Source organism: Sminthopsis crassicaudata, chromosome 4 (genome assembly GCF_048593235.1).
Source record: "Sminthopsis crassicaudata isolate SCR6 chromosome 4, ASM4859323v1, whole genome shotgun sequence".
Classification (NCBI taxonomy): Eukaryota; Metazoa; Chordata; class Mammalia; order Dasyuromorphia; family Dasyuridae; genus Sminthopsis; species Sminthopsis crassicaudata.
The window spans coordinates 85083510-85660225 of record NC_133620.1 but is presented as its reverse complement, the minus strand read 5'-3'; the positions used below and the strand labels follow the sequence as shown (position 1 = coordinate 85660225).

The 576716-nt window shown below is 34.1% G+C and overlaps 6 protein-coding genes and 1 pseudogene across 24 annotated transcripts; 4 read left to right on the top strand and 3 right to left on the bottom strand.

Moving 5' to 3' along the window:
• Window positions 1-116748: 116748 nt before the first annotated feature.
• On the bottom strand, window positions 116749-243944 carry CDC73 (cell division cycle 73). The gene is made up of 17 exons (XM_074308652.1): window positions 243788-243944; window positions 238566-238671; window positions 235660-235729; window positions 233926-233988; window positions 233786-233838; window positions 225164-225252; window positions 221306-221522; window positions 203133-203231; window positions 200088-200166; window positions 193482-193546; window positions 141192-141249; window positions 135667-135702; window positions 134681-134768; window positions 126488-126649; window positions 125017-125117; window positions 122160-122301; window positions 116749-120016 (listed from the first exon to the last, which is right to left on the bottom strand). Exons 1-17 carry the CDS (start codon window positions 243916-243918, stop codon window positions 119980-119982), a joined length of 1596 nt encoding a protein of 531 aa, XP_074164753.1. The 5' UTR covers window positions 243919-243944; the 3' UTR covers window positions 116749-119979.
• Window positions 164540-172495, top strand: B3GALT2 (beta-1,3-galactosyltransferase 2). The gene is made up of 2 exons (XM_074308626.1): window positions 164540-165150; window positions 169848-172495. Exon 2 carries the CDS (start codon window positions 169982-169984, stop codon window positions 171248-171250), a length of 1269 nt encoding a protein of 422 aa, XP_074164727.1. The 5' UTR covers window positions 164540-165150; window positions 169848-169981; the 3' UTR covers window positions 171251-172495.
• A 19594-nt stretch (window positions 243945-263538) lies between the features above and the next one.
• On the top strand, window positions 263539-282231 carry GLRX2 (glutaredoxin 2). 12 transcript variants are annotated; one of them, XM_074308645.1, is made up of 7 exons: window positions 263539-263574; window positions 264173-264289; window positions 264767-264859; window positions 265102-265258; window positions 269519-269582; window positions 279180-279356; window positions 280706-282231. In XM_074308645.1, exons 5-7 carry the CDS (start codon window positions 269520-269522, stop codon window positions 280841-280843), a joined length of 378 nt encoding a protein of 125 aa, XP_074164746.1. In that variant the 5' UTR covers window positions 263539-263574; window positions 264173-264289; window positions 264767-264859; window positions 265102-265258; window position 269519; the 3' UTR covers window positions 280844-282231. The 12 variants fall into 12 exon arrangements, with proteins under 12 accessions (XP_074164746.1, XP_074164740.1, XP_074164741.1 ...); XM_074308649.1 differs by lacking the exons at window positions 263539-263574; window positions 264173-264289; window positions 264767-264859 and adding exons at window positions 263676-263873; window positions 266566-266655; XM_074308641.1 differs by lacking the exons at window positions 263539-263574; window positions 264173-264289 and adding an exon at window positions 263677-263873.
• Window positions 282232-284143: 1912 nt separating this feature from the next.
• RO60 (Ro60, Y RNA binding protein) lies at window positions 284144-331110 on the bottom strand. Of its 3 annotated transcripts, none has more exons than XM_074308629.1 (9): window positions 330911-331110; window positions 323876-324495; window positions 311333-311553; window positions 311035-311181; window positions 307108-307245; window positions 295192-295308; window positions 293880-293993; window positions 291072-291218; window positions 284144-290006 (listed from the first exon to the last, which is right to left on the bottom strand). In XM_074308629.1, the coding sequence occupies exons 1-9, from the start codon at window positions 331108-331110 to the stop codon at window positions 289854-289856; spliced, it is 1857 nt and encodes a 618-aa protein (XP_074164730.1). In that variant the 3' UTR covers window positions 284144-289853. The 3 variants fall into 3 exon arrangements, with proteins under 3 accessions (XP_074164730.1, XP_074164731.1, XP_074164732.1); XM_074308630.1 differs by lacking the exon at window positions 330911-331110 and adding an exon at window positions 322079-322253 and having other exon boundaries at window positions 323876-323985; XM_074308631.1 differs by lacking the exon at window positions 323876-324495 and having other exon boundaries at window positions 330911-331048.
• Window positions 330913-366422, top strand: UCHL5 (ubiquitin C-terminal hydrolase L5). Of its 6 annotated transcripts, none has more exons than XM_074308634.1 (12): window positions 330917-331712; window positions 334882-334945; window positions 337263-337378; window positions 340546-340651; window positions 353490-353615; window positions 353705-353766; window positions 353850-353980; window positions 356428-356491; window positions 357357-357459; window positions 358211-358324; window positions 360263-360361; window positions 365201-366422. In XM_074308634.1, the coding sequence occupies exons 3-12, from the start codon at window positions 337353-337355 to the stop codon at window positions 365243-365245; spliced, it is 876 nt and encodes a 291-aa protein (XP_074164735.1). In that variant the 5' UTR covers window positions 330917-331712; window positions 334882-334945; window positions 337263-337352; the 3' UTR covers window positions 365246-366422. The 6 variants fall into 6 exon arrangements, with proteins under 6 accessions (XP_074164733.1, XP_074164735.1, XP_074164737.1 ...); XM_074308636.1 differs by having other exon boundaries at window positions 331163-331262; XM_074308633.1 differs by having other exon boundaries at window positions 331382-331522.
• Window positions 366423-406218: 39796 nt separating this feature from the next.
• On the top strand, window positions 406219-433135 carry LOC141540600 (claudin-6-like; annotated as a pseudogene).
• Window positions 433136-525553: 92418 nt separating this feature from the next.
• On the bottom strand, window positions 525554-529223 carry RGS2 (regulator of G protein signaling 2). The gene is made up of 5 exons (XM_074308625.1): window positions 529055-529223; window positions 527877-527978; window positions 527703-527764; window positions 526928-527094; window positions 525554-526456 (listed from the first exon to the last, which is right to left on the bottom strand). The coding sequence occupies exons 1-5, from the start codon at window positions 529162-529164 to the stop codon at window positions 526265-526267; spliced, it is 633 nt and encodes a 210-aa protein (XP_074164726.1). The 5' UTR covers window positions 529165-529223; the 3' UTR covers window positions 525554-526264.
• Window positions 529224-576716: the final 47493 nt, after the last annotated feature.

Below are 576716 nucleotides of genomic sequence, written 5' to 3'. Positions count from 1 at the left end.
GCCTTTGGACATAATCAATTGAGAACTAATCTAAAATAAGCCTATGTGGTTTGAGAAAGGATGTATCTGCACAGCATAGGCAATTCAGGAACACTTCTGTATGCCCCGTCCATCGATGAAGGTAGCCAAGGGAACAATTGTAATATGTCTGTCTCACTTCACTGAGTTTCTTGTGTGCTGGGACTATACCATCCCTCAAACAGAGGGTCAATTAGCAGAACGATAGTCATTGATGATACACTACTTTGGATATGGCCCCAGCTGCTTGTCTAATATGGAAACTGTTCTAAGATTCCTAGATCAGCCAGGTGGTCCAGTGATGAGAGTGCTGAGTCTAGAGTCAAGAAGACTTAAATTCAAATCTGCCCTTAGACACATACCAGCTGTGTAATCCTAGGCAAGTCAAAATGTCTGTTTTGACTAAGTTTCATCAACTATAAAATTAGGAAAATAATAACACTTTCCTCACAGAATTGTTGTAAGGATCAAATGAGATATTTGTAAAGTACTTAGCATAGTGCTTAACTCCTAGTAGGTTCTATACAATACTATTTTTCCCTTTTATTTTCCCTTTTTTCTACCCTTTTCACTCTAAAAATGTGTTTAAGAATCTAATATGTAACAGGTGTACCATTTAGAAAAACATCATTTCACTCCAGATTTTTAAAGAGAAAGATATCTTTCCTATTTGGGTGTCCAAGTTATATTTCCTTGGTTTTTGAGCATAGTACTTCCATTATTCTTTCTACCTTAACAAGTAGGGGTGGCTAGGTGGCTCAGTGGATAGAGCACCAGCCTTGAATTCAGGAGGACCTAAGTTCAAATCTGGTCTCAGACACTTAACGCTTCCTAGCTGTGTGACCCTGGGCAAGACACAACCCCAGCCTCAGGGAAAAAAAAAAAAAAAAACCTACCTTAACAAGTATGTGTTAAGTATTTACTATAAGCCAGGCATTATGTTTGGAAATGGAAATATAAAGACAAATGTGAAATAATTTGTGCTCTCAAGAAGCTTATATTCTAAAGGTTTCCATGTTTTGGGCATTTACCTCATCCGACCACAATCTAGAACCTAGGATCCTAGATTCCACAGAGTCTGACCCCCATCATTTTATGGATAAATTGGGTCACTGAGCATCTAAGAGACTTGCCAATTGTCAGAAAACTAGTAATTTTCTGAGGCAAGTCAACCTGCCTCCAAACCTAACACTAAGTCCCCTATGCTATATTACGTCTCTCTGTTCTGGCTAGTCCCCTGAAGTCAATTCTACATGCTGAATTTTTCAATTGATTCATCCTTTCTCTTTAGAGAATACAAAATCACTTTGGTGCCTGCACCCTATGGATTTCATAGTCCAGACACAGAATGAAGTCCCTGAACTCTGCAGAATAATGTTTTTAAATGCATAAAATAAAATATACAGGATTAAAAAGTAAAATCAATATATCAATATAAATCAACTATATTGAAATATAGTTACCAAAAAAATCTTAAGCAAGTATATGGATCCCATGCAATTAAGTTATTTCTTTATCTACCCCTTAACATCCTTTACCCACAGATACTTTTCTTTTTTTTATTATGATAGTTTTTATTTACCAGATATATGCATGGGTAATTTTACAACATTGACAATTGCCAAACCTTTTGTTCTAATTTTTCCCCATCATTCCCCACCCCCAGACGCCAGGTTGACCAATACATGTTAAATATGTTAAAATATAATATATGTATACATGTCCAAACAGTTGTTTTGCTGTACAAAACGAATCGGACTTTGCAATAGTGTACAATTAGTACCTAGGATATACTATAACATATTTAATATGTATGGGAATGCCTGCCATCTAGGGGAGGGGGTGGAGGGAAGGAGGGGAAAAATGCTTAACAAAAGGGAGTAAAAGTGATAATGTTGTAAAAAATTACCTATGCATATACTGTCAAAAATGTTATAATTATAAAATTAATAAAAAAGGAAAAAAAAAAGAAATAGTGTACAATTAGCCTGTGAAGGAAATCCAAAATGCAGGCGGACAAAAATAGAAGGATAGGTAATTCTATGTAGTGGTTCATAGTCATCTCCCAGAGTTCTTTCACTGGGTGTAGCTGGTTCAGTTCATTACTGCTCTATTGGAACTGATTTGGTTCATCTCATTGTTGGAGAGGGCCTTGTCCATCAGAATTGATCATCATACAGTATTGTTGTTGAAGTATATAATGATCTCCTGGTCCTGCTCGTTTCACTCAGCATCAGTTCATGTACGTTTCTCCAGGTCTTTCTGAAATCATCCTGTTGCTCATTTCTTACAGAACAATAATATTCCATAACATTCATACACCACAATTTATTCAGCCAATCTCAAATTGATGGGCATCCACTCAGTTTCCATTTTCTAGCCATTATGAAAAGTGCTGCCACAAACATTCCTGTATATACAGGCCCCTTTCCCTTCTTTAAGATCTCTTTGGGATATAAGCCTAGTAGTAGCACTGCTGGGTCAAAGGGTATGCACAGTTTGATAACTTTTTGAGCATAGTTCCAAACTGCTCTCCAGAATGCCTGGATGTATTCACAATTCCACCAACAATGCATCAGTGTCCCTGTTCTCCCACATCCCCTCCAACATTCTGCATTATCTTTCCCTGTCATTCTAGACAATCTGACAGGTACCCACAGATACTTTTCATAAAGTTTTCTGATCTTCAGTTCTCAATCTGCACTCCCATGTGGCCCCCCCCCTTAGATGATATATTCTCCCTAAAGGCCAATGAAAACTCATACCTCCCCTTTCTCCTCAGCTAGTAATCCAATATTTTCTCCAATTTAAAGCAATGAGTCACTAATGTCCCTTAATTCCTTCCCTCCTCCTTGTGAAACCCGATAACTACAAGTTGTTACAATGGCTACTTTAATATTCAATCATCTGCGATTTTATTTATGTGGGTATTCACTTTATTGATATAAATTGAAACCCTCATCACCCTAACAAACATGTTTTTTGTGTTTTGAAGCCAAAAATATTGATCATATATGGCCAGATTACTGATGATAATTATAAAAATTAGAATGGCTGCCTTCTGACAAGCATGCAACACTGAATAAATGAATGATGAATGAATGAAAATACATATAATAAGTGATTACTATATACCAACTACATGTATTCACTATGCCTTTACTTGAAATCTTTCCAGTTTTATGGTACTTATAAAAATGTGCATTCCCCTGACTCATCCTTTAAGGCATGTACCTATCATGATGAGATTTCAGAGTAAAAAAATCAGTGATTTACAATATATGTGATAACCAAAAAGTATTATTAACACAGTATTAATAACATATTTTCATACACATTTATACCTAGACCATGGCCCAGTAACTGAACATGATCATTACAACACAAATAGTGCCTCTCTGATTCATAAAAATCTCTAGAAAAGGAGATTCAGAAGAAAACAGCCTGACCTAGTCAATAGAGGACAGTCCTTGGAGTCAGAATGTCCTGAGTTCAAATTCAGCCTTGAACATATATGAGGTGAATGACCATTTAATCCCTCAGGGTTCTAAGGAAGTCTTTAGGCCTCTCAAGTTACATAAATTCTGTCCTAAATAAGTAAAGGGAATTTCTGCATTAGGCGTATCCTAAACCAATAAAGTCACAGGTAGAAGGCTGTGCCATTCACAGTGCCCCCCCCAAAAGAAGAAAAACCAAAGTATAACCCTCATGAGTAAAACAAATATATTTTTATTCACACATTACCTAGTAATGCCTTAGAGAAAAGCTTTCAGGGACTTGGAACACAATCATCTGTCTTAACCCTGACTAGTACTCTAAACAATACTGAAGTTTCCTTAACAAACATCATAACACTGCATATGATTGTTTAAAAGTGTCTTGTCAGGTTCGTGGCCCACATTAATTCTGAGGACTCTAAGTTTAGATCTTGGCACAAGCTCACCAGGATTGAATCATGTTTAAATAAGAGAATGGCATTTTTCCAGGACCAAAGGGAGAAACAACATTTTTTTTAAAACAACCTATGAAATGTCTTGGATATAAATGCTTTTCAAAGACAAGCTTTGGATGGATTATATGGAAATGAGATGGCAGTAGATAGAGCAAACTTTCCCTTGTAATACAAGAAATATATTTTTTCCTTATAGAGAGAAATATTTGACCAAAAAAAATCCTCTGGTATCTTGCCAAGATTTGATATTTTGACATTTTCACCAAGTAACCATTTTATTGAATCCCTATTTTCCTAGCTCCTCCTATTCAGATTTAGAGTTGCCTCAATGGGGTGAAAGGATCCTGACATATACACATACATGTGTGTGTAAACACATACATACAACACTGACATTTGTGGCTAAAAGTGATGCTGTTTAGAGTATTCTGTAGAGCTGAACTAGCTCAATTAAAATCGATGGTACATTAGCTACAGAGCATCATACCACGTACTTATCCAGAAATAACAATAAGAAAAACCCCATTCTGGCCATCAGGTAATACCCTTTGGGCATAGTTCCCTATTACCAACAGCTAGCAATCAAAAGAGGGGATCAGTATATGGCCTAGATGGAGTACTGAACCAAAGTAAAAAAAGACCTGAATTCAAATCCCACTTGTCACCCTCACTAGTTTTATGTAACCATAGGAAATCCATTTAATCTTTCCAAGGCTCAGTTTACTCCTCAGTAATATTAGAGAAAGGATTGAACTCAATGACTAATAAGATCACCTTCTAACTTGATGATTAATAATCATCATATTATCGTATGATCTGGCATGCCAGTTTACACCCATCACAAGAGTAGTGCAATTCCATCTGCCCTCCTTCTTTGTGGCATCAATTTTCCCACTATTCTAGCTCAGTTTCTATCCTGAAAGTGAAAAAAAGAACATCCAAAGTGTGAGTGGAAGATTTAAGAAAAAAAAAGAAGACAACTATAAGATCAGCTGTAGGTTGGATTTAGTCCAATATGTGGACTAAAAAAAAAACTTGTAGAAGGAAAATGTTTCTTACTTATAAAGAACATTAATCAAAAGTGAACCTTCCTGCAAGATAATTTGCTTCAATTCAGTTTTCACAGTTCAGATTACACTAAGCATTTTTTCCTTAAACATTCTTCATACAAATATGAAATCAGTTGCAATCAGGAAGAACTGGGTTCAAATTCATGAACTATGGTACTACAGTAATGTAAGTTGGCCTCTGAGCATTATTTTACAGATTTGTAAAGCTAAATGAACTAATATCAGTAGTATCTACCACACAGATTGCTGTTAGACTTAAATGAAATAGTGTTCAATATACATTGTGTCCCAAAAGTCATAGTGTAGCTTGAAGCTTTAGTAGCTTAGTATTTTAGGTACCTTAGGTTTAGGATGCTAAAACTTTTAGAAAATCTTGTTTAAAAAAAAAAAACAACTTTAATTTGCAAAACAAATTTGTTAACTATTATTTCCCACTCAGATGGTTACCATTTTAGTTTACTAGTATTTTGATAATATCCAGAGACCAGCAGATACATCCAGTGAATATTAAGTCCTACCTGTTCAGCCAGGGAAGATATAAATAAACTAATACTGATTGAACTGAGCAGAAATAGGAAAACAAATTATACTACAATATTGATATTGTATAACAAAACAATTTTGAAAAACTTAGGAACTTTGATCGATGAAATGATCAGCCATGATTCCTGAGAACTAATGAATAAGGATGTTGTATACCTCATGAAAGAGAGATGATGGACTAAAATGCAGCATGAGAAATGTATTTTTAGATGTGGCCAACATAGCAATTTGTTTTGCTTGTCTATGCCTGTAGGATACAAAGATTCTGTACTTCTTTCTTTCAGTGGTTGGGGGCAGGAGAAGAAACTAAAAAAATAAAAGCTTAAGATTTTAAAAATTATTTTTAAATATTACATTGATTCAAAATTCTCCAGTCACATCACTTTTTCTTTCATAATGTACTTTTAGGACAGGAGATAGGTATTCTACATTTTTACTTTTCCCTGTCTGCCTCCTCTCTTCCCCCTCCCCCCCATTCCCTCTACCCGGCAATCCATTTCTCCATTTTACTGTTTAAATGACATTGGATTAAAACTATAGATTATAGGATTTAGAGCTAGAATGGGCCTTAGAGATAACCTAGTAACTACTCCATTACCCTCAGTTTTACTCATGAGCAAACTGTGACCCAGAGAAGTTTCCCCGGGATCGTTCAGCTAATAAGTTTAAAAAAAAACAAACCCTGAACTCAGCACTTCTGATTCCAAATCCAAAATTCTTCCCATTATTTTTCCTTCTCCTCCTCTATTCTCTTGATTATTTATTTGGCCTAGAATGAATTTAGCTATTTATTTAACAGTGTGAACAAAATATGTACTCAACTCTAACTTGGTTAGTAGGTGGGGCAAAAGGGAGAGGGGGGTGAGAGGGAAGCATTTTTAGACTTATAAGTCCAGAATTAGACCAGACAAACTAAGCAGGATTTTAATGTTTTGGTGGATGTTACTATTCATGGTCAGTAGGTAGAAAGATTGTGGTTGAAGCTGCTGGCTATGATGCCATGATTCCCTCTGCATTGAAAATGTCTTCAAACCACGGAGAAATATTTTAACTTACTCCACCACAAACTATGTTTAGACTCAAGGAAGTGTTTTTAAATACTTCGCAAACTCTTATTTTTAAAAATGTATTTGATCTCTGAGGTTGAAGAGTAAGAGGGGGAAAAAAAAACCTATTGGATTTATCAAGAGTGTAGCAATAAGGGACAGTTCTAAATTTAACTCTATTTCCCTGAAAATGTAAACAGCATAGAAACATACAGGCAAACTTGATATTTTTCCTAATGTTCACTGCTACAATAACTAAATAGACCACTTTTTAAAAGGCTAATAATTAATGCTCAAATAATCCTGTCATTGATGTGAGAATTCCTTTCAGTGATGAAAACTGTAACCCAATCTTATCTGGACATCACTATTCTAATGTTCTCCCATAAGTCTATCACAGTGAGTGATGTGCTAGGGCTTTCTTCATTCAGTATACTAGAGGTTTCATCTTGCCATTTCAAGAATAAAAATAAACCATATGTTCCATCCATCTTTTGCTCTTGTCACTTGACCAGCTCTTCCCCACAATATAGTTTAAATGAAAATAATCTCCCACATGCCCACAAAGGTCACTAAGATTTTGTTTTTAAATCCGGTTGAGCAAGCCCAGATTTTTAAAGCTTGTAAAAAGGTGCCTATTTTAGTTGTATTTTTTGTTTATCTTTTATTTTTTTTAATCTTAAGACTATTTGTCACATCATGGAGTTACTATTTCCTTCTTTAAAGAAATCAGTTCAGGGGCATTAGGTGGCTCATTGGATAGGGCACTAGTCCTGAAATCAGGAGGACCTGAGTTCAAATCTGGTCTCAGACACTTAACACTTTCTAGGTGTGTGACCCTAGGCAAGTCACTTAATCCCAATTGCCTCAGCAAAAAAAAAAAGAAAAAAAAAAAAAAAGAAAGAAATCAGTTCATCACTTTCACATTTCTGCAAACTGCAAATGCCTTTTATAGTTATCTATTTATATTGGATGGCTAGAGTTGATAAACTTGAGACTAAAACATATGTCTTTCAAATGGGTGACTAAGCCTCAATAACTAATCTTAGTGAAAACATAATGGTCAACAAAATATGTCATAAGATTAGATGGGGCCACATGCAGAAGTGAATATCCACTCTTGGCAGATCATGAAAATGTGTCCTCCCCTCACCATGTGTTAGAACTATTCATGAGACTGAGCCTCACAGGACAAAATACTCAATGACTATAGTAATGTAGTATTTGACAAACCCAAAGACCCCAGCTTTTGGGATAAGAACTCACTATTTGACAAAAACTGGTGGGAAAATTGGAAACGAGTGTGGCAGAAAGTAGGCATTGACCCACACCTAACACTTGCATTCCAAGATAAGCTAGAAATAGGCTCATGATTTAGATATAAAAAGTGATATTATAAACAAACTAGAAGAACATAGGATAGTTTACCTCTCAGATATGTGGAGGAGAAAGGAATTTGTGACCAAAGAAGAAGTGGAGATCATTACTGATCACAAAAATAAATAATTTTGATTATATTAAGTTAAAAAGGTTTTGTACAAACAATTAGAAAGGAAGCAATAAAACATTTTTACAATTAAAGATTGTGATAAAGGCATCATTTCCAAAATATATAGAGAATCGACTCAAATTTATAAGAATTCAAGCCATTCTCCAATTGATAAATGGTCAAAGAATATGAACAGACAATTTTCAGATAAAGAAATTGAAACTATTTCTAGTCATATGAAATGGTGTTCCAAATCACTATTGTTCAGAGAAAAGCAAATTAAAAGAACTCTGAGATGCCACTATTGGTTAAAATGACAGGAAAAGATAATGATGAATGTTGGAGGGGATGTGGAAAAACTGAGACAGATACATTGTTAGTGGGGTTGTGGAATAGATGTGAGGAGCTGAAATTCTTGAGTCAATGCACTGAGATGGGACTATCGAGCACTTGAGGCTAATTGCTGATTGGACAATGCTCTATAAGAATATTCTTGGAAAAATGGCCCTTCCCACTATCCTGTGCTGGCCCAATCATTTGGGATATACAGAGAATTGTGGAAGGGACTAGGAGGTGCAGGGAGACCAGCCAGGGTCACTTCAGTGAGAGAAACGAAGAGGTCAGGTCGTAGAGATCCTACATGTCCACTCTCTTCACTTCTACCGCTAAAGACCTAGAATAAAGATTTGTGCTTATTCTGACTCCGACTGATTCTAAGATACCCAGGGTACTAACATGGTTGCCACAAACAGATCCAGCCATTCTGGAGAACATTTTGGAACTATGCTCAAAAAGTTATCAAACTGTGCTGACCCAGCAGTGTTTCTACTGGATTATATCCCAAAGAGATCTTAAAGGAGGGAAAGGGATTATTCACAAGTGCAAAAATGTTTGTGGCAGCCCTTTTTGTAGTGACAAGAAACTGGATACTGAGTGGATGTCCATCAATAGGAGAATAACTAAATAAATTGTGGTATATGAATGTTATGAAATATTATTATTCTGTAAGAAATGACCAACAGGAGGAATACAGAGAGACCTGAGAGATTTACAAGAACTGCTGAATGAAATGAGCAGAACCAGGAGATCATTGTACACGGCAACAATAAGATTATATGAGGACCAATTCTGATGGACATGGCTCTCTTCAACAATGAGATAATTCAAACCAGTTTCAATGATCTTGTTGTGAAGAGAACCCATCTCCACTCAGAGTGACCATTGTGGGAACTGAGTGTGGATTACAACATAGCATTTTCCCTCTTTTTGTTGTCGTTTGCTTGCATTTTATTTTCTCTCTCATTTTTTTTCCTATTTGATTTCATTTTTCTTGTGCAGCAAGATAATTGTCTAAATAAGTATGCGTATATTAAATTTAACATATATTTCTACCATGAGTTTTCTTCAAAATCAACCTTATAAAATCTCAGGATCATGATGCTGGATAAAGAAAATTTTAAGAGACTGGCCTCAAAAAATCATCACACATATACACATGTCTTTGAAAGACAGAAGATATATTAATATATACCCAAAGCTGAATGTGTTATATAAATATCAGGTATTCATAAAAACAAGATGGTCTAGTGTTAACTTCTCCAGAGTCCTGCAGCTTAGACAATATGCCTCAAAGTCCCAGAAACCACAAAAACTGTGATATCAATTCAAAGAAAATAAATCCTCAGCTTTCATTCAAACATCACTCTTCAATTTACCACAGTAGATTTAAAAAAAAGAAGAAGAAGAAGAAGTAACAAGATAACAAGATCAAAGTTTCAATACAAACTCTGCTATTTACTAATTGCATGACCTTAGAAAAGTCACTCTCTGAAGCTGGGATTCTTCATCTGTAGAATGACAGGATTCCATTATGTGATCTCCAAAAACTTTTCTAAGTCTAAATATTATCATTTTAAAACAGTAAAAATTAATTCTAATGATTAGCTTTCACATCCACCATATGTTAAAATCATCTCTAATCTAGTTTACATGTCACATGACTCCATAAAAAGGGATCCCTTCTCTATGACTGTCTTTTTGGTCTGCTCTCCACTTTGTGCTTGAGCCAGAATGCTCCAACTGTGCTCTGAACATTCAAAACTATTTTCTTCGTTTTTAACTTTTTAAAAATATTTTATTATGTTTTTTTTATTTTTCTCAGTTACAAGCAAAAACATTTTTTGTTATACATGTATATTGATTTTTAAAAACATTTCTGTATGTATCATGTTAGGAGTAAAAAATAAGAACAAAAGGAAAAAAACACTAGAAAAAAAAATGAAAATCATATATGTATTGATCTACACTCATTTCCTGTAATTCTCTCTCTGGATACAGATGGCATTTTCCAAAGTTTGGTGGGATTGCCTTGGATCATGAACCACTGAGAACAACCAAGTCTATCATAGTTGATCACCACACAATCCTGCTGTTGCTGTTTTCTTACTTCTGCTTGCTTCATTCAGCATTAGTTCATATAAATTTTTCCAGGTCTTTCTATTTTAATTTTTTTATTAAAGCTTTTTATTTTCAAAACATATTGCATAGATAATTTTCAACATTCACCCTTGCAAAACGCTATGCTCCAAAATTTTTTTTGAAATCCTTCCTGTCACCCCCCACCCCTAGATAGCAAATAATCCAATATATGTTAAACATGTATAATTCCTTTATACATATTTCCACAATTATCATGCTGCATAAGAAAAATCAAATCAAAAAGGAGGGCAATGAGAAAGAAAGCAAAATGAAAACAAATAACAACAAAAAAAGTGAAAATACTATGTTGTGATTCACAATTCAGTCTCTCTGGGCGTAGATGATTCTCTCCATCACAAGACCATTGGAATTGGCCTGAATCTTCTCACTTCAACACTGTTTTCTAAGGCAGCATCACATTTGCACATCACATTTAAGGCACAGGCTCATTGAGATCAGATAGGACCTATCCTGATGCCTTTTTCCCCTAATTTGGACCAGCATTTTCTCTAGTAGGGCTTCAGAATTCATGTCTCTAGTCCCTGAGGAAGTTAATCAGTTATTTCTGAAGCACCTACTCTAAGATCCACCCCAGCTGATTGGTAGCTGAACATAAACTAGCTCACTTAGCCCACTATATCCACTGGCTTCCTTTTATATCTCATTCATCCATCTAGCCATCAGTCACCCAGACAAGCGATCTATGCTGTTCTTTAAGTACCTTCTGGCTCTTGCTTCCAAGATTCTGTTCTGTCCTTGTTCTTACTTTAGAAAGAGGTATAATGTAATATAAAGCCCAATGAAGTTAAGAATCAGCAAACCTGAGTTTAAAGCCTAGTTATGCTAATTATTAGTTGTATCACTGTGGGAGAACCTTAACCTTGGTTTCCTCATCTCCAAATGGAAATAATAACTTCTACTACTTACTTTTTATGATTTTTATAAGGAAAGTACCTTTTAAACAAGAGCAATATATAAGTGTAAGATATTACTCTTCTTAAATTTTAAAAACTGATTGTGTTCAATCTGTAACCAGCTATAACATAGCACAGCTAATGTTCAAGGAATAACACTCGATATCAACTTAATTGCAAATAAACAAATAAACCATGCTCCTTGGAATGTAAATTGTACAATTTATCAAGTCAAAAGGAAAAAGATAAAATTAAAAATCAAAATTCCATTCACACTTTAAGCGGCTATTTTGGTTTATATAAAGTAATCCATAATCACTGGGCTAAGATTGGACATTAGCATGTTGAATATTTGCTCTTAATAAATATCGTCTTTTTAAAATTTTAAATAAATAAGTGTGATAATATAATGAAGTCAGTATTAGAATTAGCAGGCCTCTAAAAATATCTTTTTTGAGTAGGAAATACCACATAGCTGTTTCTTGTAGGATAACATATATTTAGTTATCCTCTTTGGGTAGTAATGTCCTCCAAATGCTCATATTTGTGAATAGTATTGTTTTGTTTGCATTAAAACTTCAAAATTGCACAGGCTCCTAAATAGATACCATAATAATGAAAAAGAATATATCCTAACTATTCACATAGCAAAAAAAAAAAAACAAAAAACAAACAGATGAAGAAACGTATAGATTTGACATGGTGGGACATTCTATAAAGCTCATCCATTAGCATATGTATCCTACACAAATCCTGCAAGTGGAAAATTTAACCACAGAATTTAACATATATAGAACAGCGTGTCTTCAAGAAATTGGACAGTGTTTTAATGGCCCCATGCTTGTCCCTGAAATAAAAGGTTCTTTTTAAGCTTATTATTTTAAGAGTATTATCAATATTCTTTCAGTGAAGTTATATGGCTACATCTTAGCACACTATGTCTCTGAAGGATTGAGTTTAGTATCACTCAGAACAACAAAGTACAAAGTGGGGGTAGTCGGTTTGCAAAATATCATATATAAAGAATTACACAGGAGAAGCTGAAGAAAGTCTGTGATCAAAAACTGCATAACCAGAAAAATAGATGGGCTTATGACATGATAAGAACAAGAAATAGCTATTACTTATAGGCTTCTTATACTATAGTTATTCATGCAATATTAGAAGATCTAGAAGAAAGTCCATCAAATGATGGAGGGACATTCTATAGCACTTTTAAAAGGATATTGACAAGAACAGCAGAGGTTGATCTATGATTTACATTTATGAAAGGAATACCTATATCAAAATATAACCTATATTTAAATATCAAAGTACTAGAATGGTACAATAAAATCACTTCAAACTATTATCAGTTCATCAAAAAGTAGAAAAACATATGTAAATCATATTCCCATTCTTCCTTTTAGGACTGAACAGTTTCCTGGAATTTGGTTAATTCAAAGTAATTCTACAGTAAAATAATCATCCATAAATTCAACCTTAATCATATAAGGAAGATGAAAGTGTATTGCAACCTTCCTTCTCTTCCTTCTTCATCATTGGTACTAATTCATCTGATTGGTCAATTTCATTGTCTGAAGAGCTAGATTTCTTCAGTTTTTTGTACTTTTTTAGTTAAATTATTTCTGCTTTGAATTTTTTCTGATTCCTGTGATTTTGATTTTTCACTAACCAATAAGTCTATTGCTTATGCATTTAGATGTAGCTGGGAATGACATCTTGAAGTCACAGTAAATCAAAAGAGGTAATCCTCTGAAAAAGAACATAGTACCATGAACCTATGAAAGCCTGAAGAAAGCGTTTCATTATGAAAAGCTCATCAGACTAAGACAAACTTTCTTAGAGAATGAAACCATCTTTCATGTACTGAATTTATCTTTCCAGAAACTAAAGGCAATTAAATTTGAAGTCTTACATGAAAAAAGCAGACATGATTACAAGTGGAACATCTGCAAATATACATGCACACAAGGAAAAAAAAAAAAGGACCATCCAGATTAAGACCACAAAAGCAAACCCTATCTGGGGAATGATACTTAACTATGGTAGAGATATTTCAACAGCAACACAGGCATATGATCAAGAGTAGATGCACCAGAGATTAAGCAAATGACTATGGATGTGTGTATAATGCAAGAAATTATACCAAAATGAAAGTAATTTCTTCTTCAGTGAAGGCTGACACCAAAAGAGGAAAAAAGTATGAAGGAAAAACTGATTTTAATATAGAAATTCAAGAATTGCTGAAACCTCCAGAGATGCATTCCTGATTTTTCTCTCATTTTTGAATTCAGTATAATAACTCAAATGACAACAAACTTACTCCTCAATTGTTCTAGTCAGGGGAACTATTAGATAAGATACCCTGATACTAGGAAATTAGTGCTTCTTAAACTAACAGTCACCCAAATGAGTTGTACAAGTATGTCAAGGGACATTTATGAATGCCTTGGCAAAATGAAACCATTTTATTCAATCCATTCTGTTTAGGGGAATGTAACTCAAAATAGCCAAATTTTAGCAAATGAATAATTTATAAAAATTCCAATAGCCTTTGGATAACGGAATTTAAACTAAGTTCACTGCAATATATGAAGCAAAAGAAAGAGTTAATTAGAACATCTTCCTCATTTAAATATATTGTATAGTCTTAAGAAAAGATAATCTAATAATCATTTTAGTTTATCACACTGTTTCCAATTAAGCTCTTACATATATCAATTAAAATTCAAGACTTGCTTGATTTGGTAAACACACAGAAGCTAAATTAAAGTTCTCTTTACCTCTCTCCTATGCAGTTATTCAACCCCTGTTTATTAAGCACTTACAATGAGCTAGCACAGTGCTAAGTCCTGAGGATACAAATAAAGGCAAAAAAAAAATTGTCCCTGAATCTTAGGAATTTACATGCTAAATATTATCTTGTATTACAGTCATTTGTGTACATTCTGTGTATCCCTATTAAATGGTTAAGTTTCTTGAGGACAATCTTTTATCTACACTTTGTATCTCACTGAATATCTAGTAAGGTCTGCATACAATAAGTACTTAATAACTTTGTTGAATTAACTGAATTTACATTTATTTTAAAAAATAAATTCCACTATAATTTTAAGTTATCCTAAAGCAGTATCTTATAGAAAAAAGCAAGGTAACAAAGGAATCAAAGATAATAAAACCTGCAGCTTATTTAAAATATTTATTATTCAATTTATCAAAAGGTTATTTTCTAAATTTCACAGACATTTTAATTTTTGAAACAAGAATGAAAGACTCTCGGTCTTCGATAGAGAACAACTAATAAGGGATAATAAACATTTGTGTGTGTATGAGAATGAGAATGCACATGTATGTATATGTATATATATGCGCCTAGAGAATTACAAATCTGAGTGGAGGTCAAAAAAAAAAATTCTTATCCATATGCATGTACTAAGTTAAATACTGTGAGAAACAGGTATGATACAGAAAGAAAAATATCAGTAGAGAATATTATTAAAGCATAAAATACAATATCCAAATAGGGTAATATGATAAGGCAAATCTAACAAAATTAATTTAATAAGACTACATGTAAAATCTCATTTGGATTCAAAAAATTGATTTGACAAGTAAAGTATGGGATAAATGGCAAGATGACAGTTCATACAGAAATAATCCAGACATTTTAGTGGATTAGAATGTCAATTTAAGTCAACAATGATGTCAACCAGAAAAACTAATGCTACATTAAGACATAAGATATAAAATAAGAAAAGCAATGGTTCTTCTTTAGTCCATTCTAATCAATGACATCTAGATATAGTCTGTTCTGGGCTGTTATTCATCCTTTTTTTGTTTTTTTTTGTTTTTTGGATGATATCATGGGATGATTTCTTGACTCATGTGTGAATTGGATTTAAGAAATTAAGTTGAACAAAAAACATCAGCTCTCTTTCTTCTAGAATCATCGTAATCTAGTGACAACATAAAAGTCAGAACAACTGGCTTGTGATACAGTGGATGTCTTTGGCATCTTTGATATCTGACCGAGCACAGAGCCTGCTTCAGCTGCTTGCATGACTGTTGTAACAAATTGTTCCCATCTACCCATTCTGCCAGGGGAAGTTTTCACATGCTTGAGGTAAATATTTTCCTAACTAATAAGTTTCCTAATAAGTTTGAGACCAATCAGCTATTCCCAACCTCCTTTAGTCCATCTGCTAAGACAATTTTATCAGAGTTTGATTGCCATGCATACTACAGCTTCTTGAGTTCACAGGTTAGAATGACATAGGTATAGAAGGGAAGTTTTTTTCAAAAGGAAATTAGATTCTTTAAAAAGTGTTAGGGTAATAGATAGATAAATAGATAGATATAGATTTACATGTATAAGATATATTCATACAAAGGAATTCCTGAATCAGATGGAGAAAAAGAAATAGAGAATATTAAGTGAAGAACATGAGAGGAAGAAACAGAAGTGACAGTTATTAATCAATTAAGAACAAATTTTACAAGGCTATCCTCAATTCCTTTATAGAAAGGGCCTTTATAGCAAGAAATCAGGTAAATACTATAAGCATGATATACTCAGATTTTAGCAAGATACTTGATACAACTTCTCTTATCTTAGAAGAAATTAATAATTATGAATTAAATGATAGCATAGTTAAGTGAATCAGGAATTAGTTGAATTACCATATTTAAAGAGTAAGGACTAATCCCAAAGAGAGATATCAGATGGAATACTCAAGTGATATGTCCTTGGCCCTACTATATTCCATACTTTTGTGAACAACTTGATGAAGGTATAGGTGGTATTCTTATTAAATTTATAAATGATTCAGTACTTGAAAATTAGCTTATATACTGAATAACAAAATAATCCAAATTGCCATACAGGAAATGGGAAAAAGCTTCCTGGGCTTTAATACAATCAATTATTCTAATTCTATTTTATTTATTTTCTATTTATTTATATTTTATTCTATTCTATTCTAATTTATATCTAATTCTATTCTCATTCAAATAACTATATTATATATCATAGTTATATACTTATATTTTATATAATATACATTTATTATATATAGAATTATATAGATTATAGCAAACTATATATAATCTATATAATATTATAAATTATAATATATAACTATATTAATCACCTAGTAGGTCTGAATGAACATTTTTTTCCCCTGAGGCTGGGGTTAGGTGACTTGCCCAGGGTCACACAGCTAGGAAGTGTTAAGTATCTGAGACCAGATTTGAACTCAGGTCCTCCTGAATTCAGGGCTGGTGCGCTATCCACTGCGCCACCTAGCTGCCCCATGAACATTTATTAACTGACTGAGATGTATAGGTCAGTCTGCCTCCCTACCCTATGCAGAATACCAATAACTTGACCATTGTTTAGATTTATCTTACCCAATCCTCAACTCAACTTGAGCCTTGTACTTTATACCAGCCCATCCCTGACCTCAAGCAGGGACCCAGGTTCAATCTATACTCATGATGATAATATATGTGGAGGTCATCTCCCACTGAAATAAAAATGGGTGCGCCTAGGACAGACCTGAACTATACCCCACACCAGGATGTTTGAAGATAAGAGAAAATTCTTTCCTTGCCAGAATTAAAGCTCTTCAAATCTGTGATGTGAAAGTAAGGAGGTGATTCAAGGCTGAGAAGGAATTACTCATATGAATATAGGAAATTGTGGGAATTGAGTGAACCACACTAATTTCGATTCAATTATGAATTTAGTCCAATTTCTGTCTTATGAAAACACTTTGTTCAGTTATGGGAGTGTGAGAAGACAAATACCTACATTTGAAGCTATTCCTGCATGACTGAGAAACTGGATGACCTCTACTTGTTGTTTAGAGACCTTTAACTAAGAATATAGGTTATACTGACCAAAAACCCTGTCAGAGCCAAAGATTAATGCAAGGAGTTTCTCACAAGTTCATTTCTCAAGTAACCTTATGTCTTATCTGAAAACTGTCCTTGTACTGGTCACTGTTACTATTTCCATTTTCCTTTGACTGAATATAGTAACTTGGAGGGGGTGGAACACCTCCTTTTCTGATTTCAGGTAACTGAAAATGCCCTCTCATCCCCCTCCCAATTTGGGAGGCTCCTAATCTTTTCTCCAATTAGAAATCTGATTTATTTCCTTTCAATTATTCATTTTTAATGCATAAAAATCTATCTCCCCTTATATTTAGGATTCAGACCTATACTGAGGAAAAGCCTGGTCTCAATTTGTTATGCAGTTGGCAGGCATTACTTAATAAATTGATATGCTCAGCAGCTTGAACCTTTGTTTCTTCATTCATTTCAAATTTTACCCACTACAGTATTAACTAGAGAGCCAAAAAAAATGATCATCTCTCTAGAATGTATGTATGGTTTTCCTGGCTACCCAGGCATCTGTGGACCAAAAGTCACTCTCATATTTGATGGGGAACTTGTAAAGTTAGAAAAATAGGAATGATTCTTCCCCATAGTTCCTTGTTCTTACATTGGACACATGGAAAAATCCAGAATCTTACTTTAAGAAGAATACATTTGAATTTTTATGGAGCATTTTCTCAATATTCTACTATTTAAATCATGGAATATTATACCTATATTCCCCAATTGAACATATTAAACTTGACCTTCCTTCCAACTCTTCCTTCTTCTAAGTATGGTAAAGTTCTGAATGTTGTGGATAAGTTCCCTTACCTTAGCAGTATACTTTCCAAGGATGTCCATGTTGATATTGAGATTGACACATACATTGACTACCAAATTGAAGGTCTACAAAGCCATTATGCTAACCTCATTATTGTATGTCTGTGAAACCTGGACAGTGAACCAGCACCAAGCCAGGAAACTAAATCTCTTCCATTTGAATTATCTTAGGAAGATTCTGAAGATTACCTGGCAGGGTGAGATACCAGACACTGAAGTGCTTTTTAGAACTAAACTGCCTAGCATTCCAACTCTACTGCAGAGAGCACACTTCCACTGGGCTGGCCACATTATTCAAATGCCAAATTTTTGCTTGCCAAAAAAAATTATTTTATGGAGAATTCACACAGGACACTTGCTCACAAGGTGATCAGAAAAAGCAATAGAAGAACACTTACAAGGTTTCTCTTAAACTTTAGAATCAATTGTATAACATGGGAGACATGGCACAGACCTCCTAGCACGGGACATCACCCTCACAAGGCATGCCCTCATCAGAGAAGGTGCTGTGCTCTATGAGCAAAGCAGAATTGAATTGCCTCAAAGAAATGTGAAATATGCAAAATTAGAGAAGCCACCCCAAATGTTCAAATGAACTATTTGCATCTGACCTATGGCAGAGCAATCAGAGCATTCTGATTAGCCATAGTTGTACACATAGTTGTAACTCGATTCTAATATAGTGATGTCTTTTGTGTCCTTATTGAAAACAAAGGACGACAATATTATCTCTAAAAAAAATTTACTTGTCAAATCATTCTTATGTTTGATTTTGCTTTTAGAGATAAAGGCTTAATATTAAGTATATGATAAACATTAATGACGCATCTACTTGTTTTAACCTTAGAAAAGAAATCATCTGTCCTTTTTAAAAATTTGCTACTACAATAAAGCCAGAGCAGATCAAGAGGCTATTGAGGACTGACATGTCCTGGGATAAATGATATCTCTGGGTCTATTATCAGTCACTGTCCAAAATAAAGATGGTGAAGAAGAAGCTGTTTCAACTACCCAACCAGAAGTGTGCTAACATCAAGCCACTTGTTAGGTTTTCATTCAAAGTATTTATATCTCAGAAATAAAAAATGCTAGACTTAAGAAAGTGATAAAGTGTCGATTAGATTTTAAAATGTGTCATGTATACTTTTTTCCCAGTAAGCTGATTGTTGGGCAATTACCAGCACTTCACCTTTCTTGCTTCTTCCCCCATCCCACTGTACTATGCCTTACAAAAGTAAATATTTTAAAGGAGTATCGAACATACCACTTGGTATCTTATCCACAAGACAATTTGGTGCAATTTAAACCTATTATCTAGATGCCTTCTTTTTTTCATACCATGGGTTTTTAATGGATTTGAAACTTAAATTTAAAAAGCTCAACTAGCCAAAGCTCCACAACTACCTAAATTCTAAGAACTTGAATTTATTGATAAATTGAAGATGCTGTTTGTAGAAATGTTCAATACAATGAAAGCCCAGTCATCATCTCGACAAATTTTACATTTCCTCTTAAGAAAAAAAAAAATTCTGATCATCGCAGCTTGAATATCTCTTATTTTTGATACACAATTCCCTTGTTAATAATATACCCTCTCTCCCACCCACCTTCTTTCTCTCCTTATACCCATCCCCCTTTTGTTGTCCTATGTTGTCTTAGAAAAATTTCCACCACCCACTCTTCCTCCAGCACATGCAAATTCCAAGTTTAATTATTGCAATTAAATGCTTTATGCTGGCTTTATTTTAAAATGTCATTTAGGCTAAAATGGTAGGTTGAATGAAAAAAAGATTAAAATAAGTAAAGATAAATGTAAAACCAACAAATGGATTTTTAATATCAGGTGTATATAACGTAGGAAGCATAGGTAGATAATAATTTGTGTATGAGGGAAAAAGAATTTTGACATTTTAATGGACTTACATGTGAGAAAGTTTGATAGAACAACCACATTCATAGAAACCCTACCTGGTCAGATCACATCTGAATATTATATTCAATTCTTGGCACCATTATTTATGAAATACATTGACAAAGTGAAGCAGACTCAAAGGAAGGCAACCTAGAGAGAGAGAAAGGACTAGAAACTATGCCATATGAGAATCAATTGGCAAAATGCAGTTTGCTTAGCTTATAGAAGAGAAAACTTAAGGAGGAACATAATAGGCATCTTCAAGTACTTGAAAATCTGTCTTCTGAGAAGAGAAACCAATTTAGGATTCAGAAGGGAAATCTAGGAGCCATAGGCAAAAATGTCAGTTAAGAGTTTAGTTTGATATAAGGAAAATTTTTCTAATGAGGGCTTTCCAAAAAATAGAATGGGCTACCTCAGAAAGCATTTGAGAAAAGGCACAATGACCTTTTGTTGCAGATGCTAAAGAGAACATTTCAGGTACAGGTTGGACTAAGTGAACTTTGAATTATCTGCCAATTCTAAGATTTTATTATTCTGTGAATATAAGCATACCAACTTTTTCCCTGATACACTGGGGATCAGGGATTAATTCAGAGTTAGACTTTCAAACATAAGAAAAGCCAACCCAGATTGGCTTGTTTATCATGAATTGCTCTTTCTTCTGATTGAAATGGACCCAACTTTCCAGGATCCCTCCCAACTCTCCACAAGGAAACAAACAAACAGGATTCAAAACAAGATCCTTCTTCTCCATGAGAGCAGAAAGATGAGTGACTATGGGTTTTATAAAAATAATACTAATGAAACCTAAGAAGGCAGTGTGCTGTTAATGGGGAGAATGCTAAATTTGAAGTCAGAGGAAAATGTATTTGAATCCCAGTTTTGCCTCTTATTGGCACATATTTATTTGCCACTCTGGTTAAATCACTTCTTTATTATCTGGGCCCATTTCATGATCTGGAAAAAGAATAGATTGGACTAGATGACCATTAGATGACCTTTATTAATCTAAATATACAATTCTAAGTAAAAAAGAAAACTTCAAAAATGCTGTAATATTAGAAGTCCTAGAGGTCTCTGGTTCACATGGTCTACTCGAATATGCAAGTAAATCCTTGTATTTAATAAATCTAAAAAGGTAAAGGAATCACCCTAATTAAAACTCTTATTAACTATTTAACTTCTATTATTATTCATTTTCTCTATTTTTCTCTCCTCTTCCTCCTGTTTTTCTTCCTCCTCTTTCTTCTCTCTCTCTCTGTCTCTCTCTGTCTCTCCCTTTCTCTCTCTCTCTTCCTCTCTCTTCTATCTCTCTCTTTCTTTTTCTTCCTTCCTTCCTTCCTTCCTTCCTTCCTTCCTTCCTTCCTTCCTTCCTTCCTTCCTTCCTTCCTTCCTTCCTTCCTTCCTTCCTTCCTTCCTTCCTTTCTTTCTTTCTTTCTTTCTTTCTTTCTTTCTTTCTTTCTTTCTTTCTTTCTTTCTTTCTTTCTTTCTTTCTTTCTTTTTCTCTTCCCCACACACACTCTCTTTCCCCTCTACCAATGTAATTATGACATCTTGGTTTAGATTTTTAATTTTTTTATTAAATTTATCCTACTATCCATCTTACATGACGGGTAGGGATATCCCATGCATAGGTCTCTGAGTTTAACAGCCAGCCCCATTTTGGATCAATGTGTGAGAGGGATATGTTGTCCTAGGTGACTATAGTATTTCTTCCTTCTATCTGTCAAATGACTTTATGGATGTGCCCAAATAAATGGCAGACATACATCACAAACACTGATTAGAAAGCTTGTGTGTGATACATACTACTCATCTCCTGACAGAGAGGTCATCTCAAGATTCAGAATAAGATAGTGATTTCTGGATATGGCCAACAAGGGAATTTGTTTTGCTTCATTATGCAGATTTGTTTATAGTATTTTGTTTTTCCTTCCCCCCCCCCCAGTAGGAAGGGGTTTGGGAAGGAAAGACAAGAAATGCTTGTTAATTGGGGGGGGGGGGAGCAAAAACAAAGTTTATGTATCATCCAGTGTTTTGGAGACTTAAGTAAATTTCATCATGCCATTGATTTTCAATAAGACAAAACAGCCCTGTCTAAAGATGAATGTAACCATAGCTCAGTGAAGTATAAGTCTAACATAAGATATGTAGAAAACAGTGCACAGAAATAGTCAATTCTCCTGCCTTTTTTTAAAAAAGTGATGTGGGATAGAGAGTGGATTTAGGGAGAAAGCCAAAGGTATGCTGAAGTCAGCTCTACCCAGCACAAGAGCTGATTGTAAAATTTTCAGTGTGAACATAGATACCTCAGAAATTGGCATCGGTATAAATAAAGCTATTGATTGTGTAGATTTAAGCAAGTGTTAACAATACAAATTAAATTAAAAGTTTATTGCATACTTTTGTTTTTCCCAGAGAGTCTAGTTATTAAACATTTAGCAGAATTGTATTGCTCTATAAACACAGCTTGGAGAGCAGTAGAAGGCTCAGACAATGAAGTCAATATTACACTAGAAGTTAGAAAACGGAGACCTATAAAATAATGATGGTGATGATGATGATGATGATGATAATTGGCATTAGTCCTTTAAGGTTTTCAAAGTACTTTTTTTAACACCCTTACATCCTCATTTCATTTGTGTGTCACAACACCCCTAAAGAAGGAAACTGTTATATCTTAGCAACCCTGGTCAAGCATTACTCTACAAGGAAAGGGAAAGGAAAACACCCCCTCTAAACCTGCAAAATAGCTGACCTTATCTCAGCAACCCCTTTTTATATAATCTGTGGTCATACCCTATAACCATACAATCCCTGACTCTGTACAAGGAGAAACATACACACTTATGCTTTTGCCTACTTGTCATAGAACAGCAACCATAAAATGTAGAGATGTGGGGAAATACAAAGCAGCTCCAACTAAACCACTACAAACATGCCCTTGCCCAAATACTGTTCCAATTAACCTCATCCAGCTTTATTTCTTTTGTTTTCCCCACAGAGCTTTGACTTATAAACTCCCATATATGAGTCACTTTTAAGATTGTATTATAATTGTTCTCCAATACTTTCCCTTCATAAATACTATCCCCAATACAATTCCAATACCACTATCATGTCTATCCCCAGGATTCACACCCTCCTGCAGGTCTATTTTAGCCACTTTGGAGTTTTTTTGTTTCTTTTGTTGTTTTGCAAACAGTTTCTGAATACAGCAGAATAAGCAGGGAATAAAGAAATGTATAAAGGTAGGAAGGGCAGTGTAGAGGATCAGAACCATGCAGAAGTATACTTGAAACAAGGATACTTACAACAAGGTGTTAACTCAGTGGAACTGCTGAGATGATGGTTCTCTAGTTCACAAATATACTTAGTAGTTAGCATGGTGATATAAAGGTTCTCTAGTTCACACATATTCAGTATGCTGTAATGATATAATTGTTCTAAGGTATATAAGGGCTGGGAGGACTTGAAATAAGCAGACTGGAGGCAGACTTAAGTGAGTATGTGCTCAAGCTCGATCTGAAACTAGAAAGCTAGCCCAGACAGTACAGGGCAGTGATTTGGTTGCTTGAAGATACAGGTCAAAGGTCATTGGTCACCTTTGTTTCTCTATCCCAATCCAATCTTTAAAGGTAAACCAAAACTAAGTTTGAACTAAAAAAAAAAAAAAAAAAACAAAAAACAAACCAAGCAGCTGGAGCAAAAAGGGGTCAAAAGACAAGTTTAAAATTAATAGTTTTCTCTATATAATTAACTAGGTGCATTTAACTAGGACCTGCATCACAAAAGAGAAAAAATAGTTCCTGGCTTGATCACCTAAAGAAATAGCTGTGGGGAAGAAACCGCATTGCAACTGAATACCAATAGAGGGCAATAAAGAGCAATAGAAACAGTGTAGATGATGTACCCAGGACCCCAATAGATAGCAGCGTAAAGATTCTAAAAAGAATTTGGATCCTCCTGAAGCATCAGAAATCAGTGTTATCTGCACCATACGTATAGCCTTGCCCCAAATGTCTCCTATTTGCACATCAATTCGTGTGTATTTTTGTCCACATATGCATATGATGAATATGTCTCTTGTTACATACCTGCAATGTGCCACACATTTTCTCTATCTCCTCCCCAAGGACAATCAGCATTGTCACCAGTTTTATTCTATTTGTTCAATTAAGTGTCTTTTGCTGTGAATAATTGGGTCCTCTGGCTATTTAGTAAAATGATCCTCATAACATGAGCTATTATTTTTTTGAATGACTGCAGACCCACAAAGTGTCTGGTTCCATGGTAAATTTCTTGAGCCCATATGTGACAGTGGCATTTTTGTACATTATTCCTCATTTTCCAAATAAGTTAAGGCCTGGGGAAGAAGGATGGAGGAAGGATCCACAGAAATTAAAATGGGAAATTAATCAAATTCTCATATATATATATAACTTTCTTACACATTTAGCCAATTGCCTTCTAAATGAGTGATTTTGTGGTAGACTGTTCATCTCACACACAAAGAGAAGAAATGCTTTGCAACATGCATAAAATTTACTGATCCTAATAAAGCTTACTGAAAGATATTTTAGTAAAGTTCTTGAGAAGGCTGAAGACAAGACCTGATGCTCCTCAATTCTCTCTCTTATAATAGGACTTCATTAGCTTTCTGAGCAAAGCAGATGTCTGTAGGCTCAGATAAACAAATAGAAAGGAGCAGGAGTGATAACCTTTGGGGGTTTCAGAAGGGTTACAATACCCTGTTATGAGACCGTTGCAAGAGGCTTGCAGTGTCAGATCATTTAGTTACTGTTTGGAACAAGGAACTGAATCAGCACCTGACTTAGGCCTGGGTATTAGCACTGGTACCTTTAGGTATTACTCCTTCTAAATTTTAGCACTTCTGATGACTAGTGGGAATGTAAGGGAAAATAAAACCTTACTCCTGGTTTACAAGCTTTCTTTTTTTTTTTTTTTTTTTTACATAAAATTGATCCTATCCAAACATTAGAGTTCATCTTATTGATTGACTTCTAGAGATTCAAGGGATTGTTTAAATAGGAAAGCAAGTGTGTGATTTTAAGACTCTATCTTTTTCTATCTCCTAAGGATACTGAAATCCATTATCTACTTTTTAAAAATAGAATACTATCAAGACAACTTATTTCATTTAAACTGAGCTGAGCATTATCACAATTTTGGAAACAGAGCAAGATTTTTCTGGAATCTAGAATTATACGACAAATAGAAATAGTGACATTGCAATCAATTGGATAAGTAAGAAAAAAAAAACCAACAACAACAAAGTATCTTAAAGATTTTTTTTTTTTCTTAACTGGATGGAACAATGCTAAGGCCTTGAGAAAATTCTTTTGATAAAAGAACAATAGAGCTTTAAGGAGTTGCAGCTTTCCCTTGATACATTTCTAGCAAGCAGTATCAATTCATTCCTTACAATAGCATTTGCAATTTTATTTTTTTTATTAATTTTATAATTATAATTTTTGACAGTATATATGCATGGGTAATTTTTTTACATTATCCCTTGTATTCACTTTTCCAAATTTTCCTCTCCCTCCCTCTACTCCCTCCCCTAGATGACAGGCAATCCCATACATATTAAATGTGTTACAGTATATCCTAGATACAATATATGTATGTAAAACCAAATTTCTTGTTTATTTGCAATTTTAAATAGACTAAATAACACATATATCCTTTCCTGTCTTATGAACAGGAGTTTAGAATTACAGTGTGTAGAACTACAGAAATATTATATATTAAAAAAAATGAAGTTAGCAAAATAACTCCATTCTATAATTTTTAAAAATCCCTTTAATTTATGATGGAGGCAGCTAGGTGGCACAGTGGTTACAGAGCGAGGCCCGGAATCAGGAAGGCTCATCGTCCTGAGTTCAGATATATTGGGGCAAAGTCATTTAACTTTGGGCAAATCACTTAACCCTTTCTGCCTCAGTTTCTTCATCTGTAAAATGAACTAGACAAGGAAATGTGTCTTTGCCAAGAAAACTCCAAACGAAATGACAGAGTCAGACACAACTAAAAAACAATTGAAGTTTGTATGGACAAATTATGAGTTTTTTAAACTAATATGATGGAATAGAGAAAGGGAAGGGGAGAGAAAAAAAATAAGAAAAAAAAATAACAATTTTAAACTTTAACTTCTCAACCATATATTTTACTATATCTCTTCTTCAACACACACAGACCCTCTTCCCCATTCTGTCAGTCTTTTCTTCTCCAAGCTAAATATCCTTATTTTCTTTATGGATTCAAAGTTCTTCACTATCCTTGGTTGCATTCTTCTAGATGATATGCAATTTATCAATCTTTTTTACTATTCTGAAAACAAGTAAGGATTGCAAAGGTGAAACTTTCTGAGAGAAAAAGAAAAGACTTCTTTATTCCCTAATGTTGAAATATGGTACCTGCTAAGGGGAGGGGAAAAAAAACAGACATTAAAATGTACACCCATTATACGAGCTGAGAAAGCAACTGTGTAAACTCAGAATGCCACTGAAGTGTCTTTACAGAGTCTGTCTTCAAAGTTCACACCTTCTGATCATGGAGTTTCCTTTCATTTCAGTACCCCACAGAGACAAACTCTGATTATACTAGCATGCAAGGCTTTGGAATTTTGAAACTGAGTTACTTCTGTCAAAAAGCTACTTCCAAAGTCAACCAGTCAGCCCCTTCTCTCACGTTCCCAGTTCAGAAATAGATAGGGCAGTGTCTCAGTGGGTAGTTAATTGACCCAAACTCTCCTGCATTCTGTCCCCTACACAAAGACTCAACAAGAATCCTCTGGCAACTGCAGGGTGGATATCAATTTACTTTTAACTCAGCACATTCCAAGTTAATGTACTTGACTCTTTAAAAACAAAGCAAAATGTGAACATATATTTATTCATTAAAATATTAATTGAAAGTTTCATTTTTTTTAAACCACTGATCAGGGCTTAAGTAAGATTTATGGAAGTTGCTGCTTCAAGTTGACAAATGAAAGTCTTAGAGGCATGGCAGCTGGCAGCAAGACACACAACTACTCATGACAGCCTTAAGGGATTTTTTTTTCTTAGAGCCTTTCCAAAAGCCTGACTTTTTCTCCTCCTTTCTTCTTCTAAGCTTACAATTCAGAGAGTTGTTTGTTTCTCTTTCATTGCTCTTTATGTGGGAGTTTTATTGGGTCTGAATATGTCAAAATTCAAATGAAGCAAACAAGGACATATGTGTATATATCTCCTCTACTCTTTTAGGTATTTGTATATATATATACACACATACATACATACAAAAGGGAAGCAGCTTGGTACAAAAGTGAGGCAGCTGGATAGCAGAGTGGGAAAGAGTCTTAAATGCGCAGTCAGCGAGTTGAGTTTCAAATTCCACCTCTGGCACTTAGGGCCTCTGTGATTTTGGACAAGTCCCTCAGTGTCCCTGGAACTCAGTTTTCTCATCTATAAAATACAAAATTTAGACTACATAACCTTGTAGCCCCTTCCATTTCCTTTCTGTCTCTCTGTGTGTATGTGCATACAAACATACATATATATAGTTTTAGACTCAGTATATATACACACACATGTGTGTATATATACACCAGACATGTGTCTATATAGACATACATATATACATATATACATACATTTATCTGTGAGAGATACTGTGGTATAATAGGAGAAAAGGCCAGTCAAGAAGTTAGAAAGAGCAGGGTTCAGGTCTTTTCTCTCTCTCATATACCAATAATGGGATCAAAGGCAAATCTTAATGTCCTAGTTCCCCAAGGGAAATTGTCAGTCTACATTGTTGAAAGCATCATTGTTGAAAGGTTTTCCACATCTCAGACCTGGGCCAAAATTAAAAATGTATATTTTGTGTGTGTGTATGTATGTGTGTATGTGTACACACACACACACACACACACACACATATATATATATACATATATATACATAACACATGTATATTTATATAACATTCCCTTTAGGCTATTCATCTAACTTTCACTATTGTTGGCAGGTTAAGTTCCCAGAGGGGAGAATACTATTTCCTTATTCAGCATTTACTGTTGGTCAACCTTCAGGGAGACAGAATTTTCTAATATTGTCATTTATAAGCCCAATCCAATATGCCTTCACCAATATCAATCAACTAGATTGGTATCAATTAGCTTTATGTTGTTGTTCAGTCATTTTTAGTCATATCGGATCTTTGTGACCCCATTTAGGGTTTTCTTGGCAATGATAGATGAAAAAATTGAGGAAAGTGGGATTAAGACTTGCCTACATCCCATAGTGTCTGAAGTCAAATTTGAACTCAGGAAGATGAGTCTTCCTGACTCCAGACTCAGTATTCTGTCCACTTCAACACCTAGGCTAGCAATTAGCTTGACCAAGGCATATTTATTGAGCATAAAGCAAGGACAAAAGTTACAAAAACATTCCCTGAACTAAGAGGATCTGTCCCTCCTTCACACAATAATCTGTGGAGAAAGTGATAAAAATCTAATGTACAAAAGTAGTGAGACACATATGGAGAGAAACTGGGAGGTCAAGGGACATTTCTCAGTTCCTGGGCAGGAGAGTCTTTTTCTCACTTTACAGAGTCCCCAAGTTCACTTAGGGGCATTATATTAGCATTGGAAAAGTCACTCCCTTGCTCAGCTAAAATGACTACTTTCTCAGCACAGTACTTTAGTTGACAGATCAATCTACTGTTGGTTTGAGTCAAAAAGATTGCTTAGCTTTTCTGTGCAGCTCACCATCAGACATACCTGCTGGTATTGCTATTGACTGTAGGTTCTGGGGAGAACTCTTTGATCCCCCAACCTTGCTGGCCACCTGGGAGCTTCTCTCAGAATACTAATTCACCTAAGAGCAGGAAAGAAAAAAACAAAAAAGAATCAAAAGTGCCATGTGCTTAGGGACATATGTTGCCTGAATAGGAGATGAGGCAGAAGAGGGCCTTTCAATGGTTCACGTAGTTTTTTACCTCAGCTGCCTGAGCAAAAGAGATATCTTTTTTGTGTGTGAAGTCAGTTGGCTCTATGGCTCTTGAGCTATCCATTCCTTTGGCTCCTAAGCCAGTTAAAAAACTTTTTGTCATCAGGCAATATGAACCTTTAAGTCATTATAATTGAATTTGGCTTCTGAGGTTCAATATGTTAGACTTTCAGCAGTTAACTAATTTCCAAATCAGCCAGTCTCCCAATTATATACCTATATATAGGTATATGTATATATAGATATGTATGTATGTATTTATGTACACATAAACATCATATGCAGTGAAATATAGTAATACAAGAAATAAGATTTATCTTTGCTATGTAATATACCTCCTACATTTCTTTCCTAGCATTGAGCACTATGCTAAATGAAGTCCCGAAACATCATTTTGTCAGGTTTTATTTTTCCATTTTTTCCAACTTGTTCTTTGACTATAATCCCTCATACCTGCAAAGCTCATTATGTGCCATGTAATTTTGATTCCAACATAAATACTTCACATGTCTCCGAGGGAAAATAAAATATTCTTGCATACTTTACTAGACATCAAAGTTCAAGAAACATTAGTCAGTACTCACTTACTTTGCTCAGATTCTCACAACCTTAAGGAACCTTAGAAATCAACTCATCCAAGTCCTTAGTTATATAGATAAAGAGAGTTTCAGAAATGCAAGGGATTTGACTGAGGCCACAAATCTAGGAGCAGAGACGCAGCCAAACCTAGGCTCCCATTCTTATGCCACAGTCATAGCTGGAGTTGGTATGTTACTTTTCCTTCTACTCTGATGTTTTGATAACTTATCATTAGCAACTGTTAAAGCAGACACATCTCTCAAATTTCATCAGGGTAGACATTCCCTCCAACCATTTCATGAACTGCTTTGGCCAAAATAAATATATTAAGCTGGACCAAGTAACTAGTGATGATAGTCTCTCAGTTGATTCTCAGAAAACAGAAAACAGAAATACATTCTATCACCAATTCTATATTCAAAGTGCTCCCAATTTAGTTTGACCTTCCAGAGTTTGTTCTCCACTGACATAGTTTTTGAAAATACTGTCACTGCTATGCCACAATGAGACATCAAGCATCAGGACTTACTAGAAATGGAGGTTTATATGGATATCCTATTGATATTTTTTTATATACAAGTCAAAGAAGAAGAAGAAGAAGAAGAAAGAAGAAGAAGAAGAGAAGAAGAAGAAGAAGAAGAAGAAGAAGAAGAGAAGAAGAAGAAGAAGAAGGAAGAAGAAGAAGAAGAAGAAAGAAAGAAGAAGAAGAAGAAGAAGAAGAAGAGAGAAGAAGAAGAAGAAGAAGAAAGAAGAAGAGAGAAGAAGAAGAAGAAGAAGAAGAAGAAGAAGAAGAAGAAGAAGAAGAAGAAGAAGAAGAAGAAGAAGAAGAAGAAGAAGAAGAAGAAGAAGGGGAACAAATGGCATTGATTCAGACAAAAAGCCATCTCAGGAACTCACTATTAGTGCTCATCTCTACATTTGATTCAGTATAGCATATAGGTGATGCTCAGGTTCCACCAAAAGGAAATTAACTTTAAGGGTCATTGATGTTTTGCTTTGGTAGATTATAATTAAATATGACTTCTGAAGTTCAATAGATTAGACATTCAGCAGACAGATAATTTCTCTGCAAATTCCAAAGATTGCAGCCAGTCCCCTAATTATAAAACATGTATGAACTTATACATATGTATGTATGTATGCATAACAAATCCACACATAATGAGTTTGTTCAAATATGATTTTCAGGAGGGAGGCATGAATAAATATTTCTAGAGTATCCTCCTCTTTACCCAATATTCTCCAAGGGAGTTTCATTTCTTCCAAAAAAGAATCAGAAGGTTGGGACCAGAAGCTGGCTGCTCTGCTGTCTCATAAGAAAAACTCTACTGGGTTAGAATCACATTTATCTGTATCCTTAAATGGTGTTAGTCCAGGAGAAATAATTTTTAATCTATGCTAATGTTCTCATCCTTATCCCTCATATAAAAAGTATCTCAAGCTATATATATGGTATTTGACTCCATTCCCACAAAATATGCATTCCACAATGAACACACATAGTGAATCAAAAATAAATCCATTTATCCAAGTTGCTATTAGAAAAGGTGTACATATGAGAATATACACCAAACACCACACATTGGAAGTGAAATATTTTAGTTCAAACCAAGGGACAAAATCCCAGATCCCATCCAAAGGGAAATTCCCTGAAGTAGTTTGTGTGGTAAGCTGAGGATGTGGTCATAGAAGATGATTCTTTGTGAGTTGACTTATTCCTGGAGTCTTTCATTTCTTTCAAGGACCTAAAGAGGATTTGAAACTGTTTTTTTTTTCCCTCAGAGTTGGAAATAGAAGACAAGTATTCTCTCTTTCTCCCAAGGTTTCACCAACTCCATCACTTACACAGATATAGAACTTTACTCAATCTCTATCATTGAGGAGAATCTTAAGTAATGGGCTTCCTAAATATTTTCTTAATAGCCTACACAAGCTAATATAATATAATCCATATATTTTAAAACATTTTTTTTCTGGGAGAGCACAGCAATGACCTCCTGAAGATTTCCTTTTCTCTCAATAGTTGTAAATGGTCATTATTCATTCCTACTCCTAATAGTCCACTACTCTGCAAAAATGCTTCTCAATTCACAATTTTGTTTCTTCCCACCCCTCCATCACCTTCCTATTCCCTGACACTTTGATTAAATCTCTGCAGGTGATCTCTGCCCCAGAAAATAGTGACCATTCCCACTCTGCTTTCTGACATTCCTTCTACTACTAACAGTTTTTTGCAGGTCAGCTCTTCTTCAGCATATAATTCATTCCCTTTACCTAAAGAAAAACATATCCATATGTCTTAGACTTCTGTTTATGCATGGTTCCTATAGCCCCAAATTTTTCTAGATATAGAAGTGAGAGCAAAGGAGCCAAGGGTGGAGGAATATGGTACAGTATAAAGGGCCTTGGCTCTAGAATTCAAGATCATACTTCCCTGGACCTCAGTTAACTCATGTCTATAATTAAGATGGTAGATGGCTACCTAAGTTCTTTCCAACTCTAAATCTCTGATCTTATAAGTAGATCTGGTTGTTCCTGTCAATGGCAAGAGGAGATTGATAGTCCTTGCTACAGGTGAAACTGGAGCATGATGTAAGCTATGAGTTTGCTCTGAATCACCATTTATGATGAAGGCTTAGGAGCACATCTTTGTGGGTGTACTTACATGTTCCTGATGTGAAAGTATATCTTAAAAGCCAAATTTAGTATCTTACTGGGTGGAGAAGAGAGTAATCTTTTTGATAATAAAAGAATTAGCCATCTGTTCAGAGTGAGCTCATGTGAGCTTTCAGGTGAAAAAACAGCTGCTCAAAGGTTCAAAATGAATTTAAAACCTTATTTACAAGTAGAGTAGGTAAAAAAGAAAGCATGTTTTTCAAGTAGAAGTCTACATTAAGTTTTTCCCCAACTTCGAAACCTAATAAGAATCTATCAGAGCTCCCTTTGCAACCAAGACTTTATAGCCCTTCATCTCTTCAGTTCTCTTGTGCTTTTAAAACAAAGAAAATAAAACAATAAAACATTTTATCTGCTTTTATAACCTGCTACAATGTGAAAATCCCTAGAGGAGATGCTATTCTCTTTTTGCCTTAAAATTCTCTAGTATTGCTTCTCTCTTCTTTATTTTCCCTTCTTGATGTTCACTTTCCTCCTTTCTGACTAGTAGTGTCAGATAATCTCTATCCTCCAGAGAATGACAAAGGTCAATGCAGAGAAAGCTGAGTCTATAAATAAGAGAAGTCACAAAAGATCTCAAATCAACCTTAGCAATACATACATACATACATACATATGTATATTGGAAGATAGAAGGGAAAAGGAGGAGGCTAATAACATAAAATCTGATAAAATCTGGCCCCAGCATTTTATCTAGTCCCATATTGAGCTGCACAGTTCTGAAGTCTGAAACTACATTTTTTACTCTATGCTTAAATAAAAGTACAGTATATTACGGCTTTATGCTTAAAACATGAATATTAGAATATCCTACAGGAGATATAATAATTATGTTAATAATAATAATAATAATATATTACATTTAATGATGTCATTAAAAAGAAATAATTTTCAACCAATATGGAGTCAAAGGATCTAAATTCCAGATCTGGAGCATTCCAAAATTTCAATAATCACAGAATATCAGAGCTGGCAAGAGACCTCATAGGCCCTCTGGTGCAACTTATTCTTGAGCAAGGATTTTCATCCTCCCAACAAAAGTCTTTGCCTGTAGATATGTAGTGAAGGACAACCACTATAACCACTACTACATGGCAGCTCATTCTATGTTAGATAGTTTTTACTATCAGGAATTTTTTTTCTTACCTCAAATCCAAATTTGCCCCTCTAAATTCTACAAATTACTCCTAGAACTGCCTTCTATGAAATTAGCCTTAAAAAAAATAAGATAAAACAAACTAAGTCTAAACACTGTTCCACATGACAACTTTGGGCAAGACATTTCATGGGAATCAATTATTTTATCTGTTAATAAAAAAAAAAAAGAAGAGGTAGGTATTAGACTAAATGATCTCTAAGGTTTCTTCCAATTTTTAATCCTAAAATCTCTATGAGTAAACTATCTACATCTGACCTCTCTTCATCAGAATTTGAAAGCAAATTTCTCCAGTACCTTTCTCCAGTAATCACTTAGAACAAAACCTCCATGTAAATAGAAATCTAATTTACACATGAAATGCCAGCTACATCTCATCTCCCAAAGCCTATTCATCTCCAGAGTATCTTTAATGTCAACTGGTAGCTAATATTTAAATAATTCCTAGGGGAGCTACTAGCACTGAAAACTCTACTTCAAATTTTTATTTAGGCATTACCCTTTTATCCATCTACATTATTAAATCTTCCATTTAGAAATGGATAGAATAATATCAGAGTCATATTGTGGTCAATAGTAGCTGAGAGCTTATGGGTGAATGCATTTTTAATTGAGGCTTAATTTCTAAATACTACTCTGCAGTATAGTGTTGGGGGTAGGGAGGCAAGAACAATTGAATTAAATAGAAATCTATTATACTATTTGCTTAAGATTCTCTACAAGGATGGAGACAATGTTATCTTAGTTTTAAAACTTATATACATAATAGAAATCCTTAATGATATTTTTGTTTCACAGTCCCATACAAAGTCAATGAGACATTTTCCCTATCACTATTTTGGAGCTCTCCTCATTTCCCTAATATCTCAAATCACAACCTAAACTAGAAACTTTCATATCAAATGTTTACTTTTTGGCAAACATTTCCTGAGTTGCTTTGAAGCTACTAAAATTATGAAGGTTTTCTTGTTTACTTCTTTATTGTGTACCAGCCTCAAGAATAACATTGCAGCATTGTTCTGGGAATATGGTTAGTAATATAAATGTTTTTTATAGGATGGGGAAAAATTGAACTCAGGTCTAATTGGCAAGACAAAAATAGAAAGAAGGATTTTGCCTAATCTTTTAATCTTTCATTTCACATTACTCTAAAAAAAAGAAAGTTATTCAGAATTCAGATTTTTTAACTAGATTATGAAAGCATTATTCTTCCTATTCATTGAAAGGTATATAATCCTAAAAGTCAAGGATAGAATTTGGACTCCAGCCTTTACTCCTTATTCGAGTTGTCTTTTACTCCAATTTCCCAATTATTAATTTTAACATTAGACTGCTTCAAAATTGTGTTTTACTTCATAATTGAAATGTTTCTTCTCAGGATAGAAATAAGACCATTAGAATGGAATATTTATTGGCATCCTACAGTATAATTTTGCAGTACTAGTCTGAGAATATTCCAATTTTCACTTTAAAAAATTAGCACTCTTAAGATGTTACAAGGCATCTGATTTTAAATGTTCTTTAAATGTTTTTTAATGGGTTAGCATTACTTATTTCATGATATATTCCCTTATTCCCCAGGTTGTGATTCCTCAGAGAGTGTTTTCTCTCTCCTTAAATTCTTCAGGTCATTCAGGTCATAATGCAACAGATTTAGAGATGAAATGAACCTCACAAGTCATCTATTCTATTTTATAGATGAGGAAACTGAAGCCCAAGAAGTAACTTGCCACAGGTTTTACAGGTAGTAAACATTAAAGGCAGAATCTGAACCCAGATTGTCTGTTACCAAAGCAGTGTTATTTCCAATATAACACACCACTTCCAATGTAATTTAGGCTACTACTAAATTATTAACCCTTTGAAGGACTTCATCCTTCAAAGAAAGAGAAGTAAGGGATTTTATCTTTTTCTTTTCTTTCTATCCGCAGGGCCTAGCATAATGTCAATAACATGTACATAATAAATACTTTATGCAAATTATTAAGTTGTTCAATTTGTTGCTAGGTCTTTTGGAAATCAGTTCTGAAACTCTCTTCCTAAAGCAGTTTGTAATGTAAGCTAAAACTATTGTTAGGGAGTTCAGATAAAGAAGAAGGTTGTATTTAAATGTCATGTCAGCACTTATGCCAGAATGACCTGTTGAGAGAAAGAATGTTTCTTCATTAGAACTGAGTGGAAAGTTACTACCTGCTGATTAGACAGACAAATTAGTCACAGCTCTCAATATTTCATGCTGCCTCAGGACTCTTTTCCTCTTTCCCTTTTTTCTGCCACTTGAAAAAGTATAAAGAAAACTGGGACTTCTAGTTAAGATATCAGCTTGAAAAATTACAAAGGATCTCAAATCTCCACATGTATTTCAGCAAAAATATAAAAAGGATACCAGATCAAATAATGATCATCAAGTCCAAAAAAACCCACAAAAGTAAGTACTTTTATCCAGCCCAAGACTAAACCAAAAGACAAACAGAAGCTTGCAGACCCCTCTGCCAAGAAAGCCAGTTTCAGATAAATTGGCTAGAATTCTTCCCCTGTTCTAACAATAGATGTTCCTGGAACAATAGAAAAATACAGTTCCAATGTTCCTACGGGACAAGAAGCCTAGCGGATCTAATAGGAAGTTCCAAAAGGGTCAAAAGTAGAAACTCAACTCTAACCACTTTGGCCACAGACACAGGGCCGTGAGCCAATAGTACTCTGCTCTTAGGTGTTCCCAAAAGCACTGAAGAATAGTATTCAGAATACAGAATCTCCAGAGTGGCCAGCTTGAATTCTATCAATGGTTGTCCTTTGTTCTGCAGAGAACCACAATGACATCACTATGTTAGAGTCGAGTTACAGTATGTCTGACTGTGACTGATCAGACCAATACAAGCTCCGAATGCTCTGCCACAGATTGGACAGAAATAGACCCTATGAGCATTTGGAGTGGTTTCTCTAATTTTGCATATCTCACATTTCCTTTGGGCTAATTCAATTCTGCTTTCTTCATAGAGCAGAGGACCTTTTCCAATTAGGGCACCCCATGTTGGGTGACCCTGTGCCAACCTCTCCCAAGTCATATAATCAATTCTAAAGTTCTTAAGAGAGACCTTATATCACCTTTTCTAACCACCTTGGAGAGTGCTTGACCTGTAGAAGTTCTCCAAAAAATAATTTTTAAAATAATCAATCAATACTCTGAATACTTTCCACCAGGAAAATGGAAGCCAGGGGCTAGAGAAAAGAAAGATTGGTTCTAACTGGTATCTGATTATCTTTTTTATAAATGTATAAAGGAACAAATACTAATTCTGGCAAAAAGTCCCAACCCCAGAAATAAGACTATAGATATGAGTATACAGAAGAAGATACTAAATACTATGGAAAAAAATGTGGGGTCAAAAGAGAATCAAGAAGAAAGCTCATAAAAAAAAGTAATTCCACAATAAGAAGAAGCATACTCTGCTACCGTGACTCTATTTCTAATGATTAAAAATGACTAAAGCACTTGGAAGAAGGGAAGTAAGAAATGAGAAATGAAATTATAAGTGAAATAAGAATTCTTCAGGGGAAAAATTAGGATAATAAATAGATAAGATAAATAGAAAAGAAGGACAAAAACTTTGTTCAAGTAATAAATTCCCTGAAAAAAAGGAAAAAGCAGCCAGAGTTCAATAATTCCATGAGACATAAAGGATATTAGAATAAAATTTAACTCTGAAAACAAATAGAAGAAAATGTAAAATATTATGTGAAACAAATGATGCAGAAAAGTAAGTCAAGAGAGATAATTTAAGAATCTTTTGACTCTCTGAAAACCATGATCAAAACAAACTCTGTCATAGTTTAAAAAAAAAAAAAGTAACTCAAAAAGTGTTAAGACCTGTCAGAATCAGAAGACAAAATGAAAACAGGAAAAAAAAAAAATTCCCTGGTCATTTCCTGAAAGAAAACTCATGATCAAAACAAGGAATACCATGGCCAAAATATTAAAACTTACAGATCAAAAAAAGAAATATTGCAAACAACCAGAAAGAAGAGTTTATGTTTTAAGCAATCACACTTAGGATTATGCAAGACTTGGCAGCAACTACTGACAAAGAAGAGAAAATCTTAAAATACATTATTTCAAAAGGCAAAAGATAAAGGCTTATGATCCAGAATAATTTACCCTGTAAAGCTGAGCTTAATTCCAAAGAGAAGTTTTTAATCACAAGAAGTAATGGAGAGATACAGAATGCAATAAAAAATGAACAGATTTTGGATAACAATTTATATAATATCAACACTATAAAAAAAAAAAAAACTTTAAAAAAGCACATAACTTTAAGAATTCTGATCAATGTAATGACCATGATTGCATGAGACCAATGATAAAGAATTCCACTCACTTCCTAAGAGAGAGATTGGACCTGTATGCAGAATAACACTTTTTTTTTTTAAGATGACCAATGCAGGAATTTATTTTGCTTGGTGATGCATATTTATTACAAGAGTTTTCTTTTTTTCCCTCAATGGTGAGACGGGAGGGAGAAAAAATTGGATTTTTCTGTTCAATATCCCTATTCGTTTTACAGTTGAGAAGATGAGGCAAACATAAGTGACTTGCTTATGGTCATACTACCAGTGAATGTCTAAGATTAAATATTAGTTCTGGTCTTGCTGATGCCAGGTCCTGTACTCAATCCCCCTACCCTGTCTCTGAGTTCAACAAAGATGAACAAAATGTTGGAAAAAGAGGTCCAGAATGAAAGTTTATTACCGATAAAATGCAAGTCCAGAAAAGACAATGGAAAGAAAGGAAGAAGACTGGGGAAAAGAAAGACTGAGTTGGATGGGAGTGGGAAATTAAGTTGTAATTGCAAAGGAAGAGGACTTTAATATCAGGAAATGTTGCTTAATCACTGGAATTGGGGGAATAGGAAGTGGAAGTTTTCTAGGCATAAGACTGAGGACATATCAATTAATTGAAGTTACTATCCTTCAGGGTAGCTGTAATGGCAAGTGATATTATCATTTCTCTCTTCAAACACAGGAAAAGATGAGTATGTTTAATGAATAAATTCTTAATTGTAGACAATTTCCTCAATATTTTTTTCAAGGGTCTTGAATATAAGTGAAGAAAGACTTACATTAATGAGATTCACTTTTAAGCAAATATAACAGAGCTAATCAATTAATCAATGATCAAAAAAATTTTAAGAGCCTACTATATACTAAGAATTGTGTTTGGTACTAGAGATATAAAAACAAAAATAAAATAGCTGCTGCCTCCAAAGAGTTTACATTCTAATATATACCCAAATGAATGTCATTCTTTCAAATAATCCTTTGTGTCCTTATTCAAATGATAAATTTTATATTTTGAAGAATTTTTAGGCACCATTTTTTGAATTGTCTTAAAGCCTATTTACGAACCACAAGAAAATTACATGATTATTTTATAGATATAATTCCTTTTCTCTTTTAAAAGAAAAGCAATGTTACCCAACTTGATCCTCCAATTTAGCTATAAAAATTGGTTCTAAATTACCTTGAGCTGTTTCCAAAGCCCAAATTTTCCTTCTAAAGGTAAAGATCCTTCAGTGAGCAGATTGTGATTATTATTAATAAACAATCTTAATAATTCATATTTATTATTTGCTAGGCAATTTTAAAACTTGACTCTAAAATACTGCATATGTAATATTTTAATTAAATTCAATTAACTTTAATTAATTTAGTTAAAAATATGTAATATTTTTACCCTCAATTTTTAGAGGGCACTGAGGCTCAATGAGGTTGTTATTTACCCCAAATCCTCCCATAGTAAGTGTCCAGAACTTGAACATAGGCCCTCTTATTTTAAGATCAAGGTCCTTTCTGCTATACCATGAGTGAAAAAGTGTATAAATTAATGAGCACTTATTAAAAACCTTACTATGTACAAATTAAAAGTGTTAGGAATACTAATAGAAAAGCAAGACAAATCCCTGCTCTGAAGGAGTTCACATTCTAAGGGGGAGACATATATATAGGAAGTTTCTGGTATAAGTCAGATGGAAAAGGCTCCACGTCATTAGGGTATGTCAGCAAAACAAATGGTAATGCATAGTAAATAATAATCTTTCTAATGATATTTCTTTCTAATGTTGAACTATTTGATAGCATCAACGACTTTAACATGGAGGACTTTCTTTTCTGGACTTTCAGTTCCTTTCAGGCCAATAAAGAGGCTATAGCATCTGGAGAAGTCATTAATAGTTAACATCTTCAAAAAGATTGTTCCTTGTGGTTCTTTCCAACAATGAAATGATTGATGCCAGTTTCAATGATCTTGTGATGAAGAGAGCCATTTACACCCAGAGAGAACACTGTGGGAACTGAATGTGGATCACAATATAGCATTTTCCCTGCTTTTATTATTATTCACTGGTATTTTGTTTTCTTACTCGTTTACCTTTTTTTTTTACCTGATTTTTCTTGTGCGGCAAGAAAATTGTATAAATATGTTTATATATATTGGATTTAACATATTTTAACATGTTTAACATATATTGAATTACTTGCCATCTAAGGGAAAGAGAAAAAAATCTGAAAAAACAAAGGATTGATGTCAAATTACCCGTGTATATGTTTTGAAAATAAAAATAAAAAGCTTTATAGAAAAAGAAAAAGAAAAAAAAAAAGAATGAGTGAATGAACAATTAAAAAAAAAAAAAAAGATTGTTCCTTTGGATGATGAGCTCAAGGTCTGGGCAGATAACAGGCATTACTCTGGGCTTACTTACTTTCTGGTTGCCATTAACTAGTTGGTTTTGGCTAGTATTGGATATGGATGACTCCTCCACAAGGGCTACTCCCCTCTGATGATAAATTTGGAAGTAAAGCTGGAAGTGATCTATGGTTTGAGGCACACTGCAATTCTCTGACCCTGGGACCTGGGCTATCTCCACCAATGTCCAAGGGAAGGTTGGTAAGGTGAAGGCAATGATTTAACAGGTCAGGTCAGGACAAAAAATGTTTAAAAGATTCATTAGATCCAACTTTAGCACCCCCTCTCAGCTCACTTCTAACTGAGTTTACTGACACTGGCAGGTTGGATTCACATGCTATAGGCTCCTTTAAACCCATTGTTTTCAATCCAAACCCACCAATGTCATACTTCAAAAGTGCCAGTCATGGGGGCAGCTAGGTGGCTCAGTGGATAAAGCACCAGCCCTGAATTCAGGAGGACCAGAGTTCAAATCTGGTCTCAGACACTTAACACTTCACACTTCCTAGCTGTGTGACCCTGGGCAAGTCACTTAACTGACGTGGAGCCTGGGGGGGGGGAGGGGGAATTATTAAAAAAAAAAAAAAAGTGCCAGTCCTTTCCATTGGGCTCTCTGGAATATTTTGTCCATAGGTAACAAATTATTTCTTTCCCATTTCCTCTATCATTTTATACCACCTGATGGCACAGTTTCCAATTCTGGAAGCACTTTCATTCATGCTTCTCTTGGAGGGAGTTGAATATCACTTGCTCATTGATACTTCTCAGCTCCCCCTCTACCACCAACTTCTCTTCTTTTGAAATTCATACAATCCATATTTATCACCCAATCATAATCCCAGTGCTATTGTCTACCAGTCTACAGGACAATTTTCTTCCTTCCTTAATGAGTTCACATTCTAGCTCACAGTCTTTCTTTTCTCCTTAACTCCTGTCTTCAAACTAGGGAACTTACTTCAACATCCATGTTGATGGTCCCTCAAACTCCAACTTTCCAGACCCTTAACCCATTTCCCATGACCTACTCCTCTACTTTATCCCAGCTGCATACAGAAATGGTTATACCTTTGATGTTGCCACCACCCACAAATGCTGCACTTCTACATTTATGAACTCTGAAATTTATTTGATTGACTTATCACGATCTACTATCATTCCACCTCTCTCCTCTGTCTTGAAATCCAATTTAAGACAGAGAACTGAGCCTGTGGTCAAGATGACCTGAGTTCAAATTCAATCTTGGATATTTACTAGATATGTGAATCTAGGCAGGTCACTTAATTTCTGTCTGCCTCAAATTTCTCATCTGTAAAATGGGGATAATAGCGCTACTTCCCAAGGTTGTTGTAAAGAGCAAAAGAGATAATATTTATAATGTACTCAGTGTCATTCCTCATACATAATATGCATTTAATAAATTCTTGCTTTGTTCTTTCCATTCTCATCTTGATCTCCAATCCTTCTGCTCCTCAATTTTTTCCCAGCTCTTTACACCTTCACCAGCTTTACTTTCCTTCCTTCCTCATGTTAATCCCTTACTGAACTATTTCAAATTTATACTGCTCCCTGATTCCCTTGTTCTAATAAAGATCTTTCATTGCTAAGCCTCAACTTTGGATTAGTCCTACCATCCACTGTGGCCTTTTCTCCTATCCACATGTTATTAAATAAAGTAAAAAATCATGAAACAATGCTGACTGAGTTTATTATAAATTTGTGTTGTATAATCTCAACTGGGTCCTCACTATACCACTCTCTAATTGACTCATTATTCCATTGACCACTGTTGTTTTTCCAAATCATTTTATTCTTTCTCAAAGATCCCATAGCTCTGCCTCCCCCAGTATCTCAGACTAGAACCTTACTTCATATTTCACTGAAAAAAATTGAGGTCATTCACTGAGCTTCCTATTCTTCCCTTCTCTTTGTTTCACATATCCCAGATGCTTTCTGCCACTTTCTCTTCCTTCCCCTCTATTTCACATGAAGAAATGGCCCTTCTTGACAATGCCAACTATTCTACACACACAAGTGATCCTTTTGCCACATAGCAAGTGATTGCTTTTTCTAGTGTCCACAATCTCTAACTTTTCTTCAGTCTCTCCCTGTTTAGTGGCTGCTACCCTACTTTTCTATTACCTACAAACTTGCTCACATCACCACCATTCTCAAAAAAAAAATCCTCATTCAATCCACCCATTGCTGCTAGCTATCAGTCTGCATATTTTCTCCCTTTTCTGGCTAACTTCCTTAAGAAGGTTATCTAGAATGGATCCACTCTCTTTCCTCTCGCTCCCTTCTTAATTATCTACAGAATAATGCTGGCCTCTTGTTTTACGGAATCTGCTCTTTCCAAAATTCCCATTCATTAACAAATCTAATGGCCTTTTATCAAACCTCCTACTTCTTGGTGGCTCGGCTGCCTTAGATACTGTTAATCACTTCTTTTCCTTCACATTCTCTCCTAAGCTTTCACAAAAATACTAGTTCTCTTAGATTTCCTAACATTCTGACCATTTTTGTTCAATATCCTTTGGTGAATCTTCATCCAGGTCCCTCTTGCCTTGATATGGGCCTTTTCTCTTCACCTTCTACACTTTTTGTCACTCCACAGATTCAAGTATCATCTATATAGATGATTCTCAGATTTATTTGTCTAGTCCTAAACTCTTTCCTGACCTTCAATCTTACATCTTCAACTGCTTTTCAAACATTTCTAACTATGTCTTGTAGACATCTTCAGCTCAATATTTCAAAAACTGAATTCATCCTTTCTCTCCTAAACTCTTCCATCTTCCAAAATTTCCTATTACTGTGAATGGTATTACCATCCTCCCATTAAGCCAAGCTCACCACTTGGATGTTATTCTTGACTCCTCATCTTATCACCTTCTCCCACATTCAATAAATTGCCAAATTTATTTTCATCTTCTAACAACTCTCATATAGTCCCCTCTCTCTCCTGAAACTACCTTGGTACAGGCTATCATCACCTCATCCCAGGATTCTTGCAGTAGCTTGTTGTTTGACCTCCTTGTCAAACAAATCTTTTGTTTGATTTTTAAAGTCCTCAATAACTTGGATCTTTCTTACTTTTCCAGTACTCTTATACCTTACATGCCCTTCAGACTCTTCCCTACCTCACCCTTGGTGATCCAGTTATTCTGGATTCAGTTACACTGGCCTTCTTTCTTTTCCATGTTCTAGACACTCCATGTCCCAAATCAAGGCATTTTTACTTGCTGTATGCCATCCTTGAAATTCTCTCTCTTCTCATCTCTACCGCCTAGCTATTCTGACATCCTTCAACTTTCATCTTTTCCCACATTCTACAAGAAGCCTTTTCTAATCCTTCTTAATGTTAGTGACTTCTCTCCATGGTTATCTCCTGTTTATCCTGTATATGTCTTTTTGTGCATTGTCATTTGCATAATACTACCTCTATTAGATTAAAAGCTCCTTGGGAACATGAGTCTCTTTTTTGCCTTTCTTTATATCCTCAGCATTCAATACAGCATCTGACACTGAATAGATCCTTAATAAGTGCTTGTTGACTGGTAATTTCAAAAGTGAAATTCCAAACACATTTTCTGTAATGGTAGCATTATGATAAATAAGAGTATAGCCTTCTCTAAGTGACTCCTTTAAAGGAAGCAAAATTCATTAAAATTCTTAAATTCAAGTGTATTTTTTAAAATATTAGTCTCATTCCCTTAAAGTCAGTTACTGTCCTTTGTTCTAGAGAACCAAAATGACATCATTATCTTGGAGTCAAAGTATGTGTCTGAATATGGCTGATCAGACCAATATGAGCTTAGACCTTGAACATATCCTTCACTCCTCCCCTAAAGTCACAACTCATGTATAATTCAACAAATTAAACACATTTGTTTGGAAGACTGAAAAAAGTAATGTTAAAACTTTTAACTGTAGGTTTTAAGTTATGCAGCATAATATCATAAACATAAGTCAAATGCAACTGAACTTCAAATAAAGCATATAATGTAATACTGCTTTGCTCACTTGGTTAAAAAAAAAAAATATATATATATATATATATATATATATATATATATATAAATCAGGGGCAGCTAAGTGGCACACTGGATACAGGACTAGACCTGAAGTCAGGAGGACCCTGAGTTCAAATCTGGTCTCAGACATTTCACATGTCCTAGCTGGGTGATCTTGGACAAGTCATTTGACCCCAATTGCCTCACCAAAAAAAAAAAAAAAAAGTGTCACTACTGTCAAATTAAGACAACTACTTGTTTGAACAAGTAGCTGTCAGTTAGGACACTGCTGCCCCTATAAGCTTGGCCAAAGATGATTTCACTGGTGTACGAAACTTTCAGGAAAGGAAACTTCCTCAACTGATCCAGGTCAGTATCTTCTGAAATGTATAGTATTAGAGAGTTTTCCAGAGTAGTAAGAAGTACAATTCAAGTACCAGATAATATAATTATTATCAGAGGAATTTCAATCTCAAATTTAAAAGGTTGATACCTTTTATCCTTGACTTTATTTGTGACATTAAGGAAGGAACCATGAGAGGGAAATTAAATGTGGTTGGGGGTGGGGTTAGACTATCATTTGAAGAGGCTCTTAGAAGGGCTAATCAAACCAAGGATTCTGTCGTGATGGAGAACATGGATTCTTGGGGAAGAGTGCTTAGTAAAGGTTAGATGACATCTTGCAAACATTCAGGATATTATATATGAGATTCAGGCTAAGGTATGGATTGTTCCACATGACATTTGAGATCCTTCAAAATTCTGATATTCTATAATATCTTCCTCAAAAATTTCCATAAGAAAGAATCAGAGAACATGGGCCAAAAACTAAGGAAATGCAGATATGAAATAAGTAATCTTTTCCAGGGGATTTGGAGATTTGAAAATCAGGAACCAAAACAAGAAATTAAGCACAGGGAAATCACTCTGATAATGTCAGTGGCCAATTTGCATGGCCAGAATTTTGCATTTTCTGACTCTTATTATATTCAATTGTGCCCCTTGCTTGATGCCCTTCTGCAATTCTCTGCACCTGCCCATAGTGTGACTAGATTGTATTTCATTTTATATTCTTTAGAATATCCTCTCATCCCTCTTTCTATCTTACCCTGACACCCACCCCAGATCTTTTATTAACATTTGTCTCTCTTGTCATTTCACTAGATTCCTCTTTTTTTAACTTTTTATTGACAACATATGCATGGGTAATTTTTTACAACATTATCCCTTGCCCTCAACTTCTGTTCCAACTTTTCCCTTCCCTCCCTCTTTCCCCTCCCCTAGATGGAAGGCAGACTTATACATGTTAAATATGTCATAGTATATCCTAGATACAATATATGTGTGCAGAACCGAACAGTTCTCTTGTTGCACAGGAAGAATTGGATTCAGAAGGTAAAAATAAGCTGGGAAGAAAAACAAAAATGCAAACAGTTCACACTCATTTCCCAGTGTTCCTTTTCTGGGTGTAGGTGATTCTGTCCATCACTGATCAATTGGAACTGAATTAGATCTTCTCTTTGTCAAAGATATCCACTTCCATCAAAATACATTCTCATATAGTATTGTTGTTCAAGTGTACAATGATCTCCTGGTTCTCACTGGATTCCTCTTAAGAGCACTTCCTGAAAAGTTTGGCTGACTCAAGATATCTTCCTACTTAGGAAAATGGAACACAACTGTTCAAAATGTTACCCTAACTAACTTACTATGAAATAAGATGCTATCCTTGTGACTGAAATGGATCAATATAGTATATGTTTTGGGAATAGTTGCCTTGGGAAGCACAGTTCTTCTAGAAATTAGATCTGATTTAATCTAGCATCTCCCTTATAATATATTTCTGGGCTTCTTATTGTCTCATTTTGTAAAAATTATTCTTCATTCTTCCACCTCTGTGAATGATTAGGATAGGTTCTAGATTGATGATTTCACTGGTGTACGAAACTTTCAGGAAAGGAAACTTCCTCAACTGATCCAGGTCAGTATCTTCTGAAATGCATTGTATTAGAGAGTTTTCCAGAGTAGTAAGAAGTTAAATGATGTTTCCATACTTTACTGGAACTCAGATTTTCCTGGCTTCAAGACCAGCTCTCCACCCCCTCGGCCATGCTTCCTCTCAAGAAATAACTAAAATGAAAATTTTAGAGAAACATAGGAAGTCTTGCATAAAGTGATGAAATATGAAAAACTAGGACAAAAAATATACTTATCTGCAATAATAAAAGTCATAGGATAGAAGCTCAAAGCCTGAGAAGATTTGAAGCCAGCAATAGAGATTTATCTATCAAAATCAACATAGCAATTTTATGGATTTACTTATCTAAATGTGAAGATGGAAATAGAAATAGAGGTAAGAATCAAGGTAAAGGTCAAGGTAGAGGCAGAAACAGAGGTGGAAATAGATAGCCAAACATGTTGCTAGACAGGAGAATGAATTACCATGTCTTGTCTTAGCTGGTCCTATGCATTTTCTCCTCTCACACATAAGGGGAGAGAATAAAAGCACGTATATGAGGAGTGCGTGGGCAAACAAATCTATTCATGTTTTGAAAAACTGAGAGGGGAGAGAGACACAAGGGACAAAGGGAGCCCTTAGCATTTTGCTGGAAGGATAGCTTATAATAATACTAACTGATCACTGTTTAGGAATTAAAAAAAAAAAAAACAATAAGCAGGAAGTCTTTTTTATTATTATTATAGCTTTTTATTGACAAAACATATGGCAGGGGTAATTTTTCAACCTTGACCTTTGCAAAACCTTCTGTTCCAACTTTTCCCCCTCTTTCCCTCCACCCCCTCCCCTAGATGGCAGGTAATCCCATACATGTTAAATATGTTAAAGTATATGTTAAATGCAATATATGTATACATATTTATACAGTTATCTTGCTGCACAAGAGAAATTGGATTTAGAAAGAAGATAAAAATAACCTGAGAAGAAAAACAACAATAACAGAAAGCGTGGAAATGCTATGTTGTAGTCTACACTCATTTCCCAGTATTCTTTCTCTGGGTGTAACTGGTTCTGTTCATTACTGATCAATTAAAACTTGTTTGGATCCTCTCATTGTTGAAGATAGCTACTTCCATCAGAATACATCCTCATACATTATTGTTGTTGAAGTGTATAATGATCTCCCGGTTCTGCTCATTTCACTCAGCATCAGTTCATGAGTAAGCCTCTCCAAGCTTCTCTGTATTCATTTTGCTGGTCATTTCTTACAGAGCAATAATATTCCATAACATTCATATACCACAATTTACCCAACCATTCTCCAATTGATGGACATCCATTCAATTTCCGGTTTCTAGCCACTACGAAAAGGATTGCCACAAACATTTTTGCTCATACAAGTCCCTTTCCCTTCTTTAATATCTCTTTGGAATATAAGCCCAATAATAATACTTCTGGATCAAAGGGTATGCACAGTTTCATAACTTTTTGAGTTTAGTTCCAAATTGTTCTCCAGAATGGCTGGACCCATTCACAACTAACCAAAAATTAAGCAGGAAGTTTTAAGGAATTTCAAAGCACAAGTCAGAGTAAAGCTGCTAGATAGATAATCTGCCCTTAATGACAAAGAAATCTGGTTCCAAAAAAACAGTATTGATTCTAAAAGCACTAATTATCCGGAGATGCTTTGTGGTCCAATGAGTTTGGTGTCTGGAACAAAGAATTTCCTCCTATAGAAAACATCTACTCTAGCCATGGCTAAAAGAAAGAGAAAAATTCCTTATCCTACAAAAACCACTTGGGATTATTCTCCCCAAAGTCTAATAATTTGGTATCTTAGAATTTTTGCTTTTCTTCACAAAAAAGAAAAAATCTTTGAGATATTGAGATACAAAGAACAATGGCAGACTTCTATTGATGTCTTCTGAAAAAGAGTTAGCACCTTGGCTGAGGACTCTAGCTAAAGTCCCAAGCTGGAAACAAATAAAACCCTAAAATCTCATGCATGATAAAGCCAAGACTAACAACAGACATGAAGATCTTCTGGATCACATGAGCAACAGTATGGCAGACTAGATGTTTTCTTCAAGACCTCTCAAACAGAAATGATGCTCCTAAGAACAACCAGCAGTTACCACAGAACTAGTGACAATATATCAACCAAAAGTTGTTCAAGATCAAGGGGCAATGACTGACAACGACTATATTCAACAACTATACATCTGGAAGATTCTGACAATGAATATATGCTATATAAGAAGCGGGGAGAAGTCCTGGTAAGAGCTCATAATATCACTTGAAAGATATCATCAATCCAACAGTGTCAAAGGCATGGAGTCCCTCTCTATACATGGATCCTGACCATAACTGTTCTTTATATGTGTGCTTCTCTATGTTGGTTCTGTGTGGTTCCATCTTTTCAATATAATAGTGGTAGTATAATATGAAAACACACATCTATTTGTCTGGATCTATGATTACATTGGTGCAGGAAGCTCCCTGTAAGCTGGTTCCTTCTGCCTATGAAGATCAGCAATTGTTTTGTAATTTATAATCTTCAAGAGTATCTAAGGAGAACTGGTAAGTTAACTAACTTCTCCAGAGTTATGCAATCAGTAAGTGTCAGTGACAATAATTCTATTAAGTCATTTTGCTTAACTCTTTTCAGAGAAAATAATTTGTATGTCTGGTGAGTGTATTTGTAGGGAATGCTTGTTTGTTAGGTCTAATGTCTGGTTTTTTCAAATCAAAAGATATCAATGACTTTTTTGAAAAACATTTCTATATTTATTTACCTTATAAAATTTCATTCTTCATGTAAAATAACCAAGTTTAAAATAGTGTTTTCTAGAAAAGAGGGGGATACTTAGATTTTTAAAAAAGTTTTCACAGATTGTTAATACCTTGATTCTTATATGTCATATCAATAACAAAAAAAAATAGAAAAGAAAAAAGTTAATACAAGTTAAATAATTAATGACCAGAAAAAGACAGATTAAAAAGGGAGGGGGGAAGAAGACAAAAACTTCTCCTTTCAAAGTATTGCCTAGTCCAAAATAAATTCCCAAGATTATGAGTTTCTTTTGATAGGGGCTTGAAATTTGGGATCAATTCAAAAGCAACCCTATTTCATCAGATGAGAAACTAATTTATTCTAAATGAAAGTTTCTCTAATGGATTCCTAAAGTAATAGTACAATTCAAATGGAGATGACATACCAAAATGTTTTCAATAAATCTGGTGGCACACAGGACAATCAAAAATCTCCTTTCCTTCATGTAGGAGTCTAGATTCACATATATTCTCCACTTGCCCTTTTCGCTTGTACTTTCTTCCAGAGTGGAGCTAGAGTGGAAATGAAGGACAGTATTTCTTCCTCCCTTCCTACCTCTATCCTTCAATAGGAACAAGTGATGAAAATTTGTAGCAAAAACACATGGAAAAGTTAGTTTTAAAGGAAACATTTTGAAAATAAACTTTACCTTTTCAAGAAAGAGTAATAAATTTCATGCAGCAACATTTAGAAAAATCAGGCATACTTGACATGACATACTTGGCCTAGAAAGGTAATTCAGTCAATGAACATTTATTAAGCTCCTACTACATTTCAGGAACTATATTAACTTTCAGAATACAAAATTGAAAATATAGTCTTTGCCTTTGAGTAACTCACAATCTAATGGAAGTAGTACATAAAAAGAAGCAGATATGGGGAATGGAGAAAGAAGGGGGTATGTGGAAGTCTTGAAGTTGGGTTAAAGTCCTGACCACCCTCCCATGGAAGATCTGCATATTTCTAATGTCCACCCTACATTTTTGTCAATCTGATGCAGGGAGTGGCCCCAGATATATGAGTTTCAGAAATGATGCAATCTTGCAAAAAGAAAAAAAAAAGAGTTTTTGGAGGCAACGATGAAGTCCAAGAGAGCAGCCAGGGGAGATATGATGAGGTGACAGCTCTGGGGCCCCTGAAGTGCTCACCAATGTCCATGCTGCACATTTCTCCAATTAGAGGCAAGAAAGTATCTTTGGAAGCATGGAAGAAAATTATGGAAAATTTTCATGAAGCTAAATTCATGCAGATGACAGAATTTTGTTGTTGTTGTTTCTTAGGAAGCACAAGTTCAAAATTTAGCCTTTTTAACAGAAGGGAGATTTTTTGAGCAGCACCCTATGGGTAATCCCACATTCAAGAGTTTAAGGATCAAACAAAGCTAGGAAAAGAAAGAGGCTTCCTGATGGAACATGCTTCTTGAAGAAAGAAGAGAATTGTCTACATAATTCCTTCTGAAGCAGCTAAGTGTCAAAATGGATAGAATGTTGACCCTGGAATCATAAAGATATGAGTATAACTGTGACCTCAGATAATTTCTAGTTGTGTGGACCTGAGCAAGTCATTTAACATCTGCCTGCCTCAGTTTCTGTAACATAAAATGGGGGTAATAGAAGCCCCTATCTCTCAGAGTTTTTGTGAGTCTCAAATGAGATAATATTAGTACTTAGCATAGTGCTTGGCATATAATAGCTATATAAATGATTATTTTTTTTCCCTTTCTCCCATATTATATTAAGAGCAAAGTGAGTTTTCTGGATAATGAAGGTTCAATAGGAAGAAAATTGTTTATTCAGCAGCTCCCAAGAAGAGTCTAAAACAAAGTCATACTATAACTCTTAAGTAAGGAAAAATGAACTCACCAGAATATTAAAGGATTCTATTTTGGAGCAAATGGAGAATGTAATTTGAGTTCCTTATGGGTTTTCTATTCCTGTTTATAATTTCCTTTGAATCTTCCCTTTTTTAACCTATGGTGAAATAAAATCTGTCTTTTAGCCAATAAGAATTTATATCTTCAGTGTTTATTTTGAAATTAATGACCTCTTTCACTAGGAAATATTTACCCCAGGTTCAAGGATCTTTATGGATTTACACTTCTAAAACTGTGGTTTGAGAGTCCCCATCAATGAATTTACTTTCAGTAGGTAGCCTTAGGACACAATTAGCTTAAAGCAAAGGCATTTACTGGAATAATATATTCAGAAACAACAACTTCTGCTACAAACCTGGGGCACACTCCAACAAATAGATACAGTGTCAGTAGGAAGAGTTTATAAGTAAGAAAGTACATATAGAGAGAATACATGATACTAAGGCATTTCAAGGAGGAGCAACTCAAACCTCTAGTGCTGAAGGGTTGCTGATATCCTTGAATTGATTTCATTGACCTTGGTCACATAGTATCCACTGAATGATGTTCCGATGTTCCTCCACTTGTCAGTAATGACCACTGCCTCCAATTCCTGTCTCCACTAAAATGCAAGTTTAATTTACTGCTCTGCCATTTTCTGGTAAAAGCCTTACTCTGGTATTAGCAAGTGGCTCTGGCGCTTGCAGAATCTTAGCTTTAAGCACCAGACACTACATTCTCTTCACTAGTCTGATCAATTCCACTGTACAGACAGACTCTCTAGAACTCTATAATCCTTGATCCTCTACATAAATATTAAAGGTTCAGGAAACAATGTCCTTGAATTCCCTTTTTAGCTTACATAAAAGATGCCGTTATCAATGATAGGGCCGGAGTGCCAGAGAAGACTTCCTTATCTTGTTACACTCTAGATGAAAATGATGGGTAAGAATAAATAAGGACCATCTTGGGAGTTGAATTCTCCCTCCATAGCTGACTTCTCAACTTCCAGAGTTCACTGACTTAACAAGAGTCAATTTGCCTTTTTTTATATAGGCTCAAGAGACTGATCCTCACAGCCATCACTAAAAATAATCTATGTAGTTGCTTCCATCCAATGCCCAATGCCCCATAATTCCCATGAGCTTAGTTGAAGAACTTCAATTCTTACCATTAGATTGTAGGAAAATTCAATACTTCTTTTTCATCATATTTTTAAAAACTGTTTTAAAATCTTCTATTCCTTGTAATAGAAGTTAATTTCAATATGTTAGAACTAAAAACATAGCACTGAATCATAAGAAACTGTACATAGACTCATAACTGGAAATGTTGCCTTTGTAACCCCTTGTTGAAAAGAATTTCATAGGCATGCAGCAATAACCAGCAAATCAGTTTCTTGGAACAATGAGGCATAATCTTCTAAAACAGTAAATCACTGTGATTTCTTTCTTTCTTTTCTCACCTTGAAGAACTGCTACTGGGTTCACAGGGACTGCAGGATTGTATCACTCACTCCCTGCCTTTATAGCAAATGTGCAATTTGAAGAGGGTTCAGGCCTATGGAGGCCGCCTCTAATGACAGGGGTTAAGCTCCCTATTCTCACACTCTTTGGTTTATTAAATCCCCTTACCTGTGCCCCAGGGGATGATTTACTTTTTTTGGCTCATGTCTGATACTTTCTCAGAAAGGAGAAATGAAAGGGAAAAAAAAGGTATACAACAATCAAGAGGAATCAGATATGGGGCAGATAATTTATTCATACACACAAAAAGAAAACTAAATGTGAGACACTTACTTATTTTGACCAAAGTAAACAAGAAAAGTATTCTGTAATAATTTATAACTACTGATACAATTTTCTGAAAGACTAAAACTTAAACCCCATTAGAACACATTAGAGTTTGTGGAGCTGCTAATAAATATCCTACATTTTACCTTGTTTTTGTACTTTTGCCCTATTCTGAGCCCACACCACCTCTGAAATTTCATACTAAGCTGATTCTAAAATCAACCACATTTGCTTCTGCCAAAACCAATTGCTCTTGTTGCCACAACCAACATTCCTCTCATTAAACCCAAGATCTCCAGACTTATTGTATTCCATGTTTCTAAGCCTTGATATATTTGACTGTAGACTAATTGCTTAAGAAAGAAAACATATACCCAATAGCAGGAGGAAAGTCAAAGAAATTGAGCTATATACTATTCCTTCTTTTAACTAAGGCAGAACCACATAGCCTCTGTCATTGTCATAGGGAAGAAGTAGGACCATGGGGATCACTCAGAGTTCATCATAATAGCTTCTAGCACTGGGCCATGACCTTTTTATGAAACAAAACTTACTTGAGCTAACTGGAAGCAAACCTCAAAGTTCTCATGGAATAAAATAGAGATAAGAAAGATGTTTCTAAAAATGCTTGTGAGATGGCCCCTGTCTCTCTGTCTCCTCTCTCTGTCTGTCTCTGTCTCTGTCTCATTCTCTCATCCTTTCTCCCCTTGCTCTTCCTTTCTTCCCTCCCTCCTTCCCTTTCTCTTTCTTTCTCCCTTTCTCATTCTCTCTTCTGCTCTAAGCAACATAATATTTAAAAACAAAAACTAAACTACAGCATCTCAGGAGCTACCCATCCAGAACACAGAAGTAACTAAGGTAGAAAATAATCTTATCATCCTCTTCAGAAAAATCTTGGCAGTGCCAGGTTAGAATCACTGCAATTCCTTCTCCCTGCCAAGCTTGTCCTTTAAGTAACCTCTCCCTATACAGGATGGATTGAGCATCTCTCAGCAATGCTGACCAACTGGAAACTGAATAAAATGTCTACTCAGAAGAGTACTACTCAGGCCATATTCTAAAAATGACATACAGATGGCACACATAGCACATGCAGGATCTTAAATAACTGCTTTTCCAAATGGGCAGGCTTGAGTTATAGCAGAGCAAGGGAGTTTGTTTGGCATGAAAAGGACTACACTTATAGCTCCCCAGAGACCTCAACTGGCTCCCCAGAGACCTCAACAAAATTCTTGGTACTTTCTGGCTGAGCCTTCCACATCAGAAATTAGAAGAGCACTGAAAAAGCATTAATGAGAGAAAGAGCTTATAAAGGTCTGGATTATACTCAATATCCCCTCCCTATTTAGAGCTAGCCTAACTATTCTGAACACTCAATTCAGAAATCCGAAGGGCTTTATCTGCTCTACTCAATAACTAAAAAAAATGTACTTGACTTTGTAATAATCCTAAATGTCTGAGGTGTAACTAAAACAACAGTAGTGTGATAATTCATCAAGTCATTTTTGTAAAGTATTTCTAACTCCTTAAAGAAGAAAATGTATAAACTATTATGGGCATATTATTAATTACTATGCAACTTCTCATATAGCAGCAATGAGTCAAATTAGAGACAAGCTTCATATAAGTCAAGAGACCTTGATCTGCAAACTTGAACATCTGTTAAAGCTTTATAGTGAGATCTGGACCATTAATTAAAAACTGAAATATATAAAGAGATTGTCATAGATGACTCCTCTTTGCTAACACAAACACTAAAATGGGAGGAGGAGAGAAATACCAACTAGAAGATTAAATTTCTTTAAGATGCCAAAGACCTTTAATTTAACATTTTAATAAACCTCTAAGGGCATGGGGTAGTTTTCTGCAGTTTCCTTTTATACTTCACACACACACACACACACACACACACACACACACACACACACACACAAAGAATAACACATAATTAGGGGCAAAATATGCTTAGGCTGACATGTTTCTTATATTAATTTCTTATCTTTATGCTAAAGAATTAGACACAAGGGTAAAGGGATTAAAGAACTGGGTTTATTAAGGTAACTAGTTCAAATGAGAAGCTAATATTTAACAAATGCAACAGATACATTAAAACCCAGCAAGGATTAATCCTTGCTTTCCATCCTACAGAAAACACTTTGAGGGATTCATGCAAGTATAGATAATTGTACTCTGGGAATAAATTCTACAATTAAATGCCTTCTAATTTTTGATCTGAAAAATCCCCAAATAGGCATAGCAGTCATACATTTCCAGGGATTCCATCCTTCCCTTAAATTAGGTGTGGTGTATCCTTCCTGTATATTCCTGGATCTTACCTACTAGCTCTAAAAAAGTTAAACAAAGGCCACTTTTTTCTGCAGCATGCAGCACTGCGTTTTGGTGACAACTGCAGCAAACAGGTTCTTCCCTTTTGAGTACTTGGATTGCATATTCTGAGTTCTCAGCTGTGATTCCTCCAAGAAGAAGAAATAATGGCACTTCATAAAGAATTTTTTCTTACATTGAGCAAACTATGCCACTTGAGGAAAGAATCCCATTTGTACAGGCAGAATCTGAATTTTAGCCCAAAATCTTTCACTGAGTGGTATTAGAAAGCTTATGTCAGGGGTAATAAAAATGTTAAAGTCTGTCATAGCTGGCCAGCAGGTAGAATTTTCAGAAAATTCCCACTCCCTCATTCACTTAAAGGGTAAATGATTCCTCAAAGAAAAAGAAACTTGATGCTATATAATTATCATGACCACACTGGGGCTCAGAGAAAATTGAGAAAATTTACCTTCCTCCTTTCCAAGCAGAGGTAGAAACAACAATGGGCATGGAATATTGTATACACTAGCAGAAAACAATTGATTGATGTTGGTATTTTACTAAACTGCCTCCTCCCTCTCTCTTTTTTAAGGTAGCATTACATAATGAATAGAGAGCTGGCCTTAAAGCCAGCAAGATAACTGCCTGTGACACATACTGGCTATGTGACCCAGTACCAAAAACATTTCTATAATACTATAAACTGGCAGCAAGATAGTGCAGTTGTATAAAATACCAGACCAGAGACATCTTCCTGAGTTCAAATCTGGCTTCATACATTTACTAGCTGGGAGTAGGGGCAGAGTAAGAGAGAGTAAATTTGGAAAGGAAATTAATATAAAAATGAAAGGTACCAATAAACATGAGACAGAATTTGAGAAAGGAGAAAAAACTAATTAAAATGAGATAAAAGGAAAATAAAATGTATTTTTAAATTGTAGAAAAGGTGTCAGTTGGATAAAAGTAAAAAGATAGTAACAATATAGTTCTAAGTAACTTATCCCCTAACAACCACTGTGCCCCTGAACACAAGCACTAAATGTGAGTTTTAGTTCAAAATCCACTTAGAAAATGTCTAATAGCCTGTCCTCCAAAGTTCTGTATTCCCCATGACCCCGTGATATATAGCTACTGCTTGATGTTTCTTCTTCAAGCTGACTCCAGATGACTGTGTTTGTTCTAATTATATTTCTAGAACTTAGCACAATGACTGGCACAAAGTAACTACTTAACACTTGTTGATGATGATATGTGAATACAGGACCATAGATTTAGGATTGGAAGGAGTTAATTTTATTTCCCAAAGATCAATTTGAACATGGCCTTACCCTTAGATGCACATTGGCTGAGAGAGATCCTATTTGGTTTCCAGTGAAAAGGGATGACTCTTAAATGGTTGATTGAGGGGGCCTTAAGCAACTGAACTATATTTGTAGGAGCAATTCCTTTATGCCAAACTATAATGCAGAACATTAGCCTACTCTCTATCAATTTTGGTCTTTTCTAACTTTTGTCCTTTTTATCCTGTATACCAGGATTATCATATTGAGAGAGGAAGACAATTTTTCATCTTCCTCCCTATTACTTATCCCAGTCCTGGTTATTTATAGTGATTTATAGCAGAAATATACAAATACAATATTTCAATGAACTCAGGAGAGTTAAGGCTCCATCTGGTGCGAAAATCTCTACCATGGTGCTCCTCTTACATGTGGATCCATATGCATCTTGTTCAATCATTTCATTCATGTGTAATTCTTAAAGATCCTATTTGGGGTTTTCTTGGCAAAGATACTGAAGTGGTTTGCCATTTCCTTCTCCACCTTACTTTGCAAATGAGGAAATTTACAGTATTAAGTGACTTGCCCAGAGTCACATAGCCAGTAAGTATCTGAGGCCAGAGTCAAACTCAGGAAGATATCTTCCTAATTTCATGCCTTGGACTGTACACATTAGGTTAAATCTTGGGAGATGCTTATTTTTTAGAAAAAGGAAATGAGGTCTTTTTTTCTAGAACTCTCTGGCTCACTGTGGTTTCCACCTTGATTCTCTAATAAGAATCATTTGAAGCTTAGGCTTTACTCATACTCAGGGTCTCCCCAAAATGAAGGGGTAATATGAATGAGCAATATGAATGAGAGGTATACAATAGCTTCTATTTCCCCTCCACTAAAAGGAAAGAAAATGCTTACTATAAAAATATTCATAAACAGCCATCAACAAAGCCTTTAAATAAAAGTAATAACCTGTAACTACTGCTATTCTCCCAAGAGGTTGAGATTAAAATTTTAAAAGATGAAATACCATATAGGACTGCAGAATAAGCATCTTACCCTTTTCCCCACCCCTTATGGGACTTCCCATAGTAGTAGTCCTCATGATTCACATTCTAGAGTGAAGAAGGGAAGGAGAGAAGAAATGGAGACAGAAAGACAGACTACCTCTTTAAAGCCTACTGAGTCAGTAGCTCTCATTATATAAGTACCTCCTTTACTAACAGAAGACTAAAGAACCAATAAAGTGAGTGCCTGTATCCTTATGAGTCAGTGCAAGTGACCAGCTGGAATCATCCAGGACTGCTAAGTACATCCCACTTATGCTCCATAGGATGTATCTTAACATCACCTTACTACCTAGGAATCACAAAATCATTGATTTAGAGCTAGATAGATCATCTAGTCCAATCTCCCTTTTTATAGATTAGGAAACTGATTCAGGGATTGTAACTTGCCCAAAATCACACAAGCCAGATAGTGACTTCAGCTTGCCCATGGATTAAAAATGCCAGTGTATAATTTAACCAGAGTAAAAGAGGTCAGCATCCAGAGCACAGATCAAGCTCTTTTAAAAGCACATGACAGAAGCTGACATGTGAGTTCCTTCATGGCTCAAAAGGGTAGTCCATGGGCTATGTTCTGAACCCAGACTTTTTAATTAGAAAAAGGGAGGAGGGAAGAAATCATGTAATCTTCTAAGCAACACCACATCAGAATTGGGCCTTCTAACCAAAGTGGGAAAATTTCCTGGATAACATCAGTCTTAGGGGTTACCTAGTAAATGATTCTTGGATTTAGGTTTGAAAAGCTGGTTTTCCATATAGAGAAATGGATTACCCAAATAATACACTTCTTAAACAAAGAAGAAAATCACCCAACACACACTTCCCAAAACAAACACACACACACACACACACACACACACACACACACACACACACACACACGCACGCACTTCCACTATTACAGGTGTGATTTGATCAGTGCCAGTCAGGGATGTTGTTTGTTCAACAGCCCCAAAATATAAAGTATCCTTGTGATGAAAGGAAATTTATGAGCCATTTGAATGCTTTGTGTATGTGTTCTGAATATGCTTACGAACTCCTGTAAAATCTTTGAGATCTTTATGTGTTTTTGGGTATCTCTTTATAAGTAAGTTTCTGTGAGTGTTCATTATATTTTCTGTGGAGTAAAATCTATATTGTTACTTTGAGGACTTGTATGAGAGCTAGGAACTCCTTTTAGCCATTTCTATAGAAACTCAGACTCAAAATATAATGAGTTGTTATATTTGACCCTTGTGAGCAGGGTATATGGCAGGGTTGTAGTCATGAGTTAAATATGTCAAAATGCATTGTCAATGGTAGAGGCCTATACAAATGCTAAGAAGAAAGCAGCATGGTGTAGTAGGAGGGAGTAAACTTTGAAGTCAGAAGGATCTGATTTCAAGTCTTGCCTCTGACACCCACTGCTTGTGAGAGTGAAATTTGAGCTGAATATGAATATGATACCTGAGTTAACAATGAGATGATCATCTACATTAATAATGGGAGTTTTCACACCAAGAGTTACTCACACAAATGAAAGAGATATAACAGAAAGACACATTTAACCTTAGCAGCACTAATCATTTGAATGTGAAAATGGGTGAAGGCAGATTGCAGCAATTGGTGACCGTATTTTTCGAAGGTAAAATCAGGACACTTGATCTGACCAAGGATTTTTCTTCTGATTTGCTGGCAGTAGTGGCACAGCATTTGTGAATTTTATGACTAGAAATGACATGGCCAATCAGCATCACTGCAGTGCTGCCAGTATCTCACCATCTGCACTCCATGCATAATATATACTCTATGCATAGCAACAGACATCCATATACAGAAGAGCATGTTCCCATCTTTTGGGGGTTTTTTTGACTGTGAGTTTTTATATCTTTTATGGCCCTCCACACTTTAGTGAAATACCAATTTTATTGTAAAACAGATTTCTTATCTGAATTTTAATTGATAGTTGACTATCAAAAAGCATTTGTTTTAATGGAGCAGTATAACACCTTAAAGGCTTTCCTGAAGTCCCCTATGCATATATCAATATCACATAAGGCTTCTTGATAGATAAAAACAAAGATAACTTTGTTTGATAGTCCTCTGATGACTAATTTCAAGCAAAATGTAAAATAGGGAGATATATGTTTGCCAAAAGTGCCTGCTGTAATCATGGAAGACACAGTACATATGCAAGAGGAATTCCCTAGAAATGAAGAAGTCCTCCAGAATCTCTTATTTTCAGGTGATATTGTTCATTGTATCAAGCCATAGAATGTTCCAGAGCTTTCTAAATGAGATTCATAACCACTAAAAAGTAGCAATCTAATTATCCATACGCATAAAAAAATCAACAAGGAGGAAAAGAATAACTACTGCTCAGATTATATAGTATATTAATAGTCAGGAACTCACTGGTCATCATTATGGCAGCCATCACTATATCACTTGAGTGCATCTAGTTAGACCATCATTGTTAGAACAAGATCAAAATCAACATCAGATTAAAAGGAATAAAAATGAGAAGAATATTTGGCATGCTTTAAAGCAGCTCTAATTTGACCTGTTGTTTAAAAAAAAAAACTAATAATGTAAATCATTTTTAAAGCAATACAAAGAAATAATTGGAAAAAATATTCTAAATCACGAGATGCAAATTAAAACAATCCTGAAGTATCACATTACACAAGCCGGCAACAATAGGAAAAGATGTGAAAACATTGCTGGAGGTGCTGCAAGAAGATACAAAGACTAGCTCACTATTGGTGGAGCTGTGAATTAGTTCAACTGTTTCTGAAAAACAGTTTGGAATTATTCAAGAAAAGTTACTAAATTGTTTATACCCTTTGACATGAATTCTACTATTAGCACAATCACTAAATAAGGTTGCTGACAGCCAGAAAAGATGCATTGTTTAATGTTCACAGAATTTTTGTGATAAAAATCTGGGGCAAAATATATATATATGTTCCCAGCAGTTGAGGAATAGCTCAGCAAATTATGGCCTAAGATTGTAATGGAATAGTTAGTACTGCCCCGGTGAATATGGATTACACACGTACAAAGTCTTCTTTTTAATCCTAAAAGCAGTATTGATTCTCTACAGTTCTTTGAGTAGAGGAGCAACTTGGTCAGATCTCTACTTTAGGAATATCACTTTGACCTCCCTGTGGATGGATTAAAGAGGGAAGGAGAAATGAGGGAGGAATATCAATTTGAGAGCCTGAGTAAGAGTTGTTGAAATCCCAAACTAGTAAGTTGTGCATGAAGATAAACGGAGGAATTTGAGAGAATGCCTGATTTAAAGCAATTTAAAATGTTTTGAGGGAAGAAGATGTAAATTTCCAAAGCAAAATATCCCAGAAGGTGTTTAATCTGGAGAAAAAAAAAATTAATACAAGCAATAAATATCTTCAAGTACAAGAAAAGGTGGCCAAGTGGAAAAGGGAGGAGACTTTACAAAAGTAAAGGCAGAACCAAAATATAAATACTGATGACAGCAATGTAAAGACAACATGAAATGATAAACAAAAGTCTGATCAAATAAAATGATATCACTAGTACTAACTTACTAACATTACATACCTCTCCTATCAAATAAATTTCATTTATATAATGATACATTTATTGTTTTTTGGCAATACTCTTGCCTTATGTTTTGCTAAACTGTTTGAGTGGAATATACTATGTTTGTGATTTGTTTGTATGTTTGTTCTGTTTGATCTTCTCTGTTAAAACAAAGGTCATCAATAACCAAGGAAGTTGTAAGAAAGACCTTTTGAGGCTCTATATAAGAAAAAATGTTGTAGCAATTAAAACTATTCAATAGAACAAGCTGCCTTGAAAGGCAACTAGATGGTACAGTCAACAGAGCGGTGAATCTGGAATCAGGAGTGCCTGGGTTCAAAACCAATCTCAGATATTTACTAACTCTAGGATACTGAGCAAATCATCCAATTTCTACTTTCCTCAGTTTCCTCAACACTAAAATGGAGTCAATAACAGTGCTTACCTTGCAGCCTTTTTTGGGAAGATCAAATGAGATAACATTTATAAAGCACTTAGCTTTATATAATGCCTGGAATTTAGTAAATACTATGTAAATGTTTATTCCTTTCCTCCTCACACCTTAGAAAGTAGTAGGCTCATGCTCACTGAAGGTTTTCCACAAAGGGATAGATAATCGATTGCTACACTTGTCATAATAGGAATTTTTGTTCAAAAACAGGTTAGAATGGGTATCTTCTGAGATTCATTCCAAGACTGAGTCTGCCATCCTTTGGAGATGGTGCCTTCCTTTAATAAGTTAATGGATATTTAACCTGACTCCTAGAGAGACTTCTTATATTTGGCAGGATGGGACCTTCAGGCTGAGCCAAGTGAGTTGAAGATCTTATTGGATAATTATAAGAAGTTAAGAAGGCTTTTAAATGAAATTGGAAGTTTAGTAGGAATGTCCAGGAAAACATCAAATAAATTGATGTAGAATAGAGAGAATGCCCATCGTAAGAGTTTATTAGAGGTGGTATAATTGATGAGGTTTGGCTCCCCTGCAACCCCTTGGGATTCGGTGCAAGGGTAGGGAGTTTTGGGGATTCCCTTCTGGCATGCAGATGTTCTCTGTAAAGGAATTTACAGACCCGAAAACCTAGATTGATAAAAGAGATTTATTATAGGAATTGGAAGTAAAGTTAGAAATCCTGATGGAGAGGCATAAAGTCTGGTTAGGGAAATAGATGAGGATAAAGAGAGGATAACACTGGAAAAGAATATTATTCCAGTGGGTAGATCTATGGAAAATGGAGCTTTTACACTGAGAATGCAGTTCTCAGTGGACAGAAAGTCCTGGAAGAAAAGGGAGCTGCCAACGTCCATCCGCAAAGACCTTAGTTGATGGAAGCTCATTATACTGGTTGTCTTGGTGGGGGTTGGGAAACCCCAGCAGATCAGAACCAGTGGGGGCTGGGAGAGGCCAAGTTGGCTCAGATCCAGTGGGGGCTGAGACAAGCCCAGATCTCCTATTGGAATTCAAAGGGATGCTTTTGACCAGGATTTGTGAATCAAAGACCCTGGCACCCAGGAAAGACAACTTTTTTTTTTTTTTTTTTTTTTTTTTCTAGAGAGGATATGCCTCAGCCAGGAGGAGCTGAGAATCTGAAAGAAATCACAAATCAACAGGAAATATAATTTCTTAAAGGGACCACAACACGCTTTATTTCTCCCACAAGCAGTTAATACTTAAATTCATTTAAGGGAAAAAGGACTTGGGACAGGGTCTCTTATTGAGGCAGAGTTGTAGGAGATTTTCTCCTTCAAGGATTTTCAGAATTTCGGGGTCCCCTCTTCATTATGATGTAATGATCTGTTATCTCTCCCCAGTAACCAATGTGTTTAAAGAATTACATATTCTATCCAGGTTCCTTGTCTTGGCATAGTTCCTTCTTTCTAAGGCAAATCCTAAAACAACATCCCCTAAAAAGAGTCAAGTTTGGGTTGCAAAGTTTGGGATCCTGTTTTTTCTTTTAATTAAACAGTGATCAGAAGTTAGTTTGAATCTGAAAATCACATGCCCTAGACTACCAACATATAAGGGAATAGATAGATATAATGCTAGCCCATACCCCCCACCTCTTGTTTTCATTCTTGGCAGGAATCAAAATTTCCCTTGAGAAAGGGTCAGAGAGAAGAAATTAGATGTTTACTCTACTTATTTTTTGCCACACAACACCTCGATGCAATATATAAAAAATAGCCCTCCTAACTCATAGACTTAACTACTTTTTACCACTTAGATGTTTTGTGACCTAATTGGTACAGTTTCTCTGATGTCATAGTCAATGTTTAGGAGGAAGAATGACCCAAAAAGCAATTTCTTTTCAAGAAACTACTTTTTCCTCCTCTTCTGACTCTAACTATTAAACCTAGAATCTTCAAGTACTAAACTGGAAGCTTCCACCTCTTGAATACCAAGCTCCTAAACTTAACTTGCTGTTTTTTATACCCAAAGGATATGATTTATTCTTTCTACCAATCACAAGATGTTTCTTATGTGTCGATATTTATCTTTACCCAATAGCCAAAACCTTGTAATCTTTTCAATATAATTAGAGGTTTATTCATATATTGTAGTGAAATTGTAGAAAAAAATCCTAAACACCTGCTTTACACTTTGTTATTATAATATTCTGGATCTTCTTTGATTAAATTAATTGAGGTGGGGGTATGCCGAACTCTCTTTTTAACAACAGGAAATGCCATACAACATACCGCAATATAAAATTACATGCAATGCACTCTTGCTGAAATGTATCTCTCTTATGATAATTTCCCTCTCTTGAATAAAATATAGAATCTCATTTGTCTGACTGGCATTTGACCTACTTAAAAAGAAGACTATGAAACACCACAAGTTTTGGCCGAGAGTGAATTAATATACAAACAATAGGGACATTGATTACCAACAATAGGGATCTGTCCTTGGCCCTGTTCTGTTGAACATTTTTTACCATAAGTGGAATAGCTACCCATTTTGGATCAAATACAAAACCGAGAGGAATAGCTAATGAATTGGATGAAAAAATTGGGATCCCAAAAGGAATTTTTCCAAGCTTAAATGACATAAATGACAGCTTAAATGATGGGATGAGTCTAATAAGATGAATTATAATAGAGATGAATATAAAGTCCTATTCATGGGTTTCAAAAATCAACAATACAATAAAGGGCTTGGGTTTGCCTTTACAAAAGTTCTTTGTATAGCACTTTCATGATACAAATGTTCATTTATAAAAACTGAGGATTTTAATGACCCAGCACTTTGACATAGCAGCCAAAAAATAAAAATTAAAAAATCAATATAACATAATATCAGGCAGCATTAATGGGAGCATAATGTTTTAGAATGAAAGAGATTAGTATCTTCCTGGACTTTCTCCTAATCAGACCACATCTGAAGCATTGTATTTATTGTACTTATTTTTTAAAAAGACATTAACAAACTAGAATTTAATCATCAAAGTGGTAAGGGATTTCAAAACCACAATATAAAAAAAACTGGTTGAAAAAAATAGGCATAGTCTGGACAAAATAAGCTCAAAGAAAACATGTTTACAATCTTCAAATATTTAAAAGTCTGTCATTTGAAAGAAAGGTTTGACTTTGTCATGCAAATTTTGGGTGGAGTTCAGATGAATGTCTTTCTGGGACAAAGAGAGAGATTAGAATGTTTTATAGATAACACAGTTATACCTTGAATTGTAGGGTATAATAATTCAGTTTGGGGTAAAGTCACTAATGGCCTCCTTTACCACCACAATCCCATGATGCAACATGCTGGCCAGTACACATATAAATACAAGTCCTTTCAGATACCTACCTCACATCATAAGTATAACTAGTGTAACTGTCAGGGAACCTGTGTCAATAGAGAAAGATGAGTTTTCTGAAAATTAAGCAATAAAGACTACTCAAGATGAGAGAGAGATTTTTTAATTGTCATATCAGCAAGCATTTGGAAGAGTAACTAATTTTAACTAAAACTATGTATGCAGTTTAAGCCTTCAGCATACCAGAATTCTGTAATAAGAACTGTCCTAGGAGAGTGAGACCATAGAATTTTCTGGTTATGTAAACTTTGCTCCCAGAAAGCAGAATGGAAAATAGTTGGTAAAAGTTGCAAGAAACAGACACAGATTTAAAGATCAACTTGCTTATATTACAAAGGTCCCAAAGACCCTGCTTTGGGAGGGTCAAATTATTTCATTCTCAGTATTTTCATTCATAGTATAGCTTGTGGCACATAGGAGGCACTTAATAAATCCTTATCAATTAAATGATTAATTAAGTGAGCTGCTCTAAAAGGTCATGAAGGATGACAGAGAGCAAAGATCATTTGTCAGGGATGTCACATAGGACTTTTCTGTCTAAGATCCCTTCCAACTCTGAGATTATGTAATTGTATGATTGTGTTGTTGTTCGTCTAACACTTCTGTCAAGGCAGCAAAGTGATGGCCAAACACAGCAACAAAACAGCCCGAGAATTGCAGTCTATAGAGAAGCAACTTACTGGCATAATGTAGCTTTGTCAATTATCTTGTCACACAGCAATTGCAAACAGTAACTGTCATGCCAAACTATAAGTGATTTATATATGAAGCTACAAGAGCACTTAAAATCTGAAATGTAATGAAATGAGATATACTAACAGATTGCATGTTCTGTGGTTATTACCACAGAGGATAAAAAAGAACAACTTTCAACAAGAAATAACTATTTAAGAGCAATCAGCTCCAAAGTATGAATTGCTTCCTACCTCCCAACTCCAGGAATATTCAGCCAATAGATCAATCTGACTAGTTTAATCATCCCTTGGTTTTTCACCCAGAGTAACAATAGATACTACGTTCCCATTGAGTGCCAGTTCATTTGCAACTGACAAAAATCCCAAAGTCTTTGCTACAGACAAGAAAGAAGAAAATTAAAGGTAGGTTATAAATTTTAGTTTCAGTGACCAAATGTGTGACAATCAATTATATAGGAGCCAATCTTGGCATTTCTGGAAGTTTAATCTTCAGATTCCCACCTTTAGATGGAAGTATTTGAGCATTTATGCTTACTTTTGGTAAAATCCAAAAAACAGTTAGTTCAAAAACAGGTATTGATCACATAACTAGTTCATGCAGTTGAGGAGTATAGGTTGTTCAGGGAGGACCAGCTCCTCTTATGGGAGGACTTGCTGAAACCTTTTCGAAGCTGCTTGCCCAACTTTGTTATCCACTCTCATTTACCTCTCACCTGTGGATCCAAGAAACTATAGAAGCCAGTTCTCTAAAAAACCATAACAGACGGGTCTCAAAATTATTGATAAATTAGGGGAGTACCTACCTAACCACGTGAAGACTTTTTCCAGCAGAATAGGTAGTCAAGAACAATTTTATTTCAATGGCCATGAAGGTGACTGAAGCAAGTGCCGGGTATTGCTCAGAACTTGTCACTGGATATTGATGACTGAAAGACAGAGTGAGGCTGATGACCTTGTGCAACTCCGACTCACTTAAATCAAATTCACATGTAAGTCAAGACATCAGCCTTCATGTACTGCTTTACCCATCTTGAAGTCCTTAGGTAACTGGCAGGTAAAGAAACATCAGGTAAGAATACACTGGGAACTCTAGATACAATCCTACACATAGTGGCCCAGAGAATTGGGTGATCTTCCAATTGAAGTAAAGCTGTAGAATTCAACTGCCCCCTAAATTCAACAGCAGCTCTTTTAAGGATCACCCTGATCAACACAATAGGAAAGGGCTAAAAAAGCTACCATAAAAATTGTCTGCTTTCCCCAACCCTGACCTGCTTACTGCTGCAAGCAAGGAATCCCATGCTGTGATTGAAACACACACACACACACACACACACACACACACACACACACACACAAACACACACAAATTTTTTTGCAAAGGTTATTTCACATTTTATCAGTTTATGGAGTGTGCATACTCTTATTGACAACATGAGATCCAGTAGATCTGAAAGATCTCTTGTTGTAAGAGAACTCAGCAGGTATAGCAGCCCTGTGTGAAACAATGGTTGGCAAAGGAAACTCCAACTTGCTGAATATAAGTTTTTCTTTAATAGCACCATGATGAAGACCACTGTGAAAAGGAATAGGTTTTGCAAACAGATCTAATCTAATCAGCAAGACTGCATGCCTTCCAAAAGGAGTGAATGATAGACTTACAAGAATGTAACTAATACTCGCAGAAAAGCTCCATTCTACCATTTTCAGTGCATATGCTCCCACCATTGACAAATCCTGTTGAGGTTAAGGAAAAATTACATAAAGACTTGGAAGTCCTCATCATCAATGTGCCAAAAGTGAACAAGCTTATAATTCTTGTCAATTTTTAATACCAGAGTAGTCACTGACTTGGGACAAATAGAGTTGAAAATAATAATAGCACTGATCACTTACTGTTGAAAACTTGTGCATCTCATGACCTCTTCATCAACACTATCTTAACACCTACCTAACCACAATAAAAATGTCATGAATGCAACCTTGTAGCAAGCACTGGAATTTAATAGACTCTGTCATTGTTAAAAGAAGAGACAAGCAGGATGTGAGATATTGAAGGTGTCCAGTACTGGACCTATCACAGATTCATCCTTTCCAAGCTAAACATTTGCATGCAGCAAAAATAGTGGCTCCAGGACAACACAACTATCAGGAAATTCAACTTCAATAGATTAAAGCATTTTTCCTTATGTGAACAATTTATTGCTGATCTGTAAGAAAGCTGAGTCAGCACATAGTCAGTAGCAGTGCAGCAGAAGAGGACTAAACAACTTTCAGAAATTCAGTGTATAGGAAGAATCAAAAGAAAAAAGTAAAAGAAAGTGAAAATAGTATGTTTCAGTCTCTATTAAATTAAAATCAATTCTTTCTCTAGACGCAGATAATTGCTTCATTATAAGTTCTTTTGGAATTGACTTGGATCACTGTATTGCTGAGAATAACTGAATCATTAACATTTCTTCATAGAATAACATTATTGTTACTGTGCATAATGTTCTCCTGGTTCTGTTCACTTCACTTTGTATCAGTGCATGTTTTTCTGAAATCATCCTGCTTGTCATTTCTAATAGCACAATAATATTCCATTACCATCATATGTCACAATTTGTTTGCCATTCCCCAATTGATGGGCATCCCTTTGATTTCAAATTTTTAGCTGATGCAGCCAGCACAACAAATGGGCTGGTAATGGCAGTTGAAAATAAGGAGATGGGGTTGCTGATAATTCAACAGAGCCATTTAATGAGAGAAATCATGTTGCTTATATATCTTAAAACAATATGATAGTATGAAAAACATTGTTCTGTAACTAACCCTGGTTTTCGTTTTCTATGATCTAACACTCTGAAGCATGTTGTTAGCTTCTAGGAACTATCTTATTTAAAGTTCACAATGCCCCAATAATTGTGCCAGGACCTTAGGTTTTTCATGATTTCAAGCTTAAATGCACTCTTGATTAATCTTAGGAGGAGAACATCCCACGAGCAAATAATATTTTTCTAAATGTTTAGATCTGACTTTATTTGTGTGACAAGCATTTTGAAGTTGTGTTCATCTAGCTCCTAGATTTGTCTTTTTCTGTTTTGGATTTTCTGGTTTGGGTATCAGCATCATAATTCATAAAACGAATTTTATAGAACTCCTTTTCCTGGACAGGAGGCTCCCCTTATGACTTGTACTGGGGGATGCTGCTTCCTAGGATGTGAGGTTTCTCTGCAGGCCTGTGCCAGGGACAGGGTGGTGCTGGGTTCCTATAGAAACAATTTTTCTGCTGGTTGTCCCCGAGAGAGGGATCTTGTTGCTGGTCTTCCCCAAGGAAGAGGTCCTGTTGGTGGGTAGCTGTGGGAAAAAAAATTGTTCTTTGAAGGAAATCTTTGGGGACTGGCCTCACTGTTGATTAGCCCTAAGGCAGAATCTCACTACTGGTTAGCAAAGGAGTCAAGACTTGGATAGTGGCTTGTGCTGGGAGTGGGGCTTCTGGGATGGGGCCTAACTGTGCTACAGAGACTGCTGGCTTGCCCTAGAAGCTACTGGTGGGTTGGTAAATTGCCCAAGGCTCAGCTCTCTGCCAGAGGCCCCCTATAATGAGGCTGACTACTGTTGCTCTCAGACCTTGCTTCCCTTCTACCTCAAGGAGGCAGCCCTTTCCTCCTATACTGATTAGCTGCTTTTCTATTCCTAACTCAATTCTGAGGCAGTTTTCAAATTTTGGGGAGGAGAATTTTAGAGGGCTTCAGAGGGTTTCTTCCTCACTTTGTCATCTTGACACCAGAGGTATTTCAAACAGTTTTATCATGTATTGAAGACAATTCATGGCCCAAAGACCTTTGGTGTATCACAACTATTCATCACAGATGGAATCATACTAATCACTGACAAGAATAAATGGGCTACATATCAAACCAAAAGTTTACAATGACATTGTTCTGACTTCATCCATTAACTATGCTGCATTTGGAAATGGGAAGTGAGATGAATGCTTTGTAGTAGCCACATTAAGTGTGATCCCACTCTCCCAGTGGGAGACTAGAGAAATATAGGAAATAGTGAGCCCCAGTTCAGGGAGGGTGTTTTATATTCCTATTCTTCCTATATTTTCCCACTAAAAATCTCTTTGTAAAAGCTAATTGATATTAATTGGTTAAATGAGGCATTGAGCATTAAGTGGATCAATGACATTAAGAAAAATTAGCTATACAAGTGTAGAAGGCTGGAAAGATTGCAGAGCACTGGAACTCTGAAAAGGTGTACTTGAACCTAAGACTACAGAGCATGTAATGCTAATTACTTACTCAATATGAGAAAATGGCTCTATAAACATATACATAGATGATATGGTGATATGATGGCTCTCCTCACCATTGGTGCTTGCTGAATGTGTTGTGGTGAGGTAATCATAGGGAAGGTTTGGAGGGATGAGGGAGAGAGTCAGAGTCTCTCTGCTGCAGCATGCTCAGGAGGGAAGATTTCAGGCTTCAGATTCCAAAGTCCAGGATCCATTTCTGACAAGCCGCAAGGCAGCTTGCCTGTCTCCTTCACTTCTACTTCTAAAGACCAAGAACTTTGATTGATCCCTCCTCAGACTGATCCTGAGGCCCTCCAGAGAGTTAGTCCAGACATTATAACTGGGACATTGATTTTGAGGAGAAAAGTGGAATGGAGGCTTGACTCAGAAGGATTAGAGAATAATTCTAAACCCTCTTGGGCACCCAGAGAAAACTGAGGAGAGATATGATCTTGTTCTTGGAACCTAACTTCCCAATGAAAATAAAGACCCAAAGAGTTTGGATAGACCACAGACATTTTATTTGTTGCTGTTTAATCATTTCAATAACATTTAACCTGTTGTAAGCCCTTTTAGGGTTTGTTTGGCAAAGATACTACAAGGTTTTGCCATTTCCTTCTCCTGTTTATTTTATATATGAGAAAACTGAGGCAAACAGGGTTAAGCAACTTGTGTAGGGTCACATAGCTAATTTCTAAAGCCAGATTTAAACTCATCAAGATGAAGCTTCCTGACACCAGGCCTGGCATTCTATCCACTAGGCCACCTAGCCTCCCCAAGTCCAAAGACATACTGAATATAAAAAAAATTAATTTTACTTATCCTCTAGTTTTATCCTTTAGTTTGGCGTAGTTCCTAGAATGATTCCTGAAAATAACCTACAATTTTTTCTTAATTTCCAATTTTTCTATGTCTAAATCCATAAAAGAATGCATCTGAATATTTAAAATTAAGTGATGTGCCTAGCAAAAGGCAGGATTAGAGGAAGGCCAGAAAACTGAACTACTTCTACTTGAATTATCTCAGGAAGATCCTGAAAATTACCTGTCAAGAAAAGATACTGGACACAGAAGTCCTCTCTAAAGCTGAAATGCAAAGTGCTCAAACTCTATTGCACAGAGTGCAATTCCAATGGGCTGACTACCCATTAGTGTATTTTATGGAGAGTTTACACAAGGTAAGAATACATATGGTGATTAGACAACTTGGTATAAGGACACTTTCAAGGTATTTTTCAAGAATTTTAGCCTTAACTGAGAGACATGGAAAATGCTGGCACAGGACAATGCACAGGCTCATATCAAACAATGAACAAGGCAGAATTGAAATGGCCCAAAGGAAATGTGAGCCCAGCAAATTCAGAGCTGCCTCCACTCTAAAGATTCTAAAAGATTTCTCGTGTCTGATCTATAGTAGTGCTTTATGAACTTGTTTTGTACTAATCATCCAGAGCCAAACACACTGTACTCTGACTCCAACATCATGATGTCATTAATTTTCTTTGGAAATAAAAGATGAAGGGCAGCTAGGTGGCGCAGTGGATAGCGCACCAGCCCTGAATTCAGGAGGATTCAAGTTCAATTCTGGTTTCAGACACTTAACTCGTCCTAGCTGTGTGACCCTGGGCAAGTCACTTGACCCCAGCCTCAGGAACAAAAAAAAAAAAAAAAAGAAAAAAAGAAAAAAAAAAGAAAAGAAAAGATGAACAACTGCAGCTATTGCATCCAAAGTTTCTAATACTTCCTGCCTATCAATATTACTTTCATAATACTTTCATAGGCATTTAATAAGTACTTAGTGAATCATTGATTTCTACAATTCTCTCTCTTTTCAGTTACCTTACTCCAAATTTTTTATGTGATCTTTGTATATGGTGTGCTAGTTTGGGTATCAAGAAGACTGTGGTTCAAATCCTTCCTCTTGCTAATTAAATCACTTAATTTTTCTGAGCCTCAGTTTCCTCATTTATGAAATGGGATAATAGTACCCACCCAATAGGGTACTATGAAGAGCACAGATAAACAGAAGTAATATAGTTCATCCTTTCATCCCCATTTTAGAGATAAGGAAAATAAAACTCCAAGAAAGTAGTGAATTGCTCAAAGCCAGAGATTTGGGAATATGAATCCAGGTCCTCTGCCTCCCAATCCAATGTTTTTTTGTTTTTTTTTTTTCTCTATACCATGCTTAAATGAGAGAATGGAAAAAATTTGCTTCAAAGACAGGAAAGTGCTATGCAAATATTAATTTTATATACATACATACATATATATATGTATATATATATATACATATATATATATATATTACTCTTCTTACTCCTGTACTATTTAAAAATTTCCCATTAGTTGTATTCTTTTGGACTAGACTCCATCATAGATAGTCCCATCACCAGGAAAAGCAACATCATTAGAGATTTCACCAATCATCCTCTGCTCACTCATCAGTACTGACTGTCCCTTTAATGAAAAGGCTGGAGGGAAGAGCAAAGAACTCTTTCCAAAGCTTACTTTTTTTTATTAATAGTTTTTATTTACAAGATATATGCATGGGTAATTTTACAACATTGACAATTGCCAAATCTTTTGTTCTAAATTTCCCCCTCCTTCCCCTACCCCCTCCTATATGGCAGGTTGACCAATACACGTTAAATATATTAAAGTATAAATTAAATACAATATATGTATACATGTCCAAACAATTGTTTTGCTGTACAAAAAGAATTGGGCTTTGAAATAGTGTACAATTAGCCTGTGAAGGAAATCCAAAATTCAGGTGGACAAAAATAGAAGGATTAGTAATTCTATGTGGTGGTTCATAGTCATCTCCCAGAGTTCTTTCGCTGAATATAGCTGGTTCAGTTCATTATTGCTCTATTGGAACTGATTTGGTTCATCTCATTATTGAAAATGGCCATATCCATCAGAATTGATCATCATATAGTATTGTTGTTGAAGTACACAATGATGTCCTGGTTCTGCTCATTTCACTCAGCATCAGTTCATGTAAGTCTCTCCAAGCTTTTCTGAAATCATCCTATTGGTCATTTCTTACAGAACAATAATATTCCATAACATTCATATACCATAATTTATTCAGCCAATCTCCAATTGATGGGCATCCACGTAGTTTCCAGTTTCTGGCCACCACAAAGAGGGCTGTCATAAACATTCCTGTATATATAGGTCCCTTTCCCTTCTTTAAGATCTCTTTGGGATACAAACCCAGTAACAACACTGCTGGGTCAAAGGATATGCACAGTTTGATCATTTTTTGAGCATAGTTCCAAATTACTCTCCAGAATGGCTGGATATATTCACAGTTCCACCAGCAATGTATCAGTGTCACTGTTTTCCCACATCCCCTCCAACATTCTGCATTACCTTTCCCTGTCATTCTAGCCAATCTGACAGGTGTGTAGTGGTATCTCAGAGTTGTCTTAATTTGCATTTCTCTGATTAATAAAGACCAGAGAGCGATCAGCAGTTTCTGGAGTCAACAGCACATTTCAAATAATGATTTGGAGCATCTTTTCATATGATTAGAAATAGTTTCAATTTCTTTATCTGAGAATTGTCTGTTCATATCCTTTGACCATTTATCAATTGAAGATTGGCTTGATTTCTTATATGTTAGAGTCAATTCTCTATATATTTTGGAAATGAGGCCTTTATCTGAACCTTTGACTGTAAAAACATTTTCCCAGTTTATTGTTTTCCTTCTAATCTTATCTGCATTAGTTTTATTTATACAAAAACTTTTCAATTTGATATAATCAAAGTTTTCTACTTTGTGATCAATAATGATCTCTAGTTCTTCTTTGGACATAAATTCATTCCTTTTCCACAGGTTTGAGAGGTAAACTGTCCTATGTTCCTCTAATTTATTTGTAATCTCATTCTTTATGACTAGATCATGAACCCATTTTGACCTGATTTTGGTGTATGGTGTTAAGTATGGGTCAATGCCTAGTTTCGGCCATATTAATTTCCAATTTCCCCAGCAAATTTTGTCAAACATTGAGTTCTTATCCCAAAAGCTGGGGCCCTTGGGTTTGTCAAACACTAGATTATTAAAGTTATTGATTATTTTGTCCTTTGGACCTATCCTATTCCACTGATCAATTACTCTATTTCTTTATAATATAATTTTAGATCTGGTACAGCTAGGCCACCTTCATTTGATTTTTTTTTTCATTACTTCCCTTGCAGTTCTCAACCTTTGGTTCTTCCATATGAATTTTGTTGTTATTTTTTCTAGGTCATTAAAATAGTTTCTTGGGAGTCTGATTGGTATGGCACTAAATAAATAGATTAGTTTAGGGAGTATTGTCATCTTGATTATATTTGCTCGGCCTATCCAAGAGCACTTAATGTCTTTCCAATTATTTAAATCTGACTTTATTTTTGTGGCAAGTGTTTTGTAATGTTGCTCATATAATTCCTGACTTTTCTTTGGTAGATATATTCCCAAATATTTTATACTATTAACCGTTATTTTGAATGGAATTTCTCTTTGTATCTCTTGTTGTTGGATTGTGTTGGTGATATATAAAAATGCTGAGGATTTATGTAGATTTATTTTGTATCCTGCAACTTTGTTAAAGTTCTGAATTATTTCTAATAGCTTGTTAGCAGAGTCTTTGGGGTTCTCTAAGTATACCATCATATCATCTGCAAAGAGTGATAGTTTGATTTCCTCATTACCTACTCTAATTCCTTGAATCTCTTTCTTGGCTCGCTAGCATTTCTAGTACAATGTTCAATAGTAATGGTGATAGTGGGCAACCTTGTTTCACTCCTGATCTTACTGAGAAAGGTTCCAGTTTATCGCCATTACATATGATGTTTACTGACGGTTTTAAATATATGCTCCTTATTATTTTAAGGAATAGTCCATTTATTCCTATACTCTCAAGTGTTTTTAGTAGGAATGGATGTTGGATTTTATCAAATGTTTTTTCTGCATCTATTGAGATGATCATATGGTTTTTGTTAATTTGGTTATTGATATAGTTGATTATGCTAATAGTTTTCCTAATATTGAACCAGTTCTGCATTCCTGGTATAAATCCCACTTGGTCATAGTGTATTGTCCTGGGGATGATTTTCTATAGTCTTTTTGCTAATATTTTATTTAAGATTTTAGCATCAATATTCATTAGGGAGATTGGTCTATAATTTTCTTTCTCTGTTTTCAGCCTACCTGGTTTAGGTATCAGTACCATGTCTGTGCCATAAAAGGAATTTGGCAGGACTCCTTCATTTCCTATTTTTTCAAATAGTTTATGTAGCATTGGGGCTAATTTTTCTTTGAATGTTTGGTAGAATTCACATGTAAATCCATCTGGTTCTGGAGATTTTTTCTTAGGGAGTTGATTAATAGCTTGTTCTATTTCTTTTTCTGAAATGGACTATTTAAGCAATTTACTTCCTCCTCTGTTAATCTGGGAAGCCTATATTTTTGGAAATAGTCATCCATTTCACTTAGGTTACCAAATTTATTGGCATAAAGTTGGGCAGAGTAACTAATTATTTCTCTAATTTCCCCTTCATTGGTGGAAAGTTCCCCCTTTTCATTTTTAAGACTAACAATTTGATTTTCCACTCTCCTTTTTCTAATCAGATTTACCAAAGGTTTATCTATTTTATTGGTTTTTTCATGAAACCAACTCTTAGTTTTATTAATTCAATAGTTTTTTTTTTTTTTTAATTTCAATATTATTAATTTCTCTTTTAATTTTAGAATTTCAAGTTTAGTATTTGATTGGGGTTTTTAATTTGGTCTTTTTTTCTAGCTTTTTAAGTTGCAAGCCCAATTCATTGATCTTCTCTTTATTTTATTCAAGTAAGCCTCTAAAGATATAAAATTTCCCCTTATTACTGCTTTAGGTGCATCCCACAGATGTATGGTATGATGTCTCATCATTGTCATTATCTTGAGTAAAATTATTAATTGTTGTCTATAATTTGCTGTTTCACCCAGTCATTCTTTAAAGATGAGATTATTTAGTTTCTAGTTACTTTTTGGTCTATTTACCCCTAACATTTTGTCCAATGTTATTTTTATTGCATTGTGATCTGAAAAGAAAGCATTTACTATTTCTGCCTTCCTGCATTTAATTTTGAGATCTTTATGTCCTAATATATGGTCAGTTTTTGTATAGGTTCCATGAACTGCTGAAAAGAAAGTATACTCCTTTCTGTCACCATTCAGTTTTCTCCAAAAAGCTATCATACTTAATTTTCCTAATATTCGATTTACTTCCTTAATTTCTTTCTTATTTGTTTTGTGGTTTGATTTATCTAATTTTGAGAGTGCAAGGTTGAGATCTCCCAGTATTATAGTTTTGTTGTCTATTTCTTCTTGCAACTCTCTTAACTTCTCCTTTAGGAAGCTAGATGCTATACTACTTAGTGTGTATATGTTTAGTATTGATATTACTTCATTGTCCATGCTACCCTTTAGCAAGATATAGTTTCCTTCCTTATCTCTTTTGATTAGATCAATTTCTGCTTTTGTTTGATCTGAGATAAGGATGGCTACCCCTGCTTTTTTGACTTCACTTGAAGCATAATAGATTCTGCTCCAGCCTTTTACCTTTACTCTGTATGTATCTCCCTGCTTTAAATGTGTTTCCTATAAACAACATATTGTAGGGGCTGGCTTTTGATCCATTCTGCTATTCATCTCCGCTTAATGGGAGAGTGCATCCCATTCACATTTACAGTTAAAATGACTAATTCTGTATTTCCTGCCATCATATTATCCCCAGATTATGTTTTTTTCCCCTTGCCCCCCCCAAACCCCTTACCTAGTATTAAACTTATGTGTCACACCGCCCCTCTTTAGTATCCCTCCTTCCTCCCTTTAAATCCCTTTCCCTTCCTTGTACCCTTTCCTTATTACTCTTTTCCTTTTCCTTTTTCCTCTCCCCCTTTTTAATGAGGTGAGAGAAAATTCTCTGTAAAACAAATATGTCACTTATTTTTTCTTTGAGCCAATTCTGATGAGAGTAAGATTCACACAATGTTCCTCCCCATCTTTAACTTCCCTCAGATATGATAGGTTTTTCTTTGCCTCTTCGTGGGATGTAGTTTCCCTCTTTTTATTTCCTCTTTTCCTTTTTTTTTAGCACTATCCCCTTTCCATTTCTACTCCCCCCCTTTTTTTTCCCGTTATATCAGTAAAATCAAATTGTACATGTAGTCTTATTGTATATCCACAACTGAAATAAAGTTCTCAAGAGTTGCTTTTACCTTTTTCTGCTTATCTTGAGTCCAATGGTGGGAGATCAAATTTTTTGTTTAGATCTGGTTTTTTCCTTAGAAATAAATGGAATTCATCTGTTTCATTAAATCCATCTTCTTCCATGAAAAAAAAAAAAAAAAAAAAAAAAGCTAAACTTAGCTGGGTAGTTTATTTTTGACTGCATTCCAAGTTCCTTTGCCTTTCAGATTCCAGGCCCTTCGATCCTTTAATGTAGAGGCAGTCACATCTTGAGTGACCCTTATTGTGGCACCTCTGTATGTGAATTGTTTTTTCCTGACTGCTTGTAATACTTGTTTCCTTAGTCTGATAGTTCTGAAATTTGGCCACAATATTATGTGGAGGTTTTTTTGTTATTGTTGTTTGTTTGTTTTAGGGTCTTTTTCAGAAGGTGTTTGATGAATTCTTTCAATGCCTATTTTACCTTCTGATTCTATTACATCTGAGCAGTTCTCTTTGATGATTTCCTGTAAAATAGTATCTAGGCTCTTTTTTTTCATCATAATTTTTGGAAAGTTCAATAATCCTCAGATTATCTCTCCTAGATCTAATTTCCATGTGTGTCATTTTGCCAAGTAGATATTTGACATTTTTCTCCAGTTTTTCATTTTTTTGGTTTTGCTTGACTTATTCTTGGTGTCTCAATGAATCATTCATTTCTATTTGTTCAGTTCTGATTTTTAATGAGTTATTTTCTTCATTAGCTTTTTTACTTCTTGGGAATTCTTTATCTTTTCTGATTCACAGATCCTACTTTCCTGTGATTTCTTTACCTTTTCCAATTCACTAATTCTGTTTCCCTGCACTTCCTGTGAATTCTTTACCTTTTTCAATTCACCTTTCAGGAAGTTGTTTACCTTTTCCAATTCACATTTCAGGACATTGTTATTCTCTTGCATAGCTTCTCTTTTCTTTCCTCATTTTTCTTCTAACTCTCTTTTGAGATTTTTAATAGTCTCTTCTATGAGAGCATTATTTGGGGGGTATTGTCTGGAGGCTATTTGCTATTAGTCTCCTCAGGGTTGGAAACCTGCTCTCTTTATGTATAGAAGCTATCAATCTTTCTCTTATTTTTTTACTCATTTTTAAAAAAGCTTTTAGGGTCTGCCTTCAGGGAAGGAGATTACCAGCTTCCTCTGCAGAGCAAGGATGGGTATATGGACAATAGCTGTCCTCTCAATGGGCTGCAAGGAGCTGCCAAACTGCGGGAGTGCTCTGGGAGTGCTCTGGGAAGAGCTTCACATGGAATTGACTAGGCCTGGATATCAAGGGCCAGGCTGTGTAAGTGCCCTGGGAGGAGCCCCACTGTGAGGATTAGTGACTGCCTTGGGACTAGAGGTTAAGCAGCAAAAATATCACCGCCCCCCCACAAATGCCTTCTTTGAGTATTAGCAGTCACCCTATCCCTCACTGCTCCAGAAGTATCTCTGCCTGGGGAATGTAGTCAAACTGGGGAAATTCCACTACCCCAGGCTGAGACCCCCACTATGCAGATAAGAGGCTGCCTGGGCTGTGCTCCTGCTGTGCAGGTTTGTGACTACCCCCAAAAAAGAATCCCTAGCTGCAGAATGCCGCAAAGAGCTGTGTTATGGTCTGCTCTGAGTCACTTCCGGTCCTGGGGGGGGGGGGGGGGTGCAGCTAGATCCTCTTAGGCTCTGGCGTTCCTCAGAGTACCCTCTACTCTAGGCTCCAATTTCTCTGCCGGTCCACTACTCTGCAACCAAAGCAAAGCAGTCAGGCTATGGCAGAGAGCTCTATGTAAACCTTCTAACCAAAGAAGCCATGCAACCCCCTTCTCCCAATTCTATCCCTACCTTCGCCGGTCTGTTCCCACTACTTAGGACAAACCTTTTCTGGCAATATTCTGATTATCTTCAGCTGGTGAGTTGTTGTACTTCCGATCTTCATGAACCTTACCAGTCTAGCACTATTTTTGAGGCTGATTTTAAAAATTGGTAATGAGGGTATGAGAGGAGCTCAGAATCTTGCTTGTGCCTTCTCTGCCATCTTGGCTCCAACCCCCAAAAAATATCTTCAAAGCCTACTTTTAAAGAGAGTTCCCAGGCCAACTATCTCTTCATTTTCCACCAGCTACACAATTTTGGACTAGACTTCATCATACACTAGCACCCTGTATAGCTTCCCTCCCCTTTTACAACTTCCTTTTGTGAGATGTCTTCTCCTATTAGATTGTCAATTCTTTGAAGGAATTTCTTTTTTACATATGTATTCCCAGAGTTTAGCATAGTATCTAGTACATAGTAAGTGCTTAATAAATGTTTATTGGTTGACTCCATTTTATTTATTTCAATACTAGATCACTTTAGATGCATAGATTTTTATCATTGTCTTCCTGCCCTTTGTTTGAAATCATCCCTTTTAATCCTTATTCTATTTTTGACTTGATCTTGCAATTTTTTTCTTGTACTTTATGGTTATTTTTCTTACTTTCTCCTCTGATATTGCCTACTCTCAAGTTTATAAGTGTAAAGAAAATGTAAAGTTGTCTCATGATACTTTTTCTAGTCTTTCTCAGTAAAAATTCCCTCTTACTTTTCACCTCTCCAACTTGAGGCTAGGCTACCTCAGCTCAGTCAAAAAACTATCATACATAATATGGAACAATTGTGAATTATTCTTGCTCATCTGGAGGAGACATTGTGTTCTTTATTTAATGGAAAAGACAGAGGGGGAAGGAGAGACACAAAGAGTAAAAAGGGAGGGAAAGAGAGACAAAGAGAAAGAGAGAGGGGGGAGGGAGAGAAAGAGAGAGAAAAAGAGAGAGAGAGAAAGAGAAAGAGAGAGAATAAAAGGAAAGATCACATTCTAGATGCTAAAAAAAGAGGAAGAGATGAACTACTGAAGTGAGAATTGTTACTTTTATGGAATTGGGTGAACATTAAAACAGCAAAGCAAAAAAAACCCAAAACCCTCACAGAGCATTTGCTTTAAAAAATGAAAAACATGGGAAGAGTCTGATGCTTGAAGTTGAGTTTGGTACCTGTGAAAGAAATTACTTTTTAACTCTTTCTTTGCCCAGGGGCAATTTCAATCTCAGCACATTTTATGAATCAAGGTGATCTACTGCACACCTTTTATTGTATTTTTTTTTAATTGGGGTAATCCCACTGAACCATATATATCTAGTTTTTCTCAACACATCTTGTACTTTATTTTTTTATTGAAAGTAACTTTTGGTAATTCCCATTAAGGACCAGAAAAATCTCTTGAAAATATAAAACTATTCAGTTCTACTTGACCTATACTACTGAACTATGCTGTCCCAATATCAACAATGCTACACTGAATATAAATTAGAATAAAAATATGAAGCAAAATTTTCTAGTTCCTAGATTACCCCCATATCTGCTACTGGACTCTTTTAGGAATGTAAACACCATTTAATAGATTGCTAAAAATAATGTTATTTGGGGATATAGCTTCAGGGAATTGTATTTAAGGCTTATCTAAATCATAAGAAACTTTTGTAATCTGCATTGGTGGAGGGAGTTTCCATGCCAGAAATTTCCTATGTTGACAAAATAGCATAACCTTGGCTAATTTATATATTGGGTATTAAAGGAAGGAGGTATGGCATAGTGGAATGAACACTTGCTCCGCAAAGAATCTGCGTTAAAATCCTACCTCTGAAGCTTATGTGACCTTGGGCAAATCGTTAACCATCCGGTGCCTCAGGGGTTGGACTTAATGGTTTCTGAGGACCTTTGCAGTTCTAGGTCTATGATCTTATAAATTATATATTCTTTGGGAGCAAACTGTTTATCATATTCATCCTAGTAGCTTCAGGACTTACTACATTTAATGTTTTGCATATTTTAATATTTCAATTGCATCCTTGATCTCAAGAATTCAGGGCTATATATAGTCATTTTAATCTATATCTTGCTACTGGACCCAAATGGCTCTGGAGGGGAAAGTGAGGCAAGTAACCTTGTACAGCCCTCCCTCACTTAAACCCAACTACTTAAATGTCAAGAAATCTCCAGGAGTACAGACTGTAGCCCTCTCCCCATCCAATACATTCCTGTCAATATGATTCTTGCTTCTACTTATCTATAAGTCCTCTATAGAATATAAATCCAAATTACTGGAAGACTTTCTCTTGTTCCTTTGACATTTCATATACATAAATAAAACTGAATTAGTGAAACCAGTCAAACTGGTGCAATCTCAATCCCCCAGTATTCGTGCATGTTAATATCACTCACTCTACCTCCCCCCAACTCACTTTCTACTCCTAGCCTTTTGCTGAATGGTGTAGTAAAAATGAGGCTCAGGGGTGTATTGATTCAGCCAAGATCATTCTGTTGCTTGTATTTTCACTTTAGTTGTTACTAGATTGTATGTTCCTTGAGCTCAGGGACTTCATTAGTCTTCTTTCCGTGTCTGATTCAATAAGTATTTTTGAATGAAAGAGTGAAATATACTTGTAAATATAATCATCAATTCAGCAAACATCTGTGGGAAGTTGTAGTAATATCAACTTTAGGGGTTACACAAAACAATGGGAGAAAGTTACATTCCATCTTACAGCCACAAGTTTGTCATTTGGTTGAAAGGATGCTTGTTATTTTGTAATTAGAGAAAGAGAAAGTTGTAGGAAATAAATGTTCTTTCTTGAATCCCACATTATATACCTGAACTGATTTGACATAAAGTCTTCATAATCTATTTCTATGCAAGTGCTATTGCAAAGACTTTTAAAGATTAATCAAAGACACTTAAACATTTGGTTGTACCTACTGGTTTTCATTTGTAATGGGGGGGAAAAGGAATTTTTCTGAGGCTGATTTGTGACAATTCCATTATTTCATAGCCTACATCTGTATCAATCTTGGTAACTCCACAGCATCCTAGCTTTACTTTCGATGATAACAATAAAGTTAACTAAAAAAGAAAAAAAATCTCTTACCTTTTCATATGAAATTTGCTCTCTTCCAGATTGACTAGTCAGGACATATAGACTCATGAGAAAAGCATTACTTTGAGGGAGAAGAAGAAAAAAAGGAAAACTTGCTGAAATATTTCTCCATTATCTAGAATGCCCATTCACCTTCTGAACTCAGGGGAATACTTCAGGAGTTTGCTAGATAACACTGGTTATTACCTGACTTGTGATGTTTTATCTGCTATTCCAATATTTGGCTCTTGTGATAAAAGTTGTAAGACTAAAAGCATTTTATTGTCAATGGAAATTTAAGTGGAATATGCATATGACATTGAATCTAGCTATTTACTGGGCTAGTCATGTTATAGAAAAAGGGTAAAAAATTAATTTCTTAGTAGAAAGGTAGAAGCAAGAAGAGATGACATGGACAGTAGTGCATCTGCCCACTCATAAGAAAAAAATGCAAAATGTAAGAAATTGATTATTTGATATTTGTTTTGACAAGATAAAATTTATTTAAAAAAAACAAAAACAAGGAACCTGATATAGACAGTTAGGATCTTTGATCTGGAGGCTTTGACAAGTGTCATTTATACAAAGCAAGAAGAGTAACTTCCAATAAGTTGTTTCCCCACTCATTCCTGTAGGAATTTCATTCATCAGTTGAAGTCATTTATAATTCAACAGTGAATAGTATGTCCAAAGTTATAGAATCTCAGAATTGGAAGGGCCAGAGGTAATTTAATCTGATCTAGATCCAAGTAGGAATCTTTTCCACAACTTCACAAGGTGGTCATATGATTTCTGTGGAGACCACCAATGAGAAGGACTTTGGGATATCACTATTTTTCTTCATATCAATCTGAAATCTGCCTCTTTATAATTTCTACCCATTAATTAATAATAAAATGGAATAATAAAATGAAGTCAGAAGACCTGAGTCTGAGTTTCTGTTCTGGAGTACAAGTTTTAGGATAAAACATCTTGGCTGTTATCCATTACACTGTCTGATAGCAGGTGATCACTATACCTACATTTCTTGCAATCTTTTTGTATCAAACTGCCTCTCCTCCATAAAGCTTTCCCTGAGCAAATCAACCCAGGATCATTCTCTCCACTTTGCACTTATAGCAGAGGATAATAACTTTAGCACTTAATTATTCTTAATTGTTTTATGAGTTAGTCTTGCCTTTTAAATATATGGCAAATTCTTTTGAGAAGAGAAGCATTATTTTATACTCTTTCCTTACATAACACATAGCTTAGTACGAGGCAGGCAGTTAATATTAAATTTGTTGACTGATTAATCAAAAATGTTCATACCTTGACATAGCTTTGCTAATTTACAATAATTATAATAATATTTTAAATTTATTTAGCACTTCAAGGTTTATTTTTTTTTTGGGAGATAGGTAACATGAATATCATTTCTCCATTATTACAGTTGCCATGTGTCGGCACTGGAGTTTAAACAAAGATTTCCAAGTCCAGTGTGATTTCCATGGCATTAAACTAATCCTTTTGAACTTTTCCAAGTTTGTTTTTATATTTCTTGTGAGATATCATCCATAGTCTGATTTATCTTTCAACAATGTTATTATATTAAAGACTAAATAATAATTAAAATGTGGAAATAATTTTTGTGAGAATCACTGACCTCAATTAAAGAACAATTCTTAGCAATTAACTATGATTATGACCAGAGTAAGATAAATCAAATCAAATAGCAAAAGATCACTTCTCCCTACTGTCTTCATATTATAATTACCAACATGGTGTCTGTGCAAGTATGTTTATATATAGTGTGTATAAATATCATATTTATAGATTTATGCATATTTGTATACATGTGCATGTGTATATGTGGGGAGGAAGACACTAGATGACTCAATGGATAGAGAACTAGGCCTGGAGCCAGGAAGACATGAGTTCGAATATGGTCTTAGTCACTAGCTATGTGATTCTGAGCAGGCCATTTAACTTTTGTTTGCCTTAATCTATGGGAGAAGTAAAGGACAAACCAATCTAGTATCTTTTCCAAGAAAGCAGTATGGTCCATGAGGTCATGAAGAGTTGGAGACAATTGAACAATAATATGTGCATATGTATACACACATACACATATATATAAATCATATTAATTATCTTATATATTCACATGTATGCTATACTTTCCCCAAAAATCTTGCTTCTTAAATTATTCATACATATATTTATGTATGTATGTACATACTATATAGAGAGAGATATATAACTATTAATAATAATGGTTAACATTTATACAGCATATACTATTTGCTAAGAACATAATAATTATTATTTCTTTTTATCCTCACAAAAATACTGGGAGGTAGGTGCTATTATTATCCCCATTTTACAGATCAAGAAACTGAGGTAAGACAAAGCTAAAGTGATTTTTCCAAGGTCATATAGTTAGTAAGTATCTGGCTGAATTTGTACCTTAGTATTCCTGATTCCATATGTTGACCAAATGGGAGGTGAGCAAGAAGATGAAAAAAAAAACATAATGTATAAGCATAAGTTGAAGAAATGTGTCTGTATAGTGTGAACAAAAAATGACTTGGTGGGGTAAAGAGAAAATTCAACATCTTCAAGTATTTGGTCCCAGAAGATAAAATAGGAACAACTGATGTTTCCAAAGAAAGTTTTCAGCTTAACCTGAGGATAATTTTTCTACTAGAAGTCTTCAATCAAGGGCTGGCTAACCTCTGTATGAGATATTTTAGAGCGAATTCCTTTTTGAGTATGGGTTGAATTAGGTGATCTCTGAGGTCCCTTCCTAATCTTACATTCTGCATCTCTTGGAACTTAGCTAGGCAAATGCTTGCCTAGCAACAATATAGCATATCACCACTTTTATATCTAATGACTGCAATTCTGTAGGACTTCCTGGAGTTTGTACTTCATTACCACTGCCTTTGAGAACCTGGGACTAACACCATACTACATTAAAATATTGGGTTAAGGCTTTAAAGGAAGAGACATGACTTCAGCCTAATAATGCTTTTCAATTTAAAATTAAAATCATACTACATTTATGTCAGTTAATGACTATACCAACAGGTTTACCTGTAGTAGTTATCAACAAAGTTAACTTAGAATGTGTTTTCCCTTAGGAATTCATTCTAGTTGTGAAATATTTCTTCTTTCGTCTGATTCTATTTCCCAAAAGTATTAGGCATTTACAAATATAACAATCAGGCTTTCTTCAAGTGAAAAAAAAACCAAACATATTTTTTTTAACTCTGTTGTAATTGTCCACATGGTCATGCATTGTGATCTCTTGTTCCTGTGCTCTCTCAGGCATAGAATGTGTCCACTTCCAATCATCTGTGAGTTCCCTCTTGAGCTGATATTTTGACAAGTGCCTGCTCTGCTAAAGTTGTTGTAAGACATTTTTTCTTTTAGTAGAGAAGTTGGAGTAACCACAAATTTCATGTATCACCTCCCTGCCAATCCATATTTTCACTTCTGTGGTTTTCAATGACAGGCAACAGTTTGATGTATACAACTCTGTATGAAAAGGGAGCAACCCTTTCATCTCCTCAAATTTGACTTGAAAACTAGATGGGAAACATTCTGCTTTCATCTTCACTTTTGATATCACAATGCCTCCACTTCCAATTAGATCTAACCTATGCAATTAAGGTTGTCATTAGAAAAGATGTCTAGTGAAAATGAACCTAGGAAAACGTACTTAAAATTAAAATTTGTTAATTCCTCCCTGGATGTGTGTGTGTGTGTGTGTGTGTGTGTGTGTGTGTGTTTATTTTCAGGTGATCTTTGATTTAGTCTGTTTCACAGATCTAAAATTATCCAACATTTTCTATTTAAGGTAAAAAGCAGAAAGGAAAACAAACTACTTTTTGAAGGGCAATTCAAAACATACATACATCATTCTGACCTTAGATGATAGGATACAGAGCTAAATATAGCCATATGATTATCTAATCCAACTCCTTCATTTTAGAGCTGAAAAAAAAGTAATATCTAGGATGTCAAGTGACTAGATCAAGCCCACATAGCTAGCCAGGATTTAAATATATAAGAATTTATTGGTATTAAGTTCCAAAAAGTTGAAAGCAAAATTAAGGAATTGCCTCCAACTTTTGTAAGGAAAACAAGGACATGTGTTTTAGCTTCAGTAATGAAGAGTCCTGCCTCATCTAGTATTGTGCTTTCTTGAGACTTACCAAATCATTGTTAATTAGTTGTGACCTTCATACTCCTAGCATCTCTTGTTTCTGTCAAGACACATCTCAACAATTATAAGAATAATTAATATTTATATATCATTTTATGGATTAAAATTACATGTATTGGTATGTTTGATGTTCACAATAATGTTGGGAGTTAGGTGCTATTATTATTCTCATTTTATAAATGCAGAAATTGAGACTATCAGATTTGCCCAGCATTCCACAGATGTCTGAAAAACAAAATTGAACTCAGGTTTTTGCAATATGCCAACCAGTTGCCATCACCTTCTATATCACTGATGTCAAAATCAAGTAGAAATAGCGAGTAACCCATACATAAGTATCCCTATAGGCTTCGTATTGACAGTTTCAAAATATAGTATTATCTATGTTTTATTGTATTTTATTTATCCTGTTAAATATTTCCAATTACATTTTAATCTAGTTCAGAGTTTTAATCTAGTTCAGGAGTTTTCAGGACTACATATGTTCCAACACCTTTGTTCTATATGAATCCTTTCCTGATCTCTGAAGATTCTAATTGGAGATAGCTAGGTAGTACGATGGATAGCATGTTAGACTTGGAGGTAGGAGAATCTAAGTTCAAACTGGTTTCAGCATAAAATGGAAATAATAATAGCACTTACCTTTCAGGGTTGTTATGAGAAACAAATATTTGTAAAGTTTCTAACACAATGACGGTCACATAGTAGACATTTTATGTGTGCTCCTCTCTTTCTGGCTCCCAAAACTGATAATAAGAAAAGTAGCACTTATATAGTGCTTAAAGGTTTTCAAATGTTATCCTTACAACAACCCTGGAAAGTGCTAATATTATTCCAATTTTCCAGTCTAGGAGACTGAGGAAAACAGATTAAGTGACTTTCCCAAAGATATAGTCAGTAAGTATCTTGAGGCAAGACTTAAACTCAAATATTCCTAACTCTGATTATATATATATATATATATATATATATATATATATATATAATATTATCTCACCTATTTAAACACAAACTCCTTGAAAACAGGGATGACTTCATTTTTTGTTTTTTCATCACCAAAGCCTAGAAGAGGGAATTGTATATAGGTGGTGCTTAATAAATGCTTGTTGATTGGTTGATTGACTAGAGTTCACCTCCTTAAATGTGCTGAATCCTCAAACAAACATAACCAAATCTTAGTCCCATATTTTAATGTCGAATCTTTGACCTCTTCCTAATAACTGGATTGTTTGTATACCAGGTCCCATCTTTTCTTTATGGTCTACTATCTGTCTGTGGTTTTACTGAACCACTGTCAGAGAAGAGAGCTTGCTTGACAATGAAGCATATTCTGTTTTCAATATACTTTCTTCAACCAAAAATTCAGAAGGTAGATTTTCTTTGCATTTGCATACTTAGTAACATCTTGATATTGATAGAGAATCATTATCAAAACTCATAGGGGGAAGACTCCATTTTCAGAGTCAGATTCCCTAAAAATCTAAGGCTATATGATAATTGGAAGCTTCTTCACTGGCTGAATCCCAATACATTACATAGACAAATCTTGAATGACAGAGGATTATTTTTGATTCACACAAAACCAAAATGCACATTTTCTATTTTGGTGAGATTTTGATTTAAAACAAACTTGCAAAGCTACCCAAGATAATTTCTGCAAATGGAATAGCTACTTTTCAGAAAACATACCCTGGAAATCCAACTGTGCTTACAAATGCACAAGAAAGATGGAATTGGATTAAATCTCACTATCACTCCAGTGCAAGCCAAAAGACATGGAAGTTCTGAGCGATATCAAAAGGAGAGAGTAGGACAAGTGTTAATACTCCAGGCTGCTACCCTGGAAGAAAACCAGATAGGTACATGTTGCCCAGGACTCAGGCCAGGGCTTAGTAAAGAACAGGAAGTGTCTGCTTTTTTTTTTTTTTTTTTTTTCTCAACCAGAAGTTGGACAATGGATGTCAAATGTTTACCTGTTTTATTTTTTCAATCAGAGGGCATGCAATATAGGTCAATTGTCAGATGTCTACTCCTGGGTTCAGATTGCCCTTTCTAGAAATGATCTTTTTCTAAGATCTATCACTACTCCCAAATACTTCTAGTACCTTAGTAGTGAAGTTGCCAGCTGAACTCTATATTGGTACCTATTAACCAATTTCAATATGAGCATTTACACCTCAGAAATGCTACAAACCAGGGTTTGATTTATTGTTCTGTTGATTTTCTAGACTTAAAAAAAAGATTCAGAAAATGTTAATTACACAGAGTAAACTGAAAAATATATTGTGCTTTTTAGAGAGTCAAATTGCTGGCATAATGTGCCTATAGTCCTCTGGTTACCCAGGAGTTATTGCCCTTTAGAAGATAGGTTAGTTTGACTCAGAGAATTTTTGTGCTATCATCAACTCAAAAGATACTCACTTGTCCCAGATATACCCTTTTCACTTTCAGCCAGGTTTCCCAGATCCCACAAGGGACATAGCTAAGAATTGCACAAAATAAAGGTTTTATACTACACCATTGAGAAAGAAAACAATCCAATAAAATAATAAATCCCATGTCATAGGAAAGTAAATATAATTTTGCCTACCTCATTTCAGATCACAAAAAGTCAATTATTTCTCAGGAACTAATATAATAATAGCAGTTTATATTTAGTTAGCTTTTCATAGTTTATAAAGCTCTGTTACATAAATTATCTTATTGGATCCTTATGATTAAACTGTGAAGTAAGCTGGGTCATACATTATTAACCTCATTTTTCAGGTGAAAAAATTAAGGTTCAGAAGCATTTGTCCAAGGTCACATGACTAGTAAGCAATGCTACTATAGTAAAACCAAGATTATCTTTCCTCTTCCAACCAAGGTCTTTTTCCAGGGTAGATTCTGTTTTATGAACTCTTAAAAAAAATTCTTTGGTGAATTTGAGCTTGGATAGAACCTTTTTCCTAATAATAACATATCAGAATCTAGTAATATCTTTTCATAATATAAGAATCTTTAAATATTAGGATTTAAAACATGGAGGATAACATTTAGGTATAATTTTCCATCTGAGATTTTGTGACACTGATTTCCTGACTCTCTTTCTATAGATCAAACCTTTTCCTCATTTTCTCTCTCTCCCTTTCTTCTTCCTCCTCTTTGCCTCCTTTCTCTGTCCCCCTTTCTCTATCCGTCCCCCTCCCTCTCTTTCTCTCTTTTCTCTGTCTCTCTCTCTCTCCGTGTGTGTGTGTGTGTGTGTGTGTGTGTGTGTGTGTGTGTGTTGAAGGCATTGCCATCCTGGTGACAAAGATGCACAATTTTGGAGCCATTCATTCATTAATCTTCACTTACTCAACTTCCATAAGCAAACAATTGCCAAGTGTTGTTGATTCTTATACCTGTCTCCATATGACTCTCTCCTCATATGACTACCATTCCAATTTAGGATATCTAAACTTTTGCAACAAATATCAGATCAGTCTCTTTTCCTACCCTCAATCCACCTTCTATTCATAATTTTCTACCTCTCCAGTCCATACTCCAGGTTAGTCCTACCCCCTCCCTTGGTAACAGCCTTCCTCCCAGAAGCAGCCTCATGATCTACCCTTATCTTATCTGTCTCCCTTCAGCAGCTTTATTACTTGAGGTCTTTCCCCTCCCTACCTCTATAGGACCTTGTGCCCAAGCTCCAAAGTTTCTTTTAGCCCAAACTGAATGTCTTAGTACTTGTCCCAGGCCCCAGAATTGTTAGTTATGGCTTTGTGTGTCCTCACTAAACTGTAGTTTCTCAAAATGCAAGAAATAGTTGCCCATAAATAGGTGTTCAATTAATACTCTGCATTATAATGAACTTGTTGAACTGATGAGCAAGGTAAGGACTAGAAGATCAAAAATACCCTTTCCATGGAATAAAAACATGATAACAGATCTTGCATAAGAAGGATCAATTAGCTATGGAGCTCAAGAAGTTCCCTGAATATTTTTAAAGAATCTTGACAAAAGATATCTAGGAACTATTCAACAACAAGTAAAAAAGGAGCCTCCCTTATACAATTCATGCTTCAACTCTTGAAGGCAGTGATTTTACCTTTTCCTGACCATGCTCTTCTTCTTTATATACTTTTGTTTAATTTTTTGCTTTTCAAGGAAAATGAAGACAAGTATTTATTTTCTTTGTTTGTGGAAGAGATAGCTATTATAAATGAAATAATACTAGACTTAGAGTCAGAAGTTTGGGGTTCAAATTTGACATCTATATTCTAATGTGTGACCTTAGGCAAATCACTTGACCTTATGGTCTCAGTTTCTCTATCTGTAAAAATTAGGAAATTGAAATAGATGGCCTCTCTAATCCTTTCTAGCTATGATACCATGATACCATTTATTTTGCTATAAAGGAGTCTACCTTTTCATCAAGACTAGAAATTATCCTAGTTTTCCAAGGTGGATCTTAAGCTCTACCAAGCTAAAAAGATAGATCCTATTAATCTGGAAGGCCTTAGATTACAGAATTATGAATAGAATGTGGTCTGAAGATTGGTCTAATTTCAAAAAGCCTCATTTCCAAAGGTTTGGCTACAAGTTCATACAATTTTCCAGGCCTCAAAAATGTATATAATCCATCTTATAATGTATATGTTGGAGGTAAAGTTGTCAATGGGACTGAAATCTGCATGACTGGAAGGAATAGCCCATAAGTGAAATCACAGATTTTTTTTCCTTGAAGAAACTATACCTTTTCTGAATTTTCCCATTAGCAATCATTTAATATCATCATGTTTTTTCAGAGATTAAAAGAAAAGTGAATTATAGATATAAATATAGATAAATACAGATGTAATTTTAGATGAAGATGTATATAGATGATAGAAACTTACATACATCAAGATGGATAGATAACAGAGCTAGCACCTGATTAATATGAATCATGAATTTACTCTGAAATAGTCATATTATTTGACTTTGAACTGAAGATATTTATTGGACTAGTACCAACTACCATTTTAAAAAAATACAATTATAACTTCTAATAATACAAATTTTAAAACATGAGACCACTTCAAAGGGTCTATGATTTGCTTTAATCAGGACCGAGTTTATGTCTATATGTGTATGTACACAAGCACACACACAAATATGTATGTGTACATATATGTGTATGTATGTATACATATACAAACATGCATATGTACACACACATATACATCTAAGTCGATAGTAATGGAAATTGGTCAGATTTTAACTTGTAGTTGAGAAAAGTAGTAGAAGTTTCCATCAAGCTTTTTCAATTGTATAGACTCATATCCAGTAGTAAATCAGTAAGTAGTTCAGTTTTTGTGCTCATTCAGGTTTGGACCTTTCCTGCTAAGACTGACAATGAGGAAAGTTATAGCAGTAGCAATTTTTGTGATGCAGCCATTAGTCTACTAGAAATTGGATTGAGAACAACTCATTTTACACAGAACATCCAGCCATCTGCTGATAACATTCAATCAGTATCAAGTTGAACTAGATTTGGAATAATGAAAAAATGGGGGTGGGGAATGGGTGAAGCTATTGCTTACATTCCCTTGGGAATCCTGACTTTATTTTGTCCCATTTTTCATTTGAACATTTTTTAACTTGGAATATTAACTTGGTTAGATTAATCCAATAATTAATGTTACTCTAAGGAGCGGATATAAACAAACACTTGTTTTATAAGAAAAGGGATAATGGACAGGTTTCAAAGAGCACCAGCTCTAGGGTCAAAGAAACTGAGTTTAAATTCTTCCCCTTTTGCTTACTACCTATACTTGATACCTACCTTCAGTTTCCATTTGGACAATATAGTGTCTGAGATCCCTTTTAGTTCTAGATCTATGAGTCCTACAAAGTTTAAAGAGATAGAAATTGGATTTTTGGTAATGGTATGCCATAACTATATTTTAAAGTTAATTATCAAAAATACTCATTTAAAAAAATTCATAGTCTCAAGTTGATGAACTCTTAAAACTTAGAGCCTTACATTAATTCTTGGAGATTGTTTAGCCAAAAATTCTTAACCTGGGATATGTGAACTTAAGAAAAATTTGCTTATAATTTTTATATAATTTTCTTTTATAATACTATGTATTTAATTTTATGCATTTAAAAATGTTATTCTGAAAAGTGATTCAAAGATTTTCTCAGATTGCCAATTTCCCTCCCTACCAAAGCCCCTTTAACACCTCTGCCCCTATTCTGTCTTTTCATTCTAATAGACTAAGAACAATCCATTCTATGATCCTTAAAAAAAAAATGGTTCTTACTTCTTCAAGGATCTATGATTTTGTTGATGTAACTACTTCCCTTCCCTGAATCAGATCTCATGTCTAAATAATACAATTCATTAAATGAGATTTTATATTCATATATGTATATATCTATACATAAAAATACATGTATATATAATATACATTATCTTGTAACACTAATGGTACTATAAATATTAGCTATTATTATGATGATAATTTACTAAGAAAAAATTATAGTACTTTTCATATTCATTCACAGATTTAAATCCACACCAATGATTTTTTTTTAAATAAGAACTAAAGAAAAAACATTTGGATAGAAAAATATAAACAATTAGGCAAAAATTTAAGATGCTCTTTTGAGAGAAATAAACAACCTTGCATGGCATACAGTAAACGCTTATTAAATATTTGTTGTATTTAAGACCAGCTGAATGGCAAAAAGTTGATTAAGGTAGACTTGTTCTCCAGGACTTTAAAGCATATTGAAAAGTGGCTATGATACTTTCAAAGATATTTTACACAAGTTAGTCCCACCCTGATATTCATTCAAATGTTCAAATTATTTTTAATCAGTGAATACTAGCATAAGGTGTGTATTCACATATGTATATATGTATGTATACACATATATACACACATACCCCCTATACTTATTTGTGTAAAAATATAAATATAAAATATGCACATACACACATATATATGTTGATAGTAATCAAAGTGGAAACTCATATTTTGATTTTAAGGTAGTTAAAAGGCATATTCCTACATTCCTTGAACAACTACAAACTCATAAGATCTTTTTGAAGAGCAGCACAGCATATTCAAGAATACCAGAAATAATCATACCTTTTGACTCAAAAAATCCCACATAAGGAATCAAGTGATTTTGGTTGCTAATGAAAAACTGAATAAAGATCACCTGTTCTATCTGGGTCTTTTCAATATTGCTGTCATTTGCACATCAACCAAATTGAAAATGAGGAGATCCATGCTAGTGACATAAGGATTCAACAGGACTTAAAAGGAAGCAGATCAAACAATGGGAGCTAGCAAAGACTTTGGTTTGACATTTTCAGTCCCTTACAATTTGTCTTCAGGTTACCTTTCCATGTTTATTTTACCTTTCTTTAAAGTACTCTATCTCTCAGCCAAAGGACTCTTCTACTTCATAACACCCTTGCATATAAATTCACACTTCCATGTCTTTCCATAAGCATGACCAGAATGTTTTCTCTCTTACTTCTATTTTTTTTTTTATTCCTAGCTTCCTTCAAAGTTCAGTTCAGGTGCCACCTCATATACAAAGTGTTTCTTGGTTCTCTATTCCCACTCCCAAGTTGTTACTATTCTTCCCTTTGGAAAATTACTTTGTATTTATCTGTGCATATGTTGTATCTCTCTCACACACTCCCTCATTAAAATAAAAATGCATTAATATAATAGGGCCTGTTTTGTTTTTGTGCCTTGAACAATGTGGAGACTCAAAATATTGTTGAATTTAACTTGTCAATAGCCAATTGTGAGGATTCAGTAGCTCTACAGCGAAGCAAGTCATCGACATGATCTATGTAGAATCCAAACAGCAATTTACCCAAAGGACCATAATGGTTTTAATCCATTCTGCTAATTCACAGTTTTATGGGTGAGTTCATAATGGACATAAGTAGTCTATAGCACAATTTCAGTGATGACCTGAGCAAGAGGACGCTGGTTAAAGGGATAACAAGGGGATAATCTGAGTAGTACAATGAATGTTACATGCAAAATGTGGTTAAATCCTTTTTAGAATGTACCTAAAAACAAGGATAAATAAAAAGTGGATAGATTTTGCTTGGCTAATACTCAAATCAATGAAATTGCCAAGTAATTGTAACATTAAGGTATTCACTCTTATCATCACTGCTACCTTTGTCTTCATCACTTTGGTTACTGTTTTCTTTCCAAAATTCCCACAATCATTCAATCAATCAGCTCCATTAACTATGACTTGGAAAAGGCAGCAATTTTTGAAGCTATAGAACATAGATTTTGGATCTATATAAAAATGCATAACACATATTTATATTCATATTTGTGTAAATCTAGAATCTATGGCTCCATCGCTTAAAAATGTTACTTTCCTTTATTCATGTGTATATACATATGTATACATGTATGTGTGTGTGTAAATCCTCATATCCATACCTATACACACATATATCCCCATGAATTTAGAATTCATTTGTAAAATGGATCCACCAACAGCCCCTTAATTTTCAGGATCAGGAAACTATAACACTGTCTTTGAAAACAGTACCTGAAGGGATTTATTCATAACAGCTTTTATGACTGCAGTACTGATATTTTTTTGACCTTGCTTTATAGTTCTGATTTCGTAATCCAATATTCTTAGCTTTGGGGGTAAGATGCCCTTGATATATATTTAAAACTAGTAGTGTCTTTTATAAAAGAATTTTTCTCTTATTACTCCATACAATAATGGAGTAATCAATAATCAAATATCTATTGATTCTGAGGCCATCTAACCCCATTCTTGACATTTTTACATTTGTTGCATTGAGGAAATTTTATCTTAAAAATGTTTGTTACTTCAGTATAGGTAACATTTCATGATTATTAAGCATTGTATCTAATGCTCTTTACAAGGCACATTTTTCGCATTCTCATGGACTTCATAAGGATTGGATTTCATTTTTTTTCCTCACATGGTTGTGTTTATTATCATATCAAAGAATACTAGTGTTTCATCAGTAGCTAAGAACCTACCATGGCATTCAACCAACTCTCATTGAAATCAAATCATAATATTTATATACCCTTTACTGTATGCTATGCACTCTGCTAACCATTTTAGAAATGTTATCTCCTTACAACTACTCTGGGAGGTGGATCCGCATTTTACACATGAGGTATAACTAAAGCAAATAGAGGTTAAGTGACTGCCCAGGATCACATAGATAACTTTGCATTCAATTCCTTCAGAGATCTATCATATTAAACTTTTCCAGAATTTTGTTCATCTCCTTAAGTTTTCTTTTCTTTTCTCTCTTTTTGTTTAGATTTATCTAGTTTTGGGAGGGGAAAGTTGAGGTCCTCCACTGTATAATTTTAATGTCTATTTTCCTCTTGTAATTCATTCAATTTGAAGAATTAAGATTTCGCATTTGCATATATGTATTTAGTATATGTTTGGTATTGATATAACTTCATTGTCTATGGTGCCTTTTTAGCAAGATATAGTTTCCTTCTTTATCTCTTTTAATTAGATCTGTTGTTGCATTTGTTTTGTATGAGATCATGATCACTACTGCTTTCTTTGCTTTAACTGAAGCATAATAGATTCTGGTTCCAGCCCCTCACCTTTACCCAGTGTATTATCTCTCTGCAATGAATTTCTTATAAATTACACTTCTTAGGATTCTTGTTTTAATACATTTTGCTAATTTGATTTTATGGGTGAGTCATCCCATTCATATGTATAGTTTTGATAACTGTTTATTTATTTCTATGCTATTTTTCCATTTGTTTATTCCCCTCCCTTGTTTGTCACCCCTTCTTTTCTCTTTTCACAAGTGTTTTATTTCTGATCATCTTCCCTCCTTTTATCATTCCACTCTGCTCTTTCTATTATCCTTGTCTCTTTACTTGTTTATCTGGTAACATGGATTTATATAACCAAACTGAGTATGTTAATTTGTCTTTTGAATGTTTTAAGGAGAGTACAGTTTAAATTTTTTCCAGCCACCCTTCCCTCCCCACCCCATCTTCCTCTCCATCAAAATAGCTTTTTCATGTCTTTTTTTTTTTTTTTTTTGTGAGATAATTTACCCTATTTAATCTCCCATTTTCTTCTTCCAGTGCAATTCTCCCCTCCCTTTGGGGGGGAGGGGGTATAATCATGTCATTAAAATCACCTATATCCACACCTTCTGCCTATATGTACTCCATTCAGTTGCTTTTATAATAATAAAGTTGCTGTTACAATAATCTTGTCACATAAGAAATAAAGTTTAACCTTATTGAATCTTATACTTTTTTGTTTCTTGTTTATTAGTTTATGTTTCCCTTTAGTCTTATATTTAGAAGTCAATTTTTTTATTCAGTTATGGTCTTTTAATCACAATGCTGGAAGCCTCTCATTAAATGTTTTTTTTTTTTTTTTTTTTTTTTTTTTTGTTTTTTGCTTAAAGATCATATTTAATTTTGCTAGATAGGAGATTCTTGGCTGTAATCCTAACTCCTTTGCCTTCAGGTATATCATATTTTAAGCCCTCCAGTTCTTTAATGTGGAAGTTGCCAAATTCTGTGAAATTCTGACTAACTCCATAATATTTCAATCTTTTCTTTTTGGCTGCTTGCAATACTTTCTCCTTGATCTGTGAGTTCTGGAATTTGTTTATACCTGGGAGTTTTCATTTTGGGATCTCTTTGAGGTGGTGATTGGTGAATTCTTTCAGTTTCTATTTTGCCCTTTGGTTTTAATATATCATGGCAGTTTTCCCTGATAATTTTTTGAAAGATGTTATCCAGGCCTTTCTTTTTTTAATAATGACTTTCAAATATTCCAGTAATTTCTATTATCTCTCAGATCTATTTTCTAGGTCAATTATTTTGCCAATGAAAATTTAACATTTTTAAAACATTTTATCTTGATATATCATGAAGTTTTAGTTTCCACTTGTTCAATTCTAATTTCTAAGGAATTATTTTCTTTAGTGAGTTTTTAAACTTTTTTTCCATTTAGCCAATTCTATTTTTTTAGGGAGTTATTTTTCTCCATAAATTTTTGTATATATTTTCCCATGCTATTGACTTTGTTCATGATTTTTTTGCAGTGCTCTCCCAATTTTTCTTCTATTCTATTTGCTTTTTTAAAAAAAATTTTATGCTCTTCCAGGAATTCTTTATCCTGCCTAGACCAAATCACATTTTTCTTTGAAGCTTCACATGTAACTATTTGGTCATGTTTATCTTCTAAGTTTATGCTTTCTATAGACAAGGTCTTTTTTTTGGGGGGGGGGGTGTAACAGGGGGATTTTTTTCTGCCTTTTTGGTTTTTCAGTGTTTTAATGTGAGTTGGGTTCTGTTTCTGCATTGTCCCAAGCTTTTTGTGTGGGGCTCTAGGTCTTACTGCTGCTTTCATGGGGCTTCAGGGCTTAGTTGCTTGCTTTCTCAGGTTAGACTTCTGTAGTTAGGGAGTGATGCCAATCCTTGTTGACTTCTTCAGTGCAAGGGGTTTAGTTGCTGGTCTGTTCCAGACGTGTGGTCTTGCTTCTTAGTTGCTATGGTATCAAGAGTCTTTTTAATGGTTAGTCCAAGAGTGGAGATCTTGTTGCTAGTCAGCCCCAGGGGTGGGGACTTGCTGTTAGGTTGCTACGGAAACAGTGCCCCTCTGTTAGCTGACCTTGAAGGAGCCATCTTGTTGCTGATCTCCCTGAAGTCTAGTGCAGGTCCCCTGCTGTGAGGCGGGGTGACTACTTTTGCTGCTGCTTTTGCTCTTGGACTTCACTTTCCCTCCCAACCCAGTGAGGCAGGCCTTTCCTGACAAGCTGGTAAGCTGCTTCTCTGCTCCTAGACCAATTCTGAGACCGTTTTTCAAGTTGTTTGGAGGGCTTCAGCAAATTCCTTTCTTACTCCACCATCTTGGTCTCTTTAGTTTTTAATATACATACTTTCCACCAATACCACAGTTCCCTCCTACTTTCCTATTATTTGTGGTTTCAGCATAATTGATGATTGCTGCTTTAAAGTTTGCATCCCAATTGCATGTCAATATCCAGCTCAGAAAATTCTTTTATTTGATCAACAATGTTATCCACATTCTATGAGATGAATCAGTTTGTAAAATGCTTTCTATATTATCTTGTTTGGATTTCACAGCACTCTATAAGGGAGATGCTACAGGTATGATCCACCAAAAATTATGTCAAGTTCCACATGATTCCCAACATTTCATCTTAAATCTTACCTTCTTTAAAAGTGGCTGAACACTGTAACAGATTGCAGATGAGTTTTGTATGAGCCAAATATATTTAGGAAGATGGGGAAGGAGAGCAGCAGGGGAATATGATCTATTCTTAAAGTAATCTAGTAATGGAGAGGAAGTAATATAGGGTGGGAAAATAAGGGTCATATAATAAAGGACTTTGAGTGCTAGATTAAAGAATTGGGACAATTCTACAAGCAAAAGGGAGTTGCTTTGCAGAATTGTGAGCATGAAACATGATCAGAGTTGTATATTTGAATGGTGATGTTGATATTGGTGTGTAAGGTAGAGTAGAGTGGACAGAAATCGGTGGTAGGGAATCTAGGAAAATGTTACAAGAAATTACTTAATATAAAAAACAGAAACAAAGCAATTGAGTTGGGACACTAGCATCTTTTTGGCTGAGAGTGGAAAATGATTAAAAGTCTCATGTAGAAGATGACTTTTGAATTGACTTTTAAGAACAAACCAGAGATTTCAAGCCAGGATAGAGGGAGAGAACATTCTAGTCATGGGGTAAAGTCTGTGCAAATGTTCAACATGAAAAGAAGAGCAAATAAAAATTTAGCTAATAAAGACCTGATAGTGTATAGAAGGCAATCGTTTATGTATACTAGCATATATTTATTATATTGTGTTATATATACTTTATATATTCCTCCTTCTCTCTTCTGACAATGCCATCACTCCAACACAGGTTCCTTCTAACCTTGAACCTGGTTCAAGGTTATTTCGATACTCAACTAGTTGGTCTCAATTCCTAGTCTCTCTCCACCCTGCTCTATTCTCCATTCAGCTGTTAAATGATCTTCCTAATGGACAGATCTGAATGTGTCATTCTGCTATTCAGTACTCTCGAATGGGGTTCTCAAACTACTGCCCGTGGGCCACTGAGGACGTTTATGTGTCTGCCAGGTTATGGCAAATGGGCTGAGGGGCGGAGACAGAGTGTAAGTTGTTGTTTTTACTATAGTCAGACCCTCCAACAGCCTGAGGGACAGTGAACTGGCCCCCTATCTAAAAAGTTTGAGGACCACTGCATCTAGGGATTTTGCTATAATACTTTGGAAAATTCAAATTTTTTCTAAGGCCATTGACATTTAGGGACATATAGAATATATCCTAAATATGTTTTATTCTATTATATATAAACATGTTTATGTTCTATTTCTTCACTAAGAGAACCAAACATAAAATGAAACATGCATGTACTTCAAATGGGCTAAAGAGGGAACAATATATACATACAGAATGGCATAAAAGTCTTCCTATACTCTTGTATGGAGTAGGACCTTCCATTTTTGAGGGACACCAAGAATAGCTGTGCTGGACTGGGTTGCTACTGCAGGAAAGGAGCTAGCATACACCAATTGAGTATATTAGCATAAGGGCAGGACCTGCTGGCTGTGGGTACTTGTAGATGAGCAGAGCCTCTGGTTTCAGTTCCAGGCAAGGAAAGACAAGTGTAGTTTGAAGCCACTGGAGTGTACAGGGAGTAAGTGTGACAATGGGCTCTAGAAGAGACCAAAGTTAATCCTTGGAACAGACTTTAAAAAATAACTGTAAGAAGGATATTAGATTTGGGGCATTATTCCCTGTATCTTAGGACTAGAACTTGATCACAAATATAATATTTGCAAAATATAAACAAAAAAATAATAAAAACAAGCAAAGGAGAAAGAATCTAATCATAAATAGTTACTAAGGGGATAGAGATAATAAGGGTTCAGATTTAGAAGAAAATAATAAACAAAGAAGCCATTTCTTTATCAATGAGAAATGTCGAAAAGTCTCAAGAACAAAAAAAATTTCTTAAAAAAACTTAAAAAGGATTTCAAAAAGCAAACAGATATATCAAGGAAAAATTAGGAAAAAGAATAAGAACAGTTCGAGAAAATGAGGAAAATTATGAAAAGAAAGTAAACTAACTTAAAACAGAGAACCAGAAACTTAAAGAAGAAAATTTCCTGAAAACTAGAGTTCAGGAAAGGGAAGCTGATGACATTCTAAGATACAAAGAAATAACCTGATGACATTCTAAGATACAAAGAAATAATAAAAACAAAATCAAAAGGTTGAGAAAATAGAAAAGAATAAAATCTAATCAAAAAACAATTAATCTAGAAAGCAGATTGAGGAGAAATACTTCAAAAACAGACTTACTGAAAATTATATAACAAACAGAATTTTGATACAATATAACAGGAACTATCAAGGAAAATTGCTCTTTAGTTCTAAAAGAGGAAGGCAAAGCAAAAGAAAAATCCACCTGAAAGAGATCCCGGGGAGGGGGAAAAAACTGTAGGGATACCATAGCCAAGTTTCATAGTTCCCAGGTTAAGGAGAAAATGTAAGAAACAACAAGAAAAAAAAATTAAACATTGTGGAGCTATAATAAGGATTATACAAGACCTAGCAGCTATTATGTTGAAGGACCAGGTCTTAGAAAATTCTTACTTCATACAGCAAAAGAGCTGAGGTTATAACCAAGGATGACTTACCCAGCATAGTTATGTATAATCATGAACCCTCCTCCCCCAAGGATATTTTACAAATTGACTTTCAGATTATTTGTGACAAAAGGAAAAGGGAAAATTCAACATATAATATCCAGGATAAACTGAAAGTAAACATTAAAGACCAGGTATAAGAGATTCAATAAGCTTGAATCATTTCCATATATGAAAATATCATCAGTTTTTTTGTGAATGTTTTGTATTTGTATAGTTTGAAAGAAAAGCTTAGGTTGAGCAGAATACGATGGGTATGATTCTAAAAAAAAAAAAAAGTAGGAAACTATAAGGAGAGATTAAAAAAAAAGGAGCAAATATCTTTTAGTAATGAGGCAAAATGGATTAATACAAAACAAGCTAGTAGGAGAATGGTGGGTAATGCTGAAATCTTACTGATTAAGAATGGTTTAAAAAGGAAACAACATGTACAGACAGTATGGTATAAAAGTCTCCTAAATTCAGAAACAAATAAGAAGGCAAGGGATAAGGTTGGGAGAGAGGATAAGGAACATTTTTGGAAAGGTGGGTAGGTTAAGGAATAGGAGAGCAAGGTAGTAGGTAAAAATAAAGCAGAGGAATGAGGAAGGATAGGAATAGAGTAAAAAGGATAGAGAAGAAAAGCAGGAAGGAGGAAAATATACAAGTAATTATAACATAGGATATGAATGGGATAAATTTAACCACAAACAAATATAAACATAAAACACTTTTTATACCAATAAAGTTAGATCTAAATAATTGGAGTAATATTTATTATTCATAGATCAGTAGTCAGTAAATTTTAACCATTTATGTAATGCCATCATAATTACTAAAAATTATTTTATTCAGGAAAAAAAACACCACCATATATCATAAGGTGAAAACATTAAGTGTAAAATGGATAATTTTGATTATTTTAAATTAAAATTTTCTTGTATAAGTAAAATTTATATAGCCAAGAATAGAAGCAATGTAGAAAAAAGGGGAGAAAAACTTTACAATCTCTCAGATAGATGTGGGTGGGTTTGGAATACTGCTATGTTCTATAGAATGAGCTGGCTGATTTAGAAAAGACTTGGATTTACGACAGAAGATACTCTCCACCTCCAGAGAAATAGATGTCAAACATAGACAAGCATAGTATGCTATTATTTTTATATGTATGTATTTATGTGTGTATATATATATATATATATATATATATATATACACACACATATATATATATGAGTGCATATATGTATATTTTTATGTATCAATGGCTATATGTAAACATGTGCATATGCATAGATATGTAATGTGTAGATATACATATATACATACATACATGTGTGTGTCTACATTTAACTGTAGCCTTCTTTGGGGAAGGGGATTGTGGGAGGAATGTATGAGAGGGAAGAAAAAAATAAAGTAAAAATTTCAAGGCAGAGAATAAAAGAAAACCTATAAGGAAGCAAAAAAAAGTTGGATAGCTATGAAAACAATGTAAGGTATTTATCATATAGTTTTCTTGAAATGGAAATTTATTGCTTTATACTGAATCTTCTCATGTTCTGCTGTGTACATGACAATGTTTTCTTCCTTTTTCTCATTCTATATTTAAGTTTTAAATAAATTTAAAATACTAAAATAAAGTGAGCTTCCAGGGAAATGACAAGAAATCAGAGAAATCCCCAAGTGGTACATCCAGGTCTGAGCTGAGCTCCATCCTTAAATGGAAGTTTTGGAGTTCACGGCTCTCCCCATCAAAAGCTGCAATCCTTCCTACATCCACTTCCATGAGCAAAAATCCATGACTTTTTCAAGGTAAAGTGCCACATTTATTGTAGATCTTCTGGTGCAGTAGAAGAAGCAGGCAGAAGAGGACTGATCCCTTCCCATTACTTTTTTATCTCCCTACATTAAATAAACAGGTTTTCTTTGATAAATAATTCCAACCAAAATCAAGTTCTTCCTTTTCTAACTACAACAGTACTTAAAGATAAAACAATATTAAGAGTAATAGTAACTCTTTTAAAGCCTAGTTCATCCTCTGGGGGAGGGAACCAGATGAGTGAGGACAGGGGAGATGAAAAAATTGCCAAGTTAAGAGAATACCAACAAAATCAATGTCAAAGAGGGACTTTGTATGACCTGGGAATGCTCTAATAGTTGTACAGGCCTGGGAAATACCCTAAAATCTTGGACATGTGGAGTCTAGAGAGACCATATTAATTCAGTATTTGATCACTGTGATGAATTGCCCCTAGGAATCTAAGAAATAGACTGCGCAGCAAAAGTATTGCTAGCTCATCTGACATGAAATTTTCATGACAGCATAGTGACTGGCAGTCATTTATATTCTGGTACCACAAAAAGGCATGATACATCAAAACATTTTTTTTAATCCACATTCCAAAAATACTTTTCCCCCTGATAAAGCAGGGAAACCACTATTGCACATGAAATAGGTTCCAGCACTATATTGAAACTGGATACAGATGTCAACAATTTTAGCAAATTCTCTTTAAGTCACATAACAGGATACTGCCAATACATGATAATGATTAAAAAAAAAATTAAAACCAAAAATAACTCTTTCACCCTAGAATATAAGTAATAAATGATGAAATTCAGGAGCTATTAAAATTTGAAGAATCTGAGTCTTCACTTAATGTGATCTCCTGAAATTATTTTTATCAAATATAAGATAAAATAGCAACAGGATCTCAAATAATTTTGAAAAGGGAGATAGATGTATTTAGACAAATTTTGAATAGCCCTTCTTGAGTTTGGTGGCAAGAATGCAACTAATTGATCAATTAAACTGAAACCAATTAATTTTTTAAAGTTGGTCGCATACAAAACCAAATGATTTAAGAGAACTATGGAAGAACTGAAAAATGATTTTGTACAATTATATCAATACATCTAGCCTGTAAAACAGTTGGAAAAAAAAAAAAACCTTAAATGACATGTTACTTGATTAAAAACAAGTTTACAAATTCAATAGGGAGAAGATACATAAAAGAAAGCAAGGATGGATATGGTGTGAGATAAATATGTTGTTCTGTGGAACTGATACCAAGTAGAACTAGAGAATAGAGTGGGTTGGAAATCCAAAGACTGCCCTCTATAAAGGAAAGCTTTGGCAGGAGTTTAGTGCTCTACATTCTAGAGGGAAGGTGTGGATTATCAAAGGCTGAATTAACAGCATGGTGATAAGATCAGAGATGATCAGTTATGTTCCCTGGAGTAAAACCAAGCAGAGCTGCCTATGAATAGTCTGGATGTCTGAAAAATATTCCTTCTGTATCTTTGTCTGATATTCTTCAAGAACAAATACTACTTTTTATTGGTCCTCCCAACTGCTTGTGTCTTCTCACTAACTTTTGTTGTATTTTAGCTATTTTTCAGTTGTGTCTGATTCTATGTGACCCTTTAGGATTTTCTTGTCAAAGGTGGAGTGCTTTGCCATCATTTTCTTCTCCAGTTCATTTTATAAATGAGGAAGTAAGGCAAATAGGGTTAGGTGACATGCTCAAAGTCACAGCATTAATAAGTGTATGAAGTCAGATTTGAATTCAGAAGATGAATCTTCCTGATTCCAAGCCCAGTGCTCTATCCTGCTGTACCCTACCTCTTAACTATATTTGAGCTATGTAACTATAATCTTAAATTTAAAATTGATGTCTCAATTTGAGTTTTGTTTACACCAAGTGCAGATTTACTAAAAGTAGACATGCCCAAATGATTATTTTACTTTTTAATTGGCTAAAATCAGAACTTTGACAAGAGTAAAGACAATGCTATTAATAAGGATATATTCCCAATTTATTAGAGTGAGGGACATCTGACCATATAACCAGACATTTTTATTTTATATATTATTTTATTACTGTATCCCAAGGTCTTAGCATGTATTAAAAGAACAATTAAATACTATTATAAGCTTCTCATCTGACTTCAAAATTCCAGATAACTTTTTTTAGTTTTTCTTGGAAAAGAAGATATAGGTTGCTACTTTTAAGAAAAGCTAACAATGATACTGGTAAGATCCAACAAAATTTATTTGGATTTTTAGAGCCACAAACAAAAACTGTAATGGGATTACGTAATGTTCTTCTCTAAAATGTAATCTTCTCTGGGAGCAGTTTCTTGGGGAGTTTCTGGAGGCAGCCTTAGTTCCAGTTCTGTGTAATAATCACCTCAACTGCAGCTAAGAGTTAAAGTCCAGATTCTTTATTGTCTCCTTCAAAATAGCCGGGTTAGTTTTCTTAAAGGCCTTCTTCTCTCCTTGGATCCGAGAGCTCTTGCCACTAGTCCTTTGTCTCTTTCAGTTTCTGCCTCTAGCTCTCTCTGAATCCAAAGACTCCAGCCAGCACAAAGGCAGAAAATGTAATGAATCTGACTCTACCTCCGAAAGTGGGATTGTGGGAGCTCCTCCTTATATATGCTCTCTTAAACGTGTGAATTCTAATAAGTACTAAGTACATAATCATTGTCTCTATCAATTCCAGTAACTTAGTATCTTGTAAGAATTGTAACATCCCCTGAATTCTTTTGATTTAGAACATAGGTGGTCATGACCTCCCTGACTTCTCAAAAAAGAAGTAAAAACACCATAAAAAGAGGAAGTGATCACTACCTCCCTGAGGTCTCAGGAAGGGGGATGAAAACACCAAAGGAAATGGGAAATCAAATCAGATTAGTGGGTTTCTAAAGGGGCTCACTCTTAAAAAGGGTATACATAAATCGATCAATATGGGAAGTGTATATAATAACATAAGTACATAGTAACATAACATAGGCTAATAGTGATATAACAAATAGCATGAATCAACATGAAGAATTATACATGTCCACACGTCCTAGAAATAGTCCAAAATCAATCTATTGTCCATTAGTTCATGTGCTAGGAATCCAATAATTCCTGGAAGTTTTGAAGTCCTGCAGTAGTCTCATCAACAATTTTTCATCTCAAGGAATGCAATGATTCCTACAGATTTTGTTCTTAGTCTTCTCCTTTGTTTCCAGATTTTTCTCTTTTTTCCATCTCTCTCCAGGTGCTCATTGCCACCCATCTGTTTCCTTCTCCATCTGTAGGAATACAAGCAAACCCCCTCTCCCAGGCAGTTAACCTATCTAGTCCCTTCTATTTACCACTTTCTAAATCTCTTCTCATCATCTGGCAATTACATTGGAGCTGCTTGCACAGGACACTGCCCTGTTGGTTTAAAAAGCCTGTATTCTCCCCTACTATAATCCCTTTCTGTTGATTGCTTTTTGGTTGATTGATCACATCAGAGTCCTGACCTTCTAAAGACTCTCTGGGTGTAAACTCAGCTGCCATCATGGCCCACCTGTCTTTTGTATGATATCTTGGGGCTGGGCCCTGCCTCTCATTTCCCTGGGTCAATCTACATTCTAAGGCCCAATGAAAACTCTTGGGGCATTCTGGACATAGGGTTTTAGGTCTTCTCCTCACCCTGTCTTCTCACTCTATCTCCATATCTACACTGAGCTCTTAGATGTCCAACTTTTCCATACTGAAAGCATCAACGAGTTTCTCTATAAGTCCCTTGCCAAGAGGGACCCTATCTTCCCATGTTCATCATAATCTGGGTATAATAAGCATTTGTGCTCACTGTGGCACAGCATCTTATGATCTCTAAAGGAGCATCTTTGTATAGTCCCCATATAATTCTCTTGTAACCCTCATTGGCATTTTCCTTAGCTAGTTGTCTGGTCATTATTTCTGTTAGCTGCATTTTCTCCAATGGTTCTTGTGACAGCTGTTTGCAAACATCCCACAAAATCTGCAAAGGGTTCACTGGGACCTTGCACTATTTTTGTGAAAGCTTTACTTTCCATCTTTTTTCTGGGAGAAAACCCGAGCCTTATTGCAGCCTTAGAAATTTGGTCATACACTGTTATGGGATAATTAATCTGTGCTGAATTCTCTCCATACTGACTTTCACCTGCTAGTTGGTCAAAAGTGATTTGTATATTAACTCCTGTTTGTCTATTGCATTTAGCTTGATTCCTATATAATTCATGATACTCTGAAAGCTACAACAAGTTTTGTCCAGGTTCTAAACAAATCCTTGCTATAGATTTCCATCACTAGGAGTTAGGATTTCATAAGACAAATTATCTAGTAACATCTTAACATAAGATGATGTATGTAGCCCCATAAAGAGTGGAACCTTTTTTCAAATCCTTAAATTTTTCCAGATCAAAAGGAGTGTATCTTCTCCTCTTTTGATCTGAAGAGTCAAGCTCTTCAATCACAGGGTATGCATTTATTTTTAAATCAAATATATCTTCTCCTTCATTTTTTGCCTTAACCAATGCCTTTTTTAATCTTGTCATAGGCTGCTTCATAGGTGACACTGACTGTGTCACTGCTTCTCCTCCTCCTTCACCCAAGAAGGGTTAATTGAGGGAGGAGATGGGAAATGCTCCTATTGTGAAATGCCATACTTAAACTTGTACTTAACTCCATTCTTATCTGATTCTTCATCCTTTTCACCTAGTTTATTTGGCACCTCCTCCTCCTGTTCTTTCTTCTTTTTCCTTATTCTATAACTTATATAATTTCCTAAAGCCAGTTGTATTAAATTATACATATTAAGTGTATCTTTGGAAATTGAGTCAGGTCCATTTTTATTGTAGAATTGACAAAGTTGCTCTCCTAATTTCCACTCCTCTAGATCCAATTCTTTTTCCATACAGAACCAAGGAGATGTGTACTGTAGTTTCTAGAAGTTCAGTGATCTGCTCCCAAATTATAGTCAAATCTTGGCTTCTCATAACCCTGACAATGCTCTCTACATACTTTCCTTGAAGAAAAACAGAAGGCTGTTTTCTAAACATCCGTTCCATTTCAGCTGAAATTCTACTTTAGCTCTTTAACAAAGTTTCCTTGTTGCACTCACCCTAATTTCTGGGTCGAGAGACTTCCACTGAAATCAGGATTGTCCCAAGTTCAGGCGCCAAAATGTAATGTTCTTCTCTAAAATGTAATCTTCTCTAGGAGCAGGTTTCTTGGAGAGGCTTCTGGAGGCAGCCTTAGTTTCAGTTCAGTGTAATAATCACCTCAAATGCAGCCAGGAGTTAAACTAAAGTCCAGATCCTTTATTATCTCCTTCAAAATAGCTGGGTTAGTTTTCTTGGAGGCCTCTCTCTCTCCATGGTTCTGCCAGCTCTTGCCACTAGTCCTTTGTCTCTTTCAGCTTCTGCCTTTAGCTCTCTCTGAATCCAAAGCCTCCAGCCAGCACAAAGGTAGAAAATGGAATGAATCTGACTAGGCCTCCGAGAGTGGGATTGCAGGAGCTCCTCCTTATATATGCTGTCTTAAAGGTGTGAACTCTAAACATTGTACATAATCATTGTGTCTATCGATTCCAGTGACTTAGTGCCTTGTAAGAATCATAACAGAATTAAATTGTTCATAAATGTATATCATCTTTCAATCCAATAATCATCCAAATTCTACAAGGATTTAAATACAAAGAATGAAATCCTATTTTGTGAGGGGTCCCAGAAAGACAAAAGTTCTATATATTGACAAATTTCAAGAACTATTTCATTTTTAAATTCACCTATGTCAGACACTGGATCTAGAGTCAGAAGACCTACGTTTGTTTAGACTCTTGTTTTTAATACTGAGAAGAGGTATGCTCTTGGGCAAGTTTTTCTTTGGACCTTCCTTTCCTTCTCTGTTCAATCTATGACCCTCTAAGGTTCTGCCCCATATTACAGATTCTAACCAGGAGACAAGAGTCCCTTCTTTCTGAAATCCAAATGCAGTGTTTTTTGTTTTCTTAAAACAAGTATTGAAACAGGAAAGAATCCAGGTTAAAATGGCATCAAAATAAGAGTACTTTGATTAGGCCATATGGCAAGTTCAAATTCAAGCTTTGTTAAAGAACTGCTTGCTCAAGGAGGAACACAAATCTGTACTCAGAATGTGACACAATTTGATCATTAAACACTATTCCTGCTGTGTGTATGCTGACTATAGTATATATTAAGCACTATAATCAAGTTTCCCATGTAAGTGGCTTTTAGATAAATTTAAGTAGAGGGAAACAGAATTAAATAGATGCAAACAAAATCCCTAAAGAGTGACAATTTGTCACAATTTGATTTTACATAGAATCTACTTTTAATTCTGGCAATAAAACTTTTAATTCACTAGCTTTATCCATTTAATAAGGTTTACAGCATTCTGTGTAAATGTTCACATTACACAGTAATGTAAGTGCATCTGCAAATCCTAAAATGTCATTTTAACATCAGTTCTGAAAAAACACATGCAATCTAAAATGATTCAGTATCTTGAAGTTGCCCTCTTCCTCCGGCCCTCATCCATCAGCATCTGCTTCTTACCAGTTAACCCTAGTAAATGTCATTTCTAGCATAAAAATCAAGGAATGACGACTTTTTCTTTTGCTTGAAAAACTTCCTCAAACACCAAAGTCCTGTGCAATACAGCATCCTCCCAAACATTCCAACCGTATGCCTGATACTGTAAGCATGGGGTTGACAAAAAGAAAAGATAATCTTGTCCTTGAGGAGTTCACAATTTATTATGGGAGACAATATGCAAATAACTTGAAGAAATAAGTTATATATATAGGATAAATAAGAAATAATCAATGGAGAGAAAGCAATAGAATTAAGAAATGTCAAGAAAAATTTTTTCTGAAGGTTGAATTTTAACAGGTTCTTGAAATAGAGAGATTTTGGATGAAGAGATAGAGTTCCAGACTTAGGGAGAAATCACTGAAAATCTGAAAAGAAACAGCAAGGAGGCCAGTGCAAATATATCAAAAAAGCACATGGGGAGGAAAGGATGTAAACTACTGGAAAAAGATTATGCACATTGGGAGAGGAATTTGGTTATAAACAGCACTGAAAACCAAAAAAGGATTTTTAAAAATATGATCCTGAAGGTAATAAGGAGATACAGGAGTTTACTGAGAGACATGGTTAAACATGGAGTAGAAAGATTTTCGAGGTAGGCAGACCAATACAAAAACTATTTCAATAATCCAGGTACCAGATGTTGAGGTTCTACACCAAAGTCTTGTTAAAGGAGAGGAGGGATATTTATTAAAGAGATTTATCAAAGGTAAAATCAACAGATCTTGGCAACAGATTGCAAATGGAAAACAGGGACAGGATTCAAAGATGATGGCTAAGGTTGGAACTCTGGGGCACAGGAAAAATGGTTATTCTCTTGAGGGGATTTATGGGGAAGGGAAAGATGAGTTCAGTTTTGGAAAGTAAAATTTAAGATGTTTGATAGGTATCTGAAAATATGAGATGGAACACAGGACAGAGGTTCCAGTTTAACAGATCAAAAAATAATCTGCAGAGAAGTGATTATTGAAACTATGGGAGTTGATAAAATCACAAGTAAAATGATATAGGGGATAATAGAGAAGGCTTAGGACAGAATCCTTTAGGATACTTATAGGATGTGACCTAGATGAAGATCCAACAAAGGAAACTGAAAAAGTGAATCAGAGTAGTATTCTGAAAATAAAGAGGGAAGAGACTATCAAGAAGCATGTCACTGGCAGTGTCAAAGGAACATTATAGAGAAGACTGAAAAAGGCTACTGGACTTGACTATGAAGAGATCATTGCTTACTTTGGAGAGAATGGCTTTACTTCACCGATGAAGTCACAAATCAAATTGTAGAGTTAACAAGACAGTGAGAGGAGACAAAATGGAGATGGCAGGAATAGAAAAAGTGAGTAGGAATAGACAGGGACATGTTTGCAGATAGTACACAGGATATAACTGAAGATAAGTGAGAAAGTGAGGATGAAAAAGGGGTTCATTGAAACAGGAAAGGTATGGGGTCACCTGTGCATGTAAAACAGTGGGCTTTGCCAAGGAGTACCATCACATAAGAATGAGAGAGAGTGGGAGATGCAGAGGAAGTTCTCTATAAATGGCCTCAATTTTTTTGAGGTTTTACCAATGTGAGCCAAAAGAGTGTAGGGGAAGAGTCATGATAGGTTGGAGAAGCATGAACAAGAATGGAAAAGCCATTCTAATGTGTGGGATGGTAATTTAATTACTGCCTAGCCACAAAAATAGCATACAGCACTGGCTCACCAGTGGGTCAAGGAGCAGATGACGGATAGTGCATGGCTGATGGCAGGTGAGAAAAGGGGCCAGGAGACAGGAAGTCTTGATGCAGATGAAAACTAAAGGAAAGGAGAGGGGAAGGTAGAATCCAATGATCAGATAATTTCAGAGTTCAATGGAGATGGTGTGAGAAAAGATGGACGGTATGGTCATCTTTGTAGGTGGCTTCATTGGGTGGAGTAAATCATGGGAAAAGATATGATGAATTGGGAGGTTGAAGTGTTTCGAAGATAGAAATTTATGGTGAAGCCTCCCTGCTTCAAGGTCAAGAGTTGGCAGAGGATGAACATTTGGTACTAAATCCATTGAGGAAGGGGAGTGTCCTCCTGGAACTTTATAAATTTCAGTAAACAGGGTTTTGATGTTCAAATGGTCCTTGTGAATTGTGTGCATCGAGAGAGAGGGGCTACTGAGTAATGGGAGTAGGGAAAGAAACCCAGCATAGTGATTGGAAGCAAGTATTTTAATTTCTAACCATCAACAGTGAGTTTGGGAGAATGATTAAAAATACTAGCTGGAAGGTTGCATCATGAAGGAGACAGGTCTTGAGTAGGAAGACTTAAGATGAAAGTCTGTGTGGATCACTCACTCAACAGAACACAATGGAACAGGGTGGAGCTTTTTTTGGGGGGAGGAGGGAGGGGAATAAGTCTGAATGGAATAGGAAAAAGGAATCATGCAAAGGGAGGTACAGAATGGATTTTGGGTGATGACCTAGAGGGGTCAAAATCATTTAGATAGTACAGTAAAAGCAGTGAAGAGTTAAGCATTACAGTATTATAACCTGAGGGTGGGAAGGGCAGTGACAGGATAGAATGGCACTTCTGAGGCTGAAGATCAGGCAGGAGGTGGTATGGTCCCCATCTTGTCCCTTCTCACCCACACCAGAACCATAGTATCTAGCCATACCCTTCCCACTCTCACAAGGAAAATGGACTAGGTAGGAAAATTGAGGGGTGGGAGAGGAAGGGGAAGGATATGATGGTAATGCACCTTTCTCATTTCTTCTCTTCAGAAGCTGGGGGTTAGGCTGGAGATGGAGAATGATGGCACAGAACCCAACTCTCCTTTTCATGTGGGAGACTTGTGGAGATTAGGAAACAAACCAGGAGCAAATTCTTTCAGATCCACAGTGACAGTAGGATAAACCATGCATAACAGCTAGCATCCACAACTATGACATCTGCCTAATGTCCAATCACAGTGACCCTAATGGAAGAACTATACTTCAACACAGGAATATTCTTGTTAAATATGTAATGAAAACCCAGGAAGAAGTCACAGGTAACAGAAAGGCAGCTAGCAGGAAGAGAATTGAATAAAAGAACAGTAGATGGTTAAGTTTCACTGGGCATGGAAAGGTAACAAGAAATATTTTGCAAGACATTTCTGTAATTTCTTTTCAGGCTTTTGCAGGTCACCACAAATACATACTATCATTCAGAAAATTGCTGCTTGTGTGCTAACAATCCATTGCATAGGATGAAGAATACAAAAAGTTCTATGAAGAACTAGAATATTCAAATATGTAATTCAACAAATACCTTAATATTCTTTAATTTTAATTGAGAAAGTGGATCCAAGGGAAAATGATGAAAATAACTGGAAAACATGACTCAGAATTAATAAACAAGAGGACAAAGACTGAAAGACTATTGGAAATGTACATCACAGACTCTTTTTTGGAAAAGCATTGCAAAGTGATAAAGCAGTGACAACCAAGCAGCATCATTAAGAAAAGTCTATCTTAAAAAGAAAAAAATTGGTTTTAAGCAAGTGTCAAAAATATCTTTTTTTTTTAAAAGGGTAAGATGAAAAAATTATTCCATGGAATTATACCAACTTTAGTATCTTAGGATGTTTTTTTGGATGTCAACATTGAACACATACAAAGAAGTAAAAAAAAATTCCAACATATAGCACAAACATCCTTAGCATATCTGTATATTTGTGTATATGTATGCCTAGAAAGAACTATTGTATACAAACATGGGAGTTAAATGGGCATGGAGTTCCTTGAAGTTCAGGCCGGAGGAAACAGCATAGAACACTAATTTGACAGCACTAAAAAGTACATGAAAAAAAAGTTGCAAAATACTTGTGGATCTGTATTGGTGAAGGAAATGTCCTTACTGAGAGGTCTCTTTGGCACTAGAATTACAGATCTATATCCCTGCTTTAACCCAAGACAAAACTCCAATTAATTCTAATGACTAATCTTAGAACCTGGGAACAGATTATCCTTCCTGTCTTTGACAAGAGGCAAAATGCCATGGGTGCAAAATATTGCAAATGTTATTGGAAGAGGTTCACATATTGGTTTACTGTTTTTGTTGGGAAAAAAAAAAAAGAGCTTTTATGTTAGGGAGTAGGATGCTATAATAAGAAATGATGATGCTTTTAAGGATGTAAAAACAAAAGGCATCAATTCAATAGCACAGATAAGTAAATCAGCTATTTTGGTCTTTAAAAAAAAAAAAATCTGGATCTGTAATTTCAGTAATACAGGTGTGGAAACCATCTCCAATCAACGCAATTCACCGAATCTATACCTTATAGTTTTAAATAATTCCTTACAGCACAGAGAGCTTAAATGACTTGTTCATAATTCTCCAGAGGTAGGACTTGAATCTAGTTTTCCAAGACCACTATCTCAAGTGACTCTCAAAGTGACTTCTGACTCTTAAAAATGAGAAATGCATGAAAAGCCATTGCTTCTTTTATCAATTCCTAGAAAAATTTAACACATCTAAGTCATCACAATGAAATAGAAAGACTTCTCAGCATCACAAACTTGCTGCCCAATAGAAAAATGTCAGACGTGGACAACTTTCCAACTTGACAATAGCAAAATGAATAAATAGTGTGTGCACACACATGGTCAGGATAACTTGGTGAAAAGAATGCTGTATTTGGGAGTCAAAAGAGATAGGGGGGCATAAATATTAACCAACACAGGTGTGCCATTTGCTCAAAAGTAAGTCAAACTGTGAGCCTTATTTTTCCTCAATGACAAAATTAAGATACCTATAGTATATCTCTAACACAAGATGGCAAAGATCAAGTGTTGTAATGTGCCTTGTAAATCTTAAAGTGACAAGTCAGTTGATTATAAAGATGTATTTGTGCAAGAAGATCCAGAGAAACATCAGGAAGAACTTTTGGGCAAGGATCAATAAAGAAGAAAAGCACAATCAATACGGTTTTCGGATTTTATTTATAGTCTGGCTAGCAAGGGAAATGGATGATGAGGTCCAGAAGCAGACAGTTGTCACATAGAAAAAGGATATGATAATATGGAGAACTTCCAATTATTTGGACATCTTAGAAGTTGAATTAGTAGTATTCTCTAAGATAGCAAGGGTTCATAAAGAACAGGTCCCATCAAGCTATCATCCCCCTCTCCACCCCTCCCTCCAAATCCTCTTACCCTCCGGCCTTTCCTAAGTTTAATAGACTGGTAGAAATATCACATAGGTAGTAGTTTATTTGAATTTAGTCAACACATTTAAAAAATGTCTTATGACATCCTTGTGGGCAAGATGGAAAATTATAGGCTGGAAGTAGAAAGAGATGTTTTTAGCACTTGTTAAATGATTGAATGGAGTTATATGGACATCTAGGATAAGTGTTTCCTCAAAAAGGAGGAGGACCAGTCATGTAGATTTAATTATGAGAGCCCAAGTCTTACAGTGGTTATCTTAACTTATAAAAAAGTTTAAAAAAAGAAAAAAAGTTTGTCTGGAAGATGAAAATTCTTGGAATTAAGATCTGTACTAATCAATATAATGCCTATATCCCCACCATGTTGGATAAATGACAAGAGATAAAACATAAATTAGATCTTAGATCTGTAGAAGTAGCAATGGACTGGATCAAAATTGGGAAATAGTTTCAGTACTTTGTGAAATAAGGGTACTGCATCCACTAATTCATAACTCAACCATTCCTCAGAATCTCATCTCTCTCTTTTCATAGATTTTTCTGGAAGCCTGTTTCTTTCCTCTCCTTTCTTTTTTTTTTTTTTTTTTTAAGGACAACTGGGATTAAGTGATTTGCCCAGGGTCACATGGCTATTAAGTGTCAAGTGTCTGAGGCTGGATTTGAACTAAGGTCCTCTTCACAGCAGGTTCATCCCGTTATCCATACACCATCTAGCTACCCCACTTTTCTTTCTTTAAAAAAAAAAATAAATAAATAAAAATAAAAATAAAAAAAAAATAATAACTTCAGGGTATCAGTAGCCCATGAGCTATCCTTATCTCATACTACTTTCCAATATTAAGTCCAGAAAAAGTATTAGTTTGAATTTATATTGAGAATGTGCAGCCTAAAGAGTAACACTGATAGACCTGGGACATAAAACGAATCTAAAGAAAACCTCTAAAACTTTGGGTGGATCTTCTACTTAGGATTTGTGGGGGGGAATGAGCAACAATCACAAAGGCTGAAAAGGTATGAGAATAACCAATTTACATCAGTGGTTAAATTTAAAGACTCACCTTAGTATCCAAAATGTAGTCTTATTTTTCTTTAGTGTAGGAATTTTTTACTATCTAGAAAGTTGCATACTACTCAGAAACAGAGCACTTTACCTAACCCAGTCAGTTTCATGTTCACTTTTAATGCCTTATATACTGAGTTAGAGTAGAGAATAACTTAGATTCAAGTGCTACTCCTGACCCACACCAGCTGTGTGATGTGTGACCACAAACAAGTCACTTAACCTCTAAGTATTCTAACAGGCTCTCAAACTGTAAGTCTCCCCTGTGTTGTTAAGAAGGGACTACTCAATAACAGTGAAATCTCAGGTCAAGTCAGCCTCATCTTCCCACTTCCTCATTCCTATCTTCTTTTCAAAGAGAATCTTCCATAAACTTAGACGTCTTATTTTAATAGTTAAATGGTCAAAATAACTAAGAACTAAATTCAAGCAGAAGAAATAGTTACAATTTTAAACTAAGCAACTAAAGCTAACAAAATTCATCTTTTTTGTTTTCCATAACAAAAAATAAAAGTTTACTGTAAACATTTCAAAATATAAAAAGCCAAATTTCTATGGCATTTGTTAATTTACAGATGATTTGTTTTTTCACATTGTGCATGAACTTTAACCTGATAGGCCAACTATTTCCTGATGCTGGGATTTTAAATTGTTCATGAATACATTGCTTTAATAAAGTAGTCTGCATTAGCTATGGCTTTTGCATTAAAATGAGCAGCCTCAAAACATTAAATTTTAAAACCACAGTATAAACCATTAATTTTTACTTTCTTTTTATGAAAATATTTGCAAAATAAGACACAAGTCATTTTTAGCCTTCTGTTGTTGTTCAGTTATGTCCAACTTTTTCAGGACCCCACCAAGCTCTTCCATCCTCCACTATCTTCTGAAGTTTTGCCCAAGTTCATGTTTATTACTTCCTTAATGCTTTCTCTCCATCTCACCCTCTTCCAGATATCCCCCCCTCTCCTTTTGCCTTCAATTTTTCCCAAGATGAAAGTCTTTTCCAAAGAGTCTTATTATGTGGTCAAAGTACTTAAGCTTCAGCTTCAGTATTTGACCTTTCAATGAAACAGTCTGAATTAATTTCTTTAAATACTGATTTGATCTCCTGACTATCCAAGGAATTCTCAAGTTAGCTTTAAAAAAAAAAAAAACAAAAAAACAAGTAATGTTTAAAGTTTTACATATTAATAAAATTAATCCAAAACCAAACAAGACATTCAAAGAAATATTTATCTGACAAAAATCACATTATCTTTAACCATCAACAAACCACTTTGGAAACATACCCTATAGTATATCAATATTACCTTTAGGTAATAAGAATATGGGTTAATTTACAAAAAAGAAAAATAATAATAAAATAAATAAAAGCTATTATTCCCATTCTTCCCCAACCTTTAAAAAAAAGAAGCTTATAGCTCAAACTGACTTGTGAATCACAAAGAATTTTATTTAGGAAAAATATTTCCTGGAATTAACTACTAGATAATTAATCCTACTTAACTGGAGGATTTAATTTTTAATGTACAGATCCATTTAAAAATGACCTTTTTATTTTCAAAAGCAAAGTGCTTTTGTTTTATTCTGCATGGCAGATAAGAAATGGTTTTACTTCTTTCCACCTTAAATATTCAAGAAAAGTTTCCTTTCAGAAATATACTTCCTCTTCCACCAGCACTCCAAACCCCATCCCCAAACTTCTAGGACTAATGAAATATTGCCTTGTCTTTTAAAGTTAACATCTGATATGGAAATATGGGGAACAAACTTTAAGCTTTAATACTAATTAAATGAAACATATATTAAACATTGTTTAAATATTAAACAGTAAAATGCTTTCTTCTACATTAAATAAGTATTGACATCTTAGTTTGTAATTAATGGAACCCTGAAAAGACCACTGCCCCGTATCACCACCAAGTGATCCAAGGGCAAAGGGTAGTAACCAATAGAAAAAAATAAGAAACATAATATTTAATAATTATGTTTTCAGTTTTCAATGTCAATTTACATTTGAAAAGAAATTTCTCAAAAGCACCAAATTTAGGAGCATGTCCTGCACAAATGAAATCCAGTTTTCCCTTTATAAGGCCTGAAAAGCATCTCTATTAATAGTAACTAAATCATAGTCATATTTATTAATTCATAATTCAATTTTTAAAAAATTTTGCTTATGCATCTTCATTCCTTATAAATTGTTTTTGCACACCAACACCAAGCAGTTGTCCAATCAAAGAATTCTGTGAAACATGAGCTGCACTAAAAGTGTATCATTCATTCATGCAACAAACACTTACTGAGAGCTTACTATGTGCAAGGCACTGTGCTGTGTGCTGCTGTAAGACTCACAATGACTTTTTTACGTGTGAATGAATAGTGATTGCCTGATAACTGCTTTCCATCCAAAGTTAGCCTGGACTGAAATCAGGTACCCAACTTCAAAACAAAAAGCATATAAATCCACACAAAGTACAGGATATTTCCATTTTGTCTAATGTTCCTTACAGCATTTGAGTCTGTATAGATGTAAAGCAAATAAAAGAGGGGGAAAAAATCCTGTTGAAAGTGTATGCTCCCATATCTGCATAAATTGAAATTCATAACACACATAGGTATACATACTAAAAATATTTATGGAAAAGGTAGTTGATACCTACATATAGTAGTCTTAACAAATATAATTAATGGATATTTTACCATTACAGTTTACAACCCAGGACTACAGTATTTTATCATGGCAAGATTTTTACAAAATACATAATTATCCCTCAAGACTCAAAAAACAAATCAATACTGTTGAGAAATTGTGCTGTGGAAAACTCAAAAGTATATCTGGGGGGTGGGGGAGGGAGTGTTAGAAGAAGGAAAAGGGATTGTCCCAATTTTTCAAAAATAGAAAAACCTTGTAATACAAAATTTAACCAGAAAACTTTCTACAGAGTTTGAGTTCCACACAGTAAACATACGATTTCCCTCTTCATTACTGGTGTGGATTTTTGCGACTAAAAAGTTTCCAATTCTGTATTACTTTTAAATTTCAACATGAGCCCTAAGCAATACCCAGTCTAGCACAGATGAAAGTGGATTTTTTTTAAAAGCCATGCTACCCAAAAGAGGTGATTTGAGAAAATGATGTAAAACAGAATGATTATTACTCAATTTATGAAGACTGAAAATCCTCACACTTTTAATTAATGAAAGAGGAAATCACAAGTGAAAAATGTTTTGTTGTACTTCTCAGACAACACTAGTCTTTATCTAAAGTGAAGAAATAGGAACATGGTATATACCTGGAAACTTAAAAATACGATTCATACCTATTTTGTGTGATATTGAAGGAACACACAGAAATACCAGTGTTCTTTTACTTCCATTATGTTCATAATTTTGAATTATTAAATGTGTTCTTTGGTGTCTGGGAAATTTCTTCAAAATTAGTGGATAGCATGGGACAGGAAACTAAGACCAAAATGTAAAGAAAGAATCGCTTAAAACCTCTTTGCCACAAAAAATGAAAATGATGAGTGCTAAGGATTTTACATCTGTATGGCTGATGCACTGAATGAAGATACCATTCCAAAAATCATACTCTGGCTCTCAAAATAAAATGTATTACAATCTATTCAATCTGTGGGTTTAGACTTCCATTTAGAAAGGTACTCCAGTATATGCCATTATAAATATTCTAAGTTTTCATCACTGAAGTCAGTGGGAAGAATGAACATTCTTAAATGTTCCCATAATAAAGATTTCTTAGATTGAACAGTTCAGCCACAGCCACAGGGCAGTTCTTGATTTTCATTATCCCTTTTTAAACAAAGACTAACAAAATATTTAGTACATATACAGGTTGACATTTTGATTCACTCAAAATAGTCATTTCACTTTGCTTAGTTTTTCAAATTCTAGGGCTAAAATTTAATATCATTCACAACATAGTATTTTCAAAAAATAAAACAATGAAGCAATGAAAAAAAATCAGAAAATCAGAAGCAAAGTGGCTATAGCTTCATTACATCTACACACACACACACACACACACACCCCTGTATTATCTTCTAAAGAGGAACAAAACTTTTTAAGTGATGCTAATTTAACCAATGGAGAAAACTTCTATCAAAATATACAATTTCCATTACAGACTAGAAGGCTAATATTATTATTATTATTATTAAAAAAATAGTCGTAAGCAAAAAACTTTTGCTTGTAATGGTGACAGATAACGGCCTGTCAAAGCATGAAACATCAAATAAGGTCTTAGAAAAAGATTCATTTGTGACCTCCATTTGCAAAGTTCTTGACAAATTCATAAATCAAGAGTCTCAGTTCCCAAAATGGAGCAGTTTCATGCTCCTTAATCCAAATTTCCAGAGAAGAAATGGTAGTCAAGTCATTCAGAATCTCAAATGGGATTTATGCTTCACCATGTACCTATAAAATAAATAAAAACAGAGCATTAACTTATTGTAAATAAGTATAATCTGGAGGCAAAAAAAACCTGGGATCAAATCCTTTCCTTATCATTATCTATTTATATATAACCTTTGCCAACTATTTAATCTTACCAATCTAAGTTTCCTACTCATAAAAGGGGCTGAATGACCTTTCTGAGGTACCTTCCAGCTGTAGATCTATGAGCAAATATGAAATGTAGGTAGCAAAAAAATTTTGAATTACAAAGTATGTATATTAAGAAACGCATATGGTCATTGTGTCATTGAATTATAGAACTATTCCTCAAAAGACCTCGAAGCCTATCTAGTTCACAGATTCTGAACTTGGGACCTGTGAACTTAAATATATGAACTTAAATATATATATATATATATTTGAGAGAGAGAGAGAGAGAGAGAGAACTACATTTCAAATTCCTATGCATTTTTTGCATTACACATTCTAAGAGAGGGCCTGGCCTGTATGCTTTACCAGATTACCAAAGAGGTCTATGAAACAAAAAAGGTTAAGAATCTTTGATGAATCATAACTTCTAAATTTTTTCAACTAAGGAAACTGAGGTCCACTTAAAAAGGTAAATGAGTTAATTGTCCAAGGTCACACAAATAATAAGCATTGGAAATGCTTGCCACCTATCCAAGTTCTTTGATTCCAAAGTGAGGTTTCACTTACATTCTGGTCAAGTGTTATCAGTCAAAAAAATTAATCAATTAATTAATTAATTGATTAAACAAGTAAGTAAAAATAAAGGAATTCATATCATGAAAGTATGACACAGAAAATAGCAAGCTCAAGAGTGTGACTTTACCTATGCTTTGCTGAAGGCACAGTGAAGCACATGATCATAGAAACTGAGTACTTCGAGAAATTGGAAGGCTAAGTTATTTGAAGGGACAGTAATCTATACACTGATATGCCCTAGCAGGAGGGCAAGAATTGGGATAAAGAAAGATTGAAGGTTTGAAATTTATTGTTTTATTTCTGAGAGGGGGAAAAGTGTCCATAGATATCTAGGAGACCAGTGAAGTCTAATAGAGGGATACCTTAAAAATTAAGTGAGCCATTTCTAGAGGAAGAAGTGAGGAAATGAATTCTAGGCATGGGAGGACTGCATGTGCAAAGGCCCAGCGATAGCAGGCAGAATTTTATGTATGGGCATTAACTGGTGTGATGGTTCAACTAGATCATGCCCATTTGAGGATCCTTCCAAGGAAATCCAGAGAAGAAAAAAATTGGAGAACTATATAAAAGATACATATGCAAAGTATATATCTTTTATATAGTACTCCAATTTATATAAACATTTTAGAGTCTTGGAAGTTATGGGTAGAGAATACTCAGAAAGTAGTACATGATCAACAGTGATATGCAAAGTAAGGATTGTAATGCCAGAGAATCTGGTCATCATTAGAATTTCTCTTTGAAAAACTAGTAGCAGAAAAAGAAGGGGGCAGAGCAAGACTGCAAGGGTTTGACAAGTAAAATGAAGAAGCAAAGATATAGGTACATACAAACACACAAATATTCTTGAAGTAAATGGAAAGACATGGGACAGATAAATAGGACAGGTCTGAATAAGCTATTCTTCAAAGTTCCTTCTAGCCTAGCAGAGAACATCTAGAACTGAAGACTCATGTTTAAATCTAGTCTTGGATCCTTCCTAGCTTGTGACCCTGGGAAGGTCACCAACCATTGTCCACCTCAATTTCCCCACATGTAAAATGAGGACAATAATAGCACCTACTTTGCAGAATGGTTGTGAGGATCCAATGAGATAATTAATAACTGTAAAGTTCTTAGCACAGTGTCTGGCACGTAACAAACACTTTTATTATTGTAGAGAGAGAGGAGAAAGTAGTATTGCCATAGCAACTTTATATAAAAAGGAGAAAGGGAATGAGATTGATGAATCGGTATGATCAAACAAAAGAGAGAGGGGTTAATCTTAGCAATTTGGAAAAATACTTTATCCTCTCATATAAAAGGGATAAGGATGAAAAAGTAACATTCAGCTTTGAGGATTTTGTGCTACTTTCAAATTTATAATCTAAATGAAAAAACAAACAAGTTGATAACTAAATAGCAATACTTTTTAAAATGTGTTACTATTTTGATTTACCTGTCCAATGTTTCCCAAAAACGCAAAAACACTGGTCTGTCCAAATGACGTTTGTGATAGCTTAATTCTAATACTGTTACATCCCATTTCTGTACATTTGGATCTAGGCGTACTTCATCATACTTTAGATGGAAGGCTTTAACTAGAAGGGAAATAAAACAAAAGATTACATTGAAGAAAAAATTATGGTATTTCACATGAGATGAAAAACAAATTCATTTATAAAATACAAGAATAAACCAGAAAATTTACAAAATAATTTCAATAATTTTTCCACATATACATTATAGTTATGGTTTAGAAGAAGTTAAGATTACTATTTTCAAAGGGGGGAAGAAAATCTCCTCCTATCCCGTTTTGAGAATCATAATCAAAAAGAAATCTGCAATTCACTCCAAGTAAGGCAACATAAAATTTCATCGTATTTTATGTTTTAACATGGAAATAAGAAAGTGGGTAACAATTCATATGATAACAAATCTGATAATGATGTGGATTAAAAGCATAACTGTGATATGTGAGTGCATATTCTTTACTCATTGAAAAATCAGAAATAAAGATTAAATTGAATCTTTTCCACACAATATTTTGAAAATATCGAGTGAAAAATATCAATAGGAAACAAAATAACATGACGAGTATTTAAAGCTGATATGTCTTTTATATTGTCATTAAAATTAAGTATTTTCTAACAGATGTTAAAACTTGTTCACATCACAAGAAAAATTTCTACTTAACAGAGCCAATCTCCCAAAATTACTTAGAAAATTATACAAGAATAACAAATTGCATAATAACTTAAAGTGTTCTACTTTTAATGGTAAAAAAAGAGATTCCAAGGATATATCAACATCTTTGATAGTTCTCTTCATCTGAGAATGTCAAAAACAAACAGCACTAAGCATCCTATAATGATAATTTATTCTCTTGGTTCAGACTTATAGCTTTACTGGAGAAATGGAAATATTAATATAATAAAACTTCTTTCACCAATTTAGACCATAAAATCAATTGCAACAATCAGAATGGCTAAGGGTACTGAGAAATTATGTTACTTGACTGATAGTCAAAGCTAGTCTATGTCAGTGGCAGGGTATGAACCAATATCTTCCTGATTCCAAGATTAGCCCTATGCTGCAAAATATTAACTCTGAAAATAATAACAATAATGACAACAGAACAGGCACTTAATGACTGTGCGGAAACTTTTTTTTAGTAATGAGGCTGCTAAACTAACTAGGTGTTATGAGGATGGAAAAACTGAGGTCAAATCTTAAGACACGTTGACTAGCTATGGGAAAGTCAGGTAACCTCTATTTGCCTTAGTTTCCTCAATTGTAAAAATGGTATCTATTTTACAGGATTACTGTGAAGATCAAATAAGGAAATATAAGTGTTCAGTATATTTCACTAAGTCACCCACAAAATATCACATTATCTCAAGTAATCATTCTGTATTTTTATATTAACCTATACCAATATTCTCAACAAAAATGCAAGTAACTGAGATTTGCTTGTAAATAAATTCATGCATTCAAGTCAACTCAAATACTTATTCCATGAAAATATTGTGCAATGGGAAGAACTAAATTTGAAAGTAAATGAACTGGAGCAGTTGGGTGGCACAGTAGAGCGAGCACTAGCCCTGGAGTCACTAGGACCTGAGTTCAAATCAGTGTTCAAACACTTGACACTAACTTTGTGACCCTTGGCAAGTCATTTAACACTGAAAGTCTCGAAAACAACAACAAAAAAGACAAACCAAATGATCTGTGCTAAGAACTTAAAGGCCTTGATACCTTGCATGAATCATTTAGTCTATTTCACTGTAATTTTTAAACTAAAGGTTTTGGACTAGAAAATTTCTAAGCTTACGTGTGAAATCTATCATTCTTTGTGTGAAGTACTATGGATATAGATAAAAATGAAAATGCTTGCTACCTTTAAGGAACTTACATTCCTATTGGAGGGGTGGGAAGGGTCAGAGAAGGCAGGCAACATACCATCAAAATGATAGAGCATGAAAGGGGAGAAGGGAAAGAAAGAAGATAAAGATTTTTAAAGGCAGAAAAGAGGAAAGTGCTTACTATTGGCAAAGGGAACTGATTTGTTTAATGCACCATGGCAAAAAATGTTAAGTAGCCCATCAGTCCAGTTTGGAAAGCAAAGTAAAATAAGGCCAGAGAGCTAGGTTTTCAGCCAAACATCTGAATACTTTGAAGACCAAGTCAAAATTTTAATTTCATCTCAGAGCAAACTGGAATCCATTGAAAGTATAATTTTAAAAATAAATGAAACAAATTCAATCTAGGCAAAGTACACAATGAAAAATTTACTGTTTAAATTAAGCCTGAATGAAATAGATTTCAATATGCATATGAAAAATATAAGCATATAAAAATCTGCAAATCAATTTTTCACATTCATAATTAAAGCCTTTAAGCTTATTTAATTTAAAAATAAATCTTATAGTCACAACAAACTATTACTAAACCTAGATTGGTATTATGTTCAAGAAAAGTTTGATCTTCTCAATTTAAAAACTTCTGCCTATAAAAGTTACATGTAAAGTAATGGGAATGAATGGATTAGCTCAATAACAATCTCTTGAATACTAACGACATAAAAAATACACTACTGAGTTTGTTGTATCTTCTAAGTGTATGAATATAAAATCAAGAACAGATAACTGCTAACATTAAATACCAAGGTCTTGCAGTGACGGTACCTGAAACTTTCAATCAAATCATATATTCAGCACCTGCTCTATAACAAAAAATTATGCTAGGAGATAGATACACAAATCAAAAGGGGGACAGTTCTAGCCCTCAAAATTATATAAAAAAGAGAAACTCACTTTTAGCAAATATGTCAACTGGTGATCCATCAGGTAACAGCCATGGCCAACCTTTGAACTGCCATGCAGGGCCCTGTACAAAAACTGCCACAACACGATCCCTATAAATAGAAAAGAAGGAAAAGACACTCTTATTAAAGAACTTGAGTTTTAGTTACTGTAAATCCCTATAGAACCACTCATAATTATTCATGTGACAGTCTGCTGTCAACACTACTGTGAGGCAAACAGCACATTAGCATAATTTCTCTTTATAATGTCACTGTTATAGCACATTAATGACTGCTATACCACTAGTGCATCTGCTTTTTTTTTTTTTTTTTTTTTTTTTTTTGCTACACACAAAGCTATTTTTTTCACATATGATCCTTCTGGTCTTTTACATGCCTATTCCTTTGCGAACTGCAAAGTGATCTTAAATTTTACTCTAAGACAAATCTTTTTTGATTGTTACCAGAATTAACTGACTTTAATATATTATTTTTAAATTTAAAAGAAATCACAATGATCTAAAGTGAAATTTTACAGTAAGTGAAATTTTACAGTAAAATAGATACTGAATATATTGAAGAGAAAGTGAACTATATTTCTTTTTTTAAAAACAGTGGAATCATTTGTAATCTCTACTTTCACTAGTGATTGCAAGAACTAATCTGATGATAGAATATTCAATAGTGACAATAGAGAAATAATACCAATATATTGCCTTCTTCACAGTGGGATTATAGATCCAAAAAGGAACTCAGAAGGCAAGAAGTCCTAAACACTCCTTTAACATAAAAGGAAACTGATGTCCAAGGAAATTAAGTGACTTGCCAAACATTGTACAGTATTAAGCACATGATCAATATTTAAGCCTGGTTTCTCTGATTCCAGAATCAGCATTCTTTCAATTGAACCACAAATATTACTGTGCTTTTATAATATACTTAACATTTATTAAATGTTTCTATTTCTTCAAATGTAGCCTTACTATTAAGGAAAAAGAGTTTCAAGCTTCTATTCAAAGAGATGTTTAAAAACTATGTTTTTCTACTATATAGGATAAGTATTAAAATCATCAAGTTTTTTAAACCTTTGAAGTAAACTATCATTTAATTCTACTTTGGCAAAACATACTGATGACCAGATTTCAAATATAAATACTTGAAAATATCCAAATGCTGGGGAGAAAAATAATAATTTTAAGTGCATTATAAAAGGAGAAAGTATGTGTGTTGCACATATAAGCACAATTTACACTGATCAAACTTTCAGAAAGTATTTTATAATTAAAATAAAAATTAATATCTAACTTTTTCAAATTAAAAAAAGTATATATTATTACAATGAGAAACAAACTAGTCTTTTTCTAAGTTATTAAGATAAATTTAGATTTCAAAGATCAAAAATATTTGTTTATATTGAGAAACAAAAATGCAACTTAAAAGATTATAAATTAAACAATAATAAAAGTTAAAGGCATATTTACCAGTCTTGAGGCATAAGTTTGAGAGGCTGATCTACTACTCGATAGGGGACTGTTACACTTATGGCAGTACCCCCAGGCTGCATCTGATCTTTTCGTCTCTGGATAAGTGTCTCATTTTCTCGCTGGCAGCCTTGTTTTTTCTTTTCATCTGATGGGACAAATCTTCCAGAAAACAGGAATATTCTGAGATTAACTTAATAAATTATCAGACTTAGGATGGACTGTAGATATTATCTAATCCAAGCAATACTTGAACAATGTATTTTAATTTCTACAGTTTTATCATAGACTTTAAAGTAATACCAATTTTCAAATATCAATAATCCAAATCTGAATATTAAAGTCAAAAGAGAAATATAAATCTTAAAAAAAAGTACGAAGTTCAACATAGTAAAATTCTATGTATTATGTATACATATCATATGTATTCGATAGGCAATATTTAATTCTGTTCTCCTAATTTACAGCATCCCATTTCCTCTGCTTTAAACTGGAAACCCAAATTCAACTTTTAAGACTTCAATGCTCTCCAAGTGCTTCAGAGAAATATGAATACTACAGAGAAATAATTAGACTATATTACCCACTAATAAACAGCTGACAATGGCACCCAAACCATGACAAACGTGAGACATTTGTCTCACGTATGGTGGTACCAGGGAGAATGAAAAGGAAACACATATTAAGTCAAGGGGGGATAGACCAAATGAATATTGTCCTTATGCCTACTCTCATCACTTCAAAAAAGGGGAGAGGGGAGGGTTCATCATCAGGTATTCTGTTAATGCTAAGTGCCCTATACTTCTTTTACAATCAAAGGTAAAGAAAATGCTTTAACAAAACTAATTAATTTATAGCCTATACATTTCAAATATCTAATTCCTTGGTCATTTAGATATTTTAGTTAATTTGAATCCATGATCATTTTGGCCTTGTGCTCTATTCAAACAAATGTTTATAAATATATACAATTACTGTAAGCTTTAAGCATAAAAATAAAAAAAATCCACACTTTTTATGAAATCATTAGCTTATATTAAAACTTATATTATGTTACAAATTATAATAGCTTTAATGTCAATATTAAAACTATTAGAACTTATTTGACAAATAATTAAACATCTATTATAGATAATGTACTGTGTCAAGCACTGTATAAAATACCAAAAAAGAGCTCTTGATAAGTTGCATGACAGTGTAAAATAAAATCATATATTAATATATCTGCTGAGTTGCTAGGAAAGGAAATTATATAAGAGCAGCTTCAGAAAAAGATGTTAATCAAAATTAGATTGGCTTTTTAATTTCATAATTATTAATACTTCAAATTGAAAATTTTCAACAGAAATCTCTGAAACAGAAGTCTAAATATCAATAAATAATATAAGATACTATTCTATGATCAATGTTAAAAAAAACATTTATACCTAGACAAAACTTTTTAATCAATCCCACTTTCTGGTTTATTTATTTCTAAATAACACTTCTGCTGAGCAAGTTTCTCTTATTTCACAGTGTCCTAACTCTCTAAAACACCCCTACACACACCCCCACACGGCACAGAAAAGGGAAAATAAGGAAGAAGAGTGATAAGGGGAAAGAGAAACTAATCATGGGAGTTAAGTTTTTCTTGATTATTTTATCCGTTCCCAAAGTATCAACTGTCATCTCTATGCAGATAAGTCTCAGATCTAATTGCTCAATTCTGTTTTCTCTCGGGATTTCTGAACTTGCAACTCCCAACTATCAGACATTTTGAAATTGATGCCCTGTAAACATCTTAAACTCAATATGTCCAAACTTGAACTCATCTTTCCCTCCAAATCTTCTCCTCTCTTCTAGACTACCTTATTACTTTTAAAAGAAACACATTCCTCCTAGTCATATAAACTTGCAACTTAGGTAACAATTGAGTGAAACAGCTCCTGTGATTTTGACCTTTCTAATACCTTTTGAAAATACACCTTCTTTCCTGACACTACTACCAACTTAAGGGCAGGCCCTTATCACTTTTTTCCTTGGAGTGCAACATAGCGTGATGTTTGATCTCTCTGCCTGAAACTTTTCCCCACTCCAATATATCCCTCCACTCCACTGTTAAACTGAACTTCCAAAAGTATAGGAGTAACCATATTAATAAACTGCATTCAGAGGTTCAATAAAGATCAAACATGAAATCTTTTTGATTTTTAAAGTCCTTCATAATCTGGCCTCTTATTATTTTTTCAGTCTTTTTACCGTTACTACACTTCATATACTTTATAATCCAGTAATATCTGCTTCTTTGCTGTTTGTTCCTTACACAGAATACTTCTCTTCCTGATATTGAGAATTTTCACTGGCTGTTTAACAAAACTGGGACTTTCTCTTCTCTTCTCTTTTTCAAATATTGGCCAAAATCTACATTTTGCAAAAAACTTACCAATTCTTCATATATCAGTGTCTTCCCTTCTTGAATGACTCCCAATTTAATCTTTTTAATATAATGTGTTTGTACATAGTTGTGTGCATGTTGTCTCCCTTAGTAGACAGTGAGTTCCTCAAGAGGGAGGACTGGGGTTTTTTTTTGGTTTTTTTGCCCTTCTTTGTATCCTTGGCAAAATACCTAGGCACTTAACAACAATAACTGATGATTCTACCAAGGAAATTAAAATCAACCTGGCATGAAGCTGTTTCATTCATGAAATACCAAACTAATTTAAACTAAGGATACATCAGTTTTGCTATCTCTATAACTGCAGTTCTAGAAGCATCTTGTGACACTGAAACTCTTCTCCTGTGGAAGTGTGTGTGTGTGTGTGTGTGTGTGTGTGTGTGTGAGAGAGAGAGAGAGAGAGAGAGAGAGAGAGAGAGAGAGAGAGAGAGAGAGAGAGAGAGAGAGAGAGAGAGAGAGAGAGAGAGAGAGAGAAAAAGAGAGAGAGAGAAAAAGAGAGAGGGAGAGAGAGAGAGAGGGAGAGAAAGAGAGAGAGAGAGAGAGAGAGAGAGAGAGAGAGAGAGAGAGAGAGAGAGAGAGAGAGAGAGAGAGAGAGAGAGAGAGACCTATCTACACCTGATTCAAAAGTCAAAACAGATGGACCACTTGTGTCAGAAGTAAAGGTAAAAATCCAGCCAATTTTTTGGTATCACCCTGGCTACTTAAGACTTAACAAAAAAATTGATTCCATGTCTTTTGCAACAATCTCAAGAAATCTAAAGTTATCACCCTTTACTACTTTCCTGTGTGATTAGTACTGATCTGTGTTATAAAAAACTGAAAGCAAATGATCATAGCAAACATAACAGATTTATGAAAAACTTAAAAAATGAATTTAATTATTTGAATTTATGCTTTAATTTATTTTGGCAGATTGGCACAATGTATAAATAGTAATGGACTTAGAATCAGGAAGATCTAAGTATAATCCTGACACTTACTGTAAAACCACAGATAAGTCATGTAAAAAAAAAAAAAAAAAAAAAAAAAAAAAAAAAAAAAGTCATGTATTGAGTCTGAATTGTAAATGAAGGATACAAACAGCAGCACTTGTAGCATTCTGTTTATCACAGGATAGCTGAGTTCTGGTGAGATCAAAGTTGGACAACATTTTGGATACCATAAAATCCTATATAAATGCCAATTACTGTTACTATCAAGAACACTAACATTTCAACGCAGTAACTGGGTTTTTAAAAGTTGGAATGTTTTAATTTAAAAATTCATATAACCAAGATAAACTGTTTAATACCCACATAGCATCATATCTGAAAAAAGTAAAGCCAAACAACCTAAGAGGCCACAATCTTAAGGTAAAACAGTCTTAATTTTACTTTTAAGCTTAAGTATTTCAATGTTTAATACCTCATTGCACTGACAGCTTCCCTGTAGTGTAAATCAGCTGGAGGCCTTGCTATATAATTAATGCATAATTGAAAACCCCCCTCAATACAATTATAGAACCAGCTGTAGTCCATAGTTCATGTTGGCATAGATTCAATTTGGGTTCTGCATAAAGTTGAGTATTCTTTTTTTTTTTTTTTGGGGGGGGTCATTTCTTCAAATAGACCCAATTTTTAAAAATGCCTGCTTCAGAACTGATAAAATTTAAGTTTATAAATTAATATTATAAATCATTATCAATTATTAAAATATGATATGGAAATAAATTTTATTTGACTGTAAATATCAAAATAAAACATGCATTATAAAACAAAACAATTCCCTAATTAAAACACCTTAAACACTGTTTTAAAATATATTTTTAAAGAGAATACAACTTTCTGCTCTATAATACTTGTCAACCTTCACTATTTCCATAAAGATTTATATCAAATAGGGGAAATAATTTCTAAGGAAAATAATAATTTTGGAATGAGGTATAAGTAATTTACATTTTACATTGTATTAATGTACATTTATAAATTTTACATTTATCTCCATAGCATTGCCTAGGATTACATTATACTAATTCATCAGGAAAACCCAATTCTCACGTCTATTGTTTGTAAACATAATCATTTTAATCATCTCAATTCAGAAAGCAAAGCACTAAAACTAAAGAACATTATTTTTCCATCAAAATTACATATGATGTATAAAAATTAAGTTAGAAAGAGTTAAGTGCATTAAGGATTAAGCTGGTTTGAAAAACAAATTGCATGGTAATTCCAGTTACAGCTAAATTTCAATTTCTTACCCGTTTCTAGTTCCTAAAAAGTCATAAATTAGACCCAAATCAGATCTGTAATAAATATACTAGAACTAAAAAAAAAATTAATTATTTAGGAAACTAGATATGAAGGTTAGCTAATAACTATGTTGCAAGCATGAATAGCATATTTTATGCTTTTTCCTATTAATAATTCATTAATTTGAATCCAAAATGTTTCTAATAGATAATATAGCTGTAGCAATTTTCAAGGATGACATCTTTATAAGGCCGCTACAAATCCTTACAACTATTAACTCTTTCTCTGTTGCCTCAAACATGGTGTATCAATGTGGAATGAAGGTGACTATGAAAACTCAATGGCTAATTACAACAGATCTATCAAACTGGAAAAGGCTCCTACAATAATTTTAGTGACAGACTATGTCACAGAAACATTTTGAAAACTAGCCAAGTTCCATAGAAGGAAGTTTGGTATTGAGTTTCTGGCTGTGGCAAGCCAAGAAACAAACAAACATCAAAAAATGAAATAATTGGCATCAGGGGAGGAATGTAAAAAGTTATTAGAAAAAGGCTCAAAATAAGAAGACAAAGGCTTATAGATTTACACAAAAGCTTCAATCCACGTGTCATACACACTCATCAAGAAGCAGGGAGACTTTCAATATAGTGTACATCAAAAAACATCATGAATAGTCAAACAATATATCTTAACAGAAAGGATAAGACTCTCAGAATCACAGAATATTTGAATTGGGAGAGAATTTTCTGCCAACTATATCTGAAAAATAAAACTTTCAGATCCTATCTCTGACACAAACTAGTTGTAGGTCATTAGACAATGTGATCCTTTACAATGAAAATCACATCCTCTTTAATAATACCTACCTTTTTAAGGATCCAATGAAATAATGTATTATACATAGCACTTTGCAAACTTTAAAGTCCTAAACAAATGTTCCACCTATAAAACACTTTTTTAAAAACACTCACCAAGACATTTTACCTCTGACTCATTTTCATTATAAAATGGAAAAATAGTTCTTGTGCCACCTACCTAATGAATTTGCATTACGTAAGATAATTTGTAGCTGAAAAGAGCTACATAAAAATGAGCTATTTGTTAAAAGTAAATATTAGTAGATAATGGCAATGAAGATAGGCTGTTCCCAATGCAAATACAAACTTTTAATAAACTGGATATAATTAAGACTTAGACTTCTATAAATGTGGAAGCCATTTTCAAAAAAATTCTCTCTACATAGTAAGACCATCAAAGTTTGTCATAACAAAGATTAAAATTAACTCAAAATTATAAGACTAAAGTTAAGAAGATACAGTTTATATCTAAAAACAATTCTATGCTGGCCTGTACCAAATAAAAAGATTTGTATTTTATCTGACAATTAAGTGTGTGACACTTTTTTACACTGAATAATATGGTCAAACCTGTGTTTTGTAAGTTACCACATTTTCTATAGAACTGTTAAATTGATATCAAACAAAAAGAAACGAAGACCTACAAGGCTTCATATTGACTCAGAAAACCACAAACTGACAATCTTTGTTCAATTATATTTTTATGTATTTTGTTAAAATATTTCCCAAATACATTTTAATTTGATTAGGGAAATTCTAAATTTTGACACTTATGGGTTAGAGAAAGGAACCACTAGACCAAGGAGACCAATCAGGATGTGTTTGCAGTTATTGGGGTAAAATTGAAGACCTGAGCCAGGAAAGCCACATGAGCAGAAAAAAAAAGAACAGATGAAAAAGATCTTGTGGAAAATGACTTGACAAGGTTTGGCAAGTGATTAGATAATGGGAAGAGTAAAGTAAATCAAAAAGCTACGAACTTGAAAAAAACAATAATGATGAATTAGTATGGGAAGAAAATATAATGAGCTGCTTGATGATTTCAGCACTTGGTATGTTTACTGGACATTTAGGCAGAGATGTCAGCTACATTTATTCAGCATTTACTGTGTCCCATGTACTGGGATAAATTGCAAAGAAAGACAAAAAGCTAATCCCTGTTCTCAAACAGCTCATTGTATTTGGAGGAGACCACATGCAAACAACTATGTATAAACAAATTATATACAGCATAAATTTAGGGATAATCTCAAAGGGAAGGCATTAAGTTTAAGGATTAGACAAGTTTACTTGTTACTTGTTACAGAAGGAAGGTTATTATGAAGGCAGAAATGACAAGACTTGGTAACTGATTGGATGTGGGAAATGTGGTAACTGATTGGATGTGGGAGACAAAGTAAGAAGACTGACATTTCAACAATACCAGAAGACAGCAAGTAATATGAGAACAGAATTCAAATAATAGAATAATAATTGTTAGCATTCACAGAATACTTTAAGGTTTGCAAAGTTATCTCATTTGAGTTTCACAACAGCCCCATATTGCTATTATCACCCCCATCTTACAGATAAGAAAATAGAGGCTGAGAAAGGTTAAGTGATTTGCCCAGGATGACACAGATAACAACTAGGTATCCTTGGCTAAATTTACACTCAGGTTTCCCTGACTCCACATTCCAACACTCCTACTCCCTGTCTCTAAGCAGGCAGGACCATTTCTGAGCTATATGGATAACATTAAATAAGATTTATTTTAAAAATATGCACATTCACACTGATTTAATATTGATATTTGATGCAATTGGTTTCCTTTGAAATCCTCTACACTGTATTTTATACATTTAGAAATAACATTCTGAGAAGGAATCCTATAATGTCAATGACATACAAAAAAAGTTAAGAACCTTACATAAAATTTAAAACAAACAAAATTTATAAATTTTTTTATTATAAAAGTTTTTTTTAAATAGAGCACCTAGTAAAACTAGTATGAAATTTAAGTACAAGTGTTGGTCCTTCCATTAACTGGGTTAAAGAAATTTAATTATATTTCATAATATATGTTTCATAATCACTAAGTTACTTGTTTCCCTAGCCTTTTTAACAGTTAAGGACACAAAATACATCTGAATATTGAAACTTCATAAAATTAAGAAAGATATATACCATTTCAGATAGCTAGGTGGTAAATTGTATAGAATACTGGGCCTGAAGTCAGGATACTTCATCTTCCTGATTTCAAATTTGGCCTCACAGCTATCTCATAGATAGCTGTGAGACACTGAGCAAGTCACATAACTATGTGCCTCAGTTTTCCATCTATAAAATAATATGGAAAAAGGCAATGGCGAACCACTCCAATATCTTCGCTTTGAAAATCCCAAAAGGAATCATGAAGTTGAAAACTATTGAAATGAATGAACAACATTATATAGTATTTTTTAAAACTTATTTTATGAGACTTGATTTAAGTACATTGTTGATACGACAATATTAATAAGGGACAAATAACATTTAAATATTTTTAAAGTCTCCAGTCATACAGGACTAATGTCATTCTAAGTGATATGCATACATCATTCCACCAGGAAAAAATAAATAAATAAATGGAGTCACTTTTAGACCTGAAGATAATCTTTTAGAAAACAAGTGTTGATCAACTACTTACTTTAGGTCCTGGAGAAGGTCTTTTGCATTAAGCATAGTTATTAAAGAGGTGGTAGCTGCTGGAATAATAATAATAGGTGTTCGAGATCCTAGCAACAAGAAGAAATGTAACAAATATTTTGTTACATAAAGGAAATGAAAATCAAAAACAGCTATAAAGTGCTGCCTCATCTGAAATGCCCCAAACAGAAAAGGCAACAGTTATTTATAGAGGTCTTGAAAGACATTTGTAGAACTATGAACCAGTCTAACCATTCTTGAAATCAATTTGTAATCATGCAAAAAAGGTCACTAAACTGCTATATTTTGATCCATTCTGCTACTGGTTATATAAATCCCAATAATGCCAATAACAGAAGAAAATGTTGCATATATACAAAAATATCCAGTCATACCTCCTGTGCTAAACAAAACAAAACAAAAATTCATCTGGAAATAAAAGAAGTACCCAATGAGTAGGGAAGAGTTGGGGGCAAAGCATATGAATGCAGCAGAGAATGATTATACTGAAATGAAGAATTCAGAGAAGCCTTTTATGAAGTGAAGGAACGTGAAGTACAACTAGAATAAATATACAGAGCAACTATAAAAATGTAATAGAATACAAATTAAAAGATAACCATGGATCAAAGGCACCGTCAATACTGCTTCCAGGAGGATGAATTTGGAATATATTTAGTTATTTCTAACAGGAAATTAATAGATTATGAATGAGTAAGAAAATGTTATGTAATGTTAGTTGTACTCAACAGTGTTATACGGATCTACTTAGCTTTTATCATGAGGGAAGGAAGAATTAATGAATAATTGAGGGTGAGGAATTATTAAGGAAGTAACAGTAATATATAAAATGAATTTAAGATGTTTTACTACAATTGAAATGGTGATCATTTAATCAAATAAATTTTCTTTCTTTGCTGAAAACTATTTTATTTATAGTCTTCACATTTATTTTTGAGGGGAAAGAATTTAGAACCACATACATACCTTTCTTCTGATTTGGAGGTGGTCTTGCTTGGGAAACTGTAAAATTTGGAATGTTACAAAAATGGAATTATTTTTAAAAAGTCAAGATGATCTAAAAATATGAAAAAAAAATCACAAAAATGAGACTAATATAATAATGGTCTAGTGAAAAGAACATAATAAGCCCCAAGTCAAGGACTGTGATAATTCATGACATTGATCATCAATTGATAATGATATATGGTAATGATAATTCATTATCATTTCTCTACAAATACATCAGAATCTAAAAGTACCAGGTTTAGCCTCTGCTCAAGTTATTAAAATATAACAATTTTATGAGATTTTCTGTTGAGAATTCATGCATAAAGTTTCACAACATTATTAGTTTTATAATAAAGATATTTAAGTTTTGTCCTTGTTATGTGTAAGAAGGCCATCAACAGAAAAAGAATTAATTTTTGTAAAGGATTGTTTAGCCAATATCTTTAATATGGTGTACTGCATTCAACCCATCAAAACAAAATAGGTAATTTAAAAAAAAATACAGATGAATGATATTAGATATTATTCTAATCACTCTAGAAATAGCCTTCAAGACAAAATACATGGAAGGGAAAAAAATAAATCCATTCCTAAATCAGGAACTAGGTAAAAAAAAACTCTTTAAGAATAATTGATTAGGCAGTTTTGCTATTTGTCAGAAATTGGGGCAAAAGACTTAGTTTCAAGCAGGTTTTAAATTACTGGCCAAAAGAAAAATATATACATTACCTGTAAGCTTCCTTGACTTTGTCAACTATTCATTATCTTATTTCATTAGCTCCTATCTAGTTCAGGTCTTTATTACTCTCATGTCCTGGTTATTTCAATAGTCTCAGTTTCTTTTCCCTCTCTACTCCATTTTGCTTTCTTCCATGAGACAATTTTGTTCAAGAACACACTCTGATCTTATTGTTTTCCTACTCAGAATCCTCAGTAGTTCATCAATGAATACCCTCCTGAATAAAACTCACATTTTCTGACATGATTCTATAACCCAGTTTCAACCAATAGAAAAGTGGATTAAGTTGGGAAGCAGAAAACACATGTTAGAATCCTAACTCTACCACAGGGTGAATTTTATAAAAAATATTTCCTCTATAAAAAATTTAACAATATTTATATTACTTCACTGGGCTTTCCATAATGATCAAATAAGAAAATGTGTTTTATATAATGTCATATAATCTAAGTTGCTATTATTAACTTCCTATGCTGTACTCCAGTTGTTCTACTCATGTAATAGACACAACTTCTAGAATGTTATTCTTCAAAATCACACTCATAATACAATAGATTTAGAATTGGAAGGGATCCTAGATAACATCTAGTTCAATCTTCTCATTTCATAGATGAGGAAACTCATATGTAATGACAGACGCAGTTACTAAATTTAGTTTCTCTGAATTAAGTCTGTGGTCTTTCTTGTTATTCCCTCCTTGACCCCATACTCCTATTATTGCTTCTGAAATTATCTTTCATTTACACTGTATTTACAAGTTATATTTGACTTTTTTGTTTATTTATTGTTGCTTCCTGTATTACAATGTTAAGTTCCCTAAGGTCAAACCTGGTATTTATAGCCTTTCTTTGCACCCTCAGAGTTTAGCACAGTATGTAATTTTGGTCACCTTTCATTTTCAAAGAGGACCAGATCATATCACATGTCTTGCATATAAGGGATTTAGATTTAAGTGAGGTAATGTTGTACAGAGCTGTCAATCCCACTCTACCTGAGTCCTTGAAATCCAATGGCAACACAAAAGTCAAGACAACCGGAGGACAGTCAAGATGCAGTGGGTACATAATAAATGCTTAATAAATGTTCTCTTTTTTTGCCTCTTAATTTTATCCCCTCCCATTGTACCTATTGAACCTATTTTCCAAGGGACAGTTCAATGATATCATCTGACAGTAAATGATGATTGCCTTCAAAACTTTTAGAGTTTATTATTTGTCCCCATGTAGGCACAATTACTGAATATGCAGAAAAGTTTTCTGCAGTCATGGGAATTGTGAAATAGTTCAACAATATAAATGGGCATAGTTTTATTGTGGAAATGACCTTAAAGAAGATATATTATCATCTCATTTTCCATAAAAGCTTTACCATCTAACTTACTTGAACCTATATATGCTGTGTTTACCTCAGAATGTGAGTTCTTTAAGAGCAAGGATTGCCTCTACTTTTCTTTCTGTATCCCAGAGCTCAGCAAGAGCATTGCACACAGTAACATATTTTCACTGATTCATTGCACAGTTGCCTATATAAACATTAATGTATAATTTGTGTACATATTTAATTCACTCAACTATATTATAAATTCACATTTTAAAACTTCTTTATATTCAATTCAGTTCCACAATTTTTATTAAGCTCTTATTGTACATTAACATACTAGGTGCTAGAGATGCAAATAAGAAATTCATAGTTCTTGCTGCTTGGATGTGGGTGAGGAAACTGGACTGTAGAGAAAGAATGATATACACAGAGTATGATACAAAGTAGAAAATGATGGAGTGAAGAGCTAGAAGAAATTAGAGCAAGGACAGGCCCCTTTATCAGAGGCAATAAGAGAGGGTCTTCATTCTTTCCACAGTGGCTAGCAAAGAACTTGTCACATGGTTTGGATTCAAAAAGGAAGAGAGTGTGAGATGGGAACTGGACCTATGTTTGATTTCACTGGTACATAAAACTCCAGATGAGAAAATAACTTCTATTGGTATAAACTGGAACCTTCTCTGCAATTTATATCAAAAGTGTTGCCTAGGTTATGGAGAACTTAAGTGACCCCCTGAGGATCACAAAGATAGTCTATCAAAAGCAAAGCTTGAATCTAGATTTTCCAGACTTTAAAGCAAGATCTATTTACTCATTAAGCATCTGCTAGATGAGGAATGGAGTACATGAAAGGGAGATATTCTGTTCTATAAAATTACAGTGAAGGAAAATTTGATATGCCCTGTTTAGCTCTAGAAAACAGAACTTAAGAAAGGCAAATTTAGGTTCTATGAAAGAAGAAAATGTTCTCAACAAGACAGTATATCAATAAGATAGTTTGGTAGGATGGATTTCCAACTGGACACAGAGAAAACAATAATTAATGGGTTGATGGCTACTTGCACCAGTCTAAGGATGAGCTCTAGAGTTTAATGTCATACAACTCAGTTTTTAGCCTTTCTTTTTCTCCACAGGGTTTTCAATGAATTGAAAATACAAAGATAGAACATATGCTTATCAAGTTTGGGGGATCAAGTTGACAAGGACTGCTTAACATACTAAATGACTATACTGGCTTTAAAAGCTCTCTCAAGGATAGAAGGATAGACATACTCCAACATGAACCTCACAGTCAATAAAAATTTTAAGCATCCTTAATTACTGGCAAACATGGAATTTCTGACACTTTCCCCTTGTTCATCATGACACTAGATAATGGGGGAGGGGGAGGAAGAGAGGGAAAGAAAGAAGGAAGGCAGAAAGGAAAAGAGGGAGGGGGAGAGGGAGAGGGAGGAAGAAAGAGATGAAGGGAGGGAAGGAGAAAGGGAAGGAGGGGGAGAGGGGAAAAGGGAGAAAGAAAAGGAAGGAAGGAGGAAGAAAAGAAGGGAGGAAAACTGGACACTACTGTAACTGTACTGACCAAATCTAGATCTGGAGAAAAGTGGGGAAAATTCACCTACTTTTATTTATTATGCCTTTGGGGTGATGAATATCGTATATAACACAGACACCTTGGCTGGCAGTCATTGGTTTTATTGCTCAAGACTTGGAGGTTCAACTCTAGCATCTAACAAATACTGATATATGATCCTGGGTAAAACATTTAATTCCTCAATGCTCTAGACAATTTTATAAGACTGATTCTAAGTTTCAAAGAAGGTTCTGACCTGAACTGGTAGCAGCGCCTTATAACTATTATATCATAAATCAAGTCCTTATTCCCCTATTCCTAACCCATTATTAGAAAAGTAGAATAAGAAAATGAGAGTAGTACAACTTCAGACACTAACCTTCTCACTTCAATAATTGTCCTTAGAAGTAGTGTACAAGGTGAAGCATATGAATATATATTTGAAGGGCAAGTTTCTTTAAAAAAATGTATTCAATGACTCAGGCTTCATGGGATTGAATGGAATCCCAAGATGATATATAACAGGGGACCGACCACACATATTTAAGTACATCATACAATATCAATAGATCTAGATGTATTACCGATATGTGAGGCCCAATTTATATGTACTATGATTCAAAAACTTTGGTTTTTAGATAGTTGATATAACTTATATAATACACTTTCCTACAAGTCAGTTTTACAAATTGGTAACTGAGTTCCCAGGAGAGTATACAAAAGTATATTTCAGTCATGACATCACACTAAATATGCTTTAGAATTGAACTATCATTTCTATGGGAAACTCATTTTGAATTTAAAACTTCTAGAACCTTTCTATCTTCTTACCACTGAAAGCTTAAAAATGTTAATTTATTTATAAAAGCAGAATCACCAAGACACTAGTAGCAATAAGCTAAAAAATAAGAAAGAAGGCAGGCATAAAGTGGTCAAGGTTATGTAATACCAATGCATGGGAAAAGAGAAAGTTGCAAAGGATGATCAAAAAGCAAGTCCACTAACTAGAAGAATATTAATATTTAGAATCTGAATTATCACAAACTAGGCTAGACTGGACAAGGGCACGTGCAGGGCAGGGAGAAACAATTGTAGAAAATAAAGACAAAGTAGAATAAAATTGCAATAACAAAAAGGAAAATATGCTTGTTAAATATTCTGAAACAATGGTCTTCCATATATCACATGATCACATTATTTAAAGTAAGAGACAAAATAATACTAGTTTTTAAATTCTAGTGGGATTTTTTTTTTTAAAGGATGATTTAGAAAGTGTTGAGCACTAAGGACTTAAATTAAAGCTACATTAAGAAAAATTTCTGCCTAAATACTGTTTTTTATCCTTCTCATAAATGAAGAACACTTTCTGAAAAAATGTATGCCTACTCAAGTTTCAAAAATGTCATTCACAAATCAAAAGGCTGTATCCTGCATCTTATTTAAATGTGTTCACACATCACTGGGGAAGACTTTTTTTTTTTTTAAAGGATCTAGTTTAAAAAGGTATAAAGTTATGTTTAACCTATGATAACATCAATCAAAGTACTAAATGAAGAAAAGAAATTACCTTTTAAAAATTATAAAGCAGCAATTGTTCACTTGGGAGATTTATACAGCAAGACAAGAATATAAATAGTATATTATGTATCTTTTTTTTAAAAAAGGTATTATTGCTTTACAAAAACATTAGGATAGGACACGATTCTAAAATCTCTTTGTGTATCCTTAAAGGATTTTAAGAACAAATTTTAAGAATAAAACACATTAATACAAAATTTCAACATACTGAATTTTTAACTTTTCCAAGTCATTCGACATAATTTTCACTGGTATGTTAGTTTTAAAATATGGCACAATTCATAATAATTTTACCTGGTCTTGGTACTGGTTGTGCAGCTGGAGTTTGAGTCTTACGAGCTGATGCGCCCTCCTTTAAAATAAACAAATAAAAGTCAAAATTTCAAAATATCTCAATCAAAAACAAAAGCATCTATTTTATTCTTGGCTCTTGATGCCAAAAACATTTGGGTTAGGAATAAAAAAAGATTTAGTGAACCAAATAATTTTGTTACTCCCTGCTGCTGTGGAATACCTATCCTCCTTTTTTATCCCTTGCACAAATGGATTTAGTGGTATGACATCCCCTTCCCCTGACTAAGGTAACAAAGTGAGACTGTCTGTCCTTGCTTATTTCCTGACAGGGCTACTCAGAAGTCTCCAGTAAGAAGCAAGGACAAGCAATATGGCAACAATACAGTTCAAAAGTTTACTTAAAAGCAACACATGACTACTACATCAAAGATTTCTGGGTTCCATTTCTAGCAACATCTTCTAAGGAAGTGACCATCCCCATGTTAGTTTTCCAAAATCAGAACTCTACTAGAATCTTCCAAGTCCTTAGGAACTTTCTAGTTTGATCCTACCATTGTCATTTGGGACCTGGCTCAGGTCACCTTGATCCAGTGACCCTGGCATCCTGGCTATTCCTTGAAGAAGACACTTCCATTTCCTGACTAAGAAGACTCTATGCATGTAAAGATTTCTGGAGCACAGATGCCTCATTTATTTCCTCAGGGTAGGCTGAAAACCCAATGAAGGTCCCTTTCAATCCTCAATCTGTGACCTGAGGATTATTTAATTTGATTTCTATAATGGTGCTATGAAGAAAGTACTATAGATATTTTTCCTTTTATAGACAAAGAAACTGAGGCTTAGAGAGGTAAAGTATTTTGTCTATGATCACAAAGCTAGTAAGTTCTAGAAATGAGGTATGCACCTAGTTTTTTCTTAACTAAAAATCCAGTACTCTTAACCACTGCATCATGATGCCGAATTCAACAGGTATTTAAAGATTTATTGTATAACAGTGCATACCCCAAGTTTGGCTAAATAATTGGCTTGTCTTTTTCTTTCCAATAGCATTTTTATTGATTTTAATACTACAACATTTCTTGTGTACAAGTCAAAAATTAAAAAAAAAAATTATATCTTACTTATGCATCATATAGATCTTCAGTAGTAAACGTGTATGTATGTATGTACATATAAAAATGTAAACTTAAAATCAAACATGTGATTAATTAAATATACTTCTTAAATATTTAAGTAAAATGATTAAAGTGTTCCAAGGTTGTGAATCATACTTTTCACCTTCAATGGACCTCAAATCATGATTTAAGAAGATAACCAAGTCCAACCTCTGCTATATTTGTTCAAGGTAATTTTTCTTCTCAATTCACAATGGGAACAAAATAGAAGAACCAGAAAATACTTAGACACTGATGCTTATATGAGGTATGGTGTCCTTATGACATTGCTAAGTGGTTTTTAAGATTTTATAAACTATTCCAACTTCTTCACCATGCCACTTCCATACAATTCACAAGACCTCTTTTATTTTTTTAAGATACATAGAAGATATTTATTAAAAAGAAATTTAATTATTTCAGAGTAATAGCACTACCAGATTGTTATTCTAATAACATAATTGACTTATTTGAGTTAAAGTTAAAAGGGCCAAACACAGTTCCAAAAAATTGTAAAAAGATACTTCTAAAAGTGCTTGAGAAACTTTAAAAAAAACTGGTCTCTTACATCAAATAATACAAATATGCCTTAGGTAATCTTATCTGAACAATTATTTTGCTAAGGAAACTATATAAATTTTAGTCCAACTATGCTTGATTCATCAAAAATCCAAATTTTGTAGAATTCAGTGAGTTTTAATTGTATGAGTATAAAGTCAAGATTAACACTTCCATCAGACTTCAAATCATTATTTTATTATGCCCATTGGTATCCATTCTTAAATTATTCTACAGTACTAAAATTATTCTACAGTATTAGAATAATAGTAATTTCAAATACTTATTCATTTTATCATATGAAATTATGTACAGTCTTCAAAAAAATGAGCGATTTAAATGATAAATTGCCATCATCTGGTACAATATATTGTCATTTGGCATCTGTATTGTTATGAGTAATAACAAAAGTGAATCCTAAGAATATATTTCATTCTTGATGAACAGATAGATTAACTTTTAAATGTTTAAGTTTATCTTAGTCATTCCAGCAACTACCTTCTCTTCCCCCTGTAAAACACAATGTATTTGAAGTCAGAACCTCTTAGACCTCATTGATTTAATTTCCTCATTAATTGGTTTCAGTTTTCTAATCTATAAAATCAGGGTGATGGAGTAGCTGAAATAAGAAGTTCTCAGTATATTACACTTTTGAATAATTCTTATTGTCTTTTTTTGGGGGGAGGGGGGATTAAGGATTTCCTTATGGAAGCTGTAGACTAAATCTGGGTGGGTGGGAGAGTATAGTGCTATGCAACATTTGATTTGTAATCAAATGATGCTGAGCTTGAATTTCTGGCTACTATGGTATGTGACCAAAGGCAGGTAACACAATCTCTCAGCTCTTCAATTTCTTCATCTAAAAACTAGAGGGCTGAATTTTTAATTTATAATTCTAAATGCATTGCTCTTATAAGTTCAAATTTTCATGTTTCATGCTTTTACATCAAATAAGAACCGATTAGCCTGAAAAAGGTCACTAGCATTAAACTTATTTCCGAAGAAAAAGTAAATCAATACAAAAAATATAAAAGAAAGTTCTTAGGGGTTTTGTTTGTAGTAGTACTAGTGCTTAATGAAGGAAAAAATAAATCGGACATATTTTTAGTCTTGTGGCAAATCTAAAGAAATATACAGGACCATTTCTAACAGCTTTATATTATAAACCAGCTCTGGTTGTGTTGTCATATTGTGTAAAAAATAATATTCCACTCGTTATTGACAAATGATTATAGCATTCTATTCAAATAATGCATGTTTGACAAATAAGTATGAATTAGCCAAAACATTTGAATATATATTTTCTACAATTTTTTGTACTTTTATTCTGGTAGAATGGTAGAGATCTAATATTACAACAAGAAAAAAAAGAAAAAAAAAAAAAAAAAAAACACACATTTCTAATTAGTTGAGTGGATCCCATAACCGGAAAATACTAGCAATTGTGAAAACTAAAACAGATCCTATTATAAAGAACCAAATGGCATAAGTGGCACTTTTTTATAGGGCAGTAAGGTACTTGACCAAGACTTCAAAAAACAACAAAACTTTTAATAACTTAGAGTACACAGCACAGAGATTAAATGATCACATACCTAAAATGACAGAAGCATTCATTAGCTAACAACATGGATACTAGAGTATTTGAGAGAATAAAATAAAATGAAATCCTGAAGGCAAAAAAAAAAAAAAAAAAAAAAATTCTTTGACCTTTTTGAATCAAAGATTAGTAAAAATGAAAGGATTTAGTTTTTAAAAGATATTCTAAACAATCACTTTAAACAACAGTTTTTAATCCTATTAATTATTCTAAACCAAAAGTTCTTAGAATGGGATCACTAAACTTTAAAAAATAACTATTATATTCTGATAAGAAATCCATAGGCTACAACAGAATGCCAAAAGGCCCATGACACAAAAGATTAAGGATTTTTGTTCTAAAATCAATACAAATCATTAATAGTAAAATAATAATAATAATAATAAATTAAACATGACTTTGATTCTTCTGGCCTTAATTAACAATATTTACATTCTATAGGCATACAAACTGAATGGAGGAAATGACTAGTCTATCCACATCATTATGAGGAAAAAATTTTGCAAATTTGAAAAAGGCATTTTACACACGAATTATATAATCAGTATAATAATCATTAAACTAACAACTATTAAGTACCTCCTATGGAGAATCACAGAATCACAAAGTTTGGATTTTGGATAAATCTTACAAGATTATTTATCTAAATCTTTTTATTTTAGACAAAATAAAGGTTAAATGACTTGCCCAAGATTACATACATGTAATTGATATGAATCCAGAATTACTGATATTTGACAATAAAAACTGATCATGATGGTCCAATATTGAGTTTTTCAAAATATTTAGAAAACATGTAAAAAAATACTATCTAGCAGGGAACAACTAGTTGGCCCAGTGGATAGAGCACCAGCCCTGAACCAAGACCTGAGATCAAATTTGACCTCAAACACTTAATACTTCATAGCTGTGTGACCCTGGGCAAGTCACTTAACCCCAATTGCCTCAGCCAAAAAAACAACCCCCCACAAAAACCCTCTATCTAGCTAGGAGAAGAAAGGCATCAGCACAGGCACACACAGGAAAACCCTAAAACAATTGCTTCAGCCTACAACAACAAACCTTATCTAGCCAGGAGAAGAAAGGCATCAGCACAGACACACCAAACCCCCCCCCAAAAAAACCTTAAAACAAAACAAACAAAAGGAGTTGGCAAGACTTGTTAAAAGGAGAGGAAAACCTGCTTTCTTCACTAAAGTGAGAGAGAAATCTCATAATTTCTGCCAAGACATCAGGCAGTTTTAAGAAGAAAAAAAAAAAGGGGGGAGAGGGGTGGGAGAGGTGGGGAGAGAAACACCTAGAATTAAAATAAAAGGAGCCAAAGGAGCCAAATACTAGATTCACAATTGCAAACTGGCAGAAAACAACAGGACACGGAACACCTGGTATTTAAATTCTCAATTTTTCAATAAACTAAGATTATGCCATATATCCCAGAAAAAGTAAATAATGTGCTATTTTATCAGAGAAACCGGTAATTTAGTTTTCAAAAAAATACAATTTATATATTAATAATATTGAAAAATGTGGTATTATGTAGTTTAAACTCTAGGAATTATAAAGTGTTTAGGGTGGGAAAATACCACAAAAACACCATGCCTAATTCATGTGCAAGCTAAAGTTAAGGCTACTAAGTAGTATAATATGAATATTCATAAAAAAACCAATTTAGAAACAAAACCATGCAATTTGAACAAAAAACTTCTGCCTTTAAAAGATTACTTACACCATATTTGAATAATAATAAAAATGAGCATGTTAAGTCTAGTTTTCCTACTTTACTAGAAAGTTATATTTACAAACTTTAAAAGTTCCTAATCACTTGGGAGTAACAAACTAATGGGTCAATGAAAGGATAAAAGCAATGAGTTCTAATTGCTAAGTATTATAGTCTGAAGATATAGTTTATTGTTAAATATCTGGACATGCAGAGCTCAATTTATGTCAGTCAAAGCACTCCAAACACTATCTGGCATGACAAAATTTTCATTGCTATGCTAATAATGTCTGAGAATATTCAACTTTAGTAAACTATACTAAAATCAAAACCAAAAAGGAGGGATTCAAAGTAATATTCAATATTCTGATTTCTTTAAGAATATTTATTTTCTAAGAAATAGAACTAGCTATTTTAATCAACTCCTTAAGAAAAAATCCCCATGACCAGATGGATTTAATGTGAATTCCACCAAACATTTAAAGAACAATTAACTCCAATGCTATATAAACTATGAAAAAATAGGGATTGAATGAGTCCTACCAAATTCCTTTTATGATACAGACATGGTACTGATACCAAAAACCAGATAGGTTGAAAACAAAGAAAATTATAGACCAATCTCCCTAATAAATATTGATGCAAAAATATTAAATAAAATATTAGCAAAAAGATTACAGAAAATCATCACCAGGATAATACACCATGACCAAATAGGATTTATACCAGGAATGCAGGGCTGGTTCAATATTAGGAAAACTATTAGCATAATTGACTACATCAACAACCAAACTAACAAAAACCATATGATCATCTCAATAGATGCAGAAAAAGCATCTGATAAAATCCAACAAGAATACTTATTTTCTTTATATAACAGCTAGATTATATTGGATAGGCTTTTCCAAAGGGAATGAGATTTAGAAAAAAGAAAACTCTTCTCACCACCTACTTCCAAGCATCATGGGAAGCGATTTTGCGCTTTTAAGATAGGCACATAAAGTCTACTTCTACTGTTGTACATAAACACAAATACATTAATTTGGGGGCAGCAATGGATAGAGCATCAGCCTTGAATTCAGAGAACCGGAGTTCAAATCTGGTCTCAGACACTTAACACTTCCTAGCTGTGTGACCCTGGGCAAGTAAGTCACTTAACCCCAGCCTCAGGAGGGGGAAAAAAAACATTAATTTAAATGAGTATTTCAACAATATTAGAGAGTTAAACCACAAAAACATCATAATTAAAATAAACACCAGAGATGGAAATATCAGAACTTTGTTAATATAAACATTTAAGATTAGACGAACATTTCATTCCTTATGTAAGAATCTGTTTTTTTTTTTAAATTACAAAAACTTTATTTCCCTTCCAACATTTACAACCCATTTTTCTTCTAGTCTGCTTTGGTCATTTTTTGTTGAATTAAATTCTTAATGACTGAATGATATAAATAATGTTTTATAGTCTGATAGTTTCCAACAATATTTTTCCTTTTGTGTTGTGGGGTTTAAGGTTCTTAACTGATTAAATTTCTGCTAAATTTCATCTATTTTTGTTCCCCAAAACTATTTTACCATTGTTACTAATAAAAAAAAAAATTAGGTATTTCAATTTTCTTTTTATGACACTGTGTGCTGATTTCTTCAAGTCATAGAATACTTCAGAACCTCTTGGAAGAAATCTCTTATCCACTCAAGGACTTGGCTAGTGCACCTACCTCCATATCCAAGAGCAAGCACATGGGTACAGATAGGCAGTACAGTAAATAGAGCACTGGTCTAAAGGCAGAAGGATCTGAGTTCAAAAATCACCTCATATACATGACACTTAAGTGTTACCCTGGGGCAAGTGACTTATCCAAATGCCTCCCAACAAAAACAAGCCACAAAACAAACAAACAAACCACAAACAACAACAACAACAACAAAGAAAGAAGAAAGCATAGTCTACTGACCAGACTGAACTATCTGGATGGGGCCTGGCTATTTTTTCTACTCAATTCTTAGTTCAGTCCTAAATCACTTCTTTTGCCAATATCTTTAAAATGATATCCCTGCCTCAAGTTTCTTACCAGACCAATGAGTTCCACTGTCAAAGTATTTTCCTTTAACAAAGATATACCTATGCCATACTTGTTTTTCATCAAATTCAGCAGTATAAAATATAGAATGTTCTGTTTTGTAAAGCTCAAGTAAAATGAGCAGAATTAGAGTATTATAAAGGGCCACAAAAAGACTATATGAAGATCAATTCTGATGGATATGGCTCTCTTCAACTATGAGATGATTCAAACCAGTTCTAATTGTTCAGTAGTAAAGAAAGTCATCTACACTCTATAGGAAATGAGTATGGACCACAACACAGCATTTACACTCTGTTATTGTTTGCTTGCATTTTTATTTTCCTTCTAAGTTTTTTATCTTTCTTTCTAGATCCGATTTTTCCTGTGTAGCAAGATAATTGTATAAAAATGTATATTGGATTTAACATATATTTTTTAACATATTTAACATGTATTAGATTACCTGACAACTAGGGGAGGGGGTGGAGGGAAGGAAGGGCAAATTTGGAACAGAAGGTTTTGCAAGGATCAATGTTAAAAAATTACCCATGCATGTTTTGTAAATAAAAAGCCAAAATAATAATTTAAAAATTAAGAAAAAATTAATTTGTAAAGCTCTTCACAACTTGACCCAAACTATCTGGATATTATTCTCCTTCCTGTTTCTATAATCCAAGCAAATAGGCCTTCTCTTTATTCCTAACATACGACAAGTATTCCTCTCCTTGACTGAACCTAAGTTTCTTAAAAATTAAGGTTGCTTTTGATAGTTGTATCCATGGAGCTTCGAAGAGTATCTAGTCCACAGCAGATGCTTAATAAATTTTTGGCAATTGATAGTGCAGACAATCAGTTCAACCTACATTTGTACAGGAAAAGGAGAGGAGAATATGAAAATTAAGTAGCTATAAAGCTACTTAAATGTCATTAAGTTTCTTCCAGAAATAAAGCTCATCTTTTTAAAGCCAATATTATAGTGGTATTACTATGTGGCAGTGAGAACACAACAGTCTTTAATAAAAGAGTATAAATAAATTCATAAAAATGCATATCATATAGAGGACAATGGAGAGGCATAAGGTGGGGCTGAGGTCACTGCATCATATAAACAATGAGAAACTTTGAAGAACAAGAGTAAAAAATACAGGGAGATTCATGCAAAGAAAATGGAAAAAGCAGCAATGATAATGGCTAACAGATAGACAGCCAAAGTGGTATTCTAGTGGGATATAGTGGGAACCTAATAAATGCTTAGTGATTAACTGATATAACACTAAGTTAATTATGATGGTAAATTTAAATATAAGTTCAAAATCCTTTATTATAAAAATGAAGTTATTTTTATAACATAGAAATTATTAATATTATCTACTCAGGCATAGTTATGATATTATGTATTAATAGTATGTGCATTTTAAGGAAAATAATGTCCATAAAAATTTAAAAGATCCTTTTAGTAACTTCACCTTTCTATTTTGCAATTTTTCAGCTATTTTCTCCAAATACTTTAGAAGTCTTCACTATTTAAATCCATAATAGCATTATATTACTAAATTCACCAATTATATGTTATACATCAGTTATTTATTTCTTAAATGATTACTACATGTAAGGCACTGAAAAGACCTGAAATCATAATAAGAAAATCTAATTTTGTTTTTCAGTCATCTAATCCTACACACCATTTAATTCCTCCAATTTCCTCTACCTTATCTCTCTATGCCTTTAGCCAACATTTCCCCACCCTTTGCCTATTATATATTATTTTATATCTGCAATTCATATTCTTTCACTGATTCTAGAGCTACATCTTCCAAGTTCCCAATTCTGATCCCTAGATTGTAAGGATTTTCTCTCTCTTCTAAGCTGTCAAACTACTCTACTTAAAACTTCTATATATTTATCATGATGTAATTTATGCAGTATTATCCCTTTTTCTCTAGACTAGAAACTCATCAAAGATGGTCTTTTTTTCATTTATGCATCTGAGAGGCATTGGATAAAATAATTAAATTATTCAACTAAACAGCAGAACTAAAGTTCTCAAGACAAAATGGTTAACTGACTGAATAAATGCTTTACATCCCAAATTTATCCTTCATGCAATTGTACAAAAGGCTTTCTATACCTAGAAATTAAATGAGAAAAGAAAGTGAACTTAGTGTTTCAACAATGACTTGACTCACTTAAAAGGAAAAGGGGGAAAAAAAAAGATTCTAAACCAAAGAAATTTAAAGAATGATGAAAGTGATGGAGACAAAACAGAAAAGGAAAGAAATTTTGTTTCTACTGCCTCAGTAAACACGTTCAAAAATTTTTGGCATGCTCACTGAAGCTTTCCCCCTGTGTGTCACTGAATCATAGGTTATACACTGAGAACAGCACATTCTCTAAGCTACCAAAGAGCTACTGCTGGGGCAAGTATGCATTAGAGAATTGAAATACTTCATAAAAACAGGAAAAAAAAATTGAAATATTACCCTCTCTCCCCAGCCCAAGACCATACTTTACAAAATCTCTGCAATCTATTCATTCTTTTCCTTTCCCACTTCCAATTTTCTATTTCATATATCACAAACTACTGCAATAATCTCTTTAAGTAGTGACCCTCCCTGACTTTCTAGTCAATCTTGCCTCCAATTCATTCTACATACCACTATCAAATCAGTTTTCTCATCAATCAGCAAAAGCATTTATTAAACATCATCTACATCTTGTATAGTAAGTCCTGCTCAAAATTCTCAATGGTTCCCATTACCTATTTTGTAAAATAACATACCATTCAAGATTTTTCCTGACATGCCTTTCTAGAATTATTTCTACTATTCCGTCACATATAATATGTGCTAGATGTTTCAGTAGCTTTATTAATTCTATTCCTTATGTCTTGAGTTACTTCCTTGCCACCTATAGTCCTAAATCTGCCTATGTTGTGTATTGTCATTTTACTCACAAGTTAAGGCCCAGATCAAAGTTCTTTCATGCCTAGCACTTGGATGAAACTTTTCATTTAAACTACTCCTAAGCTCATCATCCAGTTTATAAAGAAGAACAATTCATTAAATGAGCAGTGTTTAGATTCTATTATCTGGCATATAATAAATGCCTGTTGACTAATTAATTAGTCCAAGGAAATGAAAAGAATCAACTTTTTCTATACTGCAGTTACTTACTGTCTTATTCCCTATCCAGTTCAGCTAAAAACAGTTGTTCAGTCATTAAGTTGTATTTGACTCTTCTTGACCCCATTTTAGGGTTTTTCATGGCAAAGATAGTGCAGTAGTTTGCTATTTCCTTCTCCAGCTCAATTCATAGATAAGGAAACTGAGGCAAAATACAGAGCTACTAAATATACCAGGCTACATTTGAACTCAGATCTTCCTGACTCCAGGCCAGCATTCTATTATTCACTGTGCCACCTTGCTGCACTGACAGCAGTAGAGCTAACCAATAGATAAACTGGAATGTCTTAAATGCATGCAAAAAGACAAAACATAAAAAATATATATATAAATTATTTTCATTATCTCATGTCTCTACTGATAAGAATCATCTAAAATTAAGTTCCATGAATTTTTAGTTCAAGTCACAAAGCAGTTCTAAGGAGTTAGTACAAAACAAGCAAAAACACTTTTTTGTATCACTATCTAGCACTCAAACTGTTAAATTTTTTAAAAGTTATATTTATATATGGGATGATATGACTTTTTATGAATTAATGGGATAACTTTCTTCTCTGAGAAAAATAAGAGATAATAGTACCTAGAGATATAGATATAGACTTGATATAGATATAACACAAATAGCAAGGTAGACAAGTCTGGAACTGTAGGAAAATGGCTAGAAATTAACAAGATATTTTAATGATTCTGAATTTTAACTTAAAATTAATTTCAAATACAATATGCTAAATATAATTTACTAAGCATATTTCATTAAGAATAAGCTCAGAAGATTTTTACACAAAAAATTACTTTTTACACCAAATGAAAACTTCAATATTTAACATTAAATTACTCTCATACTCCAAAATATGACAAAATGAAATGTTGTAGAAATCACATTGAAATAACAATAACTAGAAATAACAGAGCATTAATACTAAATGTTAAAGAATGAAAATTCATCCTGCATAATTTTTCACAGAAATGGGCTAACATAAGAATCTTTAAAAAGAAACAATATACCACAACTTCAGAATATGTGAAAACAAAGATATTTAACAACATTTAAGCAAAATCAATCTACAAAAGCATTTATTAAGCTCCCCTTAAATGCCAAGTTTTGTGCTAGGCACTAGAAATATAAAGACAAGCAAATGGGAAAACTGTGAGAGAACGTAACTTCAGTTGAGTCAAGTTGACAGACTCAATTTCTTCACTTCCTTAAAAAGAGGGGAGGTAACAACCAAACTCTTAGAAAAATCTCTTTATTTCCTTCCCTTCCCCTCCTCCATTCATTTCTAAAACCCTTTCAATCTGGCCTTCAATCTTAAATTCATCAACCCCTTTCTCTAGGGTTGCCAATAGTTTCTAAAGATAGCTAAATCTGATTGACTTTTCTCAAGACACATTTCTTTACATGTAAAGAGAACATGGAGAACAAAGAAAAGGCGACATATAAGGAAAATATATAGAGAGAAATAAGAAAATGTGATTAGAAGAAGCTGGAGCAAAAATGTTTCAGCTGAACTCAAAACACAGAGGGAGCAAATCAAAATCTCAGACAAGGCAAAAGAAAAGGAAAAAAAGACAATTAAAAGGGATGAATGGAAAAATAATATTTTAATGGAAAGACATAAATATTGAGTCAATTTCAATGAGTCATAAAACATATGGGACAGCACTTAAATATTTGGAAGAATAGCTAAAGGAGTTAATAGAATTAAGGGAAAATAGAAAGTAGAACTATCAAGTGAGAAATTTCAACGTACCCTTTTTTAAAAGCTAGAGAAACAAACAAAAACATGAATAATTCTATTCTACAACATATAAGACACATATATCTCTGGAAATGGGAATAAAAAGGAATATACTTATTTTTCATTGTGCAGTGAACCTTTACCAAAAATGAGTACTGGATATGAAAACTCCAACAAAAAATTGCAGAAATATTAAACACACCCTTTATTAACCACAATGAGATTGTGAAAAACTGTTCAATACATAACCATTGAAAAATGTATAAAAAATTAAGAAACAAAATAACTTAATTCTAAAGATTTGGAAGTCAAAGAACAAATCAAAAACAATAGATCATTTCACTAAAGGTAAAACAACAATGAGACAACATAACAAAGGAAAATTTATATTTCTAAACACTTAGATCAACAAAAGTCAAAACAGATCCGAAAATAGAATTTAAGACACATGACCAAAAAAAAAAAAAAAAAAAAAAGTTTGAAACTCCAATTAAACAACAAGACAAAATATTAAAAATCAGAACCCTATCCTCCAAAAAGATGAACCTGCCACATACTGATAAGGCTGGGGGCTGATTTTCTGAAGAAGAAAAAAAATGAAACAGATAACTCATCAGCTAACAATTCAAAAAAAGAAAACCAAATAGTCAATGCAATAATATGGCAAATATTGAACTTTGATGAAACAACCAACCATAATTTCCAAAGGACTCATGATAAAACATGCTATGCATATCTGATAAAGAGGTGATGGACTCCGGGTACAGACTTGGACATGACATGGCAAATATGAAAGCCCAACATGGGCCCAATAAGGGAATTTGTTTTGATTGGCTATAAATGGATTTTGCTCTTTATTTTTTTCAATGAAAGTACTACAAAAAAAGATGCAGCTAGGTGGCACAATGAATCCAGGTCTCAAGAAATATTCCTGAATTCAAAACTAGGTTCATGTAACGAGCTGTCGTCTCTAGAAGCTGCTGGATCGCTCTCTGGGAAGAGATCTGCTGTGTCTTCTACTCAAATCTCTCCGACAGATCCTTCTTCCTGTAAAGAACCGTTGTCTCCAAGCAGTTGCTGTTAACTCTTGTCCAAAGAAGTGACTTCCCTTCCTGCAGAGAGCCCCGTCAAGCCTGATGCAATTCAGAGTCTTCTTTTTATCTCTGGGAGTCCTCTCTTTTATTCTCCCAGAGAATGGGCGTGGGATAATGCAAGGGCTTCTGGGAAGAACCACCTCAGCCAATGAGCCTGCTCCTTCCATCAAGTCAACCTGAGTTCTCACCTTGTAATTGTCCAACCTGAATTCTCACCTCGTCACTATCCAGACAACCCGAGTTCTCACTTAGTAATCCTAACAGGTTCAGACATTTATTATCTATGTGGCCCTAGCAAAGTCTTTTAATCTTGTTTGCTTCAGTTCTTCATCTGGAAAATGAGCTAGAGAAGGAAGTATCTGTGCCGAGATAAACTCAAATAGGCTCGTGAAGTCAGACACAACTGAAAAAACAATAATATCAAAAAAAGTAGAAGAAAAAAAAAGTTTTGTTTTTTTTAATTTAAGATTTTTTAAAAAGTGTGTGTGTGTGTGTGTGTGTGTGTGTGTGTGCGCGCGCGTGCGCGCGTGCATGTGTTTTTAAAGAAGCTTACACATTCCAATTGGGAGAAAACTATACATAAAAGGAAGTATTAAAATAGGGAGATTTGTTAAAGACAGAGAAAGCATTTATGCAGGGATGTGGTGCTCAAGTTCAAAGTGGCATAAGCAGAACCAGAAGGGAAATAAAAGACCAATTTGGGGCTTTCCTGAAAAAAGAGAGGTTCTAGGGGGAATTCAATAGTGGAAGGGAAAAGGGATACCCCAATGTGTGAAGGCTGTAAGAGATGAAAAAAATTCTGGGATGAGAAGACAGCTGAAATAATATGGGAGCAGAATCCACAAAGTTAGAAAGAAAGTCAGAGCAAAAGTAATAGGGGCCAATAAATAAGCTAAGCTTGGAGATACAAAGACAAGTATAATACAACCCCTTAATGAATTCACTTTCTAATACTATCTAAGGATAGGAATAATAAGCCCTTATGTGGTACTTTGTCCAGGCACTATGCAAAAGGCTTTTTACAAATATCTCATTTGACCTTCTCAATAGCCCTGTGATAGAAGTGCTATTAACACTATTTTATAGTTGAGGAAGCTGAGGAAAACATTAGTTAAATGAATTTCTGAAAGTTATACAACCAGTAAGCAACTGGAGATAGGTTTTAATTTAGGTCTTCTGGTGCTCGAATACTCTCCGGCCTTCTCTGCAAAGAAAAGCTCTTCCATCAACTTCAGGTCTCCACTCTCTTGCCATACTTATCTTTTGGGAACAAAGGAAGGACATCTTCTACTCAATAATGGACATCCTTACACTCCTATTACATCCTAATAAATTTTAACTCCTGAAAAATCTTAATCCAAATCCTATTCCTCATTACAATCTCTCTCTCTTCTCAACTCCTCATCCCAGGGCACTTCAATCTACCTGTTTATTTTGCTTCAAACACCCCTCATCTCTCAGTTCTTCATCCCACTCCCTTATCATATAAACTAATCCCCCACCCCAACTTAGACAACACACAAGGGAAGGGATCTTAATCTTGCCACACTTACAAAGGTACCAACTTCACATTTAAGAATTCTGAAATCCTATTCTCTGACCACCATGTTAGATTTTTCACCTCTTTTTTTCTGCCTTCCTCCCTGACATAATCTCAATCTGCACTATACTGTGACCTCCTGTCCCTTGACCCCTCAATTCTCTTTGAGGCCATTTCCCCTAAACTAGCCATATTATTCCTTCTCTCAATCTTGATTACTTGGCAAACTAATTCAGCTCTGCTGTGTTGTCTCTTGACTCTCTAGCCCTTTTATAACAATAATAGCCAGTCAAGCATCAACTTTGGATCACTCTCACCATTCATCACCTTTATGACTGCACATGTGCTGTTGAACAAGGATGGATTAGGGAAGGGAGGAAAAAAAAAAAAAAACCTGCACAATTCTTCTGACTAGGTCCAATATAAATTTATATTACATAAGCTCAAGCTGGTATTCATTGCTATTAGGAAATCCTATTATATGATATCTCATCATTATCAACTATTCCATTCTCCAGTGGCCCTTCTAAATTTTTTCATCACTCTTCCAATCTTCCATGATCACCCCCTTCCTCCCTCCGCTTTAGCCAAGAACCTCATCTCAGAAAAACTGAGACCATTTGGCAAGAAATCCCTTTACTCATTCTCTCATATCCTATCCCTCGAATACCTTCCACCATTTTCTTCCTTCACCTATGTCTCATATGATGGGGTGCCCTAGTCCTTACCCAGGCTAATCTTCCTATCAGTCCTGTCAATTCCATCCCATCCCATCCCATTTCCCTCAACAGATTTCCTCCTCTGTCAACTCCGCCCCCAATCTCTCTCTCGGATCATTTCTTTCTGCCTACAAACACATGCATGTTTCCCCTATTCTGGGGAAGGGGGAAGGAGAATTTGATTCCTCTATCCTTGATAACTATAGTTCTTCTTTTCTGCCCTTTGTGGCTACTCCATGAAAAAGCCTTCTATAATAGCTGTCTCCACGTTCTTGTCTCTCACTCTTTTCTTATACCCCTATAATCTGCCTTTCAACTTTATTCCAAAGAAACTGCTCTCTCCAAAATACTTATGATTTCTTAAGAGCTGCCAAATTCAATAGCCTTTTCCAATGCACATTCTCCTTGACTTCTCTGTGGCCTTTTACACTTTTGATCACTCACTCTTCCTTAATACATTCTTCTTTCTAGGTTTTCAAAACACAAATGTCTCCTGGTTTTACTCCTAACTGTTCCTTTTTTATATAAGCTTTGCTATATCCTTCTTCAGATTACATTCTTTAACCAGAGATGTCTCTCAGTATTCCATCCAGGACACTTTTCTTTTCCCTCTATACTACTTCATTTAGTGATCGCTTAGTTCCCATGTTTTTAATTATTTATCATGTCCATGCTGATGATTTTCAAATCTATCTTTCCTGTTCCAATATCTCTGCTATTCTAATCTCACAATTCCAAATGTCTTGCATACCATCTCAAACAAGATATGCAGTAAACTTCTTAAACTCAATATGCCCAAAACAGAACTCATTACCTTTTCCCCTAACCCTTCCTCATTTCCTATCTTCCCTATTACTGTAGAGGACTACAGCATCTTCCCAGTCCTTCAGGCTTGCCATCTAGGAGTCATGGTGGATTCCTCTCTCAGCCCATCAAGCTGTTGCCAAGCTATGTCAGTCTCACTTTTAAGACATCTCTCTAATATACCCTTTCTCTCCTCTGAAACTACCATTACTCTAATACAATCTCTCACCATAAACACCTCGACTTGTGCAATATCCTGCAGATGAATCTGCTTGCTTCAAGTCTCCAATTTATCTATCATTCAGCAACTAAGATGATTTTCCTAAAGCTAAAATGTGACCATTCCACCTTCTACTCAAGTGACTTCCTATTGCCTTCAGATTCAATTGTAGCATCTTCTACCATAACCTAACTCCCTCCTTGATTCCTGACACAATACACTATGATCAAGGATACTGGCTTCTTGGCTGCACAGCATACAAAACACATCTCTCAGGCTTAGGCATTCTTTCTGGTTGTCATCTCCCCCATACTTGGATTGCTCTCCTTTCTCTACTGTATGACATTCCTGGCTTCCCTGAAGGCTAAAATAAAACACCACCTTCTATTGGAAAATTTCTCAGTTTCTTTTAATTCTGGTGCTTCCCCTCTATTATTTACTTCCAATTTACCCTGAATAAATCTTGCTTTATATATATTTGTTTGCATGTTGTTTCTTTCATCTGGAAAAGCAGGAAGAGAACCATGAGAGTATAATATAAAAGTCAAGGAAGGTGAGAATATCAAAGAATTAGTAGTCAATGAAGTACAACGTTGGGAGCGGGGAGGGAGGGGGAAGAGAAGAAGAATGGATGACAAAAAGCTATGAACTTTGGCAAGCAGGAGGCCATAGTAATCTATGAAAAAGAAGTTTCTAGGAATTTTATAAGATGAAAACACAGGATAAGTAACTTGAAAAAATAAAATCACAGAAAAGACTTTTTTTTTTAAACAGTATGTAAACATAGTTCATAAAATGGAGGGAGGAAAGAATAAGCAGTTGAAGAGGGAGAAGAGGAAGAAAAAATATATGATTACAAAGCAAAGACTCTAAAAGAAATAAGGGATGAAATAAAAAACTGTCATTGTAGAAGTGTTACCCATACACACAAACCAAGTGAAAGACACACCCATCATAAAAATAAAAGCAATAGACACAGCCTTTTAACATAAAGCCAGCTCTGGCAGAGGGAAAGGAAGTAGTGCTGCCACAACCTGTTTTCAATAGCTGAGATGACCTAAAGAACCCCATGAATAAATGACAGGTTAATAAACATACCACACATATTAAAAACATTCCTACTACTTAGCTAAATAACTAACATAAGTTATGGGTTTGCTAAATGCTTTACATGTAAGGAAGCTCTCCTTCTAACTAACAAAACAAATAAAAAATTCTAAGCATAATAAAGCTCAGAAGAGATCATTGAATCAGGAGTAGTCAAAGGATTAACATTTGAATTCTGGTCACTATCTAAATTATCTTATACAAGTCACTTAACTTAACAAGTCCCAAGTCTTAGGACTCCTAATTTTAATAGGAGGGTTTTAAGATCATCTGTTGGAACACTTTCAGATTCAATTCCAGATGACTTCTAAGGTCTTCTTAAATCTAGATCAATGATCTTAATATAGTACAACATATAGTTGGGGATGTGTAATAATATATGCAAAACTAACAAATACCCAAGATCTTCACAGTTTTTCATGTTTGAATTTCTACTCTTACATATATAGAATATAATTGGTGCACTTATGAATAACTCATACATGGAATCAGTCATCTGTTATACCAGTCCATGCTGCTTCTTAGAACTCTTAGGAAAAAACTTGGGAGTTTTTAGAAAATTTACAGATTATGAAGTTTAGACTTCTTAGGCAAATCTAAGATTCTCCTGTTATGTCAGTGACTTTTTTTTTTCCCCCATTAGTCTGTGTTAAGTGTCTGAGGCAAGATCTGAACTCAGGTCTTTCTGATTTCAAGGCTGGTGTTCTATCCACTGTGCCATCTAGCTGCCTAGACAAATATAATCGTAATTATACAAATATTCCAGGGAAGACTGGATAGCCACCAATCACACATTGGTATGAATTATTATAAATGTTTTCCTCTTAATATTTAGTAGAAATTTGCTTCATAGAGAGTTTGTAAATTCTCACTGGAGGGAAACGAATGTAGGTTACTTTGGTAAAGGTATTGAAGTGAAAGGATTAGGTAGCTGGAGAGCAAAAGTTTTTTGTTTTTTTTTTTAATAAATTTTCAGGGGAGGAAGAAGTTAAAAGGGAAGAAAATAAATGCTTGTTAATGGAGGGAGGAGGATTTAAAAAGAAAAAGAAATGAGGGGCAAAGCAGAAAAGGATTAACAGAAAAGGGATTAGAAGGATAACAAAGACAAATTGTCTAAACAAGGGGCATGGTGAATGGAAAAGTTAATTTGAATAATAAAAGTGAAAACAAAATAGATCATTGATTGGTCTATGACTTGCATATGGATAAAATGGAATATCACTGTGTTATAAGAAATTATAAATGTGCTGAATACAAAGTACAGAAAGATTTAAAACAACGGAAGCAGAGTGAAACAGTGAAGAAAACATAGAAAAAAGTAAATGGGGGGAGGGGGAAAAAATCACAAAACAATCAAATAGTAATACAAAATTACAAAAGCACAGATCCAAAAAAATATATAAGAAGATTAGAGTGTAGCTCCAACTTTTTTGCAGAGGGAGATCCAACAAATGTGGAAGGATATATAAAATTTTTAATATGTTGATCAGTTTAGCTGATTGTTGTCTGCTGAGTGATACAGAGAAATTCAGATGATATAAAAACAAAAGATACTAATAAACATTTATGCATATATATCTTTATCTATATATATCTATATATATATATATATATATGAGTGGTAACTCACTAAAGTATATGAGAGTGGGAAGATCATTTAATTTCTGAAGTTCAGCTTTCTAATCCATAAAATTCAGATTCTTCTTTTATGGTTTACCTCAAAGCTGGTATGAGGGAAATGACCTCAAAATGGTAAATGTAGCAATAAGAATAAACTCTTTTTGCTTATTATAATCTCTCAATTTTCTCTTCTCCTCTGTTCTACATAAACACATTATATGTGTATTTTTTCATGTACTTACACACACTCATTTTAGCTTTACATCCACTTTTCCTCCAAGGACTCCCAAACTTAGGCTAGATTATTAACACTACAGATTAACTACAGTTATCTATTAAAGAGGATTTATTGAATTACTCTAAGAAATCAACTACACACTACAGAATCGTTTCTATGGGAAAATACCTTTTCAATTTCCAAATTATCATTTTCCAAACATTAGAGTACAACATATCTAGTAAATTATCAACCATATAAACTATTCTTAGTAGATAGAACAGAATGAGAGTATTCCTCATATAGCTGTGTCTTGTCCCTTAGATACATATTAGATAAAAAAAAAATATACATGAAAATATTCAAAGCTCCCTTGTACTTTAGCAATTTTTCTTTGAATACTCTACATCAGGATAAATCACACTAAGTTAAAATAATTAGCTTTGAAAGTAATATTTTTAAATATTGCTTCTTTTAAAGTCAAGATTAATCTTAATCAAAACACCTCATCAGTGTACACCATAACATCACAGGTACTACTACATATTAGTTTTTGAGCAACTGGGAAAATCTCAGCAAGAAAATAAGGCAGGCAACACTGACACATGTGGTCATTTTGAGATTGCCAATTTGCAATGAGTTAAGCTAATCCTTAAAATATCTAAATTAATGCAAAGGCAAAACAACCACAAAACATTAATCCCTTTTCAAATAAAAATACTAAAAAGTACATATGTATGTTACATGTGTATATGTGCATTTGTACACATTAGTATAAATTAATTTCCACATAAAATGTAAAAAATTTACCATTTACCCAGAATAAATTTAAAAATTATATCTCAAATGAAAAAATTTATACAAAAAGAAATTTGCTGTATTTTTGCTTGCTTTCGCTATATAGAATAAACTGATAAAAACAATGACTGCAAATCTTCACTTGTCAGCAATAAAGCATTTAAAATGTTCATTAAAACAACTTATGAATTGTTGAATATTATCACAACTTATAGGCTTAACCATTTAAAACAACAACTCCTCTACAATTGAGGAGTCACATTTCCAAAACAGCATCATGAGAAACAAACCAGAAGCACTACAGATTAGTAACACCTTACTTTCAGAAATTCTTCTTTATGAAAACTTTCACAAGAACTTTACAAAATAACAATTTAAATATTTAATGCCAAATAAACTTTGCTTTTACATGTCAAAATCTAGAAGTTATATGCCATATAACATTACTCTGACAAACATCATTTCCCAATGACATTATACATGATAAATAACTCCACTTAATAAGTCCTATGATGAATACAGGAGAAATAAAAAGATAAAAATGAAAGAGTTTGCTCTCAAGAAGCTTATATTCTACAACATGAGTAAAACAAAAGCATAAAATATACACAAAGTACTTACTCATATTATGCAAAGTATTAGAAGAGTGTAGGTGTCCAAGTGACAACTCATCTGAGTTTTGAAGGAAGCTAGGATTTCCAAAAGCCAGAGGAAGGAAAACACGCCAGTCATGAGGCACACAATAATATCACATATAGGAAGCTACAACTCATACCCATATAAGCAAATAGCAGTCAAAATACTTGGCATAAGACTATTCATACATGAAATACTTAATAAAACATTAGGGCAAATTAATCATTTTGCAGGGTGTGCAGTTTATCTACCACCTAAGTTCAAATCCTTAGTGGCTGTGTGATGCTGGGCAAATCACTTACTTGTTCGACTCAGATTCTTCTCTGTAAAATGGGGATAGTAATAATGCCTATTTTCTTGGGATGGTTGTGAAGCTCAAATAAGATGATAATTATAAAGTCACAGCACAACGTCTGACACATGGCATGTACTATATAAATGTTAATTTATTATTATTATTCTTATTAATACCTTTGTGAAAGGGAACAGAAGAATTTGTTGTTCTTCTTGAAAGCTTTGAAAAGATTTTTATAAGGAATGCAATTAAAATAAATAGTTACAATAAATGGCAGCTAGGAAGCACAGTAGATAAAGAGGAAGTCTTGTAGTTAAGATACATTAATTCAAGTCACTTCAAATTAATAAATTTATATTACTTATCTCTCTCAGCCTCAGTTTCTTAATCTGTAAAAATAGGATAACAACAGCTGCCTCCTAAGGTTATTGTGGGGTTCAAATGAGATAATATATGTAATATTTTTGCAAACCTTAAGGCACTATAAAGATGACAATTATTATTTTTAAAATTATTAACAAAAGGATTTGGAGACTTCAGCCCTTCAATTGCTGCTTCCCAAAGTTATTTTTTAAATTCCCACCAAAGACATAAAAAAACCATCACTTATATATGATATTCTTGCTTTTTTGAAATTATCCTGTATCTATACTCTACATTAAATGTCACACTGTCTCTTGAAAAAAAGTTATAAATAGATTAGCTCCAAATGTGTATCCATTAATAATGCTTAGGTGTACACCTACATTTTGTCATGCATGTGTATTTGCATGACAGAATCTAAGACTATCAATAATGTCTGGGGAGCAGGAATTCACTTTCTGGACCCAAATGGATTACTCTTAAGTGTATGTATGCCAGAGATAAATATTATAATTAATATTTTCTTAATAATAATAATTATCACTTTTGGAGAACCAGTTATTTTAAGGAAGTACTCTAGAGTTATTACTAAGCTTCTCAAATTTATCTTCAGAATAAAATATTGCTTGAATTAGAAGACCTGGGTCTAATGGTCACTATGACTTTGGGTAAATCATTTAATATCTCTGGAACTCAGTTTCCTTCTCACTTATTATCCTTAAGTTCTCTTTCTGCTCTAAATTCTACAATACTGATATAAACATACATATGTGTATGCATGCATATATGTATATATTTAAAAATTTTAATGGAACTATATATAGAACATCAAGTGGAAGATAAAGCATGTCTTAATACAATTGAGGAGATAAGATACTTCCATAGCAATTTAAGGGAGGGGATGTGCTCAGCACATTTTCTGGGACCTGTAGGAACCAGTTATTGTTCCAGACTCTTAGCACTAAAACTTAAAATGGAAGTTATTACAAAGACAATTTTCCCTAAAACTCTTAAAAAAAAAAAAAAAAAAAAAAAAAAAAAAAAAAAAAGATAGAGCTCCAGAAGAAGGACCAAAGAAAATCTTTTATATCAAAACTTTAATGTCTAATGTCACACACTGGCAAGAAAATAATACATAGCCATTTTGAAGTTTTAAGATATGTAAATATAATTAGTAAAACCCCATTATCCTTCAGAAAGCATCTTTTCCCAATAAATCCCACCTGATCTAGTAAAACAGAATAAATTCTAACATGTTTTTAAGGAAAAACATAAAAATAGTTTTAAAAATTCACCATTTAAAAACTATTAATTACCCCACAAGCATATCAGAAAAACATCAAGTAAAATGACAATAACAATAAAAAAAAAAAGACTACCTTATATCCTGATGTCAGTAAAGAAATTAAAATCAACTGATTTAGAACTTCAGAAATGAGGAAAAACTTCTAAAGCTTTGGCAAGAGAGAACGTGAATGGTAGTATTTGGGTCTCAGATAGGAAACAGTAAATGAAAAAAATTCTGGGGATGAAGATTGAAGGAAGAAACTGGTGCTATAAGAGTTAAATCAAACTAAGTTACATAAAAAAGCTTTTATTTCTTACGCACTGCAGAAGTGTGTTATGAATAGGAAAACTAATATCTAACATTAAAAGCATTTAGGAATCCACAGTTTAGGAACAAAGGAAAATAAGGATAATATGAAAAAATATGCTCATAAACCATGTATTTCATAATCTTTCCACTTTCATATTATTCACTCATCACTACACTTGTACTGAATATGGATCATTTATCAAATAGAAGTAAAACCTCCAAGCCTCCTCCCTGCCTTGGGATTTTAGTCAAAATGAATGCAAACAATCACGTGGGATTCAGCCAAGCAGTGACGTTAAATTCTGCTCTGTCAGAAGACAGCATCTGTCAAAGCCCACATTTAAACTGCTGCCTGCCCGTGCAGCAGCTGAGGAACCATGGATTTCATTTTATAGAGCAAAACCACGGTAAAATTGCTCAAAATCCTTCCTGCAGCTGTTTGGCAACAATGAAAGAAGAGAGGTAAATCCTATTTTTAAAAAAATATAATCAGACCAATACATTCTAGCTCTAGCTGCTTCACATTGCAGCTCACCACTAAAAAAAAATATGGATACTGAGAAGAGAATACAGCACTGCATTGTCCGACAAGGAAAATACGAGATGTAAAAAGCTTCAATGCATCAATTGTGGGGGGTAGACAGAAGTGCTCCAAGCAGAATGGACAACTACAGCTCTTTTGTTTAAAATTTAAAAGGAAAAGGAAAAAAACAAAAAATATCTCAGAAGACCACCACACATATGAACAAGGAAGATAACTTGGAGACAAGCAGACAGATGGACAAATTGGATCCTGTGAAAAGCAATCGCAGGAAGCAGACTGTTGGGGGATGTGCGCATGTTCGATAGCATCTTTTTTGCTGAAGTGATGGCGTGCCAAAAGTATTTTCAGTGAGCATAATCCTCTCACCATAAATGGCTTGACCAAGGAAGGTATGTCAAAACCGCGTGTGTGATATTCTTTTGATTTTGTTACCTAAAGGTACAGAGCACTTAGCATGCTTAACACTCTATAAATTACTGTGTTAAAACAGATAATGGATTTCTAATGTGTGCATTTTTAGTTTTGTATTGCTTTGAAGAAAAAATATAACACTATTTTATTCAGATAAGTTTGTAGTTTAGAGTCATTTTGTAGTACATAAGTATAAAGGGAAAGAAATTGACAATACTAACACAAATGTACTTGCAGAATTCATTGGGAAATTCAACTTTCAAAAAATCTCCAAGAAGGAGATGGGGTGGGGAAGATAAGAGAATGGAATACTAAAACAATCCTTTATTAACTCAATTCATCCTTAATCATTATCTCAAGAAAATTAAAGCAGAAAAAAAAAAAAAAAAAAAAAAGTGGGGAGGGGAGACCACTATATAATACTATCATTAAACCATGAATCTATGGCACGTAGACAAATTATACTGAGTAGCTTCAAATTGTAGTACTCTGAAATGTTTTTCCTTATACTTTTAAAATATACAAATGTCATGTACAAAATTAGGTTTAGCTACTATTAATGTTTTCTCTAACATAATTACCTCTATTGTAAATATAAAAAATAATAGTCTCATACACTAGCTCTATTAGTTACCTGACACAGTTTATCAGTACTACTGAGCTGAAGATACCAAAGAAGAATCTTCACTATAAGATGGAAGTAACCTATAATATGGCATCACAATAAATTGCCCATTTTCCAATTAATCAAAGGATATTGATGTAATATTATGTAATTAAAGTAATTTGACTTGACATAATCATCTTTTCTCTCTTAAATATAGTTGACTAATAAAAATACATACATACACATACATACATATATGATATTAAGGTTGGTAGGAAAAAAACTATCAATATTAAAATTCAAAGAAATATGCAGAATCCAAGTGATTTTCTACAAAATTTACCAATTAACCCAAATAATAAATTAGAAAGTTAAAATGTTATTCTGCTTATAGGCTATGCTTAAAATATAATAAAACTGATGCAACTCTGTGTACTGAGTCAAGTATGTTAAAATGCAATTAAGTATTTTAAGCAAATCACTATTAAGAGTAAGAATGACAATTTATTTTTAAAGACTGCAAGTGTATTTCTCAAACCTGCCAAGGAAATTGGCAATATCCAACATGGTAAACTTTTCTTACGTTCACTAAAATTGCTAAATAGGGTGTCCATGTTAACTGATAATAAAAGGTGAACAACATGTGCAAGAATTAAGTAGATTACTAAATTCCAAGGTCTACTTTTGATTGATTTTTGGCATGATGCAATAATAATGAGTACTTATTTAATAACTTCCAATCATTCCATCAATATTCTTTCTAATAAAAAGCTCAGAAGGTAAATACAAAAATGAACTTACTCCATTATCCTAATAGCTAAAAGAACAATAGCAATATGATTCCATTAATAATAATTCCAAATAAATATGTAATTAATAAAAATTCCAAATAAATATTTGAAAATAAAAATAATGCTTTTAAAAGCTGGGGCATTTAAATTTAGCACTGCTTTAGTATGATAAAGGAATAACGAGAAGAGTTTTCAAAGGATAATTGACAATACTTTGAAATGATATTTACTATTAAACAGAATTTCAAAAAACTAAAATGCAAACAAAAAAAATTCACATAGTGAAATGAATAATTTTCCAGAATACCATACACTTTTAAAAACAAACACCACTGCCTTATTGTAGAATACAAAAGCTAGATTTCATTTGACAGTTGGATAATATCTAGCCTAACCCAATATTTCAAACATATAAAATGAGAAAATTTTAAGAGAAATAGAATAACTTATTTAAATTGCCCTTATCATAACAAATATATTTCAAAAATTTATTTTTCACAAGTATGAAACACCTCAAAAACTTCTGATAGGGCATATTTAAGAGCTACACACATTTTTTAAAACTGTTTCATTTTTAGAGAGGACTAAATTCCATTATTTAGCTATAGCATTAGGATGTATAAGTAAAGATATAGACTAATATTTAACATGTACAAAATGTGAATGCAATGAGATTCTAGAAATGTTAAAGTTACTATTACATTCTGAACATGAAGTTGCATGGGATACTTTTCCATAAAGGGTTTATTTTTAAAGATCTAAAAATTCTTCAAAGATTTTAAAGATTAAAGAGCTATAGTTTTTGGCTTATCTAGTTTTTAAGAATAAGAATGACAAAAGTAGACATAATAAACTGTCACTTTGGCTGATAAGTACTAAATCATTTATTTTGGAATCTGAGAAGGTACTAATTAAAGTTCATTTCCTCAAAATAAAAAAGAACTCATGAAATTTAAGAAATCATTCCTTTGAAATAAAATGGTTGGATGTAGTTTCCCATTATAGAAATAAATGGTGACCAAGTATTTATAAGTTAAGTAGGGATACGTTAAATGAGAGCATTCAGCACTAATTTAAATGGGGCATAGTTGTAAGAAAATGTTTTTTCTGATAAAATAAGATAGCTTTGCATTTTCTTTATAGTGTAATGAAATCATGTAATTAAATTCCAATTAAAAAAAAAAAACAACAATTCTACACAAACTATCTAGTCTTAAAAGTTTTTAAATAAGTCCAATTCTTTTGTATACTTACATTGAAAATGTAAAAATAAAATTCACACCGTGAAAACAGCTGTAAAAACTCAAAATACTTGCTAAAGTCAGAAACTTGAAAAGATCACAAACTATGGCCTGTATAGTAGCATGGAATAACTAAGAAATCACAGTTAAAATTTCCTATTTTCTTGCTCCCCCTAGTGGCTGTTAATAAGACAGTCACAAATCACTTTCATTCATATACTCCAACCATTTCATGCAAGTATCAAGTTTACACATGAATGACAAGTAGATTAAGTAAAAATCTCATTAGCAAATTAAATAAAAATGGCTACCTTGTACCTATGTTTCTATTTCTAGGTATGTCCATGAATTTAATATAATCAAAGTCTAACAATTCCCAAATATATTATCAAATGTATCTACATTAAAATTATCCATAATTAACTAAGAATAATTAGATATTTCAGATTGGTCAGAAAGATATTTGGAAGGTAATAAGTAAACCCCAAATTTAACAAAAATATTTTCTAACTTTTACTGAAATTCATGCTATGATTTCTTGATTTTTTTTCCACCTTGCTCAGAACTGCTGGGTTCAGCGTAAACAGGAATTTAAAAAACTATAAATAAATCTGTACACACTGTGCAACAAATGGGTTTTATCAAGTGATCACTTTTTAATATTCAGCATCATAAATTTGCCCCAATGATTCCCTTTAAGTTAAAAAAAAAACAGCATATAAGACTGAAAGTTGTAATTATGTAACTTTCTATGTGCAAATAAGATGCAACACTGAATTTTAAGTTTCTGGAGTGAACTGTATATAAAACTATGACATATAAACTATATGGCTCTTCCTACAGTAAGAGCCATATTGTAGGCTTTATATTAAGCAACAAATTACTAATAGCAATTCTTTATTCAATCCTATTTAGATTGTAACTATAAGATCATCTGTTTTGCCAAAATCAGACAACATAAGATAATTAAATATTAGATTTCAAAATTAATATGAAGACTCAGGCAACAAAATGTTCTTAAAGAGACACATGTCATGATAGAAAGAAGGACGGATTGGGAGATGGAATGTGAGAGAAGACAGGAATGATTTCTAGTGTGAGCCCTGCTATTAACTAGCTGTTTGACTGTAAATATGCCATGTTACAACTCTGGGTCTCAATTTCCTTAAGAAAATGAAGGAATTTGGTTAGATGATCAATCAATAAATAAACATTAAGTGTTTACAACGTAAATTCTAAAAGAACTTTCTGAATTTGAAAGTTGATGAGTATGTTTTTTTAGTACTTAAAATTATTCATCATTTATTGCTGTCTAAAAAGCTCAGTACAGAGGTTACCAGACCCTGAAAATTAATTTTGACAGGTGCATCTTCTCATTGACTTTCTGAACACAGTAGGGGCCAATGGAAACATGCCAAGCAATGTACTGTGACTAAGTGAACTCTGTTATAATCAACCTTGTACCGTCTGTCCCACTACTAATACATGGCCATTCTCCCCCCCCCCAAAAAAAAAGAAAGAAAAAAAAAAAAAAAGGCAGCTGACTGTGCACCATACTACCCCACTGTATGTCAAATCAATTTTAATTAATACCAATAAACCTTCCATATGTTATCAAGGCACTTTTCAAATGGACTCTCACAAGACATGGAGAATAATTTTCTCTTCAAAATGATACAGCTGCTTTAAGTCATTAATTTGGGTCAAATGTACAACTATGTCAGAGCTGCAGTGAGCAATAGAAAATGGATGAAAAGAAAATCCTTTTTAATAAGAAGTTTACTCAAGACTAGTAGTTTTGGCTCATTTTAATTTGGTTCAATTGGATGAAAAGTTGTATTTCATTCCAGTCATTTACTGTATAATATATTTTAATATAATAAATTAACAAACTTTCAGTATGTTTTTGTAATTCTCTTTTCAAAATAAAAAAAAAAAACTTTGCTGAGTTTACTAAAATATAATTCTGAATCAACCTAACAAAGCAATTAAAATCCATGAACATTTTGAAATATTTTATTTTTTCACTTTTACAGAGTGATTTAAAAGGGAAGCCCTTAAGATCGGACACAATTTAAAAATGATTACCAAAGAATAGCACTGGTTCAGAAGAGAAAACCATCATTTTGTTCTGCCATTATCCCATCCCCCATCATTGGATATTTACAACATGCTTCAGTGGAGGAGGCGACATTGCTGCTTTGCTAAGATGACCTGGAACGCCAAGAGGTCTCTGTTCCGCACCCACCTCGTTGGTCTGCTCTCTCTCGTCTGTCTTTTTGCTGTATTTCTTTTCTTTAATCATCATGACTGGCTCCCGGGCAGAGCTGGCTTCAAAGAAAACCCTGTAACCTATACCATCCGAGGGTTCCGGTCCACAAAGGGTGAGACGAACCACAGCTCCCTGAGGAACATTTGGAAGGATGTGGTCCCTCAGACTCTACGGCCTCAAACCGCCACCAACGCCAATCACACAGACTTGTCCCCGCAAGGAGTCACTGGCCTAGAGAACACACTCAGTGCCAATGGAAGCATTTACAATGAAAAGGGCACTGGACATCCACATCTGTATCATTTCAAGTACATCATAAATGAACCTGAAAAGTGCCAAGAGAAAAGCCCTTTCCTAATCCTGCTTATAGCTGCAGAACCTGGACAAACAGAAGCAAGACGGGCCATTCGACAAACTTGGGGAAATGAAAGCCTAGCACCTGGAATTCAAATTGCTCGCATTTTTTTATTGGGCTTAAATGTTAAGTTGAATGGCCACCTTCAGCATGCCATACTAGAAGAAAGTAGGCAATACCATGACATTATTCAACAGGAATATTTAGATACTTATTACAATTTGACCATTAAGACCCTAATGGGCATGAACTGGGTTGCAACCTACTGCCCACACATTCCTTATGTTATGAAAACTGATAGTGATATGTTTGTCAACACTGAATACTTAATACATAAGCTATTAAAGCCAGATCTGCCTCCCAGGCATAACTACTTCACAGGATACCTGATGAGGGGGTATGCGCCCAATCGCAACAAAGATAGCAAATGGTACATGCCGCCAGACCTCTACCCAAGTGAGCGTTATCCTGTGTTCTGCTCTGGGACTGGGTATGTTTTTTCTGGAGATTTAGCAGAAAAGATCTTCAAAGTCTCTTTAAGCATCAGACGTTTGCATTTAGAAGATGTCTACGTGGGGATCTGTCTCGCCAAGCTGAGAATTGACCCTGTGCCCCCTCCCAATGAATTTGTCTTCAATCACTGGCGAGTTTCTTACTCAAGCTGTAAATACAGTCACCTAATTACCTCTCATCAGTTCCAGCCTAGTGAACTGATCAAATACTGGAACCACTTACAACAGAATAAGCACAACGCCTGTGCCAATGCAGCAAAAGAAAAGGCAGGCAGGTATCGTCACCGTAAACTGCACTGACAAGTTGTATCCCATGTGCAATCTGTAAATACTGAGGAAAGCATGTAGAGTAAAAACTGATGAGTTTCATGGGGCAGTTTTTAGTTAATTCCCCTCAAAGGATGGAATTAAAAATATATTTTTTAATTTCTGAAGAGTTTAATTAAGACAAAAAAAACAAACAACAAATACAAACCAAAAGGCATTCCTCAGAGAAATCTGTGAAATTACCTGAATAAAATCCTACTGTGTGCAAATATGCAATAATAAGCAGGCACACTTCAGTGGTATAATTTCTAGTTTATGTGCCAATAAAATATAATCCACTCTATTTTCCATACAGTTTAGAGAGATGGAGATTGAGTCACAAAACCCACTTCACTTCTCAATCAGTTTTCTGTTATAAAAGATTACTGTAAATACAAACATATACAATCTGTTTTAAGAAAACTTAAAACTGTACAAAGAAAAATCTTTCTTTGGCCTACTACTCTAAGTATTTTCATAGTTATACTCCATGAAATAAAAACTTAGTTGAATTATCCCATAAAACACTTTCAAAGATCAAAAGTTTCACAATATAAATCTCATCAAGTTACTATTTTTAACTACTGAAATAATCATTTTAATTTAACACTGCTCACAAAAACCAGAGAAGTATTATACTGATATGACATGTGAAACGATGTGAACATCAGTGTCTCAGGCAACGGTTTAAAAACAAAGTCACTAAATAGCATCATGTTCACAAATTCTATTTCCTTCTAACAGCATTCATTTCTTAACTCATTCTGACTAGATCTGCTTGGTGCATCCTTCTAAAGAGTGCCATCTTTTAGTTGCAAACATATTTGATTCTAAAAGATTGATCATGTTCCTTTAAATGAAGGAAAAATGAACGAAGAACAATGGGGATATATTATTGAAAAGAATGAAGAGTGCAGAAGCAGTTTCATTCAATACATTTTAAAGATGCATGTCTGCCAAAGTGCAGCATATGGGAAGCTCATTTCCTGACAGCAGGTGTGCACATGCTGATACTTAATCATTTTATGGCACTATTTCTGTTGTCAGAGTGCCAAGTTTACAATCCTACAATTTTGTTTTTGTGGATGACATTCTGCCATCCTCAAATAGGACCTTTTTGGGGGTGGGGAAGGCTGGACAAATGTTTGATGAACATTTGATTCTAGTACTTAAAAAATGTGTATGATGCACTTTTATCAAAATTTTTAATAAAAAAGAGTAAATAAGAAACCCCAAAAAGTTTTGTTGAGTTTCATGAGTACAATGAATTCATAGTAATTTCACATCCTTTGGTCATTAATTTGAAAATGTAAAGAAACTAAATTATCATGACAATATCTGTTGCTTCTAAATCACTTCTGGTATATAAATATATCAATCAATCTTCATTTAAAATTGATGCCATTTTTCTGGTACTTTCATTTTAACTATTTCTTAGAAAAATTCTGAAAAGAATTTTGATAATTACATTTAAAAGTTTCCATTAGGTTTTTTTTTTTAAACATTTCCTATTTGTTTTTGCTCAAAATCCATGCATCTTGTTTTTCAGATTAGTCTATTAAATATTCAGTATATTCTATGGATGATCAATATACAGTTAATCCTAATTCAGACTTGCTGCTTCTTTCATTTGGAAGACCAAAATGACTAATTAATGTTAAAACTTATAGAGTGTCATTTAAATGACAAATACTGTAAGATAACCAATGCTAAGTTTAGATTAAATAAATAAAACTTGATGATCAAAGGCAAATTCAAGAACTTTTCTCAGCACATCATAAATCCACACACTTTCAATGAATGCCATTTTCTATTTGTTCAGATTGTTATTACAAGCAGAAACCTTGGATCTATCTTGATGTCTGGAAAACTGATTTTTAAAAATTATATAAAAGACCTGTATATTTAATTCTTGGGAGGCACACACACTTAGCTCCTGTTCTTTCAGGTAAAAATATCAAATCATTCCAATGTCAATTATGATCTTAGGTCTTTGAAGAGTCAGAATTTTCGAATAAGCAAGTTGTAAAGATACTAAGTTTCTAGGAAGTCACCTAAAGGTATTAATTTTTTTAACTGACTTTTTCTTACTCTACATTAAGTATTTTATTAGATGAAAATAATGAACTTTTCCCCCAAAACTGGTTTTTTAATAAACTATATTTCCATTTAAATTCATAAACCAGTATAATGTTATATGTACTTTAATACTGCAAAGATCCATGATTTCCTTGGTTTCAATTCCCTCCTCTGATGGAGATCAAACATGCCTTAAAATAAAATATATCTGTTCCAGGGGTTAAAAAAAAAAGTCATCATATGGTGATCAACTTTTAGACACTTTAGTGAAAGATGGGATGGATGGTGAGTAACCAATAAATATAAACTAAAAAAGACTAGCTACAATTGATACTTTATTGGAGGGGGGACACAATGTGCACTAGGTGATGCTTAAATAAATGTCTACTGAATTCAATAAAACAATTTTTCACTATAATTATGGAAAAGCATGTCTTAAACCAAGATTTTCTTAATCAAAGGAGTAAAATGAAGTATCTGGCCTAAAATGGTCTTCAAAATCACTTCTAGTGCTATGAATGAATCTAGCCAGGACTTAATCTTGAGTTTGCCTACAAATCTGCCAACCAAATCTGTTGTTCTTTCGTGTGCAAGGAAGTAGGAATCAAAAGATGTAAGAATGCATTATATTAAGACAATACATCAATTGCCCTAGTTGTGTATCATTGTGAAACTGGTAACAGGATCCATGTAGTAGCAAAAAATCTTCTAACTCTAGGAATAAACTCTGCTTGTGAAACAGAGGTTAGGTTTGGGGAAGTGGTAAAGGTTGGGGGCTGAAAAGGTCAACATTCCCCAAGAGACTTAAAGAAACGTACAAGATCACACGTGACAATATTATCTTCAGTTCTAATAGAAAGTGGCTAAACTGAGACAAATATTTTGATATTCTGTTATAGCTGTTGGAATCAATTCTATGATTGCCAGCAGTAACCTGAAAAATTTAAGTGCTGAATATTACTTTTAAGCACATCCTACCATATATTTAGACAATGTAGAGAAATAGAGACAGTACTGGACTTGGATCCAGAGAACCTAGGTTTGAATACTGCTCACTATATTGAGTCTTGACTTCAAATGCACCTTTTATCCATTTCGCTACCAAGCTGCCTCATTATTTTCAAATGCAAGATTTAATAACAGAATTCTTTTGAAGTTAAGTAGAAGGCGATAATGCCACCTAATAGAATTAATCAATCTCTCTACATCATGAGTACTTTTATAAGCAGCATCGAGTTACACTTACACACACACACACACGCACACCCCTGAACTCTCACATAAGTAACAAGCAATATGGCAACTGATGAGAAAGGAGAATTTTGATCTGAGAGAATTAAGTGTGAACTCTGATAATCACTGTCTAAGATAGTCCAAAGATACTAGATGAGTACAAAATAAATGACTTTACAATGAAATATTTTTACGTGCAAAGTTACCAAAATCGAACATATTTGAGATCAGGGTATCACAAGTCAAGAGATGAAAGGCCCTCAGAAGCTATTGAATGCACCTGCTTCTACTTAAGTGAGGATCAAGATCACAAATTTACAGAAGCAAGATTTGAATACAGTTCCATTGACTCCAGAGCTGATGTTCTCCCTTTTGTGCCTCCCAATTAACTCACACATTATAAGTAAAACTTAATGGTTAATTTCATGCGGCAATTAAGATTCAAATAAAATATTTTAACATAAAAAACCCAAAAGATTACCATGTTGCCATGGAAATGTCTTCTAAATATTTAGGATTTAAGTTTTTCATTTCAAAAGAAACTAAATGATAATTGATTATGCTATGTTAAGGCTGGGTCTTTGCCATTCAGTCACAAATTCACATAAAATTTTAGAGCAATATCAATTTCAAAAAAAATCACTAATAATTTTAGTAGACTTTCTAATTAAATTATGCTACTCTCACACAATTTAGCCAAATTAAACTAGAGAGACACAATAATGTAATATTCAGTGAGAAGACTTTATCTAATAACAAGATCCTTTTAATATATCACATTTAAAAATCTTTAGACAAAGGTTCAAAACAAAATAGGTTACTACTGAACTTGACTCTAGGAATACATTTTTATAGCTAATGTGTACATAGAGGTTTCTATATTTTAAAACAAGCTAAAACACCTTAGCTACAAGCCACTCAAAATTATAAACTGAGGGAAGGATTATGTACAAAATCCCACTTAAAAAAAAAAAAAAAAGGCAGATATCAAAAAATGTTAAGTTCTATTACAAAGTATACTTTAAATGGAAATCTACTATTACTACATTTAGAACTATTATTTATTTCCTTTTGGTAAAATAAAGCTCACATCCAAGTGTACATCATAATCAAAATTATAACTTTTCTAGATTTTCAATAGCATCATGAAGAGTAATTGGTAAAACAAATGGCATTCTGAGAATACATGCTGTTATGCTATAAACTATAGGTTAATTTCCTATTTGTACATTATTGTATCCTTTGGTTCTGTAATTCCCCATCCTCCACTATATAGCTATAACCTTTTACAGACCTACTGGTACCTAGCCATTTGTACCATTTGTCCACTCACACATCAAATTTATTTCAGAAAATAAGACAATTTGAGAGCTGGAAGAAATCTCAGAAGCTCTCTAGGAAAATGGTTATTCAAAAGGAATCCCTACTCATATACCAAGAGTGATCTCCACACTAAAGACCACTAAGGGGAAGCAACAACATCTGAATATAGACTGTTGCCTCAAATTGAATGACAGTGCTGCTGCATGCATGCATTTATGTATAAACATACATATGTTTGTAATGCATCTTCCACCAAATTTAATAGAATTTACTGGTGCTAAGTCAACTAGTAATCTTAAAAATGACAAGCATCTCTAATAGAATAATAAATTAAAGAGGCTAAAAATGAGATTTCTATTATTATCATGCATGCATAAAATATGTTTATCACAAGAAATTCAATACAATGGAATAAAGCTTATATCTCTACATGTATAAAAATGAAGATCAGCCATAATCTAAGAAAACTCGCATGCTTCTTTCTTTCTGTAAAACTTTAGACAAACTACAACTGAAGCTTTTTACCAATTAATCAAAATGAATTTATTGTCTCCAAGGTGTTATGTACAGTGTACACAAAAAAGAAAAAATGAAATAATACCTACCATATCCAAGAGTTTTACCATACCCCAAGCAACCTATTTTATTATCCAAAAGGTTTTACACAGCACTGCCTCTATTCTACTGTCTACTATTTACCATTGGGACTTAAAGAGTTGCAGACCTGCAACTATTCAACATGATGATTATGGAGGAGATTCTATCACAGGCTAAGTAGAAGGAAAAGTTCTCTTTCCTAATATATTTTTGTTTTTTCTCTATGGGTAAGTTATAAATATCAGATGGGAGAGAGAGGTTAAGTATGTTAAATGATTTGCATGAAGAGTCAAAGGGAAAAGTAAGATTCATTTTATTCAAGACCACGATAGGTCAAAGAGTATTTATCAAAATCATACAAATTTTAAAAAATTATATGAATCTCCCTTTCCACAGATTCCTACATCTAAAAATGTTATTGTTTTACTATATCTAGAATGATTATAAAGGTCATTATGAAAATAGGCTGGTTCATTGTAAACAATTAGTTTATTAAAATAGCATTATCAAATACTTTTTAAAACACCCAAACATTTTGTTAATGAGTTTAAAAATAAATCTTAAAAATTATTTTAAAGTAAATTTTAAATTAATTTTTAAATATTCATTCATTCATTCAATCTGGGAGCTGGATTTCCTAATCTCACCCAGGCCCAATCCTAGTACTGAGCAGAAGCTTCCTGCTCTTTCCTGATCCAGACCAGTCTACTGCTTCTCAGCAGCTAGTGGGCCTTACTGATGCTGAGGCTTTACCAAGTCCAGAAAGGGGTTAAGGCTGTTAGCTTGGAATGCCAAAATTTCCACTCAATAGCCTCAGCTTCTGGGGCAGCAAGAACAATGGAAGTGTGCTACACATTTAGCTCCATTACACTTTTAAATTCCAAATTTGTTCTGAAACTAGGACAGACAAATTTTCCATGTTACAAACAAGGAGGGTAAGTCTTTTGAAAATCAGTGGACTTCTCTGAAAATCAAAATTAACAAAAAAGAAAAGCCTTAGATTTATAAAAACCAGAAATGAAAATGGAACAAATCTATTGGTATCAAAAGGCAAAGTAAAAAAATAAAAAGAATGTACTGGGATCAACTCCTTAAAGAACCCAAGAGGAAAAATCTCTGAAACATTACAACCCCAAAATCAAGATCTTGGATCAAAGAAAAAATACTGCAATGATACAGAGTGAAGTAGTTTAAGTACCAAAGGATCAATTAGAATCACATTAGTTTTTACTTAAAAAGAGAGATAGCTAGACAGGCAGTTAGCCATCTTGGAATACAATATTACAGAAGGCAAGAGAGATAGGTTTACAATAAAAATATTTTAGCTTCCAACAATGAGTATAACCTAACAGTGGAAAAAAATAAGCCTTTAATGGACATAGGACTTTTAAGCATCTTTGATAAAAGAGATCAAAGCTAAGTAAGAACTATGAAATGCAAACAGGAGAATCAAGAGAAACCTAGAAAGGTAAATTTATTTGAGCAAAGAAAAGATATGAAAATGCCATTCTAAATAGTATGAGGACAAAGGTTCCTTTAGAAGCTCAGTGTCTTCAAAGAGTACTGAATAAGTTAAATAAGAACAACAAAGGTCCTGGAGGTAGATTTTTGTTCTTAAGAATTTGAAAAAGGGAAAGTAAATCAATTAATTAATCAAGTATTTATTAAAAGCCTACTTTACATTGGTCATTGTGCTAGGTTCTGGGGATGTAAGTAATCACAAGGAACTTACATGCTAACGGGAGACAAAGAGTATTAAAAAAAATCACATATGGCATAAAGGGATAGTGAAAAATATTTGAGTATACACCACACACACGCGTGCGCGCACACACACACACACACGGAAGTTAAATAAAGTACTACAGAGGGAGAGCACTATTATTTGGGCAATCACAAAAGACTGTGAAATGTGGTGACCAATGCATTTTAAAGAAAGAAGATTACATGAGTCAGAAGTAAAGTAGGAGTGCATTTCAGGTATGAGGGACAGCCAGTTCAAAAAGTAAAAGAGATCAGAAATGAATGGTACTGAGTGGGGAGAGGAGAAAAAGCCAGTTTGGCTTGATTAGAGAATGCAAGAGAGAGAGTAAATGCTCCTAAAGCAGGGGGCTATCATTTTACTGTTTTTATCCCTAATTAAAGTGTAGCACAGAGCCTAGACCATAAAAGGTCCTTAATTAAATATTTAATGACTACCCAACAATAAGGCTGGAAAGTTGAGTTGAGGACAGCTTGTACATAGCTTTAAGAGATAAATAGAAGATTTATATTTTATTCTAGGGCAACAAGAAGCACTGAAGTTAGTTGAGTGAAGGAGTTACATATTAGACCTACCTTAAGAAAAATTATTTACATAGCAGATTATAGAATGGATGGAGAAATGAAAGGCTTGCAGTTAGAAAAACAGTAAGAAGTATGTTGTTAATAACTGAAATATAAGAAATAGTGAGGGTCTAAACTAAAAGTACTCGCTTTCTTTGGAAATGGAGAGAAATAATCTGATGTGAGAAATGTGAAAGTAGAAAAGGAAAGATTTTACATATGATTAGATAAGTAAGGTGAGAGAGTCAGGAGTCAAGAATAACATAGGGATTATGAACCTGACAGACTGGAAAAGTAGGAGTGCCTTCAAAAGATTGAAGGAATTTTGGAAGAAGGTAGGGTTTAAGAGGAAAGACAATGAGTTCAGTTTTAGACATGTTAAGGTTAAGAAATCTCTTCAATATGTGATTTGAAAATATTCAATAGGCAAATGGAGTGCCACAGGGTCATATATAAACCCTCTTTTTGTGTTCTGTTCTATATATGGAAATACTTTCTTTTTTGGTGTTTAAGTTCAGAATTAAATATATATATATATATATATATATATATATATATATATATATATATATATATATATATATATATTAAAAAAAAGATTCTGACTCTGAAAACCTGATTCTGATATTTATCAATTCACTTATTCTACATCATCCAAGACAACACGATGTCCTCTAAATACAATTCTCATAGTATTGTTATCATAATGCCCCACTCCCCCCCAAAAAAAAACAAACATAAAAGAGAAATACATAAATGTGAATTGTTATTGTTATTAGTATGCATCTCTCATTTTATATGAGAAGATATTTTAGATCAAGTAAGTGAAATGATTTACTCAAGACTGTAAAACTATTAACAGCAGAGTCAGGATTAAAACCTCAGACTCTTTCCAATATTAAGTAGGCTATCTCCTAGTCAGTCAGTCAGACAGTCAATAAACATTTATTATGTACTTACTATGTGGCAGGCACTGCTAAGCACTGAGGATACCAAAAAGAAAACAAAGAAGCAAGACATTTCCTGTCCTCATGCAAAAAATTATATACAAACAAGCTATATATAGGATAAATGGGAAAACAAAGGGAAGGCCCTAGATATAAGGGAGATCAAGAAAGGTTTCTGGAAACTTGTACATACTATTTAACTTGCTATGTTATTCCTTACACACACACCTGAACCTAAAAATCACTGAAATAAGTGATTATTTGCCTTAGTGAATCATGAGATTGACCAAATGGTATAAATTAGCCACAGAATGCTGTCAATTTTAGTATCTTGTACATCAAAATGAAACATGTGACTCAAAGTTTCTTTTAAATTATAATTATTGATTTTTTTCTTTGTGAAAAAAAAAAAAAAAACATACACTGCACAAGGTTCTGGCAGTTATAAGTAGGAATATTTAATGTCATGAAACATTAATTTGATTAAAAAACAAATGATTTCTGAGTAAAATTCAAAGAATAGGCTGGGTATAAAACACTGAATTATACTTTTTTCTAAATGATTTATTTTAGAAATAAAGCAAATACTTGAATGGTCATAAATGTCACTACAACTTAGGTGGCTAGGGGACAAAAGTTTAAACAAGACAGACTTAGAAAGTTTTAAGTTAAAGAATTGTTGTCAAACTCACATACCATCCTGGTACTATCCTATATGGATATATATTCATATATATTCAATCTTATATTTCAAATATCTTCCCTTTTGATCCTAATGTCTTCTTTCCTTATTACTGAAAATGATTATGGTGACTTATTGACTGAATTTCACAGGAGTATAATAAAGTGGAAAAATGCATAAAATAATTTAAAATCAGAAGAAAATTTCAATAAAATCTGTCACTTATGCTCATCAAAACTACCTCACTCTTTACAATAATATTAAAGATATTCATATCTCTCAAACAAATATAGTACAACATTTTTGAGAGCTGTTAGGCTCCAAATATATAAAAAGTTCATCTTGTGACTTTTGGACAACAAAATTATTTTTAAAACCTTTAAGATTTCTATATTGGTAAGATATTTACACATAGTTATTTACACATCTATTATGTGTCAGGCACTATATTAAGTGCTGAAGAAACCAAAAAAGACAAGACACAAAAATTCCCAAAGAGTTCATGGCCTATTTGGGAAAACAACATGTAAATAATTATGTATACACAAGACTATAAACAAGGTAAATTAGAGATAATCAAGAGAAGGAAAACACAAAAATTAAGGAGGACCATGAAAGAATTTCTTTAAAAGATGGGATTTGAAGGAAACTCTTCAAATGTGATATCAAGTGGTTGAAATGAGGAGAGAAAGAATTCAAGGCAGGAGAAGACAGCCTGAAAAAATATAGAGACTCAGGATATGAAATCTTATTAGCATTTGGCTTTTGTTTTTCAAACTTAGATATTCATCTCATCTTAACATTTTACTTCTTAAGCAGCTGAGTCTAGACCTATTTTAATGAATGAATAAAGTAGAAAAATAGATTGTGGATAGAAAAAGGGATACAGACCTTCAATTTTATATGCGATTTTAACCAATATGAATCAATTGCCATGACAAGAAGAACATTATTTTTAAAAGAGGGGGAGGGGGAAGGCAGCAGCTTTTGCCAAGAAAAATCTGACTTACTTGCCAAGGAAGAAGAAATGTCAGGCAAAGACAAATTTCAAGAAAATTTTGTCACACTAAAATAAGCAAAGCCAATTATGATAATGTAGGATAAAAAAAAAATAGGAAGACAATGTTTCTAAGTGGAAAAAAGACATGAAAAATTTTTAAACAAACTAACTTCACCATAAAAGTTAGGAGAAGTATCACTCTTGAACTCAAATATCACAGGCCTGGAGTTATAAATGGAAGAACAACAATGAAAAGACAGAAAAAATTGTTCCAACACCAGGCAGTCATATAATATCAAGTAGAGAAGATCCGTGCTGGAGACAACACTATTGTCAGGGAACTCAAGGGTCAATTCACCAAGGAAGATAGCAAAAATATGGGAAAAACGTGATCATATCAATACTGAAAAACAATGAATGGTTTCTACATTAACCTAAGATTTCCATGAGAATTATCTAATCATAAATCATATGAGATACTTAAAAGAAGTTATTGGTAGGAAATAAGAAGGCTTTCTTATAAGAAATAGGAAGGTTTTTTTCATAAGCAATATAACTCATCAAATCTTATCTTTATCATCATTTTACTGAACAAAAACTAGAACAAATGAAAGGTTCTATAGAGTTTACTGTTGTATTTAAAAAAAAAAGATTTAGTAAAGCAAAATCTATAATTCTATATGTCTTCCACTCATAAAAACTACCTTAAGACATTAAGATAATAATTATCTCAAACAGTATAAAACAAGGAGATGTAATTTCACCACTATAATTTAGCAGTTGTAGAGTAGAATCAGTGTTAAAAGAAAGATTCCCTATGAATGTTGAGGTTTTCTGTTTTCTGTTTGTAGGGACTGCAATCTGACTGCTAATCAAGCCCCAAACATGTACAGAGAAGAGAGCCTTTTGGAAGAGAGCTATCACAATAATTAGACTTAAACATTCACAAAAAGGGAAAAAAGCCAAAATAAATATGCATAAGGAAGACTATATTTAAGACTCAGAGAAACAACCAGAGCTTGTCCAACAACTTATGTAACTGCAACATAGTAAAACAATTGAGTTAGGTACACAAACTAGAGGAGGCAAGAGAGATTGGAGTACCCTCAAAAAAGTCGCACAACTTCTTTAATGACTTCAAAATGACTTCTCTCAGAAATAGTCATGCAACAATCTCTGAGAAATTAAAAATAATTTGGAAATCTTCTAGCATCAAGAAAAATAAATAATTAAATGATTTTAAATTAATAAAAATTTAATATCATTAAAAATTTATTACTTATATATTTAAATGCAACTATATATAGGTATGTGTGATATGCACATAATTATTTATAAAAATGAAATTATTATAATTTATTAAATAAATTTAAATATTTAAATTATTAATTAAAATAAATAAATTAGCAGCAATTTAAGTTCTTATATCTGTAGTCTATTGATCTCTACCCTCATAAACTTATTATATTTTCAATCTCTGGGAAATAACATAGTAAAAAAGTAAAGAGACCATTCATTGGATTTAGAATCTTTACTCCAGCATTTTGGCTATGAAAAAGGGAGAAGATATATAGGTTAATAATTTGATTGGGAATGACAGATTTAAGTAATGGTTTTAGTGTTAACTTAGTTTTATCCTTTTCCATGGTGTGTCATAATTGAGTTTTATTCACTTGCTTCAACAAAAAGTGGTTTTACATGCATTTTTGAGGGCTGCAGATGTTAAATAAATCCCTAGTGCAGGAATTTTTAACCTGGAATCTTGAAATTTCCTATACTATTATTATAATTTTTTAATTATATTGGATTTTTCCACTTAAGACATTTAAAAATTTTGTGCATTTAAAAACATCCTAAGAAAGGATCCCCTGGTTTTCCTATCAAATATATCTTATAAATGTATATCCAAGATAATATAATGTACATATATACACATAAATGTAATTATGTAATTTTTCTATAAGACCCCCAATAGCTAAGAATATGATGAACAAATGGATTTCAAAAGATGAACTACAAACTGTCAACAAAAATATTAAATCTGTTCTAAGCTACAATCAACAATTTTTAAAAATGCAAGCTGAAACAAGTCTGAGGTTTCACTTCATATCCGGCAAACTGGTAAATAAAAGAAAGAGAAATAGTGTATAACAAAAAGCTGTTTGTGAAGTGATTGATCCAACCGGTCTGGAAAAGAACTTGTAATTAAGCTCCTAAAGGGAACAAGATGTTCATATTTTGGAGCAGTAGAATTTGGAAAATACTTTGAGTTATAATACTAAAGATTTACTCCCAATGTCATCATAGGTAAATGGCATTATCTTTCTGGGTCTGTTTGTCTTTGAATTTATCTTAGAAATGAGGGATGTTGGACTAAGATTCCTTTAAGCACTAGATCCATGATTTTATGATTGTATTAGCATTTATCCCAGAAATCTCACCGCTAGATATATAACAAGATCACATATACATCAAACTATTCATACCAACACATTTTTGTAGTAGCAAAGAACTGAAAATAAAGTGTGTGCACCACTAATATGAAACAGCTAAATATACTATGACTGTGTAAATGGTTCTACAATACTGAACCAGAAAACATGAATATAAAGAATTCAGAGAAACACATAACATTTATGTGAATGAATATAGAATAAAATAAGAACCAGGAAAACAATATATACTGTGGCAATAATGTAAGCTATTCTATTGAGTATTTATTACACTTCTCTTAGTACTGGTGATACAATGACAAAAGTACAACAGTCCCTGCCCTCAAATAACTCACCTTCTGTCAGGAGGAACATGAATGTATACAAAAGTATGTACAAAATCTCGATAAAATAAATATAAAATAATGGAGGATGTAGAGGAGACACTAGCATCTCAGGGACCAGAAGAGAAAAGGACCAATGGAGGAGGCAGATTTGAGCTGAGATTGAAGGGAATTAAGAATCCTAAGAGTTAGAAAAACAGTTGGAATGCACTTTAGCACAAAAATGGAGATGTGTCATATGAGAACTACAGTGAGAAAACAAGGTTGGCAGGAATATAGAAGAGACGAGGAATATTGTATAATAAAGATTGGTAAATTAGAGCCAGGATGTGAAGGGCTCTAGATGCCAAAAAGAGGTGTTTATATAATGGCAACTTAGGACTTTTGACTGAAACAAACATGATAAGCTCAATGAAACACTATTATACGAAGGTTTAGGTAATAGGTAGTCACTGCAATTAATTGAGTAGGCTAAACATTTTACGAATATCATTCTGGCAAATGTGTGGTGAACAGAGTTTTGAAGAAGGCAAAACAAAGAGGTTGCTTGTAATCTAGTGCAAAAAGTGAACCTAAACTAGAATGGTAACTATGAGAGGGGAAAGGGATGAATGTAAAAGATATTGAGAAGCAGAAGAAAGATAGATAACGGAAGTGAAGTGATGAACATAATTAAAAGGTTGAGAACCTGGATGCTTAGAAAGAGAAATCTATAAGTCATCCTCCAGACTGGGGGAAGTAACTTCTGTTTTGGTGATGTTAAGTTTGAGAAGCCTACAGCACACGGAGTTTGAATAGTCTAGTAGGTCAGCTGGTGATGTGGAACCAAAGAAAAGGAAAAAGACTAAGCTAAAGAAATAGATTGGGAGGACATTTTCATAGAGATGATAAACTCATGGAGCCTGAAGAAAAAAGGACCCAGAACAAGTCTTGACAAATAATAATTATTAAGATAACTGGACACATGAATGATGATCCAGCAAAGGAGACCAAGAAGGAATGATCACATGAATAGTAGGAAAATAAAAAAAAAGACAGGATATTCTGGAGTAGAGGGTACTCAACAGTATCAAATGCTACAAAAAGGTTCAGAAGAAAGAAGATTAAGAAAAGATCATCATAACTGGCGATTAAGGGATGAGTGGTAACTTTGTAGAAGGCAATTTTTTGCTGAATGATGAGACTAGAAGCCAGAGTAGTCAGGGTCAAGAAGTGACTGTGAGGAGAAAAAAGCAAAAGAAATGAGTGTCAACAGGTTTTTTTGTGTGTGGTTTTTTGTTTATTTATTTTTTTTGTTTGTTTTTAATGTTAACTATTGAAATAAAATAAAGACAAAGGGAATAGTAAGATCAAGAAGGTTTAATTATATTCAAAAATCAGATTCTTTGAATATAAAAGTTTAGGGTCACTCTTGACCATCTTAAAAAAAATTCCCATGGCTGGTGTAATATGTTGTAATAAATCAGAAAATGCCTTTTGAAAAATTTACCAAATAATTACTTAAATCATTTTAATTATTATTTTTAATTTACCATGGTAGGCTTTCTGCCTCTGTCTCAATCTAAATCAACTGGAAGTCATGACATTTAAATCCCTTTAGGATAACCAAAGCCTTAACAAAAATTATAAAAGGCTATTCATTTACAAAAACAGTTCAAAAACATATCCATAGTTACATATTTTATTCCTATCAGACTAGTATAATCAACAATATTTCCTATCCTTTGTCCTCCTCCAAAAGATCCTGTATGTCATTTCTGAGATTTATCCACTTGATGCACAGATCTAATGAAATCACTCCTTTAATTAAAACCTTTAATAAATAGTACCTACAATATTTAGAAAATAAAGTTCAAAATCCTTAAGTCTATTTTTATTCAAGGCTTTCCAAAAATCTAACACTCCCTTTATCTCAAAACTACTCTCTGCTTTAGACAAACTTCACATCTTGTATGCTCCAATTTCTGTGCCTTTGATAAGGTTATTTTTAATTCTCCACATGTCAACATCCTACTAAGATAATTTTTAAGGTCTTTTATTACCTTATATTTTAAAGTATATTATACACACACACACACACACACACACCCCTTTAAGTTATTATTCAGATACCACTCTGTGAAGTTTCTGATGCAAGTGATTCCTCCTTCAAATTACCTCTCAGCATTTTCTTTTTGAAATTACATTTATCTGATTACCTCTGCTTTTATACAGGAAATGTCTAATCAATTCCCTATTTGCTTATAAGAGCCCCAAGGGCAGGAATCATGTTTGTACTTTTATCTTACCTTAAGTGTATAAAACAATATATTACATATGGTAAACATGTTAAACAAGTGAAGAATTAAATCCACTGATAAATTAGCCTTGTTCAGGATGAATAAAATTAATATTTTAAACAATATTTTTTTTCTAATTTTCTTTTTTTGCCATTCCCCTACTTATGCCTATAAAGCTTTATTTTATAAGGCATCAACATGAAATTTTCATGAGGTAATGTACTGATAAAATTTTTTGAAAAGTTTGAGGGTGACTTACGGGCTTAATAAGTTATAAAGTATTTAAAGTATTAAAAAAAACCTGTAAACTCTCATATAGAAAAGCTTATTAATCCAACAATTAGATCATTTTCAACTGTGTTGACAGTACAGTTAAGTATCTGCAAAGGTTAATAAGAATATATGTACTTAGAGATATCAAAATCGACAACTTTCTCACTACAGATTTTTAGAGAGAATAAGGTCCCTAACTCTAAAAGCACAAAGTTTGAGAAAATAAATGACAAGGAACTTGTCTGGATCCAGACTTCACTATTTGTAGAGGAATAGATGTGAAAAGGCATTGATCAAGTATTTTCAGGATGAAATGATGACTTAAATTAAATCTATATTAACCTTAATAGTCTATAAGGCTGAAGGATGAATGTGCTTCAAAGAAGAGAAGATATTTGCTTATTAGCTCCAATTAGAATACTGCAGAGCTATAAGATAAACTCACAACGACTAATAGCTTTAACTTTTGCCTTTTTTCAAAATAAAAAGCAAATAACAAAAGGTATAAGTCCCTCAAGAATATGAGATGATTATATCTTCAACTACTATACTATGTTAAAAACTGAAATAATATTTAATTTCCATACTAAAACAGTAAGATTATGGCCAGACCAAAAGCAAACAGAATTTCAAACACAGATTTAAAAAAAAAAAATAAATGAGGGAACAGTCAACACTCACAGAGGAACATGAGAAGCAGGAAAGACAAGAGGAAGAACAACACTAAAAGAAACAGCCATCAAGAAAAAGACCTGAAAAAGAAATCAAAACTTAGAATTAAACATTAAACTAGAAAAAAGACCACTAGATAATCCAACTAACACTGACAAAAATAAGAGAATGTCACCTAAAGAGCTAAAAGAAAAAGGAATGTTTTAAACATTTCACTAAAATCTTGAATAGCATAAGATATACTTCCAATAAGAGTAAAAGACATCAGTGACCAAACAATTCACTACTTTAAAAAATCTATCAACTGCAAATAATTTAATTCTAATTCAGAGAATACAAGATTAAAATTTATAATTAAATTTTCTCTTCAAGATATTTACAGTTAAGAAAAAATTGGTCACATATCTGACAAATTACTTTTAGTGGTTACACAATGGTTACTGTGAAGCACTTTTAATTATAAATAAGTAATAAAATAAGATTTATTTTTAATTAAAAAGCTGTATTAATGAGGACACAATGAATTATAGACAGAAAGCCACATATGAGAAGAATAATTCAAAAACCTAAATTAATTTTTGCAACATGTGAAAAAATTAGTGTTTTCTCAAATATAATTTTTTTTCAAATTTTTAAATTTGATATAAGATTTTTAAAAAGCATTTCTCTTTAATCATTATTATAAATGTACAAACTCTTACTCTATTTCCCAAGTTTCTCCAGGAATTTCCTCAAAATGTCTTTTTTATTTTAAACCATTTTAAAGCTGACTCTCTCAAGAGTATAGTGGATGTAGGTCCACATAAAATATAAAATATTATATTCTAAAATGTGGTATTATTGAGTTTAATTTAAAAATATGATTGGGATAAACAATTTATTTCTCATATGCTCACTTTTAATACTTTTAGAATATTTTCACAATTCAGAAATTATTTTGATAAAATATCTAAAAAGTTCTAAATGAAAAATGTCATGATTCCATATTAAAATATCATTTCAAATGCTTTATTTATAAGCTGTGACATAGACAACATAAACACCAAATTATAAAAGTGGTTTCTAGTGTGATGATTAAATATACCTTATCATATCTAAAAACTATTCTAGTTCCAAGATAACATATTAGGTCATTCCTCTGTACATAACCTTTTTATCCTATTTCTTTACTATTCCCTCTGTCTTAATGAACTTGCTATTCAGGCCCATTTTAATCTCATATCCCTAGATACCATCTTATTATTACTTCAGGACCTTAGGTGGCACTGTGGATAGTACACTGGGCCTGGATTTCTAATACAACCACAGACAGTGGCCAGAGCTTTGTAATTCCGGGCAAATCATTGAACTTCTTTCCACCTCATTTTCTCATGTGTAAAAACAGAATAATAAAAAGACATTCTTCCCATTTTGAAGGTCAAATGAGATGTTTATTAATGGCTATATCCATTTATTTATTCTTCTAAGCCAGCCTGGGCTCCATGAGAAGCTACATCAGTGGTAATTTTGCTCACATTTCAGAAGCTCAGACCTCACCTGCTTGCTTTTCAAATTTATGACCTTCTGTAAGTGAACACCATTCACTTTCTCTAAACCTGCTCCCAGGTTTCTAAGAGCTGGAACATGGAATCATAAACTAAGCCAATTGGCTCCCCTTCCAAGCCATATACCCAAAATTCAGCTGGGTCATCAATACAGCTGGCTGATCCTCCAACTGATGCCTATTTAAAATTTATCTCAAACTGTTGAACCAAACCACACCCACTAAGACTCAGCTTTTAAAACAAAATTTCCATCCTTATCTCTGCATATGTTCTTTCTATTTAAGACATGATATGATGCATTTTGAGTAAAGTTACTAGAATAAGAAGAGAAAAACCTGGGTTCAAAGCCTACCATTGGTATTTGTGAGATACTTACACATAAAAAGAGCTGAGTAGGCTCCTTATATATAAGTACAGCCTATAGTACTTTAGGGGGGTAACCCTTACAAGAATTATATTCCAGTCATATTCAGCTCATCAAATCAAAGTGTTGTCTACATAAATATAAAATTTCCCTCCTTGCATAGGATTCTGCTTTCTTGGACTGTGTGTTTAAAGTAAACTTCCAGTAAACTATTTTGTAGTCATTCTAGATCATACAAACTTCAGTCAAGTATTCTCCTTCCCTATTCCCTTTTGATTTTATAGTCTTTTGGATTTATAAGCAGCTAGGGAAATTACTTTTACTAACTCTGACTGCTCTCATGTTCTCAAATACTTTCTTATTCAGTTTTTTCCATTTCCTCACTTTTCCTTTCTTCCCTTAATCTCATGCATTAGCATTAGATGGGCATAATATCACCTATGCCTGTAAGGTCTACAAAGTTGCTTGATCAGGACTTCATGACTTTTGGAAAAACTCTATTGGTTACTTCATTTGTGCCACCAATACTCACTGCAAAATAAATAGAAGACATATATTTTGACAAATCTCAGGATGTTTTCTGTTAAGAAGAAAGTAGATTTTTACATAATTGCTGTAAACCTGAAAAATAGCTGCTCAACTACTCTCTAACCAGTGAGAGGTTTTTAACTACCACTATTGCTCTTATCCCACTGACTTTTACTGGATGATTCCTCAAATGACATAAAGTGAAAAAATAACTTTTATCATTCATTCCCTAGAAGACACTCCACCGCTGAGCAACCAACTCCCTTCTCTAAGAAAGCATTTAAGAATCTCATTTTTTCTTAGCTTCAAGTGATCCTTCTTCATTTCTCTGTAATATTCTTCCATCATCCAATTTTCAGACACAAGCCAGGATTCACCTTTGCCTCTTCAGATCCCTTTTTCTTCTCAGTTATCAAGAGGTTAAAATAAGTTATCTTTGAAAAAATATTATTATTCTAATTTATAAAGCACCTAAGCCTTAAAGGCTTTACAAAATGGAAAGAAACAAAAGATCATTAAACTTCAGGCAAGAGGAATTTAGGTAAGAATGTAACAGGTAAATACTAGGTTAGGAAAGATACTAGGTTAATTGTAGAGGTGGCTATTAGAAATGTAAAAATGATCATCAATAAAATTAAGTTCTTTTTTCTTCATGTGGTACCTCATTTGAATTCTGCTACAACCTAGATGTGCATTTTGCTGCTTATCTTCTGTCATGAGGGACAATGAAACAGTTATATAAAGGTTATAAATACTGTATATGCAAGTCATGGGTGACTTCATTATTCCTATTAAGTTAGCTGACAGCTTGTTTGTGATGACCTTTAAAATCTCATCAAACTGTGGTGAGAGCAAAATACTTCATGTTTTCTGGTTTCAGCAATGCTACTGTCATAGAATTCAGTTTTACATGTATAATTCAGTAAGTAATGTACTTCAAAGAAAGTACAGTAAATGTAGATTTACACTACATTTCCTTCTATCATATATTTCAATTTGGCTTCTTTCTAAGTGGTAACTTTAAAAATGTTACTAAAGTAATGAAACAAAAATTTTTGAGCCATTAATGCTAAGGCATATCAATTACAGTGAAAAGAAAAATGTTCATTTATTTCATTTATAATTTCATATGAATTAAGTTCTTAGAACCTGCCTGCCATTCCAAAAGAATAAAATATCTATACAATGGGTTTTGTCAACATGTGAGGTCAGGTTAAGAACAAACATCTACATTAATTAAAAGCCAAATTACCAAAAGAAAATTAGGAAACAATTACCCCAATGTCTCAGGACTGTGGGGTTTTGGATCCTACCTCTGAGGTCATTCTTTCTGTCTCTTGCTAATTCAACTTCCATCTTCTCTTTTTACAACCCCAGGAAAGTCTCTAAGTTTTTCTAGACTCGTTTTGTCACTATAAAAATGAGAGGGTTGAGCTATATAACCTTTATATCAATGATCTTATTATCTTATGAATCAGTCCTCTGTCATATGGACATGGACTGTCTTCTATACCCATCAGTATTCGGCATACAGTAGGAGCCTGAAAATATTTGTTAATGATGATAATTCTACCATCTAAGTACAAGAATCAAGGACAATTACTTCCCTCTGGATAATCTCAACTTAAAAAAAAAAAAAAAAATCATATACAATTAGTTTTTTTGTCCCTTTGCATATTTTGCATAAAAGCAACATCAACACCACCATAGCTACCCACTAAAATAGTTGCTATCAGAGGAACAAACTATGTAAAACAAAGAGCTAAATTTTCACTTTTATTGGCATAATCACATTTTGTCTGCAAAAGTATGCTTTTACGTCAAAAATACATCATAAGTATATAAAATATATGATTTGAATTAATAAATACATTGTCTGGAATAATGGTATCAAACTCAGAAATAGATCCCTTGAAGCCACATATCTAGACTTAGAAAGTTATAAATTAAAATTATTCATGTTGTATTATATTTTTTATCATTTTGTTAAAGATTGCCCAATTACAGTTTAATCTAGTTCCTTAAACTAGTTCATTGTTCACCTACTTAGAGAACTCAGGAGTTTTACACAGGCAAATTTGTGCCGAAGTTTGAAACTCTTATCTAGATTACAATTCATGTCCCAGAATTATTTTTTAATTACTTTATGAAAATTGAAGGAACTGTGCTCAACTTTAAAATAGGAAAAATGTGATAGCCTGGAATTCACACTTTCCACATCTTTGTCTTTCAGAATCCCAATCTTCTTTCTCAGTTTTCATCCCTTCTGTAAAGTCTTACCTGAGTTCTTCAGCATTAGAATTCACTCTCCCTTTCAAATTGCCTGTTATTAGGTGTATATTAAATTCATAGAAAAGATTTCTCACTTCTAATACAGTGCATCTTATTTAATAGACACTTAATGTTTTGGTAAATTGAAAAGGAATGCAAAGTGAACTGTATTTTTTGAAATTTCATCAGAACCTGCTGTAAGATTACATATGTAATGAATCACTTGAACACGAATGTTCAGAAATACATGTACAATATAGATAATGGCTACTCTAAAGATGGCCACCTCAGGACAAAAAGACATCTGGTTCAAAAATAACATGTGACAAGAGAAAAAAATTCCTTCACAGCATATCCCTGAGAGTCATACATCTTTTCAAATAAAGCAAATCAACGGAGAGCAAACCTAGTCCTCACTCAGATGGTGTACTTCTAACTTTTGATACTGTGGTATTCTCATGATTTTTCCAATGAATTAAAGTCAAGAAGGAGAAGTGATACAAGAGAAAGAATTCAGTTTCCTCCTTAAAAGGAAAGTATGTAGAAGTCTTATATCTCTAGTTTATTGTAACTTGCTAATGCTTATTTAAAATAAAATGATAAGAGAATTCCATTAAGAGAAGAGCCATTATGAGAAACATCAAATATTTCTTTAAAACCCTTCAATAATTTCAAAAATTATTATATTTAAAAAGTATGGCATATATGTATGTTAAGTTACATGCTATAGTCCTTTCAAATAAAGCATTTTTAGTACCACAACTAATATCAAAATCTTCCCATTTCACTCCTTCCTTATTAACTTAAAATAGGCAAAATATGTTGAAAAACTTCAAATTTAGGTTTATAAATTCTTACTTTTAAATGAAGCATAAATGTATCTCTATATAAGTGATGTCACTAGTCAAAAAAAGCTAATAACACACAAGGAATTTTACATTTAACTAAGGAAGTTCAAGTCAGCAAGAATTAAAGTGATTAAATTTACATCCTATTGAATTTAAGAGGAAGAACAAGTAGATATCAAGATATAAAATAATGTTTAGTGTGTCTTTTCATCACCAATGATGATACTGGTCCACAGATGATAAAATTCTTAATGATGTCCCATCTTTAACATCTGTCCTAACAGCATTTATTTGAATACAACAATAACCTAGTTTTGATGTCAATTACATATAGTATTTAATGATACATTAGAAATATAAAATACTTGAATTATTAATTTTTATAAATATATGCTACTGACATAAATCTCCTGTGGCAAAAGGAACCACACCACTGGTTACTTAAACCAAAGTCTAGGTCAAAAATGAATAAGTGTTCACTGACCGTTACAGATTTTAGAGTCATTCCATGGTAGGTACCCATTGTATCAATTTTGAAGCCTTCCGTTTCTGTAGAGAAAAAGGATTTCAAGTTAAATCTTCTGCACTTCACAGACAAGTTCTACTCTATTATAATTGATATGTCACATGGCCAATGAATGGTAACACAATATTAAGTGTATTTTTTATTTTACACATTGGTTAAAATGTTTCACCAATATTAAAACAACAAAAACTCCAATATCTTACAAAGTTTCCTCTAGGTATATATATTTGTATACATATGTTTAAGCATGTGTGTAATTAAGTTTTAAAATATACAGGAGTCAAGAACTTATACAAATTTGTACCCAAAGTACCTAGAATTTGAGCTAGAGTTGACCTGAACTCTATTTATTTTAAACTTCCAATTACATATGAACATGTTTGAGTCTCCTTAATATGATTCCTAATGGTAAAAGATAATACTATTCCACAAGCAAATAACATTTAATAGTTTTAATGTTTTAATAGTTCTGTATTAATTCCAATCAATTCCTTAACCTGATAGTGATAGTAATCTCCAATCTAAACTTGCACATATTTTTTCCATTTGTTTCACACTATCTTGACTCCATATACTTGACTATACTTCAGTCAAACTGAATTATATACTTTTCATCAAACTTACTCCATCACTTTCCCCCTTGTATGCCTTCGCTCCCAATTTTTTCCTATGATTAGTATGAATTCCTCAGCATTCTCCTTTATCTCCATTTGTTAAATTCAAATTCATCTATCCAACAAAAAAACATCTAAAATACTATTAGGTCAAACAAGATAAAATACATAAAGTGAATGATGAACTTTAATGTGCTATAGAAATGTTGGCTGTTATTATTACCATCTAAATAAGGTCTTTCTTAATTCCGTGTAGAAGTTATTACAATCTTCCTTGAAATTCCTTCAGAATTTTGGAGAACCTCTCCATTTGTTATATACTAGTTCTTATTATATTAATTTTGTTTACATGTTATCTCCCCTATTCTACTATAGGTATAATGGCAGGAGACTTTATTCAACTTAACCATAATAATTTACATATATCTGATAGTTATCATTTGGTGAAATGTGATTAAATGTATGTGTATGTAATATGTATTTACTAACATTACTGGAGTTACCCTTAAATACTGATATGAAAATAAACATAGTTAAAAAAAAAAAAAAGTAGCCTCAAAAGCATTCAGACCAAGAAGTGGTGTCAGTGAATCAAGAATATATGTAAAAAGCAAGAAGGAAAAAGAGCAAACAGAAAGAGGAAATTAGGCAGGCTGCAATCAAGACTGAAGTAAGAAGACTAATATCCAAAACATATATGAAAGATACAACAAAAAACACAAATCCATTCCCCAGCATTTATGGTAAAAGGATACAGACAAGTAGTTGCAAAAGAAAAGCAAAATATCAAAAGTTATATAGAAAATGCTCAAAATCTCTTCATGATCATTAGTTTGGTCAAGATGACAAAAAAGGAAAGTAACACCTGTTGTTGAATCTGAAGGAGGGCAGCAAAGCTAGCTAAGGCAATACTGATTAAGGGGTCAAATGGTCTAATTATTTTTCAATGAAATTTGGAATTATACCCAAAAGTTATTAAACTCTGAATGTGGTCTAAACCAGAAATACCATTACCATACATAATTCCCAAAGAGGTCAAATATAGGAGGATTTCCATAGATATAAAAATATTTACAGCAGCACTTTTTGCTGAGGCAAAGAAATGTTGATGGAAAAGAAATGAGGATGAAACAAACATCAAAATATACACAGAAAAGGCCACAGACAGGAAGACAACTTTTGTTACAAGTGGTAAATTTAATATTATCTTTAAATTTATTTCATTTTAACTTATAGAATAAACATTTCCATAATATAATAAAAAAGATTATTGTACATGAAACTGCAAAATCTATTGTGTACAACTTGCTATTCCTTTTAAATATATAATAAAGTTAGTATGTAAATGTCTTTTTTTTCCTTTTTTTTCCTTTGAGTATAGAAATGTTCATGATTTTTGATGTTTGTTAAATTCATAATAGAAAAACCTTCCCCCCCCCCCCAAAGAAGAGGCTAACATTCATTTGGTGTCAGTTCTAACCCTCTCTGCCAGCCCAATGCCAGGCAGGTTTCTAAGTAAATAAACCCTCCAAAGAGGATGAAGCATTCTACCTAGCAGCAAAGGAAAGGGGCCTGCAAGTGGTGATGGAAAAGTACCCTCCCAAATGGCAGAAAACAACAAAGGTATTAAAAGAGAAAATCAAAATAAATGTCCAGCACAAAATAAAAAAAATTAACAGAAAGTATTCTATGACCTGAAAGAATGTTGAAAGTCTCAAAAAGAATACAAAACTCTCATATGAAATAAACTGAAATGGGGTCTAATTAAAGACAGAATGTCATGAGTTCTCCAGAAAGCATATGTGGTAAGATTACTATCTTAACCTCCCCAAAGGTTAAGCTAGTTTTTCCTTTGAAAGTATTGAAGCTATCCCTGAGATTTGACTGGTTCAGGAAACTAAAGATTCAGGTTACAAATAACAATATGTATGACACTATATGCTAGGCACTGTGCTAAGCACCTCACAAAACTATCTTGTTTGATCCTCAAAACAATGGTAGAAGGGAGATACTGTGATCATATTCATCTTACAGATGAAGACACGGAGGCAAACAGATTAAATGATTTGTCAAGGGTTACACAGTTAGAAAGGGTCTAAGGCCACATTTGTACTCAGGTCTTTCTAACTAACTCCCAACCCAGCACTATTCACTGCACCATCTGGTTACCCTTGTCCCCATAAAGTACAAAATAGCAAGAGAGACAATTCAGAGACAGGTGAAATTAATTGAGCCGAATCAACTTGAACAACGTGCTCTTAATGGATATATTTGTTAAATACTGTGCTACTTCTATTGCTTCTTAATTAACTTTTGAATAATCTATAAGTCCACAAGAGTATGGTTCAACCTAAAATAATATGGAACACTAGACACTTCAGAATGGTCCAACAGAGAAATCCCTAAAAAATGAAAAAATAAGCTACTGAAGAGAAAAAGTTGGCATAACAGAAGGAAGAAATGTTAAAGGAATATAAAACTTCTCACAAGCTAAAGAAACAAAGTTTGAAGACAGGATAATCTAGGGTAACTTAATTACCAGATCTTTTAAAAGAACATGTCAGATATCTCTTATCTGATAAGGACATTATATTCAAATTATAAAAATAATTCAAACAAATGTATAAAATTAAAAAACATTGGGGTCAGCTAGGTGGCGTGGTGGATAGAGCACCAGCCCTGAATTCGGAAGGACCTGAGTTCAAAACTTAACACTTCCTAGCTGTGTGACCCTGGGCAAGTCACCTAACCCCAGCTTCAGGGGGAAAAAAAAAAAAAACAAAAAACATTTCCCAAGAGGTAAGTGGTTAAATGTTACAAACAAACAAAAAATAGCCAATTGTTAATAATATAAAATCTTTTTCAATAGAAATAACTCTTAGTCCAGCAAATTGGATATTAAGTGGCAGAACAATGATTCAATCAGAGATGTGATCATTTCACAAGAAAAATATCTAAGCAAAGTCAAGTGGTAAACAGCCTAAAAGCTGCAAAAGAACCTTGGGAATGTTATTCTAAAAAGAAGACGTCCAACACAACAGGTAGCTTCTCCTCAATGGTAGTTTTTGGGGAAAGTTATACAGAATCAAATGAGAAGGCCTGAATAGATTGTGTTCTGAACCAATGGAGATAATATCCATATTGATATGATGAAATAAATACAGTGAAATATACAAAAAAAGGGACCATTTTAGGATGGCCTACTACCTGTCAGAATTTTACTCCAAAACATACTTCAAATATAATTGTTTTACACTAGTAGAAAATGTTTATCTTTTGTTCTTTCAAAACATATTCTTATTAAGATAATTGTCCAAAAATTATTTTGCTATATCTGACATAATGGGGAAAGTACTGAGGAAGCCAGGTACTAATCTAAATTCTACTGACAACTTGAATAGTCAAAAAATTGGACTAGATGAGGAATTGACCCACAACTAACACTGTCTACAAAGATAAGGTCGAAATGGGTTCATGACCTAAACATAAAGAATGATATTATAAACAAATTAGAAGAACATAGGATAGTTTACCTTTCAGATCTGCAGAGGAAGAATGAATATGTGACCAAAGAAGAACTAGAGATCATTACTGATCACAAAATAATTTTGATTATATTCAGTTAAAAAGTTTTTGTACAAACAAAACTAATGCAGACAAGATTAGAAGGGAAGCAATAAACTGGGAAAACATTTTTATATTTAAAGGTTCTGATAAAAGCCTCATTTCTAAAATATATAGAGAATTAACTCAAATTTATAAGAATTCAAGCCATTCTCCAATTGATAAATGGGTCAAAGGATATGAAAAGGATTTTCAGATGAAGAAATTGAAACTATTTTTAGTCAAAGGAAAAGGTACTCCAAATCATTACCGATCAGAAAAATGCAAATTAAGACAGCTCTGAAATACCACTAAACACCTGTCAGACTGGCTAAGATGACAGGAAAAGCTAATGATGAATGTTGGAGGGAATGTGTGAAAACTGGGACACTAATACAGTGTTGGTGGAACTATGAACAGTTCCAAACATTCTGGAGAACAATTTGGAACTATGCTCAGTTATCAAATTGTGCATATCCTTTGATCCAGGCAGTGTTTCTACTGGGCTTATATCCCAAAGTGATCTTAGTGGAGGGAAAGGGACCCATGTGTGCAAAAATGTTTGTGGCAGCCCTTTATGTAGTGGCCAGAAACTTGAATTTCTAGTCCATCAATGAAGAATGGCTGAATAAATTATGGTATATGAATGTTATGGAATATTATTGTTCTGTAAGAAATTACCAACAGGATGATTTCAAAAATGCCTTCAGAGACTTACATGAACTGATACTAAATGAAATGAGCAGAAGCAGGAGATCATTATAAATGGCAACAAGTCTATAAGATGATCAATTCTGATGGACATGGCTCTCTTCAACAATGAGATGATTCAAACCAGTTTCAACTGTTCAGTGTTGAAGAAAGCGATATACATCCAGAGAGGCCTGTGGAAACTGAGTGTGGACTACAACATAGCATTTTTCACTCTGTTGATGATTGCTTGCATTTTGTTTATCTTCTCAGATTTTTTTCTTTCTATATCCGATTTTTCTTGTGCAGCAAGATAACTGTATAAATATGTATACATATATTGGATTTAACATACATTTTAATATATTTAAGACATATTGGACTAAGGGAGGTGGTGAGGGGAAGGAGGGAAAAATTTGGAACAGAAAGTTTTGCAAGGGTCAATGTTGAAAAATTATCCATAAAGATGTTTTGTAAATAAAAAATAGATAAAAAACAAATTTTAAAAATTGGACTTGATGGCCTTAGAAGTTCCATCTAGCTCTAGATCTAATCTTAAGGCAAATCCTTCAGGAAATTGAAGACCAAAGAGATTAAGCATTTTAACAGGTCACAGATTCTTTGCATATGAAAGCACAGACCGAACTGATAGCACACTAGACAGAGTTCTAGGCTTGGAGTCATAAAAATTTAGCTTGCTGTAATTGCCACCAATAACATTTACTACCTATGTGACCATGTGAAACCCCTGTGTTGGGACCCTGTCTTCCCAGAATCAGGCAGAGTCAGGATAATCAAAAGTCTTTATTCTTGGTCTTTTGCAGTTGCAGTCAGGGGATTAGATCTATCAATCTCCACACCTCCTTCCTCTCTCTCTACCACCAGGAGAATCCCTCAATTTCCTCCTCCTACTCCACCCACTCATGTCACTTCCCCTTATTTGTCCACACCCACCAATCCAGCCAGCACCAAATAGTTGGGGAGGGTCATCCTTCAAACATATTAATAGAGAATTATCCAATTGGCAATTAGTCCAAGTACATTTGCTCAGTTCTAACACTTTACACCTAGGTACCTCATTTAACTATGTAGTAATTTTTACTTAAGTTCTAAATAAATTTTCAGTAGCATAAATTACTAAACTAGTTATTCCCTTCAGTAACAAAAATCACACATCCTTTACTTAAGAGGCAGACAGCTGGTGTGGTTAGAAAAAGTGCTAGATCTGCACATTACCTTGTGAGTCATAAAAGCAACAGTTTTTAAAAGACCATGTCTAGCTCTCCATTTCTTAAGAAAATGCTTGTTATAGCAATACTGATTATTCCAAATTATTCATGGAAATAGGAATTTTTCTTCATTGTAATTGACTATTCTGATATCCATACATTTTATTTCATAACTGGGAAAATTACAGAGCAATTAAGTTTACACTTAGAAAGAACCTAAACCAAAAAAGTTGTCTGGTCCTATCATCTCATTAAGAGACAAAAAAGAACACACAGACAATAAGCAAATGTCAACTTCTTTCCTCTGATTCCAAATTTACTTTACAATCAACTTTCCACTAAGATATTGATAATGTACGATTAAAGTTATTACCAACAATCAAGATGTGTGCAGCAATGATATGGAAAAGTACAAGTTGGACACTGACCTTCTTTTCCTTTGAATCTTTCCTGGTCATATCTGTTGTAGGCAGCTGGAATAGGAGGCTTATTCCGCAATGTAGGATCCTTGAAAGAAAAGTACAATTGGACATATTGTTCAAAGCAAGGAACATCACATAGCAAAAAGAACAGTATTTCTCTTATCAGAATTTAAATATTAACTTGAAGGTTTTCCTTTTATATAACTATGAACAACAACAACAACAACAACAATAATATTTGTTCCCAAAGATTGGGTTTAAAAGCATTCTCAAAACTGCTGAAAATTACTACTACCTGTCCAAATTTGGACCAAGAATCCAATAAATAGTAGAAGGGGGGGAAAAAAACCAACCCACAAATATGTCAAATGTACTTTACTAAAGTAATATAATAAGAATGCTTGCAACATAAATAACTAGAAAAAAGAATGTTTACATAGTCTTTAATTATGCTTTTTAACTTAATAATGAGACATATGAGAAAACTGCTTTTTTTTATACTAAAATAACTTAATTGATACTTTTCTTTGTATCCCAAATCCTTAGCTTGGCTCATAAATGCTAGTTGACTGACTTAGTTACAAAAGGAGAAAGATAATAATTCTTAAATTTTTTTCAACAAACCATACAAATGCAAGGAATCATCATATAATAAACAATATTAACATCCTTTCAACTTTCAAATAAATTCCATACTGCATTCATTCAATAATTCTTTTCCTGGGGGATGTAGGAAAAGTGGGACACTGATATTTTGTTGGTGGAATTGTGAGTACATCCAGCCATTCTGGAGAGTGATTTGGAACTATGTTCAAAAAGTTATCAAACTGTATTTACCCTTTGATCTAGCAGTGTTACTCCTGGGATTATATCCCAAAGAGATTTTAAAGAAGGGAAAGGGACCTGTATATTCAAGAATGTTTGTGGCAGCCCTCTTTGTAGTGGCCAGAAACTGGAAACGAGGTGGATGCCCATCAATTGGAGAATGGCTGAATAAATTGTGCTATATGAATATTATGGAATATTATTGTTCTGTAAGAAATGACCAGCAAGATGATTTCAGAAAGGCGTGGAGTGACTTACATAAACTGATTGCTGAATGAAATGAGCAGGACCAGGGGATCATTATATACTTCAACAACAATACTATATGATGATCAATTCTGGTGGACGTAGCCCTCCTCAATAATGAGATGAACCAAATCAGTTCCAATAGAACAGTAATGAATTGAATCAGCTATACCCAACAAAAGAACTCTGGGAGATGAGTATGAATCACTACATAGAATTCCCAATCCCTCTATTTTTGTACCCCTGCATTTTTTATTTACTTCACAGGCTAATTGTACAGTATTTCAAAGTCTGATACTTTTTGTACAGCAAAATAACTGTATGTATTTAACCTGCTATCTGGGGGAGGGGGTGAGAGGAAGGAGGAGAAAAGTTGGGACAAAAGGTTTGCAACTGGCAAAGCTGAAAAATTACCCATGCATATATCTTGTAAATAAAAAGCTATTAAAAAAAAAAACTTTATGAATCAAGGAAAACTTAAAAAAGAAAATAAATAAATAAATAAATAAACTTTAGAATGTTCTGTACTTTCAAATGGCCTTTGAAGAACCAAGAGTTTATTTATGTAACTGTATTGTCTTTTTAAAGCATTGAAGTAATGTGTTATCATAATTCCTAGGATAATTCTACATTATTTAGCCATTCTTTTATTCAATTTCCAATGGATAATTGTAGCTTTCTTCTCCAATAGTCTTCTAAGTGTTTAGTACAAAGTAGTTTTGTGCAAATCTGACATCATTTCACATTTTTATCTTGAGAATGCATGCCGGTTTTTGTCAAATATGGCCTGTCTTAAAAATTATATCTTACCTTGTACTTATGAAACTTAATAACCTCAAAGCAACTTACTTTAATGAATGGGAAACATTTCTCCTGAGTCATATCTTTTCTTTAGCTCATAATTAAACTTGCTAAGATTTACAACAATATGGTGTTTCATTAACATTCTTTACTATTAATTTATTATTCTCACCGACTTTTAGCAGTTTACATTTTAAACTTATATCCAATAATTTTAAATCAAAATTAGATTGAAATAAAGAAAACTTTTGCAGAGAAGTGTTTTTTACTTGTAGAGAAAGTTAACTTTTCTGATTGTAATAAAATACATTATTCCAACTGCCTAACTTTGAGCTACATTTGTTACATTATTATATAATTATAGGTATTTAATAAATGTTAAAAATATTTTTTAAAAAAACAATTCTTTTCCTGGTGATTTCATTAGGCAAATTAAAGTCTGCAATATCAAGTATTTTAGTAATTTGCATTACAAAACTCTGGATAAATTATTTCTTGTTCAAAATCACATATATCCTGCTCAAAAACAGAATTAAATGAAAATGTTTAACCTGTAAAAGGATTATTACCAGATTAAGAGAGCATAAAATAATTTTATAAGATTTTTTAAGAATAAAATTGTTTTAATTACAATCCTTTCAAGAATATTTGAGAAATATTTCTAAGACTGCTTCTAAGAGGTAGCTGATACATCTAATTGAAATACCTAGATATTTTCTGTGAAATTAAATCATATGCCACATTTGGAATTATATACATTTAAATATATAACTGTTACTCTACTCAAAAACACTAATAACTTTTATGTTCCAGTGTCTTGTAACCACTGGGACAAATAAAATGTTCTTAGCCAACTCAGCCACTCCATATGTAAGTTAATTTACAGTAAACATTAATTTTCCAAATTAATTCTAATGTCTACAAAAATTACACAAATTCAGTGTCTTGATTAAAGTTTTACTTTTAAATATTACTGCTACTAAAAGTATAAAAGAAATATTTTTCTCTTGGTTATTACAAACAATGTTACAATATAAATTTTCACTATCCAAGATAAAACTGATTTAAAACCAAAGCAGTTGATAGACTGACCATTTTAATTAATATTTAGTACTTTTCAAAACATATCTTTTAACTAAAATGATACCATTAAGGCAATAAGCACAGAAAGAGTCTTACCACGGGTGCTGTATTAGGTGCAGGTCTCTGCTCAGGTGCACGTCCTTCTTCTCTGGCTTTTACAGATTGAAGAATTGCGAAAATATTCTTGGCAAAATTCTAAAATTTAAGTAGACTTTTTATTAATCTCATTAAAACAAACAAGATTTCAAAGAGCTATACATTAAAATATTCTCTTTAAGCCTAAAATATTTAATTCAACTTTCTTCCTTAGTACAGTACAACAGAATTTCAGGGCAGTAATTTGTAACTTCAGAATTCAGTTTATAACTACTGATATAGGAATACAAGAAGTTATATTTTCAATCTACTAAAATCATTACTTTCTCTCACAACCAAATATTTAAAGATTAAAGTTGCTTTTTAAAGCTCAAGATCTATAAACCTATTAAATCTTATATCAAATTATGAATTAGCTCAATTTCTTATTCAGAAATGTTGCAACATGATAAAATGAGATTTATTTTTCTTGGCTACTCCTCCCCTCCCTTCTACCCTCACCCCCCCCCAGCAGCCATGGTTAATGTAGAAATATGTTACATATGATTTCATATGTATAATGGGCATTTCTTGTTTTCTCAATGCATAAGGGAGGGGTAGAAAAAGAGAGAATTTGGAACTTAAAAGAAAAATTTAAATTAATAATAATGCTACAGAGATTTTATTATTAAAAAAAAGAAAATGATTTTCTTCAGCTATGAAACCTTCCACTTTATGGTGAGGGAGTGAGAATCCCTAGCACATGTGACCATGGGCGTCTGGTCATTTCTTTTCCTAGAGTTCTTTGTGGAAAGGTTAACCTTACTGTGTCTCACTCTTACAATCTTTGCCTCCACTTTTTCCATGTTTATCTTATTTTTGTTCAACCGCTTGGTGATTTCAATGAGACATCTGTCTCTAACTAGTGATCTCTTATATAGCATCTTACAGTAGCTTTTGTGTGAGTCTGGTCTTAGATGAATCATGGGCTTAAATAAACTTTCAGCTACCCCCAATTTTAGAAAGGGCAAAAATGTAAGAAATGATAATAACCAATTGCAGTTTCTCCTCTTCTAAATTCTTTATTTTACAAAGTCCAGTTGTTTGAAGGCCATTAATGATGAACTTGCATTAACTCTCCTCATCTAGGTTAGATCCCACCCAACCTTAATGTGGAATTTAATCTGAATTGGGAAAGCTTGGATAGAGACAGATCCTTTTATCTAGATAAGACAAAGTTCTGGGTGGTCTGAGTAGAAATAATTTCTTGGTTCAGGGATGACAAGATGTCATTAGCAGCCCCTTATTGCTGTGGAGGGCATATAAACAATAAGCCTGCCCCCACAATTCTCTTTAGTCTTAAGAGAAATAGCCAAATGGCCATGATTAAATTACCTGGAAGGTATGTCTCCCAAACCTTTTTAAAAGTCATATCCAGGGGCAGCTAGGTGGTGGAGTATCTAGAGCACCAACCCTGAAGTCAGAGGGACCTGAGTTCAAATCTGGTCTCAGGCATTGAACACTTAAATTTTATTTAAACACAAATAAAAATAAAGATCGAATCCAGTGGAAGCTGCTAGCTAGCTCAGTGGACAGAGCACTGGGTCTGGAGGCAGGAAGACAGGGGTTTTCATATATGTGCTCAGACATTTACTAGTTGTGTAACCCTAACAATTATTTCTTGTCTGTAAACTGAGGGCATCTTAAATATAAGAAAAATTATACTGTCCTAATATGAAGGACAGACTGGGTATAAAGTGAGAGTAGAGAAAAGAAGGCGTACTAGGAACTATTATAATAGTAATGAGGGCCTGTATTCCTGACAAGTAAAAGGAGAAATGCAAAAAGAATTGTGGAGATGAATAAGCAGAAATTATTACAGACTAATAAATGGAGAGATTAGAGTCAAAGTTGTATAGCCAGAAGAGATAGACTGTGGGTGAAAATCCTGGCTCTATTTTTTATATGTGTAACCTCGGGTATATTACTAAACAAGTCAGAAAGAAGACAAAGAATTAATAAAGAAAATAGAGATGCAGGAAGAGAATGTGTTGTATCTAATCCTTAACTCTGTATTCTTTCTCATTCCACATATTCATATCAGGAACCAAATCTTGTCATCAAAATCCTTCTCTTTGACATCTCTCATGGGCAGTTTCTTTTCTCTCCATTTACATTGCCACTATACTACTTCAGGTCCTCATTACTTCTTACTTCAATATAGCTTTGACTTGGTCTCTCTGTCTCAAATCTATTCCAAATTCAACCCATGCTGCTCAACCTAATTAAACACTAACAAAATGACTTTGGGCAATTCACTTATGCTCACTAAACCTTAGTTGTCTCACAGATCTGCTATGAAGTTCAAATGAAATCATAAATTGTTTTATTAACTTTAAGGATGAAGAAGAAAAGAGATGGTAATAATAACCTTTTGGATACAAAGTATTCCTTCAGTTATTTTAGTAGATAGCTTTACTTTTGTTAATGCTGATGTTGCAGAGCACTTAAAACATTATAAATCACTGAACGCCAGGGCAATCCATATAAACATGGGATCAGAGGCATACAATAACTCTACTTTTATTTTGACTTGTGGGCAAGTCATATTTATCCTACAAAACTGTTCATTATTGGTAATTATTGGAGCACATATAAATAATTAACAAAGATTCTACTGTGATTTGAATAACATTCTTCCAACTCAACTGTGGTATCCATTTGGAAGTGAAATTATTTCCTGACAGCAATCCCAAGGGCTAACCAGTATCCCCAAAAAGCTGAGAGCTGTGATCTGTTAAAACTTCAATTCATATCCCTTAACTAAAGTAATTTTCTTCAGGAAGCAGAAGAGTAATTTCAATTAAAAATTTTAGTGCAATAATATTAATTTTTTTTTTAAATCATTTGTGGTATAGCTATGTAATTCTTCCTCCCCCATCACAAAGATGCTGCTAGCTAGCACTCTGGCTCCTAAAAACCAACTGTTGAAATGGATCAGTCAAAAACTTCTGAAAAACAAATTAGGCTCAAAAGAATTTATAAGTATACTACGAAGAAGAAATTGAGACCCAGAGATTATGACTTACCTACAAACTCCTAGCAAATACTTGATACACAAAGGAAGAAAATAAAATTAAGTAACCTCTAAGGTCTTTGAAGGAAAAGAACAATAATTCTGTATTTCTCACTCTAAAGATCCAACAACATCTACCATAATGCCTTATTAACAAGAGATATTTAATAAATGTTGATTCTTCAATTCAATTCAACAATCACAGGTTCAAAACTTGGGATTTCATAAATCCTCATTGTCCCTTCAGCAGCCAAATCTTACAATTTCCACCGCCAAAAGTAGGATATATTGAAATATTTTTCAATTTATATACCCCCTATATTTCCACCAAGGTCTCATTACCTTTCACTTAAACTACTGCAAATTTTTTCTTTCTAATTGATCTTCCTGTCCCAGATCTCTCACCACACCAATCCAGTCTATAAACCAGTCAGTCAATAAACACTTATTAGATGCTTAGTATATGTCAAGTACTATATTAAACTATCCTCTACAATGCTATCCCCAAGTGCAGATCTGATGTCACTTTCTTACTCAATAAACTCTAATTGCTCCTAGGACAAAAGAGTCTTTGGCTCTTAAACACAACCTATCTTTGCAAAAGATAAATAAATAGGCAGATAGATGGATGGATATCGATATATCTCCCCCATTCCCAAATGCTGTGGAACATTCAAACTGCCCTTCAAACTGATTCCTGGCATATGGCTCTACAACTTTAGTCTCTATACGTTTGTACTGGTCATCATTCATGCCTAAAATAATTCTTCTCCACACCTCTGCTTCAGACTTCCTTTCTTTGTCCAAGACACATCTTCAAATGCTTTGTGAAGCCCTACCTAATCCTACCACAACTGCTAGTATGCCCTAATATGTACTCTGTGTGTACTTATCATATAAGTACTTTAAAAAGATTAATTGTATGTCTATACACACATGTACACATCATTCTTGTCTTTCTCTTTAGAATGTAAACTCCTTATGAATAGGAATTATATCATTCTTTTTATTTGTGTCTTCCAACAAGAAGTACAGTGCCTGGAATATTGTTGAAGTTTATTAATAAATGTTCACTAATTGATGGAGTACTGACTATAAAATAAAATCTTCACACATAGAAGTTATGTTATAAAAATAATGTAACTTAAATATCTATACATTTGTCCAAGAGATTCTACAACTAAGCATATGAAGAAAGAAAATCAATGACAAAAATTTTTAAATCTCCCACACACTTTTGTAGCAGCAAAAACTTGAAAAAAAGTTCATGCGCTTTGATTGGAGGCAGATTAAGCAAGCTGTGGTCTGTGAATAAAGTGGAATTATCATCATACATAAGAAATGATAAAGGTGATAAAGAGAAGCACAGGAAGACACATGAACTTATGCCAAGTGAAGTAAGCAAAACCTGAAAAATAATATATATAATGACTACTAGAACATAAATGAAAATGAAAAGTGAACCCTAGAAAAAAAATTTTAAATGTTTACAATTTTTTATTATTGGAAAAAATATAAAATTTGTTTTTAAAAAGAAGGGGGTAGCTAGCTAGGTGTTGCAGTAGGTAGAGCACCAGCCCTAAAGTCAGGGAGACCTGAGTTCAAATTTGGCCCCAGACATTTAACACTTCCTAGCTGTGTCACTCTGGGCAAATCACTTGACTCCAACTGCCTAAGCAAAAAAAAGAAAGAAAAAATTAAGAAAGGAAAAGGAACAGTACAATAAAACAATTTCTGGAGCACAATAAAATTAGACTGTGTTTTAAAAAATAATCTTTGATGGTTATTAGAAAAAAAATAAATTAGAATTCATTCATCTGTATGAGCAGAAGTGAATCAAGTATCTAAATGTCTCCTAAATATAAAGAGTAAAGTAGAAGCAGTTCTTTCCTTCAATTTGAACAATAATCAAACAACAATGAAGGGGACTGAGTATTTCTCTAAGTAACCCTAAAAACATGGAAAAGGAAAGACCATCAAATTATAGTTAACAAAACCAGTAATAATTGTTAGACCTCAGGTCCACTTTTCAACAGAAACACAATAAAGGAACAGTTGTCAGTCTTTACAGGATTTTCTTTTCTTCAACTTTTGGGACTCCCATCTTTTTTGGGAAATGACAGACTGGCAGACAAAAAGATACTTATTTAGACAGTAATCCAGGCAGGAGATCAAGAATAAAGAAAAAAATCTAACCATTACCATTAGAGATGCAAGAATTTCATTTTTTTTTTAAATTAGGGATTTGACATCATTTTACATGAATTATGTTAAATAAATTAGTTTATAAGCTCTTCAAGAGTAGGGAATTGTCTTGCCTGTCTTTGATTTCCTGGCACTTAATATAGTTCTTACAATGCAGTAATTTATAAGAAAATCTACACTAAAAGGCCATTACAAGTAACACTTTGAATACTTATTATAAAAAAGACAAAACTATTTATTTTGAATGTTAAGAAAAAGTGAAAAAAAGCACCAAAAAAGTGATTTAGTCACATCTCTTAAAATAAGACATGTACTTCCTATCCTTTGCTCCTAAAAAATCTAAAAATTATGGCACCCATATAAGAGGCCTATCTGAAACCACGGTGTCTTATCTACCAATTTTAATACCACTAAACTAAATTATTATATTCTGGATCATCACTCAAAATATTTATACTTATGATTTTTAAACAATGACTAATAGTTACAGTAGAAAGCCAACAGTTGAAGGAAGGGAAAACTATGGTTAAAAAAAGGGAAGAGGGCAACAAAATTATTTTCAATTTAGTCTACTAGACAAGGCTGAAATTCATTAAATTATCTGAAGTACAAGAATAATGAAATCATGATACAATTCTGCCACCTACAGCTCAAAGAAAATCATTCATCTTGTGATTCCCGGTTTGAAGTGCTAATTAAGTCTGAAAAATAAGAGAATTTAACAAGATCTGTTATTCTCATTCACTACTTGAATATCACTGCTTCCAAAAGATTTAACAGCCAAGTTTTGCCTCACTGAAACTCAAGAGCAAATGATTTTCAACATCAGTTTAAGTGCACAAAATGCAACTCTGAAATACTCGTTTTGTCACAAAAGTAAACAGCATTTAGTGTCAGCACATCACCCTTCAGTACCAATGATGGGGAAAAAAATAAAATAAGTAAAATAAAATAAAGTGTTCTCAGATCACTTAAATAACTATAGAACTCTGAAATATATGCTCTATATTCCCTACCTTCAATTTAACTTTAAACTCATAAAAGATATTTTATGTCTAAAAGGATATAAAGAGCTTCAGGAATAAACCAGGCTAGAAAGAGAAATTTTCTACATAAAAGAGTTTCTGAAGATTACATCTTATCCATTACTCAGATATAAATTTTATAGGCTAACTGTTGGTCACTTAATGAAGTTAAGTAGATAAATACTAAATTTGATTGGAACTGTTAAAGTGATTTTTCAAGGACACTTAAGGTGATAGCAAAAAAAGGATTTGAACCCAGAGATTTCTGACTCTAAGCCCAATACTCTATCTAGTAGGTCTTACTTTAGCTAGTTAAAAAAGAGGAGTTAATTTGGAAAGGGGGAAATTCTGTACAACTGCCTCAAAACTGGTGATGACAGTAAGAGAATAAACTAGCCAGATAAATAAGTGATTTAAAACTCTTATCATAAGAAAAAAAGAGTGCCCAAAGATACAAAAGACCCTTGGAGTAATTTTTTTCTATGAAATGGCATTGAATAAGTGAAAAACATTCATTAAAAGCTGGCACTAGAGATACAAATATAAGATAGTCAGTTCCTGCTCTAAAAAACCTCACATTCTCAGATCCTTATTAAAGGAAGATGTTCAACTAAGAAAAAACAACTTACAAGTTCAACAAAACAGTTCTATACATTTGAAATTTTAAAATGTTATAATCCTCAGCATAGAAAACAGCATGATACTGTGAATAAAGTAAGCATCAGGAGAATTGAGTCTTGGTTCCACCTACTGTTTCACTGAGTAAACATGGGCACTTTTGAAACCCTCTAAATCCTAATTTTCTCATCAGTGAAAAAAGGAAATTATGGACCAAATTATCTCAAAATGCCCTAATCAGCTAATCTCATAATTTTAACTGGCATCTCTTTAATTCATGCCCTTCCTAGAAGGGCATTACCAAATGATTAGTAATTGGGATTATCAAAAGAGCTTCCTCAGTGGCTCTCAAACCTGTGAGTTCTACTTCTTTATCTATGTCTAATATTGCTAGCAAATAAATTTTATGTGCATATTTGATGTCTTTATAATAAAAAAAAAAATCTGCTATATTCGATTAGCTTCTATTTGATATTCATTCCATATGCCTTCTTCAGGTTTTTAATTTTTTTTAATCAAAAAATTGATAGATATCAACAAACAAATATTTTCTGCACAATAATAGAAAAAGAAAACTGCCTAAAAAATTGTGAATCTCAATTTATGTACCCTTTCAAGTTTTTTTTAAAGGACATTTAAAATTTAATGTGAAAATTCTAACATAGCCTAGGTCTCTTCCTCTCATTCTGAATTTCCTTTTATTTGCCGTTTTCTGTTCATTTTTTTTTTGCCTTTTTTTTAATTAATTTTATAATTATAACATTTTCCCCCTTCTTCCCTCCCCCCCCCGCCCCTAGATGGCAGGCATTCCCATACATATTAAATATGTTATAGTATATCCTAGGTACAATATATATGTGCAGAACCAAATTTTTTTTATTGTTGTTATTGCAAAGGAAGAATTGGATTCGGAAGGTAAAAAATTAACCTGGGGAGAAAAACAAAAATTTCTAACAGTTTACACTCATTTCCCAGTGTTCCTTCTCTGGGTTTAGCTGATTCTGTCCATCATTGATCAATTGGAATTAGATTAGCTCTTCTCTATGTTGAAGATATCCACTTCCATCAGAATACATCCTTATATAGTATTGTTGTTGAAGTGTATAATGAGCCCCTAGTTCTGCTCATTTCACTCAGCATTGTTCATTTTTTTTTTAGAAGTTTAATGACTGTTTTTCACTATCATAATTTCCCTTTGTTGTGACACAATGCTCCCTTAGTAAAGATGCTCTCTTGAAAAACATATGTATGCACACTAAGTCCAGAATGGCTGTTTTAAAAGATGTATTATTCAACACCTTAAATCCATTACCTTTCTGACAAAAATGGTGACAAATATGATTCACAATCCTTCCATTTAAGTAGTGACTGGTTATTGCATTCCTAAGTCTTTCATTTTATTTTACAATGTTGTAGATACATTATTCTTCAGGTTAGCTATTAATTCATACCTGTCTTCCAAGGTTTTTCCAAATCCATCCTATGAAACATTTCTTATCGCCCATATCATTACATTCATATACTATAATTTGCTGAGCCAATCCCAAAATGATGGTACCTCCTGTTACCAATCCTTTGCTACAGCTAAAAGTGCTATTATAAATATTTTTTATACAAGATTCTTCTTCCCTCGTTCTAAAATCTCTTTGGAATATAAGCCTCATTGCAGTATTCAACTAATCAATAAATATTTATTAAGTACTTAGTATGTGCTGGGAACTATGCTAATGCTGGAGATACAAAATGAGGCAAAAAAACAAGTTCCTACCCTCAACGAAAAATCTAATGGAGAACAACACCATGCAAACAAATAAATAAAAAACACTTATAAACTGGAAAATTAAGAAATTGAAATAGAGAAGATACTATAACTCAAAGAGGTAAGACTTCCTGTACAAGATGTAATTTTAGTTGTGATTTGAAAGAAGCTACTGAAGTCAGTAGGCAGAAAAGTCAGAAGGCATGAGGGACAGCTAGAGAAATACTGAAATCTAAGATATGAAGTGTTTTGTTCAAGGAAAAACGAGATCAGTACTGGATTGAAGAGTATGTATGCAGCAGGGGGGAAGATATTTAAAGGAGAAAAAAATGAGAACTAGTTCAGAATGTCTGGAAGTCACTTAGAAATGCAAAATTAAAAACAGGACACAACAGGTGGATTTGAAAATCATCAAGCACAGAGATTACAAATTAAATCTATGGGAGCTGCTGAAATCACTAAATAACAGTAAAGAGAAGAGGGCCCAGGATAATACCCAGTGGGACACCTATAGTTTGGGAAAACATGACCCCAGGAAAGACTAAGATGGAACAGGTTGATAAGTAGAGTAAGAACTAAGAGAGAGATGGCATTTCCTACACCCAGAAAATATAATAACTCTACACTAACAAATACTGCCTTAGGGATGGGAAAGGGAAGAGGAAAAATTTGGAACTTGAAATTTTATTTTAAAATGGAAACTGTTTTTACTTGTAGTTGGAAAACACAAAATACTATTAAAAAATTTTTAAAGAAAATTTTAAAAATTATTCCTATAAGCTCAGGAGTATTGAACTTTTTTCTGCCAAAGGCAGAAAACATCATTCACAGGCCACACAAAATTATCAATTTATACAACTCAAGCAGTGAGGGGCTGCTGTAGCCAGCTTTCAGATCATCATCACCTGCAGTTGCCTTAGCAAATTATTTGGTGGGTTGGATATTTCCCACTACTGTTAAATAAATTGGTCTTTTATTCCTCTAGATGAATTACATCACAATTTTTGTTCTAGTTCTATAAAGTAATCTTTTGATAACTTGATTGTAAGGATGATAATGATCATCATCATCATCTGTGTAGTATTTTAAAGTTTGCAGGGGCAGCTAGGTGGCGCAGTGGATAGAGTACCAGCCCTGAATTCAGGAGGACTTGAGTCTCAGACACTTAACACTTCCCTAGCTGTGTGACCCTGAGCAAGTCACTTAACCGCAGCCTCAGGAAAAAAAAAAAAAAAAAGAAGAAGAAGAAGAAGTAGTAGTTTGCAAACTGTTTCCCAATTATCTAATTTTTTTTAATCTTCACAACAAACCATGGAGGGAAGTACCATTATTTTTCTCATTCTGTAAATGAGAAAGCTGAGGCAAAGAGAGGTAGGCTTGCCTAAAGTCACACAGCAATAACAGTCTAAATCTAAATTTTATTTCAGACTTTCCCGACTCCAAATGACGATACTGCCATTTTCATCATAGCCTAAACAGTGAGCAATTAAAATTTTCTCCAATGATTTACATCCGTTTTTATTTATGTAGACTGTGTTCTATAGTCATAGTCACACAGAACATGTGTACGCCTGTGTCTTTTTGCAGATAGCTCTAAAATAATACTTTCTATAGTTATTTTAAATGGAATTTTGCTCTTCCTGCTGGATCACTAATATGAAGAAATACTATTGAGTTTCTAAGAGTATATTTTATATTTTTTAACAGTGCTGAAGTTCTTAGTTGTTTCAATTAATTTTTAGTTGACTATGGTTCTATAAGTGACCCACTATCTACAAAAATTTTATTTCTTCTTGACCTACATTTACTTCCTTCCTCTACTTATTTTTTTGGTACATTTGGCCTTTCTAACAGTATATCAAATAGCAATAGTATTAACAGATATCTTTATTGAAATGGCTTCTTTTTTATCTCTACTACATGTAGGGTTGTTTTTAGTTTTGTGTAGATACTATTTATTAAGATCCAATTTGTAACAATATTTTCTATTTTTTAAAAAACAGTAATAAGAGTTTTATCTTCTTAGAAATATTTTCTGCATAATTTCATATAATCCCATAATTTGTTGTACTTGTTGTTATGCCTGATTAGTTTATAATTTTCCCAACCTCTGAACAAACCCTACATTAACTATCCTTAAGACTGGGTAGGTCAAAAAAAATTCTAGAAACAAAAGTTTTATTAAAGGTAAAGATAACAATAACACAATGTATCACATAATAGTCCAGAGGAGAATGCCTATTTCTAAACATTTTTATCCATGAAATGGGAGGGAAGCCAGATCAATGAATAGGATGCAAATTAAAATGCTACAAAATCACAAAAAAAAAACAAAAAAAAAAACACCTAACTAGAAATCCTGATAACAAAATTGAAGAGGGAGAGTGAGGGTGGGTAGAGTAAGGGCAGGGGAGGAGAAAAGATAAAACCAGAAGTTAGCTTTTAGGAAAAAAATTAAATAGGTAAACCAAAGTTAATTTGACTTTTTAAATAAAACACCAAACATGATAAAGGTGTATATTAAATAAAAAGAAATAAAAATTATTTTGCCCCCCCCCCAAAAAGGACAACCAAAATGAAATTAACATTTATAAAACCATCAAATTCCCAGATTAATGGAACAAAAAGAACAGGATTTTTAAAAACCCAATTCTGGAAATAGAAAATGAATAAGCCATAAGTTAATTTCCAAAGGAAAACAAACAAACAAATAAACAAACAAACGAAACAAAACAACCCTGTTGGGATCCCATGATCAGCAGGACTTATGTATAAATTAATTCTGTCCAACATTAAAGAAAAATTAATTCCATTATCATAAAAGCTGTTTTAAAAATAGTCCAAAAATTTAATTTGTAATATAAATAGTCTTGATCTTAAATCAGAAAAAAAACAGAGAAAGGAAATTATAGAATAATATGTTTTAATGAATATCGAGGTGAAAAAAGTTAAATAAAATACTAGCAAATTAGGTGAATAAGGGATAATCTACTCTCAGATCTGTGGTAAAGGAAGGAATTTATGGTCAAAGAAGAACTAGATAATATTATGAATTGCAAAATTGATAATTGTGATTATATTAAATTTAAAGGGTTTTGTACAAATAAAACCAATGTGCAAACAAGATTAGAAATAAAAGTAAAAAACTGGGGAAAAAAATTTATATCCAAGGTTTTAAATAAATGTCTCATTTCTAAATTATAGAGAATTGACTCAAATTTATTAGAACACAAACCATTTTCCAAATGATAAATGGTCAAAGGATATGAACAGACAATTTTCAGACAAAGAAAATAAAACCATTTCTAGTCATATGAAAAAAATGTTCTAAGTCACCACTGATCAGAGAAATGCAAATTAAGACAACTCTGAGCTACCACACTATAGACCTTTCAGAGTGACTAAGATGACAGATAATAATAAATGTTGAAGCAGATGTCGTTAAACTGGACTACTATACATTGTTGGTGGATTTGTGAACTGATTCAACAATTCTGGAGAGCAATTTGGAACTATGCTCAAAGGGCTATTAAACTGTGCATACTTTGCTGAAGGTTAGGGATAGATACATATACAAAGAGAGACAAAAAAATAGTCCTTGTCCTCAAGTATTATACACTATGATAGAGGAAATAAGTCAAAACCTACATATATAAAAGTTATATACTTGTTAAATAATCTAAAATGAAAAGGTATGAACAGCTAGGAAAACAGAAAAACCTCCTATATGGAAAGTGGAGTTGGGACAGAGCCTTTAAAATAGCCTGGGAAACCAAAAGTGAAGGAAAGGAAAGAGCGTTCAATGCAACATCAATGCAAAAGCATGAAAACAGAACACAAACTCTCATATTTCAAAAACTGTTAAGTACATTATTGTAATTAGAACACAGAGTGCATGGGATAAAAAATAAAAGGTAGGAAAAATAGGCACACATCATTTGGAAGCCTGAGCCCAGCCACATATAACAGGAAATAGAACAGAGTAGTACCAAGATTAGTACTATGGCAATACATTTAAGTCACATCAGCAGAAAGAACCAGAATATCACTTAGGAAACAAAACAACTAAGATCTTGCTGGAGAAGCCTTCTAGTACAGCAATAAAAAATACTTATCAGACCAGTGTAGGGTTCACTGTGTGCAAAGAGACAGGGCAGGGGACAAGTTGAGTCATCAATTCTTGCATCAGAAAACTGATTCAAACCTACGAATTTCTACAGAAGGTAGGGTCCAGTCTTGTTTGCCACATCTAAGAAAAAGCAAAGCCTACCTACACCATCCAAAGATGCTAGAGATAAGAATAAATAGGAAAAGATATGCCCAGAGAAAAAATATGGATTAAGACTAGCCCAAGAGGCCAATCCAGAAAGGTAATCCCATAAAATATCCATGTAGAGAACCAGAAGAAAATGTCCTGACTACAAGAGTACCTGGAAAAATTAAGTAAAAAATACAAAACGTAAATGTACAAACTCTAAGAGTGAAATAAAATGATGGAGGGAGAATGGCATGGAGAATTAAAAGCTTAGAGGATATGGTCATTCTTACCTATGAAAGATTGCTCTGGCTGGGAAAGTAGCTTGTTCACTTCCTCAAGTGAACCCCGTTACAACCCAGGTAGAGAAGTAAGGAATAGTGGCAATGGAGGAAGGGGACAAGATTAGATGTGCTGTTTGGCAAGGTATGAAGCAAAAGGGATTGGCATCTAGAGATGAAGCCAGGGACATTTTCTTATAAGTCATCTGGGGCAAAGATTATGGTCAATGAAAGGTGACTACTCTGATATGATAGAGAGTAGATAGCTTTGAGGTCCAGGATGGGGAGTTGGGAGATGGGTAGAGGCCAGGGGAAAGGATTCCCTTTTAAAGTAGGAATATATAAAGAGAAAATATAAAGAAAGGAAAAAAAGAGACTTAATTTACCAAAGATCTAGGAAGAGAACTCAGACCTTGAGCATAAACTCAATTATCTTTCTATTAATAATATAAATAAATATGGCCTCTGGATCTGCTAAACAAGTCCAGATATCTATAAATAAATATTGCAAGACAAAAATGAACCAACATCTGAGGAGAAATTCCATTAGACTCCCAACCAAGCATGAAACTAAGAACAGGATATTCCCAAATGACTTAAGAGAAATAAGATTTATTCAATCCATTCTCCAATTGATAAATGGTCAAAGGATATGAAAAATTTTCAGATGATGAAATTGAAACTATTTCCACTCATATGAAAGAGCAAATCACTATTGATAAGAAAAATCTGAAATACCATTTTACAACTGTCAGATTGGCGAAGATGACAGGAAAAAATAATGATGAATGTTGGAGGGGATGTGGGAAAACTGGGACATTGATGCATTGTTGGTGGAGTTGTGAACGAATCCAACCATTCTGGAGCGCAATCTGGAATTATGCCCAAAAAGTCATCAAACTGTGCATACCATTTGATCCAGCAGTACTATTACTGGGCTTATATCCCAAGAAAATACTAAAGAAGGAAAAGGGACCTGTATGTACCAAAATGTTTATGGCAGCCCTTTTTGTAGTGGCTAGAAACTGGAAAATGAAGAATTTTCCTGTGCAACAAGAGAACTGTTTGGTTCTGCACACATATATTGTATCGAGGATATACTATAACATATTTAACATGCATAAGACTGCTTGCCATCTAGGGGACGGGGGGGGGGGGGGAGAAGGAGGGAAGGGAAAAATCGGAACAGAAGTGAGTGCAAGAGATAATGTTGTAAAAAATTACCCATGAATATGTACTCTCAATAAAAAGTTATAATAAAAAGAAAAGAAAAGAAATAAGATTTATGAAAGCAAATTTATCATTTATAGAGGGAAGGAGGGATGGACAAAGGAATGAAGAAAGGAAGGAAAGAAGGAAGGGAAGGAGAAAGGAAGAAGGGAGGGAGGGAGGAAGACAGGAAGACAGGAAAAAAGGGAAGGAAGGGAAGGAAAGAAGGAAGAAAAAGAAAAGAAAAATTCCAACCCACAGTGGCATTCCTCATGTAAACAAAGGATAAAATGGAAGAGAAGAAAACAATTAACATTAAAAGAAAATATGAAGTCTATACAAGTAAAATATCTTCATCTTGAAAATAATATGCAATTAGACAACTTAGGGATCACAGGAATCCCAGAAGTAAAAATAAAAATAGTATGTAAACCATAATCCAAGAAATAAATACAAGAAAAATGCCCCAATTTTATGGACACAAAAAATAAAATACCAATTCAAAGTATGCACACATTACCTCCAGCAAAAACAAAACTGTATTCTGAAAACTCCAAGGCATAGTATCTACAGTAAATAATTCTGATAACAAATAACAAATTCTCAGAGTAAACAGAAGATATAAAGGAAAGGAAATCTAATAACACAAAGCCTATTTTGTACTCACCAGAAACCTAAGGAAGGAATGGACTAATATGTTGCAAAGTCCAGAAGAAACCAAGATATACCCCAAAATAATATTGTGAAAAGCTAAACCAAATCATCTATGATTAAATAAGGATATTCAATAAAAGAAAGGCATTTAAAGCACTCCTATAAAGAATACTAGACCTCAGCAAATATTTGCTTTGCTAACATTCCTTAAAGACAATACAGAGAATCAAGACTGAAGAAGCAGCCAACCTGGAACAAGTATGTACAGGAGAGACTAGTGTTGAAGACAACACAATGTGGTAGGTATTGAAGAACTGCTTTACAAAGTATCAAAGGGAGGTAAAGACACCATAGATATAGAATATATTGGAGAATTAGTTCTAGTGATCAATATAATTTTGAGTATGAGAATACACGTAAATTTTTTCTTAATATTGTGAGTCATTTCCTTTCTATTCCAAATCTGTAGACACACAAATAATAAGCACAGTAATAAGGGGTCGAGGGGTAAGAAAAAAAAGGGATAGGAAAAATAAATTTTCACTATTTTTTTTTTACCTATATCCCCAGTATATAGCAGAATGATTGGCATATACTAAGTGTTTTATTAAATAAATATTTGCTGATTTCTTTTGGGTAGACAATAAAAACTTTTAAAAGTCATGCTCAGTGACAGAGGAAGTTTAAGAGTATATTTTTGCCATCAAAATGCTCAAGAGGCAGTTTCTTTAAAAATGTTTAAATGGGGCAGCTAGTTAGGGCAGTGGATAGAGCACCAACCCTGAAGTCAGGAGGACCTGAGTTCATATTTGACCTCAGACACTTAACACTTCCTAGCTGTGTGACCCTGAGCAACTCACTTGACCCCAATTGCCCCAGCAAAAATGAATAAAATAAAATAAAAATGTATAAATTTAGTCAATACATACTCAAATTAAGAAAGAAAATTCAATGCAAATATGTCTCATTATGAGGTTACAGAAAAGATGACTCTAAATTGAAGAAAACTCAGGAAGAGTTGATCTACTAAAAAAAAAAAGAAAAACAGGATCAGAAAACTATATGTGATTACAATAATGTAAAAAAAAAAAAAAAAAAAAAAAGGAAACTAAAACAAACCTGAATTCTGCACCATTTTAAAGACTGATTTTTACCCTAGAACCACAGGCTAAACATACTCCCTCCTTCTTTTTAGTAGAGAGATGGAAGATCAAAGAAAGTTGAAACTATCAACTGCTTGAGCTTAAAGAGCTTTGCTTGGTTACAAAAAGTTGTTCACTGAAGAAGAAGGGTACATATCAGAATTAAGTAAAAACAGAAAGCTTCAAAAAACTTATTTCTAAACTAAGTAAATAAAAAAGAGGAATAAAATTATTTTTGATATTTCCCTATTAACTTACATTAAGAAGTAAGAAATGCCCCAATAATTTAAAAAAAAAATCTAAAGATTCATCACATTTGAAAAATTACAGATATAAAGGATAAATATTTGAAGTACCATTAGTTTTTACAAGAGATGAGGGAACGAAACCTATGATTTCATTTTTATGAATTTCAAATGGGAAAACCCCATCAATAATTAGTACCTCTTTTACAAATTATACTTTTAAAAGCTTACTTAGGAGTCTGAGAGGTTTAATAATACCACAGTGTGTGTCAAAAGTGGAAGTTGAATCCACTACCCATTACTTTATACTGCCTGCTTCTCCAAAAAAGTATTATACAATATTTAAAAGATTACTTAAAATATTCAATAAATTAACATAACACCACTACCACAATAAAATGCAAAATATATTTTAATAGCCTGTTCAAAAAACTGTTCAGTTCAATTCTCCCTTTTCTGATGCAGTTCTATTCTTCTCATTCTCTACCTCCCTCCCTTTTTATTTTGACCTCCCTCCCTCCTTCCTTCCCTTTTCCACATTTACTTGATATTCTCTCTTTGGAAACTTCAAGTCCAATGGAACTAATTATCATTTCTATGCAGGTAATTCAGTACTATATATCCAATACTGTTCATTCCTAAGCTTTTGTCTATCATTACTGACTTGCTAACCGGACCTTTCAAACTTGACATCCTGAAAATTGCTCTGTCCAAAATGAAATCCATTATCTTTTCCCCCATACCTCTTACAAACTTCCCTATTACTGACAAAGTCATTATCTATTATGGAGTCAAAACCTCAACATTATTCTCTGCTCCTCATGCTTCTTCAACACCATAGATCCAATCAGTTGCTAAATCTTGAAGTCTTTCCCTCCCTATGTCTCTACCTCCCCATCTCTCACATCCAGTTACTTACTATGTTCTCATAAAACCACCTTAGTCCAAGTCCTCATTCCCTTTTGCCTCAATTACTAGAAAATAATTATTAAAGGATCTATAATACTGGTTAGCACTAATGTCACATATATTGTATTATCTCACTAAACAACACTACTTGCCTTCTTTATCAGGTATAATTTGTAACATAATGAAAAGAACACTGGATTTGAATTCATCAGATTTAAGTTTAAATCCCAATTCTGTCTATTACAAGCTGTGCAAATAGGCAAACAAATTTCCCAGAGTATGTTTTCTCATCTATAAAGCCAAGATATTAGCTGTAATTCCTACCTCATACAAATGTAACAAGGATCAAATTTACTTATCTACATACATAGCTTTCTCCCGGTAAAATGAACTCCTTGAGGACTGAAAATGTTTTATTTCTGCTTATTTTAATTTATAGATCCCCAGCATCTATTATAGTGCTTTGTCCATTTAAATTTAAATGCTTGTTTATTTGTCAAAAGTAAATGTATTATAAATTTAAAGTGTATGCTAAGATATTATAAACTTAGAACTATTATGTCAATGTCAGTTACTCAAATAGAAATAAGGGATTTTTTTTTAACAAGGAAAACTGTTGGCATATCACTAAAACACATCTGGGGTTGCTCGGAAATGGCAGAGCAAAGTTAGTTAATGTATAAGAATGAAATTGAAGACCTCAACTTCATGACATCCAGCTTTAACCAATGAGTACAATAAATTCCAAGTTAAAAGAAAAGCATGATACTAGAATACAAAACATTACATATAAATTCTAAAATTTTAAAACATTACCTTTCCTGTGCTTTGCAGAATAGTAGTTCTTGTCCTCCATACTCTCTCACGACTCACAATGTCCCTGGTCACATCTACCTCAGCATCCACAAAACTTCTTTGTTTAAGTGCAGTTATGTCATCATCTAGATCAGTCTTGATAGTAGACCTTTTCTTGGCCATAATTTTAGCTTTGATTGCAGCTATTTTTTCCACAGACATAGCTTCAGATAAAGACCTAAAGAAAAAACATTGATTTCTTTTCATTAAAGGGGAAAAAACTACCTTATATTTATAGTAACCTTTTCTTTATTCTTACAAGTACCTCTTTAAAGAAATTGCAAATTAAAACCACAGAAATTAAAATTATATTTACTCTTTCTTCAACAATTCAACAGATTTTTAAATGCCCAATAAGTGATAGTCATTAAGATTCTAGACAATGAGGTTATAAAGACAAAAAAAAAAAAAAAAGAAGAAGAAGAATCCCTCCTCTCAAAGAAGATACTCTCCTCCTGGGACAAAAGAATATATTCACAGGTAAGTATATCAAAAATAAATAAAACAAAATAGTTATTTCATGAAGGGAAACAATAAAAATTGGAGATTCTGGAAAAGCTTCTTGTATGAAGCACTTAAACTTCAGTGAGAAGATAGTACATTCCAGGGATGAGGGCTATAGGATGGATACAAAGGAAAAAAAACATTGTGAGCCACAAACAACTGAAAAATAGGCCAGTTTAGTTGGAACATAAGAGTACATACTTGGTATGTACTCCCTTAGTAGGGAGAGAAATACTTTGAGATAATATTAAAAAAATAAGTTGCAGGCAGATAATGAAAGATCCTAGAAGGCAAACAAAGCACCTAGGACAGACCTCTAGAACATATCTACACAGAGGGGACAGAATATGAAAGACGAACTTGAAAAGGATTCTAGAAAGGGGTAATCAGACAAAAAGAAGAACCAGTATCAAAAAAAAAAAAAAAAAAAAAAAAAGCCTTAGAAAGTGAGAGTACCTAGGAGAAGGGAGTAATGCATGTCAAATGCTACAGAAGTAAAAAAGGATATGGATTAAGGAAAAAAGCCATTTTACTTAATTTTAAAATCATTAGTAACTTTGGAGAATTTCAATTTAGTGGTGCAATTGGAAGCCATACCGCAAGAAAATGAAAAGAGGTAAGGAAAGGAGAGCAAAAAGCATAGATCAATTTTTTCTATGAATCTGAACATGAAAGGAAGGCAAAATGTAAGTTGAAAATACACCAAAATCAAATGAAGATTTTTTTAAAGATCAGGATGTTTGCAAGTAGACATAGAGTGATAAAGTAGATAAGAGACTGAAAATGATAATAAAGGGTATGAATGGTTCATACATATCTCTGCCTTCTGCTTCTAAGTACTTGTATATTGGTTTTTCCTTCCATGATTGTAGGCACCGTTAAGGGCAAAATCTTAGTTCATATTTACTTTTTCATAAAAATCTAGCACAATGCCTCACACAGAGTAGGTACTTAATGAAATATATGCTCACTAAAGCCAGATATTTATGTTAAATGACTGAAAAGGACAATTATTAATGTCATCTCATTTCAGGAATCAAAGAATTTTTTTAAAAGCTTAAGAGTTTCCTAAAAAATGTATTTCAAGATTTCAAACTATGATCTAAAGTAATTCTTCATGAAGAACCTTTTATGAATTTTATGGGTTAGCAGAGTAAAATGAACTGCAATGTTTCAGGACTTCTTATAAAAAGGACAAGTGTTTTGCTATCCAAAATATAAAAATATGTTGAATCTTAAAAGTTTAAGTTTTATACAATGGCAACTTGGTACTTTTGACTGAAACAAACATGATAAGTTCAATGAAACACTATTATATGAAAGTAAAAATTAACTGAATATTTCTATCTGAAAGACATAGGCAGAAAAATTTCCAGGGCTAAAACCTAAGATGCTAGGAACATCTTTGAAGATCTTTTTCAGAGGGTCCACAAAGCCAAAATTATTTTCATAATATCAGAACAAAAATATATAGCAACAGATTAAATTTAGAAGCATATAAGGACTTGCCAGTTTTCTTTTAAGCTATATAAGAGATTTGCAAAAAATATTTAAAAATGTCATTCTCACTAATTTTGTTTTAGAAAAGCTATTTTTCATTTTTAATGTTATTGATGCTCACATGTAATGAGTTGTTGTTTTTAAATGGATTAACATTTTGGCTTTTTTTTTCCCTGAGGCTGGGGTTAAGTGAGTTGCCCAGGGTCACATAGCTAGGAAGTGTTAAGTGTCTGAGACTAGATTTGAACTCCGGTCCTCCTGAATTCAAGGCGGGTGCTCTACCCACTACGCCACCTAGCCGCCCCTAAATGTATTAACATTTTAAAATTTATAATACAGTAGAAGAAAAACTGTGGAGTTTACAATAATTTTTAAGAATGTAAGGGGTTCACTGAAAGTCAAAGGGATGCCAATCAGAGAATAGCTGAGTAAGTTGTAGTATGTTTGTGATGGAATATTATTATGCTATAAAAAATGACAAGCAGGATGCTATCAGAAAAACCTGGGAACATTTATTATGAATTGCTGAAAGATGAAGTGAGCAGAGCCAGGAAAAGCATTGTAAACAGTAACATCAATACTATATGATGACTTAGTAATTCTAAGCAATACAATGATATAACAATTCTGAAGAACTCATAAAGAAAAATGCTACCTAATTCCAGAGATGGGAGTTTTGACACTTTTTAAACTTTATTTTTCTGGGATTTTTTTTTTTTTTGGGGGGGGGGGAAGGAGGATGGTCTGTGTTCTCTTCTACAATATGGCTAATCTGGAACTAAGTTTTATATGGTTGTACATGTATACTTTCTTTCAAAATACTTGCCTTCTCAGGAATGGAGGGAGAGATAAAAAACAAATGTCAAAAAATTGTATTTACTTGTAACTGAGAAAAAATAAATAAAAACATTCAAGAAAAGAAAAAAAAAAATAAGTAATGTAAAAGAGTCTAGGACCAAAAGCTTCGATTTTTTAAAGGAATAAGGGTTTATCTGCTCTTTCCTACAACAAACCTAGAAGGGTAATTTCCATGGTAAGGTGGCTTCACTGTTGCTATTGTCACCTCAACACTCAAGTAAATGTCAATACTCTTCTTTCCCTATAGATACTACCTTAAAAATACCCCAAAGAAAGAAATCCCTCTTCTTTATCACAGTCAGTGGACTCCATAATACATTAAAACAGAGATATTCAAAGCACAACCCACAACATTTCTGACTGGCTTGAACTAAATTGAAATGTAAATGATATATGTATTTAACTACTAAAAAATACAATAAAACATAGATTATGTTGCATTTTACAACTAAATCCTAAAGGGATCCTTATGTATAGGTTAATGGCCCCATTTTCCTTGGGTTTGACACCCCTGCATTATAAGAATTTTTTAATTTGCCTGCTATGATTTTCCTTCTCTGATTAAATTTAAGAGCATTTCAACACTATGAAATATATTTAAGAATATACACACAGACCCTGTCCTTAAAGAAAGTATTTTTTGGTTGGAACAGTAATCTATACACAAAAATAATTTAAGTAAATAATACAAAGTAGTTTACAATTTAAATGTCAAAATGAAATCCTGGGAGTTCTAAAGAGGGAAAAAGGTAAATGTGGGATAAAATGGTCAAGGAAATTTTTTCAGACATCAGCTTATCTAATATAATAGACCCAGCAGCCCACCTTCTGTTTTACTAAACAAGTAAATATACTTTCAAACCAAAAATGCAAGTTTAAAAGTCAAAACTAAATGTTAAACTACCCAGACCAAAGTACAGTTATCCACACAAAATCTGAATTAAGAAAAGTCCTTACCTAATCTGCTCTGTTTGAACAATCCCTTCTTTGTGACCTTCCAAGCGAGCAGCCAATCGCTCCTTATCAAGACGTACACACTCTTCATCCTAGTAATATTAAAAATTGATAAGTCATGAATCAAAACTTTTAATTCAAGACTGACATAAAATGTTTTTTGCTAAGTATTACTTTTTCTTTAGTCTCCATTAGGGTCTTCAGTAATTAGTAAGTGGGATAACAATCAGTTGCTTCATTACATATGCAAAATACATATGAACATAAATGTATAATAGATTTAATAAAAGTTCATAAGCAATATATGCATGTAATAAAATAAGGAATTACGACAAATATATACTTACCATAAAGCAAGCATACATATGTACACGCATATTCTACCAATTAAAGTCTTAGATAGGAGGTAGACTTTAAGGTTCAAATAAATTTTACTCATTCAAAAAAGAAGTGTTTAAATGTAATGAATTCATATTTAATAAATTCTTAAATATTTGTTTGTTCAAATGAAACAGATGATGTTTCATGCAGATCCAAAAACTTAGCCATCAAAAGATTTTTATCTCTACAATCTGAAATTATACTATATTACTACAGATTTGCCTTGAAAGTGGATTTTTTATTCATCCAGCTAATGGTAGTATTATTTTATAAAAGCACAAGTTACAAATCGCTTTAAAAAGATACAATATAATATTACTGAAGGAGCTAGGCATTCAAAGAAACCTAGACAATTTGTATGAACTGTTTCAAGGTAAGGACAAAATTGAAAGAAAAACTATACATGACTATAATAATGTAAATGAAAAGTATAAAATTAAATTGAACTGTAATTAAAGTGATTAAGCTTTAAAAAAAATATAGGGGAGGAAATGTATTTTTATTTCATGAAGAAAGGAAGAACTAATGGTATAAAATACTGTATTATGTCAAAAAAGATTACTTTGTTGATAGGTTTTGCTTAACTTTTTTTTTACCCTTTCTTTCCTATAAGTAAAGGTTTACAAGAAGGGAAATAGTATATTTGAAAATGACTGATACAAAAATAAATGACATCAATAAAATTTTTGTTTTTAAAATACAAGTCTCATGTTTTCACTAGTTAACAAATAGAGCTGTAAATTACAATATGATGGCAGGATTTCTTATGCTACAAGATTAGAAGCAAGATAAAATATTACATCACAAAATTTGTGTAGATGCAGATAATAGACTAAGGAGATATCAAAGAATGATGAATTATTAGTAGTAAGATAAGTCTTTAGTCTTAAGTGCTACCAGAGTATAAGATAATTAAATATGAGTGACTTGGTATAGAAAGAGCTATGAGTTCAGTCAGAAGATTGGCTTAAATAAAGGTTATTACTTACTACCTTACCCTAACCTCTTAACCTTCAGTACACTCATCTGTGAAATGAACTGGAGTATAAAATTACTAAGGCCTCTTCAATCTAAAATTTAAAAAGCAGGCTATTAAGTAAAATATAATAAATTTTGAATCAAAAAGTCCAATTTCAAATTTTAGCCCTACTGTTTAGTGATTCTGACTAAGTCACATAAGCTCTTTGAAATTCAGCTTACTCATATATATAAGTGAAAGGGGTTGGGCTAAAAATGTTTGTGGCAGCCCTTTTCATAGTGGCTAGAAGCTGGAAGATGAATGGATGTCCATCAATTGGAGAATGGTTGGGTAAACTATGGTATATGAATGTTATGGAATATTACTGTTCTATAAGAAATGACCAACAGGAGAAATACAGAGAGGCTTGGAGAGATTTACATCAACTGATGCTGAGTGAAACGAGCAGAACCAGAAGATCATTATACACTTCAACAATGATACTGTACGAGGATGTATGCTGATGGAAGTGGATTTCTTCAACATAGAGAAGAGCTAATCCAATTCCAATTGATTAATGATGGACAGAACCAGCTACATCCAGAAAAGGACTGGGAAATGAATGTAAACTGTTATTTTTACCTTCTGAATCCAATTCTTCCTGTGCAACAAAAAATTCGGTTCTACACACATATATTGTATCTAAATTATACTGTAATATATTTAACATATATAAGACTGCTTGCCATCAGGGGGAGGGGGTTGGGGGAGGAAGGGAAAAAATCTGAATAGAAGTAAGTGCAAGGGATAATGTTGTAAAAAATTACCCATGCATATGTACTGTCAAAAAATGTTATAATTATAAAATAAAATTTAAAAAAAAAAAAAAAAAAAAAAAAGAAAGGGGTTGGGCTAGACTTCTAAATTAGAGTCTCTTTTAACTCTAAATTTAAAATCATATACTTTGGAGAAAATCTAAAACATATTTCTAAGATAATTTTTTTTTCTTTTGTTATAAAACAACTTACTTCATGCTTATCTGGTTAATTATCTGTACAAAGTCTCATCTCTTTTAATGAATGTAGGAAAAAGGAAAGCAAAAATAAGAAACACTGGGAGAATTGAAAGTAAAATGCATTTCCAGAGTTTTTGTAAATAGTTCTCCTTCTTGATCAGATAGACTATTTAAAGTCAAAGCTATCTAGAAGGCATTGCAAACTTTTAGCTGTACTTTTTTTTTATTAAAAGAACAATTCTGTAAAATGTTTTCATATTTGGTTAGAAAGCTATTCTCCAAACTATTTTTTTAAAAATCCTTAAAATTTTTAAAGAGGTACAACATTTTCATTCTTATTTAGAGCTCCCAAAATAAATGGACAGTAAAGATAAACTATTCTATGGCCTCAATGTGATATGCCCTCTGTTTATTTTAATACCTAATTAAAACTGTACACTATTATTTCTTTGTGCTTTTCAGCAGAGAAGGAAAGAATATTTACTAAGCATTTATTATACACCACACTCTATGCTAAGCACTTTACAAATGTCTCATTTGATGTTCACAACAATCCTATTAAGTACTATTATAATCCCCATTTTAAAGGAAACTGAGGCAGACAAAGGTTAATTAATTTGCCCATCATCACACAACTAGTGTCTGAGGCTAGATTTGAATTGAAATCTTCTTGATTCCAGGATCAGCATTCTATTTCCTGCCTCATTCTATTTAACTGCCTCAGAATAATATACATTCTTAGACTAGCTAATATGCTGGACAAAAGAATTAAAATCCAAAAATACTTTGGAAAAATTATACACTGAGAGAAATTTAATATGATAAAACTGAATAGCAATAAATGTATCATACACATGGTTCAAACAGTCAACTATACAAATACCAGATTGGGAGACAGACTCCATTCATGTGAAAAAGAGCTTGGAAATTTAATGATATGAATAAATAGCATTATGATGAAAGACATAAAGGTAGTAAAATCTAAAGATTGACACTAGAAGGCATCAAAAATAAGAGAAGTAGGGTATCCTGGCAGTACTATACCCTGGTCAAACAATAACTATAGCAGTGTACTATTTCAAAGAACACTGACAAAATATACTAACAATAGAGCACAGCTTCTAAAACTTTTAGTTGTGAAGCCATATATGGGATCATATAAACTAAATGTGGGGATTGCAAAATTATGATTTATTATCAGTGACTGTTTGATTTGTATATCTATCTTATATACCTATATACCCAGGGTTGCATAAAAATTTCTCAGACAAAAAGGGTTGGGAGTGGAAAAAGTTTAAGAAGCCCTGCTACAGAGGAAGATCAAAAGGATTTACAGACAACTAGAGTACCATGCAGAGATGAGTTGAAGGAGATCTAAGGTCTAGAGAAAATACTTCAGGAAGATAAAAGTTATGTCTTCAAGCATTTAAAAGGCTGTCAAATAGGAGAGTAGGATTATCTTTGTTCTGCTGGATAGAACTAGAAGAAATAAATCTAAGTTTAAATGAAGATTTAGGTTCAACATATCAAAATACTTCCCAATCATTAGAACTCTTCAAGAGTGGTATAGGTTGCCTTCCAGGACTGACTAGATGAATATTTCATCAAAGGATGTTTGTTCTTCAATCACCTGATTGGGTTAGATGATCTCCAGGAAGTTCTTTCCAATTCTAAGATTCAATGACTACATATCATTCTAAATTACTTGACTTTTATGTATCATATTCTTTGATTATCAAATTAACATTTAAGAAGTTAGAATTCAAAACATATTCTCTAAGAACCTTAAGAATGTTAAATTAAAATTAAATTTTTATCCTTAGAAATATATTTTTTAAAAATGACCTACACATTTTTGGTAAGATTCTTGCTGTCACACTCTTAAGATATAAATTTGTCTTATTTGAACTTTTAACTTTAAATTTTATTATTCCACTCAGAAGCATGTAGTTAGAAGAGGGAAGGAGAAATCTCTTTTTAAATCCTAATTAAAGAAAGAAGAGAAATGCAGAATTATAAGTTCTTCTAAGAAATAAAAGAGTAGCTAAGTTAGCCTAACTTTAAAAATAATAATCAAAAGGATGAGTTACTGGGAAAAGAAGAATTATAAAAGATTAAGTCCATTTCCATGTATTTACCAGTAAAGACTAGGGTTATCTACTTCCAATGTTTTATTCTTTTCCTTAATTTGGTCTTGTTTATATTCAGGCTATACCAATTAATGAACAATCTTGTACAAGTTTCTAAGTTACCTAACACCTCTAGATCTAAAATAAAGCAAGTTCAACTTAATGACCTAACAAAGTCCCTTCCTGTTGTAAATCTGAAGGTCTTATTTTAAACCCCAGTTTCCCTTTCCCTGTAGTTACTAAAGCAATTAAATAAAACAACGAAAACAATCTTCAGGAAATTTAAAGAAGTACTGCATGTTTATTTCAGACAATGAGATTGGAAAGGAATCAGAAACATAGCTTCATTTTCCTCAAGAGAATTTTTGCAAGAAGTCATTCCAGAGAAAAAATAGAAATAGAAAAGATAGAAAAGGACTTATTCCCAAGCCTTAGGGTTCCCAAAGGAAACAAAACATTCCAAAGGAGATAAATAATGTATCAAATTCAATTGCATATTAAAAGAATGCATAACCAGAGATAACTCAAACAAAATACATCTGGTATTTTAAAATGGTATTAGTTGTCAAAACAGATAGCAGATTTCCCCATCACACCATGTACTAAAGTATAGATTAGAAGAAAATCAAGTTTGGACAACACAAAAAAGGGATTCATGTTTCAAGTAAGGTTTGAACTTGGCCTTGACTTGTTTATCAAATCTGTAGTGACACAAACCTAAGATAGATAACTAACATGTTGGATAACAGCCAGGATCCAAAAAAGAATTTTTGAAATGACATCACTGGGGACAAAGAGTAAAAGCTAACATTTTAGGGATAAATGGTGTTCAATTTTAAGCATTACATTTTAGAATTAAGTTGAAGAGCTTCAAGAGGAGAGTAACCACAAGAGAAGTGCAAAGCCTTGAGATCATTTCATATATGAATTATGCTGAAGAAATGGGGATGTTTAGCCTAAAAAGGAAAAACTAAGGTAGTATACAATAACTGTTTTCAATAAATCAAGGCATGTCACTTACCTTCTAATCTCATACATGAGATTAGATTTTTTTTCAGCCTGATCCCAAAGAAAGTAGGAATCATGTTACATGTATTGCTATTCAATCTTATCATATTAGATATGTTTCCATGTTTTTGGCTGGTTTAGAATCTTGATTTCATTATCCAAAGTATCAGCTGCCAATCATTAGAACTGCCAAGCACAGATCTCCAGAGAACTCCACCAGAGACCTCCCTCCAAGTTGATATATGAATGACAATACAAATCATTTAATCCAATGCACATCTGAACAGAAATAACCTCTTTTTAGCATAACCAATAGTCATTTATCTTGTGATTATAGATTCCCAAGTGAAAGGGAACCCACTGCTATATGAGGTAGTCTGACTTACTTCTGAATAATTTTATGAATTTTGTTTCCCCTTGTCAAATCTAAATTTCCTCTTTGTAACGCAGCATAATATGTTATCATAGAAATAACACCAGATTAAGAGTCAGAAGACAAAGATTTTAGCCTGTATCTTACCAATGACTATTTTGTAGGACAGGGCAAAACAGAACTGTTAAATCTAATCCTCCGTTTATTAGAAGATATCCTTTGCCCTACCTACCTTCACTGGAATATTGTGATGATTAAATAAGATGAATATACTTAAAAGAAATAACCCATATGGAAAAATAATAACTTAGATAAAGATATTCAGACAAAACTATTTATAACAATGAAAAACTGAAAACAAACTAAATACCTACTATGATAGATTTGTAGTCAAGAGACTTAAAGCTAAAATTAGTTAAATGGTAGGACCCAAAGGTGACTAATGTTTTAAGATGGATTAGGTCTTTTAAAGAGTGCCCTAGGAATCGGTGCTTGGTTCTACTCTATTTAACAGAGTGGTAAAAGGGAACTTAGTAATCAAGTCAATCCAATTCTCTTTAGAGATGAAGAAATCCAGAGAGATCAGATAACTTATCTGGGCCAAATATAGTTTATTGCAAAGCCCGGATACCATTATTTTTTACATTTTGGGTAAAATCATAGATGCCATGACTCTTAAAATTACGAAGAATAAAAAGCTAGGAGGAATCATTAACTTGGTGAACAATCAAATCAGGATCTAAAGAGATTATGACACTATAACTTTAGACTAAATCTAATAAAATAAAACAGTAGAGCACAAAGAATAAAATGGGCATCCTTGATGAAGTAGGTTACTTCTTGCTAGAGATCTTCAAGCAATGTCTGAAAGGATAATTCTAGGGAGAATTCTTGAACTAGACAGCCTCTAGGGTTTCTTCTCATTTTAAGAAATTTTGTCAGACACTTACTAGTTGAGGAACCATAAACAAATCCCTTAGTCTCTCAGTGTTTCAATATCTCTCTCTTAAAATTATTTGTATTCATTATTTGAAAAAACTTGTTGGGAAAACTGGAAATTAGTATGGCAGAAATTAGATATGGATCCACACTTAACACCATATACCAAGATAAGATCAAAATGGGTCTATGATTTAGGCATAAAGAATGAGATCATAAATAGATTAGAGGAACAGAGGATAGTCTACCTCTCAGACCTGTGGAGGAGGAAAGAATTTATGACTAGAGGAGAACTAGAGATCACTATTGATCACAAAATAGAAGATTTTGATTATATCAAACTAAAAAGTTTCTGTACAAACAATACTAATGCAAACAAGATTAGAAGGGAAGTAACAAATTGGGAAAATATTTTTACAGTTCAAGGTTCTGATAAAGGTCTCATTTCCAAAATATATAGAGAATTGATCCTAATTTATAAGAAATCAAACCATTCTCCAATTGATAAATGGTCAAAGGATATGAACAGGCAATTCTCAGATAATGAAATTGAAACTATATCCACTCATATGAAAGTGTCCCAAATCACTACTGATCAGAAAAATGCAAATTAAGGCAACTCTGAGATATCACTACACACTTGTCAGATCGGCTAAAATGACAGGAACAAATAATGATGAATGTTGGAGGGGATGTGGGAAAACTGGGACACTAATACATTGTTGGTGGAGTTGTGAAAGAATCCGGCCATTCTGGAGAGCAATCTGGAACTATGCCCCAAAAGTTATCAAACTGTGCATACCCTTTGATCCAGCAGTGCTACTACTGGGCTTATATTCCAAAGAAATACTAAAGAGTGGAAAAGGACCTGTGTGTGCCAAAATGTTTGTAGCAGCTCTTTTTGTAGTGGCTAGAAAATGGAAGATGAATGGATGTCCATCAGTTGGAGAATGGTTGGGTAAATTATGGTATATGAAGGTTATGGAATATTATTGCTCTGTAAAAAATGACCAGCAGGATGAGTTCAGAGAAGCTTGGAGAGACTTACATGAACTGAAGCTGAGTGAAATGAGCAGAACCAGAAGATCACTATATACTTCAACAACAATACTATATGAGGACGTATTCTGATGGAAGTGGATACAAACATAAAGAAGATCCAACTCACTTCCAGCTGATCAATGATGAACAGAAAACAACTACACCCAGAGAAGAAACACTTGGAATTGAATATTAGCACTACTGTCTATCTATCCAGGTTACTTATACCTTCGGAATCCAATACTTAACGTTAAACAAGAAAATTGGATTTACACACATATATTGTATCTAGGTTATACTGTAACACATGTAAAATGTATGGGATTGCCTGTCATCTAGAAGGGAGTAAAGGGAGGGAGGGGAAAATTTGGAAAAATGAATACAAGGGATAATGTTATAAAAAGAAATTACTCATGCATATAGTCAAAAAAAATTTATAATTATAAAATTAATAAAAATAAATATAATAAAATAAAATTATTTGTATTAACTATCTCTCAAAGCTGTTGTGAATAAAGCACTTCACAGACTTTGAAACACAATAGTTATCACTAATATTAGTATGGCATACTAATGAAATGACAAATGTGTGGAATATGCTGATATATGAAATAGTATGTACACTAGCCTTTAAGTCTAGAAAAATACAAATAATGCAGAGAATATAATCAAGTAAAAATATAATGTAGATAAAGCTTTATATACAAAGTTTTTATAATTCACACAAAAATATGACTGTAACCAATATGTTGTAACAATAATCTCATTTAATTATCATTACCTCAATTCGTGGTTTCTTTGCCTCTGCTAATATTTCATCTGCTGCTCTTTTTACTGAAAGAAAAAAAGGAGATAATTTTAAGTAAACTACTTCCAAATAAATTAGAATTTAATTTGAAGAAATTAATATTTCAAACATACCTTGTGTGGATCGCTGAAGACCTATTTCAAGGGGTGCACTTCTGTCGATACTTGCAGATGTTGCTAAAGTTTTAAAAAGATTCATTCAGAAAGTTCAATATTTACAGTTTGCTAATGACTATGGCTTTTTGTTTTCACATTCATTGTTTCATTTGATCTTTACAAATTACAACCTTATAACCCTAGGAAAAATACAGCAGTCCATAACACAAAACAGGTTTACCACACTGCAGAATTTCAACAAAATCCCCTATTTTTTAGATCCTCTAGTGTATTCCAATCTTGAAAGACAGGATGTTTACAAGAATACTGATGTAGAAGGAACCTCAGAGACCATCTAGTCCAATCCCCTCATTTTAAGAGAAAAAGAAATTGAGGTCCAGGAAGTTTAAATCATTTGTATAATATAGTGACAATCTCCTTGGAGTCCAGATCCACATTTTGCACTATATCATACTGTATCCTTTTATAGCAAGTTTATTTAAATTCCTAGTTAGGAATGTTACTAAGAGGTATACAATGTAATCTTATATATATCAAGATTTGTGTATCTGCATATCTATAAGCTCTATGAGATCAGAGAGCACAAATTTATTATTCAATTTCCCTCAGGAGCTAGCATAATGCTTTGAGCAAAGCAACATCTAGATTCATTAAACTACTGAAAATTTATCTTAAGAATCTTTAAGACCTGTTTTCCCATTGACTTAATTAAGACTTTCAGTTTTTAGTGTTTCATATAATCATTTTTAAAAGCATTTATCAATATATATAAGATGAAGAGCTCTTAACAGTGATTCCCTTTCAGTTTTTTGATCATTTAATAATTTTTTTATAACAGAAAAAACTTAACTATTAAACCATATGGTTATTTTTTTTTTAATTACCAAATTGATGTAGTGCTTCTTAACTTAAGGTCTGTAAACTTTTCATGTGAAAACTATTAGTGAATAAATTTATGGAGTGAACTGCCTATAGTATAAAGCACAAGACAAATAAATAAGATCCCACACTTTTCCCTCCTAGCCTGGGTGGCCAAGCCAAGATGGGTAGCCAAAAGAGGTAAGGGTTTTGGTAGTGAACACATGGGTCTTCTGACCAGGTGTTCACTCGGGAACCAACAAGTCAGGGCATCAAGTCAGGGCATTATGTGAGTAGGTATAATAAAGGCTTTTAAGATTACACGTGGTTGTTTTTGAGTGCGCTACCGGTTATTAAGCTCTAGATTCAAGAGATTGTGGCCAGAGACCTTAGAAGGCCTCAGAGGAGGCGAGCCGGGTAGAGTTCACACTGCAAAGGACAGTGGTCAAAGGTACTCTGGTGGGTCTAGGACAGACTAGTAATTGTAACTGCCAGGAGAGCACGTTACAAAAATCTAGTAAGAAAATAAGGCAATTACATAACAAAAAGTTCCAAATCTTATAACCAACTACACCCAAAGTCTCACAGCTTTTTTCTGTTCTTATTTTCCCTTCTATCCCAAAGAGGCTCTGACAACTTTTTGCTCTGTACTCTTTGTCCCTCTGTTCATAGAACCACCTCCTGAGGTCTGGAACCCAAAGTGATCAAACAAGTCAATAAGCCCTTTAACAGTGTCTCATAATTCAAAGACACAAATCAACTATATCAGAAGGTAGATAAAATACCTATTAATACAGGCTTTTAAAGCAACTGTAATTTCCCTTTTTGTATGCCAGATAGCCTATTATCTAATGAACAATAGTGATTACTCACACGTTTCACCATTTAGATATGCAAGTAAATCTTTTCTATCAGGTCTTCTAACCACAGGAATGTTTTCAGTCTGAAGAGAAAGTTAAAGATTTGACATCAGCAAACAGTACTTTAAAATTTAAGAAATATGCTCAATTAAAAACCATATAGTTTCTTGAATTTCAGTCAAATACAAATATTTTTAAATGTGATCATTATAGAAAGAAATCAAAAGACTAATGTATCCTAAACTTTTTTTCAGAAATAAAATTTTCAAATTCATAGGGCATTGAGAGCTAAGTAGCTCAGTGAATAGAGCATCAGCTCTGAATTCAGGATTTGATCTGAAATCAAATTTGATTTCCAACACTTACTAGCTGTGTGACCTTGGGCAAGTCACTTAACCCCAATTGCTTCTATTCTCTCTCTCTCTACCTATATAATAAAAAAAAGAAAAAAGAAAAAATATTTTCTCTTGAAAAGGAACTAGAACAGTGATATGTATTTATGTATGGTTTTAAGATTTACAAAGCAATTTGTAATATAACAATTGCCAGAATACAAATAAAGAAGCAATGTCAGGTGTTAAATTATCTTCTTCAATCACAAAGCTAGTAAGTGTTGAAAATAGGGTCTTAAAGCTAGGTTTCTGATTTTTAAAATTCTTTTCACTTTCCTTAATCCAATCATTTTTACAGTTTTTATCTCATTTCATTTTCTAAACCCAACTCTGATCATTTATGAGTTTATCATAGATGTATCATATTTTTCACATGGGAGGAAGTTTATTTCACTCCCCAAACTAAAGACACTACTTCCAAATTGGTTCTTAGCTCATCAAATGTCTTTTTGTTTCCTCTATCTCAATTAGTGCTTTACAGCCCACTTTCTTAAACTGTGATTTGCAACCCCATATGAGGTCTCATAAATGAATGTGGGGGGAGGGGTTTTATGAAATTATGATATATTACCAGTAAATGTTTGATTTGTGTATGTATATGCATGTGTATAATTATAGCACACTACACACATATATATACCTCTATCTTAGGGGCCATATAAAAATTTCTCAATAGAAAAGGGATCATGAATGGAAAAATCCTGCTTTTCAGGATCAAGATTTGGAATGGATCTAGAGCTAAAAGAGTTCTTAGGATTAATCGAATCTCCTCATTGTTCAGGGAATGAAATGAAGGCTCAGAAAAATTAAGTGACTTGTCCTAGATTACATATACTAAGTACCAGAGTCAGAGTATGAATTTGTAAGTTCTCTAATTCCAAACCAAGCTTCCATTTATATAGGTTCTTTTTCTCCTGTATAGTTCCCCTTAATAAAGTTTCACATACACAAAAACAAACTATCCTTCTCATTAAATAACTATGTGGCCAATCTCAGAAGGATGAAAAATAAGCTTTAATAAAACTAAAATGCTACAAATATCTATACTTTAGACAATCATTCAGATTTCTACATTTTAAAAATCACCACCAAGGCAGGTAGAGGTAAAAAAAAAACAACAAAAAAACCAAAATAAATAAATAGATGAATAAATCAAATCAAATCAAAAAACCTACCAACACCAAAAGACATTAGGCAAATTTCCAAAGAAAGATAAATTGGAGGGAGGATGAAGGGGGTCTAAAGCAACTGGATGTAATAATTGCTTCAATTCTCCACTTCATTTTCCTAATATATACTCATCCATAGGATTAGCAATTTTATTTCCAGTGGCAAAGATTCCAATTCTATCAACAATTAGGCTACAATCATGACATGCAAGAGCAGTACCAATTGGTTAAAAAGAGCCTAAGCATGCATTTTGGTCTGATTGTCTCATTCTACATAGTGTATTCATTTCATAGTTCAGAAGACAGTGCCAGATACTCTGTGAAAATCTCATGATAAAGATAATCAAAGAAATTAAAGCATTTATTTTACAAATTCCTATGTCTGTCATAAAAATGTAAAGCTAATTCTTAATTCAATTTTATGCATTGACTACACATGATCAATTTGGAAGTTCTTTTTTGAAAAACTAGCAAACTCTGCAATAATAAACTAACAATAATTTTACATTATTTTTAATTGCTCTGAAAACATTGTTATTTTTACTTTCTGAATCCAATTCTTCCTGTGCAACAAAAAAATTCGGTTCTGCACATGTACATTGTATCTAGGATATACTATATAATATATTTAACATGTATGGATGGGACTGCTTGCCATCTAGGGGAGGGAGTGGAGGGAAGGAGAGGAAAATTCAGAACATTGGCGAGTACAAGTGATAATGTTGTAAAAAATTACCCATGCATATGTACTGTCAAAAAAAAATGTTATAATTATAAAATTAATAACAAAAGAGGAAAAATAAAAATAAGTAAATAAAAAGTATAAAACAAAAAAAATTGTGTCATACTTTTAAAAACAAAGAAAAGTTTCTCATGCTTATTTTTAAAGTTGATTTAGCAAAATATGTTTCTAAAAGATATATAAACAAAGTTATTGATGAAACTACCATAACTCTATTGAAGCTACAGGGTCATAGAATTTTAGAACTAGAATTCTGTTCTTTTATACTTTTTGGAAGATGACTACCAAATACACAATGTACCATAAAAGATAACCTATCATCAAATGCCCTGATAGAATTCTATTACACGTGGGATAAGAATCATTTCTACCAATTTTTTCCTGTTTTTGTTAGTGTGAACATAACACGATTCCTATGAAAATTCTATCAATCACAGACATTACCCAGGCTTTTTGTCATCTGTGCTCTTGTATGTGTAATTTTCTCTCCTGTTTATTCTTTTAAAGTTACAAACACAAAAATTAAAAAATTAATTAGAAAGTTAATTGCCCCATATAACTAATATAAAAATAGTAGTTCCAAGAGCAATGAACTATTGAAAGGAGTTCTACTTACTGCTGCCCGGCGGACATATACAGGATGAGAAAGATGTACATTATTAAGCAGGAACAAGATAGAATCCAAAGTGTAGTACTCTCTGGGTTGGCCTTCCTTTCCTGTCCTGAAGTAAACAAAGTAAAGAGTTTTACTCACAAGCAGTAAAGTGTACTGGGAAAAATAAAAAGTAAAGATATCCCAAATCAAATCTCAACTCTACAACACAAAGGCTGGCCATGACATGCTACAACCTCACTAATCCTCAATTTCTTTATCTGTAAAATAAGTTAAATTAGGTTAATTACTCTGGTGTTCTCTCTAGCTCTAAGTTTTATGATCTTACTGAACTATTATTATGTTTACAAGATTACTAACATCCTAACAAGTTTTCCTAGCATCTACTTCCTCCCCAAATCTCTTTTTTTATCTACCTTTCATATAGAGGCGAAATATACCTTTTTTAAGCAGACCTGATCCTTATCATTTCTCAACTTAAAAATTCTCCCAATTCTTTCGTTAGCATCCAAACTCTTCTTTTCCAGCTTCATCTCATATGAATTCACTCCAATATATTCCAAATTCTAAAATAACCTTTCTCCAAATATTCTAACCATTTTTAATCTCCATATCTTCCTCTATGCCTAAAAAGGTTTTCCTTCACTCAGACCAATGTACTGAAAATCTACGCTCATTCTTTAAACTCCATGCTAAAATGCCATCTTCTCTATGACTATCTCTGAGCTTCCCTTATCCACACTTACTTTCTTTTTGGACCTAAAAGCACAGCACTTTAGAATTCTATGTACTAATGAGGTAACATTTTGCATTATGTTTATATTTATTATGCCATGTCTCCTATTTGAAGCTCTATGAGATCAGAGGCTGACTTGTGAATTTTTGCATGTTCCCTAGAGCAACACTCCACAGTAGGCATTAATAATTATTCAAAATATTAGTGCTCAATTATGCTATCAAAATACTTCACTATAAACTCTGATCCAATAAATGCAAACTTAAAACCTTTAAAAATAAAATACATATAAAAAATTATTTTAAGAAATTTAGGTGACTGACAACAATACAATTTACAATCTAGTTGTTAAGAAATTTCACTTTTTAAAATTGAATTTTCATGGGGCAACTAGGTGGTGCAGTGGATAGAGCACCAGCCTTGAATTCAGGAGGACCGGAGTTTAAATCTGGTCTCAGAAAAAAAAAAAAAAAGAATTTTCATTTACTTTATACCAGCTTCTTTGGTGGAGGACAATTAATACTGCCATTTAGATAAAAGACGGCATTTATGCAAGGCTTTAAAGTTTATAAAGTGATTTATATTCATTATCTAATTTGGGCCTCATAATTTTGTAATAGCTCACCTAGGACAAAAAAGTCAAATTCACCCTCCCAAATTTGATGTTGGTATGTAACCCAAAACAGATTAACATTTAATGGGGAAATATTTGATATAACAACAATGTAATATAAATAATTTCATTTTGAAGTTTTCTAGGTCAATATGCTTTCAACAGGTTTGACAGCATTAACATAGCTACATATATAAAAAACAATTTAATTAGAAGTTTAACTCTTAGACCACTAAAAAACTTGAGAAGGAATAAAAAATAATCTCACAAGGTAAAACATATTTGATAATCTAGCATAACTACTACTATTGACATATATTGTTTTAACTTTATATTGTACTTTGCATCTATCATCTATCTCATCCTAATTTAATCCATTTTACAGAACACTTTGCTATGATGCACAGTAAATGAAACATGGGACAAGAGAAAATGGGTTCAAATCTCATACATCATCAGAATACTAGTACTGCACAACTTAAAAGGATTGTTTCAGGAAAATCTTAAATTACTACGTAATTTTGAGTTTTTATTATTAGTTAAGTCATATAAACTACCATAACAACAAAATGACACAGTCAGCTTTTATCTTTTACTATCTTGAAGCAAAGGGAAAAGTAGCTCACCCACAGCTTCAAAAATCCTTTTGAATCAAGAGGATCCCACAGTAGATCTAAATACCGAAAGTTTTTTGTGATTTCTACTCACAACTTAAAACAGATTTCTAAAACCTGAAAAAATATATTTTCCACAAATAACCAAACTATATCTTGAACTGCTCAGTTCTTCTTGATTCAAGTTCCTAAATTCTCAGGGGAAAAAAAAAAAATCTATGATCTGGATCTAATGTTTTTCTCCATTATTTGAAGTGCTTGTACTACATTTTATTTACCCACCTCCAAATCTCAAATCTCCCCTCCAAGTAAGCCATTCACTGAAACAAACCAGAGAACACACTGTTCTCTCAAAATTACTCCATCAGGCATTAAATGCTCCATCCCACTTATTAAAAGCCCAAACCTTGAACAAAAACCTTTACAGTATTTCCATGAAGATATACAGGGTCATCAGCACATTTTGTAACTACCTCTGAAAGACATTAGGGTAAGAAATGATCAAAATATAAAGAAACAAATTAGTTTTGAGCCTCTGACGTTCTCTTTTCCTTTAGTTATATGAGAAAATTAATCAACTATCTTGGACAATTTTTAAATTACAGAATGGTGCATGAAATAGTTTCAATCTTTTGATGGAAAAAAATGTTACTATATTACATTCTTTATATCACTGTTAGATCACATTTAATGTTTCCCTACAAAGTTTATACAAAATACCTTTATCTAAAGCAAGGTCTTTAGTGCGTACATTCACTATTTACAGCAAAGTATGTTGGACCCCCAAAAAGGGTACATTTACACACACATTTTCATAAGATGATTTCCAATTGGTTAGTTGATTCTAAGAAGCCCATGCTACAGGTTTAAGTTACAAAATCAATTGTTATGGTTTAAATAACATAGAGATTTTTTCCAATCCATTCTCATTCAAGGGTTTGGGTCATCTAGTGAGTTCACATACTAGGAATTTCACTGTGAGCACTTCCTTCAGATGCTGGAAAACATGAAATTAAGATCAATACATCAAGCTAATTCATCATAAAGTTTATTAGGAACACTGTTATTTAGTAGATTTGGAGGAGGGAAGAACCAGATTTAACTACTTACCTACCTTTGGTACTTATTACAGAGGGAGTGTTGTATAGAGGAAAGAATAATGAATTTAAGTTCAGAAAACTTCAATTCAAATTCTCCCTCTAGCATTTGCTCCCTTCCAAGTCATTTAACATACATAGACTTAATATTCCTCATCGTAAAATTAAAGGGAGTTTAACATACATAGACTTAATATTCCTCATCGTAAAATTAAAGGGAGTTGGACTAATTGACCTCTGAAGTGTCTTCCAGATGGAAATCAATGATCCCATAACTCTTAACCTCTAGGTGCTTCAAGGAACAGCCTAGGACTTTATTTGTTAAAGATTCTCAGGCATTCAATGAAAACAAGAGCTTCTTCCTTCTACATGTTGCTAATTTTTTTTTTCATTTGAAGGTCTTAGAACAGAAAAATGAATAAGTATGCATATATGTTACATACATACAAATGGAAATATAGCAGTGATAACAATCTATACAATGTCCCCCCAAAAAAAATGGGAGAAGAAGGAAACAAAGCCCATACTTCAGCAAAAATAATGTTCATTAGTAATACAATTTTGATTAGGTGCTTTAATTGTTTCCATAACTAAGTCCCAATGTGGCTTTCTATCCTGGTTTCCTAGTATTTTTCTAACCTCCCCCTCTCCAAACAGGACTATTTCCTCAAACTTATCCTGTTATCTTGCCTCTATGCTATTACACATGCAATTCATCTTCCTTTAAAGTCCTCCCCTCCTAATTCCCACTTGTGTAAATTACATAGCCTTCAAGAACCAGCTCAAATTTAGTCAAGAGTGATCGTTTCTTCTTTGAAGTCCCAAGGAGTGTATCATGGGGAATAAATATCTATGTAAATATTACACCTAATATACTATAATCTCCTCAAATAAAGGTTATACCCTTTTTTGTCTCCCCACTACCCTAGCATCTCAGTAAATGTTTCATAAAACAAAAACACAACGATTAAAAAAAAAAAAAAAAAAAAAAAAAAAAAGCTTTGTGAGTGAGCCTATTCACAAATTCTTTTAAGGAGTTAGTTACATTTAAGAAAAGCCGAGTATAACATGATATACGAAAATCAACCAAGATTAACCATACTATCTTCTGGTGTCTAATACACTATGGTGTAGTCGTGAATGTACCCATTGTCATAGATCAAGATGTTTTTTCAATATAACAAAAGTCATCCAAGAATGACTGAATTCTGCCTGACCTTTCAACCTAATGTGCACATTTGCTTTCCCTTGATGAGGACTGAAGTTTTTGCTCCCAATCCTCGACAAGCTTGAGACTGACATAAGTATAATCAATGACAGTAAGGGTTCTAGTATAAACTTCCAGATCAACCACAATTGTAGCAAAACAAAACAAAACAAAACAAAACAAAAAAAAAAAAAAACCCTCAGTTTTTTTCGTTATAATGCGCCAAAAACCAAATGTAAAAAGGTAAATGCAGGACCCCAAACACAATCCTAGCCCTTGGCTCCACCACCCCAACTTTTAAGCATGCTCACCCCTTCTGTGGACGGACTCTCCATAAGGCTGCTTGGGAGGAGACATTGTGTTTTCTGCCTTCAGAGAGTGTCGGTCGTAGAAGGCTGATATCCCCGACGGGACATCCAGCTCCCAGACTTCCAATGACAAGCCTCTACTATGGCTAAAACCTCCCCGGAATACCCCCTCCCCAAACTCTTTAGTTCCTTCCTCCCGAGGACACCTGCCCCGGTTCCCGGTTTCCTCTCTCGGGGTGACTCCCCCAGTTTGCAAAGCTCAGGCCCGCGGAAAGGGAGAAAGAGAATGCGGGCAGAGGGCGCGGGCCTGGGGGCGAGCGGACGGGGCCACACATGGTAAGCCGCCAGAGCCTGGGGCCCCGAGGAGGCGAGTCCGTAAGTGAGGGGCTGCGGAAAGGCCCGCGCCCCTTAGAGCCCTCTTGGTCCCGCCCCTCCAGGCTCCCGAAAGATTTAAGAGAGACAGACATCGGCCGCGACGGCCTCTCTCATCCCCAGAGTCAACTCCAGCGTCGGGGGAAACTTTCCCCACCGTACGCTTCCTCTCTCCCCCCTTTCCTGGGATCACGGGAGTGCAGGCAGAAGAGTGAGAGGTGCTGCTTTTCCGATAGCCCACCCGCCTTCCCTTTGGGCCGCAGCGGCGCTTCACTCACCCCCAAATCACATAGTTGGTCTTGACATTCTTGGGCCAGGAGAACTCGCCGAAGATCACTTCATCTCCCTTCACCACGATCTCCTTCTTCTGGATGTTGTACTGGCGCAGGACGCTCAGCACGTCCGCCATCTTCCCCCCCCTCCCACCCCCCTGCGCTTCGGCCGCCGCCGCTACCTCGGCCGCAGCCGCTCCGCCGGCCCCACCGCCTCTGCGCCTCCGCCGCCGCCTTGGCCGCTTCCTTCCTCCGGGATAGAGCTCTGCTCCTCCTGGCCGGCAGCCGTCACCACCACCACAGCGCACCAACAGGAGCTGCACTAACAGCCGCCCGCGAAGACGACGGCACTAGACACCTAGGCAGCTGAGGACCCCGCGCTATCGGGCAAGGCCCCGCCGCTGGCTGCCCGAGCTGAACGCCTGAGCTCCAGTGCCGCTGCTGCTGCCGCCGCCACCGCCGCCGCCGCGGTCCCGCTGCCGCCAGGGGGAGCCGAGGCCTCCTGTGAAAGAAGCTCGGCCAGACACGCACGCGGCGCCGCAGACAGCGCAACACTCACACGCTCAGTCTAGACTGACCCGGGGTATGCGCCAATGGTGCGCGTGCGCGTGCGGCCCGAGCGCACCCGGACTAAGCGCGCACCGCCACGCGCCGCTTACAAACAAGCCGATTCCTGGGCGTGGCTAAAGCGCCGAAACCCGCCAGCTCTGGCCCCTCCCCGGGCTTCAAATTTTACTATTATCTCAGTTGTGTTTTGCGGTTGCTAGCAGTTACTAGGTGGCTACCCCTGACTCCTCCCTGGTCGTGCCCACTTTGCATTTACTCTAGACCCGCGGAGGTGGGATGTTTCAGAGTGTTTCATTTGCAAAATGCTAATCTTCCTCTGACAAATCTCTCCTGGGGTGACTTACTAGGTTCTGGGAGACAGGGAGGCTTCTGTCATTTCTTCTACTATCAAGTCCAATCTACAAGCATTTATTAAAAAAGGCAAAAAAACAATTCCTGCTCTTTAGGAGTCAGTCAATAAATATTCATCAAGTATCCATTATCGCCCAGGCATTATACTAATCGCCGGGTAAACTAGGATTTTTTTAAAGTGCCTTTTCTCAAGGAGTTTACAATCTAATGTGGGAAGCCACAGATAAACAACTATGCACAAACAAGGCACAAACAAGGAAATTATCCCAAAGAGTAGGCTAGCTAGTATTAAGGGAAAATGGGAAAAGCTTCTAGCAGAAGGTAAAGTTTTATCTGAGGCTTACAAGAATCCGGGAAGTAAAGATGAAAAAAGAGAATTCTCGGATCTGGAACAACTTGGACCCCCTGCAGGAGAAATGGGATAAAAGACCACTTCACTGATGTCGGACAAGTTGTGAAAGAAAAGCTCTTTGCAAGCCTTGGAGGGGTTAAAGTAATAATTAGGATAGTAGTAGGATTATCATGAAAAGGACGGCACCTGCTATGTGCCAGGCACTGAGCTAAGCACTTTATAACTCAATTGATTCTAACAAAAATCCTGAAAGGTTAAGTACTATTTTTACTCACAGATGAAGACATTGGGCCCAGTTAGGCTAACACCTTGAGCAAAGTCATGCAATAAGAATAAAGCTAATAGGCTCTTTTTAGCTGACTCCACAATTCCGTAGTAATGCAGTGAACAGATATTTAAAAACACGCTGAGGGCGTCATTGGTGCTGTTTCCCCTCTCTATACAATAGGAATGATAACAGGAAGAATAAAAAACTTAAAAAGGAGTTTGGTGTAGTCCTGGATAAAAATCTGGATTTGGAATCTGAATTTTGAATTTTGCCTCAAGCATTTTGCTACCCTGTGCCTTTAGTCTAGTCACTTAAATTTCCATGATTTCAGTTTTCTCAACTGTAAAATTAAGGAAGATGGACTGATTTCTAAGGATCCTTTTCTACTCTGTGACATCTATCCGATATGTAGTTTAGTTGCATAGTATTTACATATATTTATATATTTTAATATATGTATATAGCTTTATGTACATCATGGCTGAAGGACTGTTTGGGGGTGACATCTATAATAATATTAGTTTAAGACTAATATTCAAAACCTGTATTCATAAGCTTTGTTTAAATTTTGTTCAAAATGTGATGCTATTTTGTAAGGAATAACTTTTTAAAAATATTCTAAGAAAAAATTATCAGTCAAAGAAATTTGTGAAAAAAACATAACTAACACCAGGTGGGGTGTTCCCCATTGTAATCAGATTATAACAGAGCAATCAGATAGGTAATATTAGCTATAAACTCACTACGTCAATACGTACTTGGTAAGTTAGCTTACTACCTTAGGTGCGGGGCAATTGGCTAAAAGCGGTCAATTCACAGAGATGTAAAAATAGTTCGCACCTCTAGGCTAGCTTATTCCAAAACGGAAGACAATTAAGAATCTGGAAAAGGAGGGAACGCCGGAATTAGGTTCCCAGCGAAAACTGGGATTTGAACTCTGACTAGTAGGCTAAAGAACCGCTGGCTAAAATGCCGGAGGGAGTAAGTCCGTTCTGGGCGTGAGGGGGGACTCTAGGTTAAATAGCTTGGAAAAATAAAGCGTCTCGTGAAGGAACTGCAGCAGCTTAAAATAATTCTAAGCCAAATTGTAAAGGAAGTGATTAAAAGTATACGCATAAGGATGTTGGGGGGGGAAACACCACATTTCATAGCTAAAAAAAAAGAGACTGTGATGACTACTTGGAAACATATATTCTCAACACTACTAAAGCCGCTATCGAGATTTAAGGTCCTCTCCTGCCACTTTGAGCAGAGAGAAGGGTGGCTTTTGGGAGCGTCAGCAAAGCATTTTTCATTCATCCTAATTAAGTTGGGAGGTGGACAAAAGTAATCTTATCAAAATAAAAACAACCGCCGCGGTAAGAGATAGCCCAGGAGAGCTTTGTCATCAAGGTAAGTGAAACCGGGAGTCCTGGGGACTTGGGGCTACAACTTTAAATTCAGTACTAATTTGATAAAGTTTTTTTAGACACAGATTTCTTTAAAAGTCGATCTTCTTCCTTTACCTTTTCCTGGAATAATATGAATCTCTCCTTTGTTTCGATTTCTGTGTACCTTGTATTATGTATTTCTTTTTGTAGGTTTTATATCTCCTCCTCCCCCCTTTCTCTAATAAGATGTAAACGCCTGGAGTATAGTGACTATCGTTATGAAATATTGATATCTTCAATGCTTAGTACACCTAGAGGGAGGAGCCAGGGAATCTCCCTAGCAAGGGAAATCTTTATACACACACACACACACACATATATCATAAGTAAAACAGATTGCTTTAAATGACTTGACCAGGATAATAACACTGCTAAGTGACAGGACAGGATTTAAATTCAAGTTTTCTTGCTTCCAAGCTTTGTGAGTGCTTAATACTACATTGAACTGAAATCATATTTGCATTGAATGGTTAATATTAAGATCAACTGATTTCATAGAATGATGATGCATTTAGAGATAAAAGTGTCCTTAGAGACAATAAGATCCAAAATTCCCCCATTTTCAAATGAGAAAATTGAGGCACAGAGCAATTAAATGAATTATCTATCCATGGTTATATAAAGTATTATTTTGTGCTATTAATGTGTGAAAAACTTTCCATTAGAAATAGCACATACTCTTTGATATAAAATGGAATTGGGGAGAAGTTTGGGTTTGATTGCCTCAAGGACCCTTTTAACCCTAAATTTATTATCCTATAAAAACAACTGGTCTTAAAGCATGCATTTTTCTTGTAGTTCCATGTGACAGGCACAACTGCCACCAGCTATTAGCCTACCTAAATTATAGGGGTGAAATAACTGCTATTAAAGGTTTAATGTATAAACCTAGAGCTATAAAATGACAGCACATTTAACATTGTCATTATTTCAATGCTTACTATTTTAGTGAATAATTGATGCTCGCCCTGTGGATACTCAAGTATCCTGTGCAACACTCACTACTCCATATCCTCCCTACTGGGGAAAAAAAAAAAATCACTACTCTTTGCTTTTTGACATGTTTGCCAGAAACTATTTAAGATTAATGAAATTTTTAGCCATTTCTGATTTAAAGATGTCCAAAATGGCAGTTTCTTCATACTCGTCCTTTATGCATTTACTTTAAGTAAGATAAATAGGAGGCTAAGAAGAAAAACTGAAATATGCAACAGTTCACCTCTGGATGAACATGCCCAATAATTGATCCATTTTGGATGGAACAGAAGACTCCTGCTAAACAATAGAGAATGTGTTGAGTCCCTTTGAAAATGTAATGTGGCATCACTGCCACCTAGTGTCTCGATTACTAAATTGCAGGGATGATTTTTTAAAATAATGCAATAAGTTCTTTTCTAATCATTGTACATAAAGAAAAGTAAGAGCTTTTCTTTAAAAAGAATTAAATAGAGGGCCACTATGTGGAGCAGTGGATAGAGCACCAGCCCTGAAGTCAAGAGTATCTGAGTTCAAATCTGGCTTCAGATTTGACACTTCCTAGCTATATGATCTTGGGTAAGTCACTTAACCCCAATTGCTATAGGGGAAAAAAAGGAGTCAAATAAGGTATTTGTAAAGTGCTTAATCAAACATCCTTATTCAAGTTCTCTTTATTCCTGTCCTCTTTTATTGCAGTGGCATAGAGTAACTCCCTTCTGAAACTACTTCATTCATTACCACTGACATCTAGGGATAGGGTTCTCTAAGTGACTTACTATTATTCTCCACAGGGCTCCAAGGTTAACTCTGAAGAGATTGCTTTCATGATCTTGAGATCCCACTGGTGATCTCCTTAGCAAAAACTGATACATTTTTCTCATATTTGGAAGGATTATTTGCATATTGAATATCTTAATTTAATATGGGTTTTTCAAATATCGAGTTATTTGATTACTGAATTGTCCTTTGCCAAAATATTGTTGCTCTTTTCATTTTGTATGTTTGCCTCATTTTCAGACATTTAATGAAATCATTTTTAGGGAAAACATGTAAATATTCAATATAATAAATAGCCTGATGCTGAAGTAAAATTTGTGTTTATTCTATACTAAGACTCCAAACATGTAAAAAATGACACTATTTTAATTCAAGTCAGCAAATATTTATTGAATGTTAAGCAAATATCTCAATTACATGCTTACTGTCATCACTTGAAACAAAATTCATGTAGTGAAGTTTTACTGATAACACTGGATTTTTAGTTTGGGAAATTAAATAGCTGCTATGATAGCAGGCCTTATCTCTAATATCATTTTGTACTTGTCTTTAGACTAATGGATTTTTCCACATTTAGGTTCATAGCACATTCACAATTTTGTTTCTGAATTCTAGAATATCACACTTTCAGCAAAATGATGATTGGGAATAATGATTACAGTGAAGGAAGTTCAAATAAACTATTCACTTAGTGCTTTCAGAGTCTGATCCTGTGATGTGTATTATGGTTCTAAATATATAGGAGAATCTGAAATCAAACTAATGACTAAATTCATATCAAACTGCACCAAGAAGAGGAAGATCTAGATAAAACAGAATATATTTTAAAGCTTGTGGGAAAATTGGACTCTAGAGATAGTTTCTCCAGTGCCTTGTAGTCAGTTATTTGTAATCTTCAGTAAGTCACTGAATAGTTCTAGGTCTGTTTACTTTATTTAGTCACAAGGAATTTACATAGTAGAAGAGATGAGACACATACATAATTATGATGAAAAATTATTGTTCTTCAATCCCTTTTCAGTCATTTTCCACTTTTTGTGATCACTTGGGGTTTTCTTGACAAAGGTACTGGAGTCGTTTACCATTTGCTTCTCTAGCTCCTTTTATAGATGTTAAAGAATGTTAAGGGTCTCCTGAACCTGTCTTTTTGAATTGTCATATTTTCCAGAAATCCTGGACCCAGAGTATGGTCTGACTCTGAAAGGGTCAAGGATGAAACCCTCTCCCTGCATTTTCCCCCCACCCCAACGGTTTGCATCCCAAGCTGGACTCTTTGTGTGTCCTTGGGAGTCAAGACAGGCACCAGTCAGTGTACAGGAGCCTGAGAAATTGCTTGACCAGCTAGGACCCTTGTAGATAAACAGACCATCCTATTTTTATGGTCTAGCAGTTCCTAAGAGAAAAGAATTCAGCTCTTGCCATTGCCTTGTTGCTCCCCTTTAGAAGGGTTTTGTCCGTTTCAAACCTTTATTGTACCTTTTGGCCTCCCCTGGTGGGAGAGATTTTTGATACCTCCTCCTTCCTTGGTCCTGTTCTTATAAAAATATAAATATCTGTATGGATTATGAACTCTTTTGGTCTCACAAACATGTTCATTTATCTTGTAATAAACCTAATTTTTACAAAGTTGTGATTGTTAACACAGATGAGGAAACTGAGGCCAATAGAATTAATTCACCTCCCCAGAGCTACACAATTAGTTTGAGTCTGAAGTCAGACTGGAACTCAAAGAAGATATATTCCTGTTTTAGGGTTTAATATTCTAATTACTGTACTGCCTAACTGCCCAAGGTGCAAATAGAGCATGAAAAATACATACATACATATATACATACATACATATATACATACATACATACATATATATATGTTAAGACCCAGGATCTCTTAGAATCAGCAGGAGTCAGGATAAGCAAAAGTCTTTATTCTTGGTCTTTTGCAGTCTTGCTCAGGAGATTAGATCTAGCAATCTCCACACCTCCTTCCTCTCTCTCCACCACCAAGAGAATGAATCAATCTCCTCCTACTACTCCACCCACTGATCTCACTTCCCCTTCTTTGTCCACACCCACCTATCTAGCCAGCACAGAATACTTAAGTAGGGTCATCCTCCAAATATGTGGTAATAGAGGATTGTCCAATTGGTAATTAGCCTCAAGTGCCAGGTTACCTTGCATCTGCTCAGTTCTAGCTGTCTACATCTCCCACTTTCTTTTGCTTTAGAACACAGGTGGTCACGCCATTCCTGTCTTCTCAGGGAGGTGAGAACCCCAAAAAGGAGATGATCACACTCTCCCTGATTTCTCAGGAATGGAGGTGAAAACACCAAAAAGGAGGTGATCATGCCCCGCCCCTGACTTCTCAGGAAGGGAGAGGAAAGCACTAAAAAGGAGATAATCACGCCCTCCCTAACATCTCAGGAAGGGAGATGAAAAGCACCAAAGGGAAGTGGGGATTGCTAGCAGGTTTCTGGACTGAAGGATCTTATTAGAGACAGGTATGCACAAACCCATCAGCATGGGAGGTATTACACAAGCACATAGCAATAACACACAGGCTATTAGTGATGACTCTCCCCACAGTCAGTGCAGGATTGATGTGGTGTAACAAACATGAATTGTACATGTAAGCAATAATATAATAAACAATATAAATCAACATGGTTTTGTAAAAGATTTTCAGAAGTCCTAAAGGAGGATATGTAAACATCAGTCACACATACGCCTTTTTCAGTAACCAAGAGATAGTCCAAAACCAATCTATTGTCCATTGCTTCACATATCAGAGAATCCAATGATCCCTACAAGTTTTTGAAGTCCTGCAACACTCTTATGTCTCAGAGAATCCAATAATTCCTGAGAGTTTTGAAGTCCTACAACAGTCTTATGATGTCTCAGAGAATCCAGTGATTCCTAAGGGTTTTTAAGTCCAACAATTTTTGATGCCCATGAGTCAAACGCCATAACTCCCAGGCTCTTTCAGTGATGGGCACAGTCAGCAATGGAACCACACAATGTTTCTTGGGTCTTCTCCTTCGTTTCAACGGTCTGCTCTCTTTCCAATGGACAAGGCGAATATGGCTTGTTGGCACCCATCTGATTCCTTCTCCATCTGTAGAGATACAAGCAAACCCTCTCCCCCAAACAGTTAACCTATCTGGTCCCTTCCATTCACCACTTTCTGGGTCTCTCCACATGACCTGGCAATTATCTAAAGACAGTGGAACTGCTCTCACTGGACACTGTCCTCCCTGTGGGTTATAAAACCTGTCTGCTGGAACCAGTGCATCTTTGTCAAAAATTAAAAAATTAATGGTAACACTTCCTAGATGTTTGACCCTGGGCAAGTCACTTAAACCCAGCCTTGGTGGGGGGGGAGGGGGAATTAATGGTATAGAGAACTAAATCTAGAAGTTCTCTAGGGTTACTCGTGGCTCCCCCTTTCTTTTGTTTTTGGAGGAGTGTCTTAATATCTTTGTTTCTTCTCTCCACTATTGCCTGACCTTGAGGATTAAAAGGTATGCCAGTGGTATGTGAAATATTATACTGTGCACAAAAATGTGTAAAATGTTTAGAAGTATATGCAGGTCCATTGTCTGTTTTTATTGTTTGTGGTGCACCCATAATTACAAATACTTGTGTAGGGAATTCAGTGACCACTCGGGCTATCCCTTTTGCTGCTGGTATTGCAAAAGTGAATCCTAAAATGGTGTCTACCATAATGTGGATAAAAGATAGACGACCAAAAGATTTATAAATGGGTCACATCCATTTGCGAAATTTCATTAGGTCTCAAACCATGAGGGTTCTTCCCTGGAGGGAGTGTAAGAGCATGGAAAGGAAGGCAAGCTGGACAGGCTTTTACCATGCTCCTAACTTCTTCTCTTGTTATTCCAAATTGTAAATGTAAAGCTCGGGTAGCTTGATGATATTTAGAATGAGATTCTTAGGCTTCTTGAAATAAAGGAGTATTGGCCAACATGGTTAGAAGGCTATCTGCCTTTGAATTACCAAAAAAAAAAAAAAAAAAAAAAATAGGACCTGGAAGTCTACTATGAGAGTGGACATGCAAGATATAAATCTTACCTGGATGCTTTCTCATTTGCTCTTGAAGTTCCTTAAAGAGCTGATATATATTAGAGGCTACAAATTTTATTTGGGCTGTGGCAATTCTTTGTACCACACCTACTGAATAGGCTGAATCAGATATTATATTTATGTCTCCCGGATAATAAGAGCTAGAATGATTACATACAATTCATTCTGCTGAGTGGACTGAAAAAGAGTTCTGACTACTCTCTTTATAGTTAAGTCACAAGAGTATACAACACAAATATTATGTTTGGATGCATATGTAAAGATAGTTGATCTTTTAAGAGATACTTTAGAAACCTTTTCTTCAAGAATCCATCACCAATTATGTAACAGTCTGGTTATCTTTAATGGAGACCCATGTGTAAAATTTGGAGCCATGGCTAATAAAATTTGCCACTCTGGGATGGTTTCACAGCACACATTAACTTGTGCATTAGTATAAAAGATGTATATCTTGTCAGATCTTATCCCAGATAATTGTACTTCTCCCTTAATGGCCTTTAATAAAATTCTAGCCCCTAGCACTGGGTAAGGAGTCAGGCTTTGTTTGGTTGTGCTGGGAGGTTCACCCACTCTATCACACTGTCTCCTTGATGAAGGGCTGCTGTGGGTGCCTCTTGTGTAGCAAAAACTGATATTTCCAAGAGTTTTTGAGTGACTCTTTCAACCACATTGGATAAAGCCAGTTCAGCTTGTCTCAAAGTCTCTTGAGCTTCTTTTGTAAGCTGGTGTGGTGAATTTAAAGCACTGTCTCCCCTTAAAATGTCATATAATGGTTGCAATTGACAGGTAGTCAAGCCTAACACAGGACACATCCATTGGATATCTCCTATCAATTTCTGGAAGTTATTTAAGGTATTTAGCTTCTCTGTTCTTAAGGAGAGTTTTTGTACTGTAAGCACCTTAGAATATAAGGCTTCATATCCTAAATATCAAAAAGGAGCATGTCTTTGAATTTTTTCTGGAGCTATGTGCAATTTATAATTCCTTAGTGTTTCTATGTTTTTTTTGTAGACATGCTTCTAACATTTGTTCTTCAGGTGCACATCCCAATATATCATCCATGTAATGTAATAACATTATTTTTGGAAATGCTTTTCTTACTGGAGTAAGAGCAGCAGCAACATGCATTTGACAAATAGTAGGGCTGTTTTTCATTCCCTGTGACAAAACTGTCCATTCATATCTTATATAAGGCTCAGCTAAGTTAACGCTGGGCACTGAGAAGGCAAATCTTTTCATATCCTCCTTATCTAGAAGGATAGAATAGAAACAATCCTTAATGTCTATAACCCAAAGAGGCCATTCTCTAGGCAATTGAGTAGGAGATGGAAGTCCAGGTTGAAGAGTTCCCATAGTTTCCATCTGTTCATCTACCTTTCTTAAATCAGTCAACATCCTCCATTTTCCAGGTTTCTTTTTTTACAACTAATACTGGGGAATTCCAAGGACTTAGAGAAGGCTGTAAGTGGCCTTGGTCAAGTTGCTCCTGTACTATGTCTAATAAGGCTTGAATTTTATTGCTACCTAAGGGCCACTGTTCTATTCCATTGGATAGGAACAGTTGAAAGTGGTGGCAGGCTTCAACAGCAGTCCTGCCTAAAAAACTGAAGTACTCATTTTTAACCCTAATTGTTGTAAAATGTCTCTTCCCCACAGATTGATGGGGATTTTTTCAACTATAAAAGGAGTAAAAACTCCTGTTTCACCTTCAAATATCCATCTCAAAGGGATAGAACTAACTTCAGCTGCTATTGATCCTCCTACCCCAGACATGTGTCTGCCTTAATCTTTGGCCTGTGACTGGGCCAGTTGGCACCTCTAATGACTTTGTGATCTGCACCTGTGTCCACCAGTCCTTCTAATAGTATGCAATTTATATAGATGGTGAGCATAGGTTGGTCAGCTGTCACAGCTGCTGTCCAGTATATTCCTGGGTTTTGCTGCTTGGAATCAGAATGTGGGTGACTATCACCAGGTTGCTTATTAGGGGTCTGTATCAATAAACCCGATGCTACTACTTCCCCTGGTTGATAAGTCACACATTGTCTACCTCTTTCAGTGACTAGAATATTATCTACACATTCTCCAGTTTCCCACATCAGTGTATGAATGAACACTGTTTTGTAAGTACTCTCAGGAGCTGAAATGGTCAAGTCTACTGTATCTGGAGGCAAGGGATCCATAGGCTGGAGAGGAACAAATTTCACCTCTCCAGGGGGTATCCCAGTTGTCCTAGCTGCATACAACTCTATCCTCCCTAATTGTAATCCCTTTCTCCCATCAAGTTGCTTCATGGCTAATTGATTGTGTAATCCCTTTCTCCTATTAGATGGCTTCCTGGATGATTGATCATGTCTGGGTATTGGACTTCTAGGCACTCTATATATGTGGCATCAGCTGCCATCATGCTCCGTGTTTTTTGCCTGGGGCCCTGGAGCTGGGCCCCTCATCCCATTTCTCTGAATCAGTCTACACTCTGATGCTCAATGGAACCCTCTGTTGTGTTTTGGACATGGGGTATTGGGTCTTGTTCTCCCACCCTGTTTTCTCACTCTGTCTCTATGCCAACACTGAGCTTTCAGATGCCCTACTTTACCTCATTGAAAGCTTGACTAGTCTCTCTGGAAGTCACTTGCCAAAAGGGATCCTGTCTCCCCATGTTGGGATCTTGGGAAGTCTGCGTCATATATATGTGTGTATGTATAAATATACACACACAGAATAAATGTTATAAAAATGTAAAGGAAATATAAGATCTTATGGAAGAAGTTCCACAATATGATGGCCAGCTTCAAGGAGAAAATTTTATTTAAACCAGGTTTTGAAGGATGGGTATAATTTCAATTAGCAAAGTTGCTGGGAGTGAGTATTCTAGGCAGTAGAAATAATTAACAAAATCTTGGAGATTCGGAGTTTCATCTTGTGTTTATAGATTGGTTATATAATTATGTATAACATTTTTTAAAATTCTCACAAATAAATTAAGAAGATAGAAGACAGCTTAGAGCAGTTGTGTCAAACTCAATCCTGATGAGCTACATATTTTGACTTAGAAAACCACAAAGTAACATTACTTCTATTGTATTTGTACTTAATTTGCTAAATTTTTCACAATCATATTTTAATCTGGTTCTGCAGTACTGTGAATTTTCATTCATGGCAACAGTGACATATCTGGTTTAGAGAATACGTAGTCTAGGGGCAACTAGGTGGTGCAGTAGATTGAGCACCAACCCTGAAGTCAGGAGGACCTGAGTTCAAATCTAATCTCAGACACTTAACAAGTGTCTTGCATGTGTGGCTCCAATTGCCTCAGAGGAAAAAAAAAATGAGAATAGCTAATCTAGCCTTCCATACGATATAGGAATATAAGTAGTTTAACAGTTCTTTAGTGCTATGTGCCAGGCACTGTGCTGGGTATTGAGGATACAAGGTCAAAAATGAAACAGAATTCCTGCCATCAAAAACATTTTATCTTTTGGAGAGATACAAGTATATATAAAAGTGCAATACAAGGTTTGAGAACTTACTGGTATCTTAGAATGTATAATTCAAAGATATAAAATTCCCTTCAGAGAGCCTTTAAAATAATTTTGGATTATCATAATTTTTGAGTTGTAAAGGTGGAATTGAATCACATATGAGAGTTCTTACAGGGACAAATAAGATCTTCAAGAAATAGACTAATAATAAGAAGAGTGAACCTCAAGAGGTGAGCAACAGCAGCAGCAATATGGATCCAGATCTCAAGCTGATCCAGAAAGAATCAGAAGCTCAGGGACATGAAGAGAAAGAAATAAATGAAAGAAGTAATAAGCCTGCTTCTGTTGTCATCTCAGAGCAGATGACTCGGCTGAAGCTACTAATGTTGTACCCACCTCTTTAAGGACTCAGGAAAGTTTAAATATAAAGATATTTGTATTTAAATACAAATAAACTAGATTAGATATCTGAGAGACCACTTAGACTCATGAAACCATTATCAATAAGCTAAAAAATGAGATGTGTTCTTTAGTGTAAGTGACTTAGATCTCCAGAGACAAGGAGGGTAGAGAGGACTTAGAGTAAAGAGATAAAATAAGAAGAGGGGCAAGGAAAACATGATTCTGAGGTTTGGACGCAAGGACAGGGAGGATTGATTTTAGGAAAATCAACTTAGAGCTAAAACATATAGTATCATTAACAGAAATGTAATTCCCAGGTAATTAATAAAGGGAGGAAAGAAATGGATGCTAACAATGGGGGAATGGACTAAGGCAAAAGACCATGTGTCTGGCAGCAACCCAGTATCTGAGTGGGCCCCAGTAAGGAAAATTATCGTTTACCTCTGCAGAACAAACAGATCCTATAGAATTATCTTGTACAGACTGGGATATCCAATACTGACCCTCATTGTTACCCATACATAATTTGGAGGTTAATTAAGCTATAGACTTCAACTCCCAAAGCTGTCTTATATAAACAGGACAGCCATGACTACCAGTTAACTTACTGATGCACAAAATTAGCACTCTTAGAATATCAAGCTCTGAGTTCTTTCAAAAGGTCTTGCCTCTCTCCTTGTAAGTTACTGGTTCCCCTAAGGAACTTAATCTGCTTTTATACCATTATAATAAACTTTGCCCCTTGATTTGGAGATGATCAGACCATGGGAATTCTCTTACTTCACTTCTTACTCCAGCACTATCTTGAGGGAATATTATGACCATGGGAAAATTTCTTTTAGTATATGGAAAACATGAACCTGTTTTTAAGTAGAATGAAAGAAGCCATTTGAGAAGAGTGCTTTTTTAAGATTTATAAACATTATACACATATATTATTTTACTTAGTCCTCACAACTTTGTGAAGTAAGGACCACAAGTATTATGATCCCTATTTTTAAGAACAATAAACCTAACACTACCTCCTTGATACTAAACTGAGATAATAAAACAAGAATCTGTAGAAACAAAGAGGGGATAGGTGAGCTTGAGTTCTTAGCTTTGGAAAAATAAGAGGAATACTTTTTTTTTTTCCAAGAAAAAGAGTGAAAATGCTGAAAAGTGGCAAGAAATTCCGAAATAACTCACATTCGATAGCCACAATTTCACCGAGATAGGTAGGAGGTAAGGTCATCTGTTAGCATAAAGACCTAGGAGAATGTAGTAGGGGTAGAGGATGGGAGGGAATGTTTGAAATTATTTTGGGAAATTCGAAATCAACTAAAGATGAATTTGCTGAATAGATCTGAAGGTCCAATTAAATTAAATTATATAAACAATAGTAGAACTAATTTACTTATTTTCTGTTCTCTAAGAAGGCTAAGATTATTGCAAAAACTTTAAAGCAACTAGTCAAAATCTCTGATGTAATTTGATTGTTATACCATAACAACCTTATTGTATCTCTGTGATGGAAACTACTGAATTATATCAACTTAGCTGATTCAATATGAAAAATGGTAAGGTCAGGGTTTTTTTTTTTGTTTGTTTTGTTTTGTTTTGTTTTGTTTTTTGGGGGGAGGTCTTTTGAGCAGACCTAATTTGCTGAAGTTAGACCCTACTCTGCCAATACCTTATATATTCTCATTGTTTGGCTGTTGGTAACTTTAAAAGTGGCACACTCCTAGCGTTTTACTATCATCCACTTATGTTTTTGACTCTTCTATATGTTTTTCCTTATGTTGATACCATGAATGAAATTGATAAAAAAGAGAAATTTGCCCTTTCCCTTCTGTCCTTTTTACCTCAGCAAGAAACGGGTCTGGGTGTTTGTTTTAGATTTGTATTTCTTCCTCCTCTTCAGCAGGCCAAAGATGAACCTCTCTCTCAAGACCAGGAATTTGAACCATGATCAACTTGGTGCCATGATTGCAAGTTTTTCAGCAACTAGTCATCTCAAAATGGAAAGCTTGAGAAGCCAAAAGTTCCTGACATTCAATGCCAAGTGTGGTTTTAGAACCTAATCTCTTTCCACTCTCCAAAGACAGAAGTAGCACAAAGGGGAGGGACTGTGGGGAGTATGTTTAATTATTTATGATATACCTTTAGAAGTATTCATTTATTAAAGCTCCACTGTGTCACCTAAGTATCTTTAATCTTCAGAACATAACTAATAATAAAAATATTAGAGCTATGCAATGGATTTATTATTTATCCTGTATGTTGCTTATGGCATAAAATTATTTTTTTTAAAAGATTTAATGCAATTTATAAAACAGATGTAAAGTAAATCATGTCTACTATTTTCTTAACTGAATTATTTTTTGAATCTTTGATCACTTATTAAGAAGGAATTCTAAATGAGAGGTTGGATTAGATGTTCTCCAATGTCCCCTCTAGGAAAGAAATCAAATCAACTAAATTATCATTTCTTAGATTATTGGTGTTCTCTTAGATTTTTAGTTATAGACTCCTTCCTCATTCTTTTTTCTCTGTGAATTAAAAAAAAAGATTACAATCCAAACAGTATTTTATCCTTTAGACGAAAGGAAAAAAGGGAATGGTTAATTAATATTGGTTACTTGTGATAAGGGGGAAAGTTCCAGAGAATAAATGTAATAGTCAATACCACATTTTGAACACCAGGTGGCACTGAATATAATTTTAAAAAATTTAATCCTTTAAATAAGCTCTTTTAAAAACATCTTCCCCCTTCCTAATAGAAAGCATTTTGTTTTGATTTCTTAAAACTACAAAGACTGTGGGACTAGAAAACATTGATTTTGTGGCTATAAGAATGTTCTTTAAATAGATGATGCAAGGTAGATGCACGGGAAAAGCTCATGCAAATTAGTTTGTTCTATTGTACAGGCAGTTAATTTATTTTATGTTTGAGTATCTCTGCAACATTAGGAAAGAGGTGATGAAAGGTATGGCATTTTCAGGACTAATTCCATAGAACATCCCCCTGCCTACTTCCTCAGTGGTGTATTACTCCACAAGCATTTCAACAAACATTAAAAACTTACTATGCGCTAGATATAGTCTTAAATATAGGAAATACACAAGGAGGAGGACAAATCCCTGGCCTCAAGCAGCATACATTCTAATGGAGGAATATAACACACAAAGTTGAAAGACCAAGAAAGAACAGACAGTTATACCTTGTACTTTCAGAACAAAGCTAGGAGAAGCTTGAGAACACTGGCCTGGAGGCTCTGGAAGACCCCCATCCAATTAGGACTACATAGATCAGAATACTTGTGAATTCTAGAGATGTTGGGAGGCTTCAAGCTGTACTGAATCTGGGGCACAGAAAAGTCAGAGTGTTATCCTGGAGAGGAAAGAAGATCATCTATCCAGTTCCTTAGGTTCACAACTGTCATCTTTGACTCCTCACCAACTTTCATCCTCCATATGCAATTTATATTGCCAAGACATGTCAATTTGCATCAAATATCTAATACATCCCCTTCTCTTCTGATACTGCCATCACTTTGGTGCAGGCCCTCATTACCTCACACCTGGACTATAGCCATAGATTGGTCTCCCTGTCACAAGTCTCTCCCTGCTCCAGTCCATCCTCCACTAAGGCCAAAGTGATTTTTCTAAAACTCAGATCTAACCATGTCTCCTCTCTGCTCAACAATCTGCAGTGGCTCCCTATCACTTGCAGGTTAAAACAATCAAAAGCCTCTGTTTAGTATTCAAAACCCTTTCATAACATAGTCCCTCCCCATCCTCCACTCTTTCTCCAGTCTTATATTCTCCCACATATTCTTTCGTCCAAATACTGGCTTCCTTGTCATGCCTCCATTTAGATATTAAATAAAAATTTTCTCTGGTTGTTCTTGACCTCCTGGTCTCTTTTAGATCCTAAATACAATTCAATCATCTCCAGGAAGCCTTGCCTCTTTCCTCTTGATTCTAGTGCTTTCTCTCCATTTCTTATTTCCTATTTATCCTGTGCATACTTTATTTGTACATAATCACTTGTTATTCTCCCCATATGTTTTACTCTTTGAAGGCAGGGACTTTTTTTTTTTCATCCCAAACAATTTGCATTATATTTTCTCACACAGGCACTTTATACTGACAGGGCTTGCCTGGACACAGTCCTTTATACATATATGCAGTTCAGGCCTCATTTTGGAACCTTATTTAGGAATATTTCTGCCCCTGCTTTTCTAATTTTCCCCATTTAGAAATACAATGCCTCATATGTTTGGGGGAGAGGGAGAGAATTAGAGATTTTAAGTGCTTTCACCTGAGCACTTGAAGACTCTAAAAAAAAATCCCTATGCACATCATTTTCTTTAGCAGATAATGCGAAATGACAAGTAGTCATTTCAATTATTTAATTCTTATACTGGATAGCAGCTTGGACTGACAGGACTTATAGTTTCTTTTGACTGACATTTAATATAACAGTCTAAAACAATGGTTAACATGTAGTAGTATTTAGAGCTAACTCTCATGTTTTTGTGTATATAAAAAAAGAGAAAACCTTATGACTTAAAATTCCAAATAATCTGAGTGATTAGTCATTCTAAATATTTGTGATTTTTCTCGTAATATGTTCTACACATCATGTTGACTCATGGAAAATTATGGCAGCAGGTATATTTTTCATAATCTAAATTCAAAATTCCAGTGCTTAACATAGTGCCTGGCACATAGCAGGTACTTAATAGATGCTTGCTGACTTCATTGAATGTTCCTAAATTATCTTTACATTGTTTTCTGGGGCTGATGGCTTGTGTGTGAATTGGATTTAAGTAAGACAAAATTGCACCAAGTTGTAGGCTTCACTCTCTCAGAACCATTAAAGTTTAGTGGAAGACAATGGTTAGGATAACTACTGATGGTCTGGATGGCAGTGGAATGACCTTGGCATCCCAGATACCTGACTAAATTCTAAGTGCCCTACATTGCCTGCTTTCTGGCACCTTCATGGCTATAGGAACAATTTGTTCTCATCTGACCATTCCTGTGAAAAAGGCAATGGGGATAGCCTGTCAGTTACTCAACTTGGTTTAGCCCTTGCTTGAGAAGGCTCACCCAGGGTGTGGCTGTTATATATAGCAGCTACTTGGGAATCACAAGTGATTATTAATAGACTGGTTGGACACTAAAGGTAGAAAAACAGCCCCGAAAAGGGCTTAGTATGCCCTCATGCCAGAGATACTAGTCCTCCTTTAACACCTCATACCTCCCATGTGTACAAGTACAAAGCAACTGAAGAACCCAGAAATATCTTAGTAAGTTCTAGGGGTCATTATAGTTTTTATTTTTTAAAAAAATTCTACTCTTAATAGATGCCTCAATATTCTGAGGAAAATGTGAAAAAGTTATTGGTGTAAAAATATGTAAGCTTTGAAATAATGACCTGACAAATCCTGCACTTGATCTAGACTTCATCTACAATGTACAACTTTTTAAGAACTGGTCCCATTCTCAAGTCAAGTGATGATTTTTATACAGTACTCAGCTACGTCACTATATAATTAGTGAAGACACTATTCTCAACCTTTAGGTTCAAAAAAACCATAGGATTTAGAACTTGAAGATTTATAATCTGTCCTTGTGTATTTCTTTTAGACATAGTTCCCTCCTTCCCTCATTGTCATTTCTCAATAAGCCTCAACAGAACCCTCTCTTGTTACAAAGTAAAATTAAGCAAAACAAATTAGCACATTGACTGTGTCTGACAGGCTGTGTTTCATTCTCCAATTGTTATTTTACCATTGAGGTTGCACCCCTGAGGAAGTATCCACCTCAGTAAAATTACAAACCTCTAGAAGTATTTGTGACAGTCTGTGCTTTATGGGCTACTATGTAATATGAAAATAAAGAACCCAATCAGAAACAGTTACAATTTGTATCTCAGCAAACACAATCATAAACTCAGCTATTTTATCATGAAGAATAAAACAATCCAGATGGCTCCAATAAGTGCTTCTGAAATTTCAGGGGCAATTTTTGCCACTGGCTTCCATAAAGTCCGTAGGTGATGTCTTTAAAAGCAAGTTATATAATTGTCCTATAGATAAAAAAACAAAAGATGTCGAGAAACCTCGCTGTAATTATGTAGCTGAGAATTGTAAAAAAAACAAAGGTCTGTTATCATTGCTTGGCTTGGTAAAGGGCATTCAAATTAACTGCTAAGGTATGTCTTTAGGGTCACTTAACAAATTGGTTGTTTCTCCCCTCCCCCCAAAAAAAGAAAATTAATGTCGTAGAATCTAAAGAACAAGTTGGTCATCAAGGAAACGGGCAGTGTCTATTAAGCCCTTTCTTGCTTGGTACCTGGGACAGTTCTAACTAATTGCAAATTGGAAATACACGCAGAGGTGAGGTCCACGGGTGTAGAGGCAGAGGTTCTCAAACTAGTCTGGCCGCAGAGGACGTTTATGCGCCGGGTGATGGCAAATGGGCTGAGGGGCGGAGTCAGAGTGTGAGCTTTTGTTTTTACTCTAGTCTGCCCCCCCCCCCCCAGTCTGATGAGAGACAGTGAACTGGCCCCTATTTAAAAGTATCACTGTAAGACACTACATAGATAATCCACTTTCCCTGGGACATTGGTTGATTCGTTTAGAAAAGTTGTTATACGGGAGTTAAGGCATGAAGAAATGTGGGGTTTGCAAATTCAAAAAACAGTAACATTTATCTCTAACGACTAGCTTTTTCAAAGTATAATACTACTTCCCCCGCCGCAGCCCGGTCTCTGGGTTGCACCCAGGGAATGCAGTTTAGTGGAGGACTCGGATCCCAGGATCGCTAGTCCCAGACGCCGTGCTCCAAGCCGGTGGCGGTCTCTCCTCCCACCCGAACCCTCACCGCCCCAGGGCTGAGGCTCGGATTGGGACAAAGGCCGCCCGGCCGAGACCCGGCGCTCACTCCGGCCCGACGCCCCGCTGGCTCCTTCAGAAGGTGAAGCAGCGGCGGCATCCACTGCGCCCGCGCCTTCCATGCCGGGCAGGCGCAGCCTACGGGTAGCCGCATCGGAGGCGCGGGGAGAAGCGTGGAGGAGACGCCGTGGCGACGCCGGTAAAACCGGTCACAGCGAGGCCAGCTGGGCGGGGGAACAGGGCGGGGTTGGGCGAAGCGGCGTCCGCTTCCTCTGACGCATTAGGTCGGCCCCGGAAGGGGATGGGAGTTTTCTGACCGCTGCCTCCACCGGCTCCCTGGGCCGCGGCGAACTGGGGGGTTGAGGGGAGTCCTCGACGGCGGCGGCGGAGGGGCCCTGTCCCTTCTCGGGCCATGTCCCTGCCCACAGCGGTGGCGATTACGGGGGCCCGGCTCCTCGTCCAGAGCCGCTGGGGCTCGAGCGCCTCCGCCACCTTAGGGTACGGTGTCGGAGGGGGAGGGGAGAAGTCATGCAGCTTTGGAGAGTGGGCGGCCCCAGTGTTGGGGTCGGGGGTGTAGAGGGTGTTAGCCTCAGGCCTGAGGTGATTGTCCCAGCGCCCCCGAAACGAGCGGAGCAGCCCTAGCGCTTGGGGCAGTCCTTGCGCCTTGGCTGATGCGCCCCGCGGGGTCGCGGTGGGTTGACAGCCTCAGAGTTGGGGGGAGGGGAGATGGCCGCATAATTGTGGGCTTGTCCACGCAGCGGTTCTGACGTAGGCCGGGGATTCCCTTTCTCCTGTAGGTTGGGCTCTTCCTTTTCACCTCCCTTCTTCTCGACGCCTGAAACTGCGAGGGTGGGGTTCGAGACGCTGCCACCCTCGAAATCTATTTTCTGGGCCACTAAGAACTCCCGAGACAAGTAGGGGACGAGTTCCCGGCTTCTGTCCACTCTTTTATTTATTTTATCTTTTACCCGCCAACTATGGGGGCGGGGAAGGGGAGAGAGAAGGAAGAAGTTTAGTTTTCCTTTAGGAACTTAATTGTTCCCCATCACCTTCACCCTCTGAAAATAAAAGCTAATAAGCTTTTATGGCTAGAATTTATATATCACTTTAGAGTCTAAAAACTCTTCTGGAGTCAGGAAGACTTGGAGTTCAAATTTGACCGGTGGTGGTGGCCTGGGGAAGTCACTTGTCTTATCTGTGAAACGGAGATAATAGCATCTATCTTGGGTGGATGGTTTGGGAGATGAAATGATGTGATTTGGGCTAAACTGTTTGTGACATTAATGTGCTGGCAATTGTTAAAAACTATTTCCGTGTTCCCTGAGGGAACTCTTTATATGTAAGCGCTTTGAGTAACTTAGGGGTCATTTGTCGATCCCTTCCATACTCAGTATCTAAAGGGAATTTGGAAGAAGTTGTTGCTCTGCTTTTTAAAGAACTGGACTCCAGAATTCCTGGACAGCGGAAAAGGGACATTCAGGAAGGTTAGAAAAAGAATTGTATTTATCAGGGATTTATATAAAGAGCTAAGGGATTTAGGAAGGATGATCCCTACCCATAGATCTTGGGGGGGGGGGGGAATAAAACTGCTAAGGATCATGTAGAATCTTTTTTTAGTTACATTTGAGGAGAAAAACAAGAAAGGGAAGACCTGCTGTTTGCAGGAGTATAATGTTAACTTGTTAACATAAAACAGTTTGTTCCTTTATGTTTCCATTGGGCAAAGATACTGGCATTTGAACTGGAAGTGTTAGAATAATGTAATGAGGAAATTGCAAAGGATGGTAAATGAAAAGACAGTAAAAGAATATCTGTAAATGAGATCATCTATCCAGGTTAAGATGACTTATAATAATCTCTTCTGGTCCTGAAAGATTTTGAAGGTAAGATATTGGGAATATACTTTTTTTTTTAAATTAGTAATAATGTTGAAAAAAGTAGAAGTGCTCAGAAAATTGAAGGGGAGCATGTTTGATTTTTCTAAGAGGATTCTAAAAACTACACAAGAAATTTAACATCAATTCCTGATATAATTCTAGGCCAAATTATTAAGTAAATGGTTTGTAAATATTCATAGGAAGAAAAGTTCCCTCCAAATATAAAGAACTAAAATTATCATATTCTGAAATTGGAGATGATAAAGAACAAGATAAAATGTTTGAGATTAGCTGATTGTAGAAATAATACATGCTAAGAAACAGCATATGAGAAGTCTGATCTGTACAAAGTTATCTATTCATTTGCTTTGTTATATGCAAAGGATACTTTGTTTAGTGGTAATCTTATGGTTGAATTGTCAGCTTTAGGATTGTCTTTTGCCTATTTTGGTATTCCTGATACTTAGTACTGTGTCTGATGATTGTAGATGCTTTTAAAAAAAGTTTATTGATTTATTGATCTCCATGGAATCAAGAAAAAGAGTCAAATAACAAGGATGTTTTAGTATTCACCCTGCCCTGGATATAGTGAAGTACAAATGCTAGTTCTTTAGATAAAAATTTCTGGAGTAGATATAAACAGTTTATTAATCAAACCTGGGGTGGGGGGAGGAGATAGTTATCATTTATAAAGAATTTTAAGATTTTCTCTTTATAATAGCTAACATTTATAGAAAGTATGCAAAAATATTTTGCATCTGTTAATTAATCCTCACACCAATCCTGTGAAGTAGGTGATGTTATTATCCCCATATTAGAGAAGAAGAAATTGACTTGCCCTAAGTCACAGCCAGTCTGAGGCAGAATTGAAACTTGGGTCTTCCTAACTCCAAAGTCCAACATGATATATACTGCATCAGCTAGCTATGGAAAAAGAGGAGCCCTTAAAAACATCTAACTAGTTTATGTTGGATAAGTATTTTTTTTAATCTTTTAAAGCCATGAGAGATTATTGTATATGGAGTTGGGGAAAGTAAGATGGTGAAAATGGAATAATAAGATTTGGAGGTAGGTTGATGATATGGAGTAATTTATAAGGAATCATACAATTTAGCTCTTACCTTGATTCCATTTTCTCTCCCATGGTAAGTAAAACTTCTTGAAGTAGAATAGGACAGAGCAGTTAGCAGGGGCTTAAAGCCTAAATTAAAAGATTAGATGGTCAGGCAACAATATTTGATTCCCCATGCCTTGATATCCTAGACCTTTGAAAGAATGTCCAGATATCAAGCATTTTTTTTGAATACTCTTAGAAAATGGGTGGTGTGTTAGAGGACTAGAGAAGTGGAAAATGTCCCAGTTTTCAAAAAGAGAAGATGGTGAGGCCTACAACCTATCGACAAGTAAGTTTCATTCATATTCTTGGCAAAAAAAAAAAAAAACCCAAAACACATTAAGGAGATACTTTTGTGCTAAAATCTAAGTTATCCTCATTTAAAAAAAAAAAAAAAAGTCTGCCAAACTTTATTCTTAATGCTGGTTTTTAGTGATCAGTTTCCATTTTTGAGAAAAGCATAGTGTCTGGAATAGTGAGATTATAATTTTGATATATCCTGTCCTAGAGTATTGTTTTTAATTCTGATTGCCAATTTTATCAACATGACATAGACAAGCTGAATGTATTCAAAAGACAGTCCTTAGAAAAAAGTAAAAGGAATGAAAATTTACCGTGTAGGATCAGTTCAAGAAATTGTTCATTCCCAGATCCTGGAGGAGAGGAAGACAATGGAACATGATAGCAGTTCTCTGGTATTTAAAGGACTATCCTGTAGAAGAGGAATTAATTAACCTTATTCTGCTTGACTCTAGAAGACCTAAACAGAAGTAATGAGTTTAAGGGAAATTTCAAAGTATATTTAGGCTTACTATCTAGAAAAAATTTCTAACTATTCAAGTAATCCCTTAGTGGACTGGGATGAGGTGAATAACAATTTATTGAGAGTTTTTTCAGGATTAAATAGTCTGGATTACATAGCCTCTAATGTCCCTGCTTTCTGTGATTAACTTTACCACCAGGAATCTTATAGACTTTATGGATTGTAAAGAAAATAAAGAACAGTTTTCTTTCTAAGCGTATCTCTCACTCTAAACTTACTTTGTGTAGTAATAGGGATCAGTGCCCTAGAGTTCTTCTGAATGGGCAGTTAAAACTTTCCTGGGCTTGTTGAGCTGAGAAATAGACAAAAGCTAATACCAGCAGTATATGTTTATCCTGAGCTTTTTAAGTACTGCCTTTTTAATGTTTTATTGTGAGGAGGACACTGGTTGGGGCAGTGAAGATACTGGGTTTGTCCTTAGGTAAGTGACTTCATCACTCTAGGTCTATTTTCATGTTTGTAATTTAGGGAGTTCTACTACGTGATTTAGTATGGTATGGTAGTAAGGCCTTGACTGGAAATCAGGAAGACAATTTCTGATTATGCCATAAATACTACTTTTGTGATATTGGGCAAGTCATTAAACCTCTCTGTGCCTGAGTTTCCTCATCTGTGAAAAGATAAGGTCCTGTGTTCCTTGAGATCTTATTCAACTGAGAAATTGTAATTCTGTTGATCATCTATTACAACTTTTTCAGAAAGGAAAAAAATAATCACTAGGAGTTGATGAGATCCACTTAGAATAAATTATTTCCTTTTGATGAGGGTTATTTCTTAGGCAAATTAGGGAGAAATAGCATAGGTCCTGGTTTCAACAAAACATTTAGCTGGCTTCCATGAAATAATATTGGATCATAGAATGAAACATGAGCTAGATGGTGCTAGCACTGTTAAATGGATTTCCAGTCATTTGGGTAAAGTACCCAAAAAGTTTTGATTAATGCTTTGATGTCATCTCATGTCTAGGATCACTATGGTTTTCCACTAAAGTCGGAGTACTTCAAATGACTTGGATGTGACTGTAGGTGGTAGGAAGGTTATGCCAGCAGAGAGAGCATAAGCTCTGGCAAGTCTTGCTTTAATATTAGAAAGGCTTTGGGGATGGGCTTGATGACAAGGTGTCATCTGAGGATTGGTTTACCTTATTTGAGAAATCTTGTCACCAATAGAGGACTGGATATGATGATTTTATTGTTTATTTTGAAAACTGAGACAATTCATTAAACTTTTACTAAGGGATGGGGATTGTCCTATGCATTAACTGAAGAAAGAATTCACATGGATGAAACCACAGATCTTGGAAGTATTGAAATCAGACTGAAGGTCTGTGTTTATTAGAATGCCCTATTATCCATTCAATACTATTATCAGTGATTGTGTATGTAGGTATAGGTATGATTACTAAATTTTCAGTTGGCACAAACCTGGAAAGAGAAACAATGTAACAGATGACAAATCATTTTTATTAAAATCTCAAGATAAAATGAATTTCATGACTTGTTTGGGGCAAAAAAAAAAAAAAATCACTTGCTAGCAAATCTCCTTATTACACAAACTTCTGAATAGTAATCTTTGCCATTTGACATCTTTAAAACAGTCTTCAGAAATCTACTTTTATGTTCATGCCATAAGAACTTTTGTGGACATCAAATTTAAAATCCTAGTTTGTATTTAAAAATCAATTGCCCGAGTACTGTCTCAACATTAATTTATGCTAAATATACTTTAGGCCTGCAGTGTAGCTATGAAAGGAAGGAAGAGATGTTGAGAAATAGTGTTTAGATTAGGGGAATAGAGGTGCCATTTTTTATTTTATACAAACTAGAGTTTTTTCTAGGATAGTACAGGCTTGTAGTACTTTCCCCGTAGTGTTTTTTTTTTTTTTTTTTAAGATAAAAAAAAATTAAAATTTTCAGCACAAAATTGCTAAACTTTGGGTTATATAAGAAAATTGAATTTAAAATAGAAACAAGCTTACTGAACTTTAATTGATATGGATATGTTTTCTTGACTAATTCATATGGAATTGTAGTGTACTAGAACCTAGGTATATTGTACTTTGCACAGTAAATTCTTTTAAATTGAAGAAAACACAGATTAAATGCATTTGAGTTAGAGTGGAAAACTTACTATTCAAATTTACTCCTCAACAAATAAATACTTTGATTAAATAAATGATCTTTTTTTGGTGGTGTGAATGCCCTTCACCTAATTTATCTGTTTTGTGACTTATATATTTTATTTTATGTCTTAAAATATGTATATAATTTGTTAGCCTTATAATGTATAAAACCTATAAATATATAATATTAATTTTCTCCTGTTTTAGGATGGGGAACAAAACATCCTCTTCCATGGATAAATCAGAAATTGCTCCTATAAATCAGATCCAGGTGAGTGCAATTCAACATCTATTTTTTGATTATGGAAAGAGAATTCTGTAATGTTTTCCTTGGTTCAATTGGGGGGGGGGGGTCCCTGGGAGCAGCCTTCGATTCAGTTCAGTAAATATCACACAAGTAGCTAGGTGTTAAAATCCAAATTTTTTATTATCTCTTTCAAAAAGTCTTGTCTCCTTTCCTGGGGCTTGGCTAGCTTTCTTAGAAGCCTATTTCTCTTCTTGGTTCCGAGAGTTTGCTGCCAGTCCTTTGCCTCTCTGCCTGTGCCAACTTCTAATGCACTTGTTCTCTGTGGCTTCTGAATCTCCCCAAATTGAATCCTGGCTGAGGTGCCTACCTAATATGCTCTACACTGAGTATAAACCAATCATTATATCACTAGGAAACCATTAAATCAGTCATACTGAACCATGCTAACTTATTGTCTCCTCAATTCCACTGACTTAGCACCTTGTAAGAATCTGTTTCAAGTTCAGAGTTCTGGCCCATAACAGAATTCTGTAATTTTATTGAGTGAATGGATTCACTCAAAATTTCACTTTACATCATTAGTACTGCAGAGTATTTGCTAATTCAGTAAATATTTTAAGGTCTGCTATTAAAAAAATATATATATATGAAAAATATAGTCCTTGCATCTAAGGAGTCCTAGATTTCACCTTGAGGTCTTTGTATAATAAAATTTCCATTGATTCTATACAAGTGTTGATTGGGAAGCTTAATCAAATTGGTCCCTCTTCATTATAGTCTCTTCTGTCTTAGATTATGTAATACCATTTTGTCTCTTTCCTCTTCTGTTCTCCCATTTTCACACAATCTTTTTAGTCTCTTTCCTTTTTTCCCTTACCTTTTTAGCTTTTACTGTTCGCTCAATAAAATCTGCCTTCTATTTTTCTCTTCCTTCATTCCATTAATGTATTAAGTGTCTTATGAGTTATAACCATCTTAAAAAAACATGCTAAAGTTAATGTCTATTATCAAGAAATTTAAACATAAAAAATTGAATTCTACAAGATAAAATTTAAAACATCAGAAATCATGTAATTTACTATATACCTGAGAGGAAATTCATATTAGGATTCTACTTCGACTTCTAAGTTTTGTTTCCTCTCAAAGTAACTCATTCATCTCTTGAGAAGCTCTAATTTGTTAGGAAGTTTTTCTTTAAAGTAAATTGAAATCTGCCCTTTTGCAATTCTGCCCATCTCTTGAAGTTCTACACTGAAGCAGAGGTAAGCAGAACATGTTTGTGGATAAAAAAAAATGTACTTGAAAGTCAGAAAGCCTTGAGTTAAAATCTTGCCTCTGGCACTTATCTCTGTGACTCTGAGCAAGTCACTTAATCTCTCTCAGCCTCAGTTTCTTCAGTAATAAATAACATTGATCCTTACAGGATGGTAGTGAAGATCTAATAAAATAATGTTTGTAAAACACGTTATAAATGTTAAAGTAATATGTAAGTGTTTATTATTCTTCATATAATCCCTCAAATATTTGAAGATAGCCATCATATTATATTATTCCTATCAAGTGTAATTTTGAAAAAAATTACAGAAGTCATAAATTCCTTCAGCTGTACCTAATGGTATAATCTCTAGTTCCCTTTTCATTCTTTGATGAGAAACAAGGATTTTTAAATAGCTAAGTGTGATAACATTTTGTCAGATTTCTTGACCTTTTGGCAACATTTTGCTATTTACCACTTTTTCCTCCTGGATGCTTTTTCCGGAATTTCATGAAACTTGTCTTTTTCCATTCTCTTACCTATTTGTCTGCTCCTCAATCATTTTTGCTCATTCATCCATATTACATCTCCTAATTGTTGGTGTAACCCAAATCTCTGTCCTGGATTCTTTTTTTTCTGAATGCTCATACCTGGTGCTCTAATTAACTTTAATTGGGTTTAATTATGATTTCTTTGCATATTGTCTTTCCTGAATTCCATTCATGTCTCCAACTGCTCATTTGACATTACAAAACTGGATGTCTTAGAAGGATCTCCAATGAGAGACACACACACCAAATTTTTGTCTCCTTCCTCACTCTTATCCTCACCCCCTTCTCTCAACCCACTATGCTCCTACACTTCCCTATTTCTGTTGAAAGAACCATTAACTAGTTTTACCTGCATTTTACAATGTCAGCATTTTTTCCTGCACTATTCCTCCCTGATCCCACATATCCAAGCAGTTTCTATATATTGTTGTTTCTGCCTTCTCGATGTCTTGCCTCTCCCACTGCCCTCTTTTTTCTTACATGTGCATCACCCTAGTTCAGGGCTGTATTTATTTCATTTCTTAGATGATTACAAAGGCCTTTATATTTGGACTTCCTGCCTCATGCCTCCAAGTCCATTCTCCACAAAGCTGCCAAAGGGATATAAGCTCATTTGTGACTAAATCTAAATCACTCTCTTACTTAGGAATCTCCACTGACTTTTTACTGCCTTTAGGATTTAAATATAAATATCCAGGCTTTTAAAGACCCTCCTCATCTTGCCAAAATCTACTCTTTTAGCCTTATTAAAATTATTCTCTCATTTATGTTGTAATGGGGCCAGACTGGCACTGCCTTCTCACTGGCTTTTTGCCCATTCATTTTTGGCACTTTAGTGTCTCCTAGGTCTCATAGTATATGAGATGTACTTCCATATCAGTTCTAACTATTAAAATTCTTTGTTTTCTTCAAAGCTGAACTGGTTTTCATGAAGCCTTCCTCACTAGTATCCTTCCTCCCAAAATTACCTTTTGTATATTTTACATATTTTGTACATAATTGCATGCATGGATACATGTTTACACTCATGTTATTACCTTGTACCGCAAGAGAAGTGATTGTTTCATTTTTGTCTTTGATTCTCCAAAATCTTGAACAGTGTCTGTTATGTAGTAGGTGCTTAAGAGATACTTGATTTTTTTTTTTCCTTTGGATGTATTTTCAACTTATTAAATCTCTTTTAAAACTGTGGCACTCAAATCAATGACAATGTCAAATCTGACATTTAGAACAAATGACAGATTTGCTCTAAAAAGAACAGATTACAATGGGAACTTGTCTCATGTTTTAGCAACTTTGCAAACTGTTAAACACAAGATCTCATTTTATTTTTTGGCTATCATAGCATCTTGTTAATTCACATTGAATTTACAAGCCACTCCTAGGTTAAAAGAAAAATTAAAAACAATGATGTACTAATTAAAATTTGTTATCAACAGTATAATTAACTTCATTATTTTAATACATTAAAAATGTAGGTGCTTCTGTCATGATTCTTTTTATATTATCATTTATCATCAATTTATAATTTATTAAATTATTAAAATTAAAAATGTATTATCAATTATATTATCATTTATTTCTTCTCTTGTATTGTACATGTTTATGGTTCTGCTTTTTTTATTTGCTATATTTCACAGTCTTCAAATTTTTTTATATCCCAGATACTTTGTGTCTTATTTGCTTTGTATACCCCTATTTTTGTTTAAAGCATCACTAACTACTCTTCCAGTCATTAATATTTGCAATCATTGAGACATACTTGATAGTTTCCCCTCTCCATATATCTAGTCAGTTACCAAGTCTTATTTTAGCAGTCACTTAACATTAAGCACCTACTATGGTACTGTATTTTGAGAGTCCAGAGGGAGGAAAAGGATAGTTCCTTCCCTCAAGAACCTTACGACTTACTGTGAGAAACTTCATGCAAACAAATATATTCAAAGCAAGCTACAAATAGGGTAAATAGGAAATAATTAATAAGAGAGAAGGCTCTGGAATTGGGAGTTAGGAAGGCTTCCTGTAGAAGGTGATATTTTGGTTGGAACTCAAAGAAAGGCAGCAAAGTCACTTGGTGACACTGAGGAAGGAGAGTATTCCCAGCCTAGAGGATAGAAAAAAATGTCCAGAATTGAGAGAATGGGGTATTTTGTGACTGGAACTTTCAGGAGGTAGGCTAGTGTTACTTGATGGAAGAACATGTAACAGAGAGAGTAAGGTGCCAAAAAGACTGTAAATGTAGGAGGGAGCAAGGTTATGGAAGGGTTTTTAATGCCAAACAGAGCATTTGATCTTGGGAGTAAGATAGCCAATGAAAGTTATTGGGTAGCGGTTTGGACTTTAGGAAAATTACTTTTAATGGGAGAGATTTGAGGCAGGCAAACCCACCAGGAGGCTATTAAAATAGTTCAAACATGAAGTGATAGGATCAGCCTAGAGTGGGCATTGTCAGAGGAAAAAAAGAGATTATACTGGAGAGATGTTGCTAGGGCGGAGTGAGAGATGGTGAGGAATCCAGGATGACTCTTAGATTGCAAGCCTGAGGAATTGTGAAGATGGTATTGCCTTCTTAGAAAAAGTGAAGGTGAGAGAGGGAAGGTTTTGGGGAAAAGACGAGTTCTATTTCAGAGAGTTTATGGGCATATGTTTAGTAGACATCCAGTTTGAGATATCCAAAAGTCAGTTGGAGATATGAGATTGAAGTTCAGAGAAATTGGAGCAACATAGATTTGAGAATTATCAGCATAAAGATCATAATTAAATTCAAAGGAGCTGATGAGATCACCAAATGAAATAGCATGGTCTCTGCTGTAGAGGGAGAAGAGAAGTGGACTCAGGACAGAACCCTGAGGGACATCTAGGGTAGAAGGCTGATCTGAATGTTGTTCAGCAAAGAAACCTGAGAAGGTCAGTTATGTGGGGAGAGGACGAGGGGAAAATATCCTGAAAACCTAGAGAGAAGAGAGTATCAAGGAGGAGAGAGTAATCAATGTTGTTTGAGACCGCAGAGTGGTTAAGGAATAAAGAGTCAGAAAAAGCCACTGGATTTGGCAATTAAGAGATCTTTTGTAACTTTGGAGAGGACAGTTCCAATGGAATGATAAAGCTGGAAGCCAGATTATAAGATATTAAAGAGAGATAGAGAGGAGAGAAAGTGGAAGCACCTATTATAGATGGCCTTTACAAAGAGTTTTGCCATAAAGGACAGAAGAGAGTTATTGGAAGTGGCAGGATCAAGTGAAGGTTTTTTCCAGAATGAATTTGTAGCAGTAGACAAGGAGAGATTAAAAATAAGTGATACAATGAGGAAAACAAAGGAGACAATTTGTGGAAGAAGACAAATTTTCATAATTTTAGTTTTAAAAGAAACCTGATAAGTTATCTAGTTCATCTCCCTCATTTTGCAGATGAGGAAATTGAAGTACAGAGAAGTTAAGTGATTTGTCTTAGAAGCACAGCTAGTGAAAGGTCAGAGATTTGAAACCAGATCTTCTGACTCCAAAAGTACTACTCTTCTTCTATACTTCTCTTAACAAGAGTCCTTATCACCTCTTGCTTAGCCTTCTCCTTGGGGTTTACTTTATATCTTCTTGTCTTTGTTATAAATTAGTCTCCTCCTTTCCTGTTATGGGAAACAACTTGCTAATGACTGCTGGGTGTTATGGGAATCACCTGCTAGTGGCTGCTGGGGAATCTAATTCTGGCCAGCAGAGTAGATCCCTTAGTAGAGAGGATGAAAATGATACAAAGAGACTGAGACAATTGTGTTCTCTGACCCCTCTCCTCTTCCTTCTTGCCTCCGATTTATTTCATTCCCAATTCACAAGCAACATCTGTGTCAGTAAAGGCTGATTTGCAGTTCCTTTTAGTGTGTTATGATTCACAGCTGTGTGGGTTTTCAGAGAATTGGCCTGCCCCTTCATACTTAGGCAAGGTTCTTAATAATTTCCCACTTTGTTTGGCTAAGCTGGCTTTCTGTGTTTCCTGACACACTATTTCCTCTCTCCATGTCTTTGTACACATTGTCTCTCTTGTCTGGAATTCACTTTGCTCACTTGTCTTAGGATATCTAGTTTTCATCAAAACTCAACACCTCCTCTGTGAAGCCTTTCCTGATTTCTCACTAACTGCTTGTAATTCCATGAATAATTTACCCTAAAAAGAAATCCACATGTGCAAAAATGTTTGTGGCAGCCCTTTTTGAATGTATTAGATTGCCTGCTGGGTGGGGGAGGGGATGGGAGGAAGAAGGGGAAAATTAGTGGCAGGGATCAATGTTGGAAAAATTATCCATACATATGCTTTGTGAATAAAAAGCTTTAATTTAAAAAAAATGGAAAAAATAATAATTTACCCTAATTTCATTTTATATACATATATGTAGACATATATGCATATATGAAGATATTTGTATTTGATAGAATATAAGCTTCTTAAAGACAAGGACTGTTTTAAGTTCTGTCTTTGTAATCCCAATAGCTAGCACATAGTAGCCATATAATAGATGCTTTCTCGTTGATTGATTTTAGTATTTCATTATGTTAATGTAATTTAATCTAATTTTTTGGAGGGGTTGGTCACACAGGTGACACAGCTAGGAAGGTGTTAAGTGTCTTAGGCCAGATTTGAACTCAGGTCCTCTTGAGTTCAGGGGTAATGCTTTATCCATTTTACCACCCTATTTAATCTTTCTTAACAGTTATTTAATTAATTTATTTAACCAATTCCTGTTGACCATTTAGCTTACTTTTACTTTTTACTATTATAATTGTTATTCAGCATCCTAAGATGCAAGTGTCTTGTCATTCCCTTTTTATTAAACTCCATTGTCTCCCTAAAACCTCACTTTTTCTTTTAAAGTTCTTATCACCTGATCCTTTCCTTCTTTTTTGGTCTTCTTAAACTTTATTCCCTTCTATATACACTATGATCTAGTGACTCTGGCCTTCTCGTTCTTTCCATGAGATACTACATCTCTTGACTTCTGTGCATTTTTCCTGTGTGTCCCTTCTCTCTGGAATTTTCACTCTTCTCACTAATGGCTCATTGCTCCACATCTTTGTTATCCCATTTCCTTCAAGTACACTTACATGAGTTTTTAAAATTTTAGTATTCTCCTTCTGCAATTATTTCTAGTTTATCCTGTCCATCTTTTTTTGCACTGTTGTTTTTATGAAACACAGTTGTTTATATGCTGTTTCTTCTAATCGATTGTAAGCTGCTTGACATCAGTGACTGTTTTTGCCTTCCTGTGTATCCCTTTGGTGTATATCTAATAGATGGTTAATAAATGCTTCTTGAATGACTTGAAAATTTTTGAACGGATTTTTTTTATGATTATTTCTTATTCCATTTTTATTTAATTAGATATTTCTCAATTACATTTTTTTATTAATAGCTTTTTATTTACAAGATATATTCATGGGTAATTTTTCAGCATTGACAATTATACAATCTTTTGTTCCAATTTTTCCCCTCCTCCCAACCACCTCCCCCAGATAGCTGTAGACCAATATATGTTGAATGTTAAAGTATATGTTAAATACAATATATGTATACATAGCCATACAGCTATTTTGTTGCACAAGAAGAATAGGACTTTGTACATTAGTACAGTTAACCTGTGAAGGAAATAAAAAATGCAGGCAGACAAAAACAGAGGGATTGGAAATGCTATGTAGTGGTCCACACTCGTTTCCCAGAGTTCTTTTGCTGGGTGTAGCTGGTTCTATTCATTATTGAACAAATGGAACTGATTTGGTTCATCTCATTGTTGAAGATGGCCACGTCCATCAGAATTGATCATCACATAGTATTGTTGAAGAGTATACAATGATCTCCTGGTCCTGCTCTTTTAACTTGAAGTGCCCAGGTGAGAGAAAAACAGGGCAGCCAAATAATGGAGTTTTAAGAGTGTTTATTGCTGGCCAAGACTATCCCTAACACCAAGACTGGAGGGGTCAGTAATGAGTGGCCTCAGGGCCATATATTTATAGAAAGAAGAGACATCAAAATGTGTCATAATAAAGGAATTTCTATTCTAAAGAGGAGGCAAAAAAAAAAATTATCACTAAGGGGGTCATTCTCAGGTAGCAGCAAGCAGTATTTCTTTAAGCTTATCCAGTTGTCAAGGTCTCAGATCTCTCAGGACAGTACTTCTGGGTTGTTAAAAATACCATCTGCATTAGGGAGTGATTAGTAATAATCAGTAATTAATTAGTAATAAACTTATAACTACAAAGATTCAAGATTATGTTTCTCATGGTTCCATTTGGGGTGCTTTTCCACTTCATACTCAGTATTAGCTCATATAAGTCTCTCCAGGCCTTTCTGAAATCATCCTGTTGGTCATTTCTTACAGAGCAATAATATTCCATAACATTCATATAGCACCATTTATTCAGCCAATCTCCCATTAATGGACATCCACTCAATTTCCAGTTTCTGGCCACTACAAAGAGGGCTGCCACAACCATTCTTGCACATACAGGTCCCTCTCCCTTCTTTAAGATCTCTTTGGGATATAAGCCCAGTAGTAACACTGCTGGATCAAAGGGTATGCACAGTTTGATAATTTTTTGAGCATAGTTCCAAATCGCTCTCCAGAATGACTGGATGTATTCACAATTCCACCAACAATGTATCAATGTCCCAGTTTTCCTACATCCCCTCCAACATTCACCATTGTCTTTTCCTGTCATCCTAGCCAATCTGAGAGGTATGTAGTGGTATCTACAAATCAAATTGTCTTAATTTGCATTTCTCTGATCAATAGTGGTTTAGAGCACCTTTTCATATGAGTAGAAATAGTTTCATTTTCTTCATATGAAAATTGTCTCTTCATATCCTTTGACCATTTATCAATTGGAGAATGGCTTGATTTCTTCTAGAGTCAATTCTCTATATATTTTGGAAATGAGACCTTTGTCAGAACCTTTGACTGTAAAAATGTTTTCCCAGTTTATTGTTTCCCTTCTGATCTTGTCTGCATTAGTTTTATTTGTACAAAAGCTTTTCAATTTGATATAATCAAGATTTTCTATTTTCTGATCAATAATGATCTCTAGTTCTTCTTTGGTCACAAATTCCTTCCTCCTTCACAGGTCTGAGAGGTAAACTATGTTCTTCTAATTTATTTATAATCTCATTCTTTATGCCTAGATCATGAACCTATTTTGCCCTTATCTTGGTGTAAAATACTAAGTGTGGGTCAATGCCTAGTTGCTGCCATATTAATTTACAATTTTCCTAGCAGTTTTTGTCAATAGTGAATTCTTCTCCCAAAAGCTGGGGGTCTTTGGGTTTGTCAAACACTAGGTTATTAAAGTTATTGACTATTTTATCCTTTGCACCTAACCTATTCCACTGATCAACTAGTCTATTTCTTAGCCAATACTAAATGGTTTTGGTAACCGCTGCTTTATAAAATATTTTAGGGCTGGTACAGCTAGGTCACCTTCATTTGATTTTTTTTTTTCCCTTTACATTAATTCTCTTGAAAGTCTTGACCTTTGAACAGATATTTTTTAATGTTTATTTTCATAATACTTTTATACTAGATTCCCAACATTGGAATTGTTAGGTTAAATGATATTATTTATTTTTATAACTTATTGTGAATTAACTAATTTCTCTCTTAGAAAAAGCAGTTTTGCAATTCCTTCAATAATAAATGAAAACCTATCACTCGTCTCTTCAAGAATCTTTTGTTATTTAAAAAAAGTTGTTTTTTTTTAATCAATTTGGTAGATACAAGAAAGTCACATTCACAACAATAAGTCTCTAACTAAAATAAAACTATGCATTTTATTACAGGAAACAATTACACATAATTGTGTAGTGATCTTCTCAAAAACATCCTGTTCTTATTGCACAATGGCAAAAAAGCTTTTTAATGACATGGATATAAAATATACTGCAGTGGAATTGGACATGCATAAGTATGGAAGCCAGTTTCAGGATGCTCTTCACAAAATGACTGGTGCAAGGACTGTGAGTAAATTCTTTAAATTCCATATTGTAAAACGATGAACTGTTTTTTGGGGTTTTTTTAGTATTTCATTTATGCTTCTCTTAAGACAGTCTACTTTATATATAGATATATGTTCTTAGCTGCTCATCCTTAAGTTCATTATGATACAGCTAGAAAGTAAAGACTATGCCAAAGTTATTTTTGTATCTCCTTTAGTATTTGACACAATACCTGATCTATGGCAAGTCCCCCATAGATATTTAAGTCTCTGGTTACACAGATTTGGAGGTCTGGGTCCTCAAGTCAAGTAAGTGGGACTTTCCTGATAAAAAGAAAACCTTCTAGTACTCTTTGAATACCAGAACTAGAAGGCAAGAATAGAAAACAGCACAGTTTAATTCAAAGTGTAGATTTTTCTCCTGCCCTCTTTGGCTTTAGCATATGTGTAAGCAGCGTTTTGAGAGAAAACCAGAAAGGTAGTTTGATGTACATGTATAAAACACAACATATATTTCAAACTGTAAAACACTGGATTACATGCCAGTAATACTAGTTAGAATTCTTACTGCACTTTTAAGTTTGTAAAGAACTTAAGTTATCTCATTTGATCTGTAATGAGAAGTTGGTGCTATTAATCTCCATTTTTATAGAAGAGGAAACTGAGGCAGACAAAAGTTAAGTGATTTGCCCAGAGTCACTCTGCTAGTGTCTGAGGTACCATTTGAATTTAAATTTTCCTGACACCAAGCTCACCACTATTTACTCCCTATAGTTGCATTAGAGAAGTTTGAAATAAATCTGGAAGGAAAGACTATTAAATTGACTAGGATGGGTGAGAGAAAACAACCTGAAAGAGGGGATGGCATTTATGTTTGGCTTATGTTGATGTCCTAGCTGTATGAGCCAGGAGAATTCAGTTCACCTTTATGAATCTCATTTTTTTTTTTTTATTTATAAAATAAGACTACATGATTTCTTTTGATTTGCATGATTATATATGTATAACCTTTTATCAAATTGCTTGTTTTCTCAGTGAGAGAAGGGAAGGAAAAGAGAGAATTTGGAACTTAAAATTGAAAAAAAAATGTAAGAAATTGTTTTTACTTGTAATTACATATTTTACATGTAAAAATAAAATTTTAAACAATTAGATGATTTCAAATAAGTGCTCTTCCAGCTTTACGATCCTGTGTATTTTTATATATGTATTTTTAGCATTTGTATGCATACAGAAAATGTTTTATATAATGTGCAAGAATTATATTTATATGCAATAGGATTATTTATATTTTTAGTGTATAGATTATGCAGTATTATGTATACATTACAGAAAAAAATAAAATGATTTGTTTTTTGTATATTTAAACAGGTTCCAAGAATTTTTGTCAATGGGACTTTTATTGGAGGAGCAACTGATACTCATAGGCTTCACAAAGAAGGCAAGCTGCTTCCATTAGTTCATCAGTGTTACTTAAAAAAGTTTGGATCAAAGAATTTCAGACAGTAATGTAGACTGCCTTGACTGTGCTGGCAAATGTCAGCTTTTTAGTCATTTTGCTTTATAAAAGTTTTTAAAAATTCTTTGAAAATGTGAAATCTTTCGCAAAGAATGGCCTCTGAAATGATGAACAATAAAGATATGTGGAAACCTACTAAATATTCTTATTCTTAAAGCCCTTTAAGGTTAGACTGTTGTTTTTTTTTTTTCCCTAAAGTAAGTAAACTGGCCTGAATTTGAGTATTATTCAGTGTGCTAAATAAATTAAAAAGAACTTAATTGCTTACTGTGGGCCAAATTCTATGGAATAGTGCTAAACACTGAAATGGAGGCTAGAAATATTTGAGTTTGGGGTACTGGAATACATTAACATAACCTTTCCAGTAGCAGTAATCTTGTGACTTGGTAGCTGCAAGAGTGGAGGGTGGGAGTGGGGGTGGAGGGTGAGTGCTGGAATTTAAAATGAACTAGGAAGTCAATAATTAGGGTCATGATGGAAACTACAGAAACTACAATCTAGTCACTGGTTCCAGGGGTCAGCTGTGTTGCTATAAACTTAGGAAAAGTTAATTGGGCACAAAATGCCAAATTTTTTTTTTTTTACCCACAGATAATGGTTTTTATGTTTTAAAAAACCTGAGAGAAGTGATGTTTAGAGCTCTCATGATTATGTTATATGTGACTATGTTTAGTTACTGTATTTTTTTTTTTTTGCTAAGGCATTTGGGTTAAGTGACTTGCCCAGGGTCACACAGTCAGGAATTGTTAAGTGTCTGAGGCCATACTCAACTCAAGTCCTCCTGACTTGAGGGCTAATACTCTATCCACTGTGCCACCTAGCTGCCCCAGTTATACTACTCATTTTCTTTCCCTTGGATAGTCATTATTGCACAGTAAAGAGGTGTCCAAGCCACATTTTCTAGTAAAATTCTTAGATGAATTTTAAGTGACTTTTGCCTGTTATCTTTTCTGTAAAACGCCTTTAAATTTGTTTAAAATATTAAGCACTATAAATATTTTATCAAAAGAAAAATACAATTTGTAGTTTATTCATTGTTCCTTTTTTTTTTGTTGTCGTCAACTAGCATTTCACAAAGGTTTTAATGTTTTTCTTGTAGTCTCTAAAGAATGACTTATTAATTGTTGTGTTTATCCTATTCAAGACTTAGGAGAGGTAAAGTAAAAGCCCTAAATAAAGAAAGTATCTGGAGAATTATTCTAAATACCACAATTAATAGACATTAACTTTTCCTTGGGGAAAAAAATGACAAACTACAAAGCATTAATTAGGAAAAACATCAATTTTAGAATCTATATGTGTACTACAATTTAAAAGTCAGTATTGTTTATAGATGGCTGACCTTTTAATATTAAAAACAATTTCCACTTTGAAAAAACTGAAGGTACTTAATTAACTAAACCACTGGCCTGGATTTTTTATTTCAATTGTTAATACATTTTAGTTTGATTTTTATTTGTGAATTACATACATGAAATGTGTGCTTTTTACATGCTGATTTTTATATACTTGTATTTCTGTGAATATACACACACATATGCATGCATAAATTCTGAACAAATGTAACTAAATTGTTTTCTGAAATTTATTGTTCTTGGAGATAAGCTTCTAGAAGTTATGTCCCATATGTCGAGGACATGTATTAACAACATGGTTCTAAGAGGTCATGTAATAATTTTCTATTTATGTTATTTAAAATGATGAAAGGCAGTAAAAAAATCAAACCATTACATGATTCCTAGATGTTTTAAAAGAATACTGTAGTGATATAAATGAGCACTCTCCTAAAATGACATCTGTGAAAGGGGAAAAAAAAGACCACAGGTATATGACAAAAATAGGCAAAGTTATTGTGTAAAATATATTTACTTCATTATGAAAGTTAAAAATTTCTAAAAACAAAGATTCTAAGTAATTTATAATTCATCATTTTTGTCTATATTCATTATTCACCATCTTTGTTTCTGATCTTTGCACCAGGAATACAATGTTTTTACACAAGTCAGATTTAAAGGGGGGAGTTGCCCATGTTTTGACTAGTATATGGTATATGCAAAATATGAAAGTGCCCATGATTTGCTTTAAAAAAGGATAAACTAATGTATAGTAAAGTTTCTAAATTTAAAGTTTATTTCCAGTCATTATAAAACTAGAGAGCCTCAGTTTAAAAGAACTTATTGAAGATCTGTATCCCAGAAATACTAGATCAACATTTTTAAGGCAGCATATGGCAACATTTGAGACCCTATATACTAACTTGAACTGGAGTGACACTTCTAAAGCAGTAAAAGTTGAAATTTCTACTTTAAGGCTCCTCTAACTACTCTAAAATATCTTAGTTTCACTTTAGAGAAACTCATAACACAGCAGCAAAAATGACAGATTTTGGAAAACAATGCCTTATACAACTATTACTTTTGCAGAAGTAAATTATAGTTTCTATATCATCCAGACCTCACACCAGAAAAGTAGTAGAAAAACTGAAACTCAAGAACTTGACCTTCAGTGACTATTCTGACAAATGTACATATTTATTCTTATTGTTAATCTTATACAAGTCTGTTATTCTTATTGTTAATCTTATACAATTCTGTTAATAATACCGTGTTTCCCCGATAATAAGACACTGTCTTATTATTTTTTTGGGACTAAAAAACACCAGAGGGCTTATTTTCAGGGGAGGGCTTATTTTATCCTCCATCATGCCCCTTTTATCCTCCATCATGCCCATTTTAGCCTCCATCATGCCCCTTTTATCCTCCATCATGCCCATTTTAGCCTCCATCATGCCCCTTTTAGCCTCCATCATGCCCCCTGAGTGCTTATTTTATTCTCCATCGCTTACTGAACTTACCGAGTTTTTAGATGGTCCTGTCTCAGCTCTACTCCGCGGCGCTGCTCTCAGTAGCGCCAGCAAGCAAATCACCAGGGAAGAAGAGGATGACGCGCTCACTGCTGCAGCTCTGATTGGATGCAGCTCGGAGCGCGACGTGCGTTTCACCCGGGAGGGGAGGGCGGCGCTGCTTACTGAAGGTACCGCTACGCAGCATATAGCGCAGGGGATCACCATGATGACCGTTTTCATAGTAAGTTCGATAGGGCTTATTTTCGGGGGAGGGCTTATTTTAGCGGAATATTAAAGAGTATGTGGGTGTCTTATTTTCAGGATAGGTCTTATTATCGGGGAAACACGGTAATTATACTAAACATTAACTGTAATTTGTCCTTTTATGGGGCCATCAGGTTTCCAAAATAATTCCCATTTATAAATGAATACAAAACTTAACACGTTTTCACTTAAAAACTTTAATAAAGGCTTTGAATTAGTTATTAAATTGCATATTCCAACAATTATGTGACATTGTATATATCAATATCAACTCCACTACCTTGACTTTTAAAATAAGTTGTATTTTTTTTATTTTGGTTACAAAAGTTAATTTGGTGTAGGTTCTAAATGGAGCAGAAACTCCACTGTTGAGAAAGCAGAGTAAAAAGATCAGTCGGCTTTATAGCATCAGAAACAGTTGCTTACACATTGCTAGCCACACAACCTCATTATCACATTTCACAAAGGATTAGAGCATAACTGTCAGTTACAGATTTACCAACTTTTAATTCCCACAATTTATATTATCCTCTCTTTACTACTTTCTAAACCCTCTAGTACAATTTAATATTTTCAGTGTTTAGTAAAAAATTTATTACACATCTATCCAAAAAATAGTTAACTAATGCCCTTGGTTCCCTTGTCAATTTACCATGTAAAAAGTCACACATGATTAAAACAATATCTTATCAGAAAACTCAATGACTTGGTACTTTGTAAAAGTATGAAGATGAATATGTTATTTGCTCATGAGATTTTCTCATCCCTAAATGTACAAATTTACTGAGATTTTTAGTATGAGAAGATTCAAAGTGTTACACCTACTTAATGCAGATTTTTATTGGTCCTAATAATGAGAGTACAGAATTCAGATATGCCACTTATTTAGAAGACCTATTCAGGTAATTCTACTTCTTGAGCAGAGTAGTGTTTATAAAATTGGCTCCAATTTTTTTATTTACTTACTTGACCTTAAGACATTTTAGATAGCTATTAACATACTCTGAGGAAATGCTGGATAAGGTATGTGTTAGTATAGGATTTCTTCCCCCCAGTAGATTTGCACATTGTTCAGATATTGCTAGTATAAAACTAAATATTAAAATCTTTTATCTTTAAGGCATTTAAAAGAATAGTCCTATAAGCAAAAAAACTGATAGACACACCAAAACTAAAATTTACTTCTTTTATGTCTATACATACTACAATTGTGCATAACCCCTCAAAGCAGGGTTGGAATAAGATATCAAAAGGGAGATGTTACTTTTCTTTTATGAGGAGGGAATGGAAACTTGGATATTAAGATAAAAAGGATGATTATCACTAAGAGGTAGAAAATATGAAGACTAGTTAGTTACCTCAGACTAGAAGTATGTACAGTATGGTTAAACTTGCGGTTTTAAAATTTGTACGTTTTAAGCTGGCAATAATAATTTTTATATTTACAGTGCTTCTAACAAACTATAAAATGCATGTCATATGAATACATTGTTGATAAACAGTGCCTTTTAACTAGATTACATACAATGGTTTGTTTATGAATCATTAGTTATAACTTTTAAGTTAAATTCAAATTCAGCCACAGATGAGGACAATTTTACTTTTAAAAATATATATTAATCTTGATATTCGGTGTCAAACTTTACTAAATATCATTCTAAGATAAAAGAGCACCTTCTGTAATCCCGTACAACTTTTGCATAATTGTTTTTACTATGATAGAAAAAAATTGTTATGAAGGAACCTTCAAAAATCAAAAGATCAAATGAGTCTTTTCTGATGGACTTTTCCCTCAATCAAATTTTGAGTTCTTGATTCCATTTGAGTAATTTGTATTTTAATTCCATACTTCTACCCAACCCCCAATAGTTGTCATAATAATAATCTGTAAGCCATTGAGCAATAATACGAAGTATACCTTTTCATGTCCAAAATTTCTCACAATTTAGATTTTTTTTAAAGGCCTATTTAAGTAAATGGTTTTCAAAGTATACTGACCATAGATCATCAACTTACAAGCAGTGTCTTGGAATGATTAATAAAATATTACTTATAGATTCCCTTTGCCCCCCAGATTCTCAAAGTGCTTGACAAAGATAAACCCTTTTTCAAGTACAAGTTACATTTCTATAGCTGAAGAACTGAGTTGTAGTGACTCAGCCATATAGTGATTGGGATGCCAAAGGCATATAAAAAGTTTTAAAGTGTTACAGCTAACTAAACAAAATGATTTAATAGCCCTATATCAAAAGGATTTAATGTTTACAGAAAATACTAAATTAGATATCTAAGTTATTTATTATAAAATAAAACAAAACTCCCATGCCTATTACTTAGCCTGTAATGTAGAGCCAGCCAAAAAACCTAGTTTTTATTGATTAAATAATTAATAATCTCAGTAATGAAAGGGGACTAGTCATTTAACCACTCTGGAATTATTTCTTCATCTGTAGGTGTGGGGAGAAAGGGTAGTACTAGATTAACTCTCTGGTCTCTTCCAAAGCACTAAATTTTATGATTTTGTGTAGCAGAATTCCCATCAGAATAAAATTAGTGACTCAATCTGGGTTTGAAGACTTTTAGTAGGGAAAGGGCTGGGAGGTAAGTTTGAGAGGCATGGAATGGCCACCTATTACCTTCTGAGGCGGAACATTTCACTTCTGAGAAGAGTGTTAGGAATTCCTCTTTTTGCAACTTTCCTATTCTTAGATTTGTCCTCTGAGACCAAGGAAAACAAATTTCACAGTCTCTTTAGTTCTTCAAAAACTTTTAGATGGCTATCAGGTTCCTGTCCCTGCTCTTCTAAGATCACTCTGTTTTAAAAGATGATACTTGCATTTCATGGAGTATTAGGATGTAACAGCAATATATATACTATTTAAGATTGTAAAAGCAACTCTTTTTCCTCTTCATAACTGAAGTAAAGCTAAAAAATGATTCACAAAGTATAGTTTGTGCCACAGTATATTTATTACAGTGAGGTAAGTTAATAGGACCTTGTTATTCTCATAACACATTCAACTCTCAAACTATGCCAACAATAATTGTGGGGAAATTGTAGGAGTAACGTGGTCCTATAACAGTGACCACAAAATTAGATATAATCTTCATTTTCCCTTTTCCTAAAACCGTAACCAAAGTGACAAATATTTTGTAATAAACATCCCCAAAAAACTTTATGACGTCACTAAAGGAAAAAAAAAAAAAAACAAATAAACCCAAAACCAAAGGCCTTAAAAATCAGCTTAAATAAGCTTTTTATAATATCTCTAATTCTTTAATTAAAAAAATAATAATAATCTATCCTTGTCATGATCCTCAAATCTTTTAAATTAGACCTACATTTCTCAAGGTCACAAATTATTTCTCTAAATGATTTTTTTTTTTTTTTCCCTGAGGCTGGGGTCAACTGACTTGCCCAGGGTCACACAGCTTGGAAGTGTTAAGTGTCTGAGGCCACATTTGAACTCAGGTCCTCCTAATTCAGGGCTGATTCTCTATCCACTTCGCCACCTAGCTGCCCCTCTCTAAATGATTTTGATATTAATTCCTGAAGATACTTATAAAAAGATTGTTGACTTTACAGATACTAAAAAAATATTTTACACATATATAATCTTTTTTTTTAATGTTTTATCTCATTAACATTTCTAGGAATAGTCATCCTGTATTTCTAAATTTTTAATTTGTGAAGTACTCAAAAAGTAATTTTAATAGCTAATTACATCTATCAAATGTTCTTTAAATTATATCTAAATAGTATGATAGTTGTAGGTATCAAAAACATCTAATATGTAATTACCTAAAATCTTACAGAAAGCTAAAAAAAAATACTTTAGAAATATATCTTAATGTTTGGTTATATCAGAAATATAGGATATAGCAATGCATTTTGAGGATGTTTTCTCGTAACAGCATGATACTAAAAATATGACCCATATTGTCACAATCTAGGAGGTATAGTTACCAAGCTGGAAGGGCTTTTGAGGAGTTACCTGGTGATATAAACTGGTATAAAGGACTATTTTATGAATGAAAAGAGGTACATTACCAAGGTAGCTGCAAAAAAGTATGAATTTTTTTTTTTTTTTTTTTTTTTTTTTAGTCATGGCAGCTTGCAAATACTGTCTAGTAACTGAATTGTAAGCTACTTTGGTGGAGTGGAATCATAGATTCTCCAACTATGAAAGGTATTGCAACATAATCCATCAACTTTGAAACTGCTACCACGCTGTTTAAAGTCGTGGTTGTGAAAATAGCTGATTTTATCATAGCTCTAAAATTACTGTCCTGAAAAAATGTTCTAAAAAAGTAGAAAAAATTTACACATATAAATTACAATAATACTGTTTGACCCCACCAAACACATATAAACCTCTAATGGCTAAGCAAGTATAGTTAAAAATCTGCATGTGCTAGTTTTTGTTCTTACACGGTAATTTTTTTAAAATGACAAATGAAAAATTAAAAGTTTTAATACTGAGACTATTGGTGGTATAATTATGTGAAAATTATGAACAATTATTAAGTTTAAAACTTCAGTAGTTATTTTATAATTAGAGAAAATTTTCTATCAAGACTATTCATTCCTTAGTACTCTTTGTTGTACCAAATTTTAATAACCACACTCAATTTTTAAAAATTTCCCTGAAGTTAATGAATCTATTGCTTTAATTCATAAACAATAACTGTTAAAAGTCCTTTGCAAAATATATCATTTACCAGTAGACCTATCTTTTATCAAGTATTTTCTATGATCAGAAAACAATTTACCAAATTTGTGTTGCTAGACAAAAAACCTGGCAATACAGGAAGGTAGTGGTGGTTTTACATTGCAGATAATAGAAACTCATTTAAGATGCAATCAAAAAAGATAATAGTTAAGATATAATTGTTTTAAAAACTCTTTCAAAGTAGGAAAATGTTCATTTCTGAGTAGGAAAATGTTCATTTCTGAGGGTTATTTTTATATTTTTAATATGGTTTAATTTTGATGATTACTGGAATTGTCCAGCCCAATTAAATTATTTAAATAGTGAGTTTGTCAAAATTCTCATAACCTAGAGTATCTTATTCAGTTTTTTTCTCTAGAAAACAATTCTTTATCAAAATGTAAATATATATAAAACTGCTAATCAAAGATTTGCTGTTGTTTCTGAATGCCTACCTTGCATTCTACGAGTGCTAATTTAAAACTGTTAAAAGTTGATTTTCAATATCTAAGAAAATTACTACAAATGTGATCTTAAAAGATCACATAAATTATTTTAGAGGATATGATGAAGCTCTGATTATTTCTTCAAATTTCTTGATGTGATCCCCAACTCTTTTATCTTCTCTACTCCAAGTAGAAAATCTTACAGATCATTTTTATATTCCATCACAGTTACATGGTCTAGTGCACCCAAAGAATATACTCAGTATTTGGATTTCAAACAATGTAAGTATCATCAAAATTATACTTTTCAAATGAGGACACAGGAAATTTTAAACAACACAGTTTAGGCAAATGTTTATGCTGGCATATAGTCTGGTGTTGGGGCCCCTTGGCTCTCAATAAATATAGTACTAATGATTTTCTAAAACAAAAATATCTTCAGTGAATGCATCAGAACACATTTTTTTCTTCTCAGTAGAATTTGGAAGTAAAGTTTCTATGCCGAGTTTAGCAGTAGATGCTCTATAAAATATTGGTTGAGTTTAATTTATTAGCAGTTTAAATTATATATAGTAGACAGGAAAGTAATTTTAGGTTTCTTTCCTTTTGAAAAAAGGATAAAAGATTAAATTTCTGATTTGTCTAACATATTTCAGTTTAAGTTTAGCTGGTAATTAGATCTTTGCAGCAAAATCCACTGCCAGCAATGGACATGAAGTGCTGGTGCCAGAGGTTAAATCACATCCATTGTGAAGTTTCGAATTACATCCAGAGCTCCAGTATCAAAGCCACACATATCCAACATGCCTCTATCATCTGGGTCTGCAATGGTAAAACCATTTGAGGTCATTCCACAAACAATCAATTTAGCTGGAATGTCCATTTTCTGCAGAAAAAGATTCACAGGGTAAAATTAAAAAATAGATGAAAATTTTGATCATTTTAAATATGGATTAAATTTCTATACTAATTATATTGCATGTGAAAATTGAACTGCTTTAAAACTCCTCTAAAAAATTTAATGAAGACTCTAAAGTTCCTTCCAGTTCTAAATCTATTAACTTTCATAAGTCACTGAGTTAAGATATTTTTCAAAATATTTATCATGTCAAAACCTGGAATTATGATTATGTAATAACCCTTATAATATGTTGGCATAAAATATTTGCATAAAAATTTTAAGTTTATTTATAAAATAAAAAATTCTTTTAAGGTTTCAGCTTAAATTCAATTCTTAATATATTTAATTTTAATGCCTTCATGTTTTATCCAAAGGCAGCATTTCACTAAATGCTTTGGACTTCATCTCATTTTCTTTATCTGTAAGTTGAGGGACTTCAATTAGATGCTTTACTTGGCAGCATTCACATTAGAAGACATTTATTAGGTGCCTACTAAGTGGCAGACATTGTGTTAAGTGCATTACAATTATCTTATTTGGTCCTCTCAACAACCCTGGGAGCTAGGTGTTATTCAACCCCATTTTCATGTACTTGAGGCAGACAATAACTAAGTGACTTGCTCAAGGTTACACAGCTAGTGTGTTCTGAGGCTCGATATGAATTTAGGTCTCCTTGACTCTAGCACTCTAAACACTGTACCAATGAAATTTAGATTTGCTGCTTTTGTTTTATGCAAGCTTTTAGTATATTTCAGAAGTCCTATTTGAATTTATTAAGCATCTTAAAGTGCCTAAAATAAGCACAGTTAAAAGTTAAAGCCTTTTCTCCCTACTCTTAGAAATACATGTTTTAAAGGTTACTAGTTATATATTTTAAGAATGGCTAAAATTAAAAAAAAAAGTTGTTCCTATGCCTACTTAGTTCTAAGGATATAACATTACTAGAATACCACTTTTCTACCCAACTAAGCAAAACTAGATGCTATCAAAAATTTTTCTTTAAATATACTAAACATATTATAAAAATGAAAATCTTAAAATTCAATTTACCATCCGGTAATCCCTCAGAGCTGTAGCTGGATGGACACTTCCAAAATAGGTCTCATTATCAGTGAACACAATGAAGACATCAGCAGCTGTATTTGTCTTCTGAGCCCATATCATTGGGAGAGAACAATCAGTACAACCCATTGGAATCTTAAAAACAAAACAAAACAAAAAAATAAACCACCAGTATCTTAGCATGTTAGATGAATCTAACAAACTTAGAATCACTTCACTTATCACATTCACTTATGAATTTACACATATATTAAATGCTTAAACTGGAGTATGTTGTTAAAGATAATTAGCTTATCTGCCTAAAAGGGATATATTAGCATGGTATTTAAGCTAATTGCTTTGTTGTTGTACCAAATTTGTTACATGAATTTATGAGCCATTTCCTAGATCTGCATCCTAAAGCACTATGAAATATCCTTTTTACCAAAACTGTAAGAAAAAAGTCCTCCCATTCTCTGTGTTATGTATTAAAATTTTTTTTAAAAGCTTATTTGAATAGCCTCTCTTTGGTTTGGTTTGATGAGCATAAACCAAAGAAATGACAGAAATAGACAAGAGATGAAATGGTCCGTTTTTTTTTTAGTATGAGATTCTTTCATATTCAATTCCATCCTATCTTCTGCGGCAGATCACCCTGTCTATCATCCCTACTTCTCATTTATTTTCAATCTCTTTCTGCCTACTGGCTGCTTCTCAACTATCTACAAATACATATACACTCGAGTTCCCCATTTCTTAAAAAAAATTCTCATTTCAATCTGTCCATCCCTACTAGCTAGGGTCCCATGGCTTTTCTTGATTTTGTGGCTAAACTCCTAAAGGGCTCTCTACAACTGATAACACCCCACTTCCTTATTAACTCTTTAGTCTGCTGCCATCACTATGCTTCTAAAACAGTTGCATCCAAAACTGTTGCCAAATCTAATGGCTTTTCCTCATTTTCTTGTTTCTTGATCTGTGCAGCCTATGACATTGTCGAGTGTTCTCTTTGATAGTCGCTTCTATTTAGATTTTCATTACACTGGTTTGTCCTAGTTCTCATTGTACTTGGTGATTCTTCTCATTCGATGAATCTTCATCTAGGTCACACTTAATCGATGGTGAGCTTTTCTCAAGGCCTCATTCTATTTCCTCTATTATTTTGCTTGGCAATATCATCACCTCCCATGGATCAGATCTCTGTGCTTTTCGTTCTTAGTTCTACTTATTTAGCCCCAAAGTTGCTCCTGGCTTCCAGAAACATCTCCAAATGCCCGCTATGACGACAACTTTAAACGAACATCTAGTTGACTTTTAAAACTCAATGTGTCCATAATTTATTATGTTCTCTTCTCTTATTATCGTTCTCCCAGTCACCTGCACTCACTCTCATCCCTCACTCATATTTAATCGACTGCCAAAGCCAGCTGACTTTGATCTTCCTATCACCTCTCTTGTCCTTCTCTTCCCCCTCCCACTCTCTTTTTCCCTCCAACATTAACAACTATGGTACAATTCCTTTTCACTTCACACAGACTTGTGCCTCCACATTTACCACCATTCCAGGTCATCCTTCATTCACCAGTCAAACTGAGCTTCCTAAAGCACAAGCCCTGAGCAGACCACCTTTGTATTCCATTAGCTCATCACATACCCACTGCCTCTAGAACCAAATATAAAATCCTCTGACCTTCAAAGACCTTCCCAACTTGGCCCCTTCTTGCCTTCTCCAGTCTTTTGACACCTCCTGACACCCTTCCATATGACACTGTTGGCTGTTCCATGACTGGAATTCTTTCTCTCTTCATCTCTATCTCAAGAAGCCTATTCCAATCCCTCTATTGGCGTGCTCCAATTATTTTCAACTTAGCCCATATCTTGTTTGTATGCTATTTCTCTCATTAGATTGTGAACTAGAGAAAAGGTGTGGATTTGAGTATTTCCAGGGCTTAGCTCTCTGTTTGGCAGGTACTGGATGCTTAATAAATGCTTGCTGACGTGATGAATTCCATGGATCAAGGTAGTGAATCTTATGACAATGCTGTTATAATTTCCCACATAAACCTTGAAAATTTATAGCAATATTTGTCATGATAAATGTAGGAGATACCAACCAGTTGGAGTCCTAACTACTCATCAGAATCATTTCAAAAGGAAATAAGTGTCCACATAAATATCTACCTCTGTAACTACAGTGAATTTTATATCTATATCTATCTACTTTGACCTTATTAGTTTATCTTCACACTATTTTATACTATAGAATCCTTTGCTCCCAGTTTCATACTATGTTTTGAAAAGAAATGTGATATTTCATGAAACAAAGAAGTGAGGCATAGTGGTACAAACCTGTAATCCTAGCTCCCCCAGATAGTAAGGCAAGCAGGATCTACTAAGCTTGAGCTGTAGTGGAGCTAAGTTAACTAGGCATCTGCACTAAGTTCATATATGATTTTTCCCAGGAACGGGAGCACCACAAAAGGGAGAGGCTGAATGTGAAGCTCAGGCTGGAAACAGAGAATGATTAGAATGGGACAGGCCAATAAGTAACCCTTACACTTCCAGTCTGGGTAAAATAAGCAGAAGAAAAATTAAAAAAAAAAAAAAAAAAAAAAAGTAGGAAAATTCTGATTAAAAAAAAAAACTTTCTTCCCTACTCTTGAATTATCTGTACATGGTATGAATTTAGTACAATGGAATTTCTGTTTATTAGCTGCAAAGTTTTTTTTTTTTTTAATTACTGGATTAGATTTAATTATGAAGCAAATTGTATTTACCTTCAACAAAAATATCGTTCATAACACAACTGTCACCTACCTCATCCATAACCTTCAATACTTGGCACAAAGTCATATCCATAGTCACTGGGCATGGTACCATTTCATGTGAAAATGCAATTATATGGGAATCTTTTTCTGTTCTTACAACAACCTGAAAAAATCCAATTACAGTCATCTTCAGTACATTATTACATCAATAGTAGATATATATGTGTAGAGGGTTGGAACCTTGTTTCAAGTATACTTCTTTCAATTAGCCTGTGTTATATTACTGTGTTATATATATTTCTTGTGAAATACCTCCCATACTGATGGATTTATGTATACTTGTTTCAAATAAGACCCTTCATCCCAGAGGAAACCTGCTAACAATATCTGATTTGGTGTTCTCACCTTCCTGAGAAGTCAGGAAGGGCATGATCACCTCTTTTTTGGGGTTTTCACCTCTCTTCCTGATAACTCAAGAGAGGGCATGACTACCTGTGTTCTAAAACAAAAGAAAACAGATGTAGTAGAGGACTGGAACTTTGGAGAAGTATACTTGAAAAAAAGGTGTTAATTCAGTGGAATTGATGAGATAATGGTTTTCTAATTCACATATATCTAGTATGGTATAATGATATAATCACTCTAGACTGGCTTATACTCAGTATACTATAATGATGTAATTGTAATAGGGTACTTAAGGGCTGAGAGAATGGGGGACAAAGTCAGACTGAGACTGAGACTGGTTGATACTGGCAGACTGCTGGAGGAGACTGAGTCAGACTGAGACTGGGTCAAACTATGACAGACACAGACTGTGAAGGAGACAATAAAGACTTTAGACTCTATTCTTGTCCATTCTCCTAGTGACTATCTTTCTGAGACCAAGGCCCTTCCCGAGGTCCTCCAGAAAGCTAGCCTGAACTTTACATTTATGGTAGATAAAGAAGATAATATTTCCTCCACTTATAGAGGAGAATATTGAAAATTAAAGCAGTTAAATGAATAATTTAATTGGAGTCATTTAACATTCAGACAGTATGATAACAGAACCAAACCTAGATCAACTGATTCCCAGTTCACTTCTTCCAAGACTATGTTTATTAAGTAGTTTTTATGAGTATCTAATTCTTAAAAACTATTATTAATGTTTAATTCCTCACTGTTTAAAAATTATATTTATTTACTATTTTGTCAATAACAAAATTCAATAAAAAGTACCTAATAATATTCATCAAAAAGTAAATGTAAGTCTAAAATCTTTTAAATCATCATATCAAAACATCTTAAAATAATGATTTTACAGCCTAGTTAGATAATATTTTAGAACAGAAAAAATATGAAAAAGTATTAATTTTTCTCACCATACACATTGTTGCAGCAACTGTACTAGCATTGAGTATACTGCCCAAAACTCTTTGATCCATGGAACCACTGACATCAACAGCTAGCAAAAAACGTTTTCCTGTTGGTTCAACTGTCTAAAAGAAGAAAAAATAGTTAGATATTAATAAAGTTAGGTCTCACCACTGTCACTCTCTGCTCAAGAAATTCCAGTGGTTTCTTCTTGCTTTTAAGATAAAACCCTATCTTTTGAAACTTAAAGTCCTATAATATCTGGCTCCAGTCTATCTTTCTAAGCTGAGGCATATTAATCTTTTAAAAATTTTACATTCTAACATTCTAGTCAAATTGGTACACTTAATCTTCTTCAAATATAAAATCTGATCTCCAAACTCTGTAACTTTGCCCAGGTGACAATCATCTCTGTAAGATAAATTTCTCTTATTTCATAGTCTCTTAATTTTCTTCCTGATGCAACTTAAATTGACTTAGTAAATTCTAATGCCTGATCCAAAAAATTATTTTGTATTTTCTATATCTGTGTTCAGTTGTTTTCATCTAATGAAATGTAAGCCATTTGAAGATAGTAGTTTTTAGCTTTACATAGCCAGTAAACCCGAAACATGGCAAATATTTAATAAATGACTTCTGAATGAATGAATGAATGAATGAATGCAAGATAAATTTGATTTGTTCTGCTTGATCTCAGGAATACAAAGGAAAAAAAAAGGCAGAAATTAGAGAAACTCATTGTAGCTTGATGTAAGAAAAAAATTCTTAACAAATTAAAGCAGCATGAAAAAAGCGAATGTACCACCAATAAAGAAGTTAAAGCAATTATTAGGAATTACTTTGTCCAATGATATGCCATTAAAACTGAAAATCTAAGTGAAATGGATGAATATTTATAAAAAAAAAATAAACATTCCAGATAAATAGATGAAGAAATAGAATACTTAAATAATCCAATCTCAAAAATAAATAAATAAGGATGGGCTCCCTAAAAAAAATGGATTGACAAAAAAATTTAAGGAATAATTAATCCAAATGCTACATTAACGACTTGAAAAAAGAGGTAAATGAGTTCTAATTTCTTTTATGACATTGAGTATATGATATATGAGTTATGACAAAATAGGTTTTATACCTAAATCAGGGTGAGCAAAAACTGAAAAAAACAAACAAACAAACAAACAAACAAATAAAAAAACCCAAATACTTTGTATCAGCTTTCCTAATGAATACTGATGCAAAAATTTTAAACAAAATATTGGTATGGAAATTAACATGTCACAAAAATCACATACTAAGATCAAGCAAGATTTAGGTAAAGAATGCAGGGCTTTTTTAATATTAGGAAAACAGCCCAACTCACTATAAAAATAATAACAACAATAATTAAAATCATATGATAATATCAAAAGATGGGGGGAAAAACTTTTGATAAAATACTATATCCACTTAAATGAAAAACATTAGAAAGCATAGGAATAAATAGGCTTTCTTCAAAAGGTGAGTAGTAACTTAAAACCAAGAGTAAGCATTATCTATAATAGATAAATTAGAAACTTTCTGTAGAATGAGGGGTAAAGTAATAATGTTCATTAACGTCACTATTATCCAACAGTGTATCAGACATGCTAACTATAATATTAAGACAAGAAAAAGAAATTGAAGTAATAAAAAGCAGGTAATGAGGAAACAAAACTATCAGTGCAAATGATATGATGGTATACTTAGAGAATCCAAGAGAATCTACTAAACTACTAGTTGTAACAAGAACTTTTTCACAGAATATAAAATAAAAATCATATGAATCATCAGAATTTCTATGTATTACCGAGCAAAAATCAATAGGAATATAGAACAAGAAATTCCATTTAAAATAATAAATAATTTAGTCATTATCAAGAGGCATCAGAGCTCAGTCTAGAGGACATATAGGGCATAAAAAAACTGAAGATATGACATGTATCATAATTATTATTACTATGTAATTTCACCAAAGCAAAGTTCCATCCTTCTCCACTTCCCAATTTCCTCCCATAGAGATAAATTGGAATACAGTCATTTTCAATAACCAATGTAAAAAAACCTTTTTGTATGTAAATGAAATGTTGGCACAAAAATGAGGGAAAAATCTGAAATATAATTGGTTATCCACCCTCTCAACTCAAATTGGAAATAGAAGGAAAAAACATCGACACTAACTATAATTATGTTAAAGTTTAACTAATATAAATCAAATCCCACAATGAGATTTTTTTTTTTTTAATAAATTTTATAATTTTTTTTGACAGTACATATGCATGGGTAATTTTTCTTTTTTACAATATTATCCCTTGTATTCACTTTTGCAAATTTTCCCCTCCCTCCCTCTACTCCCTCGCCTAGATGACAGGCAATCCCATACATGTTAAATGTGTTACAGTATATCCTAGATACAATATATGTGCATAAAACCAAATTTCTTGTTGCACGATGAGAATTGGATTCCGAAGACAATAGTGCAAACAGTTTACACAATGAGATTTTTTTTTTAAGCCTATAACTACTATTTTTTTGGGGGAGAGGCAACTGCAGTTAGGTGATTTATTCAGAGTTAGGAAGTGTTAAATGTCTAAGGAGAAATTTGAACCCTTCCTGACTCCAGGGGCTGTGCTCTATCCATTGTGTTATCAAGCTGCCCCAAACTAAAATTATTTTAACAAACTCTTGACTTACATGCAAAATTAGAGTGATAGCATCCAAGAAAAACATCAGTTTAGAACATTTTTTAAAATCTTAGGGAGAAGTAGAAGATTACAAGCAAGAAGCTGTGGAAAGTGATGAAACTAAATAAAGTCATTGTGAGGACATTTAAGGATAAAACTGAGATGATAATGGGAAAAAACAGGGAAAAGACCTCCAAAGATTTTTAGAACAAATTCTTTTTACCATCATGGTTAGTAAAACCACTACATTTGAACTTTAATTTTGAAGTCTTTAATGTGTTCAGAGGAAGGAAAAATGGTACTGAAAAAAGTGATGAGGAAGCAATTGTACTAATCCAAGTATAAACTAAGGAAGCTCAGGTCAAAGTGACAATTTTGAGAACTCTAGGGATTGTCTCAAAATATATGAAGAATGGTAAGTTAGAAAAGGTGAGAAACTCCTTTTTTTTTTTTACTCTTTATCACTACCCAAAAAGGCCAAATGAAAGAACATTTGATCCATATGATTACCCTTCTCTATAAAATGCTAGGGAAACAGACCTAAGATGGTAGATTGAAGATAGGGAGTAGCTGGACTTCTTCCCCAGGTCCCGCCAAATACTTTTAAATAATGACATGAATTTTAGAGCATCAGAACCCACAAAAAGCTGGAATGGAACAATTTTTGAGCTGAAGGACAACTTGGAAATTCTGCTGGAGAGTTCTGTTCCCTCAAGGTGGGTCTGGTGTATAATCTCAGTGCAGGCTGGGCCAGCACAGTTCAGGCTTAAGGAAACTAGGAAGAGGCAGTGCTCTCCAGACTGCTCAGCCCACAGAAGCCAAGGAAAACTCAGCAAGAAAGGTTTTGGCATCCTAGGAAATAAGAAGAGCCCCAGCTCAAAATGGGGCTTTGGCAGCCTTTGAAGCATCAGAGGCAATAGTAACAAGGTAGCAGCAGAGACCTCAGCACAAAAGCCATTGAAAAGCCTCTGGAGTTCTCAGCCCACAAGCATGGAGGTGAAGGAGGGAGCCAGTCAGCTGGTTAGAAGGAGATTGCAGGGGCACTGTGGCAGGACTCTGTTGCTTTGCCCACATTCAGATTGGGGTGGCAGTATTGGCTTCACAGTACAGGTTCCTAGAAGGATCTCTGAAAACAGCTGCACAAAACCCCTGAAGCATGGGACACTGCACCTTCCACCCTGGAAACAGAGTCCTGCTTTACTTAACAAAGAGTTAAAAGTCGAGTAATAGGCTCTTGGAAATGAGTAAACAACAGAAAAAGATTCTGATCATAATAAGTTAAAATGGCAATAAGGAAGATCAAAATACACACTTAGTAGTAATACCATTTTCTTGAAGACAAAGGATTTAGGATTTCAACCAAGAATAAACTACCCAGAAAGACTGAACATCATCTTTTATGGGAGGAGATGGATCTTCAAGGAAGTACCTACCAGACTTTCAATCATTTCTATTGAAAAGATCAGAACTAAATACAAAATTTGATATTCAATCACAGAATTCAAGAAGCACAAAAAGGTAAACAGGAAAGAAAAAATATATAATTTAAAAGTTAAATGTTTATATCCTCAGATAGAAAAATAACACCTGTAGCTCTTGAGAACTGTATCTTTTAATAGGGCAGTTAGAGAGAGCATACATAGACAAAGGGTATGGATATAAATTGGTGTAATGCTATTAAAGAAAAAGACATTAAAGGGTGGAAAAAGGATTATACTGGGAAAAAAAGAAGGGGAGATAAAATGGGATATATTTGATTATATGAAGAGAAACTACAGACCTATTATAGCAGAGCATTGTCTGAAGCTTAATCTCATCAGTTTTGATTCAAAGAGGGAATGACATTCACTCTGTTAGTCAGAACTTATTAGTTACAGAATCTTATTCTATAGGGAAGTAGAAGGAGAAAGGGGAAAGAAAAGGGAAGGCAGAAACACCAGGAAAAAGGGGTAAAAGAAGAAAGGAGGGGGTGGTGCAATGGTGGTAGAGGGGAAGGTGGGCTGAGGGTGGGGTTAGTCAGAAACAAAACAAGAGACAAGATGGGAAGAGAAAAAAAGTATATTGATGGGTGAAAATAGGATAGAGGGAAATATAGAGTTGGTAGTCATAACTGGGAATGTGAATGGGATGAACTCTTTCATAAAATGGAAGCAGAGCAGATTAAAAACCAGAGAATACTACAATATGTTGTTTACAAGAAAAACATTTGAAATAGACATACAGAGTACGGTTGGAGTAGAATTTATTATGCTTCAATTGAAGCAAAACAAGCAGGAGTAGCAATTCTGACATCAGATAAAGCAAAACCAAAAATAGGTATAATTAAGGGAGATCTGGAAGGAAACTATATCTTGTAAAAGGCTACCATAGACAACGAAATGGTATCAATATTAAACATATATGCACTAAATGGTATAGCATCCAAATTCTTAGAGAAGTTAAGCCAATTACTGGAAGAAATACACAGCAAAACTTCAACACTCCCCTCTCAGAATTAGATAAATCTAACCAAAAAAGAAACAGGAAAGAAACTAAGGAGGTTAAGAGAATCTTAGGAAACTTTGATATGATAGACCTCTGGAGAAAACTGAACAGGGATAGAAAGGAATGTATCTTCTTCTCAGTGACACATGGAATCTACACAGAAACTGACCATGTTTTGGGATATGAAAACCTCATAATCAAATACAGAAAAGGCAGAAATAGTAAATTCTTCCTTTTCAGACAACAACATAATAAAAATTACATTCAATAAAGGACCAGGGAAAGAAAGACTAAAAACCAACTGGAAATTAATCTAATTCTAAAGAACAAAGGATCAAATAACAAATGGAAACAATAATTTCATCCAAGAGAATGTACAATAATGAGAAAACATACAAAAATTAATGGGATGCAGTCAAAGTAGTTCTTAGGGGACATTTTATATCTAAATAGTTACATAAATAAAATGAGAAATAGGAGATCAATGAAAATACCAAATTAGAAATGCTGAAAATCAAAGGAGAGATTAATAAAACTGAACGTAGGAAAATAATGGAATTAATAAAATTAAGAGTTGGTTTTATGAAAAAAAAAAAAAAAAAAAAACACCAATAAAATAGATAAACCTTTGGCTAATTTGAAAAAGGAAAGAAAAGCAACTAAATTATTAGCATCAAAAATGAAAAGAGTGAAGTTATTAACAATGAAGAATTAAAGCAAAAATTAGGTATTGTTTTGTCCAAATGTATGCAGCAAATCTGACAAACTAATTTAAGTGGATGAATATTTACAAAAACATAAATTGCCAAGTTAACAAAAAAGGAAATTAATTACTTAAATAATCCCAATTTAGGGGAAAGAAAAAAAAGAAAAAAGAAAAAAAAAACCAAGCCATCAAAGAACTCCTTATTTCCAGGGCCAAATACATTTACTAGTGAATTCCACTAAGCATTTAAAGAACAATTAATTTCAATGTTATGTAAACTATTTGGAAAGATAGGTAAAGGAGTTCTATCAAATTCCTTCTATGACACAAAAATGGTGATGATATTTAAATCAAGAAGAGGCAAAACAGAGAAAGAAAATCATAGACCAATCTCTCTAATGAATATTGACACAAAAACTTTAAATAAAATATTAGTAAAGAGATTACAATTTATCAGAAGAATAATATACTACAACCAAGTGGCATTTATACCAGGAACGCAGAGCTGGTTCCATACAAGGAAAACTACTGGTATAATTGACCATATCAATAACAAAACTAGCATAAATTATAAGATAATTTCAATAGATTGAGAAAAACCTTGTGACAAAATAAAGCACCCATTCCTATTAAAAACACTAGAGAGCAAAGGGAATAAAGAAAGCTTTTCTTAAAATAATAACAAATATTTAAAAGGATTATTTGTAATGGGGAGAAGCCAGAAGCAATTCCAATAAGATCAGGAGCAAAACAAGGATATCCATTATCACTATTATTCAATATTATATTACAAATAGAAATGTTGGCTTTAGCAATAAGAAAAAACAAATTAAAGGAATTAGTGTAATACCACAGTTCTCTTTTATTGGCCTGACTCAGTTTCCTTAATTATCCTGACCCGGTCCTAATTCAGTTTCTCTAATAGTTCTCTTCAGTTTATAATTATCAACTCAAAGCTCAGTCCTGCAAAACCTCCCCTCAGTCTTTATCAGAATATTTGATAAGGATAAAAGGTCTTATGTTTTAGAATATCAGAATGCCTCTCCCTATCCCAAGATATCCGAATGTCAGATTCCATATTATCAAGATGCCTCTCCCCATCTCTGGGGTTCCTCACTCCATTAGGTCATCCCATCTCCAGAGGCTCACCTCCCTTGTCAGAGTCCTGTCCTGGTTTCAACACTCTGACTCTGCCCCTGCCTTGATCTACCCCCTGAGTCTGAGCCACATGTATATATGTCATTGAGAACTCACATTATTTGCTAGATTCTTGGAGATGATAGTCTCATTCAGCCCTGGGACCAAACCATGGATCCATTTGGTCCCAGTAAATCTCTCCCTTTTAAATAAATTATTAAATACTCTCTAATCTCTATCTTGCCTCAGTTTCTCCAGCATTACAAGAGTAGCAGTAGAAGAGGTATAATATCACTTTTTTACAGAAGATAAGATACTTAGAGAAACCTAGATAATCAACCAAAAAAATAACTCAAAGCAATCAACAGCTTTAGCAAAGTTGCAGGATATAAAACAAATCCATACAAATCATCAGTATTTCTATGGATTAACAAAGTCTAGCAGTAAGAGACAAAAAGAGAAATTCCATTTACAATAATTGTAGATAAAATAAAACATTTGGGCGTCTATGTGCCAAGACAACTCCAGAATCTATATGAATAAAATTACAAAACACTTTTTTTCACACAAAGTCAAATCTAAACAATTGGAAAAATAGTAGCTGCTCGTGGATGGATAGACCTAATATAATAAAAATGGAAATTCTGCCTAAATTTGTCTAATTGTTCAGTGACACACCAATCAAACTGTCAAAAAGTGTTATTTTATAGAGTTAGGAAAAAAAATAACAAAAAGTCAAGAATATCAAGAGAATTAATGAAACAAAATACAATGAAAATGTATTTTTTTTCTTGTGGGTTTTTTTTTCCCTTTTGTCATTGATTTTTCTCTCCCAACATAATTCATATGGAAACATGTAAAAAGTGAATGTATATGTATAACCAAAAACAAACAAACAACAAAATACAAACAAAACAAAAACAACAAGGAAATTAAAAGACTCCACCAATTATCTCCAGAAAGAAATGTCAAGATGAAAACTCCCATGAGTATTAGAGCATTATAGGAACAGTCAGGTCAAGGAGAAAATATTGCAAGCATTCGGAAAAAAAAAAAAAAAAACAATTCAAAAGCCACAGTCAGGATAACTCAAGGTTTAGCAGCTTCTACATTAAAGGCCCTGAGGGCTTGGAATGATATTCTTAGAGAGCAATGGAGGTAGGATTATAATCAAGAATCACTTACCCAGACAAACTGATTATAATCCTTCAAGAGAAAGGGTGGAAATTCAATGAAATTAGAGGACTTTTAAGCATTTGTGATGAAAAGACCAGAGCTGAATAGAAAATCTGATTTTCAAATACAGGACTCTGGAGAAGCATAAGAAAATAATCAGGAAAGGGAAATCATAAGGGACTTAATTAGGTTTATCTGCTTACTTGGGAAGACTATACTTGTAATTCATAAGAACTTCCTCATTAATATGGTAATTAGAAGAAGTATGTGTATGTATACATATATACAAAGAGGAGAGATGTGAGTTGAATATGAAGGGATAATAGCTAAAAATTAAGGAGTGAGAGAGAACAATGTACTGGGAGAAAAGGAAAGGGAGAGGTGGAAAGGTGTAAATTATCTGCCATAAAAGAGGTAAGAAAAAGATTTTACAGTGAAGGGAAAGATAAAGAGGGAATAAACCTTACTCTCAACAAAACTTGCTGCTCAAAGAGATTTTGGTTATAAAAATCTGGTATAAAAATCTATCTTATTCTGCAGAAAAGTAGGAGAGGAAGGTGATAAGAAAAGAGGGGAAGGTGATAGAAGATGGCATATTTAAGGAAGGGCTGGTCAGAAGCAAAACACTTTTCATAAAGGAGAGAGTGAAAGGAAAGCCAAAAGAGTAATTGGGAGGAGAGATATAGTTAACAATAGTAATTCTGAAAAGAAATTTTAACAAGTTTCTCTGATGATAGTCTCATTTTTCAAATGTATAGGGAACTGAGTCAAATTTATTTTAAAAACAAATACATTTCCCAATAATAAATCAAAACATATGATCTACACTCACAGGGCTATAAAAGCATGCATATTCTTTGATCTAACAATACCATTACTAGGCATTAAACTCAAAAGAGACAAAAAACAAATAAAAAAAGAACCTATTATGGATAACGATAATTAAACAGCTCTTTCCTCAGGGCAAAGAACTGGAATTTGAGGGGATTTTCATCAATTGGGAAATGGCATAATAAATTGTTGTATGGAATTTTGAAAGAATATTATTGTTCTATATGAAATGATGAGCAGAATGCAATGTGAAAAACAAAACAACAACAACAAAAAACCGTGGGAAGTCCTCCATGAAATCAAAGTGAGATATACTGTAATACACATTAATAGCAAAGTTATGGGATGATCAGCTGTGAATGATTTTGCTAATCTAAGACTACTCTGAAGAATTTAAGATGAAAAATGCTATTTATACCCAAGGAAAGAATTGATTGTATCTGAACAGACTGAAGCACACTTTGTTTTAAACTTTCTTTTTTTTCTTGAGGGCTTTTTTTGGGGAGGGGGAAAGGGAAGCTAGGGAAAGATTTGTTTTCTTTTCCAACATGATTTTTATGGAAATGTTCTACACAACCTCCCATGGGTCTTCTCAATAGGGAGGTATGGGGAGGAAGGGGAAGAAACTGGAACTCATCTGGAATTCAAAATTTTAAAAACAAATGTAACTGAGGAAAATAAAAATATTTTTAAAGAGAAGTGGTATAATTCAAGAATATTTTAAAGTTTACTTTTAAAAAACTATTTAACAATTGAGATAATATATTTCTGACAAAAAGGAGAGAAGATAAATTAAAAATGTAAATGAAAACATCAATATTGCAGTTGTGGAAAAAAATGGACTTAGAGAAACCATACACTTCTCATCATGTTTTTCAAAAAATGTTCCAAATCTACCTGTTAGTTGCTAAAAATTCAAACTTCCCAAAAAAAAAAAAAAATTCTAACTGTAATATCAACACATATCAATGGCCTACTGGATGAGGGTATTAAAAAGATACAAATAGACTTTTGAAAATTATACCAGTGTCACACAAATAACCGAAAGACAAAATCCCCCCTTCTGCTTATTTATTGATTACTTAAAAAAAAAGTAATTGATTAGGAAAGGTAAAATGTCACTTCAGAAGTTCTCTTCCTCCAACAAAGTTTCTTCAATACATATTCAAAAATTATATGAGATGATATAAAAGAAATAAACTTGTTTGAAAAGAAGGATGTCAAAAAATTATCAAGCAGAGCATAAAACAGAGAAATGACTAATGTATTGATGTAAATTAAACTACAGAGTTCAAGCTGAAAACTGCTAACCCTTCCAAATGGGATCTATAATTACACTAAAGAGTTTGGTCTAATAGTCCTCACAAGAAAAAGAACAAACAAGTTGATTAAGATTGTCCAGTCTATAAATTGCAGCTACAGGAAAAAGCTATAGAGTTCATCCACTAGTAGCCATATCTTGGCCAGAAACTACAAAGAGAATATAAGCTGAGCCCAGAATTGAATATGAGGAAGAGTGATGGCTTTTGTGAAACAGAAAAGCTATTTTAATAACCCTAAATTTTTCTATGAAACAAAAGGTCATTTTCTTACTATCATTCTTCTGGTGTATTGCTGTTAAGTCACACAATATTACAACCTGCAAAGAATTAAACTGAAGCTCACTCAAAGGGCAATGAAGAGGCACTGAATAGGATATTGGCTCTGAATAGTATACAACAAATTATAAACAAGGCAATATGAAGCAGTACAAAGGATGTCACCAAAGAAATATACATATGAAAAAGAAGACAAGTTGGTAAGTAAATGGGAAAGACAACTAATAGCTCATGTGTTTCAATAATGTTCTCATGCTGTCAAGAGAGGGAAATGAAAAGTCCCAATCACACTAAATGACCTAAAACTTCTAAGAGAAGATGAAGTCACCAAGTGGAGAAAGGAATGGAAGAGCTAGAATCGACACCAATGGAGATAGATCCACATTGATAACACTGTTGCCCTGAGTTCATGAGCACTGATTTCTATTCTCCCCTTTGAATTTGAAAAATGTTAGTTTGCCATGGCTAGATTAACATTAAGTCTGATTAGTCAATCAGTATAGTGAATTTTAGTGTTAGCATTTAAATCAGCATTCCATGAGGACAAATTTTAGAGTAATATTGATACACTTGGAAACCGCATTTTTAAAAATCTCACACTGTTTCCTTTTCCTGGCCATTATAATATAAAGCACAACAAACACTTTCCTTTCCTTTAAAATCTGGTTGCCTGGACAAAACAGAATTTTTTCATGTTACTATTTCTCAAAGATGAAGTTAGTTAATTAAACAGAATTCTACTTTATCAATTTAAATTCATATTGAGTGTATTTTAATATTTTAGCATATCCTACAGTATTTAGGTAAATTTAAAAGTAAATGATTAGAACATTTTGGAAGAGAAATTATATATTTTAAACTGATTTGAAATCTAATGAATACTTTGCCAGCAGATTAACTACTTTTAGAAACAATAACAAAATTTTAGGCAAGAATTTTTTTTTAAAATTATGAGCTTAAAAAAAAAAAAAAAGCAATGTCTCATCAAAATTTTTCATTTCCATTTTTTTTTTTTTTTTGCCTTTTTTTTTTGCTGAGACAATTGGGCTTAAGTGACTTTCCCAGAGTCACACAGCTAGGAAGTGTTAAGTGTCTGAGGTCACATTTGAACTCAGGTCCTCCTGACTTCAGGGCTGGTGCCCTATCCACTGCACCACCTAGCTGCCCCTAAAATTGTTCACTTTAAAGGTAAAAATTTACATGTGTTAGTTATGCTATTTCAGTAGTATTAAATAACATTATATATTTATTGTGTTTTTTTTTTTTAATTGAGACAGATAAAACTATTACCTGAAATGTTTTATAAAATGCTGTATTTAATGCTTTCAAAATGTCTTCATCAGGAATCCACTTCAGTTTTCCTCGGAGTCCATGTCCTGTTTTATAAGTTTTCAATGCAATTAAAACATGGAATGGATGTATACGAGCCTGTCAATAAGATAAAGACATTTAAAAATTATGAATGAAATGTTAAAAGTAAAAATAATTATTAAGAATTCCTCTTTAATTTTAAATCAGTCTTCTTTAGGTCAATTAAAGGCATTTGTATATTTATTCCAAATGAATTCCCTTTCCTCAGGGAACTTAACAAAGTGAGGGTGAGATGCAGTGTAGGAAAGAGTAGATGACTGAGAATATGATGTGTATAAAAATATAATACAATGCAGAATGAATAGGAGCTAGATGATGCAGTTAATAGGACACTGTTCCTAAAGTCAGGAAGACCTGGGTTCAAATGTGACTTTGGATTTTTTTGCCTGTTTATTTATCTGTAAAATGAATTGGAGAAGGAAGTGGAAAATCTCTTTGTCAAAGAAAATCTTAAAAGGAATTACAAAGAGCTGGACATGACTGAAAACAACTAAACAAAAAACAAAGTGGCAATGGAGATCCCAATAAGATATCATGAAAAATTTGAGTATCTACAAAATGCTAGGCCCTTGAGATTGATAAGTGCTAAATATGAAAAAAAGACAAAGTCTTTGCTTTCAAGAACCTATAATCTAACACAATAGTGATATGATTTATATCATATTGGATTCATCAAAGAACTGATTTTCAAAACTTTAACTAACTAAAATACTAAATTTTATAACTAGCAATCCAAGATCACTGGCAATAACACCTGAATAAGCATGAAGTTTAACAACCAGTTAATTCAAGAAATGGTTTGTATGGGGGGCAGCTAGGTGGCACAGTTGGTAGAGCACCAGCTTTGAATTTAGGAGGACCCAAGTTCAAATCTGGTCTCAGACATTTAACACTTCCTAGCTGTGTGACCCCGGGCAAGTCACTTAACCCCAGCCTCAGAAAAAAAAAAAAAAAAAAAAAAAGAAAAGAAATGGTTTGTACCTGTGAAAGGAGAAGAATCTTAAAACCTGAAAGTTGGAACAGACTTTAGTGGTCAATTTAGGTCAGACATCCTATACAACAAAGAAATCTCTATTGTAACATGCCTGTTGTCTAGTCTCGGCTTAAATACTTCAAAGGTGGAGTAATCTACCAACCCTTGGAATGGTGATTCTATGTTAGAGGGTCACAGTCAGTGGGTTAACTCTGGGTGAGGTATAAGACCCTTCAGCCCAGAGGGAACCTGCTAACAATGTCTGATTCAGCTCCCCATCTCCCCTAAGGGCTCTCGGTCTTCCTGAGAAGTCAGGGGGCAGTGACAACTTGTGTTGAGATTGAAGCAGAGTGGTACCAGATGGAAAGAGTGATACCAGGTGGCAAACAACATACAATAGCAAGTTGTTTATGTGGTCCCATGTGCACAGTGTTGTTTTTATTACATTATATAAAAGGGAAAGTCCCTGAAATAAATGGACCCCATTTTTCCACCATCCTTGGGAATCCCACCTCATCACTGTAATGTTCTGTTCTCTCTAAACTGTTATCATTCTCTGTGAGCAGGTTTTTTGGGGAGCTTCTGGAAGCAGCCCTAGTTTCAGTTCAGTTTCAATAATCACCTCAAATGCAACCAGGAGTAAAAGTCCAAATCCTTATTGTGTCCTTCAAAATCCTGAATCTTTTCCTGGGCCTAGTTAGCTTTCTTAGAGGCCTATCTCTCTCCTTGGTTCCCGAGCCAGCACAAGGGTGGAAGTTGGAATCATTCTTGACTCCTCCTCCCTGAGAGTGGGCTTGTGAATCTCCTGGAAGTCAATCCTAGTTGTGAATCTCCTGGATTCACAGGATCTCATGGAGCAGGTTTTTCCTTTCCTCCTTATATACGCTCTCTAAAGGTATGAAGTCTTATGTATGAACGAATGAGTGAACACCTTTAAAGGTATGAACTAAGTACATTACCTTGTCTCAAGTTCTGGCCCATAACATCTTCTTGTAGGATCAGATCAATCATACTGAACCATGTTAAATTACATAATTATTGTCTCTATCATTCCAGTGACTTAGCAACTTGTAAGAATCCTAACACATCACTTCTCCACTGGGAAGGTATATTTAATCACCTCAGTGTGGGGGCTCTAGAAAGCAAGGTATGTTTTGTCACCCCAACTTGGGGGCTCTAGAAAGCAAGCTGCAACAATTCTACTTTTGAATAGCTACAACTGTTAGGCAGTTTTTCCTGACATCAAACTTAAAATGACTTCTACAATTTCTACCTATTGTTCCTGGTTCTGTATTCTAGGTCAAACAGAACAAATCTAAGCCCTCTTTCATAAGATAGTTCTTCAAATACCTGAAGACAGCTGTCATGTCCTTCCTGGGTCATCTCTTCTCCAGACTAAATTAATCTAGTCCTTTCAATATGCTCAAATTTTCGTGACATGAATTCATTCACCATTCTATTCTTGTAGCCCTATTCTGGAGTCTCCAGTTAATACTGTCCTTAAAAGGTGGTGCCCAAAACTGAACAAAAATATCCATCAAAAGTACAATACAGTGAGACTACGAGCTCCCTATTCCTGAAAACTGATAATGTAGTGTTAAGATTAAATTAAGGGTTTTTTGTCTGCCATTTCAAACTACACTCATTAATCTTAAAGTCTGCTAAACTTTTAAATATTTTTTTTAAAACAACCGCTATCTACCTATATCTCTAGCTTGTACTGATATAGATTTTACATATGGACATATGAATTTACCTTTTTCACTATTGTACTTAATTTATTAGGTTCTGTATAATGTAATAACCTGTAAATCATGTAAATAGTCTTAATAGTCTTAACAGACTATTTTCAATCCTGACTTTGTCATCCACAATGATAGCTATTTCTCTCCTCTGTGTCATCTGCAACTGATGAGCACATCATCTATGCTTTTACCAAGTCCCTGATATCAATGTTAATAGCACAGATCCAAACATTCTTTTTCCCTCTCTGGTGACAAGCTGCTAGAAAAAGTAAGAGAGCATCTACATTCAATGTGTCTGTGTGTATAATAAGAATAACAATGATAACATTTAAACAGCACCTACTATTTGCCAGACATTGTGCTAAATACTTTACAGACTATCTCTTTTGATCATCATAACAATCTTGGAAAATAGGTACAATTATCCCCATTTTACAATTGAAGAAATCCTCATTTTCAGTTTTCAAACAGCTTTTAAGTGATCTTCCAAAGATCACACAACTAGTAAGTATATGAGGTTGGATTTGAACTAGAATCTTACTACTCCAGGCCCAGCACACTATTCAGTATGCCATTTGGTAGCATGATACAATGTACAGAAAGCTTGCCTCAAGTCACAAGGGTGTGGGTTCAAGTCCCATCTAGGACACATACTGACCGCAAGCCTTGGGGAATCATGGCTAGTGGCATCAAGCTTGAATGAAAACAGAAATCCTTAATCCATACATAAGGATCCCTATGGGTCACATATTGATCTAGTTTTTAAAATGTAATGTTATCTATATTCTATTTTATTTTCTTAGATATTTTTCAATTACATTTTAATTTGGTTTAGGTCAGACTCTAGAGTGTGTGGGCCATGTGTCAACATCTTTGCTCTGGGCAGTGCTCTAAGAATCTAAGCTGTGAGAAGGAGTGGACCTCTATAGGAGGAGGGAGTTTCCACATTGGGACTTACCTACAGAAATGAAAGCGTGTGTCTACCCTTAAATGGACACAGAACTATAGAGTAAAGAAATATCAGAAAGGATGACCTGGTTTATGAACACTTAGAATCACAGAATAAGACACAAATGTTCTACCCTTTTTATGATCATTCAAAAAGAGTTCCATTTTAATACTTCTTACCTTCTTTAAAAGTTTATCATTACATAGTCTTTCACATACTGAAGAAACTTCTGAACTTCCTGGCTCAAGTACTGAATTGGCTGTCATCTTCCCCAGATTCCTAAGCAATGCAGTTAGAGGCATCTCCTCTAACAAGGCTTTCCACACCTGTTACATTTATATAGACATAAAGAAATGAGAGAAAAGCATCCATCCAGTTATACCTACACTGACAATAGCATTAATGTTAATAATGCAAATGGTTGTTTAAATTTATTTAAAAAAAGAATAAATTACTCTAAGAAACTGATTTACTTACCTCTTTAGATTTTAGATGATTAGTCAGAAGATGTTCCCTAACTAATTTATGCTCTTCTATTAAATGAATCACTTCTAATTCATCTTTTGTATGTTTCACTCTCTCCACAGCTTCCAGATATTTCAGTAATTTTTCTGTCTCTGGGGAAAGTGCCTTATCTTTATATGCTTCCTGTACCTCTTTCCAACCCTTTGTAACATACTTGGTCACAACAGCAAGTCCTTTTAAGAAAATGAGACAATTATAGATAGCATGTGAATCCAAGGCTTACATAGGAAAATGAAAGCTTATACAGTTTAATGACAGACTCCCAAGAAGGTGACACCCTGATTTTGCACACAAAAATAATTTATACAATTAAATATAAACTAATTCAAATATTTAGGGGCTTAAAATCAATTTAAGAAATTATTTTCCCTCCACTCTGCCTATCTTAAATAGTCCTATTATAGAAGTTTGGCATAAAAAGAAACAAGAATCTAATGCAATGTACTGAATGGAGAAACTGAGGGATGACATAGTCTCACTTGTGCCTAAGAAAGATCAATTTGTCACAGCTGAGTGGAGGACTGAGATGAAGAGAGATTTGAAGCAAGAGACCCAACAACTATCAGTGGGCTAGGTGGGAGGTGATAGGGGCATTCACCTGGGTGAAGAGAGGGAGGGTCACAGAAAAAATCTTAGGAAGATGGAATTGTCAAAACTTTGCCTCAGATTGAATATCTGGAGGGGGAGGCAGTATGACTAGAGCTAAGAAACTGAATATACCCCAAGTCTAGGTGACTTGGAATTTGGTGATATCTTTCACAAAAATTGGGAAGTTAGAGAGTCAGGTCTGGTAAAGAAAGATAAAGGATTGAGTTCTAACAATACTTCAACTGCTTTATCACCCATCTGCCACTTTTAGCTTCTGAATCAATATTCTTGCTTTCTTTTCCATTTATTTATAACTGAGTTTCAGATTCTCTACCTCCCATCTCTCCCATCCACTGAGAAAGCAAAAAACACATCAATATGTGAAATCATGCAAAATGCATTTTCATATTAGTCATATAAAACAAAGCAAAAAAAGCAAGTTATACTTTAATTTGTATATAGAAATCATCAGTTCTCTCTCTGGAGGTGGATAGCATTTTTTTTTTTTTTTTTATCATGAGTGCTTTAGTATTGAATTGGATCTTTATATTGATTAGAGTGGCCAAGATTTTCAAATTGAGTCATAATTAAAGCATTGCTGTTACTGTGCACAATCATCTAATTCCTCTTACTTCACTTTGCATCAATTGATACAGGTCTTGATATGTTTTTTCCTAAAAACACCTCTCATTTTCCATAGCACAATAGAACACCATCATCTATTTCCCAATTAATGAGCACATTCTCAATCTCTAATACTTCACAGTATTAAGAGTTGCTATTAATATTTTAAGTGTATATATGTATACATATAATATTTATGTCTTTTTTAATTTCTTTGGAGTACAACCTAGTAATGATATATTGCTGGATCAAAGGGTATGCACAATTTAGGCAATTTCAGATCATTCTCCAGAATAGATGGACCAGTTCACTACTCTACCAACAATTCATTAATGGACTTATTTTCCTTCATGCATTTCTCATTTCCAATAGGCGTTAGCTGGTACACCTGAGTTTTTTACTTTGTCTTTCTCTAATTAATAGTAATTTTGAGCATATATGAATATGGTGGCTTTGATTTTTTTGCTTTTATTTTTCACTTTTGATCAGATTTTTCTTAGGCAGCATAACGAATATGAAAAAATATTAGAATTACACGTTTAATCTATATAAGATTGCTTGGAAAGGGGGAAGGCGGGGAAGAGGGAGAAAAATTTGGAACACGAGATTTTCAAAGGTGAATATTGAAAAGTTATCTTTTCATGTATCTGGAAAAATAAAATACTAAAAAAAACTACACAAAAAAAGAAACGAAGCATTGATAAGACAACTTGCTCCAAAAATTGCTATTCATTGCTTATACCTTTTAACACAATTTAATTTCCCTGCTAATAAAGCTCATTTAATTTGACCTATTACTGTTTTTATTACATAGTACTCTATTTTTTCCAATTACATGTAAAGATAATTTTAAGGTATTTTTTTGAAATACAAGTTTTCTCTTCTTCTCACCTCCTCCCAAAGATGGTAAGCAATTTGATGTTATACATGTGCATAAAACATAAAACACATAAATACATAAAACCTATTTCCATATTAGTCAGAGAAGAAACAGACCAAAAGAAATACATACACACAAAGTGAAAATAGTATGTTTTGATCTCCTTTCAGACTCCCATCAGTTCTTTCTCTGAATATGGCAAGAATTTTCCATCTTGGTTTGTATCACTATATTGCTGAGAAGAGCTGACATTCATGGTTAGTTGTTGCATTGTACTATGTATGATATTCTCCTGGTTTTGCTCACTTCACTTTGTATCTTTCCATGTTTTTCTTAAATCTACTTGTCATTTCTTATAACACAATAGTATTCCATTGCATTAATATACTTGTTCAGCCGTTCCCTAAGTGATGAGCATCCCTTCAAATTTCCAATTTTTTGCTACCACAGAAAGAGGGGCTATGTTTTTGTTCATCTAGGTCCTTCCCATCCCCAACCCCACCTCCTGTTAGGATTACAAGGTGCTAACTCAGGCTGTCTAAACAATTCTCTAGCTCAGAATTCACACCTTTAGTTCAAACCTTTAAGGGAGTTTTCATTTTGAAAGGAATAAAGAAGCAAGTTCATTGGTTGAAGGAGTTCCCACAAGCCCCTGCAGTACCCACAAGCCCATTCTCTGGGAGGATAAAAAGAGGCAACATTGAGTCTGAAGAACAGTCTGGATTGAGTCAAAGAGATGTCCTGTGGATTTGCAAATTCAGCAATCCCACACTTTTGGAGGGGAAGGCTCCAGAAACCTCCCAAGAAACTTGCTCACAGAGGAAAGGATTCACAGAGAAACCTCCTCCCAGAGAAGGATTACAATTGAGAGACATCAGAACATTACAACCTCCCTTTTTTTAATGATCATTGGGATACAAAACTAGTGGTGGTATTGCTGAATCAAAGAGTATGCACAATTTGGTCGCCCTTTAATTATAACCCCAAATTGCTCTTCAAATGGTTGGATCAGTTCCCAATTCTACCAATGGTACATTAATGTTCTAATCTTCCCATATCCTCTCCCTCATTTGTCATTTTCCTTTTTCATCATGTTAACTAATGCAACAGGTGTGAGGAAGTATGTCAGAGTTGTCAATTTGGATTTCTCTAGTTAATGCTGATTTGGAGCCATTTTTTCTTTTGACTTTAGATATTTCAACATCTTAAAACTGCCTGTTCATATCCTTTGACCACTTGCCAATTTGAGAATGGCTTACATTCTTATCAACTCAAGTTGATTCTCCATATATTTGAGAAATGAAGCTTTTTTTTTTTTTTAATCAATCACTTATAAAAATGGTTTCCCAAGAATGTTCCAAATCACTATTGAGCAGAGAAATGCAAATTAAGACAACTCTGAGATACCACTATACACCTGTCAGGTTGGCTAAGAAACACGAAAAAATAACGGTGAATGCTGGAGGGGATGTGGGAAAACTGGGACACTGATGCATTGTTGGCAGAGTTGTGAATGAATCCAACCATTCTGGAGAGCAATCTGGAATTATGCCCCAAAATTCTTCAAACTGTGCATACTCTTTGATCCAGCAGTGCTACTACTGGCTTATATCCCAAGGAAATACTAAAAAAGGGAAAGGGACCTGTCATATGCCAAAATGTTTTGTGGCAGCTCTTTTTGTAGTGGCTAGAAATTGGAAAATGAATGGATGTCCATCAATTGGAGAATGGTTGGGTAAATTGTGATATATATATGTTATGGAATATTGTTCTGTAAGAAATGCCAGCAGCATGAATACAGAAAGGCTTGGAGAGATTTACATGAACTGATGCTGAGTGAAATGAGCAGAACCAGGAGATCATTATACACTTCAATGATACTGTATGAAGATATATTCTGATTGAAGTGGATATCTTCAACAAAGAAAAGATCCAATTCAGTTCCAATTGATCAATGAGGAACAGAAGCAGCTATACCCAGAGAAGGAATACTGGAAAATGAGTATAAACTGTTTGCATTTTTGTTTTTCTTCCCAGGTTATTTTTACCTTCTGAATCCAACTCTTCCTGTGCAACAAGAGACCTATTCAGTTCTGCACACATATATTGTAAACTAGGATATACTATAATATATTTAATATGTATAAGACTGCTTGCTATCTAGGGGAGGGGGTGAAGGGAGGGACAGGAAAAATAAGAACAGAAGTAATAATATTGTAAAAAAAATTACCCATGCATATGTAGTTAAAAAAAGTTATTATAAAATTAAAAAAAATTGTTTCCCAATTTTCTGCTTTTCTTATCTGTTGCAAAATCTTAAATATAACCCAAATTACTCATTGTACAATTTGTAGGTGATTTCTCTACTCACATATAGTTCTTTCCTTATCCATAGATCTGACAGGGACACTATTCCTTGCTCTCCTAAATGTTATGTTATGCTATTATTCTTTGTGTGTAATTCATGTGCCTATTTCTCCCTTAACTTGGTATACAGTATATGAAGAAACTATACCAAGTTTCTCTTTTCATTTTTCACTTTTTCCAGCATTTTTGTCAAATAGCGAGTTCTTATCCCAGAAGCTGGGGTCTTTGGGCTTATCAAATAATAATTTATTACAGTAATTTACTACTTACTGTGTCTTATGTGCTTAATCTACTCCACTGATCCACTACCCATTAGGCAGTACTAGATAATTTTAAGGATTACTATATTTTTATGAGATCTTTATCGCCTTGTTTTATGTTAAAAAAAAAAAAAAGTAATTTCACTGACATTCTTGACCTTTTGGATAGTGTGACTGGTATGGCATGGAAAAAACAAAGCAGAAAAGCCTTTTTTTATTATATTAATTTGGCCTACCCATGAGCAAGCGATATTTTTCCAATTTTCAGATTTGACTTTATTAGTATGAAAAGTGTTTTGTAATTGTACAAATAGTTCCTGGGTTTGTCTTGGGAAGACTGGCTACCAAGTATTTTATACTGTTTATAGTTCCTTTAAATTATATTTCTCTGTTAAGCTTTGTTGGTAATATATAGAAATTCTAATGATTTATGTGAGTTTATTTTTCAACTCTGCTAAAATTGTTAATTATTTCATTCAAGTTTTTTTGGTTGATCTTTGAAAGTGTATGATTGTATTTGTAAACAGTAATAGTTCTATTTCCTGTCTTCTATTTTCTTCAAATTTTTTCTTCTTATAGCTATAGCTAACATTTTTTGTACAAATTTTTTTTCACTACTTTTAAACTGATTCCTGTTATCTCATGGAATCATTGATTTCCATTTGTCAATTTTTAAAGAGTTGGTTCTTTCAGTTAGCTTTTGTTCTTCCTTTTCCACTTGGTCAGTTCTATTTTTTTTTTTTTTAAAGGAGTTGCCTTTAACAAATTTCTGTACATTTTTCTATTTTTTAGTGCTTCCTTTTATTAAGCTTATTCAGGATTCTCTTACATCATTACTCTCATTTCTTTTCCCAATTTTTCTTCTTAAAAATCATTTTTGAATTCTTCTAGGTCTTTTGGGGCCTGAAATCAAATCACATTTTTTGAGGCTTTGTATACAGACATTTTTGTCATCCTCTTCTAAGTTTGTGCTTTGATCTTCCGCTTACAAGAATTTTCTGTGGTCTGGTTCATTTTTACTCAACTTTTCCATTACTCTTAAAGTTGAACTCTACTGCTCATGTGCCCAATGCTGCACCATGCCTATATCTATTTGTGTGTGGGAGTGAGGGAAATGATCATTATGATGTTCCAGAACCTGTGAATGTGTCTGCTTACCTGCGGTTGCACCAGAGCCACGAGTTCTCAGTCACTAAATTGTGCTGGAGTTCAGTCCCACTGTTTTGCTAAGGCAAGTTCTGCTGCGGGCTTATCAGGACAATTCCTGCCCTAGACTGCACTCACCCTTTTGAGACAGCCCTTTCCTCCCAAACTTCCAAGTTGTTTCGGACTGAAAAATTGTTTTACTCAATCTTTTTGTTGGTTCTGCCATTCCAAATTACCTTTGGAACACTGTTTACAATTGCAGGGAAATGAATTTGGGAGAGTTCATTTTTCTGCTTATTTCACTATCTTGATCTCAGTGGGTTTCTTGTAAACAATATATTGTTAGATTCTGATTCCATTCTGCAATGCTTCTATTTTGTTAGTTCATACTATTAAAAAATATCTTTACTAACTGATATTTCCTCCCCATTCTATTTTCCCCCCTCTCTAAATCAGTTTTGGTTGTGAGCAACTGCCTCCTCTAATCCACCCTTTCTTTTATCATTTCCCAATAGTTTATTCCTTGCTACTCATCTCCCTACTGGGTAATAATGATTTCTAAACTCAATTAGGTATGTATTGATTCAATTCTGCTGTGAATGAGGCTTAAGCATTGCCACTACACTCCCACCCCAATTTTCCCTCACTCTAGACGTTCTTCCCTTGCACTTCTACATGAAATTTTCTCATTCTACATGTTTCCCCTTCTTCCAGTGGATCCCTCTTTCTCAACTCTACTTTTTTTTTTTCCTTTTTTTGAGAAAGGAAACATTCCAACATAAAGAACTCACACTCAGCCCAATAATTATTATTCTCCTAGTTCAATTTTCCAGGTCAGCTGCTCTTCCAATGAGTTATTTCACTCCTTCTTCTATTTTCTTTCCTTTGATTTAGTTTTTATTGTTCTTTGGTGCCTCACTGAGCTATTAACTTCTACTTGTCTAATTCTAATTTTCAAATAATCATTTTCTTCAGTGAGTTTTTGTATGTCTTTTTCCATGAGACCAATTCCTATTTTTTTAAGGAGTTCTTTTCTTAAGGAAATTTTTGTACTTTTTTTTCTCATTCAGCATATTCTACTTTTAAGAGTTACTTTCTTCAGAGAATGTTTATGCCTCTATTACTATTAGGACAATTGTTTTAAAGGTATTTTTTCAGTATTTTTTGTGCCTCTTTTTCAAACTGTTACTTTTCTTTTTATACTTTTTTCTGCATCACATCTTTTCCCAATTTTTTCTTTACCACTCCTCTCTAACTCTTTTTACTGTGCCAAGCTTCAGTCTTTTTCATGGGCTATTTTCAGTCAGTGAAGGGAGGGTGTCTAAGTTTTTGATGTTTCCAAGTTGGTATTATCTTAGGAGAAATGTGGTCATTGGTCTCCTTGCTGGCACTCTGACCTTTACCCAGGAAGACCCTCTGCTCCCTTGCAGCTTCAAGTACTAACGCTCTGCTTTACTTTGGAAGTGTGTCCAGTTCTGCTTTCCTGAATCTGCAGTTGTGACCATTTGTCTTCAAGTGTGATCAGGGTACCCACTCCCTTATTATCTCAAAAGCAACCCTCTTTGCCTTGAAAGTGCACCCCAGAACTACTTATGGGCAATAGAATTGCCAATCAGTGCTAAGAACACAATATCAGCAAAGTTCCCCCGTAATCTCTCTCTGATTAGTTGACCTTCTTACTGTCTCACAGATAATGATCCTGCTGTTACAGTTGCCTTCAAGAACCACTGTCAGTACTCCTACCATGCTCTGGGTCTGTACTCACCTACAGATCTCTCCTGTGGGTCTCCTAAGTTGCCTCAGGTTGGATAAATGTCTCCCTCTGACCTTTTGAAAGTTCTGTGACTCCAAGATTTGATTTGAGGTATTGGTACCTCTAACTTGCCATGTTGGCTCTACCCTTTTCTCATATTTCTATTTTCTAGCAGATAAAAATTACTATATGAATCAATTTCATTTTTTTTTGTCAAGACAGTTTTATATTTACTGAATGATAATAATTAAGTTTGTATATCAACTTTTGCAATTTCTTCTCTTTCCCCCAATCCCCTATTACAGATTGGAGCACTAGTAGCAGTAGCTGACCAAGATTCAAGAAATATGGCTTCTAGCCCCCATTTTATCTTCCCTACAAGGACTGCACATCAGTTTCTATAATGTTATCATTTCTATGCAGATGGCTTAGTGATCTACAAATATAGGCCTTATCTCTCTCCTGATCACCAACTTCCCATTGGACATTTCAAACTGGATGTCCCAGAGTTATGTCCAGAAGAAATTTCTTCCCCAAACCATCCCCTCTACCAAACTGTCCTATTTCTGTAAAGAAAACCACTATTTTTCCAATTTCCCAGCTTCAGTCTCAGTATTGTCCTTGATTCCTCACTTTCCCTCATCAAATTCAGCAAATCCAGTTACAAATTTCTATCATCTACTTATATACATCCCCTTTCTTTCTAAATTTACAACCATTACCTTATTTCAGGAACACATCACCTTGTGCTCACTAGACTAATGCAAGAGCTTCCTATGTCAAGTTACTTTCTATTTCAAATTTATCCTTCATGTAATGGCAAAATGATTTTCCTAAAGTGAGGATTTGATCATGTCACTGCCATATTCACAGCAAGTTTGACAAATGTAAAGATTTAAGCTTTTTGGGTAAGAATTTACTATATAACAAAAGTTGTTGGGAAAACTGGAAAGCAAGCACAGACCAATGGCTTACTCCATTTACCAAGATAAGGCCAAAAGGATACATGACTTAGATGTTACAGGAGATATCATACATAAAATAGAAGACCTATCAAACTTATGGTCAGAAGAAATTATGAAAAAAAAAAAAGAGTATAGTGAGATATAAAATGGTTAATTCTGACCACATTTAAAAGATTCTATATGAATAAAATCAATTTATCTAAGATTAAAAGGAAAGTAGAAAACTGGGGGTGGAATGGTCTTATATTTCAAATATAGAGAGAGAACTTTGTAAGAATATGAGTCATTTTCTAACTGATAAAAGATCAATGGATATATACACAAGCAAGTTTTTGGAGGAAGAAATCAAAACAATGTGCAGTCATATAAAAAATGCTCTAAATAATTATTAGAAAAATGGTCACTAAAACAATTTTGAGATATCTCACATGTATCAAACAGGCTAAAAGGATAGAAAGGGGAAAATGACAAATATTGGAGAGGATGTGGAAAAACTGGGACACTAATGTTGGTGATACTGTGAATTGATTGAACCCTTTTGTAGAGCAATCTTGATTTATACCCAAAGAAATTATAAAAATGCGTATAACTTTTAACCCAGTAAAACTACTATTAAGTTCATTTCCCAAGGTGATCAGGGAAAAAAGGAAAAGAACTTATATATTTTAAAATATTTAGAGCAGCTTTCTCTGTGATAGCAAAGAGCTAGAAATGGAAGTGATTCCCCTTAACTGGGAAATGAATGAACAAGTTGTAGTATAAAATTATGATGGAATACTATTGTGCTGTTAAGAAATGATAAGCAGATTGATTTTGGAAAAATATGGAAAGACAGCATGAAATAGTGAAGAATGAGGTGAACCAAGAAAACATTATATATAGCAACAGCAAATTATTTTTTGAAGAATAATTAAACAATTAAGCTATTCTGGATATTAAAAATATTCAACTCAATTATAAAGGACATATGAAGGACAAGACTATCTAACTCTAGAAAAATTAGTGATAAACAGAAGTATGCATAGTATGGTTTTACACATAAACAGACATACAGCTATCCCATATATGGTAGCCTTCTTTAGTGTGAGGGGAAAGGAGACAGTTTAGAATAAAATGTAACAATGACATTTTAAATAAGAAATAAACAAAAGAAATAAATAGGATTTTAAGGGGAAAGATAGGATTGGGAAAAGAGAAGCAGCACTTTAGATTTAGGAAAGAGCCAGAGTGAAGGTATAGAGGCAGAAAAGTGATGGATCTTTATGGTGAATAATGATTAGTCATGTTTCAGTATGTAGAAGGTGAAATAAAAGATTACTGTACTGTGGAAATCTTTGATGCCAGGCATAGGAGCTAGAACTGTACTTAGAAAATAGCAAGCCATTTGAGATTTTAAAATATTTACTATACAACCAAATCTATTCCAAAATGTGAAAAATGGACTGGAAAGGAGTGAACAGATATAGAATGGGAAGAACCAAATCACAGAATCTCAGGATTAGAAGGTATCTAGTCCATTTACTTAGAGAAAAATCCTCCTCTATTATATTATTGATAAATATTTATCTAGTTTTTATTTGGTAACCTCCAATGACCCCAATCCTTTGGCAGTTCCATCTCATTTGTTAGAAAGCTTTTCCTGAAAATGAGCCTAAATCTGCCTCTTTTAAATCTCTAGCCATAGTTTTCTTCTTCAAAGTCAAATACAAATAAATAAATTCCTTCTTGGGGTGGGGGGAGAAAGGGAATAGGAGGCACAGCATCTAGACCTGAGCTCTTTGATTCTCTCTCTCTTTTTTTTAATCCTTTGATTCATAAAGATGATTTTTTTGGGGGGGGGGTTATATAACCACTGTCATCAACTCATATTAAGCTGTCATGTCAGGTTACTTTTGTAACCTGACTTTATGTTCAAACCAATACATTATCTTAATAGAGGGCTAAGAATAAATCTCTGAGGTATAGACCTTGGAGAAAGACCTCTTTCCAAGTTGACATTTAGGTTTGGTTAGTCCAACAGTATTGAATTTATCTAAGTAAATGAGATAACACATATAAAGTGCTTTGTAAGTCTTAAAAAGCTATATAATAGTATCATATTATTATTAACCATACCTATACTACATATCGCCATCTTTTCCACAAGAATAGAATAAAGACTATCACGTTGCATAGGTAAACTACTGAATGGCAGCAGGGTATAGTGGAAAGAGTATTGGATATGTAGTCAGAGAGCCTGGGTTTGAATTCTGGTTCAGGAATTTATTATTTCTCTGGCCCTCATCTTCATCTGTAAAAACAAAGGGGATAAATAAAATGATCTTTAAGGTTTCTTCAATGTTTAAATCTATAATTCTCTTAAAAAACATTTCTACCACCTTCCATTATAGTGATCCTGTCAAAAAGGAAATTGAGTGAGTTTAACATTACCTGTTTCTTCATGAAATGATCCATTGTGATCACTATTTCCTTTCTTATATGTTCACTAAGTCTTTAATAATATATTATGTAATTTTGCAAGGATCAAAGTCAAATCCATTCAATAGCTAAAAGTTTGCCAACTATCTATTCTGCCCTTTCGTAAAAATGCAATTATATGCCTTGTTTCCATCCTCTAGTATCACTCTTGTATTCCATGACCTTTCAAAGATGACTAACAGCAGTAATATTCTTCAGTACTTTCAATATGCTGGAATTCTGATTTTTGGGCCTTGTGATTTCAACCACTCAACAAGGGGGAAGGAGGTAAGGGAGATCTAAGTGCTCTCTTGCTTTTTTCCATTTATCTTCAAAGTGTAGTATAATAGTTAATAAGAATTGGCCTAGAAGCCAACAAGAACTAGGTCTAAGTTTCATCTACTATATACACAGTTTATGTGACTCATCAAATCACTTACTTCTTAGTGTTCTAGACAATATGTATGACTGTAAAGTGCAAAGAAGTTGCTTTCCTGTACTGCTAGAAGTAGTTACATCATCTAGGATTCCTTATTAATAAAATCACAAAGTCAGTCTTATTCAACATCCTATTAACCTTTTTTTTTTTTTTTCTAGCCCAAGGTTTTCTTTTTGGCAATAAAAGAGAAGTATAATAGAAGTCAGGTAGCTATATTATAATTTTTTCCATGTGTTATCAAAGTATCATCTGCCAAAGGAACAACCCTACCTTCGATCTGCCTTGTTTTCCTCAATACAGCAATAAAAAACGTTTTTTCTTATCCTTACATTTTCATGCCTAATAAAAAAATTAGGAATTATCTATACTATAGCTCACTTCTGTAAGGGCCCTTTAAATGGGCTGTGCCACAGTGCATCATTGAGGCCCAGAAGTAATTTCTGTGGATATTAGGACTGCCTTGTAGGTGGGATCCTGTCCATTTTGAGATAGCTTCGTAATGGGTGACTCTCTCGCTGATTGGCTGTGTGTGTGACCTCACAGGCCCTATGTAAGCCCACTGCAGGCAGCAGACGCTCTCTTTAACCTGGCGTTCTTCACCCTGGCTCCCTAGCCTGGGTGGCCAAGCCAAGATGGGTAGCCAAAAGAGGTAAGGATTTTAGTAGTGAACACGTGGGTCTTCTGACCAGGTGTTCACTCGGGAACCAACAAGTTAGGGCATCAGTCAGGGCATTATGTGAGTAGGTATAATAAAGGCTTTTAAGATTACATGTGGCTGTTCTTGAGTGCACTACCGGTTATTAAGCTATAGATTCAAGAGATTGTGGCCAGAGACCTTTGAAGGCCTCAGAGGAGGCGAGCCGGGTAGAGTTCACACTGCTAAGCACAGTGGTCAAAGGTACTCTGGTGGGTCTAGGACAGACTAGTAATTGTAACTGCCGAGAGAGCACATTACACACTTCCTTTCATCAGGACAGAAAATTAAAAAGATACTAAAAATGAAACATTAGTCTTACCTTCATTAGAAGGTTTAAGATGAGACAATCTTAAAAGATCTTTGTGTGACCAGCCATTTCTTTGTTTATATTTTGTAATAGCCACAGCAAGAGCCATGCCATTTTTTCCATTATACCAGTCTCCTACAGCTTTTCTGAGAGCACGACCCCACATACCACATTTCATGCTTTCTTTCAGATCTTTTTTAAATTGAATAAAAGTGAAGAGGTGGGTAGGTATTCGACATACTTCAGAAACTGCTTTAAATGCTGCTTGTTTTGTGTTTATATCAGAGCACTGTGAGCAAATGGCGAGAGCAAAAAGCAATGGCTCGGGCTTTGCTGTTCTCCCTTCTTGACTAAAAGTCTTTATTTCCTGTATTACATCACATCCTTTGCCATCTTCAATCAGTCTAATTAAAGCTTCAGCATTTTCAAGGCCCAATTTCTGCTCTTTGATGTAGTAAGTACCACCTTCAGAACCAAAACATAAGAAACGGTGTAGTCGATTCATGTCGGTGACCTGCCATATGTAGCCACTGGCAGAATTGGTCACCTGTTTCTCATTCAGTGGCTGCATTTGGCTTATAGATTCCTCCATTGTTTTCTTTCTTTCTTTCTTTTTTTTTTTTAAAGGAAACCTGCCAAAAAGACCACAATGTTATTACTGGAATATAAAAAAGCAAAATGAAAACATTATAAAGTACTTTCAATTCTTCCTCATTTGCACTTACATTCTGCATGTACACTCTAAAGTCTGCCTTCAAATGATTAAAAAAAAAAAAAAGTCAAGATGACTTTGTCTAATGTGGTGGGGACCCAATAAACAGGCCGAATTTCCAAACGTTCTGTCCATTATGTAGGAGATGGGAGGGCTAGAAACAGAAATTATTAATATCTAAAAGCTCTTTACTTACAACTCTTAGTGTACTATTGTAATACCTAATTAGAACAAGCATATAATTATATCAACAAAGATTACATCAGAGGATTTGTGTGGAAATTCTACCTTGTTATTACTTTTGGGAATTAGATAACTGCTTAAATTTTTTAAGTTTCTGTCACCTCATTTGCAAAAATAATGATGATATTTTAAGCACTTTAAGATTCACAAACTTTCCCCTCCCCCCATTTACTTATTTAATTTTGGGTGAGGCAGTTGTGACTTGCCCAATATCACACAACTAATGTTAAGTGATTGAAGTCACATTTGAACTCAGAAGGTCTTGATTTTAGGGCTGGTGCTCTATCCACTCCCATCTATCTGCCTAATTCACAAGTTTTTTATAGTAACTCATCTGATCCTTGTTACTATACTGATAGACATGTGCTTATTATTATTCTTGTTTTATGGAAAAAACACTAAGGCTAGGAGAGCCAGTTACAAGCTGTAGGACTTGCCAGGGTTATCAAGCTAAGTAAAAGACAAAAAAAAAAAAAAAAAAAAAAAAAAAAAAGCAGCTTAGTAAAAGTAAGGAATATCAACTGAGTCTAGTATGAACTAATCCACACTCATAGTACCCCTCCAGTGCAGAGGGGAAAAAGATGCATTTTCTCATTCATTTTTTCCTTAGGAGCAAACTTCAGTCAACATAATAATATACTACCCAATATAATTTTGTTTTTCTAAAATATTACAGTCATCATATATACTGATACATGATCTGCCACAAAGCTAACTGGCTGAGGATGGATTTAAATTCAGGTATTCCTAACATCCAAGTTGAGTACTCTACTGTTCTACTTAGCTGTTGCTAATGAGAAGATTGGGTCTGATGTCCTGAAAGGTTCCTTTTAGTTCTAACATATGATATAAAAGGCAACATAATAATAAATGCCAAATGATATACCAGTAGCTAAGAATATTACGGCTAAATAAGGATGTTTATTGAAGTTATTTATAAATGGTGCTGTAGAAATACGCAAAAACAAAAACCAAAAACCAAACCAAACAACCAACCAAACAAACAAAAAACAAAACAAAACAAAAAAAAAAAACAATAGGAGAGGGATAACTGCACTCCAGGAAGGTTTGTAAAGAGAATCACAGGGATGAATACTTTGCTAGTAAAACCAAGATTATCTTGGTGGCAGTTAAACAAACTAGGATGTTAGGAAAAAGGATTGGAAAAGGGCCTTTGATAATCTCTTCAGAGAAAAAAGTGTTGCTTTTATATCACTTTCAATTTCAAATATTTCCCTCCCCAAACCCTCACCTAGAAAGCCATTTCTTATAAATTCCAAATCACCTCAGTAAAGCCATTTCTTATAAACAACAAAAATTTCCCCAATGATAAATATCCGTTTTCAGTTCTTTAGCAATCTTTTTTAAAAGGAATTCTGAACTCAATTTATAGATTTTTATATACACATATGTAGATATATACATACACACACACACACACACACACACACACACACATCCTATCCCTGCTGACTCATTAAATTCTGGCTTTTACTTAACCTAATCCACCCACCCAAGAATCCCTCCCTTGTCTTCTTCCCTCACCCTTTTCAGCTTTTTAAAAAATTGCACTGAACTTCTGAACAGAGTATTATTCCTACTGATTCCGATATATATTTGAAGACACAAAGTCTTCCTGATTCTAAAACTAGGTTTGACTAATCATATTAAGTTTATAACCGAAAAATTGTGAATTGTACTACCTTCTACTTCTTCTCTACCATTTGGCAGTCTCCTGTACATTTTCCATTTCTAAACATTTTTAGAGAAGTCCTCTCAATGTCATCCTACCCAAACTCCCATTATTCTTTTTAACTCTGCCAGAACCCCACATAAAACCATTCCAGCATCATAAAAACCTCCTGGAAATTTTAAGAATCCAGGGTTACTCTTCTTGTCATGTCAAAATAAGGATAATGTAATAGTCTAATTTCTATTGATAATCTTTACTTTTTATGTTTTATCAGAGATCACAGATTTAGTAAGGGATCTTAGAGGCCACCTAGTCCAACTCTCTCATTTTTAAAATGAAGAAACTGAGGCCCAGAGACAACAAATGTCTAGTATAAGTTCATATATATAATTAGTAACCATTAGTGGGATTCAAAACTAGGTCTTTTGATTTTAAATTGTTATTTCCACGGTACCATCTTTATCTCATGTATCCCATCTACTATAAACAAACAAGTGATACATACAAAAGACCAGAGTTCTTCAGTAGTTCTATATTTTTTGTGTTACAATTAATCAATTACTGGTAGTGATCTAGGCAATAAGAATGACACCCCTTTGTCAAAATAAATTTTAAAAATTTTGTAGGCCCCCCCCCTTCAAAAAAATAAAATTTGAATAAATTAATCTAAGAAACTGACTTAATCTTTTCCTCCTAAAAGGAATCATATTTAAGAACTAATTTCTTACTACAGATATTAAGAAAACTTTTGTTACCCAAGAAATACTTAATTATACAGCTAATTCTAAATTATGTACCCTATTGATAAATTACTCAGGTAATATTTTTGAAAATTAGGCTTAAGGTCTACAGTCTGTCCAGTTATTTGAAATATGTTGAAATGAATTATCTCAGTAAAAGACATGGATAAAACAATTTGATTGTGAATTATGTAGTTCACGAAGAATATTTTTCTATAAAAAGACAAATACAATGAGATAACATTGACAAATTTTAAGTTACAAAAACTGAGCAAAAGGAATATAAATATATATGTATATATATTTATATACAAACACTGGTATTTTATTGGCAATCTAGTTCTAAACTTTTATGATTCTGATATTTTGTAAACTTCCATTATTGATACTTTCTATCTTTTATCCCATCTAGAATCATAAGCAGCTTTTAAAATATTCTATCACCTCAGCTATCGTTGAAGGATGGACACAATTATTTAATATCACAAGAAAATGAGGTGGTGAAGTGAATAGTGCTTGGGGCTTGGAGTTATGAAAACTTGAGCTGAAATCTCAAGATATTTACTACTTCTGTGGTCCTGGGCAAATCACTTAAGTTCTGTCAGACTCAATTTTCTCAACTCTAAAATGAGAAAAAATAGCATATACCCTTCAGGGTTGTTTTAAAGATCAAAGAAGGTGTTCAGAAATTGCTTGTTCTTTTCCCTTTCCCATAAGACTAAAAATTAAGTTTAAATTCTTTACTCAGAGATCATTAAATGTGTTTTCCTTTTGCATGTGACCTTCTGACGTATAATATAATAAACACATCTGATCATTTTTTTTTTTAGCAATGATGCTAATAGCTTTGGCTATTTTAACATATTTTTACCCCCGTGTGACTCTCTCCATGTGGAAGATGGCTAGCTAAAGAACAATCATACAATTGATTACATAACTAATGGTAGGGACAAGATAAAATTCTTACCTTTTCAGTTTTTTAAATTTTATTTTTGTTATTCTGAACTTGAAAAAAATAAGCATTTCTAAATACAAAGAATAAATAGAATTGTATTGTAATAGAACAGAATTTTATTATGCATAGTTTGCATTTCTTTCCAAATGGTAAATTGAACAAGTTATTTTTGAAACTTGTACAGCTGCCTACTTTCCTTCAAACTTTCTTTTTGAGAAGATGATACAATGATCCTAGTAGCACTTTTGGGAGGGGGAGTGGAAGGGGAGACACATCACTCTCCATAGTCTCTTTTCCAATCCTTCACATCCAAATTCCAAACTTTAAATAAACAAAAAAGAAGAATAAACATAATTAGGGAAAATAAATCCATCTATTGGCTATATTTGAAAATGTTAAGTTTCTATCCTACACTTCTATGGGTCCCCCACCTCTTAAAACAATTAAGGAATAGATTAACATTGGATTCAGAGTTAGTCCTTTACATGACCAACTCAGTTTAACTATTATTAAAAAGTTATCAAAGTAGTTAAAAAAAAAAAAGGCCACTATCTTTATGAGTTCATTTAAATATGAAATAAAAAAGTAGTCATTAATATTGGTTATTTGGACAACAAAAGAAATATGCAATGAGTCATCAGTAATCTTTGTGTGGATTTGCTAGTGATTATTTCATGGCCCTTTTTAAATTCAATCTGTTATCCTCCAGCTCAAAGTAATGCTTCTTCTACCTTCTCTGGTAAACCTCATTATCAGCAGGTTAAAGATAGACTAGATCAGTGAAAGGAAAAGAGGCAATATTGCTGGAGGAGTGAACAACATGGGTAATTCTGGAATTAGATAACCTACTAATGGATAATCAGAAGACTGTTTAAAATAGCAAAATTTGTGATTCTTCCTTGGAGGTGGCCTTAAATGTAAACAATTTAGTTATTCTAACAACTGCATTACTGTAGGAATTTTTAAAGGATTTTCACTCTTGTTTTAAACTGATAATGTTTACTTGAGTTTCCCCCCCCACCCCCAAAGATGGATTAAGAATGCCAAAATTTGAATAGTAATTACTGGGATCTTTCTAATGTGATGAAAATTCTGCATAATCAATGTTCTAAGTAGTTTAAACCTGTTCTTTTATTTTTAATATTAATACAATATATAGATATCAACAGATCAGTTATTAAATGCAATACACATCTTGAAGTTGTTTGGAACTCAGTTTCAGGATTATGTACAGAAAAAATTACAGGATAGATATTCTTAAAGAAAAGAAACAAATATGGCACAAGCTAAATCTTAGAAAGATTTTTTATGATTCATAGGAATTTAATGATGGTTAGAGTCACATACCAGTATCAGAAATAGGATGTGAAGAACTTTTCTTGACTTTCAGCTTAGCTTTCTCCACAAGGCAAAGCTACTCCCACTCAGATAAAAGCTACTCTCCAAATCACATCTCTGTACTTTCCAATTTAATGCCACAGCCATAGTGTTTTAGGCATAATAATAATAGCCGATTGCCATTTATATGGCCATTTAAAGTTTACAAATAGCTTTACTAATACCTCATTTGAACCTCACAACAGTTGTGCTATTACACCCATTTTATAGAGGAAACTGTGGGAAACATAAGCTACGTAACTTTCCCAATTCGGACGGCTAGTTAGTTGGGTCTCAGGTGGGAGGCAGGAAGTGAATTCAGTTCTTAACTTCTGACCCTATTGGCCCAGAAGTATTTTATAACACGGAGGCCCCCCCCCCCCCCCATCTTAGCGAAGTTCAAGTACAGAGCGCCGACCGAGTTCAAATACGGCGTGAGTCCCTTGTCTGTTTTCTCACCTGTATATATATATATATATATATATATATATATATATATATATATATATATATATATATATATATATAAAAAGGCAGGTAAATGCCAGCGAATACTATAGTTTTAAGCTACTGAAACTTAGAACGAACGGCACTAAGAGTTTGGGAACACCCTGTTTTTAATGATGACTTTTAAAGCAGGGTTTTAAAAGATTGAGTGAGAGTCTGCAAGGAAAGCCCTGCAGACAGGAACAGTGTGGATAATTTTAAAGAACTGACACACAACCAGGCCGTTCTCATTTTAGATCACTTCGATTTTCACCTCTCCTACTAAGGGCTGGACCAATGAAACCCTAAAACTACCGCCTCCCCTCCTTTTTTTTAAATAGATCGCTCCACGGCCTCCACTCGCCCTCCGTTCATAAACAAGTCCTTAAAACACGCCCACAAACTGCGTCTCGCCATCAGGGATCTCTTTAATCCGGGGGGCGGCGGCGGCAGCCCGTCCAGGGCCACGGACAAAGACTAGGCTCCATCTCTTCTCTCCCTCCGCCTCTCCCCCCCGCCCCTTTCCTTAATCTCGGAATGGCGGAGGCCGCAGGAAAGGGGGAGGTGATCGTCCCCTCCCGCTGGATGTAGGCAGCCATGACCGCCCCAGGGGGAGAGGGGAGTGCAGCCTACAGCACCGCTCCGCGGAAGCCGGGCTCAGCCCCCCAGGACAACTTCCTCACCACGCAGAAGAACTAGACAATCATATCCACGCCTGGCCGCCGCCGCCCAGAGAGCCCCGCGGGAAGTCGGCCCCAGGCTTGATGGTCGGGGGGGGGGGCCTCGTTCCCACCGCACAAAGCCCCCCTCCGGGGGTTGCCGCCTCCAGGAGCTTCCTCACCTGAGTGCAGGCGCGCAGAGTCGGGCGGGGCCCCTCAGGGCAGGCGGCTCCGCAACGGGGCCCCCGGCAGAGGCTGGCCTTCCTAGGAAGCCACGATTGAGGCGGCTACAGCTGTTTTCCCTTCTCCGACCAGATTCCGTCCCGCCCCCTTTCCGCACGCCTCTTTCCAGGATCCCGGATGTTACCTCTTTTCGGTCCATCCTCCTACCCAGAATCCCTCCCCCTCCTTCACCCAACTCCTCCCTCGCCTTCCCGGACGCCTACGGATCGTGAAAGGGGCCGTTCTGGGATAAGACCTCATTTCTTTAAACGCTTTAAGGCTAGAGCGACACTTTGCAGACTGGCGGCGCAGGTGACGGGAGCCCCAAAGGCTGTCGGGAAGTAGGCGCGGTGACGTGGGGTGGAGGACAGCCGCGGCGGATTTGCTGAGCTTGGGGTCTGCCGCTGGTGTCGGGGTCGGTGTTGGGCGGCCCCTGTTGCAATCGGCTGCCGGGAATTCAGAGGTGGTGAGAGAGGAGAGAAGAGCGGCTGGGGCCATGGCGGGCAGCGCCGGGGAGTGGTGCCTCATGGAGAGCGACCCCGGGGTCTTCACTGAACTCATTAAAGGATTCGGTGAGAGCGGAGGGCACCGCGTAGCCTCTGGAGCCAGGGAGGAAACCAGGAGGAGGAGGAGGCGGCGGCGGCGCGGAGGCCGTGGCCCCCGGCCCCGGCGTGGGCTTGACCCGAAGCTTCAGCTTGGGGCGCGGACGGAGCAAGGGCTCCTCCGGACACCCTCCCGCTCCCCGCCCAGGGCAGGAGCAAGGTCCGCGGCGGCGACTCCTACCCTCCCCCCCATCGCCCAGCAGGTCCCTTCCCCCACCTAGTCTTGGTTCCCCCCCTAGGAGTGCTGGCCAAACGAGTCTGCAGTACGGCGACCTGCTCGCCCGCGGGGCACGAAGGCAGGGCCCACGCCCTGCGAGCCCGAACCGACTACTTTACTGGCTGAAGCTGCCCCCTTTAGACTTCCTGGGGAAACTGCCTTCGGGACTGACTCGGAGCCCCGCAGTTGCCCCGCCCTCTTTCCTCCTCTTCCTCCTGCTTGTGATGCGAGGCCTCGTGGCTAGCTTGGTTTCCCGGGAGAAAGCGATCTTTCTGCCCCTGCAAAAAGAAAACGGAAAAAAAAAAAATTTTTCCCCCTGATCCCAGCCGAAAGCAATCAACTCTTAAGCCTTGTGGTTGCCTTCATCTCTCGGGTTCTGTTTAATAGCCTCTTAATCACGATTTCGTGACCCCTGTCTGATATCCATCTTCCCATAAAACTTATAACTGCCTTACAAACTTGTAAAATGCCTTTCCTTTAAAGATAGAGCTCTTGGACTTAGACGAGTAAGTCTGCTCGCCGCAGTTTCCTCACGTGTAAAGTGGGGCGATAGTAGAATCAATTTTCCAAGTCTGTCCTAAGGATAAAACAAAATAATTTTTAAAGTACTTTGCAAACCTTAAAGTGATGTTTAAATCCTAGCTGTTTCCAACAAGCATTTAAAGTCTTATTGCCAATTATGAAAAAATAACAATTGGGTCATAATAAAAAGAGTAATACTAAACATTTATATAGTGCTGTAAGGTTTGGATAGTGCAACAACCTTCGGACATAGGTGCTGTTATGCCTGTTTTATAGATTAGGAAACAGTGGGTTAGGTGATCTGCAGAAGTAACAGCGGCTAAAGCAGGATTTGGTCAAGGAGCTCAGACCATCATACTAATCCTTTTCTCAATAAAAGGTTTTTTTTCTATAGCATAAAATAGATTCTTGAGAGACTTGTTTTATAAGTTTATTTCCTACTCCGATATTAATAAAATTCTCTTTAACATTCTTGCATCTGAATCAAACCTTTCCCCCAAATCAGCATTTTCTCTTTTTCCTCTCTGCCCCATCTACACAAGATGTCCCCAATGTGTGTAATTATACTTTTTCCTCACTTCCACCTTTTGGAGTCTGTTTTCCTTCAATTCTCACCTCTAAAATTTCTTCTGATTCCACTTATTGCTACTGCTTTCTGGCCCTTCATCCACCCTTGAATTGTCTAGTTTACTTATATCAAGTTGCAAAATATAAGCTCCTTGAGGGTTCACTGCTGATAGTATAGTGACTTGCACATAACAGAAGTTTAGTAAAGCTGGAGTTTGTTCAGTTAATTACTACTTGTTTTCAACTTTTTTACTGCAGATTTATTTTTCCAATATGTTGTCTTTCTTCAGGCTGTATTAGCTGTTAATTTGATCCCATGTGCTGAGGTTAAATTTCTCATACTGATGCCAGGTAGTGTCTGTTCTTTTACCTTCTTGAATGAGGTAATAATTGTCCATAAATTAAAATCTTTAACCTCCAAGACATTGACTATTGTGATATTTTTAATTGTTAATTTTTCTTTTTGAAAAATAATTGTGTTTTTTTAGAGGTTGAAGTTAGGAAAGTTTGAGATCATTAAGCATCAAGTAATTTGTCTATAATGGTATACTTAATGCATTAATAATTAAAATTTTATTCATTTGACAAATTAGAGCATCAACTTCCTTTTTTATTGTGAGGATAAAATGAAATAATTTTTTTTAAGTGCTTTATAAATCTTAAAATGATGTTTAAATTCGAGGTATTATAAACAAACATTAGGTAGCTCACTATGTACCAGACATTGCTATCAGTTTTTAAAGTCTTAGTACTATTGTCCATTATGAAAAAAAAGTGACAATTAGGTCATGATAATAGTAGCATCAAGCATTTATATACTGTATAACATGCTATTTTGAGAAGCTACATGCTAGACTTGGGAGGGCCAGATAAAAGTATAAAACATTCCTTCCTTCAGAGTAATTTAAAAATCCATATTGTAAGGGAGTTGTAAATACTATATGTGATATATCCTATGAAGTGAGATCATGTAAAATGTTTTTATAGATACTTTTTTTCTCATTAATTTCTAAATGTATCTATTTTCCCCTAACAACTACCCTTTATAATAAGAATTTTTATGAAAAGAAAGCATTTGAACAAAGTCAATCAGTATTTCAGTCATGAGAGCATATCTTCTCCCCATCCCCTTTACAGCACTATTTCTACAGAGAGAGAAATACATTCAACTTTTTGACAAGATCACTTTTGATGAATAATAACAAAAAGTTCCCTGGAGAAGAAGGTTCACATTTAGTTTGGGCCTTATCTGCTGGGTCAGTTTTGAAAGTCAAAAATACTAAATTTTTAGCCAGTGTTGATAATACATCCAGGTCTGATGGGAGCTTCAATCTCTCTGAAAACTTGTTTTTCAGTCTTCTTGCTCAGCATTAGTTAGAGCTTGTTAACTCACCGATGCCCTGGCTCTCATGTTCTTGCTGCTCTTGGCCCTTGGGTAAAGAAACATTTTTCAATTTCTGTGAACTTTGGGCTAGTCTGCACTGACTTCGAAGTTTGCCATATCCTTGCTGAAGGTATCAAACCACACCCTAAAAATTACCTTCATCCTGACCTGTTACTTATTTGAGATTGTTGAAGTATATTCACTGACAGGTTCGGAGTGATTCTTCTCTGGTGAAGCTTATTTTCCTCTATCATTACTTTCTGATGTAGTTCTTTGTCTCTGTTTTCTATATGGTCATATGGCCTTGGTGGAAGAGTCAATCTTCTGGAGTAATTGTGCCTTTTTTTCCTTCTGGCAACCAGAACAGTCAAACCTCTGAATCTATTTTTCAGCCTAACCTATCTATACTATCAATACTCTGATAATTTTACTCAGCTATTTCCAAAGAGAAATAGAAATTTAGTTGCATTTAGTGGAAAACTATATTAGACATAAATCTTACCAAAATAAGAAAGGTGTTATGTCAAGGAATTGAGGTAGCTTGGTAAGAGAATAATGTTTAAGAGTTTTATGTATAATATCTTTAATCTTTGGAAGTAAATGTGTAACTTTTCTGAAAAATGTTTTCCCTTATTTCAGGCTGTCGAGGAGCACAAGTAGAAGAAATATGGAGTTTGGAGCCAGAGAACTTTGAGAAATTAAAGTAAGCTCTTTAAAAACTTTTTTTTTAAATTTAGGAATAATGTTAATTAAAATTTTAAAGCATAATTATATCACAATATTTTAATTAGATATGTGTCTATATGTGTACACTCATGCACACATAAATGTGTGTGTGCATATATATATATATATGTATGTATATATATTGCAGGTCCATGTTTTACATTTCTAGTACAAGCAGTCCTAACTTTAAAATCCATTTTTTAGAACTTGAAATCTATTTTCTATATTCATTTATTCATTCAACAAACGTAAAGTGCCTACTTTGTGCAGAGCATTGTGCCAGGCACTGAGGGAGTCACAGAGTTTGATAAGATATAGTCCCTGTCCTTATGGAGCTTGGAGTCTAGTAAGGGAGTAATATACCAACATATAGAAAAACATAAACAATATCACACTATTGGTATATTAGAGTTTAATTACTGTTATGTAATAAAATAAGAAGGAAAAGTTGATTGTTGACCAGAGGCATCATGGAAGGTTTCACTGAGGAAATGGCTTTTGAGTAACCCTTAAAGATTGGCTAGGGACTCAGCAAGGCGAGGGGAAAGAAGAGCATTCCAGACATAAAAAAGCAATTCACTATCTCTACCTTCCAAAACCCTAACATCCTTATTTCTCTTGAGAGTATCACCATTCTTCTAATCCACCTTGGAGTCATCCACCTTTTTATCATTTTTTATTTCCAGACAATGGACAAATACTATCAAATTTACCAGTATAAAATAGCTTTCATTTCTTTCCATTCAGTCATCATCCTACTTCAGTCTCATTCTTACCTGGACTTTACAGTAGCCTCCTTTAAAACACTTTTTGGGCCAGCTAGTTGGTATAGTGGGTAGAGCACCAGCCCTAAAGTCAGGAAGACCAGAGTTCAAATCTGGCCTCAGACATTTTAACTCTTCTTGGCTGTATGACTCTGGGCAAGTCACTTAACCCCAATTACCTCAGTTAAAAAAAAAAGTTAATTAAAAAAAAACAACACTTTTTAAATATCATTTCCCCCAGTTAATAATATTTTTTTAAAGGGGGAAAAATTGATTTAGTAAAACTAACAAAGACTTTAGCCATGTCCGACAGTTCATGTAATATTCCATACCTTGTCATAACCTCCTACTAATTGGTTTCTGAATCCTTAACACAGTTACCAAATTCCTTGTCTCTAGAATAAAATACGAATCTCTCTTTGGCCTTTAAAGCTCTTTAGGTTCTGGTGTCAGCTCATCTTTCCATATTTATTTTCACATTAATCTCCATAGACCTGATATTACAGCCAAATGTGCCAGATTGCCATTGACTGGATTTGACCTTCCATCACCTGCCTATGTGCCTTTCACAGCATTTGCCCCATGTCTGGAGTGCATTTCTTCCTCCTCACTACCTCAACTTTTGTCAAAGCTAGGCTCTGGTGCCACCTCCCACAGAAAGCCTATTCTGGTCCCCTTATTTGTTGGTACCCTTTACCAAGAAATTGCTTGGAATGTATTTTTTACTTAATTTGCTGTGAACATGTTATTTTCCCATAATGGGATGTAAGCTCTTTGAGGGCAGGGGCTATTTTAGTTTTTATTTTTTGAATCTCTAGTGCCTAGCACTGTGACTGGCATGTAAGCACTTAATGAATGTTTATTGTATTGAGCAGATTCACAGAAATGGGAGGGAAAAGCAAATGCATTTCATAGGAAAAGAGAATAGTTTCAAATTTGTTTGGAACCTTGAGCAATCTGAGTTGAATCTAGGATGGCAGAATCATTTGGGGGCATGAATGCCAAGTATTTCACTGAATAAGCAATAGGCAGCTACAACAAGTTTTCGAGCAGAGGTGCACAATTAAAAATGCACAAATTTCCAAGTTGGAACTTTACCAATCTGCTGGTGCCACCTATGCCTCCCAGACAACTTAACTACCAGAGTCTGTGTGATAGGTGATCATCCCTCCACATGAAAACTTTCTTTGGGGGAGATCCTGCTACCTGTTGAGGTTTCTGCATTCTGTTTTTGCATAGCTCTTGACTTTCAGGAAGTATTTCCTAACTCCAAATCTAAGTTTATTTTTTTTGGAAGTTTCTGCCTGGTTCTATTCTCTGGGATCCATCAGAATGAGTCTGATTACTTTTTCACAAGACAGCCCCTCTGATTCTTGAAGACAGGCAATCATGTTCCTCTGAGTCTTCATGTTAAATATCAGTAGATCCTTATATGAAATAAACTCAAAGCCTTCTTAAGGGCTTTGAAAAGTTATTTTTTTGTGACATTCTCCAAGCTTAACAATGTCATTCTTAAATTGCGGCACCTAGAACTGAACACAATACTCCAGATGTGGTCTGACCAGGGCAGAGTACAGCAGGACTAACCCTTCCTTATTCCTGGAAGCTGTGCCTCTCTTAATGCAGCCTCACAACAGCTCTGTGAGGTAGGTACTATAGGTGTTATTATCCCCATTTTACAGATGAGGAAACTGAGGCTGAGAAGTTAAATAATTTGTCCTCAACATAGAGTCAGCAAATATTTTAAGTGGTAGGCACTGGGGATAAAGATAAGAAGAGCAAGGAGCTTACATTCTGTTTGAGAGGAAACAACCTATACACAGAAACTTAAATACAGAGTATATACAGAGTAATTTCTTGAGGGAGTACCCTAGCATCTGGCGTGATTCATATAGGCTTCCTGTAGAGGGGGGCATTGGAGCCCTGCTTTGATGAAAGCTGTGGCTTCTGCGAGGTGGGAGTAAGGAACAAGAGCAGCACCATGGGCGGTGGGATAGGAGGCAGAGCAACTTGTGCAGAAGCAGGAAAAGGAATGTCATCTGTAAGTAAGCACAGTCAGGCTGGTTTAGTCTACATGTACAATTGATGTGATGGGGACTGATGTGAAAAAAGTCTAAAATGTAAACTGGTAGCCAAAAACAAAGATCTTTAAACATCAAACTGAGGAAGTTGTATTTTATCCTAGAGGCAAAAGGAGTTACTAAATATTTTTGAGAAGGAGATAGACATAGTCAGATCTGGGTTTTTGGAATGCCAATTTAACATTATGACCAAGGTTGAATTGTAGAGAGGTTATTTAGGGAAGTTGTTGCAGTGATCCTGGAATAGGATGATGGCTGGGTTAGTGGGGAGAAGGAGGGAGAAGGATGAGTGTGGGATACTTCTGCATAGAATGGACATGGTATAGTGACTTGAGATGAGGGAGAAGTTAGAGTTCAGGATGATTCTTTGGATGTGAGTCTAGGCAACTGGAAGAATGTTATTCTCTTCAATAAAAATCAGTTTCTTAACTCTGGGAAAGGAAGATGGCAGAAGAGGGAAGGTAATGAATTCTGTGTTGGGCATGAGCTTTTTATGAGCATCTCAAAAGTGCCCCTTTGTCTATATTTCCATGGTTGAAAATCTAGTAGCTCTCCATATCTCTAGGATAAAGCACTAATTCCTCAATTTAACATTTAAAGACCTTCATCATCTATTTTTCTATTTACTTTTCAGACTTCTTTTATATTACTCCCTTAGTGTTATCTAGCCTGTCTGAAATTCCCTAAATTTGAGATTCTTTATTCTGACTCTTTGTTTTTGTCTATGGTGTTTCCCATGCTTAAATGTACTGCCTTCCCATCATTGCCTTTTAGAACCCTGAACTTTTAAGGCACAGCTCAGCGCCATCTGTTATATGAAGCCATTTCTGATCACCCAAGTTGTTAATGTTCTCTCTCCCTCCTGAGATAATCTTGTATTTACTTATTTGTGTAATTGTTATATCCTCCACAATGAAAAAGTAAGCTCCTTGAAGTTGGGTTTTCTTTTATTTGTTTTATTTAAGTGTCTTGTACATTATTACTATAATAGTACAATTAATAAAAAGTGGTTAATAGATTCTAATTGAATTGAGATCCTTTCCCACCTATGATATTCTGTGTTTAGGTTTCTGGACCGTTTTAGTACATAATTGAGCAATTTTAAATAACACAATGTATTTTTATTCCTTCATACATACACATATTTATTTACATATGTGTATCTGTCTAGAGGATAATAAAAAGATTATTCTCTCTTTCAGAGAAGGGGAGGGAGAAAGATTGTGAGCTGTAGGGTTGTGGTGAAGAAAGATTAGTCTTTAAATCAAGTCAATTTGGGTTTTAAGTCCAGCTTTGTTACTTGCTGTATGACCCTAGGCAAGTCACTTAACCTCTTAATGCCTCAAGCAATTTTATATAAGATTAAGTTGAATAAAAATTGCCAACTTCCATTGGTACAATAAATCTCAGTCCCAAATCAAAAAAACCCAAGTAATCCAACCTATATATGTATAGACATATATATATTTTTGTTACTGTCATGGGATTCTATACATTACGGTAAAACTTGATTATCTTTAATTTTGTTACCATTCACCAATGTGTTAAACATTTTAGCTGGAGATAATAGAAATATTTTTCCTCTCTCAACTACTATAGTCCCAGTAGCTAGAGCCTGAGCATTTTCCAGAATCCCATTACCTCTACAGCTTTAGTGAAGTATCCCACTACACAAGACCGAGCAGATTAGTGTGATTTGCAGGATAGCCTCTATTAACCAGGGCTTCTAGAGTAGAATAACTGTATGTGGTTTGTGATGGGTAGAAATGAATAATTTTTGTGATGAGAGGATTTTTGACAACTGGGGCTTGAAGGTACACTGGTAGAGGTTCCAGTAGCTTTTAGTTTAAATAGTTCTAGTTGGTAGAAAAGATAGGAATTTTATAGGAAATTGCTCTCTTTAGGGTAGTGAATTTTCAGGATGAGGACGCTGACATAAAAATGGAACGCTCTCTGGGGACAGTGATTATATCTTATCTAATTCTGTACCTTTCTCAGAGTCTAGAACAGTGCTCTGCATGAAGTAGAAAGATATCTTGAAGGTTATGTTTGAGTTCAGTTTTGAAGTCATACTCATTCTTTAGTTGTTGGAGAGCCAAAGCAAAACAGGGACTGGGAAGTTGTATCTACTATAGCAGGGGCTCCCAAGGGCTAGGGGCCACAGGGTGAGAGGTACAGTGACCTTGAGAACATTAACAGCTTCTTCAAGTATGCTAGAAGTTGGCTTTATTGACAAAAAAACTTTGAAAGCTGAGAAACAGAGACCATTCAGTATTCACTCCTGTCTAGTTGTATAAGAGACTGATTGAATTTTAATAAGATATACTTTCATTAATTCCTATAAATGCCCTTCAACTGGTGAACTTCATTTCATATGGAATTCCATATAAACTATTGAAAATAGTTCTCTTAATTTTTCCATTCTTAAATGTGTTAATATAATTTAATAATATAATTTAGGACTAAATAATGTATTTGAGAGCAGAGCTTTCATTATATGACATTTTAAAAAGTAAATAATTGTTGAATCCATTTCTTCAAAAATAATACTTTATTACTTGGTAAAACCTGCCTCTTTGTGGGGAAGAAGGGTCTAGGAAGCAGGAAAGTGAGAAATGAAGTATCTTTTAGGGTTGTTTCTGATGTCTTGTTAGATTTTATATTTAGCTGAACATAACTTAATAAAATTATTTGGCACAAAAGATATCATTAATTTGTATTTTATTTTGTAGGCCAGTTCATGGGTTAATTTTTCTTTTCAAGTGGCAGCCAGGAGAAGAACCAGCAGGCTCTGTGGTTCAGGATTCCAGACTTGACACAATATTTTTTGCAAAGCAGGTATGACAATCCTTACAATAATAGAGGTTTTATATTACTTAGTACAGTGTTCTCTTTTTATGTTTTACCTTTATTAATTAGATTCCTTCTTTCTTAATCTCTATTTTTCTCTGGCTTTCTCTAGAATTCTCAAAGTTTGCAGTTTTCAGAATTTTCTTAATCTATATAGTCTGTACTGTAAGAATTAATTTTGAACTGATAGCTTGAAGTAATCTTTATGGTGATGAGGAAATAAGACAGCAGGTAAAAAATCTATTAGAAAAATTTCTTTAAAAGGAGGAAGGAAAAAGATGGCCTGATATTTGAAAGGGGGAACTAGGATTCAGTGATATTTTGTTTGAGATTATTTGGACTTTAGTATATTTACATATTATAGGGAAGGAGCCTATAATAAAGAAAAGAAAATTGACATGAGAGAGAATTAATGATTATGGCAGACCTTTCATATTGTTCTTGGATGAAAACCCATTTTATCTCCTTTTTTAAAAATATAATTATAACATTTTTTAACAGTACATATGCATAGGTAATCAATTAATAATTATTAATTATTATTAATAATTAATAGGTAATTACCTGTGCAAATGCATGTTTTATCTCTTAATAGAAACTATAGCTTTTAAAATAAGAGTTTTCACATAATTTAATTTACTGAATAGTCTCAGTAATTTTCTAAATGAGGCAGGTCTATATTCTTAACATTGCAGGTGAGAGAAAAGTAAGTTTCTGAGAAGTTAAGGTACCTACATAAGGCCATATGTTCTTTCGGTTATACTGTACTCTCCCTTCAGTTAGTGTAATATCTGGGATAGCTCTCTGGAGGCCCTCAGGATCAGTCAGAATCCTTGGTCTTTAGGAGGAGAAGTGAAAGAGGCAGGCAAGCTGCCACGGGCTCATTAATGATGGATCCTGGAGTCTGGAGCCTGAAGTCTTCTCTCTTGAGAGAGCTGTGCCAGAAAGAGTCTGACACACTCCCTCAGCTTCCAATCCTTCCCTAAGATTATCTCACCACAACACATTCAGCCATGGCCAATCTTGAGGAGAGCTATCACATTACCATATCATCTAAGTATATGTTTATAGAGCCATTATATCATATTGAGTAGGTACTTAGTCTTAAAGCCCTGACTTTTCAGGGAGATGAGAACCCAAAAAGGAGGTTGATCACACCCTCCCTGACTTCTCAGGAAGAGAGATGAAAAACACCAAAGGAAAGTGAGGAGTCTGGGAGGGGTTTCTGGGCTGAAGGGTCTTACTAGAAATAGGTATGTACAAACCCATGGGAGGTATTACACAAGTACATAGCAATATAGCACAAGCTAGCAGAATAAAGCACTGGCTCAATGTGTGTAACAAACATGAATTGTGCATGCAAGTAGTGATATAACAAACAATATGAATCAACATGGTGTTAAAGATTTCCAGAAGTCTTAGAAGGAGGGTATGTAAACAACAGTCACACATAATGCCTCCTTTAGCAGCCAAGATATAGTCCAAAACTACAATGGTCCAGTCTAGCTCCTCTGAAGGGCTCAGAATAAGTCCTTAAATGCGAAGGTCTGGGCTAGCTCCTCTGAAGGCTCAGAATAAGTCCTTGTCAGGATAAGCAAAAGTCCTTGCCCCACGTTGTGGACGCCAATTTGTAACTTGCTATTGTCTCCAGAAGCTGCTGATGGCTCTCTGGGAGGAGATCTGCTGTTTCAACTCAAATCTCTTAGACAGATTCTTCTTCCTGTAGAGAACCGACTTCCCTTCCAGCAGAGAGCAGCCTCAAGTCTCGTCTAGACGAAAAACTATTTTCTTCCAGAGCTGCCCTCTTTTATCCTCCCAGAGAATGGGTGTGGGATAATGCAAGGGCTTCTGGGAAGAATTACTTCAACCAATGAACTTGCTCCTCCTAAGTATGCAAGCTCTTCCCCAGGAATTCACAAGCAAAACTCCCAGTAAAGACGGGACTAGAGAATTGTCAAGTACCGACTTAGCACTTAGTAAGAACCTAATATCTCATTATCTCATTAGCACTTAGTAAGAACCTAACACAAAACCAATCGATTGTCCGTTACTTTATGTGTCAGGGAATCCAATGATTCCTGCAGATTTTGAAGTCTTGCAACAGTCTTAATCATATCTCAGGGATTTCAATGATTCCTGAGGGTTTTGAAGTCCTGCATCAGTCTCATTAACAATGTTTGTTTTCCATTAGTCAATTGCCATAACTGCCATGCTCTTTCAGTGGTAGGCACAGTCAGTGATGGAGCCACCTGATGTTTCTTGGGTCTTCTTCGTTTCAAGGGCCTGCTCCATATCTCTCCAATAGATAAGGTGACTACGGCTCGTTGGCACCCATCTGAGTCCTTCTCCAGCTGTAGAGATAAGCAAGCCCTCTCCCCTATCTGGTTAACCTATCTGGTCCCCTCCATTCACCACTTTCTGGATCTTTCCACACCACCTGTCAATTATCTAAAGTTAGTGGAGCTGTTGCACTGGACACTGTCCTTCCAGTGGGTTATAAAACCTGTCTCCTGGAGCCAGTGTATCTTTGTCAATAATTAAGAAGTTAATTGTATAAATAGCTAAATTTAGAAGTTCTCTTAAGGTTACCTATTTCTTTTGTTTTTGGAGGAGCTTCTTGATGTCTCTTGTTTCTCCTCTACTATTGTCTGTCCTTAAGGATTAAAGGGTATGCCAGTATTGTGTAAAATCTGATAACTGTGTACAAAAGTGTTTAGAAGTATATGCAGGTCCATCATCTGTTTTTATTGCTTAACATGACCATAATTGCAAATGCTTGTATAAGGAATTCAATGACCACTCCGGCTGTCTCTTGCTGCTGGTGTTGCAAAAGTAAATCTTGAAAAGGTGTCTACTGCAACATGGATAAAAGACAGATGACCAAAAGATTTATAATAGGTCACATCCATTTGACACATTTCATTGGGTCTTAAACCACAAGGGTTTTCCCTGGAGGGAGTGTAGGAATGTGGAAAAGAAGGCAAGCTGTACAGCCTTTTACTATGTTTCTAGCTTCCTCTTTTGTTGTCCCAAATTGCAAATGTAAAGCTTGAGCATCCTTGGTATTTAGAATGAGATTCTTGGGCTGCTTGAAATAAAAGAGTATTGGCTAGCAGGGTTAGAAGGCTATCTGCCTTTGAATTTCCATCAAAAATAGGACCTGAAAGTCCATTATTTGAGTGGACATACAAGATTTAAATCTTACCTGGATGCTTTCTCACTTGCTCTTGAAGTTCCTTAAAGAGCTGATATATATTAGAAGTTACAATTTTTATTTGGGCTGTGGCAATTCTTTGTACCACACCTACTGAATAGGCTGAATAAGATATTTATATCTCCTGGATAATAAGAGCTAAAGTGATTTCATACAATTCATTCTGCTGAGTGGACTGAAAAGGAGTTCTGACTACTCTCTTTATAGTTAAGTCACAAGAGTATACAGCACAAATGTTATGTCTGGATGCATCTGTAAAGATAGTTGGTCCTTTAAGAGGAAACTTAGAAACTTTTTCAAGAATCCATTGTCAATTATGTAAAATTTGGAGCCATGGCTAATTAAATTTGCCACTCTGGGATGGTTTCACAACACACATTTAATTTGTGCATTGGTATAAAAGGTGTGTATTTTGTCAGGTCTTATCCCATATAATTGTACTACTCGCTTAATGGCCTTTAGTAAAATTCTAGCCACAAGCACTGGGTAAGGAGTAAGGCTTTGTTCTGGTTGTGCTGGGAGGTTCACCCACTCTATCACCCTGTCTCTTTCATGAAGGACTGCTGTGGGTGCCTCTTTTGTAGCAAAAAAACTGATATTTCCAAGGGTTCTTTGAGTGAGTCTTTCAACCACATTGGATAAAGCCAGTTCAACTTCTCTCAAAGCCTCTTTTGTAAGCTGGCATGGTGAGTTTAAAGCACTTTCTCTCATGTAATGGTTGCAATTTATAGGTAGTCAAACCTAAATATTGGATGCATCCATTAGATATCTCCTATCAATTTCTGAAAGTTATTTGAGGTGTTTAGCTTCTCTGTTCTTAAGGAAAGTTTTTGTACTGTAAGCACCTTAGGGTATACTTCATATCCTAAATATTGAAAAAGAACATGTCTTTGAATTTTTTCTGGAGCTATGTGCAATTTGTAGTTCCTTAGTGTTTCTATGCTCTTTTGTAGACATGCTTCTAACATTTGCTCCTCAGGTGCACATCCCAATATATCATCCATGTAATGTAATAACATTACTTTTGGAGATGCTTTTCTTATTGAAGTAAAAGTAGCAGCAACATATATTTGAAACATAGTAGGGCTGTTTTTCATTCCCTGTGGCAAAACTGTCCATTCTTATCTTTTATAGGGCTCAACTAAATTAACGCTGGGCACTGAAAAGGCAAATCTTTTCATATCCCCCTTACCTAGAGGGATAGAATAGAAACAATCCTTAATATCTATAATCCAGAGAGGCCATTCTCTAGGCAATTGAGTAGGAAATGGAAGTCCAGGCTGAAGAGTTCCCATAGTTTCCATCTGTTCATTTACCTTTTTTACAGCAGTCAACATCCTCCATTATCCAGATTTCTTTTTTACAACAAATACAATACATTCCAAGGACTTGGAGAAGGTTGCAAGTGTCCTTGGTCAAGTTGCTCCTGTACTATATCTAATAAGGCCTGAATTTTATTGCTACCCATAGGCCACTGTTCTATCCACACTAGTGTATCAGTTTTCCATTGGATAGGAACAGTGAAAGTGTTGGCAGGCCTTCAACAGCAGTCCTGCCTAAAAAACCGAAGTACTCATTTTTAATCCTAATTGTTGTAAAAGGTCTCTTCCCCACAGATTGATGGGGATTTTTTTTTTTAACCATAAAAGGAGTAAAAACTCCTGTTTCACCTTCAGATGTGCATCTCAAAGGGGTAGCACTAACTTCTGCTGCTCTTCAGTCTTCTACACCAGACATATAGGTGTTTGCCTTAATCTTTGGCCAATGATGGGAGCAGTTGGTATCTCTTAACGACTGTACGATCTGCACCTCTGTCTACCACCCTTTCAATGGTATACCATTTATATAGATAGCATAGGACGGTCAGCTATAACTGCTGCTGTCCAGAATATGCCTGGATTTTGTTGTTTGGAGTCAAAAATCTGGGCAAATATCACCAGATTGCCTATTAGGAATCTATATCAGTAAACCTGATGCCACTACTTCTTCTGGTTGGTAAGTCACACATTGTCTACCTGTATTATCGACTGGGATATTTACACATTCCCTACTTTCCCACATCAGTGTATGGATGAACACTGTTTTGTAAGCACTCTGAGGAGGTGAAATAGTCAAGCTTACAGTGCCTGCTGGAAGCAAGGAATCCATAGGCTAGAGAGGAACAGATTTCACCTCCCCAGAGGATATCTCAGTAGTCCCAGCTGCATACAGCTCTATTCTCTATTCTCCCCAATTGTAATCCCTTTCTTTCATCAGGTTGCTTCTTTGTTGATTGGTCATGTTTGAGCACTGAACTTCTAAAGACTCTGGGTATAGAATCGGCTGGCATCATACCCCAAGTGTTTTTTGCCTTGGGCCCTAGGGCTGGGCCCCAAATCCCATTTCCCTGAATCTGTCTACATTCTGATGCCCAATGGAAGCCTCTTACATTTAAGACATGGGATTTTGGGTCTTGTTCTCCCACCCTGTTTTCTCACTCTGTCTCTATGCCAACATTGAGCTTTCAGATGCCCTACTTTACCACATTGAAAGCATTGACGAGTCTCTCTGGAAGTCCTTTGCCAAAAGGGACCCTGTCTTCTCATGTTGAGATCTTGGGAAGTCTGCTTCATAGCCTTGGTATAAAATGTATTTGTGCCCACTGTGGCACAGTGTCTTATGATCTCCTCTAAAGGAGCATTCTTGTGTAGTCCTAGTATAATTCTGCTACAAACGTCATTAGCATTTCCTTTAGCAAGTTGTCTTATCATAATTTCTGTTGTTGCATTTTCACCAATAATTTGTATGACAGCTGTCTGCAAACGTCCCACAAAATCAGCAAAGGGTTCATTTGGACTTTGGGTTATTTTCGTGAAGGCTCCCCTCTATCTTGTCTTTCTAGGAGGGTGCCCCATGCTTTGATGGCAACAGCAGCAATTTGCTCATATGCTGTTAATAGGGTTATAACCTCCTACCTCTGAGGGTACTGATTGCCAGTGCCATACATACCAATCTTCCTATGATAGACATGAAGATGAGACTGATGTTAAAATGCAAAACAGTCTTTCTTTATTGTTAATTTCAGCAGGGGTTAGCAGGAAGCAAGAGCAAGTGTATGTATGTCTCTGTATCTCTCTGTTTCTCTGAACCTCTCTACATCTCTGCCTCTCTCTACTTCTTTCCACATCCTTCTTTTTACCTCGGGCAAAGCTGGCCATTTATATTTACTCTTCTCTGGGATTACCTGTGCCTAGCCCACTCAGCACTGCGTAGGTGGATCCACAAAAGGGAGACAGCTGGAGTTAGTGCTGTGTTCTAAGAAAAAAATCTAGCAAAAGGACACACCCCTTGCCATCTCAAGGTAATACCTAAGACACAACATCCTGCTTCAGAGGACAAGCCTCCTTCTATCGCCTGGGTCCACCCTACCAGCTGACAATGGCATACATGGCAATTCTCAGAAGGAAAGTCTCTAACATAGGGTAATTAATCTGTGCTAAAGTGTCTGCATAAAGATCTAGTTAGTTGGTCACAGGTGATTGGTATATTAACTCCACTATGACTGTTATCTTGTTGGGCTGGTATCCTACAGAGTTCACTATACTCTAAAAGCCACAACAAGTTTTGTCCAAGTTTTAAACATGTCCTTGCTATAGATTTCCAATCATTAGGGATTAAAACTTCAGAAGACAAATTCTCTAATAACATTAACATAAGATGATGTAGACCCATAGAGTTCAACCCTTTTTTTCAGGTCCTTGATAATTTCTAGTTTAAAAGGAGTATATTTTCTTTTTTCTTGACCTGAAAAGTTAAACTCTTCAATCACAGGATAAGTTTCTATTCTCAAATCAGCTGAATCCTGCCATTTTCTTTGGCTTTAATTAGCCTCTTGTAATCAAGTCATAGGGATGGGCAAGATTTCTGTATGGTCCCACTGCTCCTTCTCTCTCCACCTACAAAGACAAATTGATAGAAGAGGGTCAAAATATAGGGAATGCACTAAAGGCACCTGCTAGGATATGGCAGAGGTGAAACAAGAGATGGAGCAGAACATGGTACTCAACTTGGTATGCCTGGTTATGCCCTCCAACTATGTTGTCAGTCCCATCCTCCCTTCCTCTTTCTCCTCACACTTCCTTTTCAGGCTGTGCTTGTGGTACTCAAGATCTAATTCTCCATGCTTTCAGCTGCTTTATCAGTACCCTTCTCTTCTTGCTTTTTCTTCTTTTTCCTTATTCTAAACCTTATGTAATTCCTTAAAGCCAATTGTATAATGGAAATTACGATTGTGGAAAAGCAACAAGTAAAAAATAAAAGCACCTGTTAATAGCTCCGTTCATAATTCTTTTTCTTTGGTGCTTTAAGATTTCTGAAGCACTTTTCCTCAGAATCTTAGGAATTAGGTAATATATTATTCCCTTTTTAGTGTAAGTGGAAAAATAAGTGACTTGCTTAAGGTCATACAGGTAATTAGGTCTTGATTTTGAACCTATGTCTCTCCTGATTACAAAGCTATTGTTTTGTACAATGTTCCTTCTCCAGTAATGCCTCTTGTTCTTAATTGGCTTTGATTTGAGCTTTTACTGTATTTAAAAATATGAAGTATACAATAAAAAAACTGGTGAAATGAGCAGAGTATTATTTTTAAATTAAGAAAGTGGATATAAATATAAGATGAAGTTAACTTTTAAAAATTCATGATGACTAGTTAAGAGCACTACTTATCCTTTTAGTTATCTAGATTTGGGAATACAACTTTGATGTGATATTGACTCCTCATTCTCATGTACTCCACCTTCCCATCTCTTTAACAAATCTCTCATAAATCCTCTCCTTTCCAAGATCTTGGCTACCATCTAGGTTTTGGCTCTCATCTCTTGCCTAGACCAGTATGTTAGCTTCCTAATAGATTTTCCTACTTGAAGCCTCTCCTCACTCATATCCATCCTTTGTTCTACTTATCATTAAAGTAACTTTCCTCAAATGCAGTTATAACCATTTCTCACTCCTATTCAACAAATTTCAATGATTTCTAGTCACCTCTAGGATCAGATATAAAAATCCACTATTTGGCACTTAGATCTCAACAGTCTGAATACTTCCAATCCTTCCAATATATTTTACTCTCTTCTGGGTACTCTGCAATTTAGGTATATTGGTAAACTTACTATTATTTTGTACACAGTGCTTTGACTTCATCTGTTTTTTTTTTTTGCATTAGCTGTCTATCATTCCTAGAATGTGCTTCCTTCTTACCACCCTGGTTTCCTTTGAGATACAGGTGAACTGTTGTTTTCTACATGAACCCTTTATTCCACCAGCTACTCAAGCACTTTTTTCCAAATCTTTTATTCATTTAAATCATATGCATGTTACATATACAGATATGTATAGGGAGATATAGATATATGTTTGGTATATATACCTTGTTTTCTCTTCCATTAGAATGTAAATTTCGTCTTGAAGGCAAAGACCATTCACTCTTGTCTTTGTATCCTTAGGTGCTACTATCCACAGAACTTATGGCTTGGAATATAATTTAAGTGCTTGTTAAATACTTGCTGACTGATTGATTGGGGCCAATCTTCAAATAATTGTTATGCAGAACTCATCCTTTTTTTTTTTTTTTTTTTTATTGTAATGAAATGCAAAATCCCTATAACTATAATATATTCAAAAATCATTTAAAACAGAAGAATTGTATTTCCTCTCCCTCCCCCCCAAGGCTGGGGTTAAGTGACTTGCCCAGGGTCACACAGCTAGGAAGTGTTAAGTGTCTGAGACCAGATTTGAACTCTGGTCCTCCTGAATTCAAGGCTGGTGCTCTATCCACTGCGCCACCTAGCTCTGCCCCCAAGAACTGTATTTTTAAAATCTTGGATTTTTTGGTAAGGTAACCTGTCATAAGAGGAAGCATATAACGTAAAAGATCAGAATTCTGGACTTTGAGTCAAGAAGTTTTGAGTTTGTCTTACCTCTTAAGCTTGGCAAGTTCGTTTTAATTTAAGAAAATATATTGAGAATTGCATTTTCCTTTGGAGGCTGAATCAAAGAGCAGAGCTATGGAAGGTTGTTGATAAACTGAGAGATTCTTTTTCTGAAGTCCCTGAACCTCCCAGAAATCTGTGTATTTCAGGAAATTCATTAACTTGGATAGAGGAAAAAATATAAATTATTTTCACTTCTAAAGATTTCTTTCAATTATGATTTTTTTTTTTTTTTTTTTTAAGTGAGCAGGCAGAGCCAAGATGGAGAGGAGACAGGATTTTTTCCTGAGCTCTTCCTGGCTTCCCTCAGAACAATACTAGATCAATCCTCCGAATAGATTTTGCAGTAACAGAACCCACTGATATTTGGAGCGTAACCAATTTCCAGCATAAAATATCTTTGAAAGATTTCAGGAAAGATCTGTCTCAATTGGGCAGGGGGGACTTGGTCCAACATGGGGAATCTAGTGGGAGGCTCTTAGCCAAAATACAGCAGCACTGGCTATTGTGTGCTGATTCAGAAGCCAATGAATCAGCAGACTAGCTGTGCGAACTCCATTGGAACTGCAGAAGGCAAATAGGGAGCCCCTGAACCCCAGTATAACAAGCAGGACTTAGCCAGGCCCATCGAGCTTGGAAAGGAAACCTGTGGCACCACTAGCCCCAGAGCAGTGTAAGAAAAAGCTCCAGACAATGTCCCCTGAGCCCTTGGAGCAGACCTCATTCAACCTTTTTAAAAATGAGCAAAAAAGACTTCTGACCATAGATAGTTATTATGAAGACAGGAAAAAACAGATCTCAAACCCTGAGGACACTAAAGACAAAAGTCCTCCAGATGAAGCTTTGAAGGGTGATATGAATTGGAATTGAAAAGGCTGTCTTAGAAGAATTCAAAAAAGATCTTAAAAGAGTTTTAAGAGAGTTTGGAAAAGGAAACATATTGAAGAAAACTACTTTAAAATACATTTGGTGAAATGGAAAAAGATGACAACTCGTTGAAAAATAGAATTGGTTAAATGGAAGAAGCGAACAATTCTGTTTAAAAAAACAATGGAAGAGAATCTGTAGTCTTCATCAGATTGCCAGAGTAGTTCATGACATGCATAAAGAAGGCTGAGAACTTGTCTTTTTCTCTAAAGGCCTTTAAGCAAATGACTGGATTGATATTGGCCAGTAAAGTTGTAGAGAACTACCAAGTTGGATTTCATGGTTTCAGGTACTTTTGTAATCTGAGATCTAGAATTTGACACAAATTATTTTGAAAAATTGCTCACAAATTAGTCTGAAGAAATTGATAAAAATGAAAACTGGATAAAGTCAAAGTAAACGTTTCTTGATATTATAGATATAAAAAATTAATAGGTCCTCAACAACTTGTTACATTAGATGTATGTGATAATGTCAATACACTGGATGCCAGAATCAGAATACAAGATGTTGGTATGCTAACACATTGGTCTGATGTACCAAGTAGATGTACTTGGCTACCAAAAAAATAAATTTCACAAATATATCTTATATTGAGATATGAGAGAGCTTGGATAGATTTAGTAGTCAAAAAATATGTAGGGGATTTAGTGTATTGCAAGCTCACTGAGTTAGCATGCATGCTATCAGTTTCCCTCAAACTTAATGTAATCTTGAGCTTTATTGATTTGTTAGACCTCATCTGGAGTAATGGTCATTTTGGGCATTGCAATTTAAGAAAATTGATTAGCTAGAGAGTTTCCTTTCAGCTCTCAATCTTTATGATCTTAGAGAAGGGCAACCTAATGGTGAAAGGCTTTGAGTCCATGTCATATTAGAAGTAATTGAAAGAATTAGGCATAATTAGCCAGAAGAAAAGATAATGTCAAGTGCAACATGACAGAAGGATACGAATTACTCTGTTATCAAGTAAATAGAATCAGATGCAGTTTACAGAAGTTGCAAAAAAATGTTCTTTAAACTTGGTATCAGGAAAAACTTAATAATTAGAGCTTTCTAAAAGGAGAATGACCTTGTTTTTGAAGATGATTTATCTTTTTGGATATCTTCAATCAGTGACTATACAAAATCACCTGTTGAGTATGTTATAATGGGGGGTTTCTTTTCATGTATGGTTTGTACTAGAGTCCTATTGATACCCCAGCTTTCAAATTCTGTTTTTTGTAATAATGCTTTAATAACTGCAAAGTGCTTTGAATAAATTATCTCATTTAATCATCACAATAATCCTGTAAAAGCAGATACTCTTATCTCCATTTTATAGATGAGGCAACAAGCTGGGAGCTGTTGACTAGCCTAGAATTTCAAAGCTGCTAATTATATAAAGCAGAATTTGAACTTGTATTTTTCAGGCTCCTTTAAAGATTGATTGTTTCTAAATTAGTAGTATATAGTTCAGCCACTTGGTGGCACCAAATTCATTTTAAAACCTGAGAAGATTTTTTTACAAAATCAGCATGGGCGGATTGGTAGGTTATTTTACAGAACTGACCATATTAAACAGAATTTTATAAATAATGGTCTGGCTCCATTTGAAAGAAATTCAATTATCAACGATGATTTGCCTGCTTTGTTCAAGGAGTAACTTGGAGGCATAAAGATGAAAAAGGTGAGGAATTTATAGTGAGGAGTTTTAAAAAGAGGCATACAATGACGACATGCAGTAAAATGTATTTAGTGCTTTTATTGGAGAGTAATGATATCAAGAAAGGAAAATGAGTTTTGTTTTGGACATGTTGAGTTTGTGAAGTGATAGTGGGATTGAGTTCAACAAAGAGATTAGAACAAGAGTTCTTAATCTTTTTTTGTATAGTAGACTCCTTTGGTAGTCTATTGTAACCCTTAGGTCCTTTCTTAGAATGTTTTAAAAGGCATAAAATACATAGAATAACAATTAATTTTGTTAAAATGTAGTTATAAAAAAAATGTAAGTTCATGAACTTCTTTTAAATCTTCCGATATAGAGAAGAAAAAGGGAGCTCAGAAATGAGTTTTGGAAAACATGATACCAACAATTGGTGAGATTGATCTGGATGGAATTCTAGCAAAGGACATGAGAAGGAATAGTCAGGCTCATAAAAGAACCAGTAGAGAGTGGTATCACAAAAATCTAGAAAGGTGAAAGTATCCAGTAAAAGAGAATGATTAAAAATGTCAAAGAACAATGAGGATTGAGAAAAGACATGTGCATTTGTCAATTAAATGCTAATGAGAATTCAGAGAAAGTAGTGATCAATCTGGGTTGTAAAATTATTACAGGGAAACTTTATAAAGGAACATGGGATTTGAGTTGGATTGGGAGGTTAGAATATTATTCTACATTTGGATAATAACATCAGTAGGTGGGAATAAGAATAGAAGGGAAAATTCCAATTTTAACTTAAATCAACCAAATTTCAGAAATGAAACAGTGAGAAATGATTTTCTGTGCATTACTTTTTCAGATTTTGACATCACAAATGTGTTATATATATTCATGTACCAGTATCCCAGATCAATTTCCTTGTCCAAAGGGGTTAGAAAAGAACTAAAATTAAATGTCTTTTATAATTTAAAGAAGTCAAGAAAGGAAGTCTTTGAAACACAATTTGAAATATTGTCATAAATTAAATTAAATCTGTATAACAGTAATGTTTTCTCTTCTTTTGTATTAAAGGTAATAAATAATGCTTGTGCAACTCAAGCCATAGTCAGTGTATTATTGAATTGTACTCATCAAGATGTCCATCTAGGGGAAACACTTTCAGAGTTTAAAGAATTTTCACAAAGTTTTGATGCTGCTGTAAGTATGTAATTTTTTACATCGTTTGGGAAGTGAATTCTTATTTTAATAAGCTTTATTTAAAAAAAAATTTTTTTTTTTAAATTTAGATGAAAGGATTGGCATTAAGCAACTCAGAAGTGATTCGACAAGTTCACAACAGTTTTGCCAGGTAGTAGGAATTTAAATTATATTAAAATAATATTTTTCTATATTTCATTCCTCTCTTTAACTTTGATCTTTTCCTTGCTCTAGACAGCAAATGTTTGAATTTGATGCAAAAACATCAGCAAAAGAAGAAGATGCTTTTCATTTTGTTAGTTATGTTCCTGTCAATGGAAGATTATATGAATTAGATGGATTAAGAGAAGGACCAATTGATTTAGGTAAGCATGTATTGTTAAATAACTAGTAACAATTTATGTCAGTTAATTGTTTTTATCATGTGTAATCAAATCTCTTTTTGGACAAAATTTGAGGTTTCATGTTTTTTATATTTTTGTAAGTACCAATTTCAGATATTTATCAGTTATACAATTGTATCGTAGAGCAAAATATTTCCTGACTTTATTTCCTTTTCAGTTTTTTTTAATCTTTTTTAAAAATATATATTTGATATGAGCAATTTGATTTTCCTTTTGTAAAAGAAAATCAAATTTACTAACTTTAATTTGTTTTATTAGTGGTTTGTTTTTGTTTCCAAAAGACCACCTCCTAGTTTTATTAATTCAGTGAGTTTTTTGGTTTGAAGTTTTTTGCTTTAGTTCTATTAAGCTCTTCTTTTATTTCCAGAGGTTCTGCTTGGGTCTTTCTGCTTTGTTTTTCTAGTTTTCTTAGTTTTATACCCACTTTAATCAATTTGTTCTTCCTATTTTTTGTTGATAAAAGCATTTAGAAATAGACATTTTCCCTCTCTGAGGACTACTTTACATGCTTCCCTTGTATTTTGTTATGTGTCTCATTTTTTAGTGTTTTGGAAATTTTCTATGGCTTCTATGATTTATTTAACACCCCCTACTTAGAATTAAGATATTTAGACTCTTGAGATGGATAATGCCATCCACCTCTAGAGAGAAAACTATGGAGACTGAATGAGAATTGAAGCATACTATTTTTAATTATTTTATTTTGCTTTTTTGTGTTTTTTCCTTTGTGTCCTGCTTTTTCTTTCACAACATGACAAATATGGAAATGTAGACTCTCTTTCTATATATATCTATCTATCAATATATCACAGATTGCTTGTTGTCTTGGGGGAGGGAGGAGGAAAGAGGGAGGAAGAAAAAATTTGGAACTCAAAATTTTCTAAAAATGAGTGTTGAAAACTATCTTTACATGTAATTGGAAAGAAAAATATTATTGAGAAAGCTATTTAGCATATACTTGTTTTTAATTCATTTTTCAAAGGCCTTTAAGTTTAGTTCTTATTGCATTTTAATATTGCATTTTAATCTATAAATGATATGTTTAGTATTTCTGCTTTTCTGCATTGGTGGTGAGATTTTTACACCTCAGTACATGGATGATTTTTGTAAAAGTATCATGTACATTGAAAAATATATATTAGTTTCCATGCATTGATTTGAGATCTATCATTTTTATTTTTTGCCCAAAGTTGTCCTCACATCTTTAACTTTTTTCTTGTTAGTCTTTGTTAAATTTTTCTAGGTCAGGATTCCTTTACTATTATAGGTTTGTTGTCTTTGTCCCTGGGTTCAATTAATTTTTCCTTTTTTGAATGCTATGAGGCGCTTTTACTCAGATTTTACTTTCTCTGCTTTTCTCTTTTTTTCCCCACAGTTATATTTACTGTATGCTTATCTGAAATCATGATTGCTACTTTTGCTTTTTTGATTCACACCTGAAACTTAATAGATTCAGGCTGCAGCTCATCTTTGATGTCTGAGTTTTTGCTTCAAGTGTTTTTTCTGTAATAAAGAACATTTTTCAAATCTGCTTCTCATTGATTCTATCATCTTATATTTGGGACAATTTGTTCTGCTCACATTTAAAGTTTTGACTGTTAATGTGTATATCACTTCATCCATTCTCTTGAACTTTTCCCTATCATTGCCTTTATTCCTACCACTATTTATAATTGAGAGAAGAGCATCAGACATATCTTTCTATTTTCTATGAAGTTAAAGAGATACGTACTTTTTATTTAAAATCTCAAACGTTTTCTAGATTTAAAATATCTAAAGTTTTTGTCATAATAGTAATGTTATTTTATGGATTCTCAGTTTCATTGAGTCCACATTTTTCAATTTTTGAACTATCCTATCTTGCATTTCTTTTTTCCTTTTATTTGACCAACTGCTCATAGGCATCAAAAGATAAGTTTAGGAAACAAAAGATGAAACTCATCAATCAAGTTTTCCTACCTTATTTATCACTGCTAACAGATAACAGTTTGAAATAGTTAGATTTGAAGTTTTAAGTTGAAATCAAGTTTCTGTTTATGTATTTTTGTTTTCTTGGGTTTAATTCTCTTTCTTAACTCTAGTCCTGGTTAACACAAACCTTGAGAGTTAAAACTACTAGTTAGGGGCAACTAGATTGCACAGTAGATAGAGCACCAGCCCTGAAGTCCAGTGGACCTGAGTTCAAATTTGGTCTCAGACATTTAACATTTCCTAGATGTGTCACCCTGGACAAGTCACTTAAACCCAATTGCCTCAGCAAAAAGCAAAATAAAAAAAAAAAGTTTTTCTGCCTTCTTCCCCTTACCACTAGGTGCCACCATTGCCTGAAAAGAAATGTTTTTAAACCAAACCTGCCAAACAGTTTTGATAAAACCTTGTTTTACTTGATGCTTTCCATTTATTTTTAGGTGCATGTAATCAAGAGGATTGGATTAATGCAGTAAGACCAGTTATAGAGAAAAGAATTCAAAAGTAAGTGTTCAACTAAATCTTAGAGGTATCAAAGTCCAGTTTTAAAAATTGATAGGAGCATATCTCTTTTTGTATTTAAAAAATTAATTTTAGCAAATTTAATGTCATTTAAGAATAAAATTTCTATTTTTGTAGAGATCCCTTAATTTTAAGTCATAATATTTCTTGTTTATGCAATAACAAGTGTGTTCTGACATAATGTAGAAAATAAATTTGGTTTTTATGTACTAATATATATGATGCACAAAAATTTATCTGTTAAGTTAAACTGGCTGTATTTAGTACACTCTGGGAGATAAAGTAAAGTCCTAGGAAATGAGATTGAAATTTAGTAAAATTCACCGCTACTACTCTTAAATGTCTTTTGTTTGCTTGTCACATTAAATGACATCCTTGCTTTAAGTAGGCTAACTTTAATAATAGAATAAGAGCTAGAAATTTCAGAACAGGACATGGGCACAAACATAACATACTATCTTAAGTCAAAAAAGTTTTACAAAAAAATTTGTTTTTAACAATAGAAAATAAGACTTCCTCTCTGGATATTCTATCTTGCTCATTGTCATAAGGGAAGTAAATAAAGAGATGTACTTAGTATCATCATGAGCATTTTCATGAAAACTATATTGGTCTAAAAGCAATTACAAATATAATCTTGTTTGGACTTCAATTTGTCCAACTCAGATTGTGCTTGTTTGTGAATCTTTTAAGTCTTCTCACACAGGTTATTCAATTTAGGGTAATTTGGCTTGTTTTCAAAGGTAATTTTGAAATAGGTAACCATGATATTTCCTGTTATTGTGAATAGTATGCTCTTTCTGTACAGTTATAATAAAGTAGGAAATAATTCTCAAATCTTTTTTAGATACAGTGAAGGTGAAATACGATTTAACCTGATGGCCATCGTGTCTGACAGAAAAATGATATATGAACAGAAGATAGCTGAGTTGCAAAGACAGCTTGCAGAGGTTAGTTTTCAGAATTTATGTATATTCAACTTAACAAACAATATTACTGAGTTCATATTACACATATATGTATACTTTGGTGTTTGGAATATAAGGATAAAGTGAGAAAGTGCCTCTAGCTTCAAAGACTTAAACTTTTTATTTTCCCCCCTGAGACAATTGGAGTTAAGTGACTTGTCCAGGATCACACAGCTAGGAAGTGTTAAGTGTCTGAGGCTAGATTTGAACTCGGGTCCTCCTGATTTCAGGGCTGGTGCTCTATCCACTGTGCCACCCTAGCTGCCCCAAGACTTAAACATTTTACTATCACATATTACTTTTCTTATTAGATTATTTTCTCAGATTTAAACAGAAATGTTGTAGTAATGGTCCATATTTAAAAAAAAAAAAAAAAAAAAAGCTTTTATAATAAACTTTTTTTTAACATACCATTTTTATATTCTCTCTGATTAAAAAAGGAAGTTATAAAAGGAAAAATTATACAAAGGAAAAGATGATAAGAGTAGTGTGACTAAAATTAATGAATCTCATAAAAAACAAATATATATATATCAAGTATTTTATTTCACATAAATATATTTTTGTACTTGAAAACATTACAACTTATGTGTTGCTAAAGTACTTTTACTCAGTTATCAGCTTTTAAATGTTTATTTCAGAGTAATTATTCTATTACATATGTAACCTTTTAAAATGTTAATAACAATGTTAATGCTTAATCATTAATTTTGCTGTCCTTTTTTTAAACAAGGAGGAACCGATGGATACAGATCAGAGTAGTAATATGTTAAGTACCATTCAGTCAGAAGTTGCCAAACATCAGATGCTAATTGAAGAAGAAATTCAGAAATTAAAAAGATACAAGGTATGCTTCTTTTAAAATTATTTCTGCCTTCCTTTCTCTATCTTTTTTGGTTTCATTCCTTAAAAATTCTTCACTGTTGGGTTTTTGAAGGCAGTGTCAATGGATTGCAAACTCTTTCAGATTCTGCCAAGCTGGATAGGCTTTAGGTACAGATCTAGATTGTGTCTACTCTCCATCTGCAATTCTTGCTAATAACAGAAACTTGTCCAATACATCAGCTGGTTAGTTTCTTGGTAATTCTCAGCTATGAACTAATAGAAAGTGGTGTTCCATCCTATTTGCCATGTATGTGAAGAAAGAAGCTATAATAAAATGAAGAAACCTTACTTATATGAAGGAATAAAATCAGAATCTTTGATACACCTGTAGAGCCATCAGGTTCTGCTTAGGTATCAATGATAATTGAATAATCACATCTGTATAGAGATAGCTACTTTGAACACATCATGAAGTGAACTGAACTGGCTTTCTGATCCTAGTCTTGGAGAATGAGAAGAAAGAAAAGTATCAGTAAAATTTATATCAGCATTACTGTGAACATTAGTGAATTGGATTCTGTAAATGAGATTATGACTTTATAGTTCAGCTTAGTAATTTCATTTGACAAATGTTTTACCAAGTACCTTCTATATATAAACTGCATATTCTTAAGGAGCTTACAACCTAATAGCATTATAAACCAAATTACAGTAATACAGATTGTGACATTTTAATTCCTAGTAAAGTCTTACTCTAGTACTTTATCACAATACAGAGATGTTCATGCTTTTTCAAAAGCTTTGTCATTGGAATGTAGAGTTCTACCACCTTGGAAAGGCCATGAAGATGGATTCAGTGATAAAGGACGAGTCTAGTTTGGGGCAGGGTGGAAGGAAGGAGAAAATGCCAATTAGTTAATTACTAGCGAAACTGATAGGAATATTCAGTTTTCAGATTCCAATTAGAGAGTGATAGATAAGGTAAGAGTTTTGAATTTTAGCCTTTGGTTAGCTTTTGACTTTCACTTAATTCAAGATCTGTCCTGTTATCTGGGTACACTATAGTTCCATTTTAATCTTTCTGTTTTTGTTGATAGTGAATAAACATTTCCCAAAACCAAAATGGAATGGCATAAGGTTTTTTTTTTTTTTAAGATATGAAGTTAATCTCAGAATTGAGAGACACTTGCATCATCTGAAACTCTTATTTCTGTCTATTCCTTCAAACTTTACTTGTTCTAAGTTGACATGTTTTCCAAATTTTATTGATTTATCTCCAATACATTGCTTAAAACATTATATATTAAAACACTATACTACTACATTTATATAAGAAAGGGCAAAGCACCAGACCTGAAGTCAGGAGGACCTGTGTTCAAATCTGGCCTCAGACACTTAATACTTCTAGCTGTGTATGACCTTGGGCAAATCACTTAACCTCCATTGCTTCAGCAAAAATATATATAAATAAAATGGCATAGCACAACTCCAAGGGTTGTTTTGCTTTTTTCCTTTTTTGTAAGTTGCCATGATTACAAAAATTGTTATTAAGTGGTCATCCAAGTAGTAATAAGCTAGATTGGACCTCAGCAGAAATATTTCATTGCTGGACCATACTCAAAATCTTGCTAGCATGATGGAATCCGCCAAAATTTGCATTCTGCTGACATAGCCTTGCTGAACTCAAGGTTACTTTCAGAAAGTGTGAAATTAGTACTTTGTAAAAGACTTAATAAGAATATTAATTTTTTAAAATATAAACCAGAATGCAGAATTACTGAATGAGGTATATAGATTCATATGATTTGACGAGGATTTTATTTCTTTGTAAAAATATAATGCCTGATATAAGTCTGTTTTCTCTGTTGGTACTTATTTCTTGAATGGTATTTATATAAGGTTACTTAAAAATTTAGTATGGAAAAGATAATATTTTTCAGTGTTTTTGATTCATTTTCAGATTGAAAATATTAGAAGGAAGCATAATTATCTGCCTTTCATCATGGAGCTATTAAAGACTTTAGCAGAACACCAGCAGTTAATACCATTAGTAGAAAAGGTAAGTTATGATTATTTGTTAAGTTTGTCAAAATTTATTTGAAATCTTAATTTTGACAAGTATTTAAATTTTATTAGAGTCATTTAAGTTTTATGGTTTTGCTTTTAGTTAGGATAACACATGTGATAGTTATGGTTGAGAGAATAGAAAAACATATATTTTTTGCCACTTTTGAAGTTTTCATATTTTTTGAATTTCCATTATTGAGTTCTAAGATTTAATTGAAAATTTAGCTTTCTCTATGTCTTGTTCCTTGATGAAAAATGATTTTTTAAAAATCTTAAGGATTGGAAATATAGTAAAACCTCACAGATTCAAACTTGAGTCAGGACAGGAATTTTAGAGTTGGAAAAACCTTTTAGAATTCAGTTCCCTTAGAGTAAAGATGAGGAAACTCCAACCTAAAACAGTGTAGCAGTGTAGTGACTTGCCAAAGTCCCACAACTCAACAGGACAAAAATCATGATATCTTTACTCCTGGTCCAAATTTTTTTGAGGAAAAAATAACAGCTTGAAGTCAAAATTATAAAATATTAATAAGAAATAGATTTAATATGCTTAGGATACATAGCAAATCAAAATAGACTAATGAATAATTTGCTTTATTGCCTTAATAAATAATTTGTCCAAATGCCATTGCTAACAAATCTATCAGTAGTTTGATTATTATATCTGTATATATTGAGTGCTTTAATAGTCCTTGAAAGTAATTATGCTTTTAAAATTGGTTTCTTCAGCTTTATTACTGTTAATATGAAAGTTTACCAAACAGTTTCAGTTTCACCATGTCAACATTATCATAGGTTCCAAATTCTGGCATGAAAACTAGCATGAAATGTGAGCATCTTGTCATAAGAAAACTAAACTATTCTCAAATTTATTCTGTTCTTCATGTCTTCTGCACATATGAATATTAAGAAATAACATTGGAAGAGAGAAGTTGGAGCCATGAAGCTGTGATTTTGCTTTCAATTAGTTATTATTCACTGTCTTCTTTTTATCTTAGAAATCATAATACTTCCTTGCCTTGAACCTTGAATTAATTTTGTGTACAAATTTTGGGCATGAGATGACAGTCTGTGAATAATAATAATAATAATAATAATAATAAAACATCAGTTCAGACTGGTATATTACTCTTTAATTTATTGTTTTTGGGTTGAGTTACCTTTTACTTTTTCCTCTTAATGCTGTTTTAAAACCTGTTTATAGTTTATGCATTTAAAAAACCCATGACTCTTGTCATGGGAGATTACATAGTGCAATTGTTTGTTCTTAAACAGTTGCTGGAAACTGAACATTGTTTTCTTGGGTACTCTCCTGTAGAATTCAAACTCCTTGAGTCTAGGAACTTTTTTGGTTTTGTTTCTTTTGTGATTGATTGGATTTTCTTTTTTGTTTTTCTTTCTTTCTTTTTGCAAGGCAATTAAGTGACTTGTCCAGGATCACACAGCTAATAAGTGTTAAAGGTCTGAAGTCAAATTTGAACTCTGTTCCTCTTGACTTCAGGGCTCTTCACTGCAGCATGTAGCTGCTCTCAATTAAATCTTTATAATTGTCAAAGTTAACAGAAGGATAAACTGAGACAGATTTCCAAGCAAGATAACATTTATTAGTTAGAGACATGCTACCTATCAATAAATGGAGTCAATAGCTTGCCTTCATTTATGCTTAAAACCCTGAACAAAAGGAAAGTTCTTTTATAGGATTTGGGGAGTACAGAACAAAGAATAGAACAATAGATGACATCTTGGCAATGAGGGCTACATTTTTGGTTATGTGGCTGATATGCAGGAAACTGACTGAAAGAAGGGGTCATTGGTAGCTCCTATTACCAAGCCCATTCTTCTTTCATTAGACTTAGAAGTGTTCATTGTTTGAGTCCAGGTGCAAGATAGCTCAGACTTTGGACAGCTACCCAGATATCTTGGAGGATAACTTGGTTGATAAAGTTATCTCTTTGATACATATTTCCCAGGGTTAGTAAAGTTCCTTGAGGTAAAGAGAGTTGGATTTTTATACTTATCTATTATTATAAGACAGCTGAACTCTGAACTAAATTCAGAGGCACAAAACTATGACTGAGACAAAATCAGTTACACAGATTATAAGAAAATAATATGGGATCAATCTTAATCTCATTCTTCTCATAATTCTTTAATGTTAATCCTGATTCTTAATGTACTCTGATAGGGAGTTCTTGAAGAACAAGTTTACTTAATGACAATTAGATCTCTTATGTTTTAAATCTATCCCAGAAATTAGATACACATTCTGTTTAACAAGCTAGATTGGTCATAAAAGAGTTATTACCACTTTAAAAAAAAAAAAAATGTTGCTTTAGAATGTAATTACCTTCTCCATCCTGGATACTCTCTATTACTTTGGTTTCTTCCGATAATCATCTCCTTTGTGGAATCGCTCTTCATCTCCGGCCTATTAGGTGTGGTTATGTTCTTTAATACTATGTTTTTAACCCTTTTTTATTCTTTCATGTTCTCTCTTTTGGTTCCTTTATCAGTTCTGATGGGTTCAATTTTCATCTCTTCAGATCTAAACATTTTTCTCCTCAGCTCAACTTCCATTAAATATATCAGCCTTCCTATTAGACATCTCAACATGTTATACCATAAATCTCAAAGTCAACGTGTCAGAAATGAAACTTCTTTACACCCATGCCTTTTCCAAACTTCCTTATTTTTTTTGAGGGTACCATCATCTTCCCATTCACTGGGAACCTCCTTCCCCTCTCCATCTCCAAGTGGTTTTCTCCTGAACATCCACTTAGCTGTCCAATTTATCACTTAAGATTTCAGTATGATTGTGTCATTTCATTTAAAAAAAAGTTTTAGTAGTATTCCATTTTTGCCTTTAGGACAAAATATAAATACTTCTTGTTTCTTACAGTTTCATCTTTCCAAATTTATTTCACATTACCTTTCACATACTCTATTCTAGTCAAACTGGCCTGCAGTCTATTCCCAGTACTTGGCATTATATCTCTAGACTTTGGGCCTTTGCTCAAGCCTGAAATGTTTGTCCTCATCTATTTTTCTTAGAATCCTTGTTTCCTTAAACTCTCTATTCATGTTCTTTCTCCTTTGCAAAGCGTTGAGATCTCTTTGTTTTAAATTTTTGAATTATTTTCATTTATATAACCTATGAACATGTTATATTTTCAGGAAGTATAATTTCCTGAAGAGCAGAAACAATAATTTTTCTTTAATATTTCTTTGTATTAAGCAAACAAGTGCTTAATGTTGTTTGTTGAATGAATGAACTTCCCCAAACAGCACTTAGTGTTTTAGGTTCTATAGCACAGTGATTTTATATGAATTTCCAGAATGAATTGATGAAGCACTGATTCTGGAATCAGGAAGATTTGAGTCCAACTGTTACACACCTCAGACACTTAGTGGCTTTGTGAGCCTGGACAAGTTGCTCAGCCTCAGTTTCCTCAACTGGAAAGTAAGGGATAATAATAGTAGTTATCTCTTGTGATTGTTATGAGTAGCAAGTAAGGTAATATTTGTAAAGTGCTTAGCACATTGCCTGGCGCACTTTGGGCACTTAATAAATATGCCTGTTCTCTTCCCTTTCCTCTTACACAGCAGTTGGTAAATGTGAGCATAATAGGTAAAATATACCAATGTTCTGTTTAAACTTAGAAAACATGATTTTGTTTGACATGTAACACATTATATTCATGCTTAAAATAAAGTTAGGGAGCTTACTCTTCTACATTGTTTCTAAATTGAGGAAGCTTTTTGTATAGAAAGCTTTCTTTAATCATGTTGAGTTATTTTGCAATTTTATTAGTTCTTTAGATTTAGCTTCTTTCTGTCTTCTGTTTTGTACCTCAGCAAAATTATTTAAGTTGCATAGTAGAAAATTGTTTCGTAATTTTTATTTTTTCAGAATCTGCACTGCATATTTTCTTCACATAATTTTTTAATGATATTGAAGTAAATTTGAATTTAATCAGAATTTAAACAATTAGAAAAATCAAAGAACAAAAATCAAAGATCTAGTTTTGTGGGGGGGGGAATACACTTGATAAACATATAAGTATTGGGTATCCATATGGATAATGCCATTTTTAGTGGCATTCCATGAAAGAATACAATAACTATGTTCACAACAAACCCAATGTGATTTTTAAAAATAAGATTCCTAATAGCACAAAACAGTTTATATTGTGTTCGGTGTAGTTTTAGTATTATTTATATATGTGTATGTTCCTGTTAATGAAAATATTAATTAAAACATCATTTTTCCTTTTGCTTAGATACAGTTAGATTGGTATAGTAGAAACACTGAATTTGGAGACTTAAGTTCAAATTCTGTCTCATATTAACTGTATGGCCATGGGCAAGTCATTTAACTGAGCCTCAGTTTCCTTATCTATAAAGATAGTATTACATTTGGAACCTATCCTTATTAAATCTTAATAGTAGGTCATATTTATATCAGACTTTATAACTTGAAGCAGTATATAAATGTCAATTACTTAATATTATAATTGAAAGACTTAATGTATTTATGGAATAAGCCATTCTTGGCAACAAAGTTGAAAGGTCAATTTCAAATAGAAAGGAGTTAGAAATCAAATAAAATCTTATGTGGTTTCTGCTTAACAATGAAGGAAATGGGCTTTATAAATCATTTCATAGGAATGTTCTTAATAGCTTAATAGCATTAATAGACTTAATAGCATTTCAACAAAGGTAACAATTAAATAAATTAAATAAATAGCGAGAAAATTTTTTTCCAAGTTATAAGAGAAAATCTCAATTGTAGCTTTTAAATTTGTATCATAGTCTGTCTTTTAATTTCTAGGCAAAAGAAAAACAGAATGCGAAGAAAGCTCAGGAAACCAAATAAAGAGGATGCTTGATGGAAGACGTTTCTGATCTTTGATGAAAAAAACCAATAAGTATACAGGACTTTTAACAACATCCTATATGGTCCAGCGCACGTTTGACAATAGTAACAATGTCTCACCTTGAATGCATGGATTCAATCAATCTTTTCCCCTTACCTGCATCATGTGCATGTAGTGCATATTAAGTAAAAGTGGTATTTAGAGTTGCTTGACCAAATTCCATTATTTTATATTTTTATCTGAATTCCTGATAGCTTCTCTGAAAATAGAACTACTGTAATGCACCTGAAATGCACAAGTGATATTCTTCTAAACTGTTCCTAATTTATCTTTTAGGTTTTGTCCCCACAGATAAAGATTAAGATTTATAATAAAACAGAAAAATGCTAAACCTTAATGTAATAATATTTGGATCATTTTTGCTTTCTTAAATCTCATCATTAATGGAACAGTTTGGTATATCTCTTTCTCTTTGGTACTTATTATTTGGAAGTTTTAAATAGAATTTTATTTTTTGTTTTCTATGTGGAGTAGTTGATAATATTTTAATTATAAAACCCATTTTAAAAAATGTAATATCTAAGGATTTCCATTTCTATCAGTGGAAAAAAATAATAAATAGCCCATTTTTATTTTGGGAAACTTCAAATGCTTTAGGGAAAATTATTTTTGTGGAACATGTGAGTATCATGTACTTTAAAGCATATTTTTTCTTAATGACAGTCATATTTTATATTTTAAAATTTTCACATTTTGGCCATGCTATTTTTTAAACTGGTACTCTGCGTTCTGAAATTGTTTTTTAAATTTGGTGATCTTACACATCAGAGGAATTTCTTTAAAATGGGGGTGTAGGTAAAGACCAATATGATTTTCCATTAAAGAACAAAAAACAAAAACAACAAAAGATGGTTCAACCAATGCTTGGAGTGCCCTTTAAAATACGTTTGTAATATGGGGCTTCATCAAATTTTACTTCATGTCATACTTGTCAATGTTCACAATTGCAATGTCATAAATTCTATTTATATAAAAGAAAATTCCAATTTGCTTTGTGAATTAGGCCCATTACTAATTTGAATTTTCAAAGAATGTTCCTGTTTTAGGAAATACCTCACCGTAATGATTATATTACTTTAAAATTTGATGAGATAAAAATAAAACAATTTAATGACAGTTTTTTCTCTGTGCATAATTTACGACAAAAGAGCAGCAAGACTCCACTTCTGTCTGTCTTCTAGTCTATATTCTTGCCTCAAACTCAAATAATTCCCAGTTGCATTAAAGATAAAATACACATTTCTTTTTTAAAGCCTCATACCATGAACTCAGCCTTATTATGCATCACTTTTTCCTGTAGTCTTATCAGATAAACTGATCTTGCCACTCATTTCCTGTTGTACTTTATCTCCTATTTCTGTCCCTTTCATTGGCTATACTCTCCCTTCTAACCTCTACCTTGTAGGATCCTGAACTTCCTTCAAGACTTAGCTTAAGCATTATCTTATTCACAAATTCTTTCCTAATTGACACAACTGCTTCTGTTTATGCTATGCTCCCTGAACTACTTTTATAAGGTTTTTAATCTGTTTGTGTTTGTGTATAATCACTCATGACTGAATGTAAGCTATTTGAAAGAAACTTTTTTTTCCCCCAGCACAGTGTCTTATCACATAATAGTACCTTAACGCTTGTTGATTGAAGCCTAAAAATCTGTAAATCTGGGATTAAAATCCGGGTCATTCGACCCTAAAACTATTTCTTTTTTCTTTGTACCACTTTGCCCTGGTCTGTTGGGTAGCATTCTATCTTTGAACAGTAACTAGTTCTCTTTATAAAAATTTTCTAGATACTATAATAATTTTTTAATTTTAGTTCAGCTTCCCTTAAGCCTTTAGTATAAAAAAAGCACTTTTCTAGGGTTTGGTAATAGAATCCTTGCCTTCAAGATGTTTACATTAAAATGGGGGAAATTGAGAGAGAGAACACTTAGCAGTGGGGAAGGAGAGGGAGATAATAATTTTTCTAAACCATGAAAAAAAAAGAGATTCTAAGAGGCAGAAAAAGGAATGCATTTCAAGTATGGAAAAATGGAATAAGTGAAAGCATAGAGGTAAGATTTTGACCTTTCAATTTCTTATTAATAGCACAATATGCCTGGATCATATATAGGATGGGGAACAATGAAAAGTGGAAATTAAGGTCATTGCTGGATCATGGATCATTTCAAATGCCAAGGCAAGGAATATGTATTTTATTATATAGATAAAAAGTTTTTGAGTGGGGGAATAAAATGAACAGACATGTCTTTGGAAGCTAATTTTGCCAGCTGTGTGGAAGATGGAAAGGGAAGAGATTAGATGCAGAGAAACCAATTATGAAGCTATTTTAATAATCCTAGTGGGAGCTAAGATAAAAGGCACTATGAATGAAGAAAAGGGAATATAGAGCATGCTTTTGATAGAGGCTTTTCAAATTTCTGAAATAACTGAATAGGTATCTAAGGCAGGGATTCCTTCATTTCCATAGGTAGGTGGTATAATGAAATGGGTGTTGGAATTGGAGTTAAAACATGGTTCCAGACACTAGCTGGATGACCTTATGCAAATTATTTTTTGCAGCTCAGTTTTCCTTATTTGTGAAATGGCATCAGGTGATTATGAGGATTAAATGAGATAATCTAATTTTTTTAAAGATGTGTATAAAAATATTTCTGAAGTGCTTTGCTGCAAACCTTGAAGAGTTATACAAATGCCAATTATTATTATTGGGGTCCATGGATAAGTTTCAGAGGGATTTATGAGCTTAGGTGGGAAAAGAATTGCATCTTTATTTTTCACTTAGCAACTAAAATTGATCATTTCCTTAAATTATGAACGTTGGCAAAAAATAGTGTTGTCAGTACCCATGACTTTGTCACCAGTATCTCTGTCAACAGATATTTTCCCATCATATTAGAATAGAGATCTCAAAATATTGTTAACACTCCACTACTACAAAGTTGCTGTGGTGGTAATGAACTGAACTATGGAAGCTTTGATTCTATTTGCAACAATGTATTTTTGCAAATAGGAATTTTTAACACTTGTAACCTTCAAAAAAAAATTGAAATTGGGTTAGATATATCTAACATGTTACCATGTTGAACTGTTTCATGTCTTTAAACAGCAACTGCTTTCATGCTGTTGTCTAAAAATAAAATTTAACTAAACTAGCTTATATTGTAAATGTATAATCTTGTTATTTAACAACTTAATAAATACATTACTGTATCAACATTTTTTTTAAATTAAAGCTCTTCATTCTCAAAACATATGCATGGGTAACTTTTCAACACTAATCTCTGCAAAACCCTGCTCTAATTTTCCCCCCTTTCTCCTAGATGTAAACAATCCAATATATGTCAAACATAATAAAAATATATATTAAATTCAACATATGCATACATATTTATACAATTATCTTGCTGCACAAGAAAAATGGAATCAAAAAGGAAAAAAATTAAGAGAAAATAAAATGCAAAAACAGTGAAATTGCTGTTGTGATCCACACTCAGTTCCCATTGTCCTCTCCCTGGGTGCAGATTGTTCTCTACATCTCAGGAGTATTGGAATTGGTCTGAAAATCACCTCATTGTTGAAGAAAATCACGTCCATCAGAATTGATCATCGTATAACCTTGTAGCCATGTACAATGATCTCCTGGTTCTGTTCATTTCACTTAGCAGAACTTAGTTCATATAAATCTCTCCAGGCCTTTCTAAAATCATCCTGCTGGTCATTTCTTATGGAACAATAACATTCCCTAACATTCATATACCATAATTTATTCAGCCATTCTCCAACTGATCCACACAGTTTCCAGTTCCTTGCCACTACAAAAAGGGCTGCCACAAACATTTTTGCACATGTGGGTCCCTTTCCCACATTAAAAAAATATGCTGATGACTATTTCAATATTGTGACCTTTGTAAACCTATGGATTTTATTCATTGAAAACTTCTTTGCTGAATAGGTTCCATAAGATTCGCCAAATTGCCTGTTGTTGTTTTGGACCATGATTTCAGGAGGAGCTGCCATGACATGCAAGTGAATTGGATTTAAGTGAGGGAGGACTTTGCAGCTTCACTTTCCCCTCCAGAGCCATCTTGGTCCAGTTACCAAATACATATCAGGATGATTGGAGATGGCTCCAAATGCAGTGGGAGTCAAAACACCTAGACTAAAACCAAGGGAGTTTTATAAACTATATAAATATATATATATTTTTATAAATATATGCTTAATATATTTACTATATATAAATATATTAATTATATATACATATATATATATATATATATATATATATATAAATATATGCTTAATGGTATAGACTAGCATCAAGGGTTGGCATTCAGTCAGTAAACATCTATTAAGTGCCTACTATCAAAAAGCAGTCTCTGCTCAAGAAACTCACAATCTAATGCAGATGAGTAAGAAACTGAAAAAAGAAGAAAGAAAAGTACCCAATGGTGGAGTATGATTCTATAGCCAGGTGGGAAATATGAGGTGTTTGCCAGTCTCCCTCTTTAAAGGATCCAGAGGAGCTCTTTGATGTCCATAGGAACTCTCCAGTCTGAGTTAGGGACCCAATAGCAGGGGCTAAGACAAGGTATGATTTTCGGATTTGCTTTGCTTTTTCAGGAAGATGAGTTTCTGGGGACAATGATGAAGTCCAGGTGAATAGACAGGTGAGAAGTGATGGCTATGGTTGTGAGTGCTTAAAGAATGTCTTTAGAGGAAAACAGATTGGCCAGGGAGTGGGGTAGGGAGGTGGGGTGCCTTTGCATTATAGATTCATGCCATTATACTAGAATTTTATAGTTGGAAGTCAATTTAGGATGGTGCAATGGTTAGTGAGAGGTTTGGAGTCATCTTCCTGAGTTCAAATTTGGCCTCAGACACTTGTCTGAGCAAGTCTCACTCTGCCTCAATTTCTTTATATGTAAAACAAAGCTAGAAAAGGAAATGGTAAATTATTCTAGACAAGCCATCATTGCCAAGAAAACCAGATAGAGTTTGTTGAACAGGACTGAGCAACAATACTTTTGTGACCCTTTAGTCCAATCTCATTTTACATATGAGGGTTGGGGCTCCAAGAGATTTGTGATTTGCCTCATGGCAAAAATCATATAACTAATTACGGGGCAATAGCAGGTGAAGCCTCAGCCTGGAAGAGAAGTAAGGATTTTGTTTGTTTATTTTGTCTTTTGTAATTTAAAGAGGGGTGATGGTGGTAGAAAATTGAGTTTTATTGTATAAGGAGTTTTTTTGTTTTTCTAGTGAAGAATATTTCTAATAGTTTTTTTAATTAAAATTGTAAGAAAGAAACCAACCTCTTTTTACATTCCTTACCTTTACATAGGAGGAAAATAAGTACTATCTTCATAAGCTTGCTTCCATTCCCTTCTCTCCAATTTAGCTTCCACTAGGATTATTAAAATAACTTTATACTTGATTTCTCTACATCAAATCTTTCCTTTTCCAATTCATCTTCCACATACTTGGCAAAATTATCTTCCCAAGACACATGTGTTCTCTTTATTTCCCTGTTCAAAATTATCTATAGGATAAAATATAAAATTCCTTACCTTGGCATTTGCAATCATCCATGATCCAGAAATGACTTTAATTTCCAGCCTTATTTCATTATTTGATTACTATGATTCACCTGCTTTCTTTTGTTTCCTTAATATTTGAGACACTAGTATGTGTTAATGTGTAAAATAAGGTCTGAAAAGAATTATTAAATATACCAGGAACTGTGCATATAAAACATGAGTATCTGTGCTTCTATATAGTGTAGTAGATTTTAAAAAATATAAAGATCCATCAAAATGTGCAGCAGCCTCCTTTGTTTTTCCTAATATTATAATCTTACTCACATTTAAGAATATAATTCACCTTTTGTCCTCAAAATTGTGTGGAACTCAGACATTCAAAATTAAGATGTTCAAATGGACAAATTCAACAAACATTACACCTTTTGTGTTCAGAACATTAGACCTTAAAAAAGTGCATTAGGCCCAGGTCTTGGAACTGACAGCATAGGGTCATCAAGTGTTAAATTGGAAGGAACTATATATTCAGTTTAGTACAACTTTCTTAATTTACAGATGTGAAAACAAGTCCAAAGAGGGTAAATGATTTGCTGAGTGCTGAGAGTAAAAGAACAAGTATACAACCAACTATAAGAAAAATAACATGATAACTGTTGAATTAGAATGACATGAAAAATTAAACCCACAATTTATTTTGGAGAAAAGTGAACAACTTTTTAAATTAGTGAAAGGTATAAAAGAGAAGACAAAGAGAAAGGGAGAAAATAAACAGTGACACCAGGACCTATTCCAGTGAGACATTAAAAAAATTCTGATGTCTGAAATGGCAATTTGTTAGGCCTTTGATGTGATTATATAATGGAAGCAGCTATATATATTATCATATATTGAGATATGTTAGTACATTGGTCCTCTCCTCTCTACTTATACAGCTACCACTCTAGTTCAGGTCCTCTTTACCTCTTCTTTGGACTATTGAAACAGACTCCTATTTGGTCTTCCCCAAGTCTATTCTCTTTTCAATCCATCTTACATTTAGTTGCCAAAGTGATTTTTTTAAAGCACAAGTCTGGCTATGTCACCTCTCTCTTCCCCTTCCCCCTTTCTGCTTTTCTTAACTTAATAAACTTTTAGTGGGGCTCCCTATTAGCTCTAGATCAAAAATAAAGTTCTCTGGTAAAATTTTGGTTTTAGTTTCAAATTCTCTCCCTCCTTTTATCCTTCCTCTACCCAGTGAGAAAGCAAAAAATACAACAGCCATTCTATATATACATAAACTCCTGTTTTGCATTTAAACTTCTTCACAATGTGACTGTACCTTCCCAGCTTTCTAATACATCACTCCCGTACAGTTCAGTCAATACATTCCTTACATATGATGTTTACCATTCCTTAAATACACGATGCTCCATCTCCTATCTCTGACTCTACACTAGTTCTTCCACTACCTTGGAATACTTATCTTCCTCTTTCAGCTCTACTCTTGGAATCTTTGATTCTATGTTCTATGAGAGGCCTTTCCTGGTCTGTTCAACTGCTAGTACTTCTATTCCAAAGTTATCTGATTTTATTTCTATTTGGTGCATATCTACTTATATGACCCAGGGTCTCCTAGTTTAGAATGGGAGCAGGTGTTAATTTCATTTTTGTTTTTGTAAACTTAGTAATTATTAGCACAGTGTCTTAATAAATGCTTACTTAATATTTGGGGACTATATTTGAACATGGAAATGATCTTGGGTTTTTGGAGATTATATCAGTGAAGGCCAACCTTTAGCAGCTTCTGCTACATTAACAAGGCTTTATGACCAGAGCCATTGGCACTATTTTGATTTTAGGGGGACACCAAAGCTTAAATATGGAGAAACTCATCAATAATAGGTTAGGAATGGGACTTATAAGTCCTTTGAAATCCCTTCTTACAGGTCTTCTCTGTACATTATAATATTAAAGAGTTTCCTAGAGCTCCAAGAGATTGAGGGACTTGCCCAGTCACATAGCTAGTATGTTTCAGAAGTAGGATTTGAACATAAGTTTTCCTAGAGGTTGGTTTTCTAGAGACTTAAGTCATGCTGCTTTAACCAATGAGTTGACATAGAAATGTAAAAAGTTTCTCAGTCCAAGAAGTCTCCTTTTTTTGCATGGAGATAGTGAAGTGACAAAAAAAGGAAGAAGAGACAAATAACTCTGGGTTTCAAGTTCCTTGTCTTTAAACGAGAGCATTGGACTAGAAAGCCTTTGGGGTCTCTTCCAGATTGAGTCTGTGGGTATATGAACATAGATTAAAACTGTTCCATAAGCATATGGAAATGTAGCAGTAGATTGCTTGTCTATAGTCTTGGTAGAGGTGATTCAGAGTTAAAGTTTAGAGAAATGGGCCTACTTTAAAGAGCCAAAGTTGCTGTTTTAGAGTGATAAAGAGGGCAGTATTAAAATTGTCAGCTATGGAGTCTAGCATTTGAAAGGGATGGAGTGGAGGTAGGAACTACTAGATGATCTGAATGGAATTGAGTTAAGGTCCTTATTAGGTCAGAGAAGGATGAAGTATGAGAGTGGAAGAGAAGGGAGTATTGAGTCAGATATAAATACAACAACTAAAATTTACATAGTACTTACTTTTGCCAGGCACTGTGCTCTTAGAGTTACTTTCTAATGACTAGTACCAGGGTATGTGGTTTCCTGACAATAACATTGCTTGGAAAACGTGAAGAAGAGAAGCTATAGGTCTAGACAATTCAAAGACAAATTCATCTGAACTTGAATAATGAAAAGTTGTTGGAAATTAGAAAGTTGTTGAACCTTCAAAATCCTAATTAATGATAATAATGGTTGTTTTATATATATATATATATATATATATATATATATAAAACCTCTCTTTGGAACCTTGTATTCCTATTTTTTCCTTCTCTTCCCCCTATTCCCTCCCTTAGATGCCAAGTAATCCAGTATGTTGTACATGTACAATGATTCATACAACAACTCTGCAAAGTAGGAACTATTATCCCTATTTTATAGATGAGGAAAATGATACTTTGAGGTTAAGTAACTTGTGCAGTGTTGCATAATTGTTTCCAATTAAGGCAGGATTTGAAATTGTTTTAATTAATTTTAGGATTTTAAACATTTTAAGTTTATGCTTCTTTAGAAAAAATTGCTATCAACTCAATGAAAAAAAAGTAAAACCTTAATAGCCAGATCATAAAACAGTTATCTATGTATGATGCCATTGCAAAGGGCAATGAGGAAATGATTTAATGAAAAAGTCAACATGGGCTGGGCGATTGCTATCCCCATACACAACTGCTATAATTAATGACCTGACTCTTAAAATAAATAAGTAAATAAAGGTAAAGAATTATTTATTAAAGCTTTTCTTATTTTCAAAATAAAAAAATCAGTATTTATTCTTGCTAAACCTTATATTCCAAAATTTTCTCCCTTCTTTCTCCCTATCCCCTTCTCTAGACAGGTAGTAATCCAATATATGTTAAACATGTGCAATTCTTCTATACATGTTTCCAGAATTATCATGCTGCACAAGAAAAATCACATCAAAAAGGGAATAAAAAAATGAGAAAGAAACAAAAAGCAAGCAAACATCAAAAGAAGTGAAAATACTCAGTCTCCATAGTCCTCTTTCTGGCTGTGGATGGATATTTTCATCACATAACCATTGAAAATGGCCTGAATCACCTTGCTGTTGAAAAGAGCCCATGTCCATCAGAATTGATCATTGTCATAATCTTGTTGTTGCTGTGTACAATGATCTTCTGGTTCTACTCACTTTACTTAGTATCAGTTCACGTAAGTCTCTCCAAGGCCCTTCTGAAACATCTTGATGATCATTTGTTCCTTATAGACCAATAACATTTATATACCATAACTTATTTAGCCATTACTCAACTGGTGGGCATCCAGTTTCCAGTTTCTTGCCACTACAAAAAGGGCTGCCACAAACATTTTTTCATACATAGGTCTGAAAAGAACCATTATTAAAGTAACTAATAGAATCAAGATTACAAGCAAATTCTGTTTTCCTGAGTTAACAGTTCTGAAATCACCAGTTTACAGACAATTTGACTAGAAGGATCATTACTCTAAAAATTCATAAATACTGCTAATTGATTTTGCTCTTATATGCTTTTTGCACATTTATTGTCATATTTTTCTGCTTCAAAACTTTTTTTAAAAGTTAGGGACTCAATAATTTGTATTTTCTTTGTAGTTCAAATGCAGTGTGTATACTCAAGAAACACTAAATGCTGTCATAAATATACTACTCTCTCTTTCATTGATATTTTTGGTGAATCTGTCATCTCATTTTGGGGGGATTCCCACTTTTATCCTGAAAATCAAAGCTTCTCTATGCTTATCTCTTTTTCTGTAAATCCTATTTAGAAGAGCTACCTAATAAGTCAGGGACCTTCCTCTTGTCTTTTTAATATTTGACTAGTTCTATTGTATAGCTAAATGGTGCAATTAAAAGAATGCTCAAGTGGAATTAGGAAGACCTGAGTGAAAATCCAGCCTGAGACATTTATTAGCTTTGTAACAAATTTCCTCAGTTTTCTCAACTGTAAACTGGGAATAATAACACCTCATATTGGTTATGAAGGTAATATGAGATAATATTTACAAAGCATTTATAAATCATATAAATGTTAGCTATTATTGTTACTTTAGCACAACCTCTGTACATCTTCTGTTCACTGTTAATATATCTCCTTTACAAATCAATTCAATTCAGCATTTATTACAAGAGCCTAACATGCCTATTCACCAAGCTAAATGGGATAAAAGGACAGTTTCTGTTTTCAAGATTCTTACATTCTACTGAAGAAATTATAACATGGATAAAGTAAAGTATATTCAAGGGAATTTAAAAGAGTACATACATTTTATAGTCATACATTTCCTCTTGGACAACTTCTCATTGGCATGTCATCATTGGTAAATATACTGTTGTCCATATACATTCACCATGTGTTTTTTGTTTTTTGTTTTTGTTTTTTTTTCCATTGCCCTTTATGCTCACTTGTGTGGGGTAGTTGAAAGAGCATTGGTTTGGAATCAAAACCTACATTCACATTTTGACTCTGTTACTCTCTTACATACATACCTGTGTGACATACCTGCTGCTTTATCTCTGGATCTCTTTTCTCATCTGTAAAATGAAAGGATTTGATAAAATGATCTCTAAGATCCCTTCTAGCTCTACAGCTGTGATTCTAAGACTATGATGTTGATTTCCAAGCCCAACAGCATTACTGAGAAAATATTGATATAAAAAAGATGTGTTTTTATAACAGCAAGAATCTTCAGATTTAAAAGCACTCTTCCATTTTCAAAAGTGACCCAGTTCTTTTTCCAGATGCTCTAGATTATATGGATGTGTCTAGGGGCATTTTACTATTTTAGTGATTTTTATGTCATTGATTTAACCACTCTCTGTGAATGTACAAAAAGTAATTTATTCACATATTCTAATCCTATGCAATTAGTGGCCATGTTCACCATAAGAATTTCACAGAAGATCCATTCAGTGTACTAGAGGTCTTCCTTTAGGATCTTTGTAATATTATATAGATGCCAGAGCATCTTTTCATTCATATTTAATATCATTCCCAATCATACATTCTTGTGCTAGGCAAGTGACTTAACATCCTCCCACTATCCTCCCATTTTCTAGGTTCACAACTGAGGTGTCATCCTCAGCTCCATAATTTTCACCCCCCATACCCAAACTCTTGCCAAGACATGTTGATCTCATCTTTCTAACATCTCTTAAATAGCCTTCCCCCTTCCCTCCTCTGACTCTGCACCATTTGATGCAGACTCTCACCACCTCCTACTTGAAATACTGCAATAACTTAGTGGATATGCATGCCTCAAGTGTCTTTCCATTATAATGCATCCTCCATTCAGCCATTAAGGTAACTTTCTAATGATAGGTCTGACTCTGTCACCCTTCTACTTAATAATCTCTAGTTATCTCTATTAACTCCATCATCAAATATAAAATCCTCTGGCATTCAAAGCCCTTCATAATATAGCCCTGTCCAACCTTTCCAGTCTTCTTACACTTTATTTCCCACCATTTACTCTTTGATATAGTGATACTGGCCTCCTTAATTTTCAAACAAGAAACTCCCTTTCTAGATTCTAGGCAATATTTTTTTTAACTGACCTATGTGTCTGAAATTCTCTTCCTCTCTCTCTTCACTTTCTCTGGCTTCCTTTAAATCCCAGCTAAACTAAATCCTTCATCTTCCACAGGAAGTATTTTCCAATCCCTCTAAATTCTACTGCCTCTTTCTCTTAATTGTCTCCTATTTATCCTGTATATAGCTGGTTTATACATATTTCTTATCTCCCTCCTTAGATTGTGAACTCCTTGTGGATCTCTTGTTTTATTTTGTTTTTTAAATCCCTTGTTCTTTTATACACTATCTAACACTTAATAAATAAATGTTTAGTGACTGACTGTCACCTTCAGTTTCCCCATCTGTTAAGTGGGGAATAATAATAGCATCTACTTCGCAAGATTATTGTGAGATTTAACTGAGATATATGTAAAGTGTTTCCCAAACCTTAAAGTTTTATGTCAGAATTAGCCAGTTATTATTATTGTGTACTGTCTGAGCTTGTTGATTTGTCATGTAAGGTAGCTAGAAACTTTTTCAGTCTAGCTTAAGATCATGGAGCTAGACTTGGCAAAGTTTTGGTTATCCCTCTCAAATTAGCCATTTTTTCCATCCTTTCTAATTCAAAGATCAATGTGGTAAACAGAGAAAATTAAAGCAAAGGGGCAACTGAGAAATTCTTTTTTCTCTTGATTATTTTCTAGTGTGGGCTAAAAAAAGATTTTATTTCTTATCTATCTCTGAACTCATTTGTTTATTATCTATTTATTCACTTATTTATTCATTCATTTATTTTAATGATATTCCCTCATCACATTAGAAGGAGAGCTTCTTAAAGCAGGAACTGTCTTTTGCTTCTTTTTGTATTCCCTGTGCTTAGCCCAGTGCCCAGCACATTGTAGGCACTTAATAAATAGGTATTTATTAATATTTCATCAATCAATGAATAAAAGTTTATTAAACACTTATGTGCTAGCCTGAGGGAGCAAAAACAAGCATGTATAAATATCTTTTTGCATGTTTATATACAGAATATAGAGAAACATAAATATAACATAATTAAATACAAAGTATTTTAGGAAGGAAGGTTCTAGCAACTGGGCAGATTATAAAGGATTTGTGTAGAAGTTGGTCCTTGGGCTACTTGTTGATGGAAAAGAATGATTCTATGAGACAGGGAAGATTGTAGAGTGCAAAGTTATAGAAACTGGAGACCGAGGAGTGTAGGAACAAAAAAAGCCAGTCTGATTGGGGCACAGCCACAGTAAGTGCAGGTATGTGAGGGGAGGAGGAAGGGTGGGGGAAGGAGAGAAAACCAGTAATGTAAAATGGGACTCAAAATGCAGGTGGCAACCAGGTTGTGAAGGGTTTTAAATGTTGAACAGAGGAGTTTATAGTTTTATTCTATATAGGCATTAAGGAAGTCAATAGAGTTAATTGAGTAAGAAAGTGACACAGTCAGAACTTCACTTAAGGAAAATTATTTGGCAGCAATGACGGGTGAAAAGTTGTGTAGGATGTGACACGTACAATAGGACTAGGAAACAAAACACTCCATTTCTTGGCTCTGGGCATTTTCTCTGTCTATCCCCTGTTCCTGGAATTTTCTACTTCCTTAACTCTATCTACTGCCTTCTCTGCTTTCTTTAAATCCCAATCAAAATCTTTTATAAGAAGCCTTTTCCAACCCCTCCTAATTGTAATGTTTTTCCTCTGTTATTTCTTATTTATCCTATACATAGCTTGCTTTACATATGGTCTCCCCCATTACATTGTAAGCTCCTTGAGGAGCTCTGTCTTTTGTCATTTGTCTCTTTTTACATCCCCATTGCTTAACATGGTGCCTGACATAATAATATACCTTTAATAAAGGTTTATTTATTTTAAATGTTGATAGATTGAACTGATCCAATTCAATCTTGAAACAAACATCTCCTTTAAGATGGTTCTTATTCAACTTCTATAATAAGAATTCACTACATCTTGAAACAGACCATTTTATTTTTAGAGAGATCTAATAGTAAGTTCATTATTTTGAGCTAAAAATTGCTTTCTTGTAACTTGCACCATTGATCCTAATTTTCTTTTGTGGAATAAAACATATTAATCAAATCTCTCTTCCATGTGACAAGGCTTAAAATATCTAATTTTTATTAACAAGTTTCTCTTTTCATGCTAAACATTCCTGATTCCTTCAACATTCTGTGTCTGTATAAAGAAGAGGGAAGAAATGTCTATTTCATGCTTCCTAGCATTATAACATCATTCAGAAATGCATGACCTATTTGGGGAAGTGATGGTAGTATATTGAGATTTTGCTGGCAACTCTCTATGTCACTTTGGAAATTTATTTGTAGAAACGACCTACACTTCTGCTAAATGATGAGTAATTAATTCTCTATTCAAATAACAGAAAGCTTGGTCATGTAGGAAATACAGTTTCAGAAGATGTGCTCTTGTGACATCTCAAAGTTAGAATGAAGAATATGATTAGAATACTTTTGACATAGGTACTAATGAATATTCATCTTCCAGATCCTCAACATTGCTGTATCCACCACTGCTTTGAGTGGTGTACTGCCCATTTCCTATAGTATAGGCTCTCTGCATAACTAAATTTTTGTCCCCTTCAGTGGCACAGTTAAAGAGATTTGCTGAGTGTCAGCAATGACATTAATGGCATCCACTTTCTGGGTCTGGATACTTGTATGGAAATCTTCCTGTTCTCATATGTTGGATATCTTTATTAGAATTTACACATTTTTATAGATCATTCTCATAAATAGATTCCAGGATGAGAAATTTATATTAATTAATAGTTCATTGATATAATCTTAATTAATTTTTTCATGATGTTACAATTAGTGATTATTTTCATATTATGTTCTTTGTATCTTGAAAATCAAAGAACATAAAATCATTTGTCTGGATTGTAGAGTGTATGATGGAGAATAATGTGTAATGTCACAATCACTCTTTTTAATTGTTTTCAGGAAGTATACTTTGATGGGGGGACTTTGGGGAATATGTTTGGATATTTCTTGGGAAATGTCTGCTGAGTCAAAATTAAATGTACCAATAATTTTTTTTAAACAAGCAAAGTGGTATTCTTTTGGTACAGATTTCTTTCATGTGTATTTGGTTGTATCCAAATGTTTTCTCTAACTTAACCAGGTTAGAATTCAATGCAATATTTCTACTATCAATAATAATGAGAATAGATTCCTATAGAAAAACTGGAAATCTCTTCCATTTTATTCTGTGGACTGTCTTCTGGTTTCATTTACAAAGAACATTTATAAATGCTCTTGAAATTAAAGAAAGAAACAAACTTTCTGCAGACCTTTCCCCCCCTCCACTTCTGTTTTCTTTTTGAATAAAATTTCTATCATGTGAATATGCTTTCTTGATGTCTCACCATCTCCCATATACTTATCATCTCAATTTCAAGATCTATATATGTATCTCCTAGATAGCCCCCATCTCTTCCCTGAGCTTTTCTCATGCATCATCAATTTCCTATTAGACATATCAAAGTAGGCATCCTAGAGATGTCTCAAACTCAAAATGTCCAAAACTGAATTTACACTCTCCCCAAAGTTACCATTCTTTCAAACTTTCTTCTTTCTGCCAAAGATACCACCATTCTTTCTTCTCTGAGACATGTCTTGATAATCATCCTTGATTCCTCCCTCTGTTTCATCTCCCACACACAATCACAAGTCAAATCTCATTTCAATCACTATGACTTCTCCTGCATATAATTCCTTATTTTTGTTTACACAGCCACTACCTCTCATCTAGATTATTACAACAGCCCCCTAATTGGTATTCTTGCCTCAAGTCTTTCCCCACTTTCAGTCATACTATATATTACAGCCAAATTGATTTTCCTTTAATGAAGATTTCACTGTATTACTAATCTACTCAATCAATTCCAGTGATTCCTTTTTGCTTGTAGTACAAAAAAATCTCCTCTATTTATATTTTAAAGACTTTACAACTTGATCACTATTTATCTTTCTAGATTAATTTTATTTTTTTCTCCCTCTTATACTATATCATCCAGCCATACTAGCTTTCTCTCAGTTCTTTACATATTACCTTCTTTCTCCTGTCTCTGTACCTTTGCATTGTCTTTCTCCAGTTCCTTGAATCTATTCAATTCTTACTCCAAAACAGCAGTTTGATCACTTTCCTGATTTGCCTTATGGTTAGTGCCTTCCTTCTCAAACTATCTTATAATTAACTCCTTAGTATTTAGTCTCTTTATATTTATTCTGTATATACTTATATCTATCTGTCTTTGTTTTCCTGTTAGAATACTATGAGCAAGTTTCTCATGAGCAAGGATTGCTTCATTCCTTGAATCTAAAACACCAATAACTTGCATAGTGCCCGACACATAATCAGTGCATAATAAAAGTTTGTTGATTACTGATCGATGTATAAGTTTAAATTTTTAAAAAATAATCTTAAATATTTTAGTCTTTTGCATTTCTTAAAACCAAATGCGTAATGCACCCAATTCAGTGACTTCTTTATTTCCTCTTGTAAAGAGATCTAAAAGTTCACTAATATAGATAATAGTTTACCTAGATATTAACAAATATTATTCGTTAGATATTAGCAAAACATGTGACTAAGAGTCTCTCATTGTTCTTGTGATTAAGGTGAAGAAGTAGAGTTAAATGAATTTAGAAGTGGTTAAATAAGAAAGAACAATCATAAATATTCAAAGTTAAATTTGAAGGAGGTCTTCAAGTGGAGTGTCTCAGGGAAATGCAATTTATACTATTTAACTTTTTTTTTTTTCCTGAGGCAATTGGGATTAAGTGACTTGCCAAGGGTCACACAGTTAGGAAGTATTTATTTAACTTTTTTTTTTTTTTTTGTCCATAATTGGATGTTTCAGATTTTGACTGAAAGTGAGGAAAATCTTCCTAATATGTAGAGTTATCAAAAAATTAAGAGTAAGACACTCAGAAGGTGATGGAGAGGAATGAAGTAGATGCTAAATGATACTTGATGGAGACATTTGAGAAGGGTTTCTCTGTCAGATATTGATTAAGTTAGATGGCCTTTGATGTTTCCTCCTGATTTGGAGAGTGATTCTATGATTTCCTATTTTCAGCTTTCAGTTTCAGTATCTGGTCACAAGGTGGTTGTGAGGATCAAAAGCAAACACATATAAAGTGTTGCCTACAATTCTGTATAAAAGTTAACTTATTTCACTTGTAACAGTATTATATCATTATGCTAATTAGCTTATTTTAAACCTCGAGCTTAATGCCAATCATTATTGTTCCAAGCCCCCACTTAGGAAAATTCCCAAGGTTTATATAGAGGTAAGTTTCTAGGCTTTAATTTACATTGATATTTATTTCTTGTTAACTCCTAATCCCTTTATGATTGAAGCAAAATTCAGTTAACAAGAAATTTGGGGAAAAAGAAGCAGCAAATTATAATATCAGTTAATAGATAACACAGAGAGGAGAAATTGGGGAAAGAGCCAACCTTCTCTTAGAACTTTCCTCAGTCTCTAAGGAGCTGATTATAACTGATGGTATCATCTCTAGGCTTCTGCTTTTTGGCAACCAGATAGGACCAATGGCCCTACTTAATCTCTCTTCAATCCTATTTTCTTTCTCATTTTACCAGTTGCCTCTATGCTGCTGATTCTTTCTCTTGTCCTTAAATTCATTTTTGCTGCCAGATTCTCAAACTCTTGAAATTTTACCTAGGGTGTGTTAATTTTTTTAGTCCTTTCCTTATCACAAGAATATCAATACTGATATGATTCATTTCCTAGCATATTAATTTATTAATCATTGGACACAGATTTTATATTTAGATTAATGGCAGGGAAATTAATTTTTCTTGAAGTGTGGTTGTTATCTGCCTCCTCTTCTACTAGTCTGCCACCAGAATCAGAAAGGAGTCACATAACACGATGGAGATATGTAGTATTTTTCTTTATTTGTGCGTTACCATGGATAAACAATTCATCATTTAGGTACCAGCCAGTGACAGTGATGAAATCCTCTGTACTTAGCTAGACAGACTTTAGAAAAGTACTCACAGACTAACCCCACTAAGGGAATATAGCTTCTAGGGGATACAGTAATAGTGAGGTCTCTCCCATCTTAGGGTGCTTCTGTTCTAACAATGTCAGTGATTTTAAAGTCTTTTGGCTTTAGAATCTGTGACCCTGAGGTTTCCCCCACCAATCTTGGGGTGCTAATATTTTGGCTGTCAATGATTGTAAGTAATTAACATTTAAAACAACATAATATCTTCAGGGCATAAACAATACCTTATCATACTAATTAGCTTATTTTAAACCTAGGGTTTAATGCTGATCATTTTTGTTCCAATAGTGAGAAGGGCAGTAAATAAATTATTCTGATTTATGTGCATATTCTTGAGTGTTACAAACTGATTATTATAAACAATTTACAGATTGGGTGGGAGATAAAAGAAATTTTTAGAAAAATGTTGAAGGGGAGAGTAGACTGGAAGTCATAAAATAAGTTTTACTTTACTCTGCAACTCATTAGCTGTGAGCCCTGAGGTAAAATCCTCATCACAGAATAAGAGTTGTGACTTTTAGTGCCAAGATGACTGAGAAAGGGGCTCTCTGAAGTTCTCCCCAATTCTCCTCCAAACAACTAGAAAACTGCAGAATTAATCTAGGAGCAAGGAAGCAATTTACTAGCTTGGCAGAAAAGGTATGTCTTATTAGGATGAAAGGAAAGCAAAGTCTAAGAGCAGCAGTAGCAGTAGCAACTAGCCTCATAGCAGGGGACCTGCAACAGGGCTTTAAGTACTCAAGAGGCCCCAACTTGCTATAACCTGCAGATCCCTAGGTAAATGAGCAGTTTGTATAGTGCAGCAAGACCCCACCCCAGCAACTCCACTCCCAGCACAAATCATCAGTTAGGCCCTGATCACTAAAGAAGTCTGACCAGGGCTGGCCAACAGTGAGACTCCATCCCGGGGTCCTACCAGAAAAAAGATCTGATTCCATAGCAACCAAGAAGCAAGGCCCTAGCCCTGGGAGAAACTAGCAACAAGATCTCTCCTCCAAAGTATCACTAGAAAGACCCTGGAAAGATCCAGCAGCAAGGGCCCACCTTAATTAATTAATATAATTAATAATAATACAAGTCAGAAGGGAATTCTATGCTCTAGGAAAAAAAAAAAAAACAACTAAGCTCTGAAGTCCAATGAAAGCCAGCAGTAAAACCTATAGCCTCAGTACAAAAAGCTTGGGACAGTGAAGGACCAGAGCCTAAATCTTACATAAAGACATCATAACAAAAAAGACAGGATAAAATAAGCAAAAACCAAAATAAGAGGTTGCCTATACAAAGGTGATATAGTAATAGGGAAGATCAAGATAATTAACAGAGTCAATAGTATGGAGAAAGTTATACAAAAATTTACTAAGAAAATAACTCCTTAAAAAGTAGAATTGGCTAAATGTTAAAGGAAACACAAAAGCTCACTGAAGAAAATCATCTCATAAAAATTATAATTGAACAAGTGGAAATTCTATGAAACATAAGATAAAATAAAAATTGTATAATGGGTTAAAAAAAAAGATTGGAAAAACAATTGACCTAGAAAATAGATCCAAGACAGATAACATAAGAATTATTGGACTACCTGGAAGCCATTATTAAGAAAAAAAAAAAAAAAAAAGCCTAGACAATATCTTTCAAGAAATTATCAAAGAAAACTTCCCTGATATAATAGAATCAGAAGGCAAAATAAAAATTGAAAGATATCACTGCCTGAAAGAAATCCCAAAATGAAAACTCTCAGGAACATCATAGCCAAATTCAAGACTTCACAGATCAAGAAGAAAGTATTTCAAGTAGCTACAAAGAATTCAAATAGCATGGAGATATAATCAAGATTTGGCATTAAAGAATTAGAAGGTTTAGAATATGATATGCCAGAAATTTAAAGGAGTTAGGATTACAAAGTAGAAATGTTGGAGTTCAAGCAGATGATGTCGTGCCATCTTTCATGACTCAGGTCAACTCCAAATCAAGTAATGGCATTTTTAAAGATTAATTGAAAATTGTGTATTCAGTATGGGCTGTGGTTTTGTTAGAAATCTACCAGAAATTAGTAATAATCAGCAGGAATCAATCCCCCAACAAAGCAAGACATATTTATGGAATCTGATTACATCACAAAAGATGTAAATTTTGTGGTTACAGGATGTTTGCAAACACGGGCAAGTCCTGAAACCTGAATGGAACTGTGAATGTGGTGATCCAAATGCATAAAGAGGTGGGGAGAAATTATTGATGTGCAGTAATCATATTATAATTATCCTAATTTCATCATAAATTCACCTGAAAGACAACAAAGAAAGAGAGTGCACAGTTGCTTTATAGGGGGGAAAGATTAATTAAATTTTATAGTTTAACGTCCTGGTCTACATCCTTTTGGTGCTTTCTTAATGGTTGATTTCTGTGGTATGACTAGGTTTAATGGATGATGAAATTATAGACTGTAGACCTACCTGTACCTTATCTGTCAGTTAGTAATTGAGGGTTTTCATGGGGTTTGTGCTGGAGGGTCATGTTTGGGCTGAGGACAACAATCAGAATCTTATCAGAGTCAATTATGCAGCAAAATTGAATATAATTTTTTCAGGGGAAAAATTGACATTTAACAAATTGGTAACTTTTAAACATTTCTAATTAAAGGAACAGAGCTGAATAAAAAATTTGACTTTAAAGAGTCAAGGAAAAAAGAAAAGGTAAAAAAGAAACAAGGAAAACAAGAAAAGGTAAAAAAGAAACAAGAAAGAGAAAACATAAGAAATTCAATAAAGACTAAATGTTTATATTTCTATTTAGCAAGGTAATATTTGTAATTCTTAACAACTTTATTATTATAAGAGCAATTGGAGTATATGTAGACAAAAGATGTAGATATAAGGTGAATGATGGCATGAGATTCCCTCCCCCCTCAAAAAAAAAGGGGGTAAGAAAGAAAATTGCACTGGAATGAGAAACGAACAATGAGTGAGGATAAATTATCCCACATAAAGAATGTTTGAAAAAACTATTATATTGGAAAGGAAGGTAGAGTACAGGAGTAGTGGGCAAAACTTTAACCTTATTCTCATCAAAATTGACTCAAAGATGGAATAACACACATTCTATGGGATATAGAAATTTATTTAACCCTATAAAGAAATAAAAAGAATGATTTAATAGAAAGTGGAGGAGAAACTGATAAAAGGGAGACTGTATTGGGGAAGATGGTGACCAAAAGTTAAACACATGTAAGGAAGGAAAGAATAGGGGGTAAGAGAGTGATAAACAAGTGAATAATAGCATGGAGGGAAATACACAGTTAATTATAACTATAAATATTGAGTGAAATGGGAAACAGTTCTTCTCAGAATAATAACTGTGGGTAATTCAAGATTCAGCACCAAGGATCAGTTAATCATTAAGACTCTGGGAAGAAGAACAAAGACTTGCTCTTTTAGCAGAATACAGGAGATAACCCCCTAGACCTTCTCTCAACTGCTTAGAGAAGAATCTGACTAATTATTTAATGGCCCAGAGATATTCAACAAGTCTCCAAACTAGCTATCTCTATTTGTTGATTAAGAGAGCCTGAGATAAAACCAAGTCTCAGTTATTTAGCAAACTTTTATTCCTCTGGCTTAATCGATTTAAATAATTTAGATAATCTAAATAAATTTCCTTATTGTGAGGGATTATGTGGTTTCTCATAAAATCATTAACTAAGGTAGATGGAACCTATAATCTAAATTTTAGTTTATGAAGGTCTAATGGGTTTGGGAAAAAAGAAATTCTTCGTACAAGGCTTACCATAAAGTCTTTAATACCAGTTTAAACACACCTGCAAGCATTTGTAAATTTTGTAACAAACTGACTACCATAAGCTTAGGCAAACACACCTGCAATAAGTTAACTATATTGGCTTGACTAGAATTTAGCAAATCTTTGCTACTTTAATCTAAACAGGCAGTGAAAATTAACTAAAGGTGGAGAGGAATGGATTGCCCACTTCTCATAAGATTCTAATAAAGCTTCTGTTCTTTACTTTGAGAAATCTCTGAGTAGTCATTTGGAGTTAGGGGTTGCCATCCCACACAATATGAATGGGATAAAATCCCCAATAAAATGGAAGAGATAAAAGAATGGATTAAAAACCAGAATCCTACTTTATGTTATTTTTAAGAAACACATTTGAAGCAGAGATACACAAAGACAAGGGATTGGAAAGAATCTTTTATGCTTCAGATGAAGGAAATTAAGCAGGAGGCAGGAGTAGCAATTATCTTAGACAATATAAAAGCAAAAATAGATAAGAGGGAAACTATATCTTGCTGTAAAGTACCTTAGACAGTGAATCTATATCAATACTAAACATATATACACCAAATAGTATAATATTCAAATTTTTGAGAAGTTGAATTAAGTGAAAAAAGAAAATATAAAACTATACTAGTGGAGGACCTCAACTTTCTTCTCATAACTAGATAAATATAACCAAAAAATAAACAAGAAAGAAGTTAAGGAGGTGTAAAATTCTTGAAATGTTAGATATGTTACATCTCTGGAGAAAACTGGGAATTAAAAAGTAATATATCTTTTTTTTTTTTTTCAGCAGTCCACACAAATTCTGACCATATATTAGAACATAAAAGCCTCATAACCAAAAGCAGAAATAGTAAACACATCTTTTTCAGATCATACTGCAATAAAAATTGTATTCACTAATGGATAATGGAAAGAGAAATGAACAACTGGAAGTTAAATAATCTAATCCTCAAAGATAATTAAGCTAAAGAACAAATCATGGAAACAATCGATAATTTCATTAAAGAAAAAGACAACAATGAGACAATACCACAGTTTGTGGGATGTAGTCAAGGTAATACTTGGGGAAAAATTTTATATCTCAAAGTGCTTACATCAGTAAAATAGAGAAAAAGCAGATCATTGAATTGGGCATACAACTAAAAAAAACTAGGAAAAAAAAAAAAACTCCGTAGTTAAACAAATTGAAAATCAAAGAGGGATTAATAAAATTGAAAATAAAACTAGAAGCTATTTCTAAAAAACACAAATAAACTGTTGATTAATTTGATTTCAAAAAAAAAAAAAGGAAAGAAAAAAAACAAGTTATCAGTTTAGTTATACTAGTTACACTACATTTTGGCATCCAAACGTGGGGCTAAGGACCTACATCTGTGACCCAGAAATTAGGGTAAGTACAAAAATAGATAAGAAGGGAACTTTCTTAAGAGCTAAACTAGTGTTTCAGCTGAAATGGGACAAATGTTTAGAAAGGAGCCTTCTCCATCTCAAGGAAAATGTATAGAAAGCATGGTTAGACTGATAAAAAAAAAACAAAAAACCCAAGGTTTGATTGTAACTTGGGAGCAGATCATTGGACTTTTAGAAACATTATAGTACTCCTCTCCTTGGTTCTCAAAGGATGAAGAATTAGAGCCAGACAAGTGGAAACTAGTAGGAGAGCAATTAATTGAATATTACAATGATAATGCTGCTGATTTAATTCCTAAAGAAACATTCCATACATATGACTTAATACAATTGGCTTTAGAAATTTACATAAGTTATAGAATAAGGAAATAGAAGAAAGTGCAGAAGGGGGAGGATACTGACAAACTAGGTGAAAAACATGAAGAATGAGACAAGAAAGGAGTTTAAGTACAAAACTGATGAAATTAAGGAGTGTGGTGTTTCACAGCAGGAGCCTTTAGGGCATTCCCCATCCCCTGACCTACCCCCCTCAATTAACCCTTCATGGGTGGAGAGAGGAGGAGGGGGAGGGGCAGTGACTTAAAAATAAATGCATACCCTGTTATTCAAGAGTTTGACTCTTCAGGTAAAGAAAGGAAAAGATACACACTCTTTTTGATATGGAAATTATTAAAGATTTGAAAAAGGGTTGCACTCTTTATAGGGTTACATCATCTTATGTTAAGATGGTATTAGAGAATTTAGCGTATGAAATTTTAACCCCTAGTGATTGGAAATCTATAGCAAAGACATGTTTAGAACCTGGACAAAACTTGTTGTGGCTTTTGGAATATAACGAACTATGTAGAATACAAGACCAATGAAATAGACAAACTGGAATTAATATACAAATCACCTTTGACCAATTAGCAGGTAAAGGTCAGTATGCAGACACTTTAGCACCGATTAGTTACCTTTTGATAGTGTATAAGCAAATTGCTGCTGCTGCTATAAAAGCATGGGGCTCTCTCTCAGGAAAACAAGATAGAGGGGAAGCCTCTATCAAAATTCAAGAAAATAGAGCAAGGTCCAAATGAACCCTTTGCTGATTTTGTGGGATGTCTGCAGACAGCTATCATATGAACTATTGGTGAAAATGCAACTAGAGGAATTATGATAAGACAACTTAGTAAAGAAAATGCTAATGAGTTTTGTAGAAGAATTATACTGGGACTACACAAAGATGCTCCTTTAGAGGAGATCATAAGACACTGTGCCACAGTGGGCACAATGCCTTTTATACCCAGGCTATGATGCAGAACATGGGAAGACAGGGTCCCTCATGGCAAGGGACTCTCAGTGAGACTCATCAATGCTTTCAATGTGGTAAAGTAGGGCATCTGAAAGCTCAAAGTAGGCATAGAAATAGAGTGAGAGGATAGGATGGGAGAACAAGACTCAAAACCCCATATTAAAAATGCTACAAGGACTTTACTGGGCATCACAATGTAGATTGACCCAGGGAAATGAGAGATGGGCCCCAGCTCCAAGACCTCAAACAAAAAACAGGTGGGTCATGATGGCAGCTGAGTTTATACTCAGAGAGTCTTTAGAAGCTCAATACTCTGATATGATCAATCGGCCAAAAATCAATCAGATAGGAAAAATGGATTAAAACTGGGGAGAATACAGGCCTTTTAACCCAACAGAAGAGCAGTGTCCAGTGCAAGCAGCTCCAAAGTAATCTCCAGGTGATGTGAAGAGATCCAGAAAGTGACAAATGGAAGAGACCAGGTAGATTAACTGCTTTGGGGAGAGGATTTGCTTCTATCTCTACAGATGAAGAAGGGATCAGATGGATGCAAACGAGCAGTATTCGCCTTGTCCATAGGAGAGAGACAAAGAGAAAAATCCTCGAAATAAATGAGAAAACCTAAGAAACATCTGACACTGAAAGATCATGGCTGATAATGAGACTGTTACGAACTTTAAAACCTTCAGGAATCATTGGATTCCCTGAGATGAAAAATTGTTGATAAGACTGTGCAAAACTTCAAAAGCAGCAAAAGTCATTGGATTTCCAGAGACATGATAAAACTGATACAGGACTTCAAAATATGCGGGAATCATTGGATTCCCTGACACATAATGAGACTATTGCAGGACTTCAAAACTTGAAGGAATCATTGGATTCTATAACATATGAAGTAATGGACAATATATTGGTTTTGGACTATTTCTAGGACTTATGGACATGTATAATTCCTCATGTTGATTAATGTTGTGTTATATTGCTATACCTCCCATGTTGATGTATTTATGTATACCTGTTTCAAGTGAGACCCTTCAGAAACCCACTAACACAATCTGGTTTGAGTACCCATTTCCTTTGGTGTTTTCATCTCCCTTCCTGAGACATCAGGGAGGGTGTGATAACCTCCTTTTTTAGTGTTTTCACCCCTCTTTCTGAGAAGTCAAGAAGGGCATGATCCATCTCCATTTTGGGCTTCTTACCTCCCTGAGAAGTCAGAGAGAGCATGACCACCCATGTTCTAAAACAAAAGAAAGTAGGAGATGTAATGGGCCAGAACTTTATACTTGAAATAAGGATTCTTACAAGGTGCTAACTCAGTGGAATTAATAAGATAATGGTTATCTAGTATAGCATGGTGATTAATAGTTCTCTAGTTCATATGCTCAAAAAGTTATCCAACTGTGCATACCCTTTGACCCAGCAGTGTTACTACTGGGCTTATATCCCAAAGAGATCTTAAAAAAGGGAAAGGGACCTGTATGTGCAAGAATGTTTGTGGCAGCACTCTTTGTAGTGGCCAGAAACTGGAAACTGAGTGGATGTCCATCAATTAGAGAATGGTTGAATAAATTGTGGTATATGAACATTATGGAATATTATTGTTCTTTAAGAAATGACCAACAGGATGATTTCAGAAAGGACTGGAGAGACTTACATGATCTGATGCAAGTGAAATGAGCAGGACCAGGAGATTGTTGTATACTTCAACAACAATACTATATGATGATCAATTCTGATGGATGTGGCCATCTTCAACAATGAGATGAACCAAATCAGTTCCAATTGAGCAGTAATGAACTGAACCAGCTACACCCAGTGAAAGAACTCTGGGAGATGACTATGAACCACTACATGGAATTCCCAGTCTCTCTGTTTTTGTCCTCCTGCATTTTTGATTTCCTTCAAAGTCCAATTCTTTTTGTACAGCAAAACAACTATTTGGATATGTATACATATATTATATTTAATTTATACTCTAACATATTTAACATATATTGGTCAACTTGCCATCTGGGGTGGGGAAGAGGGGAAAAATCAGAACAAAAGGTTTGGCAATTGTCAATGTTGTAAAATTACCCATGCATATATCTGGTAAATAAAAACTATTATATAAAAAAATAGTTCTCTAATTCAGTATTTAATCAGTTTTAATCTTACATCAAATAATGATTCCCTAATGATATAAGGATTGGTTTATATTCAGTATACTGCATATGAACTGGGACAAACTCAGCCAGTGACAGACTTAGAAGGCCTTGGAGACAGACTCAGAAAGGACTTAGGGACAGACTCAGAAGGGCTCAGAGACAGACTTGGAGAAGACAGAAGACTGCAGACTGAAGCACAAGCTCTTGGACTGAGACAGACTTCAAGACAGAGACTGTGGTGGTGGTTCTCTTGCCTTCCCCACAGAAACCGAGACACATTCCGGAGGACCTCAAGAAAGCTAGTCTGGGCACCAAGCAAGGAAACTAGATTGTGAAGGAGATAATAAAGAATTTGGACTTTATTCTTGGCTATTCTCATGGTGATTACTTTGATGAAATGAAGGCTACTCCAGAGACCTCCAGAAAACCAACCAGAACACTACACAATCCTAGCAAAAGAAATTTAACTTTTTAAGAAAAAAATTCCCAGTATAAGCTGGATTTGCAAGCCAATTCTACCAAATATTTAAGGAACCATTAATCCTAATACTATATAAACTATTTGTAAAAACAGGTAAAAGAGTAGTCCTATCAAATTCTTTGTATGGCACAAATGTAGTGCTTATACCCAAATCAGGAAGAACAAAAACAGAAAGAAAAATATAGGCCAATTTTCTTAATAAATATTAATGCACAAATTTTAAATAGTAGCAAAGAGATTATGGCAATGTTTCACAAGGATCATATACTATGACCAGCTGGGGGTACCAGGAATGTAGAACAGGTTCAGTGTTAGGAAAACTATTAGCATAATTGACCATATAGATTACAAAATCAATAGAAATGCATCTCAATAGATGCATAAAAACCTTTGATAAAATACAGTGCCCACTAGAGAAAATAGGAATAAATAAAGCTTACCTTAAAATAATATGTAATATTTATCTAAAATCAGCAATAAGCATTATCTATAATGGGGAGAAGCTAGAAGCCTTCCCAATACAATCAGGGGCAAAGCAATTATGCCCATTATCATCTCTTCTTATTTAATGTTGTATTAGAAATATTTGCTATGACAATAAGAGAAGAAAAGTGCATTAATGGCATTAGAATAAGCAATGAGGAAGCAAAACTATCACACAGAAAATCCTAGAGAATCAGTGAAATAATTAACAGGATATAAAATAAATTTACATAAAACCTCAACATTTCTATATATTACAAATAAAATAACTGTAGATAATATCAAATATTTGGGAAACTATCTGCTAAGATAAACTCAGGTACTGTATGAACACAACTATAAAACACTTTTCTTACAAATAAAGTCAGATCTAAACTAAAGGAAAAAAAATATGCTCATGAGTAGGCTGAGCCAATATCATAAAAATAACAATTCTACCTAAATTTATTTGTTTATTTAGCCTTATGTCAATCAAACTATCAAAAGTTATTTTATAAAGCTAGAAGAAATAATAACAAAATTCCTCGGAAGAACAAAAGCTCAAGGTTATCAATGGAATCAAAGAAAAAATTGCAAAAGAAGGTAGTCTAGCTGTACTACATCTCAAACTATTATAAAGTGATTATTATCAAAACAATCTGATACTAGCTAAGAAATAGAGATTTTTAAAATTTTTTAAAAAGAATCAAAAAGCCAGAGCAGCTAGGTGGTGCAGTGGATAGAGCACCAGCCCTGTCAAGAGGACTGAGTTCAAATGTGACCTCAGGCAGTTAACATTTTCTAGCTGTGTGATCCTGGTAAGTCACTTAACCCTAATTGCCTTAGCAAAAAAGCCAAAAAAAAAAAAAAAAAAAAAAGAGTTGAAAGGAACATCAAGGGTCAATCAGTCTTATACATAAAGATTGAATCCCTTCCTCAATCACTTTTTAACGTTTTGATTTTTTTCCTTCTCAACAACTCCTTTACTCAATCAAATCCATACCTCTTTACATTTCTGATTTCCTCATCCTCTTTCATGTCATCATTACTGTACTCAGATATTTTAAGTGACCTTCTTGTTGCTTTCTCTGCCTCCAGTTTTGCCCCATGTCCTTTTATCCTACAGACCACTACCTAAGTAATTATTCTAATTAGTGGACTGTTATTTTCTGCTGAAAACCTTCATTTGTTCCCCATTTTCTATAGAGATCCAAACCCATAAGCTAAGCATTTCCAGTCTTACATAATCTACTGATTGTATACCTTTCTTGCTCCAATTCACTCTAATCCAAAAAACATTTATTAAATCATTATAATATTCCAGGTGCTGTGCTAAAAGCTGGAGGTATGATAAATAAAAAAGTCTTTGCTTTAATCGCTTAATGTAAAGTGGGAGAGAATGTACAAAAGGAGGCAGGAACTTGGGGAGAGACAGAAAGGACAGGATACCAGGGGGATACCCAGCATATAGTTATTTTCTTTGGTGAAGTTGAAATCAGGAAGAGCAGCAGATTCAAAGTGGAGTATAGTTTCAGTCCTCTTTAAAGGAAGATAATGGAAGAATTACTCTGCCTTCCAATCAGAGGGTAAAGAGGCTGAGGGAGGTGGTATCAATTAAGCTTGAATAGAAGTGTAGTGGTGAATTTAAAAGTGATGAATTTATTTTGAGTGTTCTGTGGAATTAAAACTACACAGGACAGCATAGATAAAGTAGAATCTTATCTGGCACTACTCTTCTTTCAGTTCACTTCATTTTGTCCTATCTTTTTCATCTGTAAAATGAGAGGGTTGAATTAGACATTTGTTAAAGGTCTCCCCAGCCCAAACATTTGTGATTCCTTTATATGTTATTTATGTAAGCTTAGCATAAATCATATTTCCTATAAAATGTACCGCTGGATTTTTGTAGCATGTTTTTATCTATTATATTACCCAGTCATATATTTTGATATGATCTGCCCAAGTCAGCTGCTAATAGATAGATTAAGCATAAGTCTAAAGCTACTTTTCCCCCCATAAAAGTGTGGCTTTCTCATTCAAAGATTGAATTTTATAACTTCAAGTAATTTTGTTTAATGCTGGTAAAATGACATTTTTTCTTTGCACTCCCATAAACCATTACAGAATAATCCACTATAGCACTTTAAAGTTTTCACCATGCTTTCCTCATAATAGACCTGTAGTGCAAACATTTTTCTTTGTGAAAAAATGAAAGAAAAAAGGAAGAAAAGAAAGAGAGAAAGAAAGAAAAAGAAAGGAAGGAAGGAAGAAAGAAAGAAAGAAAGAAAGAGAAAGAAAGAAAGAAAGAAAGAAAGAAAGAAAGAAAGAAAGAAAGAAAGAAAGAAAGAAAGAAAGAGAAAGGAAGAAAAGAAAGAAAGAAAGAAAGAAAGAAAGAAAGAAAGAAAGAAAGAAAGAAAGAAAGAAAGAAAGAAAGAAAGAAAGAAAGAAAGAAAGAAAGAAAGAAAGAAAGAAAAAGAAAGGAAGAAAAGAAAGAAAGAAAGGGAGGGAGGGAGGAAGGAAGAAAGAAAGAAAGAAGAAATAGAAGAAAGAAGGAAGGAAGGAAAGAAAGAAAAAGAACAAAAGGAAGAAAAGGAACAAAGGAAGATAGAAAGGAGGAAAGAGAAAAGAAAGGAATAATTCTTCATGAACAATATTGCTGTTATAGTGTATAATATTTTCCTGGTTCTGCTCACTTCACTTTGCATCCATTCATATAAGTCTTTCCGGGTTTTTCTGAAATCATGATGCTTGTCATTTCTTATAGCACAATAATATTCTTTCATTATCTATACCACAATTTGTTTAGCCATTCTCCAGTTTATGGGCATCTCTTTGCCACCACAAAAAGACCTGCTATAAATATTTTTGTACAAATATGTTATTTTCTGATGGACAGAAACAACTACACCCAGAGAAGGAACACTGGGAAGTGAATGTAAATTGTTAGCACTACTGTCTATCTACCCAGGTTACTTATACCTTTGGAATCTAATACTTAATGTGCAACAAGAAAATGGTATTTGCACACATATATTATATCTAGGTTATATTGTAACATATGTAAAATATATGGGATTGCCTGTCATCAAGGGGAGGGAGTAGAGGGAGGGAGGGGATAATTTGGAAAAATGAATGTAAGGGATAATATTATTAAAAAAATTACTCATGCATATATACTGTGAAAAAAATTATAAAAAAACAAAAAAACCCCCAAATATGCTATTTTCCTTTTTGGGGGGATGTCTTTGGGTTATAAACCTGGCAGTGGCATTATTAGATCAAAGGATATGCACAGTTTTATAGCTCTTTGGGAAAAGTCCTATATTGTTCTACAGAGACCAGTTCACAACTCCACTAAAAGTGCGTTAGTTTTCCAGTTTTCCTACATTTCCTTCAACATCCATCATTTTTCCTTTTTTGTCATGTTAGCCAATCTGATAGGTATAAGATGGTACCTCAGAGTTGTTTTAATTTGCATTTCTCCGATGAATAGTGATTTAAAGCATTTTTCATATTACTACAGAAAGTTTTGATTTCTTGGTCTGAAAACCAACTGTTCATATCCTTTGACCATTTATCAATTATATTCTTATAAATTTGACTCAGTTCTCTATGTATTTGAGAAATTAGGCTTTCTTCAGAGTTACATTTGCAAATTCTTCCCCCCCATAGCATTTTAATGCTTTCCTTTTAATTTTGGTGACATCGATTTTATTTGTGCAAAAACTTTTTAATTTTATATAATCCAAGTTATCTATTTTAGATTTTGTTCTTTTATTCAATTTAGCAAATATTTCTTCAATGAGTTTAATACCTAGTTCATAGCCTTCCTTTCCAAACCAAGTCTTTCTTTATTGTTTAGGATTTCATATTCACTTTTATGACCCTTTGAACACAGTGCCCTCCTATTTCCTCTATGACTTTTTTTCCCCCATGTTTCATCATTCACCACCACACTAATCTCTTCAGAAATTTTTCTCAATTGTTTCTTTACTTCTCATCTTTGAAAATTGAACTCATCATCATTCTACCTTAACAATCTTCTCTTTCTAACCTCCCTATTTCTATTGATGACACCATATTCTTCCTATTACCCAGGATTAATACCTCCTGTCATCTTTGACTCTCTTCCCTTTCTCTCACTTTGTACTAAGCAGGTATAAAATTCTTACCACTCCTCTAATGCAGATTAAATTAGTTTTCTGTAAAAGTCATTTCTTGAGACCTGGTTTGCTCTGGAAACTAAGGACTCAGACTCTTGAGATAATTTCCTTATCACCTGATTACAAAGGAGCCATGAAGAGCCCTAGGAGGGATACAGGTTTTGACTGATGGATTATGATGATACCTCAGGCAAGAAAGCCTCTCTCTGCTTGTGATGGGGCAGTTCCTAAAGCCACCTGGCCTTGGGAGTGATGTAAATTAGAAAGGATTTGTTTCTTCCCTAGGCAATCCTGCTCCAGTTTATGTGACCAAAATGCTAAGGACACAAATATTGCTGTCAGATAACAACCTGTTGATCAGTGATAGTAGAATTTTTGAAAATAATAAGCAACAATAATGAGGTATTTAAAGTTAATCAGATGCAAAACAAAATTGAGTGTCCACCACTTGATCTAGTGACATTTCAAGCTTAAAAACAGAAGGTTCTTTCATCCCCCCTCCCCCTCCCTGTAAGCTCTGCTCAGAGAAGTATGGCTACTGAATCTGTGTACAAAATCAGAACCAAACTATTCCTCAACTGTACCTCTAAGCCATAAAATTAGCATATTAGTGCCATGAAGCACCTGATCCCTCTCACTTTTCCTGATAAATTTATCTTCTTGCTTCTGGTTCTTTGTTTAACTTCTTTTGAAACTTAACCTACTTTAATTGGTGTTTTAATTATAATAAACTTTGCTCCTCGACTTGGAGATGGGTCCGAGCCTATAAATTCTTTTGAGACATTTTGAAACTGGTCTGGAACTACAACATTTTGGGGGTACCCCTTGAACTCCAACAAGCTTAATCAACTCAAGATGTCCTCTGTGCCTCTTCTTGTTCAATGTCTTTCACCTTCTATTGCTAAATAAATCCCTTCCTCCCTTCCTCCCTCCCTGCCCCTCTTCCTCTCTCTATTTCCTCCTCCTCCCTCCCTCCCTCCCTCCCTCCCTCCCTCCCTCCCTCCCTCCCTCCCTCCCTCCCTCCCTTCCTCCCTTCCTTCCTTCCTTCCTTCCTTCCTTCCTTCCTTCCTTCCTTCCTTCCTTCCTTCCTTCCTTCCTTTGTTCCTCACTTCCTCCAAATATGTATTCTCCTTCTCCTGGCAATTTTCCTACCAAATCACTACCTGAATTGCTTGATACTTATTCAGGTACATGCCCAGAATCTAAATTGCTCAATTGAAGGGAAGGGACTGTATCATTTTGTCCTTACAGGTACTTGAACATAGGAGACACTTTGTAAATACTGAGTTGCATTGGTGCAAGGATCAGTACTCAAGTGATATACTGTTATGCCACAGTCTCCTTGAGCTGTTCTACCTCAGTTTCCCTGCACTAGTTTCCCTTATTGTCCTGACTGAGTTTCCCTGAATTGTTCTATCTCAAGTTTCCTTAACTGTTCTGCCTCAGTCCCTTCAGTTGTAAACCCCCCCTGGTTCATTAAGACTGAGGACCATTTGCTCTAAGGTTATAAATTGTCAATGGGAGATGAGGAGCAGATCAGACTTTCTGGCTTCTAGCTCCTTCTGCCCCCAAGAATTTATGACACTGCCCCTCTAAAATATTCCAAAAGATAAGACTATCTTGGATACTTCACGGACATCTTTACTTCTATTTTTTCAAACTTCCTGACTCTAGCTTTTAGTAAGAATTTATTACTTTCCCCATCCTGACAAAAAACCAAATGGGTTCTAACTTTTCCCGCTCTTCTTCCTTTACGTTGTCTGAAAAGCTATAAAAATGTTTATCATTCCCCCATTCATTACTGGATACTTTGAGACAAGAGTCCTGTCCAGTCAATTAAACTCTCCAATTAATAAAATATTAAAAACTCTCTAATCTTTATCTTGCCTCAGTTTCTCTGGCATTACAATACAATAAAATATTCAGGATTTTTGTCAGGGTGAAGAATTCCAGCAAAATTATTATTGTTTTTGTCTCTTGGCACTTTATTTAAAAAGTATAAGTTATATTTTCGAAGACATTTTTTAAAACTGCCTAAAATATTTGTAGTTAACATACAATTATTATGCCTTATTTTACTTCAGCCCAAGTTCTATCTATTGAGTGATTAAAAAAAAAAATTAATCATACCTCAAAACAGGAATATCAGAACTATGGTAATTAGCAGCATTTTATCACAACACAATACATACAAGAAATGGTACAAAAGATATCAGCAGAGCTATATTTGATCAGAAAAGAAAAGTGAGCTTATTGTGTACCAATAACAATAACAGTGATAATAAAAAGCATCATTTACATTACATTTCAAGATTTGCAAAACTCTTTACAAATGTCTTTGATCCATACAACAACCAGAGGAAGAGGTAAGTGTTGTTGTTATCTCCATTTTACAGATGAGGAAACTGAAGTAGACAGAGATTAGTTAAGTAATTTGCCCAGAGTCACATGGATTTGAGGCCAAATTTGAACTCAGGCTTCCCTGATATCAGCCCCAGCATCCTATTAACTGATACTTAGAGATGGACATCATGAGTGTGGTGGTATCTGTAAAATATTTTAAAATTTAAAGAAAAGCCTCCAGAATGTTGGGCAGATTTTCAATGGAATATTTATGAAAGAGCATGGTAAAAATGGCCTAGAAAGTCACAAATAGATTCTGACCTCCACTGGTAGGGATATAACCTCAGGTCTCTCAAAGTAAAATATTAGGAGTTTGGAGATGGGATGTGAAGAGGGAGAGACAATCAAGGGTGTTAGTTGAGGTTGGTGAGTGAGTGCAAATATCTTGATGTTGGTGCTTAAAAAAATGAGCTCTTTTAAAGAAATTCTATTTTTAGAAAGTCTTTCTCATCATGTTTATTTTTCAATAACTAGTTAGGATAGCTCTTGCACACACTGGATGTCCTACTATTGAAAAAGTTTAGACTGAAAATAGAATCTTGTAATATATTCCTAATCATAAATCTTTAACATGCTTGCTAACGTTTTAGAGTTTTTGTAGTGTTTTCTGCCCTGTTTTTAAACTTTGTACATCCTTGACCTCTGGAGCGTATGGGCTAATTTGTGCTGTTTGAGGGAAACACTCCCAAGGGCTATTTTTGAATTTGTGTTTGACATTTAGGTTTGGAAACACTGTAACACTGGATAAAATTAGAATTTTGTCATTAAAATTGTATTTTGCTGCCCTGATAAATCATAAAGGTATTGCCAAGTCTGTATCTCCCATGTAGATTAAATGATGGGTATAAAAATAAATACAAGAGGGGGAAAATACATAAGGTTCAAGGATTTGAGCTTTTCTTTTAATCATTTACCTCACACCCTCCTTTTTGAAGTTCATAAACACAGGAAAGATACACAAAAAAGCCTCCATAAACTATACATTTTCCTTTGACTAAATGAACTGTTTGAAACCTTTTGCTTGTTTTCCCACACCCCTTCACTTATACAAACTTGCATTTACATTCAAATGATAAATGATAGTCAGCTACATGGTAAGTACTCAGAATACACGTCTATAGAGTCGAGAGAAGGGAGAAAATAAAGTTATAATAGTATGGAAAAGTGTGAAAGAGATGGCAGCTACCAGTGTGCTCTTGCTGAGCCTTCAGAATTGATTTGTGCCTTTATTCCTAGTATAGCTACATATTTCCCATGAAGGAATGATGTCAATGGCAGCACAGAGACAAAGTACAGCAACTAGGTCAGCAAAGGAAGAAAAGAGGTTTGGACTTGGAGTCAGGATTCCTGATTCAGTTCTCAGCTCTGGTGCTTATTGACTGTGGGACCATGGAGGAATCTGTTAATCTCTGTACCTCAGATTTCCATCTGTAAAATGAGGAAATTGGATAATAATAATAATAGCTAACATTTCTTTAAGGTTTTCAGAACACTTTAAATGTATTTTCTTGATTGATCCTCTTAACAACCCTATTCAGATAATATAATTCAAATAATTATTATCAATTTTTTATTATTTTATTATCAATACTCCATTTTATAGATAAGGACCCTGAGGCTAAGTTAAAAGTCTTTTCCCAGAACCATAAACTAATCAATGACAGAGGCAGGATTAGAAGTAAGGATTTTATAACTCCTGATCCCTTCTCTAACAGTTTACTCAATCAGCTAATGTTAAGTAGCTAATTCAATTACCTCTCTTCAGTAACTTTTAAGCTTTAATGTTATAACAAAATGCTGCATGGCTTTCATTATACCACTTCACAGGTCAATTTTAATTTTTAAGTAATTACTTTTTGGTGAATTTTTTGTACCCCTTTTTCATCTGGCCAATTCTACTTTTTTTTTTTTTTTTCCAGTGAATTTTTGTGTCTCTTTACCCAATTCGACCAATTCTGGTTTTCCATTGGCTTTTTGTATTTCTTTTGCCATTTAACATATTTTGTTTTATAAATGTTACTATCTTTAGTTTTTTTTGTGTATCTATTTTATTACACTGTTGATTCATCATAATTTTCTTGCATCATTCTCAGTTTTCTTCCAATTTTTCCTGTACCTGTCTTAACTCGGTTTTAAAAATTCTTTTTGAGTTATTCCATGGCTTGAGACCAATTCATATTTTTCTTGGAGGCTTTGGATGTAGGAGTTTGATTTTACTATTCTCTAAATATATGTTTTAATCCTTCTTGTCACTGTAGCAACTTTTTGTGGTCAGAATTTTTTTCAGTTGTTTGCTCATTTCCCCAGACTATTTCTGGGAAATAGCTCTTTGTTGAAGTAGGGGTCTGCTTCCAGGATGAAGAACACATTGTCCCAAACTTCAGGAGTTTTGTACACCTGTTTTCAGAGATACTTTGGTGGATATGTTAAGTTTTTCATTCTTCCAAGGTTGTATGATCTAAGGAGAGGTGTATCAATTCCTCTCCTAGCCCATGTTTTGGTCTGTGAGTGACCAAAAGCACTCTTTTCTATCCTGGAACTGGAACCAGGGTCTTTTGCTCCACTGCTGCCACAGGCTTTGGTGTGCTAGTGCTCCTCCCTGTCCTGGGGCTACCATCCAGGATTGTGAACCACATCCTACCATGGCAAGGCAGCAGAGTCCTGCCTCAGTGCTAGCAGAGAGACCCCTGTAATCTCTTTCTGACCAGTTATTTGACCCTTTTATCACCTTTGGGCTGAGAGCTCCAGAAGCAGTTGCTGCCACTGCTGATTCAGAGCTGTTTCTCGTTTGCTGGGACTGGATCTATGTTGATTCAGGCTATGCTAGACTGTATTCTACTCTTACCAAAATGTAACAGACCTTTCTTGTTGAATTTCAAAGTTGTCTTTAGATGGAAAATTATTCCTCCTATTCTTTGTGGTCTGCTGCTTCAGCAATTGTTTTATGGCATTATTTAAAGGTATTTAGAAGGGTTTGGGGAAGAGCATAGAAGCACTGTTTTTTCTTCACCATCTTGGCTCTGCCCTGATAATTCTAATTGTTGAAGATTTTATTTCTAGTCCAAATTTTCCTCCATTATCTGCTACTAGCAGTTCTGACCTCTGGGCCCTAGGAAAATAACTTTCCATCCCATATGACAGATCTTCAGATTTTAAATAGTGAAGATGGATACCATTCATTCAAATTATGATCCAAGCCAATTCAGGAAAAATGTATTATGAACTCATTGTTAAATCTAAGGCATTCATCTAGATTCTGGGTATAAAAAGACAAGACAACCATTCTTGCCTTCAAGTACCTTCTATTCCATTAATAGATACCACATGTATCTATCATACATATAACTATACACACATATCATACACATCACTACACACATATAACTATACCCACATACATGTACATATACATATATGTTTTATATATATATACATGATAATTTAAGTTGAAGAATTACTAGAATACTAGTAACTAAGGAAATCAGAAAATGCTTTCCTTCAGAGTTAGCATATAGTTAGAGAAAAAGAGAAAAACTTTAAAGGAAGGTAGAAATTCTAAGAGATTAGAAATTGTAAGGAAAAGAGGGAGGACTTTTAAACAAGGAAAACAGCTATTAGTTACCTAATGTAGCTTAATATTGCCTTAGTATTCTTGTCTGTCATAATATATATTTTTTATTAATTTTATAATTATAACTTTTTTTTTGACAGTACATATGCATGGGTAATTTTTTACAACATTATCCCTTGTACTTGCTTCTGTTCCGAATTTTCCCCTCCTTCCCTCCACCCCCTCCCCTAGATGGCAAGCAGTTCCATACATGTTAAATATGTTATAGTATATCCTAGATACAATATATGTATGCAGAACTGAATTTTTTGTTGCACAGGAAGAATTGGATTCAGAAGGTAAAAATAACCTAGGGAGAAAAACAAAAGTGCAAACAGTTTACACTCATTTCCCAGTGTTCTTTTTCTGGGTGTAGCTGATTCTGTCCATTATTGATCAATTGGAATTGCATTAGATCTTCTCTTTGTTGAAGATATCCAATTCCATCAGAATACATCCTCATACAGTATCATTGTTGAAGTGTACAATGATCTCCTGGTTCTGCTCATTTCACTCAGCATCAGTTCATGTAAGTCTCTCCAAGCTTCTCTGAACTCATCCTGCTGGTCATTTTTTACAGAACAATAATATTCCATAACATTCATATACCATAATTTACCCAACCATTCTCCAATTGATGGGCATCCATTCATTTTCCAGTTTCTAGTCACTACGAAAAGGGCTGCCACAAACATTTTGACACATACAGGTCCCTTTCCCTTCTTTAGTATTTCCTTGGAATATAAGCCCAGTAGTAGCACTGCTGGATCAAAGGGTATGTGTAACGTGCTCTCCTGGCAGTTACAATTACTAGTCGGTCCTAGACCCACCAGAGTACCTTTGACCACTGTGCTTTGCAGTGTGAACTCTACCCGGCTTGCCTCCTCTGAGGCCTTCAAAGGTCTCTGGCCACAATCTCTTGAATCTATAGCTTAATAACCGGTAGCGCACTCAAGAACAGCCACGTGTAATCTTAAAAGCCTTTATTATACCTACTCACATAATGTCCTGACTGATGTCCTGACTTGTTGGTTCCCGAGTAAACACCTGGTCAGAAGACCCACGTGTTCACTACCAAAACCCTTACCTCTTTTGGCTACCCATCTTGGCTTGGCCACCCAGGCTAGGGAGCCAGGGTGAAGAACTCCAGGTTAAAGAGAGCGTCTGCTGCCTGCAGTGGGCTTACATAGGGCCTGTGAGGTCACACACACAGCCAATCAGCGAGAGAGTCACCCATTACAAAGCTATCTCAAAATGGACAGGATCCCACCTACAAGGCAGTCGTAATATCCATAGAAATTACTTCCGGGCCTCAATGATGCGCTGTGGCACAGCCCATTTAAAGGGCCCTTACAGGTATGCACAGTTTGATAACTTTTTGGGCATTATTCCAGATTGTTCTCCAGAATGGTTGGATTATTTCACAACTCCCCCAACAATGTATCTGTGTCCCAGTTTTCCCATATCCCCTCCAACATTCATCATTATTTGTTCCTGTCATCTTAGCCAATCTGACAGGTGTGTAGTAGTATCTCAGAGTTGTCTTAATTTGCATTTCTCTGATCAGTAGGATTTGGAACACTCTTTCATATGAGTGGATATAGTTTCAATTTCATCATCTGAAAATTGTCTGTTCATATCCTTTGACCATTTATCAATTGGAGAATGGTTTGATTTCTTATAAATTAGAGTCAGTTCTCTATATATTTTGGAAATGAGGCCTTTATCAAAACCTTTAACTGTAAAAATGTTTTCCCAATTTGTTACTTCCCTTCTAATTTTGTTTGCATTAGTTTTGTTTGTACAAAAGCTTTTTAATTTGATGTAATCAGAATTTTCTATTTTGTGATCAATAATGATCTCTAGTTCTCCTTTGGTCACAAATTCCTTCCTCCACAAGTCTGAGAGGTAAACTATCCTATGTTCCTCTAATTTATTTATGATCTCATTCTTTATGCCTAAATCATGGACCCATTTTGATCTTATCTTGATATGTGGTATTAAGTGTGGGTCTGTCATAATATATTTTTGACATGCTTTGTGTAATATGTATATATATATATATAAACACATGTACATATTTGTAGATATATATGTATATAAGTATGTGTATATCTCATGTATGTTATGCTATATATCTGCCAAATCCTGGCAACACACAATTCTTTTTCCTCTGGACTCCTTTGCCTCTCCTTGAATTTTATCAAAGGTCACATGCAGAAATTCTTCACAACACTTTCCCCATTTTTCTCTTCTAAAATAATAATTACCATTTGTATAGTTCTTTAAGATTTGCACAGTTCTTTATAAATATCTCATTTTATAAATATCTCACAACAATCCTGGTAGGTATGTGTTATTATTATCCTTATTTTATTGCTGTGGAAACTGAGGCTGAAAATAGTTTGCCCTATGATTTTCCAGATAAAAAAGACCCCTTCCTTTTTGGCTTTCTCAAGAGTTCTGCTCCTGGATTTTTTTTTTTTTTGAACAAAAGAAATTTATGATCTCTTTACCTAATCTCTCCTCAATTCTGTTTAATTTTGGGTGGGGAAAGCTTTTTAGATTTTGGCTTTTAAAGTGATACTTTCTTGGTTGGTTAAAAGTGATTTGGCTCCTTACTTATAATGATTAGATTTGCCTTTTTTTCATGACATCAGTGTAGAGGGTCACAGTCAGTGGGGAAACTCTGGGTGAGGTATAAGACCCTTCAGTCCAGAGGGAACCTGCTGACAATACCTAGTCGGCTCCCTTTCTCCTCTAAGGGGTCTTGGCCTTCCTGAGAAGTCAGGGGCCGATGACAATCTGTGTTGTGATTGAAGCAGAGTGATACCAAGTGGAAAGAGTGATACCAGGTGGCAAACTATGTACAATAGCAAGTTGTTTATGTGGTCTCACATGCCCAGTATATCCTGGGCACCTGCCCAGTGTTTTTGTTACATAAAGGTATGAAAGTATAAAAAGGGGAAAGTCCTTGGAAATAAATGGATTCCATTTTCCCACCATCCTCAGGAGTCCTATCTTATTCTCCACTAGGACAATATATTTTAATCACCCTGGCTCTAGAAAGCACAGTATGTTTTGTCATGTTTGTTTGGGATTTCTAGAAAGCAGGATATTTTAACCACTCTAGTGTGGGGCTCTAGAAAGCAGGACATAACATTTGGCATCCAAACGTGGGCCTCTAGATGAGGTCCTACACACAAGAGTTCCACTGACTCTATTGGCTGAGTTCAGTGGAGAAGTCCCCTGACTTGGAAGGATAAGTAAGTATAGAAATAGGCAAGTGGGAAGAACCAGTGAGATCTAATCTAGTCACTTTCGTTTTTCAGTTTAAATGAGGTTAAATACTAAGTAAAGAGCCTCCATGGCCAAACTTCCCACCCCCCCATCAGGGAAGTATGAAGCATGCTTAGTTAGGTTAACAGAGAAGCAAGGTTTATTGGTAACTCAGAAGCAGATCACTGAGTTCTCAGATGCTCTGGAGTGCACGTCTTTGTGGCTTTGTCAGAGGAGAGTTTGGAGCCAGAGATGTGGAAGTTCGTGGGAGGGAGAACAACTAACTGAATACAATGGATTAAAATTGGTTTTAATAAATCCCACAAATTTTAAAAAGAGGAAAGATTTTATCTTGGATGGTCAAACCAGAAAGTACCAGGAGAAAAACAAGCAGAGGGTTGGTGCTTTAGCCCTGTAGGATACAGCACATGGGGCAGAGCTAAGGAAGTCTTTTTAAGTATTTTATTGATTTATTTTGCTTCTTACTTACTGCTCTAGAAGGTTTACCGGGCATGGCCCGTTGGTCTAAAAAACAGTTAAGTATCTCAAGTATCATTTCCTGTTGGGCAGAAAAGGAATTAAGTATTTTAAGTACCTTGCTGATAAACTTGCTTTTCAAAGTTCATTTTCCATTCAGCCTACACCTGAGCACATGCCCTTAGGATATTCCCCATCTCCTGACCCTCCTCCCCCAATTCTGCCTTCTTGGGCTGGAGGAAGAGGAGGAGTAGGAGGGGCAATGACACCATCAACATTACCCATGAAGCAGTTTTGATCTCCCCCTATGTCCTCATTACAAGAGGTAGGGTTCAGCTCCAGGGCCCCCAGCAAAAAACACTTGGGGCTTGATGGCAACTGCTATTATATTCAGAGAGACTTTAAGCAAGTCAGTGGGGGAAAGGGATTGCAATTAGGGAGACTAGAGCTGTATGCTGCTGGGACTACAGAGATAATCCCCTGGAGAGCTGAAACCTGTCCCTATCTGGCTCATAGATCTCTTGCCTCCACACACACTTGGATTGACCATTTCACTTCCTGAGAGTGCTTACAAAACAGTGTCCATGCATACACTGATTTCCCAGTCACTGGCCAAAGATTACAGCAAACCTATATGTCTGGAATAGGACAATCAATAACAGTTGAATTTAATATTACCCCTTTGAGATGGAAATTTGAAGACATCAAGATGCTCCTCAAAATAAGAGAGGGAGCCACAGATAACTTTAGAGAACTTCTAAATTTAACTTTATGTATTAAATTTTTTTTTTTATTTTTGAGGGAGATGGATTGGCTCCAGCAGACAGGTTTCATAACCCACTGGAAGGGCAGTAGCCAGTGTGAGCAGCTGCAGTATCTTTAGATATTTTCCAGGTGATGTGGAAATATCCAGAAAGTGGTGAATGGAAGGGATCAGATAGGTTAATTGCTTGGGGAAGAGGGTTTGCTTGTATCTCAACAGATGAAGAAGAAACCCAATGGGTACCAATGAGCCGTATCCACTTTGTCCATCTGCGAAAGACAGAAAAGACCCAAGAAACATTGGATGGTTCCATTGTTGACTGTGCCTACAACTGAAAGAGCCTGGCAGTTAACCCTTTGTGTACTCATGAACATCAAAAATAATTGTCAATGAAACTGATTCAGACTTCACAACCTGCAGGAATCAATGGATTCCCTGACACATAAGACTGATGCAGGACTTCAAAACCTGCAGGAATCATTGGATTTCCTGACACATGAAGAGATGGATAATAGATTAGTTTTGGACTATTTCTGCTGAAGGAGAGGTATATGTGTGGTTGTGAATTGATAGTTATTTTTTACACCTTCCTTTTGGGACTCATAAAAATCTTGTATAGTATTTTGTTTATTCATATTGTTTGTTATGTTACTATTTGCTTGTATGATATTACAACTTGCCTGTGTAATTTCTCCCATGGTGATGGATTTAGCCACTGGTATATACCTGCATCAATTAAAACAAAAGAAAGGGCGAGATGTAGAGGGTCACAGACAGTGGGGAAACTCTGGGTGAGGTATAAGACCCTTCAGCTCAGAGGGTAGCTGCTAACAATATCTGGTTCAGCTCCCCATCTACCCTAAGGGCTTTCGGCCTTCCTGAGAAGTCAGGGGGCAGTGACAACCTGTGTTGTGATTGAAGCAGAGTAATACCAGGTGACAAACTTCATACAATAGCAAGTTGTTTATATGGTCCCATGTGCCCAGTATATGCTGGGAATATGCCCAGAGTTTTTGTTACATAAGGGTATGAGGGTATAAAAAGGGGAATGTCCTTGAAATAAATGGACTCCATTTTTCCACCATCCTTGGGAGTCCCTCCTCATCACTTCTCTACTAGGATGGATATTTTAATTACTCTTGCATGGAGGCTCTAAAAAGCAATGGTATGTTTTGTCATCCCAATTTGGGAGCTCTAGAAAGCAGGACACAACACATCAGCTTCTCTATTCTATGATTGCAGATTAGCTTTCTTTCTGGAAGTCATTGGGGTCTTATATCCCTTTGGTCTAGACCAATGATATTAAACTCAAATAAAAATGGGGTCCACTAAACCCTATCTAAGGGTCCTTTTGGACAATGTATGAATTTAGTTTTAAAATATAGAGTTATCTGTGTTTTACTGTATTTTTATTTGTTTTGTTAAATATCTCGTTATCATATTTTGTTCTGGTATGAGCATATTTTGGAGTGTTGGGAGCATTGTGTTTGACATCTTTAATCTGGACTGCAATAATATCTTTTTATGAGTCTCAAATATGTTGTTCATGTTATTCCCCTTCCAGATTGAATATTTTTCCTGTTTAAACCCCATGCTTTTTGATGGCCTTCCAGTAGCTTCAAACCAAGTAGAACCGCAGGTAGAAAGGAAAGAATGAGCTGAAAAGTTCAGCTCCTGCCCTCTAAAAAGGAAAACTTCCCCTCCAAGAGTCTTCCAATCAGAGAGAAGAGGCTAAAGAGTTTGGGGTATCCAATGTTGAATCAAACAGCATGATGATGAGATTTCAAGTGATAAACTTGAGCATTTTGTTCTAAGAAGTTCAAACCAAGCAAAATTGCAGATGAAAATTAGAGAAAAACAGAAATCTTTCCTTGGCTCATCTTTTTACCTCTGAGCCTCAAGTCTGGCAGCCAGTTTGTTTCAATTGAGATGCTGCGAATTAAGTCAAGATTGCTATCTAGACTATCTCTTTTACTTGCACAACATAATACAATACATGATAACCACATGTAATAAATTATAACCAATCTTACCCTTTCCTACTTCCTTAACAATCCAGTAGTGTCACAATACTTCAAAGTCCTAGAAACGTCAGTCTCAGTCATATACATATGCAATACATTTCATTAAAATAAGCATCCAGGAAATTTTGTTGTATTTGTTTTATGATTTCAAAGGTGTATATATTCTAAATATGCAATAATAAATAATATTTTATCCATTGAAACAAAAAAAACCTGAAATAAGTTAAACTTATTTTTTAAATTAACAAGTAAATAGTACTTAAAATGTAAACTTTATAAAAGAGACAAGGTAAACTATATATCTCCATCTTTTTAAAATTGAGGTTTGCTTGAGCACATCTAACACACCCTGTATATATATATACATACATACATACATACATACATACCTATGATCCCTCAGGTGCTATATAGATGCTATTTATTGGCTACTTTCTTGTCCTATCTTCCTTCTTGAGTAGCCTCTGCAGATGGATGATGGCTGCACACCAGACATTAAATCTTTGGTTTCTGGCTTTATAAAGGCTTTATAAAGGCACTAAGAACTCATTTACTGTTTTTGAGAATTATAATGTAATACCTTGAAACAATGGGGCTAGAATTGAGTACAGTGACAGGACTGTAAGGCTCAGAATGGTGGTTCTTTAAATAAGTTGTTCTTTATCCTTGTATTTATTTATTAATTAACCAAAAAGTGAATGACTTCCAACCTTGCTTTATATTTGATTTCTGTGACTCCCTTTTCATTCCCTCTCAAAAGTACCATTTTGACAAAGTTTCATTTTTTTTAATTACAGAAAATTAAAATGAACTATGTTTAGAGAATTTTGTAATATCTTTTAAAGTGACTAGAGATTCCTGGATGAAATTATGGCTGAGTATACGTCATCAAGAAAAATAAATCAAACATTTTCAGGGTTGCAATGCAGCTTTACTGTTTGATAGAAGCTTTCCCCCCCCTTTTGTTTTCTACTATTTGATGTCATCTTGAATTCCCTTATTACTTATCTCTTTATTTAAAAGAAATTTAAATAACTTTATGTTGATATTTTCTGTTTCCTATATCACTGTAGTTATTCCAGTATCCCTTTTTTCTCTCTCCCAGAGAGCTGTCCCAGTAAAAAAAAAAAAAACACACACACACACATCACAACTGATACATTAAAAAGCAAAACAAAACAAAACAAAAACCAAGCACCTATCTCTTTATATAAACATTTTGAAACATTCTATCTGAACCATAAGGACCAGTTAGGTAGTAAGTAATAATAGTAACTTGCACTCATTGCTTAAAGTTCAAGGTGAACAAAATTTCCTTCTTTGGTTCTTCACAATTAGCATCAGGCTCTGTAGGAAGTGGACAATGGAACAATGCCAGGAGTTGTGGTAGAAACCATACTGCTACCATAGACTTCTGGAGCCTTGAGATTGTGGCATTCATTAACCTCTGATAAAGGGCACTGAGATATCCGGTGTCTTTCCTACTGTTGGTAACAGGTCATTACAAAGCTGAGATAAAACAATTTCATAAACTAGCAGAACAATATCAAAGGGAAGCATTACTTATGTGTCCTGTTCATAGCTGTGGAGGAAAATACGCCAGTAAAGTGAATCAGAAGCAAATGAAGCAAGTTTGGAACTTTGGTGAATTGGTGACATTTCCATGCAATTCTTCTTACATTAGTAAGGTGTTAAGAGAGCAGAAAAATTTCATCAGAGAAGAGAAAACAAGATTGAACATTTTGACCAAATATAGTATTGAAAGAGACCTTGTGAATCCTAATGTTGATTTTTAAAAGAAAACAGCATTCCAAGAGGCCCTCAGATTATTTGTAAACCTTTCATTTCATTTAGGACCATTATGAGAGAGGCCAGTGGATAGATGCATAAGTTATAGTGGCTAGATAGCAGAAACTGGAAGTCAGCTAGATCAGGTTCTGCTTCTGACACATATAAAGAAAATAACTTAATTACTTGGTGCTCCAGATAATTGAATAAACTATTTGCTCTATTTGTACAGGAATGTTCTTCCTTTGGAATACTATTTTATATCAATAAAATCACATTTCCATTCTATTTCCCTTTCTTTCTCCTCCCTCCAAAGCACCTTAAATGTATATAGTATCTGACAATTTAAAAAGTATTTTCCTCAGAAGAACTTTGTGAGATGGACAATAATAATAATAGCTAACAATTATATAGTGATTTATTATTTGTTTTGCACCTCATATCAACCCCGATGAAGAAACAAACTCAGAGAGATTATGTGACTTGATCTGCTTATTGATGGATCTGGGAATAGCTGCTAAGTAACAGATGAGAATTAATACAAATCCTCCCCTGACTTCAGAGCTAGAGTCAGCATCAGTGCCAATGTCTTTTTGATGGGGGTTGAAGTCCCTTTAAGATTCCTTTCTTATTGCCCAACCCATAGCTGACCTTGATTCACAAATCCTGGTCAAAGGAACCCTTTTGAATATCTGGGCCCAGCCCCCCACTCTCAGCTCAGCTCCCCCCAGCCCTCACCTGATCTGAGCTAACTGAAAAGCCCGCCAAGAACTTAGGGGTTCGCCCATCATCTTCTAGGTATAAAAGAAATGAGCTGAAACGCCCTCATGGCAGGAGCCCTCCCAGCCAACACATGGTATCCTTCCAGCCATGTAAGGGTTCCTGCCCGCCCAGGGACCACCTTTGGCCTTGGCGCCTTTCTAACTTAACTTTACTTCCAAATTTCTACAATAAACCTTTTATTTATCAATCTAGGTTTTCGGGCCCGTAAATTCATTTTACAGGGGACATTGCACCTCATGGGATTATCTTATTATCTATGCGCCGAGAAATGGGGTTCCCCCTTTCCTTTCCCTCATTATTTTCTGTTATACAACATGATTCTTTTCCCTAAAGAGAAATATAAAGTCATAGTTTTCCTTTTATCTTGTCTTCACAAAATATGTTGCCTTTCAATGGCAATCCAAAAAATTCGACAAACACCTGTTGTGTCCCTGTGCTAAGTGCTGAGAATTATGATTATATCCTCTAAATATCTAAAGGGGAAGACAACACACAAAAAGAAACAGGAAAGGGATTGCAGTAACAGAACTAGGACTGGGAGCATCTGGTTCCATGGAGCTGAAACCAGACATGAGAGCAAATGCAAAGTTATCTAAGATCAGTTTCTGCGCTCTATGAAGGAAGGCATTGAGAAGAGTTAGATACTCTGCCCCGCAGCCCTCCAATTAGAGTAGAGAGGAGGCTGAAGCAGGTGGTATTAGTGAAGACTTGCTTGAATTAGCAGCATGGTAATGAGTTAAGAAAAAATGACCTTTTCCTGGGAGTAGCATTTGCGTTGAAAAGGGGCAATCTCAACCCTTTCTACATGCACAAGTAATCCCATTCCATCCAGAATGCCCTTCCTCCCAACCATCCTTACTTGTTCATTAATATTCAATCTCTCCTTATCTACTGGCTATTTCTCTGTTGCCTCCCCTATTTTAAAAACAACAACAGCAAAAAAAAACTTCACTTGATCCAGCCATCTCTGCTAGTTATTGTCCTATATCTCTTCCTTTTTGTGTATATATTTTTTGAAAAATGTTTCTAATTAGGTCCTTCACTTTGTTTCCTGTTATTCTCTTCCTAATTTTTCTAGAGTTCCTGATCTCTTAACAATTGCCAAATTTAATGTTCTTTCCTTAATCCTTATCCTTCTTGACTTCTCTATAGTATCTGACACTGTTCATCACCTGTTCTTGAGGTCTTCTTCCCTCTAGATCTTTGCTTCTCTGCCTGCTTCTTCTTTGTCTCCTTTTTGGGATTTTTATCTATATTATGACCATGAGCCATGGTTGTCCCCCAAGGCTCTGTTGCAGGTTCTTCTCTTTTCTAGCCTAATTTCTTTTCATTTTCTCATATACCATTTAACTTGGTATATGATGGTTTGATCTCATCAGCTCCCATGGATCTACTTTATCTAGTCCTAACACTTCTCTCCTGGCCTTCAATTCCAAATTTCCAATTACTTATTGGACACCTCAAACTCCTATAGATATCTTAAACTCCATATGTTCAAAACGAAACTTGCTATATTTCCTCCAAAACCATCTTCTTTTTCAGACTTCCTTATAACTGTTGAAGTCACACAATCCTTCCAATCTCTCAGCCTCACAACCTAGATATCAGTCTTGATTTCTTATTCTTTTCACTTACCGTATCCTATCAATTAATTGCCAAATCCTGTCAAATTTACCTTTGTGACATCCCTAATATATACCTCCTTCTCTCCTCCAAATTGCTACCATTTTAGTGCAGGTCTTAATTGTTTCAAAACAGAATTATTATAATAGCTTTCTGCTTGTTCTTTCTCAAATTTCTCCTTACTACTATAGATCTTATACTTAGATATCAGTTATCTTCCTTAAATGAAGGTCTAATCATGCTATTCTCTCCTATTGAATTAATCCAGTAGCTACCTATTGCAATCAAAATCAAGCATAAAATTCTGTCAGTTGATCAAAATTAGTTTAATTAATAAATGAAGATATAAATAAATAATCATTAATAGACCAGTTCATTCTCTTATCTACTTTCCCACCTTCCCTCTACTTTTATAATCTTGACCTATATCTTGCTACTGGATTCCCATGATCTTTGCAAAGAGAGTGAGGCTGATGTCTTCACAGCTCTTAAATTCTCACTCAATCCAAATAAATCCTCACTTAAATCCTAATCATCTGCAAGTCAAGACATCACTCTCCTGATATCATTGATCCTCTTTGAGTGCAAAGGATAAACAACAAACATAGTCAATTTATTTTTCTTATCTATAATCTTTTTGGTCAGTCAATACTGAAATACCTACTATATGTCAGCCTGTTTTAAGTGAAGGATTATAGGAACAAGTGCCAATTCTTCATTTATTTAATTTCTTCTTTGTATATTATGAAATGTTAAACTTGAAGAATCTATAATAATCTTTTTCTTGAAAGAATAGTAGGTTTATATGTATATATACACAAATACACATGTATACACATATATATATACATACAAGTACATGCATGCATATATGCATGCATATATTTCTTGAATAATTTTAAAACCTCTTTTTTTTATATGTAAGAGGAAAAGCCTTTCCAAGGAATAATTACAATAAATATTGTATTTACTTCCCATGTTCTCTGATATGTCATACATGTAGATCTAAACTTAACATTGTACATGTATTTGTGAATATACAATTAATACTTGTATTTATTTACATATATAATTTATGTATACATGTATGTGTATGTAACATGTATATTATATATACAAATATAAATGCTATTTGTATGGTGTCTAAATAAATGTTAAATATACATAGTAAACAGAATATTAATCCTTGGAAAAGATTTCCATCTCTCACAGCAAAAGAAGTTTTAATCTTCATTTAAGAAATGTCAGTGTTTTCATCTGGTTTCAGTTTATGATCAATCTTAGTGGAACATTAAAATTAATTTTTCGGGGTTTTGTTGTAACAGTAGAAAATAAAATTCATAACCTCTTTATTTGGAATATGTGAAAAATAATAGTTTCCACTTAGCTGAATTCAAAACTTAAATAGTTATAGTGATTAATGATAAAAATAAGAATAGATCACTTTACTTTATATTGGAATTTTAAAAAAATATTTATTTAACTTTTGGGGGTTATATTTGAGTTCCAAGTTGTTTCCCTTTCTCTCTCTCAAACTTGCATTAGGGAAGGCCAACATTAAACAAGATGCATATGTAAAACTATGCAATACATTGTTCCATATATTAGTTTTTTCCCCGGGAGGTAGATAGAATCTTTCTTTATAAGTCCTTTATAGTTGATTTGAATAGTCATATAACTCAGGGTAGCTTAATAATTTATATTTACTCTTCAGCAATATTGCTGTTATCATATACAACATTCTCTTAGTTTTGTTTTGGTGGATCATTTCATGCAAATCTTTCCATGTTTTCCTAAAACGAACCTGCTTATCATTTCTTACAGCACAGCAGTATTCAGTCACAGTTGTATGCCGCAATATATCCAGCTATTTCTCAATTGATGGGTATCCCCTCAGTTTCCAATTCTTTGCCATTACAAACAGAGCTATTATAAATATTTTAGAATTTTTGCTTTTCATTTGTTTAAACTATATACAACTTTTTTTTGTGTGGTTTTCTTGGCAAAGATACTGGAGTGGTTTGCCATTTTCTTGTCCAGCTCATTTTATAGATGTGGAAGCTGAAAGAAACAGTTAAGCTAAGTAGTCACACAACTAGTAAATGTCTGAGGCCAGATTTGAACTCAGGGAGATGAACCTTTGAAACTTCAAGTCTATCACTCTATCCATGGTGCCATCTAGCTGCGTTACAATAGGAGTTATAGTTTCTTTTAAGATTTTGGAGGTCAGGGCAACTAGGTGGCTCAGTGGATAAAGCACCAGCCTTGAATTCAGGAGGACCAGAGTTCAAATCTGGTCTCAGACACTTGATACTTCCTAGCTGTGTGACCCTGGGTCCCCTGGCCTCAGAAAAAAAAAAAAAAAAGATTTTGGAGGTCTTTTTGTTTGTTTGTTTTTGAGACTGTGTCTTTTTATCTCTCAACAAAACTGGAAAAGCAGTGGTCACTCAAGAGGCCCATTCCCAATACTGATCAACAAAGAAGCTTTAACCTGCTCCAATTTTTCAGACTTGGGTAGGTTTAAACCCCACCCCCCACCCCCACCCCCTCCTGCCTTAAGCATTCTATGGTCCTCCACACCCAGGGAGTCAACATATCAGAGCCAGACTGGCTTTAGTCCCATTGTAGTCAGAACTTCTGCACTCAAATGATTTACTAGCCTTAGAGTCCCCAAAGGAAACAATAAAGCATGTTTTAATGTTTTAAGCTATTATTTAAGTTTCAAATTATTTATTGTTTTTACTGAGTAGTTTTAGTCATGTCCAACTCTTTATGACCCTATTTGACATTTTCCTGCAAAGGTAATGGGGTGACTTGCAATTTCCTTCTCCAGATCATTTTACAGATGCAGAAACTGAGGCAAATAGGGTTAAGTGACTTGCCCAGATAGTAAATGTTTGAGTTCAGATTTAAATTCAGAAAAATTAATCTTCCTGACTCCAGGCCCAGCACTCTCTTCACTGTACCAGAAAAAATATATATGTTCTTTTCCTTTTGTCCTGATCAGGGGTTCTCAAACTACGGCCCACCAGCCAGATGCGGCCAGTTAAAGACATTTATGCGGCCTGCCAGGTTATGGCAAATGGGCTGAGGGGCAGAGACAGAGTGTGAGTTTTTGTTTTTACTATAGTCCGGCCCTCCAACAGTCTGAGGGACAGTGAACTGGCCCTCCCCTATGTAAAAAGTGTGAGGACCACTGGTCCTGATGTTAAGGGCAGGTCAATTTTCTGAGGGCCCTCACAGATGTGAATCATAACACATTTGAAGGAATTGCAAATCAACCTTTACTGACACAGATGTGGAATTGGGAACGAAATAAATTGGAGGCAAGAGAGAAGAGGAGAGAGGTCAGAGAATGTGACTGCCTCTCAGGCTTCTTGTATTGTTATCATCCTCTCATATGAAGGGATCTATTCTGCTGGTCAAAATCAGATCCCCAGTAGTCACTAGTGGGTGGCTCCTGTAAACCTGATCAACTTGGGAAATAGACCCATAGTTTTATAATTATTTGAGCATAATTCCAGATTGTTCTTCAAAATTATTGGATCAGTTCATAGTTTTACCAACAGTGTATTAGTGTCCCAATTTTTCTACATTACCTCCAACATTTCTTGTTTTCCTCTTCTATCATTTTAACCAGTCTAATAGGTGTGAGATGGTGTTTCAGAGTTGTCTTAACTTGAATTTTTAAAATCATTAATGATTTAGACTATTTTTATATGACTATATATAGCTTTGATTTATTTCTTCAAAAACTTTCTGTTCATATCCTTTGACCATTTATTTTGGAGAATGACTCATATTCATATGAACTTGATAAAGTTTTGATATTTTTGAAATATAAGGCTTTATCTAATAAAGTACCTATAAAACCCACCACTACTATCAATTTTCTGCTATATCTACTGTACCACCTAGCTGTCCCAGGATATATGGAAAACATCAAAAATGAAATTCCAAAGATATCAAAAGAAACAATTCTAGTGAGAAGGAAAAATGAGTTGTCTGAAAAAGCCAATATAGTTATATAGAGCTAACCAAGTTAGATTTTAAGAGAGCATGAACTGAAGATGAAAGGGCAGGAAATGGTTTCAGGAATGCTTGTGAACAAAATGAACGGATTTGGTGAGGAATACTAAGGGCAAGAATAGAGTTTTATTTTTGTTTTACCTATTTTAGGAATAAAGAGAAACAAAGGATTATGCATTATTAGCATACATGACCTAATGATAACTGAAAGTAGGCAGAACTATTAAGCTCCTACTTTGCTTCTATTTTCTCTTTCAAGGAAAGTGATCTTTGGATAGGAAAGGTAGTAACAAAAATGATTGTTTAGGAATTGAAACAAGATAAATAAGGAGATAGAAAAAGACACATAAGTGTATTTGAATAAGTTTAAATCACTAAGCTTAGATAAATCACATCCTAGAGGATACAAAATAAATCTACAAAAATCAAAAGTATTTCCATAAAATTATAAGAAAACACAAGAAGCAATATTAGAAAAGGAAATCACATTCCAAATAACTACAAAATAAATAAAATATCTAAGAATCAACCTCCCAAAGCTCACAAAAGGTTTGCAGATTTAATTACAAAGCTCTCTTTAAAGAATTAAAGAGCAATCTAAATAGTTGAGGAATATTCAGTGTTCATGGTTGGGCCATGCCAGTGGATAGAGCACCAGTTCTTAAGTCAGGAAGACTTGAGTTTAAATCTGATATCAGACACACTTAACACTTTCTACCTGTGTGACCCTGGGCAAGTCACTTGACCCCTATTGCCTCAGTCTAAAAAAAGATTAAATGAGCCATTCTCCAATTGATAAATGATCAAAGGATATGAACAGGCAATTTTCAGATAGAGAAATTAAAATCATTTCTAGCCATATGAAAAAATGCTCTAAATCACTATTAATCAAATTAAGACAACTCTGAGGTATTACTACACATCTCTCAGATTGGCTGAGATGACAGGAAAAAATAATGATAAATGTTCCGGGGAGTGTGGGAAAACTGGGATACTAATAAATTGTTGGTGGAACTGTGAACTGATCTAACCCCATTCTGAAGTTCAGTTTGAACTATCAAACTGTGCATACCCTTTGATGCAGCAGGGTCTCTATTGAACCTGTATTCCAAAGAGATCATAAAAAGGGAAGAGGACCCACATGTACAAAATTGTTTGTGGCAGCCCTTTTTGTAGTGGCAAGAAACTGGAAACTGAATGGATGCCCATAAGTTAGAGAATGGCTGAACAAGTTATGGTATATGAATGTTATGGAATATATAGTTTTATAAGAAATGATCAGCAGGATTTCAGAGAAGCCTGGACTGATGCTAAGTGAAATGAGCAGAACTAAGAGATCATTATACTTTGCAACAACAAGATTATATGATAATCAATTCTGATGGACTAACTCTTTTCAACAGAGAGGTGATTCAGGCAAGTTCCAATAGTCATGTGATGACCCATCACATCTACATCCAGAAAGAGGACTGTGGGGACTGAATGTGGATCATAACATATTATTTTCACCTTTTTTTGTTGTTTGCTTGTTTTTTGTTTTCTTTCTCATTTTTTTCCCTTTTTTGATCTGATTTTTCTTGTGCAGTGTGATAATTGTAGAAATATGTATAGAAGATTTTTTTTTGTTTAACATATTTAACATATATTGGATTACTTGCCATCTAAGGGAGAGATAGGGGGGAAAGGAGGGAGAAAAAAAATTTGGAACACAAGGTTTTGCAAGAGTGGATATTGAAAATTATCTATGCATGTATTTTTAAAATAAAAAGCTTTAATTAAAAAAAAAAGATTAAGTCAAACTTGAATGAAGAGATATGAGACAACACTTCCGAAGTATTTCTTTGTGAAGGTGTTACACATTGTACGTGTTTTTGCATGTTCTTATTGGCTTGATCAATTGCATGCTTTTTTTTTTCCCTCTGAAAACAAAAAAGCAAACAGAAACAACACCCAATATTTATCATATGGGATGGTTCTTGGGGAGGGAAAAGGAAATGATACATGAGACATTATGGTAATCGAAGAAATAAAAAAATCCAATACAATTTTTTAAAATTATATTTCAAAATACTGAAATTACTTCAGATATGATTCATAAAAAAATTCCCATTATAGTGTGGGAATTCCTTTAATTGATGCAATGTAGAAACCCATCTGTAATTTATTGTCTTAGAGTTTATGAAGGAACTAAGAAGTTAAGGAACTTGCCCATGATCACAATAATATAGGTGGGAAGTAGACTTGAATCTGGGTCTTTGTCACCCCCAATTCAATCCTCTATCCACTATGCTTCTAAGTACAACTTTAGTCCAGTTGAAATTTTCCAATTTATGTTAGAACCTGAAATACACTTCCTCACTTATTTAGACTTTTAGTCTCCATAAGCCATAGCTGGGTCAGGTCCATCATCTATAAAATGATGAGGTTGAACTAGATGTTCTCTAATCCTCTTTCTAGCTCTAATTGCCTGTACTTTTATATCTATGATCTATAAAGTAATTTGAGCTTTTCATGAAAGAACTTTTAGTTCCTGAGCACAAATATGGGGAATTGATTTAAAATGAAATAAATTTCAAATGAAAAATATCTTGATTCTATTTCTAACTCTTACACTAATTGGCTATATTACCAAGTTATCCAGCCTCTGGCCTCAGGTTCCTTATTTGTAAAGTTAGATATTACATGTCTTCTAAGGTCTTTTCCCACTCTAAAAATTCCTTGACTATATTATCATCCAAATGATATTTTATATATTTCATTTAAAATATCATATTGTTTGTGCCTGACCTGTGGTAGAGTATTCTTAGTTTGTATTGGTTTGATCAGCCCCAGTCTGAAATACCTTGACTCCAACATAATGATGTCACTGTGGTCCTCTTCAAGAATCCCAAAGGAAAGTAAGCATTCCCATTCACTAAATACGATCTCCCTGAATATATATCAGGAATTTTACTGATTTTTTTTCCAAGGGAGCTCAAAATGAGTATTTAATGATTAGGGATAGGTACATTCCTAACAAGAAAAAACAAAAAACAAAAAACAAACAAACAAAAAACTTTATCATCTTATCCCACAGTGAGAATAAGCAAAACAACTCCATTGTTCTTGAATCTATCTCTGCATAAGGATACATATTTCTTGGACTATAGCTTGTGGCTAAACCATTGGCTAAAAACAGTAACAGGAAAAGAGATACACAAAACAAATGGTAACTTTGAATAATGGAATAATGGTGGGGGCAGCTTGGACAACAGAATTTTGATCTAAGTCCTAAAATAGGAGCATGAAAATCCTCATAGACACGACATGTTCTTTTTTTTGTAATAAAATATTTTATATGGTTTCAAACATCAGCTGGCCTTGGAGCAAAAGTTAATTCCACTTTGAAACAAGATACATTGTAAATATATCAAGAGACTTGGCTGTAACAGAGATCTTTGTAAATAAATGCTGATTGGCTCTGCTAAGGCAGTTCTCTGGAGCGTGGAGCTCTTGACTTGGCAGCTTGTAGAGCTTTCTCTCAGACCGCAAGTTCTTGTGGGGGTGAGAGCAGGGAAAGGGCTTGATGGTCATGTTCTCTCTGAAATGCCTCATGGAGGCTAATGGAATATTGCCTTTCTATTATTAGCAGTAGTTTGAAAGAACAGATTGAGCAGTGAGGAGAGGCAGGAGGCACCCTGAAAGGTTGGAACTAACAGTTCGACCTTGAAAGGGTTTGCATATTAAACTGGCTGGATGGGTAGGAGGGAGCCACTAATATATCTGGACCATCTACAGACATCCAGGTGACCAGTGGATAGAGTGCCTAACGGATGGAATCAGGAATGTTTGAAGTAAAAAGCTGCTTCAGTCATTTAATTCTCTATGACTGTAGGCAAGTCATTTAATGTCTGTGTCTCAGTTTCCTCATCTGAAAAATGAAAATAATAAAGACTATCTTGAAGATCAAATGAAATTATATGTGTAAGCAGTTTATAAACCATAAGAAGTTACGTAAATGCTAGCTATCATTATTACCGGTCTAAGAGAACTTCATTGGTTATTAGAAGTGGGTAAGAAGGTTGTTCCATAGTTATTCAGTGATAGATTCAACTGTTTATTGATCCAACTCCTCTATCATCTTAATTCTCTTGCCAGCCTAGGGCTGAGAAGATCAATCAAAGAAGGGAAAATGTGAACTGTCCTAGGATAAAAATCAGTGGGAGTTCATACTTAACCATATTCACGTAAAGGTATGAACAAGAGTGATATCTCTGAGTCCCATCTAACTCCCAGGGGAGACTGAAGATCCCTCTGCTTTTGATGCTCATGGATTATGGGAATGTAATAACATTTCAAAGTATCTCAAAACTCTTAACTCTTCATGGGAAGAAACAAATTCCACATTTTTCTTTTTTCTCCCCTCTTGATCATCTCCTTCCTCTTTTGCCTTCAGATTTAACATTCCCATAAAAGGCTTACATATATTCTGTGGACTTTCATAGGTCTAAAACAAATCTGACACATCAACCCAGGACATTGTAGTTTGTGGCTTGCTTTGCACATGGTATCTTACTAAATTTCTTTCCGTTTTCAACTTCCTGCCACCTTTCCTCCCCTACATCCCATGGCTTTGAGGTTGTTCCCATTCATTTCTATTTAGTTTTTTTTTTAACCTTTCTTCTTTCCATTCAATATCACCTTTAAAAATAATTCTTGGTCTTCTTCTCTTATACTTATTTACAGAGCTATTTCTGTTTGTTTTTCTTTGCTTGTTTTGTTGCTATGATTTCTCTTTTAGCACTTACAAAATAATTCTTGTCTATTCCCTAGTCAACATTTTAAATTCTGGTTCTCCTTAACTGCTGTGTTTAAGCCATTATCTAATATGAGCCATCTTTTACTTTGATGATCTTTATTTCTACCTTATTTTACCTACGTATTGAAATTCCCAAACAGAACTCATGGTCACTGAAATTGTTTATTTTCAAGATTTTTAACTATTAGAGAATCCTTTTGGACTAAAATTAACTGATTTTCCATGTTTTTCATTATATTATTCCACCTTGAATTTAGTTCCTGGTCCCTATGGAGTCTTGAGCAAATGGTTGGTTATTTCAATGAGATTTTCTCATCCACTCTCTAATCCATCACTTCATTTGCATTTCACAATTTCTGCCTCACTACCTCAGTCATGCATGATGTCTACTGGCTCTCCTCCATTTCTCCTTTTAAATGGTTGAAGTTATTGGGGGAAGCCAAATTACCTAGGTTCCCTCTATCTTTATATCTAACTTCAACTGGACTTTAATAGTGTTTGACAATTGTTTTATTAATCTCTTATAGACTATCACACTTTACCATAGTTGTTGCCTCAAACCTTTCCTTTCTTCACCAAGAGAGTGCACTAAGTTGGATTCTTACATAATTACTTACATAAATTTTAGCTTTATTTACTTCTAATTTGATTGTAATTATAAGCTATATTAAATGAGGCATTTACACATTACTATTTCCTTGTTCTTGTATTATGTGATTTTCTTCTTTCTTTTAGATATATATAAATCAGTATTTATGCAAGCAATCTTCCTACTCTGAGTCTTCAATACCTTGTGTCGAACTACTGAAAAGTTTGAAACAACTTGTGTGAGACTTTTGAGTGATTTCCAGGGCTTTAGACTCTCCTTTCTTGATCTCAAATTGTATTTTCCATGGTGATGTATATATTTGCTTTTTCCTCCTTTGCCAATTTCCATATTGAAATCACAGAATATTATTTATTTCCTTGCTATGGAGAATCTTGTCTAGTTCTTCATAGAATTTTTCTGCTTTATCCTAAATGTTGGTGCATAAATGCCATTATCTTTATGTTGTTATTTATGTACATTATGAGTGGAACAAATTGAGATGACTTCCCATGAAGTGGTTTCCTTCTTTTTTTTTAAATAGCTTTTTTATTTTCAAAATATGTGCAGATAGTTTTCAACATTCACCCTTGCAAAATCTTTTCCTCCCTTTCCTTTACTCCTTCCTCTAGACAAGTACTACAATATATGTTAAATATGCACAATTCTTCTATACATATTTTCACATTTATCATGCTGCACGAGAAAAATCAGGTTAAAAAAGGAAAAAAAATGAGAAAGAAAACAAAAAGCAACAAACAACAAAAAACAACAAAAAGGTGAAAATACTATGTTGTGATCCATATTCAATCCCCACAGTTCTCTTTCTGGATGCAGATGGCTCTCTCCATCATAAGTCTATTGGAATGGCTTGAATCACCTTGCTGTTGAAAAGAGCCATGTTCATTAGAATTGATCATCACATAATCTTGCTGTTTCTGTGTACAATGTTTTCTTGGTTCTGATCATTTCACTTAGCATCAGTTCATGTAAATCTCTCCAGGCTTTTCTGAAATCATCCTACTGATTGTTTCTTATAGAACAATATATCCCATAACATTCATATATCATAACGTATTCAGCCATTTCTCAATTGATGGGCTTCAACTCAATTTCCAGTTCCTTGCCACTACAAAAAGGAGTGCTACAACCATTTTTTGCATATGTGGGTCCTCTTCCCTTTTTATGATCTCTTTGGGATACAGAACCAATTGAGACCTTTCTAGATCAAAGGATATGCATAGTTTGATAGCCCTTTGGGCATAATTCCCAATTGTTCTCCAGAATGGTTGGATTAGTTCACAATTCTACCAACAATGTATTAGTGTCTCAATTTTCCCACATCTCCTCCAACATTTATCATTATCTTTTCCTGTCATCTTAGCCAATCTGAGAGGAGTGTAGTAGTACCTCAGAGTTGTTTCTCTGATCAATAGTAATTTAGAGTATCCTTTCACATGACTAGAAATGTTTATTTATTTATTTATTTTGCTGAGGCGATTGGGGTTAAGTGACTTGCCCAAGATCACACAGCTAGGACGCATTAAGTGTCTGAGATCAGATCTGAATTCAGGTTCTCCTGACTTCAGGGCTGGTGTTCTATCCATTGCACCACCTAGCTGCCCCTAGAAATATTTTTAATTGAAATTTAATTGAAGTGATGTTTTTTATTGGATGCATAATGAACTCAATCTTATCAACTTCTTTACTTGTCTTTCTGAAGAGAACCTGGGAATTATCCATCTAATGAGATATAACTTTTTCATTTCTTCTTGTTTCAGTTTTCATGAGAATAAAGATATGGTTCCACCTCAATTTCTTCAGTGGTGTAAAAATTTATGGCCATTGACCAAAATATTTAACTTGAGAGTACCTATCACTAAATCAGTGTTGGTATAACAGACTGTAAAAACTATGATTCTTAGCATTCTTCCTTCCTTTTTGTACTACTGACATTATGGGAACAAAAAGAGGGTGACAGGGCTGAGTATCATTTTCTATTTTTAATTTATTTCATATCTTTTCAGGTGATAGGCTTAGTAATTTCTGGGACTGTACTTGAAGTTTCCTATTTGATATAACTTCCTGAAACTCATGTCCTGATAGCATAGTCTTCCAGAACCCTGAGTCATCTTTTTTCCATGATGAAATAGAAGTAAGATTTTGTGGAATAATTCCTTTTCAATCTCAACAAATGAATCTCTACTGGATGAATACATCAAGGACTGGTGTGAAGTCATTTTTGTGTGGGAGCTTTCTCAAACAATTAAGCTTGTACTATAAGTCAGGATTCCTTTAAGAAACATTCATTTTGCCAACTGTGATAGATGCTGGATGAGATAGAAGGTGTAGGTATGACATGGTTTCTGCCCTTAAAGATCTTATGAGGGAGTTAAAGGAATGATATAAACATAGAAATATGTAATATACACAGAACTATAATAGTATAATAGATAGCAAATTGCATATTGATACAATTAATACAACTAAACAATTTGTTATTACTACTTAGTTTTACATGGAAATATCATATTGTAGAAAACAAAATTCTAAGTAAAGTTTGGTGTAGCTAAGTGATGCAGTAGATAGAATGTTGCACCTGGAGTGGGCAAGACTCATCTTCCTGAGTTCAAATCTGGCTTCAGATACTTCCTGGCTATGTGATTCTGGGCAAGCCATTTAACTCTGCCCCAATTTCTACATATTTAAAAATAAACTGGAGAAGAGAACAGCAAACCACTCCAGTATCTTTGCCATGAAAATACCAAATGGGGTCACAAAGAGTTGGACATAACTAAAAATAACTGAACAATAAGTAAAGTTTAAAGGGTAAGGTTTTTCCTTTTCTTATTTTAAACTTATAAATGGCATTAGGCACTATGGAACAGATAGCATTTGAGTGGACTTTAAAGAATGAGTAGAAATTCAGTAGGCAAAAAGGTCAATGGAGAGAATAATTCTGTTAATAGGGAATATGATTGAAAATTCACAGTTCAAAAATTCAGAGAGTTCTAGAAGCAGAAAATAGGATCTTTTGGTTGTAGTACAGGGTGCATAGAGGAGAGTAGTATGAGATTGTTTTGTTTTGCTTTTTTGGACTGATCTATAAATTCATTGGAATAAGGCATCAGTTTTCAAACTTTTTGTTATCAGGACCCTTTCATACTAAAAAATTATTAATGTTTTCTCTCTTCCCCAACTCCCTTCTCCCCAAAAACTTTTTATTTATGCAGGGTTTTAGCTATCAATATTTATCATGTTAAAAATAAATTGTTTTAGTTTTGTTATGAAAATAATTTTGACCTCAAGGACTCCCTGAAAGGGGAACCTCAAGAATCCTCAGGAATCCCCAGACCTTACTATGAGAACAGCTGCCATAGGGAACTCCTCTTTGCCATTGCAGATTTGTATCTACTGCCATTTATATTTAGATAGTTGTCTGAGGCCAAAGAGAGATTTAATATCTTGTTAAGATCACAGTGTGTATGTACTAGAGTCAGGGTTTTATCCTGGGTCTTCCTGACCTTCAGACTAACTCATTATCTGCTCTGACATGTAGTCTTTCATAATATGAGATACATCAGGATAAAGGAAGGTAGTGCTGGTGCTGTCTAACAAAGAAACCTAGCACTCTTTCCACGGCTTCATACTCTCCCTCTTATCCTCTAGCTTACAGATTAGCTCCAATTCATTCTGTATTAGAGTACTATATCTTATTTGAGGCTTTACCAAAAGCCTTGTGTATTAGGAATATTTGTATTATAAATGAGAAAGCTGCAGTCACATAGTAAATGGCAGTTGAGTCAACTTCAAGTCACCTGACTCTAAATCAAATACTCTTTTTAGTATACCCCTCTTTGTAATAGCCTTCTGCTATATTGTAAATACAAAACAAAAATTTCCCACAGGTTTATGAAAAAATGACAAAAGAATTCCATTCAAGAGCTACAGTGACATTCTAAGGTTCTTAGAGCATTGTTCTAGGTAGAGGTATGAGGATAGGATGAGTACTAGACCTTTGATTTCATTAGTATTGAGAACTCCCAGTGGAAGATACTCCTGCTAACAATGCAGGCCAGTATATCCTCTGAAATTGAGTCCTAAAGCATTGTTTAGGGCACTGAAAAGTGTGTTTTCTTCATGCTGCTAGGGTGTTTCAGAAATGAGACTATGTCATGTGAATGAATATTGTTAACTATATGCAAAATGTTGTGGATACAAATATAAAAACAAGACAATTCTTGCCTCAAGGAGCTTTCATTCTAATGGGAAAAAAATATAGGTGATTTCAAGTGAAAGTCATATAGAAGGGTGCCCTGTATTTTAGGCTATAGTCCCAAGGTAAATGGTAATTGATTTTTAATTTTTTTCCCTACTGATAAAATCATATTCCTTTCTGAATATATCCCTTGAAAGTGTCAAGACTTTGGTGGGAAGAACTTTGTTTTCTCGATTTTCATCAGTTGTAGGTACTGAAGAGTCTAGAGCTGTCAGGTCATGATTTCCTTAAGGTTTGATTCCTTGGCTAATGGCTTCAGGGTCCAGCCTGAAATTGAGGTTATTTATCCAAGGGCTGCTGCTATTTCAGGAGCTCTTGGTTTCAGAAGCTTATTGCACCCTTTTTCCTTTCACTGTGTCTTTCTGTCAATGTCTCTCTGATTTTTCCACTATGCTTCTCATATATATGTATATACCTACATCACAGTTTGATATATATATATATATCAAACTGTGATTTTAACCAGTCTTGCAATTTTGTCAATGTACAGAACATGCTCTGTAGAAAATTCCCTCCACTAATCCACACCAACAATTTATATGTCTCTTATAGTCTTGAATTGGGGAGACAACAGAAGGGGAGAGCAGGCATTACATCTTCCATGACCACATGTTTGCATTGTCTGTCTCTTCCTTTAGTACTCAGTTCAGCACCATCTTCTTTCCACAGGAAGTTTTCTGACACCCCCCCCCCCCAATTCTCATGTCCTCCTCTGTGATCCCTGTGCATTTTAACTACAATGTATTTATTCTCCGTGTATTTTATATATCCACATAAGTGTACATATTGTCTTCCTTGGTAGAATGAAAGCTTCTTGTGAGTAGAGACTTTAATTTTTTGTCAACGCATCCCTATGACTAGTAGGCACTTGAAAAAATGCTTGTTGCATTTGCAATTTTTGCAAATTGGCAATTGCATTGAATTGCATGGAGCAGTGAGGATTTAAGTGACTTGTCCATCTAACAGAATATCAGAGGTAAAACTTGAACCCAGGTCTTTCTTATGTTAAGATTGTCACTCAAGGGATTCCCCATGTGTTTAGATGAATGCGAACAGATGGCATATACAACAATATAGAATTAGTGTTCATTTTCTCCTAATTACTATATAAAATTAAAATGTGTAAGTCTTTCTTTAAGTACAGTAACAGATAGTAAGCTTTAAGCCAATTAGAATCTATTCTAGTAAATAATTTCACTATGTTCTCCTCAGTTACCCCCTTTATTTTGTCTGGAAAATTGTTATTCAATAAAATGTTAATTTACTAAGTTTCTATATGTTATTATATTTGGAAAAAAAGATTACAGGACTAACATTACTTTTTAGTTGTAACCAGTATGTTTCACATAAACATAAAAAAATTAAGAAATTGAATAGCACTTGCTGGCCTCTTTAAGCGAATCATCCATTATTACTTTGGATACATTTGCAAAACCTGCAAGGGACATGATATACTCCAGTAGAGGCCTGTGAAACACAAGCTTTGCACATGGCTAACTTGCTTAAATTTCTAAATAAAACATTCCTATCTCTAAAATGTTTGCCAGAATAATGAATCATAGTAGGATGCCGTCAAAGAGCCAGCAGTCACTGACGTAAATTCTTTTAGCTTTCCTCTAATATTATTATAAGTGCTTTAAAGTTATCATCAAAAACTGAAATTCTAGAGCATTCCAAACCCTAGGAAAGTATTTGTACCAGTCAGTCTTTTACTAAAATATAATGGTGTCTTTTCATTAACTTGCTTACATTATTAGACATTTGAAGCAAAATACCAATGTTAGACACCTCCTCTTTCCCTCCTTCTTCTCTTCAATCTCTCACTCAATTTCCTAGCTTCCTTCCTCAGTCATGCCAGAATAAGGTGGAGAAGGACCTCAGGGAGTTATTGGTAGAAACAATAGCCAACTTTTCAGCTTTTTTATCTTTACAATATTTGGAGTCCACTTGGTTCATCTGTTCCCTGAAAATTTTGAATCCATTAGAATGGAAGATTGGAGAATTCTTTTTCCTAGTAAGTTTTAGGTTTATTTCCAGTGCTTCCCTACTGGGTTATTATAGCACAAATAGAAACATTTGTATGAACTTTTCTCTCACTAAATCTAATAAGATAAACTTGACTGGAAAATGAACAAATTGGAATTTATGGAATTGGAGTCATTATACAACCATACCAGCATATGTACCCACAGGTCAACTGGTTAAAATTTGACAAAGTTTAGTTTAGTTTATTGTAGGAGAAGGAGGAGGCTTTTCAAACATGAAAATTCTTCCTGAATTGGCTCCTATTTAAGACTATGATAAAAAGATGTACTCATCATAATAACGTTCATAGCACTTTAACATGTTATATATGTGCTAAGTAATAATATATGGCATTTTTATTTTTTGCCAAGTGCTTTACAAATACTTTCTAATTTTATTCTCATAACAATCCTACAAGTTAGTCACTTTTATTATTTTCTTTTTCAGATAAAGAAATTGAGGCAAACAGACTTGTTCAGAATCACACAGCTAGTAAGTATCTGAGGTCAGATTTGAATGCAGGATTTTCTGACTCTAAATGAAGACTCTATATTCTATCCACTATATGCACCCATTCCTAGGTCCCAATGTTGTATCAATGTGTTTACTTGGTGGGGAAATAGTATGCATCCTCATTTTTGAATGGGGAATTGAGAAGGGAAATTATGAGAAGGAGATGGGCAAGGGAGTGGTATTTAAAGAATACAGTCTTGCTACAGGCTTTAATATGAAACTCATAAAATAATATTGAGAACCACCTGCAACCAGAAAGAGAATTGTAGGGATTGAATGGGGATCACAACAAAGTATTTTCACTTCTGTTGTTGTTGTTTGCTTGCTTTTTGTTTTCTTTCCTTCTTTTTTTTCACTTTTTAATCTGGGTTTTCTTGGGCAGCATGATAGTTGTAGAATATTTATAGAATTGTGGAATGTGTATAAAAGATTGCACATGTTTGACATATAACGGATTTCTTGCTGTCTAGGCGAGGTAGTGGTGGGAAGGGAGGAAGAAAAAAATTTGGAACACAAAGTTTTGCAATGGTAAATACTAAAAACCATCTTTGCATATATTTTAAAATAAAAAGCTTTTTTTTTTTAAAAAGAAATGTATGCATGGAGTAAATTCCAACACTAATATGAAAGAGAAATAACTAAATATGGAGAAGCCAGCTCAATGTCAGACATTTTTACCTTGTATCAGTGAAAGCATATATGAATGACTCTTTATGTCAGAATAAAAAAAACCATAAAATAAAATATTGAATTTTAAGAATTACATATTTCACATGTAATTGAAGAATTTTATGTTCTTATTCATAAATTCATATACAGAAATGTGATTATATGAATTTGAGACTCTTGTTTATTTTGTGTAATATGTGTCTATATGCACATAGCCATGGGTTTGGAGCTTTTGGCCCAGAGCACAGAAAATGTCTTAAGACACTTTGGACAGAGAATGCTTCTCTTGCAACCTGATACCCAGTCACCAAATATGCTGGGGGATTCCCCTGAGGAAGCCCTCTAAACACAAGTGAGACAGCTGTTTGTTTCCATGTTTTTATCAGTTACTTGATACTATAGCCAGATTAGCTTGGCAGTCACACCTGCTGCTTTAGGGATTTAAGGGGAATTCAGAGCACTGGGGAATCCCCAGAAGATTAGGGAGACTTGAAAGTTAGTATGACTTTAAATGGCCGTTTGTTTCCTGACTAGGCTATCATAAACTTGGCTTCTCAGTTTGATTAGTATAGAGGGTTAAAATAAAACTTTTGTGGGGAAGTTTAATATAGAATTATGTTAAAATGTCTAATATTTCCCATATTTCCCATGAATACAGTAGTAAAAGAAAGTAAAATTAAAATAAGATTCATAAAATTTGTAAAAAAAAAATCACAGTGGATTTATTTAATCAAGGACAAAAAAGATTTGGGGATTTAATCAGCTTCAAGTAGATAGATGTTTTGTTAGAGTAATGATGAACAGTTGTTATTCATTATATGTCTTTGTGGAAATAAAGTAAGAGGAAATAGGTTTGCCTTGAAATTAGCTAGACTTTATACAGACTATCACAGAAATGAAACATGATGTCAAACATCTCTTTGGATGTTTAATAAAGAAATAATAAATACTCTATCCTGATTTCTGACTGCACTTATTCCTCTCCTAGGAAGGTCTTCTCTTAAGCACCATTCCTTCTGCCAGCTTCCAGATCCTGGGCATAAGCCTTTCAAGATGTGATTGGATATCAGTGATAATGTCCTGTGCCATGCCCATGTGGAAAATCACAGCCTTCATGGGCATAATTGTAGTGTCCCAGGTGATGTGGGAAACCTCTGGATATCTTGTGTGGTCCAGAGCACTGGTCAAATGCAGTGCAAGGTGTATGATTTGTACGATCTTGTCTAGCAAGCAGCTAGAGACCTCACTGTTATTGCTCTGCTTGTGGTCCCTTGTGGGCCTGCTGATCTACCTTGGGGGAGCAAGTATACCACAATCATAGAAGATGAGGAATCAACAGCCCCACTAGTTCTGACTTCAGGGGGTCATTTTCCTCATCACAGCAGTCTTTTTTTAATTTTATAATTATAATAATTTTTTTGACAGTACATATGCATGGGTAATTTTTTTTTAACAGAATTATCCCTTGTACTCACTTCTTTTCCAAATGTTCCCCTCCCTCCCTCTACCCCCTTCCCTAGATGACAGGCAATCCCATACATGTTAAATGTGTTACAGTATATCCTAGATACAATATATGTGTGTAAAACCGAGTTTCTTGTTGCACGTTAAGAATTGGATTCAGAAGGTAAAAGTAACCTAGGTAGAAAGACAATAGTGCAAAAAGTTTACACTCATTTCCCAGTGTTCCTTCTCGGGGTGTAGCTGATTCTGTCCATCATTGATCAATTGGAATTGGATTAGCTCTTCTCTATGTTGAAGATTTCCACTTCCATCAGCATACATCCTCGTACAGTATCATTGTTGAAGTGTACAATGATCTCCTGGTTCTGCTCATTTCACTCAGCATCAGTTGATGTAAGTCTCTCCAAGCCTCTCTGTATTCTTCCTGTTGGTCATTTCTTACAGAACAATAATATTCCATAACATTCATATACCATAATTCACCCAACCATTCTCCAATTGATGGGCATCCACTCATTTTCCAGTTTCTAGCCACTACAAAAAGGGCTGCCACAAACATTTTGGCACATAGAGGTCTCTTTCCCTTCTTTAGTATTTCCTTGGAATATAAGCCCAGTAGTAGCACTGCTGGATCAAAGGGTATGCACAGTTTGATAACTTTTGGGGCACAATTCCAGATTGCTCTCCAGAATGGCTGGATTCTTTCACAACTCCACCAACAATGTATCAGTGTCCCAGTTTTCTCACATCCCCTCCAACATTCATCATTATTTGTTCTTGTCATCTTAGCCAATCTGACAGATGTGTAGTGGTATCTCAGAGTTGTCTTAATTTGCATTTCTCTGATCAATAGTGATTTGGAACACTCTTTCATATGAGTCATCACAGCAGTCTTGATCCTGATCTCTCTGTGTTGGACTATTGGGTCATCAGATACTTCTACAACTTCCTGGCGATGATTCTCAGAAATGGGAGTTGGGACACAGCCTATCTGTGAACTGGGCAGCTGCAAGTTTTTTCCTAGGAGGTTGGGGATATTGTGATGCACTTAGTCTTTTGGCAGCTCCAGTGTCCAAAATATGGTCACCTAATTTGACCATTATGTGGTCAAATATTCTGCTTCTGCTCTTCCCCCAGCAGGCTCCTGAGGTCTTTCAGAATACCTAACCAAGAATTATGTGTGAATCTTAAAGGAAGTCGGGGGAATACGACAAAGACTTTCTTATGTAAGAGATGTCCACTATGCTTTCTTCTCAAAATGAAGTTACAGGTGACCTGTCAGTCTTGAGATTTTCTATTCTTTCTTAAGAAAAAAAAACAACAACAAACCTCTTGGATCACTCCATGTGTCTTTCTGGTCTTTATTGCTGCTACTGATGATTCCAAAGTCTTCCTAATATCCTTGGATAAAGAGCTACAGAAATGCTGCTCAAGAGCTCCAGTATCTTTGCCTGGATAACCACAAAGATCTATGGTATTATTTCTCTGGAAATGGCTATAATCCTCTTTGGCTGTGCGACTGAATTCTAACCCCTACAAGTGCAAAATTCTCCAGTGTGCTCTGTCCTTGCTGTTCCCAACTTCAGGAAAACAGAACCATCAAGATTCCACTTGCCTTTCTTTGTCTCCATGAGAATTGTGATAGCTACTGTGATCTCCCTGGACTCCCAGAAGTCAGGAAGTGATATCCTTACTGGTTCTTGTATACCTTTTTTTTAAAAAATATACTCTCCCTAATCCAGAATCCCACAAATACCTCTCTCACTCTCCCACCATGCTTCTGCCTTCCCTCTCTGTCTCTTTTTATAGAGTTTCAATGGTTGAAAATTTTTAGAGAATAAAGTGTGTCTTGCCTACAACAATAGTAGTAATTACCTATCTTTTAAAATATTTAATTTTATTGATATATTTTAAACATTCTAAAGACTTCCCAACAATCTCTCTTCCAATAGAACTTTTCCTTAAAAAGAATGCACAAAACTATTTAGAATAACACTTGTTATTGAGATAGTATGTAATTTTCTAATTTCATAATATTCTATTTCTTAAATTATGTTTAACCTCAGGTATCTAGAAACAACACTAACCCTTGTATTTGATTTGAAGCCTATGTAATAATTGTGTATGTTATTCTTTTGATAGTTTAACATTTCATGTTTGTATATTTTCCAATATTTATCTCAATTCCCCATATTCACCATTGTTTACAATTACAGTAATATTCCATTACTTTGTATACTATAATTTATATAATCATTTCCAATTGTTGATCATATAATTTATTTTCAACATTTTCCAACTATAAAGTGCTGCTGTGAATGTTTTGTTACACATGGTTTCTTTCTTTTTGTTATTCACATCCTTACTGTTATAAACTCAGCAGTTGGGATATATGGAATAAAAAAAATGTGAATAGTTTAGTCACTTTTCTTGCATAATTCCAAAATCTTTTCCAGAATCATTGGACTAATTCATAGCTCCAAAAGAAGTATATTAGTTTTACCTGCTTTCCTACAACTCTTAAAATAATATTTTGATCTTTACTATCTTGTGATTGTGGAGCAATATTTCCAAGTCATTTTAATTTTCTTTCTTCCTGATAGTTACATTTATGTAATAGTTTAGATGCAGAGACTCGGAGACAGGAAGTTAGCTAGAAGATGAAATATTCACAGGCTTCCTTTAAGTCATATCCTTCATTATTTCTTATAACACACAAATATTCCATCACATTTATATATTATAAGTTGTACAGCTATTCTCCCAACTGATGGACATAATTCAATTAAAAGAGAAATTATCAGCATAGCTTTATCAATTCCAAAACAGTGTCCTGCTTGCCTCTTTTCAAATTAGCCCACATCCTTAATATAATTAGGGCAATGACCACTCAAAGGCAAGAGATCTTTGATCAAACCACTTTTACCAAATCAGGGTAATGATTGATCTAAGAGTAGTCTCTTTTCCCATGTCCCATAGATGTGGTTGAAAGATTTTTGGAAAATAATTCTCCAAAGGTGATGCTAAAATTAAGTGACTATTGTTTTATTTAATAAAGCAATTTATTAACTGAATTGTTACCTAAAGTCTATGTGCTTTCCCAGTGTTGACTGTGAAATATTGCTTGTTCAAGAATTTTATAGTTTAGGATCTCACAATGACTTGGAATACAGATATCAATCAATCAATCAACAAATATTTATTAATTACTTACTTTGTATATGCTAGACACTGAGAATACAAGTATAGAGAATACAATAATCCTTATTCATGAGGAATTTGCATTCTATGAGGAAGATAACAACAATATATAATATATAGCTAACATTTCTATAGCACCTTAAGTTTTGCAAAGGGCTTTACAAATATGATCTCATTTTATCTTCACAGCTCTCTTGCAAGATAGGTAATAATGCTTCATAGATTTTACAAATGAAGAAACTGAAGTTCAGAGAAGTTTAAGTGATTTGTCCAAAATGTGATTTTTAAAAAAAATAATATTTTATTTTTATATATACATGTAAAGACAATTTTCAACATTCATTTTTGTAAAATTTTATATTCTAAGTTTTTCTCCCTCCCTTCCTTACCTCTCCCTCCTTAAGACAGCAAACAGTCTGATATAGGTTAAATATGTGCAATCCTTTTAAATTTATTTCCATATTTGTCATGTTTTTCAAGAAAATCATACCAAAATGGAAAAAAAAAACACGCAAAAAGAACAAATAAACAAACAAAAAGGTGAAAATACTATGCTTTGATTCACATTCAGTCTTCACAATTCACCCTTTGGATGCAACTGGTATTTTCCATTCCCAAGGTGTGATTTACCAGATAGTTTTTATAAATAATCTTCCTGATTAGAAGTTTTTACTCTATTCCCTGTCACCTAGTTATCCAGGTAGATAACAATACATAAAGCATAAGTAAAAATGTAATAAAAACAAATATATACAAAAAGCTAACTATCATGTTAATTGGGAGAAAGAACATTAGTATTTGCAGGAATCAGAAAAGAATTCTATTCTCAGGTGGTTGAACTGTTCCTAAAGGAGCAGAGGGATTATGCCAATTTGGATTTTCCTTTCTCTATACAGAAAATGTTTAGTTTTAAAATAATCATAAATTAATAAAAAAATTTCTAGCAGATTTGTGACTACAATTTATGGAAATATTAACTTTTTCTTCAACACCTTTGTTGGGGTACCCTTGTCATTTTGACATGCTGGCTTAGCTAGAGGCAAGAGCTACTTCTTGACTGATAAAACTGTCCCAGGGGATACATTCTTTATAGTAGGAATCTTTATCTCATATGTCCCCAATAATTTTTTCTCCCTCCTATGCTGTCTTCGATTAAAAATTAAATAAATAAATAATAAAATTTAAAAATAATAAAAATCAATATTTATAATCAAGTAAAACAAATTTCCACATTTGTCTATGTCCCCAGAAATGTCTCATTGTTCATCTTGAGTCTATCAGCTCTTTTTCAGAGATGAGTACCATATGTCATCATCTGTGCTTTATGCTTTGTGATCATCAAATTGATTATTATTTTTAAGCATTTCAAAAAAAAAAATTTTTGTTACAATGTTGTCAATGCATAACTTGTCCACTTGGTTCTGCTCACTTTATTCTGTGCCAATTCTACCACGATTTGCTTAATCTGCTCAAGGTCAATCTTGAGTAGACCAAAGCAATATACTGTTTTTTTGGTCATAGAACTGGAAAGCTGGGAAGGACTTTAGTGATTTCCTAGTACAACCTAGGTATTTACAGGGGAGGAATCAAAGGCTGAGAGAGGGGAAGTAATTGGCTTAAGTGATAGTAATTGGTGGGTTTGAAACTCAGTCAGCCCTCTGACTCCAAATTTGGAGCTCTTTCCACTGATGGTTGTGATTCTACTCCTATTCTTTCAACTACTACAGATTTGCTTAAGCACGGTAGAAGGTTCATGTTGTTTGGTGTCTGTGTTGGTGCTTTCAAGTGCCATGAATAGAGAGTAACTTTGAGTGACATGGTCATATATACCATAAACATCTATTATTGGAACGATGACCTTTGAAAGATATATAGGGATTGCAGGCAAACTTTCAGATACTCTCCTCTTTAGTTGTAGTATTTTTTCCCTGGGGAATCAAAGATAACACATAAATAATGTACATAAAATCTCTTAGATTAACTTCATTCCTTAATAAATATTTAATAATGCTTTTGCACAGTACAGAGTACAACCTATTGAGGAGTAAAGATAAATAATAATATATTACAAATACAAATAGCTAATAAATATATGTTGTTAACACCAAAAGTTTTTCATGATCATCCTATCTTTCCTTACCCTGCCCCCTGTGATCATGAATTGCCCTAACAAACATCCCTTATCCATTTAACTCATTTATTTTATATTCTTCTGCTTTACATCTCAAAGGCCTAGATTAATGCTTGATATTTAGTAGGCATTTAATAAATATTTGTTGATATATTAGGGAAATACATTTAGATAATGTAAGGTTCCTTCCCTCACATAATTTTCAGTTATAATAGGGGAAACATAACTAAGTATAATATGCAGAATTACCAAAAAGTATCTTAAAGAGATAGAATTCTAAGTACTCTCTGAATGAGGTAGAAGAGAATAAAGGAAATGACTTTGGAATTGGGTTTTAAAGGATAAGTAGGAATTCATCAGGTGAAAATTCAAGACCCCAAAAAAAAGTGTGAGCAAAGGCAGAGTCATAAGAGTTAAATGTATAATCAGAAGGCAGAAATTAATCTTTGCTGGTCTGAGAATGTGAAAATGAATTTTCAGTTTGAGATACTTTCCTTTATGCTTTTAAATTATAAAACAGATTAACTATAATGAAATGAATAATTTTACTACTGTTTATTCATGGACTACTTGAGTATTCTTTCATGATCCTAGTGTAGCAGTTGAGACTGCCATACTCAATCAGGATCCAGAATACTGGAAAAGAAGTGTTTCTTAGTATACTGACTTCCCATAGGATCTAGGATAGAGATGTTGAAAGTACATTATCTAGGGAAATGCTAGCTTTGCCAGGCATTAAGAAATATAGAAAAATACCTAATCGCCTTCAAGGGGAGCCACAACCTGAATGTTTCAACCTCACATAGATGAATATGTTAAGTTTACTGAGACCAGAACAAAATTCTTAGTGAAGTCAAAATGTTATTTGTGTAACATGTGCATCCAATACCATCAGGAAAAATGTCAATGGCTTTTCACTCTATTTACTGATATTTGGGTGTGAGTCACACTTATCTATAGAATTGTGTTTTGAAGTCTCTATAAATGGAGAAACTGCAGATATATACAACCAGTACTTTACCAGATCTCTAGTTAGAGAGCTAGAGAAAGCTTACTCCCATGCTTATAAGATCAGCCTAAAAGAATGTTGAAAAAAAGTCACAATGGTAAAATGCTTGGATTTGTTGTCAAGATTTCCAACATGGTGGCAGAATTCTGCTGAGAAATCTTTCCATTGAGCAAATTAGGAGATTAATGGAAATTTACTCCATATTTAGTTTTGGAGAGAATGGGATACTTGGTTATTTACAAAATAGTCTCTGAGTCTAGAAGGTGCCCTAAAAGCACAGTTACTTATTGCTAATTGGTGGGTTAGTTGTACTCTGTAAGGAGCAAATTTAGACTGATGGACATTTGTTGTCAAGAATTCTAAGTGAAAAAAACCTTACACCATTCACATGAAGTCAGTATGACACAGATAATGGGTCAGAAAAAAAGACATTTCCAGGGAGGAAGATTGCATACTATGCTTTAAGAGTTAAAAACACTCCCAGGAAGCCAGAATCTTCCACAATCTAAGGTTTAGCAAGGCAGGATGAAAGTTCGGATGATAGGTAATTAAGGAGGTCAAAAAAGAGTGAAGATCATCTGATCAGTGGACAGACTGACTTATAGTATCCCAGGCAAAACTGGTGAAGCAGTGATACACATGGCCAGATGATAATGCCATTGTTTACCCGTGTAGTATAATTACCCTTGAATGTAATTATATTTGTTCACTGATGTGCCTACTAATTGCTACATGCTCCTGTTTTTAAATGTTTTTATCTTGCATTTGTTTGCTTTGTATTAGCATTATGTATGTATTTTTGCCCTTGCCAAGGCAAACTCTTCTATATTCACCTTTGATCCAATGTTTTTTCTGATAAATTACCCTCTTTATTATCATTACTCTAATCTTCAACCTTTCTATCTACTAGCTTGCAACCTGCAAACCCATCCATATTTTCCCTTAAAACAAAACAAAACATTCTCTTGATCTTTTTTGTCCCCACTAGGTATCATACTACTTCCCAGAGTTTTTGGCCTGAGAAAACAATTCAATGAAAATATTAAATATCTTTCCTCCTTTTTGGGTTTTAAACTCCTTGAGAAGGTTATTTATAATGGTGCCTTCACTTCCTTTCCATTCATATTATTTGAATCCCTTTATAATTTGGCTTTCAACCTACTCATTCAACTGAAACTGCTCTCTCTAAAGTTGTTAAATGATATCTTAATAATCAAATCAAATGGCTTCAATTCTCATCTTTCATGATCTCTCAGCATTGTTTGACACTATTTATGTCTTCTGATTCAGTCTCTCCCCTTCCTCCCAGGTTTTTGTGACACTGCTCTTTCCTAGTTCTTCTTGAACTATTCCTTCTTAACATGCTTTGCTGAATCTTCATTTAGATTATGCTTACTAATGTTGACTATCTACCAAGGCTCAGTCCTCTATTCTATTTTTCTTGGTAATTATATCATCCCATGGAATCAATTATTATCTACATGCAACTTATTTCTAGATCTATAGTATCTAGATTTAAAAAAATATTATCCAATTATCTAGCTATTATTGCCTAATTATCCAATATCTAGATCTATTTACCTCCAGAGTCATATCACTAACTGCTTTTTGGACATTTTGAACTGGATGTCTTATAGGCATCTCAAACTCAACCTGTCCAAAACTGAATTTATCATTAACTTTGGCCTCTTATACTTCTTGGCTGTCTTAAAGATTCAGTACAAACGATTCTGATAACCTGAATTTTGCTTCAATCACAAAAAAGCTTAGGGTTAGCTAGAGATAAATGGAAATTTACATTAATGTAGAATTTTTGAATACATGTTGGGTATCTTTGTAAAGAGAAATTCTGAGCAAATTTTGATTATGCCAGTTCTTATACTTATCTTTAGAATTATTTCATCCTAAAGCTTAAGTTAAAATTAGCCCTCTAAAAGCAGTAGAAGTTGTTGTTTGATCTTTGTTCTGGAAAAGGATCATGACATCAAGGAGGTGATGCCATGAAATACAAGTGAATTTGGATATAAGTGAGAGAGGAATGTGCAAGGTCACCTGCCTCACTTTCTCCTTTGGAGTCATCTGGATCCAGTGGCCATATATAGATCCGGATGATTAGTGATAAGGAAAAGCCTGAGGGTTCATTATATTACCCCAGCTTAAAACAAGCATTATTATAATGGTTCAGCAGTTTACAGCTCCAAAGACAAAATAGGGTAGGGAAGAAAAGGTAGTGAGGATTTTCGTTAGTTGTTCCAATACCACACCTGCATCTACTGATGTTACATATTAATATCTTAAATTTGAGTTGGAAGAAATATTAGTGGTCATTGATTCCATTCCTCTCATTTTACAGACAGGTAAGTGAATTCTAGTACAGTGAATGGATCTGTCCAGTCATAGAACCAAGACTTGAATCTTGGTTTTCTGATTCCAAATTCAGATCTCTTTCCACTGCCTCATTAGCATTTTGTTGGATGTTGCAAAAGGATGTTTCCCACTTTGTCCCTATTTAATAACTTTAATTTTAATATTTAGGAACTTTGATTTCCAGAAAACAAATATTACAGCCTGAACAAGCACATTTACCTCTATTAGTTTTTAAGTGTTACTATTTAGGAAATCATCTTTCCCTTTGGCTACATTGATCAGGCTCTTCCCACTTCATAAAATGATTCCTCTTCCTTTCAGTGTCAGATTTAAGTTCCTTATCATTGATTTCAGAATCTTCTTCTGATCTTCCCCACCCATATCATTCTTTCACTATTAATTACCACCTGGCTTTTTTCCTCAAGGCAAACCTTGTAAAGCGCTAGAACTGAGCAAATGCATTTGGATAATGGAGCACATGAGACTAATTGCCAATTGGACAATTCTCTATTAACATGTTTGAAGGTTGACCCTCCCCAACTATTCTGTGCTGGCTGGATCGGTGGGTGTGGACAAAGAAGGGGAAGTGACATGAATGGGTAGAGTAAGAGGAGGAAATTGAGGCATTCTCCTGGCGGTGGAGAGAGAGGAAGGAGGTGGGAGATTGCTAGATCTATTCCCCAGACTTCGACCTCAAAAGGCCAAGAATAAAGACTTTTGATTATCCTGACTCTGGTTGATTTCTGGGAAGACAGAGTTCCAGCAAAACCTTTATGAGATTTATCATCCTTTGTCACTCACATCTTCCTTATCTTGATTTTTTTTCTTTTTTGTTTTATTTGCAAAAGCTAAAATATAGATACAAAATAAAATGTTCTGTTGTATCTGTCTCACAGTACATTGCTTAAAATGTATACTTTATTTTTGGACAAAATAAGATTTATTTTTATAACTGTGTTCAAAACAAATATAGTTACTCTAATCCTGCTGTTAGCTCTTAAAGCAAGATATGCAAGCCATCAAATCATGAAGTTTTGAGCTCTAAGTAATGCCTATTTGAGAACTGAAAGGATGGATATTTAACTAGAAACCACTTACTAGATTCTTTTACAATAGTTAATGTTAAATAATAGTTAATAAGTTTATTAATAATAGTAATAGTTTATTTTCATAAAACACTTTAAAGTTTATATTGTGCAATAACCCTATCAGTATTATTCCCTTTATATAGATGAGGAAATTGAAGTTTAACTAGTTGATTAAAATTAGCTCAAAGAAATGTCAGAGTCTGTATTTGAATCCACATTTTCTCATGCTAATTCAAGTTCTTTCTACCCTATAATATTACCTCTCCTGAATTTTTTCTATCCCCACTTCTTGTTTACCAGTTTACCTGCTTGTTCTCACTTCAGAAGGTATAGAAAAGTGGTTAAATTTTGAAAAGGAAGATATTCCATTTAAGAAATTATGAATAGCTTTGTCATGAGATTGTTGTTGTTCAGTCCTGTCCAGCCATCTTGGCAAAGATTCTGGAGCTGATTTTACAAATGAGAAAATTAAGGTAAATAGGGGTAAGTGACTTTCCTAGGGTCACACAGCTAGTAATTTTCTGAGATCAGATTTGAACTGAGAATGATGAGTCTTTCTGACTCTAGGCCCTGCACGATTCATTGTACTACCTAGAAATATGCAGAATTTAAAGGCACAATGTTTTTCTTGGGCTCATCCCTGAATACTAGTTATTTAGATTTCATGGTATAATTGAAAACTAAATTGGGCTTGGAACTAGAAGATAAATGTTCTAGTCCTAACTTTATGATTACTTAGTTATGTGACTATAGACAAGTCACTTAACCCCATTTGGCCTCAGGTTTCACATTTATAAAACAAAAAGGATAGACTAAATGATTATTGTTTGTTCTTCTATCCAAGGACACTATAAACTTAGAAATTATGTGTTCCATAGTCCCAAAAGCTTAGATTTTCAAATATGAATTTATTCATACTCAAAAGTTACTCTGCTGACTCCAATTAATGTGAATTATAGATCTTGTCCAAAGATTTAACAGAAACTTATGTTGACTCATTTATTCAAGGCTAGCTAAAATATATTTAAATATGATTAATATGTGTAGGTCGAAAGGCTTAGGACAATATACTTAAATCTGGAAGGGAGCTTACAAACAGCCTGATCCAACTCCTTCATTTTACAGATGAGAAGGTTTGTGTCCCAAACTGCACATATAATGAGTTACAAAGTAAAGATTTGAATGCTCCTCATCTGATGCCAAATCCAGCTTGTTTTTGACTGCACCACTCTGTTTAGCACAGGATTTCCTTTCTGAGTAGTAGAAGTAGGCAGTTTTCCATGTCAAAATGTCAAAAGGGTTAGGACAGGATCTCTTGCTCAAGAATAACTCGTTTACTAGCCCGCTAAGGCTGGAACAGCTGGAGACTAATATGTTAGGGTCTTGGAGTTATTTAGTCTCTCAGTGAAGAACAATGAAGTGGTATCATGGATACAGAGCTGTGCTTGGAGCCAGGGAGGTCTGGGGTTACAGCTTGCCTCAGATAATTACTGGCAATGAGGCACTGAGAAAGACACTTAACTTTCTCGTGCCTTCATCTGTAAATTGAGGGAGTTGGTTGGCCTCCAAGGTCTCTAATATCCTAAGATTCTCCTGACCCCAAGAAGGGAGATTTGTATCAATTGAAAAAAAAACAACCTTAGAAATCATTTTTTTATGCTGTCTAGTTAAAAGAGGCTCTCTCTCTCTCTCTGATTCTGTCTCTTTTTGTCTGTCTTCCCCCCCATTCTCTGTGTCTCTCTTCTTCCCTCTTCTGTCTCTGTTTTTGTTTCTGTCTCTCTCTTTGTCTCTTTCTCTATCTCTGTCCCTTCCCTCCCTCCTTGCCTCTTTCTCTCTCTTTACCCTCTCTTTCCTCTCCCTCTCTCCCTTCCTCCCTCCTTCCTCCTCCTCCTCCTTCTTCCCCTTCTCCTTCTTGTTCTCTTTCTTGTTCTCATTCTTCTTATTCTTCTTGTTCTCATTCTTCTCGTTCTTGTTCTTTTTCTTCTCCTTCTCCTTCTTCTTGTTCTTTTTTTCTTTTTGTTCTTGTTCTTCTTCTTCTCTCTCTCTGTCTTTGTCTCTCTCTTTCTCTGTCTCTCCCCCACTTCTCCCCTTCTGTCTCTCTCTGTGTCTCTGTTTCTTGTTTCTCTACCTCTTTCTCTGTTTCTCTCTGTGTTCTCTTGGATTTTCTCTTTCTCTGTCTCTCCTTTCTCATACATAGAGTGTATACCACAAGTTTGCTCAAAGCTGATCATGTTGATCAATGCAGATCTCTTATATTTCTACTGGAGATGTAGGTATTTAAGCAGATCACAAAACTCATGTCCTCAGTTACTCCTTGTCTGTCATTCTCACACTCTAGATGTTTACTGTAAGTATTGGAGCTCAGAGCAACATATTTGTCCTACAAATACTTAGATTTTGCGTCATATCACAATGCTTGGTTTCATGTGCCACAAAAGAAAAAAGTGCACTTCTGGACTGAATATTTGATATGGTAGTTTTCTTATATTTTATAGACAATAAATAGTAAAATAGTAACCATTTTTTCCCTTGGCATAATTAGATGAAATGGAAAATTTGCCTTGTACATTAAATTCAAAACACAAGCTATGTTTGGTCTTATTTCAGTACAAAAGCTTTGCTCAGTGAGAGCATTTATAGACTCCAAATGCATAAAATATTTATTCATGATAAAGTGCAAAAACTCTAGCTATTGGTTCCCACCCCCCCTTTATGATACTTATAGAGATAGTAACCAGGAAACGAGCCTGTCACTCAGTGATAATCAATTCTTTACCCCTATAAAATTCCACAGATGGAAGTCAGTTTTTCAAATTAGCAACCAGTTTATTTTCACTGTTAGGTCTTTCAGACATGTAAACAATTTGTTCTTTTGTGAAGAGAAGTCTAAAATTGGAGAAAATCCTTCTATTACTATTTTCCAAACAGAAAGAGAAGAACCAGTGCTCACGTTGCTTTGTCCAGTCTAAGTCAATTCTGGGAACAAGTTGGAATATCCTAAAGAATGTTTAGGATTTTGCTCTAACTTTGGGCAGTTGTAACTGATTTATTGTTTGACATTCAAATTTGCCCTTTTATGTATTTTTCCTTTAGGATTCTTTAATTGATAGAGTTCTGGCTTTAGATTCAGAAAGATCTGAATTCAAATTCTGAATCATATCCTTATTAGCTATGTGACCATGGGCAAGTTACTTTATTTTCATTTATAAAATGGGGATATAATAATAGCAACTCATTTGTAGGATTGTAAGTTCTTAAAATGAAGTATATATATGTAAAATGCTTTGAAAATGTAAAAACATTATATAAATGTGAATTGGTATTAATACTCATTAGAATTTGGTAGAAAATTCTTATAATCCTATCATTTTGCTGAAGTTATAGTTTTTTCTCTGAGGCAATTCATATTTTACTTTTTTTTTTTGCATTTTTTTGATATCAGATATAAACTGAACAGTGGTTCTTTTTTGCTTCTGTATTTATTGTACTGGGGAAGTGCTGACTGACCTTCATTTGCTCTAACTTTCGACATCATTAGAACATTGTTCATTTACCATACACATTACTCTGTGCTTTCTTTGCTCATTTCTCTAAGAATAATAAAGAAAGTGAGGTCAAATATAGATATTTAGTTCTCATCTAAGGAAAGTTAATTTTGTTTGGATGATTTTAAACATAATGTTCTTTCCATTCCTCTCCTATTAACCAGACAAGATATTTTACCTACTAATTTTTCCAATATTTTCCTCATCAATTAATATTTATCAAGCTGTTATTGAATAATCTGTACTGTTCTTTGGACAAAGAGTTGGCTTTCAGATTTTTATTTATACTGTGAGACACAAATTATATGAATAAACACATCTTATTAGATCTTCTGAAACATGTTAAGTATTTTTAGTGTTTGACTTGTCTTCTTAGTGTGCTTTTGCCTTGGAACATATTTTTTGTTAATAGCCTGGAACTGTAATGGTAATACAAACATCAAGAATGGATTTTGTTTTAAATTAGAACTGAAATTATACTTTAGATGTCCAACACCCTCATTTTACAAATGAGGCAAGTGAAGAATGGAGAACGTAAGTAGTTTAGCCAAAGTTGTAGATAGAAAATAGCAGAACTAAAGTTTGAAACCAAAGTCCTCTAATTGTCAATTGAGTATTCTTTCTGAACCATGCTGCCATTGACATTTAAAAATTAGTTTTTACTAAGAAGTAAAAGAGGCTAATATGATCTGAAGCTTTTTATGATATGATAAGAAACTTTAAATGTCTATGTCTAAATTGATGCTATAGAACTGGTTACCATAAAAAATTTAGGTAATCCAAATCCAGCATTTTGAGTAGTTTGGGCAATGTCATTTATTGCCACATAAAGATACTGGAACAACTGAAACATGGGGACATAAACAGCTCCTACAGCTGAAACCACCAAGAATGCATCAACTTAGCTCCCAGTCTGAGACTGGTTGCAGGCAATAGTAGATAAAATTGAATAGAAACATATCTTGTGGCTAGTGTTTTTATGTCATATCACTATGTTATGACAGAGTTGATTAGCTTAGAAACACTGGGGAAGAAAAAGCACAAATGTACAAATAGACCTCTTCATGGGGACCGTAAGATTCCAAGGATCTAGTGCTCCTGGGTGGCTTTTCCTGTGATTCTTTGTGTTCCACTGTGTTTTGAGTATTCCTGGAAAAGTTTTGAATGCCAGGCCATGAAACATGCTGCCTGAGGTCTTGAACAAGAAAAACACCAAAGGTTTTATAGGAAAATAGTTCTATTGCATAAGCTCACTGTACCCTTGAAAACACTTCCTGATCAGCTCCCTAGGCTCTTGAGTATGTTTCTATTAGAGGTCTCAAGATTCTGATGGTCCTGTAAGCATTAGATGTTGTGGCCCTTGCTGTGCATGACATCTTATAAGCATCTTGGGAAGGGAGGGTAGAGAGGAGAAGAGGAAAGGAAAACACTAGAATGGAAAGGTCCAAAATAACACAAGATTCATATCTCTTCTGAAGATGTGATAATGAAGGCACTGGACTGGGAGGTGCCATCATCCTTATTGATTGATTATTTTTGGTATTTAACATGGTGAGAGTAATCAGGTGAACTCTTCTGAGCTCCATAGAGCTAGTCATGTACATTATAGCTCTGTGCTTGGCCCAGCACTGAAGGACTTGCACTTTGGGACAAGGAAGAAAACTCTTAAGGGTCCCTTTGACCAGAAGGCTACTTCAAAGTTGATTAGTGACCATGCCAGAAAAGTAATCCTTTCTGTGCTCCGTAAAAAAAGAAAAGAATTGGTGCTTGCCTCCCCACCTTTCTCTCTTCTCTCTTTTGAGTATGTTGCTTGGTTTCTCTCATCATTCCCTTGGGTTTATTTATTTATTCTTTTTTTTTTTTTTTTTTGCTGAGGCAATTGAGAGTAAGTGACTAGGATTACACAGTTAGGAAGCATTAAGTGTCTGAGTCTGCATTTGAACTGAGGTCCTCCTGACTTTAGGGCCAGTGCTCTATCCACTGACTCTATGCAATGGGCTGCCCCATTCCCTTGGATTTATGGAGAGCCTGGGGGTATGTGAGAGGATATAGATGTCCCAGTTTAATAAATCAAAGGGGCTTCTCTAATTTTTCCAGATTTCATTACTTTTTCTTTTTTTTTAAAGAGGTGATTAACCAAATGTCTATGTGAACACCTTCTAGCTGAGGTCACCTTAAAATAAATCCCTTTAATAAATTATTAGCTAAATTCTTTTGGATAGGATTCAAGGCAAATTGGAAAGAATCCAAAGCTAAATCACATTGGGTTCTACTTACAGCAAGCAACATTATGAGGAAGTTCTAGTTGTCATTAAATGGTGTTACTGGTTTCCTATTGAATAAATTTAAAACAATCTTCTATGTGATTAAGTGTGATTTGTATGTGTGTGTGTGTGTGTGTGTGTGTATGTAGGGGAATCCTTTCTAGAAATTATATCACTAATTGTATATTAGATATTATGGCATATAGAAGATAAAAAGCACTCCAGGAACATGTCTTTTTAGCATTATGATCCATTCATGTTATTAACTCACATCCTTTATCTCAATTTTGTTTGGGAAATATTACCTATATTTTTCTCTGAATTTATTTTTCCCTAGAAGAAGAACAAAACCAAATAAAACATAGCATTGTTTGGAAGCAGAAGTAACTACTAGGCTTTCTAGCAATTGTTGGAGGGGCTTTAATGACCCAGTGGTCCCATTTGTTATGAAAGGAAAAATCAATTAATTGATAAACAAGCATTTATTAAACACCTACAATGTGCCAGCTACTGGGCTAGTTACATAGTTATATACTAAAAAGCAGTCTCTATCCTCAAGAGCCTTATATTCTACTAGATCCTTAAATCTGGTTAATGTTTTTTAAACTATTTTCATCAAAACTTTAGAGGCAACCCTAGACTGAAACTTGGACCTCAAGAATGATTATTAGTGAGAGAACTAGGAGCATACACCTTTTCTTCACTAGTAGAAAAATAAATCAGTTAAAGAAGAGAAGAGAATGGTTAAAGAAAATGTGATATTTTAAATTGTCCTGGTGTTCCTTCCACAAGATTCTTTTCCTTTTTTTCCCTATCAGCAGAGGTGCCAAAATTTACCTTTGCTCAGAATTAAAGCTTCTAAAACAATTTACTAGCCATCTTTAGTGCTGCTCAGTAAAAATAGACCAGATGGATGGAAGAATTAAGTGCTATTTTGGAGGGCTAAACTACTTGTGAATCTATTTTATTGGTTTTTATTGTGCTGAATTGAAGTTAACTAAAAGTGATATTGAGGAATCCAGGGAAAGTGGGAGGTGGAGATAAGGAGGGAGAAGCTTCCAAGCATTGGAGACAGCTAGGAAAATGTCTAAATTAAGGAAATAGAGTGTTTGGGGTAAAGAATAGCAAGGGTGCTAATGTCATTGAATCTCAGCATAAGTGGAGGAAAGTAAGGCATATGAAAAACTGGAAAGATAGGAAAAGATTTATGAAGAGATGTGAAGTCAAATAGAATTTTATACTAGATCCCACAAAAGGGAGGAATTACTAGAGTTTATTGAGTGGGGTAGGAGAGGGTATTGATATGGTCAGGTTTTTAGGAAATTTTAGGAAAATTAGAGAAAAAAGCAAAAATAGTGAGAAAGACATGTTGGAGGAAATGTGGTAAAATAGGCTAGTAATAAATGCATTATTAGTAGAATAGTGAATAGATCTAGTCATTCTGGAAAATAATTTGAAAATATTTTTCCAAAGTCAACCTGTATGTACCATTTTATCTAATGATGTTACTATTAAGTTTATACACTTAACAGATCAATGAAAGAGGAAAGAGATTTATATGTATCCAAAACATTTATAGTAATTCACCTAATGATAGCCCCCAATTGGAAATTAAGATAAGATCATCAATTGGAAGATGGCTAAATGAATTCAGGTTTATGAATGAAATGAGAAATGATGAAAAGGTTTCAGAAAAACCTTTTTAAGATTTGTCTAAACCAATGTTCAGTAAAGTACACAGAAATGAGGAAATATTTCATGTGATTACAGTGTTATAAAAACCAGAGAATTTTGTAAAACAGAACTCTGATTAATATAATGATTAAACACAATTCCAAGGGCCCATAAAGAAATATGCTACCAATCTTCTTACAGGTCAAGGATTCAAAATGTTATATATTGTTGATCATGATCAATAGAGGACTTTGTTTTCTGAGAATATATATTCATTAGAAGGCTTTTGTTTTTATTTTCCCATCAATTCTTTGGTGAAGAAGGGGGCTTGGGATTGAGAAGCCAAAAAGTTAATAATAAAAAAAAATAATAATAAAAAAAAAACAAGAAAGAAAAGGAAAAGAGAAAGAAAAGAAACAAAAACTCATTGTTACATTTTTTTAAAATGCACAAATGAATATAGAAGGAAGGTCAGAAGGAATTACATGAAAGCTTTAAATATTACATGTTGAATTTTATCTATATTTTAAAAAATCAAACTTGATCTGAGATTCATGTTTTTTTTTGGTTCACAATCTCCATTTTATGCTCTACTTTGTATGTTGAAATGTTGATTTTATTTGATGTTTGTTAAGTTCAGAACAACAAACAAAAAAGAAAACAACTAAAAATGCATAAAATATGTAGGTTTCAATCTACCAAGAAAAACAAAACTTATATGAAATAAAGAACAAATAAAACATTTATTAAGTACTTGCTTTGTACAAAGCATTGTGTAAAATGCTGGAAATACAATAGAAAAGTAAGGTAATGCCTAGCCTTACCAAACTTATATTTGAATAAGAAAGACAATCTCTATGGAAAGTTTTAACTTTTGCATATTGAAGCATTTGACAATTTCAAGGATTTGATAACAATTTAGTCAATTTTCATTTTTCATTCATATTTGCTATTTTATGTTTATTTTAATTGTTTTGAATTTTAAAGTTTTAATACATCTCTGTTTTTTTTTTTTTTTTGCTTGTTTTTAAGGAAGGCTTAGAAGTTCTTTATATCATTAAATGTCTATTTCTCCTGCACTGTTCCCTTACTCTGTAATATTGTATTCAGTTTTGTAGACCACAATATAGCATTTGCACTGTTTCTGTTGTTTTTTGCTTCCATTTTTGTTTTTCTTCCCAGGTTATTTTCACCTTTTTTAAGTCCATTTTTCTTGTGCAACAAGAAAACTGTATAAATATGTACACCTATATTGTATTTAACATATACTTTAACATATTTAACATGTATGGGACTAACTGTCATCTGGAGAGGGGGTGGAGGGAAACAGGGGAAAAGTTGGAACAAAAGTGTTTGCAAGGGTCAATGTTGAAAAATTACCCATGTGTATGCTTTGTCAATAAAAAGCTATAATAAAAAATATACTCAGTTTTTCTAGGCAACTTATACTAGTGTAAGTTCATATTCTTTGTCTTCTGAAATGAAATCATAAGTGATCTTGACTGTGGCTCTTTGATACTTGAATTCTTCCTTTCCAGTTGATTGCAATATTTTTTTTACTTGAAAATTCTATATTTTGACTATGATATTTCAGGAAGTTTTTGAATTTCTTCGAGGAGATGCCTGGTCGATTCTTTCTTTTTTCACTTTGTCCTCTCAATAAGAAGGTTACAGTAGTCTAGGTATGAAATGATGAGGAATTTTCACCTGCGTAGATAAATAGTGTCAGGAGGTAGAAGAGTTAAGAGATGTTGTGATGGTAGAATTGATAGGTTTTGAAAACAGATTAGATGGGGGTAAAGCAGGGAAGTTAGTTAAAGAGTAGAGGATCATACCTGGGTGTTGCCTTGAGTGATGGGAAGAATGGTGGTAATAGGAAAGTTGGAAAGTACTAGGAACATTGGAAGGAGAGTAATATTGGGGAGGGGGAGTAATGATGACCAGTTTTGAATGAACTGAGTTTAAGACATCCATAGGACATGCTATTTAAGATGTTCAAATTTAGCTGGAGATGCAAGACTGGAGATTAGGATAGATAAGTAGACCTGAGAATCATTAGCAAATTGATAATTAAATCCGTAAGAGTAAATGAGATAACCAAACAAGTATATTAAAAGATAAGGAGTCCAGAACAGAGCTTGGATAAGTCTAGAAGATATCCAGATTATAAAAATGGAAAACAATTAAGTTTAATACCCCAATGTTAGATACATTCTAGAATGTAAATTATTTGAGGAAGGATTTCCTATTCAATAAGGAACTAGGAAAATTATAAAGAAATTTGTCAAAAAGGGAAAGAGAAGAAAAGAAAAAAATTAGTATCTTACTTTATGAACCATAATAAGTTTAAAATGAATGAAATGAAAGGAGCATACATTTAAGTGTCTACTGTGTTCCAGGTATTGTGCTAAGTGCTCTATAAATATTTGTAACCAATCTAAGTATAAAACAAAAATTCATGTTATAAGGAACTACAGCAAAGTGGGTATAGGGACCTTCATAATTATTGCTAGAAATTCTTAACAAAATGAAAATTTAGTTAATTTTCTAGGATCCTAAAAATTGAGAGAAGATAGCAAAAGATGAAAAGGGGTTATAGAAGGACAGGGATAATTACATACTACTGTGTATTAGAGTTGAGAATTGGTATAATTCTAGAAAGCACTTTGGAACTATGATAAGATAGTGAATAAAATGTTCATGCTCTTTGATTCAGTTATCCTCTTATTAGATACAAGGATTAAGAAAAATTGCTTTATATGTTAAAACTTTTTGTAACAACAAAGAACTGAAAATAAAATAGTTTCCAAAAAATTGGGGAATAAATAAACAAATTGTGGTACTTCAATGAAATGGAAAATTACTGCACTGAAAGAATTGATGAATATAAAGAATCCAAGTAAGTATGGGAAAACTTATATGAACTAATACAAACTAATATAAGCAGAACCAGGAAAACAATGCATATAAATACAGATACATACATAAATAGTGTAAACAACAAGATAAAAACTGAAGGCTTTGTAATTATAAAACCAAACTTGGTTCTAAAGAAGTGATAAAAAATGTACATTCTTTTCTTCTTTGTTGGGGAGAAAAGTGAGACTGTGTATGTGGAACATTATAAGTATGGCCAATATTGTTTAATATGTTTTTTTTTTAAATTATGGCAAACTGGTTTTGTTCCTTTATTTTTTCTTCAGTTTTAGGGCATGTTACTAAAGTTAGGGGAGGGGAATATTTGGAGTTAAAAGGACCATAACACAAAATATATCAATAAAATTTAAAAAAAACCCAAAGGATCGGGACAATCATAAAAGATGAAATAGATAACTTTACATAGAATTGAAAAAATCTAATCAAATAATATCTATACATCTAGGATAGGAAGGGAGAGTATATATTGGAAAGGAATTTTGCTTCAAAAATATCTGGTCTTATAGCCAAGATATACATGGAATTTTAAATATATATATACACATATGTATATATATATATATGTATGAAACCAAAACTCAATCTTCAATGGATGGTGATCAAAGGATATGAGCAAACTTATCTCAAAATAATTTTTTTCTTTTGAGAATGTTGAGAAAACATTTCTCAAAAGAAATGTAAAATATTACTAACTCTATAAAAGATTGTTTCAAATAACAGTGAGAGAAATAAAAATCAAAATGTATCTGAAGATTCACATTACATTCAACAAATTGGCAAAAATGACAAAAATGTAAAACAATACTGAAGGAGAACTGAGAAGGTTGGCATATTGATACACTACTGGAGGGGCTGTGAAATTATTCAATCATTGAGAAAACAATGCAAAATTATACTTTAAAAAGTGACACAAATGGCCTATTTTTTGAGGCACAGAATCTATTATTTGGTATGTTATCTCCCCCAAGAATCAAAAACAGAAAGGTGTGTATGTGTGTGTGTGTGTGTGTGTGTGTGTGTGTGTGTGTGTGTGTGTATGTGTCTATTAGCACTTTTTATGGTAACAAACCAGTACAAAATAAAATTAACCTAACAAACTTGGGAACCAAATAGATACCCTGTCATTGGGGAATCACATAGAGTGATACACAAGTATAATGAAATATTATTGTTCCATATGAAACAATGAATATGAGGAATTTAGAGAAATTTAGATGAACTAATATTGATCCAATTAAGCTGAATAAGAAATATCTATACATACATACATATATATATATATATTTATATATTCCTCTCTATATGTTTCATGCATGGCAACAAATCAATGAGAATTTATTGTCTTAAATATATGGTAGGCACTATACTAAGAAATTAGAATACAAATGCCAGAAAAAATTTAAAAAAGAAAGACAGTCATTCTCAAGTAGGTAACATTCTAATAGGAGAAGATGATATGTAACAGGAACTGAAAAGCTGATAGGCCAGCAGATACCACATGGAGGCATAGAGTTGAAGTCTAGAAAGGCAGAAGTACACAAGGACTATCATCAATGTAAACAAGTGACAAAATAAAACTGGACACTATGCCATTATGATGGCCTAACATTTTTAGAAATGAAGAAATATACTTCTCTTTGTCAAAGAGATGGGAACTATAAGTAATAAAGAGACATGGTTTCATATGATGGGTTTTTTGCAAATAAAAATCATCAGTAAAACTTTTTTTTTGTGCAGAACCGAATTTGTTGTTGCACAGGAAGAATTGGATTCAGAAGGTAAAAATAACATGGGAAGAAAAACAAAAGTGCAAACAGTTTACACTCATTTCTCAGTGTTCCTTTTCTGGGTATTGTTGATTCTGTCCATCATTGCTCAATTGGGATTGGATTAGCTCTTCTCTTGTTGAAGATATCCACTTCCATCAGAATACACCCTCATACAGTATTGTTGTTGAAGTGTATAATGATCTCCTGATTCTGCCCATTTCACTCAGCATCAGTTCATGTAAGTCTCTACAAGCCTCTCTGTATTCATCCTGCTGGTCATTTCTCAGTAAAACTTTTTTTTTAAAAATTAGTTAATTGTATATTTTGTATGTCCTAGAACATTGCATAGTTCCCTAGTCAGTTCAATTCTTCCATCAAACTGAGACAACATGGATAAAAACATTTCAAACATGGAAGAAAAAATGTAGTTCCACCAACCTTGAGCAACTTGGGCTTTAAGTGGAAAGTATATTATTAAGCATGGAGATTGCAAGACATTTAAGATCTAGGATCTAACCTCTTTGATCTTTAAATTTAGTCTGAGAAATAAGACATATATGGGAAAGGATAACTAGCAATGCAACATAAGATATGATAATTGGGGAATAAATGTAAAATTAATGTATCTACTTCAGTTTGAAAGTAAAAAGATAGATTGATTATCAATTAATTAAGCAACTTCCACCCAATCTACATATGGGCATATGATTAGATTCAACTTTTCTTGGCCATCCAAAGGGTGACTTGTACTTTTAGCAATTCTTTATTAGGGTCATGGAGAGCAGTAGCTGTTTTGGAAAAATAGTTAATAACTTCCTTGAAAAATCCTGAGATGCTTAGTGATGCAGTAACAGCTAATCTGCTTTGCAGCCATAGAGCCTCATTGGGATCTCTTTTCTAACAGTTTTTTTCATTCACCTATCTATGTGAAATTACTAAATATGTTAGGAAATAGAATTTTCCCAAGATTTTACTACATCTGAGCCCTTAGACTTTATTTTTTCATTTGCAAATAGGAGTTATTTCATTCCAAAATGCCAAGAAAAAGCTTGGCACCTAATAAGCACTTTATAAGTAAGTGCTTTTATGATTTTGGGAATTTCTGTCAAATTTCAGTTTGAAAATAAGTAAATAAAACTTCTCCACCCTTAAGTTCCTCTTTTTATTAGGGACAGGACATCCGTTCTGTTATTCTTTCTCTTTTGTAACATTGAGGGTAGAAATGTTGTAATTGTCAATTTGTTGCTTTTATCCAAAGAGGTTGGAGTATAGATCCTGACTTTTATGTACTTATTAGAATTCTTCCAAAATCTAAAATAAATTCTTCTTAAAAGAAATTTTGTTATGACAAGGCCAAATAAGGAGCTGGTTGTTTTTTTATTTCTGAAACTCATTTCTAATGCAGCGTTTATTTGTTATTTAAGAAGAGCCTCTAAAAATTAGATGACTGAATTGATAAGTACAGTGTATTACACGATTTGCTGACAGTTTGGAACTTTGGCAGTTGCCTTTTCCAAAAAAAAAGTAGAGCTTTTTTTGAAAAAGTCTAAAAATAGCTCTAATTTTTCTTTAGAATAGCTCTCAAGGAAAAATAAAATATTATTCAAAAAGCAGTTTAAAAAGATTAGTGGAGTTAAATGGTCACTATTTATATTATGGCAAAATTAGAGAGTTGCTACATAAATCAAATCATGTTTAGAGAAGAAAGTGGGATGGGGATAGGAGATGGGGTTGAGAAGAGCAGAATGTATTTGGAATCAATTCAAGAACCAGCTCTATTGCTTTGTACCTTAATAGTTCTTTGCAATTGACTTCATCTTTCTGGGTCTCAGTTTCTTCATCTGCTAAACAAAGGGGTTAGATGAAATAACTTCTAAGGTCCCTTCCAGATCTAAAATTCTGTGGTATTATAATTTAGAAGTTAAGGATATTAATCTTTTGATTGGAAGTATCTAGAAAAGGAGGAATTCATACAATAAAATAATTTAATTTGTTTCCCTAACTTTTCTTTGTGATATCAAAGATATTTAACAGATATTAGTTTCCTTCATTTTTTTTTTCCTCATGGAAAAAGTGATAGACTTGAAGTTAGGAGAAGAAGGTTCAAATTCTGTCACTGATCCTACCTTTGTGACCATGGACAAGTAATTTAGTAATATAAATTCTATGGACCTTAGTATCCTCATTTGTAAAATATCAATAATATGTGAGTCCAAGTTCACTGATAGAGTAATAACTAAGGATTTTTGAGTTGAGAGCAATGGGGTAGGAAATAGGGCAGAATTTCAAAAATGGTGTAGCTGCTAAAGGAGGAGTGATAAAAATACACCCTGAATGGAGCTTTCTAAATTATAATGCTCTGGGACAAATCACACATTTCCCCACCCTAGTTAGAGATCTTTGACAAGACTACTGTGAAGAATAAATGAAGTGTATATAAAGTACTTTATAATCTAAGTGATATGATTGATAGAGCATGCATTAGACCTGGAATCAGAAAAATCAGAATTCAAATCCTGTCTTAGACATTTACTAGCTTTTCTGATTTTGGGTAAATATTTTTAACTTGTTTTTTAATACTTTAGTTTCCTCAATTGTAAAATGGGAGTTGTCATGACTATGATATTAGTAGTAAGCACTTAATAAAGACTAGCTATCATTATTAACCCTTAAAATGCTATGGAAACAGTGATTGCTCTCATTATCATGAGAAATTTTTCACATTGTTTCTGATACTTTTTAAAATTGTTACTACCATTTCTGTTTTTCTGGAAAAAAGAGAGTCAGGATAACTGATAGATAATTCACATATTTCCTTTCTCTATGACAGAAATATGGAAGAACATAAGCAAGATTCCCCTAGGTTAGGTAGCATGGATGTTTTGGAGTCTTTGTCATTGGAGGAAGTCCTGTCATTGATGAAAACATAGCTTCAGTGCGATATTAGAAAACTGTTAAAACATTATTTTAATGTAAATAAATTGAGACAATTCATCATGGTAAAGGTGCTTAATCATGAGTCACAGATTGAGAATTTGGGAGGTGTGGGATTTAGATTTTTAAGAGAGTTTTAAGGAGTGGAAAGAGTAGAAGAGTTGGAATTAGGAGACACAAAGTTGAATCTCATTTTGAATATCTAGAACCAGAATGGGAGCAACTCAATTAATCTCTCTGAACCTTAGCTTTTTAATCTATAAAATTGGGCAATGATTCTGCCATACTTATCTCATAGAGCTATGTGAGCATCAGGTAGATGCCAAGTGCTTTCTTGACCATTAGAGCATTTGAGAAATCTCAGCTGTGAGGACGATAGTAACTATGATGAAGGTGATATTGGGTGTGGTCTGTTGCGGGTATTATACCTGGGAATCCCATACTCAGAACAAGATTCCCAGTTCCAGATGATCAAAAATCCGGAACTGGAAAACACCACAGAGGCCAGCTATTGTAAACTTCTTTTGGATTATAAGGAGGTTATAGACTTGCCCAGTCACCTAGCTATTTAGTAAATATCAGAAGCAGAATTTAAATGTAGGTGTTCTTAATCCAGAGTCAGTGTTCTTTTCATTGACTTTCCTTGACTTCATGACATATTTGCAGTGTCTTTACGTCTGGTATCAGAGGGGTGGTTCATATTCAGGACTCTGATATAACTCAGACAGTAACTATAGTGGACTTCTGTATCAGTGTGGGATTTCTTAGAGAAATGTGGATTAGAAGGACCATCCTATGTCCATCTTCTACCCACTTAAAACTAGCAGGAGTGAATAGGTGAGGGATGGCTTAGTGTATTGCCTTGAGTTTAGCTGCATAATATTGCCTTCTATATCCCATCAGGGAATAAACAAATGAACAGTGAGATTAAATACCTATATATTTCTTCCTTAAACCTTTTTTTTTAATTATGAAGTATTTTTTAGTTTTTTTGTTGTGTGATATATCATTTTTAGAGACCTGACTTCTACATGTATCAGACTGACACCTACTCTGTGCGAATTTAAGCAAGCCCTTTAACTTCCTCAGGCTTTGGTTTCTTAATCTGCAAAACAAGGACATTAGACTAGATAGTTTCTAAAGCCCTTTCCAGTTTATAAATACTATGAGATAGTGAGGTTCCAATATAACTCTTTTTTCATGGAGCTGGTGTCTACAACATTGAAAATGCTGGCTAATGGACCACTGATCTGGTGAAGAACTTGAGAAATATGATTCTTTGATAAAAAGAGCATGAGGGAGAACCCAGAATTTTGGTAAATTTTATTGAGTGAGAAGGTTAAGAGTTCTTTAGTTTCAGGATTGCATTTACTTCACTTACAGGACAAATTTCACAAGAGTTCAATGCGCAGTATCTATGGCATAGGATACAAGTTCTCACAGAACTATTCACACTGAGAAGTGACCTTTAGAGTGGGATGGCACATTCATTTCTGTTGCACAAGATAGGGGCACAGTAATCTTCAACTTGCTCTTTTTCTTTTTTTTTAAGGCTATTCTTTTCTAGTTGATTTAATAAAAGTAATGAATTTATATGTGAATGAATCCTTGCTATCTACCTCTGATGAATCCTAAAGGTTCACATTTGTGTAAAGCTAAGAGACTAACATCACCTTGTATGGTACATTTTTATTAAGCCTTTTTTTATTTTGCTCCTTTAATATAACAATAGCTTAATTTTAGAGTTAGAAAGGACCTTAGTGGTCATGCACTTGGGCAAGAATCCTTTTTATCATGCTCATCAAGTGGCCATTCAGACTTTTTTTGGAAAATATCCATTGATGGGGAAACTTCTGCCTCCCATGATGATCCATTTTACTTTTTTTACAGTTATAATTATTAGAAAAGTTTTCCTTATGTCAATCCTAAATTGATATTTTTGGAACTTTCATTGATTTATTCCCTCCTGGGGCAAGCAGTAGAAATTCAATCCATCCTTTCCTTCCAAATGGACCCCACTAAATCTCTTTTCTAGGCTAACCATTACCAGTCCCTTCAAGTAAGTTTCATGTAGAATGAAATTATAGTACTTTGACATTGGTGTACATGGTAAACAAAGATTTCCTGTTTCATTGGCTTATCAGGTATAGTGCTCTCAAGATAGCTGAAGGAGCAGAAGGAGCAGGGACTACCTTTTTTTTTTTTTTTTTTGGTTGTTGTTGTTGTTCTTCTTCTTTGGATCTTCTGTACTACCTAATAATGAACATAATTGGTGCTCAAATGTTTGTAGTGTTAATGGATGAATTATTGAGCATCAAGAGACTTAAGACTTCATTTTAGATGTCTACTAACTTGCCATGTAACCATGGGACTAGTCACTGTTTCTCATGTCCTTAGTTTCCCCGTCTGTAAAATGAAGGAGTTGGATTATATAAATTTAATGTTTTCTCTTAAAATAATCTATTGATGTTTGTATGCATTGTATGTATTTATTTTGTGTGCATTCTACTGAATGTAAGCTCCTTAAAGGCAGGGTCCATTTTATTCTTGAATTAATCTCAGTAATTCTAGGGTCATGTCTTATGGCATATACCCGACATTTTCAGTGGCTTATTTCTCTACCTCCTTACACATAATATAGTATTTAATACATGCTTGTTTAATTAAGTTGAATATAGATCTCTTCATACACTAATATTTTCTATTCTAGCCACAAAACCACAAAATATGTTTATTGCTGATTTTTCCCCAAATGTTGCCAACAATCTCTAAACAAAAATAAAGTAGAACTTAGAATAACAAAGAACAAATATAGAAAAGAGATTCTCATAGTTAAGAATAATGAGTTCACTTTGGATCTAGACAGGATAGGTGGCTGTACACTATGGTATAATTTCAGGTAAATGCAGAAAAGCTCTGTACCTTTTCCTCTCATTCCCCCAAATCTATTTTGCACAAAATATATGATTCATTCCTTGCATTAAATTGGAAAAAAATTTTCATACATATAGACATATAAATGTATATGTGTACACATATATTATGTATATACTTAGAAATATGCATACATGCATAGGGAGACAGAGACAGAGAGACAGGGAGGCATACAGAGATTCTGTGATTTCACTGATCTAGGTAATATGCAGGAGAAGCAACTCTCTCCACCTATTCAGGACTATACTTTTTCTGCAATCTATGGTCTTAAAGAGTGGCTTAAAATATGAAGTCATTAAGTGATGTGTCTAGGGTTATACACTATTCTGTGTATCAGAGGTGAAACTTAAATCCAAATCTTCTGCATTTGAGGCCAGAACTCTATTCACTAACTATGACTGAAAAATATTACCAAAAAGTACATATTATTTGATAGAGTAATGTATAAAGAGTGTAACAGATATTAGCAACTTGAGAATGTTTTAAAAATTGCTAGTATCTTAGAAAGACTCCAAAAGAATTAGATCTGTTCTAGATAAGTTTTGATAGGGATGAGATAGTTAGAAAAAAAGAAAGGAACACTATGGGTAATGGTGTTGTTAGGATAGCTAAAAGGCAATATATTAGTATTAAGTATCTAGGCTCATAGAGTTATAAAATAGCAAAATGTCATAGTGACCTGGAACAAATTCTAAATACTTATTCTACTAAATGATGGAAATATGGACTAGTATTACTTAATTTAAGGATTTTGCCTCGAGTAAGGATTAAGTGGCTCAAGGAAGATTCTAAATTTCCATCTCTTGACTAATGTGGAACTTTACAAACTGCCATTTATAGCATTTTAGGGATCAGTTTTTTATGCTCTTGTCAGGAAAGGGAATAATGAAGATCATTACTTAACTTTATTTAGGAAGTGTTGTAAGATAATGTTTAATTCTAAAATGAACAACTAAATTAAAAAACAAGAAAAAAAATAAAGTGACTGAGTATAGAAACTTATCATGTAAGAATGTTTTTTCATTTAATTAATATTTTACATCTGTAATATGACTAATGAATACTGAGTATTTTGGAGAAGGAAATGAGTATTTATTTGACTTCAGTACTTTTTTATTTGCTTCCTTTTAATTCAGGAAAGATGTGTAATATGATTTTGGGAAGTAATGGCAAATGTTTCAAATTCTTTAACCCAGAAAAAAATTGATAGGATAACCATGAATATTGTAATTTCCAAATTTGCTCATTCTCGGAATGATATAGTCTAACAAATTTCTTGAAAACTATTTCATATTGGATATATAATGTAATATTAAAATGATTTATTACAATGCAAAATTGTGTTCAGTTTTGTGCATATATTTTAGCAAGGACATTGATAAATTAAGACATTTTCAGAGGAGAGTAGCCCAAATGGGTGAGGGCCTTGAGTTTTTGTCACCAAAATCAAAACAAAAGGGAAAAATCATGAGAGAAAAATAAAACATAAGAAAAAGGGGAAAAAAGTGAACATCCAGTCTCCATAATTGATTTATATTCATTCTCCATAGTTCTCTCTCCAGGTGCAGAAAATGTTTTCCATCCAAAGTTTATGAGATTGTCTTGGACCACTGAACCACTGAGAAGAACCAAGTCTGTCATAGTTAATCATCATACTTTTTTGCTGTTGCTATGCACAATGTTTTCCTGTTTCTGCTTGTTTCATTCAGCATCACTTCATATAAACCTTTCTGGGTTTTTCTGAAATCAGCCTGTTCATCATTTTATTTTCCTTAACTTATTAATTCATTCCCCAATTGATGGGCACCTACTCATTTCCAATTTTTTGCTATCACAAAAAGAGCTGATATGAACATTTTTGCACATTTGGGTCCTTTTCTCTCTTCTATGATTTCTTTGGGATACAGAACCAGGAATAACACTGTTGGATCAAAGAGTATGCACAGTTTTATACTCCTTGATCATAATTCCAAATTGCTCTCCAGAATGGTTGGATCATTTCATAATTCTTCCAAAAATACTTTAGTGTCCAGTTTTCCCACATCCCCACCAACATTTATCATTATCTTTTCCTGTCATCTTAGCCAATACGAAAGATATGAGGTGGTACTTCAGAGTTGTTTTAATTTACATTTCTCTAATCAATAGTGATTTAGGACATTTTTTCACTTAACTATAGAAAGCTTTAATTTCTTCATCTGAAAATTGTCTGTTCATATCCTTTGCCATTTATCAGTTGGGAAATGAATTGAATGCTTATAAATTTGACTCAGTTCTTTACATAGAAATGAGGCCTTTATCAAAAACATTGATTGTAAAAATTTTTCCACAGCTTTCTGCTTTAATCTTGGTTGCATTGCTTTTGTTTGTGCAAAAGAATTAATTTAATGTAATAGAAATTGTTCATTTTGAATTTCATAATGTGCTCTAGTTCTTTTGCCATAAATTCCTCCCTTCTCCAAAAGATCTATTAGATAAAATGTTCTTTGCTCTTCTAATTTGCTTATAGTATTATCCTTTATGCCTAAGTTGTGTACCCATTTTGACTTTATTTTTGTATGGGGTGTGATATATTAGGTCTATGCTAAGTTTCTGACAAATTATTTTCCAGGTTTTTTTTGGGAAACTTTTGAAGACATCTAGTCCATCCCTTAATTTTATAAAGAGGAAATTGATGCACAAAGAAATGAAATTAAATAGCTAGGTCACAGAAAGAGTCACAAAAGTAGTTCTTCTAGGAGTGATTTCAGGCCAGGTACTCTATCTTCTGTGCTGCCTAGATGTCCTGGAAGGCTCCAGTACCAAAAGTTAGAAGTGATAAGGAAACAAAATAGTTGGTGGCCATATGACATGAGAAGGGAACATGTTCCAGAGATGTTATGGAGGTAGAATTAATGAGATTTGACAACTGTTTGAAGAGTCAAGCATTGACATTAAGGTAAACCAGAAGAATGATGGCTCTCTCAAAACAAAAAAAGCAGTTTAGATGTAGGAAGAGCTTACAGGGAAGGATAATTAATTTTATTTTGGGAGGCTAGCCACCAATATTAGGAAAACTTGAATAATTTTTTTCTGGTAATCCAAATTTATATTTTGCTTATGATAACTAACATTGTAAATAAGGTAACTTAGAAATACAGTTAAAGAATAAAGCAGTTAGAAAGTCAGTGTATAAATCAGAACCCATAATCTTAGATATATATTACTAGATAGATTTTCAGTGAATTCACTTTAACTCTCTGTCTTTATCTACCAAATGCAGAATGTTGGTATATTTGTAAATATCTGAATATTTTGGAAGCAGCACAGCACAGAGGACAAAATACTCGTTCTACAAACAAAAGACTGAGATCCAAATTGCATCTGGTTCTACTTTATCTGAATGATATTGGGCAATTATTTAACTTCCTAGCATCCTCAGTTTCCTCAACTTTAAGATCAGGTTTTGGATTATATGATTTCAGTACTAGATCTCTCATTTTATAATTCTGATGTGGTTGAATTAATTTTTAATTCAAAGTTTTCATTGTTTTCAAGTTACTGCTTTTGTGATCAGAATTTATTTTTTCCCTCAACTTGTCTAGCTCCTTCAAACTTCCTAATTCCAAAAGAAGCTTTCATTAGTCTTCCTTAATTCTAGTTCCTTCTCTCTTTGTATGTAATTGTTTGCATGTTGTTTTTCCCATCAGACTGAGCTCAGAGATAAGGGACTTTCTTCCTTCCATTTTTCTCCTTTGCTCTTAATACAATGTCTGTCACACACTAGGTACTTAATAAATGTTTACTGACCGAATGATTTCACCATGATCCTAGTAATCAACCAGGTTTAAAACTTCTGAGGCATCCTTAACGTTTTCCTTTCTTTCACCATGCTCTTATACTATTTTAGATCACTAGCTCTTTCCACATTTTAAAATAGTACCCCCTTCTCTACAAAAATCTTCCTCCACTGTAGTTTAGGTTTTTGCCTGGAGTATTTCTGATATCCTCCTAATCCATCTCCTTGCTGGAGGGCTGTGCTCTTGTCATCTCATTTTCCATTTAGCTACCCAAATTATTTTCCTAAGGCTCACATTTGAACATACTTTCCTACTCAAAAATCTTTGGTAGCCTCTGAACTAAAATGAAAACTATTCAGTTTGACCTTTGAAGCTTTCCATAACCTGGCTCTAAACTCCACTCTGACTCTTACTTCAGGTCTCTGTTTCCTTATATACTCTATTTTGTAGCCAGTTTGGACGTCTCCAAACTCATCCTTCTATTTCTTCTTTTGAACAGGACATTCCTAATGCCAAAAATGTATTTCTTCCTCATTTCACATTTTAAATCCTTTTTTCCTCAGGTGCCATGATATTTCAGCTCTTTCAAGAAGTCTTCTCAGGCCTCTATGTTGAAAGTATTCAAATTCTTTTCAAATTTTCCTAGAGTGTTTTGCTTAGATTTTTCATTTGTTTCCATCTCACCCTGTTTTGAAACGGCATAATTATAATTATCTATGTACAGATCATATCACAACCTCTATCTTTTAACCCCAAGTAGAATGTAAGATCTTCAAGGATAGCACTGAAATATTTTTTATCTCTGTACCTTTTACCTTTCTTCCCCTCCCCCCTTGACAATAAGTGCTTTATGGGCCTTGCACATGATTAGGAAAGCATTTAATACTTTTTTAAAAATTGAATTTGTTCACTTTTAGTAGGTTTTTTTTTTCCTGTGGCAAGTGACTTGCCCAGGGACACACAGCTAGGAAGTGCTAAGTGTCTGAGGTCACATTTGAACTCCGGTCCTCCTGACTTCATAGCTGGTGCTCTATCCACTGTGCCACCTAGCTGCCCTAGTAGTAGTTTTTTTTTTAATTGTCCCTGCATGAAAGTCATATGACATTCATTCTTTCATAAATTTATGACTTCCACATTGCCACTGGTCAACATGTGGGTGAGATTCTGACTTGATTATGAATTGGATTTAAGTGAGGCAGAATTATACAAGGTAGTCAGTCTTACTCTTTCTTCTGGAGTCCTCCCTATACACCTATACATACACATATGTATATTGCATTTTTATTATATATATATGTATATATGTACATATATATATATATGTATGTATGTTTGTGTATATTTGTACGTATGTCTATAGGTTCTACAGGGAGGACTAGCATCTCTTCTGTGAGGGCTACTGAGCTCTTTTCAGGGATACGCTCTATCTTTGGGATCCACTTTCACCCAATTCTCACCTGTGACATGTAACATGTCCAGTGACAATATCCCAGTAAACCAACTTGGTAGATGGGCTAAACCAAGTTTAGAATAACTGATAGGACATAAACCTGCCACTGAGTTAGGAAAATGCTTATCCTAAGTATGTGAAGACTTTCCCTGGTGGAATGGATGGATGAAAACAACTTGTTCTAACAATTAGGCTGGAGCAAATGAGTCAAATGCTTAGAGCTTGTTCAGGTATCAAAGATGTCAGGATAATCCTTTGCAGCTTAGGATATCACCACTTCTCTTGACTTTTGTGTTGCCATTGGACTTAAATAATTCTGGAAGAGAAAATGAGGCTGATGAGTTTTTGGAATTCTACCTCACTTAAATCCAATTCACAAACAAGTTAAGACATCACCTTATGATATTATGGGTCTTCTTTGAAAACAAAGGATGATTAACAACAACATTTATGTATATATGTGTATACATATTCATATATATGTGTATGTGTGTATGTATGTATACTACAACCTTTTTTTTTAAAGTTAACTGCTGGCTTCTAGGGCTTATTCCTTGAGTAACTAGCTGGCACTCTGGAATTGACTCTAGACAAAAAGATAAAATTAGTTTGTCCCCAGTTTCCTGATTAAAAAAAAAAAAGTTGTGGGCCCATAGAATACTTGTAATAATCTTAATGCAAGCAGTTATTAATAAAAACATATTAAAATGAACAGTTATTAAAGAGGTTAGGCTTGATCTTTACAAGTATGAGATTCTTATTTGTACCTATCAGTATGATCTTACAATTTAATGCTATTTACTGATGAATTTCACTGAAGAATTATTTAAGCCTTTTATAGTACAGTATAGAAAGGTACTGTAAACTTTGTTATTTTTACCTCTGCAATTCTTAAACTAGTCAATGATTAACACAAAAGGTGAATACTGTTCTTAATATAGCTGACTGATTAATGATTTGCAGATTTTGATAAGGTCAAGGTATTCCCAACTAATAATCTAGTTCACAACATTCTTACTCTAGAAATGTGGAAACAGGCTTCAGAAATTTATTGGAGGGTTCAAGAAATCAAACAGTTCATTCACCAGGGGCAGATTTAAAACAAGAACTCAGCTTTCTTCATTCCAGACCAGTGTTCTTCCTTTGTATCAGAGAGTTTCTGCATGTTTGCAATGTGCAGGAATTCACAATGTAAAAGTAGTCTAAACTATAGGCTAATTGAGCATAGACACGTCTTTCTTGAATCTACTTTCTCCCATATCCTTTCATATTTTATCTTAGAAGATCAGCTTAACTTCAGAGAAAAAGAATAAAAAAGGCAGGGTGGAGTAATGGAAACAGTACTGAACTTGACATAAAACAATAGGTTCCATTCCAGATGCTGCCATTTATAAACTACAGGACTTTAGACAAATCACCTCACCTCTGAATCACAGTGTTCTTTTCTGAAAAATGAGGATAATAATAATTTATGATCTATGCCATATGATGTTTATGATGAAATCAAATCTATAAAGCACATGGTACTCAGTGTTCAAATGGATTTGTGAGTTTTTCAATATATTTTATCAATTATGCTTTCTTTAGTGATGCAGATGTTACTCTATCTAAACTTGCCCTTACAGCATAGTTCTTATCATGAAGTCTCTCATAAATTTGCCTTATGAGTTCCACCCACTATAATTTTTTTTGATTTCTCTTGACTTTATATTGATACACAAACTATAAATCCAATTCCCTTAATTTTTGGCACCTGACCAGTCCACCTTCATTTTCAGTTATATATTTTTCTATTGACAACCTTTAATTTGGTTCTTGTGGATAATTTCTTATTTGTTAAATGTTTTATCTTTCATCTATCATGTACCTTTCATCAATACTTATTTTCTGGTTTCTAGAGACTATAGCATTTTATAACTTGCAACTATATAACATCATTGATAGAATATTGGCAGAAAAGTATGAGCCTTTATTTCAGGGATGAGTTCAGAATTACAAAAAATCTTTATAATTTTCTAAAGGGCATTTCTATATAATTTCTCCTGTTTAATCCTTAATAAAATTCAGTTTCTATTTCTAGTATCTATATATACTTTATCTTTGCCTATTTCTGTACTTTCTGTCTCTTTTTTTATCTCTCTGATTTTGTCTTTTCCTCTCTCAAAAAAGCCGTAAAGCTATATTTACTAATGTTGGAAAGTGATTTCCAAACTTTTTTGATCACTTATTCCATCAATAAGTTTTTTGAGCATTTACCTCTAATGTGTGTATATTTACTTATTATAAATTATATGCATACAATATTATTTTAATTATGGAAATTATAAATTATATTTATAATTATGAAAATGTAAATAATTATAGAAATTATAAAATAATGAGGAAAAGATAAAATAATTTTTGTTACCAGAGTCAATAGGGAGCCAGTGGAATTTATTGAATAGGAGACTATCACAATCAAATCTCAATTTTAGGAAATCACTTTGGCTGCTATACATAAGACATCTTGAGAGGGGATAAGATTTGAGGCAGGAAGACAAATTAAAAGACTATAGCAAAAGTCCAGGGAGAGGTAAGAAAGGACTTAAAAATAATGGTGGTTATATGAATAGAGATAAGGATATGGATTTTGGAGATATGCAGGGGAAAAAAGGCAGTAAATGAGGTACAGTGCCAAGGTTGTGACCCTGGGTGACTGAATGGATGGTGGTGCCTTCAACCAAAATAGAGAAATTAAGAAAAAGGATGTATAAATAGGAAACTATTGTGTAATTATAATTTATGCATGTTCAGCCTATCCTACTCACTGTTTCTCATTGAAAACCCAAAAAATTATGTCTGTGGGAGTGGATGGTGTGAATATTGGTGGGAGGGGAGAGAAAGAGAGAGAGAGAGAGAGAGAGAGAGAGAGAGAGAGAGAGAGAGAGAGAGAGAGAGAGAGAGAGAGAGAGAGAGAGAGAGAGAGAATAAAAAGGAGAGAGGGAAGGAAGGAGGGAGAGAGGGAAGGAAGGAGGGAGGGAGGGAGAGAGGACAGAGAAAGCTTATTCATAAGCTCATTAAGTAAGTTAATTGATCCCTTTCTTGAGGTCCAACCTACTAGCAGGAGAAGCAGGTAGAGAGGTGTATTCAGGAAGGGCTAAAAGGTCCAATTAAAGTAGGAAGAACTGGAAGCTCAAGGTGGTTTAGGTCTGAGCAAAGGCCTACAGAAAATTAGAGAAATTTGTGTTGTTTTTTTCTACTTTCACTTACTTCACTTTGCATCGGGTTCATGTGTTTAGTTAATTTCTAAAACTATTATTAAAGAACTGTATATAAGCAGTTTCTTGGAGCAAAAAAAATAGAAATTGAGGAGATGCCCATCAATTGGGAAATGGTTGAACAAATTGTGGTATGTGATTATGATGGAATACTTTTGTTCTATAAGAAATAATAAGCAAAATGTACTATGTTCAAAATAGCAGCAATATTCTAGGATGATCAGCTGCGAATGACTTGCTATTCTTAACAGTGCAATGATTCAAGGCAACTCTAAAGGACTTATAATGAAAAATGCTGTCCATACCCACAGAAAGAACTGATTGTGTCAGAACACAGATTGAATCTAATATATTAAAGAGAAAAAAAAAGAACTGTATACATCCATATCTTAGTAAGCTATCTCAAATGAAATGCAACAAAGACAGGGTGGAAATAGTAGAATTTTCCCTGAATTTGTGGGAGTATTAGACAAAACTCAGCTTGGACAGAGCCACCAATCCCTTAAAATCACGGTAAATATTTCCACCCATGAAAGGAATAGAACAACAGAAATAGAGAAACAGAGTGATCTTTGCTAAAAAGAAATCGGCAGTTCCTCTGAGCTCCTCTTCTATTGGATAAAACACATAACATCTGAACTTGAGTGATTAACTGACTAAGAGAGGAATGGATTCTTTATTGTATGTATTGTTTTATTGCAGGGCAGTTAGGTGGTGCAGTAGACAGAATATCAGCCCTGAAGTCTTCTTGAATTCAAATCCAGTCTTAGATACTTCCTGGCTATGTGATCCTGGACAAATCACTTAAACCTGTTTGCCTCAGTTTCCTCATATGTAAAATAATCTGGAGAAGGAAGTGTCAAACTACTTCAATATCTTTGCTAAAATCCTCAAAATAGGATGATGAAAAGTCAGACAGAACTGATCATAAGAGGGGTTCTTTACCTCTCCCATTATGTAATTTTTTTGGACAGTCTGCTGAAGCTTATTGACCCTGTTTCCCAATACTTCTTTTTGCCTATATTCATAAATGAAGGAAATGACCATTTCAGTTAGAGATTAGTGAAAATAAAGATGGAATGTTTTCTTCACTAAGTTCATGGCCCCTTAAGATCTATTCTTCAGGAGGTCTATAGACCCTAGGTTATGAATTCTTCTTCTACAGTTGTGACAGTTCTAAGGAAGGATTTGAGAAATGGTGGGGTGAGTGTTGGTGATGCTGAAAACAAACAGCACCATTAAAGTTTTGAATAAATATCTGAAAAAAAAATCTCATGGTGGTGATATCATTGAAAAAATATAAAACACTAAAAGAATGTAATATATTATTAAGGAAAAATCTTGAAAATGTTAAAACATATACCATTTTAGCCCTTATAATTATTTTAATTGGCCAAATATTAAAACTAAAAAAAGACTTACCATATGAAAGAATTATCATTTTAAATTAAAAAAAAACTTCTATACAAAATCTTTTTATAATTCTAAGGGTGTGCTGGCTAAAAGAAACATCCTACTTTTTCAACTCTTATGCAATACATTAATTAATGCAATCCCAAATACCAGTGATAATTCTTTAACACCATCATTCCAACTTTTATAACTCCCCAAGGCAGACTGTGAACAACTGACTCATTTTTATTGTGCCCTACCAACCCACCTGGCAAACAGGATGTAAAGGGCTAAATGTAGGGATTCTCTAACCCTTTTCTATGATTTCTAAGGAATTTATAAGTTAGTAATTCCACATTTCCAGCAAAATTTTGCACATCTTATTTTTGTATAGCCTAAATTCAGAATTAGTCTAATGAATAGCTAACATGATTTTTAAAAATCTATTTTTGTTCCAAGGATTTTTTTTTTTAATCTCACTAATAGCATGGTCTCAATATAATCTGTTGGCATCATTTTGGATTCTGATTCAAATATATTTGTTGTCCCTCTCCGAATTATATCATGTATAAATCTGCTCAACATGTCAGCTAATAAAAAAGTATTTAAGAGAGGCAATATCGATTTTTGAAGGAGGGGTAGAATTGTACAGTAACAGGAACTCTGAATTTGGATTAAAAGGATCTTTATCCCCTTGCAATGTGACCTTGAACAAGTACTTTAACTTTTTGGAATCTATTTCCTTATCTGTAAAAATCAAGAGGTTAAAGTGGAAGGTTCTAAAATCCTTTCTAACTCTAAATTTATGAACTTATGGAATGATTTGTTTAATTCTTTGAAAATAGAAGAACACCAGCTATGTTCCCATACAGACCCTGTTAGGAAAAAGTGCATTTGTTATATTCCTATTCTTCCTTAAACCTATCTATAGTTTTCCAACAAAGTTGGATTTGGTTATTTCTGAAAATTATAATACAAAGTTTATTTGAAAGAAGCTCAAGGACATTAACAAATGTGTTTCCCTCCCTACCTTCCCAGAATCATAGAAATTTCACAATAGTGGGTTTTTTTTTTTGCCTTTTCTCTTCTGCCATGCTTGCTTTAAATTGTTTTTCATTTCTACCATTTAACTGACCACCTCCTTCATAAGATTCACTCTCTTTTTGTCTCTCTATCTCTCTGACTCTCTATCACTCTCTTCCCCTTTCTCCTCCTCCCTCCACTTTGTTTGTATGTATAATAGCAGTGGGTTTATATAATGAGATACAAAGAGGAATGAGCAAGACTTCATACTGGATCTTAATGTTTAAGTTGGAGAGATAACATGGGTACATAAATGACTATAGTGAAAAGTGAAAATCCAAATAAGAACAACATAAAGTTCTTATCAGAGAAGTTTCAAGGAGAATTCATGTTTAGGTACATATTAGAGTGATGACCTCTGAGCTTCCTTCCAACATTGAACTTCCATTTGACCTGATGATTCAATTTTTCCAGGTATTCCAGGATGCCAACAGTATGCTTATTACATTTTTAATCCGATTGATACTGTGAAAAACAAAATTTTAATTATAACTGGCTGTAGGTACAAACTAATGAAAAGGATTAGCCAAAGTTCATTCTACTCTAATCATTTTCCAGTGGTCTCCCAATTAATAATTAAAACTTCAACAGTATGCCATTATCTTGAATTTAGCAAAATAAAAACTTTAGAATTCTGGATTTGGAGTAAGGAAGACTGGATTTTGAATCTCCTCCCTGACACTCATCTGTTAAATGTTCACAGGCAAATTGCACAGTTTTTTGAATCTCACTTTCCTCATTTGAAAAAGAATTAATAAAATCTGTAATATCAGTGTTGTGGGGTAAAGATGGAATAATGTATGTAAAGAACTTTGTAAATCTTTAAACCTTTTTATAAAATCAATTATTATCATTCTTTGTATGCCTCAAACATTCAGTTCACTTGTGTATTGGATGAAGTGCAGGGCTTGAAATCAGGAAGACTTATCTTCCTGAGTTCCAATCTATTCTCACACATTTCCAATTGTATGATCCTGGTCAAATCACTCACCTCTGTTTGCCTCAGTTTCCTTATCTAAAAATGAGCTGGAGAAAGAAATGACAAACCAATCCAGTGTCTGTTCCCAGAAAATCCCAAATGGGGCCATAAAGTATCACACATGAGTAACAACAAAATCCCTCTACAGGAGTATAACTCTTCCACACTATGTTGATATCCAAAGGTTCTCTGGCAATTTTATCTTAGATAATATATGATAATATAGAAATGTATTTGAGAACTTTATAAAAATTTAAAGTTCCCCTGAGACCTCAGCAGCTGATAAACAATTTATCCTCCATTGTTATTATTATTAAGCAGTAAATATACTTGATAGTAAGAAAACAAAATTAGTGACTTATGTTAGCCTTCTCTTTGTCTTTAGTATGTTTCCATGAACCATTTTAGGAGAGGAGGACTGATGACAAAATCAAAAACATTTTTTACCTTTAAGGAGCTTATATTTGTTTAGGAGGTGGTTATAGGAATAATATTGTACAGATTAAGTAAATATAAATGTATATGTATCATAAATTAAAAAAAAAACAATATGGAAGAGAAAGGGATGCCCTAACAATTGAGTGGAGAGCATCAGGAAAGGAATTCAATAGAAAATGGTACTTGAATCTTAAAGAAATCTAGGAAGTCTAAGGGTCAGAGATTAGGAGAGAAATTGTTCCAGACATAGGGGATAGCTTGTGCAAAGCCTCAGAAGTGGAACATGAAATCTCAGCTAGAGGTAATAGCAAGTCAGGCAACATAATTATAGCATAGCATTTGTAAAGGGAAGAAATATGGAATATTCTACAAATTTCAAAAGCCTCTTTATTTTTAAAAATGCTTTTCTCAATAGTATTATGTTTTTCCAAATACATGTAAAAATAGTTCTCATCATTCACCTTTTTAAGACTGTGTTCCAATTTTTTCTCCCTCTTCAAGATAGCAAGCAATCTGATATGGTTAAATAGGGGCAATCCTTTTAAATATATTTCTATATTTGTTATATTATGTAAGAAAAATCATACCAAAAGAGAAAAAAATATGAGAAAGAAAACAAACAAAAAAACACAACAGATGAAAATATTATTCACATATATAAAAAAAAACAAATTTCTTGTATCAAATAAGCATAGTTAAACAAAACTATTACATCATCTCTTTGTCAGAAGTGGGAAGCATACTACATCCTCTGGAGTTGTCATTGGTCAGTTCTCAAGTTTTTCCAAATTGCTTTACAATAGTCATAATAAGGTATTCTTTGATTCTCTACTTTAATTTGCAACAGTTTGTACAAACCTGGTTTCTTTGAATTTATCCCTTTTGCCATTTTTATAATTTCTATAATTGCTAATTATAGAGGCATTCTATAAATTCTTCCTTTCTTGGAAGCATTTCCAAATATACTTTATACTTTCTGGAATTACCACTTCTATTTTTTGCAACAGTTAATTGCTAAGAAGTTTTTCCAGCTATTAAATCTCAATGTTCTTTTTTGTCTCCCTTCTGGAGACAAATAAAAACTAATCTTTCTTCTACATCACAGCCCTTCAGACACTTGAGGGTAGCAATCCTTGCCTTCCTATGACTTTTTTTTTCCTACAGAAATAAGGCCAATATTAGCCTAAGAATCAAATGAATATATCTCAATATTTTAATTCAATAATTTATTTGGTAATGAGTCAAATTAGTCATATTTGTAAAGTCTGAATTCAGTTCCAAATTCATTATTTAAATATTTCAAGGGCCTTCATCTGATCATCACATAGCATGAATTTAACTTCCTCTATCATTTACTTTGGATAGATTTTAGTTTATCCTTTCAAAATCATCATGCCCAGATATATACTCTGGATGAGATCTGGTCAGGATAGAATACAGCGCTATTAGCAACTCTACCTTTCAGTCCGGTCCCTTTTCATTTTTCATTTTTTTCTATATTTTCTAGTGATATGCGGTATCATATTTATCACTTGTTAAGTAGTTGCTTATGTGATCTAATATAGTCAGTTTCAGGTCTTTTTTTGGGAGGGCTATTTCTCATATTCACCAAATTGCCAATCTAAAAATGAATTACTGAGAAAAATGCTGCTTTATTAGAAATTTACTGGGATCTTGAGTCAGTGGGTGAACAATAGTGAATTGTGTCTGGGTGTCCTCCCTAGGCACAAGACAGATTGTTATTTAATTGTCTTCTAGGTTGGTGACCAGCCTACAATCAGCTTTTCATTTCCATTTAGTTAACTTGTGACGGGAAGATTAGGACACTTATTGAGGGGTTACTTCTTCCTTAGAGCAGTACAAAACTGTTAAAAGACATGCCCTCCCCATGAACTTTTATTCCCATGACCAGGTCTGTACATGCAATATATTTTATAAGTAATAATCTCTCTTAATTCTCAATATACTTTTGTCTCAATTATATTCCTCCTCCTGTTCTCTCCCACTAGACAATTAAGGTCAGAGTAAGACTTAGCTTCAAATACCCAAATACTTTGTACTGAATCCTAAATGCTTTATAAAATGGTTGGCATTCTATCATTGTAAATATCATTCATATTATTAAAAAATTACTTTCCACTGAAAATGTGAAGGCATTGTAATTGTCTCCATTTCAATTTAAATCTCCATTAGTAACATATACCCTACAATTTTCTAAAAATTGGTTTAAAAATTTTGTGATTACATAAATGATTAATACATGAGTTCCTTATATATAGTGTTGTGTCCTGCTTTCTAGACCACCCAAGTTAGGGTGACAAAACATACCTTGCTTCCTAGGGCCCCCACACTGGGTGATTAAAATATACCTTCCTAGTGGAGAAGTGATGAGGCAGGACTCCTGAGGTTGGTGGAAAGATGGAGTCTGTTTATTCTGAGGACTTTCCACTTTATATAAAATAACAAAAACAACATTATGCATGTGGAACCATATAAACAACTTGCTATTGTATTAGTTTTCTACCTGGTATCACTCTTCCACCTGGTATCACTCGGCTACAATCTCAACACAGATTGTCACCCTCCTCTGACTTCTCAGGAAGGCTGAGACCCCTTAGGGGAGATAGGGAGCAGAATCAGACATTGTTAGCAGGTTCCCTCTGGGCTGAAGGGCCTTATACCTTACCCAGAGTTTCCCCACTGACTGTGACCTTTTACAATATAGTAAGTTAGATATTACAAAAAACATTCACAGTTATGTCTTAGGACATTTAACATCTATTCAAACAAAAATATACTAGGTGTAGATTTCTTTTCTTTTTTTTTCCTGTTCCTCTCACTCTGCCTTCTCTTTTTCTTTTGGCCTTCCTTCCTTCCTTTCTTCCTTCCTTCTTTTCTTTGTCTTTCTTCCTTCCATCTATCCTTTCTCCTTAGCTAATGCCCTATATCTCTTCTGCTTTTCATGGCTAAAATTCTTGAGAAGGCAGTTTACAATCGGTGTTTTTATTTCCTTGCCTCTCACTCTCTTTTTACCTTTATGCAGTATGCCTTCTGAAATAATTTATCTACTAAGACTGTTCTCTTCAAAATTACTGTTGATCTTTAAATCCACCAACTTAATGACCTTTTCTCAATCTTCATCCTTCTTGACAACTTTGCAGAATTTAACATTGAGGGGGAATGGATGCATCAAGTGAGCATTTTTTTTTGAGGAAAATGGAAATGTGCAGTATGAGGGGCCAATCTGCTTGGAGAAGATTGAATGAAATGAAATCACTTGCATGTGTAGAGGGATTAACTATGGTAAGAAGGGCCACCTAGTCATGTGTGACAGAGGTGAAAAAGGAGATAGTGGGAGAAGGCAACTCTCTAATTTATCGTGAACCGAGGGGGTAGGTAGGAGTGGAACCAAGATGAAGGAGAAAAGGCAGCTACTAATTTGAACTCTCCCTCAAATCCTCCAAACCCTTTTCAATAATGCCAGAAAACCAATTCTGGAGAAGAATCCAAAAAAAGACAGGGTGAAAAAATTTCCAAGCCAAAGACAACTTAGGAGGTCAGCAGGAAGGATCTATCACATCTGGGTGATCACATCATAGTCTAGTACAGATATTGCCAGAATGGATCAAGGCAAACTAGGAACAGGTCTTGAGAGCCAGTGATCAGCAGTCGCAACAACTATTTCCTGAGCTTTCAGTTGACAAATGATAAAGGAATTGAATTGGTCAGAAGAAGACTACAGGGATATCTTTTCTAGCACTGATACAGAATTTCATTGCTTTTTCTTATACTCTGAACGAGATTGGAAATTCCCAGGAATATTATAACCAAATTCCAGAACTCCCATGTCAAGGAAAAATATTATAAACACTCAGAAAAAAATAATTCAAATATAGTTGAGCCACACTTGGGATAACACAATATTTAACTGTTTCTATATTAAAGGATTGGAGGATTTCAGAATATCATATTCTGGAAGGCAAAGAAGTTAGGATTACAACCAAAAATAACCTAACCAACAAAGCTGAGTATAATCCTTCAAGAGGAAAATGGAAATTCAATGAAATAGAGGATTTTCAAATATTCTTGATGAAAAGACCAAAGCTGAATAAAAATTTGATTTACAAATACAAGATTTTAGAGAAGCATCAAAAAGAAAACAGAAAAAGACTTAACAAGATTAAACTGTTTACATTGCTACATCTGAGATTTCACAGTAACCAGTATGATGTTGTAAACAAACAGAAGCAACTGTAGGACCTGCTCATTGATGGGAATTTCCTCTTCCATTGGCCTATTCTCAGAAGACAAATTATTAATCAATCAATAAATATCTATCAACTACCTAGATGCGATAATATTTATAGATACAGAAGAAAAAGTGGCCCTGGCTGAAGATATTTTGTCATTTAGTCATATACATATAAAGCTATATACAATTGATAGGAATGCAGACTTGATTTTTTTGGTGAGGGAACTAAGTCTCTCTATAAATGCAAGTTGGCATCTTCTTTATTTACATTTTTTACATGATTTATTTACATGATTAATAGGTACAAGTTTAATTTGAGGGGGGAGAAAAAGGCATTAATATCTGGGGGTATCAAAATGTCATGTGGAAAATGGCTGAGTCTTGAAAAAAATCTAAGGATTCTAGGAATTGGAGGAGAGGAAGGAGGGCATATCAGATCCTGGAAAGAGTCGGTGTAGAATTACTAACAGAAATTACGAGCAGAAAATGACATGGCAGAAATAAGGAACAGACCCAAATTAACTACAAAGAACCTATGGTGTTGTATGTTGCTGTACAAAGAACAGCAAGAGAACTGATAAATAAAAGCATGTAGAGAATGATTTTACACACACACACACACACACACATATACATATATATGTATATATAAACACATATTTGCTTCTAATGTTAGTCAAGCTGAGGTTGGAAGAGGGGAAAAAAAGAAAAAAAGCAATTTGTATGATAATTTTATTATATATTTAAAAGAAATGGAAAATTGTACACAATAGATTTGTAGTTTCATGTACAATCATCTTTTTTGTTCTACTCTTATGGAAATGCTTGTTTAGTTCATAAATTAAAAAATATAAGGAATAGTAAGAAGGACAAGTTATTAAAACTGGTACATGTAGAGGGAGTAATGTGTTATAAGACAGAAAAGGTAGTTTGGAGCCAAATTGTAAGGGGCTTTAAATGCCAAACAACAGAATTCACATTTAACATTAAAGGCAACTAAAACACTGTTTAGGCAAACACATAACTCATCTCCTTGTTTTTGCCTCATTTGATTCTGATAATCAAAACTTCCTTTCCATTCTCCATTTTTATATCTGTAAAACAATCTTGTAAGTAGCACAACATGGTAGATACTGGCACAGGATGACCCAGCATGGCATTCCCTTATCAGAGAAGGTGCTGTGCTGTATGAACAAAGTAGAATTGAAGTAGCCCAAAGGAAATGCAAGATGTGCAAAATTAGATAAGCCATCCCAAATGTTCAAAGGCACTATTTGTATCTGACCTGTGGCTGAGCATTCTGAACTTGTATTGGTTTGATCAGCCACAATTGGACACACTGTAACTTGACTATAAAATAGAGATGATATTTTGGTTCTCTTTGAGAATGAAGAACAAAATCTTTCATAAAATATATAAGGGAGGAGAATACACATTTGTACACCACATACTATATACCAGGCATGGTGCTGAGTGCTTTTTACAAATACTGTCTCATTTGATCCTCACAACCAACCTGCTCTTTTTATCCCTGTTTTACATTTGAAGAAGTTAAGTTAAAAATGGTTTGAAAGTCTTGATCATGGTCACAACAGGTTCTCCCTGCTTGCCCACTCCTATGTCACTAAAATAGATATTTCCAAGGGCCTCTCAGTCAGTCTGACTAAAGGTGAAAAAGAGATTCTGGCTCTCTCCAAGAAGATTCAAGTGTCTCACTCATGGGATGATCCTGAAGTGCCAGTCCCCATACACAGATAACCAGGTGTATCAGAGAATAATGAGTCTCTGAGGGTGGAACTATATTCCAGCAATCCCAAGGATTCCTTAAGCACCCAGACCTTTTTAGATAGTTGCAGACCCTCCTTTGGTTTCTCGGCGTATCCCTTGATTCAATAGTCCTCAGTCAGTCCTTCCTCTCTATCCCCACAGGGCTGCAGTTGAAACCACTTTCCTCTTGCTTTGTCATCAGAAAACAAACAGAATAATCCCCTATTAAAGGCTCTTTTCATAGCAAGAAAGTTGTTTCATCACCTTTGTAGAAAAGGTGTCAAGAAAATTGGTTTTCTAAACAGTAATTCTCCATATCTTTCTGCTTGCTTGGGATAGAGATCAAATGATTGTCATGATATGCAGTCTTTTTTTTTTTTTTAATTAAAGCTTTTTATTTTAAAAACCCATTATGCATGGATGATTTTTTCAACATTTATTCTTCCAAAGCCTTGTGTTCCAATTTCCCCCTCTTCTCCCCTCCCCATGGCAAGTAAATCCAATATATGTAAAACATTGTAAAAACATATGTTAAATCTAATATATTAATATATTTATACAATTATCTTGCTGCACAAGAAAAAAACAAATCAAAAAGGAAAAAAATAAAATCTAAGTAAACAACAACAAAAAGAGTGAAAATGCTCTATTGTGATCCACACTCACTTCCCATAGTCCTCTCTCTGGGTATTGATGGGTCTTTTCATCACAAGATCATTGGAAGTATATTTTTTCTTTTAAATTGGTTTCGAGGCTGACTTTTGCTCCTATCTAAATCATTATGTGACTTTGGGGAAATGAATTCTCTGAGCCTCAAAATTCAAGGATTGAACTTACTTGTTTTTAATGTTTTTTTTTTTGTTTTTGTTTTTGTTTTTTTTTTTTTTTGTTGAATTTAACAAATATTTACAAACAGGAGCATTTCTATACACAAAGAACAACAGAAAAAGTGACTGTGGAACCAACCAGTCTTGATATATAGTTTGCATTTGTTTTCAAAGTTATTTAATAAATTGAATATGTTACATCAAAAGGCCAGGACGGGAGGAGGGGAGTTAGCTAGGTTTTACAATGAATAGAGCACAAGTGCTTCAGTCAAGAGGACCTGAATTCAAATTTGATCTCAGACAATTACTAACTCATACTAGCTGTGTGATTCTTGACAAGTCACTTAACCATGAACCCCCCCAAAAAAGTATTTAAAGCCAAGTTTGAAATCAGATCTTCCTGATTACCAGTCTTGTGTACACTGCACACTAGTTGCTTATGTTATGGGAGACACATTTTAGAAAAACTGGTAGACTTGAATTTTATTTCATTGAATAAATGCTTGAAGAGAAAAAAAAATCTATACCCTCAAGATAGATGTGTGATTGTATAAATTTAGTCGTCTATAGAAAATCTTTAGTGAAAAAGTTTGTTTTCATTTCATATTTATATCAAAAATATCCTGATATAATTATAGATCACTCTCTTAATGGTGAAATGAGAAAATAGCACATAATTTTTTGCTATCTAAATTTTAGAAAAGAAATCTGTTTACAAATTATTATTTTCTTCTAGTTTGGTATTGCTTTTACTTTTGATTTCAATTAGTCAATGATCTATATGCACTTATAAATAAATTCATGGGTCTATAAAATATAATTTTAGATGAACCAGTTTTTCAAAGGACAGTTAGTTCCCTAGTGATACTGTTGTAAATAGACAATATATTCTTTGGTGACCAAATTTCAGACTATAAAAGTTTCATATTCTTTATCTTTAAAGAGAACTGAGAGACTAAGGTAGGTATATCTGCTTGCCTGAATATGCCTAAGGAATGTGCAAACTTATTCAGTAATCTATTTGTTACAATGGCAGCTTCTGTTAGGGTAGTGGTATTACTGGGTAGTGATATATCAAAAAACAAGAGTGCTAAGAAAAAATTTTCTAAAATGTACAGAAGAAAGTACTAAGAAATACAGAGATACATATAAAATTACGTTTGCTTTTTCTTGTTATATTACACACATATATAATATATGTACTTTAAAAAACAAAGTATATAATGTATATTTTTTATGCAATCCTTTTTCTTGTTTTTCATGGGATACTGAAATGCGTTTGTTAATTAAGTTCTCAATAATAAAAATGAAAATTTAAGGTAATACAAACAAATAACAACTTATCCAAGATTTTCTTGAAGTTAATTCTCATATGGTAGCAGGAAAGATGATTGACTAGCTAGAGGATAAAAAGAATTCAGAGACATAAAAACAGTTTTACCTTTTTGCTTTCCATGAATCCCCTAGACTCTAATTTAAGATTTATTTAGAAATGACAACTTCCAGATGAATCTGGAAATTTTTTCTCAACAAAACGGAACAAAACAATTCCATTCCTAAACTTTTTTTCTTCAAGTGAAAAAGATTCAATTCATGTGCTCATAGGAACAGAACATTTAAGCAGGACTGAACCCTCATATAATGGGTTTAGGGTTGATCAAGGGTAAGACCTAAAGTTTCTGGAGCCCAATTCCCTTTTCCTTAGGTCTTTAGGAGATGAGAGAAGTAGGATAATTAATGAGAAAAATGACTGAACTTGAGGAAATTGAGCTGTTCAAAGCACTCAGCATCTCTGTAATATCTAACAACCCATAGGAAGAATGGGGTCAAACTTCTCTGCTCTCTGGGAATTATTATATAGGAAAAGTAGCTTTTGGATATGTTTGGTTATATTGTCTTAAGAGAAGGGAATAGCCCCTATTTAGTGCATAGCCCTGTGCAAAGTCTCATTTGATCCACTTTGAGGCAGGTATTTTTATTCCCATTTTACAGTTCAGGAAAGTAAGGCAAACAGAAATTGTTAACTGTCTTTCTCAGTTGGTGAGGGTCTTCTGGACTCCAGATCCAGCACTCTATGTTACCTACTTCCTCTGGCAATATCTTAAGAGAGAGATTGCAAATTTCTGGACTATACAGATCTCTGCTGCATATTGCTTTGCATGTTCCACATTACTCTTTCAAGTCTCTGTCTAGATTCTATGGTGTATAATTTGCTGTATTTGTGGTAGAAATGTCATCTTGCTTAACATAAAATTTCATTGCATCTTTATTGTGAGCTAAGTGCCTCTTCCATCTGACTAAAAAAAAGTAAATTCTAGTTAAATCTTGGGTAGTTATTTTAGGACCTTCATTTGCTAGAGGAAGGAACACAAAATGGTATAAAATGATATTGACCTGAAAAAATATTGGCTCTTGAACTAATCTCCACATTATCAATTTTTCTTTACAAAGAATTTGACTTCTGGATAGTCTAGAGATTCATCAGCAAATTCTGTTCAGTTCTATTTCTTTTTTCTAAACTCCTTATAAGATCCTGTTATGAAATATTATTCTTGTTCATTTTGACACATTTTTTATTATGTCACAATTTCCATTTTTATAGCTTATTTTATGTAAGCTGAATGTTAGTCTAACTGATTCTTGATGGCATTCAAGGACTCATGTTATTCTTTCATCAATAACATGTCTTTGGTGGTAAATACCTCACCTTCAAGCATGTAACCCTTTAGGTACTAGCTATAATAAGCAATCTATAAAATAGTTTTGAAGCACATTTATTATTAAGGAATCTCAAAGTTTACAAGGAATCAATGTAAAATTTTCAGGACAGATTATTTTATATGTACTTTTAGTTCTTAGCCACAGCCAAGACATTTATATTTTTAGCATATTCTGTGTAAGTTGAGACTGGAAATTCAGAGACATATATAGAGTTGAAGGAACTTTAGAAACCAATTAATATTACTTTCCTCATTGAAAACTGGGGAAGTCAAATTGATTCTTCTTTGTTATTGATTTCATTTATATTACTGCTGTTTTTTTTAATAATTGCCTAAGTCATATTTTATCTGTCTTAGAATTTGGAAATTTAACTTTCCTAAAAATCTTAGTCTCTGAGTTAAGTTTAGAAGTTCAGTTCTCCTACTAATCATTGTTCTATTTTTGCTTCAAGGAAATCTGTTACCCTTGAAGGATGCAGATGGACACCAAGGAGTCTGGTTTTTTATTCAAAGTAGTCTGGTCCCCTATTGTTAAATTGTTCTTTCATGTGAACTCAGAAGATGAATATTCCTTAGTGACAGGATAGAAAAAGAGATTGTTGCTAACCCCTCATTCCCAACTTCTAGCCAATCACATTTCCCCCCTTGCCTATGATGATGTGTGCTTTATAACCAAACATACTATTTTCCCTTCTATTCTGTATGTTCCTTTTTCAGTCTATTAAAAAAAACCTATCCCCCTCATTAGGGATCTTTTGACTTACTGAAGAGCTGAGAGACTTCTTTTATTGGTACAGGTATATCTTGAAAACAGTACAGATTTGGTTCTAGACCACCACAATAAAGCTAGTTACATGAATTTTTTGGTTTACTTATGCATATAAATTGTGTTTACATTATATTGAAGCCTATTAAATGTGCAAAGTATTATGTCTTTAAAAACCCAATATATACATATCTTAATTAAAAATACACTATTGCTAAAAACAATGTTAAACATCATCTGAGCCTTCAGCTAGTATAATCTTTTTGTGGGTGGAAGGTCTTGCCTTGATGACTGATGAAGGTGGTGGTTATTGAAAGTTGGGATGGCTGCAACATTTATTAAAATAAGACAAAATGAAGTTTGATTGAAGATTGGCTCTTTCTTTCATGAAAAATTTCTTTGTAGCACGGGATGTTGGTTGATAGCATTTTTCCACAGTCTTTCAGAATTGGAATCAATCAGTTCCAATCCTGCTGCTGCTTTATCCACTAAGTTTATGTAATATTATTCAATAATGTTTTTTGGAGAATAGAGAAAGGGAGAGGGAGAGAGAATGGGAACAGCTGGTCAGTGGAGCTGTCAGAACACACATAACATTTGTTGATCAAGTTTGCACTTATTAGTGCAAGTTTGTGGTGCCTCAAAACAATTATAAAAGAAATATCAAAGATAACCTTTACAGATATAGTAATAATGAAAAAGTTTGAAATATTATGAGAATTACCAAAAATGTGCATAAAGACAGTGTGAGAATGTGTTGTTGGAAAACGGCACCAATAAATATAGGTTGCAGCAAACTTAAATTTATAAAAAACAAACAAAAAAATGAAAAAAATCTCCTGTCTGGAAAGCCAACCAAACAAGGTATGCCTATAAGTACTAGTCTTACCAATACATTAAACAACCTTGGAACTTTGTATCTCAGTTTATTTTAATATTGATCATAATATCACTTTACAAAGACTTAGTTGCAAGGGGCAGCTGGTGGCACAATAGAGTGCAGGTCCTAGAGTAAGAAAGACCCAAGTTCATACCTAGCCTTAGACACTTACTAGCTATGCATTATTTAACTACCATTTGACTCAATTTCTTCAACTGTAAAATGGGGATAATAATAGCATCTAACTCATAGGATTGTAAAAATCAAATCAAATAATATTTGTACAAAGCTCTTAGTATAGTTACCCAGCACACAAAAAGCTCTGAATATCTGAATCTTTTCCCTTCCTAATTGTAACAGAACAACTGTAAAATATGAATATTTGGATTTAAAGAATTTCAGAAGGTGCAAAAGGAAAACAAAAAGAGAGCAGATAAACATTTGATCAAACTACTTTAGAGAGGTAGCATGGAATTGTGGATGGAGAATTGAGTTTGGAGTTAAGAAGAACTGAATTCAGTTCTTGCTTCTGACATATACTACTCTTTATGTCACCATGGGCAAGTCCTTTACATCCCATGCACTCACAGATGACTCTCAAAAGATATGTCACAAATGATTTGCTGACCTATATCTGTGGAAGGAGTTTCCATACATGATGAAATCACAGGTCCAGACAATAGGCTTCCCAACATTTCATTAGGGTTTAATAAGACATTTTTTCTTTGTTAATTGAGTTTAATTATACACACACATAATTATATATACTTCTTCCCCTCCCTCACTCATCCATTGACCAAGACATGAGGACAAATCATTTAAAAAAGATCTTATAATGAGAGCTGTAAGAGAAATCTGGTTAATTAATCTAAATTTACTTAACTGATGGAGATTGAAGTATAGAGAAATATACCTTTGAGTCTTCATAGGGTGAGTTAAAAGAAAGTTTTCTTGATAGCTTTTGTTTTCATAGTTTAATCACTTCTGGGATTAACTCCCCCAAGACCCACTCCCACATAAATCTTTTCTAAGGTTGACATTTCTAAGAACTATTTATTTATTCTTCAGTCCTGTTTGATGCTATAGCAAAAGTACAAGTTGATAACCACTAATATCTCCAAACTCTACATCATTGACTCAGGTAATAAAATAAATAAATAAATCTTTGAAGAGCTCCAGAAAGAAAAAGTCCTTAAAAATATATAAAAATAGAGTAACTTGTACCCATTTTAAAATTCTTATTCCTATTATAGAAAGGAGTTGCAGAAAAAAATTTAATGCCTTAGGGGGACTTCTTAAATTATTAAATGAAACAAATAGTTTAAGAACATAATTGATACATTCAATAGAGAGGTTTTGGCAAAAAAAATTTTTAAAAGCACCAATCAAGATCTGTCAGTCATGTGGACCTGATGAACTTTGTTGTCTTCACTTGACTAAAATGAATGGATAACAATAATACTTAGTAAGGACATCTGGGAAAATCCTAAGACAATTTAGAAACAAACAGTTTTAATGGGTAGTCAAGTTTGTTAATTGATACCATGCAGTTGGCTCTTTTCTTCTACTATTTTATTCACTGTGTTAGAATAGGGAAAAAATCAAAGCACTTGGGGTCAGAATATTTGGATTCGTGTTCAAGCTGTTATTAACTGTGAGATTTTGGGCAAATTGTTTCATGTTTTTGATATTCGTTTTCCCTGTCCATAACATGGGAGGGCTGAGCTCATTATGTTAGATTACCATGGCTGCATCTAATTCTACTATTTAGCCAACTTTTCACCAATTGCCTTGCCACTTTTTTTTCTTTTTTTCTTTTCCAGCTCTGGAATTATCTGAATAGTATTGCCTTAACTTCTGCATTAGTGCAGTACCTTAATTGCCCCACTTTCTAGGCACTTTAAAAATCACTATTCTTCCTCAGCCACCATTCTTTCCCACCTGTTGTCTCCTTTGATTAGAATATAACTCCTAGATATCAGGAACTGTCTCTACTTTTGTATTTTTACCTCAGTGCTTAGCATGATTCTTGGCACATATTAAGTGTTTAATACATTTTTAAAAATTCATTTATTTATAAATAATAAACGGGCCATTTTGACTGTTCTCTAGCATATATAGAGAGGAATAGAAGTCTGGAAACAGTGTATATCCAGCTGGCAAAGGGTTTTAACTACTAAGGAGAAGAGTTTATATTTAATCCTGGTAGTGAAAGGGAACTTTGAGAGTTTTGTGTGCAGGCTAATGACAAGATCAAACTTGTGCTTTAGGAATATTACTTTAGCAGCTGTGCAGATGGCCTGATTTAATCTGGAAGCACACTAAGAACTAACATTAACTAACTAACATTAACTAACACTAAGAAGCACACATTAACTATTATCCAAACACTTCTCCCTCATTTTGTACTTGTGAGACTGATTTGAAAAAAATAAAAAATGTAAGATTTAAACGTTATCATTATTAAATTTCATCACTACATTAAGTTTCATGTTTTAGTTTGAGTTTGTTCTGATGTTGACATTTTATAGGAATGGCTTCCATTTTTGTGTCATCCATATGTTTTGTATGTATGCCCTCTACGATTTCATCTGTAAGTATAGTTTTCATTTTCCTCAACTTTACATAAAGAATTCTAAAAGAAAACTGTATCCAAAAATACACCCATCTTAACTTTATTGTATAGTATCACATACTACCTCTCTTTTACTGGGCAGAATGGCCACCCTTACCCATGTTTTAGTATTGTATAGTTAACAGTATGGTATAGTACTGAGCTTTCTGCTCCTGCCCCATGGCTTAGCGCTGTGAAACCCTCCCAAAAACCCTAAAACAAACACCTCCAAATGAAAATAGAAAAATGGAGGCAGAAAGATCACCACTAGGACTGGGGGTGACTTCAATTGAGAGCTCTCCACCTGAGAGAGAACTTCTCCCCTTTAATCTTCCCAGGTATCAAGCCACCATGTGTCCCTCTGTACTTCTGATTGAGGGTCTGTCCCTGCTGTACCCTTCCCACCTACTACTGTCTATGTCTGTGTGGTGTCTGGGATCCAAGGTATTCCCTGGAGAATGATCTTCTTAATTAGAGGATAGTGCTAGGGTTATCAATAGTCATTTTTTTGAGCAGAACTTGAATGTAATTTTTTGTTGCCAATTTTAAGGTGTCAGCTTTCCTTGCCATTATTTTCTCCCCAATTATTCCATTCTCTACTTCTCCTTTCATTTATTCCAATACTCTTGTATTTCTTGTGACCAGTCTTTTTTTTTTTCTCTTTCTTAGGGTTTGTTTCTCTATTGTCTCTGTCTCAGGTATTTATTTCCTCATAGTATTTGATATTTTCTTTGGGTTGCTCATCTTATCAGTCTCAGTGGAGTTAGAGGAAGTGCTATTTGGATCAGGCTCTGCCCCAGTACTTCTGAATTGGAAGGGAAATGTCTGGCTCCTTCTGAGAGTGACAGTCAAGATTAGGCTCCCTTTTTGAGGGACCATGGGATTGGTTTGTTGCTGGACCCTGCAAAATACCTCCCTTTTCCTACTAGGCAGAATGGTGCACTCCTACCCATGCTTTAGGCTCTGCCTGGGGTCCTTTCCCCTCTACAACTTGGCTTGAACTTATTTGGAAGCTGCTTTTTTGCTGTGCTCTTGACTTTGAAATCTTGAGAGTCTGGTCTTTGCCTAAGAGGGACCTTTTTCCTGACACTGATCTAGGACCACCTCCTCCCAAGCTGTATTTATTTAACTTTATTCCAGATTTGTGTTGGATATTTCCAATTGCCTTGCTGCTACTTTTTGACCTTTTCCATACTGTCTAATTCAGGACTATTGAAAGATTCAGACAGTCATTCTACATGCTCCAGTTCTATATGGAAGAATTTACAAATAATACTTATTTCATTAGTTAACTGAGCATTAAAAATTAAAATTTTTTCTTGAGGTATTTTAGGGGATCCAGGCTCTTCTAGGTTCTAGCACTCAGACATCTTCCCATAATTCCCTACTATACTGTTTTTGAAATATTTTTCTTACAACCATTCTGTAAGATAAGCAGTATGAATGTTATTATCTTTATTTTATGGGCTCAGATATTAAAAGATTTATTGGAGATTACATCATCAATAAGTATACAATGCAAGATTTAAGCCCAACTCTTGATTCCAAATCCAGTAATCTTCCCTATACCATGCTGGCCCTCTTTGCTCAAACATCTTTAAATAACTTTCCTCATCCCTCATTGTGTGAATTTTATTCTTTTCTCTCCTTTTGTCAAGTGGTCTGTAATATGTCTAGACAGAAATATTAGTCTTTCCCCTCTATTCATATCTACAAAAATGCTGTATATCATGATTTCTCCTTTGGTTCCTAGATTTCTCCACATAAATGTTTCCATTTAAGAAGGGGGGGCCTAGGGCAGGTATTTCTTCATTTCGCAGCTGATTGCATTTTTGGATCTCTCCATCATGCCAAATGTCCCAGGAACCTCATCACTTGAAAATATCCTTATCTTTCAAGGTTCAACCAGCCTTGATATTCGTAACTCATCAGTATCCTCTGTCCCACTGATATAGAGGACAAATAATGAATCTTCAAAGGTTCTTTTTAAGGGAGGGGGTCCACACTAAACATCTGATTGCCTTCTTTTGGACTTCTTTGGACTTCTCATGAATTTGAGCCCAGTAACTTCTTACATTGCTTCTTCTTTTCACGTTACTTTTAGCTTGTCTTTTCCCAGTAGAGTATGAGCTCTTTGAGGGCAGATGTTGTCTTTCTTTTTTTAAATAAATATTTTATTTTATTTTAACATTTTTCAAAGTTTAGAATTCTAAATTTTATCCTTCTTCCTTGAGACAATAAACAATCTGATATAGATTATACATTGCAATCATGTAAAACATTTCCATATTAGTCATTTTGTACAAGAAGAAGGGGAGAGGGAAAGATAAAAAGAAAGGGAAGGAAGGAAAGCAGTTTCAGTCAGGATTCAGATAATACCAGTTCTTTCTCTGGAGTTGGATTTATATTTTATAATGAGTCCTTTGGGATTGTCTTGGATCACTGTATTGCTGAGAACAGCTAAATCATTCATAATTCTTCTTATATAATATTTCCAATGCTGTGTACAATATTCTCCTGATTCTGCTCGCTTATATTGCTATTACTGTGTACAATTCCTGATGTACTGTGTACATCTTCTAATTCTGCTCGCTTCACTTTGCATTAGTTCACATAAGTCTTTCCAGGTTTTCTGAAATTATCTTGCATGTTATTCCTTACAGCAAAATAATATTCCATCATATCTTTCTTTTTTGTATTTATATCTCTAGATCTTAGCACATTGCTTGGTACATAATAATACTTAAATGTTTGCTGCTCTCATTTTTACCCATTCTGTTCCTTTTGAATAAGGTATATACTTTTTCACAGTTAAATTCAAATCATGATTCCCATACAAATTTATTCTTATCAATACTTTTGAAATAATAGAAATTAATTCTAAAAATTAGTTTAATCGAATGAATAAGTAGTGGACAAGATTTATAGTAAGCAAATCTAAATTTAAAGAATTATTTTCTACTTTGAAATTCTGTGAAACAATAATATATTTTTTTTTGTTGTTTAGTCATATCCAACACTTTGATATGCCATATCAGATTTTCTTGGCAAAGGTACAATACTGGTTTGTCATTTATTTCTCCAGCTCATTTTACAGATGAGGAAACTGAGGTAAACAGGCTTACGTGACTTGCTCAAAGTCACACAACTGGTAAATGTCTGAGGCCAAATTGGAATTCAGGAATATTAATCTTCCTGACTTTAAACTTGTCACTAGCCACTGTACTATTTAGCTATAATGTAAGATATCAGTAAATAATAAAGAGTCATATTCCGGGCTCATAAAGAGAAAAAAGAAAAGCAGCATTTTGCTTCCTCCCCTCTTCTCAAAGTACTTGTAACTCAGGAGAAAGAATTAGTTTTGGATGATAAATATACAGCATGACAGTGTGTATCTAATGATATATTATCAACCCATGTTGTTTGAAGAAATAATAGGTCCATTAGAAAGATCAGTCATTAAAACAGAAATTAATAAGTCCACAATTTTCCATTAGTGTACATTATAGAATTAAGTTATCAGGAATGAAAATAATAACCATTCATAAAACAGCATCAATACATTGTACTATTATTCATTTTATCACCAAAATGGACATGTCTTAGTGTTCTCCAATGGGTTCTCTGTCTCTTGAAATAATTCAAAATTAATCTTATCTCCTAATGGTCAGATATAAAGTTCTAGGTTGAATTTGTGACATTTTATTATTTCTCAGATACTTCTTTTGGTGTAGTCTAAGTCTGGCTTCTTAAGATTTCTATTTAAGCTAATTTTACCTACTTATTTCCCTTAACTAAGTTTTTTTCTGATGTGGCAGGGTTTGAAGATACTTTAAGTACTCTTGTGTTTGGAAGGTTTATTGAGCATTGTGTGTTGAATGGGAAGAACTGTTCAGTCTACATATTCATAAGAAGTAACAAAATTTATTTCTTGGTGGGCTTTCAGTACTGTTTATTATTCATTGTTTTCCAGAACAGAAAATGAAAACCTTTGACTAAGTGGATTCCTCCAATCCCAATTTCCGGTCATGCCAGATGATTGAGAGAAGCATTAGTTGGACTTTTTCTCTTCCCTATTCTCTCTTGAATGGTCTTTGCCTCTGACAGACAGACCTGAAAAAGGCCAAAGTTTTCTACTAGATCTGGGGCCATCACATCATCTTGACCTATGCCTTCCCACTGGACTCTAATGATTCTGGAGCAGAGAGAAGCTGATGACTTCCTAACTCTGTCTCATTTAAATCCAATTAAATCACCCTGCTGATGTCACTGATTCTCTTCAAGAACAAAGGATGAAAACCATCACCCTATGGTCTCTCTCCACCATATCAATATTGGACAGAAGTCAGACACTATTTGGACTTAGGGTGAGAGCTTTATTATTTATTTATTTATTAATCTATTACTCAGGCTCATAGGATTATTGATTTAAAGCAAGAAAGGATCTTACAGGGCATTTTCCCAATGTCCTTGTTTTATAGATAAGAAAACCGTTTTACAGATATGGCCCAGAGAGATGATGGGAAAGGCCCAAGGTCAGTCACATGGATAGTAAGTGCCATGTTATTCATTAGTAAGTCACTTCACCTTTAACATTCCATTAACAAATAGAATTAATAATGCTTAACTTTATTTTTTTGTGAGGATAAAAGATGTGTAGAAAGTGCTTTATATTTTAAAAATGTAATATTAATTTGTCAATATTATTTATTATACCATCAATATTATTTATTATGCTCCTTATTTATAAGTCCAATGATCTAATCAGAAAAAATATGATCTTGGTTTGGCATGATTTTGATTTTACTCAACACATATTAGCTCTTTATGATCACTTTATTTTCTAAGTTTACATAATTGATTTCTTAATAATTAATATTAGTAACTAATAATCCAGATTGATAGCCACTTGATAGTGCAAACATAAAATTAACATTACAAACAGTTTTTGAAACTTGTTTATTAGTTCCATTTATAGAATCTAAGGCTAGAAAGACCTTCCGAGATCACCTAATCTAACACTCATTTTATGAGCAAAAATAAAACAAAACAATCAAAACTGGTTCCCAGAGAATTTATGACTTCCCCAAGCCAATTCATATTCTCTGACTCCATGCAAACCTAGTGTTTCTTAAACAAGGGAACCTTTTTTTCTGTATGAACTAATAGCATCCATAGTCTGGTGTTTAGTTCACTTTGGGGAAACCAGTAGACTTTCTGGGGACCTTCTTTACTTCTTATCACTTCAATGATACCAGTGTAGGAATTATATTTCTAGCTCTTGTCACATCAAATCATCTTTTTTTTTTCCATCATATATTTCTTTGATGACATTTTTAACACTCATTCTTCTTCATAATCCCTTTCTTATATATATTGCTCACACTTCTTTCTTGACTTTTAAATAATAATGGTCTGAAATAGTATCAAATTCAAGCCTTCCTGACTTCAACATTAGCACTATATTCAATATGTCATATAGTTTCTTCAAGAAAGTATGAAGGCTTCAGGAATTCAGGAATGTATGAGAGTTTACAGAGCAAAATAAGCAGAACTAGATAAACAATAGACAATACTAACAGCTACAAACAAAAACAATACTAAAAGAAAGCTATACCATGATTAATTATAATGACTAATCAGTTCCAGAGAAACAGGTGATAAAATATGTATTCCCTTCTCTCAGCAGAGAAATGGGAGGGACTATAGCTGCAGAATTTTATATATACTATCAGACTCATTTTGTCAGTTTGTTAATTATGCCAGAGAGGACATAATTTTTAGTGATGGGGCTGCTATAAAGAGAATTAAATTATTTTTTCTGAAACCATTGCACAACATGATTATGACCCCATTATGGATTTATCTGAATGTGTAGGATCTGTCCAGATCCCATTTCCTACAGATGCTTCCTCTTTCTCCAAACTTTTCCATTTCCCTTCGATCCCTATTCATTGACCTTAACCTGATTACTTGCACTTTTGTTCCTGTGTATTTCCTCATTCTTAGTTTAGTTCTTCAATGCTGACATAACTTCCTCCATTCTTATTGTTACTGGACTTCTAGACTCAGAACTTGTTTTTGTCCTTTGGATTTTGGGTATGATATTCATTCAACCTTCTTTCTACTTTCTGATTTCCTAGTTTTGAGTTTGTGTCTGGCAAACAGATAGCACCTGCCAATGCCTTCCACCTTGCTAGATTCCTCCTTCCATACACACCTGGCCTGGCTTGCCCTACATAGCAACCTTTCACAACAAGATATATATATATATATATATATATGTCATCATCATCATCATGAATATATAAACCATATCAGGAAATATTTGGAATAATTGTGAAATCACTTTTGGAATGATTTCAAAAGTCTCTTAGTTAATAGAAGTTTGGTAAACAATTTCAAAGATCTCTTAATTACTTATGAATTCTGTAAGATGTATACAGTACTTTATGTTTAAATATCATAAGAAAGTGAATAAATTATTTTTGTACATGGTTCTGCTCCTTCTTTTTTTGAGAGAATGGCCTGTTGGAAAGTCTGGGAAATTTTTTTAATGACTTTTTGAAAAGAATAAATGGAGAAGACAATACTGGTTGATGGTAGAGAGCAATAAGTATCATCTGGTCCCTCTGCCCATCCAAAGCTCTCTACCTGTCCATTTTTGAAGGCTTGTATAACTTGGTTTGGCTGTTGAGTATAAAAAGAGAAAATGGAGATAGGATAAACTGCAAATCATGGGATCTCAGATTCAGATGAAACCTGGGGATTGTAAAGAAGTTTTTCCTTGAACTTGCTCAAAATCTCATTGTATTCTGTCCTTGTTGGAACTCATCTGGAGTACTGAGGTCAGTCCTGGCTACTATGGTTTAAGAAGGGCATTGACAAAATGGAGAGCAGGAAAAAAGACAACAACTAGGAGAGTGAAAAGCCTTTAATTCATTCTGAATGAAGATTGGTTGAAAGAACTGAAAATGTTTAGCCTTGAGAAAAAAATCTTCAATAGGGACATTACTTCTGTCTTCAACTATTTGAAAAGTTTCATATGGATGAATGATTTGACTTGTTCCATTTGGCCTCAAAGAACAAAACTGGGAGCAATCAGTGGAAACTGCAAAGAGACTGATTTAGGCTTGAGGTCAAGAAAAACCAAGGAAAATAAAACAAAACTTCCTAACACTTGGAGCTTCCAAAAGCTGCCTTGAAAGGAGGTTCATTCCCACTCTGTAGAAGTCTTCAAACAGAGGTTGGACAACAAGTTGTCTAGTATGTTATTCTGGATCTTCCTTTGAAGTATAGGTTGGATTAGATGGCCACAGAGGATCCTTCCAAAATTTAAATTCCATGAAAAAGAGACCAATAGTTCCATACCATCTAATGTTGGTGAATATCTGGAGAAAGATGAAAATGGTGAGAAATGTGAACATTTGCTTCTTCCATCATATTTCTCCACTTGTTTCTCTCCACAAATCTCCCTCTCTTAGGACATTGATAATTTGAAGTTATTAATAACAGCAATAACAACAATTGATAGTTTTGTTAACAGCAATGGCAGTTGCCTTTGGCCAAAAGAATGTTAACATTGTAAGTAAAAATCAAAAGAAGGGAAGAAATCTAAAATAATGATAGGATAATGCCTTTGGGTTTCACTGGTATGGGGAATGCCAAAGAAAGGTTAATATTTCCTTTGCAACATATAGCCTTAGAGAGTTGCCTGGAACAGTGAGAGATTAAGTGATTTTTCCTAGAGTCATACAGCTATTATATTTTAGGTAAGACTTGAAGCCAGTTTTTTTTTCCTGGCCTTAAGACTGATTTTTATATCCTTACCCCATATTCTGCCTCTCCAATAATCATGATGAAAATTTAAAATTTGTATAATTCTGTCTTTAAAACTTTTTCAAAGTCTTTTGATTCTATTTCTCACTACTATACAAATGAGGATTTTATCTTGTGTATTTAAAAATTGTCTTTAAAATCTCTACATGACAATTTCCAACATTTTATACATTGTTTTGTCTGTGTATTTAGGTTTATACTTTATCTGTGCTTTATTGCTAATGATATGTAAAATTCCCTACTCTATTTCTAGTCTCTTAATCCTTCTCTCTGTCCTACTAAAAGTATTTCTTTGTTTCTTACCATTTTTGGGGGGGGGGTATATTCATAGAATCAGAACTAGAAGGGGAAGGTAATACCCAACTAGCCTAATCTCTTCCTGAAATGAAATCTCCTAGCCCCTATTTGGAAAGGCTCTTCTCATAATAAACTCATTATTGTTAAAAATCTAGTCTATTTTGGGGCAGTTCTAATTTTCTTTCTCTTACAATGAGTTGAAATATTCTCTTGGCAACTTAGTCTTAGTCTGAGGCCAAGCAGAATAAATGTTTTATTTTCCCAACATCAGTAAGTGTTTATTCAATTCATTCTCCTGACCTGAAATAAATAAAGGTCTGGAGTTTGATAATATTAAAACTACAAACATCTTCACAGCCTGGCATTTAAGATCCTTAACGGATTGTTTCCAACCTTTTTTTCCCATTTCAACAATTCAATTAGACATTTATTTAATTCCTACTATGTGCTACATAGTAACAATGATACAAAACAATGATACAAAAATGATTTTTTTCCTCAGAGTTTATTTACATGCTAAAATTATGTTGCTACTGCCAGTATTATTTACCATCTTGATCATTCAGTTTTTGTTCATTTTGTTGGTAAACTGACCTTTCTATAGGACCAATCTTGTTCATAAAATCAGCTGAGACAAAGCTGTCTTGTCCACTTTATAATTTCCAAATAATGTCACAGATAAACCTGAAAAGTAAAGAGTTTAATCTTTTTTCCCCTCTTTTCTCCTGGGCTATATTTTTTGAAATATTGACATGAAATATATTTTATTGAAATAATGACATAGGATGTCATTAGATTCCTATAGTCCTGTATTTCCCACAGGAAATTACATTTTGACTGGTTTCAATTATTTACTAGAAATAAGATGTTAAAGATGAGAGATATTTAAAAAGTATGTTCTGCTAAAAACATTGAGGTACAGCTAGAACATTTTAGGGGATGAGACTGTAGTTAGTGAAGATTTTTCAACTGTTATAGTCATTTTCTTAGACTTTCATTTAGAAGCAGAAGCCTTTCTGGCCAGTTATTATAATAATAAAATATCTTTATAAATCATAACAATTGATTTAACAATGACTGCTTTAAGTTTTGTAAAGAAAATTATGAAGTACTGTTTTGTCAGAATAAACAGGCATGTTAGAAAATAAATCAATCAATAGACTTGATCATATTTTAATCTGGTTTAGGTCCCTCTCAGGAGTGTCAAACATGCATCCCATATTTGACCCTTCTGATGTGGAGGAAAGGGCATAATGTTAACCTTGCAAATAAACTTAGTAATACCAAGTTAATCTTATCCAATACAGTTGGGCTTCCTGGTAACTGAGGAAAAATAGGAGAATTTGTCTGAATTAATTAACCTTTTGCCTTATATTCCATTTTTTACTGTGTAGATTTGATCTATGACTCAGCTTCTTATGGAACACAACTCTTTTCCAGTATTCAAAACCAAAGGAAGCCAAGTGTTCATTGGCAGAGAAACAGTTTTTTTTCATATATTTTCTCATATCACCTTCTGGCTTACTGGAAAGTCTGGGTATTGAGAATGCCTTTTGTAATTTTTCTTATTGGAAAGAGCCTAAGTGTTTAATATTTTTTCTCCACAGACTCTCTATGCTGAATTCAAAGAGAAATAACTGCTTTCTCTTTTATATTAATAATACTGGAGTTCATACTCTGGTCAGTGCCTTCTCAGAGGGATGTGGTCTACAAACAAAATGTCAGCAAAGACAAATTCTTGTAACTTAGAGAATTTGAAGCAAAGTTCAAGAAAGAAATCTTAGAAGTACAATTTTTTTTCTTTTTGCTTTTGTATCTTTGGTACTATATTAAAAAGTAAGAACTCAATGTTGCTTACAAATGCATGGACAAGGATCACATTGACATACACACAAATACACATATTATTCCTACAGTAAATTAAATAATCATCTTTGTAGCCTAACATAGAAGACCATAAGTCTCTTAATTCATAAAGTTTTTATTATCTGCCTACTGTGTACAAAGCACTTTCTTGAGGATAACTAAAAAAATGAGCCTGCCCTAAAGAAGCCTTCAAGAATTTACAGAATTAGGGTGGGTCTAGTATAAATCAGTAGCAGGCCTTTTTGTCTATTTGTTTAGTTTTTTTTTTCATTATAATAATAATAATAATAATATTTTAAGGTTTTTCAAAACACTTTTTCCCCCCAATAGCCTATTGAAGTGGCTAGTACAAATGTCAGGATCTCCATTTTACAGAAAAGAAATCTGAGGCTACTTGGTATTAGAAACAAGGTGAAAACTTTTATTTTGCCTACTAGATCAATGTTGTTAATATTATGCAGAATGAATCAATCCTCAATTAATTTCTTTCTCTTCTGGGATCCTTTTAGCAATAGCATTTAAACAACCACTTTCTATAGCTTTTGAAAATAATTTATTTTCTTCTTTATTAGTTGAAGTACCAATACTTGTTTGATAAAAATATCTATTTAAATGGACAAACACCATCTCAACGTAATTACTGTTTATACTAATGGAAGTTACTTACAGATTGTTTTTAACTTAATGCTTTCTCCATAGCATTAATTTCTTCTTTTTTGTGAAGAGTAAGTATTCAATAAAAGTTTATTGAATTGAACAAAGAACAGGGCAACAGACTATAACAAATAAAATTCAAGAAGTAAGGAAACTTCATAAAACATTTTTTTAAAGACCAGAATACATCAACTCTGAAAAAATTACAAAAATGTAAAGATAGGGAGAAGTTATTTGTGAGCTACTTTAATTGACAAAATATTTCTGTAACATGTTTAACAGCATTTATCAATTGATACTACTAACAAATAGTGGCAGAAATTGCATTTATGATACAATGGCAGCTACAGATACATACCATCCTTTTCTATATAAATAGATACTTCCAAGCTATCCTATAGTCTTAATGAAATACATTTGAAAGGGGAATTATTTGAAAAGAGAATTATTCCAAATATGGCACTTAATAAAAGCTTTTTTTTTTTTTTGGAACCAAGAGAAGAAATCCATGGCACACTCAACAAAGTCTTAGTTTAAAAAATATAGATGAGGTCAATGTCATGTATTATTTAGTTAAATCAGCATGCTTTTCATGTATTATTAATAGAAACTAAAAACTCTGCTATTAACCATAATGAATTCATATTAAATCTATTAAATCTAAAGTGAGAATTTGCCAGGACTAAACATGCTGCTAGGATTTATGAGATCATCTACAAAGCTAGAGTCCCAGAGGCAATAGCTTCTTGGTAACTAGATTTCTTCCTATTTTAAAATCAGTGAAATGTCATAATTTACACTGGTTTTGTTGCACAAGGGATCTTAAGATTAAGGAAGTTCCTTCAAAGGGTCTTACTTGATGACTTCTTATAATTATAAGCAATTTGAGCCCAGGATTATATTTAACAACAATAAAAAGGGGTCCTAGCAGGCAAGAACTTGAGATAACTTTATTAGGGAGGCTAAGCCAGTGTCCCATCCAAGATCTGCCAAGTAATGGAAGTAAATTCAAGGAAATCTGGGATATTAGGGAATTTTTGGATAAAAATCTTGGTCCTTCTTTAAACTTTTAGTGAATTGGAGATCCATTGGCAAACAATCAAAGAGAAGAACTCTTGTATCCTTGGCTAATACACTCTTATTTGTCTTAGAGAAAAGATTAATTTATTTAATTAAGGCAGATGAACTTATTCATAATTGCCACAATACAAGCACTCACAATAATATAGTCTTATTGCAGAAGATTAGCTCTCTCTTCATGCTTCCCATGGATTACCTGGCATCATGGTAACCATGATAGCTGGGGGAAGGGGTATCTACTGTAGATATTGCACCTGCTACGTGGTAGAAGCTGTTAATCACTGTAAAAACAAAAATGACAGTCCTTGTCCTCAAGGAGTTTGCATTCTGTTTGGAAAATAAACAAAGAAGAGAATATGAAATTAAATAAGAAAAAATGAGTGAATGCACACTTCAGCCTAACTATTAGGAAAAAAAAATTGTTCTCATCTGTCTTTTCTATGGAGAAAGTCTTCTTATATTTGAAGTAGAGATCTCCCTAACTTACAGATGGGTTGATTACTGTCAACCAGGTTTAATTCATTTGCTTAAACAGTTTTACCGAGATGGCTACTGTGCACTTGGAGTCACAGGTGAGAGTTGGGTAAAAGGTGGATACCCAAGATAGATTAGCATCCCTAAAAAAAGGCTTGGCAAATCCTTACACCAGAGGTATTCGTCTTCCCTCAACAGCTCTATTAGCTACTGAATCACAAAAAACTGCATGTTCCTAGTTCCTTATATTGCAAGAATCAATTTTAGCACCGTGTCTTAGTTTATTTTATTCTCCTCATGGCAACAGACTCACAAGGCAGTTGTTGGCAGTGGTGGTGGGAAACCTGGTCATAACTCTTTTAGGGGTTTGCCAATTTACTGTAAACTCAGGAGGGCTTTGCTAAGTTGAGGGCTATAACTGGAGCCATGAGACAGCAGAACAAACCAGAGGGCACATTGAACTTGGATTCCAGATTCCCAAGTTTGAACACCAATTCAATCATTTATACTGGAAGGGGCCTCAGTTTCTCATCTGTAAAATGTAGAGGTTGATCTGAGATGAACATACTAAACATTGGGTTTGGAATCAAGAATATCTGGGTTCAAGTGTTCATCAAACACTTAAAAGTGAGACTCTGGATGAATCATAATATCTTTGGGTCTTAGTTCCTTCCTGTAAAAAAATAAGAAACTTTAACTTGACTTCTAAGATTCCTTCTGAGTCTAAATCTGTTTTTTTTATTGTAGATAATATGATATCAAACAAATGATTTAATTTTTCTGGATGTAAGTTTCCTCATTTGTAAAATAAAGGGATGACCTACAGGATGTTTTTTTTTTTTGTGTGTAATGGCAAGATCAAGGATATGAGCATTTTTTAAAATGGCATTTTATTTTTTCATTTGCATGTAAAGATAGTTTCCAGCATTCTTTTTTCACAGTGGCCATGTTATCAAAGAAGAATCAGAACAAAAGAAAAAAAAACAGCAGAAAGAAAAACAGAATAACAAATAAAAAGTATAAACTAGTATGCTTCAATCCCTATTCAGATTTCTTTCTCTCAATGTAGATAGTATTTACCATTATGAGTGTTGAGTTATAATGTTGCTGAGAGAAGAATTAAGTCTATCAAAGTTGATCATTGTACAATGTCGCTTTTACTATGTATATAATATTCTCCTGGTTCTGCTCACTTCACGAAGCATCAGTTCATGCAAGTCTTGCCAGTTTTTTTCTGAAATCTTCCTGCTCATTATTTCTTAAAGCACAATAATATTATATTACATTCATCTACAGGATGTTTGTATGCTATATTTTTCTTTAAAGTGAGTAGCCTATCTTTTCTAAGACCCTTACCACTAAAAGATTTGAAATAAGATCTTCTTGACTTGTTTTAACTTTTATTATTTTTCCATTAAATCCATTAAATTAAATTCCATTGAATTTGCAATTAATTTCAAACTGTGTCCACTTAAGAATAAGAACTTAAGGATTCCTGTAGTATCTCACATTGACTTAGAAAACAAAAAATTAACATCGTGTAAATTTTATTATATGCTTGTTTATATTTCCAAATTACATTTGAATCTTGTTCTAGCACCATATGGGAATTTGCCATGATTATGTGTTTGACAATTTTATAAATGAAATCACATTTTAGCTACTTTGAAGTGCCTAACTTAGAAGTTGCCTGCTTTTACCTGAGCCTCAAATCATAAGAAGTATTGGAAGGGAAGTATTGGTCTCAAATAAATATTAATGGATAAAATAAAGTAAGTTTTGAAAAAGATATTTGGAGTGCATACTTCTAAATTTGGCAGCTTGTTTTTTAAAGCTAGCTGGAAAGTATTCTTGAATTGCGTAAGAGTCACACATATTCCATGACCATATTTTTTGTATCCAAAGTTAGATATCTAGTCTTTCAGAAGATGATGAAGATTTTTTTTCCTTGAAATTGGTACTTTTTTTAGGAAATCCACAAGGTATGCTTGGCAAACATGTATGTACTTTGGATGAAATTAAATACCTAAAAGTGAAAGTTACTCAGTGAACTTCAACAAGCATTTATTAAGTGCTCACTATATACAACACAGTGTTAAGTACTGGGGATACACAGATGAAAGTAAGAAATTAAATATTCTGTCTTCCCAAAGACCTTACTTTCTACTGGGTTGGCAGAACTGAATGTGGAAGGATATCTGTACATAGATAAGTAATTAAAAGATAATTTGAGGAGGGAAAGGGCATTGGCAACTGAGGAGTGGGTGGATGGGAATCCAAAAAGAATTTCAGAGACAGGTGACAATTGAGCTCAGCCTTAAAGGAAAGTAAGTATTTAAGAAGTGTAGGCCAGGAGGAAGTATGATCCAGGCATGGAAAATAGCCTGGGAATGTTAGAGTTCAAGAAATAGCTAGAGGATTTGTCTGCTATGTGGCACAATGAATTAGGCACTGCCCCTGGAATCAGGAAGATCTGAGTTCAAATGTAAATTCAGATACTAGTTGTGGGACCCAGCACATCACTCCAGTCATACTTTTCTCATTTGTAAAATAGAATAATAATAGCATTTATCTCCTAAGATTCTTATGAGGATAAAATGAGATTATATTTGTAAAGTTCTTTGCAAACCTAAAACACTATATCAATGCTCACTATTGTTGTTATTATTATTCTTATTAGAACAAACTATCTAACAGAATAGAGCATTTAAAAGAAAAAAAAAGTACATCTGAAAGGCAAATGGAAGCCAGGTAGTGGAGAATTTTAAATACAAGGCTAAGAAGTTTATATTTTATCATAGAGGCAATAGGGAGCCACTAAATTTTTTTAAGCAGTCATATGATGTGATCTGTGCCTTAGAATGATTATTTTGGCAGATGTTTGGAGAATAGATTAAAGAAGGAAGAGTCTGGAAACAGGGAAACCAATTAGGAGATTATAGGTTAGGTGAGGAGTGATTAGAAGGACCTGAAGTAATTGATACAGTGACAGGGGAAGTGGAAAAGACTGCTGGGAAATGTAGTGAGGTTGAATTCCATGAGTTTTTCAGAACCTATATGGTATGTTGAGATAAGAAAGGGGGTAGAATCAAGGATGATTCAAAGTCTCTGAACCTGGGTAAATGAAAGGATGGGGGTGACCTCAACAGAAAGGGAAGTGTAGAGAAGGGATACCTTTAAAAGAGAAGATAAATTCTATTTTGGTCATGTTGGATTTTAATTTTAATAATAAAATAGAATAGATATTTTGTAAATGAAGACATGCCAGTTTTATTTATTATATCTTAAAAAGCAAATATAATATGACATTCATTAATTAGTCATCTCTATGACTATGATCTTAAGGATAAATACACTGTTTGAGATAGGGAAGCAAATAGATCCTAAAGGGACCTGATGAACTGAGATAATAAGTAGAGATTTAGGAGATTAGAGTCACAATGAATGAAGAGGGAAGATTCAATAGGAATTAAGAAGGCAGTGTAGAACAAACATACTTTAAAACTAGGGTTGTTAATCTTTTTTTTTTTTTTTTTTTTTTTTTTTTTTTTTTTTGTATCATCAACCTTTTTTACAGATTCTTGAGGCCTATGGACACCTTAGAATAGTTTTTAATTTAGCAAAATAAATATGTAGGATTACAAAGATAATTATATTTTAAAATTATTATCAAAATATACTTTTAAAAAATTTGTAGACCTTAGGCTAAGAACTTTAGTTCTAGAATTAATAGGGTCCAATTCTATCTTTAATCTTTATCTATGGATGTGACCAGGGTTTTTTCTCTTTTAATAACCAGAAAGAAGTGATAAATTCTCCTACTTCTTGTCTAAAATAAGATTCCTTGATTTGAAAGTCATGTAAGATCTGTGACCACATTATTGAATCAAAAATTAGAACATGAAGAAAGGTGAAAGATATTCCATCTGCATAGATTCATTAAAAGAATGTTTTGTTTTCTTGAAATTGGCACTCATATAATCCACATTCCATAATGTATCAAAAGGAATAAACAAATCATTTAACCTTCCTCTGCCTCTATTTCCTTAGGTGAAAAGTAATATCTTGTTCATCATATCCAATTGTAACCCTTTGGGTCAGGCCCTTTTATCTTCTACTATCTCTCAAAGTCTGTCCATATTCATGATCATAATTTCCATGACATTATCTATCTCATTGCTACCACTCCCTTTTCCTCTTCCTCTTAATCTTTCCTAACATCAAGGTCTTTTCTAATGAGTCTCATCTTCTCATTACCTGGCCAAAATATTTAAGCTTCAACTTCAGTATTTGATCTTCCAGTGAAAGATTGAATTAATTTTTAAGAATTAAATTGCTCTCCTTGAAGTCCAAGGGATTCTTAAAAGTCTTCTTCAGGACCACAATTCAAAATTTTGATTCTGAAGAACTTTCCTTAGAGCCTAACTCTTCTAGCTACACATTGCTCCTGGAAAGACCACAGTTTTGATTTTGCAGATCTTTGTTGGCAGAGTGACTTCTCTGCTTTTTACTATGCCATCCAAATTTGCCATACTTTTCAACAAGGGAACAAATGTCTTTTAATTTAATAGAATTGAACCAATTGGCATCTGATATTTCTTCCAGCTTTAGATCTATAATCTTATGATGAATAGAATACAAGAATTAGTTTGAGATTTGGAGGGTTGGAATCTTCATTGGGTTCAAGGTATACCTATCAGTAGCTGAAAATGAAGTAGAGATCAAATCTGTAGAAGCTGAAGCAGTCAGGAAACTCTGAGGTCATGCTGTCAGGGAGGCAACCATGATAATGAGTCTAGAAAAACTATTACTGAGGTATTAAAGTAATACAAATATTGAGATTATTCAGAAGGACTCAGTAAGAGAAAGAAGGTCTGGGAGTGGCCCTGGTTTGTAAGGAATACAAGTGTAATTGTTCTCCCACTTCCCCAACTGATAATTAGCTATAGAAATAAAAACAAGATAGGTGAAATGTGATGTAAGGCAATTATTTACATTGGAACAATTATATAAATGAACAATCTATTAAATAATATAGCAGGGTTTTAATATGTTAAGACAAAATATATTAGTCATAAACTTTTAATATTAATTTATTGTGATAATTTAATAACTAATATTAATATGCTAGTAAGTTTATCATGAAACAATATTTGTTGGAGGGATACTCCAGCCACCCACTGATATCTCTACATCTTTATTATCATTCAAAACTACTTTTGTCTAGAAAGTGTGGGAGACTTAGAGAAATAGTAGCTACCCTTAGAAAGGGCTGCAGGAGGTAGTAGTATCACCTGGGGAAGTCCAGGTTTCAGATTAGGCAAGGAGGTGTTGAGAACATCTAGGTGGCTGTAAGGACTTTATTCATAGTGGTACTGTGTTTGCTAGAAGGTCAGAAAGAGAAAGAAAGGGGATTTTGGGAAGTTTGATAAATTGGGTAGGAATGAGAGTAAGTTAGAGAAGGGAGTTAGAGGTTGATCACTAGGCTGGAGGGAAGTTGGAGTGATGTGGCAAAGGGGTGGAGAAATGTTGATTAGTTATTTGTTATTTTTAGAGGAGTGACCAACTTCATTCTTCCAGTTGAAATGCTGGTATATTAGAATGTTACTGAGATACTGAGATCTCTACAGCTTAGTATCCAGGTGCTACTCTCTTGACTTAATGATGTGATTACTCTTTGGAGAAGTGTCAGGTGGTGGCTGACAAGTGATGGACCTCAGTTAGCCATTTGCTCCCTATTTGCTGGGTACTATATAAAGCCTTCTAGCAGCCCAGCTACTTCAGTCAGGTTCCAAACCCAGGTCTAAGGCAAGATTTGGAATTCTAGAAGAAAAAGGGCAAAAAATTGGAATTCTTCCTCTACCATTTACTTTTTTTGTGACTTTGGGCAAGTCTTGAGCAACCACTCTGGGTCAAGTTCTCATTTCTAAAATGAAGATTTGCATTAGGTAGCTTCTAAAATTGCTTAACAGTCTGAACATACCTTAGGACATTAGTTTGGAGGTGAGATGGGGAAATCCTGGATTTAGAGTCAGAGGATCTGGGTTTAAGCCCTGGAAATGTCAAATTACTAATTGGAAAAGTCATCTCTTTGGGATCAAAATTTTCTTATGTGTATAATTATAAGATTGTATTAGATGATCCGGATGGTGTTTTCCAGATTTAATTCCGACTTCCTGAATTGAGGCATGGGGGTTGCTCCAGCCATGGGCAGCTCCTCCCCAGTGAAGGTAGCAGTGTATAAGACTGTTAAGTTGGAGCCCATAATGCTGAAGTTGTATGTCCAGAGGATCACTGTGGTTGTAGTGTATAGTCTCCCAGCTCCCAAACAGTAGTACTGGAAGAGGCATGGAGTAGCAAGATGCTCAGCAAAAGGAGAAGCAATGGGATCAGGATGGCATGAGCAAGGGAATTCTGAAGCGGGTCCAGGAGGAAGCAGTAGACCCAGAACTGCTGGGCGCTGGCCAGAGCTCTGGGTGATGGAGGGTGAATGATCCTAGCTTCTGCCCCCAGAAGCTTGGACAGTGTGGAGTGACAGGAGAGAAAAAGGTCATAATTCTTCATAGAAAGTGATTTAGGTCAAGAAGAGAGGAGATTGGGCTGAACTGGTTTGTTTCTCCAAAGCTACACTTGCCACTTTGAGGAAATAAGTGGGGAGGTATGGCTAGGCTTTGAACTTGGAGATAATAGAAAATTCATTAAGTGTTCATTGTTTTTGTCATTGGTCATTCCAATTAAAGACGAATACCCAGGTACCACTTTGTGTGTGGTGATATGTGTGTACATACAGGATATGTATATATGCATGTATAAATGTCACAAATATCTACATCTATATTTCTGGACCGATGATTAAATGGTATTAGGAAATGCCTTTCACAACATTATCTTTATCAAAAAAGAGATGTAACTTTTTGCTGCTTACTTAGAGCATTTCTGGTTAACTTGTCCAACGTCACAAAGCCAAAAAGAAGTGGAACTCAGATTTTTTTTTTTTTTTTTTTTACTTCAAGGTTGGCTATCTGCTTATGCAACAGAAAAGAAAAATGTATTTATATTTTGCACATATATACTTTATTCCTCTTACACATTTAATAAATGAATAATTCACAACTTAAATATTAAATTGGAAGATATTCTAAATATGTTTTATTCATAAAGTGGGATGCAGCATGGTATAGTTGATATCTTTGAGTCAGGATAACTGGGGTTCAAATTCTGTCTTACACATATATTGGCTATGTTATCCTGGGCAAGTCATTCATCTTACCTGTTTAGGTAAGTTGTGTCCCAGACAACTGAAAATTATACATTGTATATCAGATGCAGATCCAAATTAGTATCCATCAATAAACAAAGCATTTATTAAGTACCTACAATGTATCAGGCACTCTGTGGGGTGCTGGAGATACAAAATGTGAATAAAACAATCTGTGTTTGAAAATAACTTACTCTCTAATGGGAAAGACAAGTACATGAGGAGTTTTCTCACTGAAATTTCTCTCTATGTCCCTTTCCCCTTCAAGTAAAGAAAATACATATTCTTCACAAATTCAATTGAACACTTTTAAATTGTTTTTTGCCTACTCTATGCAAATCAGATTTTGTCAAGTATTGTGAAAGATACCCAAATCAGTCAGATTTAGGCTGTGCCTTATAATAGAATACATATTTGTTCTAATTTATATAGTATGCTGAAGTTTACAGAATACTTATAATTAGTGGGGATGATAATAATGATAGTAGCCTTTGTATAGAACAAGTTTGCAAAATGATTTACAAACATTATCTCCTTTTATCCTCATAGCAACCACAAGAGGTAGATGCCATTATTATTCCTTTTTTACAGATAGGAAACTGAGGCCTAATTGTATGACTTGCCTGGGGTTATACTCCAGGCCCAGTTAGGTAGTAGCATACTGGATAGAGTGCCATAACTTAAGTCAAGAGTACCTTCTTGAATTCAAATCTAGCCTCAGACACATGGGCTATGTGATTTTAGGCAAGTCACTTAATCTTGTTTGCCTCAATTTCTCCATCTGTAAAATGATCTGGAGAAGGAAATGGTCAACCACTTCAGTTTCTTTGCCAAGAAAACCCCAAATGGATTCACTGAGAATCAAGGACAACTAAATAACAAACAACAAGTTTTCTGGCTCCAGGTCCATATCCCTATCCACTGTGTCATGCAGCCAAACCACTCAAGAAGTATAAGTATTATTATCCCCATGTGAAGGGATTTGGCCATGATCACATAGCCAGTAAGTATCAGACTTGGCTCCCTGTCCCTTTCCACTATCCTATCTTACCTCTCTGGTCAGTAAAGAGACTAAGACAGATGACTATAATACAAAGTAGAAACATTTTTACTTTGTTTTATTTTATTTTTATTTTTTTTGGTAATTTTAGTCTGTGTGTTTATAGCAGACTAGACACTAGAAAAATAAGATTTCCTAATGTTTTCACATTATCCCATGCCTACAGGGGTAGAACTGAATGGGTAAATGAACTAAGCCATAACTGGAATATGTAATCACCACAGATTTGTAAGTAATTCAGAATAAACAATATCTTAATAATCACATTTTCTCTTCTGACCTCATTTTTGTCAGTGTCACTTCAGGTGACCAGCATAAATATAGACATCCAGAGAATAAACTATTTTGATTTAAGCTTCCTGAATCTTCAAAAAAAAATAATAATACTTGCAGTTTACTGGTAGAGAGAGTATTTGAAATAAAACTTTGTAGTGCACTTCAAATGGGTAAATAAAGACCACAAGGAAAATGATATACTAGCAAAGCTGAAGAGAAAAGGGTCATAAATAGGTTTAATATTAAGTGATTAATTCCTGAATGACTCAGGATACTTGAATATTTTTAAAGTATTTTCTAGGGAAAAAAAATCATCATCACTGACCCTTGTATTTGTTTTCTCATTTCCTCCTGCCACACCCATACTTCCTGAGACATCTAGCCTAATGATTGTGTAGGCCCTAGTTATTTTTGTGGGAGGTGTTCATTATAATAGATCAGTCATTTTTATCTACTGCAAAGGAAATAATAACTGGCATTTACATAAGTGCAAAGGTTTGGGAAGTGCTTTCTTTATATTATTCTTTCAGTTTTATAGAAGGAGAAACTAAGGATTTGTGAGATTAAATGACTTACTTTTCTATGGCCAAAAGATTAGTAAGTGCCTTGAGCAGGATTCAAAAGCAGACCTACTGATTCCACTTCCAAGATTTTTTTTTTTCTCAGATCCTATGCTGCTCTTGTAATGAAAAAAAACAAACAAAAAACAAAAAAACAAAAACAAAAATAAAACTAAACCAAACCAAAATAAAACCCTAAAAGAGACAAAATAATTATTTCATTTTCTGGGAAACTCATTCTGTCAATGAATGCTTGACACTCTTGGCTTACTGTGTATGGAAACTTCACTATCCAGGGAAATGCTTTTTACTTCATGTGACTGGTATTTGTAGTAATATGTGATATTATTATAATACAAATAAAAGATTTTCAATTTAAAAAGTAGTCAATTCCCAAAGAAATGTCTTAATTTGTATGTGTCTATATCTAAAAGCCTTTTTCCCCCCATCCAACTGATTTTTATTCATTTCAGATTTTTTTTATCCAAACTACAAATAAAACCTTTCATTCATGCCAAAGATCTTTTATCTGCTTTTGAATGATTTTTGCTCCCCCTTTCTCCCTAGTTTATCAAGTAAGCTCTCTGATATGTTCAAAAAAAGAGTTCTCTTTGAGATCTATTTCAAAGTAATTCTTAAATGATGTTTCAGTGATAAAAAGGCATGAGTTGATCTTTCATTACTGTAATCAGAGCCTCACTCTCAAATGTTTATTATTATACTCACACCTTGTCTCTCTCTTTTGTCAGCAGCCTGAGAGGGCCAAACCCACACTTATCTTTACTGGTATTTCATAGGCTAAAGACTTCCAAGGGCCCTCCCACAGAACATACTTTTATCAAAGGAGGAGTCTGGGGTTGCATATTTCTTTGCAAGTTGTCACACCTGAAGACATTCCCAATCATCACTTTGTCATTTCCTTTTGAATATTTGTCTCAAATTTCTGTATAAGTTGAAGTAATTGTCATTTCTAGTGGCCTAGTCCCAATGCCTGGGACTAAGGTGCTTGATAAATGCTTAGTGTCATTATCTCAACATGATTTTGAAGTAAAGATAGATAGGTATGGATCTGTATAGGTCTAGAAATTCAGAGAATAAAATTGAGATTTTAATAACTGTGGTTCTCTTTCTTAAATGTCCCGAGTGATGAAAAGCTATTGCCATGTGATATTTGCTAGTCATTTAGGTGATTATCTGAAATAATTTGGTTTCTAGGGTGCTCACCAAATTGTTGCTTGAGAGTGTATTCTCTTTACTATGTGGAAAACAATGTTGTTGCAATTTGACTTGAAAAAATAATGCAATGTTTAACATATAGTGGATTACTTGCCATCTAAGGGAGGGAAGGGAAGGCAAAAAAAAAAATTGGAATACAAAGTTTTTCAAGGATGAATGTTGAAAATTATCTATTTTATATATTTCAAAACCAAAAATCTTTAAGAAAAAGAAAAGAAAAATGGTGCAATCATTGGCATAAATTCCTTGTAAGACTCCTAAGACTGTGGCACAGAGACAATGAATTTGCCATATATTTTAGTGCTGGGGTTTGGGTCAATAAGAGGGCATTAATGGGAAAAAATAATTAAAAAAAATTTAAACTTGATAAATACTTTCTGTAGGTTATAGACATATATTAACCAAAATTTTAGACTACATATAACCTTATTTTTAAGATCTTTGCCTTCAGGAAAATTCAGTGACATCACTAGTCTAAGATAATCAATATTAGTTTACCAAAAACACAATCTTTTTTTTTTTTTTAATATTAGGCTTAGAGGAACAAAAGATTATATCTGACTAGAAATATCCTTTCCAGATATAAATGTATAATTCTATGATTTATTCCCCATTGCTTTTAGAGACACTGGCTTGTTCTAATATTTCCTTCAGTCATATTAGTAAAATATTTAGAGAAATTTGTTATTCCCAATGTGTGTGTGTGTGTGTGTGTGTGTGTGTGTGTTTTGAAAGATTTGATTTCAGGGATTTGAATGTAACACCATTCTATTGAAGAAAATATTCTAAGTTTTTCAAAAGAAAATCAAATTTCTCTTTAAGGGCACATTCTTTCTTTGGCTCACTGTTATGAGAAGGAAATACATTTCAGTCTCTGCTTTTTCTCAGTTGTAGTGGGAGCAGCATCCATTTTATGTAGTCTGGACAATCCAGACTACATAATAGCTCTCGAGGGGCAGAGAGTCCAATTTGGGGTCTATCAATGGTTTGGCTTTCTTGCTGTTTAGAACAAGATCCAGTCTGTGATGAACTGGTGCCTGAATTTTCAGTGGAATTCCCATTCCCCTGGGGGGAATACCTTTCTGAATGTGTGATAAAAGTAGAAGAGGAGAGAGAGAGAGAGAGAGAGAGAGAGAGAGAGAGAGAGAGAAAACCTAAAGAATCCAAGATAGTGGAAGGTGAAAAATATTGGGAGTCACCATTTATTTTGATTTTCCATTTCACTGAAGAGTTGTTGTGAGAATTAAAAGCGTTAATATATGTAAAATGCCTTTATAAACCTTAAATTAAATTAAATAGTTATAAATTTTGGTATTATATTATTAATGAAGCTACATTTAATACATTTTTTTTGTTGGTTTTCACTAATATTTAAGCAGAGAAAGGCCATATTGTACTAACAATCAGGATATAGAACTTGTATTGTCAAGACTGCTTTATAATGGTTAATTAAAAAAAAAAAAACCTCTGGGAATGCCTTGAATCTATCTCTGTATGCAAAACAAATGACTAGAATAAGTTGTAAAAGTTAAAATATTTTTTTCAATATTATAAGCAAAGACATTACTAAAGTCCTACTGTCATTCTTCTTTTTAATATGGAGATAACTCTGAAGTCTGAAGAGATGACTATGAAGTACAAATCTTATGATGGCCTTATAAAGATTGGAAGATTTCAAATCTTTCTCTTGTGATAGGATGTACAGCTATTATCTGAAGACCATTCTCAGAAATTTCTGAGATGTTTATTACTAAAAAGTTGACTGCCAGATAATGCTTTTTTTTTTTTTTTTTTTTTTTTTTTTTTTTTTTTTTTTTTTTTTGGTCTTAGCAACTCACAAATGACAGAATATTTATACAATGAAATCACTGATCCTTCAAGTATAGAAAACATAAGGCAAAATTCAGTTCGGAAAGGAACAGGAGCAATTTTCTTTGAAATATTGGGCTTTCAAAATCACACATGCAAGAAAGCACAGAACAAGCACCAGTCAACAGTATTTATTACCTCAGCTATCCATTCTGAGATAGTGAGTGAAAGATTTACCTTAATTGAGGCACTTAAGAAATAACTACTCCAAATCCCTTCAAATGAGCAGATAAAATTAGCAGCTGTTTATGTAGAACTGCTTTATGTCTTAGAAATATAATGAACTGGGAAGGGTGAAGAGGGGAGGAAGCATTTGGTAAATGCAAAACAGTAAGCACATTTTAATTTCTTATACTTGATCTTTGTAGGTTTGATATTCATTATTTCATTGAACTCACTTTTTAGTCATTTAACTGTTTGTTGGAGCATACTTGTATGAAGATCAATATTATTTTCAAAACAATCTTGCTAATAATCTTAACTTATTTTTGATAAGTAAAATTATTAGTCATTGAGATGGTGGGCTAACATGTAATATTCAAATCAGAATTGCAAAAATAGCTTTATTTTGATTTCAGGAAAATCTCATTTTCTTTCTTTCTTTTTTTTTTTAATCAACTTTGCTAAGCTGATGCATATGAGTGATACCTCATAGTTTTATTTTATTATGTATTATTTATTATTTTTCCAAATGCTTAGTGATTTAATTTTTTTTCTTTTTAAAATTAATCTCTCCTTCATTTTTAGCATTTCTAATTTGGTATTTAGGGATTTTTAATTTGTTCTTTTGCTCAAACTCAGGGCATCACCCTTAAAATGGCAACTTTTATAAGAAATCTTCCATGCATTTGGAGTAGTGGAAGGTGCCAAGGGGATTAACTATCATAAACTATAATGTAAACAGGCAAAGTTCTACTCAGTACATGACTACTTGTATTTCACACTTAAGATTTACATTTTTTCTTGTTTTATATCCTTTATTTTATGATAATAAATTGAATATTTTCCCTAATGCTTTCAACATAAATTTTCAAAACAGACTCACTAGGTTATCTGTGAATCTATATTGAATCAAAGTGTAGAGCAAAGGAATGTGTAAAATATTTATTATAATTTCATGCAGAGATAGAAATCACATCACTGGAAGTTACAACTAGATGCATGTGGTTCTTTTTATGAAGAACTAAGATGTTCCCTCTCTTTTGGCTGATGTCACTTTCAATTATTTTGATATCTCTTTGACATCCTTATATTTTTAAAGATATACACCAGCTATATAAACAAATGACTGCATTCCCTAATTCAGATTCCATATAGGTCAGTAGACTTCCTAAATATCAAATTAATTTTAGGCTTCCAGACAGCTTCAAGTGTGGATCTTATCCAAGATCTAAATAACTTAGCTCTGTTCTAAATTAATGAAGCAAAATCACATACTCAAAATGCAAATTGCTCAAAGGCAAATACTCATTGCTATAAATTAGTCCAATTCATTTGAATGAAAACCATTTGATATCAATGATTAAAGCATGCCCTCATTGATTCTTTTCTTAATTGTACCATTCATGCACAGAATGAACATTCAAATATTTTTTCTCATTCACTATTTATTTATTTATTATATTTCACTCCATTTCAATTTTATTTCATTGTAAATTCTAAATTCTCTCTCTCTCTCTCTCTTTCTCTCTCTCTCTCTCTTCTCTCTCTCTCTCTCTCCCCTTTGCTACCCATTGAAAAAGCAAGAAAAATAAAATCTGTTAGAAATGTGTATTGTCAAGGAAAACAAATTCCCATGTTAGCCATGTCTAAATATATACAAATATATGACACATTTATACATATATTTCATATGCACATAAAAATGTGTGTGTATAAGATCTGAGTTTTTTTTTTTTTTAATCTTTTCAAGGGATAGACCTAATAGTGGTATTGGTGGATATATATATATATATATATATATATATATATATATATATATATATATATATATATAGCACCAAATTGTTTTACACAATTGTTTGGAAAGTTCACAGCTCTATCAACAATGCATTAATGGATCTGTTTTCCCATAGCTCCTCTAGCATTTATCATTTTCCTGTGTACCTTCCTTCCTTCCTTCCTTCCTTCCTTCCTTCCTTCCTTCCTTCCTTCCTTCCTTCCTTCCTTCCTTCCTTCCTTCCTTCCTTCCTTTCTTTCTTTCTTTCTTTCTTTCTTTCTTTCTTTCTTTCTTTCTTTCTTTCTTTCTTTCTTTCTTTCTTTCTTTCTTTCTTTCTTTCTTTCTTTCTTTCTTTCTTTCTTTCTTTCTTTCTTTCTTTCTTTCTTTCTTTCTTTCTTTCTTTCTTTCTTTCTTTCTTTCTTTCTTTCTTCCTTTCTTCCTTTCTTTCTTTTTTTCTTTCTTCAATGATTTGTTGTTTGACACACTCATTTGTTAGGATTAGATTATAATTTCCAATCAATTTTTGGGTACATCTTCCCCTTGCCTTTAATTACATGTAATTTTATTGCATCATTATATAAAAAGGATGCATTCAATATTTCTGTTTTTCTGCATTTGTTTGTGAAGTGTTTATGTTCTAATATAAGGTTAATTTTTATGTAGGTGCCATCTTTCTCCAAATCACTAGCATACTTAATTTTTAAAAATTATATTCTTCCTAGCATAGTATTACTATATACTTCTTCCTGTAATTAATTTAACTTCTCTAAGAATTTGGATACTATGTCACTTGATGCATATATGTTTAATATTAACAATACTTCATTGTCTGTGGTATCTTCCACAGACAGCATCTGGTTTCTCCCCACCATCTTGACCTTGTCTCCAGAATATTTTTTTCTTATGACTCTTTTTTTCCCTCTCAGAGAAATTGAATTTAAGTGACTTGTCTAGGTCATACAGCTAGTAAGTGTCAGGTGTCTGAATCCAAATTGATCTTGTGGCTCTTGATAACTTGGATTTCTTCTTCCGAAAATTGCCTATTCATATCCTTTGTTCACTTGTCAATTGTAGGAGGCTGTATTCTTATAAATTAATACCAGTTCTTTATATAACTTAGAAATGAGATATTTATCAGCGATGCTTGTTGTAAAATTTTTCTTCCAATTTCTTATTTCTCTTAATTTTTGCTGCATTGATTTGGATTGTGTAACAACTTTTTTGTTTTATGTAATAAAAATTGTCCATTTTATTTCCTACAAAAGCTCTCTGTCTCTAATTGATTATGAACTCTTCCCTTATTTATGGAAGTGATGGGTCATCTCTTCTATGTTCTTCTAATTTGTTTATGATGTTTCACTTTATGTTTAAATCATGTACCAATTTGAAGTTTATTTTTCTCCAAGTATGAAGTCAGAACTCTGCTAGATACTTTGGGAAATAAAGATCTCTCTTCCATGCAACCCACTAATTCCATCATTGGACCTAGAGTCAGAAAGTCCACAGTTCAAATCCTACTTCAGACACTAAATAAGCTATATGATCCTTAGCAAGTTACTTAAGACCTTGTTTCCTCATCTATATAAGGGGGATGAAATTAGTTCGACCCCAGGATTATAGTGAGCATAAAGTCATATGTATAAAAATACTTTTCATACTTTAAAATGCTATATAGTGTTCAGTCAATAATTTTCAGTCATGTCTGACTTCATGACCCCATTTGAGGTTATCTTGGCAAAGGTACTAGAGTAGCTTGCAATTTCCTATTCCAGATCATTTTACAGATGAGGAAACTGAGGTAAACATGGTTTAGTGACTTACAATTGCATAACTTCAAAAGTGTTTTATAACGCTTGCTATTGTTATTAGTTGGAGCAATTAGCATTCTCTGCTACATTTCAGTGACTTTTAGTTATGTTCTCTGGATCCAAATAAAACAAATCAAATCCCACTTCCATATTGCAGCTCTTCAACTATTTGAACATAGCAATCATGTCTGACCTTAGCATTCTCTTCTCTAGGCTAAAAAAAAAATCCCTGTTGTTGTTTTTTTTTTTTTTTCCTAAAGGGTTTCATATGACATGAAGCTGTTGTTCTTCATTTCTTAACCCCTTTTCTCCATGAACTCCTTCTCTTCAGGTTATAAATACAATGGAGGACTGGTCAAGTCTCTTCTGTTCTGCTTGGTGGCTATCCATGTGGATGTCTCAAAAGCCTTGTCCTATTAAAGCAAGGGCTCTGTCCTCCACTTCAGAACATGTGCAGATATTCTCCCAGTGCTTCCTATTGTTTTGCTATGCTTTGATTCCCTAATTATATGGAACTGAGCATGCATACAAATGATATCAACATAACAAATCTCCTTCAAATATGAAAATAAATTTCTGCTCTAGAGGGCTGATGTATCTTCTTCATCCTACTAGGATGGCCCATTAGTACCTTCTCAATAAGCCTGCATCTAGTATTAGTCTTCCTCCTGTTTATATTTACTTTCCTTTAGTGTAGGGTCTTTTGAGGACTCAAAAGGTTGGAACAAGTGACCAAGACCAAGAAGTAGTTAGCACTGAGGAGCATTTTGGTTGATTTAGGCTAGCAATGGATAAATTTATCAACAAATATACCATATCCTATAAGCAAGAGAGTGACTAGTACATTGGTTATTCCATACCTGGAAGTTTTGTAGCTATCTCTTTTTGTTTCAGTACCAGTACATGAAATGTTGAAAGAAAGTATGTTCCATTTGGGTACAAAGGAGGAAAGAATGAATTTTTTGAACTTTGGTTCTTATATCTTTTCCATAAATATATTATTGCAATTTGTATTAATTTTTTAAAATAAGAAAACATGGCTCATTTTATATTGAGATAGTAATTATAGGTAATTGATTTTGGAAAGAATGCATCAGAACTGGAACACAAGTTAACAGCATTAATATCCTTTAACCTTTCAGAAGTGCACAATAGAACCCTGTGGAGGCGACACAAATAACTATCTTCTAGGGATGCATCTTATCAGTGGGACTAGAGGAGTTGGGATAAATAATTGCAGAATCTATGGGTAACACACATACACACACACAGAGTCAAAACTATCATGTTCCTAAAAAAACTTGAATCCTGTAAAATTTTTGAACTATAGTTTCATATCTCTCTTTTCTTTTACTGTTTGAAGAGCAATGTGTAATTGCTTATCTTTTTTTTTTTTGTTCTATTCTTTTGCTACCTAATGTCCATATTAACAGTTCTCTCCAAAAATTTTTTTCTAAAGTCATCAATCATTTTCTAGTTGCCTTTTTTAGCTTTTTTTTTTTCCTGAAATGTTTGGGGTATTTTATGTCATTGATCATTGTTGTTTCTTGAAATTCTCTTTCTTGGTTTCTATGACCGTGAATTCATATTTCCTTAGATTTCATAGTCTCTAATTGACTATTCTTGATTTTGTTGATTTCCACTAACCTCTAAAGATAGGCAGTTCCCAAAATTGTTTTTATCTTTATTATTATCATTCTGTCTTTATACTCTCTCACTTGGTAATTTTATTCACCCCCATGACCTTAACTCTCACCTTTATTATATAGTGAGTAAAATGCTGGACTTTAAGTGAGGAGACCTGGGTTCAGATTGTATTCCTACTGCCTTTTTGCTCAGTGACCATGGACAATTTGCTTGACTTTTCTGTCCTCTCCCTTAGATACAGAATGAAGATAATTATATCTATAATAAAGAAATCTGTGAACAAAATGAAGATGGTATGGTCACATGTTAAGAATGATATTTAATAGATGAGTAGCTTAAATACTCCACTGTTACCTTAATGATATAGGGGATAATCAAAGAAGGCTCTCAATACATTGAATAGATTCCTTTTGGAGAACTATGTGAAGAAATGGACAAGAGTCCCATAGGTTAGACACATTTAGATGGGTTGTGATCTGCATCATTGGAGGGAATATCTACATGGAAGAATATAAAATATGTTTGAGTATTCAAGTGATAACCACACAAGATTGTCATGAGATTCTAATGAGAGATAATGTATGTAAAATGATTTGCTAACTTTAAGATGCAAGGTTAATATGAGCTATTTTGTTAATGTTAATGTCAGTTATTATGAAAGCCAAATTATCCAACTTGAACTTCATTCTTCTGAACTTGCTCTTCTAGCACTTGCTGGATAACTCCAACAAGATGACATAAAAGAAATTTAAACTCAACTTTGTCTAAAATTAACTAATCATTTTTCTCTCTAAACCTTCTAATTTTCCTATTTTGGTAAATATCTTCACTATTGTCCCAGTGGTGGATGTTACAAATCTCTGGTCTTTGATTCCTTTTTATCTTGATCCAATCACGAACTTTTCTCTCCAGTGATTCGTATCTATTCCCTCCTTTGCATCCAGCTTTGTTCAGTCCTTCTTCACTTTTTAACTAGATTATTTAAACTACTCCCTAACTAGTTTTCCTATCTCCAGCTTATTTCCCTTCCAAACCATTCCTGAATTTCTTAAAGGTTCCTCATTAGCAACAAACAAAAAACATGAAGTGTCTCATAAACTCAACAAATACTAAATGCCTACTATATAAAAAAATAATATGAAATAAAAGAAGTTTCCTCTAAGGAGACTGCAATCTCATAGAAGTAAAATGTACACAGCTTAATATAAAATATTTTATTGTCCATCAAATAGTTTCTTAGTATAGCATAGCATTCTAGAGCTAGAAAAGACCATAGAGAGCTTTTGCTCAGTGGGTTATTTTGTGTTATAGGCTCCTTTGGTGATCCAGTGAAGCTTTTGTACCTATATGAGAAACATGTTTCTAAATACATAAAGTAAAACATAGTATTGGAAAGGAAACTAATTATATTAAAATATAGTTATAAGAATATTAGAAAAAAGTTCAGGGACCCAATATTAAAAATGCCTGATTTAGTCTAACCTCTTCATTTTACAGTTAAGGAAAGGAAATCTGGACTTTATGATCTGACTCTAATCAGAACTTAATTCTGAAACTTTATCTCCTTCTTACACATCTTAATTTAAAATCAAGATGGACTACTCACTGTTCCTAAATATAGCATATGTTTCTATGCCTCCCTGTTGTTGCTTGCACTATTCATCCTATTGAGAAATCTTTCCAACTCCTGTACCATCTCTGCTTTCAAAATCCTACATGATAACCGTATTTACTTACCTATAAAATGGATATAATAATACTTGGATTACATACCTCCCAGGGGAATTGTGGGGAAAAAAAGTGCTTTGTAAACTATAAAACGCTATATAAATGTCATCTATTTAAAGGCATTATCTAATCAGTCTCTATTTACCCCTTTTGCTTTTTTGGTGCTTTCTTTTATTAGTAGTGATATTCTATCTTTGATATCAATTTGTCTATGGATGACTTTTTCTAGATTGTAAATTCCTAAAAGTCAAGGACCATCTTACTTATTGAATGACCAACAGTATTATGATGTCATTTATTTTGTGTTTCTCAGGAACAAAAATCCTAGGTTGAAACACAAAATATCTGATTTCCTTGCCTTCACTCTCATTTTTTTATTTTTCTTTATCTGAGAGGAAGCATAGTGCCATGGAGAGAATGCTGGATTGTAGTCAAGGGAAACCTGGTTTTAAATCCAATGTTGATACTTATTAGTGATATCAGAATTGTTGTGAGACACAAATGAGATGATGTTAGCTATACAAGTATTAAAAAAGTAGGAGTGATTGATCAGGGGAGGTTAATACTCTGATCAATGTGATGAAGTCTCTAATCAACTTCATGAGATTACTGGATATAAACTTGTTTGTTGGTACATGAAATGCCCCATGAAGAATGTACATATATCTACCAACACTTTGCTAAGAGAACAAAGTACTTCTATTGGTTTCTAGTGACTATTGTTACCTCTGAGATGATTGGTTCACTAAGTCTCAGAAGGACAGACCTTGTTGAGAAGTTTTCTTGGTTGAGAAGCTACCTGTTTCCAAAAAACCTTACGGTCAAGCTTATTTTCTTTTTTGGATTTCCAGTTTCTTCCTTTTCCCTACTGAGAAGACAGACTAGGGCATTCCTACAATTATTTCCTCTCAGTTCCTTTAGAACTGAAAATGGCTAGAGCAGAGGGATTTGGAGGTTGCATGTGCTGTCAGAGAGGAGAGATCTTGAAAGTAGACTTTTCAGGTCAGAGACATTGCAGCAACTGAGACTCTGATAGATTTCTGGTAGAAGATGAGGCACAAGTAGGTATGTACATGTCCATTTGGCTCCCCCAAGAGTAATTCATACATAATATTTTGAAACTAAATTTTCTTTGTGGAAGAACAGAAATTTTTCACTAGTACACTGAAACTAGCCTTCTTGTCAGAAAAGGGAGGTTTCCTTAACAGCCCATTGTTAAGGGACAGGTCAATTCTCTGAGAGCCTCCACAGCTGTGGATCACGTCTGAAGGAGTTGCAGGGCAGCCTTTGCTGACACAGGTGTTGTGGACTGGAAATGAGATAAATTGGAGCCAGAGGGAAGAGGAGAAAGGTCAAACAATGCAACTGTTTCTCAGTCTCCTTATGTCATCCTCTCAGAGGAGATCCATTCTGGGTTGGATCTCCAGCAGCTATTGTCAAGTGGCTCCCGTGTATTCCAACAGCACATAATTTGAGGATTATCTAATAGGTAACCCTAAATTCTAGATTTGCAAATTCAGGGATTAAGACCTTTTAGATAGAGAAAAGAATTTCCTCTTGCCATATGATTTTTGTAGAATGAATTGGATTGCCCATATACTTCTTGAGCATGGTACGATAGCAGAAGTATCAAACATGTAGTGGTGTGGAGAACTTACATGACCTATAATACTCCTCAGTGGGACTGAACCAGATTTAAATGTAGTTCCTATATGATTGTAATGTGATAATGTATTAATAATCAGAAATAAGTAAATGTGTGGTTTTCTAACTCAATATGCAGTTCACAGGGATACTTGTGTACAATATAGTGGCCTCTGCTTCTATTTATGTTTGACACCACTGTCCTACAATATTTGCACAGTATAGATTTTTTTGGAAAGAGATTGCTTATTCATCAGTCTTAAAGAATGCTTTCCTTCCTAGGGAAATTCAAATCACATAGTTACATTATGAATCTGAGTAGTAGAACCCTGTGGGAGAGTCAGAATTCATCAGAAAATCAAAGGGTTGACTTTGTGGCAACTTCAAATTCAGTTCCCTTCTAAGGGAAACTGTTAGTGGGCTATTTGAATTTCCATCCAGATGATCTGGATTTCAGATCTCTAGAAACTCATTTTTCTGTAAGATGCTGCTGTTGATCATTCTTCATTGTCAAAGAGGATCAATAACACAGGAGGGTAGGAAGACCTTGATTTAGTAAGACCAAGGTTAGTAAGATGAAATCAGTTATGAAACTCACATCTTCTTAGTACTCCTTACTCCTGGAGGCGCTTCCCCCCTCAGAGTGAATATGGTGAAGGTTAGACATTGGATAGCTCCACCCAGTTCTTCCACCAGTTAAGGAAGGCGCCCAGGGAATTCACCTCGTCATTTCCTACCTAGCTAATCTCCTGGATTACATAATCTCCAGAAATTTGTCACTGTGCAAGATGAAGTTGACTATAATTCACAACTCCTCAGATAATCTCACACCCTGACTGTAGGACTACATTCTCCATTCCCCACTCCCACCCTCCTTCCTTTTTGTTTTCTTTTTATTTGTTGTTTTTGCCCATTAGATTGTGAGCTTCTTAAAAGCAGGAATTATCATACCCTTTTTTAAAAAAAATAATTCCCAGTGTTTAGCATAATGCCTGGCACATAGTGAAAACTTAACAAATGACTGTGACTCTGGCTTTGTTTGTTTGTTTGTTTGTTTGTTCCTGCTTCTGTTTATAAGCTCCGGTGAGTTCTTTGCATCTACTGAACTTTGTATAGGGTGAGATAAAACCTATATTATTCATATATATTTAAATCTTAAGAAACTATATTGGAGTTGTGATGGTGTTACATTTGGGGAAATCAAACATGAACTAAATGCAAACTATATTGAGAGATTTTGGGGGGGGAGGGGAAAGGAGTAATTCTCTCAGAGAGAAAATTACCCTATTAGTCAGATTTAGAATCAGGCCTAGTTTGTGAGAGTTTGGAGTATTGGTGGGCCCTGGGTCAGCTATTATTCTATCTAAATTTCCCCATAGTGACATCTTCCTCGATACCATATGTCCCTATGGTACCTGATTTTATCTGTTCAACTTGCTGTTGGACGACAACAAGTGTACTCCTCCTAATGTCCTGTACAGCAATTACAAAGGTCTATGTTCAATCATCCTGATCTATATCTGGCCACTGGACTCAGATGACTCTGGAGAAGAAAGTAAGGCAGATGACCTTGCATAGCCTTCCCTCACTTAAATCCAATTCATTTACATGTTATGGTATCTCCTACCTGATCCTCTTTGACAACAAAGGAAAACTTGACCAATTAGGAGCAACATCTATATCATGAAGTCCCAGGCCCATGGAATTGATAGAAATCTTCCCAGATAGATGCTGTTCAAATGATGTGATTGTAATCAGTGGTGGAGGTCAGGGAAGAAGGAAGTGGATGCTCAGTGATTGTATCTTGAGTCAAGGAGCTGAGCAGGAGCCGAGCCCCAGATGAACTGAATAAGCAGGTTGCTTGTATAGTTAAAAGGAGGATGTGAGCCAGCTGAGCTCCAGAAACTATAGGAGACTTCAAGAGCAACGTAGACTCTTCAGAGAGCTACAGCTGGGTGTGGAATGATGACGGAGAACTCTGAGTGGAGGGTGTCAGAGAAGAAGTGGGAGCAGGAAGTCGGCTAAATCCTGACTCATGAGGTATGCAGCTAGACTCTGTGTGGGAGTGTCCACTATTTGTCTCTGTGTTGTCTTTTGAGTCACCTGTACCTTGGATCCTTTGAAGACTATTGTGTTTTAGGAATTACAACTATACAGTATGGTTGGGAGAATACTAGAGTTAAAAGATGTATTTTTGAATCGGAGGACAGCTTGGTAAGACTAAAAATTCTGCCCATTTAGTTTTTAGGTGCAATTTATCTTGCATTTTTTCTCTCAAGTTCAGTTCTTAGTTTAGTTCATAAACATTTTACGATGTTTATATTAAGTATAATTACTCTGTATGAACTCAATTGAATCACAAAAAAACTGCCTGCTACATCTGAATGAAATGCATTTTTCATCTATTTGCTTTTTCCTGGGTGGATTGTTAAGCTGATCCCTTTGAAGAATCGTGGATCTTGATGAGGAGTACCTATAACTTTGACCTCAATGCTTAAACAGTAGTATGTGGAAAACCTCAACTTTTATAGAGAATCAATTTTTCATTTAGACCTTTTCTGTAATGGTGGTAAAAACCTTTGGAGAGCATGTCTTCATGCTTAGATGACAAGCATCAAAGCTTTTCCCTCTAGACTTTGCCTTCTCCAGTTAACTCTTTCCATGAATGGAAAAAAAAATTATTTTGTGCATTACTTGACATTCACAATCAGAGGGTTATGGAATAAGTACCACTTATTAAATAATCTTGAAAGAACTTAACATAAGAGACCTTTGCCTTTTGTTATACTGAATAAAATATGCTTTGGGGAGGAAAAGGAAAATTAATAAAAATTAATGGGTTATAGTAATTAAACGATATACTCTGGGAAATTGGAACATTTATTTATGGAAGCATGTGATTGCTAATTTTAACTCTATTCCAGTTTGTCCTGTAAGTGGCACTAGAGAACAGTGGAAAATATTATCTCAAAAATCTACACTTTTATCAGTTCCTGGAAAAAAGTCACAGGCAAAGGATCTTTTATGTGTTCTCTGTTATAACAACTTATTTTATCTACTCTTGCTCCTGATCATATCTGTGATGAAAGTAGGAAGAAAAAACTATTTCTTTACTAACTGTGAAGAGAATAAAAATATGCAAATGTTTTTAAGCTAGACTTTTTGTTTCTACATGTAGTCATAAATGCTTTTCTATTTTGCTAAAAATTAACTATGGAAACAGCTTTCATTTCCCCACACTTATTTTCTTAATCAGGCAAGATAATGTAAATCCTATGTGTTTATTTCTTGAAGCAATAAAAAAATGAAGCTATTTAAAAGTAGTATTTCTTGCATGGTACAAAGTTAAACTTCTAAAATGTTATCCTACTGAATAAAATTCACTATTATTTGAAGCTAGTTTAAATGTAAAATGGTATTGGTGTAATTCATTCTAATCAAATGGATAAGTAGGATTCTTGAGTTATATGTCTTATTTAGGACAGACTTTGAGTGTTTTTTTTTTTTTTCCTCCAGGAGGCCCATCTGCCAAAATCAGCATATAAACATTATATTGGAGAGATTTCTTTTCTTCAAATATTATCAGTTAAAACAAACGAGTGGTTTATTAACTTACACATTTTCAATGGTCATATATCTCACCTGCCTTTTCCTTATTTAGATTAGCATAATCTGTAATTACACTTATTTCTGTATAACCTCTAGATGCATATTTGTAAATCCCTTAGAAAGAAGTTACAATGAGGTTATTGAATTAGGTTTAATTCAACAGAAAACTTTATACATTAAGTATGGGAAAGGCAAAAGGTGACCATGGTACAAAGCATTGAGAGCTGCATTTGCCAGTTGTGTGTGACTTTGGGCAAGCCCTTTCAACTCTCTAAGACCATCATCCTTACCTTTTTGTGTGTCTTGATTCCTTTGACTGTCTGGTGAAGCTATGGATCTTTTCTCAGAATACTGTTTTAAAATCACAAATTGAAATTTATGATCTAAAAGAGCTTAGTTTGAAGTACATTAATAAACATTTAAAAAAAAAAAAGGTTAATTGACCTCAAGTTAAAAATCCTAACTTAGGTTGAAGTACATTAATAAATTTTTTTAAAAGGTTAACTGACCCCATGTTAACAACTCTAGCTCTAAGGCTATAAATTGAAGAGTAGGTGCTGATCTTCATATATAGTGATAATTCCCTTACTTGGATTTTTTTTTTTTTTTTTACATCAATGAAATTATAGATCCAGAAGGTCAAAAATACAGTGAACAAAGTTTATCAAAAGGTAATATGAATATTTTTTAGTAGGGACACAGTAATTTATTGACCTGAATATATATTATATGAACATATATGAAAAGTGGAAAGGAAGGTAGAGACTTACTTAAATATAAGTACTGTATAAGGAGTTTGTATTTGACCCTAAAACTGTAGGTTACTGGAGGTTTTTAAATGGTATACGACAGGGTCAGATGTGTGCATTTAGGAAGAATTCTTTTTTATTTTCCATTTGTGGGAAGGATTAACTGGAGAAGACAAAGTTTAGAGGGAAAAGCCTTGATTATATTTTTTATAATAGGGCAAAAAGCAATGAAGGCCTAAGTGATAGTGTTGACAGTGTCAGTGGAGGAGAGGATAGAAAGCATATTTTTGCAATATAATTGGAAGCTGACTTGAAAAGGAGGGGAGAATTAAAGATGAATCCAAGGCTTCCAGCCTGGGAAGAAGATAATCCTATCCAAAAAAAAAAACCCAAACAAAGAGCATTGGAATGAGAATGAGAAGTGAATTTAGGGTAGGAACATGAGTTGTGAGTTTGAAGTAGATGGTGCAACTATGTAGGTAGGCTTGGTGCAGAGAAGAGACTGATGTTAGACTAGGAATGGAGATTTGGAAGTTACTTGCATAAAGGGTAGAATAGTAGAAAGAGGACTAGAAATGGGTCAGACAACTAGTTACTTCTGGATTTCTTTCCTTGTTTGTAAAACAAAGGGGACTAGACAATATGCTCTGAATACTTTCCTAGCCCTTACTCCTAAGAACTATACCTTTTCCTGACTTGCAGTGGGGGAAAATAGGGGACCAGACCAGAACTCAGGAAGAACTGATTTCAACAACTGCTTCTAGCATATATTAGATAATTGTTAGCATGGTAATTAACCCCTCTGTGTCCCCAGGCAACTCCTTAACACCCTAAATTACAGATAAGTTGGTAATCTATACCAGCAGAAGAATTCCCTGGAGTTCCCCACACTGACACAATCATAAGTTTGATATCTTTCGTTCCTTTCCTTCTTTTCCTCTTTTTTCTTTTTGATTTTTTTTGTTTTTTTTCTCTCTGGGGCCTCTTACAGTTGTAAATTATAGACTGGAGAAAAAAGCCAATAATATTCTTTTGTAAATATTAAAAATATGCCTTCCAGGAGAGACATCACATGTGGCTCACAATACTAGTTGAATTATGGGTCTTTTATAAAAAGGAACCTGCCTTCATCAGACAATTCAAAGGTTGTCTTCTACCTAAGGAGTTCTTTGCTGATGTCCTCAGATGCTAGTAGCTTCTCCCACCCATTATCTTGAATATATTTTATAAATGTTTTTATGTGCTCAAATGTGCCATGTTATCTCCCCTGATAAAATGTAAATTCTTTGAGGCAGCAACTGACTTTTTCTTTTTATCCTTAACATATAACACTGTGTCTGATACATAAAGACTTTATTGTTCAGGAACTTCAAATATTTTGGGTTTTTTATGCCACTTCTTAATGTTTTTTTAAAAAACATTAAATTTCATGTTGCACATAAGTTTTAAACCTCTAATTTAGCTGATGAGTTCATCATCTGCTCAGACTGGGATGAAAAAAATTTAAGGATATTTTTCTTGTTCAGATATTCTGCTTTTATCAGTGCCTCAGTGGGTAAACAGCACTATTTATTCTTAACTAACAGTTGTGAAACTTTTCAAATATTGTCTATAGTTACCTCCAAAGAAAGAAGTATCATGGCAGAGTGGTTGGAAGATCACTGAAATTAGGAAGAACTGAATTTAAGTTTCTGTTGATATATAATATGTGAATAGGGGAACACAGGGAAGTTTCTTGACCTTCCAATGTCTTAGGCAACTTTCTAAGACTATAAAGTTGTTCATGTACACCAGTGGAGGGACCTTTCATTCTAGGATGAAGTCATATACCTGGATTCATGCATGTCATTCATTCCTTTGGGTCTTTCTAAACTTTTTTAATCTTGATGAATCCTGGGAGGCACCATATCTTTATTCCAAAAGTGACAGATGGAAGAAACAGAACACAGTCATAAATATCAAAATAAATTTATTAAAAACAAGTATTCAAAGACCACTTCATTGAAGTTTTAGCTGCCTTCAAGACGTTTTTTTAGCATTCATGAACAGGGTAGTGTTCTACACAACCTTAACCTATAACACATGACAACATGTACATAGACCACTTTTCCCCCCAATAACGAGGGACAGTAACACAAATGACTCAGTCATATGGACTTTCATACCTCTTTGTACATTAGTAAACCTTTCAATCAGACACTTAGTGGTAACATGGATTAATTTAGGAAGAGATATATAGCCATTTAATCAAGACTACATATGATCTCCCCCAGGTCTATTTAATTAAAAAAACAAAACAAAACAAAAAAATCCAACAAACTTTCAGAGGAATAGCCTTAGATCTGCTCTGGAATATTGACTTCTCTGGTGTGAATTAAAAATACATAGCTCTTAGACAATGGATTGATTCACTGTCTTTTATACACAACGCTTGCAAGACAGTCGGAAACACATCTCTTATGCCATTGTTGTCATAGTTATTCATCACACAATTCAACTTGCAGAGTCAATATTTCTGGGTGAAGTTTCCTGAATACCCAGACTCTTTTTGATGCTTGTCTTTTAGACCATCAATTTTTATTAGGTTTCACAGGCCACAGGCCTTCCTCCTTAGCAAGAAAAAGTCAAATGTTCTGTTGCTCTACTTCATTTCCCATGCTCATTCATGTAGCCTGTGTTCTAGTAATCTGTGGATTTTTACACAAGTCCTGATAAAATTCAGACTCCAAAAATCTGGGGTAGGAATTGTTTTCCATCAAACTGTAGACTCTTTTCTGGGCTGTAGTGAAGCAACCAGTTGTAGCCTCCTCGATATTCTGAGCAATCATGATTTTAGTTTGAAAGTCTATATTTATCTGAAATAGGAATGGACAATAGTTTAAGTTTCAGCACAACAAAGTAATATTGAATAACTAAATTTCAGAATAACAAAATAAAATACTAGACATGAATTCAGAATAGTTCAGTTCTGATACTTCCTAGCTTTTTTTGTGGATCATTTCCAAATTCTCAGAGCCAGTTATATTATTTGTAAAAACTGGGGATAACATTTCAATGATCAATTGAAGAAAGGTTATTGTATGGAAAGCAGTTAATACGTTCCAAAATGATATAATGATGGCAGCTAGTGTGTCACCAAAAATATCAAGGACTATGCCCTCTTTTAAGCCAATACTAGGGAAATTACGGAAAGTTATGTTGGCATAAAAAAAATTTGCCCCATTAAAACAAACAAATGAACGAAAAAGATATTTGCCCTTCTTTTCACTAAAATTCTCTTAAGAACTTGATGTTTTCAAAATTTTGACAAGATGAAGGATTATTACCTCTTTTGGAGCCTCCTTTTCTATGAAGTCCGTATAAATTTTCCGGGCCTTTGAGGTCAATTTCTGTGGAGACTTGGTTTTTTTGAAGTCTTCACAGGCCAGCCAAAATTCTATGTTTTCTTCACAAAACTCAGATTTCAAAAAAGCTCTAAATGCAGCAAGACCATCTGGAGAGGAGAGAAATATTCAGAATGTATTAAAATCAAACAATGTCTTACATTCCTTCCTGGTGTTTATCTTTTCAACAAACCTAGACTTGAATACATGCCTTTCTATGTTATGGCAAGTTGCCAGAATTTATTCAAATTTGTAAGGCTCTAAATTTCAGCAGGTAAATTTCTTAAGATTGGTACATTGTCATTCCAGAGCATATTCTGAAATACGTAAAAACTATGCTATTAAGGGAAAAGAAATATTTCTAGTGGAACCATAAATCCTCTGGGAACTAAACCCTTTGAAAACATTGTTCGCAATGGAAAAGTTGACTCAACTCTTAACTATGAACAAATGCATTTGTAATCTATCAGGCTGATCCTTCCCTTCCCACCTGAGAATATTTTACTGGAGCCATAAAAACACGCACAATTCTAGTGATTAGTAAAAACCAAACCATAAGGGCAATTCTTTGAAAACCTTGCTTATATGATAATACTTGACATTGGAAAACAATTGCTATGTCCAACTTCTAAAAATAAATCAATCTAATTTATAATCCATAGATTCACCTATCTAGCCTTTAAAATTAATTAAGACTGAGTTTAAAATATTTACTTACATTTATTGGCTAGCAGCTCATCAAAAGTTTCTGACCACAGCTGTGCTTCTTCAGGAGAAGGTCTGCAAAAATGAGTGCATACATTTAAAAAGAATGAATTTCTTCTGCTTCAAAGAAAAGGCAAAATGTGTATCCTACAACACTCTACAGTTAAGTTTGGGATCTCTAACTTACTTAATAAAAGCTTGTTGTTTGCCTTTCTTGTTGACTTTTGGCTTCCCCCGTGTAGATGAGTTTTGCAGAAAGTAACTTAAACGGTTCTTCCAGTCTTTTATGCTAAATGGAAAGAATTATATCCAATGAGTAATGAAATGATGCCTAATCATAATAGCTGCTAACATTTTACCAAGTAGTTCTTTTAATGTCAGAAGCATAATCTTGAAAAACAGAAAAACAAATAAGACCTCACCAAGTTAAAAAAGTTAAATAGTGTAAGTGAAACGAATCTTTGTTACTTTGTGTCATTTCTATTCCACATACTTATGTGATATTAACAATACTTAAGTTTATCTTAAATAATCTGAACTGGCTCATTAAATAATTAAGGTAAAGGCTGCTTCAATGTTTGAGAAACTTTGTCATTCCATAAAGTGGTGAATGAGACAGGTTTTCCTTTCGGCCAATGTGAAATTTTAGTTTCTGCAACGCTATGACAATTCTGGGCAATTTTCAATCATCTGGTGAAATCTACTTCAGTGACACTGAAATGAGTCAGATCAGATTCTAATTAGTTTCCTCTTTACTCCTAAAAAAATTGAAGGCTTTGTATAAAGCCCTATGTGGAAAGTTTAGGCAACAGCTCTTAAAGGCAATTCTAAATGACTCCTTTCAGACAAGGAGCCTGGCAAAGTTTCGATACTTTCTAAGAGAAGCCAAAGAAATAGATCTAGCTTAATAACTTAGTGGGCTTATTTTGCTAGTCACTCAGCAAGTAAATGCCTAAACCCTCCACCTGTTGGCATTAATCCGGGCATACATATCCAAGAAACAAGAAGGAAGTCGGGCAGAGCTGCAGATTTGGGGAGATAACAAAGATGCAAAGATCGTGAAGGCAGGATTCTCAGGCTCCTAAGGAGAGGGAGTATGATTTATTCTTTTAAAATTCAAGAAAAGTTCGTATGTTAGATGCATCCAACTTTATTCTTGCTTAATGACACCCCCTAAAAAAAATAAAGCCGCAAATCGCAACAATCTTACTGTAGCTTCCTTTTATGGGGACTGACTTTAAAAAGAAATTAATTATAAAGTGACTTCTGACTATGCTTTTCTAATCAGAGAGAAAGGTTCCAGGAGGGTCTCTTTCAAGAAATCCATAGAAGGAGAAGCAATGGGAACGGGGAGTCAGTACTTACATGGTCCGCTTCATCTTTTCTCTCTTCTCCTCGCCCATTGGGTAGCCGCTGGCAGTTTTCTCCATGGAGCCGCAGTTGGGTTGGAAAGTCAAGAACATAACACTTTGCATGATACAGATCCGCGGACTGGGCTGCAGACACTCGCCTCTTCGGGCTCCTCCCGGAGCGGCTTTATAAGTCGCGGAGCCTGGGGAAGGCGAGGGCGTCCAGTTTCGACTCCGCCCCCGGGCCGCGCGGATTTGCCGGGTAGGAAGGAACAAAAGAAATGTCAGCGCCCGCCCCTGGTGTCCCCGCCACCCTTGTCTGGGGATTGAACTGAGGACAGTGCTGACGTGCGTTCTCCCTTCGGGTTCATGCGCAGTGGTGCCAAAACCGAGCCCGCTGGGGGGAACAGATAGAGATCTCACTGTGTGGCTCCGGCTGCTGACCTTTACCGTGGGTGCTGCGAGGCGCACAAGACGAGTCTGGAGCCGCCCGGGATGGAAAGAAAGCACCCGGTGTGGGACCGAGTGGCCCGAAGTCTGTTCTTGATACAGACCGGGGAGAGAGGTAGGGGCACGACTCGGCGTGCTCCACCCACCCCCTCGCCCTATGAGCCAAAAAACACCTCCTAAGAATCGTGTTTGAAAGCTGTGCTTTAGCATCCCCGTCCTGGTACAACTCAAGTGAAAATGAGAAAATTGCTTTAATTTGTGAACTATCAGTAAGCTTTTTTTTTTTTTTTTTTTTTAAATAACCTTGTTTAATTGATTGACCCTGGGTTTAGGAAATTACTTTCTAAAACTGATAAGCTTCTGAGTAGTCCGTATTTAAGATCCAAATCTCTTCTCGCTGAAGTATCTGAGTTTCAGTGAAAGCTGTCTCGCCTCTTTCAAAGGGTGTTAGGAGCCCAGCTGGGGCTGACTGCGGCCAGATTGACTGATCAGCTTTAGTCTCACTCAGGTCTCAGCTGGCCGCTTTCCTGGTCCCAGTCAGTTTCTCTGACCTGAGAAGGCCTTCAGGATGTCCTTAACACGTTTGTGTCAGGGCAGCCGGGTGAAGGCAGTCGCGCTGAATGACTTCCCAACTTACTGTGTCCAACTTGTTGTAGGGGAAAATCTGATCTAAGTGAGAAGGGGATTTGTAGTAAGAACTGAAGCTTGACCAGCGAATGTAAGACAATGTTTGGAAATAGGAACTGCTCCAACAAAAAGTAAGAGGAAGAAGGGGCCCGGCAAAGTGTTAGTTTATGTGAATACAGTTAATTAAAATCTAGCGTTCATCTAGAGCTGAAGTGGACCTCAAAAGTAGTCTGGATCAATCCACTCTCTTATTAAATGTTTAAATGAGGTCCAGGGAGGTTGTGATTTGGTCAAGGTTATACAAGTAGTGTGAATTGAACTCAAAGCCTGTTCCGTTTAATTACAAACTCTAAGGGTGAAGCTTCCTTCCTCCTTATTGGTCTTTTTGGTCAGCTCCCTTCCTTCCATCCTGTTAGATTTTTAAACTCTTTGGGGGCAGGGACTATCTTTTGCCTGTTTTGGTTTCCAGTTAGTGCTAAGTATCTACCATTTCTAAGAAGTACTTTGGTTAAAGAGTAGGTGTTTAATATGTTTATTACATTATTAAGTGTTGACTAGTGATAGGTCAGCAAAACGGGGAAGTGGGTAGAGCACCAGGCTAGAGTCAGGAAGACCTGAGTTCAAATCCAGTCTCGACATTTACCGGCTATTTGATCCTGGGCAAGTCACTTCAACCAGCTTATCTCAGTTTCCTCATTTATAAAATGATCTAGAGAAGGAAATGGCAAACATTTGTCCAATATGCCAAGAAAACTCCAAAAGGTACCATAAAGAATTGGGCACACTTGAAAAACATTGACAGATTATTGATTTTTTTTTTTTTATTCATCCCTTGTTCCTAATTCCCCTCTTTTCCCTTCTAATATTTTATTCTGGAGAAGGATGTAGGGAATTTCAGCTCTTAAGTGTGTTGGAAGTGTTTGTTCATGTATGTTTTGGTGGAACGGAATGTTAAAGCTAAAATTGATTGTAAAGATCATGAAGTTCTGACTTCCTTTTGCAGATGTATAAACTGAGGTTCACAGGGAGCAAAGTGACTTATCCAAGGCCAATAAACTGATAAGTAGCAGATCCAGATCTCAAATCCAGGTCTTCTGGTTACAAGTTTATAGAGTTCAATCCATTTTACATTGCTTATTGACCTGGAGCAATTTGAGAATTGGTATAGAGAGACCTAAAGTCATTCTGGACCAGAGGAAACCTTGGGAACTACTTGCCCACATTATTTTTTAATAGTATAGGAACACAACGTAAACTTTTCCTGTACATTTGACCAGGATTTGGCAGGATTAAGATGTAAAAAATATTTTATATCTGAATGTTAAGTATTTTACCTTTCTCAAATTTTCTGATACTTCAGAGTGCTGACAATGAAGAATGACCTCTACTATATCATAATTTGCATTTCTTTGCAAATAACCTAATTCAACACCTACAGAATTTAACAAAATTCTATTTAGCAGGATTATTCTCAGGAAGCTCAAAAGTTTTCACTTTTGTCTATCTTGGGTCATGATAGTATTATTTGATATTTGAAAAATGAATTTGTGAAGTCACAATGTTCATTTGAGAAAAACTTAAATTACTTCCTACTCATTAAATGTTTTATCCTCTGAGCTAAAGAGTTAACTTGTGACTGAAGAGAACATCTTTATGGTACAGTGGAATATTCAGGTGTCTTTTACTCCCTCCTCTCCTCCCCTTCCTACCCCACCTCCATGATACACACACAGTACAAAAAGAACACAGTGGATCATGACAGCTGTGACAGGGTAAATTGCATTAACTGTGTTATCTTTGCAAGACAAATGTGTGTGTGTGTATATATATATATATATATATATATATATATATATATATATATATATGTATATATATATACATATATATATATGTATATATATATACACATATATATATATGTATATATATATACATATATATATATATATATACCAATGAATCACAAGTCCTTGCTTCCTATGTACTTTCAAGTAGTTTTCCTATCAAGAATCTAATCCAATTGTAAGAGTTATAGCAAAGCATTTTCAAGATTGCAAACCTTCTTACTGTTTTAAAAATTAAAGTGCAGTTGAACTTGGTAAACTATAATTATTCTTATGTTCATCTGCCAGTAGCAGGAGCTCTAAGGATAAAGAAAATACATGGCTATGGATCATGAGGGCAGAAAACTTCACCTATTTTAAATAATGAAAGAATAATGCTCTTCTGAATTATGGAAAAGAACTTGCTTCTAAAATGTTAGATAATCCACAGCTATTTAATTTAACTTTTTCCTTCATCTCTTGGTAAAGATACATAGAAACTTAGAGAAGTAAGAGAGGTATGCTTTCTTTTTCTAATATTGCAAAATGGTCTTTGTGTCTTGATCTCTTCTTCCCTTTTTGATATATATGTTCCTTCTTCCAATCCAGCTTTTATATATGCACAATTTGGAATTTTGGGAGGTATAGTTGAACTGGAGTTCATGGAAAACCAGTAGTTCAAATAAGATTAGGAAATAGGATATGCATAATTACATGAAAATATTCAAAGAATTTCATAAGGGAATTTTTCTAGGAATTATGTATACTAATTACAGCACAATTAAATTGAGTATTGCTATTGTAATTTTAGAAAAGATTTTCAGATTATTGTGGATATTTAATTTTGATAGTTAATAGTTAATATATTGGACAGAGAATCTACTCTAAAATCTATTTATGTAGTGATGGTATTTATTAAAATAAAGCATTTATTACTAACCTTAAATAGAAAACTGCTTCATTTGATCTTATTTTTATTTCTTCTTGTGACTAGACTTTAAGCAACTTGGATTACTTAATTTGAAAGTGGCACATATTTTCCATCCTGTGTGCATAATAAACACTGCACAATAAGCAAGAAACACTGCACAAGTCTAGCAGCTCAAGAATTTGACCGTGTTCTTGTTGGAACGATCATGCCCCCTACTGGAACAATTAAGGTCAAATATATAGAGGTCCAAATCCTAAATTTATTCTTAATTTTTAAAATAGGGTTAAAGCCTAATGGAGATGTTACTGAATCTCTGCTCTACTGCAATATGAATGCCTCAAGGAGAAAAAGCTAGAATATTAGCCTTTGACCATATTTAGAAGAAATGAATAAATAGGAAAAAAAAGACTACCCCAGAACTTATGCTGCCTATTTAAGGAAGTTCAAAAACTCTCACATCTCTATCATGTATTATGGTTGATGATATTACTCATAAAATGAACTTGTGAAGTCACAGTGAATTCCACACTGCTTCTACTCATCAGGTGAGCTCAGAAATAGTTATTATGTTCTGCTAATGCCATGTTAAATTTTGCATTTTTCAATCTGTTAATAAACTCATGTTTATTGAGGCACTTGATTCAGATTAAAAGCAGCCTTTTTGATACCATTATGTTGGAGAAGACTTGTTCTCCTCAACCTTACTCTGCACAAAAATCTCAATGTTAGGAAATATCTTTTTGGAAATCCTTGTTTTCAGTGTTTTTATAGAGACATTTAGATGGCAAAGTAATAGAGTACTAGGCTTGAAGTCCAGTTCAAACCATACCAGTTGAAAGCAACCATCAATATGTAACTAGTTATGTAGCCCATGGAAAATCATTTGTTTTTTTTCCCCTCAATTTTCTTATCTGTAAAATAGAAATGATAATTGCACCTATCTCCCAGAGTTGTTTTGAGGATGAAATGAGATTATATCTGTAAAACACTTTGCAAATCTTATAGTGCTATGTAAATGCTGGTTATATTATTATTGTTATTACTTTGAGGAAGCTCACCTTAAATGTACCTGCTGATGAATAGGCTTTAGCAATAGTTTATTAAGAACAGTTGATAATCCTTTGTGGTTTGCATACATTATCTCTTTTAAATTCTACAATAATATTGTGGGAAGACATCATAGTTATTTTACAATATTCTATAGTGAAGTTAAGAAGTAAGGTGATTTGTCCAGGGAATCAGACTTAGTGAATGTCAGAGGCGGGATTTAAATAAAGGATTCTCTTGATTTCAAGTTGAATTATTTTTTGCACTATACCATACTGATTCTTGATATTTGTTTACTCGAGTACAACCAATTCCCAACAGTTACAGACTGAGGGACAGAGATTCCTGTATGGTGAGAGACAGTGACTTCTTGGACCATAATTGAAGAAGAAGCTAATGAAATTTCTTGTCTATTCTGAAGGACCAGATTTTGAAACAACTGGCTTTTTAAGCTCATAGATTTGAGGTTAGTGGTTTGATCCCAAAATCAATTGTATGAAGATAGAATACTTGGTTTAGAAATAATTACTCCTACTTACCAGCTGTATAACCTTAAGTCACTATCTCCTAGAATTTTAGTTTATCTCTTGAACATCACACTCCATTTTCCATTTTCATGCCTTTGCACTGAAGGGCTGCCATGCTTTGAATATTTTGATTCCTTATCTTGACCTTTTGGTCTCCCTGAACTCTTCTAGCTCAAATTCTATCTTTTTTTATATGACACCTTTCCTCATCTCCTCAGAGGGTTAGTGCCTTTTCTTTTCAGATTATCTCCCATCTAATTCTCACCATATCAGCCTATTTAGGAAGATTCTGGCAAGAATCTTGCCAGCAATGACTAAGAGAGAGGACCCTCTCTCTGTTCCCTGTTTCCAATCCCACCCTCATGATTGTCACAGTATGGTCTATTCCCTTTACCTTTCTAAAGATAGACAATGGAGTCATCCTTGAACTCCTGGGACATAACCTCCTTTTGCCATGTAATCTGGAAAATTTCAAACAGCTTTTATATGTAAATTTTAGCTGGAATAGAATCGATACTCAGTGCCTTGCCTTACCACATAAAGCTAACGTAATGAAATTAGGAGTAATTGATTTTAACTTGAGGTAAACCTGTTGGGTAGCTTTAGCATTGATTAATGGCAGTCAGCTGAGAAGACTATGAAAGTGTTCAAGCCATTTCTCTAGGATTTTTTTTATCACAACCAGTGTGACACTGTCACTACTGACTAGTTGAGATGCACCATAAGTTTTTGGCCCAGAAACAGCCTTCAATGCACTTATTTCTTATAAATAGGTTGTTAATACTCTATTGTCTTTACAAGGGTCATATAAGGGTAGGAACTTGTAGAGGGCTCAAACTCTGGAGAAGTATACTGGAAACAAGGTGTTAACTCAGTGGAATTGATGAGATGATGGTTTTCTAGTTCACATATATACTTAGAACTTAGTATGGTGATGTAATGGTTCTCTAGTTCACACATAATCAGTATGCTATAATGATGTAATTGTACTAAGGTATATAAGGGCTGAAAAGGACTGGAATTGGGGCATTCTATCTTTGACCAGCCTCGTGATCCTGCATCCTTCAATCCTCCACTAAAACCAAGGACTGGGGCTGATCCTGAGGTCCTCCAGAAAGCTAGCCCAAACATTAAAGGAACTATGTTATTGTCCTTGTGTATTCAGTTTTTAGCACAGCGCCTGAAAATAGTAGGTGTTACATAAATGGTTTTTGACTGACTAATTGCACGATAAGATACTGATAACAAGTTTTTTCTATCTACTTCAAAGGATTATTGTGAAGAAAGCACTTAACTATCCCTTTTGCTTCTGAAATACATACATCCACATCCCTCATAATAATAAATGGGATGAAGATTAGGGGCTGGAGCCAGCTCAGCAAATAATACAAATCAAAGTTTGATTTATTATTTTATTGACAATCTAGGTTTAAGAAAGCAATGGATAAAATATTGTTAATGCAGATTAAACTTATACATCTCCCCCCAAAAAGTTAGTTGTTAAACATTTACTAGCATACTTCTTGATGGACAGTATTTTCACTGAGCTAATAATGTGGCATGATCTCATTTTTATCAAACATAAATTTTATCAAACAAAATATTAATTGACAGAAACAAAAGTATGTCTGTTTTTCTTATTCTAAATATTAATGCCAAATCTAATTCAACAATCTAAGAAGAGTACCTATTGTATACAATTCATAGTACTAGGTGTTGGAAAAATAAAGCCAATATGAAGCAGTCCCTGCTCTTAGGGAATGGAGAGGTATAGAGAAAGGAATATAACATATATGATTTACATATTCAAAGAACTTAACATAATTAAATTAATATAATTAAGAATAAAAGTTAATTAAAACAAGCTTATTTATTACATACCATATTTATTTAGTATTTACACAGAAAAATCAATGCAAGACAATTTGGGGAGGGAGACAATACCATCAACTGTGAGGATGAGGGAAGGCTTATTTTAAAAGATTACCATATGAAAAGGAGGTGAGGAAATTAGGAATTCTAAGATTCTTAAAGGGAGAAAGGAGTATATTCCCCAAATGAGAGTAGGCCAGTATAAAGGCACTAACTGGGAGGGAGAGTGTTAAATTCAATGATCAGCATTGTGTCCAGCTTGGCTAGACTATTAAGTAGCAAATGAAATAATATGAAGTGAATATGTGAAAAGGAAGGCCGGAATTAGACTTGAAAGAGCTTTAATTAAGAAAATAGATGGTCAGAGGCTCCAGAGGCCACTTAGAGAACTCATGGTCTATCTTGAGGATTCTTAGTCTTTTTTTGTGCACGAACCTCTTTGGCAGTCTGAAGTCTATGGGTCCTTTCTTAGAATGATGTTTTTAGATACACAAAATAAATACACTGTATTACAAATGAAGTCAATTAAGTTGAGATATAATATATTTTTAAAGTTTATGGAATTTAGATTATGAACCACTGCATGATGAAAAACAATAACAACAACAAACCCCCCTAACTTCTCACCTGTCTTTATTATTTATCCAGAGAGGAGAAGCTGGCTAGAGAACTGCATTATGAATTAGGAGGACTACATTCTGTTCCTAGCTAAAAATTGTGTTTTCATTATGACCTTAGTCAAATTGCTTAGTCTTTATCTGCCTAGGAGTTTTATCTGTGATGGAAATAACTAGAGCTGCTTCTTGCCTTACAGGGAAGCTTTTGGAAACAATGTCTAAGTTACCTTCAACTCCTTGGTGATAGTATCTTATGACTGGCTTCAGGCAACATTTTAAAGTAGATATAGTATATAATTGGTGTTCATTTTCCCCCTTTCTTAGCTCCTTTCCCCTCTATTTTTGGATACCTTTACTTTGTGCTAGCATTCAATATTTTTGGGCCGTTTCCTGGTTATTCTGTGTCCTCTACTGTAGCATACCGTTGGAGCTCATCTTCTCTTGACAACCTGTCACACAGCTTTTTCCAGCCTTCTCTTCACCATAATACTCTGTTAATTAGTACATTTTTTTTTTCCTTTAGATCCCTTAAATCTCATTTCTTGGTTCTTACTTTCCACTAGGGAACTGATAAACTAATATGCCAGAACTGGCTAATGAATTGTTTCCTAGGTAACATGCTTGCATTTTAACTCACAAATACTAAAAAAAATTGCCTTAACACAAAAGAATGCCTTTAGGAGCATGAAATATTCGTCAAAGAGAGGCTCTTTTCATGAATCTCTCAAATCACACTAAATGTGTGTACTGAAATGAAGGATTAACTTTACTTTTACATTATTTATCTAGATTATGGGAAAATGTTAGTTGAGTTTGTCACTACCTGACCTGAAGCTACTGTAATGCAACAGTCAATGAAGTTTTTGTTTTGCTTAACTGTACTTTGTAACTAGGAAAGGTTGTATGTATATTATAATATACATACAACAAGAAGATTTTTAAAAAATCATTAGTATTTTAGTTTTCAAAATACATATAAAGATAGTTTTCAGCATTCATTTTTGTAAGATTTGTATTCCAGTTTTTCTGTCTTCCCTTACCTCTCTCTTCCCCAAGACAACAAGTAATCTGATATAGGTTATATATATGCAGTTCTTTTAAATATATGTCCATATTTGTCATGCTGTGCAAGAAAAATCAGACCAGGAAGGGAAAAAATCATGCAAAAAAAAAGCAAACAAATAAAGAAAGGTGAAAACACCAAGCTACAATCCATATTCAATCTCTATAGTTCTTTCTCTGGATGCCAATGCCATTTTCTGCCTCAAATCCAATGGAATTGTCTTGAATCATCAAATTACTGAGAATAGCCAATTCCAATGACAGTTGTATATGACATAATCTTGTTGTTACTGTGTTAAATGTTCTTTTAGTGCTTCTGGACTCAGAAGTTGTTTTTTTTTTCCCCCCCTGGGGCTGGGGTTAAGTGACTTGCCCAGGGTCACACAGCTAGGAAGTGTTAAGTGTCTGAGACCAGATTTGAACTTGGGTCCTCCTGAATTCAAGGCTGATACTGCATCACCTAGCTGCCCCTGTTTTTTTTTTTTTTTTTTTTTTTTTTTTTTAATAGCTCTTTATTTACAAGATATATGCATGGGTAATTTTTCAGCATTGACAATTGCAAAACCTTCTGTTCCAACTTTTCCCCTCTTTATTTCTCCTCCTCCCACAGATGGCAGGTAGACCAATATGTTAAATATGTTAAAGTATATGTTAAATACAATATATGTATACATATCCATACAGTTATTTTGCTGCACAAGAAGAATCGGACTTTGAAATAAGGTAAAATTAACCTGAGAAGGAAATCAAAAATGTAAATGGATAAAAATAGAGGGATTGGAAAAATGCTATGTAGTGGTTCACACTCATTGACCAAGAAGATTTTTTAAAGCATTAATAAAACATTTAAAAATAGTCTGTGAAGATAGCTTAGGTATTATGTATTTATCTGTTGTTAAATATTAGCAGACTCTATTAACCAATTAGCTCCCAATATTTATCTGATAGTTGTTTGAAGTTCTTGATGTATTTTTTTCACTCATTTGCTTAGCAAAATATATCCATTGAGCATGTAGTCCATACATTAGGGAATAGGATGTAGATGTGTGGATAACAGTGACTTGGATGTATTACAAAAATACAAGACAAGGTCAACAGTTCCACCTGACTTCTCTAGTCTGACTTAAGTGAAGTTTCCAGAGTAATGTACATGGGTCAGTGATAGTTGCTAGGAACACAATGGGAGTTGAAAGGAATTTTCTTGCCCTAATCCAAAGAATAGGCAGGAACAAGGGAATGATCACTTAAAAAGATAGCATTGACCTAAGGCTTTTGGTTAACTGGATACAGTTATAGTCAGACTCAAAAAAGAAACCAAATTGACTTGGGCTATGACCTATCTTCTGAAACAGCTCTGAGAGAGGAAAAAGAGACTCCATAAAAGCAATACAGTGGAAAAACAGCAGAAGGTAACACAATAGACAAGATAACTAGACTTTAGCAGCTCTGTGGAGAGAGCAATGCACAGGTTAGCAGAGAAAATAGCCTTGTGGATGCCATCAGCAACTGTAGAGGAGCAGCAAGGGACAGCTTTGGAGAGAGAGGAATATTCCCAATAGGAAACTGTGTCCCCTAGAATGTGAGTTGTCCTGGGTATGTGTATTCTTTCCTCATATGTGTTGCCTGAGTACATGTTCCTTTTCTTACCAGTAGTGTAAAATATAGGTATAAAATATAAAAATAGCTATAAAAATGTATATTGGTGAAGGGAGGGGACAAATTTCCCTGTTATTTGCTATTTTATTAAATTTTTTACTGCTTTCAACATGTAATATGGTTTGGTCTAATAAAAACAAAACATGGGTTAGATCTCTTGAGACATTGTTTTGAATAGATATATGAAAGTGCACCTTGAATCTCAATATAACTTTCAGGCACATTTGAGGGGTAATTTGATCATAAAAAGATTCATAAAACATGTTTGTTTCTTTTTTTTTTTTGTACCTGACGATATTATAATCCAAATTATATTCTAAATATCAATAGGATATGCTCAGAAATAGTGTTTCAAAGTAGTGAATTTCATAGAAACTTTTTTTAAAATTACAATTTAATTTAAAGTTCAGATGAGGTATAGATTTGAACAATTAAAGTGAATTAGACAATGCTATAGTGAATACTTGTCTTAGAGGAAGTGTAGAGATTTTTCAGTTGGACTTGGAAGAATAGGTAGGGCTTTACAGGTAGTGTTGAGGGGGCAGAAAAGGTATATTAAGAAGAGAAAACAGCATGTACAAAGGTATAACGAGCTGTCGTCTCTAGAAGCTGCCGGATCACTCTCTGGGAAGAGATCTGCTGTGTCTTCTACTCAAATCTCTCAGATTCTTCTTCCTGTAACGAACCGTTGTCTCCAGGCAGTTGCTGTTAACTCTTGTCCAGAGAAGTGACTTCTCTTCCTGCAGGGAGCCCTGTCAAGCCTGATGCAATGCAGAGTCTTTTTTTTTTTTATCTCTGGGAGTCCTCTCTTTTATTCTCCCAGAGAATGGGCGTGGGATAATGCAAGGGCTTCTGGGAAGAACCACCTCAGCCAATGAGCCTGCTCCTTCCATCAAGTCAACCTGAGTTCTCACCTTGTAATTGTCCAACCTGAATTCTCACCTTGTCACTATCCAGACAACCCGAGTTCTCACCTAGTAATCCCAACACAAAGGGAAAAAAAAGATGGCAAAAACTATAGCAGATTACAGAGAATAATCCAATTTGAATGGAATGTAGAATATTAAAGAATACTAGATTATAACATTTAAAAGATCAATTAATGGAGGACTTTGAAGGCCAGTTTAAGGAGTTAAGATTTTAATCATTAGATATGGGAAGCCATTCAATGTTTTTGAGCAATGAAATGAGGAATGATATGTTTTAGAAATATTATTATAGTAGGATTGAATAGGGGAGAGATAAGGAGAAAATTAAAAGATGATGATAATAGTTTAAGAAAGATGATGAATAAGAGATATATTGTGGAAGTGAAATTGATAGGACTTTTTGCTGATTGTGAGTAGAGAATAAGGGAAAGAAATAAAGATGAATATAAGGTTTGTTGAGAAGTCAGGAGAGGAACAGGTTTGCAAAAAGGGTGGGTGGAGGTAGCAGGGATATTCATTTTGAGTTTAAGTTTGAACATGCTGAGCTTGAGATTCTGCCAAGACAGAAGGTGGAGATATCCAAAAGGCAATTGGAAGTGGAAACCTGGAATTTAGGAGAAAGTTCATGGCTGGAAATTAAGATTTGGGAAATCATTGTTGAATTGCTAAAGGAGAGAGTAGAAAGATGAGGACTAAAAGAAAAAATTGGAAAAATCTCAAATGAGAATATATGAAAATGCTTTGAAAATGTTAAAGAACTATACACAATTAGATATTATCATGACAGGATGGGATAAAGAAAAGGAACTAACAAAAGAAATAGAAGAAAATTGGGAAATAGAAGAAAATGTGTCTGGAAAGGTAAAAAAAAAGTATCTAGAGATAGGGAGCAGTTATTAATGTTAAACATTTCAAAGAGGTCAAAGAGGGTGCTGAGGAAAAGGAGACAGAATAATAAATTTTTTCCTTCAAAAAATTTATAGAACAATCTGGAATTTTACCCAAAGAGTTATAAAACCATTCATACTCTTTGACTCAACAATATCACTTTTAGATCTATTTCCTCAGGTGATCAGGGAAAAAAGAAAAAAAAAACTATATGTCTTAAAAATATTTATAGTAGCTGTCTTTCTGGTGTCAAAGAAATGGAAATTGAGGGAATGCTCCTCTAAACAAGTTGCAGTATATGATTGTGATGTAATACTAGTATGTTTTAAAAAATATAAGGAAAGAGCTGGTTTTTAGTTTTTCTTTTTAGAAAAACATGGAAAAACTTACATGAAGTAAGGAAGACTGAAATGAACAGGACCAAGGGAACGTTGTATATAATAATATCAATATTGTTAGAAGAATAATTGTGGATCTACTAAGTTATTTTGAGAATCATAAATACTCAAATCAGCTACAAAGGACTTATGAAGGAAGATGCTATCCACTTCTAAAGAAAGAACCTATAAATAGAAGTATGCTTAATATGGTTTTACACGTTTATAAAATCTGTGTCAAATAATGCCCTTCTCTAATTTGGAGTGGGAAGAATGAAAGAGAACCAGTTAACAATTTAACAATTTTTAAAAACTTGATAGAAAGGATTAGAAAACAATTAGCCTGTGAAAAGGTAACCAGGAGGCATAAATTAATTTGATTATACTAGGGGAGAGGAAAATGTCTTTTGTAGAGGAAAAGGGCAATGGAGAGGAAGACATCAATATTGTAAAAGGGGTTTATGCTCCTAAAATAACTTAGAAAAATCTGTCTAACCCATAATATGATTACATTGAATTTATTCTAATTTCTACCCTGATATGTCATCATGGTGTGGAGTTGATCTTGAACGTTAAAGGCTGTTCCAGTATAATACAAGTTCTAGATATCTCATCAAGTTAGAAAAGTTTCAGCAGTATGGATTGGTAATTTGACATTGTCTCCATTAGCTGAGGACAGCTTAGATAAATTGAGAGTAGGCAATTGGGGAGAGACACCAATAAAATAATAGCTATCATATTGTGACTTTTTTTCATCCAGTAGTAAAACAGAATAGGAATTTTGGAAAATTTAGATCAGCTTGGATGGATTGTATTTTCTTTCAGTGGAAAGAACATCATACCAGTGAAAACACAAATCCTTGGAATATTGAAATAAAAGGATAGTTAAAGTATTATTTACATTTACATTAAAATGTACTTATGATAAAATAATATTGTTGCAAAAGTACAGTACACATTTTTTTCTGTCCTGTAGTAGCATCCTCTAAGGTCTCCAACAGTCCTTTCTTCATATGTATTTTTAAAAATATTATTTAAATTTTTTCAGTTGCTAGAAACTTATTTGCTTTCCCTTCATTTTCATTAAAAAGAAAAAGAAAAACAAGATCCTTGTTAGAAATATGCATTTGGTTATTGTTCAGTCATTTCCAACTCTTTGTGACCCCATTTGGGGTTTCCTTGGCAAAGACACTGGAGCAGTTTGCCATTTCCTTCTCCAGTTCATTTTACAGATGAGGAAACTGAGGCAAACACGGTTAAGTGACTTGCCCAGGGTCCAACAGCTAATTAGTCTTTGAGGCTAGATTTAAACTCAGGAAGATGACTCTTCCTGACTCCAAGCCTGGATCTCTATCCCATGCATTATTTAAATATGCATAGTTAAGCAAAACATATTCCCACATTGACCATGTCCAAAATATATCTCTGTAGGTGGGGAAGAAATGTCAATATGGTCTAGAGCATGTAGTATCGCTTAAAGACCCTTTTTACCCTCTCTATTTCTTTCTCCAAGGGAAACACCCTTCTGAAAGGCTAAAATGACCCAAGAAAGATCTAAGTGGCTGCCCTTCTCTCCCAGGTCCTGGAGGGAGAGGGAGGTGACCAGAACAGGGACTCATACTTATATTTCTGCCACCAGAGTTCTGTCACCATTCCTATTTTTCAGCCTTTCTGGAATTTTCCAATCTGTTCATTGAACTTTCCTCTGTTTTCTGTTTAAAATAGATTTGTTGTTGGAGACTTGGACTCAGTGTCTGCTACTTCTTGGTTGGTTGTTGTCCTTCCTTGTTAAGGACATCACTATGTTAGAGTCCAGTTACAGTGTGTTCAACTGTGACTGATCAGACCAATATAAGATTGCAATGTTCTGCCACAGATCAGACACAAATAGTCCCTATGAACATTTGGGGTGACTTTTATTTACCTATATGAATCCCTTGACCTCCTGACTTTAGTTTCCTTATCTGTAAAATGAGATTGATCTAGATAGTTTCTCTCGTCTTTGCAGTCTCTAGACCTATGATGTTATGATTTCTGGGAGGAGGAGGTGCTACTTAGGCTGTAGAAAGAGACTAGATGTGTGGAAGCTCTTGTAATCTTCACGGTTTTGTCTAGGTGAATTTCCCTTAAGTATGTATAAAACCCTTTTGTCTCCCCCGCCAAAAACAAAAACAAAAAACCTTTATCAGATGAAAAAGGTATCTGAGATGTTTTGCAGACACATGTGAGTATGTAACTTCCTGCAATTCATAGGAAATACTGATATCTCTATCTTGCTGCAAGCCACAGTTCGTATGGCTGCTATTTATCCTGTGTGGATAGAGAAAAAACAAGAGCCACTCCTGAAATACTTCTAACATTCCCCAAAGAGCCTGCCACTAGCTCTATAATGTCCTGGCCAAAGTTTTTACATTGTGGGTGGGATGCTACAAATCAGGTTTTTTTGTAATACAAGGAATGTCTGTGTGAGGCAGTAATCCCCTTGTAGGTCTATTAATAGAAATATGAATCACAGATTATCTGAATCAAAAGAGACCTTAGGGACCATCTATTCCAGGCCACACATGAAGGAAACCCATATAATAACTTACCCTGCCTGAAGACCTCCAATTAATGGGAATCCACTAAAAATCAAGGAGACCTATTCTACTTTTGAACAGCTCTAATTTTTAGGAAGTTTTCCTAACCTCAAATGTGCATAAATACCACCTTTTATTCTTAGTTTTTCTGGATCCAAATAAAAAAAAAAAAAGAGAGAGATTAATTCACTAAGATAGCCTTTCTAATACTTGGAGAGAGCTGTGGTCTTCACATTTAGCAATCTGACATAGTTCCACTGGAGAACAGATCCAGTATTACTTACAAGCTCCCCTGGTTTAAAATAAAAAAGACCCATCAAAATTGATCTCGGCAGAGATGTAGATGTAATATTTGATTTGCAATTTTTGAAGTGATCAGACTTTTCAAAATGTTGATCAGTTTGTTACTGATTACTTAATCCAATCTAATAAACATTTCTTAAGTGTGCACTAGATGTCAGATTCTGATTTAAACCTGGTGATACAATTAATAAAAAAGAAATAGTGTCCCTGTCCTCAAGGAGCTTCCAGGGATAGAGAGGAAAGGAGACTAAAAGTAAGACTACTAAAAGAGACTAGTAAAGGAAGAAGAAAATTCAGTTTCTCCCCTCCCCTTCAAAGGAAGGCATTGGGAAAAGTTTGGTATTTTCCTCTCCAGTCTTCCAACTACAATAGAGAGGAGGCTGAGGGAAGTGATGTCAATAAAGGCTTAACTTAACAATATGGTGATGAGTTTAGAAGTGATGAGCTTATTCTTGTGGGGCTTGTTCTCCGGAGTTGACACCAGGCAGGGAAGCAGATGGTATACCCATTGTAAAGAAAACATTGTGAAGTTTAATAATTATATCATGACAAAAGGTGATAAATCAATGATGTAGATTTCAGATTTAGAACTAGAAAGGACCTTAATTCAATCCTTTCATTTTATGGGTAAGAAAAAAAGAGAAAAAGAGAAATTAGTTATCTACCCATAGTCATACAGAGAGGAAACAAAAGAAGCTGACTCAAAAGTCAGCAATAATTGCATTGTATTACATTACTTTTCAATAAAGAAGCTATTTAATACATTATGAATACATGAGTAGGGGCAGCTAGATAGTAGAGCAAGGAGAGTATTTGCTCTGAAATAAGGACTTGATTTCAAATTCAACCTTAGACATTAAGCTATGTGACCTTCTGCATGTCATTTTACCCCAATTGCCTCAAAAAAAAAAAAAAAGAAAAAGAAAAAACCCATTTTCTTTGTTTTTTTTTAAAATACGTATACACACATATACATATAAATATATATATATGCACATATATACAATTTACATATTATATATACTACATATACAAATGTACTTTGTTACCTTTTGATTTTGACTTCTATTGATTTTGAAAATTTGTTTTAATTAGAGTTTTCATAACTAGAATTAGTCCCAAAGGAGGGGAGCTTTTTGATTCTAAACAATTATATAATTGGTGGATTTTTGATATTTTTCCCCTCCAGTAAAATTAATAGACAAAGGCATAACATTACACATTTTAGAAGACAGAACATTTTCAAATTAATTCAAACCTTTTTTTTTTTTTTTTTAAATTCCAGGGAGGAAAAAAAATGAACAACCCAAAACAGCTTGATGGGATTATGAATTGTACTTTTAAAAGTTTGAAATTCATTTCATAAATGGAGTATTTAGTTCACCTGAATGAAGAAACTATTAGACTCATCAAACATGGTCTAAGGTTGCTGGTGACAGCATTAAAACTTTTTAATTTTTTTTTTTTGGTGTTCTAGAAATAATAATTATTTGCAATTAAATTGAGAGTAAATGTGCTTTCTAAAAGCTGAAAGTTAAGATAATTGGACATATATCTAAATTTAGAAAGGGAATGCAGGACTGCCTAGTCTCCCTTAATTATTGTGTGATAGACCAGTATTACAGATACAAATATTACTTTTCCATGGCTTTGAACTCTAAGGTTTTATAACTGTATAAACATTTCCCAAACTGGCAAGAACACATTTATAGCCAAGGGTACCCTGAATTTGAAGCAATGTGGATTGGTTTTGGCTATACTATTTGTGCAATGTGTTTTCCATCCCCAATAACTTTCTTCTTTTAAGTTCCACAACAGACATAAAGCACATGTTACAACATGAGAAACAAATAACATGTTCTTTGCTCCCTGATATTCCTGGCAATTTTTTGGACAATGAAAGTCAGATGGAAAAGAAGGCTCCTGTTTGTCCAGCTGCTTTAAGGTTTATGTTGCTATCTGATAGCAGTCCAAATCATAGGATGGCACTATAAGTCTACAGGGACCTAGAGGACATTGTCAGAATATCAGGGTTTTGTTGCTTTGGCTATCTCAAATTTAGTTTTCTTCTAAGATAGAAACCATGGAGTGATATTGAGTTAGAAAGACTGTAAGATAATAAGGGAAAAGAGGAATCTAGTAGAAATAGAGGAGAATATGTTTTTAAAAGCTGGTATTATAAATATTTTATGTGTTTTCTGCATTTGTTTTGCAAGATGAAATAAATACAGGCTACATTTTGTGCATCTTTTGTCCTCTGTACTCTAATGGGAGCTGGAGATGCTATTACTTACATTGGTGGAAACTTAGGCATGGTCATGAGCTGATATAAGCCAAATTTAAGATTTTTTCACAGGAAATTCTTAATGAGCCAAAAATAATGTGACTATGTAAGAAGACTTCCATGATCAGACCAGGTCCATGTGAACTCATGGGTTTGGTGCAATGGGATTATCAACTGTATGGGAATTAAAGAGGAACCATCTGCATTTTATTTTAATCAAAAAGGAATAAATTCATAACTAGTTTGTGTTCTTCAGCATATTAGTCAGTTATGTGGCTATAAAATGTGGTCTGTTGTTAAAAAAATAATTTATGAAAGACAGGAGGCTCTCTTGAAAGAGAACTATATTAAAGTTTGACCCTGACTGTTATTATTAGATGTGTGGTATATGACGAAACTCTCATTTTCTCAATATCTCAGTTTCCTGATCTGGATTCAAAATCTATGACTATTTTATTTTTTATCAAGAATACCCTTAACACATACATACATACATATGTGTATACACACATACATGTATATATATATGTACATACACGTATATATAATTTTTTTATAGAGATGGAAAAAAGAGGTATAGACTACATTCTTATCTCCTTTTTTTGGTAAAAAAAAAGCACTTAAAATCTTTACTATCCTTTATAATCTTTTCCTCTAACACATGCTAAAAATTTCTTTACATAATGCTTTTAAAATAATGTTTCATTTTGCATGGATTTCTTCTTTGTGAAGAAGACGGGTCAGATTTAGTTGACATATACAACATAATTTTCTTAAATATAATCTCCACATTGGGTATTGAAGTATTAGAATCTAAATGTGGTGTTTAACATACATTGGACTACTTGCTATCTAAGGGAGGGTGTGGGAGAAGGGAGGGAAAATTGGAACACAAGGTTTTGGAAGGACTAATGTTTTAGAATTGTCCATGCATATGTTTTGAAAAATAAAAAGCTTTAATAAAAAGGAATCTAACTGTGGTATTTCTGCAATTATTGATTATGATAGCAACACTGGTAGATCTGTTCTATTATATTAGTTTATTTTGTATCCATTTGTTATTCTTCTGGATTCATCCCTACACATTCTTAGGATGATCTGGATCAGTTGAACTCTATGCCAATTTATTATAGATTGGTTTTTATTCACACTGATCATGATCTTCCTCTATAACTTGTAGATTATCCTATGTTTCTTGTCCTTGGAGCAGTAATCTATTAAATCAAGCCCAAAAGTACTTGTTAAGTACCTACTATGTGCTAAACACTGAAGGTATGAAGAAATGCAAAAATAGTCTCTCTCCTTAAGAAGTTTATAGTCTAATGGGGGAGGCAACATTAATAAGTTATATACAAACAAGATATATATCTGGTAATCAGATAATCTGGAAATTATATAAAATTATTACAAATAATTTAAAACCTACAAATATATAATCGATAAGGGGGTCTTGTTTTATGTTCTTCCCATAAAATATCAGAATGTTTGCCCAATAAAACACTGTTCTATTAAGCGCTTTATTTTCAAAGTGTGTTTTTGTGTGTATAGATCTACAGTTATATACATAGATATGTACACACTCATACACACACACACAGGGATGTATTTTTGTATGTATGATTTACTAATGGGGCAGAGTGATCTGGAGAGGCAAACCAGTATGTAGTAAAGAAGAACAAGCATTTCCTTGCAAGATAAACAGTTCAAATTTTAAATTTTCTTAATGCAATTAAAAGAAAACATTTTATTTTAAAAGATGGATAGCTGGTTTTTATATAATTATATAATTTTATATAATTATAAAATTCATAAGTAATGCATTAACACCAAGAAAGGTCTGAAAATGTTTCTTGCAGAAGGTAAAATCTTTAGCTGAGACTAAGAAAGCCAGGGAAGTCAAGAGGCATAGTTGAAGTAGTACAACATTCCAGGTATGGGAAATGGTCAGTGAAAATTTCTGGAATTGGGAAATGGAGTGTCTTTTATAGGAAAGAGCAAGGAGGCCATGCATAGTCATTGGATAGTACGTAGAGATGAGTAAAGTATAAAAGATGAGAAAGTTAGGAACAACATAGGTTGTGAAGGCTTTTAGAAGTCAGAGGACTTTACATATATATATATATATATATATATATACATATATATATATATTATATATGATCTTGAAAATATTAGGGAACCATTGGTGTTTATTGAATAAGGTAGAGATGATATAGTCAGATCTGGACTTTGAAAACTGAGTGAAATATGTACTGAAGTAGGGAGAGAATTAAGGCAGAGAGAATAACCAGTGAGCTATTGCAATAGTCCGTGTATAATATGATGAGGGCATTGGGGCCTGCATCAGGGCAAGGCTGCTTCAGAGGAGAGAAAAGATTGCATAGTAGAAATGTTATAAAGGTTGCAAAATGTTATAAAGGTTGCATTGATAGGACTTTGTCACAGATTGGATTTTGGGAGTAAGGCTATATGAGAGGTCAAGTATGATACCTCAGCAGTGAGCTTAGGAGAGTGGGAAGATGAAAGTGCCTTTGACAGTAGTAGATATTTTGGGGAAAAGTTAATGAATTCAGCTTAGGACATGTTGAATTTAAGATGTCTTCAGGACATCTGATTTGAGATACCCAATTGGCTGGTGGAGATATGAGAGTGGAAGTCAGGAATGAGATGAGAATTAATATTAGATAAATAGATCTGACAATCATTTGTATAGATATTGACATCTGAATCCATGAGAATTGATGGGATCATCATGTAAAATTGTATAGAGTAAAAAGAGCTCTGGATCAGAGCTTTGATGAGTATCTATGGTTAGCTGGCACAATTTGGATGAAGCTCTAGCAAAGCCAACTGAGAAGGAAATGTTAAAAATGTGGGAAGAGAACTAAGAGAGAGTAGTATCATGAAAACTTAGGAGGAAAAGTGAATAGAAATATGCAAGGTGGAAGAATGGTCAAGAAGGCTTAGTACTGAGAAAGGCATTCAAGTTGACAAGTAAGAGATATTGATAACTTTGGAGAGAGAAGTTTCAGTTGAATATTGACATCAGAAGCCAGACTGCAGAGAGTTAAGGGAAAAAGAAATAAAGCTGCTGACTATAATCATCCTTCTGAAGTTTGGACATGAAAAGGAGAAGAGACATAGGATGGTAGCAAGGAGGGATGGATGGATCAAGTGGAAAAAAAAGTTTTTTGGACTGAGTGGACATTTTGGAGGCATTAAGGAATAATTCAATAGATAGGAATTGAAAATTAGTAAGAATGTGCACAAAAGGGTGGGCAATTTACTAGAGAAGACAAAATGAGGTAGAATCACTTGTGTTTAAGAGGAGTTTAACTTGGCAAGAAGAAGCGTCATCTCTTCATGTGAGATGGGGTCAAGAAGATAATGGGGAAAGACATTTTGAGTGATGTAAGATGATATGGATAGAGAAGAGGGAACTCTCAGTGAATGACCTGAATTTCTTCAGTGAAACATAAAGCAAAGTATCTGTGATCAGATAAGGGAACTTCAGAGTTCATGAACTGGAAGTGGAATATGTGTGGATTATGGCAAAGTCAGAGGTGTGATTTTCTCTGTGCAACAGAGGTGAAATAGAGGAGTAAGACATGGGAAAATGAAAAAGTTGAGGAACTAGGAAGTTAATGTATTTGAGAGAATGTCAAGATGTATGTTGAGGTCCCTTAGACAAGATTTAGGGAAGAGAAAGACTGAGTCAGGCACTGAACTTTCTGAGAAAGCAAGAAGAGTATGCTGGAGGTTGGTTCTTCCCCGCCTCCCTTCCCACCCCATCACTTTTCCATCTGCTTGTGAGTAGCATTTTATCTCAATAGTATTTTTATTTTTTCAAATACATGTAAAGATAGTTTTCAACATTCACTTTTGCAAAACCTCGTGTTCTAACATTTTCTCTCTCTCTTCCTCCCTCTCCTCTCCCTAAGAAAACAAGCAATCCAATATAGGCTAAGTATGTGCAATTCTTCTAAACATATTTCCATATTACTCATGTTGCACAAGAAAAATCAGATCAAAAAGGAAAAAAAAACATGAGAGAAAAAAAAAAGCAAGCCAACAAACAACAAAGTTGAAAATACTTTACTTTGATTCATATTGTCTCCATAGTTCTCTTTCTCTAAATGAGAATCTCACTTTCCATCATGTCTATTGGAATTGCTTTGAATCACCTGATTAATATTCATTTTTGTAAGATTTTGTGCTCTAAGATTTTTGTGTTTTCCCTCCCTTCCTTTATTCCCCCTTTCCCAAGATAGCAAGCAGTCAGATATAGGTTAAAAGTGTAAACCTTTTAAACATATTTCCATACTTGTCATGTCATACAAGAAAAATTAGACCCAAAAGAAAAAAAAAAAACACAAGAAAGAAAAAGCAAAGAAACAAAAGAAGTAAAAATACTATGCTTTGATCCACATTCAATGTCCATAATTCTTTCTCTGGGTGCATATAGCATTTTCCATCCCTTGTCCTGAATCACCAAATCATTGAAAAGTTCATCACAAGTAATCTGGTTGTTAGTTACAATGTTCTCCTAGTTCATTTCACTCATCTTCAGTTCTTATAAATCTTTCCAGGCTTTTCTGAAATCAATCTGCTCATTATTTCTTAAAGAACTATAACATTTAATTCCATTCATATGTCATAACTTATTTAGACATTCCCCAACTGATGGGCATCTACTCAATTTCCAATTCCTTGTCACTACAAAAAGAGCCACTATAAACATTTTGTACAGGTGGGCCATTTTCTCTCTTTTATGATCTCTTTGGAGTACAGAGAGAGAACTACTATGATTTTAATGTGTTTTTTAATGTACATTCATAAAAAGTATTGAAATGTGGAAAAAATAGCAACTTCCCCATGAAGTTATATTTCGTACGGTCTTTGGTTGCATGATGAAACCTGCCTTTAACTCTCACGAAGACCATTGAGCCATCTTCCCATTCAGCTCTAATTTTTTTATGCATTCTGGTTTAAATTATGTTAAGAATGTTATTATTAATAAAATTCTGCTCCCTCCAAAGGATGTCAGCTTGCTATTCATTTAAAAAATGTTTTCACAGTTAACAGTCAATCAACATGCATTTATTAGGCTCCATGAAAAAAAACAGGGGATACTTAGGCAAAAGACAATCCCTGCCCTTGAGGAACTCACAATCTAATGACTTATAACAGCACAAAATAAATTGTTTGTAGTTAATGTCTAAAAACAGTGGATTTTAGCATTTTCTTCCCCATTTCTTTTTACCTCCTCCCCACTCTTTACTCCTTCATTTTGCTATTGTTTTATGCTAATACAGCAAAAAAGTGGAATGGGACTGCACAGGAATGACAGCCATTTTGTATTTTTATCTGTTGCTTCAGCCAAAGAATTAATCCATTTCTATTCACTCTGCTGGCATTTAGTAGACTTTATTGCCAGAGTGGTACTTGATGTTCTTCTTTGGTGGGCAAAAAATCTACAGAGTTTGCACTTTCCTATTATGGTCTTTTAAGGACAAAGGTCCCTTTCAGATTGGATACATACAACTTTTGTGGAAACTTTTTATGGAGCTGGTATATTTAATTGGCTGGCATTCTCAATGTGAGGAATTTAAGGTTCATAGAGAAGATATGGTAGACACAACCTCAGAAAGCTATAAAGTAATGACTTAATTCATATTTCTGACTTTTAATCCAGATATTTTGACTCTTCTTCCATGACTTGCTTAACTGTGCCATACTAATTCTTCAACTAACCATAATTTGGAATTTTCTGGCCTTGGCCCGATTCCTACTCTGATCTTAATTCAAGTTTTGCTTTCATTCTATACTTGTTTCAGGTGCCCTTTAATAGATTAGTCACTGGTATTACTTTTAATTTGAATATAAGGTAATGATAAGCCTACAATTATGTACTCCTGAAAGTTAGAATAATGAATGAAGATGTAATTTTATTTCCATAATAAGGTTAAAAAGCACAAAACATTATCTTCTTTAATTCATGTACAAAGAAATATATTGGCCATATTTAAAATTATAGCAAGTCTGTGGCAGATCTCTTATAGAACCACACTTCTCAAGTCTCTGACCATATTACAAGTGCTTATTTGGACATCAGAGGTTCAAGCTAGCTTATTGAAACAGTGTTATGTCATAGAATTATGCTATTTTGCAGAAAATTGTTGAACTAATTATGCAAAATACTTGGTAAATAGCCCAACAATTCTTTCTTAATTACAAGAAATTTTTATTAAAATGTGCAGAATCAAAGAATATTTTTTCAAATTACATATGAACTACTAAGTTGTTGAGGCTTGAGCTGGAAGCCCTATATGAATAACAGTTCATACAAAAGAATCTTATTTGCTCATCTCCAGTTTAGCTCAATCTTATTTTTGTCTGGATTATTTTGTTGAGTGATAGAGGTAAGATATTTCCAACATCCATCTCTTTGGCAATGATTTATTTCAAATGAGCCAATCATTTAAATAATCACTAATACCAAGTTCAAAATGTAATGTTACTTCATAAAGAAGAACTTTTGAAAAACATTGAGAAAAACTTAAAGAATTTTGTAAAGAAGCACTAACAGCAACTTACTGGTGAGGTATTTTCCATTGAATTGACTCTATAAAGCATCCTGCTAAGCATTGCTGACCTGGAACAAACACTTAGAAGCAGATAACAAGTGTCTTTCAAGATTCTTTCAGGCTAGTTGGAGGGAAAGTTTGGCAAACATTTATTATATTAGAGGATTATTTTATGCAGTTGAAGAGATACCCAGCTTAAGTAACTCACAGTTCCTGCTCTCATAGAGGTTACAGTTTAGTGGAGGGGTCTGGGGAAACAAAGACTGATGGGTTATACTCGCTAGAATATAGGATACAGAATATAGAACTCACGGTGGGTTCACTATCCATTGATTTAAACTAGATGTAGCAATTCAAACACACACACACACACACACACACACACACACACACACACACACACACACACACACAAAACTATAATATAAAAGTGACTCTGGTGAGTTTATTCAGTTTACAATGAATGCTCCAGAAAATAATTATTGAATTTATTTGAGAGAAGGAGGGATGGAATCTTACAGAGAAAGAACTGGAAATAAAAGTCCCATTATGCTAACTGATGATATATTCTTTTATAAGGGAAAAGTACTGAGCCATTGCTTTGGATATTTTGGAATCTTGCATATGAGAATCATGCTTCATATGGAAAAATGTATTCTGAAGGAGATAAGATTTAGAAAGAGACAGTAAAGGATTTGGATTTTAACTCCTGGCTGAATTTAAGGTGATTATTGAACTGAACTGAAGCTAAGGCTACCTCCAGAAGCTCCCCAGAAAAACATTCATTACATTTCAAAATGTGATATTCTTCTCTAAAATATAAACTTCTCTGGGAGCAGGTTTCTTGGGGGGCTTCTGGAGGCAGCCTTAGTTTCAGTTCTGGGTAATAATCACCTCAAATTCAGCCAGGAGTTAAAATGAAATCCTTTATTGTTTCCTTTTAAGTCTTGTCTCCTTCCTTGGGCCTGGTTAGCTTTAGTAGAGGCCTATCTCTCTCCTTGGTTCCAAGCTCCCTTCGAATATCTCCAGCCAGCACAAAGGTAGAAGTTGGAATGAATCTGACTCCGCCTCTGAGAGAGTGGGCTTGTGGGAGCTCCTCCTTATATATGTTCTCTAAAGGTGTGAACTAAATACCTAAGCATTGTCTCTATCACTGACTTATCACCTTGTTTCAAGTTCTGGCCCATAACAGTATTCCCATTCAATCCTGTTAAAGTAAGGTTGTACTGTCTTTCCTCTTCAGAGACATATTACAGAAAAGCCCCAATCACCCAGGATGACTGACATTTTTCCTCATTTAGAGGCAAACATTGGTGTAAGAAGTCTTATCTCTGGGCCTAATTTTGGTAATAATAATTATTTCAGGATGACCATATAGAAACTGAATTAATCCAATTGAGTCAAAGTAAAGTTAAATGCCTATATGCAAACCATATATTAGGCATTGGAAAGAAAAAATATTTAAAACAGCCAGAGTGCCTTCTCTCTAAATGTTTCTAGTCTCATGAGGTGTGTGGGCAGGAGACACATAGTATATACTTAATCTTTGCTTATTGACTGATACTACATGTACCTACATACATATGATACAAAGTAGAATGTGATGAGGCAAAGGAAAGATGTAGGCAAAATACTTGAGGAAAATTTTTGGAGGGAGACTTTAGGTTGGGGAAGATCACAAGTGGTTTATTGAAAGTGGTAGCACCTGAGCTGGGCATCTTTGAATTGATCACATTTGACAATGCCATTCATTCCATCCCTTCCTCTATAGGACAAAACAACTCCCCTCCCATTTAGTAAGAGATTCCTGTTTCAGTAAAAAAGGATTCTGTCCTTTTATAGCCATTTAGTAAAATCACTTTTTCTCAGTTAAGAGAAAATTGTCAGGTTCACTCTTTGTTTCTGGGATTCTGGGACTCTGTGTAAGGTAAGAAAGATTTTTAAGTAAAGAGATTGATTTAAAGACTCAATTACTGATCTCAACATTTTTTCTTAAGTATTTTGTATTTTTAATCAGAGCTTAAAACAGATGCTGACATATAACCTCTAAGGGAAATAGACATGCTGTTTAATAATTGTACAGTGCTTAGCATCTCAGGGGAAACAGACAAAAATAATCGTTTTCAGCACAAAGTTGCCTAGAGGTTAAATTCAGGAATGTGGTGTTAAAAAAATCACTCAGTTCTGCCTACAGTTGCAGAACCAGCTGGGTTGTGACATCTACAACATGCTGGGTGGTATTGACCTATTTTCATGTGTATATGAAAAGTTGATCTGTATGAACTAGGTAGGAACTTAGTGTGCAATACCTAGGAATTCAAGAAAAAAATAATTGTGAATATCTAGGACATGTCTGAGAAGCACTTAGTCTTTGTCTTTGTCATGTGCTTGTCTGAAAAAAATGCTTTGAGCTGTTTCAGTTTAAGGAAGGAGAGAACAGTTTTATTTAGTAGTCAAGTCAGAGAGAAAGTATGAAAGAAAAGGATTTTTTCATACGGTGGAGGGAATTTTATTATTGATGCTGTTTACCATCTCATCTTCTTTGATCTTCACAAATAGGGTGTGATTGTTATTCACATTTTACAGATGAGGAAATTGAGGAAGGGCTTAAGTGACTTGCCCAGGATCATACAACTATTAAATATCTAAGAATAGATAGAAATAGCCATGATTGATTAAAATGTAGTAAACACATCATTACATTAAATTAATTTCAATAGATTTCAAGTTAAAGTGTGATACAGAAACAGAGTGCTAGACTTAATTTGTTTTCTACATATAAACTCCTTTTTGTATCCTTTTGTATCCCCACTACTTAGCACAGTAGGCACTTAATAAATGTTTATTGACTGAGTTGGAGTGGGACAATGAGGATTTGAATTTTGTTTTTTTGCCATTTACTGTCTTCTCTTGGGCAGATTACTTAACCTTGTTGGATTTAGTTGCCTCACCTATAACCCAAGGGAGTTGGATTAGATTACCTATGATAGTGATAGGATTAGATTTGTTTATGATCTCTCAATAGATATTTTCAAGACTAAAATTTGTCTCAGTATCATACCCATAGGCACTATCTATCATTTAGTGAAGGAATGAAATGCCATTTCCAACTAGAGACTTTGCTAGGTTCTGAGAATACAAATACAAAAAGCAAGATGGTTCTTGCCCTCAAAAAATTTATATTCTAAAAGAGGAGTGGTTCATGGGGAGGAATACTTCTGTGAGAGAAAGCACAAGTAAATGGCAACAATGGGTAATTGGTTGATTCCTCTTTTCCAACAGTGATAACATTGATTTCTAGCTCTTTCCAGAACTAGAGATGGGGAAAAAAAAAAAAAAAAAAAAGAGGGAATAGGAAGGGTATTTGAATCTGTCTGAAATGAAGATGGCTGAAGAGCAATGTGGTATATCTGAGACTGGGTCAGATATGGGACCTTTTATTGATCTGGGGTTCAGGGCCCTAGCATAGGAGCATAGCTGGGAGGCAGAGGCTCCAGAGAGAAGGCATGGGATGAAGATAACCAAGGAGCAGCATTAAGATTTGTATAGAGATTTATTTAGAAGAATGTCAGAAACAATTTATTGCATTTTGAACACTTTGCTGTTTGATAGTAGATCCTAAGGTTTTCCTTAATGTAGTACATGGGGTGACACTATCTCCATATCATCAATTAATATGTTTTTTATCGTTATTTGAAGAGTGGGTATGATAGGTTTCTTCAAATGTTTTGAGCTAATGAGTGGCAATTGTGGGAAAAAAAGTAAATTTAGTCTTGATATATCATGATAAAAAAAGCTTCCTGATAAAATTATCCAGAGTTAGAATTGACTGCCTTGGAAATTCAGACTTACTACAATGAAAGCCTTCTTGCAAAGACTATATGATCACTTGTGCAGTATTGGTCAACTAAGGCCCCTTCCAATGGGCATTTTCATTTATTCTGTGAGGTCTATGCTAAGTATTATTACTTATCATACTAGACCTGGAGTCAGGAAGATGAGTTCAAATCTAGACTAGGACAAAGTGGCTGTGAAACTCTAGATAAGTAACTTTACCTCACCATAAAATAGGGATAATAATAGCAGCTAACGCACAAGGTTATTGTGAGAATTAAAAGAGATATTTACAAAGCATTTAGCAAAATGCCTGGTATATATTAGCTGCTTAATAAATACTTATTCCTTTCCTCACTTTTTTCTCATTCCTGTTTGACACAGATGCACAGGTAATAAAGATATTTTCTGCAATTCAGGTACCTAACAAGGACATTGAACATCAAAAGAAAGAGGCAAATGTTATCTAAGGAGGGAATACTCTGAAGTAGCAAGCCTGGAACTATTCCTATTAAAATTCTCACCCTAAGGGCAGATATAGGGCAATTTGTTGGGTTTGTGGGAAAGAGGGTGTGTTCCATAGTCAAGATCTATAAGAGGAAATAGGAAACATCTCTGAGTCAGTCCAGAGTTCAAAGGTAACAGAATTCTAGGGACTAGTCAGGAGGAAGAAAGGGCTGAAGAGCTTAAGTAATAGCAGTCAAAAATCTGGGGCAGTTGGAAGCTCAGTTCTTAGAGGGGGAATTCCTGCTAACATCCAAGCTGGAATTTACCAAGTTGAGCATAGCTCTTTGATGTAAACATGTTTCTTTTCATAAGGGTGGCATATTTAGGCTTGATATATCAAGAAAATCTGGAGACAATTGGGGAATTTCTTTTTTAGGTGGGGAGATACTTTTTCCATCTAAAGTGAAAAATCTTTCCCTTTATTATTGTTGATGGTTTTTGTTTGTTGTTCTTTAGTCATTTTTTTTTTCCTGACTCATCAGGAACCCTTTGGGGGTATTCTAGGCAAAGATACTAGGGCAGTTTACCATGAAAAACAAGAATGGAGATTTGAGGACCCTACTAGCCACACGAGTCTAAATTCCTCAAAGCCCAATGTCTTGGTATATATTACACATAGTAAGGTAGAGTAAGAGATCCCAGGTTCTGGTTGTTTGCCTTTATCAATCCATCTTTCAATAAGTATAATGTAGAGAATAACTTGTTTGATCTTTATAGAATATGTGTAAAGAAGAAAAAGCAAGTTTCATCCATTTTTTTCAATTGATGAGGAAGCCAGGATTTAGACATATTAAATGACCCACCTAATATCACAATATCAGAGACTAAAACACAATTAGATTTCCAGAATCTTGGCCAATTATCTTTTCTACTACATGACATAGTTGCTTGAGCATGCCACTTATGCTAATTATATAACTAATACTGGTTCTCCTACTCTATTATTTTGAAACACATTTAGGAAATTTCTGGTATGTGCACTATTATGTAATTACATGTAAGGATCAGATTCTTATCTTGTAGAAAGTGTCCCCTTTGAATTCACAGGATTAGAACTTAATTCAAGGTAAAGGAACCAAGGCAGTTACTTTCTTGATTCATACTTTGGGGGTTAAAAGGCATGAATATTTACTTTGACTTCTTATTAAATTAAGATTTGTCCAACATTTTAAAAAACTATGTCATTGATAGTAAATTATTAATGGGGCAAAAGATTGCTTTTATTTTAAACCTTAAGTCCCACCAAAACCATATGATTTGAAAGCTAAAAGGGGTCTTAATAATGTACTTTAATAGTAGGGAAATAATCCTAGGGAAATAAAGTGATTTAGCTAAGGATATACAGAGAATTAAGTCAGAGGACAATAAGGAGAGTAGATGTTATATTCTATTTATTTTCGTATTTCCTATTTGCAGAGGGTTGTACTCAAAAGTCCCTTGATAAAGAACAAAATTATTATTTACCTTTGGTTGATGAAAAACCATAGAGAGATCAAATTACAGACATACTCAGTAAGTTGATTGAAGAACTAGAACTGAACTAGAATCATGTAAGAATATTAAGCTTTTTAATAAGAAAATATGTAGTAGCAAAAGACTGGGATTTTCAATACTAGTTTGTCTTTTTGCTTTCTAGGTTAGCTTTTTTAAAAAATCTGATATTGTCTTAATTTATGTACATATATTACATATCTATATCAATATTTTTAAATTCAGACATACACAAAAACCTCCTATTTTGGATGATTTTAAGGCTAGGTATAAAAATGCAATCCTTTCAGCCACTAAGCAGCAACTGATAATATTTGCAAAGTTTGAAAATCAACTAAAATGATATAAAACACTATACTGATTATGTTGAAATACAATAATCTTTCCATTTAAAAAATAAATTTGTAGCATTTGTACTTCTGAAATTATTAAAGCTTAAATCTGCATTATGACTCTTAGGACAAACTATTTATTTCCTATCAGTCTGCCCTTCCTTCCTTCTTTCCTTTCTTTTCTGTACCTCATAGCCTGTTTTCCTTCTCTTTCTTTATTCTTTTCTTTTTCTTCCTTCCTTTTCTTTTGTCCTTTTTTTTTTTTTTTACTTTTTATTGATATTTTTTGTTTTATGCAAATCATTTTCCATTAAAGTTTTTCCTCTATACTTTATTCAACCCTTCTCTCATAGGGAAAAAAAATAAGCAAAAGCAATAAAATCAATATCCATGTCTGATTTGTAGTTCATATTCATCATCTATATTTCTCCTTTTATCCAAATAGAGAAAGGTATGTTTTATGATTAGTTATCAGAGATTGATTAGTTCTTACATTAATAGGAGTTTAGTTGTCTTTTGCCATTTATTATTTACATTATTCAAGTCATTCTGTTTATTAATCTTTTGGTTTTGCTTTCTTCATTTTGCATTAGTACTTTTGTGACTTTCTTTTATGACATTTCTTTGAATTCTTCATAGATGCCATTTCTTTAGGCATCATAAAGCTCACTTAATTTATTTACCATGGTTGTTCAGCCATTCCCCAATTCAATGGCTACCTACATTGTTTCCAGTTTTTTAATTCCATAAAGCTACTTCTAAAAATATTTTGCTATATATTAGGCAGTGGTGGGAGCAATATTTACTAGGTTTCCTGTCAGGTATGCAGGATTACTTTTCCTCTAAAAAGCAGGAAAGCTGTCCTGGGGGTTTGATTAGTCCAGGGAAATAGGGATTGACTTTTGACTCAGTTTCCCAATCACAAGGGCATAAAAAGGCCAGCCCATGAGGATACAGTGTCCTTCAAATGTCATAAATGCTCCATTGTCATGAGAGTTAATACACTCTTCTCTCTACCACATTGTTCTGACAGTAGTTTTTCTATATGGAGATGAGGGGCCCTGCCTTTCTCTTATGCCTGAACCAGAGCTGTTTCCTTACTGGGTATTCTTTCCAAGCTATTGGTAAATTGGCTGCTTCTTCTTTTCCTTCCTTCCTTCCTTCCTTCTTTTTTTTTTTTTTTTTTTTTTTTTTTGGATGAATGCTCTGTAAGTAACTGTTTCAATCCTAAGCCTCAACCTCTTGACCAGACTAAATCAGACCAGGACCACAGCAATAGGAGTCTTTTATATTTTCAGAGTCTTTCTTTCAAAAGCAAATTTCACAAAATTTATAGGAACATAATTAGACTCTAGCATTTTTTAGGAGATTGAAGAAAAACAAACAAGATCTTGTTAGTTATATTTCTCAATAGATGACAACATGAATATATCATTTATGAACAGATAACCTTTATTATTATTCTCATCACTGTAAGAGTCCCTTCCTCATGAAACCATAGAAAATCAGCAATGAAAGAAAATACAAGAGACCTTCCAGATCTAGGTAGATCTGACCAGTATCTAAATAAGTATTTTCTCAGAAGCATTCCCAACAAATGGCCATGTGGCCTAAGATTTGATTTCAGACAAGTGCCCATAAAATATAATTCCAAGTTTTAGAGCAAGATATTGTCATGGTAATATACTTTGTACTAAATCCACTGGTGCTATTCTAGCTCTGGAATTTCTAAGTGGAAACAGTCAGCCACAGTTGAAGAACTTCAATTTATGAGATGCTTTTTTCTTTTTTGGCAGTGGAAATGTCCCAAAGACATGAATTGATTTCTAATTCATGATCCACTAAATATTTAAAATGAAGTTTATTGAAGTTAAAAAAAAAAAACCAAAAAACAAAAACCTAGCTTTGAAGCTACTTCATTTTACCCTTGACACAAATCAAGATATCTACAATATGAGCTAGAAACTGGAAGATGAATGGATGTCCATCAATTGGAGAATGGTTGGGTAAATTGTGGTATATGAAGGTTATGGAATATTATTGCTCTGTAAGAAATGACCAGCAGGAGGAATACAGAGAGACTTGGAGAGACTTAAATCAACTGTTGCTGAGTGAAATGAGCAGAACCAGAAGATCACTATACACTTCAACAACAATACTGTATGAGGATGTATTCTGATGGAAGTGGAAATCTTCAACATAAAGAAGATCCAACTCACTTCCAGTTGATCAATGATGGACAGAAATAACTACACCCAGGGAAGGAACACTGGGAAGCGAATGTAAATTGTTAGCACTACTGTCTGTCTACCCAGGTTACTTATATCTTCAGAAGCTAATACTTAATGTGCAACAAGAAAATGGTATTTGCACACATATATTGTATCTAGGTTATATTGTAACACATGTAAAATGTATGGGATTACCTGCCATCGGGGGGAGGGAGTGGAGGGAGGGAGGGGATAATTTGGAAAAATGAAAAAAAAAAGATATCTACAATATGTAATGTCAAAGTGAAGAAATTACAGGATTTTTTTTTTTTTTTTTTTTTTTTTTTAGTTCTTAGCATGTGTAGCTGTCCTCATTTTCCTGGCCTAACATTTGAATAGATTTTAAGTTCAGGTTTTTGAAAAATACCTGTAAAAGCCTGCCATACTTAAGAATATTATATATTATATATATTATATATTATATATTATATTAAAATTTAGGCCAATTTTTAAGATAGTACAGACAGTTTCTGTGATTTTTCTACTACAAACAAGTGAAAACAAAGTAAATCCCATATATCTCCCATGGGGCTGAAGGAAATACCCATTCTTCTTTAGTCTGTGAAGGATCTTATTCAAATCAAATTCTGTCTTTGCAGAATATTACCAAATACAAATGAAAAGTTCCTTATTCAGTTATCTATTAAGAAATTTATTAAGTTTCTGCCAAACTGGTGGCTTATTTAATTTGGTAACTAAATCACTCCAATATTAAATTAATTAAATTTATGGTGCATTCTTAATTATTTTTTTACTTAACATACGACATTTGACATTTTCTCCATATCAAATGCTCGTGTTTAAGGAAATTGTCAAATTCCTAAATATCTTATTTTAAGTTATATAGCATATTGTACATTTATGAAAGGCTACTCTGGTAGCTTTTACATATTTGACATAAGCAGACTAATTTTTGCACTTTATACTTGTTTCCTTTGTGGTTTGTTTCTCTCTTTTGTTTCTTGAGGGTAAGGATCTCTGTTCTTCTTTTTTTACGTATAGAAAAATGGAACTGAAGTGTTGGGAATAACCCCAGTAGACTTAATCTCTGCTCAGGTCATAAACCTTATCTATAGCATTCCTGACAATTTGTTGAGTGACTACAGTCCTCAGTTTTTCCTTATCTTATTATGAATTCTGCCAACACTTTTATTTATTGAACCCAGTTAGCTTTTGCCTGCCAGGTGGAGACAGAGTGTGAGCTTTTGTTTTTACTAGTCCAGCCCTTCAACAGTCTGAGGGACAGTGAACTGGTCCCCTATTTTAAAAGTATGAGGATCACTGAAAGGGAATCAGTGAAAATCTCTGTTGGAAGTTTGTATTGAAGATATGAACAACTCCATTTAAGGAAGGATGCTAGCTCAGAACATCTGATTTTTCACTTGGCTTCAGTACTTGGGGACTTCTCTGACTTTTCCATAATAAATAGTTCCTCCTTACCCACTTCACCCCTAGCTTTTCAACTGTCACTTGTGTGCTGTCTCCCTCCCCCCTATTATCATAGTGTTTTGTGTTTTTCCAACCATATATAAAGACAATTTTTAACTTTAATTTTTAAACAATTTTGAGTTCCACATTTTTCTCCCTCTTACCTATTTATATAATAATAAAAATAGCTGATATTGATATAATGCTTTAATGTTTTCAAAGTCTTATCTGACATCCATAACCAACATCTTTGAAGGAGATGTTTTTATTATCCCCATTTTACACATGAGGAAATTAAGTCAAATTTCTAGTCCAGTGATTAAAGCCATCATGCAGGAAGGCAATTCCCATGGAGAAGCAGGTAGCTATCCCCACTAATACCCATCATTTGGTAAATATACATAGACAAACTCATTTAGCTGAGACAACAGGGCATCCTGAGGGAGAGTCATGTAATTAAAATCCATTCTTTTCTTCCTTACTTCTTTGGGCCTTAGTTTCCTTATCTGTAGAGTAAAGAACTTAATAAGGCTTGCTCAAATTATAATTTATGATGTCATCAGTTTTTAAGACCTCATTATTTGGCATTTAGTAGGCATTTAGTGATCATTTAGTGTATCATGTCTGCTTTGTGATTTCTATATCTTTTTCTACCTAGAGAGTATAATGTTCTAGAAGAATATCAGGCTTTTTTGTATACAGAGTACATCCTTTATGATGTGTAAAATACATTTTAGTTTCTCAATAAATTCTTCATGAATGTTTGAATGAAATTCTGAAGGTCTTTTCCTTTTTATTTTTCTGTCTTAAGAAAAATTGTAAAAAGCAACACTAGCATTTCATTTCATCATGATTAAAATTCTATTCCTATTAGGCCACCTCTCATATTTTTATCTTCTAGCAGTCATGGCCACCTAGTTCCCAGTACTGGACACACTCTATTCTTGCCTGCTGGTATACTGAGTCAAGAGAAGGAATAGACATTCTTCTTCCTTTTCATGGAAACTTCCAGACAAACATTCTACCATAATCTCTAAAGAATTCATTTTCCTTTGAACTTTATTGTATTCAATTATATCACTTCATCCAGTTCTTGTTGCATGTCTTGCCACATTCTTTTTTCTTTCTGGAGGAATTCAGAATTAAAATTTATCCTTTTTCTGGGGAATTTAATTTGGATGTTGATAACCCCTCAAATCTCCTTTCCTCTAAGGATAACAGCTTCAGCTCCCATGACCTGTGCTTTCACCCCAGCTCATTACATACAGGGAGGAGGGAGGAGTCATACCTTTGATTTCATTATTGACTACAATGTTTTGTCATCACAATCCACAGTTCTGAAGTTCCTCTACAGGACGGAAACTTCAGCCCTTTCTTGTCTCTTAAACTTGCCTTTCTGCAACCTCTAACTTCCCCACTCTCCTTGCTTTCTCAGATCATCACTCTAGCTCTGGCTTTGCTTTTCTTCCTTCCCTTTAAAATCTCAATTTAACTTAATGCTGTCATCTACTTATGGCTGTCATTGAACCTGTTATCTTCATTTCCTCTATTCCCTTTCTCCTAATCCTATGCTGGGATTACTTTAGCTGCTTATCTCCTCAGTTCTTGTTGGCAGATTGCTGTTGGAGTCATATAATTGTACTACATGGATGCACTGCAAATTCAAATTGATTTCATCTACTTTGCTTGTGCTTTGTCCATTTACTTTTTCTTGATTGAGTTTCTATCATACTACCCCCCCCCCCAACATCTATTCCAAACCTCATCTTGTCTCCTGAAGTCATCTAGGGCTATACCTCCCCTTTCTCTTAGCAGAAGAACTTGACTAAGACTTCGTTGAAAAAATGACACTCGCCATTGTTAATTCACTTTTATCCATATTCTGCCCTTTAAATCACAGTACCAACTCCTATTCTCTTCTCCTTTGTTCCACTCTTGCAGGAATAGATGATGCTTCTTGCCAAAACCAAACCCCATTTACATCCTTGATTCCATACCCTTCCATGTCCTGTGGATACTTGCCCCCTTTTGATTATACTTCCTCATGCTTCCTAATTTTATATCTCCCCATATCCACTGGCTCCATCCTGTTTACTGCCAATATTGCTGAGATCTTTCCATCTTTAAAACAAACATATAAGCAGAAACCATTAATTTATTCCTCCTATTTCCTGAAGCAATTGTTCTATGATTCTCCTTACATTACTAAATTCCTAGAAAATGCTGTTTACTTTTGTTGCTTATACTTTCTCCTTTCTCGTTCTACTACTTAGTCTCTCATAACCTAGCTTCACTTCCCTACCACTTAACAGAGTGGATGTCTTCAAGGCTTAGAGACTCTCTCCTGAGCTCCATTCCTTCACCTCCATCTACCCGCTGACCATTTCTATCCCTATTCCCCATAAACATCTCAAATTCAACATATCTAAAACAAAACTCTTATCTTTCCCCTCAAACTATCCATACTTTCTAACTTCCCTTTCTGCCTAGGCCAAAATCATCGTTTCATTTCACAAAATTGGAGTCATTCTTGACTCTGCTTTCTCACATTTGCTGCTTAATCAATTGCCAAATTTTATTGTTTCTACCTTTATAATATCTCTTAAATTGATTTCCTTTTATCCACTTATATCACAACTACCCTAGTTCAGAACCTTGTCAACTCTTGCCTAAATTATTGGAATACTTTTTCAATTGGTCTCTGCTTATCCATCATCTCTCCTTTATTATGTTTATTACATCCAGCTGCAAATGTAGATTCCTAAGAAATAGGTCTGAACATAGTACTCTGCTCAAGAAACCTCAGTGACTTCCTGTTACCTGAGCATTAATATACAAATTCATCTGTTTGACATTAAAAACCCATTAGAATCAGACTCCAGATTATTGTTGTAGATTTAGTTCACATTATTCCTCCTCTTGCATTTCATGTTCCAGAAAAATTAACTTATGAAATATTCTTTATATTCAATCTTTAGCCATTATGCTTTTGCATAGGCTATTCCCCAGGCCTGGAATATTTTTCCTTCTCACTGTCTCCTCTTAGAAACCCAAGTTACTCTTAAGACTCAATTCAAATACCATTTCCCATAGGAATATGCTCTCCCAATCACTATATTTGTTTCATACATATCATTCATATATTTACAAATTTATGTGCATTCATGCTCTATTCCTCTAGTTGACATAAGGCTTTTGGAATTAGAAACTCTTGTTAGTTTTGTTTTTGTATCCCTAATACCAGAACAATGCCTAACATATATAAGGAAATTAATAGATATCTGTTGAATGGAATTGAAGAAGCATTCTGATACTTTTTCAAATATGGTAATATGCATGAATAAGCACCTGAATTTTATTGACATAAATGAGCATGAGAAAACTTCACTTTTCCAAATTTGTGCTTTAGCAAAGAAAACTGCAGTTATTGCTACACAGTGTCTATGTCAATTCAAGATTTTTACAGGAGATTGTGTAATTCTCTTCCCTGAAGTTCCTTTAAAGAATGATAAACAACCTCTTCCTACCTAGATGAAATAAGATTGCCCAATTTCTTGAGGTGCTGAGATTGCACTTTTCCTCAGAAATAGCTGAGAAAAAAGCTGAACAGAAATGGAGATTGCTAAGAGCTCAGTATTGTAAGAAAAGTAACCAAAAAAGAAGCAAGCCAAACCAGGACTAGGATGTGGTGGGAGCAGGGGGGAGGGGAACAGGATGGTGTTAACTGACTTTCAGCCCAGCAAAAGTTTATCTTTATACTTTTTCTGGATGAAGATTAATATGGAAAGGCATCATGTCCTAGCTAAAATACCACCTTCTATGAGAAACCTTTCCCAATTCCCCTAAACACCATGTATTTTGCTTTTCTTCTGCTGATTGTTTTCAAGTTATATATCCTGTTTGGACGTAGTTGTTTATTTATTATTTCCCCTATCAAACTGTCAACTTCTTGAAAGCTGGAACTGGCTTTTGCCTTTCTTTATATCCCTGGCCCTTAGCATGGTGTCTGGCAAAGAGTAGGTACTTAATAAATGCTGAGAAAAAGTCAGAGAGGGAGATTACATTAAAAGAGGAATAGTTCTCAATGAGAAAATTGATACTTCTAAAATATATATACTTCCATCAGCAAAACACACACTTTAATTCTCCTAATATACTTCAGGTCTACTACATTCCAGGTACAGACCAAGACTACTGGGGATACAAATATAAAAATGAAAGAGCTGAGAAGCAGCTTAAATTCTACTAGGGTGATATATTTCTAATGACAAATAAAATGTCATTTGAGGCTAGGCAGTTGATAGAACAACTGGGCTAGAAGTCAGGAAGACTATCTCAAATACTTCTATCGGAGTGATCCTGAGCAAGTCATTATCTGAGATCTGACCCAGTTTTCTTATCTGTAAAATGGAAATAATAGTAATACTTCTCTTTGTAAACCTTAAACTGCTATGTAAATATAAGCTGTGGCTATTCTAATGAGGGAAAGAGCAGTTAAGAAAAAATGGAGGAACTAGGAAGTCTTTGAATAGGAGAAACCTGAGTTAGTTTTGTAGGAAGATAAGGATTCTGAGAAGCAAAAAATGAAAACAGGAGTAGATTTAATTTACTGGGGAAAAGCTGACAAGTATTAGAGGTAAAAGATAGAGTATTAGCTGTTGTCTGAACTCATTAATCTACTTTGATTGAAATATAAAATGCATGAAAGGGAAAATATGAGATAAAGTGCTAAAATCATGGCTGACTAGGAATTTTTGGGCTGTTGTATCATAAGTATTATGGCAATGAAATGAGGTCTATTCCCACAATGCTACCCTGCACTGAAACAAGGAATTACTCTTTATACATATTTTTTTAGTAACTAAGTCCCAGACTGAATGATCACTTGGAGCAGATTTTCTAGGAATCTGTTGAAATTAGTTGGATTTGTCTTTTATGCCCCAAGAATTCAAAATTAGAAGCAACAGGTGAGAGGTCAAAGTTGTAAAGATGAAATTTTTGGCTAGATGTAAAGAAAATTGTAGAGGGCCACAGATAGTGGGGGAACTGGGTAAGGTATAAGATCCTTCAGCCCAGAGGGAACCTGCTGCCAATGACTGGTTTGGCTCTTCACCTCCCTTTAGTGTTTTTACCTCTCTTCCTGTAAAGTCAGAGAGGGTGTGACCACCTGTGTGCTACTTGAAGCTAGGGATACTTAGACTAAAGTGGCATTTACATATCAATAGCAGGGTGCTTATAGTTAACTCATGTGCAGTGTACGGTAGTGATATGGTGATATAATAGTTTTAAAGTTAGCACATGCTCAGTGTGTTGTAGTAATGTAATCCTACTAAGGTACTTAAGGACTGAGAGGACTTGAAATAAATGGACTCCATCTTTGACCCGCCTAGTGGGTCTTCTGCCTCCTTCACTCCTCCACTAAGACCAAGGTCCTCCAGAGAGCTAGTCTGGACAGTATGTTTTGGCATCCCAGTGTGGGGGCTCTAGAAAGCAATGGTATGTTTTGTCCCCCCAACTTGAGGGCTTTAGAAAGCACACTACAGAAAATCATTCTAAAATTTAAAAGTTGTCCAAAAGTAGAATGGTGTGCCTTGAGTGATAATTTATTTCTTATCACTGTCTTCAGATGAACTAAATAATCCTCTAGGGATATTATAGAGGGATTTCCTATTCATTTATAGATTGAAATGAATGACCTTGTAACTCTTTTACTCTATAATTCTGTAAAATTTTCTTTTTCTTGCATTTAGAAACCCACCCCTCTTCCAAACTTTCCTTTTATTTTTGAGGTTACCATCATCTTCCCAGTAGCCCAGGTTTGAATCGTAAATATTTTTCCAACTTCTTACTTCTCTCATCCCATATATTCAATCAGTTGTCAAATTTTTCCATTTATACCTCCATAGAATCTCTTCTGTGCATCTGCTTGTCCCAAATTACAACCCTGTCTCTATAGTTCAGGCCCTATATATATATTTATATAGATATGTTCATATTTGTAAATGTTAACTACTTTATTAGAATGGAAGCTTCTTGATAGCAGGTACTTTCTTTTTTATATCTTCATCCCTTATTGTAGAGGGCCACAGATAGTGGGGGAACTCTGGTAAGGTATAAGACTCTTCAGCCCAGAGGGAACCTGCTGACAATGTCTGGTTCGCTTCCCCATCTCCCTTAAGGGCTCTTGGCTTCCTGAGAAGTCAGGGAGTGGTGATATCCTGTGTTGTAGTTGAAGCAGAGTGATACCAAATGGCAAAGAGTCATCTATACACAATAACAAGTTGTTTATGTGGCCCCCTATGCACAGTATATAGTTAGCACATGCTCAGTGTTGCTTTGATTATATAAGGGTATTAGGGTATATATGGAAGAGAGAATTTGGAATAAACGGACTCCATGTTTGACCATCCATCTCTTCACTCCTCCACTAAGACTCTGGCTGGTCCCAAGATCCTCCACATTCTTAGTTGGGACATAACACCTTATTACAATGCTTGGCTCATTCAAGATATTCCTTAAATAGCTTTTGGTTGATTAATTGATCTCTATGCTGAATTTTCAAATTAGTTTCCTAAAAGATTCTACCAAAACTATTCTCTTCAAAGTTACTAATGATCTCTTTGTTGTCAAATCCAATGGCCTTTTCTCAATCCTCGTTTTCTTTGATTTCTCTGATTTCTCTTTGACACTAGTGATCACTATTTCTCCCTCTTGGTACATATCTTAAGTTTTTCAGGATACCACTATCCTGGTTCTTCCCTAATCTCTTTGACCAACCTTTCTCAGTCTCCTTTGTTGAATCCTCTTCAAGATCATTCCCTCTACCCATAGGTGTCCCTTAGGATTCTGACTTGTTCCTATTTTCTTCTCCTTCTCTATTATTTTACTTAGTAGTCTCATTAGCTCTTGTAGATTTAATTGCCACCTCTATGTGGATGACTCTGAAATCAGCCTATCCTGCCCCAGTCTTGCTGCTGGTATCCAATTTCACATCTCCAACTGTTTTTCAGACATTTTGAACTAGATATCCAGTAGGCATCTTATATATGTCAAAACAGAAACCATTATGTTTACTTCTAATCTATCTCCCACCCCCACCTTCCCTATTACTGTAGAAGGAAGCCTCAACCACTTAGTATCTTAGTCCCTAGATTCTTACAATCTCTCATCCCCTCCCTATATCCAAGCTGTTGCCAAGGATTGTCAATTTTACCTTTGCACAATCTCTCCTATAAGGTCCCTTCTCTCCATTGCCTTCTCACCATTTTAATCCCATGATTGGATTACTGTGCTGGCCTCCTAATATTTTTGAGTCACCTATCTCTATTGGTTGTGTAGCCAGCACTGCTTGCATCTTTCCATTTGACTAAGACAATCTCACTCTCTTTCTTTCTGTCTATCCATTTTTTTTATGTATATTCAGGACTGAATGACTCATTCACTCAAGCAGGTGATACTATACTGTTATGGGGGGAAGGGGAAGGTCCTAAAGGGCCATCTTTTCTCCTTAGGCCCTTTTGCCCTGAAAAAGAAGTTTGGGATTTTGATCTTTTTAAATTGCCTAAGTAATGAAGTTCCAGATCTGTGGGATTTTAAAACCCAGCATTCCAGGTTAGTTCAGGAGTTGTTGGAGCTAGTTCAGAGGGAAGTCCTGAAAAACAATTTTATTTATAATAAAATTTCATCAAAGCAGATTTTTAGAACTGGAAAGAACCTTGGGGATTATCTAGTTATAGGATCTCAAATATAAAATTGGAAAGTAATATGGAGGTTCACCTTAGTCTTTCATTTCACAGATAAAGCAACCAAGGCCTAGAAAAGTCAAATAATTTCCCTAAGGCTATACAGGTAGTAAGTATTAGAGCCAGGATTCTAACTTAGGTTTTGTATTCTACCTTACCATTCTACCTCCCCTACTATGCCATACTGTCTGGATCCCTTTATTTTATAGAGAATGAAATTGAGAGTTGAGAAGTTGACTTTCAATGAAGAATTAAAATAAATTCTTCAAGGAAAGGGACTACAGTATAGCTTTTACTTTCCATTGTAATTTCCCACAGTGCACTGACATGGAGAGAGTATACATTCAGTAAATTTTGGTGGGATGATTTATATAAATTAATGAAAAAAATCGCATGAAATACTATGGTTCTAATGTAAGAGTTTAAAACAATTTTTGTCATTTGGATATTTTGGGATTTATGTATTTATTCATATCCAAACTTATATTTCACAAGTATAGGACACTCCCTGCTGTGGAAAACATTCCACTGCTGTAGATTAATGTTGTATAGTCTTAGAGAGTCACTTGGGAGGTGCTGAGAGATTATATGACTTGCTCTCTGTGATATAGCCAGTATATAGATACTAGACTCTATGTACTGTGCCATATCACTTCTATCTCTTTTTTTTAAAGCTCTGTGATTTTTTTTTAAAGCTTTTTATTTTTAAAACACATGAACAGATAATTTTTCAACATTGACCCTTGCATAGCCTTGTGTTCCAAATTTTCCCTTTCTTCCCCCTACTCCCTCCCCTAGATGGCAAGCAATCCAATATCTGTTATACATGTTAAAATATATGTTAAATCCAATATGTATAAACATGTTATACAGTTATCTTTCTGGATAAAAAAAATAGATCAAAAAAAGAAAGAAAATGACTAAGAAAACAAAATGCAAGCAAACAACAACAAAAAGAGTGAGAATGTTATATTATGATCCACATTGAGTTCTCAAAGTCCTCTCTCTGGGTGCAGATGGCTCTCTTCATCACAAGATCATTGGAACTGGCCTCAATCATCTCGTTGTTTGAAAGAGTCATGCTCATCAGAATTGATTGTCGTATAATGTTGCTGTTGCCGTGTATAATGATCTCCTGGTTCTGCTCATTTCACTTAGCATTAGTTCATGTGAGTCTCTCCAAGACTCTCTAAAATCATCCTGCTTATCATTTCTTATAGAAAAATAATATTCCTTAATATTCATAATAATATTCAGCCATTCTCCAATTGATGGGCATCCATTCCATTTCCAGTTTCTTACCACTACAAAGAGGGCTTCCACAAACATTTTTGCACATATTGGTCCCTTTCCCTTCTTTAAAATCTCTTTGGGATATAAGCCCAGTAGTAACACTGCTGGATCAAAAGGTATGCACACTTTGATAACTTTTTGAGCGTAGTTCCAAATTGGCCATGTCACTTCTCAAACAATTTTACATAGTTATTATAATTGACTATATTTATCAGTTATAATTAGATTTTGAAACATTGTCATCTCATAAAACATCAAGAAACTGATCATCGAAAATTAAGTTTATAGAAAGCTTGGTGAGAGACTCAGTGATGCAAAAAACCTGCCATTTCCTTCCCCATTCCCCAGCTCATTTTATAAAGAAACTTAGGTAAACATGATTAAATGATTTTCCCAGAGTCACAAAGCTAGTAAGTGTTGGAAGCAAGATTCGAACTCTGGAAGATGAATTTTTCTGACTCCAAACCTAACACTCTGTCCATTGAGGATTATATATTTATATGTGCAAGGGAATTTAGAGAGTATCTCATTTTATCTTCTCATTTTAAAGATGAAATAAAGTCTCAGAGAAATTTTTGCTCATGGTTACACAACAGGGACTCAGACATAGAACCCCTGATTTCAAGGCTGTATTTACTTCAATAGACCACTACAGAAACCTACATAATACAAAACAGTCAATTTAGATAATAGTTGCAGTGTCAAAAATCTAAAATTATTTTAATCCTCAGTGCTCAAGATGTTAGCCCATGGGCATTCATATTGATTCCAAACACAGTTCTCTCAACTATGGAGTTCTGTATTAACCAAGTGTGCGAAAAAATAACTGGAAAGTTGGCACAGTTTGCTTTGGCCCCATGTGATAGTGTGGGAGTGAGACTCAGCAGACCCAATCTGAAGCAGAAACAAAGGTGGAAAATGCAGCATGCCCATAACTTCACATCTAAGGAGAATGATTGCCCTGCCCGTGTTTATGTCTGGGCACAGTTAGCTGGACACTTCAGAAAAACCACAAAACTCTAAATAGGCATTTGAAAGGGAGTAACAGTCATGAAACTCTTCAGTTACCACAGATTTCATGTGGAATTCAATTCATCAAGCTGTTATGAAGGTCCTACTACATGCAAAGTACTCACCAAGGGGGACACAAAGCCAGAAATAAAGTGGTTCTCTCCCTTAAAGAGCTGGTATTCTTTTGGGGGACAGGGGAGAAAGGCGAAATTCACAAAATATTTATGAAGAATAGGAAGCTTTCTAACAAGTTAGGAAATCAAAAAGGAAGTGGCACTTGATTTAAGACTTTAAGGGAACTAGGGATCCTAAATGAACTGGGTGAGTTAGGAAAGCAATTTGTAGGCAAAAGAGAGAGTCCAGGAAAGACACTGATTCAAGAGAGAGAACACCCAATTAGGAAGACCTGAATTCAAATCTTGCCTCAGACATAACTAGATTACAAGTTACTTACTTGATTTTAGCCTTTGTTGTAAAATAGAAATATTAATAGCAATTTAGTCTCTGTATGCTTGTGAAGGATCAAATGAGATAGCACCTGCAAAATATTTTCAGATTTTAAAGCACTATATAAATATTAGTGATCATCATTATTATCATTATCATTACTGCTGCTGCTGTTGTTCTTGTTAAGTGGGAAGAAGCTAGGGAGATCTTGGTGTGACCATGGACAAGTCACATGAACTCCTGTATATCCTAGGCACTTCTCAAATTTTAGAGAAAGTGTCAATCTGCTCTGGTAGACAGAGCTACCTCAACTGTGAGTTCTATTGATCAATAAAATCTGAGATCTAGTCCTAATCCTCATTATGATCATAGTGAAGGACTAATAAATAACTAGTGTGTCTCAAAGATAGAGTGGATATTAGGGAGTTTTGTAGCTTTGTTCAAAAAGTCTAATTGGAGTCTGATTCTGAAGGACTTTAAAAGTCCAATTTTATGCTAGAAGCAACTGGTTGTCACTGACATTTTCTTAAGCAGGGAAGGGAGTGACATGGTCAGGCTTGCCCTTTAGGAAAAACAACTTGGCAACTTGGAGCAGGCTAAATTAGAGAAGGGAAAGGATGGCTAAATGGAAACCCATGAGGAAATTGTTGGAATCATCTAGGGAAGGGGTGATGAGATATAAATTAGAGTGGTGGACGTGTGAGTAGAGAGAATGGAGAGGATTTGGGATATTTCTGTATATGAATCCTAGGAGTTGAAGTTATTATAATGTCAGATTTTCCAATATGCTCCAAAGCTACCATCTTTAACATAGGCACATTCTGGGCTTATAATGGAAGCTAAATTCAATTCCTTAATAAAAGAACAGTGAATTTACAGTACCCACAGACACCCAGCTTCAACTTAATTCTGTAATAGATAAATTCAGACATCAGTAAACAGGCAAGAAATAAACAGGCTTTCAAATTTAGAGCCTTGTTTTACAATCTTTCAAATACGTTAATAGTTTGGAGGTGAGTTGTATTGGAGAGTGCAAAGTTGAAGATAGTTTTTGAGGTTGCAAACTTAGATGAATGGAAGGATAGTGACAAAATGTATCGTATTTTCAAGATAGTAATTACAAAATTTGCATACCCATTTTAAAAACCACTTTTATTTCACTATATGTGTTGTAATGAGATACTTATTTTAGCAAATGGAGAATGATTCCTATTTGAATAGGAATGGTGAGTAGAAAACACTATTTCTTTTTATTTAAATCAAAGAATTGCTGAAAGTAAATGTGTATCATCTTTGGGAGAACTCTTAGGAAGATAGATACTTTTCTTGTTTATATTGTTTCCCAGAGAAACCCAAGTGTGCTTTCAGAGAAACGTAAGTGTGCTTATACTCCTTCAGCCTCAATGAGGCAACACAGAGCTGAATTATTTGAATTCCGAACATACTGACCCTTCCAAATAGGTGGGAAATATTAATAGTTAACTCACACATTTGTGTTGACAACCCTAGCATAGAGATATCTGATGCCAGCTGGAATTATGGTAACTTTCCCCTCCTCATTTGTTCTTGTTCATGTCATCAACCTATGGAAACTGACATTATGTCTTAAGAGGAAAAAATATATTTTATTTTATTTTATTCTTTTTAGGAAAAAAAAATTAAATCCATCAATTGCAGTCATTTCCCAGTGATTACAAATTACTGGTAGCTGAATTTGAATTCTCTGGAAAAACCATTCTGGTCTGAGTAGAAATTACCTGTAAATAAAAGACATGACCCTGAAATGAGATCTTTTAAAAATGAAATATATTTATATATACATAAATATGTATATATGTGATGAAAATAATGCTAATTAAATGCATTCAGTTTTCATATGCCATATTTGGGTACAAAGTGTAACATGTATTTAGATCTTAATTCTACAATTGTAGAGGACCTTGGATGCTTTCTAGTCCAACTGTCTCATTTTACAAAATGAGTGCTCAAGGCCAGAGCAATTAACTGATTTTCCTATGGTCACATATGGATACAGGTCTGCTGATACCAGTGCTATGGAATCTCTGTACAGACTGCCTTCCAATTTGGATTAATACTCTGTCTGCACCATAATTTGAAAACTTTATTTTGATAGACACTGCTGGTATGAGCAAGCACTGTGATGCACCAAAGATTTCTATTTCCTTTTCTTTTTCCTTAATATTCCATTTCTTTTGAATTTATAAAGTTATAGGTGATGGTGATTTTTATCAAGGGATTTTACTTACAGAAGCTTTGCAGAAATAGGCTCTAAATTTGAAAGCCTGTTCATCTGCCTGTTTACTGATGTCTGAATATAGCTATTACAGAATTAAGTTGAAGCTGGATATTTGTGAGTACTGTAAATTTACTGTTCTTTTATTAAGGAATTGAATTTAGCTTCCATGATAAGCCCAGAATGTGCCTATGTTAAAGATGGTGGCTTTGGAGCATATTGGAAAATCTGATATTATAATAACTTCAACTCCTGGAATTCATATACAGAAAACATGCTTTTCTTTTTTGAAACAAGGAAAATAATAATCATCAGGTGTATTGTTCTCTTTTCTCTAAATTATAATTGTTCTCTGGGAGGAGGTTTCTTGGGGAGCTTCTGGAGGCAGCCTGAGTTTCAGTTCAGTTCAATAATCCCAAAATGCTGCCAGGAGATAAAGTCCTTCACTGTCTTTTTCCAAATCTTATCTTCTTCACTTTTGGCTTGACTAGTTTTCTGGAGGCCTTC

Coding starts and splice junctions, on each gene's coding strand:
- B3GALT2 (XM_074308626.1), top strand. CDS start 169,982: ATGCTTCAGTGGAGGAGGCGACATTGCTGCTTTGCTAAGATGACCTGG.
- CDC73 (XM_074308652.1), bottom strand. CDS start 243,918: ATGGCGGACGTGCTGAGCGTCCTGCGCCAGTACAACATCCAGAAGAAG. Junction 233,839..233,925: donor TCTTCAGCGATCCACACAAG/GTATGTTTGAAA, acceptor TTTTTCTTTCAG/TAAAAAGAGCAGCAGATGAA. Junction 135,703..141,191: donor ACAACCAGTACCAAGACCAG/GTAAAATTATTA, acceptor CAAATTTTACAG/TTTCCCAAGCAAGACCACCT.
- GLRX2 (XM_074308639.1), top strand. CDS start 263,788: ATGTCCCTGCCCACAGCGGTGGCGATTACGGGGGCCCGGCTCCTCGTC. Junction 269,583..279,179: donor CTCCTATAAATCAGATCCAG/GTGAGTGCAATT, acceptor ATTTTATTACAG/GAAACAATTACACATAATTG. Junction 279,357..280,705: donor AAATGACTGGTGCAAGGACT/GTGAGTAAATTC, acceptor ATATTTAAACAG/GTTCCAAGAATTTTTGTCAA.
- RO60 (XM_074308629.1), bottom strand. CDS start 331,110: ATGGACCGAAAAGAGGTAACATCCGGGATCCTGGAAAGAGGCGTGCGG. Junction 311,554..323,875: donor TCTTAAACCTTCTAATGAAG/GTAAGACTAATG, acceptor TTTTCTTAAAAG/GACTTGCTGTTGTGACCAAG. Junction 307,246..311,034: donor ATGATAAACTTTTAAAGAAG/GTAAGAAGTATT, acceptor TCTTATTGACAG/GCTCGTATACATCCATTCCA.
- UCHL5 (XM_074308632.1), top strand. CDS start 331,447: ATGGCGGGCAGCGCCGGGGAGTGGTGCCTCATGGAGAGCGACCCCGGG. Junction 357,460..358,210: donor TGCAAAGACAGCTTGCAGAG/GTTAGTTTTCAG, acceptor TTTTTAAACAAG/GAGGAACCGATGGATACAGA. Junction 360,362..365,200: donor TAATACCATTAGTAGAAAAG/GTAAGTTATGAT, acceptor TTTAATTTCTAG/GCAAAAGAAAAACAGAATGC.
- RGS2 (XM_074308625.1), bottom strand. CDS start 529,164: ATGCAAAGTGTTATGTTCTTGACTTTCCAACCCAACTGCGGCTCCATG. Junction 527,979..529,054: donor GAAAAGATGAAGCGGACCAT/GTAAGTACTGAC, acceptor CTTTCCATTTAG/CATAAAAGACTGGAAGAACC. Junction 527,765..527,876: donor AAACAACAAGCTTTTATTAA/GTAAGTTAGAGA, acceptor TCATTTTTGCAG/ACCTTCTCCTGAAGAAGCAC.